General features: G+C 41.4%; 4 protein-coding genes, 2 long non-coding RNA genes, 2 other non-coding genes and 4 pseudogenes across 17 annotated transcripts in view; 5 read left to right on the top strand and 7 right to left on the bottom strand.

Moving 5' to 3' along the window:
- Nucleotides 1-23,736: 23,736 nt before the first annotated feature.
- On the bottom strand, nt 23,737-23,866 carry LOC112426143 (small nucleolar RNA SNORA70). Its single transcript, XR_003017424.2, has one exon. It is a non-coding gene; the product is annotated as a small nucleolar RNA SNORA70 (small nucleolar RNA).
- Nucleotides 23,867-34,295: 10,429 nt separating this feature from the next.
- On the top strand, nt 34,296-127,093 carry LOC105478818 (lipin 2). 7 transcript variants are annotated; one of them, XM_071085592.1, is made up of 22 exons: nt 43,185-43,272; nt 43,877-43,973; nt 85,981-86,181; nt 92,575-92,670; nt 95,786-96,087; nt 103,520-103,627; nt 104,637-104,760; nt 105,075-105,152; nt 106,186-106,531; nt 109,722-109,821; nt 112,702-112,889; nt 114,988-115,081; nt 115,482-115,551; nt 116,327-116,416; nt 117,344-117,426; nt 118,764-118,908; nt 119,594-119,742; nt 120,277-120,363; nt 121,915-122,067; nt 122,450-122,564; nt 123,210-123,313; nt 123,654-125,492. In XM_071085592.1, the coding sequence occupies exons 3-22, from the start codon at nt 85,990-85,992 to the stop codon at nt 123,796-123,798; spliced, it is 2,769 nt and encodes a 922-aa protein (XP_070941693.1). In that variant the 5' UTR covers nt 43,185-43,272; nt 43,877-43,973; nt 85,981-85,989; the 3' UTR covers nt 123,799-125,492. The 7 variants fall into 7 exon arrangements, with proteins under 7 accessions (XP_070941692.1, XP_070941694.1, XP_070941693.1 ...); XM_071085591.1 differs by lacking the exons at nt 43,185-43,272; nt 43,877-43,973 and adding an exon at nt 34,296-34,427; XM_071085593.1 differs by lacking the exons at nt 43,185-43,272; nt 43,877-43,973 and adding an exon at nt 38,380-38,403.
- On the bottom strand, nt 58,085-64,798 carry LOC105478954 (U1 small nuclear ribonucleoprotein C-like; annotated as a pseudogene).
- Nucleotides 127,094-128,075: 982 nt separating the features above from the next.
- On the bottom strand, nt 128,076-191,324 carry LOC105478953 (elastin microfibril interfacer 2). 2 transcript variants are annotated; one of them, XM_024791957.2, is made up of 8 exons: nt 191,259-191,324; nt 190,073-190,195; nt 158,822-158,997; nt 151,535-153,460; nt 136,913-137,314; nt 135,009-135,041; nt 134,177-134,305; nt 128,076-130,968 (listed from the first exon to the last, which is right to left on the bottom strand). In XM_024791957.2, the coding sequence occupies exons 2-8, from the start codon at nt 190,093-190,095 to the stop codon at nt 130,631-130,633; spliced, it is 3,027 nt and encodes a 1,008-aa protein (XP_024647725.2). In that variant the 5' UTR covers nt 190,096-190,195; nt 191,259-191,324; the 3' UTR covers nt 128,076-130,630. The 2 variants fall into 2 exon arrangements, with proteins under 2 accessions (XP_024647725.2, XP_011735007.2); XM_011736705.3 differs by lacking the exon at nt 191,259-191,324 and adding an exon at nt 190,681-190,814.
- Nucleotides 191,325-191,426: 102 nt separating this feature from the next.
- On the top strand, nt 191,427-194,393 carry LOC105478816 (uncharacterized). Of its 2 annotated transcripts, none has more exons than XR_011617062.1 (4): nt 191,427-191,625; nt 192,429-192,488; nt 192,696-192,805; nt 194,053-194,393. It is a non-coding gene; the product is annotated as an uncharacterized lncRNA (long non-coding RNA). The 2 variants fall into 2 exon arrangements; XR_011617061.1 differs by having other exon boundaries at nt 192,691-192,805.
- Nucleotides 193,303-203,472, bottom strand: LOC105478817 (uncharacterized). The gene is made up of 3 exons (XR_985472.2): nt 203,385-203,472; nt 194,394-194,557; nt 193,303-194,052 (listed from the first exon to the last, which is right to left on the bottom strand). It is a non-coding gene; the product is annotated as an uncharacterized lncRNA (long non-coding RNA).
- A 21,946-nt stretch (nt 203,473-225,418) lies between these two features.
- On the bottom strand, nt 225,419-377,074 carry LOC105478815 (structural maintenance of chromosomes flexible hinge domain containing 1). Of its 2 annotated transcripts, XM_024791952.2 has the most exons (48): nt 376,538-377,074; nt 366,907-366,982; nt 366,108-366,269; nt 359,306-359,388; nt 358,515-358,645; nt 344,295-344,409; nt 344,056-344,175; nt 337,767-337,933; nt 335,013-335,103; nt 334,107-334,317; nt 331,479-331,599; nt 331,219-331,402; nt 328,280-328,474; nt 327,075-327,188; nt 326,431-326,537; nt 325,276-325,358; nt 325,005-325,118; nt 314,062-314,139; nt 313,863-313,982; nt 309,223-309,367; nt 306,896-306,992; nt 305,364-305,436; nt 303,294-303,433; nt 302,477-302,611; nt 299,388-299,615; nt 293,316-293,464; nt 292,340-292,428; nt 291,084-291,202; nt 287,991-288,158; nt 284,273-284,398; nt 281,825-281,904; nt 281,422-281,579; nt 280,081-280,196; nt 278,606-278,670; nt 270,418-270,505; nt 268,918-269,049; nt 267,369-267,521; nt 261,701-261,827; nt 261,417-261,536; nt 259,521-259,606; nt 258,757-258,879; nt 255,252-255,442; nt 252,953-253,062; nt 252,624-252,694; nt 246,294-246,465; nt 235,122-235,280; nt 234,701-234,815; nt 225,419-228,150 (listed from the first exon to the last, which is right to left on the bottom strand). In XM_024791952.2, the coding sequence occupies exons 1-48, from the start codon at nt 376,721-376,723 to the stop codon at nt 228,126-228,128; spliced, it is 6,018 nt and encodes a 2,005-aa protein (XP_024647720.2). In that variant the 5' UTR covers nt 376,724-377,074; the 3' UTR covers nt 225,419-228,125. The 2 variants fall into 2 exon arrangements, with proteins under 2 accessions (XP_024647720.2, XP_070941689.1); XM_071085588.1 differs by lacking the exons at nt 366,108-366,269; nt 366,907-366,982; nt 376,538-377,074 and adding an exon at nt 359,475-359,562.
- LOC112426149 (small nucleolar RNA U13) lies at nt 256,201-256,318 on the bottom strand (annotated as a pseudogene).
- On the top strand, nt 339,336-339,370 carry LOC112426142 (U7 small nuclear RNA; annotated as a pseudogene).
- A 2,396-nt stretch (nt 377,075-379,470) lies between the features above and the next one.
- On the top strand, nt 379,471-381,900 carry LOC105478952 (chromobox protein homolog 3 pseudogene; annotated as a pseudogene).
- Nucleotides 381,901-383,088: 1,188 nt separating this feature from the next.
- On the top strand, nt 383,089-383,195 carry LOC112426156 (U6 spliceosomal RNA). The gene has a single exon (XR_003017435.2). It is a non-coding gene; the product is annotated as a U6 spliceosomal RNA (small nuclear RNA).
- Nucleotides 383,196-400,756: 17,561 nt separating this feature from the next.
- LOC139360063 (uncharacterized) overlaps nt 400,757-406,913 on the bottom strand; it is a 9,004-nt gene continuing 2,847 nt past the window's right edge. Inside the window, exon 2 of the mRNA XM_071085587.1 lies at nt 400,757-404,510. Within this exon, the coding sequence (XP_070941688.1) occupies nt 403,637-404,332 (696 nt within the window). The 5' untranslated portion in view covers nt 404,333-404,510 and the 3' untranslated portion in view covers nt 400,757-403,636. The remainder of the gene's footprint in view (nt 404,511-406,913) is intronic.

Raw genomic sequence — 406,913 nt, 5'->3', positions numbered from 1 at the left:
TAGGGTGGGATTATGTGTGAGTTTTAGTTTATTTTGGAATTTTTTTGTGCTTTACTGTTTTGTGGAAAAGCAAACTAAATGTAAGTGTATTTAATCATGAAGAAAAATATTCAATTTGATTTTATTCTCTAGCTGTACAAAATGTATTCATCAACCAGCCTCAAAATTCTGCCATAAGACTTAATTAACTCTAACAAATAAAGCTTTTCATTCACAATACCTATTCTGATAGCATCCATCACAAAAAAAACAGTTGACTCAAACTGAATTACTTGATAATAAAAAAAATTATTAATTATTGCCAGAAAATAATGATGCCCACGAACAGACAAGAAGGTACAGCATTCTTTTCCTAATATATATCTTTTTCTGGTAACAAAATTATCCCACTTTGGAAAATATAGTTAATACAGTAGCTTGAGCTTGAAGACTGGCAATATCGTAAGGCAAAAACAGTTCTAGCATCTTCCTGGAGTCTGACTGGGAGCATCACCAGAGGAAGTGATGGGGAGTAATTGCAGGGACTGCCATCCATCTCTGCATGCAGAGAAGTCGCAGACTGCCTTGGGAAGTGCTGCCTTCTAGCCCACTTCCTATGCTTCTACTTTAGATGCCAAACAGAGCAAGAGGGATAGGAGGGAGAGGAAGGAGGGCAATGAATCCAAAGATGGAAAAGCAGAGAGGATTTAAAAACAAAAGGCAGAGGGGCAGAAAAGAGAGGTCCATGTCACTTGTTCTTTGGAATGAAAGAGGACAGGAGATACATTTATTATTCAATAAGACAATCATATATTCATTCATTCTCAACAAACACAAACCAGGCTCCCACAATAGCCCAGGCCCTAGGTTAAGACAAGAAAGAAAACCGTCTTTCCATCCAGGTGAACACAATAGGCCAGTCTTCTAGATGTGCTTTTTTGAAAGACAGAGACTCAGTTTGTTGCCCAGGCTGCCGTGCAGTGGCACCATCATGGCTCATTGTAACCTTGAACTCCGGAGCTCAAGCAATGCTCCCAACTCAGCCTCCCGAGTAGCTGGGACTACAGGTAAGCATCACCCAGCTGCCTACTGTTTAAATGTTTTGGGCTGAGCACAGTGGCTCACGCCTGTAATCTCAACACTTTGGGAGACCAAGGCAGGAGGATCACTGGAAGACAGGAGTTTGAGACCAGCCTGGGCAACAAAGCAAGACCCTGTCTCTTAAAAATAAATTAATTGGGTTGGGCGTGGTGGCTCACGCCTATAATCCCAGCACTTTAGGAGGCTGAGATGGGCGGATCACCTCAGGTCGAGAGTTCAAGACCAGCCTGACCAACATGGAGAAACGCCATCTCTACTAAAAATACAAAATTAGCCGGGTGTGGTGGCGCACGCCTGTAATACCAGCTACTCCAGAGGCTGAGGCAGGAGAATCGCTTGAACCTGGGAGGCGAAGGTTGCAGTAAGCCAAGATTGCGCCATTGTACTCCAGTCTGGGCAGCAAGAGTGAAACTTCGTCTCAAAAATAAATAAATAAATAATAAAAATAAATTAATTAATTAATTAAATTTTTTTTTGTAGAGATGGGAGTCTTTCTATGTTGCCAGGGTTGGTCTTGAACTTCTGGGTTCAAGCGAGCTTCCCACCTCAGCCTCCCAAAGTGCTGGGATTGCAGATGTGAGTAGAATGTATTTTTTGTTATTCCTCTACACGAAACTTTAATGACCTTGGCTCACGACCTTGCTTAATAAACTTGGCTCATGGTTTTCCAGCCCCTGGAATCACTTTTTCCTCCATGTTGCCTAGCCAAATTCTAATTCTTCTCTGCTGCTTCTCTGTTCCGCGGAGTCGTCTTTAACTATTTCCTCCGAGCCATGTGGGGATTTCATTAATACTGAGCACTAGACTTACATGTTACAATAATGTTATTCTTTATTTGTGTGCATTTTCTGTTCAGTTTGTAAGGTAGGTCTTGTGGGTTCCTCACACTAATACACTAAGAATAACAAACATCTATTTAGCATCTCTATGAACTATAAACTAGGTCACATGTATAGGGTAAAATCATGAATGAAACATGGACCCCACACATGAGAAGCTCAATTGTCTCAATGGAGCAAAATCAGCATATTACCCGTATGTTTTGCATGGCAGTATCTGGAGGCTGTGTGGGTATCATTTATCACCTGAGAGAACACACAGTCTTATTGGGAACCCAGCTCAAACACACCCTATGTCTAGAGAACACAGAAGTGAGTCTTAACTTTCACATCCAGACCCCCTGCCACTCACACAGAACTCTTTCCATTCAGATGCTTTACTATAAGTTCCATCGACTTCTGGTCTCCCTCCCACTTTTCTTCCTCGATGTTTCCAGGGGCCTTTTCTGCCCCCCTGCCCTCCTCCTGCAGGATCCTAAGACACCAGGCACTGTCCCGGGCCCCCCCGCACCAGGGCAGCTGTGGGCCCCGGTGGGTCTAGGCCTCACACGTTCTTCGGACTGGACAGTCTATGGGACAGACCAACCTTTCTCCTGCTAATCTTGAGACCATCCCGGTAGTGGGTGATCAAGGTAGGAAGGGAGGGTCCGGGACCTGAAAAATCCTATACTGATGCAGATCCACAACAAAATACAGTCGTGTGCCACATAATGACCTTTTGGTCAACAAGGAACCACATATATGACAGCAGTCCCGTAAGATTATAATAGCGTATTTTTTACTGTACTTTTTCTTTTTTTTTTTTTTAATTGAGACTGAGTCTCACTCTGTCACCCAGGCTGGAGTTCAGTGGTACGATCTCGGCTCACTGCACCCTCTGCCTCCTGGGTTCAAGCGATTCTCCTGCCTCAGCCTCCCGAGTAGCTGGGATTGCAGGCACGCACCACCACACCCGGCTAATTTTTGTATTTTTAGTACAGATGGGTTTCACCATGTTGGCCACGCTGGTCTTGAACTCCTGACCGCAAATGATCCGTCTGCCTAGGCTTCCCAAAGTGCTGGGATTACAAGCATGGGCCACCGCGCCCAGCTTACTGTACTTTTTCTATGCCTAGATATGTTTCAATACACACTTACCTCATTATATCTCCCAACTCCTTGTCACATAGGAGCTTCTCTGTCAGTATTTTATTCTACACTAATGAGCTGAGTATAAGATGCACAACACGAAGAAAGTGCTTACTGAGTCATCCAGACAGACGCAGGACAAGGACAGGTCATCTCCGGCCCAGGCAGTCGGGTCGGTTGAGGGAACGCTATGCACAGAAACTTCCTCTTGGCTTGTTGCCTGCAGTGGGGCTCTTAGCCTTTCTGCCCTTTATTTGCTTACTTTATTAGATTTGTTTAACTTCTTTTTGCATCTAGCACAGTGTCTTGCACAGGGTAAATACTCAGTGCATGTTCACAGAACTTAATGCAAACGGTGCCATGATTGGTATTTGGTGGCGTGTTTGTTTGCTTGATTGTTGATGAATGGGGAGCATAAAGCCTGCTGCATATAGCAATTGCTGCTTTTGTTTCCTGCCACCCTCCCTTGATCTCACTATGCCATCTGTCTGGTTCATTTTATAACTACCTGGGCGGCCTCAGTACAGTCCCCTGCAAGCCTCCACTGCTTCTACCCTCAGCTGGCCTTGAGATCAGCACTCCTAAGAGTGCTCAGCATGGGGGCTGCCCAGCCTCATCCGGCCTGGCATTTCCCAGCGTGTCCTCACAGACGGATCCCCTGCCCACTCCGGACTCCCTCGCACGGTGCTCAGTGCAGTTTTCCTAGGTCTTGGCTACATTCCACCAGACACAGTCCTTGCTCAGACGATCTTGAGTAAACACTTCTCCCTGCTGAATCCAAATCCGGGCCATCTGTGGGTGGCCCATCTGCACGGTTTACCCTTTTCAGCAAGCAGAACTAGACCAGACTCGTTGCTAATCCTCAAACCATTTAAATCTATAATTCTGGAATTCACTGACTACTTTTCCACAATGAAGTCTTTCTAAGAGGCTATTCGGGGGCATGAGAAAGTCTAGGGGAAGTTACTGGTGCTATGACAGCTGTGTAAGAGAAGGCAGGACAGAAGCCGTGGACTCCGCGATATAGATACACAGTCATCCCTCCATATCCACAGGGTATTGGTTCCAAGACTGCCCCTAGATACCAAAATCTGCAGACGGTCAAGTCCCTTATAGAAAAGGGCATAGTATTTTCAGATGACCTATGCACATCCTTCTGTATTATTTATTTATTTATCTATCTATTTATTTATTTATTTATTTATTTATTTATTTTTGAGATGGAGTCTTGCTCTGTTGCCCAGGCTGGAGTACAGTGGCTCGATCTCAGCTCACTGCAACCTCTGTCTCCCAGTTCCAAGCAATTCTCCTGCCTCAGCCTCCCAAGTAGCTGGGATTACAGGTGTGCAACACCACACGCTGCTAATTTTTGTATTTTTAGTAGAGATGGAGTTTCACTATGTTGGCCAAACTGTTCTCAAACTCCTGACCTCACGTGCCTCGGCCTCCCAAAGTGCCGGGATTACAGGCATGAGTCATGCTTCTGTATATTTAAAATCCTATCTAGATTACTTATAATTCCTTATGCAATGTAAATGCTCTGTAAATAGTTGTTATATGATATTGTTCAAGGAATAATGACAAGAAAAAAGCCTGTACCTTTTCCGTACAGATGCGACTATCCATATTTTTTCTGTATATTTTCAATCCGAGGTTGGTTGGATCCCCTGATGTAGAACCCACAGCTATGGAGGGCTGACTGTATTTAAAAACTCTCCAAGAAGGGTGAATAGTGCCATACTTTTTTTTATTTCCTAAGTAAGAATGCCAGCTCTTGCCAATGAGGAAAATAAGCATAGAAAATAATGTATAGAGTAGACACAAGGCAGGACCAAAAATCTGAACGCACAGCTCCCAACTGTAACAGAGGGTCACCTATAGGATTTCTTACATCAGATTATACCTTCTCATTTGTTCTGAGACAGTGTCTTGCTCTGTTGCCCAGGCTGGAGTGCAATGGAGAAAACACAGCTCATTGCAGGCTTGACTTCCTGGGCTCAAGTGATTCTCCCACCTCAGCCTCCCAAGTAGCTGGAACTATAGGAATGTAGTCCCACACCGGCTAATTTTTAAAAATTTCTATAGAGTTGGGGGTCCCACTGTGTTGTCCAGGCTGGTCTTGAACTCCTGGGCTCAAGTGATCCTCCCACATCGGCCTCCCAAAGGGGTTACAGGTATGAGCCACCGCACCCAGCCTCAGATTACATTTTGTTAAATATCTCAATGTAGGTGGAACAGGATTGACGTTATTAAGCTGAACCTATTCAAAATGTGTCTTGCAAAGCACAATCAAAGGTTATCTTGTGCTAAAAGCATAACTAATTAAAGGTCACTTGGGGAAAAATAAATAAGTCCTTTGTGTGTAAATTTTGCTCCCCTGGTAACTCTGTTACCACTTTTCCCTAGTAGATTAGCAAGCAAATTAAGCAGAGTCCAGTGGCAGAATCCTGGGGTTAGACAGATTGGCTTCAACTCCACCCTTTCTTACTGTGTGCAAGTTAGACCCCCTTGCCACAAGTCCTCCTCTAGAATGGGGATAAGGACACTACACTGTCTCCCACATGGAGATTTTGCAAGGATTAAAGGGGTTCATTCATTTTTAACAGTGCCTAGGAGAGCACGTGGCACATAGCAGGCCGTCAGGAAGGGGCTTTCCCCCTCCTTGTGTTTCCTGCCTGATTTTTCCAAGGGTAGTTTTCCAAAGGGCAAATAAAAACATATTCTGTATTCTCTTCGGGAATATAGAAATCACTGGAGTATATGAAATCAGGAATTCCTATTTGTGGGATTTTCTTACTGGGACTGCCTTAAAAATTTTACTGAAACTATTGTGTGTATGAAATATGTTTCTAAGTTCTTTCGTGTGCGTCAAGTAACATATCACCCCAATGAGGCAATTCATGCTCAGATTACTGACCTCATTTTATGGATAAGCAAACTAATGTTCAGGAAGGTGAAGTCAATCAAGCCATCAGGGTCAAGTGATATGCAAAGGAGGGAAGAACGTAACCAAGTCTCTCAACGCTTCCACCATTGCTATTTTCTTTCCAACAGCCCAGGATCCCACAGGTGGGAACGCACCTTTGTTCCATGAATCTGTGTCCTGCTGCCAGAATAGTCACAGAACACATGTCCTTTGACTGGGATGGCTGGTGCAAATGACAGCTGCCCCCCAAAATCTCAAAGATTTCCTCTATTGTGCTGCCTTGGAAAAGGGAAATTTCCATTAGTCTCTCTCTCCTAAGAGTTTGCTACTATGGCTGTAATCACTGTCATCTGAGCTAAGGGACAGATGAAAAGTGGGAGAGGATAAAACAGAAGACAAGAATCAGGACAAGAAGCTTGTTCTTGAGGAGGCTTTAATAGTTTCATCAAGGCAGATGGCAGCTGTCTATAAAATATGTTTTTAGGTCTTACTTCCTCCTTCACTTGGGTTTGTTGTGACAACTGGAGTAAGTTTTAGGCAAATAAACATATAAGATCATATTTTCACTCAGAGTATTGGGATAATAAAAGCAATGGGATGCCTCACTTGATGGAAGAAATTTTCTTTTCACAAAGCAAGTTTTACTCTGCTTTCCTGGGGTTTGACGGAGGTGGTGGGACAGGTGGAGAATGTTAGGATCTGTTTCTCCCATAGAAACAGCTCCCAATATATGTAACTAATAAGTGAGCCCCAGAGCAGTTGGTCTAGCTTCATTCTTCTTATGTTTGTACTCCACACTTCCCTTTTGTGCCTTCTGTCTGGAGCCTACTCACCTGATACTGGTTCCTGGTTGATCAAACCTCCAGTCCCTTGGGTTCGGACACCTGCTTTAGATATGCCTCCCATGACAACCCACCCATCCCAAGAACGAGCCTCCTCAAGATGTTCATGTTTTGTGCTCCATTCCCTCTGTGCCCTCCAAGCTGAGTGAGAGGATTACTAGTGTAAAATGCTAATCCCTTTTGAAAAACACGTTTTATTTTAACAAAGGCCCTTAAAGCTCAGATCTGGGATTCATGTTTTAGAGGAGCAGGTTCTTTCAGAATTCCAGCTGTGCTGCCCCTGCAGAGACAAGGATCGCTGGCGAACAGTGGTGAGGACAATGCCACCATCGTCTCCTGACATAGAGGTCACCTCAGTCTGCCAGGTATCAAGAAAGAGCACCTTTTCTCCCCATCTAATCCACTTATTCATTTTCATAAAAATATGATTGTCAGGATGATGATGATGATGATGATGATGATGATTTTTGGAGACGGGGTCTCACTCTGTTGCCCAGGCTGGAGTGTGCAGTGGTGTGATATTGGCTGTCTGCAGCCTCCGCCTCCTGTGTTCAAGTGATTCTACTTCCTCAGCCTCCTGGGTAGCTGGGATTACAGGCATGCACCATCGCACCTGGCTAATTTTGTGTGTGTGTCTGTGACGGAGGCTCACTCTGTCGCCCAAGCTGGAGTGTAATGGCATGATCTCTGCTCACTGCAAGCTCTGCCTCCTGAGTTCACACCATTCTCCCGAGTAGCTGGGACTACAGGCACCCGCCACCACGCCCGGCTAATTTTTTCTATTTTTTAGTAGAGACGGGGTTTCACGGTGTTAGCCAGGATGGTCTTGATCTCCTGACCTCTTGATCCGACCGCCTTGGCCTCCCAAAGTGCTGGGATTACAGGTGTGAGCCACCACGCCTGGCCTAATTTTTGTATTTTTTTAGTAGACACAGGGTCTCACCATGTTGGCCAGGCTGGTCTTGAACGCCTGACCTCAAGTGGTCCACCCACCTCGGCCTCCCAAAGTGTTGGGATTACAGGCATGAGCCACCGTGCCTGGCAATTATTATTATTATCGAGATGGGGTTTCATTCAGTTGCTTAGTCTGGAATGCAGTGGCACAGTCATGGCTCATTACAGCCTTGATCTCCCAGGCTCAAGCAATCCTCCTGCCTCAGCCTCCCAAGTAGCTGGGACTATAGACATTCACCACCACACCTGGCTAATTTTTAAATTTTTTGTAAAGACAGGGTCTACCTATGTTGCCCAAGCTGGTCTCAAACTCCTGGGCTCAAGCGATCCTCCTACTTCGGCCTCCCAAAGTGCTGGGATTACAGGTACAAGCCACTGTGCCCAGCCAAAATTATTTTTTAAATGATAAATTTAAAACATTTTGAATGATTTCATATTTCTATTCAAGAATCAGCTCATCAGTGATCATTTTCCAGACTATTCTACTTTTTTTTTCTTTATTTCACATTTTATCGCAGGATTGTGTTGGTTTGTTACAGAGGTATATTTTGTGATGCTGCGGTTTGGAGTGTAAATGACTCCATCACCCAAGTAGCTAGTACAAGTAGCTAGTACAGTACCCAATAGGTAGTTTTAAAGAAAGCATCTTTCCAAATGACTCAAACTAGAACCTCCAGGGGAAAATGCGGTACATCATGAATGACTAAAATTCAATAAAGCAAGAACTGAGTAGCAAAGGCCAGGGGGGAAATCAAGTGAAAGATTAAGAGTAAGAAAAAGATCTGTAAGGACAAGAAATAAAAGATTATATGGAAAGGTGCAGAAATAGAGTTTATAGACATGGAAGGAAACACCAGACAATGAATGTCAGGTAGAATTGAGAGCAAGAAGAAAAAATGAGATGCTTCAGAATGGTTGCTTTCTGGTGTGATGAGCATAATTTGACTTGATTAGACTGTCTAGAGTTTCTGATTTACATAATGCAGGAATAAGCTCAGGAGTGATCTGGTTACTGTTTACCTTTGAAAAACTGTATGTTTTTCGTCTTCTTTTAAATTCGGATTGGGTGGATCCTTTCATGTTCATTTTTTAATGTCAGTTTGTTTCTTTATAGTATCATGAGATGTTAAAAGCAGATGAGAAGGGCTGGGCATGGTGGCTCATGCCTGTAATCCCAGCACTTTGGGAGGCTGAGGCGGGTGGATCACCTGAGGTCGGGAGTTCGAGACCAGCCTGACCTACATGGAGAAACCCCATCTCTACTAAAAAGACAAAATTAGCTGGGTGTGGTGGCTCATGCCTGTAATCCCAGCTATTCCGGAGGCTGAGGCAGGAAAATCGCTTGAACCTGGAAGGCGCAGGTTGCAGTGAGCCGAGTTTGCGCCATTGCACTCCAGCCTGGGCAATAAGAGTGAAACTCCGTCTCAAAACAAAACAAAACAAAAAAAACAGATGAGAAGCTGCACTTTAAAAAATGACTAAAAAAAAAAAAAAAAGACAAGACTGCACCCTCCCAAGAAATTAAAACTCACCTTTATAATTGAAAGGGAAAGGACATTTCCTTTTTCCCTAAGTCCTTCTTATAAAAAGGTTTGAAAAGAATTTTTTTCCTCTCTTGTGCTTTTTTCAAGATTTCTTTTGGTTACACTGCATAATAGATACTAAAAGTTTCCTAGTTCTGTAATCTCAGTGATTGAAATAACATTGCTTTTCTGGCTTAAAACATTTTAATAGATCAGAACAGAAAACAATGTAATGGAAAAACTAAATTTTTCAAAGGCATCGTGCAAAGTTTCTCACGTGAGCTAAATAGGCTTGTATATTGTGGTGGCTGACGATACAGGCTCTGGGGCCTGCCGGGCTCCAGTTGCCATTCTGAGCTGTGTGGCCTTAAGCAAAGTAGTTGATCTTAAGGGCATCAGTTTTTCATCTGTAACATGGAGATAATAATAAAGTCTAATACTTACAGTTGTTGGGAGGATTGAGTTAATATACATGTAAAGCACTTATTAAGCCTGTGTTTGTTGCTTTATCCAGTGAATTACAGCCACACTCAGAGAAGTCACCGAGATTAGAGGTTAGGCAAATTTGAATACTTAGAAGAAATCTTTTCGGTAACAATGTGATTTAATGTATGTTTAAATGCTCTTGGATGAGCGCAGTGGCTAACATCTGTAATCCAAGCACTTTGGGAGGCCAAAGCAAAAGGATCCGTTAAGCCCAGGAGTTCAAGACCAGCTTGGGCAACAAAGTGAGACCTCCATCTCTACAAAAAATTAAAAATTAGCCTAGCATGGTGGCACACACCTGTAGTCCCAACTACTTAGGAGGCTGAGGCAGGAGGATTGCTTGAGCCGGGGAGGTCAAGACTGCAGTGAGCCATTATCACCCCAGCGCACTCTAGCCTGGGTGATAGAGTGAGATTTTTTTTTTTTTTTGAGACGGAGTCTCGTTCTGTCGCCCAGGCTGGAGTGCAGTGGTGTGATCTCGGCTCACTGCAAGCTCTGCCTCCTGGGTTCACACCAGTCTCCTGCCTCAGCCTCCCGAGTAGCTGGAACTACAGGTGCCCGCCACCATGTCTGGCTAATTTTTTTTTTTGTATTTTAGTAGAGACGGGGTTTCACCATGTTAACCAGGATGGTCTTATCTCCTGACCTCGTGATCCGCCCGCCTTGGCCTTTCAAAGTGCTGGGATTACAGGTGTGAGACACTGCTCCCGGCCGAAGAGATCCTATCTCAAAAAATAAACAAATAAACAGGCTGGGCACAGTGGCTAAAGTCTGTAATCCCAGTACTTTGGGATGACAACGGGTGTGGATCACCTGAGGTCAGGAGTTTGAGACAACCAGCTTGGCCAACATGGTGAAACCTCGTCTCTACCAAAAATACAAAAATTAGCCAAGTATGGTGGGGGGTGCCTCTAATTCCAGCTACTTGGGAGGCTGAGGCAGGAGAATCGCTTGAACCCAGGAAGCAGAAGTTGCAGTGAGGCAGGATCACTCCACTGCACTCCAGCCTGGGCAACAGAATGATTCCGTCTCAATCAATCAATCAATCAATAAACAAACAAGTCCTCTTTGTTATTGTGTAAAAAAAATCAATTTCTTTTGTAAGTTACTTGCAAAATGTCCAAACACAAAACGCTAAACAGTATGGTTGCAAGAGACCATGACTAGCTTAATCTGTAGCTGGAACTAACGTATCTTTACTACCGAAGTCTAATAAAAAGCAACTTCCAGGAAGCAAAATGTTTGCCTCCACTTGATAACTTCTGCTGGGAGTTTCAACCCTGCAGTGGGCATTTGTCCTTTGGCAGCTGCACAAAATCCAAATTCCTTTATTGTGTTAGAGGGAAGATCCTACTGTCTGAGTTTTGTGAGGGAAAGTCAAACAGCCCATGCCTATTGGTTTCTATCTTGTGCTATATTTAGCCCTCTTCTAGGTACACAATATATGTTGGCTGAACTAAAAATGTAAACAGGAAGGAGAAAGGTTTCACAACCAGGAAAGGCTACACTGTGAGTCAGGGTTTTGTGCTCTGGACCCAACTAGCTCCATTGCGATTAGCTATCTTTGGTCACAAAACTTGCTCAGTTAGTTGCTTTTGAATCAGCATATTTCAAAAGGAAATGAACCTACTGATTTAAGTGATGTAAGGAGTTATCAGTGAATGAAAATTAACTGGAGATATCCATATAAAATTCTATTTGTATTTTATACTAAAAGATAAAATATGCCTAACTCACAAATACTCATTGTAAGTTTGTTTTTTTTTTTTTCAGTTTTCTTTAGTTCAGCTCCTAGGAATTTCTATACTATATGTTATTATAAACGTTAATTTATTTTATTCTTCATACAATTATAAAAGTAAAACAAAACTTTTTAGGTTGGGTGCAGCGGCTCACACCTGTAATCCTAGCTCTTTGGAAAGCCAAGGTGGGCACATTGCTTGAGGCCAGGAATTTGAGAACAGCCTGGACAACATGGTGAGACCTTGTCTCTACAAAACAAACATTTTTTTTTAATTACCCTGGTGTGGTGGTGTGTGCCTGTAATTCCAGCTACTCGGGAGACTGAGATAGAAGGATCACTTGAGTCCGGGAGGCAGTGATCCAAGATTGTGCCAATACATTCTAGCCTGGGCGATAGAGTGAGACCCTGTTTCAAAAAAAAAAAAAAAAGAAGAATTTTTTTTTTTAATCATGTGTCCAAATTCCAAAGTTCCAGTTTCTGCACATTTAGGGAATCTTTCTTCTTCTTGTACTTAATTAAATAAAATATTTTATTTAATTGGGAATTTATTTAATAGTTAGCAACTTTTTTAGTTTTAATTAAATTGTATATTTCTTACTGTATTATTCCTTATTCTTTGTTCTCACCTTCTTTAAGGGCTTCTATAAATTCAGTTTCCTTTTTTTTTTCCTTTGAGACAGGGTCTTACTCCGTCATCCAGGCTGAAGTGCAGTGGTGTGATCTTGGCTTACTGTAGCCTCAGACTCCTGGGCTGAGCAGTCCTCCATCCTCTGCCTCCCAAGTAGCCAGGACCACAGCCATGCAGCACCGCACTGGCTAATTTTTTTTGCTTTTTTGTGGAGATGGGATATTGCTATGTTGCTCAGGTTGGTCTTGAACTCCTGGACCCAAGTGACCCTCCCACCTCAGCCTGGCAAAGTGCTGGGATTACAGGTATAAGCCACCACACCCAGCCACCAACTTTAACACACGAGTATACATCCTGTTCAGAACACACACATCCATACATGGGCACCTTTGCTTTGTTTTCCCTGCCACCTTCATCAACCTCTGAGATTTTTGCAAATCGTAAAGTATAGCCACTAAATACAATAGACTAAAATTCCCCAACACGTGTGTGTGTCTCGCTAAAGCCAAGGTGATTTAGAATATAAGCTTAAAAGAACTATCACTGCTGTTTATTGACCTGCCTTGCCATTTTACGGCTTTCCCCAATGAAATGAAACATAAAAACATTTAATGAGAAGAACACACAGTTTGGGAGACATAGCGTTTTTAGCAATCTTTACAAATTAAATGCTGCACATGTGGAAGCGATACAGATGTAGATTACTTCACTTTCTGTAATACCGTTTCAACGTTCCTGAAAATCTGAATATAAAAGGAATTTTTGAAAGTGAAGCTTAATTCTTTTTGAAATCTGCCTTGAATCTTTTTATAAAACAAAGGAGCCTTCTGACGTGTGAGCAGTAAGTCACCAATTTATCCTGTTTTACCAGCATAGATTTTAGGCTAAAACTAAAACTTCACTGAGCTTTTAGAGGTTTGGTTAATGAATTACCAAATATTGGCCAGGCATGATGGCGCTCACACCTGTAATCCCAGCACTTAGGGAGGCCAAGGTGGGCCGATCACTTGAGTTCAGGAGTTTGAGAATAGCCTAGGCAACATGGCAAAATCCCATCTCTACAAAAAAATACAAAAATTAGCCAGGTGTGGGACTACGTGCCTGTAGTCTTAGCTACTCCACAGGCTGAGGTGGGAGGATCCCTTGAGCCCAGAAGGTAGAGGTTACAGTGAGCCAACATTGCATCACTGTGCTCCAGGCTGGATGACGGAGTGAAACTGTGTCTCAGGGGAAAAAAAAAAAAGAAATTAACAAATATTAATTGAGCACCTACTGAGTGTCAGGCACTATGCTATGTCTCAGGTGCACTGGTGAACAAAACAGATAAGATCCTGCTGGAATGAAGTGTGCAGCCTAAAAGGCAAGACAAACAACAAGCAAACGAATAAATGAGATAATCACAAGAGAAAATAAGCAGGATGGTAAGACGGGAAAGTAGGCTGGGTGCAATGGCTCACACCTGTCATCCCACCATTTTGGGAGGCTGAGGCAGACATATTGCTAGAGGCCAGGAGTTCAAAACCAGCCTGATAAACATGGCAAGACCCAGTCTCTACAAAAAAATTTAAAAATTAGCAATGCGTGACGGTGTGTACCTGTAGTCCCAGCTACTCGGGGGCTGAGGCGGGGGACTGCTTGTGCCTAGGAGTTTGAGTCTTCAGTGAACTATGATTATGATTGTACCACAGCACTCCAGCCTGAGGAACAAAGGGAGACCTCATCTCTAAAGAAAAATTTAAAAATAAAAACAAATGGAGAATACTGGAGAAAGCATCCTTAGAAAAGATCACCAGGGGCTGGGCACGGTGGCTCATGCCTGTAACCCCAGCACTTTGCCAGACAAAGGCGGGTGGATCACGAGATCAGGAGATTGAGACTATCTAACACAGTGAAACCCCGGCTCTACTAAAAATACAAAAAATTAGCCAGGTGTGGTGGCGGGCACTTGTAGTCCCAGCTACTCAGGAGGCTGAGGCAGGAGAATTGCTTGAACCCCGGAGGTGGAGGTTGCAGTGAGTTGAGATTGCACCGCTGCACTCCAGCCTGGGCGACAGATGAGACTCTGTCTAAAAAAAAAGAAAAAAAAAAAAAAAAGAAAAGGTCACCAGGGAAGGTTTCTATGAGGAGGGGTCTTGGGAGCTGAGGCTTGAAGACAGAGAGAAAAGCAGCTTGTGAAGAGCCAAGGAAGGGCATTCACGTGTTAACTTGGGGGAAATTTCGAAAGTGCAGGGGCAAAGAAAGGCCTCAGGGAAGGCTTTTTGTTGGAGTTGTGTTTATCCAGTACACATAGAGGAGAAGATTGGAGATAGGAGAGACCAACACCTTGGCTCAGTGCTCTAGTTCTCTTGCTTTTTTGAAAGATGTTGCCTGTGATGGCATCTTTGAAATATGATAGTATTTCCTCAGGAAGTCATAGATTGATGGAAAAAAACAGATAAGCAACTGTGTTTCTTCCCTTTTAAAGCTCAGATGCCACAGGACAAGGCTGGGGGAAAATAGATGGTAATGGAGGCATACTTTCAAACAATAACAGTAACTGTCTGTTGAGGACTTACTCTGGGAGATTCTAAGGGATTTACATTAATCTCATTTACCCTTATAACCAGACTGTGAAATGAGGTACTCATTAGAGATGCGCTCAGCTGCAAGTAATAGAAGACCTCAATGACAGTAGTTTAAATCGATGGGAAATGGGAGGATTTTTTTCTCATATAGCAAGGACTTCCAAGGTACACAGTCCAAGGCTAGAAGAGCTGCTCCATGATGCTGTCATGGACTCAGGATCCCTCTATATTTCTGCTCCCCAGCCTTAAAATGTGGTTTTTGTTTTCTGCTTATCCACTCGCAGTTACAAAATAGCTGCTACAGCTCTAGCCATTACATGTGTGTTACAGGCAGAATAAAAGAATACACAGAAGAGAAGCAACAATACCTCAGACTTCATTTATGTCTTACTGGTGATAACTGAACCACACTGCCAATTCTGTCTGCAAGAGAAGCTGGAACACACATTCTGCTTTTTTTTTTCCCCCTGAGATGGAGTCTCGCTCTGTTGCTCAGGCTGGAGTGCAGTGGTGCGATCTCAGCTCACTGCAACCTCTGCCTCCCGAGTTCAAGCGATTCTCCTGCCTCGGCCTCCCGAGTAGCTGGGACTACAGGTGCATGCCACCACACCCAGCTAATGTTTGTATTTTTAGTAGAGATGGGGTTTCACGACGTTGGCCAGGATGGTCTCAATCTTTTGACCTCATGATCCACCCACCTCGGCCTCCCAAAGTGCTGGGATTGTAGGTGTGAGCCACCGTGCCCAGCCACATTCTACTTTTTATAGCCCTTAAGGTAGAGGTAGATAAGGGAGGAGGGAGTTAGACTAAAGATCAGGTTTGCCAGTCAGTAGTACCTGCCAACATTGGGATTATCTTTCCATGCAAAAATCAAATTTAAAAACTGAGGTTTTTGGCCAGGTGCAGTGGCTCACGCCTGTAATCCCAGCACTTAGGGAGGCCGAGGCGGGCAGATCAGGAGGTCAGGAGTTCAAGACCAGTCTGGCCAACATAGTGAAACTCTGTCTCTACCAAAAATATAAAAAATTAGCCAGGAGTGGTGGTGTATGCCTGTAATCCCAGCTACTTGGGAGGCTGAGGTAGGAGAATCGCATGAAACTGGGTGGGAGGCAGAGATTGCAGTGAGCCGAGATTGTGCCATTGTACTCCAGCCCGGGCGACACTGCAAAACTCCGTTTCAAACAAACAAACAAAAAACTAAGGGTTTTTTGTTGTTGTTGTTTTTTCTTTTTCTTTTCCTTTTTTTTTTTTGAGATGGAGGCTTGCTGTCGCCCAGGCTGGAGTGCAGTGGCACAATCTCAGCTCACTGCAAACCTCCACCTCCCAGGCTCAAGCAGTTCTCCTGCCTCAGCCTCCCCGCTAGCTGGGAGTACAGGCATGCACAACCACACCCGGCTAATTTTTTGTATTTTCGGTAGAGATGGGGTTTTGCCATGTTGGCCAGGCTGGTCTTGAACTCCTGATCTCATGTGATCCACCCACCTTGGCCTCCCAAAGTGCTGGGATTACAGGCGTGGGCCACCAATCCCAGCCTTTATGAATTGAGTTTTAAAGGAGTTACACTAAGACACAAAGTCACAAGCAAACAAGGGATGGATTCCATGGTTTTAACCACTGCCTATGTCAGTAGACAACTCTTCCATTACTTAAAGTGTTCCACAGATACAAAGGATGTTTGTGGCAGCAACAACATCCTCAAAGCAGCGTTAGGAAAAGTGGCACAAGCATTCGTAATTATCTGTCATAGTCATCATTACCAAAAACATTTATTACCAAAACTTCTATCCTAAATGACAGGGCTGCAAATAATTGAAGGACAATTTTAGTCCTTGAGGGAGTTACAAGTTAGTTGGATGAACCAGACACGTGGTGGCTCACGCCTGTAATCCTAGCACTTTGGGAGGCTGAGGGGGGCAGATCACCTGAGGTCGGGAGTTCGAGACCAGCCTGACCAACATGGTGAAACCCCATCTCTACTAAAAATACAAAAATTAGCTGGGCGTGGTGGCGGGTACCTGTAATCCCAGCTACTCGGGAGGCTGAGGCAGGGAGAATCAGTTGAACCTGGGAGGCAGAGGTTGCAGTGAGCCGGGATGGTGCCATTGCACTCTGGCCTGGACAACAGAGTGAGACTCTGTCTCAAAAAAAAAAAAAGATAAACAACAGTGCAGGTAAGCATGGGTTTGGTACCAAGCAAATGGTTGCAGCAATATAAGTGCTAGAAGTTCCAAGAATGGAGAGATTAGCAGTATAGACTATATTAACCATTGAGGGCTTTGGAGATCAGGTAATTCAATAACTCATTTTATGAATGAGGAGTCAGAGGTCAAGTAGTTGAGCAGAAACTAGGACCCAGAGATAGACTATTTTAATCCATTCCCTTTCTTCATGGCACACTGCATCAAGGACTAAACTATTCAAGGAAGGCTTCCTGGTAGAGATGGACTTTAAGCTGAGCCTCAGAGGCAGGGCAAGACTTAGACAATCAGTAGCAGAGAAGTAGAGTGTTTCAAGTTGGCTGAATGTCATAATAAAAGCTGCAGACCTGGGAATGAGTATGATGTTTTCCCACAGTAATGAGGAGATGGGTTTGGCTGGATCGGAGAGAGAAGAAAGGGAAAGCAAGATTGGAAGTTGGTGAAGTTAAACGCCCTGGACTCTAGCTGTCTGGAAACAGGGCCAGGACACTACTCACTGTCACACAACTTTCTTGCCATTGGACATAGCTGTAGGACGCTGTCCACCCACTGAGTAGATCTGTCTTTGCTGGTAAGGCCACATTCATCCATGTGTGCATCATGTGCTTATAGAGGTTCTGCAGTGTAAGACACAGAGCTGAATACTCTTGAGGAAATGACACAAATTAGCCATGCATCAGGCAGGCGAGTATCTAATAATCTGGAAAGGAAGATTGGATTTACACCTAAATAATCACATGCAGGGCCTGTGTACAAGATACACATGTGATCTATTTCAGATACAAACAAGTTGCCTTTCCATTCAGCAAAATGAAAGGAAAAATGATGTCTAGTTGGTGGGATGAAGGAACACTTTTCAGGAGAGGCAGTGCTTGCACAGAACCTGGAAGAATTGGCGGCATCGAGGAGCAGGGCAATACTGTGGGAGGGAGCAACTTCAGCAAAGTTGGGTGAGGGGAAGGGAGTGCGTCTAGTTAACAGAGAGGACTGGAGGACTCGTGAAGGCGATAGGATCAGAGTGAGTGCTGCGTGTCACAAACCAATCCCTTTGGGGACTCATTGGCTGAAGAGGAACTATCGGGCGGCACTGCCGTTGTGAGTACCTCCAGATTGCTCGGTTTTCCTCATATAACTGGTCCAGGCATTCAGAGGCTCGCTCTGTCTCCCACGCTGGAGTGCAGTGGTATGATCAAGGCTCATGGCAGCCTCAACCTCCCAGGCTCAAGCTATCCTCCCACTTCAGCCTCCTGAGTAGCTGAGACTACAGGCACAGCTAATTTTTGTTTTTTGAGAGACAGGGTTTTGCCATCCTGCCCAGGCTGGTCTCAAACTTCTGGGCTCAAACAATCTGCCTGCCTCGGCCTCCCAAAGTGCTGGGATTACAGGCATGAGCAACCACACCTGGCCCAAAGGCTACGGAGACTTTAAATTGGAAAGAGTTGGCTCTTAACAATTGTGTCAGTTACACCAAGCAAACATCCTTCAGGTCCCACTTTCTCATTTATTTATTTGTTTTTGAGACAGAGTCTTGCTCTGTCTCCCAGGCTGGAGGGCAGTGGCGTGATCTTGGCTCACTGCAACCTCCGCCTCCCGGGTTCAAGTGATTCTCCTGCCTCAGCCTCCCAAGTAGCTGGGATTACAGGCATGCCATGCGCCACCATGCCTGGCTAATTTTTGTATTTTTAGTAGAGACGGGGTTTCACCGTATTGGCCAGGTTGGTTTCAAACTCCTGACCTCAGGTGATTCGCCCACCTCAGCCTCCCAAAGTGCTGGGATTACAGGTGTAAGCTGCTGCACACAGCCTCTTTTTAATTTATTTTTATTTTCATTATTTATTTTTTTATTTTATTTTATTTTTTATTTTATTTTTTTGAGATGGAGTCTCGCTCTGTCTCCCAGGCTGGAGTGCAGTGGTGCGATCTCAGCTCACTGCAAGCTCCGCCTCCCGGGTTCATGCCATTCTCCTGCCTCAGCCTCCGGAGTAGCTGGGACTACAGGCGCCCGCCACCGCGCCTGGCTAGTTTTTTTTATTTTTAGTAGAGACGGGGTTTCACCGGGTTAGCCAGGATGGTCTCAATCTCCTGACCTCATGATCTGCCTGCCTTGGCCTCCCAAAGTGCTGGGATTACAGGTGTGAGCCACCGCACCCGGCCTCTTTTTCATTTTTATTTCTTGCAGAGATGGGGGTCTCACTTTGTTGCCCAGGCTAGTCTTGAACTCCTGGCTTCAGGTGATCCTCCTGCTTCGGCCTCCCAAAGTGCTGGGATTACAGGCATGAGCCACCACGCCTCGCCCCTGAACCTACTTTCTAACAGTGATATGAAAGAAAGTTTTATTGGATATTATCAGGAGGTTTTTGACTGCAACTCAGAAATGAGTTGATACGATTCTCTGACGCCGGGGGCTGGCTTTTCAGGAGCCTGCTATCTCCAAAACAATAATAAAAACAACATAACATGTCCTCTAGGAGGCTAAAAAGGGAAGAGGTAAAGAGATGTCAGCTCTGCAGGAAAAGCTTTCCAGGCCCGCGCATGCTCTTCTATATGGTGATCTAAATTTAGACTCCAGTCTGAAAGCTGGAGACAAGACTGTTTGTTTCCCTTGTAAATTCCACTTTCCTGGTTTGAATTTCCTTTAGAATCTTGTGGAGTCATTTCAAAAACTCCCATCCCAGGCTGCATCTGCTTCCAGACTGTAGACACACAGAGCGGTGTTTTCGGGCACAGGACCACAGGAAGATTCCAGAAAGCTCCTCAAAAGTTGAGGAGCCGTGCAACTTGGAAAGGAAGGTCATTATTTGATCGTGACAACATCAGCGATGAGGAAGATTTTCGTCACAGTGCCCTACCTTTGCCCCCACACTGCTCTTGTTTCTTGTCCACAGGGCCGTGGGTTACTGAAGTTGATGGCTGATTGCCGATTGCATGCAGAGGCCTGGGGTGCCTCCTTGTCAGCCTCCTCCTTGCCACTCCCCTGTTTGTGCCTTTCTTTTATCGCTTCCCTCCCGGGCTGACACAGAAAGTCTCAGTACTGTGTGTTTCGTGTTCTGAGGGGAGGTTGGAGCAGGAGTGGGATGTGTTATCTGAGGGTGAGGGAGGGTTGGGGACGGCAGATACTCCAACGAGGAAACATTGGAAAATCTGTCCTTTTTCTTTCTTCCTGTATTCTTTGAGACATGTGATGATGCTTTCTTGTCCTCCTAGAAGTTCGTAGTCACAAACTAGGCAATCCCTGAGTTCAAAAGTAGTCTCCTTATAAAAGTTTTTTTGTTTTGTTTTGAGGAAGGGTCTCTCACCCACACTAGAGTGCAGCCATCTTGGCTCACTGCAACCTCTGCCTCCCAGGCTCAAGCAATCCTCCCACCTCAGCCTCCTGAGTAGCTGGAACTACAGGCATGAGCCGCCACACCTAGTTAATTTTTGTACTTTTGTAGAGACGAGGTCTCACCACCTTGCCCAGGTTGGTCTTAAATTCCTGGGCTAAAGCAATTGGCCCGCATTGGCCTCCCAGAGTGCTGGGATTACAGGTGTGAGCCACCATGCCTGGCTAGATTAGCTAATTTTAATAACTGCAATAGTGCCCTAAAATTACTGAGCATTTATTTAATCACTTCTGGGAATTTTTACTTAATGACAAAAGAATCTCCTAGTGAGAACACTGAAATTCTATTTCTACCAGAGTGGAAAATAATCTACAAAGTCATACATCTTCCCCTTAATTTTTCTAACATTGGAGAAAGTTTGTCTAACATTAATAAGCCATTTAGATAAATAAGGAGAAAGAAAACAAAAACTTTGTGCTGTCAACAAACATTTGTTGAATTAGAAGAACTTTCATGAAGGAGAAAGTTGGAAGAGGAAAAAGAAGAGTGAAGGGTGAGAGACAACCACTCTTTTTTGCTGAAATAGAGTCACTTCCCCAATAAGATTTCACTTTCGTGATGTTAAATAAAAATTATGTTCAGGTGTGGTGGTGCGCACCTATAATCTCAGCTACTAGGGAGGCTGAGGTGGGAGGATCACTTGAGTCCGGGAAGTGGAGGCTGCAGTAAGCCATGACTGTGCCACCGCACTCCAGCCTGGGTGACAGAGCAAGACCCTGTCTCAAAAAAAAAAAAAAAAGAAAGAAAGAAAAAAATGAAAAAAAAAAAAGGGAGGTCATTGTTTCAGACTAAGCTCCTGCGCTAGGCCCCAAAAGACCAGACTAAAAATTAAAATGGAGTCATCCACGCTACAGTTTCACATCACCAAACCCGGACTAAACTGTTATTTGAACTTCCAAGCAATCACGAGAGAGATAACGGCCAATTTCCCAAACAGGCCAGTGTAAATCTTCAGTCTGCAGGATAACGGAGTTCCCTCGGCTTTAAATCTTATGTAAAAAAGAAGCAGAGTGACCTAATATTAACTAATCATGATTTTTCTATTGTTCTGTCTCCCTGTCTCCCCTTACAAGAAAAATAGCCTCGAAACTAATGCTGCCTTTTTTCCTGGCTTCTGCCCTCTTCGGCCCTTCCCTGTCTATAAAGACGACCCCTTCTGCTCAGCTCCGAACACTTCCTCTATTTTATAGAATGAAGTGCTGCCCGATTCTCATCACAAGGGCAATTGAAATCTTTCAACTACATTTGTTGAAAATGTGTCTTTTGACACTAATGTTTAAGGAGCATCTCTTATCAGGGATCATTGTGCAGGGCCCACACCCAAAAACTGAGGAGAAAGAAAGGAGGGGTTTAAAAGTGTTTTTTTTTTTTGAAAGGCTTAAGGAGACCAGACGTACCCTGGGAACACTTTCTTAGGGACGGTTCGCAGTAGTTCCAACATTCCATTCAAATTTGTGGCTATTCTGAAAATAATTGAAGACAATGGCTGTTGAACCCAGCAACCTGGCAGCGCCAGGAAATTTTCCAGGCTGACCTCAGGATCCTCGCAGTACAGCAGCTTTCAGACACGCTGGTGAGCCGATTTCTTCCTCGGTGAGTGCCTTTTAAAATCTCTCCTCCGCTCTGTAGCTTCTAAGATGTTACTATCGTTATTTGTTTAGGAGTAATGTAAAATATGGGATGATGAAGGCTTAGTGTTACAAAGGATCAAAGACATCTCCAAGTGCTAATAAATCAAATCTTTCTTACACAGCATTTACAGAACACATTCTCTCTGTCAACGGCCCAGTTTTAAACTATGGAAGGCAGTGTGTTCTCCAACAGGATCATGATTTTCAGAGTGAGTCTACAGGCAGGTCTCCTTAGATAGGTCTGTCTGCTGAGTGGAACAACAGCCCTGCCTAATCTCGAAATGAATTGTCCCTGACAAGAACTGCCCATGACCCAAGGGATTCAGACAGCACAAGATCCCAGAGGGGATTTCTGTGCAGCTGCGGTTCTCATACCTTGGCCTTGAAGATCCCTGGTTTTATGACCTGGCAGCACATGACCAGTGAAAACAGAAAGTCCATTCAGCAACTGGAAGAATCTTTGTACCCAGGACTAAGAATGAAAACCACCCAGTTCAAAGAAAGCAAACAGGCTGGGTGCGGTGGCTCACGCTTGTCATCACAACACTTTGGGAGGCGGGCGGATCACGTGAGGCCAGGAGTTAGGCCAGCCTGACCAACATGGCAAAGCCTTGTCTCTACTAAAGATACAACAATTAGCCAGGCCTGGTGGTGCATGTCTGTAATTCCAGCTACTCTGGATGCTGAGGCATGAGAATCACTTGAACCTGGGAGGTTGCAGTGAGCTGAGATCGTGCCATTGCCCCCCAGCCTGGGCGACAGAGGGAGACTGTCTCAAAAATAATAATAATAATAATAATCATCATCATCATCTAATAATAAATAAATAAAAAAATAAAATTTACAAAACCTATGGAGTGATCCAGGGCTATGTATATGTGAGTGACTTATTAGAAGAGTCTTCATGTTTCTACTAGTTTTTTTTGCACTTCTGACCCATTTTGTGTAACTTATTCTTCCTCACCTTTTAGAAGGATTTATTACAAAACAAACTGCAGTGCCTTGTTGAAAAACCATTCCTTGCAGTGCTTTAGGAAAGTTCTAAGGAACACTGAGTTTGTCTTAGAAGTGTGAACGGAAATTTACAGAGCTTATAGGAGCACAATAACGTTTAAAAAATGCAGATGTATGTATTTATTAATTCATTCTCCCTTAGCCTTCATCTATTTTAGTTTATATTGTGAAATAACAGTACACACAGACACCTATGTATCCATCACACAGGCCAAGAAACAGCACATTTCCCTGCTCTAGATTTACACCCAATTCGGATTGCACTGTCTCTCTCTTTCCTGCAATTTCTGTCATTTCCTTATTTTTCTTTATGGCTGTTATCACCTATTTTATCTTGAAACAGTGTATCATTTTTGGAATAGAATAAGTAGAGTCATGCTTTAATCTTGTGATGTCTCTTTGCTTAAGATTTTATTTTTGAAATTCATCCACGTTGATGTAAATCAGTAGGATTTCATTATATGATTACACCACAATCTAAGTATCCATCTCACCCTTGGTGGACACTCTTCTTTGCAATTATGAGCAATGCTGCTCTATTTCTGTATGTGTCTTTCAGGGCACTTGGGCAAGAATTTCTAGAGGCATGTACCTAACATTGGAATTACTGGTCCCCGTGTGTGTTCATGTTCAACATTCTAGATGATACCAAACTGTTTTCTAAAGTTGTTATAGTTTGACTCTGGGTACCCGTAGTCCCAGCTACTTGGGAGGCGGAGGGAAGAGGATTGCTAGAGGCTAGGAGTTCAAGTCCTGTCCGGGCAACATAGGGAGTCAGAGACACGAACATCCATCTGAAAGACCTGGTTTCTTAGAGCAACCCATACAAGAAACAGGCTGCATACACTACCAAGGAAGCTGCTGTTTGCAGCCATTGCACATGTACAACTTCTTTAACATGGATGCTCATGTCTCTGACCTTGCACTACCCCAATGTAGGCTCCAAACAGGCATGCGAGGTGCCTTTGGAAAGAAAGCCCCAGGGCACTGTGGCCAGGGTTAACATTGGCCAAGTTATCATGTCCCTCTGCACCAAGCTGCAGAACAAGGAGCATGTCATTGAGGCCCTGTGCAGGGGCCTCATCTCATCTCATCTCATCTCATCTCATCTCATCTCATCATCTCAAAGAAGTGGGGCTTCACCAAGTTGAATGCTGACGAATTTGAAGACATGGTGGCTGAGAAGCGGCTCATCCCAGATGGCTGTGGGGCCAAATACATCCCCAGTCGTGGCCCTCTGGATAAGTGGCGGGCCCTGCACTCATGATGGCTTCCACTCTGCTGGCCCCTGTTAATACTCACCAATAAATTCTACTTTCTGTCCCCCAAAAAAGTGGTACAATTTGGATTTGAACCAGTGATGTGTCTGAATGCTGGTTGATCATTGGCATTAGTAACACCTCCAACACCTGGCATTCAACGACTTTAAAAATTTTAACCATTCTGGCCAGGCGTGATGGCTCACACCTGTAATCGCAGCACTTTGGGACTCCGAGGCGGGCGGATCACATGAGGTCAGGAGTTCCAGACCAACCTGGCCAACGTGGCAAAACCCAGTCTCTACTAAAAATACAAAAATTAGCTAGGCCTGTAATCCCAGCTTCTTGGGAGGTTGAGGCACGAGAATTGCTTGAAACCAGGAGGTGGAGATTGCAGTGAGTCAAGATCACGCCACGGCACTCCAGCCTGGGTAACAGAGCAAGACTGTCTGGAAAAAAAAAAATTAATTAATTTTAAAAAATTCAATCATTCTGATGGGTGTGTGGTGGTATCTCACTGCAGTTTTAACTTACATTCTCCTGATTACTTGTCAGGCCTCGGAGCCCAAGCTAAGCCATCATATCCCCTGCGACCTGCGTATACATCCAGATGGCCTGAAGCCACTGAAGATCCACAAAGGACGTGAAAATAGCCTTACATAATGACATTCCACCATTGTGATTTGTTCCTGCCCCACCCTAACTGATATGATATATTCTCCCCCCGCCCTTAAGAAAGTACTTTGTAATATTCTCCCCTCGAGAGTGTACTTTGTACGCCTATCCCAAACCTATAAGAACTAATTATAATCCCACATTCCTTTGCTGACTCCTTTTTCGGACTCAGCCCGCCTGCACCCAGGTGAAATAAACAGCCACGTTGCTCACACAAAGCCTGTTTGGTGATCTCTTCACACGGACATGCGTGACATTACTAATGAAATTAAACATCTTTTCATAAGTTTACGGGCATTTGTGCTTATTTTTTGTGAAATTCATCTTCATTTCTTTTGCTAATCTTTCTATTGATTGCGAGATTTTTACTTACTGATTCATAGGAGTTCTTTATATATTCTGGATTCTAATCTTGGGTTGATTATATGTGTTGCAAATATATTCTCCTGGAATGGTGCTTATTTTTGTTTTGTTTTGTTTTACTCTTTTTACGGTCTCTTTTAAAGAAGTCCTAACTTTAACGTAGTTAAATGTATCAATCTTTTCCTTTATAGTTAGTGCTTTTTGTGTCTTGTTTAATAAATCCTCCTATATTGTCTCCTAAAAATTTTGTATCCCAAATCGCGGAGTCTAAGTTGACATTTATTATAAAAAATCAATCACAATTTCAGAAATGGTAAAATGCGGAAAAGAAAGTATATCCTTGAAATGATGACAGGAGCACAATTTTGATTTGTCATTTAGGTCTTTAATCCAACTAAAGCTGATTTTGGGATATGATGCTGAGTTGAGTCTAAATTTAATTTTCCCATATAGGTAATCGCTATGGTTTGAACATATTCCCCAAACTTCATGTGTCGGAAATGTAATCCCCAGATTCATATGTTGATAGTGTCTGGAGGTGGCACCTTTGGGAGGTAATTGGGATTGGATAAGGTCATCAGGGTGGAGCCCCCATGCTGGGACTGGCGGCTTTATAAGAAGAGGAAGAGGGACCTGAATTAGCATCCCTTGCCCTCTTGCCACCAGAAGCCCTCTGCTAGGTTACAGCACGAAGGACTTCACCAGATGCGGCCCATCCACCTTGGACGTCCAGCCTGCAGAATTGTGAGCCAGAGAAACTTCATTTCTTTATAAATTACCCAGTATGTGGTATTTTGTTATAGCAATGAAAATGAATACAATAGTCAACCGCCTCCTAATCATTTATTGAAAAATCCATCTTTTCTGCAATATTCTGAATTGCCCCCTCTGCCATACATCAAGTGTCTGTGTATGTTGAACCTATTTCTGAGCTTTCTATTGCAGTTTTAAAAAATGGCTAGGTGTGGCGGCTCACACCTGTAATCCCAGCACTTTGGGAGGTCGAGGGAGGAAGATCACTTGAGTTCAGAAGTTCGAGACCAGCCTGGGCAACATAGTGATACCCTGTCTTTTTTTTTTTTAATCACTTTATTAAAAAATAAAATAAAATTAATTTACTTTTTATATTTTCTTGTTTATTTTTATTTTTTAAAATAGAGATGGGTTCTTCCCACATTGTCCAGGCTGGCCTTGAACTCCTGGCCTCAAGCAATCCTCCCACCTTGGCCTCCCAAAGTGCTGGGATTACAGGTGCAAGCCACTGTGCCTGGCCTAATTATTAAGCTGACAAAAGTTACATATATTTATGGTGTACAACATGATGTGTTGATACATGCATATATTGTGGAATGGCTAAATCCAGTGGATTAACATATTCATTACCTCACATACTTTTCTGTGTGTGTGTGGTGAGAATTTCTATTGCATTTGATTGACTATTTGTCTGCCCCTGTACTAATATCACCCTGCCTTCATCCTATAGTTTTAATATATAGAAAGTAATTCCTCCCTCTCTGTTTTTCTTCGAGTCTTTTAAAGAAGTAACCTCTATTTGGAATGAAATTGCATTGAATTCATAGATCAATTTATTAAGAACTAATATTTTTATGAGATTGGGTCTTTCTATCTCCAAATATGGTATTTCATTTCTCTAACTAGGTCTTCTCCATAGTTTTTCATTGAAGTTTTTTTTTAAAGCTATGATTACTTATGATACTCGCTACATACGCTTTTATAAATTCCCCCTTTTTTTCAAGGAAAATATTCCTAGTTTCCTTTGAGTTTTATCTGGTTGGATATTCAATTTGATCAAAGGCTTTTTCTGAACCTGCTGAAATTATCATAGAATTTTTTTTCCTTTAGTCTTTTAATGTGGTGAATTACATTAATTGATTTTCTCATTTTAAACTAACCTTGCATTCTTGGATAAGCCAGTTTGGTTATAATGTATTACCTTGCTGTATTCATATTGTTGAAATTCAATTCAGGACTTTTGTGTCTATATTTAAGAGTGTTTTGGCCTGAGATTTTTGTTTCTGACACTCTCCTGATCAGATTTTGATACAAGGCAATGCCAGCTTCATAAAGCGAGTTGAGGGATAATCTCCTTTTCCATACCTTAGAGTGTGAGATTGGAATTACTTATTACTGGAATGTTTGGTAGAAGTCACTGGCAAACTGTTTTAGCTGGATTTTTCTTTGCAGAAAATATTTAACAACAGATTCAAGTTCTTGGACAATTAGGAGTTTCAGTTTTATTAATTTACGTTTCTTGGAACTTCACAAAGTTCTTTTACCTTTGTAAGTTCTACATCATGTGTCATTATAGCTTTCTCTTTATGCTTCACATTGTGTGTTGTGCCTTCTCTTTTATCCCTGATCATTTTTCACCAGAAGTTTGTAATATTTGTCTTTCACAAATGCAGTGTTTGGCTTAGTTGGTTCTTTCTATTGCACGTTTGCTTTCGATTTTACTATTTTTAAAATTTTCTTTATTATTTCTTTTCTTCCATATGACTTTAATTTCCTGTTCTTTTTCTAACTTTTTAGCTCTTTACATTTCAAACAATTTTCTCTTGTAATATAAACTTTTAGGTCTATAAGTTTCCCCTTAACAACTTGTTCAGTTTTATCCCTCATATTTTCATATATAGTATCAAATATTTGATATATAGCATTTAAATGTTGTCACATTTCCATAGTGCTGTTCATTGGCCCATGGATTTCCAAATAGGTTTTTCTAGTTACTTCTTAAAAAAATTGATTGTTGGCCGGGTGCGGTGGCTCAAGCCTGTAATCCCAGCACTTTGGGAGGTCGAGACGGGCAGATCACGAGGTCAGGAGATCGAGACCATCCTGGCTAACACGGTGAAACCCCGTCTCTACTAAAAAATACAAAAAAACTAGCCGGGCGCGGTGGCCGGCGCCTGTAGTCCCAGCTACTCGGGAGGCTGAGGCAGGAGAATGGCGTAAACCTGGGAGGCGGAGCTTGCAGTGAGCTGAGATCTGGCCACTGCACTCCAGCCTGGAGACTCCGTCTCAAAAAAAAAAAAAAAAAAAGAGTTTATTCTTGTCTTAATTGCATTGTGATCAGAGGACACAGTCTGTATGATAAACATTTTCCTTTCTTTCTTTTCTCTCTCTCTTTCATTCTTCTTGAGACAGGGTTGTACTCTATTGCCCAGGCTGGAGTGCAGTGGTACAATCTGGGCTCACTGCAACCTTAACCTCTAAGGCTCGATCAATCCTCCCACCTCAGCTTCCCGAGTAGCTGGGACTACAGGCACACGCTACCACAGCCAGCTAATTTCTTACATTTTTAGTAGAGATGAGGTGTCTCTGTGCTGCCCAGGCTGGTCTCAAACTCCTGAGCTCAAGCAATCCTCCCCAGCTCAAGCTATCTTCCCGACTTGGTTTCCTGAAGTGCTGGGATTATAGTTGTGAGCCAATGTGCCCAGCCAATGCATTCAAAATTTTCAGATTTGTTGAGACTTGCTTATATATTTTATTTTATTTTATTTATTTATTTATTTTATTTTTTGAGATGGAGTCTACCTCTGTTGCGCAGGCTGGAGTGCAGGTGGCCCGATCTTGGCTCACTGCCTCTGCATCCTGGGTTCAAGTGATTCTCCTGCCTCAGCCTCCTGAGTAGCTGGGACTACAGGTGTGCACCACCACACCTGGCTAATTTTTGTATTTTTAGTAGAGATGGGTTTCACCATGTTGGCCAGGCTAGCCTCGAACTCCTGACCTCAAGTGATCTGCCTGTCTTGGCCTCCCAAAGTGCTGGGATGACAGGTGTGAGCCACTGCGCCTGGCCTGTATGTGTTTTATATGTTCATATGTGACCAGCTTTAGTGAGGTTTCTCAGTTGTCTTGAGAAGTAATTTTTTTTTTATTCTACTATTTTGCTTTTGCAATTCTACCTTTATTGGGTCTTCTATTAATCTCCCCACTTCAAGTACATACTAACCTTTACTTCTGCTGCACAAAACTCCCAAGGCTTCAAAAATCAACATTCAAACTCACTAGATCCAGCAAAAACTCTCCAGGCATATGCCGGCTTTGGGCTCGGCTTACCTCTCTGGGTTCTGACCTTCACCCTGTCCTGGGGCAATTTCTTAATTTCTTGCCAGTTTATAGATACCTTCCAGAATATATTTTTATTATTTTGCCCAGTATTTGTGTTTTTGTTTTCAGCATGGGAAGGTTGGTCTAGATACCCAGCTGAGCATATTAGATGAAATAGAAATCTTCACTTATTTTTTCATCACATATTTATTGAGCACCTACTATGTGTATAATAAGTACTATAACTGTGATCTGTACAAGGTGGACTGAGACACAAGAAAAAATACATTGACTGGGGTAGGGCAGTAGGGCAATTGAGGGAAGGTAGTGGGAGGTAAAAATACAGGTTTGTGTTGGGCTGGGTGGCTCACGCCTGTAATCCCAGCACGTTGGGAGGCCAAGGTGGGCAGATCATTTGAGGTCAGGAGTTCAAGATCAGCCTGACCAACATGACAAAACCCCATCTCTACTAAAAATAAATTACAAAAAAATAGTTTTGGTTCATTCATTTGATGGCTAAATAATAACTTTTTTAGAAAGAGAATAAAAAACTAGAGGTTTAGGAGTCAAGGAGGGCTGGAGGCAAGTTCTAGCATCCCTGCTGATAAGCTGTGAGATCTGAGGCAAGTCACTCAACATCTCAGTGCTGCAGTTCCTTCATCTGTAAACTGGTGTTAACGATAGAAGTTGAATTACGAGAAGAGCTGGGCACACAGGGATGGTACAGAAACTGCTGGCTATTCTCTGTCCTCACAGAGAAAGGTTTGCAGAAGCTGGGAACAAAAAGCTATTTTTCTAAGGCTGAATGACCTCCCCTGAGAGCTGCCAGACAGGAGGGCATAGGACCACCTCCTTCCAACTCCAGGCTTGATTCTTACTCTAGAGAAAATCCCTCTCTGCTTTCCAGATTCCCTCAAAGATATGCTTTCTCCGTGGCCCTCTCCCCCTTGACTTAGATAGGTTCCTCACTGAGCACAGAGTTTTGGAAATAAAAGACAGGAAGGAAATGTCTTGCAGACAACTTCTGCTTTCCACTCTGCCAACAACCTCCTGAGACAAGCAGAATGCCTGGGTGCATTCTTATAAGGAGAAGAAGAAAGAGAGAACCCTAAGGAAAAACACAGAAGTTAATATATGAAAAATTATTCTTCCCAGCTACCGTGGCTCAAGCCTGTAATTCCAGTACTTTGGGTGGCTAAGGTGGGAGGCTTCATTGAGCCTAGGAGTTTGAGGTTGCAGTGAACCGTCATCACACCACTGCACTCTGGCCTGAACAACAGAGTGAGTGAGACCCTGTCTCCAAAAAAAAAAAAAAAAAAGTCCTGTTGCAAAAGGGATGATGGAATGGCTGAAGCATACAGACTAGAAGGTGCAGGAGAGAAAATCAGACGGAAAAGGAGCACGCTGGATGCCATGCTAGGGAACGTGGCTGGTTTAGTCAAGACAATGGGTTGCCAACCACCTGTGCCATGGCCAGGTCTGCAATTCAGAGTAGAGGATGCTTGGAATTGGGCAGGACAAGAGGGCAGGGAGACCAGTTGGCATATTCCTACAATGGACCACAAGAGAGATGGCGAGGGCCTAATCACAAGCAGGGGTGAGTGGTGCGGCGGAGGAGAGCCCTCAAAGCGGCCAATACAGTAGCTCTGCAGAGAGCTGGAGCAGGAGTGACACGAACTCCCTCAGGAAGAGTAGGAATCATGAGGAGGAATCATGAGGAGGAATGATGGAGGCAGCATGGGGGTAGAGGGAAATGAGGCTCCCCTCTAGGTTTCTGGCAGGGATGACTAAACAGATGACAGTGCCATCAGCCAGGATAGGAGATTCAGGAGGAGCAGGTTTGAAGCAGCACAAATAATGGATTTGAATCTGACATCACTGGACCTTGCTGGTTGAGGCGTTGAAAGCCACTGAGCACAGGCATGTAGAATTCAGAGGAGTTCCCACTGATGAGGGGAGGAGAGAGTTTCAAGAAGGAAATAATATCAAGAGCATCTCGCCCTGCAGAGATCATGAGGCATGGGACATGAAAGGGGTCTGTTGTATTCAGCAACCAGAAGGTCATCGGTGACTTTAGCTTGAGCAGTTTCAGGGTTAGAGGAGGAGCAAGCCTGTGAAGATGGGAGAAAACCTGAAACTCTTTCAGGTAGCTTGGGTGGAAAGAGAAGCTGTGTGGTAAGTCAATAGCCTGAGGGGGAACCGAGGGGCCAGGAAAGCTGCTTTTTCAAGCGCAGGAATGAAGCCAGAGTTGAGGAAGAGGGGACGATTAGTGGAGTGAGGCTCCTCACCTTGGAGCTGGAAGGCGGTGGGTCAGAGGCCAGTGGAAGGAAGCCCTTTCTTCCTCTGACACTCCCGTGGAGTAGGTGGCCCTGGGGTGGCCCCTCCAGATCTCCTAGCCCAGGAGGTGCAGGGATTCATCATGCAACAAACACTTAATGAGTCACCGCTTTGCTTAAGTGGTGTTGTAAGCTAGTAGACATGGGGAAAATGAGGAAAATACTAGCAACTTGAACCACTCGTTCTGAGTGGGGTCTCAAACGCAAGGTTGTTTGGAGGAAGGGAGGGGAGCTCTAGGGCTTCCTGAATGATGAAAGGAAGGAAGGGAGCTTGGCAGAATATTTCCCTCCCAAGGCAGAGATAGAGAAAATAGCCTGAGAGAAACAGGAAAAGTCTAAGTGGGAAAAATGGAAGAAAGGAAAGAAAATAAACACTAACAGCCTGTTCCACGTTGCAGACACTAAAGTAGGCACTTTATAAGTTATCACGGGGAATCCACAAAACAATTCTGTAAGAAAGACACTACTATCTTTATTTTATTGACGTAGAAACTGAGAATTAAATTCTCTCTCTAGCTTTAATTTTTCTTCTCCATATTTATAAAATCTATTGAATATGGAGGGGGATATTTTAGTCCTCTTAAATTTTTATTTTACTTGTGAAGCCAAGTGAGAAGCAGTGAAATGAGGAAAATTCCTAGTAGGCGTGTGCCACTGCAACTACCTATGTTTCTGTAGGGCCTTGATTACAGATGGGGCAAAACTTGATTGAGTTTCAGAGAAAAGCAGAAGGAACTTAAGTGAGGAAGTGGTCGCCTGCTCCCTGGATCCAAGCACCGCCCAGCTACACTAGGCACTACTGGGAAGAAACTGGACTGCAGCCCTGTCCTTCACGCAACAGCTTTGTGTATGCAAATGCCTATTTCAGTACCCTCAGAACTGTATCAATGATCACACACAAGATGCACCTCATAAATTAACTGGCATTTATATAGAAATAACATAGGCTTCTGTTCATTACTTTCAATCATAGAATAATAATAGAATAGGCTGCAAATTAAAAACCAGTGTGCACCAATAGTATACAACATCAGCAATCTAGTTTGTTTGTTTGTTTGGTTGGTTGGTTTTTTGAGACAGAGTTTCGCTCCCAGGCTGGAGGGAAGTGGCGTCTGGGCTCACTACAACCTCTGCCCGCCGGGTTCAAGTGATTCTACAGCCTCCGCCTCCCACGTAGCTGGGATTACAGGCGTGCCAACAGGCCCGGCAAATTTTTGTATCTTTAGTGGCGGCGGGGTTTTGCCATGTTGGCCAGGCTGGTCTCCAACTCCTGACCTCAGGCGATCGACCCGCCTCAGCCTCCCAAAATGCTGGGATTACTGGCGTGAGCCACTGCGCCCGGCCGCATTTCTTTTCTTTTCTTTTTGAGATGGAGTCTCTCTGTCGCCAGGCTGGAGTGCAATGGCGCAATCTCGGCGCACTGCAACCTCCGCCTCCCCGGTTCAACTGATTCTCCTGCCTCAGCCTCCTGAGAAGCTGGGATTACAGGCACGCGCCACCACGCCCGGCTGGTTTTTTGTATTTTAGTAGAAACGGGGTTTCCTTTTTTTTTTTTTTTTTTTGAGACGGAGTCTCGCTGTGTCGCCCAGGCTGGAGTGCAGTGGCGCGATCTCGGCTCACTGCCAGCTCCGCCTCCCGGGTTCACGCCATTCTCCTGCCTCAGCCTCCGAGTAGCTGGGACTACAGGCGCCCGCCACCACGCCCAGCTAGTTTTTTGCATTTTTAGTAGAGACGGGGTTTCACCGTGTTAGCCAGGATGGTCTCGATCTCCTGACCTCGTGATCCACCCGCCTTGGCCTCCCAAAGTGCTGGGATTACAGGCTTGAGCCACCGCGCCCGGCAGAAACGGGGTTTCTCCATTTTGGCCAGGCTGGTCTCGAACTCCTGACCCCAAGTGATCCGCCCACTTCGGCCTTCCAAAGTGCTAGGATTACAGGCGTGAGTCACCCATTTCTTAAAAAGTATATTTTAATGCTGGGGACGCTGGCTCATGCCTGTAATTCCAGTACTTTGGGAGGCCGAGGTGGGAGGATGCTTGAGCCCAGGAGTTGGAGACCAGCCGGGGTAACACACCGAGACCCTGCCTCGATAAAAAGAATAAACAAAAAGCAACAAAAGAACCCTGACATATTTAAAAATATCAGTTGTGTAATAGGATTTTTTTTTTTTTTTTTTTTTTTGGTGGGGATGTAAGTAAGCAAAGGAGATGTGCTACTACTAGTGATCAAAAGGGGATTATAAAACATTCATTCCCTAGACTTTCTTTGCACTTTGATATTCCTTTTTGGCAATTGGGCTCTCAGTCCCACGTGACCCGCCGCAGGGTTGCCTTGGGGACCGGAAAAACTTTTTTTTTTTTAAAGTAACGCTCCTGTCGCCCGAGGCAGTAGAAAATCGAGGCCCCGCCCTCACTCGGCTAGGGGCCCAGGCCCGCAGCCCCGGGACTGGGAGCGGTGAGAAGCCGCACGCCTGCCGCTGGCCTGCTGGGGCGCGGCGCGCGGCCGGGAGCGCGCGTCACGTGGCTGGGGCGGGGCCTGCGCGCTGCCCGCCCGCCCGCTGCCGGCTCGGCCGCCGCAGCCGCCGCGTCCCATTCATGAGGGCCGCCCGACTCAGCTGCGGCCCAGGCGGCTTCCGAGACCGCGGCGGCTGCTGGCGCCCCGACCCTGCGCGCGCCCCCGGCCGACCCCGCCCCCTCGGCTTCCCTCCCCGGCGGGTCTTAGCCGTCGCAGTCCAGCCGCCGCCTCCCCTGAGCCGCCCGCGGGCCGGGAGCGGAGCCGCCGCAGGTAAGTGGGCGCGGGCCGGGTTCCTCACCGGCGTCCCTCCGGGGCTGGCGGCGAGTGTCTGCGCCTGGGGGCCTCCCTTCGGCGCGGACCCGGGGCTGTCCTGCGGAGGCCGGGACCCTCCGGGGCGGCGCGGGCCCGGGGCTGTCCTGCTGGAGGCCGGGACCCTCCGGGGCGACGCGGGCTGAGACGTCCCCTCCTCGCGCCCCAGTCCCTGCTTTCCGGTCCCCGCGCCCCAGTCCCCGCCTCGCCGCGACCGCGCCACGTAGACGCGGCCCCCGCCGCCGCCGCAGGACCGACCCGCCGGGTGCGCGGGGAGCTGGGGGCGGCGGGGCATCGGTGGTGGCTGCTGAGGACTCTGACCCCGCGCAGCTCCCCCGCCGCCCTGGGGATGGTTACCCGAGACCACCCCGGCCCCCGGGTTTGGGGCGCGGAGGGGAGTGCGGAAGGCGCGCGGGAGGCCGCGTCTCTATCCCGCCCCCGGCCCTGGGGGAGGGGGCGCCGGGCACGTGATCCGCGGCGAGGCAGGGGCAGCGGAGTTGCTGGTATTTCTTCCCCCCCGCGCTTTGCCCCGCACCTCCGCCTTCAGGCCGTGTGGACCGGGTTCAAATGTGGTTGGTTTTCTCAAAGCCCCCAGCCCCCGGTGCAGATCTTAATTTGTAAGGAACATGTTCAGATACAGTTTGTACTGAGAGCCTCTCTGTCAACTTCTAACGCCAGCGGATCACCATTTTTTCCACTCGCCTGAATATTTTAAGACTTTTCATTGAAAATTCAAGATGACATTTTTTAGGCATAATTATGCAAACCAGTACCAGAAAGATCACCCTTTCTTTCAGAAAGGTACTGGAACTCTGAATACTTGGAAATACTTTGAAGGACTACCTAGCAAATGGCCAAACTAATTTTTAATGCACATTTGGGGCTTATCCACTTTTTTTAATTGGAAAGGAGGCTCTAGACTTGGTGTCAAGGTAGGCCCTGTTGAAGTTCTTTGCCCAGTGGTGATGCTGGGTGTTACTGTTTATTAAAACTTGGACTGGCTAGAATATAATGTTTTGACCATACAAAGTCGGTTTTGAAATACATTTTGAAATATTTACGAATTATTTAGTGGCCCATACTGGTTTATGTTTTAACGGTCTGGTGTTGATCGTTCTCAGTGGCTTAAGATTGAGACGAAGTGTGGCAGGTGATGCTGAAGCGGGGGAGAAGCGGCAGAGCCGGCCGCACAGTGCAGGGGACGGAGACAGGTGCTGGGCTGGTCCTCCTGCAGCATCCTCAGTTGTTGGAGGGCAGTCATCCTCAGGCCATACCCAGCCAGAGGAGAAAAACAACAGTGTGAAGTCGCATGTGAAAGCCGTCCAACGTCGGCTCTTCCCTCCAATTAAATTGTAGTTGATTGTGGTATGTCAGACTGAAGCATCTCTTTTATTTCGAGACAGAGTCTTGCTCTGTCGCCCAGGCTGGAGAGTAGTTACGCGATCTCCTATCACTGCAATCTTTGCCTCCTCTGTTCAAGCGATTCTTGTGCCTCAGCCTCCCGAGTAGCTGGGATTACAGGCATGAGCCACCACACCCAGCAAATTTTTGTATGCTAGTCTGGAACTGCCGACCTCGGTGATCCACCCCTCTCGGCCTCCCAAAGTGCTGGGATTACAGGCCTGAGCAACCGCCCTGGCCAGACTGAAGTACCTCCATGCCCAGCTTTTGATAGAGGTAGCCATAGAATATTAGAAATGAAACGACAGGTTCTGTGTTAACGTTTGATGGCACAGTTGAGAGTCAATAGGGACGCATTATGCTTAAGAGAAGCTGGAAATGAAGTGTTTGAAAACCCTTGAACACTACAGTAAAGCACTGTTAAGAAGCAAATAATAGAGTCAGCTGGGGCTTTGTCTCCTTTATTGCTAGGAGAATGTAGCAATAGAGGTTCTCATCGCCCTGTATTTAGTACTTTTGATTTTAAGGACTGGACCCAGAGTTCCTGAAAGCCAGAATCCATAGCTGCTCAGTAAGTTCCAAGCACATAGCCGGCCTTGGGATGCGATTCGGTCGAGGTCTGTTGAATGAAGGTAGAGGCAGCAGGCAGCTCGTCCTTACCAGTGACCTGGAAGCCGGTGGCACTTCCTGAGCGAGCTCACTTACCTTCCCTGAATGGTGAGGCATGGATGAATGTTCCTGGTGGTGCCACGTATTAGAGGTGGTAAAAGGTCAAATGTTTACTTTATTAATATTACATTATGACTTGGTTCTCTGTGTCAACAGCTATTTTTCTGTGCTTTGGGTACATATTTCCTAATATGTATCAGCACAGTAACGCTTAGCTGGAGACTTTGTCTTGTTGATAGATTGGTGGTAAGAGGTAGATTTGGTTATCTCCTGTAGGTGCTTAGCAATTTAAATCAGGAGGTTTTTCTTTAAGCCTGATTTTAAGTCTTTCCATCTTTAATTTAAATCCATTTCTTTTTACTCTGACCCCAGTGACTGTCATTGAGTGTGTATTTGCCCGACTTGCCGTGCCAGATTGGTAGGCAGTGGTTTGGAATCTTCATTTTGAAATCCTGTTTCTCTCTCTCGAATACCCTTCACTGCTTGGTAAGTTTTTATACTTCTGAATGAGACCCAGAGTCTTGTGACCTACGCTTTGCCTCCTTCATGATGAAACAGCTCACAAGTTGGTAGACAGAGCCTCCAGTTGGCAGAATCCTATATAGAATGCGTCTTTAAAACTTGAAGAGTGTGAAGGTATTTATTATAGCCTGGAGAAGTAAGTTTTATGGCTATATCTTGGTAATAAGACATTGGAATAACTTGGCTTTAGTGGCTTTGATAATTAAGTGATTTTTGGAATCCACCTCCCCTGCTGCTGGCTTGAGTCTTCATTTTAGTAACACACTATTACTAACACTAAACATTTATTACACGTGTGTTTCAAGACAAGCGTGAGTGAGTTGCTCACCCTGGGGTCCAAATGAAGCAGAGTCAGTGGCAACCCATGTGTAGTGGGGAGATGGCCAGAATCCTGCCGGGGCCACTCCGTGGGCTGCGTTGCTCTTGATTTTCAGCAGGAAGGTGGTGGAAGCTGGGTTTGGGCATCTGGCACTGCTCAACTTCTCAGTCAGAAAGGAAGGAGAAGAAAAAAAATCTATTAGGAGGTACACTGTGTTTTAATACAAGATAAAACTCTTAATGTCACTTTCAGGATTAAAATGATGATAAAGTAAACATTTTTACTAATTTGATTCACTGACTGCAATTCAGTCTTTTTCTGCTAAAGCCTTTGAATGCTGTATTTCGGTGATCAGGTTTGTCAGTTTATGTTGTTAAAATTGTTAACAAGAAATGAGGAAGAATGCTGGGCGTGGTGGCTCACACCTGTAATCCCAGCACGTTGGGAGGCCAAGACGGGCGGATCACTTGAGGTCAGGAATTCAAGACCAGCCTGGCTAATGTGGTGAAACCCCGTCTCTACTAAAAATACAAAAAAAAATTAGCCAGGTGTGGTTATGCGTGCCTGTAGACCCAGCTACTCGAGAGGCTGAGGCATGAGAATCATTTGAACCCAGGAGGCAGAAGTTGCAGTGAGCCGAGATCCTGCCACTGCACTCCAGCCCGGGTGACAGAGCGAGACTCCGTCTCAAAAAACAAACAAACAAAAAATGGTCCTATTTTTATAATCTTTGAATTTAGAATTTTACTAGTGTTTTTTTGTTTGTTTTTTGAGATGAAGTCTCGCTCTGTCACCCAGGCTGGAGTGCAGTGTTGTGAGATCACTGCAACCTCCGCCTCCCAGGTTCAAGCGATTTTCCTGCCTCAGCCTCTTGAGTAGCTGGGACTACAGGCACGTGCCATCACACCTGGCTAATGTTTTGTATTTTTTAGTAGAGACGGGGTTTCACTGTGTTAGCCAGGATAGTGTTGATCTCCTGACGTGGTGATCCGCCTGCCTCGGCCTCCCAAAGTCCTGGGATTACAGGTGAGTCACCGTGCTCGGTCACTACTTAGTGTTTGTAGTTACCTGTCGTGTCATATATTTACAACATGAGCTATCCACAGTAGGCTTTTTCTAACTTCTTTGGAGGAGAAACATTGGCTCACAGGAAAGCACACCTTGTGATGCTTGGATAGCTGTGGGTTGCCTTCCCAACCTTGCCTTTTTCTGATTTCTTGGCATATATGAACAGTTTAGAAAATCTGTATTTTGGTACTTAATTTTCTGAACAGTAACTTATATTAAATTTGACTCCATTGCCTTCATATCTTTGCTACCAAGTCCCTTAATTTTCTTGTTTAGTAATATATGTATTTGTCTGAACTGCCTTATTTTTTCTAACCAGGAACGATATAAATTAATTAGTGATTTATAAGTTGTTTTTAGCTTTTAGCATTTAAAAAAATCTTTCCTGTTGAATAATCTGCTGTAGTGATCCATTCTAATCCTTTAGCAAATCTGAATTTCTTATTTCAGTTTTCTTGTGTTGATACTGTTGTTTTGTGCTCTCTGTATTGTCTTGCATTTGCTCTCAAGGTTTATCTGTGGCTTTCCTCTAGGTTTTAATCAGTAGTAGGGTAAGTAATATAGTATTTCCTCAGTTTTCTGACACTCCCTGTGGATAATACCAGTCTGCCTTCTTTGCTATCTGTAAATGTTAAACTAAGGAGGAGTAGAGGGGGAGATGGAGAGTGTTGAATGGAGGTAAGAAGAATCTAGCATTGGGCCAGGCTCGGTGGCTCACACCTGTAATCCCAGAAATTTGGGAGGCAGGTGGATCACCTGAGTTCAGGAATTTAAGAGCACCCTGACCAACATGGCGAAACCCCATCTCTACTATAAAAGTTAGCCGGTGCGTGCCTGTAATCCCAGCTATTCGGGAGGCTGAGACAGGAGAATTGCTTGAACTCAGGAGGTGGAGGTTACAGTGAGCCGAGATCACACCACTGCACTCCAGCCTGGGCAACAGAGCAAGACTCTGAAAAACAAAAACAAAAAAAGAATACAGCCTTTAAGGTTTGCAAATTCTACAAGAGAAAGTAGGATTTAAGGAGGGGAGGAAAGAACATTTAAACACCGACATCTTTGAAATATGGCCATGGGGAGAGAGGATCTATTGATTTTCTTTCATTTATTTTTGTTTTTAAAACATTTTTTTGTTTTGGCTGGGTATGGTGGCTCACATCTGTAATTCCAGCACTTTGGTAGGCCAAGGCAGGCGGATCACCTGAGGTCAGGAGTTCAAAACCAGCCTGGCCAATATGGTGAAATCCTGTCTCCAATAAAAATACAAAAATTAGCCGGGCATGGTGGCAGGCACCTGTAATCCCAGCTACTCGGGAGGCTGAGGCATGAGAATCGCTTGAACCTGGGAGGCGGAGGTTGCAGTGATCCAAGATCGCGCAAGACTCCATCCAAGGGGAAAAAAAAAATAGGAAACAATTCTTTTGAAAGAGAGAATTCTCCCTATGTTGCCCAGGCTGGTCTCAGACTCCTGGGCTGAAGTGATCCTCCTGCTTTGGCCTCCTAAAGTACTGGGATTGCAGGCGTGAGCCACCGCATCCAGACAGATCTGTTGATTTTGAAGTGGGTATGAGGCCTGAGCCCGGGAGTTCGAGACCAGCCTGGACAGCATGACAAGAAGCTGTCTCTCCAAAAACAACAACAACAACAACAAAAAAAAACAAAAATAGCCAGCTGTGGTAGTGTGGGCACCTATGTGATCCCAGCTGCTCGGGAGGCTAAGGTCAGAGGATGGCTTCAGCCGAGGAGTTGAGGCTGCAGTGAGCCATTTTCACGCCACTGCTGGATGACACAGTGGCACCCTGAGTCTAAATAAATAAATACATGAGTAAGTGGGAAGGAGGGAAGGATCTAGGTTTAAAAATTATTTGGCTTTGGTGGTTGTGACTAAGCTGTATTAGATGAAGGGAGGAGCTAAAGATGGGGAAAGCATCCTTCAGAAACTTTTACTGCCCAAAAAATAGATATATGGTACAAAGTGACTTTGTTAGTGATAGATTGAATTTTTGCATTTACCTGTTTCTGAAATAAAATGAAAGGGATAAATAACCTTAGAATATTGATTTAAACTTCTATTTTATTTGAGACAAGGTCTCACTTGGTTGCCCAGGCTGGAGTGCAGTGGTGCAATCGAGGCTCACTGCAACCTCCGCTTCTGGGGCTCAGGTGATCCTCCCACCTCAGGCTCCCGAGTAGCTGGGACCACAGGCAAGCGCCACTGTGCCCAGCTAATTTTTGTACTTTTCCGTGGGACAGGGTATCACCATGTTGCCCAGGCTAGTCTCGAACTCCTGGACTCAAGTGATCCACCCACCTTGGCCTCCAAAAGTGCTGGGATTACAGGTATGAGCCATGTGCCCAGCCTAAGCATCTGTTTTTAAATTTAAAATAAGATGGTCTCTTTTTATAAAAGGAATCATAATTATAAACAAAAAGTTCATTGGTTAGTGTGGGATTGCAGTTTGCCTAGAAGACGCTCTATATACCCCTGACTAACCAGTAGAATTGTATGCTGACCAAGATCATCCTCGTCTATTCAGTGCATTATGATATGACATTTATGGCTCTGGCAAGATAGATATGTCCAGCTGTACTGGAGACATGGCTTTAAACGTATTCTGAAAGGGAGGTGTCCAGAATGCAAACAGCTCTAGAAAAGTATTTGGAAATAATTTATTCAGTATAAGGTCATCGGCTCATTTGATTATATGAGTTTGAATTGCTGTCTGGTATGTGCCAGCAAAACCATCAGATTGTTAATATGAATTAGAAGCTCTGATTTGGAGCTGCTTAAGTTGTTATGGGTATTTTTCCTGATCGTTGAGTCTATAAACTTGTGGTCTTTGTAAAACAATGTGCTTTTCTTATGAGCCAACATAACTTAAGAAATTTTTGGGCTTACCCTTAGCATCATAAGGGATATAATATATCTTTTGTTTGTTTTAGGAGACTGTGTTATTTTTTTCTTTGTAAACACTCCGAGACATCTGTCCACGTATTACATTTCTTTAAACTCTTTAAACAGTTTTTTAAAAAATTAATAATAGGTACCTGGATGGGCGTGGTGGCTCACGCCTGTAATCCCAGCACTTTGGGAGGCCGAAGCGGGCAGATCACGAGGTCAGGAGATCGAGACCATCCTGGCTAACATGGTGAAACCCCATCTCTACTAAAAATACAGAAAATTAGCCAGGCATGGTGGCGGGCACCTGTAGTCCCAGCTACTCGGGAGGCTGAGGCAGGAAAATGGCATGCCATAATGTCAATTTACATATAAACTTCGAGAGTAAGAGTTACTTAGAGAAATACTAAAGAGAGAGAAAGCTTTCTGTTATTATTATTTAAAATGTTAAACCAATGCTTTTCTTTTTTTTTTTTTTTTTTTAAAAGAGACAAGGTCTCACTCTGTCACTCAGGCTGGAGTGCAGTGGGGCTCACTGCAGCCTTGACTTCCCCAGCCCAAGCAATCCTCCTACCTCAGCCTCCCCAATAGCTGGGACTACAGGCCTGCGCCACAGCCACCATGCTTGGCTAGTTTTTTTTTTTTTTTTTTTAAATGAAGTCTCACTCTGTCGCCCAGGCTGGAGTGTGGTGGTGCGATGTCGGCTCACTGCAAGCTCCACCTCCTGGGTTCACGCCTTTCTCCTGCCTCAGCCTCCCAAGTAACTGGGACTACAGGCATCCACCACCACGCCCGGCTAATTTTTTGTATTTTTAATAGAGATGAGGTTTCACCATGTTAGCCAGGATGGTCTCGATCCTCCTGGTCTTGTGATCTGTCCACCTCGGCCTCCCAAAGTGCTGGGATTACAGGCGTGAGCCACTGCACCCGGCGCATGCTTGGCTAATTTTTGTTTTTTTTTTGTAGAGACGAGGCTTCGCCATGTTGCCCAGGCTGGTCTCTCCTGGGTTCAGGTGATCTACCAGCTGTGCTGAGATTACAGGTGTGAGCCACTGTGCCCAGTCAACAAATGCTTTATAAGAAAGGACTGATCTTCTGTTGCAGGATATTCTAACTGGCTCAGCCATTAAAAATAACTTACCTAGGTAACATTATTTGAAATATAGAAATTTGGCATTTTTGGGTCTTTAATATCTAGTCTGTCCACTGACAGTCTGTTGTAAAGTGGTGCTGATGCCTTCTACTTAGGAACACTAGGTATTTCGAGGAGGTGTTTAATATTTGCAAAAGATTATCATCATTACAGTTACTTTATTGAACAACTTCTTTAGGCGCTTTGCTAAGTTTTTTACATAAAGTATCTTTTAAGAGTGACGACAACTGTACAACGTACAGATAATAATGCTTTTTTCTAGGTGAGAACCCTGAAGCTGAAAGAGATTTGCCAGAGGCCACAGCCGTGTGGCAGCGATGACCTGCCTCACCACATTGTCTTGTTCCTCTGCTGCCCGACTGTCCAAGGACTCTGACAGTTCCTGTGCATTGCTTTATCATCCCTAAATCAATTTTAGTGTTTTGGTTTTGCTTTATTATGATTATTGTTGTTAATTGTTATTTATAGAGATGAGGTCTCGCTGTGTTGCCCAGGTTGTTCTCAAACTTTTCGACCCAAGCAGTCTTCCCCTTTCTACTTCCTGAAGTGCTGGGATTGCAGGGTTGGGCCACCAGGCCTGGCCGTTGTTACTTTTATTAGGTAGAACTGGATAAGCTGTGTGTGTGCGCGCGCGCACATGTGTGTTTTGTTTTGTTTTTTGTTCTTTTTTTAAGATAGGATCTTGCTGTGTTGTCCAGGCTGGAGTACAGTGCACAATCTCAGCTCACTGCAGCCTGGAACTCCTGGGATCAAGCAGTCCTCTTGCCTGAGCCTCGTGAGTAGCTGGGACCACAGGCATGTGCCACTATACCAGGCTAATTTTAGTTTTAGTAGACATAAGGGTCTTGCTATATCAGCTGAGGATGATCTGGAACTTCTGGGCTCAAGTGCTCCTCCCACCTCAGCCTCCCAAAGTGCTGAGGGGTTATAGGCATGAGCCACTGTACCCTGCTGAGATGCTTTTCTTTTTTTCCTTTGTTTCTTTCTTTTTGAGACGGAGTCTTGCTCTGTCACCCAGGCAGGAGTGCAGTGATGGTGATCTTGGCTCACTGCACTGTCTGCCTCCCAGGTTTAAATGATTTTCCTGCCTCAGCTTCCCTAGTAGCTGGGGTTACAGGTGCCTGCCACCACACCCTGCTAATTTTTGTGTTTTTAGTAGAGGTGGGGTTTCACCATGTTGGCCAGACTGGTCTCAAATTCCTGACCTCAAGTGATCCACCGGCCTCGGCCTCCCAAAGTGCTGGGATTACAGGTAATGAGCCACTGCACCCAGCTGAAGCTTTTCTTTATAGATGTCAGCATCTATAAATGGGTAACAGAGGGATAGCACCTACTTTATAGGAGCTGTGGGTTTCTCTGGGTTATTTATGTTTTCAAAGGCAGTTGTGTCAAGGGGAGAAATACCACCCAGGAAGACGGGGAGGTGATGTGGCCCTACCATGCCTACTTGGTGCACTCTGGAATGAGTTGGACAAGGTGAGCCTGATGTTCTTTGGCCTGCCTTTCACAGCATGAACATATTGCTGGGCTGAGAATAGATTGAATGTCTAAGCTGTATTTCTCATACAACATGAACCCTAAAACAAGCTAAATATTGCTCTCGGGCTCATCCTGATAGGAGGGTGACTGTTCTAGTGTTGGGGAGGAGGAAATGGGCTCAGTGGGACTGTGTGAGACATGGTATGTCAGTATCCAACATGGTGCCTTCTTCAAGGATTTTCCCTCGTGATTTCAACAGTTCCTGATTTGAGTAAGTGTACACTGTGACCCCTGGGTTACATGGCACTGGACTGTGTGTAGAAGGATCATTAAGTTAAACAATTTCAGAGTTGAATAGAGCTTCCTGTCTTTTACTTTGTTCAGTACTGGGGGAACCAGCCCCCAATATTTTAACGTAGGTTCTTTCTATTTTCCCTAAGTGTCGGCTGGTCTGAGAAATAAAGAGAAAGAGTACAAGGAGGAATTTCACAGCTGGGCCTCTGGGGGTGACATCACGTATTGGTAGGACTGTGATGACAACCCCGAGCCGCAAAACCAGCAAGTTTTTATTAGTGATTTTAAAAGGGGAGGGGGTGTATGAACAGGGAGTAGGTCACAAAGATCACATGCTTCAAAGGGCAATAAGATCACAAGGCAAAGGCAAAATTAGAATTACTGATGAGGGTCTGTGTCCCGCTGTGCATGTGTTGTCTTGATAAACATCTTTACAGGAAACAGGGTTCGAGAGCAGAGAACTGGTCTGACTAGAATTTACCAGGCTGGAATTTCCCAGTCTAGTAAGCCTGAGGGTACTCCTGGAGACCAGGGTGTATTTCAGTCCTTATCTCAACTGCATAAGACAGACACTCCCAGAGCAACCATTTATAGACCTCCCCCCAGGAATGCATTCCTTCCCCAGGGTATCAGTTATTAATATTCTTTGCAGGGAAAAGAATTCAGCGATATCTCTCCTACTTACACATCCACTTATAGGCTCTCTGCTAGAAGAAAAATATGGCTCTATTCTGCCTGATCCCACAGGCAGTCAGACCTTATGGTTATCTTCCCTTGTTCCCTGAAAATCGCTATTATTGTGTTCTTCTCAGGATGCACTGATTTCATATTGTTCAAACACACGTTTTACAATCGATTGTACAATAGTGGTCCTGAGGTGATGTACGTTCTCAGCTCACGAAGATAACGTGATTAAGAGATTAAAGTAAAAGCAGGCATAAGAAATTATGAGTATTATTAGGGAAGTGATAAATGTCCATGAAATCTTCACAATTTATGTTCAGAGATTGCAGTAAAGACAGGTGTAAGAAGTTATGAAATTATTAATTTTGGGAACTGATAAATGTCCATGAAATCTTCACAATTTATGTTCTTCTGCCTTGGCTCCAGCCAGTCCCTCTGTTTGGAGTCCTTTACTTCCCACAACAGGTCAGAAATCCAGGTCCCATCACATTGTTGGTAGCCAGTGGAAACCCCTAGTACAATTGAGAATCTGAATTCTCTTTGAGCAGATCTGTCTTTTGAACTAGTGCTTTCTTCATTGTATCATTTGACTGACTTGGTAACTACATCTGCAGATGAGCTCCCCGCTAACGGAGTTTTAGTGGTGTTTTACTTAGTATAATTGAATAAATGAATGACATATCAGCTCTGATGAAGAACCTTTCATTAAAATAGAAATATACTCATAGACCTTTAGGAATTCCCAAATTCATGAATATTCTTTTGATGAATCATTTACTCAGTCGTCTCTTTTGTAATAGGGAGATAACAGTACCTACTTGACAGGCTGGTTCTGAGGATTAAATGAGGTCATATGTTAAACTGGAGCCAGCAGCCACCTGTAGGTCTTACTAGGCCAGAGGAGCCGGTGTTGAGTCATAGGACAAAGGGCGAAAGGTGAATGAACATTCCTCTTGTCCTGAAGTAGCTGATAGTGTCATAGAGGAATCAAGTAGGTCTGCTTCTGCATAAAGCAGGGTTTTGTGAATCAGGGACAAGGAGGAACTTAGAATGGAGTACTGCTTGAGCGATTGTGGAGAGTCTGAGGAACTATCTTGGAGATAGCTCTGGGCTTATATTTTTAATGTGAGAATTTAATGTTTAGTTGGGAGCTTATTTTTATCTCAAAAAAAAAAAAAAAAAAACCCCTGTTTCATGTGTTTGCTTAGAATTTCCTTCTTGACCCAGAAAGAAAGAAATTTCTTTATCCTCATAGTGCCAAAGTTAGAAATTTTGTATATAAATCTTATGCACGACATGTGTTTATAAATGTAATCCTTAAGATTTTTGCCATCGTTTCGTCTATGGCTGCATGAATTTTGTTAATGTGTGGGCCTGTAGGAGGAGCCTTATCTTTGTATTTAGAATGGGACTTCTAGAAAGCACAGGTGTTTATACCTAGTATATTGCAGGTGAACATTTAACTAAAATAAAAACATTTGCTGATTAATTCATAAGGCCTCTAACATATTTCTATAAGCTTGAATAATTGATTTTCGTTAGAATGGACACCAGTTTTCTTAGATTAAAAAACTACATGAAATTTTATTCTCTGCCAGTTGAAAAACATAGGAACTGGTACACCTGTATTGCTATGGTGGCTATTTTTTTTTTTTTTTTTTTTTGGTCTTTTGAAGGTCATCCTTTTAAATGGTGGCTGAATCTTTCAGTGCTATCCTTGCCATGGAATGGAAATGGACCTTCCCCCCCGCAAGTGTGCTATCTTCATGACAGTCAAGAAATAGGACTTTTGTTTTAGGTCATCTCCCTGTCCCAAGTGAATGAACTAGATAACTTTGTTGTATTTAAGTGTCCTGGTTTGTTTGTTTTGTCTTACTAACAAAGGTATCTGCAGACATACCTAAAGGTCAGATGGACCACAGGTGCTGGTCCTGAGAGTTGGAAAGTAACTTTTCCTAATTAAAAGCAAAACCAAAAAAAGCCTTACAATGCTTATATTTGCTTGGTGTTCATATTTTCCTTCCCTTAGTAGTGTTCATTTCTGTAAATACGATTCTTATTCATTAAGCTATATCATGTAATAGTTCTGTTTATCTTTTAAAATCGTAGGTATATTATTTTTATATGTAATTTAAACATTTAAATATATAGTACTGTGAGGTTTATAATGAAAAACCCCAGTTCTCTTTCTCACAGCTGATTACTGCTCCCTAGCAAAAGCCCCTTTCATTTCTTTTCTGTTGCTTGTGGGATTTGATGCCGTGCCTGTATGCATACACTACTGTAGCTTGTTTTTTTAATTTTAGACCGTCTCTATTGATTTCCTACTCTGCAAGATGAAGGTTCATCTCTTACATAACCCTCCTGTCACACACACGTTTCTTTATACTAAGCTCTCAATACCATTTTCTAATTTTCTTAATATTCATTGTTTATATTTTCATGGCTAAATGTTGTTCACAGCTAAGCATGTGCAGTGATTTTATTTCTTCGCCAGTTCATATTTTTCTTTTCTCTAGAGTCAACAATTATTTTTTTGGTTTACATTTCTTAGTATCAGTCACAGATTCAGGCCCCCAGTTTCTGATAGAACTATAGAACTCTGCAGTCAACACCTCACTCACCCTGAATCCCAGTAATTTCCTGTGTTGGATTCTGAGTCCTGGATTACGCGTTGTCTTCTGTCTTGGCATGCTTCCCCATTTTGATGGAGCACATCCTCCAGCAGCTTTTTGAGAAAGGGTTTACATGAAGGAAGTTCTTTGAGAGCTTACATGTCTGAAAATGTCTTTATTTGAACCTCCTACCCAACTGATAGGCTAGCTATAGAATGCTAAAATGGAAATAGTTTTCCTTTAGAATTGTTACTTTTGAGAAGTTACCCTTTTTTGAGGAGTCTCAAGGCTTTTTGATTTCTTTCTCTCCCTCCCTCTACGCCCCTTTCCCCCTTTTCCTGTCCTTTCCCCCACCTATTTTTTTTTTTTTTGTAGCACCTTTACTTTGTCTCTTTTTAAAAAACCTCATTATCATCTCTTGATGAAGCGCCTTGGTTTGGGATTTGCCATCTCAGTTTTTGGATGAGACACAGTCTCTTAGGAGGGAACCCGGGAAGTACCCACCTTATCTGGCTTCACAGTGAACCCTCACCCCTGTCCTTTTTTCGTTACTTACACCCGGCTAGCAGGCAGGTATGTCACCAGATTCTGCGCAGGCCAGAGGGCATAGAAACACCCAGAGACTGTAGTGGGTATTTATCAGGCCTAGTGAGGCCTCTCTCCACAGGTGGAATCATCTGTAGCTGTGTACACTCATGATGTTGGGTAAGTGGCTGGCACTAGGTGCCGTACATCTGATGGAGGGCATGGTGTGTGTCCTGCTTTGTGTAGCCATGCCCATATGGTGATTTTGGAATCCTTTGTGTAGCCTTTAACGTTGTCTATTGGCATGTTTTTGTCATGACTATCTTAGGTGGAGTCCACAGCAGTGCAGGTATTTCTTCATCCTTTGAGCTGGGCACCTGGTGGGAACTTTCAATTTGGAAAATCATGTTTCTGACTCCAGGAAATTTCTTGTATGATTTATTTGATAATATCCAACCCCTGCCTTCCCCTACCTTTTTTTCCCCTCCTGTTTCTGTTCTTTAAAAAGCCTACAAGTCAGATATTGGGACCATTTTGGATTGATGCGCTGATATTCATCTTTTTCCTCCTTTTGCCCATTCTTTTATCCTTGTTGGATTTACTGGGAGATTTGCTTTCTACATTTTCTCCTCCTCCCCCTCCTGCTCCTCCTGCCCCTCTTCTCCCTCCTGCCCCCTTCCTCCTCCTCTTCCTCCTCCTCCTCCTCCTCCTCCTCTTCTTTCTTCTTCTTTTTTTTTGAGACTGAGTTTTGCTCTTGTTGCCCAGGCTGTAGTGCAATGGCACAATCTTGGCTCACTACAACCTCCACCTCGCGGGTTCAAGCGATTCTCCTGCCTCAGCCTCCTGAGTAGCTGAGATTACAAGCATGTGCCACCATGTCCGGCTAATTTTTTTGTATTTTTGTTAGAGACGGGGTTTCTCCATGTTGGTCAGGCTGGTCTCGAACTCCCGACCTCAGGTGATCCACTTGCGTTGGCCTCCCAAAGTGCTGGGATTCCAGGCGTGAGCCACCGCGCCCGGCTCTTCTTCTTTTTAAAATAAAAAAACAAAACAAAACAAAACAGAGATAGGGTCTCACTAATGTTGCCCAAGTTGGTCTTGAACTTCCAGCCTTAAGCAGTCCTCCCACCTCAGCCTTCTGAAGTGCTGGGATTACAGGTGAGACCCACCGTGCCTTGCCTTTTTTAAATTTTTGTAGAGACAGGGTCTTGCTGTGTTTCCCAGGCTGGTATTTATTTTCCAACCCTTCTATAGAATGTCTCAATTTTACAATTGTGTTTTAATTTCCAAGTACGCTTTCTCATTCTTGGATGCTTATTTTTATTAGCATCCTCTCCTAGCTGCTGGTGGGTCGCTGGCAGCCTTTGGTGTTCCTTGGCTTGTAGGTGCATCACCTCAATCTCTGCCTTTATATTCACATGGCGTTCTTCCTGTATGCATGTCTGTCTCTCTGTCCAGATTTCCTCTGTTTTTTTTTTTAATTTTTTTTTTTTTTTTTTTTTTTGAGATGGAACCCCTCACTCTGTCGCCCAGGCTGGAGTACAGTGGCACGATCTCAGCTCACTGCAAGCTCCGCCTCCTGGGCTCACGCCATTCTCCTGCCTCAGCCTCCCAAGTAGCTGTGACTACAGGCGCCCGCCACCACACCCAGCTAATTTTTTGTATTTTTAGTAGAGGCGGGGTTTCACTGTGTTAGCCAGGATGGTCTCGATCTCCTGACCTCGTGATCCGCCTGCCTCGGCCTCCCAAAGTGCTGGGATTACAGGCGTGAGCCACCGTGCCCCAGATTTCCTTTTTTTATGAGGACATCAGTCTTACTGGATTAGGGCCAGCCCTAATGACCTCGTTTTAACTTGAATACCTCTGTAAAGATCCCTTTTCTAAATGAGGTCACATTCTGAGCTACTAGAGGTTAGGACTTCAGCCTTTCTGTTTTGGAGGATATAGTTCAACCCAAACAGTGGGATTTGAGAGTGGAGGTAACACATGTGGCATCCTCTGACAGGATGTCTAGTTATAGCAGTATTTTTAAAGATACTTTTAGTTATACCTGTCTTCACTAATGATCAGAAAGAAACTCTTAGGAAATAATTTTTAGATTACAACTGGAGATTTTTGTTCAGACTTGTGACTGCTAAAATTTTCTGCATGTTCCTGAATGTTTAATGACAGTATCTCAGTTGTCTCATTTTCACTCTTGCTTTGTTTCTAAAGTCATTTGAAGGTTGGCAAAATGACTAAAGAAAGAACAGCAGCAGTGTCTTATGAGAAAGTAAATCCTATCTATATCCTGGCATAGTTAGGTGAGCATGTTAGCCAGTTTCTCATGCTCTGTCCCTCCGTGTTATACTCTGATTTCTTTTTTCAGATATGAGCCTTCTTGGAGCTTTGTTGCTTTAAAATATATATATATATATATATATGTCATGTACTTTCCTGTTCTGGGCTCTACAGCCCTTTACTTAAAGTGTCTCTTGCTGCTCTTCCTCCCTCTCCTCAGGCAGCAGCACCCTCTTTTATTTCCTTTATGATAGTTGTCCCAGCCTAACATATGTTGTTGTTGTCTCTCTCCCCCCATTAGAATATAAGCACTACAAGGACAGGTACCTTGTCAGCCAAGTTCACTGCTTGATCCCCAGCTCTCAGAATAGAATAGACACTGCTGTTGAACAGACCAGTGAGTGAAACAGGCTTTGTTTTCGGACTTTCAAGTGCTGTTTCGGTGACTTGCTGTTGCTCTTGGAAGTCCTTCTCTCTCGTTGAAGTAGCTTAGTATGCAAGTCAGCTTGTGATAACACACTGCTGCAGCCTTACTTGGCATTTGTTTTGCAAAACTACTTAAAAATAGCCTAAATCTGAGTGATTGGTGGCATTGATTGCAGCAGTGCCATTGGTACGGCCACAGCCTTTCCCTTTATCCACCCGAGTGTCCTCCCAGAGCCAGGAAAGGGAGGTCCCCCTCCTTACATTTTTGAAGATTCTGATGTGGTCCCAGTGGACACCATGCAGAATTTAATAAAGCAGGGCATGAAACTTGAACTGTGTTTTGATTGACATTGGGAAAGACTCCTCTGCAGACACAGGCACAGGGTGCCTGGAGCTGCCTGGCACTGGGAACTCTGCCTCACGGTCACCGTGTTCTGTTTAACTGAGACAAGGAGACACTTCAGGCACTTCCAAAGGAAAGAGAGAGAAGTTGTGAATTCATGCTTACCGATCTAGCAGACTTACAGTAACAGACTTCTAGTCATTATGGAAGAGCCTGCTTTCCCCCCGCAGGAGCCATTCAACAGTGATGGATGCCATATGTAAGGTTGGTGAGTTGTTTATGCAGCAGAAGTCACCTTTTGATCAGTATTGTGGCAGTCTTGGTTTCATTGTGGCACACTGCAGAGTTACGGGCATAGTGGCCTGGTATTCTGATGGTGTCTTGAAAGTGACTGCTGTAGCTTTGACTTCATTCATGTTCCTTTGAATTGGTTATGTTTAGAAAAGTAGAAGCCTCTGCCGGGTGCAGTGGCTCATGCCTGTAATCCCAGCACTTTGGGAAGCTGAGGTGGGCAGATCACATGAGGTCAGGAGTTCAAGACCAGCCTGGCCAACAGAGTAAAACCCCATCTCTACTAAAAAAAAAAAAAACAAAAAACAAAAATGAGACCGGGTACAGTGGCTCAAGCCTGTAATTCCAGTACTTTGGGAGGCCAAGGCTGGCGGATCACCTGAGGTCAGGAGTTCGAGACCAGCCTAGCCAACATGGTGAAATCCTTTTTCTACTAAAAATACAAAAATTAGCTGGGTGTGGTGGTGGGCACCTGTAATCCCAGCTACTCGGGAGGCTGAGGCAGGAGAATTGCTTGAATCCGGGAGGTGGAGGTTGCAGTGAGCCGAGATCGTGCCACTGCATTCCAGCCTGGGTGAAGGAGTGAGACCCGTCTCAAAAAAAAAAAAAAAAAAAAAAGGAAAGAAAAAAAAATATAAGCCTCCAAAAATGAAATGTACATGTTTATGATATGTTGACACTGGCACCTCTTCCACAGAAGTTTACCATTAGCAAGTACAGCAAACTTGGTGCCATTGTCAAGGCCTTTGTAGAACCAAATGATGCTGTGTTTGGAGAGGGTGGGATGTGGTTCCGTTGTTCTGGGATATATATGATATTCAATAGATAGATAAAGGTATTGGTCGGGCATGGTGGCTCATGCCTGTAATCCCAGCACTTTGGAAGGCCGAGGCAGGTGGATCATGAGGTCAGGAGATCGAGACTATCCTGGCTAACACAGTGAAACCCCGTCTCTAGTAAAAATACAAAACATTAGCCGGGCGTGATGACGAGCGCCTGTAGTCCCAGCTACTTGGGAGACTGAGGCAGGAGAATGACGTGAACCCTGGAGCTGGAGCTTGCAGTGAGGTGAGATGGCGCCACTGCACTCCAGCCTGGGCGACAGAGCTAGACTCTGTCCCACCCAAAAAAAAAAAAAATTATCCTGGGAGGTAAGCATGTAATCATATCTTTTCTGCAGCATCACCATGCCTGTTGAAATGGAGATGTTGGATGATGTAATTCATGGACATTATAAAATAACCAATGCAACACTTTTATTTTTGGGACAGAGTTTCGCACTGTCGCCAGGCTGGACTGCAGTGGCACGATCTCGGCTCACTGCAACCTCCAACTCCTGGGTTCAAGCTATTCTCCTGCCTCAGCCTCCCAAGTAGCTGGGATTATAGGCATGCACCACCACACTCAGCTAATTTTTTGTATTTTTAGTAGAGACGGAGTTTCACCACGTTGGCCAGGATGGTCTCGATCTCTTGACCTCACGATCCACCTGCCTTGGCCTCCCAAAGTGCTGGGATTACAGGCGTGAGCCACTGTGCCCGGCCGTAACATTTTATTAGTAAGTCTAAAGTTTGCCCATAGAGCTAATTACCTCTGATTCTTCAGTTTTGCCCTCCATTATACACGTATAGTAAGGAAACTTGGTACCCTGCTTAAACAATGTGACTGTGAAGGAACATGACTAAAAACTTGCACAATGAAATGTGCTTTGCACTTGAGGGGCAACATACACATTTCATCTATGCTGTCATTCTGGAAAACATTTTGAAACACCCCTTCCTTTTTTTTTTTTTTTTTTGAGACGGAGTCTCGCTCTGTCGCCCAGGCTGGAGTGCAGTGGCTGGATCTCAGCTCACTGCAAGCTCCGCCTCCCGGGTTCACGCCATTCTCCTGCCTCAGCTTCCTGAGTAGCTGGGACTACAGGCGCCTGCCACCACGCCTGGCTAGTTTTTTGTATTTTTTAGTAGAGACGGGGTTTCACCGTGTTAGCCAGGATGGTCTCAATCTCCTGACCTCGTGATCCGCCCGTCTCGGCCTCCCAAAGTTCCTTTTTAAATTGCTTTCAGAGTCTCACAATGTAACCTTTTATTCCCAGTGATGGAAAATCTTTACCCTTCAAGGTAGATTAGGTTTTTGGAAATAGCTAGAAGCCATTCAAAGCAACATCTGATGAACCATGCACGTCAGATAAATTATATTTACTTTTGGAGTATAAGAGTCGTGTGACTATGTGGTATTGATACTCATTTTTATCTTGTGTAGCACCTAAATTAAATTTAAAGATGGTTCTTTCAGGAAGAAAGAGGAGCCCTCATGTCATGTTACACAGTGGTATATCAGTGGAATTAATTTATTGTAGCCTTCAGAGGTGATTGATTTAAAAGACAATATTCACGCTAGAGTGTAGATGTGACTAGACAGTTTTACACCAAAACTTGGAAGAAGAGAAAACACTGGGGACAAATAGGCTGAAGAGTGGGGTGCAGTTGGATGAGTCTTAAGGAATAGGGAAATGGTTTGGGAAGTTCAAACAGATGCACAGAGCTGATGATTGAAGCATTTAGATTTAGAAAGTCATTTGTTTTCTTTTCCAGGGTCCCTTATTATTAAATAGCTCTGTGATGGCTGGAATCCTATCCTAACAGTCAGCTGCTAAAGCACTTATTGTGGCATATGTCTTGGAACTATTCAGTTCATTGTTCCTTTTTAATGCAAAGAAGAAAGAAAACTAGCATTTATAAAGCAGCTGGTAATTTCCAGGCACCACATCATGGGATCCTCACAGCAGTCCTACCTGACAGGTGCTCTTAACCCTGCTATATGAAGGGGGCCTCTGAAGCTTAGGTCCAGCTGAAACGGAGGAAGGTTCCATCCTGGAGGTCCGTGGCAAGTGGGAGAGCTTTGGTGTAAAACTCCCCGTCTAAATTCAGCCAAGTCACGTGCTTGCCGGCCCACCCCTAACATGTTTGTGGGGACCCAGTCAGAACAGGCTTATCAATACAGGGCCACATACCATCTGTTTAAACCAGTGGTTCTCAGCTGCGGACAGTTTTGCCCCCCACTCCACCCCACCCCCGGGGACATTCAGAAATAACCAGAGACCTGTTTTTGGCTGTCATAACTGGGGAGGGTGCTACTGGCATCTGGTGGTTGGAGGCCAGGGATGCTACACTCCTCACCTCCCAAGCAAAGAATTATCTGACCAAAAATGTCAGTATGCTGAGAAAACCTGTATCTAAACTATTAAAAGCCGTAAATCCAAAGAAAAGATAATTGTTTGAGGGGATGGATAGCCCATTTACCCTGATTTGAGCATTACACGTTGTATACATGTATAAAATATTATTACATGTCCTCCCCAACTATGATATATCATTAAAAAAATTTTTTTTACAGGTATAAATCCAGTCACCACCCCCATGGCCACCAGTGACCCTGCAGAAGCCTTGTCCTTTGCCAGCTGCCCTGGGGAGCCTGAGCGTAGGTCTGCTGCACAGATCTACACTGACTTGCAGGGCACAGGTCTGGAGCAGCTTGGCTTGTGATAACCACCTGTTCCCTTATCTAAATTGTCTTCAAAAAACTTTCCTAGAGATCTGAAATGAATCAGAAAAATACTTACTGCCTTCATATTTTGGATTCGTGATACACAGAGCCTTCTAAAGTGCAGGACCTAGGACTAAAGGCAGTATTGGTACCTGAGACATTATAGGCACGGGGAAAGTTCTTGAATGATAGGCGTATGTTTATGTACAGTCTGCACTACTTCATTTTAAGGGCTGTTACTGTGTAATGTAAGGCTGGATTGAGCATGTTTTAACTACTTTGACTGCGAGGTGATTGACTTTTTCAATATGTATATACTCTCAGCTTTCAAATAGCAGTGTGGTTTAGAACCAGGGGTTCTTTACTTGCGGTCTGAAGACTAACCATAGTGGGGTTCCATTGGATCCTCCGAGCACAGATCTGTGTATGGTTGTGTGGGTATGCACGTATGCTGCTGGTTTGCATGTTTTCTGTAAAGAGGGTATATTGCAAAGCTTAGTGGGGTTCTCAGAAATGAGGGAGGCACAAACTACTCATGGGCTATATATTCTTTAGGGTTACCTCTAGATGTTTAGAAGCTGAGATTAGGAATTTGCGTTGAGATCAGAAGTGAATTTGTTGTGGTCCAATGTAATTTTTGACGGAAGGAAGAAGCTCTCTGTTGTGTGTAGGTATACATAAAATGAAAGTTACATGTAATTTTTTGTTGAAATTACTACTGTGGAATCACCAAGCTCATGGTAAAAACAAAGTTGTGGGAAATACTTTGCTTTGTACTTAGTAGAGTTGAACGCTCAGAAAGCCATGGTGTTCGAAATGTCAGATTGTTTTACCTAGAAGGATACATAGAAATTGTCTAGAAATTCACTTTTTGAGTGAGGAAATTGAGGGCTAATGATATTCAATGAGTTGTTTGAATAACCTAGGAAGTTTGTAACAGTATAGGAATAGAAGGTGATATTTATAGCCAAGAATTAATATATTCTTATTTTAAACTGTGGACTGTATTGACATTGCTTTACATTTCAATTAGAGTTTTATTGCATAATTTTATTCCTATTTTTCTTCTTCTACCTTTTTTCCTTCTTCCTTCTTCTTTCTTCCTTTTCTTCTTTCTTTATTTTCTTCCTCCATCAGGGCCTCGCTGTCTTTCCCAGGCTGGAGTGCAGTGGTGTAAACATGGCTCACTGCACGCTCAACCTCCTGAGCCCAAGCCATCCTCCCACCTCAGCCTCTGAGTACTACAGATGCACACCACCGCACCTGGCTAATAATAGTTAAAATTTTTTTTTTTTTTTTTGAGACAGAGGTTTGCTCTGTCGCCCAGGCTGGAGTGCAGTGTCACTGTCTCAGCTCACTGCAAGCTCCGCCTCCTGGGTTCACACTGTTCTCCTGCCTCAGCCTTCCAAGTACCTGGGACTACAGGTGCCCGCCACCATGCCTAGCTAATTTTTTTTTTTTTGTATTTTTAGTAGAGACGGGATTTCAGTGTGTTAGCCAGGACAGTCTTGATCTCCTGACCTCATGATCCGCCCTCTTCGGCCTCCCAAAGTGCTGGGATTACTGGCATGAGCCACCATGCCCGGCCTAAAAATTTTTTATAGAGATGAGATCTCACTACTGTGTTGCCCAGGCTGATCTTGAACTCCTGGAACTCAAGTGATCCTCCCACCTTGGCTTCCCAAAGTGTTGGGATTACAGTTGTGAGCCACCGTGCCTGGCCCCATTGCATAATTTTCTAATTGTAGTAAGATTCAACCATTTTTGAATATATGATTTCGTGGTATTAACTACATTTACTATGTTGTACAACCATCACTGCTATTTCCAAAATTTTTCATGACCCCAAACTCTGTAACCATTAAGCAATAACTCTCTATTTCCCCCAGTCCCTGGTAACCTCTAATCTACCTTTTATTTATGAATTTGCCTATTCTAGATATTTCACATAATTGGAATCATATGATATTTGTATCAGGCTTATTTCTTTTAGCATGTTTTCAGGGTTCATCCATGTTGTGGCATGTATCAGAACTTCACTTATTTTCATGACTAATATTCCATTGCATGGATATAACACAGTTTGTTTCTCCATTTATCTGTTAATGGACAGTTGTGTTGTTTCCACATTTTGGCTGTTGCGAATAATGCTGCCATGAACACTGGTATACAAATGTCTGTTTTCAGTTCTTTTGTGTATATACCTGGGAGTGAAATTGCTGGATTATATGGCAATTCTATATTTATTTTTTATTTTATTATTATACTTTTTTTTTTTTTTTTTGAGATGGAGTCTCACTTTGTCACCCAGGCTAAAGTGCAGTGGCGCTGTCTCAACTCACTGCAACCTCCATCTCCTGTGTTTGGCAGTTCTCTACCTCAGCCTCCTGAGTAGCTGGGATTACAGGCGCCTGCCACCACTCCCAGCTAATTTTTGTATTTTCAGTAGAGATGGGGTTTTACCATCTTGGCCAGGCTGATCTTGAACTCCTGACCTCATGATCCACCCACCTCAGCCTCCCAAAGTGCTAGGATTATAGGCGTGAGCCACTGTGCCCGGCCTTATTATTTTTTGAGACAGGTCTCACTCTGGCGCCCAGGCTGGAGTGTAGTGACGTGGTCTTGGCTCACTGTAGCCTCGACCTCTTGGGCTCAAGCAGTCCTCCCACCTTAGCCTTCTCGGGAGCTGCGATTATACGTGCACACCACCACGCCTGGCTTATTTTGTTTATTTTTTGTAGAAACAGAGTCTCACTATGTTGCTGAGGCTGGTCTCTAACTCCTGGGCTCACATGATCCTCCCACCTTAGTCCCCCACAGTGTGAGCCACTGTGCCTAGCCTGGTAATTCCATATTTAGCTTTTGAGAAACCACCAAACTTGTTTTCTACAGTGGTTACACCATTTTACATTCTCACCAACAGTGCACAAGTGTTTGAGCGTCTCCAGTTTTCTTTCTAACATATATTTTCTCTTTTTAAAAAACATTGACAATTTTATTTTCATATTTCACAATATAAATAAAAACTGCACTTTTTTTTTGTCCCACTTCTCTACTCCAAAACTATTCTCTCTTTAATAGGAAGGGGGAGCACCTTTTCTGTATCAGCCTGTGAAGAAAACACCCAGAGTCACAGCATTGTAATCTCCTGGTGAAGTAGAACAAGTAATATAAAACTGATATAGGGAGGCCTCCCCTCTATCCTTCCTGTCTGCTCGAGTCATTCTGGGCCAAGTGGGCACCATCATGGGACAAGCAAGAGGTCTCATCATTGGGGGCCCAGGCATCATTGGCATGTGACTTCCCATGGGCAGCCTCATTCCAGGAGCAGGTCCCACTGGCATCATCCTAGGAGGGGGCCCCGTATGGGCTGCTGGCATCATACCAGGGTGAGGAGGACCCAGAAGACTGGAGGGAGGTGGTATCATTGTTCCTGCCGGCGGAGGAACAGAGATTGAAGTAGGAAATATCTTTCCTTGTTGAAATGCAACCCTTGTTTTGTCAGTCAGGCTCTGAGCCTGTTCTTCCATCCATTTCTAATAGTAATCTTTCACATTTCTCTCTCTGTTTCCTACCACTGCAGTATGTCTTTCTCATAAATGGAGAGTCGTGGGTGAGGTATGTATTGCAGTAGTCACAGTCATTGGCCACTCTGTTCCCTTTTTACAGAAACAGTAGCCATCATAGTGGGTATGAATTGGTATCTCATTGTGGTTTTGATTTGCCTTTCTCTGATGGTTAATGATGTTGAGCATCTTCTCATGTATTTATTTGCCATTTTGTCTGTCTTCTTTGAAGAGGAGTTTATGTAGATCCTTTGTCCATATTTTAATTGAATCATTTGTCTTTTTGTTGTTGTAGGAATTTTTAAATGTATTCTGGAGTTAAACTCCCCGATTTGCAAATATTTTATATTCTGTCTGATGTCTTTTTCTTGATAATGTCCTTTGATACAGAAAAAGTAATTTGAGTGAGATTCAGTTTATCTACTTTTTGTTACTCATGCTTTTGGTGTTACATCTGAGAATCCTTTGCCAAATCCAAGATTTATGTTTTCTTCTAAGAGTTTTATGGTTTTAGGTCACTGGTCCATTTTGAGTTAATATTTTAATATGGTGTAAAGTAGGGTTCCGATTCATTCTTTTGCATATAGAAACTTAGTTGTCTCAGCACCATCTGTTGAGGAGACTATTCTTTCTACCATGCAGTGGATTTGGCACTCTTGTCAAATATCAATTGGTCATAAATGTTTGGGTTTATTTCTGGACTCTCAAGTCTATTCAGTTGGTCTATATGTCTGTTTTATGTCTGTACCACACTGTTTTGATTACGGTAACTTTTTTTTTTTTTTTTTTTTGAGACAGAGTCTTACACTGTCACCCAGGCTGGAGTACAGTGGTGCAATCTCGGCTCACTGCAGCCTCTGCCTCCTGGGTTCAGGTGATTCTCCTGCCTCAGCCTCCCGAGTGGCTGGGACCACAGGAGCCTGCCACCACACCTGGCTAATTTTTGTGTTTTTTGTATAGATAGGGTTTCACCGTGTTGGCCAAGCTGGTCTCAAACTCCTGACCTCAAGTCATCTGTGTACCTTGGCCTCCCAAAGTGCTGGGATTATAGGTGTGAGCTACTGCACCCAGCCTGATTACTGTAACTTTATAATAGTTTTGAAATCAAGAAATGGAAGTCTTCCAACTTCACTCTTTTCAATATTATTTTGGCTAGTCAGGGCCCCTTGTAACTCCATATGAATTTGAGACTTTGGGAATTCTGATAGAGATTCCCTTGAATTAGAAGATCGCTTTAGGTAATATTGGCATCTTAACGATATTGAGTCTTCCTATTCATGAACACGGATGTCTTTCTATTACTGAGGTTGTCTTTTAATTTTTCTGTCAGTGATTTTTCAATTTTAGTTGTACAAGCTTTCACCTCCTTGGTTAAATTTATTCCTAGGCATTTTTTTCTTTTAGATGCATTGCATAATGTTTGAGATTTTAAAAATACTTAGCATAGTAAATGTGAATTTCAGCTTAAATAATGAGTCTAAGAAGGTACTGTGGAAGACATCTTGAGTTCTAGCTGGTTTGTTCTTGGATATTTAAATAACCTCTCTCTAAACCTCCATTTCTTCATCTGTAAAATATAGAGATAAAGCAAATCTGTCTTTCATGAAAATTGTGTAGATCAGAGATAATATATGCAAAGGATTAATTCCAGGATGTGGCTTAGAGTAAATACTAAATAAATAGTGCTTGGCTGCCCCGATTGTGTTTTCTTCTATGATTTCAATATAAATACCTATGTTGTACTTGAAGTATACTTTTTAAAATTGAATACAATTAATTCGTTGCAAAGGCTAAAGATTTTTACACAAACTAAATGCCCTGTTCCTGGGAGAACCTTTTTGTGTAAAGTATGCTGAGTCTGGAAGAAAAATAAAATGAAATGTCACACTTGTTCCGTTTCAGTGGTGCTTTATCCTTAGAAGAGGGCGCATTTCTTCTAATGTTGTTGCAACTTTCAGATGCCTCTTTGCTTTTTGAATCCTGTGTCTTGACGTTACAAGGTTAAATCTTAGACATTACCAGCATTTAACTTGAAAGACTAGCAAAGCTGACTAACTTTTCCCCTTTTACTACTTAGTGCATTGAAGCTTTACCCTCACTGGAGAATGCAGTTACTGCCACCATCTGGAATTGGATTCATCTGTATTTGTAGAATATAACTTGTGTATACAACTGAGTATCAGTGTTTCAGTTTTTTTCTTACACATCTTAGTCGAGCTTTGGATTGAAGTAGGCAGATTCACTAAGTGTAATCTGAGAATTCAGTTACTTTTCATTTTAATTTAAATTTCACCAGTTAAATAAAATTCTTCATAACAGACTTAAATATAGCATTAGAATTTCTAAACATTGTGAAACTAAATTCTTTATTCTCATAGCAAAGTGTATTAGTCATTTTTGCTGTTTCTCCTGAAGAGCACAAATGAGTCTGCATTCAAGAATATGGAATGTTGTACATTCTGATGGGGAAATAGAGTGACAGAATAGAGTCAGGTTGAGGAGCATGGAAGTTTGAAAAAGAACCAGAAATTGGGAGAAAGAACTGACCGCAGAAACAAATGAGGGTTGCCAGATTCAATGGGAACCTTCCATTGAAGGTTACAGATCAGTAATTTATACTGTTACCCATCTGGCCTGCTGGCAGCACTCGTGATTATTCTTTTTTTTTTTTTTTTGACACAGTCTCGCTCTGTTGCCCAGGCTGCAGAACAGACAGTCTCGCTCTGTTGCCCAGGTGTGATCTCGGCTCACTGCAACCTCCGCTTCCAGGGTTCAAGCGATTCTCCTGCCTCAGCCTCCCGAGTAGCTGGGATTACAGGCATGAGCCACCACACCCAGCTAATTCTTGTATTTTTAGTAGAGATGGGGTTTCAGCATGTTGGCCACGCTGGTCTTGAACTCCTGAGCTCAAGCGATCCACCCACCTGGTTTCTAAGTACAGTACTTAACATTACAGCAGCCGTTCATTTCTATAGATGGAAGAAGGTGGCAGGAAGAAGAGTACCAGCTAATTACAAGTATCTTTTAAATTAAATAACTTTAAGTAATTGTTTGAAAGAGATCACAGCAACAGAATAATTTAAATAACCTTCACCAGTTTTTCACGTGGTTGAGAAAATCTTGAACTAGAACTGTTGTGGGGAACCAGCTGTAGAAGAGAAAATTGGAGTCAGAGATGGACCTGAAATGTCCACATGGAAAAAAACAAGTAAAGGAATGAGAGGATGAGGGGTTCCTACATGGTGCCGATACATTTTGTGATAATTTTCACTTATATTTTCTTTGGATTGTCTTAATGATGTAATCAACTCTTGCTCACCTTCATTTGTTATTTGTTGCTGTTTTTGGGGGGCAGGCTTTAAACTATCTCACTTACTGATCTGGAGTATAGGAACCCAGCACTGACTTCTTCCAGTACCTTCACTTGGCCTCACTGTTGTGATGCACTGGGCCACCCCTATTATTGTGAGTCTATAACAAGTAATTTGTTTCTGAGAAGATTAAAGCACTACACTTTGAAAATTATTTAGTGTTTTAAAATTTGACGATAGTAAGACTTGCATTTCAACAGGATTTTTTGAGTTTGAATGAAATGGGGGTAATATAACCCTAGTACAGAAAATCATATACTTAACGGTGTCATCACTGTGCAGACTGCTGTTCAGAGGTGAAATGGGAGAAGAAAAAGACACATTTAAACAGAAACCATTATGCAATTAACAGGCCCCCTCATCACCCCCGACCTCCACCCCTGTCAAGCAACTGAGGTCTCAGGACTCCTGCCTGAGCAGAACAGAGGGTTTTCCATTTCTTTTGACTTCAATTTGTTGAAAACGTTGTCCAAAAGTTGTGACACAAGTCAGGCCATAATTCTTCTGATCCATAATTAGGCTGTTTAGCTTTACTCTCTTAATGTTCAGATACACTTGACTGCTACAGCCAGGCAACTCTCGGTATTGTCTCTCTCGTCTCCAAATAGTGGGTGAATAGTGGTAAGCTTGACCTCGAACATTTGTGTTGGAAGGGTTAGACCACAGAGTTTGTTTGGTCCTAAGCTCCTTAAACTGCGATGTGTACACCGAGCATATTCTGATTCTTACAGTAAACGTGTTGCATTAAGCTTTGAACTTGGTAGAAGAAAGCTTTGGCCAGTTAGTCTTTTTTTTTTTTTCTCATTAAAAAAATAGACTTATCAGAATAGACTACGAAATGTGTGAATTTTAAAGATAAATGACAAGTCTTCAAAGCAGTTTATCTTTGCGAGAGTCACTTTAAGCTGGGCCTCTGACCTCAGGAGACCCTCCCTTGTTTTTCCTCTTCTGTTCCTGGAGGAAGATCTGTTTGCATTTGATTATTCCCTCGCAGGTCAGTGAAATTGCCAGCCACTAGCTGTCTTGTTTAGAATTTTGAGATTGTATGAGGATATTATGAAACACTGGAACTTGAGTACACTATATAACCATTGCCCAATGAGCAGTTAAACTACAAATGTTTGAGAAACCCAAGAATGGTAGCAAGAGGACTTTTATCTTGGTTTTGAATAAAAAGTCAGTCCCTTTGGGGTTGTTTTCATAAACAGTGAATTATAAGTGATTCCATTTAGGAGAAGAAACACTTCATGTGCTTTAGTGTAGATGGTGAGAGCCATTTGGCTGTAAATGAAAACATTTGTTTCAGGTGAGCCATGGTCTTTTACATGTTCCCTTTGTCATGAGGGGCCTTGAAAATGCAGAAATGCACCTAAGTTCTTCACTATAGAAGAATTCTGGTGGGTGTTATGAAATTCTTTGTCATTGAGGTTATAAAATCTTTTCATGATTTTTAAATAATCAAAACGTAGTTTTGTCACATCTTCATTGGTAATCCAGGAGCAAGGTGTTGTGTGGCCACAGTGTGGCCACTGGGGGGAGTACAGTTATTTTCATGTTTTATGGTAAAATAACGTACTTGTGGTGTAAAGGTATTTCTGTTGAACCAGCTTAGTACAGCTTCAGATAAGCAAATTCTAGCTAGAAAGTTTTAAATAAATCGTTACATCCTCTTAAAAAAGCCCTGTATACCAATACTTATGGGATTAGTAGTAGAAAAAACAAAAACAAAGAAGGTGTATATTTTACTTAGCATCATTGTAAGTTGTGGAATCTGAACAAGATTCTGTTTTTCCTAACTAGCATTTTAGCTTTGTTTCCCTAAGTTAGACTTTTTTTTTAAAGAGTTAAGTCTTGGGAAAAAGACTTCCAAATTCTATACACTTTTTAAAAAAAGATCATTGAAGATATTATGCAAAAGTAAAAAGTAGCTTTTCTCAGTATTCATTTATTCTTATTTTAGCCTGTAGAGAAAAAGTTTGACAATATGGTAACATTTTCCTTTGAAAATCTTGGTTGTGATTTTAACATTTATCCATCAAGACTGCAAAGTGTCACCTTACAGATGGGGGGCTGGAAGCAGAACTTTGGCTACCAGCCTTTAAGGTCAGGGTGATCCACAGGTGGCCATAGGAGGAAACTGTAGGTGTGTGCCTGTTGGCAACACGGATGTTTAGAAAATGAGCTCACTTCTGATGGGTCCATAGTACATGTTCCTTGCAGTCAGCACATTCTGGGAGTCATCAGCTAAAACAAGGAAACAATACAAACACTAGCAGGAAACCCCAAATGACTGGCCTCGGCACTCCGCTTGTTGTGTAAGTTGCGTTGTAGGCAAGAGTTGCTGAACAGAATTCTACCCACTGACCTCTCCTGCTGGATCTCCACCACGCCTCACTTGCTAAGCCTTTGCTCCTGCCTTTTGTCAGCCTCCTCCTGCCGATCCCCGGCGTGTTCTCTCTTGGTCTCTGCTTGGCATAACACAAAAAGGCACTGACTCAGAAACTGGGAGTCTTCTTGTCCTGGCACCTTTGTTGACCAGTTGGGTGACATTGGGCTAATTTCCTGACCTCTTTGTGGACCTTAGTTTACTCACATTTAAAATGGATATGGTTTTTGTCTTTCTTCTTTCCACCCTCCTCATGGCTTTCCCCTTCTGCTATCCAGTTGAATGTTTTCTCATCTCTTCTACATTTTATTTCCTCTGCCCCTCTAACTTTTCTTTTTTTCACCTTCTTAGGTTTCTCTTTAGTCTCTTTCTCCTGCTAGCCTCCCCTTCTTGCTGACCTCTGACTTTTTCCACTTTTCTCCACCGGCAGCACCCCAATATCCGGTTTTTATCACTACCATCTGATGCCAAGGATCCTGAGCTGCAGTAGTTCATGGATGAAGAGATTTAAATTTTATTCATTGCATAAAATTTAGACCATAAAAACCTAAACCGTTCTTTTCTGGAAGTAGGAGTTTGTATACCTGATGTGTATTGAATTAGATTGCAAGTGACTGGGCACTTTGGTGTACTGCAGGCCACTTTACTATCTGCTGGGCTAGAAGGCAAGCAGGAAAACATGCTGCGTGCAAGATAAGTTTTGCCATTTCTAATTTTGATGAAATAGGTTTTTAATTCGGCCACTTAACATTTTTATTATATGAACCTTTGTGGTGTGTTACTGTATTAAACATCACCAAACACCTATTGCTTGGTCAAATATTTGAAAATTTTGTCTTTTGTGAAGTTGAGATGCAGAGAAAAAGGTTTAATGTGAAGATCATTAAATGGATGTGGATCAGCTAGTGTATTGTTGATGAATTAAATACTTTAAAGGAATGATGAACAGTCCAGTTGTCCTCAGTTCTTCCTTACCTGTAACTTGCCTGAATGTCCTTTTCCCCACCTTGTTCTCAAGATTTTCTCAGGGTTTTAGAGCAGCATTGTCCAATAGAAATATAATGTGAGCCACATGTGTAATTTCAAATTTTCTAGTAATCACATTTTAAAAAGTGGAAAAAGAAAAAACTAGGTAAAAGTAAATGTAATACCTTATTTAACTCAATATATCCAAAATATCCTTTAAATATGTAGTATATATTAGAAATTATGAGATTATTTTATTCTCTTTTCATTCTTAGTCTTGGAAATCCAGTGTGTACATTACACTTGGAGCACACTGCAGTTGGTGCTGGCCTGATTGCCAGTGCTCAGTAGCCACATGTGGCTAACGGCTGTTTGTGATGAACAGCACAATCCTAGACAATGGTATGAAAAAAATAGTATATCTTAATTCAGAAATCTAGTATGTTTGTCCATGTGAGTTAAGTGTGCTTTCGGTTTTTAGAAAAATTCAGTTGAAATTACTATGTGTTGACTTATTGAGAGCTGCCAAAGAAATACCGGGAATGTTTGAATTTTACAATGTTGCATTATCATATTCTTGAAATGAAGTAAATTCTGCTTGTTATATCCAGTGCTGAGCAGAATGCCTCCCAGAATTGTGAGAATGTCTTGGGTCATGCCAGTCTGACAAAGTCAAAGTGTTCATTAGTTGGGATCTTTGAAGCATGTCATCTGGCTGACTTTGGGAAGCTCCCTGCTGCTGGGAAAATGTATGTAAATGACTTCCCTTACATGATTAGCTTACATAAGATCAGTCTCCATATGTATAGTAGCTGTTTTAATTTCTAAAAAATGAGGATGTGATTGGTTTAGAGAATCATTAACTCAATCCCTGTCCTGTGTGATGGAAGCTGCAGTGGCCATCATGTGATTGGGCAGGTCTTGGTGCCTATCAGTGTAAACACATGGCACAACCTGTCCCATGCCCCTGCTTATCTCCTTCGGGGAGAAGGGGTTGAGGCATTTTGAGCAAATCTCATTGGTAAACTTGTGTATGCATTGCTTTTTTTTTTTGTTAGAACCATTTCCTTTCTGTTTTAGCCATATAACTGTGTCTGCAAGTGGTTTGTACTCAGTTTATCAAGAGAGCAGCTTTCTGTTTTGGTTATACACCTTCATCTCTGAAAAAAGACATGCTAGTTGATTTTCAAGATGTTTTACTTAGAAGATGATAAGGAAGATGAGGAGGTTTGTGAAGGCTCATTAAGTAAAACTCAAGATGTTTACCATGACAAGTCCCCTCCTGGTATCCTGGTGAGTTACATCTCCCAATGTGCCTCTTCCCTTCCCTGCTTGCTCAATCTGGACACTACTGAGAGAAGAGGGGACGGCACCCACAAAACAAAAAAGCTAATTAATGTCCTTTCTTAGGAAAATGTTGTGGTGAATTTTATTAACTTCTAAGTGCTATGTTGAACAGAAGTCTTTGGCTACCTACCCTGCTTCATTCACTGTACCGTCTTTCTACTGTCTCTATTTGTTGTTATTTAACAAAATACTTTTTTTCCTAGGGAAAAAATGAAGTTGCTGTTTTAAACTGAGAATTTTTAAAAATTACGTTTCAAAAATAGTATATTTGGTTTCACATGCTCTTTGCATTTAAGTGTAGTAGTAAAAATCGTATAAAAGTGTTACAGTTTTTGTTGGCCTAGCCATAATTATTGGAATGGTAAACTAATGTCTTGAAGCTGACATTGTATTTGGATATATTATAGAGGGTGGTTGCAGGTGCTTTCTTCTGTGATCATAAACAAGACATTTTTGTAAGCTTGAAATACATGGGGAAAATATAAATTGCCTGAACTTTTTTAATCCAGAGTTTTCTCTCTTGTTACAAGATATAACTTAGAACAAGTTGTATAAGCTTAATGTAAGTCCCAGAAATCTGCATTAAGGAAACAAAATCAATTGACTTGAGGACAGTGTAACTCTACCTGTGGAAGCTTTCCTTTAAAAATAGTAAGAAGTAAACACGTATTTTCAAGATTATTTTTTTAAAATTAAGGATGGATATTTTTATGAAAACAAGCGTAAAATCAGTGAGACAAAAATTAGTTTCTAAAATCTGTGGCTCATAATCTGATTTTAGTTTTAAGGTTATACAAATGTTTATTATCTTTAAAAATGTTATCACACTCTGCTTTTTGCTTTTGGATCTGTTAGTAAAAGTGTGCTTGTTCAGAGTTCTCAGGGACTAATGGGAAGATGTGGTTTGAATATGAATGGAAGAGTCAGGTGCTACCAAGGGAGGCAGTTTGCTTTTGAAATCAACATTTTAATATTATAGAGTGTATACACATACAGGCTGACTCACATTTGTTAAGGTCAGAAGGGAGAATAGAGAACCCTGCTGACTTTTTACGAAATACTTTAAAAATTATGCATTGATTAAGTAGCACTAACACACACAAACTGTCCGTCACAGGAAGTTCTTAGGACTTGTGTCTGCTGGTGTTTTCCAGAAAGAGGTCAAGGGGTGTTTGCTTAGACTGCATTCTATTAACGGTTCGGTTTTATGTTGCCATTAGAACACTGAAGTCTAGTGAGGCACCTCCCTGTCCCATGAGAAACATGAGTTTTCTTAATGCTAACGTTTGGGATAAGGATCTGATATCTGCTTAGTAGCCTGTAATGATTACTTAGTAGCCTGTAATGAGTTTGACTTTAGAACCTGGGTGTGTGTGGTGAGAGGGAGAACCCTGTTTTTCAGGGTCCAGGCCTTCTGTGACCTGAACACTCCTTACAAGTCACATCCTTTCTGAGCACCCCTCTTGTAAGGTGACAGTTTAAGTTTTGAAAGAGTCTTTCCTCATGGTTTTGTGATTTGGGAATATAAAGGCATCATCTCATGATTTAAAAAACCATGAGAAGATTTCTGTGCTTTGTTAGAAACGTGGAAATTTCAAAGACCATGTTTTCATATTTTTGAAACAAGAATTGACAATACCTTTATTTGCTAAGGAAAAAGCTAAATTATTTTGTATTAAAATACCCTGAAGTCCCAGAATAATCTACTGGCCATATCTTCACCCCATTTTTAAAAATCACTTTGATTGCATTTTTTTGTTTTAAGTTTGGGAAGAATATACTACAGGAGTTCTTAGCCAAACTTGTAATCCTCAGAAATGCTTATAGAATTGGAGCCTTTCTACAGTTTAGAGCTGGGAGGGACTCTAGAGGTCACCTGAGCATTCTTATTAGAGAGAACCCCTGGCACAGAGCCCAGACCTCTTCTCCAGCAGAAGTGAGGCTTGATCCTGGGTCTTCACATCCTCACCAGCTGCAGGGGACTCCAGGAAGCCCTGAGGGCAGTGCCCCTCAATCCTCAGCTCTGTGAGCTGTTTATCAAAGGACCTGGACACCTCTGGTTGATGCCAAAAAGCTCAACCAGATTAATAACACAAACAGTGGTCGGAGGTGGCAAGTCACCCTGCGGGTGGGGCACATGATATGAGGCAGAGTGCTTCGTGCTAAGTTAGGAAACCCTGAATCCACCTGGAATTTGGGGTGGGGCTGAGGTTAGTGGTGGGGAACCCTACCCATGACACATTGTCATTACTGATTGCTGCCCAGATTCATAGAACAACTCTAGGTGAACAAGTCTAAAACTAATTAGTTCCTCCAGTCTAGCGTGGCCAGTGTTCAAAAAAGTATTTAATTGAGTGGAATTTTGTTTCCTTGTAGAAATAATGTTACTATACCTAACTGTCTCATAATTAGCCAGAGAACTCAACCAGAGTTCTGAGTTCTAGAACAAGGAAGGGCTAATGCAAGATTTTCCTCTTTCTTTCTGGATAAGGGCCAGGTTTCACCAAAATTTTTGAGATAAACATTTTCTGAGCTCCATTTTCAAAGCCATGTTTTAGCTCCCACTCTCCACAGCTAATAACTTTGGGCTTGAAAATGATACCTTTCCTCCCTCCTAACTCCCCTGCGTTTCAGGAGTGTTTGTGCTCTTGCCACTGAGCTATGAATGGGTGATGGTTCCTTAAGCCCTGCAGAAGTAGCTGCATTCGAGGGAGAAGATTCTAGTAAACCTACAGGTGTGCTTTGGTAGGCTCACTAGCCAAGTGACAGTGTGCACTGAAATGAAAACAGAGGCCTGCTAAGAGGATATATTGGGGGACCATACAAGATTACTGGTCAGGCAGTTTGGGGGAGTAAATTCTCTGAAAGTCTTTGTTTTCAAAGCATGCTCGCCACAGATGAGCTCAGGAGTTTAGGGGAGAGTAGTTTTGGGATTACGGACACGAATATGTTTCGGCTGTTTGAAAATTATTTATTATTCATTTTTATGTTTTTTTCATTTTTTTCATTTTTATATTTATGCCCCCATCTGTTTTCAGTAAGGAAGGACTTAGAAATAGTTTACGATTAAGAAATACATGCACATAAACTGCCTCCACACAGACTGTATATTGCATAGCTAAGCCTATTAATGTAGAGGAAACAAAATTGTCTTCATTTAGCAAATATTTATTGTGCTACAACTGAGTCCCCATAGATGCATGTAAATATATATTTTTTTTGTTTACCTTCACTAATATGTCTGAATTTTTTGCTGCTCTGGGTTTATGAATAACACAGCTGGGCAGATATTCAGCAAATGGCTGTATGAATGCTGCCATGTTGAGTTTGCCTGGATACTTGGTCCTGATTACATACTCGACATACTCAGTTCCTTAGAGTGCCTGGTGAGCCCTGTATTGTAGATGTGATCCAGGTGTAGTCTTTGTGTGCTGGGAAAACACACCTTAGTTCCATCACTGTGCGTTTAGATGTCCTAAAAGGTCAGGCTGCTGGCCTGGCCTAGAGGAGATGGACACAACTCTGCAAGGATCTAAATAAAAATCCCGGTTGGGCATGGTGGCTCGCAGCTGTAATCCCAGCACTTTGGGAGGCCCAGGCAGGCGGATCACTTGAGGCCAGGAAGTGAGGCAGGAAAGGAACAGGAACTACACCCTCCTTCAGCTCTGTTCACTGTCAAGAAAACAGGAGGGTTTGGAACTCATTCCATGCACCTGTGGTCCTGAGACACAGCTTGAGATGTGCTACATTCTGGGATCATTTGGAGGCTTTCAAAAGTACTTGCACTGGAATCTGCAGAGGGGGTGGCCTGGTCATGAGGATTCCCCAGGCACCTCAGTGACTCCCAGCGTGCAGCCGGGGGTGAGAAACAAGTCGCAAGGACAGTGATGCCCACATCTGGCTCATCGCTGAGTGAATCCCTGTGGAGCTTTCAAAAGAAAATACACATTTCCCAGACAGACTGAAGCAGAACTGAAGGCAGTAATGGAGGCCAAGAATAACTGTTTTGTTTTGAAAATGAAACTACAGTCTTTATTCAGATTCTTCTTACTAATGTCCTTTTTCTGTTCCAGAACCCCACCTTACCTTGAATTGTCCTGTCTCCTTAGTCTCTTCCAATTGTGACAGTTCTTTAGTCTTTGCTTTTCATGACCTTGATGTTTTGATGAGCACCGGTCAGATATTTTGTTGAATTTGTCTCTACTTCGGTTTGTCTGATGTTGTCTCATAATTAGATTGAGGTTGTGTGTTTTTGGTCAGAATACCTCCGAAGTCCTTTTCAGTGAGTCATACCAGGAGTCCCTGAGGTGAATGTGTCTTAAGTTTTCCCGATCACTTGGTTATGGTTGTGTCTTCCGGGTTTGTCTACTGTAGAGTTAAAAGTTTTTTTCTTTTGTAATGAATGTGTATCTTGGGGAAAATACTTTACGAATATCCAGACATCTTGTTTCTCCTTCAACCTTTTTTTTTTTTTTTTTTTTAGACGCAGAGTCTTTCTCTGTCGCCTAGGCTAGAGTGCAGTGGCGCTGTCTTGGCTCACTGCAGCCTCCGCCTCCCGACTTCAAGCAGTTCACCTGCCTCAGCCTCCTGAGTAGCTGGGACTACAGGTGCCACCACTTCCAGCTTCTTTTTGTATTTTTAGTAGAGATGGGGTTTCATCATGTTGGTCAGGCTGGTCTTGAACTCTTGACCTCAGGTGATCCACCCACCTTGGCCTCCCAAAGTGCCGGGATTACAGGCGTAAACCACCAAGCCCGGCCTCTCCTCAAACTTTTGTCTCCTATTTTTAGCATCCATTGATGGATCTTGCCTTCCATAAATAATACTGTGATATATTCCAATAGTGAGTTTCTGGTTTCATTTTTTCTTCATTAATTAGAATTCATCTGTAAGAGCTGTCATTTCTCACTTATATATTAATTTATTCTATCAGTGAGGACTCAAGAATATTTTATTCAACTGATTATAATCTAGTAATCCTATTTTGTTGCACAAATTGTTCTGTGTTTAGCTCTTGGAAGTATACTTCTGGTTTTTTCTCTGACATACACTCGCTCTTTTGATTTTGAGCATTTCCCAGTCTCTGGCTCCACAAGATGCTCCAGCATTATCTTGTGTTTTCCTGCCCATAGCCGTGGAATGAATCAACCACTTCTCCAAAGAGCCCTGGCTCCTTTTATTGAAGAATGATATTTAGAAAGCAAGATCTGGGCCATAGATACGCACATTGTTTTGAGAGTATCCTTGATTCTAGGTCCTGTTAATAGAGTTAGGATATTTGAGTGTGTTTTCTAGGTATAAACACATCAGTGCTTTTGCATCTAGTTACCTGTGTATATACTTTAAAACCATGAGTTCATACTGAGACCTCCAATTCCAGTCCAACACCACAGGGTTCATTTTAGCCTTCCTCTCTGGAAAGTTTTATTTTTAGAAGCTTTCCCAGGTGTTTATGGTGTTTTTGTTTGTTTGTTTGTTTGGTTTTTTTTGAGACAAAGTCTCACTGCCACCCAGTCTGGAGTGCAGTGTAGGAGGCAGCCTCTGCCTCCCAGGCTCAAGCAGTCCATCACCTCAGCCCTCCTAAGGAGCTGAGACCTCAGGCATGTGCCACCACACCTGGCTAATTTTTGTATTTTTCTGTGGAGACTGTATTTTGCCATGTTGCCCAGACTGGTCTTGAACTCCTGGGCTCAGGTGATCTGCCCGCCTTGGCCTCCCAAAGTGCTGGGAATACAGACGTGAGCTACCACACCCAGCCCCAGGTGTTTATGATTAATTAGACTTGGAACGATGACTTCTGGATGTATATCTGTGGATCCAAAGGCTATTATGACTTAGTTAAGTGCTCTTTGTTAATGAACACTCTGTTCCATGGTGAAGTATCGTTTTCCATAACTGGGTTAATATCATTTCTTCTTGGCCGGGCGCGGTGGCTCAAGCCTGTAATCCCAGCACTTTGGGAGGCCGAGACGGGCGGATCACGAGGTCAGGAGATCAAGACCATCCTGGCTGACACGGTGAAACTCCGTCTCTACTTTAAAAAATACAAAAAACTAGCTGGGCGAGGTGGCGGCGCCTGTAGTCCCAGCTACTCGGGAGGCTGAGGCAGGAGAATGACGTGAACCCGGGAGGCGGAGCTTGCAGTGAGCTGAGATCCGGCCACTGCACTCCAGCCTGGGCGGCAGAGCGAGACTCCGTCTCAAAAAAAAAAAAAAAATCATTTCTTCTTATACTAAAAAGAATTTGTATGTCACTCCTAGCTAGCCCTCATTAGTAAAGCCAGTCCCCTGTTTTGTGTGGGAAGTGGTATAGTTCCATGGCTAGTATGCTTATAAAAATTTGTCAGAGAAATTGAGCACACCTCAGGAAATGTTTAGTGGGTTGAATGCGCAGGGAAGCTGTTAAACATTTCAAAAAACAATCCACGCATACAAATGACAGAAAGGCTCAGGATTCCACTAAAACCAAATTAATTTTAATCTTGGAGTTATCTTCTTTTTGATCAGGCAGTCTACATTCTTTTTTCCAAGTGTTGTTTGCTTTCTAAAGCAGGTGCTCTGTCAAACTTCTTGATAAGAAGCCCTTCAACCCCAGTTGTTGAGAGTACTGACTGTGAACTTTGGTTTTGCATGTGCTTGTTAATTTGGTAGCTGCCACCTTAGCTACAGGACTTGCAATGGTAGTCCATCTGGCTTGTTCTTACCCTCATTACTAGGGTACCATATGATACAGGTTGAGGGACCTTCAACCCAGGGCATTAACACAGTTAGGACAAGTAATTACTTGACATTTTAAACTTGTCCTAATTGTGTTAATGTTAACTGTGATATTAACTAAAGTTCTTTGATGGGTGAGAGAGGACGAGATGGGAAATAAGGGGGGATGAGCAAAGTTTAACCTGTCCTTCCCTAGACATAGAACCTATAGTAATATATTAATTTGTTTCCAGTCTGGGGCTGTAATTTTGATGGTGGAAGAATCGTACGCTTTCCTGACTTCTAGGTCGGTGTGTAAATAGAAAGAACTTCCGATAGAGTTGGAGTGTTTCAAAGGAAATTGTATCCCACCAATGTCAGTGATAGTAAACCCTGAAAGTACTACACATGGTTTCTATAGCAACCTGCTAAAATTGTGTGCCTTTTGTATGTGGAATTAAGCTGAATAATCAGATTTCTTGGCTTATTTTAGAGTTGCTATGGTTATCAATAGTCGCCACTAAAATAGGTTAATTACACAGTTCTTTTAGAAGGTTTAGGGTAAGGACATACCCCTTAAAACACACTTTTATGATCATAACGTAATCATATCTGTAAGACTACTCATAATAAAAGGCTTGGCTAGGCGTGGAATCCCAGCATTTTTGGGAGGCAGAGGTGGGAGGATCACCTGAGGTCAGGAGTTCGAGACCAGCCTGACCAACATGGAGAAACCCCGTCTCTACTAAAAATACAAAATTAGCTGGGCGTGGTGGCGCGCACCTGTAATCCCAGCTACTCGAGAGGCTGAGGCAGGAGAATCACTTGAACCCGGGAGGCAGAGGTTGCAGTGAGCCAAGATTGCACCATTGTACTCCAGCCTGGGCAGCAAGAGTAAAACTCCCATCTCCAAAAAAAAAAAAAAAAAAAAAAGGCTTAAGATTTTTTGTGTGTGGTAGCATATAGAAGAATCATCATAGCCTTTTAAAAGCCTTTATGAAATTCTTAACCGCACATAGCCTGAAAATTCCATGAATTTTTAGGAGCTGTTTTAGGTTTCAGTGAAATTAACATGGGTATTTAAGGTGGACATACCAGGGTTTTTGTTTGGTCATGTCTCTGGGTAACTGCTTGACTATAGATAAGTTGCTTCTCTGGACATCAGTTTTCTTATTAGTACAATGAATATAACATTTACCTCACCTAGTTGTGAGGATTAAATCAGATGAGGTATGTACAATGGCATTTGGGGTTTGAACAATTTTTTTTTGTTTGTTTGAGTCAGGATCTTGCTCTGTTGCTTAGGCTGGAGTGCAGTGGCACAAACACGGCTCACACTACAGCCTTCACCACCCTGGCTCGGGCGTTCCCTCCCACCTCAGCCTCCGGAGTAGCTGGGATTACAGGCATGCACCACCACACCCAACTAATTTCTTAAAAAATTCTTTGAAGAGATGGAGTCTCCTTCCATTGCCCAGGCTGCTCTCAAACTCCTGGGCTCAAGTGATTCTTCTGCCTTGGCCTCTCAAAGTGCTGGGATTACAAGTGTGAGCCACCGCACCCAGCCTAAAACGGCAGTTGGAAGGGGTGAGTTAGCGCCCTCTCCTCTTTTTCCCTCATCACCTCCCTGTAACTAACATTAGGAAGAATAATGAAGAAAACATCTGAGTGGGAGCTTATGTAATTTGTCGAGGATATACAATGTTTAAAAAGTTAAGACCGTGAGAAAATGAATTTGAATTTTCACCAGTATAGAGGTGAATTTACATTTTAAGCAAATCCCACATGTGAAAATCCAAACTTAAAAAACAGTTAAATTATTATCAGTTTGTAAAATAATGTAAGGAAGGATTTCTCTAATAATAGGCTCCCCCAAGGACACTGAAGATACCTTAAAAACAATACCAGTAAAATCAACTTTGTAGAAATAGACCTTAGCAATCCCATTTTAAAATATTCAAATAAAATGAAATTACGTTCACACAAATGCCTGTACACAAATGTTTATAGTACAGAATGAGTATCCCTAATCCAAAAATCTGAAATCCAAAATGCTCTAAAATCCAAAATGCTTTGATGCCACATGTGGAAAATTCCACACTTGCCCTGGTGATAGATCCCAGTCAAGGTGCAGTTAAAGCTTTGTTTTATGTGCAAAATTAATTGAAAATATTTTCTGTAGTTACCTTCAGCCTATGTGTTTAAGGTGTATATGAAACATAAATGAATTTTATGTTTGGACTTGGATCATTATGTATATGCAAATATTCCAAAATCTGAAAATATCCAAAATTCAAAACATTTCTGGTCCTGAGCATTTTGGAAAAGGTCTCAATTACAAATAAAACTCCTCAACCTGTAGTTTTATTTGTAATTGCCAAAACCTGGAAACAACCCAGATGTCTTCTAGCTGGTGAATGGATAAACATTTGATACATCCATACAGTGGGGTGCTACTTAACAGGGAACAGACTACTGATACATGCAGGAATATTGATTAATGTCATGTGGACTGTGCTAAGCTAAAGAAGCCAGAATCCAAAGGTACATACTGTATGGTTCCATTTATATGATATTCCAGAGACGGCAAGACTAGAGACAGAAAGCAGATCAGTGATTGGCATGGGCAGGGAAGAGGGATTGACTCCAAATGGGTTTGGGCATTTTGGAGAACAATCTGATCTGTGTCTTGACTTGACTATAGTGGTGGCTACAGGAATGTGTGGTCACAGCTAATGACTGTACACTACGAAAGGGTTAGTTTTACTATCTGTAAAGTGTGTGCTTTTTTTTTTTTTTTTTTAAGAAAAATCTATTTTGAATCGTTCAAGGTACAGCTATTTGTAATCTTAAAACTTCATTTCATAGCTAAATTGGCATGAACATTTAGCTGGAATTCTTTCTGTGCTGGTAGGTATAACCATTACACAAAGGTTAACTTAAGTAATAGTTTAATATCTTTCATTATTAATTATAAATAGAATGTTGAACTGATTACAGTTCTTAATGATTTTACTTCTTGCATTTCTCTCTAGTTGCCAGTCAGGTTAAATGCCAATCAGGTTAAATAGCATCTGTCACCTCATGTACAGAGGTCAAAACAGGGCATATTTTAGCCTTGATGGGAACAGACAAGAAATAAATTATCAGAAAGCTTCATGACAAGGTCTTAGTCTGCGTTTTGGGAAATGAAGGGAGAAGCATTAAAGAGAAATGTGGGAACAGGAACCGTTTAGTTTTACAGAGCTGTGATAGTTGGAAACAAGTTGGGCCATGTGAGTGTTGTTGGGGCTGAGTAAGGGAGTTGGGGCCCCCTTTTGAGCATGCTGCTTGGCGTTTTGGGATCTCCTTAAGCCACACATGTTATTTTGAAATCTAACGATGAAATTGAACACTAGTTTTTCTTGCTCCGTTCCAGGTTCTGTTGCTGAAGAAAATGAATGTTCTGGTACATTGTTGAGCACAGGAAAATTAAACTATTGTTTCCAGCCGTTTTTCTTAAAGGCTGTGCTCTGTAGCCTAATTATACTGGGCATTTTCATAAAAGTCAGCTGACTAGTAGAAAATGGGTAACTTGGTGGTTGTGTTTCACTTTGTTTTCTGTAATAATCTCCAGTTACGGCACCCTTGCTTCTGTCTCAGCTGACTTCACACTGACTTCCTCTGATGACCAGCAGTCTCTGCTGCAAGTTGCTACTGGGCTGCTCAGTATTCTCCAGAATGATCTACATGGCTGTCATTTGTTCTCACAGGGATATTTTTAGATTTGCCCATCCTGAAGCGGTGTCATTTTTGTCCCTGACATAAACTAGATTTAAGCAAGTTTTTCTCCATGAGGTCTTCAGCAGCCTCTGGAGGAAAGTACTGGTTTCTGAACACATGAGCATTGCTTTGGGGACTTTGGGTTAACTTCCACCATGGATTTCTTTTCTTTGTTTTGTTTTGTTTTTGATACAGAGTTTCACTCTGTCACCCAGGCTGTAATGTAGTGGTGTGATCTTGGCTCATTACAACCTCTGCCTCCTAGATTCAAGTGATTCTCATGCCTCGGCCTCCTGAGTAGCTGGGATTACAGGTGCCCTCCACCATGCCTGGCTAATTTTTGTATTTTTAGTAGGGAGTTTCACCATGTTGGCCAGCCTAGTCTCAAACTCCTGACCTCAGGTGATCCACCCACCTCAACCTCCCAAAGTGCTGGGATTACAGGCGTGAGCTACTGTGCCTGGCCTGGGTTTTTAAAATTATTTTTTATTTTTTATATTTTTTAGTGCACGGTTATATGTATCTTCACTTACCTCTTGAATTTTACTCTAAGTCGGTGAGATAAAACAAAACACAACAGTGTGTATATTCCTCCCTCTCCGTGCTGATTCTGTTCACTAGGCCTTGCATTCATTCATTCGTTTATTCATTGGTCCATTCATTGATCCTAAACCACTTATTAAGAACCTGCTGTTGCTAGGCACTGTGCTAGGCTTCCGGGAGACAGTGAAGCTTGCGGGACATCCCCTTCTTTACTGGACTCAGTTTGGAGGTGGCCTAATGTTCATGCTGCATGGTGAGTGCTGTGGTGGGGAGAGGGCGGGGGCCTTGGGCACCCACAGCAGTGGATCCGATCTTGTCACCTCTGCTTTCTTCTCAGCCACCAAGCCCACACATCCTCCCGCCATCATCTTTCTGATCTTTGCCATTGTGCTCTGGGGATTCACAGTCTGTTGTGGATGTACGTTCCTTTTTGATCCCACTTCCTTCTTACCGAGGAAACCTGAAACGTCCTTGCTTCTCTTACAAAATATTAGATTAAGATGAAAACTGGTGTTGGCTTTTGAAGGATTGTCCAGAAAATTATTGGGCCGATGACTGGAGTGGGTAGAAGATGGGGGCTGGTAATTTTTGGAGATGAAATAGGTGATGTTTATGGTCCTTCCTTAAGTTATACGTGCTGAAAAGCGAAAGCAGACACTGTCATTGAGTAAAGGTCTGGGCCACCACTCGGAGAGAAGGTGCATTGCTATAGTGGGAAAGCGTCTTCCCTTTTCTAAGCCCTACTCAGTCCAACAAAGCAGTTTATCTGTTTATAGAAAGTGAGTGTGTTGAAACCGTCATAGAGAAGTGAACTCAGTGAGCAGAAGTCGGAGCTTTCAGATTCCCTCAAAGGAAATAACGTTGTGACAGATCCAAAAATCCTAATTTATAACTTAACAGCCCTGAGAACTAAGCTTAAGGCCAGCTTCATATTTTCTCATTTTTTAAAAATTAAAAAAAATTTTTTTTCTTAACAGATTAAATTGTTAAGTAGAATAAAGTGTTATCTGGGTTACATCTGCAGCATGTTCTTGCTAGTCTTGCCAGGCCGATATCTGCAGGAGGGTGGTATAGGGCTCCAGGTTGCTTTATCCAGTCAGGATCTAGCCTGTTTGATTTAAATCCTTTGTTGGCAACATTAGAAATGGACTCTGAACAACCCCACAAAGAAACTTATGACTGGTTCATCATTCAGAGAGACGCCGAGAGGGCAAGAGGCTACCTGTGGTGTTGGTGTTCCGAGCTGGTGGGCCTTCTGCGTCCCATCTCAGGTGGCCCAGCCCTCCCAGTCTTGGGTGGCCTTGGCTCTCCATACACTTTTCATGAATATCTGTTTGGGCCAGATGTCTCCCACCCCGGTCAGCCAGCAGATACCAAGGCCTGGATCCCATATTATAGACATGGCTACGGGGGCTCACCCTTGTGTTTCGGGGCCTCTCTGAGCACTGAAATCATTGAAATCCAGGAAGCCCTGTTTTTTCAGATCTGGCCATTGCCTTATGTGTCTGTTTAAATTCCCAAACAGAAATATTGAATCAGAAAATCCCCTCTTCTTACGTATCCCGAAGGTTGATATGAAATAATATTTGGTTGTAATTGTGGAAGGGGTCCTTAGGAAAGCAGTCTTCCCAGGCCAGAATTTCTGAGTTTTTTGACAGAAGCACTGCCAGTTCTGGAATTTAAGTATCATAAAATAATCAGGTCAGCTGTCATTAAAATGTCTGAAATTCTATTACTATCTATTGCTTCCACTTCTGATCCACACTTAACAGATCTTGACATCTTTATACGACAGGATCTGAACTTGAGCCCATAACAACTTAGTCTTTGTAACAAACTTAATCAGGGTTAAGAGGAGAAAGTTCTTGCCAACAGAGCCCAGAGTTAGTTCCCAAACTTGGGTGTCTGTCAGAATCTTGGGTAACAGATTTTTAAAGACCTCATTTCCAGCTTTTTAGGTAGTAGGTCTGGGTTGGGGTCCAGGAACGTGTATTTGTTTTTATCCCCCTTTCCCATATTTTTCATGAATGAAGCTACATTCTTAAGCACCAAAGCTTGATTCTGTTGCAGACAGTCCAAGGACCACTCTTGAGAAATACTGACCCAGAGTGTGCTCCTTGCCAGTTTTCCTCATTTAGTGGGGAAAAAAGTTAGATATAAAAACCTCCCTGACTGCGCCTTCGAACAGTGGAGGTGATGGGGTTGCTCTAATTTAGAAAGACAGAGTTCGTGATCTACAGGGAGTTGACTGGAACCTCAGATCCTCCAAAGCACACCTCATCCTGGCTAAATCTCATTCTCTCAGGAGGGAGTCCTCTGAGGCCCAGCACCAGCTCAGAAAGATTCAAAAACTCCCCTGCATTTTTTCTCTGTAAAAGACAAAGGACAGGACAATTCCCAAGGCTCGGATCCTTTGTGTAGTCAGTTTTCTGTTGAACTGATTTTGGAAGTAGCACAAAGTAGGGAGGGCTCTTACTTTTACATGGAACTATGCTTCCCTAACCTGGCTCATCTTCATAATTAGTTTTTAAGCTTTAAAACAAAGAGAAATTTCCGTTTTTTAAAACCACCCCAAATGATTTTCATGTACAAAAACTTTTGGAGCAGTGTAGTAGTAAGTAATGTTCTTTAAGTTCAACCTTAATAGGAAATTCCCTACCAGATCTACTCTTTTTATTTCCATATCTCTAAGTTGGTTCATACAACAGAATTCACTGAATGCCACCTATGTGCCAGAGGTATTTCTAGCTGTCTAGAAATTGGGGCATGGTCCTCACCAGTTTCCTTGCCCTTAGCATCTACCCTTAGTCGTCAAGACTAACTGATTTTCAGCTCCCTGTGTGTCTCTTCTGCCTTAGAGCTGTGCAGCCTCTTGCCTGAATTTGTTGTGGTGACTTCTGGAGTAGTCTCTCTGCGTTTAGCTACCTCTTCTCCAGTTCATCCTCCTCCTGTGACCTAATCCTGTCACTTCCCTGAACAGAAGCGCTGATTGCACCCATTGCCCACATGGTAAACTTGCCCAGAGTCCAAGGCCTTGCATCATCTCACTTTTGTCTCTCAAACTTAGCACATTTTCCCATAAGCTGTTCTGTCTGCTTGGCACTGCCCGCTGGGAACCTCCCCTCCTTCGTCTGTTCAGCCCTTTATACATACTTCCACTCGAACAAATATTTTCTGCTCCATGAAGCCTTACCTAACTCTCCCAAGCAGATTTTTTCTCTTTTTTTTCTCTAGTCTTCCTAATAGTCTCCCAAATAGCGTTATCATAAGGGATTATATAAGACACCTGGCCACCTCTAGGTTACTCTGGAATTCTTGGAGAAAACCATAGGGATTTAGTATAACTTGAGTTCAGCCCTCAGATTTTTTTGCCCTCAGGGACACCACATGACCTTGAGACCCAATGATTTAAGCCGGGGGTCAGAGGCAGTAGAGAAAGTTGGGACCCTGAGTATAGGTAGAACTGTGTTCTAGTGAATGGTACACACCTCTTATCTCAATCTCAAATGTAAAATGAAATTAATAATGCCTGCTATCATAACCTACATTCTCTTTTTGAAAATCAAATGAGGTATATTTGAGGAAGTTCTTGAAAAATGTTACATGCTAATCAAATGCAAACCATAATCATGGGTGTCCTGAAGGAGTTCGGTCCAGGAGCACAGGAGCAAGCTGGAACGTTTACCCACGTCCTAGGTAACGGTGTCCTGTTGTCTACTTCCTGAAGCATCTGTTGTCTCTGTTCCCTGCTAGCATACTCGTCATGTTCGTGAGCAGAAAGTTAGCTGCAATGGCATGTTCTTTGGTAAAAACTGTTTTAATCTCTGTCCACAAGCCTCACGACGTGTGGCGCTCCCAGGAGTCTGCTTTGTAACACTGGCCTGTGGTCCAGTGGGAGGGTTAATAGTAGCGGTGTGAGGAGACTTGGAGGGTGAGTATGGCTTCTTTGGACTCCCTGTAATCATTTCATCATTATGTAGCCAAGTTGCATTAAGTAAAAATGATACTCAGATTGCTGAAAGTGGCCCACTTGCAGTAAGCAATCTGGAGGCTTCATGAAGGCTTTTGTCATGTTTACTTAGAGCATTTCTGTCACTTTGAGATGCAATTAAGGGCATAGGTTCTAGACTCATGCTTGAGTTTGAATATTAGCTCTGCCATTTAATAGTGTGCTGACCTTGGATGTTTCTGAACCCGAGTTTCCACATATAAATGGGAATACCAAATCCATGAGTGTGTGTGAAGACTGTATGAGATAACATACAGGTTGACATAGCATTGACAAGAGAGATGTGTAACAAGTGTAGTTGTGTGTTTGTTGGTAGTACTAACTATACTAGCCCTGATTAGATATTTGGAGATAAAGTTAAGAAACAGATTTTGAAACACTTAAAAGAGTGGTATAGAATGTATCCATTTTGAGGCCAGTCGTGGTGACTCAAACCTGTAATCTCAGCATTTTGGGAAGCCAAGGCAGGTGGATTGCTTGAACCCAGGAGTTCAAGACCAGCCTGGGCAACATGGCAAAACCTCGTCTCTACAAAAAAATACAAAAATTAGCTGGGCATGGTGGCACATTCCTGTGGTCCCAGCTACTCTGGAGGCCGAGGTGGGAGCATTGCTTGAGCCCAGGAGGTGGAGGTTACAGTGAGCAGAGATCGCACCATTACCCTCCAGCTTGGGCAACACAGTGAAACCCTGTCTCAGAATGAAAATAAAAATAGAATGTGTCCATTTTGTGCTGATAATTTATAAATTTTTCTTATTGTTTTTTAACTACCTTGTGTCTCTGATAGCTCTTTTCCTCAACAAAAGTTATTTTTGATTGAACACATCAAATAATTGAAATAATTTTAAGCAGTTTTTGTAGGAAGGGGACTGGTATTTGAACCTATTTACTGATACTTTTTTTTTTTTTTTTGAGATGGAGTCTTCGCTCGGTTGGCCAGGCTGGGATGCAATGGCACGATCTCAGCTCACTGCAATCTCTGCCTCCTGGGTTCAAGTGATTCTCCTGCCTCAGCCTCCCGACTAGCTGGGGCTACAGGCATGCGTCATGATGCAGGCCAATTTTTTTTTTTTTTTTTAGTAGAGATGGGGTTTCACCATATTGGCCAGGCTGGTCTCGAACTCCTGACCTCAAATGATCTGCCTGCCTCGGCCTTCCAAAGTGCTGGGATTACAGATGTGAGCCACCACACCCAGCCTTCATTATCTTTAAAAATAGAAATAATACCACCTCTAAAGTAATTCTGAGATGATAATGTATAAGTTGAAGAATTTGGGATGTTATAAGCTTTCAAAAAAAAGTTGCTTCTGGTGTGATTATTGTTAATGTTAGAGTATTTCAGAGATGTGTTAGAAGCATTTTTGGTATTTGTTAAAAGAATGGGCTGGGTGTATTCTTGTTCCAAGAATCAACAAGTGCACTTTAATATTTTTATTTATGCCCGCAAGCCTCAAGGGTAGGGATGCTGCTTCTGTGACTGTTCTTCATTTCCACGTTTTGCTCTCTGTGTGGGCATCTCCAAACCAGCCTGCCTTTCTGGTTATATATTCTGTCTTTGCTCTTGTTCTTTTTTCTCTATGACTTCTTGTTTGTTGCTTTCTGCATGGCTCTCCCTTGGTCTCTGTCACTCTCCGTTATTTATTTTCTCCTCCCACATTTTCCCTCATCATTCATGATAAAATATGAGGAATAGTTTATAATGTGTTGGTTTGCTGTATTTTTTAAACATTTGGGTTACCTCATTGTGTATCTTTTCTGCTGCTGGTTCAGAGTGTGGCTTTCCCAGGTGTTGACCAGGACGGGTCTGACTTGGTTCTTACTGTGTGGCTGTGCTGGGCTGGCGTGTAGGAATAAGGTATATGGCGCTAGATTCTGCTTCAAGAGAAGACTGTTTAACATACCCCTCGTGCCTGTGATGAACAACTGCGTTTCCTCTGGACATGACTGTGAGGAAGCCTCTTTCCCCAGCTCTGCTGCGGTGACCCTTCTAGCAAGCAGCTGCTCAGCGTTCCCAGGGTGTAGCACTTTCAGCTACAGGCCTTCCTTTACTTTTGTTTTACCAGCCTTCATAATATAAATGTAATTGTTTCATTATCTGTCAAGAGAAAACCAGTTATTTGACAACATGTATTTTTCTACATTTAGCAACTGGCATTTACACATTAGATTTTCCCATATAACAGCACATCCCTTAACCGTGATAATTAAAATAATCTTGAATAGATACAGTTACACTTAATTATGAATTTTATGCTGTAGTTGATGGAAGCTTGTTACATATTTATGTTTATAAGACTTGTTTGTGGCTGAATGTCAATGCTTAAAAGTTAGCATTTTTTAGTTTCTTTTAAGAAAAGGCCTAATAATTATGATTTTTGTTTGTTTGTTTCTTGTAATAAAATTCATTTTAACATTGCCACCCACCATTCAAGCAGTAATACAAAGATTGACTGCTTGGATGCTGTTTAATTCATGTGTGTGCTGTATAGGTAAAAAGCATGTTGTGACTATGCATTACTTACAGAATATGAAAAGGAAGATGCATGAGATCTAGCTGTGTTGTATTTTAGAACCACATGTGAATCTACAGTGACCTCAAAATAGAAATTTAATTATTAAAAACATAATGGGATGTTATATGAATATTTTGATGAAACACTCTTTCCTCTCTACACTTTTTTTTGTTTGTTTTTTTTTAGGTTTCTTATTTTTTTATTCTTATTTAGTGCTAGTTCATTTGTTCAAGAAATGATTATTGAGCGTTTGATAACGTGCTTAATTTGGTTTAGCTATTGAGGGCAAATCAATTATTCCAAAACCAAAACCATCACCAGATTGTAATTGTTTGATACCACATAAAGGATGTCACCTTATTTTGTTATTTAGGAGTAAGTTTTGCAGAATAAGCGTTTTCCAGCTCTTCTGTGGTTGCATTTTAGGGCCTTGGTAACATTAACTTTAAAATATTTAAAAAATTTCTTCTAGGGTAAAATTATGGCGATGCTTCATGGTATAGAACCGATGGGCCTTGATTACACATTCATCCGCGTGTAGGAACGGGAAACAATTTAGAATCAGGGTTCTGCCGTGGCCACTCATCTGTGAAGAGCAGAGTGAATTTCTGTGCAGGCAGATATCCTGGAAGCCCCTGAGTTTTCCCAAGAAGACAGCATTCTTTCTCCCAGTTCAGTTTTGAACTCAGCGGGCAACGCAGAACATGGAGCATGGAGCTTTAAGCTCAAGGCAGCCTCCAAGCTGGACGTAGGGAAACCACGAGCTGCTTGTGGCAGACAGCCTGGAGAGCAGTCAGTCCGCCCTGTGATTGGCTGAACGTTGGCCTCTGAATTGGCTGGAGCAGTGCAGGGTCTCTTGGTTGCTCTCTGTCATTCCAGTCTCCAGAATGGCTTTCACTGAATTGTACTTTGACATAATGTAGGGGTGTCAGTATCTAATGAATAAAATGTGCGAGTGTGTTCAATAGTTGGAAGTGAAATCTGACATTAGGACTGAAGGTGGGATTTGTTTTTTTATTAGCGGAAAAGTTGGGGTTGGGGCCAAGGCAATAAAGCCACCCCTGGCTTCAGCTGTACTTCCTCTCCTTTGAGCCTTTCTGGAGAACTCCTTGCAGACCTTTTGATTCTGATTTGAATAGTGAACTGAGGTTGAGGAACAAGAGTAAAACCCTTTTCTGTGCTTTGAACTTTGTAGAACTTGAATGCATGTTCCAGTTAGTTATATTGAGGCATTGAAGGGATTTGTCCCTAGAGGTAATGTTATAAATAGGCTAAGCTCAGGCAAACTTGCCAGAATTTATTTAATCTAGCATGTGTCTGAACCATACTATTCTGTTAATAGTTCCTTACAAAACGTAGCTCTCAGTAATTTATTACATTGGTTCTGTTGGGAGATGAATCTCTGGTTTCTCCTGGGGATGATGTTTGTTTTTTCTGTTAGGCTGCTCTGGCCAAAGTGGATGCAGTAGCCCCAGATTCCAAAGGGTCTTGGGCAGGAGGTCAGGGTTCTTTGGTGACTCTGTGCTGGTCCTAACTTTGAGGAAAAAGTCCCTAATGGCAGAGTCAGTACTATCCAGGTTGCTGGGAAAGAAAAGGGAATGCCTCAGGCCCTGGCTGGAGCAGCCTCTCAGATGCAAAGGAGAATAGTCTGGGGTGGCCCACGTGTGGAAATGTGTAAAAACAGTGGTAGCATGAGACTGTTGGGTTCAAAATTAACAAGGCTAATGATACCAAATGTGGCGTACGAGTGAGTGGTGTCGTTTTTGTTACGACTGTTCTTTGTCATTGTCAATAGATCACAAATTTAGTGTTAACATCTCATCTAATTTTTGTTTCTCGTAGTCTCAAACCATGAATTATGTGGGACAGCTGGCTGGGCAGGTGATTGTCACTGTAAAGGAACTCTACAAGGGCATTAACCAGGCCACCCTCTCTGGGTGCATCGATGTCATCGTGGTACAGCAGCAGGATGGCAGCTATCAGTGTTCACCTTTTCACGTTCGGTTTGGGAAGCTGGGAGTCCTGAGATCCAAAGAGAAAGTGGTGAGTGTCCTCAAGGAGAGGAAAAGTCATCCTGAGATTCAAAGAGAAAGTGAGTGAGTGTCCTCAAGGAGTGGAAAAGTCATCCTCTATGAATAAATCGCTATTGTGAGCTTTCTGGGCTTTTTTTTTTTTTTTTTAAACCTGAATGATGTTGAGACAATGTTATGAGAAGTCAACCTTTATGTATTGCTTTTGAAGTTGCTTTTAAAACCAGAAAGCTTGACTGCAGGAAGTCTCTTCAAAAAAAGGGAAACTGAAAATTATTATAATAATCTTACATGTCGCAACTCAGAAAAGCAAAACAGAAACTAGATGGGACAACTTAGGCATATTCAGAAAAATAAAAATTTCCTTTACCTTATATAGTATTTTTAAATACTTAGGTTACTTCATACTAATTGTAAGTGGAATAGGTTGGTATAGTCAAGAAAACACACACACACACATTTTTTTGAGTTGGAGTCTTGCTCTGTTGTCTAGGCTGGAGTATAGCAGTGTGATCTCAGCTCACTGCAACCTCAGCCTTCCAAGTGCCTGGGATTACAGGTACACACCACCACGCCCCCCTAATTTTTGAATTTTTAGTAGAGAAGGGGTTTCACCATGTTGGCTAGGCTGGTCTCAAACTCCTGACCTCAAGTGATCCACCCACTTTGGCCTCCCAGAGTTCTGGGATTACAGGTATAGAGCCACCGCATCTGGCTGTTTTTTTTTTTTTAAAGGAAATTAATGCCACATTTTGTTTTGACAAAGCTGTAAAAACTTTTGTAATCTAAATTATGGTGTTGATACCAGGACTTGTCCCCACATTTGACTGAGATACTAACCAACAGACCATAGGCTGGTTGACTTTCATTTTGTTTTAGGGAAGATTCTTTCAGGAGGAAGATATTTGTGTAGGTTTTTCTTTTTTCTCTCTCTCTCTTTTTTTTTTTTTTTAGACGAAGTCTCGCTCTGTCTCCCGGGCTGGAGTGCAGTGTCGTGATCTCAGCTCACTGCAAGCTCTGCTGGGTTCACGCCGTTCTCCTGCATCAGCCTCCCGAGTAGCTGGGACTACAGGTGCCTGCCACCACGCCCGGCTAATTTTTTTGTATTTTTAGTAGAGACGGGGTTTCACTGTGTTAGCCAGGATGGTCTCAATCTCCTGATCTCATGATCCGCCTGTCTCAGCCTCCCAAAGTGCTGGGATTACAGGTGTGAGCCACCCCGCCCGGCCAGGTTTTTCTTTTTTGTATATCCTCTTCAGGTTATGGAGCAGCTAGAAGTTTTGCTAGCATATCTGGTGTCAATCAAATGAGAAAACAGAGCTAGTAGTAACACTTTGCAGGTACATAGTAAGATTTCTCTTTCTACACTTGCCCCACAGTGTCTACTTAAACAACATAGAAAGGCTTTGTCAGCATTTTAAAACACAACAAAAGATCCTCACCGTTTTCTGGCACAGACCTAAAAGTATGTGGCAGAGGACCACCGGTGTAAGTCGAAAACATTTATTTTCAGCTTTCTGCTATTTTATATAGCTGATCTTTAAATAGAAATTTCCCTCTATTTAATTAAATTAAATGTTATTTTGAGAGTGAAAGAAAATGGATTTCACAAAACTAGATATTCTTTTTATTTTTTCCTCCAGGAATAACGTCTCATTTCTAGGTATTACAAAATCAGTTTCTACAGGAGAACGACATTTCAGGGTAATAGGGCTTGTGTGGTCTGGCCTCTGTTCAGGGTCACGCTTTAGAAAGTAAAAGCAGTTGCGGGTTACTTGGGGACTTAGAAACTTTCCATTGCACAACAGTGTTATTTAGCCATAGTTGAGCTTCTCTGGGATTTTTTCTTTCTTTGTGGTAATACCAATACTACTTTCAGTCTGGACCTGTTCTGGGGTGATTGGCAACAAACCAAAGTTTCCCATTAGTTCTGTATGGATCTATTGTAAAACTGCTGATAAGGTATCAATCATCATTACTTTTTTTGCTGGGATTGTTTTTTATCACGTTGGATCAGTGTCAAGCCTTTCAAAATGGAACCTGCAGGCAGATATGTATATAAGCACTTATACATCTGTAAATGGTGACCAAATAGATAAATCACCTTTTCCTGCATGCTGTGTGCCACTAATTAGGAAATAGTACAATTCCTGTGCAAAAGCTACACAATCGTGTTACTCTCTTGTCAAAACGTTGCATTTTTAATAGGAATGTACCTGTGAGACACAGGAAAAGATAATTTTTTTTTCCCCTACTCCCTTAGTATCTCAGAAACCAAAAAAATATGTTTGGGAGGAAATGTGGCCATTTGATTTACCAAAACAGCTTTCCTGTGAGAAAACTGAAAAACTGTGAGAGTAAACCTGAAATCATGCCTACTTCGAGATATGCTGGCAATTTGCATTAACTGTTTGCCTTATTTTAAGTCAGTTTGGGTTAGGGAAAGCTGGCCATTGATTTGAAAGTAAGACCCCAGTTTTTCAAATATGGGTGTACCTGTGAAGTGAACTTGAAATCATGACCAGCTTGAAACCACTGTTTAGAGTGATTTAGTATAATAATTTTCCCACTGCCATGGATTTGTAATTGTTTGATAGAACAGCAGTACTCCCAGTAAATTCAATAACTTAGGAGTTTAATTTTATAAAGTAAAGCTTTACTTGATATTTTAAAATTTATTTTTATTGATATCAGAAAACTGATGATTATTTATAAAAGTTTCTTTTTTTTTTTTTTGAGATGGAGTCTCGCTTTGTCACCCAAACTGGAGTGCAGTGGGGCAATCTCTGCTCACTGCAACCTCCGCCTCCCTGATTCAAGCGATTCTCCTGCCTCAGCCTCCCGAGTAGCTGGGATTACAGGTGCACACTACCACACCTGGCTGATTTTTGTATTTTTAGTAGAGACGGAGTTTCACCATGTTGGCTAGGATGGTCTTGAACTCCTGATCTCAGGTAATCCACCCGCCTTGGCCTCCCAAAGTGCTGGGATTATAGATGTGAGCCACCATATCTGGCCAGATTATTTATCAAAGTTAAATAACCCAGTGTATTAAAACTATTTTCATTGCTAATGACAGAAATTTATCCTCTACTAGCTTAGGCAAAAAAACTTGCTGTCAGAATTCCCTTTTTAGCTCTGCTTCCACTTGTGTTTTCTCTCTAATGTGAGATGGCCACCAATACCTCAGGCTCACAATCTGTTCACACTTCAACCCCAGTGGAGAGAGAGCTTCCTACAGAGGTATCAGTATTTAGCCTCCCTGTCAAAAGAACAGACGTATCTCTGGGACCAGTTTCTGTAGCTGGAAAAGGAGTATATTTATTGGCTTGGACAACAGTCTACCTCTACTCGCTAAAGCCACACCAGAAATACAGGTTGAATATCCCTTATCTGAAATGCTTGGGACCAGAGCATTTTGGATTTCAGTTTTTTTCATTTTTTGGAATATTTACGTCATACTTACTGGTTGAGCATCCCAAATCTGAAAATCCGACATCTGACATCTGAAGTGCTCCACTGACCTTTGAGTGTCATGCTAGTGCTCAAGAAGTTTCAGATTTTTGAGCATTTTTGGATTTCAGATTTTTGGATTTGAGACCCAACTTGTATATGATTTGAAACAGGATGAAGAGACTCCCAAAAGACATTTGAGATATTCTTACCCAAAGAGTGGTAAGCCAGTTCGAAAGTCTGCTACATTGACTGTTTCTCAGAGATACCAGTTTCATTTCAGCATCTTAGTCCTATATTATGTTCAGCACAATTAAGCCACAGTGTAAGAAGTAAGACTATATGGAAATGAGGGGTTTTTAAAAAACCATTTTACTAGCATTTAATATATCAAATTAGTATCCTTTTTAAAATAATCACCTTGGTGGGAAGAATTTGTTCCAACTTGGTGCTCTCTCAAAATATTTTTAAAATTTTTGTGTTGTTGTTGCCTAAAGAGTTCACAGCATATTCTTTTAAGTATTGCCAATATTGGCATAATTTGATGTTAGGTTTAATTTTTGGAAAGACTAAACTCCATTTAAAGTCAGACAAAGATAATAAAGTAAGTAGTCATATTGAGGAATGTCATACTTGATTTCTAAAAGTCAGGGCTGTGAAGTGTTAATTTTTCTGAGGTGGTAGATGAATAAGAGTCTGAATTTGCATGTTACAGAAGCATTCTTCTATTTTCCCGGCTACCCTGGATAAATGGATAGCCTCCAAAAATGAAATTAGTTGCTCAAATTGTCCCAATTTGACTGTTAGTATAGGTCCTTCAAGTTGAGTGCCTTTGAAATGCTCCCATCAGTTTTTGAACCCTTACTTCCCGGTACCTGAAGATGTTCCAGAAGAAGCTACTTTCCCTGCCTCAGCTCTGGCATTAGTTATTTTACCTCAGTTCCTTTCATTGAAGAATAGTATTTACAAACAAAGATCTGGTTATTAGGTGTGCTCATTACTTCTGAGGTATCATTGCTTCTAGGCAGCCCGAGCATGGGTGGATGTGTGTGCAGACACACACACACACACACACACACAGACAGAGACACACACACACACAGACACACACACACACACACACACACACACACACACACACACACACACACCCCTGCATCTGTATATAAAAATCATGAGTGCACACGGGTTCCTCCAATTCCCATCTACCATCACAGGCTTCTTCCCCCTCCTTATTTATAACTTTTCTCTTTCAACGGGAAACATGGCTCTGATTATCATCAGTATATCTGCTTAGTTAATCCTAACACAAAATAGTTTCAGAATTGCTAACTCAAATCTCTGTGAATGTACCAACTACTGCACAATATTTGTTTGGGATAACTTATATAAAATATGTCTTTAGACTTACAATACAAGTCAAAATGCTGTTTCCAAGGTGACTTAGGTCTTAGTCCCATTCTTCCTCACCTGCTTCAGTGTGGTTATGTTATTCATACATAGGAGTTTTTTGTTTATTTGTTTTGTTTTGTTTTTCTTTTTGAGACAGAGTTTCACTCTTGTTGCCCAGGCTGGAGTGCAATGGTGTGATCTCGGCTCACTGCAACCTCCACCTCCCGGGTTCAAGTGATTCTCCCGCCTCAGCCTCCCGAGTAGCTGGGATTACAGGCGCCCATCACGCCCGGCTGATTTTGTATTTTTAGTAGCGACAGGGTTTCACCGTGTTGGTCAGGTTGGTCTCGAACTCTTGACCTCAGGTGACCTGCCCATCTCGGCCTCCCAAAGTAGTGAGATTACAAGCATGAGCCACTGCGCCCGGCCCGTACATAGGAGTTTTATAACAAGCGATTTGACAAAATATGTTGATAAGATTTGGATGTCCCCTCCAAATCTCATGTTGGAATGTGAACTCCAGTGTTGGAGGTGAGCCTGGTGGGAATGTGAACTCCAGTGTTGGAGGTGAGCCTGGTGGGAATGTGAACTCCAGTGTTGGAGATGAGCCTGGTGGGAATGTGAACTCCAGTGTTGGAGGTGAGCCTGGTGGGAGGTGTTTGGATCGTGGGGGCAGATCCCTCATGGATGGCTTAGCACCATCCTCTTGGGGATGGATGAGTTTTTGCTGAGTTGACAAGATCCAATTGTTTAAAAGTGTGTGGCACCCCCAGTCTCTTGCACCTGCTCTCACTATGTGACTGTGTCTGCGCCCACTTCGCCTTTCACTATGAGTAAAAGTTTTCTGAGTCCTCCCCAGAAACGAAGCAGATGCCAACGCCATGCTTGTACAGCCTGCAGAACCATGAGCCAGTTAAACCTCTTTTCTTTATAAATTGCCCCCAGCCTTGGGTATTTTCTTTATAGCAACACAAAAATGGCCTAACGCATATGTCTACCTGAATTTTTTTTTTAAACATGGTATTACTTATCCCATCATTTCACCTGGTTCCTGGGAAAATGGAACCACCATCATCAGTGACCAGTCACAGCACCGATTGTCACCTGTTACTTACTTAGTGATCTGTGGGCTGAAGAGCTGTCAGTGAGGTTGTACTTGATGCAGTTGCTCACAGCTCACATACTGAGGTTCCTGAAACTTACGTGTATCTGAACCGTGTGAGGTGAGGCCTGCCTGTGCCATAATTTGGAAAGTGTGCAAATGTTTGACAATAATATTTCCATTTTAAATTTGAAAAATAATTTAAAAATTTTTTATATGTTGTAAAAATAAGATGGTGAAACATTTTCTTTCAATTCCTAGTTATCCATCTCTCCCTCTACCAGCTCCATTTGGCTTCTTAGGGGTTGGGTAGGGGCAAGTAGCAGTGTTTCTCAGAGGCTGTAGTTCTGGGAACCTCAAAACTACGCTAAGTTTGGCTTGAGAACTCAGAGTTCCGGTTTAGTTTAACTTGAAGGAAAGACTCCTTGAACATTAAGTCATATTTTGTTTCTCCCATAGATTGATATAGAAATCAATGGCAATGCAGTGGATCTTCACATGAAGTTGGGTGACAATGGAGAAGCTTTCTTTGTTGAGGAGACTGAAGAAGAATATGTGAGTTCGCGTGGGTCACACCCTCCTTACACAGTGTGCTCAGGCCCCTGGCATGTGGCCCAAACTGACTGTTCAGCAGTTTTTTATGGTTGATTGTACACAGGACTGTTGTTGGCTAGACAAGCTTTAGTTTCATGTTGAAGAACTAAGCTGTCAAAAACGAGCTGAAGGGATGAGGAATTTTTCTCCATACAAAGTTCCAGGGTGCAGGGAGCATGCTGAATGCATGTACTTGCACTTTTTGTAAGGGAAGGCACATCACTTTCTAACTTGAGTGAGCTTTCTTCGTGTTGCTTCTGGTTTGCATCTTACTTGAATACATTCATTTCTGCCTGAGTAAGGCATTTCTCTTCTGGCTATATGTTTATCCACACGTGTCCTTTCCACTGGGAATCATGTTTACCATTTTAGTTGGGATATTACATCCCTCACCTTTAGTAGTCAGGTGAATTCATTTATTATGATCTCAAGAGAGTTAAATTAATTGGCCTATATCCTTTTGTAAGTGATTACATGTTTGACTTCTTCTAGCAAATGAGCATGATTTGTTACGATCCCCGCTCCCCAGCACACACATTCTGTATCTACTGATTTGAATGCTGATTAACTGTTCTTGATGGATTCAGTGTGGATCTATTTATTTATTTGTAGATTTTACATTCTCACTAGAAACTCGGATCACATAATGTGAATCTTCTTAAAAATTCTTTCAAAGGCATCAGTACATCATTCTTCGTAAAGAATAAAATCTCAAATAGCAAAACTGATGAGCATCAACTTATTAAGGATACACGACTACTTTTTTGGCTTTGAAGATGAACTTACAGTTTGATATAATAAATTTACAAAGAAAATTATTACCAAAAAATACTATAGTAAAATGAGATTGTTTATCATTTTTTGATTGAGAAACCAACTACTTAGTTACCAGTGTGTAAAGCAGCGTTGAAACACTATGATTTATGAAGGGGAAGCTTGATCAGACTGGTGCTTTTTCTAGTTTCTTAACTACTTGTCTTTATAATACCTTGTTTGCATTTACTTGGCCTAAGCAACATTTTTCCTTATCAGAGACCAGAGGCAAAGAGCAGAATGAAACATAATGAAAGACATCTGTCACAAAAATAAAACACTTTTTGTATGTTTCTTAAAATTATGGATAATTCATAGCACTGAACTTCTAGATCAGCAGGCACAGTAAGCGAGAGGACTGGGTTATTGATAGTTACCTCGTTTTCTTGGCTTATTCTGACAGTTCCACTAAAAACTATGCTTAGCAAGGACAACTTGGAGAATGTCAACTTTTCAGCCTTTTTCTCCCTATTCCACGTGTGACTACATTGACCAGAGTTTCTCTTGTGTTGTGTGCTTCTCTTTAAAACAAAAAATTGTTAATTTATCCAACAAATGTTGGAATTACTAAGCTATGCCACATGCTATGAATACAACACGCTGCTGTTCCTCTGGGGGTTCGTCATTTAGAGTAGGAAAATGACCAAAAACCCAGTTGCCATTTATTTTCTTTTTTTTCTCTCAAAATTTTTCTCATTTAATTATATGTCATCAACATTCCTTTCAAGTCTAGTTCTAAACCTAACTGTGCTTTTAATAACTGCACAGTATTCCATAGTATGTACATACCACAGTTTGTTTAACTGTTTTCTTACTGGTAGGCGTTCAGGTTACCTTCATCCCACAAACATTGCTATAATAGAACTAAGAAATACCACCAGAAACCAAAACAGCTTTCAGTAAGTAAAATAAAGATCATTGAATTAAAAAATCCTCAAAGTCGGAGACCACAACCTCTCATCTGGGTTTCTTTTGGGCATTCAGAATATCTTATTACAGTTTCTCTGTAAGTGTGTGTTGCTGGTGAACACACATTTCTCCTAGGTAAATCAACTTTAGCTTCAGGGTAATATGTTTATCAAAGCTGAGTTCAAAAGCTTAATAAAAAACAATTACAGAAACCCATACATTTTCAGAGCTATTGTTTAAAAGCTTGAGTATTTTAAATTATATGAGGTTAATTTTTTGCTGTTTTTGAGATGGAGTCTTGCTCTGTTGCCCAGGCTGGAGTGCAGTGGCATGATCTCTGCTCACTGCAACCTCCCCCTCCCAGGTCTAAGCAATTCTTCTGCCTCAGCCTCCTGAGGAGCTGGGATTACAGGCATGCGACACCATGCCCAGCTAATTTTGTATTTTCAGTAGAGACAGGGTTTCACCATGTTAGCCAGGTTGGTCTCAAAAACTCCTGACCTCAGGTGATCCGCCCGCCTTGGCCTCCCAAAGTGCTGGGATTGCAGGCGTGAGCCACCATGCCCGGCCTGAGGTTAATTTTTATCTCTATTATGTGCCTTCCATTTCCTCTGATGATACAAAGGAATGAAACAAATGGCTAAGACATGAATTTACTGAACACCAGACTTGATCATTTATTTAGTATTAGGAGTTTGAGTGCTTCTAAATATTGGGCCTTATTTTCTTCTTTTGAATTCCTACAGGAAGGAATATTTCTTTTTTTTAAAACATAAATGCTTTATGGTTTAAAAATTTAGTAACGTCATTTGTTATAGGATATTGTCTCTAATTGCCTTTCTCCACTTAATTTGGCAAAACGTAAGCATTAGCCACTCTGTATCACTGCATCCTCACATCACTCACCTGTCCTGCTGCCCTTTGTCTGATGCAGTGTCCTTAATCTCTGCCTTCTACTTTGTCCTGTTCTGAATGTTCTGTGTGAGTTCTTGAGAGAGTCCTTTGTAACACCTCGTGAGATTGTTGTTGCTGCTTTGATCTTTGCTTTGTGAATAATTTAGTGGGCTTAGCTTTCATTATGGCTTTGGGGTGTTCCATGCTGACTTGGTGTGTCAGTTCCTTCAGACAGACTCAGTTACCTGTTCCCAGGTGGGCTAGCACTTAGCTGCCTCACAAGGGAAAGACCTCCTCAGAGTACAGTAGACAATTCCTTAGTTCAGTGGGACTTTCTTGCCTTTAGGGAATATGTATTTTCTTTTTTACCACCGTGAAAATTTATGTATTCAATATATTACTGCTTTAATTCACTGTCGAGTTTGTCATGGATAACTTTTCTTTCTCCATTCTCCTTAAGGAAAAGCTTCCTGCTTACCTTGCCACCTCACCAATTCCTACTGAAGATCAGTTCTTTAAAGATATTGACACCCCTTTGGTGAAATCGGGTGGAGATGAAACACCATCTCAGAGTTCAGACATCTCACACGTCTTGGAAACAGAGACAATTTTTACTCCAAGTTCTGTGAAAAAGAAAAAACGAAGGAGAAAGAAATGCAAACAGGACAGTAAGAAGGAAGAGCAGGCCACCTCTCCTGCCGCAGAAGACACATGTGATGTAGGCGTGAGCTCCGATGATGACAAGGGGGCCCAGGCAGCACGGTAGGGCTCTCAGCCTGGGAAGGGTCTTATGCTGGTACCTAGAGTTCATGCAAAGCCAGGAGCTGCCAGTTTTTTATGGATATACAGTGTGAGGTTTGGGCTTGTTTTCTCCCTTTACAGTTTATTGTGGAATCCAGCAGCAAAGGCAGTTTCTTTGTTCCTTTCAACTATTCTACAAATACGCTACTGAAATGTCATTTGTAGCAGACTGGTTGTGTGTTTCTTTCCATAAAAAAGTTTCCAGGAGCCAAATAAGTTCTAAGTCAAAAGATCTGAATTAGTGATTTGCCCCTGGGTGAGCAGATACAGTTGGACACAATGTCATCTCTGGAATTTCCCTACCCAGTGGCCTTAGGCTTGGTGTCTTTTTCCTGAGGAGTTGAGTTTTGTTTTATTGGAATTGAAAAGGAAGGAGTTTTGGTTTTTTTTATGTGAGCAATCTTGATCGCTGCTTGTTTACCTGCTCTGTAGAAGAGCTGATTATATGCCGTTTTTCATGTCAGCACTGCTTGGAGTTGAAAGGTAACAGTTGGGAGTAGAACACATTTTCTCATTCAAGATTCCGTTTTCTTTCACCTGTTCCACTCAGTGGCCACCTTGGCACTAGGACCATGGTGGGGATTCTCTTTATTGGTGACTACTGGACAAGAAGCTGCTGCCCACAAGTGGCCCTGCATTTCCAGACTCTTTATTTGTGGAGGGAGCTGCTGGTCCGCTTGTGTGTTTTCACCCCATCTGCTGAAAAGAGGTCACACCCTACTTCCTGGAAAACAGTGCTGTTCAAGTGTTTTTCATCCTAGAATAGAGGGAAATAATTTCTTTCTCTAGTTCTGGAAACCAAATATATATCAAGGATAAACTCTATCACGATCTAGTATGTGTTTTATTTGCCAGTCTTTTGTTTTAAATGGGTCAAATCAGGAAAAAAAATATGCTTTGTTTTGTTTTGTTTTTTTAATTGAGACAGATTCTCCCTCTGTTGCCCAGGCTGGAGTGCAGTGGTGCTATCATAGCTCACTGTAACCTTGAACTCCCGAACTCAAGCAGTCCTCCCACTTCAGCCTCCCAAGTAGCTAGGACTGTAGGTGCTTACCCCTATACTGGGCTAGTTTTAAAAAATTTTCTGTAGAGATGGGGTCTTGCCGTGTTGCCCAGGCTGGTCTCAAATTCCTGGCCTCAAGCAACCCTCCCGGCTCAGCCTCCCAAAGTGCTGATATTACAGGCATGAACCACTGAGCCCAGCAAAAAATGTTAATTAATATAGTATTAGTATATTATAATTATACTGCATTAATGAATAACATAGTATAATCCCTTTTTTATAAAACTTCATTTTCTAAAATTTTGAAACCTAGATTTTAAATCTTAAACATCTACATTTGATAGTAATTTTTTACAATTCGATATTATAAGTAACAGCCATTTTTAATTCATGAAACTGTTTTCTACTCCTCTTGTTTTATTGCTCACTAGCTGTCATGTCTGTGGTGTTCTCTCTTACTCCCCCTGCACTGAATATATAGAACACTTTGATTTCAGTTCTGATAGAATGCAGAATTCCTCCAATAGAACTAAACAACAAAAGATGGAAAGCAATAGTGGAAAAGTATGTTAAGCTCTACAAACCGGAGTACACTATATTTACAAAATTTTAAAATCCTGAATGAATCAATAAATTTCGGTAATTTTTTTGTCAGTGTCAAAATACTAGCCGAGAAGAGTTTCTTCATAAATGTTCTGAACTCTACTTTTATATATCATCGATTCCCAAAGAAATTTAAGCTGAGGCCGGGCGCAGTGGCTCAAGCCTGTAATCCCAGCACTTTGGGAGGCCGAGACGGGCGGATCACGAGGTCAGGAGTTCGAGACCATCCTGGCTAACACGGTGAAACCCCGTCTCTACTAAAAAATACAAAAAACTAGCCGGGCGAGGTGGCGGGCGCCTGTAGTCCCGGCTACTCGGGAGGCTGAGGCCGGAGAATGGCATAAAAACCCGGGAGGCAGAGCTTGCAGTGAGCTGAGATCCGGCCACTGCACTTCAGACTGGGCGACACAGCGAGACTCCGTCTCAAAAAAAAAAAAAAAAAAAAAAAAGAAATTTAAGCTGATAAAAAGTACCAGAATTTCTTAAAAAGAGACTCTTCCTGTCCTTTTCCTTCCTTCTTTCAGTCTTTTAAAGGCTATTTGTCCTTCTCTTCTGTAGGAGAATAAAGTATGAGAATTTTTACTTTTCTACTGCTTGACTTCAGGAATATTAAAAACATTATAAAAAGGCGGGGCACAAATGCAAAAATTAGCTGGGTGTGGTGGCAGGCTAATTACTCGGGAGGCTGAGGCAGGAGAATCACTTGAACCTGGGAGGCAGAGGTTACAGTGACCCGAGATCACACCACTGCCCTCCAGCCTGGGTGACAGAGAAAGACTCCATCTTTAAAAAAAATAATATATATGTGTGTGTGTGTGTGTGTATATATATATAAATTCCTTTAAAAGTTTTGTCTTATGTATAGTAAAATGTATAGATTGGGCAAGAAACATGTATTCTTTTGAGAAAAACTTGAAATGCTTACACATCTTAAATTTTATTAGGATCAGCCTTGTAATGCTCCCAGAAGTGCTTCGTTCCTGAAAATATTTTTACCAACTAAAATTCTTCTAAGATCTACCAAAAAGAGCACTGAAGTAATGCTTTTGCCTTAAAATTTTGTTGACATGTGTCCTTTGTTAGACATAATAGAGCATAGTTGAGAATTCCTGAACAACCTATAGCTTGGGAATTAAAAAAATATTTCTAAAGCATATGCCAAGTTCCCTACTAAATTGTACAAGAATCATTATTCTAAAGGAATTTGTAAATGAATATTGTAAGCCAATGCATTGCAGAAATATTAGTACATACCTTGTTTTTCCAGATGGTGTGAAAGGCTGTATCCACTGTGTACTGATTTGGTTGACAGGTGTGAATGGCTGCCAGCCTATCTCTTAAGCCAGCGCCTTGCTGGCTTGGTAAGCAGGCATGTCACAACACGTGTAAGCTAGGGGCTTGCAGTCATTTTCAGGAGGTTGGTGGTTTGCTTTTTCTTTAGGTTACCATGGAATAGTAGATGCTGCCACCTGGAGGAACTCTTCCCTGAATTTCCTTAAAATAGAATCTGCTTAAATAATACCGCCAACAGAAATTAGGACTTTAAAAAAAGAAAACAAAATGTAAACATCTGTGAAAATTCAGGTTGTATTCTGAAATGAGCACTGAGCTAAAAGGTAGACAGACTGGGCCCATTATAGATTGTAGAACAGTGGCCTCTTCATCACTCAGGGCCTTGGTTTCTTAATCTATAAAGTGAGAGGATGGAAGAGGCCTTCACAAGGCCCCTGTCAGCCCAGCACCTAGACTCTAACATTATTTGAGGGAAGCTATTTATGGTCATTAACAGCATATGAAACAACGTGTTCCGAATCTAAGAGAAAAAGAATAGGAAGTCAATTGTCTTTGCAGTTGTCAGGACTAGGAATTCTGTGGCATTGAGGAATTTTCAGCTTTCCTATAGCATATTCTCCTCAGCCCCTACCATTTAGAAAAGAAATTATTTTTCCAGAGAAGATACATGCACAAAGTAGGTTTCTCTTTTGTTTTGACAAATGGCATTTCGTTTAAACTCTTTACTTTTCAAGAATTTTGTTGATAATAGAATTAAGGTTAATTGAAGCTCCTTGAAGGAGGCAGATGGAAGAGGGAATCATTTTTAAAGCAGATTGCTGTAGCACAGCTGGAAGAAACTCATTTCTGGAAATTGGAGAGCTTTAAACTATACAGGGCTTTGTTTAAACTGTACCTGCTAAGTCTCCCTCCCCTCCTAAAGATGGGCGTTAGGCTTAAATATAACAGAAGCCTTGTTTGTCCTTCTAGAGGATGGACGGATGTGTGTGTGTGTGTGAGAGATTAAAAACATTGCACCTAGGCATGTGTAGCCTTTTGGAAGGAAGAGACTCTGCATATTGGATGGTGTTCTAGCATAATCTTGAGTGCAAATATATGAAACATGCCACTGATGGAAATATTTCAAATACCAAGCAATAGCAAAAATGGAGGCTCAATATCAGACCAGCAGAAAGGAGTCTCAACTTGTAATCCACTAAAGCAGACCTACTTAAAAAGTGATATCTGGGAGCTAAATCCAGGGAGTCTAAGACTTTTCACAGATCGTACCTACTGCTCTGATGATCTGCATACTTCATCTGCTGACCAATAACTGGCTTCTAGAGAACCCTCCATGTTCTTCTGGGGTGAGTGTAGATACTCAGAGTGACATGGATCTTACAGATGCTCCCTGCCTTTTCTCTCCTTCGTTTCTGACACAGAACACAGAGAGAAGTATTGCAGGGCTCCATTTGTTTTATGGGAAATGCTCTGTATCCAAGTGCCAACTGAGATCATTAGCCACGCTGAAATTCATTGACTAGTACTGTGCTAAGGTTGCCGCTAGATGTTGTTAACAGAGTTAGTGATCTTTGGTTATGGTCAACCCCATTTATCTATTACATACTACCAGTGAAATAGTTTAAAATTCATGTTGCACCTAAAATTGATCCCACATAAATAATTCAGGCTATTTTAGCATTCAATTGATTTTTTTTCTCACTTAAAAAAAACTGAGATATAATTTACACGCAGCAGTATTCACAGACTGCAAGTGTGCGGGTCAGTGCATTTTGGCAGTCATATACATCCATGTAATCTCTGTTAGCTTTTGAATTGGAAAAATGTTAGGCTTAGATAATGATGCGGAATTTGAAAGATGTGATGTTGTAGCACATCTGTGAGGGCTGGAGTGCCATGTTCACACTGGCTGTGAACCTCAGCCTCCGAGCCCCCAGCCCTGATGGAAAGTCACCGTTTACCTCTTTTGCTCAGTTCTGATGTACTAGCACTCCTGTGTTTTACAAAGAGAATCAGTCTTGTGCTGTTGTCTTCACGTTCTACTATGTGCGCTCCACTGTAGCCTCATGCTACGTGCTTAGTTTGTTACTCTGTCATGGTTTGCTTTGCAGGTCCCTGTTCTAAGGCATACCTGCCGTTTTGAAACTTCATAACAGGTTTCTAGAATTCCTATTTCAATAAAAGAATCTTAGGACTGAAAGGGATCTCAACATAAAACTTTTCTGTCACTGTAGTGGGCCTAGACTAATGGTGCTGTATTTTTGTCAGGATATGACCAAAAAAGGCCATCTCTTGTCTTCCTGGGGCTGTGTATTCAGGTGGTACCTGATTGCTGTTTCAATATTTTACTAAATCCTGTTTGCTTTGCTGAATTCTTCTTGGCTTACCTTTTATACTGCAGTGAAACATGATCCAGTAAGTAAAATATTTGTAATATAAAAATTTCGGTTAGAAATTTGTGTGACTTTAGCGTGGTTCTTTTCAGACCACTTTCACATATGGATAGTGATGGCTGAAGCTGATGTGTCCTTTCGGAGTGGGCAAATAAGGACCATTCACAAACCTGATTTTCCCTTTCTCAAGGGAAAATTTGCCTTTTGATATTCCTTTATTGAAAAATAGAGTACTTTTTCCTAGATGTCTTTCTCAGGCGTAAGTTTTCTCCCCTTGAATGAGTGGTATGCCGGAGTAAGGCCCTAGAGAAGAGAAGATCAGAGTTAGGAAAACCTTAAATTAAAAGATTAAGCTATATGGAAAAACTATTAACATGTCACAGTTAGTGGTAAATAAGAGTATGTTAAATTAAGATATAAAGGAAGAGCTTGTAATCCCAGCACTTTGGGAGGCCGAGACGGGCGGATCATGAGGTCGGGAGATCGAGACCATCCTGGCTAATGTAGTGAAACCCTGTCTCTACTAAAACATAGAAAAAATTAGCCGGGCGCGGTGGCAGGTGCCTGTAGTTCCAGCTACTGGGGAGGCTGAGGCAGGAGAATGGCGTGAACCCGGGAGGCGGAGCTTGCAGTGAGCCAAGATCGTGCCACTGCACTGCAGCCTGGGCGACAGAATGAGACTCCATCTCAAAAAAAAAAAAAACAACGATATAAAGGAAGAAAAGTAATGTTAAAAAAATAACCTGGTTTTCTATCCCTGTTTTTAGTCCAGCAAACTAAGTGTGGATATTCTCATTTACATTTATTGTCTGTCCTATTAAAACATTGAATTGTCTATAAGAAGCCTTTAAACTCGTATAATATGGCACTTTATGCTTTGCAAAGTTTTGTTTGTTTGTTTTTGAGATGGAGTCTCTCTGTTACCCAGACTGGAGTGCAGTGGCGTGATCTCTGCTCACTGCAACCTCCGCCTCCTGGGTTCAAGCAATTCTCTGCCTCAGCCTCCCAAGTAGCTGGGATTACAGGTGCCTGCTACCATACCTGGGTAATTTTTGTATTTTTAGTAGAGACAGGGTTTCACCATCTTGGCCAGGCTGGTCTTGAACCCCTGACCTCGTGGTCCACCTGCCTCGGCCTCCCGAAGTGCTGGGATGAGCCATTGTGCCCAGCCAGAGTTTTTCTTTGTGCGTTTCTTTTTACTTTTCAGAGATTTCAACATGCTACACCATGTAACTCTCACATTGACTCTAAAGTAGACAGGACAAATGATAAATTTCCAACTAAAGATGAAAACGGGGGCCCACAGTGCTTCTGAGGGATGTTTTCAAGGTTATATGGCAAGGTAGTTATAGTAACTCTGCAAATTTAAGAAACCAACAGGTAAATTGATTAAAACCTTATTAGCATTAGTGCAACCCCCTACCCAAGGTCCTTTTATGCATCTTAAAAGCATTTGTCATTTTTGTATCGTCTTCCTCACATCTTCACATCTTGTAGATTCCAAGTAAAGGAAACCTCAGATAATCCTTGGGCCAAACAAAGAAGAAAATTAGTCCTGAGGTTTTAAGAGTTTAGGGTATTTTTAAAATTTTGAGCCATAGATCTTGTCTTTAGCTAATATTCATACATTTTCAAATGCATTCAGTAGAAAGGGGAGAGCAGTGGAAAGAATAAGGGCTTACTTGTTTTGAATCCAACTACTTCCTGGCTTTTTGACTTTGAGCAAGTTACTAAATTTCTCTAGATCCTTGATTACTTAATATCTACAATGAAATATTACCTCATTTTGTAAGGATTGAATGAAATAGTCATAAAGCCTTAGTTTTCTTTTAGCCTTTGAATCACTTAAGGGATGGAAAAAAGAAATCACATTTCTCTTTTGTCCTCCCCCTATTCATTCCACATGTGAATAGTGATTGTGGTGTTTTATAGTGGGTGGCAGTGGTGTATCCCCCCTTCTCCTTCATATATTTTAAAGAGAGTTAGTCATCATTTACCCCTCTTCATTTTTATTGTTTGTAGTATCAGTAGGTTTGGGGGATCTTTTAAAGCTGACAAGAATGTCATCGTTCCTGCCTTTCTTTGGTTTCTCCTTTCATAGAGGATCTTCAAATGCTTCCTTGAAAGAAGAGGAATGTAAAGAGCCTTTGCTTTTCCATTCTGGGGATCATTACCCCTTATCCGACGGAGATTGGTCCCCTTTAGAGACGTAAGTATCTTTGAAATTTCTTGGTTTCTTGAAAGAGGAAGGAGGATGTATTAATTAGCTTTTCTGTTAATCTATAGTAATGATATTTCCCGTTTCTCTCACACAGCCGAGGAACTGAATGTTTACTTTTAACATAAATATGAATCTTTTCTCTCAATGATTATTTTATTTCTAAATTTGATCTGACTTACTCTAACAGTGTTGGCCAGTTGTGGATCTGTATAATCAGCATGGAATTTAGCCATCTACAGTTTTTTTTTTTTCTTTTTCTTTTTCTTTTTCTTTTTTTAGTAGAGACAAGGTCTCGCTCTGTTGCCCAGGCTGGAGTGCAGTAGCACACTCATAGTTCACTGCAGCCTTAAACCCCTGGGCTCCCGTGATCCTCCCGCCTCAGCCTCCTGAGTAACTGGGACTACAGGCATGCACCACTGTGCTCAGCTAAGTTTTAAATTTTTTGTAGAGACAGTCTCGCTATTTTGCCCAGGCTATTGTTGAACTCCTGGCCTCAGGTGATCCTCTCATCTTGGCCTCCCAAAGCACTGGGATTACAGACATGAGACATTGTGCCCACTCATCTACAATTGTTAAAAATTCTCATCTTTTAGTGTCAACTGTTGGCTGTAACTGAATAATATAGTGGAAAAAAAAGTATAGCCATAACTGTTTATTCTGCAATCAAATCCTTGGGTGTTATGTTAATTTGCCTGCTCTTCCTTAGCCTACAAAATTATCTTCCTTCTCATTGACTTCTTGTGAAAAGCAAATGAGATTATGAATATGTAGTGTTTACAAAGGACCTGGTAAGTCCTCTTAAGTACTAATTGATGTCATTTTTAGTATTATTAAAGAACTCAGGTGGAAGAAATACTTGATCTTCCCTTCCGTGGAGTTTTTATATATGCAGGATAAAGTCGATATATTGACATTTGTTTCTTTTCATCTGTCAGGCTCAGCAACACTGAAGGTATCCCGACTTTCAAGTCATCATGTGTCTTTGTTCTGTTTGCAGCACCTATCCCCAGACGGTGTGTCCTAAGAGTGATTCCGAGCTGGAGGTGAAACCTGCTGAGAGCCTGCTCCGATCAGAGTCTCACATGGAGTGGACGTGGGGCGGATTCCCAGAGTCCACCAAGGTACTAGGGTTTACTTGCCTGTGGAAAGTGTCTGATTAAACAAGTGAAGACTCCCTCCACCCAGTAAAGGAGGCAGTTTCTGACTGAGCTCTCGTGAATGTAAATGATAGTGCTCTCATGTCATAAAAGTAAATTCAAAGTTAACATTTTTTGTAACGTTTGGACTATATATTTGCAACCGAAGGAATTCAGCAGTATTTTGTGTATATTTCTATTTACTGAATAATAATGATTGTCAATTATTATAAGGAAATTTTAAAAGACACCTTAAACTAAAATTTTCACACTGCATTTTTTAATTTTTTTGGAGACAGGGTTCTTGCTATGTCACCCAGGCTGGAGAGCAGTGGGTGCAGCCAAAGCTCACTGCAGCCTCAACCTCCTGGACTCAGGTGATTCTCCCGCACCAGACTTTCAAGTAGTTGAGACAGCAGATGTGTGCTCCCACACCCAGTTAATTTTTTTGTTTTTATTTTTTGTAGAGACAAGGTCTCACTATAACAGCTTGGTCCGATCTCAAACTCCTAGGCTCAAGAGATCCTTCTGCCTTGGCCTCCCTAGAGTGCTGGGATTACAGGTGTGAGCCACCATCCCCAGCCAACACTGAAATTTTAAACAAGAAGTTGTTAAACCTTTTTTTGCCAGCTCATAATGAAAGAAGAAAGAACTGGGAAGATAAATTTCTTGAGAGAGACAATGTTTAGATCTTCTGTTGAATTTAGGTTTTTTAAACATACATTTTGCTTACATTTGTGATCGAATTTAGACTTGCCACTTTTACACTGTTTTAACAGAGCCTTAATGTGGTCCAAGGAGGGCTAAATTTTCATTAAGTTTTCTCCGCCAAAATGAGTATTTTTTATTTCTTAGTAACTGAAAATTGTCAGTTTCCTCAGTCTTCTCCAGTATAACTTTTCAGTAGAACATTTAATGTATACGTTTTTTTTTTTGAGATAGAGTCTTGCTCTGTCACCTAGGCTGGAATGTATTGGGGCCATCTCGGCTCACTGCAACCTCCATCTCTCGGGTTCAAGCAATTATCTTGCCTCAGCCTCCTGAGTAGCTGAGATTACAGGCCCCTGCCACCATGCCTGGATGATATTTGTATTTTTAGTAGAGACAGGATTTCATCCTGTTGGCCAGGCTAGTCTCAAACTCCTGACCTCAAGTGATCTGCCTGCCTTGGCCTCCCAAAGTGCTGGGATTATAGGCGTGAGCCACCGTGCCCGGCCAGAACATTTATAAGTATCACGATATTGAGCAAAATGCAATTATTAGTTTTTCTCACTTTATTATGGAATTTTTACATGTTACAAAGTAAGATATTTAATGAATGTGTTAAGTTAAAAATAGAATGAACACATTGCCAGATTCTAACAAATACCCTGAAAGTAGTTTAATTTTTAAATAATTTAACTTTTTTAGGTCAGCAAAAGAGAACGATCTGACCATCATCCTAGGACAGCTACAATTACACCATCAGAAAATACCCATTTTCGGGTAATTCCCAGTGAGGACAGCCTCATAAGTGAAGTTGAGAAGGATGCTTCCATGGAAGACACTGTCTGTACCATAGTGAAGCCCAGACCGAGAGCCCTGGGTACACAGATGAGTGACCCAACGTCTGTGGCAGAGCTTCTCGAACCTCCTCTTGAGAGTCCTCAGATTTCATCTATGTTAGATGCAGACCACCTTCCCAACCCAACCTTAGCGGAGGCGCCCTCAGAATCCAAACCGGCAGCTAAAGTAGACTCGCCGTCAAAGAAGAAAGGTAATCATTTGTTTAATTTGGCTCCAGGTACTCTCAAATTAGATGGCACATTATTTCAGTGTTCCACATAACATGTGATGGGTGCCTCTGTATTTGTACTCACCAGTCAAAACCCATCGCACACTTTCTTTTTCTTTTTTTCTTTTTTTTTTTTTAGCTGGAGTTTTGCTCTTGTTGCCCAGGCTGGAGTGCAATTGGCGTGATCTTGGCTCACTGCAACCTCTGCCTCCTGGGGTCAAGCAGTTCTCCTGCCTTAGCCTTCTGAGTAGCTGGAGTTACAGGCACACATCGTCATCCCCAGCTGATTTTTTGTATTTTTAGTAGATATGGCATTTCACCATGTTGGCCAGGCTGGTCTCGAACTCCTGACCTCAGGTGATCTGCCCGCCTCGGCCTCCCAAAGTGCTAGGATTACAGGTGTGAGTCACCGTGCCCAGGCCCATCACTCACTTTCTTACAATTGCTTTGCATGGCGTCCCCCTGGAAAGTCCAGTTGGAGCAGGGCCTGACTTTTACACTCCTGTCTCCCGACTGTTGCTACTCAGTGGGTTCTTGAGAAGCATTTACTGAGAAAATAAATAATGAGTTGTAATCAATTGGTGAGTAAAATTAACCACTTTATTGATTAGGTATGTCAGTAAAGTGAAGTAGAATCTTAAAAAATTAGAATAGAGAAAAAATGTTTTCACTTGAAACATCTTCTTAGTTGAGGCTAAATTAGGTAGGTTTTTAGCAGTAATACTGGATAAAAGTAAACGCATACTAATTATGAGGATGTGATCTCTTGTGCTGATTATTTCCTTTTAAAATAGGTAGAAGTTTAGGTGCAGTGGTTCACACTTGTAATCCCAGTACTTTGGAAGCCGAGGCGGACAGATCACTTGAGCTCAGGATTTCAAGATCAGCCTGGGCAACACAGTGAAACCCTGTCTCTATTAAACATGGAAAACTGAGCCTGGCGTAGTGGCGTTGTCTGTGGTCCCACCCAAGCTGAGGTGGGAAGATCGCTTGAGCCCTGGGGCAGAGGTTGCAGTGAGCCAAGATCACGCCACCCCATGCCAGACCCTGTCTCAAAAATAATAATAATAAAAATTACCTTAAAAATTATTCTAATCACCTGAGCCCAGGGAGGTCAAGACTGCAGTGAGCTGTGATTGCACCACTGCACTCTAATCCGTGTGACAGAATGAGACTCTGTCTCAAAAAAAAATAAAATAGGTAACGAAAACATCCAACTGCTGGTTTAAGAGTTCTTCCTCACTTTTGGAACACAAGTTTAATCAGAACATCCTTACTATTTGAAAATAAAAAGCCAACCGTCACTACTCGGTACAGTAAGAGTCAGAACAGACATACTCAGAATCCTGGCCTTGGATCCTATTTTTAGGAAAGTGTGAAACCTTCCCTAAAATTACCCAACATCATATATAGCCAGCTACGTATTTCACTTAAAAAAAAAATTCTAGCGCCAAATATTAGGTAATTATAAACCAACTGAATACATATTTACTACAGGTATGGACCTTCAAGGTCACTCAGAAATAATTTATCCAAAATGAAAGAATGTGACTATGAAAGTGTTCATGGTCAAATCCAACCATCTAGCTAATGGTGGCTTAACTTGGCACCTGCTCTTCCACCAAAGGCCTGTAGCCATTTGTTCTGCTCTAAGAGATGTTAAGGAGGGAAATCTGGTTCTTTTAGGATAAATGCTTTGTTTTTGGAACTAGTGACCCTTGTTCTTTAGCACACAGTGCAGGATCTGACTAGAGACAGGAACCCTGAGTGGTTTTTACTATTCTTTGGCCTCATTCTTTTTCCCCTCTACTTTTTATTCTACATTTTGCCCTCCCTCTCTCCTTCTCAACCCCTCTCTCCCTACATCTCTCCATTCATCCACATGCAGTGTTTTATTAATAAAACATTTGAAAACAAATTGCAGGCATGACATTTCATTCTTAAATATGCCAGGATATACCTTCTAAGAATGTGAACATTCTCTGCATTGTCCCAGTACTATTGTCATCTTGAAGAATTCATGTTTACATTTCCCTAGTTGTACCAAGAATATTTTTTTAGCTGGCCTGTTTCCCAAGCCAAAATCACATCAGGGTTCACATGTTGCATTTGATTTTTATGTTTCTTTTAATTGATCTTTTTTATTTTAGAACGCTGTCTCATATACTCATACCCACTCTACACCCGTAATAGTAACCTTTTAAAGAGCCCAGCCAGTGTCTTCCAGGCTCTTTCATGTCCTGGATTTGTCTGTTTTTTTGAAGGTGACATTCCTGTATTTTCTTAACTGGTAGTTAGCTCTAGAACATACTGCCCACTGGAAATGGAATATGAATCACGTGTCATTTTGAATCATCTCATTGCCGATTTTAAGAAAGTAAAATAAGGTGAAATTAAGTTTAGTGATATATTTCATCTAAGCCAAAAAATCCAAAATATAATTTTACTGTGGAATCAATATAAAATTATTAATGAAGTATCTTAATTTTGTTTACCTCACTTTAGCAACAGTTTAAATGCTCAGTACCCACATGTGGCTGGTGGTCACTAGAGTGGGCAGTACAGGTCTAGAGGCTTAGAGTTATTATTTGAATTGCAGATCACTTTATTGCATATATTGGGTACTCATGTTGTATCTCGTGATGACCACTAATAGTAATGCTGAACGTGATTATTTAAGATGTTATCTGCCGCATCTATCCATTGTGAAGTGTTTTTTGTCCTTTTGTAGTTAGAAGGTAACGCAGGGTGGATACTTGGGCACCATGTGAATATCCTGTGCCCAGACAACCTTCCCTTCATGATTTTAGAGTAATGCCCTCGTTCCCAATGCAGGTCGTTGCCTTAAGTTTGGTCATGCTTGTTCTTACCTATAAATATAAAAAAGACTTCACCATTAAAATATAAATTATTTAGGGGCTAGTATTACTCAATTAACAGCAAATGAGAAAATAAGTAAAATCAAAGTATGTGTATGAAGCACTGAACTTCTCCTCTATTGGCATGGATGGCTGAGAACCAACCTAAGTAAAAAGGTTGGTTGACACCTATAAAATTAAAACCCTATTCAAATCCTGCTTGTCAGTCTTACTGTTTGCAAACCTGTGTGTGTTTTGCAAAACTGTAAATGAAGAATAACTAAATTCTTACCTCTGATTTTTTTTTTAAACAGGTGTTCACAAAAGAAGCCAGCACCAAGGACCTGATGATATTTACCTTGATGACTTAAAGGGTCTAGAACCTGAAGTTGCAGCTCTTTATTTCCCTAAAAGGTAGAGTGGTCCTTTTTATTGAAGGACAGCTCTGAAATAGTCTAATTATTTCTAGAGTAAAACATTTTGTCTCAGGAAAAAAGAACAAGATGATGGTATCCTTTAGCTAAATGTGATGATAGCTTCAGGTTTTGGAAAATTTAGAAATAGTTCATGTGTTATTTCAATATAGTGACTTGAAATTAATAATTACTTATGAAGACATTCTCAATACAATGAGGAGAGATACTAGTTAAACCTACGTAAGGGTATATGACTTTTGATTCGCTTTTCCTGTAGTGGTTAATACAAACTCAACATGCTTGGGGAAAGTTTTTAGCATTTATTTTATTATGTGTTTTAAAAGAAACACATCTTTATTTGAAAATGTTTTCCAAAGAAGGCTTTTACTCCTTTGGAGTCTGAGATCCTGAGCCTTTTCTGAGCCGGGTCTGGGTCTGGTGAGGCGCTGCCCCAGCCGCCCGTGCTCCCCACATGCCCTGCAGCCCCACAGCTGTCACCCAGCCTCCCTCACTGTCCTGCAACATTTTCCCTTTGAATTAATTCAGATAAGAGCCTCAAATATGATACACTTGGACTGCCTGCCCAAGTTCATTTCCAATCTTAGGAGAATTCTATTAAACTGTTACTCTGTGGTTACAAAAAAACAACTTTTCTCCATGGAAAATGTGACTTGAATATACCGAGCCATAGGCACACATAATTAAACACTTGTAATGAATTACTGAAAAGTATATTTTGTTTTTTATTTGGAATAGAAAGATGGGATTGACATAAGGCTATTTAAATTATTTACAGGTATTTTGGGAAAGTTCTTAAAACTCCTTTCTAGCTCTGTCCTAAATTTATCTCAACATATCTACTTCATTTGAAGTAATAGTTGGATTTTTTGAAGGGTGAAAAAACTGAAGCGGCTTTATTTTAACAGTAGGAAAGTTCAAATATAAGCTGTCATAGAATTACCACCTTTTCCCCACATTTCCCAGGCCTTAATCATTTATATTGGTATTCCTTAAGTATATGTCTTAGTTTCTCTTTTAAAAAGTGAGGAGAGTAACTAAGGTGGTGATATCTTACTCCACACTACTGTAATTTACCTGTTCACAGTCACTGTCCATGCGCTAAGGAAGCTTCTTACCTCATTAACTACTTCTTGAAACATTTCATAAATATTTAAAGATAGTGAGTGAGACTCTTGTAATCCATATAAGCATAGTCATGTCGTGATCCTTACCATCTTCATTACCAAATTTACAATATTGGTAATTATCACTGAACTTTAGTATAAATCACACACTTTTGTATTCGGTGGCATCCTGAGTCAGATGGCATCCCCGCATTTGTAGATGTTGTTACTTGTTGGGGTGACACTAACTGCTGTAGAGGTGGAACCCCTGATCTTGTTGGCCTACCACGATGGAATTTTGTTTCTTGCCCCTGTGAGAACGTGCTGCGTTGGTGTTTCAGGGGAGGCCTTGCCCATAGGGATTCAGGAACACAGGCTCCTTTCACCTTGAGGCTCTCACATCCCCATGGGGTCTCAGTCCAGAGTTTACGGGCAGCAGAGAAAGGAATGAGCATCGCATAGGAGAGGGCCCCTGGGGAGGGGCACCACGTATCCCTTATTCACGGCTTGGTCATGTGCTCACGTGGCCACACCTGACTGCAGGCGGGCCTTGCCGTGTGCCCCAGAGAAAGAGGACACAGGTGCGGTGAACACAGACGGGTTGGCCCTTGCCCCTTACCTCCAGTATAACAACAGTTCTGCTGATTTTCTGTTTCCAGTGAGAACATTCTGTCAGTCCAGTTAATCTCAATCTTGTGGGTGTGAGTGTGCATTGCTATTAAGAGAAAAAAATATCCAAAAACCTGAATTTTTTTTGTTGATTCAAATGCAAAACAGCTTTTGAAACTGTTTAGTTACAACATATCTGTAGTCTGCTGCCACCTACTGCTCGAAGATGAGATTTGTTGGAAAGAGCGAGTAAACCGCTGTTTTAAATCAGTATGAAAAATACTGGCTTTTTGAATAAAATAAGTGAATTTGAAAATTCTCAATATCTCAAATGTGAGCTGAAATACCTGTTGAAAGGGTATAGAGTAGTAAGCATTGGTGACCGTGAGACTTAAGATGCTGTGCCGTTCGTGATTGTTCGCTCTCATATTTGCACTTCATTGCATAAGGTTTCCCTTGATCACCTTCTGAAACCTGGCTTCTGTGCCTTATCTTGAAAAATGAAAATACTCAGGAACCTCACCTTTAGCTCCTGGAAGGACAGTTACGGATATCCAGTTTATTTCTCACTGCGTTTCTTTTTCTGGGTGGGTCTTGCCCCTGGAGAATTTGCTCGTTGAATTTCCCCTTCCTTCTTTGTGAGGTGACAGGCGAACTTAGGAAAGCCTTAGTTTTTAAAGAATATAACCTTGGACTACAGTAATTTTCTACAGGATGTGTAAAGTGCCACAGCTTTTTCTAGGACGTTAGGATCAAAGGTTTCCAAGCATCAGATTTTCTTAATTACCCTGTCATTTTCATCATGGAAATGTAAATAAATACTTATAACTATTTTACTCCTTTAATTAAAAATCAGAAAGGCCATAGTTGAAATGTTTGCATTATTGTGAATGACCGTAGTGATTTTGTGACATATTTACTATATTCACAGTTACTTTCTCACTAGTACTATATTAGGTTATCTTTAATGTCATTTATGATACAATTCTAAACCCTACCTAAGAAAAGTTATGCCTGATTGTAGGTCCATCTGTTCTTTTTAGGGGATGTGTTATTTGGTTTGAGCCCCCAGAGAACCATGCAGTAAACCAGGAATTCAAGGAGTTGTAATAACGCAGATCTTTTTCCCCATCCCCTGCCCACAGTGAATCGGAGCCCGGCTCCAGGCAGTGGCCTGAGTCTGACACACTCTCCGGCTCCCAGTCCCCACAGTCTGTGGGAAGCGCAGCTGCAGATAGCGGCACTGAGTGTCTCTCAGATTCTGCCATGGACTTGCCCGACGTTACCCTCTCCCTTTGCGGGGGCCTCAGTGAAAATGGAGAAATTTCAAAAGGTACGTTGGGTGTCGGTGTCCCGTCTTCCTTTCAGAGAGCAGTCTGGTCATCACTTGGTTAAAACTTGCCATGTAAGCAATATCCTGCCGTTTCAGGATATGTAAGTTCTTTAGTGATTTTGTGCAGGTAACAGGTATATTCTGTAATGTCAGACCCTTACACCCTCATTTAAGGTCTTCATTGACACCTGTTTATGGGGTGGCTTTGAGGTAGTGTGTCCTTAAAGGCTCTAATTTCAAATTAAGAGGTTGGGAGTTATCAGGCCGCCGTGTTTTCTGAGCCGTCAGGGTGGGATCATCACACTGCACCAGTTTTCCCGTCTGTAAAGTTACTGAAACATTTGTGGGAGTGGGGCCCGGCTGCCCTTCTGGAAAGCACTGGGCCTTAGACATGAATATAGGGCCCTGAAGTTGTAGAAATTGATTGTCCACTGAGTAAAGGGTCTTTCTGGCAAAAATTAGGAGGATTACTTCCTGTATAAGGCTGGAGGGTTGGCCCACGAGAGTAAAGCTTGCTCAGGAGTCGAGAGGGAGTTTAGCAGAGATGTCAGGACGCGTTTAGGCTGGGCTGAGTGCCGTGTGCATCTGTCCTCAATTCATCAGCATTTTTTTTTAACCTTCCTTTTTGAACTGAACTCTTCTTAGTATTTCTCAGTTTGGCCTGTGGCCCCTGTTTGATTTTCCTTTAAGGAAATATTTTCTTTCCATGACTACTGTCATCTTTTGTCTTCCCTTTCCCTTAGAGAAACTGAAGGCATGATGTGGCGGACGGTGTGGCCAGAGGCTCAGGACCATGTGTTCCTGAAGTCTTTCCTTTCCAGGGTCACAGGAAGCTCATTATGTGTCTTCTCTGTCTCTTCATTGTTTGTTTGCTTTATATTTTGCAAGAAATTTAAAGTGTGATATGGCCTGTGGTTCATTCTAGGGACAAAGTTAAATAGGTCACATTCTTTTTGTAATCCTCCTAAATGTTCAGTTTAAAAAATTATATATGAGGGAATGAGAAATACAAAATATGTAAAATATAAAAGTTACACCTTTGTTTTAAATATTGGTGACGTACTCTGGTAGAGTTTATTGGAAGAGGCAGAAATGGAAGTAAAGGTAAGTAATACACACATTGCCTGGAGAAACAATCCAAGTGAGCAGTGTCTCTGTTAGCCTAGATCTGAGAGAATACAGGTTTAGGCACAGGGTACAAAGATTCATGGGATGCCCTCATTCACTCTGTAAGCACTCTGGATTTATTTCACAGACCGTGAGCCTAATTCTAGGGTTTGTGTGTTTGTTTGTTTTTAATTCTCCAAGCAATCGTAAGATATGTGTTTTGTTGTTGTTGTTTTTATTGTTTAAGACAGAGCCTTGCTCTGTCACCCAGGCTGGAGTGCAGTGGCGCCATCTCAGCTCACTGCAACCTCCATCTCCTGGGTTCAAGCGATTGTCATGCCTGCCTCAGCCTCCCGAGTAGCTGGAATTACAGGTTTGTGCCACCACACCTGGCTAATTTTTGTATTTTTAGTAGAAATGGGGTTTCACCATATTGGCCAGGCTAGTCCGTAACTCCTGACCTCAAGTAATCGGCCTGCGTTGGCCTCCCAGTGTTGGAATTACAGGCATGAGCCACTGTGCCTGGCCCAAACAATTTTAAGATACGTTTTGATACAATGTAGCTTGCTAAAGCTGTAAGATTATTCCCCAGTTATGCCATTGCCTGCCAGTAAAGTTTCTTCCTCTGAGAATAGAACTTAAGAGTTTTCGTGTGTGTGTGGGTGTGTGTGTGTGTGTCTGTCTGTGTTTGTCTTCCATCCCTCTCTAGCCACATCTGTATGTATTTTTTTGAAAGTCTCTGGCGTGTCCCATTTTACTAGTTTGTTTGTTTTCACTGGGAGACAGTGGAAAAGGAGAATAGAAAAGAAGTGTTCTTTCTTGTCCTGGGGGAAAAAAGCATTTGACATGTTGCTTTTGATGAATATTCAAAAATTAGTTTTTTTAGAAAGATGATTTTAGCCTGCAATTTCTGCAGTGCACAGAGTATTATAATAATCTCATAGGGATTTATATAATCTCTAACCAAATTGATTATTATTTTACATTGCAGAAAAATTCATGGAGCATATCATTACTTATCATGAATTTGCAGAAAACCCTGGACTTATAGACAATCCTAACCTTGTAATAAGGATATATAATCGGTAAATACTCCAGCTTTTATAATTGTTAAATACTCTTGCCATTTTTTTACAAGCCATTTTTAACTGTTACTTATCAAAGTTTCCCTTCTTACAAAACTTGTCATCTCATATAAATTAGCCACTGGGCAATGACTTTGAAGTGAAAGTAAAGCTTCAATTTTATTTTTAAATGAAGCATTGAAACGTTACTCTGTTTGATAGATTTTACGGCTTTTCTGTTCAGAGAAGTTGTGCTTGAAGCTGTGATTCGTGTGACAAAAAATTTAGCTAATCATCTTTATTGAAAAGAATGAGCAATTTTATGTGTCACTTCTCTCCTCTCTCCCTTCCCCATTCCCTCCCCTTCTCTCTTGCTCACTTTCACTGTGTAATGGTTTTGCACAATTTTTGTTTCTCACAGTTACTATAACTGGGCTTTGGCAGCTCCCATGATCCTTAGCTTGCAAGTATTCCAGAAGAGCTTGCCTAAGGTGAGGCGATCCACCATCTGCTGCCTTTCCGAAAGCATCCACTGCGTCCAGTACTTACACAAATCCATGTGTGCATATTTCTGACCTGGGTACTAGTCAAAGTTTTACTTGAGCTAAATATTTAATATAAAAGATCAAAGTCATATGTACCCACTCAAAATATCTCATGCCCAAACTCTAGGAAATTAGCAGGGCTGCCACTTCTTTATTTCACTTTTAGTAGATATAAATACTAGTTTCTGATGGTCTGTAAAAGTTGAGAGATTTTTCTAATCATAAGTTAAATATGGACATGAATGAAAAAAACGTTTTCTCCCGTTAATATGGGAAGCAGCAGCAAGAAGAAGGTGATGTAGCCAAGAGAAGCTTGACATCAGTGTGGTTAGGGCGGATGGTGTTATATACAAATTCACAATTGGTTTTTAATCTGTCCACCAAGAAGACATCATCAGCCTAGTTGGTCCTCTTAGCTCATGAGGACCACATTTTCCAAAGATAGATAAATTAGATTTGCCCACCTGTCAGCCCCTAAGGTCCTACATAGCAGACCGTGTGGTCTCATGCCACAGAGCTGTCACAAAGCTGTGCCATGAAAGTAGGACAGGGTCTGTCTCTCGGAGGTGTTAAAAACACTAGAGGAGTCTGGGAAGTGTGGAGAGAGCATTGCTCACATTCTCACATTCCATAGTAAGGCCCTGTCCTTCAGGCTAGCATAGAAAGTAGGTGCTGTGTGGCCAATAGATTGCCCAGACTAACCCAGCTTCGTTGTTTTCAGGCCACAGTTGAGTCCTGGGTCAAAGACAAGATGCCAAAGAAATCTGGTCGCTGGTGGTTTTGGCGAAAGAGAGAAAGCATGACCAAACAGGTAACAGACCTAGAGGTCATCATTTCCATGGGCTGAAAGAATCTTTCATTTATTCAAAAAACCTTTTTGTCAGGCACAGGAATGTGGACTGTATAGTGCGATCTTACCATATAGCAGTTTCCATTTTTGAGCACTTACGACGTGCAGGTGCTGTCCCAAGTGCTTTGCATACATTACCTTGGTCCTTTACTGTAGCTCAGCACTAGAGATGCTGGAGTTGCCATTTCACAGGTAAGGAACGTGGTTGCTTCACAAAGTCACGTAACTGGTGAGAGATGGAGCTGGGGCAAGACCTCGAGTCTGACTCCAGAGCCTGTGCTCTTTCTACTGCATTGCATTACCTATCAGATAGGAGCAGAAGGTTGTCGTCCCCCTGCACAGCTCCAGATACAAATAACCAGAATCTGTCCCACCAGGTCTCCATGGAAATTCATCCAGAGAACCATACTAAACATGCAGCAGAGCAAGTTTTTTCCCCAACACCTTCTGAAAAAGAGGGTTCAGGGAGTTTTCACCTGTTTTTCAAATGTCAGAAGGGAAGTCATGCCTGAACGAAGTTCATGTCCACATCAGCATGGGGGGGGGGGCTGCCTTTCAGTCCCTTCTGAACACGCTGAGTTACGCTGAGGAGAAGGAAGCTGGGGACCTAACAAGTGTGGGTCGCTTGTATTATGTTTTGTGACTTGAAATGGTGCTCTTAAAATGCTTTACTTCTGGGTCTGTAGGGACAGTGATTTGCATAGAAGCACATGACTTCTGTCTTAGGTTTCTAATTTTTTGGCTCAGAGTAGAGAGTCTGGTTTTTGAGCATTTTTAAGTTGTGGGTTCAGAAAGCAGTTGTGTTCTTTCCTAGAGAGGGCTGCTGATGCACTTGGCTTATCTGTAGGGAAAAAATTGCATGTTGCCATTATCATCTTGCTGTTACAGCTGCCAGAATCCAAGGAGGGAAAATCTGAGGCACCGCCAGCCAGTGACCTGCCATCCAGCTCCAAGGAGCCGGCCAGCGCCAGGTGGGTGCCCTGTCCTCTGCCCAGCTCATAGCACTCAGGCCCTCCTCGCAGGGCCATTACTTCTACGTTGATTTGGCAGCTTTTTTAGTTCTTGGGAACATCTTCTACAGATATGACATGATGTGATGTATTTGTGCCACTTAGCAGATGACAACTGCTTTTCTAAAAAACATCACCAGCTTAGAAAAATAAACACCTCCCTCCTTGTGGAGCCGTGGCATCAGCGTATGGGAGCGGGTTGTCCCCGGTGCCCCTGCTCCCCTGCATCCCATCCAGAGCCACAGGGAGACATAAAAAATAATCTGAAGGTTGGCTTGGGTGGATTTCATTTCCTGGAAGAAATAGCATTCTTTGGACAGTGAGGGTGAGCAGCCCTGAGAGGAGTTGCTCTCGATACGCCCTGTTCCTGCTTCTGCCTGTCCACCTCCCCCAGGCCGGTGCGTGCTTGCTTCTCCCAGCCCTTGCCTGTCTCATTTAGTGTCTAAGGCTGAGGTTTTATTTTCTTGCCCCTTACCAGCCCCCATCCTGTATCTTTTAAGGGGTGTCTAAAATCTTTCTTACTAGTTTTTGATTTTTTTCTAGAGTCTCACTGTGTCACTCAGGCTGGGATGCAATGGCATAATCATAGCTCTTCAGGTCATGCAATCCTCCTGCCTCAGCCTCCTGAGCAGCTGGGACTACAGGCATGGGACACGATGCCTGGCTGATTTTTACATTTGTATTTTGTAGAGACAGGGTCTTGCTATGTTGCCCAGGCTGATCTCAAACTCCTGGGCTCAAGCAATCCTCCTGCCTCAGCCTCCCAAGTAGTTAGGACTACAGGCAAGTGTCACTACCCCTGGCTAATTTTTAAATGTTTCGTAGAGACTAGGTCTCCCTATGTTGCCCAGGATGGTCTCAAACTCCTGGCTCAAGCTGCCCTCCTAACTCGGCCTCTCAGAATGTTGGGATTATAGGTGTGAAGCACCGCGCACCCAGCCCCAAGTTTTGTTAAATCATTGTAGACGATTATGTTTTCTTTAATTTGTACCTTGTGAAACATACATACCCTTCTCAACAAGAGTCAGTAGACCTTCTGGCATTCACTGGGCATAGCAGAAAACAGCGGGTCGCAGTCAGAAAGTAAGTACTTGCCAGTTACGCAAGTGGCCTGATCAGTTAACAAGATGAGTATTTCAGGCACGAAGAGCTGTGGATACGGGAGAATGGCAGGAGGGATAACTCTACCCGTTCCTAGAAAGGATTTAGGATATCTTTATTTTCATGATCCTCAATGAAAAGCTCTCATCAATAAAATGCCGTGCTGCCTCTTCCGTAACTGGGCTAATGTTGAACAGGCCGGCCGAGAATGACTCCTCGAGTGATGAGGGGTCACAGGAGCTCGAAGAGTCCATCACGGTGGACCCCATCCCCACCGAGCCCCCAAGCCACGGCAGCACAACTTCATATAAGAAGTCTCTGCGCCTCTCCTCAGACCAGATCGTGAGTCTTGCGTGATCCGCGTTGTCCAGTAGGACTTATTTTAGTAACAGTTTAATTTGATGCACATCCTCTTCTGTCCACCTGTCCCCAGCTGCATACGTGCCACACGGCATGGTCGTGTCAATGCCTATCCGTAGTGGAACCACAACCCCCACCCCCAAGAGCTATCAGGCCCACCTGGGGGACCTGTGGCTTGGGTCCTGCCACCCACCCCAGACCTCCTTCCTCCTCCATCTCTGAGAGTCAGTCGTACACAGCTAACCCAGCGCTGAGCCAGGTGCTGTCTCTTAGGAGCCACAGCAATAGAGAAATGACATTTTAGACACAATTTCTCCTCTCTTATTTCCCACCCTGACTTTGACCCATTTTCGGTATGAAAAGGTCTTGCTGGGACCAGAGCAGGCTGTGTTAAAGCAGTAATTCTCAGTTATGGAAGAAGAGTAGTAGACCTTTTGCCTTGTGGAGGTTCAGAGAAGTCCTTGGAACTCCAAAATACTGTTCAGGCAGTGGCTCCCTCAGTGTTGTTAGCTGTGCCTGGCACAGGGTGGGCTGTGTCTAACACCACGGAAACCATCCTGCCTCTTGCTGGGATTCCGAGACACTAGTTGTTGTTCTGTAAATTTTTAAATTGTTTCAAACTGTATGTTTTCAGCTGATTTTCTTTATTCTTATGCTTTTTAAAAAGGCAAAACTGAAGCTCCATGATGGCCCAAATGATGTTGTGTTTAGTATTACAACCCAGTATCAAGGCACCTGTCGCTGTGCAGGGACCATTTACCTGTGGAACTGGAATGACAAGATCATCATTTCTGATATTGATGGGACAATAACCAAGTAAGCTCAGTCCTTCGGGTGGGTGGCTGGGAGCAGCCCCGTGCCCAGGGAGGGGCAGGCAGTGCATGGTGGGGAGTTCCTCACCTGGGGCTCGAAGCCCTCAGCCAAGGCATTTTATAAGCCATATGCCCTGAGGCGTCCCCAGTATCGTCCACATGGGGTCACTTTTTTGCATGGAGGAGATGGTGAGGGTGCATAACAAATGTCAAAAATCACTTTTGGAAAGATTTAGTTATTTGGTTTCAATTCTGATATGAAAACAAGCCCCTTGACATTAGAGTAGAGGAAAAGAGAACGTGTGGTGGTCAGTTACCTCTGAACACACGCATCTGGTTCTCATGAGACTCCACTTTCAGAAGCACCTCAGTGGGTGCACTTGCATGGGACGGCCTTGCAGTTGCTTGAAGCTGTGATTAAACCCCTTTCAAGAGTGTCCCACCACCAATTAGTTATTGGCAGCTGATAGTCAACCAAATAGGAAAACACTGTATGTGTTTGATTCCTGATACCTTTTTCCTGTTTCTACTGTCTTAGGTCGGATGCTTTGGGACAGATTCTCCCACAGCTGGGCAAAGACTGGACTCACCAGGGTATAGCAAAGCTCTACCATTCCATCAATGAGTAGGTACCCTCCCCACATGTTAACTCGCTCTGGTGAGCTGGAAGCTTGCTTTAAGAACAGTAGAACAATGGTGTAAGTCTTCAGTCCACACAGGCCATGTGTTTATGCTGAAGCATCCCCGTCTTCCTCACTCCTTTCCTGTTGATGGTGTGGGAGCCGTGTGCACCTGGCATTGACATCGAACCATGTGTCTTACCTGTGTCATCTCAGTTAATTCTCGTGGTTCTGTGTTTCAGGCACTGCCTACATCTATAACTAGAACAATAGTTATTTTTTTAGCTAGAATTTAACAAGATAGCTGATTTTCATTTTTGGTTTATTTTCTGGGTATTTTAAAATCGTATTTCTTTTTTTTGAGATGGAGTTTTGCCCTTGTCACCCAGGCTGAAGTGCGACGGTGTGACCTTGGCTCACCGCAGTCTCTGCCTCCCAGGTTCAAGTGATTCTCCTGCCTCAGTCTCCCGAGTAGCTGGGATTACAGGCACGTAATTTTGTATTAGTGCGGATGGGGTTTCATCATGTTGGTCAGGCTGGTCTCGAACTCCCAACCTCAGGTGATACCCCCGCTTCGGCCTCCCAAAGTGCTGGGATTACAGGCATGAGCTACCGCACCCAGCCTTAAAATTGTATTTCTTTGAGTAGATAGTGCACGCATGCATGGGGGAAATAGTTCTTGCATGGGCTGCTCTCTCTTGTGGCACCCTTTGCGGGGAAGATAGCAGTGCCATGGCCTTTGTGGGTTCTTAATACATATATTACATTGATCTGAAGAATCTCAGTGTCTTCAGCATTAGTTGAGAATGCCATAATAGGAAAATTACGAGTATGTCAGTTACCTGGGTATAATTTTGCTTCTTGTCTGATGGAGTGGTTTGCATCTTGCACATTGCCTTTATAAATAAGATCCCCTGTATTTTTTTCTTTACAGTGTGTAATTTAAAGATAGTCCAAGGTTTTTTCTGTCCTCTAATCTGGTTTTCATGGACTAGATGCCGAACATTTTATATCAGTACTTAGAAATTTAACATAATCCTTAGTTGCCTGTACATCCATTTTTTTCCCACGTTTTCCATGGAAAGCTGAAACCTCTATAATCCTAAGCAGTTTCCTACTAAATTTGAGAATTTGGTTTTCACAGTAAACGAGAGGAACTTTATTTGGATCTTTTAAAAGAAAAGCGTGGGCCAGGCATGGTGGCTCACACCTGTAATTCCCAGCACTTTGGGAGGCTGAGGTGGGCAGATCACCTGAGGTTAGGAGCTCAAGACCAACTTAGCCAACGTGGTGAAACCCTGTATCTACTAATAAATATAAACGTTAGCCGGGCATGGTGTCACATGCCTGTAATCCCAGATACTTGGGAGGCTGAGGCAGGAGAATTGCTTGAATCCGGGAGGCGGAGCTTGCGGTGAGCCGAGATGGCACCACAGCACTCCAACCTGGGTAACAGAGTGAGACAAAACAAAAAAGAAAAAAGTATCAGGGTTTTTTGTTTATTGTTTTTCCTCTTAACCAGAACATGTGGGCTAACAGGGTGTATTTTCTTTCAGGAACGGCTACAAGTTTCTGTACTGCTCGGCCCGTGCCATTGGCATGGCCGACATGACCCGTGGCTACCTGCACTGGGTCAATGACAAGGGCACGATCTTGCCCCGGGGCCCCCTGATGCTATCCCCCAGCAGTTTGTTCTCCGCCTTCCACAGGTACCTTTCCGGCAGGCAACTTGCTGCCCCACATGCTGGGCCCAAGGTGGGGGGATGTGTGGGAACAGATGTCAGATGTTGGAGCTGCCAGGCCTCTCCCAGTTCTTTGGTTCCTGGTGGTGTCCTACCACATAACTGCTCACCTGCCATGTGGTGGGCCTGGTGAAGAAAGGTTCTAGAAACTGTCAAGTTTTCTCCTTCCCTAAACTTCCACTCAAATTTTCATAGTTATTAGACTGGCAAATAAGGATAAGGAAAGATTCCAGTTACAAAGGATTGAAGAAATTGGGTGGTTGTGAGCACTAAAATTTTTTTTAGAACCACTCACTGGGGAAAAACGACCATTTTGAGATTGGTGATTGTATTTGTATTTTTTTCTTAGAGAAGTGATAGAAAAGAAACCAGAGAAGTTCAAAATTGAGTGTCTAAATGATATCAAGAATCTGTTTGCCCCGTCCAAGCAGCCGTTCTATGCTGCCTTTGGAAACCGTCCAAATGTGAGTATCGCCTGGGCTCTGAGTTCTGATACGGGTGAAATTCAGAGGGATGTACTTTGTGGGGCATAGCCATCTCCCAATTCTCAAAGCAGTTTTGTAAGCAAAATGACGCGTCTTTTCTGCTGGCTCAGTTTTCACTTGACCTGTTCCAAATATCTCTAGCAACTGGGGAGGTCCTGTAGGTGCAGATCTGCCCCAGAATTTATACGAAGGATGCTTTTCCATCATTTCTGCAGCTGCCATTCCATATCCTCAGGCAGCTCCGGCTCCTCTTCTAAGCAGTTCTAAGCTGCGTCCTTAGATCACCCCAGAGCCAGGGTCAGTGCTGGCCCTTTGCTAACACTTCCCAACCTGCCTACCTTCCACAGGGCCATCGGGCCTCAGGTGAGCAGATGTGGCTTCCCTGGCCTTTTCTGTACCAGGGCCCCTGGCCTCCCTTTGGTGGCTGCCCAAGTTATCTGACTCTCCAAGCACCACTCTGTAGTTTATGTTTGTCTAAAGCTCAGTTTCGGTGGCAACGGCACTGTGCCGCCTCCACACGTTTTCTGTCGAGTCTGTGTGTGCAGCGCTGCTGGCTCACGAGGAGCCTGAGAAGCACCTCCTGAGTTCTCCTCCCTGGAATCTGCTTGCTATTTTCTTCTGCAGGATGTCTATGCCTACACACAAGTTGGAGTTCCAGACTGTAGAATATTCACCGTGAACCCCAAGGGTGAATTAATACAAGAAAGAACCAAAGGAAACAAGTCATCGTAAGTACATTCTCAGCTCTCAGCCCAGCGCCCTGCAGCCAGGGGTGCAACTGGGGACAGACAGACCCTGTCCCTTTCCCCCCGATCGATCCTTGAGATCAGGCCCCAATCAAAGGATCACTACATCTCTGTGGGTATCGCTCTTTCACAAGAACTATTCGAGGGGTCCCTGGTTCTCCTAGACTTGTAAGAGGGAGTTTGAGCCCTGGGATGGGACTGGGGCCTGCCTCTGAACCTGCCCGTCTGAGCAATCTGAGTGACAGCTTCACAGCCCCCCGTCTTGTGCCTTTGACCGATCTTGAAGTGATAGCCTGTGCCTCTTCCCCAACCCTTCTCTTAGGTATCACAGGCTGAGTGAGCTCGTGGAGCATGTGTTCCCCCTTCTCAGTAAGGAGCAGAATTCTGCTTTTCCCTGCCCGGAGTTCAGCTCCTTCTGCTACTGGCGAGACCCGATCCCTGAAGTGGACCTGGATGACCTGTCCTGAGGCGGCACCTCAGTGGGTGGGCAGGGCTCGGTCCCCCTCCCCACAGCAAGGGAAGGTGGCTGGCTCTTCTGCTGACCTCGGATACCAGCCTTCCCCAGCGGGGACAGGCGCTCCTGGAGCTGGTCCCACCACCCTCCTTTGCCTTCCCAGGCTGGCTGCTGAGGCTCGGCAGGTCTGTAGCTCAGCAACTGGAAGGAGAAGGGAGGAACTGGGCTGGGGCTGGAGGCCTGGGATCCCTCCTCCGTGGGTTGCTACACGTTTCCTGCTGTGAGCTAGGGGCTACTTCCATTGCATCATTTTAAAGGAAGAGAAAAGCAGCTAAAAAAGAGTGGACCAAACCACTGCACACAGGGCAGTGTTACAGTTTCCACTGGGCAGTTGAGGTGGCTTCTCTAACTGGGGCTGTCAGGGTCCCTGAACTGCTGCAGGCCCAGTCAGTGATGCTGGCTGAAGCTGCCTGTGCACGTTTCTTCTCTGGGCGCCTCATTTCCTGCTACACTGAAGAAGTCAGCCGCTCCAGTGGGCCAAGTTGGGCAGGACCCCCACCCCCCATAGGGCCCATGCACCAGAGCCACTGAGCCCAGTCCCATAAACCTGGCCCTCTTTGGGGAAAGATCCCCACAGAGCATCCTCATCTGTGACGACTCCACGAGCCCTTTAAGTTATTTCTTAGACCCCACCAGAAGAACAGGTCTCACAGGTATATATTTGATGTCTGTAATAACAGTGGGAAGGTGGGTCTTAAGGAAAACCAAACTCCCCCCACCCCCCCAAACAACTCTGCTTTTAGGAGACCTCAGAAATGCAGATAGGCAGTTGAGTGGGTCCTGGAAAGAGCGCTGGATCCCTCTGCTTGCTGCCTGGTGCGGGCCTTTGGAAAACGTCTTGCTTTGGGACAGGACTTGTAAAATTCCGTGATTCAGATTTGTCAGGGAAGCACAGTGAAGCTGCTTAAAGGCACTGGCTAGCAGTGTGTGACTTTGGCTTTTGGAATCACGCCCTGCAATCGGGCCCGTGAAAACCGTGTCCAAGAGGGATCTTGGAGCTCCTATGGAGCAGACTGACCCCGAGCAGTGTCCCCAGCCCAGCCCTGAGAGACCCCATGGGAACACGGGTGCCTGTGTATTTTCACTAAAATATCCATGGTAGCTCCATTTACTGATGCGGTTGTAATGAGCTCACATCACATCTGAAGAGATGGCACTAGGGAAAGGTGTGCCATAAGCTGCTCTAGAGCTTTTGGTATGCTGAGTGTTGACAGAGCTGCACTGTAAAATCGAGAGAACTGGCAGGAGCCCAGAACCAACCCCAGGTCTTGGTCTCCATGGGCGAGAACACAGGACGTGGTGGTTCCTGAGCAGAGAGGGATCTGCAGATCCAGGCTTGGTGCTCGGGGTGGTCTCATGGCCAACTCTTCATGCCCCTGCCGTTCTAGTGCAACCTCTACATGTTTTAGTTTGCTTCACCTAAAATAATGCTGATCTAGAGATAGAGAAAATAGGGGTGGATATTTTTCCAGATTGGAGAGTTGAAAGTCCCTGACTGATTTCAGCCATTTTTCCTAGTGCTGTTGGATGCAGAGACAGTGTTGAAATCCCCTAAACACAGTTCTCAGTGGCAAAACCTAGGAAGGCTCACGTTCCCAGAGAAGGGACCACATGAGCCTTCTCCCATGCAAAGCTTCCCCCAGTTTAAATAGTTCACAAGGACTATTTGTTTAATGAGTTTGTTTATGTACAGTAGGTTAGGGATCCTGGGTTCTGTTGATATGAAGTTCTACCCCGTTTGTGAATTAAAATTCTAGTACAGCAGCCATGCAGCCACCTTATTTCATAGCTGCCATCTGTGTGTCCTCTTGACTGCCTTCTATTTAGAGGAAGAATGAGAGCTTTATGTGCTTAACTGAGCTTATAGTAGGACTTCTTTGCATCTGTATGGTACTGAAAAATCAATATACATCTTTAATCCTTTTTAGGTTGTCCTTTAAAGAGTTTTTGACTAGTTTCTTTTTCTTGACAGTTCTTCTCTTTGGACACATGGGCCTTCTTCGAGGGTTCAGTCTAGGCCCCGGCTCTCCTGGCCCTGTGTTGAGGGTAGCTGGTCCCTCTGTCCCTGTGTCTGCTAGCACTAGACTTTGTTGCTACACAGATTGATCCAGTGGGTACATAGGCTAATTAATGTGAGTCTTTTTCCTTGTTTAAAGGAGTCCCTCTTGCTGAAAGTACATGATTACTATTGCTGTAGTGTTAGGAAAGTATTAAGTTTGTGCTGAAAATCCATTGCCATTTGGTACAAATGCCATTTGTTCTTTCTGTGAAAGAGATGCCCTCGAGTGTGTTTGTACACAAACCCTTAGGATGGTGAGTTGAAGCATCACCCTCGCGCTATCTTCAGTGACGGGTGACAGCTCAGGGAGATGGCAGGCAGATTGGGCTCTTAAGTCATTATTCTCTCAGTTACTCCATTGGTGAAGTGGCCCTTTCCCTCTTTGCAGTTCAGTCTAAGTCTCGTATCTGCTTTGCTGTCTGTGTGCTGAGGCTCGTCCTGTGTGAGTTGCTGTCTGCCTCTTGTCCGGCTGTGAGGTGCTCGTGTAGACCTGGAGCATGCAGGCTGCCTCCATGTTTGGGTGCTGTGTTGCGTTTTGCTCTGTCTAAAAACATCTGCATAGTTTTCAGCTGGAAAAAGAAAAAACTTAAAAATGGGATGTCCTAAAATGAAAGCTGCTCAAAGTCACAGAACAAGCGAGGGACAAAGGAGATAGGATGACTGGGAAGTGCTGGCCGTGAATAGCCCCTGTGACTGGGGCCTGCACACAGCACTTCCACAGTTGGCACTGTGGGTGCAGGCCAACCCTTTAAAGAACAAAGAAGTCGGCTCTGTCACTTTTTGCAAATTGGCAAAAACGGACATTCAGGGAGTTTCATGTTTATCATCCTATGATGTTTTCCCATGTTTTTGAGCTTCCGGGGTTTAATAAAATTGGTTAAAAATTGAGTCTTTTCCTGAAGTAAGTGCTCTTTCCAGGTGAAAACTACTCTTTTGGTTTTGTTTGAAAGAAAGAAAGGGAGGGGAAACTTTGCTCTTTTAATAATTATGTTCAGCCTATGATGAAGTATTTGATTATTAGACAGCAACGTCACTAATAAGTTTTAAGTTGTCCAAAGTTAATTGTAAACATCAGTACAGTACTCTTAGTTACAGTAAAGCAATTGTCACAAGATGAATGGCTCATATTTTGGTGCAGTGTTTGATGTTCAAAACAAAATGTTACAACAATAAACGAACATACACTGAATGCATTCGGCTCTTTTCTTCAGGGGACATTGAAACCATCTTTTTAGATTCTTGCCAGAAATTGGTAATTTCCATAAATTAGTATCTTGATCGTTGCTGACACTTAAATTTGTCTACAGGAGGAGCTCCTTTTTGTTGCTTATTCTTAAAACCTGGCTCCAGAAGTACAGCTACACCCCCAGGAACTAACCTCTTGCTTTGTACCTTCTGCCAGGAAGTGACCCATCCTATGTGACTTGTGCTGTGGTCTCGCGGCTGTCCAGGAGGCTGTGTTTACCTCCTATCCCTAAGCCCTTGAATTCCCTGGGAGTCCTGTCCAGGGCCCCTGGACACCCCACCTTTCCTTAAACCGTTCCTCAGGGTGGATACGATTTAGCAATCAATCCTGATGTTTCCATCACAGAGTCAGAGGGAACTTTGATCAAAACCACATCTCATCTATTATTTAAATACTGATCTTTTGTCCTCTCAGATTGCTGGGCCCTGCATCCCAAAGGCCCTCGACAGGAGCGTGTGTTCAGGATGGAAACGTTTTGCATTTCATGCCTCCCCGCCATGACGTGATGGCAACCATGGGTCTTTAGGAACACAAAAGAAGAGCTCAGGGAAATTGGTTACAAAGGAAATGGTCTTTACCCAGAACAGCTTTGAGGGCTTCAGGGGAGCAGTGGACTTTGCATCCCTGAGCTCTGAGGATGTGCCTGTGCGTGGCTTCCTTCTGTTGTGCCCTGCACCCACTGGAGTTGGCGTGTGTCCTTCCCTTTTCCTTCCCGTTTATAGGATGGTATAAGGAAAATACACATTTATGTTTGAAAAGGGGCTGTGGTGTGGATATGTGCAAAGCTGGGTTTCCAAGCTACAGGCATGAGCTTCAGTGACTCCAATCACAAATACTCCCTGTCAAGCTGCAAATACATAAATTGTGAGAAAATTAGTCATCTGGGAAAGCTAGATTAACATGCCAACCAGGAAGTAATTTCAAATGCAGTTTAAGGTTTCCATTTATTGACGATACCATTTTGTTTTTAATCATGTAAATGAGGCCATTTGTCAGTGTTACCTGGAGGTGAGGAGGGGATGTCACAGTCCTCTACTTAAGAAGTGTCCTGACCTTTTCTCAGCAACAACTTGATATCAGAAGTTGTGAACTTGGCTGGGCGTGGTGGCTCACACCTGTAATCCCAGCACTTTTGGGAGGCCGAAGTGGACAGATTGCCTGAGCTCAGGAGCTCGCAACCAGCCTGGGCAACACGGTGAAACCCGTCTCTGCTAAAATACACAAAATTAACCGAGCGTAGCGGCATGCACCTGTAGTCCCAACTACTCGGGAGGCTGAGGTAGAAGAATTGCTTGAACCCAGGAGGCAGAGGTTGCACTGAGCCGAGATCACACCACTGCACTCCAGCCTGGGCAACAGAGTGAGACCCCATCTCAAAAGAAAAAAAAAAAGTAGTGAACTTGTTCCCGATTATGTCTCAGGGTTTGGTATGCCTCTGACTCCCAGGCATGCTACTTCAGGGGTGATGACTTGAAGGGCTGCTCCGAACCCCACAGCCTTAAGCTCAGCTGACCTTGTTCTGCTGCCTGTACAGAAAGACAGCCTTTCCCTTTCTAAAGACGTCTCCTAAGGGGGCCAGGATCCAGCTGTCATTCTGCTTTATCTCAAAGTAGAGGCAGGCTCCAGCCGAGATGAGGCGTATTCAGTTTTGCCCGTCTTGAATACACAGAACTGAGATTCACCTTTGTTGGTGAGTAGAGACGCACTGACAGGAGGACTGGGTTTTACCCGATGTTCCAGACCCTTCTGCGGAGTAGGGAAAGCAGCAGGTAGTCACCACCCACCTTCTGCCTGGGCCCTGCCCCTGCAGCTCTTGAGCACGTCCCCTTGGGCGCTGAGTGCAGTCTTTTCAAAAGGAGCGTGAGGGGAGAGGGCGATGGCTCGTGGCGGCTGGGTTGTCCTGAAGACACTGCTACACTGGGGCTTCTTCCATGAGTCATTCCTAGGACAGCCAAGGATACTCTGACAGCTCCCTTGAGCCAGTTCCCCAGCTGTGGTAACGGGGTGAGATGCCATTCTGCCTCCCGCTCCTGGACAAAGAGATCCAAATTTTAAATAGTAAAATGGCAAATCTTTAGTTCTTGCTCATATCTTACCTAGCTGTGGCTGGGGGAATAAATAAATAGGAACTCTGAAGTGTCCAGTGGCCACTCTGTAAATTCATTTGCAAACAGTTCTTAAAGCATTTTTTACAGCGTAAGATCATCTTCTGGGCCAAGGAAACTGCAGCTCTTGTTTCTACTGTCCAAACCTTTCCCCAGGGGACTTGATTAACCAGTAGGTTTTACCAACCTGATCCACAGAGACTACCTTGAACTGAGGGTGCTGAGAGGTCTCTGTGGCCACTGGTGACAGATCAATACTCCTGGGCCTCCCCTCAGTGGAGGCGTCTCGCTGTGTGACGATGCCGTGTTCTCAGATGGGCTCAGCTGTCAGCGTGTGGCCAGCGTTAGGTTGAGCCTCCTGCTGCTTAGAAACCCGAGCGCTGGGCGAGCTGTGGCTGCTGGAGAGTGGTGCAGTGAAGCAGCAGGGATTCCGTTAGCCTGGGCAGCTGCTGTGGGGTCTGAGTGCAGCATCCCCAGAGGAGCCGCTCCAGCTGCAGATCACATGGGGCCTTGACCTCTGTGCACATCTGGTCCGTCTTCACAAGCCAGAAACAAAACCCAAGTGTACAGCTTGAATGCGAAGGGGTAACAGTTTTGTAGCTGAGATTAATGTTATTCAGGATTACTTTCTGTAGCCCTTTTTGAAACAAATTTCTACAGTTTGCTTTTTAGCAACAATTCCTGATCCGGAAGGCACCACACTTAACAAAAGTAACTGGAAATGGCTTTACCTCTTTATTGACACTCCCTGTCTTTGCACTTAAATTGTACATGTCATTTAAGGAGCCCGACAAGCTTTGGGAACAGTTTCTAACGTATCCCCATTTGCAGCTGAGCCAAGGCCCGAGTGAGCAGGTAAGTCCCAGGCAGCAATGGTGAACCAAGCGTGGAACAGCCCAAACTAAAGTCAGGGTCTGTGCGGCGGCACGGGCCACTTTGGCACTTCAGTGTTTCAACTTCTGCGTGCAGTGTACAGACAGACAGCTGGCCACAGTGACCAGCTCTCCCCTGCCTCCCTCCTCCCAGCCCACAGTCAGACGGAGCCTCTGTGGCAAGCTCAGACCCAGTCCAGGGCCCTGGGTCTGAGCTTGCCAGAGTGTAGATACAGGTGAAGGCCTTTCCAAGTCTTCCAGTTGTCCAGTTAGTGACAGAAAAGTCAGTGGCCACATTCACCATGTGCCTCACGCTTCGCAGCCTGGCTGGATGCAGTAAGGCATGGTGGCCTCAACGGCGAGGGAAGGCCTTTATGTTAGGGACAGGTGGTGGGACACAGGCGGAAAACTCTAGCCCCGTGCTTCCATTACATACAAAACCGAATATATTAAAGCTTTAGAGTTTTTACAACTATCTTTCCCCTGACCTCTCCCCAGCCACCTTAGAGGTGGGAAAGGAAAGGATATAAGAAAACCCCACTAAATGTGGAGTACATTTCGTCAAAGTCTGTGTGAGCCAACTTGCCCCCAGTCACCACGACGTTGACTGCATCTCCCGCCTTCAAGTGCACGATGAGGTGGAATGCCCCCGGGCCCCCGCAGGTGTGCAAAGCCCCTGGGGGGCGGTGGTACTCCAGGAACTCTCTCCTGTACCCAGCGGTATGCAGCTGGGCCACGCTGGCGTTGGAGACCGATAGCACTGCTTCCACATAGGCGTCTCTCTCGGGGGTGAGGGTGGCTGTGATCAGGTAGCGCCCATCGTAAGGAGCCGTGAAGACGCCTGCGGGGAGAAAGGCAAACCCTGCTGTGACAACCTGCTGTTGTCACAGCCGTTGCCATGGCAGTAAGTGGCCCCCCAGTGATTAACCTGGGCCTGGGAGATGAGCCATCTCTGTCTTCCCACGGCAGCCGGCTGCCCACCTCAGCTGCTTTTTATGCTCATCCCCTACAGCTTACCAGTGCTGCAGAGGCCACCTTAGCCCATACCACTTTTTGCCACGGACCTAAGAATGCCTCTTGGAGCATTTCTCCCTTATTAGAAGCACCTAAGGGCTAAAGTCAGCCTCAGAGCTTGGCTGCTGGGCAGAATATCCATGAGGCAGGGCCAATGAAAACGAAGCTTGCCATCAACCCAGTGAGAGGCAGACACAGCACCATGTAACCCCAGGGCCGTGCCAGGGTCTTCCTATAAGAGGCCCATTCTCCCCGCACTGGGCAATGGCCAGAAGTGAGCACTGATACTTAGCCCATGACCCACACATTCTGGGCCTGGGGTGGGAAAGGAAGTGGTGGCCGAAGGTGAGGAAGGTGGAAAGATCTGTACATGTCACTATTTGCTAAGCAGAAGCAGCTGTAGGTGACCCCACAGCTAGGAGAGTCAGTGCCAACACCAAATGCTGGCAGGAATGGCCATCACTCACAGGCTCCGCAGTGGACACCAGACCTTGCCACTGACCACAAGCCAAGAGTGGACATAAAACAGAGGGCCCAGGAGCTAAAAAGAGTAGTAGTGTGCATTCGTGGTGGCTCACGCCTGTAATCCCAGCACTTTGGGAGGCCAAGGTGGGCAGATCACCTGAGGTCAGGAGTTTGAGACCAGCCTGGCCAATATGGGTAACCCCATCTCTACTAAAAATACAAAAAATATTTAGATGGGCATGGTGGTGTGCACCTGTAGTCCCAGCTACTCGGGAGGCTGAGGCATGAGAATCCCTTGAATCCACGTGGCGGAGGTTGCGGTGAGCCGAGATGGCACCACTGCACTCCAGCCTGGGCGACAAAGCAAGACTCTGCCTCAAACAAACAAACAAAAAAAAAGTGGTTCTCAGGGACCCAGGCCTTCAGTCTGCTCTGGAGGACAGAAGAGGCCCGGCTACCCAGTCCCTTTCCCAACTTTGAACAGCAAGTAACAGGGCTTTTCAGAGGCTTCCTAAGGCACCTGGCCCTGAGGCCAGCGCCAGCCCTGGCATTTTAGGTGTGGCCTTCACCTTTGTTCAGAGTCGCCTGTGGTGAAGCCTCAGTTCACCCAGAATTTCCTTTCCGCACGTGCTCCATGCAAGACAAGAGGGAGCTCTGGGAATGCGAGACTGTAGGTCACGGTCCCTGCCTGCAAGCACCACCCGACCTGTCCAAGCAGATGAGCCATCCCTATGGCCAAGGCAGTGCAGAGTGACCCGGGGAGGGTGACCTTGTTACAGTCAGGCAGATGGAAGCAGGGCAGGAGAGCCCCTACCCCAACTAGGAATGTCAGGCAACCATCAGATGATGGTCCCGCAATTGTTAACTGTCTCTCTAAATTAATGACTGGTCGCAGCCAGCACCACAAAGGCAGTCGCAAGACAAAACCTGAAGCTGGTAATCAGCGGCTTCCCTATAAGATCTCTCGAGTTGGGCGATGAAGCTCATGCATGCGCATTAAGAGGCAAAAATGACGTTTAAATGGTGTTTAACTGCTGTGTGACCTCCTGGGAGCACTTGACTGGTATGGGAAGAACATGTCACGTGGGCACACACACAACTCCAGGAAACACCGCACACGCCCCCTCTCAGGCGCTGGCAGGCCACTGTGCATGTGGACGGCTCCCCAAGGAAAGAATCAGGAAAGGGACGCAGCCCCCCAGAAGCATGCCAATGTATAAGACCCCAAGTCACTGGTCAGACCGCACTTGAATCTCTCGTCACCCACCCGGCCATCTTACGAGTGTACTTTCCTGCTCTAAAACTTGCCTGTCTCACTCTGCCTCATGCCCCTTGGTCAGATTCTTTCTTCTGAGGCGGCAAGCACTGAGACCCATATGGATTCCCCTTCACGGACGTACTGATCCCAAAGGCCACTGCCACTCTGAGCAGAGGCCTGGAGGCCTGCGGGGCCCGGAGGAAGCTACACGGCGGGGGAAAGTCAGCAGCGTTCCTCTCGCCCTGACCTGCCTTACATGCCGAGCTTCAGCCTCATCAGCCCGGGGCACTCATCATTCATTTCTCTTGAGTTCTGCAGGTAACTTAGGCTTGCTAACCTAACAGTTAAGAGCCACTGCCTAAGGACAGATGGGATTTAGCCAGACAGTGACCAGACAGGGCAAATGTGAGGCTGGGGGTGGCTAAAAACTACCAAGAAGGAAACCAAGTCTCCCTCCCTCCCAGTGGCTTATGAGTGTCAAGGCCTCCCTGAAATCCACTGTCCCACCCCGCCCCGCCCCGCTCCAGGAGGCCCTGTTCACAGTACGGAAGCAGAACAGCGACTGCTGAGAGCAGAGAGAGGTCAGGAAAGACCCCGGGCCAGGGGGACCTCCCCACACCTGCCTGGGCTTCTGTCCTGATGGGCCCAGGCACCCTTGGGCTCTGCTTTCCTTGAAGCTGCCCTCGGTCTGGGCAGAGCAGCCCAGCCCAGGTGGACACTGATGGACACAGAACTCAGAGGTAAACTCCACACCCATGATCCTTGGGACCCCCAGAAACAACCTGGGGCAGGGGGACCCGCCAGGCGCCGCAGGTAGACTCAGGCTCCCAGCTGAAGGGACCGTGTGGCGGAGCATGCAGCCCTCTGGGGAGCGCAGTCCTTCTTTGGCTCTGTTCATAAACCAGGAGACCCTGAGGGAGCCTCCTGCTTGTCGGCCCAGGGTGTCAGGACGACTGTCGGAGCCCGAGAGAGACGGGCGCAACGGTGGCTATCAGAGGTGGCCAGGGCATGGTGGGCTATGCTGGCAGAGCCCTCGTAACTGCCATAAAAAATGAATAGCAACCCCAGTGGTGAACACTGAGGACTGGCGTGTTGACCTCACCACTAGAAAATGTTACACACCCATGCAGCCTGCAGCCCTCGAGCCGGGAAACGTACTACGTGAAAGCCCAGAGTGGGGCAGAGGAGTGCAGGCCCACTCAGGCATCTGCTCCCTGAGCCCACGGGACCCTGGAAACCAGCCAGCCATGGTGGGTCCCACCTGCACTGGAGTAGGAGGAGGACACAGTACCAGTTCCCTTCACTCACTCACCCGTGCTGGGGTTGTAAACGTCCCCGTCGTTCACCAGCACTTTGTTAAAGAGGACAACGCCCCCATCGCTGGGGAAAGGCTTCTGGGTGAGGCCCGCAGAAAAAGACACCAGAGAAGGCACCGGAGCTCCTGGAGCAGAGAAAGGATGGAATGGATTGACCTGGATGCTTCTGTCCTCTAGCGGGAGGGCCTGGAAAACTGAAGCCTACGTGTCAGGCCCATTTTATTTCACCCAAAGTGGTGAAGCAAACTCCTCACGCCCGAGAGCCAGAGGGTTCCCTGTCTGAGATCAGCAGGCAGGACAGCTGAGGAATCTGAGAAACTGGACAGGCTCTTGTTAGGAGGGTGTGTGTGAGGCTGGGCATGTAAGCATATGAGATGGGTGTGTGTGTGAGTGTGTGTGAGTGTGTGTGCACGCACACTCGTGAGCGCACGTGTTAGGAGGCCAGGCCAGGCAGTGGGTGCATCATCATCTAGGGAGCTGCTTCCTAATAAATCAATAAAACCTGGAGCCCCAGGAAGCTCATCAGGACCACACAAGGGCAGAGGCCCACCCAGTGATCCCCTTGGGAAACTCAATGAGCTGGGATGATGGAGGAAGGAAGATTCCTCGTCTTGGGCCTGACTCTGGCCCTCTTTTGGGAGCAAACCTTGGGGAATTTAGTCCACTGTAGTCAGCTGAGGGCTGTCCCAGTGCTGGTGGGTGGGGAAGGGCTGGGCCCAGGCTTGATCTGTGCTAATAGCTTGGAGGGAGGAGGCAGGAAATGCAGAGGAGGGGCAGAGGCCACCAAGGAGACCGCTCCTCCTGCCCCTGGTCTCTCAGCAGACGTACCTGGGGAAGCTACAGGAGGTGACCTTGGGTATCCTGAAAAACAAAAAGGAAATGGCATGTCAAACAAGATCCTAAGCACCAGCTCCTTGTTCTGAGCCCCTTTTTTTCTCCTTGCTCCTCCGTCACAAGTTCAAATCGAGTCTTCACTATTAAAGAGACATAGAACAAGGGCACCCACTGTCACTGCCCTCCTAGAAGCAGGGGTACATTTGTGCCAGCCTGTCCCTGCTTCCTCGCTAGCCCATTTATCCCTGGCAGGGAAGAGGGCACTGAGGGCAAGCTGGCTGCAGGAAAGAAAGAGATGGGTGCTGCAGCCTTGAAGACTTCTCTGCGACTGAGAGAGTCACACAAGCCAGCTAACATTTGCCCTCTAGCAATGTTATCTGTTCAAGAGCTTTGGCTTCAGCTAGACTGAACACAGTCCTTATCAAATGGAGGCATGGATGGGTGGGTGCATAAGTGCAGGGACAAATAGATGAGTGGATACATGCAGGGAAGAGTGCACAGCTTGATGCGTGGAGGGATGCGCACATGCATGGGTGGGTGGATAGATATGTACATGGATACATGGGTGCGTGGGTCCCTGGGGTGCCCCAGCCTCTGCATATGAGGATGCATATGTGGGTGGATGGATAGATGCATAGATTGGTGGATGGATGTGTTGATGGGTGGATACATGGATAGATATGTGGGTGGGTGGATGGGTGGATGGATGGAAGGGATGCACAGATAGATGTATGGGTGAGTGCTGCATGCATGCAAGGGTGCATGGATGGATGAATGAGTGAACGAATAGCCCAGGAGAGCCTAAGCATCCATGATACATGGAACTAACAGAAGATAAGTGTTATCTTGGAAAACACAGGACATCTGCCTAAGAGCTGTGATCCCTGCAGCTCAGGTGTCTTAGAAGGAATAGAAAAAAGAGAGCTGGTGAGAGAAAATGTCTTCTTGTCTTCTCAGCAGTGACCCGGCCTTCCAGACAGCCATGGGCATCAGGGGCCATGGGTGCACCAGGCTATCACTGATGGGGAACGACCCCAGCCCTGCCAGTATCTGCATGTCCCTGATGGTCAGGCCTGGTCAGACTCAGAGGGGACTGGTTTGCATTGTTCTATGCATGTATCTATGGCAGGTGACATGATCTGCCGCATTCAGGGTCATCTGTTTATCTGTTATAGCCACAAATCTCAGTTTCCTCATCTGTAAAACAACACTGGCTTCATGGTGCAGCTGGGAGGGGTGCAGGAGATCCGGTTGCGGTTCAGTCCCTGGCTCGTGGTGGGAATCCCACAAATGCTCACTTCCTTCTGCTCCTGTCTGTACTGTGACACCACCCCCACTGTCACCATCACAGTAATGGTGTGGACATTCACAACTCATGGGGAGCACTTCCCAGTGGGGCACTGAACTGGGCTTTCTCCATCCTCACAGTAACCCTCTGAGGTCCTGCACTCTCCTCATTTTGTGGTTGAAGGAAGCTCAGAGAGCTCAGGAAGCTGCCCCGAGTCCCAAAGCCTGTGGTTGACAGCCCTCCTGCCTAGCCAGGCTGCTGTGCCACCTGCTTTGCTACTACCCAAGCTCCCAAAACCCTTGTGGCTTCCAAGATCCTTCCTGCTGGGAATCAGTGAGCTGCCATGTGGCACTGGTACTCCAGCCGGCCGGGCCATTCTAAGTATGGACGACTGCACTGTCCCTGAGGCGCCCCAGCCTCCGCGTGCTGGATTGGCATGAGTGATCCCTCAGGCCTCGGCATCCCTCCAAAGCTGCACTTCTGAACTTGTCCCCTGAAGGCTGGACCCCGGCCCGCCAAGCCCCTCAGCAGACCCCGAGGCTCAGGTGGAAGGTCTGGACGAGCCCCGCACTTCTCCCCATGCTCCTCCCCGCGCAGCCCTGGGCCTCACCTGGTGCGCCCGCAAAGCCTTCCGCGCTGGGGACGGTCCCGCTCCCGGTGTGGCCGTCCACACCCCGCGGCAGGCCCCACCCCGACACGCCCGCGCCTGCGGGAGGCCCGGCCTGGCCCGTCTCCATGATGACCCCGGTGGAGCCCGGCAGCTGGGGCCGCGCGGTCCGGCCGGGCCAGGCGGGCAGGGGCGGCCTCTCCTCGGGGGGCCGCGGCTGCAGGGGCCGCTGGGGCAGGACGGGCCGCTGGGGCAGGACGGGCCGCTGGCCCGCGGGCGGCCGTCGCGCAGGGTCCTCCGGGGTTGCGGGGCCGCTGGGCCTTGGCGGGGTGGGCTCGGGCTGCGGCGGCTCCTTGGGGGTCTCTGCGGGTGGCGGGGGCGAGGGTGCCTCCGAGGGCTCCTCCGCTGGGCGTCGGGGAAAAGAAAAAAACACACGGGATTAGGAAACCTCAGCCCTGAACGCCCCGTCGGGGTCCCCTCCATGAGCCCCGGCGAGTGGGGTCCCCATGAGGACTCCGTGGCCACCCCCGCGACATCACGCTAGCAGGACACGCGGGCGTCCGCCTGCATCTTCGAGGGCGCCGTGGGTCACCCGGGAGCCGCCAGGGACCCCTGCCCAGGGCTGGGGGGTTTCCAGCCTCTCCTGCGTAGACGGCTGCACTCTCCAAACCGGTTTGGCTCCCGCACCCAACAATTCCCGGTTTCACAGCGCGCGGACACCATGGGTGCATCGCAAAGGGCTGAAAGGGACCTGATGCCACCGGCCCCCTCAGTGTCTGAACCACGCTCCCCCCAGGGTCCCCGGCCTCTCCCGCCGGCTGCAGAGGGCTCAGGCTCCACGGGGGCCACAGCCACAGCGCCCACGTCGCCAGCCGAAGGGACTTACAACGGAGGAACCTCCCGATTCGCATTTCCCAGTCCTCTTGGGAAGCAGCCGGAAGCTGCCGCCCTTTCCTCCTTTGAATTCGTTCCTGGAACTAGCCCTCCAGGAAGCCCCTCCCGACCGTCCACAGGACGCCTAAAAATACCCGGGTCTGGCTGAGGAACCGCTGGCAAAGCAACGCCATTCCCCCGCCCCCATCAGTCTGGTGCCCACAATGCCCAGAGCTCCAAAGCCCAGCGATTAGGACCCAACAAAAATCAGTGACTGCATCTTGACCTGCTGTCCAGTTTTGTTTTAAAACTCACTAAGCGGGCCAGGCGCAGTGGCTCAGCCTGTAATCCCAGCACTTTGGGAGGCCGAGGCGGGGGGAATCACTTGAGCCCCCAAATTCGAGACCAGCCTGACCAAGATGGCGAAACCTCATCTCTGCCAAATATACCAAAAAAAAAAAAAAAAATTAACGTGGTGTAGTGGAGCACACCTGCAATCCCAGCTACTCCGGAGGCTGAGGCAGGAGAATCACTTGAACCCAAGAGGTGGAGGTTGCAGTGAGCCGAGATAGCACCACTGCACTCCAGCCTCACTAAGCTGGGGAGAAGGGCAGTGGAGGTGGTTAATGGGTTCAAATATAGTTAGACAGAATTAATAAGATCTAGTATTTGATAGCACAACAGGGTGACTGCAGTCAGCAATTATCTTTTGCACATTTTTAAATAAAAGAGTAGAATTGGAATGTTTGTAAAGAAATGGTAAATGCTTGGGTAATAGATACCCCATTACCCTGATTATTACACACTGCATACCTGTATCAAAATACCTCATATACCCCATACATATATACATCTACTCTGTACACATAACTAAAAATTTTAAAAATAAAACTAAGATAAATATGGCAGATCAAATACATGCCCCCCCACCCACCCACAAAGGCAGGTTTGCCAGAACACCCTGAGAGAGGTGGTTTCTCCAACAGCCTTTCCTAACCAATGTTCCAGAAGAGAAGCCCAAGAGAAAACAATTTGAGTGATTACTTTCTCTATTTTCCCTCAGGATGATACAGAGCTAATTCCATTCTAGATATAGAGAAGTTAGTTTATTCCGTACAATAGAATGGCATCAGGGTTTACATCTCTTTGGAACCCTGGTTGAAAAAGGCTGGGTTAGACAGAGAAACTGAGGCAGGGGGATTGAAAACCATGGAGATACCAACTACAGTGGAAGACAGGAGTAAGACACCAGTCTAAAAACACGAAGTGAAAGTCTGCTCCCTAAATAAGGAGGCTCACAGTCCCCATCCTCTGTTAAGCTCCCAGCCACTTGCTTATACCTCTAGCTGGAGATAGAAGGATTCTTCAAATTGACCCTATAATGATGCCCACAGTCATGAAACTCTATCTAGTGTCTCCCCATTAAATGTGAACCAAAGTCAAAATCACCTGACATAGGAGGAAAGCCGCCAGTGTGAACGACAGGGACCAAAGCAAGCCACACCAACTAATGAAAAGGAACTCTAAAGAGACAGACACAGTGCAAGAAAATAAACACATACCACCCTCAGAGAAGCAGAGGACACTGCATCCAAGATGCAAGAATTGTTTGCCATACAAAAGGGATAGTCAGAGAATAAGGGTGAGCCCTTGCTGATTAAAAAGGCACTTGCCAAAATCAGATTTCAATGAAAGGGGCTGGTAGACAAAAATCAAGGAAATCTTTCAGAAGATAGAAGATGATGACAAAATGATGAACAATAGGAAGGAAATCATAAGAAAATTAAAGGGTCAACCTAGGAAGTCCTTCCAGAAAAAGAGAGATCAGAAAAACTGGTATGTAGGAGTAATGGAGTGGTAAGGAGAGAATTATCAAATAAATACACAACTTCCCAGAACTGAAGGAAATGAAAGACCCCAGCACAATTATTGAATAAAAGGAATAAACCAAGCCACATTCAGAACAGTGAAGATAAAAAGGAGATATTACAAACTTCAAGGGAAAAAAATATAAAAATTGCAAATCAGGAAGGCATCACCAGGCTTCTCAACAGTATTGGAAACTAGAAGAGAAGGGAACAATGTCAAATATTGATAGAATATAATGGTCAACCTTGAATTCTATACCCAGCAAAAATACCCATCAATTTCAAGAGAAGAATAAAGATATTTTTAGACAGGCAATACTTTAAAAATTTTAAAATGCTATCTCTCAAGCACCCTTTCTTAAAAAGGTATTGGGAAATGTGCACTGCTGAAACAAGGGAGTAAAATGAAAAAGCAACAGAGAGTAAAGAAAGCGGAGAGAGGTTAAAGACATTTCTAGGATAGTAGTGAAGGCAGGCTCAGATTGAAAGCCTTATTGCAAAAGTCTAGAGAATAACCAGTCCGGGTTAGATCAGAAAGAACAAGAATTCCAGGAAGGAGGTCAATTTTTTTAAAAATGGAACTGACAAATGATCTGATACTTTTTATGATATAGAAAATTGTATTAAGAGGCTGTTGAAGGGTAGGAAGACTCCAAAATAGACACATAGGGTATAAGCAACACGTAGGAGAAAAGTAAAAAGGAAAGTAACACAATCTTAGAGAGCTATTGAGCTCAGCATAGCGTAGACATTGCATATTGACTGTAGGATAACTCTGTTGGGAATTGGGAGGAAGGGGAGTCAATACACAATGTCTAAAGCTGATAAATCAATTTAGAAATACAGAGGTAAGTACCAAAGAAAAGAAACAGCTGGAAGAGTTACATGTGGCTGCCTCTGGGGCGTGGGAAGAAGGATGGGGAAGGGGGCAGGAGAGCTGGTTTTCATTATGAGCTTCTCAGTGTTATTTTACTTATTTTTATAAAATATAATTGTAGAAGACACTGAGGGCCTGTTTCTGACCTTTCCCCTCTAATCCAAGCACACTTGAGTCAACTCCTCATCTTCCTTTTCTTTCCTCCTCCTCTCTGGACACTGTCTCCCCGGCTCAGAAGCTGGCCTGCCTCCAGGGCACACGCCTCTGCCTGAGCCCCACCAACCCTTCCCTGCTCTTCTTGGATCGGCTCCATCTGACATCACTCCTCTCTCTTCTCAACCTCTCTTTCCTTCCTCCCCCACTAGTTTCTTCCTTTCAGCCCAAGCATATGTCTCTCCATTCAAAACTCAGGGGGAAACAATTTTCCTCTGTCCTTCAACCATCGATAAGTTACAGTCAGCAAAGCATCTTAAAATGGCAAAGCACAGGCCACCCAAACTGGCCCTTATTTTCTTCCCTGTCCCCACCAACCCTTCAAATCACCCTTTGCCTCTGAAATCCACCCTTGTTCTCCCTCATCCAGGCACACGGAGTCCTATTTTACTCTTCCTTCTCCTTTGGTCACCGCCTCCCAGTCTTTCACACACAAATTTGTTGCTAGGCCCAGCTGATTCTAATTTTGAAATATCGCTTGGATCCTTCATTCACACCTTTTCCAGAATGCTCTTTAGAAAGCATTCTCATCATATTATTTTCTGCTCAAAAATCTTCCATTGTTCTCCACTTCTCGTAAAAATCAGACTGACTGTCCTCGGCCTGACATTCTGAGCCCCCGCCTCCTTTGGCTGCCATCAGTATGCTCACTGGTACCCAGCTCTCATGTGACTTCCCTGGCTTCGTGCCTTTGCCATGTGCACCCCTGAAATGGCCTCTTCCAGCACCCTCACTGGAAGCACCCTCACAACGGCACCCACTCCTGAAGTCCCAGTTCAAAACCACCTCTTCCATGAAGCCTTCTTGGATTGGTCCAGCAGGCTTGAACAGTCCTGCCTCTGCACCAGGAAGCAACATGGACCTCTGGGGGCTCTTTCTGTGGTTCAGACCTTTCCTCTCTGGCTGACTGATGAGTACTTGAGCATCTTAATTCTCTGCCATCCCCAGGGCCTTGCACAAGGCCTGGTAACTGGCACTGAACAATTTAAGTATTGAGTGAATAAAAGAAGGCTGAACCTATCTATGACAGGCACTGTGGGCTATGCACCCTAATTCCTGCCAGCCATTAGATGCCAGCCATTTGGGAACCCTAATTTTGCCAAAAATAATTGCCATTCTGGGGTCCTAACAAGGCAGTTCTGATACATATAGGACAGTGATCATTCTGTCTTTTACTATAATCAATTTTAACATATCCATTACTCCCTCAACACCCAGATTTGTTGCACTAGTGGAAGGCAGAGGAAAAAGAATGAACTAGATACTGCTTGAGCCAAATATCCTCAGTGGGTCTCCTTGGGGAGTCTGTGCATGAGTGCCGTGGACAGCTGAAGGCTCCAAAGCAGCCCGCCACATCACAGCAGAGACAGGCATGAAAAAGCGACGTCTCATTCGGATGGGTGCCCCCCGCCCTGGCCTCTCCCAGCTCCGGCTCAGTCCACAGCATCACGTGGGGTACCGAACGCACACATTTATGACCAAGTCTTAACAAAGGCTGGAGAGCACTCTGCTCATTCTGGAAAGAGACCTCTCCAGCAGCCGACTGCTTTCTGAACTGAACATGTGTTTCTAATTCAAGAACGGACCATTTGAAATGAATTCTTCATAAGAGCCAAGGGTTGCTCCTCATGTGTTTTAACTCCTGAGGAATGATAGGGACATAGCAGCCACACCACACGAGGCCTGCCTGATGCCCCGCACGGGTCGGGTAGGGTCACAGCCTCACCATGGGTGAACCTGACATGTAGGGATTGAAGGCCATTCCCTCTCCTCGAAAGCTCCTATTGAAAGTCAATTTCAAAACCAAACATCAATTTCAACTTTTACTAAAACAAAGACTTTCCTAAGAAAATCCCCAATAATTCATGGGCTGATGTGCCAAAAAACAAGTGTCTTCCCCCTGAACTAACACCCTCGCTCATTAAGGAGTCAGGGGTTGCCTCCTGTCTCCAGGAAGCCCTGCTTTCTGCAAGAGCCCTGAGCAGCTGGGCTGCAGGAGGAGACCTGGGGAAAGTTCTTGGCAACTAAGGGGTGTCTTGTCACAGAGCAGAGGCTGTTGGAGAAAGCCTGGCCTTAGCTGTTAGAGCCTGTGGCTGAGACTTGGCTGTGGGGAAGCCACTGAAACCTTGTCCATGCAACGGGCTCAACCTGCAGTGCCCTCCTGTCATCCAGGCAGAAATTGATGCCAATCAGATGAAGCAATGGATGCGGGTATGCCCCGCTAATGCCCCACTATTTGTAAAACCCTGTGCAAATGTTAAGTGTAATTCATCAGAAGTCCAGTGAAGGTGAAATCTGATCTCCCTGCCATCCAAAAGGTATACCTGCTGACCAAATGCTGAAACTGGAGAAGTGTTTTAAAGATGCTGATCGAGACTTCAGACTTTAAAAAAAAAAAAAAAAAAAAAAAAGCATCAAAGTGCTGACATACAGAAAGCTAACTGGATGGACGGAAGATGCTTTCACAGTTGACTGCTCCGCTGAGTGGCAAAGCTCTAGTTCCTGGGAAATAACCCCCATACCATCACGGACTGAAGCATGAGAAATGCTGGACTCATCAGAAAATTCAGAGAAACTGTGGCTTGTGGTGCTGAATGGGTGCGGGGTGAGCTTAGACAAACGGGCTTTTTCGAAGCAACAGTTGTTGGTCTTCCCTGAAGAACAGGAGGGCAGGCCACCAAGCTGGCTGACAAGTAGGCATGCAAAAGGATCCCTGGAGCTGAGAAGGCAAACTTGCATTCCCTGGAATAGTTCTACTCCAAGTCAATAGCCATCTCAATGCTGCTTTTGAGCTGGGCACTGTGGCTCATGCCTGCAATCCCAGTACTTTAGGAGGCTGCAGTGGGAGGATCGCTTGAGGCCAGGAGTTCAAGACCAGCACTTTCAACATAGCCAGACTCTGTCTTGATAAAAAAAAAAACTTTAAAAATTATCTGGGCATGGTAATTTGTGCCTGCAGTTCTGGCTATTCAGAAGACTGATGCAGGAGGATAGCATGAGCCCAGGAGTTCAAGGCTATAATCACACCACTGTACTCCAGCCTGGGCAACAGAGCAAGACCCTATCTCAAAAATAAATAAGTAAATAAATAAATAAATAAATGCTGTTTTTGAATTTGGTTTGAATGAAAAAAAAAAAAAAAAAAAAAAAAACCACCCTTGAGCTTGTAAGAGGGAGCACTGTTGGTTGCACTGCAGAAGGTACCATATTGACACCAAAATGGTAAGAATCCAGACCTAACAATGTGAAACCAGTAGGACAGGGCTAAATACAGAATATGGGTCTAAATTTCTGCAAAGTACAAACTAGTGAATGTTGAAATATAAATACAGCTTTAGTCATGTATGCTAGAATCCGTGGCAATACATTTGAGCTGGAAAGTAATTTGCTATCACGGAACCCCAACAGAGAAGGCACTCACCCAGCTGAGCATCAGCAGCACTTGGAATTTTTAAATTTGTTTTAGAAATTCACAAGCTAGGCCAGGCGCGGTGGCTCATTTCTGCAATGCCAGCACTTTGGGAAGCTGAGGTGGGTGGATCACCTGAGGTCAGGAGTTTGAAACCAGCCTAGTCAACATGGTGAAACCCTGTCTCTACTAAAAATACAAAATTAGTGGGGTATGGTGGCAGGCGCCTTTAATCCCAGCTGGAGGTTGAGGCAGGAGAATTGCTTGAACCCAGGAGGCAGAGGTTGCAGTGAGCCGAGATTGTGCCACTGCACGCCAGCCAGGGCAACAGAGCAAGACTCCATCTGGAAAAAAAAAATAGCGAGAAAGAAATTCACAAGCTGATTCTAAAATTTACATGGGAGTGCATAGGAGGGTCTACACTGCTTGATTTTAAGACTCACTATAAAGCTACACAAATAAGCTACCAGGAGAGACCTCAAAAACTGGAACAGAATCAAGTCTGTAAGTGGGCTCACACAAAACTGACTTCTCCTGGTTCAGTGTCAAAGTCAGTGGTTCATTCTGTGTCCTCCCTCCCTGCTACCTCCTCTTTGTTTTTGGGCGCAGCTTACCTGAGATGGGCAGATCCCACTGCCTCTGGGGTAGCCTGCCTTCAATTTCCAGGACTAGAGCCAGCAGTTTTTTTAGTCACAAATTTAATTACAAATTCCTGGGCCTCACCTCATCCCTGCTGAACAGCAATCTCCTGAGTAAGCCCAGGAGTTCCTTTTTTGTTGTTGTTTTTTTGTTTTTTGTTTTTGTTTTTTTTAAGATCCCAGAGGCATTTATGCACGCAGCTCTGGGAAAGCTCTGTTCTCAGAACACTGCAGCTCTAAGTTCAAGGCTAAGATGCAGAAAAGCAGCTGCGGTTTATACAAACCGAAGAGCATTGTAGAAACCTGGTGCCCACAGGATAAAGGGGGCGAGTTGTCAGGAGTTCCCTATGGCCTGAATATAAGCAATTTATTGAGCCTTTATATGTTTATAAAACCCTAAGTCCATCATGCTGCCTTGGGCCTAAACTCTCCCCAAACTCAGCTGATCTCGAGTTGGGGCAAAGAAAGGGGTCAGAATGTTGGCATCAGGCAGTGCCCTGGCCAGGCTTTCTGGTTAACTAGTTATTTGAGAAGGCTGTGCTTTTTTATTCTTATAACTTAAATAACTCCATAAAAATAGTAGGCTGAAACCTGCAGCACTCCTAAAAGAAATGCTATGATGAAAAATACTCAGAGACATGAGCAGAAAGGGGTGGGAGAACAGAAGGAGGAAGTGATGCCGTTATGTCTAGTGTGCCGACATCTACGCCGGCCGGCTCTTCTTGGAAGCGTGACATCTGGAAAGAGAAGTCCCCTGCACACAGCTCTATCCCTCTGCCTACCCTTCCTGCTCGCCACCAGCACCCCTTCCTTCCCCTACTGGGAGAGGAACAGTGGGAGGGCGGGGTCCAGCTGAGGCTCAGCCTCTGCGTGGGGCCAGGGGAAGCTAAAACCAGCTGGGGAGGGCGGGCTGCGCCATTCTCCACATGCTGCTGCCACTGGGCTGCAGGCTGGGGCATCCTGGGTCCCAGGCATGGAGACAGCCTCTGCTGTCTCCCTGTGAATCACTCATGGGTCACTCAGACTCGAGTAGGGGTAACGCTGGACAACTTGGGGAAAAGGAACTAAAGAGGGTGCCTGCTGCGACAGGCTGAAGGCTCGATGCTCCCCGCACCTGTGAAAATGGGAGTGAGTCCATCTGGGAAGGAGGGCTCAAATCCGTGACCACACCGTATAGGGAGTAAAGGGCCTCGAGCCTCCTTTTCCATTAAGAACCTAATTTGTTCATAAGTGATGAGATTCTGCTCAACAAAACTATTGATCCATGAGATACATGAAGCTGTGAATGCTGAAAAGGGAGATCTCCACGCTTTTTTTTATTTTTAAGAGACAAGATTATGCTGTACTGCTCAGGCTAGAGTGCAGTGGTGTGATCATAGCTCATTGCAGCCTCAGACTCCTGGGCTCAAGGGATCCTCCTGCCTCAGCCTCTTGAGTAGGTGGAACCACAGGTGCACACCACCACACCCAGCTAATTTGTAATTTCTACAGACAGGATCTCACTGTGTTGCCCAGGCTGGTCTTGAACTCCTGTGCTCAAGTGACCTTCCTGCCTTGGCCTCCCAAAGTGCTGGGATTACAGGCATGAGCCACTGGCCCAGCCATTTCTAAAGCTTTTTATACTGTCTATTTGAACCCTAATTTTAAAAAGAAGAAAAAGAAAGGGAAAGCAAGAAAAAAAAAAAAAAAAAACCCCGTGGCCATCTACAGCATCCCCGGAGCCACCAAGGCCCCTCACCCTGTGTCTGCTGTGTTTACAGGCCCTCTCTCACTCTTCTAAGGCTGGAGGCCTGGGGGTTTATAGGTAGAGAAAGGGAGAAAAGTTCAGTCATGAATAGATTAAACATCCATTCTAGGGGATGCAAGGTTTAAGTAATAGGTAATATTTCCCGAGTGATTACCAAGTCCAGGACACTAGTTAATCATCCACTGTTTATAAGCATAGATGAGCTGAGATTTCAATGGAAGTAATCACTCCCCAAATCCTTCAATAGTTTCTCATGGCACTTAACATCCAGCTCCTTTATCACAGCCTCGAAAGCCCACGTGATCTCATTCCTGCCGTCGCTTTGACCTCATTGCCCATGACCTTTTGCTTTGCTTATACACTTGGCCATACCAGTATTCTGGGCTTTTCAAAAGAGCTTCCTCATAGCCCTTGAGAATGCTGTTCCCTCTGCCTGGACCGTTTTCTCAAAAGTATATTTTTTTTTTTGTATTTTTTGTAGAGACAGGGACTCCCTGTGTTGCCCAGGCTGGTCTCGAACTCTTGGGCTCAAGCAATACACCCGTCTGAGCCTCACAAAGTGCTGGGATTACAGGCGTGAGCCACTGTGCCCAGACGTGTGGACCTTTTGTCCCCCAACCCCCTGCTCCAAAAAAATTGTCCGGGCGCACTGGTTCATGGCCTGTAATTCCCAGCACATGTAATTACAGCACATGCCTGAATCCCAGGCTGAGGCAGGTGAATCACTTGAGTCCAAGGGTTATGAGACGAGCCTGGGCAACATGGGAAAACCCATCTCAAAAACAAAAACAAAAAAAAACATTAGCTGGGCATGATGGCACGTGCCAGTAGTACTAGCTACCTGGGTGGCTGAGGTGGGAGGATCACCTGAACCTAGAAAGGCTGAGGCTGCAGTGAGCTGTGATTGCACCACTGTACTCTAGCCTGGGTGACAGAGCAAGATCCTGCCTCAAATATATATATCTGGCTGCGCACAATGGCTTATGTTTGTAATTCCAGCGCTTTGGGAGGCTGAGGTGGGTGGATCACCTGAGGTCGGGAGTTCGAGACCAGCCTGACCAACATAGTGAAACCTTGTCTCTACTAAAAATACAAAAATTAGCTGGATGTGGTGGCAGACACCTGTAATCCCAGCTACTTGGGAGGCTAAAGCAGGAGAATCGCTTGAACCCGGGAGGTGAACATTGCAGTGAGCCAAGATCACACCACTGCACTCCAGCCCCAGCAACAGAGGGAGACTCCATCTCAAAAAAAAGTTTTTATATATATATATAATATATGTTATATATTATATGCAATATATATGCTATATATATGCTATCTATATATATATGTGTGTGTGCATATAATTTCAGGAATCCCTTTTAAGCCCAAGAAAGAACACCTGCCCTTAACAGAAGGACACGAAAGAGACTTGGATCTATTTAAGCATCAGTTGAAGACCCTTCTTCTCCCCTATTGGCTGCTTCTTGGATAATTCAGCCTCACCTCAGTGATGCTTCCAAAGGAAACAGGATCTGTGAAGAGGGCAACAGGCTAAGTAGAAACACCACAGTGTGTGTTCCTGGTCTGGCGATCTGCTTACTGGTCCAAAACTGTCATACATCTTCACCTCTGGACCTGTGCTCACTGTGGTAGATATCATGACCACCATTAATCTCCCTTCCTTCCCCAAACATACCAGCCACATCACCCTTCAAGAGCAGACCTGCTTTAACAATAGAATGTGGCAGCAGTGATACCGCTCCAGCTCTGGGCTAGCCTGTGGGAGGCCCAGCAGCTTCCACTTCCCTTGACAGTCACCATAGTCTGACTACTTGAGACCGCCATGCTGTGAGGAAGCCCCGGCTGGCCACATGGAGAGAGAGGGGCCAGGTGGAGGAGCACCGAGGCACCAGACATATGACCGAGTCTTCACAGACCTTCCAGTCAACCGCAAGCCAAATGCAGCTGAGTGGGCGACTCAAATTGATGTCACATAGAGCAGAAGAACCGCTGAGCCAAGCCCTGCCGGGGTTCCTGACCTACAGAATAATGGAAACTAATACATCTTTGTTGTTTTAAGCCAGCAAGATTTGGAATGGGTTGTTATAAAGCAATAAATAGCTAATCCACAATGTCCTCCCCTCCTGCTTTCTGAATCCCACCCATCCCTCAATCAGATCCAGTAACACCTCCTCCTGGCAGCTTCTCTCATGTCACCTCATTCCTCACCTCATCAGCCTCTGTACTCTGCTGTGTAAATACCTACACTGAGGGCTCAGCTAAGGGCTCTCTCCTGAGAATCCCTCCCTGACTTCCACTGTGGGTGCTTCTCGGAACACCCAAGGTGTCTCATGCACACCCCATTCCTGTGACCATCTGTCTGCTTGTTTCCCCATCAGACTGTCTTTTATCCACATACTCCCCCACACAGCCATTACCTACCACATAATAGGGGCTCAATAAGACCTTATGAACTAAAGGGATCAACCGCTATGATCTCATTCACTCTGCAGACCTGAGTCTCTTTCCCACTGTGATTGCAAATGCTTTAGACTAAGGATTATACCTACTTATCTCCAGGTCCCCCAAGAGCCTTGCATATGGTAGGCACTCAATAAACATTCTGTTGACTTTTAACTGATTGACATGTCACTTTCATGGTGACCTTAGCTCCAGATTCTCCCAGGTCCCTCTGATACTCAGGTTCCAGGTCTCCTAGACCTGGATGCTAGACAAGGGCAGAGGAGGCTCTGCTTGTTTATTTCTGGCTCTTTTCCAATCAATGAACTTCTCAAAACTCCATGCAGTCTACACTCACCACAATGAGTTCAGTCCAAAGGGATCATGTTTTGTAAGCCACATTCTCTTTTAAAAGGATTCACCCCCAACTCCTACTGCAACAGACAAATGTGAAAATGTTAACACAGCTTCCCACGCCACCAGAGAGTTCCAAATCAACTGGAAATATCTGATTCAATCTGTTATCGTAAGACACAGACCAGACAGCGTTGTCACCACAAGGGACAATCATTCTATGAACACATACATGGTCTTGTGACCTCTACTCAACATTCCAGAGATAGAGGAGCTGTGTGGCCCTGGAGTGGGGGAAGGGCTGGGTTATAAATAGTGAGGTGCAGCAGGCTGGACACTGGGGTGGGGGCCAGATTCCTAGTCCTCCTGGACCTAGGTGACTCCTCATCTGCAAGATAAGCACAGTGCTCTGGGGACATCCAGGGCATTTTCCTACCTACCTCGGACCCTCTCCACCCTCCTGAGCTGCCAGGACCTGGCCCTGGCTCTCCCTGGCCAAGCCAGAGCTTGCCTGCTTCCCATGTTCTAGCCTACCCTGCCTTGGGTTTTATGTCACATCTGGGACTTGATCATAAAATCCCAAGGCTCACAGAGGCCGTAAAATCTCAGTTCCTTGTGCAAGGGCCTGTGTCACCCGGAGCAGAACCAGGTCAGGGAGGTAAAAGTCCCAAAGGCAAGGAAGGGAGAAAAGAGAACAGGGACGGGGAGGTCAGGAAATAGGCTCCTTCTAGCACAAAGCAGGCCCCTCAACAAGTCCCCGTGGACCAAGTAAGTCTGCACTCAGCTCTGGGAGACACACAGTCATCATGGCCAGACTGGAAGGAAATAATTCTTAGATGTAGCCTGGCCTGGTTCCCATCCTGGCTCCCCCACTGAACAGCCACATGACTTCGAGCACATTTTCACTGTTGGAAAACAGCCTTTCTGTGAGGCCGTGATGGAATTCAGTCCCCCTGAAGGGACTAAGCCGGAGCCGTACCTCAAAAACGCGAGCTCCCTCTTCCTTCCTTTCACACCCGGACTCCAACTAGAGAGGTCTGGCTCATGTCTGAGGCTGTCTCAGAGTATAAACCCAGGTACAAGAGAAGTTCTGTCCTTCAAGGAGGCTGCGTTTAGCACCCCCAGGTAGCAAAAAATCTTATTGCATATATTATTCATTCATTCATTCATTCATTCAACACACATTTGTTGAGTGCCTAAGGTGTAGCTAGCATTGCTCTCAGCACTACTGCTGAGCTTCCTGGATCCAGGCACTATGGAGCTTTAGATAGTTCCTGCCCCTAAACTGCTCTCATCCACGGTCGTGTCTGGAAACAAATACGACAGCATCCTATCTGCCATCAGCTAAGCCCTGAAGATGATAATGACACAGATAAAAAGTGATGCTTGAAGAGAGGTACCTAGGAGACTCCCTAGGTAGAAGAGAGGACAACATCCACTGCCCCAAGCTGTTATGCCAAAAATCTGACCCCAACTCTGAGCTCACCAACCTGATTCTATAGATAATGTTTTGCCATCCGTCTGTGGGAAGAACCATTTTCCTTTTTTATTTTCAATGTGTTGTGAATTGATATTTTTGTAAAATACATAGATCATGTGCTTAAACACTGCAATGTTGTTAGTTTGTTTATTTATTTGAGATGGTACCTCACTCTGTTGCCCAGGCTGGAGTGCAGTGATGCAATCTCGGCTCACCTTAACCTCTGCCTCCCAGGTTCAAGCAATTCTCCCACCTCAGCTCCCTACTAGCTGGGACTACAGGCGCCCGCCACCACACCCAGCTAATTTTTGCATTTTTAGTAGAGATAGGTTTTCACCATTTTGGCCAGGTTGATCTCAAATGCCCGAACTCAGGTGATCCACCCTCCTTTGCCTCCCAGAGTGCTGGGATTACAGGCCTGAGCCACTGCGACCGGCCTGTCAAATTATTTTAGAAGTTCCTAAATACTAACATTGAGAATATCTATTTATCTCATTGCTACCCAGCACCAAATAATTCAGGCACCAATCTAGGAACCACATTTGGGTAGGACTGGTGGCATTTAGTTCATTCCGTGAACTGTCCAAAATCTAGCATAATACTGTCACATTTTTACCTGATGAAGTTTCAACAAAATCAAAAATGAACAAAAAATTATTTAAAAACTGTTGTTGCGTGCTGTGAAGAAATACAAGAAATAGAATTGTAAGATTCAACTTACTTGCTGATGGCTGAAATCTGACCAGATCTTGCAAATCAGTAGAAATCTGGAAGACGTGGCTGTAGAATTGCTGGACTGAATTCTTCAGGCCAGAAATGTCTCTGGAATGCGACCTGAGTGTTCCGTTCATCTGCCTGACGCAGTTCCACAGGCTGCTGACATGCTTGTTGAGCGCCTCCTTGATCCTCTGAAGATTTCCTGAGATAGAGTCCAGCTTGCTGCAAGTTTTCTCCACGTGAGACACCCTGCCCTCCACCATGGAGACTTCCCTCTGGACCCCCTGCATGCTTTCCTCACAAGTGTCCAGTTCCGAGAGGAGCTGGCTCTGCAACCTCTGCCACCTCTCCTCCAGCTGACTGCAGCAATGAGTCATGGGATGCTGGGGGGACGGCAGGGTGTCCACTGTCCTTTCTTGCTCACCCCCCTTAGTGAACCCACCCACGCCAGCATTTTCACCTGCTCTACAATTGCTCATTTCCTTCTGAAGATGAGCCACATTATTTTCTGTGTGGTTTAATTGAGAATAAAGAAAACTAAAATCCTGTTGAAGTTTCTGGATGGTTCGTTCGGTCTCTCGAAACTTCCTGTGCATGGTGTCGTTGAGAGATTTCAAAAGGTGCAGGTTGTCGCGCACTGCGCGATCTTCCCTGTTTGGCAAGGCACCTTCCATCCCATGAGGCTTTCCCTGGACGTTCTGCAGGCAAATGTCTTCAACAAATTGAACTTTGTCCTTCAGGTGGTTTAATTCCATCATGACCCGCTCATCTCCTGGCCCTGACACTCCTGGCAGGGCTGCTGCCCCTGGGGGCCTGAGCTCTGCACCAGTGTTGTTGGCCATGTGTAGGAGAACACCCCCCAGACGGTCTTCCAGAGACTGTATTTTCTGATCAACAAGCTGCTTCAAATCACCCACCTCTCCATTAATGGTCCCCCGAAGGGTTTCCTCAATGTAAAAGCAATGTTCTTCAGCGTTCTTCTCCGTCACGTTGATCCTTGCATCAAGTTCGTTCCATTTTGCATCAAAATCCACATCTGGCTCTGGAATTATAAGGCGGTCAAACTCATTGTCCAGTCTTCCATTCAGCATTCTGGTGGCTTCAGCAACTCTCTCAATCTTCTGGTCCAACGTCTTGATCTGTTGACCAATGTCACCATTCTTTTCACTGTCACAGCAGTTTGCCTGGGCTGAAGGCTTCTGTAGCCGGGCTCGGAGGTCATTTATTTCTTTTCTCAGGCTTGTTTCCTTCTCCCCTATGAGCTCTATCACTCCCAGGTAGCTGCTCCCATAGTCGTCACACTGCTGTTGGAGGCCAGTGAGCTTGTACTCACACGAGTTTTTCAGGTCAGCCAGCTTTCTGTCCATGCCCTCCATGAGCTCCTCTCTCAGGGCGTCGATCTTACTGTCCACATAGGCTTGGTAGAGCTCGTTGGTTGTCATGGTCACCGTCGGGCCCTGGGCTGCTTCCTGGAGCTGTCTGAGCTGCCCTTCGTAGCCCTTCACTTTTCCATCCAGCTCTTCCAGCTTGTCACTTTTGTTCTTCAGAGTATCTTTGACTTCAGCCAATTCAGACTTGATGTCCTTCACGCCAGATTCCTTAGTGTTGAAGACGCCAGGACTCCGGGTCGTTTCTGTGTCTCCACTAATGGTGGGGTCAGGCTTGGGGTGCTGGCTGCTGAGCCCTGGTGCCCGTGTTTTACTGGCATCATCCTGAGTGGCATGTTTGAGATTTTCACTCACTCCAGCAAGGGAAGACTGGAGGTCAAGAACTGTCCTTGTGAGTCGGAGAACCTTCTCCTCTAGCACCTGTATCTTCTTTTCCTGAAGTTCCTGGGGCCCCTCTTTTGGATCTAACGCCCGGCTTGGTTGTGCTGTACCAGTTGGGGACAAAGTCTTCTTGGGCTCTGAGACTTGGCTGGGTTCATTATCTGTTACAAAGATAAAGTTGGACATGAATGAACACTTTCTACCTTTAGCCAGATTCTGCCAAGACAATAAACAAGGTACCTACAAAATACACGTATACCTTCACTTATAGGTCACTACACAATTGTAGGTAATTACTGTGGTACAGTAGAAAAGAGGGCTTTGGAGTCAAATAGACCTCTACTTGCATTCTGGCTCTGCTATTTACTGTTTGTCCTTGAGCAAGTTAACTAACTTCTGTGAACTATAATCCTCTCATCTATAAAGAAGGGGTACAATCCCTCCTAGAGCTGTTAAAATAATATGTACATGGCACCAATTAGATAACCAATGGTCTCTTTCACCCTGAGGAGAAATATTCATTATCTGCTTTATCATATGAACACTTCATTCCCATATTAGTGAACTGCAGCCACACCCCAAGAGTTGACTATATACAGTAAAACCACAAGAAGTCACTTTAGCAAGATCCACCCATTCATTAGCTGCTGCATGGTGATATCATATGATATCATATCATCTGATGCTACCCTCACCCTCAAAGCAGTGCCTGAATGTTTTCTCTTTTAATTTTATTAACATCTCTGTGCTCGAAGAGTCTCATAGACATTGTTTAGCCCTGCTTGCAGTTTGGGAGACAAAAAACAATAGAGATAAAGCAACTATTCCATCAGTGTCTCCTAACAACAGCACCATCTGACCATATATAGTAAGATTCACTAAGTCAAAGAATACAAATATTGAAAGTTGGTCAGGGAGGTGGTGTGTGCCTGTAGTCTCAGTTACTAGGGAGGCAGGAGGATGGCATGAGCCCAGGAGTTCAAGGGCATCCTGGGCAATATAGCAAGACACTGAATCTTTAAAAAAAAAAAAAAAAGAAGAAGAAAGAAGAAAAAAAGAAGAATGCAAACACTGAATTTTGGGTAATCTTATTTTGAGAAAACACCAAGGAAACAATCCAAAAGAAAGAAAAAATTATTAATTTTTAAAAATGATAAGGGGGCGAATGATAGTGATGAGTCATAAAACAAAAATAAATTGATAGACATAGAGATAAATAAAAAGGGGACTATCGAAACCTGCAGCAATAGGACAATAAGAAACAAACTATGCCCTGAGTACAGTAGGATACAAGAAATACTGCGCCCGCGCATGACGGCTCATGCCTGTAGTCCCAGCATTTTGGGAGGCTGAGGCGGGTGGACTGCTTGAGGATAGGAGTTCAGGACCAGCCTGGCCAACATGTGAAACCCCATCTCTACTAAAAATACAAAAATCAGCCAGGTGTAGTGGCGGGTGCCTGTAATCCCAGCTACTAGAGAGCTTGAGGCAGAAAAATCGCTTGAACCCAGGAGGTGGAGGTTGCAGTGAGCCGAGATAGCACCGCTGTACTCCCGCCTGGGCAACAGAGAGAGATCCTGTCTCAAAAAAAAAAAAGAAAGAAAGAAAGAAAAGAAATACTGGCCGGGCACGGTGGCTCAAGCCTGTAATCCCAGCACTTTGGGAGGCCGAGACGGGCGGAACACGAGGTCAGGAGATCAAGACCATCCTGGCTAACTCCTTGAAACCCCGTCTCTACTAAAAATACAAAAAACTAGCCGGGCAAGGTGGCGGGCACCTGTAGTCCCAGCTACTCGGGAGGCCAAGGCAGGAGAATGGCGGGAACCCGGGAGGTGGTGCTTGCAGTGAGCTGAGATCCAACCACTGCACTCCAGCCTGGGCGACAGAGCAAGACTCCATCTCAAAAAAAAAAAAAAAAAAGAAAGAAATACTGAAAGAGGTTAACACTGACAAACCTGGCAACTATAGTGAGACATATCATATAAAGCAGAAAAAGTCAAACACAACATAGGTTGCAATTAAATAAAATGCATTAACACATTATACTGGAAAACATTGGAAATTCATTTAGAATGCTATAGATATTTGAATTCAATGATCATTGTTTTTTCCTCCTCTGAACTTTTGCACAAGCTCATAATAGTAGCTATTATTTATTAAAATCATTAGTAGTAAAACCAAATCTGAATTCAGATATCCAAACTCCCAAGAATCTTTCTTTTTGCAGAGAACTAAAAAGAACACCTTGTTTTCCTTACTGAAATATTTATTCTCTCTTAAGACACTAAAGAAAGAAACAAGTTATTGAATCATATGCAAGTGGAAATGCTATTCTAAGCAAAGGAAACAAAACAAAGGGCAGCGAAGGGGGAAAGATTGAGGATGTAAGGAAATGCTTTGCTCATATGCCACTGGTGACTGTGCAAATTGCATTTTTTTCAAAGGATAATTTGGCAATATATATCAAAATACTCAGAATCTTTTGACCCTACAATTACACTTCAAGAAATTTATTCTAGTAAATAGTCAGAAATGAGTACAAAAATTTCATAGGAAAAGATGCATATTCATACATTATATATAATAGTGAAAAATTACAAACAACCTAAGTGACCAACAGTAGTGGATGGTGTTCAATAACTCACATTCTCTCAAGCCATTAAGTGGTATTGTAGAGTATTTCATGACATGGAAGATTGTCCATTACAGGTTTTTCAGTAAAAAATAAGTTCCAGGTCAAGTGCAGTGGTTCATGCCTGTAACCCCAGCATTTTGGGATACTGAGGTGGGAGGATCACTTGAATCCAGGAGTTCAAGGTTGTGAGCTATAATCATGCCACTATACTCGGCCTGGGTTACAGAGCAAGACCCTGTCTCTAAAAAAGAAAAAGTTGCAAAAATAGTATGTTTTTTATAATGACAGTGAATTCAGGATATGTTCGTCCATTCTGTGTTAAAATAAAGGAATATCTGAGACTGGGTAATTTGTGAAGAAAAGAGGTTTATTTGGCTCACAGTTTTGCAGCCTGTACAAAAAGCATCTGCTTTGGGTCAGGACCTCAGGAAGCTTTTACTCATGATGGAAGACGAAGAGGGGGCCAATGTGTCACATGGTAAGACAGGGAGCAAGAGGGAAGGGAGAAGGTGCCAGGCTCTTCCAACCAACCAGCTCTCATGTGTACTAACAGAGCAAGAACTCACTCATTACTGCAAGGAGGGCATCAAGCCATTCATAAAGGATCAACCTCCATGACGCAAACACCTCCCATGATGCCCCACCTCCCACAGTGAAGATCACATTGCAACATGAGATTTGAAGGGGACAAACTTTCAAACATATATATCAGAGGATAAGCATTTATTTTTACTCCTTCCTAAAATCCCACTAAAAGGACAAAAAAAGGAGGGGGGAGACAAGAAAAAAAACCTATTCAAGTCACACACAAAAAACTGGGAGTCAGAAGTGTTTTGGTCTTTTTTTTAACAGCAATATTGGAAGCTAGAGAAAAACTGAGCACTATTTTGAAAATTCTGAAGGAAACTGATTTCTGACCTAGATTTCTGAAGCTAGAATAAAAAATAGTTTTCATACTATAAAGTGGTAAAAAGTTTGCTTCCCATGTAATTGTCTCATGAAGCTACTAAAGGACATGCTCAAGCAAAGAAAGGGGATAAACCAAGAAAGAGGGAGTAGGCGACACAGGAAACAGGGAATTCAATAGGATAGGGGTAAGTTAAGATCCTCGGGTGATTACAGGAAAAGAGAATGTCCCCTCCAGGTAGGGCAAGTGAGAAGGCTCAAAGGAGATTTCTTCAAGAAGATGAAACTGCTGTGTCTGAACATATGGAGGGGACATTTAGAGAACCAGAGAAGAGCTGGGTTGAAATAGCAATAAAAAGAAAACCAAGCAAAGGAAAAACATAAGACAATGATTAACTGTAAGGATTCAAACAGCTGTGTAGGAAAGAAAACCTATTCACGGTACACCACATGGCTCAGCTGTAAACATTATCCACATAGTTATTACAATGTAAACATTGAATACTGAATAAAGAAAGAATATGGTCTAACTGTATGGAAGGGATGGGGGTATAGGACCCATGTGTTGAGGAGTGGATGAAAGGGAGTTAAATTCTCACCTTCCATAATGAGAAATCAATAGATGTGGAGGTAAATTCCAAAAGATTCATCTGAAGAGTTTAAAGTACTACCTCTGAGAAAGGAAAATGAGGGAAAAGGGTTTGGGGGTGATCATTGTTTTTCCTATTCATCCTTATAAAGCTGTTCAGCTTATTAAACTACAATATGCTTAAACTTCTGTCAAACAAAAACTAAAATGAAACAAAACAAAAACAAACAATTACAATCCACCAGCCCCCATAACATGTTCCCTCATCCCAGTACCTGTCATGAATTATTGTAATTACTGTCTAATGTCTGCCTTTTTTAATCACTTATTCCAAGTACCCAGTATAAAGCTTGACAGATATAGAAGTTCAATAAATATTTGTGAGATGAATGAATTTTTAACAAAATGAATGTACAGACATAGGAAAGAGAGTAAGGTTCTATAACAAAACGTCAACAGTAGTTCTCATTTAGTCATGAGATTATGTATCCTTAAATATTTTTCCTATATTTTATAAACATTCTTTAATTGACATACATTACTTTTGTAGTTAAAAAAGCATTTTAAAATCTATTTTTACAGACAACGTTGGGAAGCACTACAAGTTTCAAAATTGAGAACACCTCATGGCAAAATATCATTTAAGCATCTAATTTCATAAGAAAACTATGCTGCATTTATTGTGACTGAACTTAAAAAGATGAAGTGATGGCCAGGCATGGTGGCTCACACCTGTAATCCCAGCACTTTGGGAGGCCGAGATGGGCAGATCACCTGAGGTCAGGAGTTTGAAACCAACCTGGCCAACATGGCGAAACCCCGTCTCTACCAAAAGTACAAAAATTAGCCGGGTGTGGTGGCAGGCGCCTGTAATCCCAGCTACTTAGAGGCTGAGGCAGGAGAATTGCTTGAACCAGGTAGGCAGAGGTTGCAGTGAGCCGAGATTGTGCCACTGCCCTCCAGCCTGGGTGACACAGCGAGACTCCATCTCAAAAAATAAAAATAAAAAATAAAAAACAATTTTAACCCCCTTAAATTCAGATGTATGGACTCAAGTAAAAACAAACAGTACATCATTATATCTGAATCTCTTTACACTGTGCCTCCAGGTGACACAAGTCTGAACCCACTGGCATTTCCTACCCTGATTTTTAAGGCACTGGCTTTCACAACAAGCTGGCCCTAGCAAAGCAATTTACTTGCAAGGAAGTTTGTCTTACAATTGCTACTGCTTCTACGAATAAATTTGTCACGTGTGGCTACTGCAGGCATCTATGTGTGTTATTTGTAGGCCATTCAATGTTCACCACTGTAAAGCACAAATCCCGTTGTTTGAAGGAGCACCGGAAATATTCAAGATGGCCATACGTAACATCACAAATAAGAAGTTACCTGTGGCTTTCTTCAAGCTGTTTCGAGGCCGAGCGGGCGTGGGTTGGAGGGTCTTCACGGGCTCTTTGGGACCTTCTTGGCAATCTCCCCCTCTAAAGCCAGGACAGCACCTCCATTCCAACTGCGTCACTGTCTTATACCTAGTGACATACCTAGGTCTGAAGTTCACTCGATACCTGTGGACACAAGGGATGGCATCTCTCTTTATTGGCTGCCATTACAAGCATCTTCCAGAGCTAGACCCAAATAAAGAGGATTCAGGGCACACAGGACCCTGCCTGCTCTCCAGGTTGGCCCAGAGGGGATGTTAGTCTCCTCAGTTCAGATCTGGCTGTGGGGGGTTCAGCCTAACTCAGATCAGCCTCAGGAAGGCAGGGGCTCTCCGATCCTCCACCTGCCCTGAGCACCCCTGTTTCCCAGCAAGGGGAACACACAGCTTAGAAAATCTCCACCAAGACTCCCATTTGAGAAGGACAATTTTCAGCCCCCAAACTGAGCTTTTGTATCACCAGTCATCTGTTCTACAATTCACAGTTTGTGGGGACTTGTTTCAGGTGTCACTAGTGATTGTTTTGTGTTTTAAAGAAATATTCCTGGCCGGGCACGGTGGCTCATGCCTGTACTCCCAGCACTTTGGGAGGCCGAGGCGGGCAGATCACTTGAGGCCAGGAGTTCGAGACCAGCCTGGCCAACATGGTAAAACCCTGTCTCTACAAAAAATACAAAAATTAGCCAGGCGTGGTGGCGTGTGCCTGTAGTCCCAGCTATGGCTGAGGCACGAGAATTGTTTGAATCCAGAAGGCGGAGGTTGTGGTGAACCAAGATCATTCCACTGCACTGCAGCCTGGGCGACAGAGCAAGACTGTCTCAAAAAAAAGAAAAAGAAACATCCCTGGCGCCCTGCTCTCCATCATGTCTGTGTGTTTACTGCTGCACTTCCCCGATACTAGCAAAGGTGGCCACCAGCTTTTGGAGATGGCAGCTCACACTATTTGTGTTTGCTTTTGTACAAAGATGCCCTGGTTCATACTGTCAGTGACAGAAATCAGGAAGCAGAATTGGAAGCTCTCAAAAAGCCCTATTGACAGTGCACATTCCCTCATGCCCTGAGATATCACACAGAGAGCTTTGCAGTGAGCTGGAAAGTCCTCCAGACTCAGGGCTGGGCCTGGGCCCACAACAGACTTCGACAGCCCCGCAGCCCTGGGCTCACCAGGGATGGAACCAGTTCAGCCCCCACAGCGGCCCCTGTTCACAGCACAGGCAAAAACCACAGCCACACAGGATGGGGCCTCCCTTCTTCAGCCCAATTGCAATTTCCTGCCTTGGAAATCATCTCTTGAAACTCTTCAGTTCCTCTTCATTTCTTACACCAGCACCAGCAGCTGGCCTTCTTCTTGAGCCAATTCCCAGAAAGCAACAGGCTGACTGTCACTTTTTCAGGGTTGCTGAGAGCTGCCCATGGGGGAGGCGGGACAACAGCAGCAGGGGGGTTACCCAGCAAATCTATTCCCTCCCAAGCACCAGCCCTATGGCAGGTGGACTTCAAAGTTACCTCCCTAAGGAAAGCACAAATCATGTGCTGGACCTTTGACACATGATGGACCTTTGACATCCTCCCTGAGGGCCACACCCTGACAATTACACCCTGGGTCTAGGATCCACCCCGCTGGGACTGGCCAGGCACCCTGCAGAATCCCAAGAGGGCCCTGCTGACAGCCAGGACCCGCCAAGCCCATTAGACTTCCTAGCACACCTTCCACTGTCCCTGTTTCCTTTGGTTTTTCTTGCGTTTTTTGTTTTGTAGAGATAGATATCACGTGGTCGCCCAGGCTGGAGTGCAGTGGTACGATCATGGTTCACTGCAACCTCAAACTCCTAGGCTCAAGCAATCCTCCCACCTTGGCCTCCCAAAATGCTGAGATTACAGCCACCATGCCTGGGTAATTTTATTTATTTATTTATTTAATTTATTTATTTGAGATGGAGTTTCATTCTTGTTGCCCAGGCTGGAGTGCAATGGTGCGACCTCGGCTCACTGCAACCTCTGACTCCCGGGTTCAAGTGATTCTCCCGACTCAGCCTCCCAAGTAGTGGGGATTACAGGCACCTGCCACCATGCCCGGCTATTTTTTGTATTTTTAGTAGAGACAGGGTTTCACCATGTTGGCTGGACTGGTCTTGAACTCCTGAGGTGATCCACCCACCTTGGCCCCCCAAAGTGCTGGGATTACAGGTGTGAGCCACCGTGCCCGGCCAATTTTTTATTTTATTAAGAGTTAGGGTCTCATTATGCTGCCCAGGCTGGTCACGAGCCCATGGCCTTAAGTGATCCCCCAACCTCAGCCTCCAAGTGCTGGGATTACAAGCATGAGCCACCATGCCTGGCCTGTTTGCCTTGGTCTTTCGGGCAGTGGTTCTTAGCTTGAGCCATCAGAATCACTCCAGAAACTGTGAAAAAAATACCCATGCCTGGGTCTCACCCTCAGAGGTTCCGATTTAAGGGGTCTGGGGTGGCGGCCAGGCATGCAGATATTAGAAAGCTCCAGACAGCCTTTTCCAAGGAAAACTGAAGAGGAAGCCTGATAGTAAAATGGAAAAACAAGGGCTGCTCAGGGGGTTGGGGGGATGAGGAGGGGACAAGACCTTCCTTCCGGGCTCTTCCTTCTCTCATTCTTGTCCACCTCCAGCAAGGCCCTACTATACATTTTCCCCTTTTCACAAGTGAGAAAACAGAGGCTCATGGGGTTAAGTGACTTGTCCAAGTTCAAACAGCCTGGAAGGGGCAGGGCCGCTGAACTCAAGTGTCCTCCCTGCACCCCACACGAACAGCCCTTCTCTCGGGTGATGCCTTACGTTTGAGGAAGCAGTCCCACCTGGAGATGTTCCAGAAGGCCCTGAGGGCTGGGTAAGAAGGTAGGCAACCCCCACTTCGGCCAACCCATTCCTGAGCATCCCACCCGTGGCCAGGGACACGGCAGCCCTCGGTCTCCACCACCACCTAGCAAGAGTCTTCTGTGTGGTCCTCGAAAATGTAAAAAGGGAAGAAAGCATCATTGCACTGGATTGTTTTGCGTTCTCCAGTAGAGCATAATGCCGGAAGAATGTGTAATCTCAGAAAAACGTGGTTCCTCTGAGCATTCAGACTGAATGTGAAATGTGTTTGCTCTCGGGTTTTGTTCATCTGCCAGGAGATGACGGCCCAGGCCTGCATGAAACGCCCTCAGAGGAGGCCGAGCCAGGCCGGGCAAAGCACACTCCTGTGCCCACTGAAGAGGAACGGCCCCCTCTCCAGCCCAGCAGGGGGCTGTGACCTCCGTCACGCCCCAGAGCGGAAGAAAGGCCTTGCTGTGCCAACACACTTTGTTCTTTTCTTTCAAGGCAATTTTATTTTGGGGCCAGCTCCCCAGCTCCTAATGCAGGAAAGTTCCCTGGAGCCCCTGCCCCTCCCACTCTACACATGTTCCCCACTCCTGCTCCGCGTCTAATCTGCCTGCTGTTGAGTTTCTGGCCAAGGGAGTTCAGGTGGAGGCGCTCCTGACAAGTTTTCAAGTCTAGCGTGGGGAAGAGGCCTTCCTGGCTGGCACCAACAGCTGGAACCCGTCAGCAGCCACCTCCCGCGGTGGGAAAGCTCCCTAGGGATGTCGCATGGTGATGACGAGGCTGGATCTCAGAAGTGGCCTTGGGCGCGCTAGTCAGCCCTCAGGCTCAGTTGGGAGGGAGCTCAGGGGGAGGGGGAGATGAAAGGGTTGGCCAATCCCAAATCCCTACTGGGATTTTCCCAGCAGAAAGGGGTTCCCACTAAGGCAGTAGCCAGCTAGAAGGTTCCCTAGAGGATGGGGAGCAACCAAGGAGGAGTCTGGTTCACCCTCTTCATCACCTTAGGCACTGCAGGAAAATAGCCAGTGAGCTTAGAAAATGCCAAGGAATTTTCAGGAAAATTGTGCCTTAATTGGTGGAGGGTGCTCGTACCTTTCTAAAAGGCCTCAAGTCGTTGTCAAGTGCAGCCAGAGTGGAGAAGCCCCAGATCCAGGTTCCATTTCCTCCCTCCAGGGAATCGGCCACCCTCGTATTAGGCCTGGGAGCCAGAGGACCAGGCAGGGGACATGACAGACGCAGGCGGCCCAAGCATCCCCAGGGGCCCCTGGGCTGCGAGCACACGGGAGATGCTCACTGGATCCAGAGTCAGTCAGCTAATTGCGGCGTGGGGGTGGTCGAGCCGAGGCACCCGCAGCCAGAGGAACAGTTAAGGCGGCGGGGCTGGGCGGCGCTGGGGGGGCGGACTGCAGAGCGGAGCAGGAGCTGCAGCCCTGGCTCCCTTCCCAGCCTCGGCTGTGACTGTGATAATTCCCCAGCCCTCTGGAGAGCCCCGTCCACAGCTGCCTCGGGCATGGGCGGGGGCGGTCCTTGGAGCTGTAACCCTGGGCCTGTTGCCCTGCCGCCTCACCCCTGTGAACTCTCCCCCATTCCAGCCAAGTCTCCTTTCCCCCGCCTCTTCCTCTAAAACCCTTTTTGGAGGTGAAACAAGGGTTTCCCATTTTTATGGGTTCAGCCACTGTGTCAAGACACTGGACTGGCCCAGGAGATTCTAATGAGAAGGAAGGTATCAAAAGAAAAAGGCCTGGAAAAGTTGTGCCAGTGTCCAGGGGCCATACGGCTGGAAGTGTCCCTGTTAAAATGTGATAAAATGACAGTACCTCCACTTGACGTCACCCCCACAAAGACTCCTTCTACTGACTCAAGTTGAGACCTCCTTCCTAACACACCCTCAGTTCACACTTGTGTTTGCTCACTCTGTGTCTTCCCTGCCAGACTGTAAGCGCCATGAGGATAGAATTCTTGTTGGTTTTGTTCACTATAACATCCCATTTAAAAAAATTAATATACCAGGCTGGGCACAGTGGCTCATGCCTGTATTCCTAGCACTCTGGGAGGCCAAGGAGTGAGGATCACTGAGCTCAGGAGTTCAAGACCAGCCTGGGCAACACAGCAAAACCTCATCTCTACTAAAAGTCTTTAAAAGTTAGCTATGCATGGTGATGCACACCTCTTATCCTAGCTACTTGGGAGGCTGAGGCAGGAGGATCATGTGAGCCCTTGAAGTTGAGACTGCAGTGAGCCATGATCACACCCATTGCACTCCAGCCTGGGCGATAGAGACCCTACCTCAAAAAATCAATCTATCAAATTAATACACTTAATTTTCTTTTTTGGGGGGTGGGGGATAGATGGAGTCTCCCTCTGTCGCCCAGGCTGGAGTGCGGTGGTGCAGTCTCGACTCACTGCAACCTCTGCCTCCTGGGCTCAAGTGATTCTCCTGCCTCAGCCTCTTGAGTAGCTGGGATTACAGGCACCCACAACCACGCCAAGCTTTTTTTTTTTTTTTTTTTTTTTTTTGTATTTTTAGTAGAGGTGGGGTTTCACCATGTTGGCCAGGCTGGTCTTAACTCCTGACTACAGGTGATGTGCCTGCCTCAGCCTCCCAAAGTGCTGGGATTACAGGCATGAGCCACGGTGCCCAGCCAAACTTTTAAGAGCAGTTTTAGATTTACAGACAAATTGAGAAGAGGTACATCGATTTCTCATATACTTCCCTCCATCACGTACAGCCTCCCTATCAATGTCCCCCTCAGAGTGGTGCATTTGTTACAACTGATGAACCCAACCTCCAGTGACACACCATCGACACCGAGTCCATAGCTCACCTCAGGGTTCACTCATGGTGCTGTCCATTCTGTAGATCTGGACAAATATATAACAACATGGATCCACCATTAGAGTATTGTACAGGGCATTTCACTGCCCTAAAAATCCTCTGTGCCCCACCTATTCACCCCTCAGCTTTTTACTATCTCCATAGCTTTGCTATTTCCAGAATGTCATATAGTTGGAATCATACAGTATGTAGCCTTTTCTTCTTTGTTCTATATGGTCTTGCTCTCTTGCCCAGGCTGGAGTGCAGTGGCGCAATCACAGCTTACCACAGCCTTGACCTCCCATGCTCAAGCAATCCTCCAGCCTCAGCCTTCTGAAGAGCTAGGACAAGAGGCACGCACCATCATGCCTGGCTTTTTTTTTTTTTTTTTTTTGAGATGGAGTCTCGCTCTGTCACCCAGGCTGGAGTGCAGTGGCCGGATCTCAGCTCACTGCCTCCCGGGTTTACGCCATTCTCCTGCCTCAGCCTCCCAAGTATCTGGGACTACAGGCGCCTGCCAACTCGCCCGGCTAGTTTTTTGTATTTTTTAGTAGAGACGGGGTTTCACCGTGTTAGCCAGGATGGTCTCGATCTCCTGACCTCGTGATCCACCCGTCTCGGCCTCCCAAAGTGCTGGGATTACAGGCTTGAGCCACCGCGCCCGGCCGCCTGGCTAATTTTTGTCTCTAATTTTTTGTAAAGACAGGGTCTCACCCTGTTGCCCAGGCTGGTCTCGAACTCCTGAGATCCAGTAATCCTCCCACCTCAGTCTCCTAAAGTGTTGGGATTACAGGTGTGAGCCACTGCACCTGGCTATCTGTAGCCTTTTCTGATCAGCTTCTTTCACTTACTAACATGTATTTAAATTTCCTCCTTGTCTTTCCATGGCTTCATGATTCATTTCTTTTTAGTGCTGTATAACATTCCATCATCCTTTCTTAAAAACATCCCCGTTTTTAGGCCAGCCATGGTGGCTCACACCCGTAATCCCAGCACGTTGTGAAGCTGAGGCCAGCGGATCACTTGAGGTCAGGAGTTTGAGGCCAGCCTGGTCAACATGGTGAAACACCGTCTCTACTAAAAATACAAAAAAAATAAATAAAATTAGCCATGTGTGGTTGTGTGCACCTGTAGTCCCAGCTACTCAGGAGGCTGCGGCATGAGAATCACTTGAAACTGGGAGGTGGAGGTTGCAGTGAGCCAAAGTGGTACCACAGCACCCCAGCCTGGGCAACAGAGTGAAACTGTGGCCAAAAAAAAAAAAAAAAAATTAAATCAATAATTAATTAATCTGACAATTAATGACCAGTCATCTTGTGCTAGCAGGTTTTAGGGAGCCCAGTGTCCATACTGTAAACCCCAGAGTCATCCTCAGGTCTAATCAAAGCAGGTGTGAATTCCCGAGTCTTTCCAGATCCAAGTCAAGCTCCAGGATCCTTAGGCTGTAATGATCTGGACGGGAATCACACCAGAGCTGACCTAGGGCTGTGCTGTCCAATAAGGCAGCCATTGGCTGTATGTGGCTCTTAACATTTAAACCAATTAAGATTGAACATTTCATTCCTCAATCACACTAGGCGTATTTCACGGACTTAACAGCACAAGTGGCAGTGGTCGTGCCTGCAGTGTTGGGCAGCGTGAACATCTCCATCATCACACAACATTCTACCCGACAGGGCTGCACTGGGGATACATGAGACTGGTGAGTAATCAGCAGCAGGCACGCCTCTGTTCACATCTCGATCCCTAACCCCCATCAACCTGTTTCTCTCTTCCCCCACATCCATTCCAGACCTACGACTGGAATCTTTCCTGAAAATACCCGCGTGTCCCGGAGGGAATCATCCCAGGGGACCATCTCTCCAGCTGCTCCACAAGGCAAGACTCCTTGCCGTCCTTGTGTTTATGGCACTGACCTGGGTTTTATTTTGACACAGGCTACTAAAACTGCACAGAACCAAAACCTGGTGCCCCCTGGGGACCCTCGCTTAACGGGATTTCTCCGGAGAGGGAAAGCCGACTTGCTACTAAATCCCTCTCGTTCTAGTCATTGACTGCCCCCAGAGGCCTGCAGCCAGCTCTTCTTGCTCCATTCGTGTCTTGGGGAACACAGTATTGACTGGAACAGAGCCAAGAGGATGGAGGAAGAAACCAGAAAGGAGGTGTTTCCACAGGGATGGTAGGAGGTACCCTAGCCAGGCCAGGAGGAAGAACTGCCCACCCCAAAGAAGGAAAATGAGCATTTCCAGGAGACTCCAATTCTCATCAGAGGGCAGACTGGGTTGGGTTACCCGGAATCCGCTACTGCACTGTTTCGACAGAGCAGTAGTTCATTCCAGCCACCGTAATTCATTCTTTTCAAATTTTGGTAAAATACATATAACATGAAATTTAGCATCTTTTTTTTTTTTTCTTGAGACAGAGTCTCACTCTGTCACCCAAGCTGTAGTGCGGTGGTGTGATCTCAGCTCACTGCAACCTGCACCTCCTGGGTTCAAGTGATTCTCCTGCCTCAGTCTCGCAAGTAGCTAAAATTACAGGCACCTGCCACCAAGCCTGCCTAATTTTCGTTTTTAGTAGAAACAGGGTCTTGCCATGTTGGCCAAGCTGGTCTTGAACTCCTGACCTCAGGTGGTCTGCCAGCCTCTGCCTCCCTAAGTGCTGGGATTACAGGCGTGAGCCACCGCACCCGGCCACCTGAAATGTAGCATCTTAACCACTTTTAAGCATACAATTCTGCGGTGTTAAGCACACTCACGTTGTTATGTAATCATCACCACTAACCATCTCTAGAACTGTTTCACCTTCCCAAACTGAAACTCTGTACCCATTAAACACCAACTCCCCATTCCCCTCTGTCCCCAGTTCCTGGAAACCACCACTGTATGTTCTCTATGAACTTGATGACTCTTATACCTCATTTAAGTGCAATTATAGAGTATTTGTCTCTGCGACTGGCTTATTTCACTCAGCATCATGTCCTTAAGGCTCGTCCAGAGTTTCCTTCCTTTTTCCACAGCAATTCACTTTTACAAAGTTGACTTCAGTGTTCTAATTTAGAAATTCACAAAACAGTGGACTGATTTTCTTTTTCTTTCTTTTTTTGAGATGGAGCATGGGTCTCTGTTACCCAGGCAGGAGTGCAGAGGTGCGATCTTAGCTCACTGCTACCTCCACCTCCTGGGTTCAAGTGGTTCTCCTGCCTCAGCCTCCTGAGTAGTTGGGATTACAGGCACATGCCACCATGCCTGGCTAATTTTTTGTATTTTTAGTAGAGATGGGGTTTTGCCATGTTGGTTAGGTGGGTCTCAAACTACTGACCTCAAGTGATCTGCCCACCTCGGCCTCCCAAAGTGCTGGGATAACAGGCGTGAGCCACAGCACCCAGCCAGTAGACTGATTTTCTAGGAACTACTTATGATAAATGTTTTGTTTGTAAAACAAACAATCAATTAATAAAAAATAAACTTTTTTCTTAGATGATGTAGTATGAGAAAAAAAAAAGAGGGCTTTTTATATTTATTGACACTGCTAAACGTGTTGGGCAGTAGAGGTTATAAAGTTTGAAATAGGAAGCGATTTCAAAACTAGGTTGAAGGAAAAGTAGTTCTGTCCAGTGGAAGAAACACTTCCCATTGAATCCACTTTGTCCTACTGACAGTCAAAAATTGGCCATTTGAAACCATGTGCATCTCTAAAGCCAATCTCTGCATATTAGGAGGTGCACTCTGACCCCTGAGATCCCTTCCAATGCAAACATTCCATAGTCTGAAAGTCTCCCACTCCAGATAAAGTCAAGGAACCAAAGGACCTTCTTGCAGCTTAAAGCACATCCAATGCCAAAATCAGAATTTTCATCTTATCTCTTTCTGCTACATTACATATTTTAATCAGATCTCTACATGGAGAAATTAATAACATGAAAGCAAAGAAATGTGAAAATATTTCACTTGGCCTTTTAGGAAAATTCATCTAAATTCTAAAAGCCAGAATGCTTGGGCAAATGTATTTCTGAAACACAAAATGTATCCAATGAATCTAAAAGATTGAAGAGCCCTGATAAAAATCAGATTATAATGTAGCTTTGTACATATTTTTAAAATAACAGATCTAAGACCAATGCAGTGTGTTCGAAATGAAAATATTCTACAGGAAACTGTTTCCCAGTACAAAGGATATATCTACTGGAGAAACCACAATTGCAAGCTGCTTATTTTTCCATTTCCTCTTGAATTAATTTCCTTATCATGGCAAGCTAGATTTTAAAATCTAAAATCCTGGCCAGGCACAGTGGTTCACGCCTGAATCCCAGACTTTGGGAGGCCGAGGCAGACCGATCACGAGGTCAAGAGATCGAGACCATCCTGGCTCACACGGTGAAACCCCGTCTCTACTAAAAATACAAAAACTTAGCCAGGTGTGATGGCCGGCGCCTGTAGTCCCAGCTACTCAGGAGGCTGAGGCAGGAGAATCACTTGAACCTGAGAGGCGGAGCTTGCAGCGAGCCAAGATTGTGCCACTGCACTCCAGCCTCGGTGACAGAGCAAGACTCCGTCTCAAAAAAAAAAAAAAAAAATCTAAAATCCTTTTCACTTCTCAGTATTTTTGCCCTGATCATATAGTGTAAGGAACAGGAGTTTTCCCCACAATGTATCACCCCCCATATCCCAAAAGACGGAGCGATTCTACAGTCCAAAAGAAAGGTGATGAAAGAAAACCACAGCAGCTCTGCTGCGAGGCTTGGTCCCAGCTTGGCTGCAGCAGACACTGAAGTTGTTATTCTTAGATTTACTAGGAGAGCAGGACCTTCCTTCTGAGCAAACTCACATGGCTAAAAATGACATCATCTCCAAGTGCAGGCTGCGCCCAGCCCCATGAAATACAGCTCACTGCATGCCTTCCACGGTGGGAGACGCATCCCAAAACTCAAGGCACTGCCCTAAGCGTGGGGAGGCAGGGAGTGAGCGTGGGGCATCCCACGAGCCTTAGCTAACTGGCATGGCTGAACCATCCAAGACTTGGTGGAGGCCCGAATCCTCCTAAAGAATTATTGCTGCTGCAGGCTGTTTCAGCCAAATACATTCTATACTATCCCATTCTGAAACTGACATCATGTTTCCTCATTCCTGGAGGCAGAATCACAGAACACTGGTCTCACGGTCCCTCCCTCATCAACTCCCCGAGTGTTCCCACGGCACGGCCATGAGAACATCTGCTGGCCTGAGCCATTAACGCGGTGCTCACCGCAAAGCGACCCTCCCTCCCTGGACTTGGGATCCGACCCTTTCTATTTAGAGCTGCTGAGCAACTCTGTTTCGATTATTTCCTTTCTTTTTTTTTTTTTTTTTTGAGACGGAGTCTGGCTCTGTCGCCAGGCTGGAGTGCAGTGGCCGGATCTCAGCTCACTGCAAGCTCCGCCTCCCGGGTTCACGCCATTCTCCTGCCTCAGCCTCCCGAGTAGCTGGGACCACAGGCGCCCGCCACCTCGCCCGGCTAGTTTTTTGTATTTTTTTTTTTTTTTTAGTAGAGACGGGGTTTCACCGTGTTAGCCAGGATGGTCTCGATCTCCTGACCTTGTGATCCGCCCGTCTCGGCCTCCCAAAGTGCTGGGATTACAGGCTTGAGCCACCGCGCCCGGCCTTTCCTTTCTTTTTTAATGGCCCAAGTTCTACTACAAAAGTCACAAGAATGACTGACATTCTTTCTCCTGCTTATCCCTTGACCTGGCCTTTCCCTGGTTTGCAGCACCAGCACCCTCCCTTTTCGAGGACTTTGGTCACCCCGTGCTTTCTCTTCCCAGCTGCCACATCCTCCAGCTCAATCAAGTGATTCAGCTTCAGAATCACTTGAACCCAGGAGGTGGAGAGAACTGACCATCCACCGTTCTCAGTGTTGTTTTTAGATCCTGTACATCAAGAGAAGTGGCCGCGGCATCCCTTTTAGAATCAAGTTCAGACCTTTGGGTGAAGGCCACAGATGCTGACAAGCTCTCAAACAGGCCCTGCCTGTAACCTGGTGCCAGTCACTCAGAAGCATCGAAAATCTGGAGACATTAAGAGTTTCTGGCCGGGCGCGGTGGCTCAAGCCTGTAATCCCAGCACTTTGGGAGACGGGCGGATCACGAGGTCAGGAGATCGAGACCATCCTTGCTAACACCGTGAAACCCCGTCTCTACTAAAAATACAAAAAACTAGCCGGGCGAGGTGGCGGGCGCCTGTAGTCCCAGCTACTCCGGAGGCTGAGGCAGGAGAATGGCGTAAACCCGGGAGGCGGAGCTTGCAGTGAGCTGAGATCCCGCCACTGCACTCCAGCCCGGGCTACAGAGCAAGACTCCGTCTCAAAAAAAAAAAAAAAAAAAAAAAAGAGTTTCTTTGCAGATATAAACATAGTTTCTTCCTTTCGGCAAATTTATTCTCATTTTAAAAATATCTAGATTTGAAAACGCAGGGACACTTACATTTCTGTTCTAATTTATGACCATATGGAAGGAAAAGGACCCAAACATAACCTGGTTTCAAATTTCTTCCATAGTCCAGGCTAACACAGTATTGTTTTCGAAATTCACACTTCACATAGCGAGGTGCAGACGTTTTCATTCACCTGCATTCTGCTCAGGAGCGGCCTGGCGTTTCTGGAAGAAAGTGCCAGAGCCCAACCCACCTCCGGGCTGGAGGGATAGACAGTACCAAGGAGGGGAGGGGGCTGCTTAGTGAGATAAAGAAAAGAACTGATGCAGTTATTTTCCCCATTCTGTGTGTCACCATGTCTTCAGCAAATGGTGGTACACACACACACACACACACACACACACACACACACAAAATCTATCCAACAACAAAAAGTAATCAACTACAGCTGGGTGCAGTGGTGCACACCTGGAGTCCTAGCCACTCAGGAGGCTAAGGAGGGATTGCTTAAGCCCAGGAGTTTGAGACCAGCATGGGCAACATAGCGAGACCTTGTCTCTTAAAAAGAAAAAAGTAATCAACTACTAATATATACTATTATACAACCTGAATGTGTTTCTTTGCTCTTAAATGTGAGGGGTGATGGAGGAGGTGGCCATGGGGGAGTAAGAAGGAAAGAGGAGCTTTTCTCCAGGACGAATCAGGGTGGCCAACAGACTTTTAAGGTTGGGGACAACTATGATGTCCTTTAAGTCATTTGTGTTGTGACAGTCATCAGTCAAGTCCTCACAATTTTTGCAGGCTTGTGCGACTGTACTTCTATTAGAGAACTTGAGGGTATAAGGTTTCACATCAAGGCCAACCCAGAGTGGTTCAGACAGCTAGCACAGAACTCGGGAAGCTGCAGGACACTAAGCCTTGGGAATCGTCCCTGTCTATACGGAAGATTTGGGGCTGCCCCAATTCCTGTACTTCCAGAGGAATGAGACACATATATAGACTTTTGAGGTGAAGAGGAGCCCAACTGACATCTGTTCACAATTTTTTTCCATTTCTTAAATTTTTATTTCTTTATTTAGAGACAGAGTCTCACTCTGTCGCCCAGGCTGGAGTGCAGTGATGCGATCTCAGCTCACTGCAAGCTCCGCCTCTTGGGTTCACGCCATTCTGCCTCAGCCTCCTCAGTAGCTGAGACTACAGGCGCTCGCTACCACGCCCAGCTAATTTTTTGTATTTTTACTAGAGACGGGGTTTCGCTGTGTTGGCCAGGATGATCTCGATCTCCTGACCTCATGATCCGCCTGCCTCGGCCTCCCAAAGTGCTGGGATTACAGGCATGAGCTACTGCACCCGGCTATTTATTTTGTTGAGATGGAGTCTCTCTGTCACCCAGGCTGGAGTGCAGTGTTACAATCTTGGCTCACTGTAATCTCTGCCTCCTGGATTCAAGTGATTCTCCTGCCTCAGCCTCCTGAGTAGCCGGGATTACAGGCATGCACCACCATGTCTGGGTAATTTTTGTATTTTGAATAGAAATGGGTTTTTGCCATGTTGGCCAGGCTGGTCTCGAACTCCTGACCTCAGGTGATCCACCTGCCTTGGCCTCCCAAAGCACTACTAGCATTATAGGCATGAGCCACCATGCCCTGCCCTATAAGTTTTAAATATAGGTGGCTTGCTTCCCATTTCTTTAAAATTAAGTTTTTGGTTTTTTTTTAAATCACATAATCTGCATTATTTTGTTGTTTTATTTAAATAAAACACTTAAGATCTGTGCGTTAAGCAGTGTTTCTTGTCCTCTTAATAATAAACATGGGCGTAAGCCGGCCCACGACCCAGAAAGACTTCACTTTGCCTCAATCAATTTTTACAAATAAAATATAAAACCAGGCACGGGATTCTCAAAGAAGCCACACAGTTAATATTAAAAACAATTCCCTATGTGTTTAGTATTCACCTTTTTCAAAGAACAGTTACATCTTTGGTCATTGTATCCTCTCGTTAACGCCAAACCCTTCTCTATAGTGGCGTGACATGAAGCCTCACAATTTGAAAGCCGTGTCATAGATCAGAGACAGTCACAGCTTGGCAAAAAACATGTAAAGGTCACACTGAGATGCCAAGTAATCTACATTACAATTTATATCATTACTTTGGTTGATTTAATTAGAATCTACCGTATCACATCACTTTAGCTGCAAGCTACTGCTTTTTCATAGAGTATTAAAAACCATTTTCAGTCCAGGCACAGTGACTTATGGCTGTAATCCCAGCACTATGGGAGGCTGAGGCAGGAGGATCGCTTGAGCATAAGGGTTCGAGGCCAGCCTGGGCAACATGGTGAGACCCCATATGAATTTTTTATGTTAAAAAAAAATTCAAAGACTATATATCTCACAATTTCCGTTTTAAAAATACAAGCCATGGACAGTTGTTCAAATTTATAGTCTCCATGACTGAAAATTGAAAACCCAACCCGGATCACATGATTCTTAGCAGAAGAAAAGACAAGCTAAAAGCACTTGCTTTTTCATCCATTCATGAAGCAACAGCAGCATCCTTTGGATGCCTACCAGGTGGTACCCGGGCACCACAGCCTTTCTTGAGCCATCAGTATTCAATATGAAGCAATTATGCTAATATGGAAACCGTATGAACAATAAACATATCTCTATCATCCATAACAACTGAGGTGCACTAGTCCCAGCTTGGCCAAAGATCAGTCACATCAGACAAGACCCAACCCTGCTCTAATCCTCAGTTACCTCAAATATCAACTAAGATTTATAATATTTGCTCCTCTTTTGCCCCCCAAACATTAAAAGAATAAAAAAGGAAAAAGCTTTGAAACAATAAAGCTTTACAGAAACGAAAATTATATACAGTGTATTTATTTACCGTAAGGTAAACATTTGCAATAAAAACTTGGATTCCCTCCATAATAATGGACTCCACTGCTCACATGAACAGTTATAGTTAATTTCTGACCATCAGGTGATGAATAATGAGGTCCTGATTGTCTCTCAGATAAAAGCAATCCTGCCATAACCTCCAAATGACAGGCCATGAACTAATTCAACTTCCTTTGCAACATGTGGTTCTTTCTAGCAATACCCTCAACAGAGGAGCACACAGATCCCTGCTCAGTGCCAAATCTCCACGTCCTCAGAAGCTGTGGGGCAAGAGGAGCTGCGGTCCCCGGCCCAGTGCTCACTCCCTCCACTGCCAGCTGGGCATCCCCCTCAGTTCTGGCACGGACTGCCAGTCTCCTGAGTGAGTCCCTCCTGTGCCCCTCACCCCACCCAGTCACCCAACCCAAATACATTTTGCACACATGGCTGGTTAGCATTTGAAAGCACAGCTCTGATGGTGTCCCTGCCAGGTGTGGTGCCTCACGCCTGTAATCACAACACTTAGGGAGGCAGAGGCAGGAGGATCACTTGAGCCCATGAATTCGAGGCCAGCCTGGGCAACATAGCAAGATCCCATTCTCCATAAAAAGGGGGGAAAAAACAAATTTGATGATGTCCCTAATGAAAGCATTTGTGACCCTCCTTTGCATGGATAATAAAGTCCACACTCCCAACGACAGTGTCATGGACTGAATTGTGTGCCCCCAAGAAAGATATGTTGGAGTCCCAACCCCCAGTACTGGAAAAGGTGACTTTATTTGGAGATACAGTCTTTACAGAGGTGATCAAGTTAAAACAAGGTCATTAGAGTGGGTACTAATCCAATAGGTCTGGTGTTGTTAGAAAATGGGGAAAATTTAGTTAACAGGGTAGCTAAAGAAAAAAAAAAGGTGGGTAGGGGAATTTGGAGACAGAGACAGGCACACAGAGGAAAGATGATGTGAAGAGACACAGGGAGAAGACGGACGTTTACGAGCCACGGAGAGAGGCCTGGAACAGATCCTTCCCTCGAAGCTCTCAGGAGAACCAACCCTGCCGATGTCTTGATCTATGACCCCCTGTGGACACCCGCCTCCAGGTCTCTGCTCGTGCGTCTTGGCTTATGCTGACCTTGGCCTTCTCTCACATCTGCATATATTCAACTAGAAGCTTCCTTCAAAGTCCTAAGACGTCACCACTTGCAAACAAGTTCTCGGATTCCTCCTGGCTGGAAATAACTTTCTTCCACCTCTGAACACCCCAGCACTTTGTGTTTCTCTTACTGTAATTCTCATTCCTACCTTTGATGTTGGAATTATTTATGTTTATGTTTCAGTTCACTTGCTAGATGTGAACTTCCGGAAGCCAACAGAAAGATCCTTACTGTATCCCTGTAGAAACTAGTTCTGGGCCACATGTAGGCCTTGCACAAAAATATTTGTTTAATGAAACAAACAGTCTTCAAATAATAAGTCTTCTTTCAAGCCTATTGAGCTTTCTGCCAATTCAAAATGGCTTATGCTAATTATGAATCCTTAATCCAACATTTTCCAGGGCTATAAATGTGAAATGTTTACTTCATCATGTTTTTATTTTTATTTACTTATTTGAGACAGGGTCTGTCACGTAGGCTGGAGTGCAGTGGCATGATCATAGCTCACTGTAGCCTCAACCTCCCCAGCCCAAGCGAACCTCCCCCCTCAGCCTCCTGAGTAGCTGGGACCACAGGCATGCACCACCATGCCCAGCTAATTTTTGTATTTTTGGTAGAGACTGGGTTTTGCCGTGTTGCCCAGGCTGGTCTCTAACACCTGAGCCCAAGTGATCCGCCTGCCTCAGCCTCCCAAAGTGTCATATTACAGGTGTGAGCCACCACGTCTGGTCCATTATTATTTTATCTAGTGTTCGATATCTGTAATGTATTTCCCATCTCACTTGTTCTTCAGAAATTCCGAGAAGTATCCTTAGTATACTGTAAGTTATTTTGCCCACTCTGTATTTCACCATATGTGTTCAGCTACTATATACAAATGATGGTACACACACACAGGAATCTATCCAACAAAAAGTAATCAACTACAGCCAGGTGCAGTGGCGCACACCTGGAGTCCTAGCCACTCAGGAGGCTGAGGTGGGAGGATCGTTTGAGCCCAGGAGTTCAAAACAAGTCTGGGCAATATAGTGAGATCCCATCTCAAAAAAAAAAAAATCAATTACTGATACATACAACATGAATGAATCTCAAAATCTTTGTTCAATGAAAGAAGCCAGCCAAAAGAGAGTACAACCTGTATGACTATTTACATAAAACTTTAAAATATGCAAACTTATCCCTAGTGAGGGAAAGTGGATCAGCAGTTCCCAGGGAGGGGGTACATGGGGAGAAACTGGAGGGAGGGATTAGCTAGGGATATGTTGATTGTGATGTTGGTTTCGCGGGTATATATATCAAAATATTAAATTGTACAACTTCAAATATGTGGCATACTCATGTAAATTATATTTCAATTAAGCTTTTTTTAAACTATGTAATTTCTGCATTAAGATATTTTTAAATCTGTGAAAGCAAAGTACCAGAGAGTCTTTTCTTGACTATGCAATAATGTATTTCAATTACATAGAAACTAAAATCAGCATCATTAAGTCTTTGTCAAAGTTTCAGAATGAAGGTTTAACTAGAGTTGTTTTTTTAAAAATGTATCAGATTACTCTTCATACACATAACCAATTGTTTCCGCCTATTGAGAACTCAGGTCTAATATTTACTTTTGTTCTTTTAAAGGCATTGGATCAATGATTAAGGAAGAAAGCCAAACAGGATTTTAAAAAAAAAAAAAAAAAAAAAAAAACCGCCTTCAAACTGACATATTGTGTAAAATAACACAAAACATCACAGATGTATATTAGCATTTTGAAAATACAACAAGAAAAAAGTCCAGGACCAGATGGATTCACAGCTAAATCCTACCAGACATTGAAAGAATTGGTACCAATCCTACTGACACTGTTCCACAAGACAGAGAAAGAGAATCCTCCCTAAATCATCCTACAAGGCCAGTATCATTTCATCCTAATACCAAAACCAGGAAAGGACATAACAAAAACAAAAACTACAGACCAATACCCCTGATGAACATAGATGCAAAAAATCCTTAAGAAAATACTAGCTAACCAAACCAGCAGCATATCAAAAAGATAATCCACCATATCAAGTGGGTTTCATACCAGAGATGCAGGGATGGTTTAACATATGCAAGTCAATAAATGTGATACACCACATAAACTGAATTAAAAACAAAAATCACATGATCATCTCAACAGATGCAGAAAAAACATTTAAAATCCAGCATGGCTTTATGATGAAAATCCTCAGTAAAATTGGCATACAAGAGACATACTTCAATGTAATAAAAGCCATCTATGACAAATCTACAGCCAATATAATACTGAACAGGGAAAAGTGGAAAGCATTCCCTCTGAGAACTGGAATAAGACAAGGATGCCCACTCTCACCATTTCTCTATTCAACATAGTACTGGAAGTCCCAGCCAGAGCAATCAGACTAGAGAAAGAAATAAAGGGCATCCAAATCAGTAAAGAGGAAATCAAACTGTCACTGTTTGCTGATGATATGACTGTATACCTAGAAAACCCTAAAGACTCCTCCAAAAAGCTCCTAGAACTGATAAGTGAATCCAGCAAAGTTTCAAGATACAAAATTAATGTACACAAATCAGTAGTTCTGATATACACCAACAGTGACCAAGCTGAGAACCAAATCACAAATTCAACCCCTTTTACAATAGATGCAAAAACAAAAACAAAACTTAGAAATATAGCTAACCAAGAAGGTAAAAGACCTTTACAAGGAAAACTACAAAACACTGCTGAAAGAAATCATAGATGACACAAACAAATGGAAACACATCCCATGTTCATGGATGGGTAGAATCAATATTGTGAAAATGACCATACTGCCAATAGCAATCTACAAATTCAATGCAATTCTCATCAAAATACCACCATTATTCTTCACAGAACTAGAAAAAACAATCCTAAAATTAATATGGAACCAAAAAAGAGCCCACACGGCCAAAGCAAAACTAAGCAAAAAGAACAAATCAGGAGGCATCACATTATCTGACTTCAAACTATACTATAAAGCCATAGTCACCAAAACAGCATGGTACTGGTATAAAAATAGGCACAAAGACCAATGAAACAGAACAGAGAACCCAGATATAAACCCAAATACTTACAGCCAACTGATATTCAATAAAGGAAACAAAAACATAAAGTGGGGGAAAGGACACCCTATTCAACAAATGGGTGGTGCTGGCAAACCACATGTAGAAGAATGAAACTGGATCCTCATCTCTCACCTTATACAAAAATCAACTCAAGATGGATCAAGGATTTAAATCTAAGACCTGAAACTATAAAAATTCTAGAAGATAACATTGGAAAAGCCCTTCTAGACATTGGCTTAGGCAAAGACTTCATGACCAAGAACACAAAAGCAAATGCAACAAAAACAAAGATAAATAGGTGGGACTTAATTAAAGTAAAGAGCTTTTGCAAAGCAAAAGGAACACTCAGCAGGGTAAACAGACAACCCACAGAGTAGGAGAAAATCTTCACAATCTATACATCTGACAAAAGACTAATATCCAGAATCTATAACAAACTCAAACAAATTAGCAAGAAGAAAACAAACAATCCCATCAAAAAGTAGGCTAAGGACATGAATGGACAATTCTCAAAAGAAGATGTACAAATGGCCAAAAAAAAAAAAGAAAAAATCCTCAACATTACTAACGATCAGGGAAATGCAAATCAAAACCACAATGTGATACCACCTTACTCCCACAAGAATGACCATAATCAAAAAAATTAAAAAATAATGGATATTGGCATGTATGTATGTGGTGAAAAGGGAACACTTCTACACTGCTGGTGGGAATGTAAACTAGCCCAACCACTATGGAAAATAGTGTGGGGGTTCCCTAAAGAACTAAAAGTAGAACTACCATTTGATCCAGCAACCCCACTACTGGGTATCTACCCAGAGAAAAAGAAGTCATTATATGAAAAAGAAACTTACACATATATGTTTATAGCAGCACAATTCACAATTGCAAAAATGTAGAACCAACACAAATCCCCATCAATCAACGAGTGGATAAGGAAACTGTGGTATAGGGCAGGGTGTGGTGGCTCACATCTGTAATCCCAGCACTTTGGGAGGCTGGGGTGGGTGGATCACTTGAGGTCAGGAGTTCGAGACCAACCTGGTGAAACCCCATCTCAACTAAGTATACAAAATTAGCCGGGCATGGTGGTGGGCACCTGTAATCCCAGCTACTTGGAGGCTGAGGTGGGAGAATCACTTGAACCCAGGAGGCGGAGATTGCAGCAAGCCAAGATGGCACCACTGCACTCCAGAGCCTGGGCAACTGAGTGAGAATCAGAAGAAAAGAAAGGAAAGAAAGAAAGAAAGGAAAGAAAGAAAGGAAAGAAAGAAAGGAAAGAAAGAAAGGAAAGAAAGAAAGGAAAGGAAGGAAAGAAAGAAAGGAAAGAAGGAAAGGAAAGGAAAGAAAGGAAAGAAAGATAAAAAAGAAACTATATATGATGGAATACTACTCAGCTATAAAAAGGGATGAATTAATGGTATTCGCAGCAACCTGGATGGAGTTGGAGACTATTATTCTAAGTGAAGTAACTCAGGAATGGAAAACCAAACATTATGTTCTCACTCATAAGTGGGAGCCAAACTACGAGGATGCAAAGGCATAAGAATGACACAATGGACTTTGGGGACTCAGGGGAAAAGGGTGGGTAGGGGCTGAGAAATAAAAAACTACAAACTGGGTTCAGTGTATACTGCTCAAGTATAGGTGCACCAAAATCTCACAAATCACCCCTAAAGAACTTACTCATATAACCAAATACTAGTCATTCCCCAAAAAACCTATGGAAATAAAAAAAAAAAAAACATAAAGAAACAAAAAAGAAAATACAACAAAAGGAGCTTCCTAATTGGGATTACTCATTTTCCGGTAACGATTCTGACAAGGAGTGTCTAGAAAGTGCTTTGCTCTTTGGTTCCAGACACGAGACACAGCGACATTTCTGCTTTCCCCCTGCACCGGCTTTGAGAAGGAGATCTGTGCCTTGCCTTGCCAGTTATTTTCAGCAACAATGCAACAGAATGACTCGCAAATCTCGAGAGTGGCCAGGAGGTGATGAAACTTGTTGTGATGGGAAAGGGCGCATTGCCCATCGTGGCGGAGTGGGGGCCCTGACCTTGCTTCCTGGCACCAACAGGCTGCTGCTCCTGCTGAAAGCTGCCCAAGATCTCCAAGGTCGGAGACGCCTGACATAAACCAGGCCTGAGCACCGCCAGCACAGCAGACCGGACTCAAGGTTCTGGAATGTGTGAAATATTAAGAAAGGCTTGACTATGCCTCCCTGCTCCAGTCCTTCATTCAGAGGCTAAACGCAAGCCAGAGTCGCTTTAACGGAGAAAGGTTCTCCCAAGAAGGGCTGGATTGCGAAACTCGTCCCACGCCCTAAGTTCTGTTGCAATCGCCCCCTCGGCTTTCCTCCTCCGTTTCAAGATATGTGGAAAAGCTTCAGTTAGCAGAAAAACAAGTAGCATTGTCACCACTATGGTTTAGAAAACATTTTTAGGTCTTTACCTCATTATCCTCTCACAACATCCCTGTCGAGCAGATGTAGGGAAACCACTTCAAGTAAGAGGGAAACATCTTGTGCCTTGTCTTATGGACTGAAAGTAAATCTCTGTAAAACAGAACCTAAGGAAGGCCGCGCATTAGGTAGAACCTGTGCAATCACAAAGGTGCACAGAGATAGGAAAAGTTGGGGAAAAGCTGCAAAGTCTCAGCAAATTCTTCCATCAAAATGATCGACTTAAAAAGCTTCACCTACACTGTTTTTCTTTAACCAAACTTCTTTTAATCAAACACATAATAAAATACATTGTCCTGAAAGGCTGACACTGCAGAGAGTAATTCTTAGGCGTATTCCCTCGTCTTCTAGTATTTTCTTAGGTGGAACAAAAAAAAGGGCAGCTGAGTCCTTCTGGATCCTGCTAAGTGACACACCCAGAAACGTTTGCTTTTACAGCACTTTCGAACCAGGAATCTGGCTCATTTGAACGCTCTCTACTTTGTTTCAGCACCCATCACCATTTTAAAACAGGAAGGAAAGAAGAAAACTTATTGGCATGTTTAGTTTTAGTCATTTCATTATTTTTCCTTCAGTGTGAACTGCTGTCATGTTGGAAAATGAGGGGCTCCTCCCTCGGTTCTCCCAGGAAAATGGTTCTTTGTAAGAAGTCATGCTCAGCTGTACCATGTTATCAAGTGGTTTGTTGTTATTTTTAAGCCCAGAAAACTACTTCATCAAGGATGGAAGCAGTTAATGCTGAGCAGTAAGAAAGTCATGCAGCCAACAATAAATCAGAACTTTTGTGTGGCGGACTAGAAGGAATCTCACCACTGGTATAGTTTATCCGTTTTCGATTTTTAAAAACAGGATATAAAGTTCTGTGTAACTGTTGGATGCGGCACCTGCTTCATTATGTACACGCAGCACACGTTAGTGACATCTTAATATTAGGCACATGAGGAAGGATTTTTTTCTAAAAGAATTCAAGGAACACATCAGTGGCTGTGGGATAGATCACCTGGGGATTGGCACTAGTTTACCACCACTCACAGCAACATCCAACATCTAGCTAACCTTTCTTTACGGGCCTACTCCAGGCACACAGACACCTGCAGAATCAGTAAGAAATCCTCACGGGTCACTGCAGCATTGACTTTGACCATAACCACTTATGTGCACTCCCGCAAAGAGACTGCGCTGCTGACTCGGCTTCCAATGTCATCGCTAAGAATTTCACTCAATTTTTTTACATTTAAATTTTATTTTATTTTTAAGAGATGGGGTCTCACTATGTTGCCCAGGCTGGATTCAAACTCCTGGACTCAAGTGATCCTCCCGCCTCAGCCTCCCGGGTAGCTGGAATTACAGGAACACACCACCGTGCCCGGCTGAGCTTCACTTAATCTTTTAAAGTTCATCTTAGGCAAGTCAGCATCATTATTATCTTAATTCACCAAATTTAACGATTTCAATTGTGAGCACTTTAGCCTTTCTCCAATGTGTCAGTAAGCATTAACTTCAAACCCAAAGTTTTTCAAAGATAAAAACTTTGTGAGGCAACAACATTCCAAACCGACAACGAAAACAGTGAGTGTTCACCAGACGTGCCTGCTAGGTGTGCCTTACATTAGTGTGACAGCGCAAGTTTTAAAAGTTCTGTCAGCTGTGCTCCCGCCCTTGGGCCTCCTCCCCACAGCCCTGTCATGTAGACGTGAGGAAAGTGTGCCTCAGAAGGGCTAAGTGACTTGCCTGTGGTCACACAGCTTGGTGGTGGGAGCCGTCAAGCTTCAGGCCAACTCTTCTATCTCCTCTTCCAGAGTACGCCAGCCACCCGCCCAACCTGGAAGCCACAGCCCTAAAGCTCCCACCTGTTTGCCGTTCTTTACAGCCTGCCCCCACCTGCCTCTCCTTTTCTGGCTACCTCAGGGTTTTTAACTCCAATACCACGCGCCAATGTGGGTGGAACAGATGAACAGAGGAAGACCAATTACAGGGCTTAATTAAAACAAGCTGTAACAAAAAGCAAGCTGTGTTTCGTAAGGCCATTACCTCTCTTTGAATGCTATTCTCTGTTCTGTGGGACAGAGGTAGAAAGTGTAGCCCCTAAGCATGAAGTTCTTTTTCCACCACCCCAGTCTCAGCCCTACCTAGTCTCCTGGCTGAACTTGTGATAAGAATAAAATAATGGTGCGGAAATGTTCTGGAAAAGCCAAAGGGCCCTGCAAGCAGAGCATCTCCTCCACCGGGAACCTAGGAAGGAGACAGGAACAAGAGAAATAAGAAACTCGAAAGGAAGGTCTGGAGACTTTAGGGGAGCAGCCTCAAGGGGCCAATAAGGAATGGAAACCCAAAGAAAGAAACTCAAAATAGCAACAGCCTGCAGCTCTCCAGGATTGGAGCCTGGGATTCCAGCCCTCCCGTGCAGGAGTCTGACACGAGCTCAGTCCTCCTCAGCTGACTCCAAGTTACCTTCGATGCCAAGAAACAAGCCTCCCAACAGCCAATTGATGGCGAAACTTTTGTTTAAAAGCTGAAGGGAAAAAAATTTCCCCAAAGCTCTACACAAAAGGTAATTTTTGAACTGAAAGTTATTCTGTTCCTGGAGAAGTAGAAAACAGAAAATGGACTCTAGAAGATGTAAGCCCTCATTTTCTTCCCCCAGACCCCCGCAGCTTTACATGTTCTATTCTGGGGTTTTGTTTTGTTTTGTTTTGTTTTTGGATTCTGTTACCCAAGCTGGAGTGCAGTAGTGCAATCATGGCTCACTGCAGCCTTCAACTCCCAGGCTCAAGCAATCCTCCCACCTCAGCCTCTCCAGTAGCGGGGACTACAGGCATGTACCACCATACCCAGCTAGTTTATTCTATTTTATGTAGAGACAAGGTCTCACTATGTTAATCAGGCCGGTCTTGAACTCCTGGGCTCAAGCGATCCTCTTGCTTCAGCCTCCCGAAGGGCTGGAATTACAGGCATGAGCCACCACGCCCAGTCAAATGTTGTGTGTGTGTGTGTTTTTAAGCCACATTTCCTGGCTGAGGTTATTCCCTAACAGACAAATTTTCTTCCAACTGAACAACCACCTGCTCCCCTCAGAACCTGAGGAGGATTCGAGGTGTTCTGAACTCAACAGAACTCAACACCTGCTGCAAATTCCTGGCGGGCATTATCTCAGCAGCACAGGCTCTGTGTTGGCCCCACCCAGATCCCTCCCCCCGACTGATGAGATCGTTTTAGAAAAAGAGCTAATAGGAAAAATTCCACCAAGATACAACACAGGCCACGAGGGGGTGAGGAGGAGGTGGCCAGATGCTGATAAGCCCGTCAGTGTGTGGTGTCAGAAAGAGAAAACTCTGGGCCCTACAGAAACTCAGCCCTGAGTTTGGAGGCAAAGTGAACTCAGAGGGAAGAGTCCTGCCTCACCTCTGGGGTCCTTGGATGTCTTCACCAACAACGCAGCCTATCTGTGGGCCGGACGCCTCCCAGTGCCTCCAATACGAAAACCATCAGGCTGAGCAGGAGACGGTAGGACAATTGGGACGCATGAAAGAAAACAACGCCAGTCCAATAAAGAGAAGAAAGACCGTGCTGTTTCCTACCAGCCGTACATCCAAACACGACCAATGGGTATTGGAGGCTGTAAGACATGTCAGGCCCTTCCCTCCTGCCTTCCTACCCCGCCAGGGAGGCTGGCAATGCAGCACCCGCTGCGTTGGGCATCACACATGCACCCTCAGCGTGCTCAGCCCGGCTGTGGGTTGAGACCTCCCGGGGCTGCTGGGTGTGGAGTGGGAGGAGTGTAAGGTTTGAAAATAACAGGCCTGGATTTGGAGGCAGGTTCTGCTGCTTCCTAACTACTTGCCCTCCTGTAAAACGGGGGTAATGACCCCAGAGGGTTGCTGTAAGAATGGAGAACAATGAATGTGGTGGGGCTCATCACATTCTCATGATGCTCCTTAAGGAAATATTCCCACCGCGGTCAGTCTCAATCCCACGGATGTCAACCTGCCCAGTGCCTCATACAAAGAATTCCAACTCATCCGATTCCATGTCTCCACATACCTGTCCTTAAAACCAGCCCATGACCAAGGCAGAACCTCTCCACCTTTACAGCCACTCCGGAGAGCCCAGATTCAGAGGCTGCATCCACCACACTGACGGGCGATCGCTGGGAATATCCTAAGGGCTGGGGGGTGGCAGAGTCTACCAGACTGTTCAAGCTGCCAAGAGTTTTTAGAATTGGAAAAATTCCCCAATACAATGAAATTTTTAAGAGATTTGGCTTTATGAATGTAGAAGTAGAAAGTAAAACAATTATCTCAGGAGTGGAAAACCAGCCTTAGACCCACCTTGGGAATTAGGACTGAATGGTCAATGCCCAGCCTGCAGGTGTGTGCTATTTAGAGTCCACAGGCCCTTCTGCAGCCTCTCCTTATCTCCCAGGGGATGGTGGCCCTTTCCTCCTCCTCCTCCTCAGATCCTATTGAGCCACGCTTAGGAGTTTATGGAGGGAAGACAAACCATGTTTTGTTCAAGTAATCCTGTGCCCGGAGGATCCAGAGTCCTCCTCACGTCTAGTACCTGTGCACTAGAGAGAGAGAGACAGAGAGAGAAGACATCCCAATTTTAAATTCCTAAGTGATGGTGAATCTTTATAGGTGTTAAGCATGATTATTGCAGGCCTGGTGCAATAGCTCACGCCTATAATCCTAGCACTTTAGGAGGCCGAGGCAGGCGGATCACTTGAAGTCAGGAGTTGGAGACCAGCCTGGCCAATATGGTGAAACCCCGTCTCTACTAAAAATACAAAAATTAGCTGGGGGTGGTGGTACAGACCTGTAATCCCAGCTACTCAGAAGGCTGAGGCAGGAGAATCACTTGAACCCGGCAGGCAGAGGTTGCAGTGAACTGAGATGGTGCCACTGCACTCCAGCCTGGGCAGCAGAGCGAGACTCCATTTCAAAAAAGAAAAAACGAATTATTATTGCACAATTACTTACACATAAGACTAGTATCACAACCATTAGGGCGTGGGATTTAAATTCTTCTTCTGGAAGCCTGCTTTTAACACCATTCCCCTGTGACAAGTTTCATGCTGGCAGCTGAGCTCGGGAACATACGTGTGGAAGTCCTGAAGTGGTCAAGCTCACTGGTCCATGCAGTATATCCGATAACTCTCGCCTCTCTAATAACAGCTTTAAACAGTCCAATATGCCAGTGTTTCATTAAAATAAGCCACCAAACTGTATAGTGTGAAAAATGACAGTTCATGCATCATAGGAAAATGACCCACAGTAACGAGAGGGTTAAAGGCACGTGCATGCACGCGCACACACACGTGAATGCACACGGAAATGCTTTCTCAACACTTTTATATGAGAATTACCTTTTATGAAAGAAGGTGTAAATACTCTTAGTAGTTGAGTACTGTGCAACCTACCGAAAGCACACACTCAGACAAACAAACGGGCACATTCCCATTGCTATAGAGACAGAGGGCAGTCTGCAGAGCCCTGGATTAGCAGGCGGCTCAGTGGCTACCCTCACACGATCACAGGCAACTTAGGGAATGGCTCATCTCAGTTTTCTCCTTGGTGAAATGGAGATAATACCATTCAACCTGAAGGGCTGTTGCAGAAACTAAATAAACTAATATATGGAATAGAAAGCCCTACCACGGGGCCTGGCACAAAGAAGGTACTTTATAGTATCAGAAAAGTCATTACTTAAAATGCCCACTTATCATTTAAAAAAAAAAAAAAACCCTTTTGTTCCTGGTTTCACATAACAATATTCAAATTCACAATCTGGAATCTAAGGCTTTTCATACATATAAATGGGGCACTGTCTCATCCTTCTGACAAGGCACCTGCGGCCTGCAGTCAGTCTCTACAGCCAAGGAGGCTGGTAGGGCCCAACCACATGGCCAGGCGCAGAAGCCCTCCTCCTGTTATTTGAATGAGTACCTCCATCACACCCCATTTCCCAGCGGTTTCACCCTCAGTCTTGGAGCACTCTCTCTATGGCTACTTTACTTCTGTCCCCAGATAGGCAGAGCGCTCTCACTCTCTGTCTCTCTCTCTCTCTCTCTGTTTTAGACAGGGTCTCACTCTATCACCCAGGCTGGAGCGCAGTGACATGATCACAGCTCACTGCAGCCTCGAACTCCTGGCCTTAAGCAATCCTTCTATCTCAGCCTCCCGAGTGGCTGGGACTACAGGTGTTCACCACTGTACCCTGCTATTTTTTAAAAAAAATTTTTATAGTGATGGGGTCACACTATGTTGCCTAGGCTAATCTCAAACTCTTGGGCTCAAGTGATCCTCCCGCCTCGGCCTCCCAAAATGTTGGGATTACAGGCATGAGCCACCCTGCCTGGCCCAGAGTTCTCTCTAAGTAATTATTTACCTGCTTGGCTACTATCTAACTCCTTTTTTCCCATCAGAGCCTTTTTCCCATCATATCATTTTCTGCATAACTAAGTTTCTTCATGACTCACTCCCTCAATCTCACACAAATTACAATGCCTGCACCCCACTGACCTGAATAGTCTCTTTCCGCAGAAACGATTGCTTCCTGCTCACTAACCCATGGCTTTTCTGGAGCCTGAAGCCTCCAGGACTTCTCCTGAGTCTCCAAGATGGGGTTTCCTCTACCAATATCTTTGCTTCACTCTCTCTCCTTGCCTGGCTCTTCCTCTTCCTTCCCCTCCACTGTTCCTAAGAACTCAGCTCTGCTCAACCATGTCAAGGTCTCAATGACGCCAACCTGTCTGTCACTCTCAACTGCAGAATTGCGTTTCTATCTCCAGCATCGCAGCCAACCTCCAGCCCTGTACTTCCAACACTGCTCACAAATTATCCCTCAGTCACTCTAGGGTGAGTTTCTGAAGAACCTTCTTTTCCAGCCTGGGCAACATAGTGAGACCTCATCCCTAAAAAAATAAAAATAAAAAACTAGCAGGATGCAGTGACTTGTGCTTGTAATCCCAGCTACTCAGGAGGCTGAGCTGGGAGGATCGCTTGAGCCCGAGAGTTAGAGGTTGCAGTGAACTATGATGGTGCCACTGCACCCCAGCCTGGGTGACACGGTGAGACCCTGTCTCTAAAAAACAATAATAATAAAAAACTCAACTTTCCTTCCACAGGTCCCAGGTGACTCAGGCTTCCAGATTCCTCAGAAAAAAACTGAGCAATTCCATGTGAAACAGCCATTCCTCCTTGTTAAGTATAAAAAGAAAGCTCCTTTCTTTGTCTTCATTCATCCACCAATTCTCCAAACTTAGGGGCCGGACACGGTGGCTCACGCTTATAATCCTAGTACTTTAGCAGGCTGAGGCGGGCCAATTGCCTGAGCTCAAGTTTGAGACCAGCCTGGCCAACATGTTGAAACCCTGTCTCTACTAAAAATACAAAAAAAAAAAAAATAGCTGGACATAGTGGCACGCACCTGTAGTCCCAGCTACTCGGGAGGCTGAGGAATGAGAATTGCTTGAACACAGGAGGCAGAGGTTGCAGTGAGCCAAGATCACGCCACTGCATCCCAGCCTGGGTGACATGGTAAGACTCTGTCTCAAAACAAAACAAACAAAAAAGAAACCTTGGGAAGCATTCCTCAGTTGAAAAATAAGGTAAACCATTCAGTCCCATCCCTAAAGATACTGAAAAAGGTTAAGACTGAATTTACTGCTGAAACTAAGGTCAAGATTTTCAAGTTCATCAACTCAGTCTGTCTTTGTTTCTTAAACTTCACATTTACAGTACAGTACTTAAAATGTAAAAATGCACTTGAATTGTTTACATGGTTATTACTGAAGAAAAACACCCAGGTCACTTATTTTGGCTTCGTTTAATAAAACAACAGAAACATCTGTCATTTTTTGTAACAATTCTGTTGTCCTACTCACTGGGTGGCAAAAATGCACTCCCACTGCCTTGCATTAACCTGTTAATCTGGAGGCGATTCACTCCCCACTGACAACCAAGTTTCACTGAGTTTTGGTCAAATAGAACAATTAAATCATCCTTTGGTTTTCCAAGCAGCTAGAATAATTTGAGAAAACAAAAAACAAGCCATCTTTTAAACAAAAATGCATTACCTCCCGAAATGAAAAATTCATTTATCTCCAAATTGTCACCAGTAAGTTTTACGGTTATAGCAAGCCACAACATGCAGTTCTTGTATAAGATGAATAAAATATTCCTGACTAATAACTCAATTCTAATTTTAAACAAATGCATTCAAACGGAGTTGAATACTTAATTTGTATCACTCCCACAAGGTATAAAAACCTTGCTTGGTTCTGATGTCACTGACTGCTGGCCATAGACGATGAGGTCTCAATCTTCCTAAGAGATTAAGGTCGGATGATAGTACCTTCTCTCTCTGACAATGTATCCAACTCAAAGAGACAGCCTAGCTGGGCATTCAATTTCAGCATTTTCCAGTGTACATTAGGAAGTGGGGACCTCGTCTAAGTTTCTGTTTTGCTTTGTTTTTGCCAAGCAGGAATTAGCTGAACCCTGTTGGCAGCTCCTCCAGCAGCCCACGTGGGGTAGACCCAGCGACCACTTCCCACAGGACTTCAGGCTCATGTACTGTTCTCTGGAATAAGGTTTCCTGCAGTACAAGTTCCAGTCTGTCCCTTGGTTTGGCCAAAGACAGATCCGCCTACTGACTATTCTCTGCTATAATGACAACTGTGCTCTAAGACAAACAACTTATTCTTAGTGGGAAACAATTAATTTCAGCCATCCCATGTGCTCCTCAACAGCCATTTATTCACATTGGCCCATCTTCCGATATCAGACTGACACAAAACCCCAAAGACTTGCCCGATGACAATGGAATGAGTGTCATGTATTTAACGGCATTTGTACTTTATTGCATTGCTTCCTGCTTGTTTGTTTAAGATGGTGAAATCTTTATAAGCAAAGAGATGATTAATTCTTCCCCGTCTTTAACGGCCATTCTCTTCCACAATCTCTAGCGAATCTCCGAATCTAAGTTGCGGGGAGGTATGTTGGGGAACCACACTTTTAAGCAGTGTTCCTGAGGTTTTAGCTCAGACATCTTACAAGATTGGAAGATTCCGTTTTATGGGGACATATGGACAGAACTCACTTGTTTTAGAGCACTACTTAGCCAAACCTCTCAGCGAATCCTACATTGAAAAGTCTTTAGCAGTATACATTTTGGAATCTTCTGTGTGCCCCAGAACACACAATATGGATCTAATTAGATTCAGCTGTCTTATGTTAGAAACAAACATTGAAAGGAAAAAAACAGAAGTGGAAGTGGGAGCTTTGTTCATCCTCTCGCATGCCCCCGCGACCCCACACTCCCAAGGCGTGCGCATCCTACCCGCTCACTCGGGCAGCACACGCTCCCTAAACACCCCAGCGTGGCCCGTGCCCCGCGCAGCGCTCTGAGCGCTTTTCCGCTGCTGGGTTTTCACCGGATCTGGAAGAGATTTACGGGAGGACTGGAGCCCAGCGCGGCAACCCCACCCCACCCCCACCGCCCCGGCCCGGGCGCGCCCCGCCCGCTCCCCGGCTCCAGGACTTACACCAGCGCGGACGGACAGGGCATCTGGTTCCAGGCACAGTTGTACTGAGCCTGAATAAAACTCTCACTTCCCTCCAGCACAGAGCAGCTCACATTCTTGTTCACGATGTAGGCGCACCAGTTCCTGGGGTGCAGGAGAGAGAGGGAGAAGGGCACGGTGTAAACCTGGAGAACAATGAGGCCAGGGGAGAGGGGACGGCAGCCCCAGACCGAGCAAGGGTCGGGGGGAGGGCCGTCGCCCTCTGCGGAGGCGGGAGCTTCCCAGAGCAGACGCCGGAGGGTGCCCGGGTGCGCCTCTGGAGAGCGCGCGCCTGGACCCGACCAAGACGGGAAAGAAAAGTACTCACGGTCCCAGGGGCCGTGGAATTCCTGGGAGTCGTTTTCGGACCACCCGGGTCTGCGGGACACTCTGCGCCCACGCCCCCGGAGTCAGCTCTGCCTGAGGCGCGGGCGGCGCAGCGCGCGGTCACCCAGAGAAGGAGCCGCCCGGGGAAATCCAAGGGAGACCCCCGGCTGCCGCTTGTCGTCTTTGGCAGGGCAGCTCCAGGGCTCGACTGGGGGCCGGGGAGGGGTAGGCGGTTTGGGGCCAGCAGAGGGGCGCGCACTTACTTGTTCCTAGCGCTGGGCCGCGCGGGATACCCGGGCTGCGGGCCGGCATGGCACAGCCCCGCGCAGCCCAGGGCCAGCAGCACCAGCGCCCAGCGCCAGGGCGCGCGGGGCCAGGGCTGTGTCGGCTGCCACATCCTGCGCGCAGCGGGCGCTTCCCGCCTGCCCGGGTCCGGAGCGCGGCGGATCGGGGCACCGGCCACAAGGCTGCTGGCGGCCAGGGCGCCGCCCGCGAAGGCAGAAGGCTCGGGCGCTTCGCGGCGCTCCAACCCGCGCTCTGCGGCCGCCCCCTCCGGCTTCTCGTTCCTACTTCTCCTTTTGCAGCCCCGTGCGCCCTGCGCTTCTCCTCGGTCCCTCAATGACGCACAGGTCCCCCCGGGTGCCGCCCTCTTTATTTCACTTCCCTCTCCGAAACGTGACTCTCCCTCCACCACGTCTCCCTGTCTCCAGTCCCTTCGCTTCTCGGCAGGGGGCTTGGGGTGGAAGAACTAAAGGGTTTGGGATAAGGGTCTATGTTACAGAATTTCCAATTACTCATTCCTTTGGTCTCTTCCCAGATGCCGAGCAACTCCGCCTCCCACCTTCCAACAGGCGCGCTCCCGGCCCCTCGGGACGCTGCCGCCGTCGGCGAGTCTGGCTGTCCTCGCGTCGTGCCTGGGTGCCAGCCTCCCGGGGCTAATGAGGGACACGTTTATCAGTCCCGCGGGGAGAGGAGTGGGGGCTCGACTCGGATTTCCTCCTCGGGCAAGACACGGCCATTCCCCCACCACCTCCATGGACTTACAGAGTCCGGGGGAAATGAACGCTGGTTCTCTTCTTTCTTTACCCGTCTCTGCCTTAGGAATCATCTACAGTCCACGTGGGGGGCGGCAGGACAGGACAAGTCACAGCCCCACCAATTCCCAGTGGCTGCTGCAGTTCGGGGTCCAGCTCTACAATTCTTGAAAGGTGATCTCACAGCCTCTGCTGCTGAGGTCCTACTGTGAACTTTCTTTTTCTATTGAAACTAAGGCATTTACTCACCTTTGCTTCTCAACAGTTCAGGCACCGCTAGACATCTGTCTTAAACTTTCTTGTATGTTTTCTGCCTATTCTTGAGTTACACTAATCTCCACCAATTTCTTTTTGGGATGAAGTACTGGAATGTTAAATCACCACTCAAGTGCTGTATTCTAAGGGGTGTTGGAAAGAGCTATGTATTTGAGATGACCTGCTGCATCTAATTAATGTACAGGGTCGTGAGTGACATGATTACCAGACTCCACAGATAAACTGTGGCCTCTGTGAGCTAACCAGACGCTGTTGGCCATGACTTGTTAAGTGAATAAAGCTTTGCTGTGGGCCAGGCGGGGTGGCTCACGCCTGTAATCCCAGCAATTTGGGAGGCCAAGGCGGGTGGATCACCTGAGGTCAGGAGTTCAAGACCAGCCTAACCGACATGGTGAAACCCCGTCTCTACTAAAAATACAAAAAAAAAAAAAAAAAAAAATTAGCCGGGCATGGTGGCACATGCCTGTAATCCCAGCTACTTGGGAGACTGAGGCAGGAGAATCGCTTCAACCAGGGAGATGGAGGTTGCAGTGAGCCGAGATCTCACCACTGCACTCCAGCCTGGGCAAAAAGAGTGAAAATCCGTCTCAAAAAATAAAAACTAAAAACGTTTCCTGTGTTCCTACTCTACTAAATGAAGCCATTGGTCTATTTTGTTTCTAATATTCTTTGATGGTGTTGTTGGACCTTTTGATTTGCAGATGAAAGAAAGAGAAGTCCCTAAGCAGAAACTACAAGGGCCAAGCAGAAGATTATACCATGTAAGGACATCATCTGTCCCTGGACTCTAAACGGAAGATCATGCAAATAGTGGACTGAAGTCCCAGCCTTCAAAAGAGCCACCGTCGGGGGGAAATAACAGAAAGGGATAAAAAGCTGTCTTTCGTAACCCAATCTGTATCTTTCTGTGTGACTTCCCTATCCTGCCTGTCCTAACGCCCTCTCGGCCGTAAACACTCATAGAGTAGAAACAGAGCATAGAAATGAAGAAGAGGAAGAGGGGGAAAAATGGAGGAAACGCACAAGTTGTGTGTGTCTACAACTAGCAGAGAACAACTCCGACGTGTCTCTGATACAGGTAAATCTCAGACTTGAAAGTGCGTTGAGCTGATCAAGTCAATCTGTTTTTTCTGTCAAATCAAAGTTATAGTAGGAAGTTGTCCAAGAGTATAAGGACCAACTTTTCATTGAGATGACCACAGTACTATATTTAATCAGCTATCAATAGCATGTATCGGTAAATAAATTTCATTCTGAGCATCTGTTACAAGCTAGGCATTGTGCAAAAATACTGAGGATTCGTGAGTGAGCCCACACTGACACGGGGCCTGTGTTTGGAGGGCTTCCAGGCACTGCCATGCAATGAGGGGTGTTAGAGTTCCTGGACAGTCAACTAAGTGAGCTAATGTTTATTGCACATCTTTCTCCAGACACAAGCACATGTATGTTTTTGTGGGCCTGCCCTGGGAAGACAGAAAATTCTTGACTTTCAGAAGGTTACTTCCCTCTTTTGTATTTTTATTTATTTATTTATTTATTTGGGGGAAAGGGTCTCACTCTGTCACCCATGCTGGAGTCCAGTGGCGTGATCATGGCTCACTGCAGCTCCCAGGCTCAAGCAATCCTCCCACCGTAGCCTCCCACGTAGCTGAGACCACAGGTGTGTGCCATCACACTCAGCTAATTGTTTGAATTTTTGGTAGAAATGGGATCTCACCATGTTGCCCAGGCTGGTCTTGAGTGCTTAATCTCAAGCCATCCTCCTGCCTTGGCTTTTTAAAGTGCTGGGATTTCAGGCACGAGCCACTGTGCCTGGCCTATTATTCTCTTCTTTTACTTTTTTGGTTTTTTTTTTCTCTTGAGATGGAGTCTTTCTCTCTCATTCAGGCTGGAGTACAGTGGTGCAATCATGGCTCACTGCAGCCTTGATATCCCTGGGCTCAAGCAATCCTCCTGCCTCAGACTTCTGAGTAGCTGGGACTACAGGCACACACCACCATACCCGGCTGACTTTTTGTACGCCATCATAGCTCACTATAGTCTGCAACTCCTGGGCTCAAGTGATCCTCCTACTTCAGTCTTCTAAGCAGCTAGGAGTACAGATACACACCACCATGCCCAGCTAATTTTTTATTTTTTGTAGAGATAGGGGGGTCTCACTTGGTTGCCCAGGTTGATCTTGAACTCCTGATTTCAAGCAGTCCTCCTGCCTTCGTCTCCTAAAGTCTTGGGATTACAGGTGTTAGCCACTGTGCCCAGCCGCAAGGTTATTTCTTGATTTGAGGCCAAGATCCCAAGAGACCCTCTTTCTTTTCTCTTTTCCAGCTGGAGGAAGGGATGCAACAAACTCAGGAACCAAAATGCCTTGCACAAGAAACAAGACAGAGGGAAGCTTCTGGAGGATAGAGAGCTTCTGGAGGATAGAGAGCTTCAGCACATTAAGAAACAGACTAATTGGGCAGGACTTCTGATCCCTGCCGTGAACAATGATGTGGATATGCTGCCAGAAAGCTGCAGGTATGAACTGTTTCCATGCTGCCAACTACCTTAAATGAGCACTTGAAAACTATGTTTTCTATAACAATCTGAAGGAATTTCTTCTGCTTTGGGAACAAGTGTCCCATAGTAACTTGGGACACACACCCTTGATTGTGTGACCAACTTACCTAAAGCAAAAATTCAAGGAAGAACTACTTCATTATGAATGGGTCATTCATACAATCCATTCTCTCATTCACTTGTGGATCATGACATAAGCTGTTCATCAGGCTCTGCGCGTGCTTAGGGACGGTTGTCTTGGAAGTGGTGAGCCTCTCCACCCCTCCATTGCCTGTTGGAAAAGGAGGGTGACTGTCACTGAGGCAGCAGGCAAATACATTTCCCCCAGCCCCACCCCAGCCAACTGCGCAGGGACATTTGATCAAGATGAACTGATTTGCATCTAGGATGTGGTCAAGAATCATGAGATTAGCCTGGGCTTTCCGCCCTTCTGATCCCTCATCCGTTTTTTTTGTTTGTTTGTTTTGTTTTGTTTTTGGATCTAGGGTCTTGCTCTGTCACCCAGGCTGAAATGCAGTGGTGCTACCATGGCTCCCTGCAGCCTCCACCTCTCAGGCTCAAGCAATCCTCCTACCTCAGCCTCCTGAATAGGTGGGGCTACAGGCACATGCCACCTCATCTGGCTAATTTTTTTCAATTTTTTTGTAGAGATGGGTGTCTCACTATGTTGTCAGGCTGGTCTTGGACTCGTGCGCTCAGGCGACCCTCCCGCCTTGGCTCTTTACTTTCTGGAGTTCAAAAAAACTGTTCCCTGGATTTCTAGTGTACTTTTAGGTATCTTTATTGCTTCCTAGTTCTGCTTAGTTAATGATGGAAAAAGAAAGTTCTTGAAGACTAGATATCTTGAATAAAAGACATCCTTCATTCTTTTAAAAACAATGCAGTTTAATAGGGAAAGAGAAATATCCCCGAGAACAAATGAACTGGCTGCCGCATCTGGCCTGCTCTGCCAGGGGTGGGCGATACCATTTTGTTTAGCTCCATTTGAAATAGGCATTGTGTTGGAGAGGGACCTTCAGAACAATTTTTTTTCTTTTCTTTTTGAGATAGTGTCTGGGTCTGTCACCCAGGCTGGAGTGCAGTGGTACAATCAGGGCTCACTGCAGCCTTGACCTCTTGGGCTCAGGTGATCCTCCCACCTCAGCCTCCTGAGTAGCTGGGACTACAGGTGCTCACTACCATACCGAGCTAGTTTTTGTATTTTCAGTAGAGACAGGGTTTCCCCATGTTGCCCAGGCAGGTCTGGAACTCCTGAGATCAAGCAATTCACCTGCTTCGACCTCCCAAGTGCTGGGATTATAGGCACGAGCCACTGCACCAGGCCCAGAACAAATTCAGTGAGACTCCAGACTTCAACATTTATAAATAACAGCTGCTTTCTTGTCAAAGGCTTTGACCAAACAAATCAAATCAAAACAAAGAACACTTGCCCTCTTCAGTTTTTCTTAACTTACTTATTTGTAAATATCTCCTTTGCTATACAAAGCTAAGGAGTCAAAAATCTCCTTATCCTTTGAACCTAAGACAGACCTTATCAACTGACTGATTAGATGACACTCTTAACGACTATGGCCGTTATTTTAATCATCTTTCGTGAGAGATGCCAGGAGGAAATGTTTCTACGTTGATTAGGGGCGTGTGCCTTAATACATTGTACACTATCACCTGAGAGTTTCAAAACTGAAAAATTGAGATCACATGGAAAAAAAGGGTTTTCGGAATTCATGCAGTAGCGTTAGTGTGCTGTTCAAAATACGGCACCCTCCCCCATTAGCTGAATGATCTTGGACAAGCAATACACCCTTCTGTGCTCCATGTTCTCCTCTGAAAATTGGAATCACTCATCTGGCTGTGGGGAGGATTCATTGGATTGCCAGATGTAAACTGTTAGCATCGTGCCTGGCACTCAGTGAAAGGAGGATGAATATTCACCATTGTTATTGACATTCCCACATCAGTAACAATAACAAATTTGGAGTAAGGTTCAGGGGCTGTATCATTCTTTTTGTTTTCCAGTCAACACGGAAGCTGACCATCTACTGCAGTTCCTTCCAAAAATGAAGTGTAAAGAGTGCACGTGTATAACTCAATCAGAATAGCCCTCAGTGCGATTGTCCAGAATATAATACTGCGCTCTGGGGGCTCACACCTGTAGTCCCAGCACTTTGAGAGGTCAAGGAGAGCAGATCACCTCGGGGCAGGAGTTCAAGACCGGCCTGGCCAACATAGCAAAACCCATCTCTAATCAAAATGCAAAAAATTAACTGGGTGTGGTGGCAGGCGCCTGTAGTCCCAGCTACTCTGGAGAATTGTTTGAACCTGGGAGGTGGAGGTTGCAGTGAGCCGAGATGGTGCCACTGCATTCCAGCCTGGGTGACAGAAGAAGACTTTGTCTAGAAAAACAAGAATACTGACTTCTAGCCCAGTTTTCTTTCTGCTGCTCCCCAGAGAAAGCATGTAGCTCAGCTTATTGTTTAGAAAATGTATCCTCTATACAGCAAAGGAATTTATTTTAGAACAAGTCAATGAGCTCTTTGAGAGATTAATAATGCTGCATAAATAAATTCAGATCATTGGGCAATTCAACAGTGAAGATCTTCCTCAAAAAGATGAAATCAGTTACTCCCATATCCCTTAATTTTTTTCAGATGTTTCTTAGATCTAAGAATACTTTCTACATTTAACAGTATGCCATACACTGCATTTGAGATGTCATCGCTGACACACTTATGGTGTGGTTTTGAACACATTTTTTTCATCATAAGAAATAACTGACAAAAATAGGCTCTTAGAATTTTTTTGCGTGTCTCTTTCCAAGAGAGCTATAATAGCATAGGCAATAATGTCTTCATTTACATGAGCCACATCAAACTATGTTGTAGTTCATCATTTATTTATGGAATGTGAGTTGATTGTTCTGGAATCTAAATAGGCAAAATGTATTTGGTGATTCTGAAATAAAGTATTAAATTTTAGCACAATCATGGTCTATACTCAGAATAGGATGGACTAGTCATGAACAAGTTAACTCTAACATTTCAGACTGGGCAATTCTAAACAATGTTTATTTAAGTACAGTCAGTTCTCTTTATTTGCAGTATTTACGTTTTATAAAGTTGCCGTGAACACCGAATTAGCAAATATCGAACAATTGCTTCTAGGAGAAATACAGCATCGGGTTCTTACAAGCCTCTGGCCAAAAAGTGCTTTTGTCAATCAAGCAATACAGAACTTTGTTTTATGTGTGTTTTTATTTAAAGATACCTAATTTAATATATCTTTTTGATTAACACTGAACTCGTGGCCAACGCAACTATAACTCATGTGGAAATGATGCTTAACACACACACACACATTTTCTCCATAAGGCACATCATAGCCTTCTTGTGCAAGAACATTACACAGTCCTTCAGCACTATGCCTGGGAGCCATTTTAAACAGTGGAGTTGTTACCGGTGATGAATCTGTATCTGGAGGGGGTCTGCAGCAACCTCAATTCTTGCCTCCTCAGAAGAAAGGATTCAACTAAGGGGCATAAGGCAGAAGGAGAGGCTCTGCCTTCCCCAGCCCACTGACTCAAATTTTAATCTCTTTTGGCAACACCCTCACAGACACACCCAGGATCAACACCGAGCCTCAAATATGCTAAGATTGCCCTGAGTGAGAGTTTTATCTCCTGCAGAGAAAGAGCTGAAATTCTGGAAAAACAGACACAAGCTCTTATCATGCAAGTGGCTGACCTGCAATGAAAGGTGCATGCACAGCCTTGCCAGGTGTCTACTGTTAAAGTGAGGGCATTGATTGGAAAAGAATGGGACCCTGCAACTTGGATGAGGATGTGTGGGAGGACACTTCATCTCGTGGGCACAATCTCATCAGCTGCTGGCTATTACAGCAGGCAGAAAAACGTGAAACGGAGAGACGGGCCTAGCCTCCCAGCCTACATCTTTCTCTCGTGCTGGACGCTTCCTGCCCTCGTACATCGGACTCCAAGTTCTTCAGTTTTGAGACTCAGACTGGCTCTCCTTGCTCGTCAGCTTGCAGACAGCCTATTGCAGGACCCTGTGATCATGTAAGTTAATACTTAATCAAATATATATATATTTATATATAGTTCTGTCCCTCTAGGGAACCGTCGCTAATACAGAAGGTCATATTGCAGTTAAACTCTGCCATCTTGTCTTGTGGTCATGCTTGAGCCCACTCACCCAACTCCTGAGATCTTATCCGGAAGCTGCTGAACACCACCTTCAGGTGTTGTCTATCTGTTGGGAGCCTGCCCTTCCCTGGCTCTGGCTGAGACCAATTATTATTTTAGAGACAATTAACAACTGCAGAACCATCACCTGATGGTCGCCGGACATTCCCGGTGTGTTGGGGGGCGCCGCAGGGGAGCTCTCTCCTGCCCTGCTCATGCCCGACTGACTACTGTAACCAAATCACCAACAAGAAGCACAAAATGCAAAACATATAGTACTGAACTTACCGTGAAAGGATGCTTATCTACAGGTGTGAGCTGAAACAAGAAGGCAGGGTGGGGCTTTCTTGTACATTGCTGGGAACACATACATCAAGCAACACATTTTTCACTGCTGTGTGCATATCCACAAATGACCATGAAAGTGCCATAAATGTCACTCTTGAGGCTACAGATTTCAGTAAGTGAATTCACAAAGAATCCAAGAATAATGAGAATTAATTATATTTCAACTGTCAGGGAATAATAAGTAAATGCCACCTGGGGGTGGGTGAGGTGAAGAAAAGTTCTTGGAATTTTGTGGCCGTCAAAAGATTTCTTTATTCATTGAGAATATTGAGGGCTGGGTGCGGTGGCTCACGCCTGTAATCCCAGCACTTTGGGAGGCTGAGGCGGGTGGATCACCTGAGGTCAGGAGTTCGAGACGAGACTGGCCAACACGGTGAAAACCCTCTCTACTAAAAACACAAAAATTATCTGGGCGTAGTGATGTGCACCTGTAATCCCAGCTACTCAGGAGGTTGAGGTGGCAGAATCACTTGAACCCGGGAGGCGGAGGTTGCAGCGACCCGAGATAGTGCCACTGCACTCCAGCCTAGGTGACAGAGTGAGACTCAGTCTTAAAAACAAAAAAAGAATATTGAGGATGTGTTGCATATTGAACGGTGTACCAGGCAATCTGGGCGCCAGAGAAAAGCAGTTCTAGTCCTGTCTCATCTTAATGGACGAGTAAGGCACAGACATATGAAAAGAAGCAGTGACTTAGGAACACTGTATATTACACTCAACAAATAGAAGACAGCATAGTAAAAACCTGTGTACCTGGGTGACGATGAAGAAATCGACCTTGAGGCAATCAGAAAAGTTGAACATTAATTAGGAAAGACTGTGGAGTAGTGTGGGTTTGAGCTGAGTGTTCTCTTTCTTGTTTGGTTTGGTTTTGCTTTAAATCAGCCATGATATCCAAAATGAATGTGATTTGCAAGAGAAGAGGGAATGGGAATAGTTAATGTGACCTTGTACAATGGATGTTTTTAATAAATAAAGAAAGGCAGGGCTGGCTGGTAGATTAGCTAGATTGAGATACACGGCCCCTGCAGTAGCCAGGAAGGAGGGAGGGCAGGTAACCAGGTAAGATTGAGGAGCAATGGACTTGAGGAAAGGGTGCAGGATATGCCACTGTGAAAAGATGCAGTGAGCCACGCACGGTGGCTCACACCTGTAATCCCAGCACTTTGGAATCATTTGAGGTCAGGCATTCAAGACCAGCCTTACCAACATGGTGAAACCCTGTCACTACTAAAAATACAAAAATTAGCCAGGTGTGGTGGGGTGCACCTGTAATCCCACCTACTCAGGAAGCTGAGGCACAAGAATTGCTTGAACGCAGGAGGTGGCTGTCTCAAAAAATAAATAAATAAAAATAAAAAAAGACACAGTAAAGGCTGGTGGGGAAAAAAAACAAAAACTCTAGTTTGTTTTCTCCCAAAGAAAAGTAGGGTGTCCAGATGTCCTGATTTGCCCAGTCAGTCTCAGTTTTCTTGTGTTGTAGGTCAGTGACACTGTTAACTATCTTTAGTGTCTCTTTTCATCTTCAAAAGTGCTTAGTTTTGGATAATAAATTATTCGGTGATTCTAAAGGACCCAAAATGAACTGAAAGCCACACGATGTTTAACAAATCTTGATAAAGGCTACATCAGTAAGTATCAATGCACTAGTAAAGTCAGGAAAGTAGACAGAGCTGGACTGTCAGTCATCACTTTATCCAGGACAGGTGCTTCTCTTATTGCCTTATGGATTTTGGTAACTTTTGAAGTTTATATATGTTTTTTAAGTTGAATAAACACTTCACACTCGGTGGTTTAGTTGGTTGTGGATGAAGCTGGATATTTGCATGTGCTTTCCTTGGCTTTATCTTTGTAGATTTCATTACTTAAAAGGTAATCATCAGAGACATACTTCTCAACTCATCCTCAGGAGCTAAGTAAGAAGAATACAGACGCGTGGTGCTATAGTCTATTTAAATGCCCTGGACTCGATCTCCTGACCTCATGATCCGCCCGCCTTGGCATCCCAAAGTGCTGGGATTACAGGCGTGAGCCACCACACCCAGCCTGAACAATTTTTGTTTAAAAAGAGTAAAACATAGCCAGGCATGGTGGCACGCACCATGAGGTCGGGAGTTCAAGATCAGCCTGGCCAAGATGGTGAAACGCCATCTTTACTAAAAATACAAAAAATATCCAGGCGTGGTGGTGGGTGCCTGTAATCCCAGCTACTTGGGAGGCTGAGGAGGGAGAATCACTTGAATCCGGGAGGCGGAGGTTGCAGTGAGCCACTACACTCCAGCCTAGTTGTCAGAGCGAGACTCCATCTCAAAAACGAAAACAAACAAACAAAAAGCTTTATTAAATTGGAATCCCCAGTAGTACAGCCTTTTAAGATTGAAACACATTGGAACTAAGTTAAAGTATCTTTTTTTCTAATATTCTATTTTTCCCAGAAATCCTGGCATCGCTTTGCCCCCAAAAAGCCCTTTAGAAAGCAGAACCTCAGAAGATTTAAGAAATCAAAGACTTTGTTTTTGTGTTTTTTAAAGTTAGGGAAAAACATGTAAGAAGTGCATACAAAATGAAGGCAGGGTCCTCCTTGACCCCTTGACACTCTCTAAATAGGAAATGCTCATTTCACCTTGCACTTTCCATTAGTCCAAAGATAGTAACAGCTTTGATCTGTCCATAGCATGTTTATGTTGTTTTAGTTTTTTCATTTTCCCTGCTTGAGAATTTTTTTTAGGGGTTTTAAACAGTTTTGAGGTCAGAAAGTTGCTAGTTCAAATCATGTGATGATTTTTTTCGTTTTAAGAGATGGTGTTGGGCCGGGCGCGGTGGCTCACACATGTAATCCCAGCACTTTGGGAGGCCAAGGCGGGCAGATTACAAGGTCAGGAGATCAAGACCATCCTGGCTAACACGGTGAAACCCCGTCTCTACTAAAAAAAATACAAAAAAATTAGCCGGGCGAGGTGGCGGCGCCTGTAGTCCCAGCTACTCTGGAGGCTGAGGCAGGAGAATGGCGTGAACCTGGGAGGTGGAGCTTGCAGTGAGCCGAGATCATGCCACTGCACTCCAACCTGAGCGACAGAGCGAGACTCCGTCTCCAAAAAATAAAAAATATATAAAAAATACATTGTGTCTCGCTCTGTCGCCCAGGCTGGAGTGCAGTGGCACAACCACAGCTCACTGCAACCCTGAACACCTGTGCTCAAGCGATCCTCTCGCCTCAGCTGCCTGTTGTACAGCCTGTAGAACCATAAGCCCAATAAACCTCTTTTCTTTATAAATTACCCAGCCTCGGGTATTCCTTTAAAGCAACACAAAACAGACTAAGATAGGGTCTGAACTGGTTCAACTACTTTGGAAAACAGCCTGCATTACTATGTATATTTGAACAGGTGCATACTCTAAAACCCAGCAATTGCACCCCTAGATATATACCCTTAAGGAAATCTTGGACAAGAGCACCAGGAGACTTATGCTAAAATGGTACCCAGCCTGGGCAACATCGTAAGTGATCAGCTCAATGAATTTTCACAAAGTGAACATAGCCACGGAACCAGCATCAGGATCATGAAGCAAAACACGAACACCCCCGGAGAGCCCCTCATGGCTCCTTCCAACTGTCAACGCCACCCCAAAGTCACATCTGTTCTGACCTCTGACACCAGCGTTTCCTTTTTTTTTAAAAAATAGAGATGGTATCCTGCTATAGTGCCCAGGCTGTCTTCCAACTCCTGACCTCAAGTGATCCTCCTGCCTCAGCCTCCCAAAGGGCCAGGATTATAGGTGTGAACCACTGTGCCCTCCTATTACTTTTTTTTTTTTTTTTTTTTTAAAGCAGAATCTTGCTCTTTCATCTAGGCTAGACTACAGTGGTGCAATCTCAGTTTACTGCAATCTCCGCCTCCTGGGTTCAAATGAGTCTCCTGCCTCAGCCTCCCGAGTATCTGGGGCTACAGGTGTGTGCCACCACACCCAGATAATTTTTGTATTTTTAGTAGAGACAGGTTTTCACTATGTTGACCAGGCTGGTCTCAAACTCCTGGCCTCATGTGATCCGCCCACCTTAGCCTCCCAAAGTGCTGAGATTACAGGAGTGAGCCACCGTACCCAGCCCCGGCTATTAGCTTTGAACAAAGACTCATCAGAAGAAAAACTTGTTTCTTATTTGTCTCATTCATATTTTATCCCTATGCCTGGCACAGTTCCTGGTGCATAACACTTGTTTAATCACATAGGTCAAATGAGGGAGAACATGCACACAGGCATCTGACTTTTACAAGACAGTTGACCAAATTAACACACATAATAATATACAGGGGTGAAGTGACACTTGATTTGGATGAGAACTAAGATCCAGAAATGCTAACTCAGAAATGAGTTGAAAACTCAAACTTTGAACAGAAGACTACACGTCAGTTTTCTCCTGTAACAACTGTAAACAACTGTAATCAAGCTAAAGCTCTGTGAGGCTTTGTTTAGGGCTTCCTCAACTGTCCTCCAAACACATGCACTGTCCCTGCTGAGGCCGACCTCCGGGGACCTTCTGTCTCCGTCTTACCTGTCAGTGACCCTGTGTTACAGAGACCCTCCTGCCTTACCGATGCAGACAAGAAATGACTATTTTCAGCCTTTCCTGTCCCACTCCGGGGCCTGGTCAGTCCGAGGACAGAATAATCACCCTCTCCCTAGGCCAAGCATGTGACCCCAGCCTGAGTGCTTCCCGCCCCGTTGAATGAGATAATGAGAGGCCAAATAAGGTTTCAAAACATGCGTTGCCTCAGAATTACAGTTTTCCTTAACTGTACTTTTAAATAGCTGGGATTAAGAACCAAGCACTGCCAGATTGCAGCTTAGCAAGAGAGATCTGTCAACTGTGAGAGATAACAAACGAAGAAAACTCATTTCAAGCTTTGAACTGTTGTTCCTAAATGATTCCCAGAGAAATACAAATAAATTATATCTTTTGAAGGGCAGATTCATGATGAATAATCTTATTAGGCTGGGGTTCCAAATACTTCAAGATACTTCAGAATTTTAAAGGAGCACTTCGGGAGGCCAAGGCAGGCAGATCACATGAGGTCAGGAGTTTGAGACCATCCTGGCCAACATTGGTGAAACCCCATCTCTACTAAAAATACAAAAATTAGCTGGCGTGGTGGCGGGCACCTTCTCAGGAGGCTGAGGCAAGAGAATTGCTTGACCCCGAGAGGCTGAGGGTGTAGTGAGCTGAGATCACACCACTGCAGTCCAGCCTGGGCAACAGAGCGAGACTCTGTCTCAAAAAAAAAAAAAAAAAAAAAAAAAAAAAAGGAAAGGGAGCAAGTCTTGACCATGAAAATGATTTCATTTAGAGGATGCTGTCCTCCAATCTGCCCCAGTCTCCTCCTCAGAGATCTGTGGTAATTTCTCAGTGATAAGCCTTCAAAGACTCCGGGTGGAGCTAAAGCCCCAACTGGAGATACACAAATCCATTTAATCCACATTGTAAGCAGTCTTCAAACACAGGAATGTTCAAGCCAGAAACACATCGAATTTGCCTGGGAAAGCTGAGTGGAGAAAGCAATTCTTTCTCCCTTCTACCTCTTTCCAGTGATGTGTGATTGGAGGCCCTTCAGCCAATGAAATCCTTGCACAAGCTGCTCGTCTGTGTGGGATGGCAGGGATAAGCCCCACTGCCTGGAGAACTTCAGCTCCACCTACAGGACCCTGGTCCTCAGCCCTTCTTTGAAGCTTCTCCGGTGCCTCCAGGCCTTCTCAGATGTTGCAACAAATAACTGAGAAAGAATGTATAGTGGAACTTAGCAAATCAGCAACGACAACAAATCAACAAGAGAAAGACAAACAATCCAGTAGAAAAATAGACAAAAAACCGGAATCTGCACTTCAAAGAAAGAAGAAAATCAAATGGCCAATAAATGTCAATACACTCAACCTCATTAATAATCATGAAAGTACAAGTTAATACCCACTTCCTGAGTTAATATCTGTACAGTTGGATCACGCTGCATGCCTGACAGATGGAAAAAAATGTACAAGTCTGACAATGCCCCGTGCTAGTGAGAATATGGAGAGAAACCGTCATGTGCTCCTGGTAGGGGTGTACTATCGTTTGGACCTCTGTCCCTCCAAATCTCATGTTGAAATGGGATCCCCAAGTTGGAAGAAGGGCCTAATGGGAGGTGTTCGGGTCATGGGGCAGGTCCCTCATGAATAGATTATTGCCCTCTCTGGGGAAGGGGGTCAGTTCTCACTCTGTTAGTTCTCATGATTGCTGGTTGTTAAAAAGGAGCCTGGCACTCCCCGACTCTCCTGCTTCCTCTCTTGCCTTGTGACCTCTGCACATGTTGGCATCATTTTGCCTTCTGCCCTGAGTAGAAGCAGCCTGAGGCCCCCATCAGATATAAGTGCTGGGGCCATGCCTCTTGTACAGCCTGTAGAACCATGAGCCCAATAAACCTCTTTTCTTTATAAATTACCCAGCCTCAGGTGTTCCTTTAAAGCAACACAAAACAGACTAAGATAGGGTCTGAACTGGTTCAACTACTTTGGAAAACAGCCTGCATTACTATTTATATTTGAACAGGTACATACTCTAAAACCCAGCAATTGCACCCCTAGATATATACCCTTAAGGAAATCTTGGACAAGTGCATCAGGAGACTTATACTAAAATGGTACCCGGCCTGGGCAACATAGTGAGACCCCATCTCAACAAAAAATTTTTAAAATTAGCTGGGCATGGTGGCATGCACCTATGGCAGCTGCTTGGGAGGCTGAGGTGGGAGGATCATTTGAGCCCAGGAGGTTGAGGCTGCAGTGAGCTGCAATCATACCACTGTACCCCAATCTGGGTAACAGAGTGAGACCTTGTCTCAAAAAAAATCAAAAAAGTTCCAGTGATGTTTATAATAGCCAAAATGAGAAACAACTGAAATCTTTATTAAAAGTAAAATGGATAAGGCTGGGTATGGTGGCTCATGCATGTAACCCCAGTACTTTGGGAGGCCAAGGTGGGCAGATCACTTGAGGTCAGGAGTTCAAGACCAGCCTGGCCAACATGATGAAACCCCATCTCTACTAACAATACAAAAATTAGCCAGGCGTGGTGGCATGCACCTGTAATCCCAGCTACTCAGGAGGCCGAGACACGAGAATCGCTTGAACCTGGGAGGCAGAGGTTACAGTGAGCTAAATTCACACCACTGAACTCCAGCCTAGGAGACAGAGTGAGACTCTGTCTCAAAAACAAAACAACAAAACAAAACAAAAAAAAGTAATATAGATAAATTGTGGTACATCCACACAATGGAATACTATACAGCAGTGAACATGGATGACTACTGATGTGCACATCAATATGAATGAATCTCCAAGCACGTTAAGTGAAAGAAATAAGTTAGAGAAGATTCTTCCATTAAAGTATAATTTTTTTATTTCTATAAAGTTCAAAAATGTCAAAACTAACTAATGGGGGCCTTTGGCAGGTAATTAGATACTGAGGAGCCCCATGAGGGGATCAGTTCTCCTATAAGAAGAGGAAGAGAACTAACTCTCTTTCTGTCATGTAAGGATACAGGGAGAGGTCAGCTCTCTGAAACTTGAAAAAGGGCCCTCAGCAAGAACCCAACCCTGCTGGCATCCTGATCTGACTTCCAATCTGCAGAACTGTAAGAAAGAAATTGTTAGCTAGTGCCATGGCTCATGCCTGTAATCCTAGCACTTTGGGAGGCCAAGGTGGGTGGATCACTTGAGCCTAGGAGTTCAAAACCAGCCTGGGCAACACAGCAAAACTCCATCTCTACAAAAAATACAAAAATTAGTGGGGTGTGGTGATGCCCACCTGTAGTCTCAACTACTCAGAAGGCTGAGGTGGGCGGTTCACTTGAGCCCAGGAGGTAGAGGCTGCAGTGAACTGTGTTGGTATTACTGCACTCCAGCCTGGGTGACAGAGCAAGACCCTGAAAAAAGAAAGAGAAAGAAACAAGAGAAAGAGAGAAAGGAGAGAAAGGAAAGGAAAGGAAAGGAGAAGAAAGGAGGGGAAAGGAGAGGAAAGGAGAGGAAACCAGAGGAGAGGAAGAAAGGGAGGGAGAGAGGGAAATTGCTAATCAGGACAGTTTGTGGCATTTTGTTATAGTAGACCAAGCTGACTAGGACAAGCTGTATTCAGATTTTCTATTTCTTCATGATTGAGTTTTAGTAAGTTGTGTATTTCTAGGAATTTGTCCATTTCATCTAGCTTATCCAATTGGTTGGCATATCCATATACATTTTAAACTCAGGTTGTAAAACAAATCCTCTTTCTCATATTCCCCTTCAAAAACTACTGCTATTAGTTAAGATTATGATTATTTTGTAAATAATATTTTTGTAATATTATTCTTTAACTCTAGCTAAATTGCAATTTTAAAGTTTTTAATTTTCTAACTAATGCTGGCATATAGACATACAATTGATTTTTATATATTTATTTTGTATCCTGAAATGTATCTGGTCTTGTTTCTTTATTCCTAATTATTCCTAATATTGAAGTTGAGCATATCTTCACTTATTGGCCACTTGAGTTTCCTCTTTTGCAGTGCAGATTCCAGCCTTCTGTCTTTTTTTTTTTTTTTTTTTTTTTTTTTTTTTTTTGAGACAGAGTGTTGCTCTTGTTGCCCAGGTTGGAGTGCAGGAGTGCAATGGTGTGATCTCAGCTCACTGCAACCTCCACCTCCTGGGTTCAAGCAATTCTCTTGCCTCAGCCTCCCAAGTAACTGGGACTACAGGTGCACATACCACACTAGGCTACTTTTTGTATTTTTAGTAGAGACAGGGTTTCACCATGTTGGTCAGGCTGGTCTTGAACTCCTAATCTTAGGTGATCCATCTGCCTGGGCCTCCCAGGGTGCTGGGATTACAGGCGTGAGCCACCTCGCCTGGCCATTCTGTCCATTTTTATATTGAATTGTTTTTCTTTTCTTTTTTTTTTGGACAAGGTCTCACTCTGTCACCCATGCTAGAGTGTAGTGGTGCACCCATGGCTCACTACAGCCTCCAACTCCTGAGCTCATGCAATCCTCCTGCCTCAGTCTCCTCAGTAGCTGAAACCTCAGGCACACGCCACCACACCTGGCTATTTATTTTTTTATTTCTGTAGAGACAAGATCTCACCATATTGCCCAGACTGGTCTTGAATTCTTGGGTTCAAGTGATCCTCCTGCCTTAGCCTCCCAAAGTGGTGGGATTATAGGCGTGAGCCACCACACCCAGCCCATAATGGCAGGTTATACATGGCATAATGTATAATGGCATATAATGGCATAAGGCCATAATAGCAGGTTATACATTAGCAACATGGACTTCCACTCACCAAGACCAACCTGGCTATAGCCACTGCTGACTGCCCAACCTGCCTGAAATCAACACTGAACCCCTGATACATCACTCTTCTCCAAGGTGGTCAGCCTTGAGTGGCAGATTGGTGGCAGATTGATTACACTGGACTGCTTCATCATGAAAAGGGGAATGTTTTCTCCTTACTGGGAGAGACACTCTGAATATGGATTTGCCTCCCCCACATGCAATGCGCCTGCCAAAACTACCATCCAAGGACTTACAGGACGCCTTAGCTGCTATCATGGCATGCCACACAGCATTGCTTCTGACCAAAGAACTCACCAAAGATGTGTGGCAGTGGGCTCATGCTCATTAAATTCACTGGTCTTACCCTATTACCCACTGTCCTGAAGCAGCTGGCTTGACAGAATGGTGACATATTCTGTGGAAAACTCAGTTACAGGGCCAGCTAGGTGGCAGTACGCTGCAGGCCTGGGGCAAGTTTCTCCAGAAGGCTGTATATGCTCCGAATCAGCATCCAATATACAGTGCTGTTTCTCTGGTAGCTGGGATTGCTCCTAGTGACCCACTAGCACAATTTTTGTTTCCTGTTCCTACAACTTTTTCCTCTGCTGGCCCAGAAGCCTTGGTTCCAAAGGGAGGAATGTTTCCACCAGGAGACAACAATGCTTTCACTGAGCTGGAAGTTAAGACTGCCATCTGGCCACTTTGGACTCCTCATGCCTCTGAGTCAACAGGTCCAGAAAGGAGTTATGGTGCTGGCTGGGGTGATTGATCCAGGGTACAAAGGGGAAATTGCACACTACTCCACCATGGAGGTGGGGAAGAGTATGTCTAGAATACAGGAGCTCCATTAGGGCATCTGTTAGGACTACCATGCTCAGTGATTAAATCAGTGGAAAAACGACAGCCCAATGCAGGCATGACTAATGACGTAGACCCTTCAGGAATGACTCCCTTGGGGGGTCAGCCCACCTGGTAAAGAACTATGTGCTGCGTGGGCATCATCTGGTCCCTTGAAGGAACAAATAGAAAAGAATAATCTCTCTCTCTCTCTCTCTCTCTCTCTCTCTCTCTCTCTCTCTCTCTCTCCCCCTCTCCTTGAGCTGGGACATCCATCTTTTCTCACCCTTGGAGATGGGAGCTCTTGGGTCTTGGGACTTTGGACACCTCTGGGACATACACCAGCAGCCTCCCTGGTTCTCAGGTCTTGTGTATGGAGTGGGAGTTACACCACTGTCTCCCCTGGTTCTCAGGACTTCAGACTTGGAATAAATGATACCACTGGCTTTCCTGCATTGCCAGACTGCAGATGGCATCTTGTGGGACTTTTCAGCCTTCATAATTGCATGAGCCAATTCCCATAATGAATCCCCTTTTTATATATCTATATATTTATATTGTACTGGTTCTGTTTCTCTGGAGAACTATGACTAATATCGTTGCCATACAAGTATCTGTTTCTGTCCCTGTTTTCAATTCTTCAGGTATACTCCTAGGAGTGTAAATGCTAGATCATATGGGAATTATACTATATTTATCTTTTTGAAGAATCACAATGGCATCATTTTTTTAATTTCCATCAGCAATGTATGAGGGTTCCAATATCTCCATGCCCTTGCCAATTCAGATGCTCCTCAACTTACAATGAAATTGTTGTGCCCCAATAAACCCATCATACACTGAAAGTACTGTAAGTTGAAAATGCTATTTTTTTTTTTTTTTTTTTTGAGACTGTCTCGCTCTGTTGCCCAGGCTGGAGTGCAATGGCGTGATCTTGACTCACTGCATCCTCAACCTCCCAGGCTCAAGCAATCTTCCCACCTCAGCCTTCCAAGTATCTGGGACTATAGGCACATGCCACCATACCTGGCAATTTTTTTTTTTTTTTTTGGTAAATACAGAGTTTCACCATGTTGCCCAGGCTGGTCTTGAACTTCTGGGCTCAAATGATCTGCCTGCCTCGGCTTCCCAAAATACTAGGATTACAGGCATGAGCCACCACACCCAGCCAAACATGCATCTAATACACCACCAACCAGCCCAGAAAAAGATCCAGATTCAAAAATTCAGATACGGTTTTCTAGTGAATGCATCTTGCTTTTGTACCGTCATAAAGTAAAAAAAAAAAAAAAAAAAATCCTGTCAAACCATTATAAGTTGGAGATCATTTGTACTTGTTATTTTCTGTAGGTGTTTTGTTTTTTGAATTATAGACATCCTAGTAGATGTGAAGTGTTATTTCATTGTGGTTTTGATTTACATCTTCCTAATAACCAAGAATGTTGAGCATCTTTTTATGTGTTTATTGGCTATATATTTTCCTTGGAGTAACGTCAATTCAAGTCCTTTGCCCATTTAACAATTGGGTTTTCTTTTTGTTTTTGAGTTTTAGGAGCTCTTCAACTATTTGGGATATTAAATCCCTATGAGATATATGATTTACATATGAGAATCATGTATGATTTCTCTTATTCTGTAGTTTGCTTTTTTACTTTTTTGATAATGCCCTTTGGTGCAGAGAAGTTTTGAGTTTTGATGAAGTCCAATTTATTTATTTTTAATTTTGATGCTGGTGCTTTTGTTGTCGCATATAAGACTTTTTTTTTTTTTTTTTTAAGTTCTAGGGTACATGTGCACCACATGCAGGTTTGTTACACATGTATACATGTGCCATGTTGGTGTGCTGCACCCATTAACTCGTCATTTACATTAGGTGTATCTCCTAATGCTATCCATTCCCCCTCCCCCCTCCCACATATAAGAATTTCTTGCTGATTCCAAGGCCATTATGATTTACCCCATATTTTATTCGAAGAGTTTTATGGTTTTAGCTCTTGTATTTAGGCTGTTGATCATTTTGAGTTATTTTTTGCATACGGCATAAGGTAGGCATCCAATTTCATTCTTTCCCATGTGGAATTCTAGTTTTCCCAGTATTTTTGAAGAGTCTATTCTTCCCCCATCAAAGGAACTTGGTACCACTGTCAAAAATTGGTCATTGGCTGAGCGTGGTGGCTCGTGCCTGTAATCCCAGCACTTTGGGAGGCCAAGGTGGGTGGATCACCTGAGGTCAGGAGTTCAAGACCAGCCTGGCCAACATGGCAAAACCCCGTTTCTACTACAAATAGAAAAATTTGCTAGGCGTGGTGGCAGGCACCTGTAATCTCAGCTACACAGGAGGCTGAGGCAGGGGGAACTGCTTGAACCCGGGAGGCAGAGGTTGTTGTGAGCCGAGATTGTACCACTGCACTCCAGCCTGCGCAACAGAGCAAGACTCTGTCTCAAAAAAAAAAAAAAAATTTGGTAATAGCTGTATGGGTTTATTTCTGGACTCTCAATTCCATTGCATTGGTATACGTATATCTATCTTAATGCCAGTACTGCATTGTTTTGATTACGGTAGGTTTGCATTAAGTTTGAAATGAGGAAGTGTGAGTCTTCTGACTTTGTTCTTTTTCGGGATGATTTTTTTTCTGTGCCTCTTGCAATTCCATATGAATATAAGGATCTATTTTCATTTTTTTGCAAAAAAGAAAAAAGCTATTGTTATTGTGGTAAGAACTGTGTTTAATTTGTAGATCACCTTGGGTAGTTTTGACATCTTAGTATTCAGTCTTCCTACCTAAGAATGTGAGGTGTTTGTCCATTTATTTAGATCCTTAATTTCTTTCAACAGTATTTGTAGTTTTCAGTGTACAAGTCTTTCAGCTCGTTGTTTAAATTTATTTCTAGGTATTGTCTTCTGGAAGACACTATTATAATTAATCACTTTCATAATTTCTTTTCTGACTTATTGCCAGTGTTTAGAAATTCAACTGATGTTTGCATGTTTATCTTGTACTCTACAACTCTGCTGAATTCCTTTATTAGGTCTAATAGCTTTCTTGTGGATCCCTTGGGATTTTCATTTATAGGATCATATCTCAGAATAGATGGTTTTACTTATTCCTTTTTAATTTGAGTGCCTTTTTTTTCTTTTGCTTGTCTAATTGCTCTGGCTAGTTCTTCCAGTACCGTGCTGAATATCAGTTGTGAATGTAGCATTCTTGTGTTGTTCCTGATCTTAGGGGAAGAATTTCAGTCTTTCACCATTGAACATAATGTTAGCCGCGGGTTTTTCATAAATGCCCTTTCATTATGTTGAGAACATTCCCTTCCATGTCTAGTTTTCTGAGTGTTTTTATCATGAAAGAATGTTGGATTTTGTTAAATGCCTTTACTACATTAAGATGATCGTGTGATTTTTTTTCATTCATTCTATTAATGGGATATATTGGTTGGTTTTTCTTTTCTTTCTTTCTTTCTTTTCTTTTCTTTTTTTTTTTTTTTTTCCTTTGAGACAGAATCTCACTTTGTTGCCAAGGCTGGAGTACAGTTGTGTGATCAAGGCTGACTGTAGCCTCAACCTCTCAGGCTCAAGCAATCTTCCCAGCTCAGCCTCCCAAGTAGCCGGAATTACAGTCATGCACCACCACATCTGGCTAATTTTTGTATTTTTTGTAGGGACTGGGTCTCACTATGTTGCCCAGGCTGGTCTTGAACTCCTGACCTCAAGCAATTCACCCATCTTTGTCCTCCCAAAGTGCTGTGATTACTTTTTTTTTTTAAGACAGGGTCTCTCTATATGTTGCCCAGGCTTGAGTACAGTGGCACAATCATGGCTCACTGTAGCCTCAACCTTCTGGGCTCAAGTAATCCTCCTGCCTCAGCCTCCCAAATAGCTAGGACCACAGGTGTGCACCACCACACCCAGCTAAACTTTTTTTGTTTTTTGTAGAGACAAGGTTGTGCCGTGTTGCCCAGCCTAGTCTTGAACTCCTGGGCTCAAGCAATCCTCCTGCCTTGGCTTCCCAAAGTGCTGGGATTACAGGTTTGAGCCACTGCTCCTATTTAATTGAGGAGTTTAATTCATTTACATTTACATTTAAGGTCATCTCTGAGGATTACTTTTGCCATTTTGCTATGTTCTGTAGTCTTATACATTTGTCCCTCATTTCCTCCAATACTTCTTTGTGTTTAGTTGAGTTTTTTGTTGTTGTTCCTCTTCTTCTTTTTTTTTTAATTTGTGGGGAACAATTTTGATTCCCTCCTCATTTATCTATGTAGGTTTTTTTAAAGATATTTTCTTTGTTGTTGACATGAAGTTTGCATTTAACATTCTAAATATATGACAATATAATTTGAATAGCATTGAGATAGAAAAAAATAAAGTAGCTTTCCTGCTGTCACACACTCATCACAGAATACTTCACTTCTGGTCACCAAAATACGTGGAAGTTTTTCCCCACACACCACGCGATTCTCCAGTAGACACCACTGGGTATCCTACAAGTCAATTCAACGGTGACGCTATCTACTTGGAGTGAGAGTCAGAGCCCACAGGTTATGGGCTCAATTACATGGGATTGCCTCCCTTTTCAGATGCCAGGTACAAGTAGTAGGTTGTCACCTATTTTTCTGACCAAGTGGCTATAAATTGGAGTTCCAATGACCACATCCTTAATTTCAGTTCATTTTCTAAGAAGGCTCACGTGACTCAGGGAACTTGTACTTACTGGTTTGTTATAAATATATTACAAAGGATACAGATGAAGAAATACATAGGGCAAGGTATGTGGGAAGAGACACGGACCTCGCGTACCCTCTCCAGGCACACTACCTTCCTGACACCTCCAAGTGTTCGGCAATCCAGGAACTCTTTAAACGCTGTCCCTTTTTTTTTTTTTTTTTTAATGGAGGCTTCATTAGATAGGCACAACTGATAATATTGGCCACTGGCAATTATCTCAAACTTCAGTTTCTCTGTCTTCCCCAGATACTGGGGGAGTGAGTGGAACTGAAAGTTCCAACCCTCTAAACACAGGATTGGTTCTTTTGACAATCAGCCCCCATCCTGAGGCTTTCCAGGTGCACCCTGCCACCAGTCATCTCATTAGCATACAAAACGACATTTACCACTTAAGACATTCCAAGGATTTTAGGAACAGTGTACCAGAAAATGGGGAGGGAGGGAAGACTGACTCTATATTTCTTATTCTAAATCACAGTATCACAATAGTTACCAACTTAACCTCAATAGTATACAAAAACATTGCTTCTATCAACTCCCCCAACCCTTTTTTTTTTTTTTTTTTTTTTTGAGGGAGTCTTGCTCTGTGGCCCAGGCTGGAGTGCAGTGGTGTGATCTTGGCTTACTGCAAGCTCCACCTCCCGGATTCATGCCTTTCTCCTGCCTCAGCCTCCCAAGGAGCTAGGACTATAGGCGCCCACCACCATGCCCAGCTAATTTTTTGTATTTTTAGTAGAGATGGGGTTTCACCATGTTAGCCAGGATGGTCTCGGTCTCCTGACCTTGTGATCCACCTACCTCGGACTCCCAAAGTGCTGGGATTACAGGCGTGAGCCACCGCGCCTGGCCATGTATTTCTTAGTCTAAAACACAGTATCACAATAGTTACCAACTTAACCTCAGTAGTATACAAAAACATTGCTCCTATCAACTTTGCCTCCCCCAACTCTTACATTGTCACACGTTACATCTTCATACATGTGTGCCCCATAACAGATTTATAATAACAGTTATTATTATTTTAAGACAGAGTCTTGCTCTGTTGCTGTAGTACAGTGGCTCAATCTTGGCTCACTGCAACCTCTACCTCCTGGGTTCAAGCAATTCTCCTGCTTCAGCCTCCGAAGTAGCTAGGATTACAGGCATGCTCCACCATGCCCGGCTAATTTTTGTATTTTTAGTAGATAAGGGGTTTTGCCATGTTGCCCAATCTGGTCTCAACTACTGGCCTCAAGGGATCTGCCTCCCAAAGTGCTGGGATTACAGGCATGAGCCACCAAGTCCAGCCAATTTATAATTATTTTTCATGCATTTGTACTTAAATCTGGTAGGAAATAAAAGTTATAGTTACAAACAAAAAATAGAACACTGGCTTTTATATTTGTCCATGCATTTACCTCTACTTGAGATCTTTATTTCTTTATATGGCTTTAACTGTCTAGCATTATTTGATTTCAACCTGAAGGACTCCCTTTATCATTTGTTGTAGAGCAAGATTAGTAGTAAAGAACTCCCTTAGCTTTTGTTTAACTGGAATGTCTTAATTTCTCCCTTTTTTAAAGAAAAGTTTTACTTTATATATAATTCCTGGTGGTTGTTTTTTTTCTTTTATCACTTTATATATGCCATCTCAACCCACGGCATCAGCGGTTTCTGATAAGAAATTTGCTGTCGATTTTATTGAGGATTACGTGTATGTAATGAGTCACTTCTCTCGTGTCTTTCAAAATTCTTTTCCTTTGTTTTACAACAGTGTGATTATAATGTGTCGTGGTGTGGGTCTGTTAAAGTTTATCCTACTTGGAATTCATTGAGCATTTTGGATTTGTGGATTCGTGTATTTAATCAAATCTGGGAACTTTGGGCCATTATTTCTTTTTTTCTTTTTCTTTTTTTTTTAAATGGAGTCTCGCTCTACCACCCAGGCTGGAGTGCAGTGGTGTGATCTTGGCTCACTTCAAGCTCCGCCTCCCGGGTTCATGCTATTCTCCTGCCTCAGCCTCCTGAGTAGCTGGGACTACAGGTGCCCGCCACAACGCCCAGCTAATTTTTTGTATTTTTAGTAGAGACAGGGTTTCACCATGTTAGCCAGGCTGGTCCCAATCTCCTGACCTTGTGATCTGCCCGCCTCAGCCTCCCAAAGTGCTGGAATTACAGGTGTGAGCCACCGTGCCCAGCCAAGGTCATTATTTCTTAAAATATTCTTCATTCTTTGTGTTTCTATCTGCTCCTCAGATGCAGTAATTTCAAGTGTCCTATCTTCATGATCACTGATTTTTTTCATTTTTATGCTTATGACTGCTGTTGTACTCTCTTAGTGAGTTTTTTATTTCAGATATTGTACTTTTTAATCTCAAGAACTTCTCTTTGGTTCCTTTTTACAGTTTCTCTTCACTGATATTCTCATTTTGTTCATACATTGTTTTCTGATTTCCTTTAGTTCTTTGTCCATGTTTTCCTTTAGCTCTTTGAGCATATTGAAGATAATTGGTTTAAAGTCTTTGTATAATAAGTCTGATCTGGACTTTCCCAGGGAGAGTTTTTGTCCATTTATTATTCCATTAAATGAACGACAGTTTCCTCTTTCTTTGTATGCTTTGTGATTGTTGTTGTCGTTAACTGAACATTTGAATAGCATAATACTATAATGTGACAACTCTGAGAATCTCCTCCCTAAAGTTTGCTCTGTGTGTGTGTGTGTGTGTTAAGGCTGTGGTAGTCTACTCAGTTAGTGATTTCCCAAACTATTTTTGCAAAGACTATTCCTTGTTGTATATGGTCACTGAAGTCTCTTCCTTAACTAGTGTTCAGCTGGTGTTTTGACAAATTTCCTGGAGTACCAGGAACTAAAAAAACGATAGCCCTCTCCCCGTCTGCAGGCTGACTCTGTGTTAGGGCCCTCCTTCAGCACTTAACTAGGCTTGTTCTAAGCCTAGGGATTAGCCTGAGGCGAAAATTTATGGTCTTCTCAAGTCTTTCCTGAGCTTTCATCTTGCCTGGGCAAACATGTGGCTTTTTAAATACCCACATATACATGTATACATGCTCCTTTTTTTTTTTCTTTTCTTTCTTTTTTTTTTTTTTTTTTTGTGAGATAGGATCTGTCTCTAGCTCCCTGCAGCACTGATCTCCTGGGCTCAAGTGATCCTACCACCATAGCTTCCCAAGTAGCTGGGACTATAGGTGCGCACCACCATGTCTGGCTAATTTTTAAAAAATTTTAGTACAGATGAGGTCTCGCTATGTTGCCCAGGCCAGTCTCGAATTTCTGAACTCAAGCAATCCTCCTGCCTTGGTCTCCCAAAGTGTTGGGGTTACAGGCATGAGCCACCAAGCCTGGCCTCCATGATACTTTTGAATGATTTTAATTTTCCAAGGAAACTCTCCCCAGCTTTTCCTCCTAGGCCTTAGGCAGTCTATTGTATACTTTTATCATCATCTTTTCCCCAGACATCTATGGGTTATTAATGTAGCTTGTTTTTTCATGTTTCTGAGCGATGCCTGTTACCTTCCCATTCTGAGCTCTGAGTTCCTTTTATATGTTGCTGGATTTATTTTGCTGGGATTTTATTGAGGATTTTTGCATCCATATTCATAAGAAATATTGGTCTGTAGTTTTCTTGTGATGTCTTCATCTGGTTTTGGTTATCAGGGTATTACCGAACTCAAAGAATGAGCTGGAAAATTTTCCTTTCTATTTTTGGGAAGAGTTTGAAGAACTGGCATTAATTCCTCAAATGTATGGTAGAATTGAGTGGTGAAGCCATTTAGGTCTGGGCTTTTCCTTGTGGGTAGTTTTTTTGATTACTGAGTCAATCTCTTCACTTGTTATAGATAAATTCAGATTGTCTATTTCTCTTGAGTTAATTCCAGTAGTCTGTCTTTCCAGAAATTTTTCCATTTCATCTATTTTCTAATTTGTTAATATATAATTGTTCATAGTATTCCTTTATAATCCATTTTATTTCTGGAAGGTCAGTAATAATGTTCCCCCTTTCTTTTATGATTTTAGTATATTATCCATTCTAGTATATTTTGTTTTTTTCCTTAGTCAAACCAGCTAGTGATTTGTCAATGTGGTTTATTGCTTCAAAAAACCAACTTTGTGTTATATTGCTTTTTTTTCCTATTGCAGTTCTGTTCTTGATTTCATTCTATTCATTTCCACTGTAATCTTTATTATTTTCTTCTTCCTGCTTACTTTAGGTTTAGTGTTTTCCTCCTTTCCAGTGTCTTAAGGTGAAATATTGTGTTATTGATTTTAGATCTTTTAGTTTTCTTAATGTAGTCATTTGTAGCTACAAATTTGCCTCTAAGCACTTTTTCAACTGGATCCCATAACTTTCGGTATGTTGTACATTGACTTTTACTCATCTCAAAGTACTTTCTGAATTTCTTTTGATTTCTTCTATAGCCCATTGGTTATCTAGGAGTGTATTGTTTAATTTCTACATATTTGTGAGTTTCCCAAATTTTCTCATTACTTTCACATTTTATTGCATTGTAAGCAGAGAAACATAGTTTGTTTGTATTATTTCCATCCTTGTAAATGTGTTGAAGTGTTATAGCCTTACATATCCTGAAAAATGTTCCATGTCTGTTTAAGAAGAATGTATATTATTGTTGTTAGATGGAGTGTTCTGTAGATGTCTGTTAAATCTAGTTGGTTTATAGTGCTGCTTGAGTCTTCTATTATGTTTTCATCTTATGCTAGTTGTTCTCTTCGTTATTGAAAAGGGGGTATTGACGTCTCCAACTATTATTGTTGAATTGTCTATTTCTCTCTTTGTTTCTGTCAGTTTTTGCTCTTGTATTTTGATTTTCAATTTTTAGGTGCATATGTTTCTAATTGTTATATCTTCCTGAAGCCAAAAAGTTTCCTCTTTAACAACACTTTTTTTGTTTTAAAGTCTATTTTGTCTGATATTAGTATCAGATTTCCTGTGGTTGCTGTTTACATAATGTATCCTTTTCCATTCTTTTAATCTACTTGTGTCTTTGAATGTAAAGTGTCTCTTCTATAGACAACATATACTTGGATTTGTTTTTTAAAAATCAAGCTTGATACACCTCTGCCTTTTGATTGGATTATTTAAACCATTCACATTTAATATTATGGATAAATTGGACATATGTTTGCCATCTTACTTTTTGTTTTCCATCTATCTCATGCTTCTTTTCATCTTCTATTCCTCCTTTATGGCTTTCTTTTGCAGGAGTATTAGTCAGCTCGGGCTGTCATTACAAAATAGCATAGACTAGGTGGCTTAAACAACAAATTTATTTTCTCACAGTTCTGGAGACAGGAAGTCTGAAATCATGGTGCCAGCATGGTTAGGTTCTGGTGAGGGTTCTCTTTGTGGCTTGAAGATAGCTGCCTTATCACTGTGTCCAAAGAGAGACAGGAAGAGAAATCATTTCTTCTTATAAGGCCAGAGTTCTACCAAATTAGGGCCTTGGTATTGTGACTTCATTTAATGTTAAGTCCCTCCTAAAGATTCTATCCCCACATACAGTCACAATGGAGGTTAGGGCTTCAACATATAAATGTTTTGGAAGGGAAACACAATTCAGTCCATAGCATGTAGTATATTAATTTTACAATAATCATTTCACTTTTTTTTTTTAAATGGCTACTTTTGGGTTTATCATATACATCTTAGAACCAGCTTCAATTTATACTAGCTGATACGGTTTGGCTCTGTGTTCCTACCCATGTCTCATCTTGAACTGTACTCCCATAATTCCCATGTGTTGTGGGAGGGACCTGGTGGGAGATAAGTGAATCATGGGGGTGTGTTCCCCCATACTGTTCTCGTGGTAGTGAATAAGTCTCATGAGATCTGATGGTTTTATCAAAGGCTTCCGCTTTTGTGTCTTCCTCATTCTCTCTTTGCCTGCTGCCATCTGTGTAAGACGAGACTTGCTCCTCTTTGCCGTCTGCCATGATTGTGAGGCTTCCCCAGCCACATGGAACTGTAAGTCCAATTAAACCTCTTTGTTTTGTAAATTGCCCAGTCTTGGGTATGTCTTTATCAGCAATGTGAAAACGGACTAATATGGTAAATTGGTACTGGCAGTGGAGCATTGCTGAAAAGATACCCAAAGATGTGGGAAGTGACTTTGGAACTGGGTAACAGGCAGAGGTTGGAACAGTTTGGAGGGCTCAGAAGAAGACACAGGAAAATGTGGAAAAGTTTGGAACTTCCTAGAAACTTGTTGAATGGCTTTGCCTAAAATGCTGATAGCAATATGGACAATTAGGTCCAGGCTGAGATGGTCTCAGATGGAGATGAGGAACTTATTGGGAACTGGAGCAAAGATGTCTCTTGTTATGTTTTAGCAAAGAGACTGGCAGCATTTTTCCCCTGCCCTAGAGATTTGTGGAACTTTGAACTTGAGAGAGACGATGTAGGGTATCTGGCAGAAGAAATTTCTAAGCAGCAAAGCATTCAAGAGGTGACTTTGGTGCTGTAAAAAGCATGCAGTTTTAAAAGGTAAACAGCATAAAAGTTTGAAAAACTTGCAGCCTGATAATGTAATAGAAAAGAAAATCCCATTTTTTGAGGAGAAATTCAAGCTGGCTGTAGAAATTTGCGTAAGTAATGTTAATCCCCAAGACAATGGGGAAATTGTCTCCAGGGCATGTCAGAGGTCTTCATGGCAGCCCATCCCATCACAGGCCCAGAGGCCTAGGAGGAAAAAGTGGTTTCATGGGCCAGGCCAAGGGTCCCCAAGCTGTGTGCAGCCTAGGGACTTGGTGCCCTGTGTCCCAGTCACTCCAGCCATGGCTGAAAGGAACCAATATAGAGCTTTGGCCGTGACTTCAGATGGTGCAAGCCCCAAGCTTTGGCAGTTTCCACATGGTGTTGCACTTGTGCATGCACAGAAGTCAAGAATGAAGGTTTGGGAACCTCTGCCTAGATTTCAGAAGATGTATGGAAACGCCTGGATACCCAGGCAAAATTTGCTGCAGGGGCGGGGCTCTCATGCAGAACCTCTGCTAGGGCACTGCAGAATGTAAATGTGGGGTCAGAGCCCCCACACAGAGTCCCAACTGGGCCCAGCCTAGTGGACCTGTGAGAAGAGGGCCACCATCCTTCAGACCCCAGAATGGTAGATCCACTGACAGCTTGTACCATGTTCCTGGAAAAGCTACAGATAGTCAGTGTCAGCCTGTGAAAGCAGCTGGGGAGGCAGGCTGTACCCTGCAAAGCCACAAGGGCAGAGCTACCCAAGACCATGGGAACCCAACTTTTGTATCAGTGTGACCTGTATGTGAGACATGGAGTCAAAGGAGATCATTTTGGAGCTTCAAGATTTGACTGCTTTACTGGATTTCAGACTTGTATGCACCCTATAGCCCCCACTCCCACCCCAACTTTTTTTTTTTTTTTTTTTTTTTTTTTGAGATTGAGTCTCACTCTTTTGACCAGGCTGGAGTGCAGTGGCATGATCTTGGCTCACTGCAACCTCCACCTCCTGGGTTCAAGTGATTCTCCTGCTTCAGCCTCCCACACGCCATCATGCCCGGCTAATTTTTGTATTTTTTAGTAGAGATGAGGTTTCACCATATTGGCCAGGCTGGTCTCGAACTCCTGACCTTGTGATCTGCCCACCTTGGCCTCCCAAAGTGCTGGGATTTACAGGCGTGAACCACCACACCCAGCCAGCCCTTTTGTTTTTAGCTAATTTTTCCCATTTGGAATGGTTGTATTTACCCAACGTCTGTATCCCCATTGATCTAGGAAATAACTAGCTTGCTTTTGATTTTACAGGTTCATAGGCAGAAGGGACTTGCCTTGTCTCAGATGAGACTTTGGACTGTAGACTTTCAGTTAATGCTTAAATGAGTTAAGACTTTGGGGGACTGTTGGGAAGGCATGATTGGTTTTGAAATGTGAGGACATGAGACTTGGCAGGAGCCAGGGGCGGAATGATGTGGTTTGACTTTGTGTCCCTACCCATATCTCATCTTGAATTGTACTCCCATAATTCCCACATGTTGTGGGAAGGACCCTGTGGGAGATAATTGAATCATGGGCATAGTTTCCCCTATACTGTTCTTGTGGTAGTGAATAAGTCTCATGAGATCTGATGGTTTTATCAGGGGTTTCAGCTTTTGTGTCTTCCTCATTCTCTCTTTACCTGCTGCCATCTGTGTAAGATGGGACTTGCTCCTCCCTGCCTTCTGCCATGATTGTGAGGCTTCCCCAGCCATGTTAAACTGTAAGTTCAATTAAACCTCTTGTAAATTGCCCAGTCTTGGTTACGTCTTTACTAGCAGTGTGAAAATGGACTACTAGCAGTGTGAAAATGGACTACTACACTAGCTTCATTCCAATAATATATAGAAATGTTTCTTTTATATGGTTTTCTTTACTTTTGTCTCTTTTTGTGGTATGTTATTTATACACAAATTAATGCTACAAACCCAGCAATATATTTTACTTAACCATGTCTTCATATTCTTAGCTTATTATAGCTTTGCTCCCACCCACTTGTGTGATGTTATTGGCAAATATATTATGCACAGATTGTATTTCACATATTATAGGACCAACAATATATTTTATACATATTATTTTATACAACTGCATTTCAAATCAATTAAGAAAAAAAGGAGAACAAATATGCATTAATAATGTCAATTACATAACTACCTTTTCTGGTGCCTTTTGTGTGGATTTAAATGACCATTTCAGGTCATTTTTTTTTTTTTTTTTTTTTCTGAGACAGAGTCTTGCCCTATCACCCAGGTTAGAGTGTAGTGGTGCAATCTCGGCTCACTGCAACCTCTGCCTCCTGGGTTCAAGTGATTCTCCTGCCTCAGCCTTCCAAGTAGATGGGATTACAGGCGCCCGCCACCATGCCCAGCTAATTTTTTGTATCTTTAGTACGGAGTTTCACCATGTTGATCAGGCTGGTCTCGAACTCCTGACCTTGTGATCCGTCCGCCTTGACCTCCCAAAGTGCTGGGATTACAGGCATGAGTCACTGTGCCCGGCCTGGTCATTTTGTTTTCAACCTGAAGAATTTCCTTTAGTGTTTCTTCTAATGTGGGCCTGCTTGCAACTTTGGAGTTGCAATGAATTGTGTTTATCTAGGAAAGTATTTTTCCTTCATTTTAACAATAGCTTTGTTGGGGATGGAATTATTGATTGTTTTTCCTTAGAGCACTTTGAAATAACCCACTGCCATATGGTCTCTATTGTTTTTGCTGAGAAGCTAGCTGTTAATTTATTGGGGCTGTCTTTGCAAGAGATGTGTATTATACTTTTATTCCTGCTGCTTTCAAGATTTTTTCCTTGTCTTTGACTTTCAGAATTTGATGTGTTTGTTGATCTCTTTTGTGGTCATCCTGCTTGAAATTTGTTCAGCTTCCTGGATGTATAGGTTATTGTTTTCTGATAATTTTTTCAGCCATTACGTATTTGAATATTTTTCCTACCTTCTGTGTCTTTCACATTTCTCTGAGGCTCTATTTTCTTCATTGCCTTTTCTCTCGGTTCAGTTTTTACATAATCTCTATCTATCTGTCTTCAAATTCACCAATTCTCTCTTCTGCCAGTTCAAACCTACTGTTAAGCCCCCTGGTGAATTTTAAAATTTCAGTTATTGTACTTTCCAACTCCAGAATTGCCATATGGTTCTTTAAACATTTTTCTCTTTGATATATATACATCAATTACAAATATATACACATATACAATTTCAACTTTTTAGACATGGGGGGTACACATGTGCAGGGTTGTTACATGGGTGTATTGCACCCAGTTAGCGAGCATAGTACCCAATAGGTAGTTTTTCAACCCACTCCCACCTCCTCACCCCAGCAGTCCACAGTGTCTATTGTTCCCATGTTTATGTCCATGTGTGCTCAATGTTTATACCCCCTTATAAGTGAGAACATGCAGTATTTGGTCTTCTGTTCCTGTTAAGTTTGCTTAGGAGATATTCTTTATTTCATGAGACATTGTCATAATGTTTACTTATTTAATCAAGCTTTTGTTTAGTTCTGTGAATATATTTATTTATAATGGGTACTTTAATTTTTTTTGGTTCAATCTGACTTCTGATCACTCTCACAGGCAGTTTTTGCTGCCTGCTTTATTTCCAGTGTGAGTCACACTTTGTTTCTTTGAATGCCTCATACATTTTTGTTGGAAACTGGACATTTTTAAATAAATACTGTAGTTACTCTACTAGTTCACTTCCCTCTGGTTTGGTTATTATTTGCTTAAGCTTAGTGCCTGGATGGATTATTTTAGTGAAGTCCAACCTTCCCTAATCCCAACAGCGTTGTTTCTCAAGTTCTTCCTCAGGGAGGCACAGCATTTGCTACGCCCCCGAAATCCTGGGGAAGATAATGGTACTCTCGTCCACTTTTTCCTCTGACAATATACCCTGTTGTTCAACTCCACTAATTGCTGGCTTATTGTTCTATTGTTTACAGTAATGTCCTAGTTCCTCTCTGCAGTCTCACCCTTAAGAGCAGCCTGCCTTGGAATACTCTTTCTCTCAGGGTGTACTGTCTATTCTGCACTTAACTTTCAAAATATTCTCTCCTTTACAATAAATTACTCTATGTTGCACTTCTTTTGCTGTGTGTCTTTTTAAAATTCTTTTAAACTAAGAAGAAGAACCGAAGTATCACAACAGCCTTCAACAGCATAATTTGAAAGACCTCTCTAGTTTAAACTTCTCATGCTTTTTTAAAAGTCAGTTCCTTTGGAAAGAGATTAGGAGCTGTTTTGTTTTCATCCTACCTCCTTTGCAGGCAAAAATCTCTGAGCCAGGGATCTGGAGCTAGAGGTGGGGACAATGGCAAGCTTGAGTTGACATTCTACCTCTAGAAGCTGAGTGCAATGCAAGGGGGCAGTAGCCTGAGATCCTCTTGGCTTTTCCTGGGGTAGAACCCTACTTCATGAGCCAGAGGGCTATCAAGGCCCCAGCAATCTCAGCACATATGTTCAAGGTTTTGTGGCCTGGTGGGGAGAAGATGGCTCTCACCTCTTGGCCACACTGACCCAGGACTTAGTGCTAGCAAAAGGCAGTTGAAGGCAGGACAAGAATCACTAAAGTCTTGCTCCTTTTGGGAAAACAACTTCTGGCTAGGAGATGGTGGGATAAGGAACCCAGCATTTTTGGCTGCATTAGTCTGCTTCTTGAACTTGGAGGTGGAAGTGAGTAATCAGTCTTGGTTCAAACTACTACAGATTCTCATCTTCCTTACTGAATTTTTGTAAATGTTCTTGCATAGATGTTTCTTCATTGCCATTTGTCCTCAGGACCATTTCCAGAGGTTTTAAATGGTTGCTTTTAATATTTTTCACCACTTTCACAGTATGAAAATTAAACATTCAAATTTTTTACTAAAACATATTATTTGAAAATTCTATGCTAAAAATATAATGGAATTAACCCCATCAATTTCATAATGACTATAAAGTAATCAAGTCATAGAGTCAAAGTATAGACAGTTTAGAAGACTGCACTTTTTTTTTTTAGCACTAATATTTAACAATAGGAGCCAATTTCACTTAAAATAATCTAATGTTATATATGCAACAAATTTTAGTCTCATAAACAATCTTATACCAAAAACTATATAAAGTGTTAAGTAAATTGAGCCTATTTTTACCATAGGCCTGGCCAAATGTACACATGAAAACTGATGAACATAATGAGCAAAAAGGCTTGGAGATAATTTTATTTCAGTTACTTCAAAATACAAGTAGGCTATTATTTTCCTTTGGAAGAAGAAACCAGAAAAAAAAATTCCTGATTGTAACATTGTGACAAATTTCAGATTATATAGCACGTAACACAGGATAAATGGCTGTAGCATTAATTCTTTTTCCCCAGTTACATTCCTTTATACTAAAAGCCTAGTATTAAATCTTAGAAGAAAATTTCAATTGTTCTTATGTGTTACATATTAAACACAAAAGTGATTTATTAATATTTGGTACAATATGAACCTCAGTATTTGCTCAAATGTAGAAAAGGATACCTTAATATGCTGAGAAATATCCTTAGATAAATCCAACTGTGAAAATGTAGAAAAACTTTTTAATTACTGGGAACCACAAGGTTAATTTTTACAGGGTAGAAAAACTCCACAAAAATGGATATTCATACTTAAAACCTTATTTTACTGATAGAACATTTCTATCAGCATTTATAAAATGAACAAAAATGTACAGATATGGGTGTGAGAATTTGCCATTTTAAGCAATAAAAATTGGCATTTTGGTACATGCCTGTAATCCCTGCTACTTGGGAGGCCAAAGTAGGAAGACTGCTTGAACCCAGGTGTTCAAGACGAGCCTGGGCAATGTAGTGAGGCCACTGTTGCTCAAGGGAAAAAAAAGACATGTTTGTAAACACACTTTTTTTTTTTTTTGAGACAGAGTCTCGCTCTGTTGCCCAGGCTGGAGTGCAGTGGCGCAATCTCGGCTCACTGCAAGCTCCGCCTCCCAGGTTCACGCCATTCTCCTGCCTCAGCCTCCCGTGTAGCTGAGACTACAGGCGCCTGCCACCACGCCCGGCTAATTTTTTGTAATTTTAGTAGAGATGGGGTTTCACTGTATTAGCCAAGATGGTCTCGATCTCCTGACCTCATGATCCACCCACCTCGGCTCCCAAAGTGCTTGGATTACAGGCGTGAGCCACCACGCCCGGCCTTTGAATACACTTCTAATAAAAATTAAGAAATTTTAAAACTAGGTTTTTTGCTTCTAGATAGTCTCAATGCCTTGGATTTAAAACATTACTCCTTCTTGACACAATGAATTATAAAAGCAAACTAGTTCCACATATTAATTATACTTTCAAGTCTAGTTCCTAAGAAGTGATTTCTCTTTAACTTTTCTTACCTATCAATCATTTTCATGTAATCTAATGTCTAAGGACTGCAAATATTGGTACAGGGTGAGTATCCCTAATCTAAAAATCAGAAACAAGAAATGTTCCAAAATTCAAAACATTTGAGCGCAGATATGACATATAAGGGAAATGCTCATTGAAGGATTTCCAATTTCTAATGAAAGATTTTTGGATTAGGGATGCTAAACTGGTAAATATAATGCAAATATTCCAAAATAATAAAAAAACTCACAAAAAACCAAAATCCAAAACACTTCAGGTCCCAACCATTTTCAATAAGGGATACTCAACCTGTAATACTATGGAAGCCAATCTTCCCCATAGCTAATTCTATAATTGCCATTTTGTTTTTTCTGTAACAACAGTTTAAATAATTTCCAATTATAAAGATAGGTTAACATCATTATAGTTTTTTAACAAGATAACTTTCACGAAGCTTCCAATTTTAAAAAGAAAAACACTTATCTATTCAGTAGGGAAGAAACAATCTTATTTATTAACAGCCTGCATATTTAGAAAGGGTTTAAAAACACATACATTTCCTGGGAGACAAACTTACCAAATGTATGTCCTTACAAAATAACTTCACAGATTAATAGTCTTGAACTTACACAAAGACATATATATGACATACATTAGGTTGAGTTAATATACATTTCAAATGTTTTTGCAGCAACTTTCTACCAGAAAGTACATTAATGTGAGAATGTATGTTCTCTTTAATCCCTTAAAAATAGTAATAAAAAATTACAAAATAATGTAAATGTAAAATTAAGGCTGAGACTACATATTCTAGTATTAATAAATCAAACAGTTATAAACCTTGGTGTTGCTGAAATATTATATATATATATGTGTATATATATATATACAGGATAAGTCTTTTGAAATTTGAAATGCTACCACTGTCACAAGTTCACTCATCGATTTAATGTTGTTCTGGGTATCTTAACATTTCAATTCCCAAACACCTGTGCTTTTAAAATTTTTATCCTGAATTCTGCATTGAGTTTCCTCACATATTTACAATTAAATATCTAGCCTCTAGAACCTCCCTTACACAGAAGACAAAACATCTTTGTTAAATAAATTCACGCAAAAGTAATAAAAAGGTTTTCAAGAAATAGTTCTAACATGTTCATTATATTTATACTGAAAAATAGTACACATACTTTTCTTCAGGATTAATAAATGCCATGTGCCAGTTTTACAGTCACTGCCATATTAGCACATTTTCCTCTTACACATTTGCAAGGTAATGACAACCAAAGGGCATAACGTCTGGAATAATTCCAGTAGATCCATAATGTCCAGTAAGATTCATAAAATTGAATGGTTGTTTCCAGTCCCATCTGAATCAAAATGGAAATTCATGCCCAGGTACTTGTATTATCCCCAGAAATACTCAGTCTGGAAGTCACCCTCTTGGTCTTCTGAAACAGAGATGCAGAAAGTAGGGCATTCTTATTGAGACCAATGGCCTCTTCTCTCTGTCACCTCTCACACATCTGTTTTGGTTATAATCCTGGTCAAAGGGGAAAGAAAACAAAGTTTTATGTACCAAAGGTTTCCCTTCCCTGAACTCCCTCATCACACCTGGATGCTTAAATATCCAATGAAACCATATTCTCTTCATTATAATCCTTGGTATAAACAGATTTAATTAAATCCTTATATACAATCATTTCCTTCACATGTATGCAAAACAAGCCCCCAAATAAAAGTAGTTAACACACACACACACAGTATATAATATATATAATCTGTATCACAGTGCTTTGAAATGGTATTATCTCAGACCCAAATTCTGCAGATTTTTGCTTTTCACCCCCTTTTCCTTAAATGAACTTATTATTTTAAGAACAGGAATTATAATGCTTATTACAGAAAAGTAACAAAGACAAGCAAAATAAAACATAATTAATATTCATAATCCCATTCATATAGAGATGAACACAGTGAACACCTTGATATATGTACCTACAGATTTAAAAAATTCAGATATATCTAAATATTTTCTAATAGTTCCCTGAACTGCCATCTCCAAATAGAAGATACATATTTTTATTTTTTAATTTTTTTTTAAGATGGAGTCTCGCTCTGTCGCCGGGGCTGGAGTGCAATGGCCGGATCTCAGCTCACTGCAAGCTCCGCCTCCCAGGTTTACGCCATTCTCCTGCCTCAGCCTCCCGAGTGGCTGGGACTACAGGTGCCCGCCACCTCGCCCGGCTAGTTTTTCGTATTTTTTAAGTAGAGACGGGGTTTCACCGTGTTAGCCAGGATGGTCTCGATCTCCAGACCTCGTGATCCACCCATCTCGGCCTCCCAAAGTGCTGGGATTACAGGCTTGAGCCACCGCGCCAGGCCAGAAGATACATATTTTTAACAGAACTAATTTTTAATCTTTATAAGTGGAAAATGATTTAGAAAACTGAAGCCTCTTTTCAAGAAAACAATGGAGTCTACTGCATAGTATCATATATTGCTAAGCATATTTAATGAATTCTAAGATTTTTTCACAATTAACATCTCTGAAATCCAGATGTACTTTATAATGTCGAGTTAACTGGCAATATTTTTCTTTAATGTTTCATAAAATGACATTTTCATAGTTAATGAAATCTTAAAGTTGAAACATAGTATGTGATCTGTAAGCGCTAACAAATATATATTCAATATACATATGTAAATAAAAACATAAACATAAATATACAGAAACACATATAATGTACCTATTTCCTTTCCTACTATTAAATTTGTTCAATTGTATGGATGAAATATACCAATATTCAATACTGTTAAGATTTTTATTTCAAATGCTCTGACCTTTTGAGAGTGTGAGATTTATTAAAGATTTATAGAGAATAGGAAAAGACTGAGGATGAGAAAATCCCTAATAGTGATTTTAACAAATTTCCTGAAGATAATCAGGATGCAAAGGGGAGAAAGTCACAGCCCAGAATACAAATTTCAACCTAAACTTCTAATGCTGCCATCACAAATCTAAACAAATGATAGCGTTGTGTGTGTGTCTCCCGATGTGCTAAAGGCTGCAGTGAAAATATGGTTCTTTGGCTCTCTAAAAACACTGACATTCTTTCTCCCTTTCCTTGACATGATACAGTATTACTATGAAGTGTCTTAGTGAGCATTTTGTCAGTCATTGTTGCTGGGCATTCAATTAATTTCATTCATCCCTGAGAAATTCTCTTCCACATGATAGCATTTCCTTCTCCATTTTCTTCTTTATTTTCTTCTTTCTAGATTCCTAATAGTCTGAATTGGTTCTCTGTCTTCTATCTCTTTTTGTATTTGGAAAGTTTTCTTTTTGACTTTAGTCCTCCTATTGAACTTTTTATTTCAGCAACAATATTTGTAATCTGTTTATTCATTCTTGTCCTGGCTCCTTTCGGCTACATAGTAATTACAATTTTATAAAAGAGATCTAGTCTCTTTACTAAACTGTCCTCCAGGTTGATTTTGGAACTCATCTTGAATTTTGTCTCTCATGTTGCTGGCTACCCTCATTTGTGTGATGATTCTTGGTTGTACAATTACATTTAAGAAAGAGGATTATGTTGCTAGCTGGAATTTCTTCTACTATCATAAAAATAGAACTGTTTTACCATCAAGTCTCTTCTCTGAGTGGGATTTGATGGTAACTATAACTGGGATAGGGCATAGCAAGGTCATGGGTCCACAGGTTTTGCTTTAAACATGTGGATGTTGGGTTGAGCATGGTGACTCAGGCCTGTAATCTCAGTACTTTGGGAGGCCGCGGCAGGACAGTAGCTTGAGACCAGCCTGGGCAACACAGCAAGACCCCATCTCTAAAAAATAAATAAGTAAAAATTGTTGAATTAAAAAAAAATAGATAAATGTGCAGGTGCAGAGCCAATTATCAGCCTTTTGGTTCCCAGAGGCCAGCATTAGGTCCTAGTGTGCCAGCAAACTACCAAAAGCCAATATACCAACATTTAACTCATTTCCATTGTTACCTAACTTTGTAGTGGCATCTTTTCATGCCTGGTGACAAGGAAACAAAGCTTTCAAAGTTTGGGTTGAAAATCTGGTACATTCTAGGCTGTGGCTTCCTTTCTTTTTCCATTCTGTTCTGTCCTTTTTATTTGCCACTCACCCTGTTTGGGAGAGAGGACTTCCAAACGGAGAGTTGCTGGACTTCTCACTCTTTTGTTCTGACTCTGAGTTCATAGTGTTTCTGGGGCTGAATCAGGCAAACTGTCTCCTATTATTTCTAGACTATTTCCCAGTCCCTTCACCTCTAGTATATTCTAGCCTTGTTTCTATCCTGTTATCCCCAGAAAACCTCAATCAAATGTGATTGCAAAATGAAGACATGTTCGGACATGGAAGGGCTCCAAGTTATCTTTCTACACACTTTTTCTAAGGAATTTATAAGACAGAGAAAGACATGGAATCCAATAAATAACGGATATAATCCAAGAGAGTAACTAAGGAAGACCCAGGATGGCAGATTTACAGGAGGCCTGCACAGTTACTAGTCACTGGTACAGCAGGAAGAAGATGTGATTAAAATACATAGGGAAAGAAAAAAAAAGGTGGCAATTAAAACCTCCAGAAAAATCAACAACAAGAAAGAGTCTTAGTAACAACTGGAATAACACTTCACGTGATTTTAAGAATAACAGAGTAAGGAAGATTTATTTGAGCCTGATGTTTGGAGCTCTAACTGGTGGCCTAAGTAAGAGTCATGACATTAGACCTGTATAGAGAAGGAAATGTAATTCTAGCACACAAGTTTGCCTAGTACTGAACAATATTTACATAGTCATAATAATGTAATTTTTAAAAGGGTAGGCAACGACAGAGTAACTAAAAATTAACAGTTAAAACAAGGGTTGCCTCTGAAAGATGGAACAGAGGTAAGGATGCACAGGATACAAGATTTTATGATCATCAGCTCTTTCTAGACCTGTGCTGTCCAGAACGGTAGCCACCAGCCATGTGTGGCTCCAGAGTACCTGCAATATAGCTAGTCCTAATTGAGATTTGCCGTCTTCTGAACTGTGAAGACTCTGTATTTTTTAAAAAAGAATGTAAAATAGCTCATTAATCATTTTTAACTTTGTTTACATGTAGAAATATTTTGGATATTGGGTTCAATAACATCTATTATTAAATGGCTTTTAGAAAATTTAAAATTATATATGTGACTCAGCGTATAGTACAACACTGTAAAGTAAACCATTTGATATATGTATACACATGACTGATGATCATTATATTACTAACAATATTATAAACTAAAAAATTCTCTCTGAATTGCTACAAAATCTTAATTAACAAGATCCAAATCAATGTCCATAGTAGTGCTGTAATAACTGGAAGGTCTAGGACAAATTTAGTGCTGAGACTGTGGCACAAAAACATGTACCTTACATCTTAGCCTAGAACTGCACCTGAGGAATTTCCTTAGTGGGAAGTGGGTTCTGGTCTCTTAAAAAAATAATCCCACTGTTTATAAAATACTGCTTTAAAAAATTATGAAAAACCTACATCAAAGCAGAGGGAATAATACAGTGAATTTCCTATTTCAAGCTTCAGTAATGAAAACATTTTGCCAAGTCTTGTTTTGATATCCTCTGCCACTTTATTTTCCTGGAGTATTTTAAGAGTATATCCCAGACACCATATTATTTAACCAATATAAGAACTTTCTACAAAGAAGAACTTTTATAAAGAAGAACTTTCTGTAACTATTTGGTAACCTGATAGTTCATACATATGTCTTTTCTATATGAATATATAAATTTTCACAGTCACAAGCAAGTGCCCTACTAACCAGCAATGATGACCAATAAGGGATTTTTGCATCATTTTGAACTCATGATTTCTAAAAATTATATGTCTAAATCTACTGCAAAGAGTCTTTCTGATGCTAAATTGCCCCAACACACTTTGAATGATCAGCTTAATCATCTGTATACACCTCATGCCCATGAACACATCATTCACATGCCTACATGTGTGATACTCAAGAGGTATCAATGAACTTAAAACAGAATTTTTTTGCAACATGATGGAGAAGTTTCATAATCTGGCCTCTGCCTCTATGTTCAACAACAGTTTGGCTCTCTCCCTCTTGCATACCATGCCTTAGCCACTAACAGTTCAGTTCCTCAAACATGCCACATCTGTTATTTTCTTAGAGCATCCTGCCTTCTTCCCAACCTCTGACTGAAACCAATCCCTATATGGCTGGTTCCTTCCCATGCTTCAGTTCTCTGTTTCTTTTTTTTTTTTTTTTTTTGAGACGGAGTCTCGCTCTGTCGCCCAGGCTGGAGTGCAGTGGCCGGATCTCAGCTCACTGCAAGCTCCGCCTCCCAGGTTTGCGCCATTCTCCTGCCTCAGCCTCCCGAGTAGCTGGGACTACAGGCGCCCGCCACCTCGCCCGGCTAGTTTTTTTGTATTTTTAGTAGAGACGGGGTTTCACCATGTTAGCCAGGATGGTCTCGATCTCCTGACCTTGTGATCCGCCCGTCTCGGCCTCCCAAAGTGCTGGGATTACAGGCTTGAGCCACCATGCCCGGCCAGTTCTCTGTTTCAAAGCATCTCTCCTGACAACTGATATTGTTTCTCTATCATTTTCTATTACTTCATCATTTTTTCATTTCTTATTTTCTTTCTCTCTTTTTTTTTTTTGAGATGGAGTTACGCTCTTGTTGCCCAGACTGGAGTGCAATGGTGCGATCTTGGCTCACTGCAACCTCCGCCTCTTGGGTTCAAGCAATTCTCCTACCTCAGCCTCCCAAGTAGCTGTGATTACAGGTGTGCGCCACCATGCCCGGCTAATTTTTTGTATTTTTAGTAGAGACGGGGTTTCACCACGTTAGCCAGGATGGTCTTGATCTCCTGACCTCATGATCTGCCCGCCTCGGCCTCCCAAAGTACTGAGATTATAGGCATGAGCCACTGTACCTGGCCTTTTCATTCCTTTAAATAGAAAAAAGCTTACTTTTTAAATTGTCCCTCTACTGCAGAGAATTACAGAACTCCAACGGAGGCAAGAACCATGTCAGTTTTATTCACCCAGCAACATATACCACAGAGTGAGATTTCAAATCTTTACTGAATAAATGTAGAATAATGGAGATGCAAAGGGCAAAGAATACCAATTCCAAACACCATAGTTTTAAGGGAATTCCTCTACGGTTGATATGAGAAAACATATTCAGGTAGAGTCTACCATTAAACCTTTTGAAATAATAAAAGAGAAACACCAGTACCATGATAGCCTTCTGTGGGATGACTTTACTAACATTTAATCTAAAAGGGACAGTTTTCTTACTATGAAGTTAGGGTGGAAATGGCTGTGTTGGTCTTTTGGTGATCGAAATGGCATCTGATTCTCCAAAGCAAAAATTATAAGCAATTTTAAAATAAGCGATTTACAAATGGTTTTGCATATTCTATACTTATTAAGTTATTGATCCTATGAAAGAGAATGCAGTGAGCCAAACAATAGACAAGCAATTTGACTCTTAACAATGATTTTTAACATAATATAAAAATTATTAACATTTCTATATAACTAGCACAAGTTATTTAGAAGACTGAGTATCCTAAGAGAATATAATGCTTAAGTTTTATCTTCATTATTACTTTTTTTTTTAAATTTAAAATATTCTGGCTCAAGGGAAGAATTAAGACATGAACGCATACTGTTTTTAAAGTATGATGACCCAGTCAGGCGCAGTGGCTCACACCTGTAGTCCCAGCACTTTGGGAGGCCAAGGCAGGCAGGTCAGGAGTTTGAGACTAGCCTGGCCAACATAGTGAAACCCTATCTCTACAAAAAAAAATACAAAAAATTAGCCGAGCATGGTGGTGCATGCCTATAATGCCAGCTGCTCGGGAGGCTGAGGCACAAGGATCCCTTGAGCGCGGGAGGTGGAGGTTGCAGTGAACCAAGATTGTGCCACTGTACTCTAGCCTGGGTGACAGAGCAAGACTTCATCTCAAAAAAAAAAAGTTATCGTGAGACCCAAGAACTTTAGTAAACTAACCAAACATAATTCTCAGGTCAAACTCACCTATTTTGTCTTGTAGCTTCTCGTCTCATTCTTTTAGGAGGAATTGGACAATCTGTCATCTCAACCTTTGGTGAATGACGCAATGAGTCATTACACTTACGTATGGGAGTCATACCTGTGAAGATGGAAAATGTAGAAAGTTAACCTTACAATAAAAACAATGGAATTATTATATGAGAGAAATGCAAACATGAATATGTCATAATTTATAGAAAATGAATTAAGAAAGAATACTGAGAATGCCTCTTACTACTTCTGGTGAAAGAAGAGTTTATAACCATTTATCAGATAGGACTTGGAGGTTAAGAGTTTTTGTTAAGTTCTGAATCATCTGCATTCTTTTTTCTTACAGTTGGATTCTCATCAAAAATATTTATCTCCCTATAAAGGAAGTAGAAGTTAACAAAAAGTAAAGACTTACCTAGTTTCTCCTCTATTAGTTTGAGATTTTTCTCATGTTCATCAAGTTCTTGCTTTTTCTTCTTCATATCCGGAGTGCGAAGGTACTCTAATTGACTGTTAAGATCCTTATTCACACTGTCTACTTTGCACACAGCAGAACGATACTGCTGAAGAAGATCTGTAAAGAAACCAAATGCATTTGACTAAATTACTGATATCAAACCAAACTCACGTTTTAGGGGAAAAAATGAGCAACACTGGGATTTGTGTTATGGTAACATGGGATCTACTTTTAAAGCCACAAAACATTCAATATAAACAAATGAAATAAAAAAAGCATAGTTAAGATCCCAGCACAAACTTGTTAACTTTAACTTTCTTTCTTTGACTTAAGTTTACTTCTGTCAGGGAAGAGTTCTCTATATAAAAAGTGCTCTGTTTTTACTGGATCACTCTCTCAAGCCAATGTTTATATCTTGTCCGATATTCAGTATTCAATATAATTCCATGTGGACAAATTTGGCAGGGGGAAGGCAAATATATTAAATATTGTATTGTTAGAAAATCACTACTTCCCAAATGAAAACTGATGAGGTTACAGGGGGTTTCTAATAAAAAGATGTGTAAGTGTAACTGACAGTGAGCATGCTGTGGTTCAAACTTGGCAGCACTGCAACTCATTAATTCTTATTTTTTGTACTGTAAAAAAGGAAAATCATTGCTTCCAAAAAGCATGGCTATTATTTTTAAACACAGAATTTTTAGGCCGGGCGTGGTGGCTCACGTCTGTAATTCCAGCACTTTGTGAGGCTGAGGCGGGTGGATCATGAGGTCAGGAGATCAAGACCATCCCTGTCTAACACAGTGAAACCCCGTCTCTACTAATAATACAAAAAAACAAAATTAGCCGGGCGTGGTGGCGGGTGTCTGTAGTCCCAGCTACTCAGGAGGCTGAGGCAGGAGAATGGCGTGAACCCGGGAGATGGAGCTTGCAGTGAGCCGAGATCGTGCCACTGCACTCCAGCATGGGTGACAGAGTGAGACTCTGTCAAAAAAAAACATAGAATTTTTTAAAAACACACTCAGAAAAATACTTCACTTTCAAAAAACTTAACTTACTTTGTCTAAAAATGTATTACATTATTCAAATTAATGACCTGGGAAAATGTCCACCATAGAAAAGTATATAGAAAAGGACTATAAAACCAAATTGTTAGAATAATCCAACTTATTTTAAACTAATATACTCCCACATGTATAGACAAAAGGCTGGAATGTGATACAATAAACTATTAACAATGTATAATCTGTAGGTTTGGGAATTATGAGTTCTTTTAAAAATTCATGATGCTTGCCTGTATGTTCCAATTTTTTTCCACAATGATCAAGTATTCTTTTTGCCATAAATTTTGAAATTCCAAAAAAGTATTATATTATTCAGGTTTGAGATTATTGCCTGTCTCCATGATTTACTAGACACTAAGTATTAAATAGTGACTATACTCTACGCTAAGGGTTAGTAAACTACCACTCATGGGCCAAGAATGGTTTATTTCAGTTTTTTGTTTGTTTTTTAAGACAAGGTCTCACTCTGTCACCCAGGATGGAGTACAGTGACACAATCACTGCTCACTGCAGCCTCATCTTTGCAGGCTCAGGTGATTCTCCCATCTTAGCCTCCTGAATAGCTTGGACTACAGGCAAATTGGCCACCACACCTATCTAATTTTTGTAGAGACGGGGTTTCACTATGCTGTTCGACCTTTGGGAGGCCAAGGTGGGTGGACTGCTTGAGCCCAGGTTGGTCTTGAAATCCCGGGCTCAGGCGATCTGACCATCTTGGGCTCCTGAAGTGCTGGGATTACAGAAGTGAACCACTGGCCCATCCAGTTTAAAATGGTTAGATTTTAAATAGTTATATAAATATCTTCATAACATCATCCTTGATTTTGCCACTTGGTTTGCAAAACTTGAAACATTTAGCATCTGGGTAAGACTCTAGTCACACATCAAGATGATCAACATCCATGGGAATGGACATATAAACATTCAAACACTTAACAAACATATATAAGTGGTTTATAAATAAAACTGTGGAAGAAATTATTTAAGAGTACAGAGTACATTAGGTGTAACATAAGATATTCTATACTTTAAGGGTCAAGAGTAGTGTTTTCAAAAGAAACCTACCCAATATTCTAGAAATCCACACTTAGAATGAGTGGCCAAATTACATGTACACATCTGTGTGTGCTTGTGAATATATGCATATTTAAATACAAATTCTATATGTGAAATTGAGTGATGATAAGACCCTTATGTTCCTTATGCTTTATGATTTATTGAGAACTTTATTCTGGTCTGACAGCACTTCTAATTCCACATTAAAACAATGTTTTCTTTTCTTTTCTTTTTTTTTTTTTTTGAGACGGAGTCTCGCTCTCTCACCCAGGCTGGAGTGCAGTGGTATGATCTTGGCTCAATGCAAGCTCCACCTCCCAGGTTCACGCCCTTCTCCTGCCTCAGCCTCCCGGGTAGCTGGGACTACAGGCACCCGCCACCACGCCCGGCTAATTTTTTTGTATTTTCAGTAGAGACAGGGTTTCACTGTGTTAGCCAGGATGGTCTCGATCTCCTGACCTCGTGATCCACCCGCCCCAGCCTCCCAAATTGCTGGGATTACAGGCATGAACCACCAGGCCTGGAGTCAAGCAATATTTTCTACATACATAAAATAATACTTATTTTTGTATGTAAATGAGTCACAATATTAAGATAGGCCATTTCAACGTGTCCAGGAGAATGACTATGTAAAGCTACTAGAAACAACACAAAAGGATTGAAAGTATATCTGAAAGGCTGTTATCAGGTAAGTGTGTTAAGGACTGCCCAAACATGAGTTAATAGAAGGCTGAAGCAACTTTCTCACCACTGAAGGATTTATGCAGTTAGATGCATAGACTTTCCTAAATACTATTTAGTGCTCTTCAAACTTTGTGCTCCATATAATTCTAAGAAACTTATTGGCAAAAAAACTGATAAGCACTTATGCCTGGGAAAAACTACAAGAAAAAATACACCAGAACCTCTGCTTTGACGTGCTTCAAATAACCCACCCAGGAAGAGGAGGATAGAGGCAAGCTGTGACAGGGTGGGTGTAAATGAAACAAGACTGGCTATGTTTTAATAATCAAAGCTAGGTGACAGGTCCATGAGAGATCATACTGCTCTATTCCCATAACAAAACAAAACACCCTTTCCCTGAAAGCCAGAGTGCGTAACTAATCTTCGTCACTATTCATAAAAATATTAAGAATGGCTTTATTTAAAAAACCATAATAATTGACCGTAATATTGACAGCTTAGTATTATAATAAATCAAGTATGAAAACAATAAAGTGTAAGTAATGTCTAATCTGGTCAGACATATAATATTTTAAAGTATATGAATATAATAAAAATGTTAATACTTTTGATGATGTCATGATTACAAACTATGTATTACAGCAGTCCCTCCTTTTCCTCATGGGACATGTTCCAACACCCCCAGTGGATGTCCGAAACTCCCAATGGATACTACTGAACTCTGTCTGTGTAGTCATGTGTTGCTTAATGATGGGGATGTGCTCTGAGCAATATTTCATTAGGTTATTTCGTCATTGAGTGAACACAACAGAGTGTACTTACACAAACCTACATGGTATAGAGAGTCTACAATGCTCCTAGGGTATATGGTATGGCCCATTGCTCTGAGAGTACAAACCTGTACAGCATGTGACAGTACTAAATACTGTAGGTAACTGTAACACAATGGTAAGCATTTGTGTATCTAAACATAGAAAAGGTAATCAACTCCATTATAATCTTATGGGACCACTGTCTTACATACAGTCTGTCTCTGACAGCTCTAGGCAGCCCATGAAAGTTGCGGTTTTTTTTTTTAAGCAAATTTTATTTGTAAAGAAATATTTTTAACTCTATGAGCTCTTTTTGTACTTTATTGGTAAAGTTTAAAGGAGTAAATAACGGGAAATATTTGGGAATATAGTAGCTCTCAGTAAGTACAGTTTCAGATTTTACAATTCAATAAATATTTTGGAAATAGTTTACTATTATAAAATTAAACTAAGAGTTCTGACTACTGTTTCATCTTCAGGGTGTTTCTTTCCAGCCTTGGGTGGTCTTCTCACATACATGCACTAATTAGTACTCAGCTGGATACTGAAGGGAGACCTACTGCATTTCCAGAGCTCGCTCTCTCTCTCAAAGGCAGCTCTTGCCTTCCCAGTAACCTGTCTGTGAACTATAGTTGCCTTGACCTTCCTGGACTCCCAGCCTGTTCTTCTCAACTTTGAGACTACTGAGCTTCTTCCTGGGTGTTCCCCCTTTCTGTTTTACACAGTCTGGAAAACCTCTCCAGGCAGTAAGCTGAAGCAACCATAGAGCTACTTCAATTGATGTATATTTCTCAGGAACCACCATTCTTCATTGCTTGACATCCAAAGTCTTGAAAACTGTTCTTTCACATAGTTTGCTCAGTGCTTTGTTTTTTTGAGACAGAGCCTCACTCTGCCATCCAGGTTGGAATGCAGTAGCACAATCACAGCTCACAGCAAGCTCAGCCTCCCAAAGAAATGGGACTAAAAGAGCGAGCTACCAGGCCCAGCTAATTATTTTATTTTCTGTAAAGATGAGGTGTCACTATATTGCCCAGGCTGGTCTCAAGCGATCCACCCATCTTGGCCTCCCAAAGTGCTGGGATTACAGGCGTGAGCCACTGTGCCTGGCCTCAGTGGTTTTTTTCTTTGGTTTGTTTCATGTAAGTTATTCCATCTTGGTGAGAAGCAGAAGTCTATGTTCTTAGGTATTCATTCATGTTTATTTTTCTCTGTATTTAAGGATCAAACATGTTTGGCTGCAGAAACACCTTTTAAAACTTATTTTTGTTGTTCTTGTATATGACTTTTTTCCTTTCCCATTGTATCTTCTAACTGCTTACTGTAATATTATATGAATGCTATTATTTTGTATGCTAATTTTATAACTTTCTCCCTTAATAAATTCTTTTAATTTTTATCTTTGATTACCTTGGATTTTATAGGTATACTGTTAATCTACAAATAGTTAGCATTTTTTTCCTTTCCAATTCTCATGACTTTGTTTTTCATTTTTAAAACTGATATATGATAGATGTAAACATTTTCAGGGCACATGTGATATTCCGATACTTTATATAATGTGTCAAGATAAACTAAGGATAATTGGGATATCCCTCATCTTAATATTTTTTCTTCGTGCTAGGGACATTTGAATTATTTTCTTCTACCTATACTGTGGTATTTTGTTTTTTGAGATGGAATCTCACTCTGTCGCCCAGGCAGGAGTGCAGTGGTGTGACTTGGCTTACTATAACCTCTGACTCCTGGGTTCCAAGCAATTCTCTTGTCTCAGCCTCCCAAGTAATTGGGATTACAGGTATGTGCCACTACGCCCAGCTAATTTTTTGTGTTTTTAGTACAGAGGGGGTTTCACCATTTTGTCCAGGCTGGTCTTGAATTCCTGACCTCAGGTGATCCACCCACCTCAGCCTCCCAGAGTGCTGGGATTACAGGCGTGAGACACTGTGTCTGGCCTGTAGTGTGTTCTGTCCTATACATACCAGCCTATGATAAATTTTAATTTATAAATTAGGCACAGCAGAGATTAACAATAAAACAGAATAAAAATATAGATAATAAAGTTATATGAACGTGGTGTTTCCCTCTCTCTTAAAAGTATCTTATTGTACTGCACTCACCTATTTTGGACTGTCATTCACTTCGGGTAACTGAATTTATAGAAAGCAAAACTGCAGGGGAGGGGGGACTTATGCAATTACTTATTGATTATAAGATGCATTTCTTCTTTTGAGTTATTATTAACAACTCTTTCTCTCTTCTGTCTACATTCTGGCTTCTACAGTGTGCTTAGTTATTTCCTTTGCATTTTAAAAGTAGTTCTATTTCCAAGCTCTCTACAGAAAACTTGAAATACAGATGCTCCTCAACTTACGATGAAGTTATGTCCCAATAAACCCATCATAACTTGAAAATATTGTAAAAGTTGAGAGTGCATTTTCAACTTATGATATTCTCAACTTATTAAGAGTTTATCCAGACACAGCCCATTGTAAGTGGAGAAGCACACTGAATGTGTACTGGTTTCACACCCTTGTGAGGTTGAAAAACGTAAGTTGAAACATCCTAAGTTGGTATAGGAAACAAGAAATGGTGGGGAAAAAACCAGAAGGTCTACTCTCTCACTTTTTTCTTTTCATTCCACAGGTTTACAGGTTTAATTTTTAACATGTGTGATATTTGTATTTTTATTCACCTTCCACTTAACCTTGACATAGACATTCTCCAGGTTACAAGTTCAATTAAAGAATTTAACATTTCTATGTTTTACTTGAAAAACAAGGCTGTAGCCAGGCAGAGTGGCTTACATCTGTAATTCCTAGCACTCTGGGAGGCCAAGGCAGGCAGACTGCCTGGGCCCAGGAGTTTGAGACCAGCTGGGCAACATGGCAAAACCCCATGTCTACAAAAAAATAATAATAATACAAAAAAATTAGCCAATGTGGTGGCACAAGCCTGTAGTCCCAGCTATTCAAAAGGCTAAGGTGGGAGGATCACCTGATCCCGGTAAGATGGAAGGCTACGGTGAGCCATGAGTATGCCACTGCACTCCAGCCTGGGCAACAAAGTGAGACCCTTTCTCAAAAAACAAACGAAAAACAAAGCTGTGATACTCATCTGAATAAAACAATACCTTGTCTGTATTTAGGATTGTTTGTTTAGGCATGTTTCCTAGAAAATCAATTATACATTAGAAGAATATGAATTCGGCCGGGGGAGGTGGCTCACATTGTAATCCTAGCACTTTGGGAGGTTGAGGTGGGCCGATCACTTGAGGTCAGGAGTTCGAGACCAGCCCGGCAAACATAGTGAAACCCCATCTCTACAAAAATATAAAAATTAGCTGGGTGTGGAGGTGTGCACCTGTAATTCCAGCTACTCGGGAGGCTGAAGCACAAGAATCACTTGAATCTGGGAGGTGGAGGTAGCAATTAGATCAAGCCACTGCACTCCAGCTTGGGCAACAGAGTGAGACTCTGTCTCAAAAAATAAAATACAATAAAATAAAAAACATGAAATTAAAACCAATAAGTAAAACTTTCTGATTATAAAAGTGACACAATGCTCACTGAGGCAAGTCTGGAAAAATATATAGAAAGGGATAATGGAGAAAATTATCTCAATTATATAACCCAGAATTAAAAGTATTTTTCTTTCTACTTTCTTCAGTGTGCTAACAAATACACACACTATTCTAAACATGAGAAAGTTATCTATCCTTTTTGAACCTCAACTTCTTCATCTATAAGATGAAGATAACAGCAGTAAACAAGATCATTCATGTGACAACCTTAACAGGGTGTCTGCAATATAATAATATTTTATAATATGTAAATATACAGTAATTTTTTTTCTTCTTATGCTCTGATTTGCTCTTATACTAATCATGCAAGACAATGTATAGGCAAATTATTTAGAAGACAAATAGTTTGCTTATAACTGTGCTAGTAGTGGACAATTTTTATGGTGATGACCTTCCTCAAAATTGCTTTTGCTCTGAGAATGATTCCATGATACCCAGGGAAGGGTCTCCAAAGCTGTTTGCTTTATTTGATCCTTACTAAGTCTGGCTGACCTGGAAGGCGGTGGGCATTTCTCTCTCCTAGTAGTGGTGGGAGTTAAGTTATATTAAAACTCCAGGGTGAAGGTATCTGGAGCTCAAGGATGCTGACTGTCCCAGAGTCATCTTTGACTTCGTCTTAGCTGTTCCCATCTCCTGTAAATCTATGATTTCTTCCAGTTTCCTTCTAATAGATTCCTGTTTGGCTTAAAGTAGTCACGCATGGCTGCTATTGCTTACTTTATATACATTAGTACTTTATATACATTAGTAACCTTAAATGGTCTCCTTTGAGTTCTTATCAATGAATCATTAGTCTATATGTGGGAGTGTATCTTTGAATATATTTGTCAAGAAAGATAAGCAAATATTAAATATGACATCTGTGTATTTTTTAAGTTCCATAGGTAGTTCTTTCTGGTTTTGGGAACTACTGCCATAAAATGCTTAGGTATAGAGTCGAGGCCTTTTACATTAATTCATTGACCTTGATTAAAATGTTTTCTCTGATTTCTTACCAGTTTCTTTAGATATTCACTCATTGTACAGACTGTATGTGTTCACTGATGTCGTAAACAGAAGTATGACTCCTCTTACTACCACCTTTCTCAACTACTAATTTAAAAACTGAGGCCGAACTGATAGCCCCAAATGGAAATTACCTGCTATGGTTTGTGTGTCTCCACCAAAGCTCATGTTAAAATTTGACCCCTGGTATGGTGGTGTTGGGAAGTGAGGCCTAATGTTGGGGTCATGAAGGCAGATCCCTCATGAATAGATTAGTGCCATCCCTAGGGAGTGAGTGAATTCTTGCTCTGTTCCTAAAAGCTGGTTGTTAAGAGCCTGGCACCTTCCCTCCCCTCCCCTTTTGCTTCCTTTCTTAAGATGTTATCTTTTTCTTAAGATGTTATCTTTGCACATGCCAGCTCCTCTTCATCTACTGTGATTGGAAGCAGTCTGATACCCTCACCAGATGCAGATGCCCAATCTTGAACTTTTCAGCCAGAAGAACTGAATGCCAAATTAAGTATCTCTTTCTTTATAAATCACCCAGCTTCAGGTATTCCTTTATAGCAACACAAAACAGACTTAAGACACTGCTCAAATTCCTCAACAGTAGAATAAATTGTACATTTCATTCACACAATGAAATATTCTCCTGCAATGAAAATGAACTGCATGCATAGTGTTAAATGAACAAAACCAGACATATAAAAAAGTATGCACTGCAAAATACCAAGTATATAAAGTACTAAAATGGGCAAAATTAATCTATGCTACTTTGTAAGTCAAGAAAGGTGTTATCCTTTGAGTATGGAGTGGTGGGTAGGAAGTGGAGGAGCCAAAAAGAAATCTTCTACAGTACTGGTGTTTCTTTTTTATCTTTTTTTTTTTTAATACAGAGTTTTGCTCTTGTCACCCAGACTGGAGTGCAATGGCACAATCTCTGCTCACTGCAACCTCTGCCTCCCAGGCTCGAGTGACGCTCCTGCCTCAGTTTCATGAGTAGCTGGGACAACAGGCACCTGCCACCATGGCCAGCTAATTTTTGTATTTTTAGTAAACATGGGGTTTTACCATGTTGGCCAGGCTAGTCTTGAACTCCTGACCTCAGGTGATCTGCCTGCCTTGGCCTCCCAAAGTGCTGGGATTCCAGGTGTGAGCCACCACGCCCAGTCTGATGTTCTATTTTTTAATACAAGTGCAGTGTTCATGTTGTGAAGATCCATCAAGCTGAATGTTCACGAAATATGCACATTTTTCTGTGTATTTTACTTTAATAAAAGTAAACAAAGTGGCCAGGCACAGTGGCTCATGCCTGTAATCCCAGCACTTTGGGAGGCCAAGGAAGGTGGATCACTTGAGGCCAGGAGTTCAAACCCCATCTCTACTAAAGAGACAAAAATTAGCCAGGTGTGGTGCCACATGTCTGTAATCCCAGCAACTGGGTGGCTGAGGCACAAGCACTGCTTGATCCCAGGAGGCCGTGGTTGCAGTAAGCTGAGATTGTGCCACTGCACTCCAGCTTAGGTGACAGAGTGAGACTCTATGTCAAGAAAAATAAAAATAAGAAAAAAGTAAATAAAAGTAAACAAAACGTTGCAAATACATACAATGAAATATATATTATTCAGCCTTTGTACAAAGGAAGGACATTCTAATACTTATTACATACAACATGGACAGACCTTGAGGACATTATGCTAAGTGAAACTAGCCAGTCACAAAAGGACAAATACTGTATGATTCCACTTATATGAAGTATCTAGAAGAGTCATATTCAGAGAGACAGAAAGCAGTATCATGTCACTCACTCCCAAGTAGTATAATTGTCAGGGAATGGATAATGGAGAATTTATACAAAGTTTCAACTATGCATACTGAAAACAGTTCTGGAGATAGAATGAACAACAATGTGAATGCACTTTTTTTTTTTTTTGAGATAGTCTCTGTTGCCGAGGCTGAAGTGCAGTGGTGCAATCTCAGTGCACTGCAACCTCCGCCTCATGGGTTCAAACGATTCTCCTACCTCAGCCTCCCGAGTAGCTGGGAATACAGGCACATGCCACCATGCCCAGCTAATTTTTTTTTGTATTTTTAGTAGAGGCAGGGTTTCACTGTGTTAGCCAGGATGGTCTTGATCTCCTGACCTCGTCATCTGCCAGCCTCAGCCTCCCAAAGTGCTGGGACTACAGGCGTGAGCCACCGAGCCCAGCTGAACTGTACTCTTAAAAATGGTTAAGATGGTAAATTTTATGTTATATGTATTTTGCAACTAAAAGAAAGTTAACAACAAACTGCTCTGTGTTGGGAAAGTAGACAGTTGAGTGTATGAGAATTAATTATATAAATTAAGAGCAAATAGGCTCTAAGGTAATGGATGGTAAGGAGACTTCCTGGTAAGTATATCCACTTCAGAGCACAGATGTGCAGAGATAATTATATTGGCTAATTAGATGCAAAGGGACACAGCCTGTAGAAGGGAAAAATAGGCAGGAGATCACATGTCATACACTTTCTAATAAGCCTTAATTTTTCTAGATAGTTACAAATTTCAAGATAAAAATAAGTATTATGATTATGTAATAAAATACTGACTTATTCAATAAGCAGAGAAATTTCTTTTTTTTAAGAGATGGAGTCTTGCTATGTTGCCCAGGTTGACCTCAAACTCCTGGGCTCAAGCAACACTCTTGTGTTAGCCTCCCGAGTAGCTGGTAACAGAGGCATGCGCTACATATAAGAATGAAAATACAAAGGATAAAGCTACTATTTACATAACTCTAAACTACCTGATATAAAAAAGCTGAAAGTAGTAGACAAAAACATCTTACTTACATTTGTTACTTATTTACATTTGTTAAGTTTTCACGTTAGATTCTCAAAACATAAGCTCTTAAAAAAAAAGTAAAATTAAATTAGAAATTGCTATTTAAGTACTTATTGAACTTACCTATTTGTTCCCCTAAGATCAGACACTGTTTTGGTACTGGAGCTCCAAATACCATTCCCCGAAGTTTATCCATTGGAGGAGCTTTATTCTGAAGGCCCCCAAACTTTCCATTACTTCGAATTCGATCTCCATCTCTAGTCAGCAGTGTAGGACAGTGTGTAATTTTAACAACCTATTGTAAGTAAGTGAATAGTAAGTAGTGAGCAACTTATTTCAACTGCTCCAAAAAAATTTCTGAGATTAGAAATGACAGGATCACGGTAGTATTTTCAAAAAATTAGTAACTAGCGATGTGTAAGATAAACTGGAGGGAAAAATCCAGAGGCAGAGAGATGAATTAGACAACTTTTCAAATGTCAGCCTAAACTAGAACAGTGACAACGCAAGTGAAAAAAGTAAATGATGGATCGGTAAGTGGAAGGAAGAGGACAGTCCAGAGACTTCCGTGCTTTGGAACCCGTGGCAGTTAAGTATCAAGGTAGCATCACCAACCCAGTTTCCTCTGTTAGATTTAAGTTTTTTAGATGACCAAAGGATAGCAAAAGGAGAATATTACATTGAAGAAAATACAGACTGGAAAGCACTAGACTGACTCTTCTAAAGACAATACTATGGTTTTAGGTATGGGAAGATAAAGAGGTGATCATTTGAGAGTTAGGGGAAGTGAAATCATGAAGAAAAAACTGAAGTCACGGATAGGAAAAGATAAGGGTTAAGAATTAAATTCTTATATCAGGTGTGGTGGCTCACGCCTATCCCAGCACTTTGGGAGGCCAAGGCAGGCAGACCACGAGGTCAGGGGTTCGAGACCAGCCTGATCGGCATATTGAAACCCCCATCTCTACTAAAAATACAAAAATTAGCTGGGCATGGTGGCATGCGCCTGTAATCCTAGCTACTCAGGAGGCTGAGGCAGGAGAATCGCTTGAATCCAGGAGGCAGAGGTTGCAGAGAGCCAAGATCGCACTACTGCACTCCAGTCTGGGCAACAGAGCCAGACTCTGTCTCAGAAAAAAAAAAAAAAAAATTCTTCAGAGAAGTCAGAATAAAAGAAAAACACTGGATTTAGTATGTCATGATCTAGAAGAATGTTCTTGCAAAAAAGGTTCAGAAAATATTAAAAAATAAAAGTTAAACTTCATGGGTAACCAGAGACGTGGAATTCAAATAAGATATTTTTACTACTCAATATGTTAAAATACACACACACACACCCCTTTGATGGGGGGCTATGGAAAAAGGGCCTTCTTGTACTCATATGCCCTGGGACAGCCCTTCTTAAAGGAAACAGGACAAGTGTTAAAAAGTTTAACATTCTGTATGATTCAGCAATTCTACTTCTAAGAATCTTATCAGGAAAAAATAAAAAATGTGAACGATGTACACTGAAATATTGTTTTAATAATGAAAAGTAGTAAACTTACATGTCTCAACAAGTTATACAAGTAAATTACGGCACATCCATACAATGAAATAGCATACATACATTAATGAAGAACATTGTAATTTTTAACAAGTATAAAAATGTTGTCCAATCTAATATTGGGGCTAAATAGCCTCTGAATTATATATATACAAGATAAACTAAATGTAATAAGATGATTATTTGAAGAAATCCTGTGGTGAATTCTTTGGTAAAGCCAGTATTTACAAATTCAAAAATCATTTGTTTTTATAAGAAATAACAACTTAATTTCTTAGTTTTGGTTTGGGTTTATATGTTTTCTAGTGGTGAACAACGACAACAAAAATACAGACTGGCTTCACATGTTACCACTTATCAAGATTCAGGCAATCAATGTTTCTAAGGATTTAATATCTTTGTTTTTGTTTTGTTTTGTTTTTGAGTTGTGGTCTCGTTCTGTTGCCCAGGCTGGAGTGCAGTGGCATGACCAGGGCTCACTACAGACTCCAACTTCTGGGTTCAAACAATTAACCCAACTGAGCCTCCTGAATAGCTGGGACTACAGGTGTAAGCCACCATGCCTGGTTACTTTTTTTTTTTTTTTAAACTTTGTAGAGTTAGCGTCTCACTATGTTGCCCAGGCTGGTCTCGAACTCTTGGCTTCGAGTGATATTACTGCCTTGGCTTCTCAAAGTGCTGAGATTACAGGCAGGAGTCATCATGCTCAGCCTAATATGATCTTAAATAAATACACTAAAATGTACAGATTTTCTATTCTCTTAATAGACAATATGAGGGAAGCGTTATGGTAGAAGGACAGACAGTTTGGCTCTCCTTTTATGATGATTCTGGAAATACTACTTTCACAGACAGTTTCTCAATTCTCCCTCAACCTCATGATTCTACCTCATTAGGTACACTATTAGGACAAAAAAAGTCATGACAGCACTTGCAAATTCTGGAATGAACAACAATATTACAACTCTGAAATCCAACAATGTTACCAAGGAATGTCATAAGAGCTTTTTCTCAGAAGAGTTTTAAAATAATATTTGATTGGCAAAGTTACATATGACTTCATTTAGAAATCTGGAAGCAAGGAAATCAATTATGTGCTATTATCAATTATGAAGAACAAATACTATTCCTTTTTTGTCACATATGTGCTATAACATTTTTGCAAAACTAGTATTGGTATCTTTCATCAGTTTTAAGATATTTTCAGTCATTAGTTCTTCAAATATTGCCTACAATCCTTTTATAAACTCTCTCCTCTCGACACTCTGATTAAATTTTGGTTAGATGCTCTCTCATTCTACCTTCCATGTCTCTTCAACTTCTTTGTCTTACATTCCATTTTCTCTTTCTCTCTGGGCTGCAGTCTGAATATTTTTTTCTGACCCTCTTTTTAATTCACAAATTCTTAAGATGTTAAACCTGCTCAGTTAGTATTTAATTTGTTATAATCTTTTCATTTTTAGAAGCTCTATTTGATTTTTCTAAGTTGACTTATTCTTTTCTCATTTTCAACACTTTCATTTTTTGAACTATTTTAATCAACTATTAATATAGATATTTTTCAATTTAACTTGTTCTTTTCTCATTTTTCAACACTTTCATTTTTTGAACTATATTAATCAAATATTAACACTTTGAAAATATTTGCTCTCATTTTCAATGTGGAAATTTCCATTCAAAAACAATGGTGAAATTCCTCCAGAAAACATTTATGTTTGCTTCAATCAGATATCTAAGGATACTACTAGTCCAGCACATGAAACCAAATGTTTACCTTGAAGGTTTTCAGAACATCTAAGTAGTATGAATACAGGTTGCAAAGAGATACTAGAGTCAATTGTTATGTTGATGAATTCTCTAGAAAAATGTTTAACTTTTTTACTTTTCCGCTTAGTCCCAAAGTTCAAGAGAGAATTTTCTGGTAGTTCCCTGAAGCAGCTGGAGTTGAGATGAAGGTGGCAGGTTTATATGTTTACTCTTACACTAAGGTTTCTCCTCACAGAGGGGGTGTCCCCAGTTATCAGATTCCCCATGTTGTTTAGAGCCCTGGGTTTTGTCTCCTACCCTCAAAAGCCCCTCGAGGGAGTAAAAAGTCAATGCTTAAGTTCAATTAGTTTGGCAAACGTTCTCACTGCAGAAATCTGGCATTAGTGTTCTGTTTATCTCTCCAGGTTCCCACTTCCACTTAGAATCCTTACTTTCTTGCCAAGTTCATTAAGATACATATCTGAAATAGCATTTTAGCTAATCTCAGCTGGAGTTTCCAATGGCTATCTGGTTTGTCTAATTCATCATTGTATGACCCTCTGTGCACTGTGCCTAGTGATATGCTGGAACCAGCTTGTACTGGGTCACGAAAGCCAGGTCTCCTGAATACCACATTCGTATAGGCATGAAGGACTTCATATAGACTGCTGGAAATCATCCATGATACAAGTACTTACACCATAGAAATTGGCAAAAGCTACAAATCAGGGACTTCCACATGCCTCCTCAGAGAAATAGTTCAACACATAACAGCACACCACTGTCTCATACATAGTAAGTATCCAAATATCTCACTGAACAGGAGTCTTCCAGTTGATAACTTACATCCTATTAGTTAGTTCTATCCTTACTAGCAAGCTTCTCGCCATCTCCAAACTGATTCCATGTTATCATAACATTTAATGGGTATGTTTCTATTTCATAATTTGGGATATATGAAAATGCTAATCACCACCAGAATATTGTAGCTCTCCCACCCACAGCCAGTTTCTGGTACAGTATATTATACTTATTATTAGGTTTACAAGGAAACGTTCATGAAGATGCCAAATACCATTTTCTAATTAGCTACATAATGCTCAATAATCCCAGTAATTTAGTTTTCCTAAACTACGATGAATTTATTATTGCCTTTAAAAAAAAAAAAAAAAAAAAGAGTCTTGCTCTGTCGCCTGAACTGGAGTGCGGTGGCATGATCTCAGTTCACTGCAACCTCCACCTCCCAGGATCAAGTGATTCTCCTGCCTCAGCCTCCTAAGTACCTGGGATTACAAGCACCTGCCACCACGCCCAGCTAATTTTTGTATTTTTAATAGAGACGTGGTTTCACCATGTTGGCCAGGCTGGTCTCGTAACTCCTGACCTCAAGTGATCCGCCTGCCTTGGCCTCTCAAAGTGCTGGGATTACAGGAATGAGCCACTGTACCCGGCACCCTATTACTGCTTCTTAACTAGGCCCAAAGAAAAATTACACCAGTTTAGTTCTAGCTCTGCTATAAATTAGTAAAGTGTGACTTGGGCCAAATCCCCCACCTCTTTAACAATTTTTATTTTTTTAGACAGAATCTCATTATATTGCCTAGGCTGGAGTGCAGTGGCTATTCACAGGCATGATCAGAGCACACGACAGCCTATAGCCTAGAACTCTTGGGTTCAAGCAAACCTCCCTTAGCTTCCTAAGTAGCTGGAACTACAAGTATGCATCACATGTCCAGCTCTCCATTATTTGTTCTCAGCCTAAGGTCTCTCATCTATTCTCACTGGTCCTAAATCATCCTAGATGATCCCTATGGTCCCCATGATTCTAGAATACACTATTTACAGATACTGGCTTAGATCAAATCCAGGGTACTGCCTGTAACATGTGTCCTTAGGGTCAAAATCAAGTCAAGGACGTTCCTTTGTTAAGACCTCTGAAAGATTTAAACTTCTGCCCTCCTGGATCCTCTTAGCTAGACAAAAGGGCTTCTAAAACTCTAAATGGCATTACCCTACTCTATCTCACCCTCATGGGTGAGAACAATAACCCTAGCAGACATCCCCAAAAGAACCCCTGGCCAATACCAGCTGATATGCCAGATGACAACAGATACTAGTTGCCAGCTACGTAAGGCAGGCATTTTAGAGCTGCCACCACTCCAGTTCAAATAGCCAACATCACTTGGAGAAACCTACAAAGAGGACTGGTATGTTGTTGTTTAAACTTACAATTTAGAGTGTTATATATATAGCCGCAGTAAATAACTGAAATGTTTATTTTACCAAACTCCCCTCCAAAGGTGCTATGGGCTAAACTGTGCTCCCCCATAATCTTTTATATATTTATTTTTTACAAGACCAGTCAAGAAGACTAGTGAGAAGGGGAGGAAAGAATAAAACAAAGAGTTAGATCTATAGCTGATTGTGAACAATCAATTGAGATAACTCATTACCTTTGTTTGGGACCAGCCCCCGACAAATCCATGCTAAAGTCCTAACCCCCAGTCCCTCAGAATGTGACATTATTTGGAGATAGGGTCTTTACTGAGATAATCAAGTTAATTTGAGGTCATTGTGGTGGGCCCTAATCCAATATGACTGGTATCCTTACAACAAGGAAGAAATTTGAATACAGTCACACACAGATGTGAAGAGACGGGGGAAGACAGTCCTCATCTACAAGGCAGGGAGAGGCCTGGAACAGATCCTTCATTCATAGTCTTTAGAAGAAACCAACCCCACTGAAACTGTGAATTTGGATCTCCAATGTCGAGAATTGTGATACAATAAATTTCTATTATTTAAGCCACCCAGTCTGTTGTGGGACAGTAATATTTCTATCATTTACATCAGTTAATGGCTGCCCTAGAAAACTAATACAAAGAGCTACAGCAAATTACATTTTACACCAAAATTACCTGACAGTACTTTTTTCCAGACTGTTTTGAGTCTTAGACAATTTCATAGCCCCAAAACACATCTATTTAAATTTGCATCCTGGTCCATTCATTCCTACATTTTGCCTACTTTTATGTTGCTTATCAATTTGCAGAATTTAAATTGGTCTTGAAAAGGCTAGTCATTTATATATGTATCATCAAATGGACATGATACACATTAAAACTGAAGTCTACAAATTTAAAAAGAAATCAAATACATACCTCTTTTCTATAATGATTGGCTGCATCCAGATTATCCAAAATAATGGTGTCTCCTAACAGCATACCAAATACTAAAAAAGTCAATAAATGAATTTTGAAAATTATGATATTTTCCTTGGTCATATTAAAATATAATGCACATTGCAAGTCTTTCTTTGAAAGAATGCTAGTATTCGTTCTAATTTTATTTGACTGTCCTCTAAAAAATATTGGTAAAACTATGACTGACAAGCAAAATAAGAATATAAATTTTCATTATCAATAATTTATAGATTTGTATCACAAATTTAACATCTGTACAAAAGTAAAGCCACCATAATGTCTTTTACCTGTTTCACAATGTTCTACATTATCTGGAAATGTTAACAAGTCTCGAGCAAAGACTGGATCTCCAATGGGTTTAAAATACAATTTTCCATTTCGGAAATGAGGTAGAGGTCTAAATAAAAAGAAATTTTTAAAAGATATTAAAGTACATGACTTTTTTAATTTTAAAAAAGACAATATGGAAAACATGAATATATTACACATCATTTTGATCATACAATGAACTCCCAATCCACCACAAGTGATACTTCTAAATGATCAGCTATTATGCCCTTAGAAATGGAAATACTGACCATATAAAAAATCTACTTGGTTTTATCTGTACTACTACCTTCTATTAGTTTGTATTAACAATATAATAATAGTTTCATTTGACAAGGAAAGAAAAAAAGTAGCCTCTAAAGCTGGTTCCAAACGAGAGTATGAATGACGTAACTGTTCACGTGAAGAGTGGTCACAGAATGACTAGGGGAAGGGGCAAGACCCAAGACTGAGAAACATATGAGGAAGGCAGCTCTATGTCCCCTGTCTCCTTGTCCTTCCGACACAATAGGAAGAGGAATTGAAGCCAGTAGATGATAACAATGGAATTTCAGAGATGGTAGTTGATTGGGGTGTCGGAGACTTTCCCTTCAACATAGGTGTGGAGGAGCTCTAGTTAACTCAATCCCAGTAAGAGAGAGAATACCAGAAACAGAAAGGATAACTCGTTTCTAGAACACACGTTAGTCTTAAATGTCAAATCCATAATTTCCCTAAATCAAGGATCCTTAACTTAGTCTCCAGGGATTAAAGAGATAAATAAGCCCTCCTGGAGAAAAAAATTCTTCTCACAAAAAGCATTAGGGTGTGAGGGGTACATGCCTCTAGTCGTCCCAGTTACTTGGTAGGTTGAGGCAGGAGGATCACTTGAGCCCACAAGTTTGAGGCTGCAATGAGCTATGACTGTGCCTGTGAGTAGACACTGCACTCCAGTCTGGGCAAGAGTTAAACCCATTCTCTTAAGTGGGTTGGGCGCAGTGGCTCACGCCTGTAATCCCAGCACCTTGGGAGGCCGAGGCGGGCGGATCACAAGGTCAGGAGATCAAGATCATCCTGGCTAACACGGTGAAACCCCATCTCCACTAAAAAAATACAAAAAAAATTAGCCGAGCGTGGTGGTAGACACTTGCAGTCCCAGCTACTTAGGAGGCTGAGGCAGGAGAGTGGTGTGAACCCGGGAGGTGGAGATTGCAGTGAGCCGAGATCGCGCCACTCCACTCCGGCCTGGGCGACAGAGCGAGACTCTGTCTCAAAAAAAAAAAAAAAAAAAAGCATTACCTTTATCAACACAGTAACCATGACCTGTCAGGATTTCCCATGCTGTTCCTTTGAGTACTGACTAGCTGCAGGGTAGCAGATTTTAGAATCCGATAGATCTGAGTTCAACATACAGCTGTTTTGTTTCCTCAATCTATTTTTAGATTTATAAGATGAAATAACAAGTTTACTGACATAGTAGGCTCTTAATGAGATCCCATTCTCCTTCAAGTCCCCATTCCTATGCAATTACAGGCCGTGAAAAGCTTTGTTTAGTAATCTGAGAAAATACTGACCAATATTCTGTTATACATTTTTATTTATTTTTTTGTTAGTATTTCCTTCCTGTCTTTAGGTGCATTTTTAAAAGTAGGCCTAATCAGAGTACACATAAAATATAAAAAAGGGCCTGGATGCAGTGATTCACACCTGTAATCCTAGCAGTATGGGAAACTGAGGTGGGAGGACTGCTTGAGCCCAAAAGTTTGAGACCAGCCTGGGCAATATAGCAAAAAAAAAAAAAAAAAAAAAAAAAAATTTAGCTGGGCATGCTGGCATGCACCTGTAGTCCCAGCTACTTGGGAAGCTGAGGTGCGAGGGTAGTTTGAATCCAGGGAGGTTGAGGCTGCACTGAGTTGTGATCACGCCCAGCCTGGCTGACAGAGCAAGACTGCATCTCAAAAAATAAAAATTTAAAAATTTAAAAAAAATTTTATGTCTTTGTATTTTTTATGTCTTGTGTATATACATTACATATACATGTAATGTATGTCTTTGTGTGTATACATTACATATATAAATAACATTTAATTGGCAAATAAAACATAGCCAGCATATGTAATGAAAAATGCCCATTTGTGATGAAGACAAAAATAATGTAGATAATTCAAGTCAATTCTCTGTTTTAGATATCTTTTAGATAAATCATTTTTAAATTCAAGGCTTTGATAAAAAACAGAAAATATATTTCAGAAAAAACCATTACTTTCACTTTTTTCTAACCTTTTCCAATCTGGAAGAGTCTTCTTATAAATAGAATCAAGGGGCAACACCTGCTGACGACCTTGGGTTTCATCATAGATACGACGTGCAGCATCAGTGGTTAGGGTGACTACACAGTCCATGTCACTTGCCAGATGCCAAGAAATAACCATCGCAGCTCTATCATCTTCAATTTGTGCTAGATGTGCAATCTACAACCCATTTTCATAAAATCAAGTAAAAAAATATAAAATCCATTTATAAAAATTTGATATTACTTTAAAAGCCCAAGCCTAGGTAACAAAAACTTTTCTGAAACACATGAATTAAAAATAAATTGTCAAGTTGTTAAAAACTTAACTTGAATATATTAAACATTCTATTCTGCTATTAAATTAAAAAATTTTTTTTCTAAAGATTAAACTCCAGTAAAGTTGCAAATGAGCAAATAAAAATATTAGGAATTTTTCCTTTTCAGACCGCTCAGGGATGAAATAATTAGAAATTTTATTTGCTAGTAATATATACTTTTTTCACATTTTAACACTCTATAAATGGGATCTGTCTTCTTGGTAAAATAATCATAAAGTACACTTAAATAATATACACATACAATAATGCAGTTCAATTAAACATACAGTTAATATGCCCTTCCCTTCTAAGTAAATTCTTTACTCCAATATTATAGTATTCCTTTCAAAAAACAAATCTGAACATCACAAATAGGAATTGTTTCTTCTGCTACTCAGGAGGCTGAGGAAGGAAGATAACTTGAGCCCAGGAGGTAGAGGCTGCAGTGAGCCGAGATCGTGCCACTGCACTACAGTCTGACAGAGCAAGAACCTGTCTCCAAAACAAAAAAGAATTGTTTCTTTTGTTTCTGTTTCCAGGAACAATGCTTTGGAGCTTAGAATAAATAAAAAATTACAAATCCTTGCTTCAGACACAAGTATTCTTTTTCTTTCCCTCAGATCAGACAGGTAATGTGCCAACAGTGTAACAAGGTTCAACGGTGGCATATTTCACACATGTGCGTGAAAACCCAATCATCAACAAGCATTCTTGTTCAAAGTCAAGTCCACCAAGATTGGACTATTGTGGTCAGTATCAAAGCCTAATTCATTGTGCTAGGATGGTGGTGTCTACCCTTTAATCTTACTTGATCTGGTAGCACAAATCCGCCCTAGCAATAAGAACATTGTGTGTCACTTTTAGAAACATCAGGCTGGACATGGTGACCCACGCCTGTATTACTAACACTTTGGGAGTTGAGGCAGGCTGACTGCTTGAGCCCAGGAGTTTGAGACCAGCCTGAGCAACATCACGAAACCCCATCTCCACTAAAAATACAAAAAATTAGGGGGGCATGGTGGCATGAAACTGTAGCCCCAGCTACTGGGGTGCTGAGGTGGGAGGATGACCTGAGCTCAGGAAGTCCAGGCTGCAGTGAGCCGAGATGCATCACTGAACTCCAGCCTGGACGACAGGAGTGAGATCGTGTCTCAAAAAAAAGCCAATAAACAAAACACATTCTAACATCTATCCTTCTATTCTAATTCTCTAGAAGTTAGTATGAACATGCAAAAAAACTAGTACATGTAAATGAAAACAATGTTCTAGCCAATGGAGAAAGAATTAGTAGAGGCAAATGAAATGTAAGAAGAAGAAATGGCTTACTTGTGACATTTAGATGTGTTTTGTAAAAGAAATACCATGATACTATCATAAAACCTATTTAGAAGGGCATGTTAATTATAATCATAATATGTTTAACTGAACAAAAAAAAAAAACTGCTACTATATCTTCCTCATTTAGAGATGGGATTTCAAGATATTAGGAATTGAGGAAGAAATGTGTAAAATATCTAAGTTACTTGAGGTATTCATGATGTTAAATACATTTTGAAGTTTGGGGGAAAAAAGCCTCCCCTTGTTCCTACTATATTTCTATGATTATTTATTCCAGGGTTTTTTAATTTTTTTGAGACAGAGTCTCGCTCTGTCGCCCAGGCTGGAGTGCAGTGGCGTGATCTCGGCTCACTGCAACCTCTGCCTCCCAGATTCAAACAATTCTTCTGCCTCAGTCTACTGAGTAGCTGTGATTACAGGCACATGCCACCACACCTGGCTATTTTTTGTATTTATTAGATACGGGGTTTCACCAGGTTAGCCAGGCTGGTCTCAAACTCCTGATCTCAGATAATGCGCCCGTCTTGGCCTCCCAAAATGTTGGGATTACAGGTGCGAGCCACTGTGCCTGGACTATTCTAGTTTTATAATAAATGCCAGGAAGAGTATTTTTTAAGGAAGCAAGGGAAAAGACTAAGGATGACATGGAAGGATTGCAAAGTTTTCTCCTATTGGTTAGGGTAGGGTTTGTACTTCTGAGGGGACAAAAGAGAAACTATGTAAAATGAAATTGCAAAGATTTCCCCCAGATTTTCAAGACATGCAATGGGAAATATTTAAAAAGGAGACTTTAAAATACATTTCTCTTGCTAAAATTTATATGTTGATAAAAATTTTACATATTGTGCAAGAATTTTGTATTGGATGGACTATTAAAATGTGGAAACCATATATTTATATGCTTAGGATCAAAGAACTGCTTTTTTCTAAAAATTGGTTCTAAAGAATAACATTTTAAAACATTGTATATTAGCAACTTGTTTTGTAATGTATAAATTTATATTTAAATTTAAATTCAATTTTTCAATTTGCAAATCTGAGGTTTGAGTAATAATGTACATGGTTTTGGTCATAAACATTGCTACACATTACCCCCCATTTTCAGTAGGCAGTGTATTTGTGAAGGCATATAAAATAAACTACCACAGATTTTAGAGTCAGAGAGACCTTGAGTCACATCTAAGCTCTGCCTTAACTATATTTTAACAAGTTATTTGAGCTTCCCTGAATTTCAATTTCTTCATGTATAAATGAGAAATACTACAAATAATAGTTCATACGGTGGTTATAAAAGTAGAATATACATGCATAGGCAATAACCAAAGACTCCAGAGTCAGACTACCTGGGGTTTCACCCCTGGCTCTGCCACTTGCTAGCTGTGCAACTATGAGCAAGTTACTTGACCTCGGTTTTAGCTGGGCACGGTGGCACACGCCTGTAGTCACAGCTACTTGGGGGGCTGAAGCAGGAGGATCGCTTGAGCCCAGGAGATGGAGGGAGCACTGAGCCATAGTCTTACCATTGCACTCCAGCCTGGGTGATAGACTGTCTCCCCCTCCAAAAAAAGAGCTGCATGACATGAAAGCATCTCTAAGTAAACAATAAGCCTTGAACTAATACATCTTAACAACTTCTGCCACAGCCCTCAATAGTAATATTACCGATTTCAGTTTTAAACTCTACCAAATCCCTACTGCAATAATGAGAGCAGGTACTTTATTGGAAAGAAGTAAATTACAAAGAACCTGACACTTTTTTGTCACTTTTAGAAGACCCATTTTAAACAAACAAGATAATAAAATGTACTGCCTCTCCAAAGGCTTAATAAACACAAACCTTTCCCAAAACATCCCCACTGCCTTTAGTATAGTTTGGAAGAGTACATGATCTTCTAGGTTTTTTCTTCAGTTCTTCCTGTTCTGATAGCTTTCTTTTCAGAAGCGCTTCAATGTGTGGCACCTATAATTTATAAAGAAAAATTAACTACAAGACCAATTACTCTTGAACCAGGCAGCCCATAATGACAGTGGAGAAAAATTAACAATTTAGATAACTCAAGAATATAAAGTTGGTAAGTAGGCATTATTAAAAAAAAAAAAAAAAAAGACAAACTATCAGAAAACACACACACACAAAGAAAACACAATTTTAAAAACCATGATTATAGTAATATAAAGTTCCCACTTCACTGAATTTTAAAAAATCTTAGCGAAGATATACACTACCTATAATAGGACTTCTCTTTGAATCCGAGTTACACATATAAAAGAATATAAATTTTAAAAATCTAGATTGCTTTTTATTTTCTCTTACTTTGTTTACCACCACGTGTATTGGTTATGCACCCTTTTCAAAGCACTACTTGAACTGATGTATTATTAACTGCATTTATTGGTGTCATTACATTAAAAATACAAATTGCAATTTCTCTGAATAGAGCACTCTATCATTTTGTTAGTCATTTTTAATGTCTAGTGACTAGACTATAATGCACACGTCCTTGTACCCTAAAACAATACTCATAAAATTCCTAATAAAAACTGCATATTGCAGAATGGACTTTAATAAAAAAATCTTTCACGTATACTTGGAAATTGTACCTGTTGTGTTGTAGGAATGTCAATATTATGTATTTTTAGTTCATTTCGCAATTGGGCCTCTTTTAATCTTGCTTCTTCAACTTGACCTAAAATTAAAAACAAAAAACTTGCATCAATTTCTGATAGCCCCCAAATCATAGTTTTTGGAAAATATTTTTTTTTTTTTTTTTTTTTTGAGACGGAGTCTCGCTCTGTCGCCCAGGCTGGAGTGCAGTGGCGCGATTTGGAAAATATTTTTAAATTCCTTTCGTTTTTTCCTTTTAATGTCTGTTGCTAAAATGAAAACTGATAGGTGACCATTTTAGAAATTCAAAATTAAACTATACATCTTAAGTCTCAATTTCTGATACACAAAAATGAGAAAATAAAATTAATGCAACTAAAGGGAGATATGATATACTGCAAACTCCTAGTAATCTTGGATAAGTGACTTAATTCACGAGTATACATAATTTATACATAATTGCACAAGGTTGTTCTCGAACAAAGAAAGACTTTATAAAAACAATTTTTAGTGCTACACAAATGACATATTATCTCATTACTAGATTTAGCTCCTATTATATTCTAAATATCCTTGATCTTGTACAGGCATACATGAAAGTGAGTACTTTGAGGCAAGCAGTAAATATTTCTTGGTTAACTTGATCAAAATAACTAACACAAAGTCAAAAACTTTACCAAAAAAATATGACAAATAAAAAGGGAAGGGATGATAGAGCACAACTCAGAAAATGTCTTTCAATTATATGAAACATTATTAAGAATTGCAGCAAACGTAGGCTGGGTGTGGTGGCTCACACCTGTAATCCTAGCACTTTGGGGGGGCCAAGGTGGGCAGATCACTTGAGGTAAGAAGTTCGAGACCAGTGGCCGGGCGCGGTGGCTCAAGCCTGTAATCCCAGCACTTTGGGAGGCCCAGACGGGCGGATCACGAGGTCAGGAGATCGAGACCATCCTGGCGAACACAGTGAAACCCCGTCTCTACTAAAAAATACAAAAAACTAGCCGGGCGAGATGGCGGGCGCCTGTAGTCCCAGCTACTCGGGAGGCTGAGGCAGGAGAATGGCGTAAACCCCGGAGGCGGAGCTTGCAGTGAGCTGAGATCCGGCCACTGCACTCCAGCCTGGGCGACAGAGCGAGACTCCGTCTCAAAAAAAAAAAAAAAAAAAAAAAGAAGTTCGAGACCAGCCTGGCCAACATGGTGAAATCCTGTCTCTACTAAAAATACAAAAATCAGCCAGGCGTGGTGGTGCCTGTAATCCTAGCTACTTGGGAGGCTGAGGCACGAGAATCACTTGAATCTGGGAGGCGCAGGGTGCAGTGAGTAAGATCACACCACTGCACTCCAGTCTGGGTGACAGAGTGAGACTGTGTCTCAAAAAACAAAAACAAAAAAACTGCAGCAAATGTTCTGTGAAGTGACTCAAGAATAATTTACATATTTCAGTATCAGTGTGTGCTGCCCCAGATACCTCCATAGTATGACAAACTGCAGATGTTTGAAGTAAAATACATACAGCTCATTAGTCAAATGAAAAATTACATTACACATCACTCCCTTGGTGATATTATCCAGTATCTTTTGCCAGAAGCCAGAGCTAAATATAAACATTATTATTATGTAGAAAGCCTTAAATTTTCCACAGGTCCACATTCCTAACAGAATGTGTCAGTTTTTTATAAGTAAGCAGGATACAAATTTATTTAAAATAAGAAATACTTCATCTTAAGAATTCTCAATGACAGTATCAACCAACATTACCACCTTTCTGCAACATTCTGCATTTTACTTGTGGTTTAGGAAAGTGGAAGCATGTTTGTGTATCATGATTTCACCTCCTGCCTCATCATTCCCCAAAGCATAATTTTTGTCTTGAATACAAAATGACTTACATTTCATTTCATTAAGAAGCTGTTGGCTGGCTTCAAATAAACTTTTATACATAATAATAGACTGAGATAATTGGTCCTTTTCTTTTGTAAGTGCTGCCATTTGTTGCTGCTTCTTAACATCTAAGAAAAAAAATTGAGATAATTTAATGTAAAAACTGACTTTTCTAAAATATGTCATGATGTGATTAAATAGCTAATAAACACCATGTTAATGGAAAGCAAAACAAGGTTATCTAAAGTATCACTAACAATGGAGTTTAACCATTTATTTCCTAGAAACTTACCATTGTAAAACATGAATGGTAGGATATATGGTTCTAAGGTTCTTGATAAAAGTGGTAGCCGGGGCTCAAATACAATAAAATATTCAGTACTATCCCTTCCAGGACTACTTTCTGCCAGCACCAGACTCTGTACATATAAACAAACAAAAGGGGAAAACAAGATTTAAAAAGAAATCTTTCAACATAAAAATGTTACATAACTTATTATGCTCTGTTTTCAAGTTAAGTGGTTAATTTTAAAGGCCAAAGGCATAGGCTGATCCTTAAGATTCCATTAAACCATCATCACCACTCACCACTACCCAAGACATAAAACATTTTACCTTCTGGTATTGGTTTGAAAGCCAAATGATCGTATCAATAAACAGCTTATGTGAAAATTATGTATAATAAAAAATTTCAAGAAAAAGTTATTTCCTTCACATTAGAAATATGGATGGCTGCTTATACTTTTGACCTGTAAAATCTTCTTGATTCTAACCTCTAAATTGAAAGCAGTATGAAACAGCTGATAGTGTGAAAGTTATAAAAACAATCACAAAGCCCAATGCTGAGTTTAAGTTACAGCTGTTACCATGGAAATAGACCCATCAAAGTCCCAGGTGACAGAACAAGAGATTTTGAAAAGCTCTAAAGATTTTTTAAATTGTGTTTTTCTCATTAATGGACAAAAAACCTTTGGATATACTTTAAGACCATAACATATAACTAGTAAATGACACAAATATATTTTTATCTGAAATGATTTTTTCCCACACAATTCTATGGGAAACAATGACAGCAGCTGTTTTTGTTTAGACTATAACAATACAATTTAAAAAGAAGCAGTATTTTTAAAAAATCTAAATCAATATGACACTGTAGGTCAATCCATGAAATAAAATTATAAATTATAGCTCACAGACTTTTTCCCAAAGAATATAGAATACAAGCCCACCATTAAACCAATTGCCAGTTTCTGAATGTGGTTTTCAACAGACTTACACAAATGCAAACACATATTTAAAAAATACTGTTTGCATTTTAAAAATAAGTAACATATACTTTATACTTTAGCAACTTGATTTCAGCACTCGATTTGATCAATTCATGTGAATGTATACATGCCAATTTAAAATTTATGCATAGTACATTATACTATACTACTCATTCATCGGGTGGTGAATATTTAGTACGTTTACAATTTTCAAACAATTATCTATAATATAGCAAAAATATATCTCCAAATGTTTCTCTGCAAATGTGTTTTCTGGGATGAATAATGATAAGTACGAGTTTATTTTAAAAGGCAAGTATCAAATTTCCCTCATAAGAAGTTGTATCAATTTATCCTCTCACCAGCAGTGTATGGGACTGCCAAATTCCCCTTATGCTGGCCAACATTTAATATAAATCATATATTTTTTTCTAAAAAGGAGAATTAAAAAGCAACCAGTCATTATTATTTTAACTAATATCTCCCCTGAGTGGTATTGAAATCATGCTTCTTATGTTTACAGGTTATTTATATTTTCTTTTCCATTAATTGCCTGCTCGTATTCTTTGCCCATTTATTTTTCTACTGGTTTGTCTTTTTTTTTGATTGATTTGCAAGTAGTTCCTTAGGAGGTTTTAGAAATCTGTTCAATATATCAGTCCTCTAATTGTATGTATCTAACACAGTCATGCACCACATAACAACATTTCATTAACAAAGTACCACATGTATAATGGTGGTCCCAAAAGATTATAATACTGCATTTTACTATACCTTTTCTATGTTTAGATACACAAATACTATTATATTAAAATTACCTACAGTGTTCAGTATAGTCACATACTGTACAGGTTTGTAGTCTAGGAGAAACAGGTTATGCTGCTGGGCGTGGTGGCTCATGCCTACAATCCCAGCACTTTGGGAGGCTGAGGTGGGTGGATCGTCTGAGGTCAGAGTTTGAGACCAACCTGGCCAACGTGGTGAAACCCTGTCTCTACTGAAAATACAAAAATCAGCTGGGTGTGGTGGGCACGTGCCTGTAGTCCCAGCTACTCAGAAGGCTGAGGTGGGAGGATTGTTTGGACCCAGGAGGCGGAGGCTGCAGTGAGCCAAGAGTGCACCAATGCACTCCAGCCTGGGTGACAGAGCGACACTCCATCTCAAAAAAAAAAAAAAAAAGGAAATAGGTTATGACATATAGCCCAGGTGTATAGTAGGCTGTATCACCTAGGTTTAAGTATACTCTATGATATTTGCACAACAATGAAATCACCTGATGATATATTTCTTAGAACGTATGCCCATCATTAAGTGATGACATGACTGCATATAGCAAAATTGGTATTTCTCCTCAATTTACTACCTTAAAGACTGTTTTTTCTAATACAGAATCAGATAATAAATCTGATCATCCAGTGTCAACAATTATCAACACATTGTCACTGTTTCTTTTAATTCTGTTTAAGATATGCTTACAGTACATAAAGTGTAACCTTTTTTTTTTTTTTTTTTTTGAGACAGGGTCTTGCTCTGTCACCCAGGCTGGAGTGCAGTAGCATAATCATGGCTCACTGTAGTCTCAACCTCCCAGGCTTAAGCTATCTTCCCACCTCAGCCACATGAGTAGCTGTGGCTATAGGCATGTGTCACCATGCGTGGCTATTTTTTGTAGAGATGGGATTTTGCCATGTTGCCCAAGCTGGTCTTGAATTCCTGGGCTCCAGCAATCCTTCCACCTTGGCCTCCCAAAGTGTTAAGGTTATAGGCATGAGCTACTGTGCCTGGCGGAAAGTGTAACTTTTAATGTAGTTAAATATAATCTTTTCCTTTTTGTCTTGTTTAAAGAGGAATCTCCTATCTCAAAGTTTTACAGTTTTTAATCCCTGATGCGTACCTACCAAGAAAAAAGGAAAAACAGAATAACAGAAATGAAGAGAACTGAAGAATCCCAAACTGGATCCAAGTATAAACGGAAATTTGGCATATGAGAAACAAACAAATGCATATCAGAATGAAACTTAAGACACTGCCATCAGAAACGTCCAGCTCATGTAGGCAAATAATACAGTGAATCTGAATAGCACAATTTAACAAACTTGAGCAACTACAAATTTAGATTGTAACTTTAAACAAAGCAATAACGTGGAACATTTACAAATACTGGTTGTGCTCTGGACCAGTGTTTCCTAAACTTCCCTAATGATAAGAATCACCTGCTTGTTAAGAATCGCCTGCTTGTTAAAAATCAGATTTTAGAGCCCTGCTCCAGACATACTAAATCAATATGTGAGGCAGGAGCCAAGAAGGACTTGAGTTTTCTATTTATTCAGTGAGATATCAGGGACCTCTAGTGGTAAGAGTACATTTACATGCATGATGTGAAGAGATTTTTATATACAGCTGCTGGGGATTAACCAAATCTCTGTCTGAATCTCAGGAGTATATACAGCAGGCTTACCAATTTCAAATGACTACAAGGGGGCCAAGAAAACTGGACATAGCTAAATAGGAAAACAGGTAAAGTGGACTAGATGTCTTCTTCCAATACGAACCCACTCTGCATGTTAAGTATGTCTCTCCACTCCCCTTTGTTTTTCAATGTGGCTTTCATTACCTAATTTTTGTTAGAGCACAAGAAAATTTTACTTTATTCTCTACTATAATAAAAACAGAAGAACAAGTGTGAATATAAGTGATAAATATATATGTCCTCAATGTCAATAAATGAAAAGAAGTGGCATGGAAGTGGCTGACTGGAAACCAGATGCACTGAGAGGAGGAGTCACTGTTCAGGGTGAACACACAGTTGGCTAAGACAATCCTCACCCAGTGTTGCCAGATCTTTAGATTTTACCAAGTAAATTAGAAATGCAGAGTTTTATTTAAAAACTCCAGAACTTTAAATGTTGGAAATTAATTAAAATGAAAATGCTGTATTGGTCAGCCACTGCCAGACCAACTGACAAGTCTTCAGGCGAGATACAGCTTGCAGGCTCCTACTGTATAAGCCTAATTTTACTGAAACAATGTGATGTTGCAATGAATTAGACACAGAAATGAACAACAACAAAAATATAAGAAAAGGTAACATTTCATATCTATTAGTACTGTTAGAATTACTGATAAAGATATCAAGAAAATTAATGGATTTGAAAAAGGATCAATAAAATCCAGATATATCAAAAATTAAAGAAAGGATATCAGAGATAGCACTGTGAATATGATCTGCCCCTCCAATATAAAGAAAGGAAAGTTCTGAAAACAAAACAAAAAAAACACCTCAGGAAAAAGTACTTAATACTTAATAAAAGAGCACTAATATTTTTAAGAAAAAAATGGAAATTCAAAAAGAAATGGTCAGTAAACAATCTTAGAAAGATTAAAGCCAAAAAATGTTCAACCTTAGTAGTGACAAAAATAAATTTTTAATCAGATATTTGGTTAGAATTTTTAAAACTGCTCACATATATAGTGTTGCTAATATGAGTAAGATGGACATATACTTCTGGCAGGAATATAAACTGAAGAGCAATTGGCAGTAACTACCAAAAGGTTTAAAATATGCATATCCTATCTCTAACACATTCTGCTTCTAGTAATTTCTTAAAGAAATAATATATACAAAAAGATATATAGTCATCCCTTGGTATCTGTGGAGTACTAGTTCCAGGACTCCCACAGATACTCAAATCCATGCACACTCACGTCCCTGATATAAAATGGTGTGGTATTTGCATACAGCCTATGCACATACTTCATATACTTTGAATCATCCCTAGATTACTAGTAATAACTAATAAAACGCTATGAAAATAGTTGTTGTATTGTTTATAGAATACTGACAAGAAAAATGTCTGTATGTATTCAGTACAGATGAAATTTTTTTCCCAATTATTTTTGAATCTACAGATGTGAAACCCACGGATATGGGGGGCTGACTGTACATAGAAGAAAGCTAATGGAAGCACTGTTGATAAAAACAAACTTTAGAAAATAACTAAATTTCACTAAGGAGTGATCAAATAAATGGTGGTCATTAACGTACAATGATGTAGGCTTACTTTTACTGAGAATATATTAGAGATGTTAAACCAGAAAAGATTTTTATAAAGGCACAATTCTATTAATGAAATTTTACACCCTCCGAACATGTATATAAATCATATACACACATGGTATGCAGGCAGCATTAGTGTATATGCTAAAACTCTGGAAGGTAATATGAAATTGCTAATCATCTATTATCTGTGACAGGTGACAATATCTTGATTATTTATGGAAGTTCTTGAATTGTGTATTTTTAAAATACAAATAAAACTATTTTCATTTTAGAAAAAAATGAGTAACAAATATAAGTTGTTTAATTCAAATTTACCTGGGCTACATTTTTTGTTTCTATCCACATAATGGCAGCTTTTCAATGAAACATAAAGTATCACGTATTGTCACTAAAGTTAAAAACAACTAGAATCAGAAAAAGCTGTCATCCCACAGGAAAAATGGGAGTCTTACTTAAAAAGATCCTGGGTTCAATTTGTAATAGCAAAATCAGAAAATATTTCAGCTGACTTTCCAATTTAGTGCTATGATTAGAACATCTTCATAGCTATACAAAAAAAAAGGTGTCTTAATATGGTGGTTAAAAACATTAAATACAGAAATCCTATCTACCAAAAGATATAAAAAATTTACCACGATTTCAGCTGAACCATTCACAAAGGGGAATTCAAGTGTTCTAACTTTCCCGATAAACAGTGGGGTATCAGTATCTTCCTCATTAGAGCCTTTAATGGTGGCTATTATAGTGCCAACCAAATCAATTCCAGTATGGTTGTTGTAGTCATCCTTAAAACAAAAAATGGAAAACAATCAGAGAAAATGATCAGAAGAGTAAACCCAGAGAAGAGCATGTACAAATCAGAAATAAGACACAGAGCCCCCGACATTAAATTATCTGTATCTTTCTTAATCTAAGCACAGAATTCAGTTCTAAGTTTGAGTGTTCCACAGGCAAGAAATAGTTCCAGAAACTATAAAAGAACAAGAGACTTCCACCTAATACAACAGTTCCTACCTTACTAAATTACAAAGACTCCCATTTTAAAATATCACCTTTTCATATACTTTTAGCACCTACTGATGTGAAAAGTGATTAATAAAAAGTTATTATAAACTTGTAGTGACTTTAATTATTTTATTAACACCAGCAGCATCTGTATACATTTAAAAACCAATAGGCCTATATGTGTTTCACACAATGTTTGGTGCTTATATGAGATTCAAAGACTCTTGGAGTAATTCTATGGCACTGTTGACCCCAACAAGATGTTTTGGGAAAAGAAGAGATGTCTGGGGAAGAATAACCAATCATCTAAAACAGGAAAATAAACTGGAAGTAGGTAAGTATCCCACCAACCAAATTTTCCATACAGGTGCAGTCCCACTACTGTGTTTTACATGTTTTTGTTAGTATTTTTGACAGCTGTGTTGCTGCTTACGCTTCATGAAATCAGCAGCCTTGGAGAAGCTCTGATTTTCTTTCTTTCTTAACTATGAGCAGTCATCAGAGCAGATCACTTAAAAAAAAAAAAAAAAAAAAAACAACTTATGTCCTTCTGTCCCCTCAGTGAACTGGACATTGAAGAGTCAATAGTTCACACTCATTCGTGATATATACACGAAAAAGGTGAGTAAAGGTATGTATTAGAAAAGGTAGCAGCTGGGTGTGGTGGTTCACAGCTGTAATCCCAGCACTTTGGAAGACTGAGGCAGGAGAATAACATGAGGTCGGGATTTCAAGACCAGCCTGGGCAACACAGCAAAACCCCACAGAAAAAAATTTAAAACTAGCCAGATGTGGTGCTGTGCAACTGTGGTCCCAGCTTCCCAGGAGGCTGAGGTGGGAGGACTGCTTGAGGCTGCAGTGTGCTATGATTGTGCCATGGCACTCTAGACTGGGTGACAGAACAAGACCCTGTCTCAAAAAAAAAGGTAGGCATATTGAGATTTCTGCATTTTGAGGCAGTTCTGCTTAGTATATCTGAATTCATTTTATGTATAATGTTATATATTCTCTATTTGTATTCAAAGATATTTACAAATATTTAATTCATCTGCACAAGTTTTCTCTATAACCTTAATCGGAGTAATTGACAGAATCCACAAAAATAATTTTGTACCCTAAAATCAAAGATAATTTTTCTTGTTACCCTTTGTAGTTTTGGAAGAAAATAAACATTACCGTGATACTAAGATGTAGATCTCTGACCAAGGTCCTACTGGCAACTGAGCGAACATTAGAAACAGCTGGTGTAGGTGGTTTAATTTTAGGTACTAACTTCACAGGTTGATTAGGCAGGACTTCAACTATAACCTTAAAAAATAAAAGAGACATTCTGATTAACAATATATTGATGCTTTAGTATTTAAGAGGAAGGGAAGACGTAACAATGGCACATACTAAATAAAATTAAATGTTACCTTCTAAAATTTATTTCTATTAATCTTTTAAAAGTAATCAATTTGCTTTTAAAATTCAGCATAAAAGTTAGGTCAGGTTAATTTTTGGATGTTTACAGCCATCTCTAAGAACAAACTTAGAGGTATTAAAAAACATAGGTAATTTAAAAAATTAGTATATCAACAGTTGTTTGTTTGTTTTTTTGAGACAGAGTCTCACTGTGACACCCAGGCTGGACTGCAGTGGCCGTGATCTCTGCCCACTGCAACCTCCACCTCCGAGGTTCAAGCGATTCTCCTGCCTCAGCCTCCTGAACAGCTGGGACTACAGGCGTGCGCCCACCACGCCCAGCTGATTTTTGTATTTTTAGTACAGGCGGGGTTTCACCCTATTGGCCAGGCTGGTCTCGAACTCCTGATCTCAAGTGATCTGCCCGCCTCAGCCTCCCAAAGTGCTGGGATTATAGGCGTAAGCCACTGCACCCAGCCTATACCAACAGTATGAAATGTAGATGATGTATATTTAAACTAACTTGAATATCACTATCCAGAATCCTAATAACTGAAATACTATTTATTTTTAATTTCTAACTTTTATTATTTTAAAAATTTTATCTTAGATTCAGGGGGTGTATGTGCAAGTGTGTTATATGAGTATTACTGCAGGATGCTGAGGTTTGGGCTTCTAATGATCCCGTCACCCAAGTAGCAAACACAGTACCTAATAGGTATTTTTTCAACTCTTGCCCACCTCCCTCTCTCCCCTCTTTTGCAATCCCCAGCATTCACTGTTCCCATCTTTGTGTCCGTGTGTACCCAATGTTTAGCTCCCACTTGTAAGGGAGGACAAGCAGTATTTGGTTTTTGGTTTCTTAGTTAATTTACTTAGGATAATGGCCTCTATCCACATCCATGTTGCTGCAAAGGACATAATTTCGCTCTCTGTTATGGCTGTGTGAAATGTTACTAATATTTCCCATGCATGGTTGATATGAGCAACTTTATGACACTACACACTAAAATGCTGAGTCTTTGATATAAAGAGAAATGGAAATGTGACTCCTGTAACAGGTCAAATTATTGGACAAATTTAAACATATTCTATACTAATTTTCTTGAAAGTTGAATTATTTATATTTCACATCCAATAATCACTTTTAAACAAAATATTTCACTCATAAACTAAATGAGAAAACATGAAGCTATTTCATTTAATGCAGAACCAAGGGAAAAAAAAAGAAAATGTAAAGCTAACTGTGGTATATTAAAAAAGTAAGCAAACCTGTTCACTGTTGAGAATATTTGTTTTATCCATCATAAAACCAAACTGGATACAATATGTCCCCACTTTATTAGGAATTACTTTATCCCTAAATTTAAAAGAAAGTTAAGATTACTGACAATGTTTGTATAGAGGGGGAAGGAATTCAAAGAGTCAACATTTCTGTTCTTTCCACAAAAATAAATGAGTAGGAAGAATAGAACTACTAACACTATATTGACCTTCATTCATTCAACAAATATTTCTTGCTAATTCCGAGGTTCCTCTTACCTGTACATTCTTTTACAAAACATCCAGAACAAAAATGCTGGATATGGTAAAAATTGAAAGAACAGGAATATGAAGTTGAGAAAGCAGTAAATACATCAAAAATGCTGATATATGTCAAGTAAATTTTGCTTCATTTCTACTTTATAAATTTCTAAGCGACAGTTTTGTATTTCAAAATTATAGAACATCCTGCTGCTCTTCTATGTAACTTTATTTCCATTCAAGTACTACTTGAAATATTTATGTATATAAGGCATTTACTGTGAGTCAATCATCAATAACGAACTCAGTGCCTAAGAAGAGGTACACTTATTAACCTATTTTCGTCAGGCTTTACCACAATGAAAATATGAATAATATTCTACAATATGTGCGACATGGCTCATGATCCCTAGGGTAGCTTTTGCATGTCATTCATATTCTCAAAATACCGGCTCAATGCAGTACAAAGCACAGGTTTTGAATACGTACTTCAATTCAAATCCCGGCACTGTAACATCTATGCAACCTTGAAGAAAATTATTTAACCTTTCTCTATATTGTTTTCTCTGAGATAGTAACTCCTAAGAAAGTTATATTGAAAATTTAAACAAGGCTGGGTGCAGTGGCTCATGCCTGTAATCCCAGCAATTTGGGAGGCTGAGGCAGGCGGATCACTTGAGGTCAGGAGTTCGAGACCAGCCTGGCCAACATGGCGAAATCCCATCTCTACTATTAATACAAAAATGAGCCAGGCATGGTGGTGCATGCCTGTAGTCCCAGCTATTCAGGAGGCTGAGGCAGGAGAATCACTTGAACCCGGAAGGCAGAGGTTGCCGTGAGCCAACATCACGCCACTGTACTCCAGCTTGGGTGACAGAGTGATACTCTATCTCCAAAAAGAAAGAAAACAGATTTCTGCTTCCAAATGGCAGGCCAACCCTTCATGATGAAAACAGCTGTACAAAAAAAAAAAAAAAATTGCTTGAAAATGTTCAAGAGTTAACAAGCTAAAGTAAAAAATAACTTAGTAGAATATAAGATAGAATGGAGGCCCTGGGAGATGAATTTCACATTTAAGGATGCTTTAGTCCTGGGAGTAAATTCTAGCAGCACAGGTAAACCTAAAGCAGACCAGCTTGCAAAAGAAATGCAACTTGGCTTTTAATCATGTCAATCTCTGAAACTGAACTGAAGTGGTAATAGATGGGTAGTGGCCCAGACAATGGACAGAAGCAAATGTAACATACTCTTATCCTACATATCATTTCTATAAATATTCATAAATAAAATGTCTCGTACAGCAATAACAGAATCACCAGATACATGAAGGACAGAACTAGAATGAAAACCAACAGAAACCAAGAGAAAATCACAACAGACCTAAAGGAACTCTAGGCAGACTTTAATACACAGATTAACTGAAAATGTCAAACAGAAATTGGCAACTGAAGGAGGGATTTAACAGAAAATTAGATGTTACTGAAGAGAGAATTAGTTAACTGAAGATAGTTCAAAGTAATCATCTAGAAGGAAGAGAGGCAAAAGAATGGCAAAACTTTTTAAAACTGAAGACCACGAAATCAAAGCCCGTGAAAACCAAGCAGGATGTAAAAAAGAAATCCACACAGACATATCATAGTAAAACTGTTGGGCAGGGGATGGGGTGGGGGTAGGGGAGGAAACAACCACAAAATAACCAAAGGAGGGAAAATACATTTTTTTTTTAAACAATAATGAGACTGACAACAGAATGATGAGAAGATAGTGAAGGATGGCGGTAAGAAATTGTTGACCTTGAATACCATATGCAGTAAAAATGTCCTTCAAGTATGAAAGTGGAATAAAGATATTTTCAGGTAAAAATAACATATTTCATCACCAGCAGACATACTGAAGGAACTTTCTAAGATGGAAAACAATACCAGATGAAAGCCTTGAGTTAAAGATTAACATAAAGGATAAATGAATCAATCTAAATAAACACTGATTATAAGCAATAAAAATGATGCCTTGATAGGTTTAATATGCACAACAAAAAAGCCATGTAAATTGGGAGAAGGGAATGGAAGTAAATGTTCTAAGATCCATGCACTGCTCAAGAAGGTAAAAAAATACAAATTATTACTAGATATTGCTATGTCAAGTATACATGTTACAAATCTCCAAGGAAATCACTTGGAGAACAGTGAAAGATGGTGTAACTATCAGAAAATGACTATTAGAAACAATATATCAAAAAGAAAGAAAACAGGAAAGAGAAGGGAAAAAAACAGTTGGATCACACAGAAAACAAAACAGATCCAAAACCAAGTAAATTGGTATATGTAAGACCTAAACTTTCAATGAGAAGACAAAGATTATCAGGAAAAAAATCCAATAATGCAATTTACAAAAGATACACTTAAAAGAATATACACACACACACACACACACACACACATATATATATGCAAACACTAACCCTCATGATTCCCAAAGTGGCTTTTGCATGTCATTCACAGAGAAAGTTGGTATACTGTTACCAAAGTAAACTTTAAGGCAAAAAACATTACTAGAGAAAAAGAATACTTCATAATAATAAAAGGTTTAATTTGCAAGAAAAATACAATAATTAAGTCTGTATGTACCTAATAACAAAGCCTCAAAACTAAGAGAAAAAATAGACAAACCTTCATTCACACTCGGAGATTTACTACACTGCTAGGTGAAACAGACAAAAAAATAAAAGATATAGAACACTGTACCTCAAATGCAAAAATCACATTATTATCTAGTATATTTGGAATATATGCAAAAACTGACTGTATACCCAGCACAAAAACAAGTAACAATTTCAAAGGATTGAAATCATACAGGGTAGACTAAATTTCACAATTCAGTAAACATCTGAATAAGCCATGAGTCAAAGGATGAAATCACAATGAAAATTAAAAAATATTTTAATCCAAGGCTGGGCTCAGTGGCTCATGCCTGTAATCAGCACTTTGGGAAGCTGCAGTGGGAGGACCGCTTGAGACCAAGAGTTGGAGACCAATCTGGGCAACATAGTGAGGCCCTCATATCTACCAAATTAAAAAAAAAAAAAAAAATTAGCTGGGTGTAGTGGTATACACATCTGCAGTCCTAGCTACTAAGGAGGCTAAGGTGGAAGGATTGCTTGAATCCAGGAGTTCAAGCCTGTAGTGAGTTATCATCACACCATGGCCCTCCAGCCAGAATGAAAGAGCGAGACTCTGGTTCAAAAAAAGAAAAAAGAAAGAAGAAAAAACAATTTTTGACCCAAATACTAATAAAAATAAAATATATAAAACTTGTGAATGCTATTAAAGCTATGCTCAGAAAAGTACAGCTCTACATGCATATACACATATACATGTTGTGTGTGTGTGACGAAAATAAATGAGCTAAAAAACCTCAAGCAGTTTTAATAAAAGAACAAATGAAATGCAAAGGAATTAAATGAAATTAAATAATAAAACATATAAAATATATTTTAAAAGCCCAAAGTTTGTTCTTTAAAAGATCTAAAAAATTGAAATCTCTTACTAAGATTAATCAAGCCACAAAGAGAGTACAAATAGTGTCAAGAATGAGAGATCACCACAGATCTCACAGAAAATAAACAGAACAATAAGAAGAACAAATTTGAAAATTTACATAAAATTGACAGTCTGATAGCCAAGCGTGGTGGTGCACGCCTGTAGTTCCAGCTACTTGGGAGGCTGAGGCAGAAGAATTGCTTGAACAGGGAGGTGGAGGTTGCAGTGAGCTGAGATCATGCCACTGCACTCCAGCCTGGGAACAGAGCGAGACGCTGTCTCAAAAAGAAAAAAAAAAAAGAAGATAGTTTGATAATTACATTACAAGATATCAAAACTGAGCAAGAGACAGGAAATACAAATAGGTCTGTAACTTCTGAATTTGAACAAACTGAAACCATAACTAAAATCTTTCCTCCACAAAAACACCAGGCTCAGATGGCTTCACGGATGAATCTATCACCATTCAAGGAAGGAATAATAACACTCTTATATAAGATCCTCCTAAGAATAAACCCAGACTGAGGGAAAATTTCTTTCTACTTTTGTGAGGCCTACATGATAGAGCCAACAAACTAAGAATTTGTAAGAAAGAAAATGCAGGTTAATTTCAAACATCAAGGTAGATGCAAAAATCCTAAGAAAACATTACCAAAACACCTCCATCAATATATAAAAATAATACAACATGATAAAATTGGGTTTATTCCAGTAATTGCAAGGTTGGCTGACCATTCAGAAAACTAATGTACTAATTACCACATTAAAAAGTAAAGGAACAAAGTCTTAAGGGATTTTTTTTAAATTAAACGAAAAATATCACATATTGCCTCAATAGATGAAATCTAAAGTCAATTTATAATTAAGACTTAGAAATGAACAGTTTGATAAAAGACTTATTAAGACTCAGAAATGAACGTTTGATAAAAGAAAAACTAAAGCAAACATCACACTTAATGGTGGAATGATGAAATGTTCCCTTTGAGATTTGAAACCAGATTAGGATGATCACTCTCATCATGTCTATTTAACATTTTGCTGTAAATCCAAGATGCTGTGGTATGATAAGAAAAAGAAAACACACAGCCGGACGCGGTGGTTCACGCCTGTAATCCCAGTGCTTTGGGAGGCCGAAGCGGGCAGATCACAATGTCAGGAGATCGAGACCATCCTGGCTAACATGGTGAAACCCTGTCTCTACTAAAAATACAAAAAATTAGCTGGGCGTCGTGGCAGGTGCCTGTAGTCCCAGCTACTCCAGAGACTGAGACGGGAATGGCATGAATCCGCGAGGCGGAGCTTGCAGTGAGCCGAGATCGCACCACTGCACTCCAGCCTGGGTGACAGAGCGAGACTCCGTTTCAAAAAAAAAAAAGAAAAAGAAAAAGAAAAAGAAAATACAGAAAAACTGGAAAATAACAAACTATTATATATCACAGATATTTTTATTAAATCCCAAAGAATCTACAAATAAAATTAGAGCCAGGAGTGGTGGCTCACATCTGTAATCCCAGCACTTTGGGAGGCGGAGGTGGGAGGACTGCTTGAACCCAGGAGTTCAAGACCAGCAATGAGACCTTGAGTCCACAAAAATTAAAAAATTATCCAAGTGTGGTAGTGTGGGCCCGTAGTCCCAGCCAGTTGGTAGGCTAAGTTAAGGCAGGAGGGTTGTCTGAGCCCAGGAGTTTCAGACAAGCCCAGACAACATAGTAAGACCCTGTCTCCACAAAAAATGAAATAATAAATCAGGTGTAGCTGTGTGGGTCTGTAGTCCCAGCTACCTGAGAGGCTGAGGTAGGAAGAGTGCTTGAGTCTGGGAGGTCAAGGCTACATTGAGCCATGAATGCACCACTGCACTATAGCCTGGGTGACAGAGTGAGACCCTGTCTCTAAATAAATAAATAAATTAATTAATTAAAATAAGAAATAAAGGAGTTTAACAAAGATAACTGCTACAAGGTCAATATACATAAATCAACTGCATCTCTATAACCAAAAACAACAGAAAATAAAAATGTTTCAGGAGATACCATTTCCGATGGACCTTATGTGATCTGCCTGCCTCTGCCTCCCAAAGTGCTGGGATTATAGGTGTGAGCCACCGCACTATACATTAAAAAAAAAAAAAAAAAAAATCAATTCCATGTATAACTGTACAAAAAGAACACAGCAAATCTAAAGTGCCATCCTTAGAAAGGTCTGCTTGCAAGACAGGCCCTTGGCAGACATCTGTGAGTTTAGATTTCAGGAGGGTTCTGACCTTTAACTGATGAGAGTGGCTCACATTGCCTAAACCACTGTGCTAATATGGCTGATGCTACACACTTGCTTTTCTTCTGAAAATCTGGTATTTGCTAGGTAGAGGCTGCCTATGTGACCACACCCTAACAAAAACCCTGAATGCTGAGTCTCTAGTGAGCTTCCCTGGTTGACAACATTTTATACGCACTGTCACAATTTATTGCTGGGGAACTAAGCACATACTCTGTGACTTCACCAAGACAGAATCCTTGGAAAGCTTCCTCTGTGTGTGGTTTCCCTTGGACATCACCCCATGAGCTTTTTACCTTGCTCATTTCACTTTGAATCCTTTTGTTTCAATAAAACATAGCTATAAGCCCAACTATATATTAAGTCCTGTGAGTCCTCCTGGTGAATCATCAAACCTGGCATTGGTCTTGGGAACCCCCAACACAATAATATAGTAGAATGTGTTGATGACCTAAATATAAGGGAAGACTTAAACAGGACACAAAGAAGATCAACTATAAAAAAGATGATTAACACATTTGCTCATATAAAAATTAACCATTGCTGTTCAAGATATCATAAAGTGAGAAAGCAAGCCACAGGACAGGCAAAGATGTCTAACAAAAGCTTTACATTTCTAATATATAAAGAACTCCTACAAATTAATATAAAAAAATCAATACAAACGTTGTTCAGATACTCAAAAAAGGCACTTCACAAAGGTAATCTAAGTGGCCAATAAATATATGATAAACAGGAAAATGCAAATTAAAAGTAAGTGTGATGCCACTCTATTACATGTCCACCAGAAGATTACACCTGAAAAGACCCACAAAACCGTGTTGGGAAGGGCTGGGCGCGGTGGCTCATGCTTGTAATCCCACCACTTTGGGAGGCTGAGGCGGGCAGATGGCTTTGAGCCCAGGAGTTCAAGACTAGCCAGAGCAACTTGGTGAAACCCGGTCTTCACACACACACAAAATAAATAAATAAATTTGCTTGGCATGGCAGCACATTCCTGTAGTCCCAGCTACTTGGGAGGCTGAGACAGGGGGCTCGCTTAAGCCAGAGAAGCAGAGGTTGCAGTGAGCCATTGCACTCTATCTACTGCACTCTAGCAAGGCTCTGTGTTAAAAACAAATAAACCCTCAAGCTACTCAAGTTAAACATACACATCCATGTTTAACATATATATTTAACATCTAACATACACATCTACATTTAAATATACACATCTATGAACTTATAACCCAGCAATTTTACTTTTATATGAGCACCAGTGTTATAAACATTATTTGTAATAGCCCAAAATTGAAAATGCAAATAGCCATTAACAGAATGGAAAATTGTAGTGTGTTCACACAATGGACTTCTATACAGCAATGGAAATTAATGAACTTATAGCTATATGCCACAGAATCTCATGATGCTGAGTGAAAGAAGTCACATGCAAAGGAACAAAATTGTATATCAAGTTCAAAAATGGGCACAACTAATCAGAGACTATAGAGATGTATGCTAATATAAATGGAACTTTAAATAAGACCAAACCAGGACAGGGTTTGTGGTATGTGCATGTGTGTGTTTACACGAGTGTGTGCGTGGCATGCACAACAGGAAGGAAGACAGTAATAACTGCAAGAGGCAAGGGGTGGAGCATCCATGATTGGTCCTTTACTAGTTAGTCTGAAAAAGCACTGAACAAATATAATGAACATTTTGACCCTACTGATGATAAAGGATTTTTAAAGAAACTTAAGACATAATCTTTTCAGATTTGAAAATGGAGGTCTAGAATGAAGCAGCAACATGTTCAAAGCCACAGAAATGTTAAAAGCCAGTCTAATCTTTATAGAAACCTCGTATATAATAAAAAGTTATAAAGTGCGCTGACAACATAAAAGATCTTCTGATGGCTTCTATAGTTTCAAAAGCAAATACAATCACAATTTACAAAGCTTAAAACTAATTTAAAGCTTAAAAACGAAAACACACCTTTTCCCAAAAAACTGACAAAAATTTAGAGACATTAATATTTCTATTTGATCACCAATTACTTTTCGTCAGGTGAGCCCACATCTCTCTCCAGGGTTGAATTACTTTGTAACAAGATACGTATTCAAAATATGAAATGTTTTGAGAAATACCTGAAATAGAAGCAGCCATCTTCCTTGTCATTATCTTTTATTTTATTACAACTAAATGTTTCTGCCTAGAAAGGGGAGTAGGAGAGAAGGGGAGAGGGGAAAATGACAAAATTTAACATAGTATACTTAGGAGGAAAGCTTATATATACCTACACTGAATGTGTATCTGGATTCCGTTTATAAACATACAGGTATATATATACATGTATATATCTTCATAATACATGTAAGGTACACTGTGAGATTAGTGACAGTGGAAAGACACCCCATTATTAAAAGACACACAATAGAACTTTACGGTGATATTATTTTAAGATAACACCAACTTGACTGGACTGATGGCCCAAATTGAGCAAGCAAAGATTCAGGATTAATTAAGCAAGATAGTTTCCAAAACCAATGATCAAAATGAACCATAAATGTTGAAGTTGATTATTATATCAGGACCCTGATAAACTTTAGTTCCCAATTTTAGATTTATTTCAGATCTGCATTGTCCAGTATGGTAGCCAATGGCTATATGTGGCTACTGGGCACTTGAAATGTGACTGGTCTGAATTGATATACAGTGTAAAATAAACACCAAATTTCATAGACTCGGTAAGATAAAAGAATGTGAAATCCCAGCAATAATTTTTAAACTATTGAGTATCTGTTGAAATGGTAACTTTTGATATATTAGGTTAAAAACTCTAGAATTTTACTTATTTCTTTTTAGTTTTTTTTTTTTTTTTTTTTTTTGAGACGGAGTCTCGCTCTGTCGCCTAGGCTGGAGTGCAGTGGCCGGATCTCAGCTCACTGCAAGCTCCGCCTCCTGGGTTTACGTCATTCTCCTTTCTCAGCCTCCCGAGTAGCTGGGACTACAGGCGCCCGCCACCTTGCCCGGCTAGTTTTTTGTATTTTTTAGTAGAGGCGGGGTTTCACCGTGTTAGCCAGGATGGTCTCGATCTCCTGACCTCGTGATCCACCCGTCTCGGCCTCCCAAAGTGCTAGGATTACAGGCTTGAGCCACCGCGCCCGGCCTCTTTTTAGCTTTTAAATGTAGCTACTAGAAAGCTGAAACACCAGGTGTGATCTTTCTACTGGACAGCACTGTTCTAGACCCTCTAACTCTGTCTCCACTCTCTTTCAAGCAGTCTATCAATCCTATCTCTTTACTATCTCATTTTCTATATTATCCCCTCATATTTAATAGCTTCTGCCTTGTGCTACTGTCCTTCAGATGAAATAATTTTATTATATAGGCATCTTAAAATGTTAAGAAAAATCACAAAGTAGACTACTCTTTTTCAATAGCATCAACTGTCAATTCTGAAACATAGACTGATGTAATTTCTTTAACTCCAAGGAATGAAGTGAATTAGCTTCCATTTCTCAAATTTATATAACATTATATATTTACATTAAATGAGATTTAGTTTTAAGTTAAATGTAAGAACTATTTTTAACTTCAAAAAATGCTTCCCATGACTCACATTTGCTGGGGGTCGGTTCCCACTGGTAGATAGCTTCCACATTTTCATGGAAATACGTGCTGGATTAATATTTTTAATGATACTGTCATCTTCAGAAATAACACTAATCATAAAATCTGTCATGGTAAACGTTAAAAAATTATTTTCTTTCTAGTTCAATTAATGGATATGGTTAAATAATTGTATGCCTTAAAGCAAATATCTTATTTAAATGTTTAAAGCATACATGTTATTTAAATGTTAATACAAGTCTGACGAAGAAATGTATAAATTCTAGCATACAACACCAAAAGGCTAGAATGTATGTATACTCAGCAACTTAAGAGTTACGCCAACTGGTCATAGCACCATATGCTTTACGTATTCCAAGAACAGAATATTTACTTTCTTGTATGATTTTCAATAGCATACAATAGCCAAGAGATCATTATATATAATATTCCCATTATATTTACCACCTGTAACATTCATTTGGCACCTGTTACTGTAGTTTTTTAATAACAGGAAATAGATCTCCCTGAAATAGACTTAATATTTTACATATGGTATAGAGAGTCTACTTTATAAAGTATAAAAAGCTATGTGCACATGTAACTTAATTATTAAAAATTACTGTCAAAAATTTTTAAATCTAAACTTTGAGGTGCTTCATTCACTACTTAAAACTATGTACAGGGATTCACCTTTTTAAGAAAATGGAAGTCTTTCAGAAAATTATTTGTGTAAAGCAAAAACTAATTTCCTATTAATATCTGCCACATAATATTGAAATCATTTGCTTCCCTGTCTCCTACATTAGACTGAGCACACTGAAAACTGTCTTATTCATTACTGTAATTCAGAGCACAGCATAGTATCTTAACATAGCAGTATTTAATAAATGTTTGTTTTTCTTAAATATCTTTAATCATAAATGCTGATGTGATATATTTTCACTCAAATTAAGCTAAATGATTCTAGTTATGATGGGTTTAAGATCACAACACAATATTTAGTAGAGCATAACTCCATAATTCTAACCATATGGTTCCTATTTCTTTCACACAATTTTACAATTCAGTGAATGTACAAACACCACGTGAATTAATTACCTCAGCCTATCAGTTTATGTATGAACTTTCAGTTCATTCTTGATATTAAAATAAATGCAAGACACGGGAATAAGAGGAGGCATTGCTAAGTTAAATATATTTTCTTTGCCCCTTAAAAGGATTTTTTTTAAAAAAGGCTATTATAAGCATGATTTTTTATTGTGCTGAACACCTAGGATAAGTAATTTATTCCACTAATGTACAAAGCAAATTATCATTATAGATTTATTTATGTATATGAAATACTCACCAGTGAAAAGACCCCCTGCTAAGAAGGAAGCATCTTTGTCATATTTAACATTGAGACGAACGGGTTTTTCTGGATCTGGAAGAATCATTAACTTAATTACAGGTCCTTCTATGATACTTTTGTTATAGATGGCTTTAACCTGCAGAGTATGCTCTCCTCTAGCAAAACAAAACAAAAGGGGAGAGGGGTTCAAATTACATTTAGTTAATTTGAGTGAATAATCTAAAAATTTTGAGACAATTTACGCAAAGTTCAACTCTTAGAAAACCTCTCAACTTCTATTCAGTCCCAACTCTTGCCTAACATTAAATAGGAGGATAGTCATTACTTTTAACTTCAGCAAAGCAGTAGAAGAAAAATGAATCTCTGTAACACCAACAACTATCAAACTTTTGGTTCTTACCTAGGGGCAAAAACACTGAATACTCCCAAATTAGCCCTGCCTTTCTCATCTGTTTTATGCTGTTGGTTTGAAGGCGTGAGCTAAAAACAAAACAAAACAAAACAAAATGGTTAGTTAGAAAATTCTAGAGATCAATCAAGTTCTTTTCTTCCATTACAATGTTCTTTCCCTCTATTCCTATTTTAAAAGCAGTATTTGCATACTTCCAAAATCTAAATTTTAAAAATCTGAACTAGTTGGAATAATGTAGCATGTAATGATATAATCCAAAGTAGAGTAACAATCACTCATCTTGATCAATTTCACTAGAATTTAATGTATTTCAGTTACTAAGTTGCAGATTTCTAGTTCACCGTTTCAATATCACTGATACATCAAATGAAGTTTACACAAACAATGAAGGTATATTCTAAAGCTGGGGCAGGTGTAGGGGACTGTACTGGAGAAATATATACTGTACACACACACTCAAGTCAAAGGATCATAGCACTATCTTCATTCTTCATTTTTCTCTTGAATGTTTACTCAGATACGCTTCTCAAATTTTTGCTGCAATACTACATTCACAGTGATAACCAAGCTTTCACTTTCAAGAGATCAAGAATCAGTGGCCACATTTCCTAATAACGGATTTAGAAGGGTCTCTCAGCCTTTTACAGATGGTTCTCCAGAAACCAGAATCATATCTTTATTATGGGGTTAAAAATAATCGTTGTCTAACTCTACTGGAAGCAAACATTCAGAGTAACAGTGAATTTGTAGACCACAGTAGAAGAAAAATCAGACTGTCTCCCAAACCCTAAAACCCATCTCAACTTAGTAGAACCTAAAGAAAAGGTAATAATGGTACATGCAGACAGGAAAAGCAATAGCTGAATAGGAAAAAATGAGAAAGCACACTTGAAATGATAGGATGAAGTCCTATGTTTATACCTGTCCCAGTTACTCTCTGGTCCATTGTCTCTCAACCCATCTTTCTCAAAATAAGTCTCCCATCTGGGTATCAAATCCTTACTGACAAGCCAGAGAAGTAAGTCTTTTCAGGTCTTATAGCAGCAATATCATAGACTCATTTAACAGACTCATTTAAAAACTCCAACTGTAATTACTATGAAAACAGGTCCATGTGTATAATAAGCCATTCTTTGCACTTTAATCTTCCATACAACTTTTAAGATCACCTTTTCAGGTTCTGGGAAATCCCTACTGGGATTCTGATTGAACTATAAATAATTGCAAGAGAAACATCATCTTTACATAATATCAACTGGTTTCTCCATTACATTTATATTTATTTTTTATATGTGGAGGGATACTCAAGATTGTCTGAATATGACCCCAACTCCCCCTGGCTTGCCTAGCAACAACCTGGCTGGGACCAATGAATTCCCTTCAACACACAGAAGAGACAGTATAAAAATACAACTTTATGGCCAGGCATGGTGGCTCACGCCTGTAATCCCAGCACTTTGGAAGGCCAAGGCGGGTGGATTACCCGAGGTCAGGAGTTTGAGAACAGCCTGGCCAACATGGTGAAACCCCGTTTCCACTAAAAATACAAAAATTAGCCAGGCATGATGGCACATGCCTGTAATCCCAACTACTCAGGAGGCTGAGGCAGGAGAATCACTTGAACCTGGGAGGCAGAGGTTGCAGTGAGCCAAGATCACACCATTGCACTCCACCCTGGGCGTTGCAGTGAGACTCTGTCTCACAAAAAAAAAAAAAATTGTACACACACACACACACACACACACACACACCCCTTTGCAATGAATAGCGGCTTTTCCTCTTTCCCCTAGAAGGAGGGCCTCCAACTTTGCACCAGCCCCTAGATCCCAAGCAGCTTCTCAATACTCATGGGAATAACTGATACCTAATCTTGAACTTTCTGGTAGTCAAGACTGTTCCTCACCTTTATAAGACCATGTTCATACTTGCCCCATAAGAAGAACCACAGAGGGCAGGAGCCTCACCCTAGAATATACCAGCATGTTCTAGCAGCTCTGCCCAGGATCTGGTAGCTCTCTATAAGTAGAGGATAGGTACCTGCATGACTCTTTTTGTTTAGCCTCACCATGTATGTTTCCCCAATAATGTCTGTTCCTTAATCCATTCTGTGGGTCCCTGTGGTATCTGTCTTCATTCACTTTGTCAGTGTTAATTATCTATTTATTCATCCTAATCTGAAATGCAAATCTTACTATATAAGAAACATTAAAACAGTCATAACTGTACAATGTTGGCCCCTTGTTGTACTATTGTAAGATATAAATTCTACTTCCTCAAAATAATTTAAAATTTTTTTGAGGTTTATTTATGCTAAGTAATAATAAAGATTATGTAAAATATATTTTTTAAAAAAGAAGCAATATGACAGCTAAAGATACTATCATGAAAATGAAATCCAGAATTTTAAATGAAGATGTAAGGAAGTTTAAAACTTACCTTTAAATTGCTAGCTTTTGTAAGACTTATTTTAACATGTTGTACCGGTGCTGGATTATCCCACTGATCACAAAGTTGAACAATAATAGGGTTCTGTAAATCTCTTCCATTAATCACTGGAATGCACTGAAAAGAATAGAAATATTTTAAGAAACACTAAAATATATGGGCCAAACAATGCAATTACTTGTATAATTGTGTAACGATCACTTAATTTATCTCTGTTCTATTCGCAAATGGCTTCTTTGGTCAATGAAAACAAACTTTTGAAAGTCAACTAAATTGTGTGACCCTCTTACCGAAATGATAAATGATCTGAAAAAAGGTAAAGCAACACCTGACATTACAGTCTTCCCTCAGTATCCACAGGAGATTGGTTCTAGACCCCTAGTGGATACCAAAAGCTGCAGATATTCAACTTTTTTATATAAAATTGCATAGTATTTGCATATAACCTAAGCGTACACCTGAAATCATCTTTAGATTACTTATAACATCTAACACAATGCAAATGCTATGTAAGTACTAGAATGTGTTCAACAGAAATGGAAACCTATCTTTGGTTCTCAGATTTAGCATTGGTAATCTCTAGTTTAGCTTCTCCTTCAGTTAATGTTCAGCTCTCTTGCCATTGTGCATTAAAAGTAGTAACATGGCTTTCTAGCCCTTGGTTAAATAGGACTATTCACTGATGATCTACACTGTCTTGTTGACTTAAAATGCTTCTTGCTTTTTCCCTAGCTAATATGTAAGGCTGTATAATTCTAGAAATCTGCTTACTGACCTATTAACATTGGGCACATCAAAGGAAACAGTGTTAAACAAGATACCTGACAAAAGCCCAATCCTCTGGGTCAATATTTTAAAAGTTTACAAAACATGGAAGAAAACTAAAGAACAACAACAAAAAAAAACTGATTTATCACCTCTCCTCTAACAAGAATGTTCCTTCTGCTTCCTCTATCCCCTACTCTTAACTGAGGTAGTTGGTTACCAGATTACGGGAAAAGGCTGCTGAAAATGGAAAGAAAAATTAACATTCTGCTATGGATAGGACATTATGAAAAAACCAAAGACACTTGAGATTGGTTTAGTTGTGTCCCTCTACCATAAAGTTTACACAGCTACAGCCTTGTTCCCTCTGCCAAAGTTTACAGAAAGCTTGAATTTTGAAAACTGCTGAGTTTCCAAATGTAAACATACAGTATTTCATTCCTAATCAAGTAACTGTTTACCAAAACTACCTTTAAAGGACAGTCTAAGTTTTTAAAGGACTCCTAGCTACTTTTAAAGGTTATCTTTAAGTAAATGACTTGCAGCCCAAATGGCTAATAATAATGTTTTCTAGAAAATAGAAAAAGCAAATTTCTGAAAAAAAAGGTTCATAAGCATTTTAATATCACATTTAATGTCACTTTTTAATACTGGAATGTTAATATTTCAGCATTTCAGTTTCCTCATTTACTTACCTTTTTTTTTTTTTTTTTTTTTACCTTTTTACTGAGACAAATTCTCACTATGTTGCCCCACCTGGTACTTTTTTACCTTTTTACTGAGACAAATTCTCACTATGTTGCCCCACCTGGTACTTTTTAACTCCTGGGCTCAAGCAATTCTTCCACCTTGGTCTCCCAAAGTGCTGGGATTACAAGGCATGAGCCACTGCACCTGGCCAGCTCCCTCATTTATAAAGAATAATATATGTATTTATTAACACCCATATATTTTTCTATTCATCATGTTTATATATTATATCAGTTCCTCCTCTCTGAACAGATCCTATCGGGGAGAAAATGGGTCAGCAATTAGAAAACTTAGAAAAATTAGATATCAAATAATCATTTTTCCAGCCTCATCTACATATAACCATATCTCAACGGACTGATGTATTAGTTTATGTTTTAAGTTTCTGGATTATTACGGATCTACAAATAACTCCTACAAATTTTTGAGCCAACAGCCATCATTATTTTTTTATATTTATCCCCCAAAACGATATAAGACAAACATGTCCAGTTTTTTCCACCTCAAAACTATTTCACATAACTGTTCCAGGTAATAGTCAATCAACAAATCCCTTATTGGCATCAATAGGTATAAAAAGTGGGTTAATTTATGTTTTGTAAGTGCTCCCAGAAAAAAAAAAATGCACTGGCTTTTCAGTAAAACCCTTTAGTCAACACATTATTATTTTAAAAACTGTGTTTTATAAAGCACACTGTCATAACCAGTTTATCTGCTTTTTAAACTCACAAGTGAAAAAGAGCAATCTCAAACTAAGGCATGACCATGTTAACCTTTCTTAGATGACCTGCCCCTTTACTAAGATAAATTCACCTACTACCATGATTGTGTGAGTTCATTTTCTTTTACAGAAAATGTGGGCTGGGAACGGTGGTTCACACCTGTAATCTCAGATCTTTGGGAGAATGAGGCAGAAGAATCGCTTGGGCCCAGGAGCTCAAGATCAGCTTGGTCAACATGGTGAAATCCTGTCTCTATTAAAAATAAATAATTTTTTAAATTTTTTTAAATAAAAATTTTTTCAAAGTTAGCTATCACATCAACAGTTAAAGTCCTGGCTGGGTGCGGTGGCTCATGCCTGTAATCCCAGCACTTCGGGAGGCCAAAGTGGACATACTGCCTGAGGTCAGAAGTTTGAGACCAACCATGGACAACATGGTGAAATTCTATCTTTACTAAAAATACAAAATTAGCCGGGCATGGTGGCACATGCCTGTAATCCCAGCTACTCGGGAGGCTGAGGCAGGATAATCGCTTGAACCCAGGAGGTGGAAGTTGCAGTGAGCCAAGATTGTGCCAATGCACTCCACACTCCAGCCTGGGTAACAAGAGAAACTGTTTCAAAACAAAACAAAACAAAAAAAACCGTTAAAGCCCTGCTATTTCACAAGCAAATGCCAGAATCTGGACATTTTAAAACTAGAATTCCATCAAAGGATACAAAATTTCAGTTAGATAGGGGTATTAAGTTCAAAAGATCAATTGTATGATGATGATTATAGTTAATAGTATATTGTATTCTTCAAAATTGCTAATAGATTTCAAATGTTTTCACCACAAAAAAATGTGAAGTAATATGTGTGTTAATTAGCTTGATTTACCCATTCCACAATGTATATATATTTCAAAATACGTTGTACACAATAAATATGTACAATTTTTGTCCATCAAATTAGAATTCTAAAATTTCAGTTAAAAAAAAAAAATCAAAGGATTTGGCGGACATTTACAAAATTAGTGTTTAAAATTTAAGTACTTGCATAGGAAGTCATACTGAAGTTTTTATGGGTATGACTTGATGTCTGAGATATGCTTTTTAAAACTCCAACAAAAAGTTATTAGATTAGTATAAGAGAACAAAGAACAAAATTGGCAAAAATAAGTAACTGTAGAAACTAGGTAACTGGCACGTGGGAGTTCGCTACACTATTCTTTTTATTTTTATGCATGTTTGAAATTCTCTGTAGTTTTTAAGATCTGAATTATTACACTCATTTTTAACAAATGAGGACACAATGATGAATCAAATAGCAAAGTATTAAGACTCACATTACCTTGCTCTTTTGTTATTTTTACTGTTAACTGTTAGTTGTTACTTCAGCAACAAAATATATCTGTTCTGATCCACTGACAATCTGAAAGTAATAGGCCATGTAATATTAAATTCTTTCAGTGAAGACATGAAGTGACTTACCTCCTTCAGTTCTGGCCAGTCTATAAGAAGAAGTTTAGCAGGAGGTCCAGAAATTAGTTGCACTCGAATAAAGTCAGAAAACTCGTGCCAAGTAAAACAAAGATCCTTATTTCCAGGAGGACCTGGAATAAATTTGATGCCTCTTACACTTATACTCTGTGTGTTTTCCTAGTGAGGAAAAGTACATTGAGAAAGACAGGGGATATCACTTAGTTTTCAGAAAAACAAAATAAAATGTTTTGTCATTAACCCATGGGCATACAGATGTGTTTCTTGGTAAAAGGACAGAAAATAAATTGTACCTATGCAATAATGGCATGTCATAAATTTTATTTTCAAGAGAGGAGAGATTGAATTTCTTCTTTCAAGGGGTAGGGGATCCAAAAGGTTCTGGCTATGTCTCTTTATCTTTTCTTAATTTCCCTCTTCCTTGTACTTTCTCCTTTCTGCTACCTGAACAGCTTTTATACTTTTTTTTCCCTCTGTTTGCAACATTACTTACCAGATATACACATTGTTTTTCTTTAGATTTTTGTATATGAAACCTTAATAAGAGGCTCTTCCCTGATCACCTTACTTATTGGCATACTATCTATCCCCTTCCTTACTTCATTTTTCTTACCTCTTATTTCTCATCTATTGCATGTCCTCTCCATGACAAGATGATTTCCACAAGGGCAGGAGCTTTGATTTGTCACTACTCAATCTCTATTACTTAGAACAATGCCTAACATGTCATATTAATGAGAATCAATGAAACTAGCCTATAATCTCTGCAATATGACTGAATGATTCCACACTGGCATGAGTGCTATAGTATTCATATTTTAACGGTGACCCTTGAAGATTCAGTCATCTTAAATTTCTACTAGGTACAAATCTGCTTCATCAAAATTTTGCTTTTGTTTCTGGGCTGCTGTAACAATATTTCATCAAAATTTTAAAATCAGGCCAGGCACAGTGGCTCCTGACTATATAATCCCAGCACTTTACAAGGCCTAGGCGGAAGGATCCCTTGAGCCCAGGAGTTCACGACCAGCCTGGGCAACAGAGTAAGACCCCATCTCTACAAAAAATTTTAAGATTAGCCAGGTGAAGTGGCAAGCGTCTATAGTCCCAGCTAGTTGGGAGGCTCTGGTGGGATCACTTGAACCCAGGAGGTCGAAGCTACAGTGAGCCATATTCACAACATTGCACTGCGCTCCAGCCCGGGCAAAAGAGTGAGATCCTGTCTCAAAAAAAATAAATAAATAAATCAGAGAGAAAACTTCATGTTTTATGTTCTCAATGATCTGTAGAACAGAACATTTTATGTAAAAAGTCACTGCAAAATAATCAAAATTAATTTCTCCTAAAAGCTCAATAAGCACAGAAGAATTTTTCAATATTCAGAAAACAAATTAAATAGATATTCCTTAGTAAAATGTACTGAAGTTCAAAATATGTAAAGTCTATCTTAGGGTTCCAAATTTGATAGCCCTTCTGAACCAAAAGCCCTTCTGAAGGGGTGATTTCTTTTTTAAAGTCATGTTGGAATTTGTTCTGGTTTTATTTCAAATCTTGAAAATGAAATTGCATTTACAAATTGTAGATGGGTACAAACAGAATTAAATATACAATTCCGAAAATGGGCCAAGATGGTATACATCAATTACAGAACAACAGAAGTAGAAAAAAAGTCCACTTGGCTGGAGAGTAAAGAGCTATGGAGAGAGAAAGGGGTGAGATTATGGTAGGGTGGAATACTGTAGGTATTACAGGCCATACTAAGGCAACTGATTTCAAATGCAGTAGAATGTAACACGCTGATAGGTCTAATGGGTAGCATGAGAACTGAAAATTGACCCCTGGATTTGGTCAGGTAGAACAGAGCAGAAAAACATGATGAAAGTGGCTTGCTACAGAATGACAGAAAAGGATGTGAAAACATACAACTCTTCCAAGGAGTTTTACTATAAAATGGAGGAGGGCAGTAGATGGACAGGAATACAGAGCCAAATGAAGCTTTGCTGGTTTTTCTGGAGGGATTTTTCCTTTTGTTTGTTTAAGATGAGTGACATTCCAGCATGTTTACATGCTGGTGGGACGGATCTAGTAGAATAACTGAAGATGTAGGAAGATGGGTTATAATTTAGGAACAATTAGGAGCCTCTGCACAGAATGATAGGAAGCAGGGATTGTTTATTCATAACCACAGGAGCACATTTATTTTCTGATTTCATCTACCTGTAGCGTGAAGCTAGAAAATGGAAGAACCTAAAAGTCAAAGAGCACATTTTATTGTGGAGGGAACAAAATATTCAAAGTTCCTCAGTAGTGAAAATGATGCTCTCAACATTAGAAAAGAGCAGAACAGATTATTGGAGACAGAAACGCTAGTTAGAAGGGAAACATGGAAGTTATTTTTGTGACTGCCCCTGTTAAGAAAAAGTGTAATAGAGACTCAAAGAGGAAAAGTTTAAAAAAGCATTCAATGATCTAAATGAATTTAACTTCCCTTTGACCTGAGAGATCTTCTCTCTCACCCACTGTGGACTGGCAGGTTCCTTAAGACCCAACTCCACCATGTCCTTTTCGCTAAAGCTATCTCTACCTCTCCAAGCAGACTACAGCATGCTTGTTTGTTTTAAACTGAAAGAATTCCACCAGAGTTTTTATTTTTTAAGCTAACCTGAATTAAGTGCACAGTTGCAAACCTTTATAATGATTTTTTCTCTCAGCATCCTGTTAATACAGGGTTTAAACACCAAGAAATTTTATTTAAATAGCTGCTATGAAAAGCTATCAAAAAAATCTATACACCACAATCTTTATGGATAAAATGGTATGATGTCTGGAATTTGCTTCAAAATGATATGGTATGGGGAGAATGATGACTGTTGAAGATGATGGGAACACAAGAAATACCCATTCTATGTTTATTTCTGCGTATGTTCAAACTTTTTCATTATAAGATTTTTAAGTGCCTTTTATGACTTTTCAATTTAAAAACTAAAATCAAACTTTTTTGTTATACTAGTTTTTCCCAAACTTTTTGTTACACATATAACAATAGAATGAATCAAACCAACATGGTATAGAAAGTAACCATACCTGAAAGGTTGTTTTCAAATTTGAGCTATCAAGTCCAACCCCAGCAATTGACAAAGAAGATAAAGAACTTGGTGAAAATGCTTGAATCTGATTTCCGTACTGATCCGTAATTATTATAACTAAAAAAGGGGAAGTTTTATTTTAGTATTATCTTTTAATAGAAGATATAAATATCTACAATATACTTTATAAAAACATGCTTAGAAACTTACTCTTTGTTCTCTTACTAATTTTTGGTAATAAAACAATTATACTCATTTTTTAAATTCATTATAAAATAAAGATTTACATAAGTATATTCTCAACTACATTTAACACGATGCTAATGTTAATCAGATTTTTTACCATGAAAATTTGAAGATAATATTTTAATGTAATTTTCTAGACATAAGAAAAAATACATAGGAATCCATTCATACATGTACGTTATACTTTCATGTTTAAAAAAGAATTTTTTAATCCAAATGCCCATCAATGACAGGCTGGATAAAGAAAATGTGGCACAAATACACCATGGAATACTATGCAGCCATAAAAAATGATGAGTTCATACTCTTTGCAGGGACATGGATGAAGCTGGAAACCATCATTCTCAGCAAACTAACACAGCAACAGAAAACCAAACACCGCATGTTCTCACTCTTAAGTGCGAGTTGAACAATGAGAACACATGGACACGGGGAGGCGAACATTACACAGCAGGGCCTGTCGGGGAGTAGGGGCTAGGGGAGGGATAGCACTTAAGAGAAATACCTAATGTAGATGACGGGTTGATGGGTGCCGCAAACCACCATGGCACGTGTATACCTACGTAACAAACCTGCACGTTCTGTACATGTACCCCAGAACTTAAAAAGAATTTTTTTAGGAGTATAGTATCACTATTTTGTCCAGGCTGGCCTGAAACCCCTTGGTTCAGGCAATCCTCTCGCCTCAGCCTCCTGGGTAGCTGGGACCACAGGCATGTGTACCATGCCAAGCTTATTTTATACTTTTCTTATTAACTTCTAATTAGTAATATTATTACTTCTAACAAAAGGCAAGATTTTTTTCAACAAAATATGTTTGTCACACTGATTTCAAAGCTATGTCAGCCTGGGCAAACGTAATGAAAATACTTCAATCTTGTCTGACAATAGATTTTAAAACAATAACATTATATGAACCCAAAAGCTTTCCTTTCAGATTATGTATCTAAAACATCCATAGAAGGAAACATCAGTTTTTTTGTTGTTTTTAAAGCAAGCCATACTAACCTACTTCTCCTTGAAGCTCTTGGCCAATCTGTACGGTTTTTCCTCCTTTCATCTCACATTTTAGATGTTTAGGTTCATCAGGAAGTGGTCTGAAATTGTTTAACAAGTTAGAAGTCTTTAGTTAGACCATTAATTGAAGTAGTTCCAACATGCTACAGAATAACACATATATAATGTTCATATCCAATAACTCAAATATAATAACACCCCTTCAAATAACTGTTTAATTTATATAATCTGCTATTAACCCAAAAGAAAATAGGAAAAAGATACTTTGCAAAGATAGTAGAGAATACAGACCAAAAACTTACAGACATGTTAAGTCACAGTATTAATGCTGGATTAAGAGGAAATTATGACAAGAAAACAGACGAGTTAATAACTCACTGAGTGATGTCATCACGGTCAGAATGCAGCACATTTGAAAATTCTATCTCAAAAACAGAACTATCGTAAGTGTTGGGAAAAGTATAGAAATGGGTAGAAGAATTAAAGTCCAAGAGGTTATTGGAAAAGAGGTGGCCAAGAAATTGATAGACCAGTGTAAAAGGTTTTTTTTACACATTCACTTAATTCTGTCCCTTCAATATAAGTTCTACATATTAACTCTGGTGGGACTCTCAGCTTTAAAAATTCTCACTAAGCAATGAAAGAATTTTTCCTTCTGAACAACACTGACTGATCACACTGTATCTTTTGAATTTTTCATGTCTTTGTCATTTTGCAGGTGTTTTCACTGTTGCTGGCACTAAACTTTCCTTTAATAAAGGTTCCAGATACTAGAAGGTCAATTCAGTGCAAGGTTATAGTGATAACAAAAATTAATCGCTATCACCAATGATACTTTATTCCAAAGACAATCTATCATATTTCATTGAAACTGTAGTATTTTTACATTAAAAACAACTTTCATATATGTGCAATGGAGGAAAGTATTTTGTTGCCACAGGCTGCAAAATATAATGAGTCCACAAACCTTACTGTAAATGCACTTTCCAAAGACACATGATCATCTTGGAAAGAAACCTGGCAATAGCGCATATCTTTTACAGATGTTGGTACTTGCACATCAGGAAGAAGACCCTGTAGCAAGTGCTCTTTGTTAATCTCAGGAGTCCAATTAACCTAGAAGAAAATGATATATTTAAGAATAATAAAGCTTAGTCTGTCTAATGTTCTCCTACTGCCACTTATCTTACTCTTAAAACTACATTATAATCCATCTTCTTCACCTCCAAGAAAAAAGTCTCTTTATGGTCAGAAATGGTGTGGTTCATATACTACTATGATACAGAGGCATCCTCTTTGTCTCTGTTGTTAATGTTGCCCTATTTTTTAGTGAGACAAAATAAAAATTCTTAAGTCATTTCTTTAGTGCTTTGCCAGAAAAGTATCACTGTGGCCATTATCGTTTAAAAGTAACATATAAATCAGATCATGTAATTCTGAAAAGCAATATTCAATTATTTTTTGAAAAGAATCCTATTTATGGGAAGGCTCTGAATGAGATCTAGGTGGACCTTATTCTTACTCAGCAAGGTGAGAAAAAAAAAGTTTTATCTAACTTTCTGGACATACTTTGGCCTTAATCTCTTCTTGGGTGCTTTCAGTTCTGTATTAATTTACACCTCTTACATTCCATATTTTGTCATTTAATCCATACTTTTTCAAGTTGTTTGCTCTACTCTGTCCTTACTTTTAAACTTCCAATACTTTCTATTTAAGAATTCTGACCTCAACTTTCTCTCTACTTTTATTTAGACTTCTGTAGTTGATTTTAAAATCACTCATATTCTATTTTTACTTTTAGATTTTATAGACAAGGTCTCGCTCTGTAGCCCAGGTTGGAGTGCAATGGCATGATCACAGCTCACTGGAGCCTCCAATTGCTGGGCTCAAGCAATGCTCCTGCCCCAGTCTCCTGAGTACCTGAGACTACAGGCATGCACCACCAGGTCTGCCTAAGTTTTTGTTAAGAAGGGGTCTCACTATGTTGCCCATGCTGGTCTTAAACTCCTAGCCTCCAACAATGCTCCCACCTCAGCCTTCCAAAGTGCTAGGATTACATGTGTGAGCCACCATACCTGGCCTTAAAATCACTAACAATCTTTTTTTTTTAAAAAAAATCTAATTTACACTTTATTTTTCCTCTACTTTTAGGTTCAGTGGGTACATATACAGGTTTGTTACATGGGTAAATTGCATGTTGCTGAGGTTTGGTCTATGAGTTATCCCATCGCCCAGGTAATGAGCATAGTACCCAATAGGTAGTTTTTCAACCCTTGCTCCTCTACTACCCTCCCCTCTTTTGGAATCTCCAGTGTCTACTGTTCCTATATTTTCCATGGGTATTTAACGTTTAGCTCCCACTTATGAGACCATTCAGTATTTGGGTTCCTGTTCCTGTATTAATTCACTTAAGATAATGGCCTCCAGCTGCATCCATGTTGCTGCAAAGGACATGATTTTGTTCTTTTTTATGGCTGTGTAGTATTCTGTGGTGTATTTTCTTTATCCTTATTTTCTTTATCCAGTCCACTACTGATAGGCACCTATGTCTTTGTTGTTGTGAATAGTGCTGAGATAAACAGAGACTGCATGTATATTTGGTGAAATGGTATCTTTTCCTTTGGGTATATATATAGTAATGGTATCACTGGTTCAAATGGTAGTTCTATTTAAGGTTGAGAAATCTCCAAACTGCTCTCCACAGTGGCTGAACTAATTTACAGTCGCACCAACAGTGCATAAGTATTCCTTCTTCTCCACAACCTTGCCAACATCTGTTATTTTTTGATGTCTGCTATTTTTAAATATAGTCATTCTGACTGGTGTGAGATGGTATCTCATAGCTTTTGATTTGCATTTCTCTCTGATTATGATGTTGAGCATTTTTTTCATATATTTGCTGACCCACATGTATGTATTCTCTTAACAAGTTATCTGTTCATATCCTTTGCCCATTTTTTAAATGGGGTTGTTTTTTGCTTGTTAAAGTTCCTTATAGATTCTGGATATTAGACCTTTTTAGAATATATAGCTTGTTAATATTTTTTCCCATTCTGTAGTCTGTCTGTTTACTCTGTTGGTAGTTTCTTTTGCTGTGCAGCTCTTTAGTTTGATTAGGGCCCACTTGTCAACTTTTGTTTGTGTTGTAACTGCTTTTGGGGACTTGGTCATAAATTCTTCATCAGGGCCGACGTCCAGAATGGCTATTTCCTAGGTTTTCTTCTAGAATTTTTATGGTTTGAAATCTTATATTTAAGTCTTTAATCCACCTTGAGTTAATTTTTGTATAAGGCAAAAGGTAGGGATCCAGTTTCATTCTTCTGCATATGGCTAGCCAGTTATCCCGGCACAATTTTTTGAATAGGGAGTCCTTTCCCATTGCTTGTTATTGTCACCTTTGTCAAAGATCAGATAGCTCTACGTGTACAGGTTTATTTCTGGGTTCTCCAACCTCCTCCGTTGGTCTATGTATTTGTTTTTGTACCAGTAGCATGCTGTTTTGGTTACTGTAGCTCTGTAGTACAGTTTGAAGACGGGTAGTGTGATGCCTCTCATTTTGTTATTTTTGCTTAGGATTGCTTTGAGCCCTTTTTTAGTTCCATACGAAATTTATAATAGCTTTTTTCCAATTCTGTGAAAAATGACAGTAGTTTGATACGAACAACACTGAATCTGTAGATTCCTTTGGGCGGTATGGTCACTTGAATCATACTAGTTCTTCTGACTCATGAGCATGAAATGTTTTTCCCTTCTTGTGGGTATTATCTACGATTTCTTTCAGTAGTGTTGCAGTTCTCCTTGTAGAGATCTTTCACTTCCTTGGCTAGATGTATTCCTAGGCATTTTGCATTTTTTGTGGCTACCATAAATGGGACTGATTTGGCTTTCAGCTTAAAAGTTACTGATATACAGAAATGCTACTAGTTTTGTACACTAATTTTGCATTCTGAAACCCTACTGAAGTTGTTTATCAGCTCCAGGAGGTTTTTGGCAGAGTCTTTGGTGTTTTCTAGGTATAGAATCACCTCTACAACGAAGAGAGAGTTTGACTTATTTTCCTATTTGGATACCTTTTATTTTTCTCTTGCCTGATTGCTCTGGGTAGAACTTCCAGTACTATGTTGAATAGAATTGGTAAGAGCAGGCATCCTTGTCTTGTTCCAGTTCTCAAGGGGAATGGTTCCAGCTTTTGCCTGTTTGGTATGATGTTGGCTGTGGGTTTGTCATGGATGGCTCTCATTATCTTGAGATGTATTCTTCAGTATCTAGTGATGGCTTTTATCACTAAGGGATGTTGGATTTTATCAAAAGCATTTTCTGCATCTATTGAAACCATATTAAATCATATGGTTTTAATTTTGCTTATGTGGCAAATCACACTTATTTATTTGTGTATGTTGAACCAACCTTGAATCTCAAAAATAAAGCCTACTTGATTGTAGTGATTTAACTTTTTTTTTTTTTGAGACGAGTCTCGCTCTGTCGCCCAGGCTGGAGTGCAGTGGCGCGATCTCAGTTCATGCAACCTCTGACTCTCGGGTTCAAGCAATTCTCTCTCTCAACCTCCTGAGTAGCTGGGATTACAGGTGCCCGCCACCACACCTGGCTAATTTTTGTATTTTTTTTAGTAAAGATGGGGTTTCACCATCTTGGCCAGGCTGGTCGTGAACTCTCAACCTCGTGATTCACCTGCCTCGGCCTCTCAAAGTGTTGGGATTACAGGCGTGAGCCACCGCGCCTGGCCCGTGGTAAATTAACTTTTTAATGAAAATCACTAATATTCTGTTTCCTAGTTTATGCTGCTCTAATGTTTTTAGTTACCTTTTTATCTTTTAAAACCATCTTTAGTCTCTGTTCTTTATTGTATTAAAAAAAAAAAAAAGAGGAAAATAAGAAGGAGTTCCACAAAAAAGATAAAAGGCTTTCCTCACTCACCCTGGCTGTGTACCCCTCTGAACAGATTCCCCAGCTCAGTTCAGGCTGAATTCCCTCTATCTTGGCTTAATTCTCTCAACACCACAAAACCACTGTAAAGGCTGTACATTCAACTTAAGAAAAAAGGAGTATTCACTATCTTTTACTGTCAATGAAGAAGTGCATAGACATACATAATTACCAAATTAGAGGCACAATGTGTCAAATGCAGGCAACAACCTTAGAGAAGGTATGACAGGGAGAGGCTCTCCACTCAATGTTTTTCTTAAACTTCTTAAGAAACAAGGAAGTGGAAGCATGATTGTGAGAAAGAAGGAAATAGCTCAGAAGCCACATCCCTGGCACCACTATTAAACCACTACTTACCTTCAAATCTGCTTATAGAGATAAAATGGTTACCTCCTTTCCAAGAGGAATCAGAATTATTTCTATCTCAATTCTCTCTTCCCTCATTACGAAGGGGAAAAAAGCTGGCTAGAACAAGCATTGTTCCAAATAAGATTTTAAAACTCATGTCAGTTGAACCCATGCTAAATAATCCTTTTGAATTACCAGATCTTATGTTTGGAAACACAGGATGGGTATGGTGTATACCAGTCTGAAAGAGCAATTGCCAAACAATGTTAACTCTCCAAAAATTTGGTTAACTGGGACTCCTTACTAAGAGTCTATGAATGTCAGCTCTCCAGACATGGAGGAATGCTTATTTCTAACTACCTCAAAAAGCCTGGAATTTTGGTAAATTCTTTTTCCACACTTGGGAATTTTATCTCCATAGACGTCAAGGGGAAAAAAGTACAGTAAGTTCTGTTACAATGCTTACTTTGAAAATGCAAATTTGTTCCAATACAATCATGTTTACTTTGAAAATGCAAATTTGTTCCAATACAATTATCAGTAAACAATTTAAGCATAAGGCAAATTTTACTTTTGCTTAGGTACGATTTCATCTTTGAAAAAACTAGGTCAACACAGAAAACTGCGCAGCTGAACCAACCAAGTGGGAACACAAAAAATGTTGCACCTCAAACAGCTATCAGTCACCTCAGTTGACTATGTGTTAATGAGCCATGCTCATCCACAGACTGTTAAAACAACTTCCCCTCACTTTCAGACAACCTTCCTTCCACCACTTTACAGTAACTCAAAAGCTGCAATCATTCCTAAGACTTCATTAAGCTAGGTAAACTGCCATATTATTATAGTATTTATGTAGTTCTTAACATTTAACACGTATTATCATTATTGTTTTTGCCACTATTTTATTAGGTTCTCTTAATGGGTTACTGAGAAAGTTTGAGTATTGTGCCTCTAGTTTCCATTTTCCCTCATAAGTCCTGTGATTTTTTTATTGCACAATTTTGCACAGCAGAGTGATTTTGAAGAATGCATGTGTCTCATTATAGAAGAACAAACTGAACTTTGAAAGAAGCAAGCATAGACTGTCCACTATTATTTCAGTCAACCATAAAGGGAATGCGAAAAAGCTGTCTACTTTATGTAATAAGACTCTTAACATTTTGATTTGGGTCCTTGTTCAGTGAGGTATTAAGTTTCAACATGTAGATTCAACCCTATCAAGGTACAAATGTCATATTTAGATGACAGCAGGTTCATGAGGACCAACAAAACTCTTTTCTAAGGATATTTTTAGAGTGGTATACCAATTTCAGTAATTTAAATGGCCAAATCGAGGCTCTGTAGTTAACAACACTGTTTCACTGCTTGCCTTTAACAGATCTTTTGTTTAGTGCTTTCAAAACTGCTACCAATTTATTGCTAGCTTTATCAAGGTGGTGATGTTAACTGCGATTGCAGAAAAACAGCTAGTCAGGAAGAGCACAACTAAACAAAATGCCAAAACCTAGATTTTTAAATGTCAAAATCATTTTTTTCTAAGTATAATTTTGTCACACATGAATCATTCGCATTTCAACCTACTCCATGAAAAAAGCTTATTCTTCTTAGAATTTGAAATGATAGTATAATTTGTCTGTGACAACTTTCTTTTTTAGAGACTACCCACAAAACGGCTTGTTCAAAGTCTTACAAACATAAAATTTAAAAAGTTCTTACAAATAACCAATCTGTTAGAGATACTTACTTTAATTTTTTCTGCTAAAGCGGATGTTATATTGATTTCTCTTTCTCCTTCATCATACATTTGAAAAATAAGATTACGCATAATATCACCTGCTATCCAATTAACCTCATCCTGATGTTTGATCTGAATTGCCTTTTGTCCTTCCACACTGAATATTTGTAGTCTTGCAACATGGCTACTGGGAAGTAACTTAATAGTCTTCTCCACAGGTGCCACATCTTTACAACTCTAGGAAGAGAAGAAAACACAAACACTGAGTGATATCTGTACTGAAATCTTACACTCCTGAAGAATTTACTTTCAATATTAGGGAAGACCATCTCATACATTGTTATACTCACAGGTTTTGTCATTAAGATGGCATTGTACTATTAATAATTCCGTATGTTATACCATCAGGTTATAAACGACAGTGGCCACATTCTTGAAACAAAAACAATTATATTTGGACTAAAAGGATTCCCTTCCTCTTTTTTATTTTTTTATTTTTATTTTTGAGACAGAGTCTTGCTTTGCCTCCCAGCTGGAGGGCAGTGGCGCGATCTTGGCTCACTGCAACCTCTGCCTTCTGGGTTCAAACCACTCTCCTGCCTCAGCCTCCAGAGTAGCTGGGATTACAGGCGACCACCACCACGCACAGCTAATTTTTGTATTTTCAGCAGAGACGGGTTTCACCATGTTGGCCAGGCTGGTCTCAAACTCTTGACCTCAGGTGATCCACTGGCCTTGGTCTTCCAAAGTGCTGGGATTACAGGCATCAGCCACTACACCCGGTCCCTTCCTCTTATTTCCAAGTTTCTTTAAAAGTATTGCCAACTTGTGAAATTTTAATTATGTTCATACTCTGTTAGTATTTATGAATAAGAATAAAGATGTAAGAAATTAAGAACTTTCTAAAAATCAGAGACAAACAGCTACCATAAAATATATTATTTAATGATAATAGATTACATTAAGCTTTCAGTATTTTTTCAATTCATAACACATTGGGGTAAGTGATCAAGGTTGTTTATAGCCAAAGAAGGACTCTAGACGCCCTAAAGACAACTGGTCAATGTATCGGCATATTTACAATTTATTATTGGCACACCAGTGTTCTACAGATCAAAGAAAAGACCTAGATTATGCTATATAAATTGATTTTAGGCACACAAAATTAAAATATTACATTATTATTTCATAATCTAGTTAGTCTATTCAACAGCATACACTAAATTTAAAACAAGTTTAAACATAAAATACCTTTATAATCTTACCTAACTCATGTCTCCTTCCTCATCCAGTTGTAGCCATTTAACTTATGGAAGACTATCCATGTGAGTGATATTAAAAATTCCTACCTCACAGAATGTCAGGCACACAACCATCTTCTGTTGTATCTTATTTGCTTTACTCCTAAACTCAGTTACTGCCATTGGATAACATTTTCTAACTGCATATTAGAGGATTTCTGTTGGCATTCGTTTTAATTGACCTGAATTCTTGGTCTTCTGCTGATTGGTCTGTAGTTTTTACATAAGTCCTAATGCCTGCTGCTCTTGCCTCCAAGTCCAGATTCCTCCCTAATTCATAGTAATCTTTTGCAAGAAAGTGTGCTCAAAAGTATGTTGCCCATATTATTGCATAAAGAAAATGCATAAAAAATACTTTAAGGTTATCAAATATAACCAGCTTAAAAAGAACTGGAATGAAGAGTCACCTCATTCTAATTCAAAAAGTAAAAGACATCTTGTATCCATTTGAGGTTCAAGCTATGTTAATAACTGATGTATAATTAGTAGGAAAGTATAAGTTAATCAACCAGTTAGATTATCTATCACCATTATCAATTACTAAGAAATCACATTTAAGTATTTTACTTAAGTATCTGTACTCAGCAACCTTAGAAGTTTTACTTAAGTATTTGTTATCCCACTCCACAACCTTAGACTGTTTACAGCTTCTGCCTCCATGCTGGCTTCGCTATCAGCCATGATGCATCGCCAATAAAAAGTATCCTACTGGCACATGATATAGAAATCCCTTTGTGGGCCAGGCGCAGTGGCTCACACCTGTAATCTCAGCACTTTGGGAGGCCGAGGCGGGTGGATTATGAGGTCAGGAGATCAAGACCATCCTGGCTAACACGGTGAAACCCCATCTCTACTAAAAATACAAAAAATTATCCGGGCGTAGTGGCGGGTGCCTGTAGTCCCAGCTACTTGGGAGGCTGAGGCAGGAAAACAGCGTGAACCCGGGAGCGGGAGCTTGCAGTGAGCCGAGATTGCGCCACTGCACTCCAGCCTGGGAGACAGAGTGAGACTCTGTCTCAAAAAAAAAAACAAAAAAAAGAAATCCCTTTGTGTAAAAATACAAATAAAAAGCTATGTGTGTATAGAAAATTATATACACAAATTAAAGGTTTATATGTTCTTCTGTGGTGGTTTAAATGGAGATATTTACCAAACTTTCTAAAACAAATGAGAACCATAAAAAGCAAAAGGGCTAGGCACAGTGGTGCACGCCTGTAACTTCAGCACTTTGGGAGGCCAAGGTGGGAAGACTGTCTGTTGCCAGGAATTTGAGATCAGACTGAGCAACACAGCAAGACCCTCTTTCTCAAAAAATAAATAATAAATAAATAATCAGGTGCATTGGTCCTTGTCTGTAGTCCCAGTTACTTGGGAGGCTGAGGTGAGAGGATCACTAGAGCTTAGGAGTTGGAGGCTGCAGTAAGTCATGATTGTGCCACTGCACTCCAACCTAGACAACAGAATGAGACCCTAACTCTTAAAAAAAAAAAAAAAGGCAAAAGAATAAAATTATGTATTTTAATAGGAGAAAACTATTTTAGGGAAATATAAATCAGTAATAGTTTCAGACACTATAATAAAGACACTGTAAAAATCAAGACAATTACTAATATTTGACACAAATGTTAAAATAGTCATTATAGCATTTCATATTGCCTTTGCTTTGCTTTGGCTGAAAGAACCACAAATACCTCATTTTTAGAAGTTAACAATTTTGCAAAACATGTATATTAAGCAGTTGAAGACTATTTGTATGAAGACTCAATACAGTATCAATGAGTAACAATAATAACTTACAGGTATTTCAATTCTTGCTTTAAGCATCTGGTCTTTTTTAATATTCTGAACTTGAATTGCAGATCCTGTTAAAATACTGGTTCCGGAACTACTGCAATCTACAACATAGACTGGAAGGTTTGGAGCACCTGAAAACTATTTGAAGGATGCAAAATAATGTAAGACCCTATCAAATGTATTTGATTATTCCATAATTGTTCAAAGTTTCAAATAATTCACTAGAGCTACTATTTCTGGCAATGAATAAGAAAATTCTAAGTAAAAGTCACTAAAACTCTTGAATACTGAACAAAAACAGTAATTTTCTACTGTACTATGTAAAATTTATCTGTTTTGGAAGGAAAACCAACCTCCTCAATCACAATCCTTTTCTTTTTTACTTAACTGGATTTTCCTTTTCTTTCTGTGGTCTTTTACCTACCTTCATTTAAGCATCATTCCCAATTTTTTTTTCCCCTAAAATAAAGGAATAAAGGCTATTCCACAGGCAGAGCAGCCCATTCCCAATCTTGAAAGACATTTTTGTCTTTCTATTCATGTATAATTCATATAAAATGAGAGGGATGGAGTCAAGGAAGGAGAGGTGAGTAAACCTTCATCCACGAATTTATGAAACTGGGCACAGGTGGCATCTTTATTGGTTTAGGAATGATTAAAAAAAAAAAAACTATTGGCAATAAGATCCCACAAATCCCTCCATGGAATAATCATTTCAGACTTAAATCCTATGTAAGATTTACTATTAAGTGGCTAAAATAGTCACTGCCACTTACTATAAGGGACTCAAAATAATCGAAGTATCTTCCAATAAGCTTACCTTACAATGAACAATCAATTTTGGTTGTGCTGTTATGTTGTCTGATTCATCTAAAACTTCCACCTGAAATGGGAAAGCTGTTCCATTTTCTATAACTAAAATTTCGGAATCAGGTTTCACTTTCAATCGACGAGGCTGACCTAACAGTAAATTATACAATGAAATACATATTCAGGTTTCAAAGACTGAAGTACTGAAATAGCAAAAGAAACAACTTTAGCATTAAAGACTCAATATTTTATAAATATTGCCAAGAAAGAAAAATACAGGCAATGTCCATGTTTAATCGGTTTCATCCCAAAATGCATAGATTCAATACATGACAAGACTTATCTCAACTGTATAAAATGCTTGGTGTCTAGGCTAAGTTTTATTCCACAAGGTACGACACAGTGATAATTCACATTAGAAATCACCTAAAATCTTTAAAAGATACTGGGGAAAAGGTATTCAAAAAGAAAAATAACGGCTTATTAAAACTATTTAACAATTTTACATGATGATTTTTCCGGCACAAGTAACTATATGTTTTAGACATTCAAAGAATTAGTTCTTGTAATGACATGATCAGGTCATTCACTTGTTAGATTGTCCACTACCTCTGATGTCATAAGCAATTAACATCACAAATTTCCTCTAAGATTAAGAAAAGTAGGCTTACATTTCTGCAGTAAGCCAGTCTGATTTGTTCCATAAACACTGATATTTTAAAATTCAATTAATGCTACATACTGATAACACAAGTACATGGAGAGAATTACTGAAAATATTTATTATACTTTGTACTAATATTAGTTAATATTCATTTATTTGCTATATATGAAGTATTGTGCTAAGTTTTATTAAGGATTATTTTTACATAAACGTCACAATAATCTTAATGAAGATATTACTATTACCATCCCCATTTTACAGGGAAGGAAACTGGGATTCAGATAAATTAAGTATTTCTTCCAGGTCACCAGGCTAGTAAGTAGCAAACATAGGTTTAAATCCTGATTTGTAATTTGAAACTCCTTGACTTTTATCACTATACCATGATACTTCCTATATACCCCTCAAAAAGAACTATCTAGCTACTGAGAAATATACTACTCAAATCCATACTTATTATTTAATAATCTAACCTCTAAAATAAATGAATGTTTGTTGATACGTATGATTTTTTTCTTGTACTTCCACCAATGGACCTACCTAAATTCTTTAACAATTCACACTGGAGGAAAATGTCAAACAACTTGAATTTGTGAAAGCAAATAGCTGATATGTTTCTTTTTACCTACAACCAGTAACAAGATCACATATGCACACAGATATGATTGTGGTATTGTTCATATCAGAGCTAAAACTAACATGCTAAACATTGCTGTGTTTTACAGGTGCAGGCAGTTCTTACTTGGTACAGCAGGTGTTAATGAAAACTCTTGCGTATTGGAACTGTGTCCTCCATTGAGTACTACAGAACTGTGCAAGGCAAGGACTACCTGTAGTAACTCATTTAATACTCCTAACAACCCCAAGGGAGTAGATATTATCTCATTTTACACAAGAAGAAATTGAGGCATAGAACGAGTTTACCTAGACACTAACCCAGCAGGGCTGACTCCAGAATGCACTTAGAACCTCTACTATAGACTGCCTCTCAAATTACCCAGCATATTCTATCCCATGTAACTTTAATGCAACTTCATTTTCTCAAGTTATTAACTTAATAAAAATAACATTAAAATTTTTTCTTAAAATATGTAACAGTTGTATAAACAAAATGTAAAGAACAGACCCATCTCTAATAAAGCCTAATAGATATATTCCAAGAAATAGTCCCCCAAAACATTTTCAATACCCAAACTTTTCTCCCAATGTTATATTTAGAATGTCAATAACATCTTCCTAAATGTTTTCCTTTTTAAAAACTGGTCATTTCTGTTAGTGCTATGGTTTGACATTTAAATGTATTTTCAAGATTTATACCACTACTAAAAGCCCAAAAATCTCTAACTTTATAGCATTATACTTTAACATAAGAATATTATTTTAAATAATTATGAATATTTCTTGAAATAATATTACCAGGTAGTAATTTCATTTTCAAAATCTGTGAGTCTTCTTTTAAGCCCGGCAGAGTAACCTTCAGATTATAATTCTGTTGAAAAAACCAGTAAAAATTAAACCCAGTCCTAAATACAAACTTAAGTAGTTTATCACATCAATTCTGATTTATATTTTGGTTTTATTTTCATACCATTGTAGAAATTACTTACCAATTTTATACTTACTAAAATTATCATATATGGAGTCAGAAATCTTAGAGGAAAAAAATTGATCAATATTGCTTCCTTATAGACAGTGAAATGAACAGAATTATGGTAGAACCTACTTTTCCAAAATAGGAATATCATTTTAGGATCAATTTTTCTCTTAAATTTTTATTCTCAAAAGGCATAACCTCTGAATAATTATCATAATCAAGATAGATATTATAAAACATATGAAATAGTAAAGTAGAAACAAAAATCACAAAATTTTGAAATGCAATGTGGTACTCTATATTGGATCCTGGAGCAGAAAAATAAATTAACTGGAGACAATAAAAAAAGTCCACAGTTTTGTTAGTAGTATTTTGTCGATATGTGGATAAATATATAAAGTTCTGTCAGACATTAACAGGAAGAACTTTCTACATGCAACCTCTCTATACTATCTTCGAACTCCTTTGTAAGTTATTTCCTCTAAAGTTATTTCAAAATAAAAAGGTTTTTATAATCTAGGAATTTTTAGTAAGTTTATCTTACTAAAGTCAAATTTTCTGTGAATTTCAAGTTCTTTTTCCAGAAAAATCTGAATTCAGAAAGAATCAAGAACTCAATTGTTGACTTGATTATACAAAGCAGTATACAGTACTTGAAAAAAATACACATGCGCTGTTTTAAACATCACACTGATAGGGAAAATATTTAAATATTTAAAGTAATGATACACTGAAAAAAAAATTAGCTACAGTGTTCCTTTTAGTCAGTTAAGTCTATTAGCTGCTGTATAGACCTAATTGAAAAATTACTTTATTAGAGTTTCTATCTTTAGCTTCCCTGTTTTTTTTTTTAGACCAACAAACTATGCATAGGATTCCTTCCTTAACTGTATCTCTCACCAAACACTTCCTTTTATCTAAATATCAAAGTGATATGTTTAAAGATGTGAGCTGAAGTTTCCCATATTTCTAATTGTCATTTTTGTTCTAAGAAAAATATTCAAAAGTGGACAGAAACAGTAGGAGAGACAGAGAAAAAAAAAACCCAAAACGGCATAGTCCTGGATAACCGCCAAAAAAATGACTTTGAATGTGAAAGAACTGAAATAGCGATAATGGGGACAGATGAAAAATATTTAATTCATGTTTAACCAACAATAGTAGGAAATGTGCCAATTTTTCTTACAGATGTAACTGATAAGTCAGGTGGCATAATGCTGATAAATTCCTAAAAACCCAATTACTATCATCTGTTTTTTAAAAATAGGTCATTCCACTTTTCATTTACAATTTCATTCTTACCATATGAAATAAATACTTAACAAGTATCATAGGATCTATACATAATGCTTACCTTGCCTTGACAAGAGTTTACAGGGCCCTTAGCTGTAACACCTCGAATTACACAATTTGGTCCTTTGGTTATTTCTTCATAATGTAAAGATAAACCACTGGGGAAAAAAAATTATTTTTTAACTCCCCTCAATTGCCTACAAGTAAGCTGCAAATGTGTTTTTGCTTTCCTATGTAACATTGCCATGTCTATTTTTCTAATAAAATATTTTTTATATATAAAGAACTAAACAGAAAAAAATTCCAATGGATTTCTTTTACAAAGAAAACTGATCCAACAAGTATTAATAAGTGATGCCAATGGGTTAAACACTGAAAATGATACAATAGGTATAATGTAAAATTAAAATAGCACGTATTGAATTAGTAAAGATACAACGTAGTACCTAATCTAATGCTAGACCATGTATACAAGCCTAAGAAAAGGAAATATCCAAAGAAGCCAGGTTTAAGGATGTCCTCAGCATTTAACATGAATTCTTTCAAATATTTCACCAGTGGGATTTTAGAGACTTACGGGCATCTATTATTAAAACGAATGGCAATTTAGATAAAAGTCCAAATAATAACAGACAGGCTTATGAGGACATAAACCGGCGATATCACCTAATCTACTTCCATGAGTAATATGGTTCCTAAAGCTGATTCCAAAGCTAATTTCATCAGATTTGACCAGATGTAGACCTCTGCAGTGGCAAAATTTTACTTTGTCAAAGGTAAAGGGGAAAAAAGTAAAAAATATACCATGATGGAGAAAAGCCTAATTTTTCTGAGGAATGGAATTTAAGTGTTTACAGGTATTTTCAGAATAAACTGTAAAGCTCATTTGAAAAAAGATGTAATGTGGCACACAAGATAAAATAAATCCCCTGGGAAAGATGGCACATTAAACATATACACCTACTTTCACTGTCTCTTAAAATCCCACTAATATGACAGTAAAGGGATTTATTTTATTATTAAAGGAAAAAATAAAGAAAAAACAGAAAGGAAGCAGAGACAGGGCAACCAAACTTATCTGCTAGAAAACAGGACAGACAAGTGGCAAGTATCAGCAGTCTCCAAAAAGCTGAATCATAAAACAGAAATAGAAAAAGCTAGAAACCAACCTCTCTCATAGAGTGCCCAGGTACTGTTCAGAATTGGCAAAAGGAAAAGGTTTAAACAAACAAGCAAAAAGACTGATGAAAAGTTTAGATCTCAGATCTCCAGATCTCTCGTCTCTGCCTCTGGCAGATGAGTGAAAGATAAATCTCTGAAAAGGTTAAAACAGAAGATCTCTGAACCAGGGACACGAGGTAAGTTGAGGATGAGAATGAAATACTAAAAAGAAGAGAAGAGGTAATCTGGAACGAATGCATATGGATACTGAGACCTCTCCTCCCCAATTCCCACCCCAGCCCTGTTCTTTGATTAGGAACCAAACTATTCCCCGCTCCAGGCAAAAGACTGAAGATTCTTCTTTGAGGAAACTGCCCAGCCCAAGACCTAAAAATACTAACAGGATTTCCCCCAACAATGTACTCCAGACAGATCATCCCACAGTGGAGCTCACAGGCAACAGCCTCTCCACATTCTTTCACCTGCATTCCAGTCTCCTACTCATTTACAAGCAGACGACCAATAACCAGATATCTCTAGAGACCAAGAACAAGCAATCGACTAAGTTGGAGACAACAGAGTATCTGTATAGGCAAAAGAAAACTTTAAAAAAAAAAAAAAAAAAAAAAAAAAACCATTTGTTTTATCAGTGAAAACGGTACTACACTCATAAAACAAAAAGAGGGTCTTCAAAAAATTTCAGAGAACCAAAAAGAACTCATGGCAACTAAAAATACATTAGCAAAAAGGAAAAACTCAATGGAAAGGTAGTAAGCACAAGGTTGAGAACATTTATCAGAAAGTAAAACAGAAACACAAAAAGATTGAGGACATTTTTTTAAAAAATTGGGGATTCAGTACAGAAGGTCCAACATCCAATAACTAAGAACCCTAAAAGAGAAAACAGTGATGACAGAAGACACAGAATGAAGTATTTCAAATAATGAATTGAGACATTATATCATACTTGCAAAAGAACATGGAGTAAGACATAAACACCTTAATTTCAGCAATAAATTCAGTCAAAATATAAACTTCGGTGAAGCAATTTATATATGACACTAGTTACAGAGGATAGCTTGGAGCTAAATTACTCAGATATAATTCACTAATATTTTAAATAATACTAAAGTTGAACACCTTACACACAAAAAAAATTAAGCTGAAAAAAAGAGCGAATGCTTAGCAAATATGAAAGGACAAATATGTATTGATCCTTCAAATTACCTTGCTTCAAGAACTGGTTGAATATCAGTTACTAGTTGACTGGTATGACCAAATTCATCCTGAAACTCCAGAGGGATATTAAATGGAACTCCAACACGACAATGATGATCCAGAAGAACACAAGAAAATTTCTCTGGCTTACCCTCTTCAACAAAAACAAAAATGAAATGAAAAGCAAGTACATTGGTGGGAAAATCCATTGGGGGTCAAAAACAGATCCATTTCTATATGAGAAATTTTAGAAATCTATTTTAGACTATACTAAAAATAACATTTTAAAATCAGCACAAAAATTATATATTATGCAGACAATCCACTTGGGAAAAACCTCCCGAGTAGCTGGGACTACAGGTGTGTACCACTACACCTGGCTAATTTTTGTATTTTTTGTAGCAACAGGGTCTCATCATGTTGCCCACTGGTCTTGAACTCCTGAACTCAAGCTACCCACCTGCCTCCCCAGGCGTGAGCCACCATGCCCAGCTGTTGTACCTTTTCATAGGAAAGAACTTTAAAGGCAAAACACGATATTCAATAGTTATAAAATGATATATATGATGAAGTTAAACAGAAGCTCCACACGAGAAAATATTTGCAACATGTGTAACAAGGAAAATTCAGACTTCATGAAACCCTCCTATAAATCAGCTGTTCTCAAAGCGTGGTGTCTAGTCTTGAAGTTTTAGCATCCCCTGAGAACTTATTAGAAATGCAAATTCTAGGGCCCACCTCAAACCTGCTGAATCAGAAACTCGGTGAAATTCAGCAAGCTGTGTTTCTTTTCGGGTGAATCTGATACAAACTCAAATTTGAGAACCACAGCTTTAAACTATTAAAATGGGTATAGTAAATTAACAAGCATTCATAGATAGCATACAATGTCCAATAATGGCTAGAAGAGGTACACAATCTAAAAATTAGAGAAGCAGTTTCACCACCAACTATGCTAAATAAATATATAGTTCAGCCAGGAATGAGCATGCAGTCAACTGGAACTCTCATAGTGAGAAGTGAAGGTACTTCTTGGCATAGCCTTTTGGGATGTCCACTTCTTGGTATCACCCTAAGGAGATTCTAACATATGTACAGAAAGCAGCATAATTTTTTTTACCAAATAGCACTACGGTTTCTAATAGCCAAAAACTTGGAAACAATCAACATGATTCATCAACAGGAAACTGCTTAAACTACAGCAAACCCATCTTATGAATATATGTTCCACAGGTGTTAAAAGAACAGAGATTTATGTATAAAAAAGTCTCCTAAAACATTAAAAAAAAAGAAAACCACTCCAAGGTGGTCCTTCTTGATATCACAGCTACTTAGATTTAGATCAGTTCTCTCCAAAAACCCTGTAACAATGACTCTATAAAAGCAGTAAACAAGAAAAAAGATGAGAGTAATAGAATTGGAAAGCCAAAGACATATGAGTAAGTGTAACTGACTTAGCAGAAAGACCTAAGAACATCAAATACTCAAACAACAAAGCAAGCAGAGACCGAATCTGATTCACAGTTATCAGATGCCCAAAAGTCTCAGGGATGGCTGTAGAAAGTTGTAGTGAAACTGAAATAAAACAAGGTTAGCTGAAGTCAGTTTGAGAAACAGTTTCGCAGATCCCCATCCTTCAACGCATGGGCTAGTCAACGACCCTCCTCATCCCCAGCAAAAGATGGAAGGTTAATTCTTTAGGGAAAGAAGAAAAGGTCCAGAAGTGAGAGACACACCACTACTAAAAGTGTCACTGATCAGGCGTGGTGGCTCAAACCTATAACCTCAGCACTTTGGGAGGCCAAGAAAGCAGGATAACTTGAGCCCAGGAGTTCAAGACCAGCATGGGTGACATAGTGAGCCCCTGTCTGTATTTTAAAATATAATTAATCAAATTTAAAAGTGTCATTGAAAATAGGAAAGTGTTTATTGAAAATAGGAAAATCAAGTGGAAAATTATATACTAAATGTGAGGACTCCCACAAACACACACAAATGGTCTTTCCCAGCTTGGTTCCCAAAATGCTGGCAGCTACGTCTTTACCCTTTTAGCAGGTGACTGAAAGGCTCCACTCTGGGGAATGGAAACAGCCAAAGAGACAAGACCTAAAAATTCTCGTATCATAACTTCCCCCAAGGAAATTTAAGTTTTTAAGTGCCCTATTCTTCAATGTAAGCAAATCACTAATTATATAAGAGAATATCTAATAAAGACAAGGAGGAGAAAAAGCAACATGGAGGAAACAAACTATGAATCAGGGAAAATGCTATAAAAAAAAAACCCACTATTATTAATATCCTCAGAGAATAAAGATACTAAATTCATGAAGTAGGAAGAGAATGCTTAAGGAATTGTTTAACAAGATTATTTTAAAAGAGATTTTAGAAACTAAAAATGGTAGCAAAAAGGAAAAAATAGCATAGAACATCCAGCTGTTAAGAAAATCTCCAATACGGTAGTAAAACAAAACCAAGAGATGGCAAGTAGAAAAAACAAAAATAATATACCAATCCTGAAATCCAACATCTTAACATTAGATGTTTTAGAAAAAAAGAACAGGCTGGGCACAATGGCTCAAGCCTGTAATCCCAGCACTTTAGAAGGCTGAGGCAGGAAGATGGCTTGAGGTTAGGTGTCTGAGGCCAAAATGGGCAACATAACATAGCGAGACCCTGTCCCTACAAAAAAATGTTTTTTAAAAATTAGGGCCAGGTGCGGTGGCTAACATCTGTAATCCCAGCACTTTGGGAGGCCGAGGCCGGTGGATCACCTGAGGTCAGAAGTTCAAGACCAGCCTCACCAACATGAAAAAACCCCATCTCTACTAAAAATACAAAATTAGCTGGGCATGGTGGCGCATGCCTGTAATCCCAGCTACTTGGGAGGCTGAGGCAGAAGATCCACTTGAACCTGGGAGTCGGAGGTTGCAGTAAGCCGAGATCACACCATTGCACTCCAGCCCTCCAGCCTGGGCAACAAGAGCAAAACTCCATCTCCAAAAAAAAAAAAAAAAAAAATTAGGTGCAGTGAGCAGAGGTGATGGCTCATGCCTGTAACCCCAACACTTTGGGAGGCCAAGGAGGGCGGATCATGAGGTCAGGAGTTCGAGACCAGCCTGGCCAACATAGTGAAACACCGTCTCTACTAAAAATACAAAAAAATTAGCCAGGTGTGGTGGTGGGCACCTGTAATCCCAGCTACTTGGGAGGTTGAGGCAGAAGATTCACTTGAACCTGGGAGTCGGAGGTTGCAGTAAGCCGAGATCACACCATTGCACTCCAGCCCTCCAGCCTGGGCAACAAGAGCAAAACTCCATCTCCAAAAAAAAAAAAAAAAAAAAAAAAAAAAAATTAGGTGCAGTGAGCTGCAATCACACCACTGCACTCCAGCCTAGGCAACAGAGCAAGACACCATCTCCAAAAAAGACAAGAGGCCAGAGGTGATGGCTCATGCCTGTAACCCCAACACTTTGGGAGGCCAAGGAGGGCGGATCATGAGGTCAGGAGTTCGAGACCAGCCTGGCCAACATAGTGAAACACCATCTCTACTAAAAATACAAAAAAATTAGCCAGGTGTGGTGGTGGGCACCTGTAATCCCAGCTACTTGGGAGGTTGAGGCAAGGAGAATCACTTTAACCTGGCAGGCAGAGGTTGCAGTGAGCTGACATCGTGCCACTGCACTCCAGCCCGGGCAAGTGTAAGATCCCATTGAAAATGAAAGAAAGAAGAGGGGAGAGGGGAGAGGGGAGAGAAAAGAGGAGAGGGGAGGGAAGGGGAAGGGAAGGGAGGGGAGGGGAGGGGAGGGGAGGGGAGGGGAGGGGAGGGGAGGGGAGGGGAGGGGAGGGGAGGGGAGAAGAAAAGAGAAAAAATCAAAGTGATTCAAGAAAAATTCCCAGAAAACAAAACAGAGATTTCCAGACTGAAAGGGTCTATGAGGTACATGGCTGGATGATACTAGATAAAAACAGGCCCACACTAAATCATACAATTGAATATTTCAGAAACTGGGATTCCCTAAACACTTGAGGATTAGGGAACAGAGAACATTTTGGGGGAGGAGGGGCCATAAGCCAAGGGTCAGGAATCAGGACAGTTTTAGACTTTACCAGCAACAATGAAAAGTAGAAAACAATGTCTTCAAAATTCAGAAGGAATATGATTATCAAGCAGACTTATAAAGCTATTTAAAAATCAAGATGGGCCAGGTGTGGTGGCTCACATCTGTAATCCCAGCACTTTGGGAGGCTGAAGCGGGTAGATCATCAGACGTTATGAGATCAAGACCAGACTAGTCAACGTGGCGAAACCTTGTCTTTACTAAAAATACAAAAAGCCAGGCACGGTGGAGGGCACCTGTAATTCCAGCTACTTGGGAGACTGAGGCAGGAGAATCACTTGAACCCAGGAAGCGGAGGTTGCAGTGAGCCGAGATTGTGCCACTGCACTCCAGCCTGGGTGACAGAATGAGACCCCAACTCAAAGTAAGTAAGAACAAAACAAAACAAAACAAAACAAAATAAAATAATAAAATAAAATCGAAATGGTTACCCAATTGTTCAAACATCTTTTACTGGCTTATCTCTCTTTTCTTTTTGGATTTAAAATGCCATCTTTAGCATATATAATTATATATTACTGTTTTGCTTACCTTTAACAGAAAACTTAATTGCTTTAGATGGTAGCGGTCTTCCTGCATAAGTGTCTGCATTACTTTCATTCAATACAACTTGTAATTTCAAGGTATAATTCCCCAACTTCTGAAAGTTTTCTGGATAAATTAAGAAAAAATTAAAAATCAAGTCAACACAATACCAACGTATTTTTTAACATTCAGAATAAGAACTCACCCATTTTTTTAAACCAGTAAGGCCATTTTCCTCCATGTTGACTAATATGCGAAATAATCTCTTTATTTCCACTTGAAGCTTAATAAAAGAAAAAAGAAACAATACTGTCTTGAGAAATTTAACATAAAACATGAAACATGCAATGTCACATTGGCACCAAATACCTATTTGCTGTATTTTAAAACCTGCTTTGAAGCTTCAAAAGATCTAACACTATCCTATGAAAATGAACAGCAATAATAAGTTAACTCTTCAATTCATTAAAATCTCTTTATTTCAAGTCTTTACTTGTAAACTCTTTCACTTTATTTAAAATTACTATTTAAAGAGAAAGGAAGACAACACAATAGACAAATAACACGACCTCTCCAAAAAATTCCTTATTTATTGCCCACTCTAGATTTATATAATGCAAATATTCAAAAACCCAAAATTTTTTAAAAGGCAATTCATGAACAAAACCGAAATGTTTATCAAGTAGGTAACATGACCACACAGACCAAAAACAGGGAGAGAGAGAAAAGTAGTCAACCTTACCCACCTGAAAACAGTACAATAGTGTATTCAAACTGTGAACTTTTATCTAAGAAGGAACACAGGAGTTCAACATAAAAGCATAACAGGCCCAGTGTGGTAGCTCATGCCTGTAACCACAGCACTCTGGAAGGCTGAGGCCAAGAATTTGAGACCAGCCTGGGCAATATAGTGATGGCTTGTCTCTATAAATATTTAAAAATTAGCCGGGCATGGTCCGGCTAATTAGTCCCAGCTACCTGAGAGGCTGAGATGGGAGGACTGCGTGAGCCCAGGAGGTCAAGACCGCAGTGAGCTATGAAGGTACCAGTCTGGGCAACAGAGCAAGACCTTGTCTCAAAAAAAAAAAGCAAAAGAAACTTTGGATACTTTGAACACTTCAGTAGGCAACAGCACTGCATGTCCCATGAAAAACTGGGAGTGAATCCTCCGTGTGAGAAGGGGAGAGAGCAACTGAAGCCAGTGGGAGCTCCTTGGCCCTACCAAGCACTGGATCTGACTTGGAGAGCACTGGGGAGAGTGGGAAGTGCTCCACTCATACTCCTAGACCCAGTGGGTGCAAATAGAAGGAGGCCATTCCCAATCCTAAGTCACAGGGGGCTGCACAGAAACCTGCCAGTCAGCATAGGTGGCAGTCACTCGTATGGAGAATCTCCAGACTAAGATTTGCGATCTGTTACTGAGGAGAGCAGCCTCCACAACCAGAATTGAGAGGCAAGCGTAACATGGGCCCCAGCCATGGGTAAGAGAATTGGGGGCCCCTGCTTTGCAGAGCCAGACTGGGAGGGGTATGGCCTGGAGCCTGGTTTTTGTCCCTGGCAGAAAGTTTTGCAGCCGGAGGCAGATTCACAATCTGAGGACAGACTGCCTGGGACTTGGCTGGCTATTTCAGCTTGCTGCCAATAGCAGACGGTAGGAGGGAACTCAACCAGGTCAAAACTATAGAGAACCAGGTCCCACTATCACCTGCCAGGTTGTAGAGCCCTAGCAACCCCACTTTCCCCGTGCTGGATCTTTGGCAAGGCATTGGTTGCTCTGCTCCTCCCTGGAGCATTGCTTCAGGGGCCTGAGAACTACCTTGCAACCCCTGCAAGGGCTGGTGCTTGTGTCCACTGTTGAGGTGGCCAAAATGCAGGATTCTCCGGCCCAGCCCTGCCTAGCTCTGTCCTCCCCAACTGCCTCAGGGGCAGAGCACAGGACTGGGACCCCTGGAAGTTACACAGCCCAGTTCATCATCTAGGACATCAGAGTACTTCTGGTTAACAAAGGTAACCCATAAATGCTACTACAACAGCTGCATCCAGCTCTTACCTTCTAGCACCACATACTGGACAGGAGGCCAACCTGCACAGCCCATTAAAACATCTGCTAAAACAATCGTGCAGTGCTCAGGAAGGAGACAAGCTCTGCCACCACCTCTACTACCACAATTGCCCATACCACTGCAGCTACACAGGAAGTCCTGAGACTGCCCACCCGCCCGATACATTACTACAATAGCCAGCATTGCAGAAAGCCACCACGCTAAGGCTATTTATAAACAAGGAAATCATACGTAACTTATGTCACTGAATACACCCAAGAAGCAAAGTCAAAAGAATCTATTAAACATACATCATAGACACATTGTCAAGGAAAAAATAAGTCCTGCCCCAACAAAAGTAAATTCAAAAATAAAAATAAGCAACTACTACTCCAGATGCAAAGGAAATGAGCCCAATACAGAAAATATTTTTTAAAAAGGTGCTATGACAGTTCCAAAGCAACACAGTAATTCTCTAACAATGGATCCTAACCAAAAAGAAATCTTTGAAATATTAAATAAAAAATTCAAAATACTGATTATTTTATTTCTTGAGATATGGTCTTGCTCTATTGCCCAGGGTGAATTTCAGTGGCACAATTATAGCTCACTGCAGTCTCATGGGCTCAAGTGATCCTCCCACCTCAGCCTCCTAAATGGCTGGGACTACAGGTCTGCACTGCCATGCCCACTTGTTAAATTAAAAAAAAAATAATTTTTAGAGTGAGTGTCTCACTGTTTTGTCCAGGATGGTCTTGAACTCCTGACATCAAGCTATCTTCCCACTTCAGCCTCCCGGGATTACAGGCATCAGCCACCATGCCCAGCTAAAATACTGATTTTTAAAGAAGCTCTATGAGATACAGGAGATATCTGAAAACTAATATAAAGTAATAAGAAAATGAAATTCAGGATATGAACAAGAAATTTACCAAAGGCAGAGTTTTTTATTTTTTAAAAAAGGAACTTCTGGAATAAAAAAATTCATGGAAGGAATTGCAAAATACAGTTGAAAGCAAACAATGGACTAGACCAAGCAGGAGAATCTCAAAATGTGAAGATAAATCTGTTGAATTAATCAATCAGACAAAATAAAGAAAAAAGAATTGTAAAAAATGATCAAAGCCTTCTCGAAGTATGGGTCAATGTAAAATAGTCAAACCAACAAAATCCTAGGTAATCCCAAGGGAAAAGAAAAAGCAAAAACTTTAGAAAACCTATTTGAGGAGGCCGGGCGCGGTGGCTCACGCCTGTAATCCCGGCACTTTGGGAGGCCAAGGCGGGTGGATCACGAGGTCAGGAGATCGAGGCCATCCTGGCTAACACGCTAACATGGTGAAACACCGTCTCTATTAAAAAATACAAAAAATTAGCCAGGCGTGGTGGCGGGCACCTGTAGTCCCAGCTACTCAGGAGGCTGAGACAGAAGAATGGCGTGAACCCAGGAGGCAGAGCTTGCAGTGAGCCGAGATCGCACCACTGCACTCCAGCCTGGGCAACAGAGCAAGACTCCGTCTCAAAAAAAAAAAAAAAAAGAAAGAAAAAAAAGAAAACCTATTTGAGGAAATAATTGTCGAGGAAAACTTCCCTTGTCTAGCAAGAGATCTATACATCCAAAGAATCAGAGGCTCAAAGAACACCAGGCAAAAACACTGCAAGAAAGGCCTCACTACAATATACAGAAATTTGACTGCCTAAGGTCAATGTGAAGGAAAATATCCTAAAATCAGTAAGAGAAAAAGCATTCAGTCACCAGTAACGGAAAATCCATTAGACTAACAGTGGATTTCACAGCAGGTACCTTACAAGCTTAGTAGAGACTGGGATTTTATTTTTTCTGTTTTTTACAATCCTGCTCCATCTGTAGGATTCTGTTTTCAAAGTGCTGGGGGTGGGGAGCAGGAGGACTGTCAACCACAAATTTTGTGTCCTGCTAGAATAAGCTTCATAAATGGAGGCAAAATAAAGTCTTTCCCAGAGAAGCAAACCCTGAAGAAATTCACCACCCCTAAACCAGATCTACAACAAACACTCAAAGGAGTTCTAAACATGGAAACAAATGGTCAATACTAGCCATCATAAAAACAAGAGAGTATAAAATTCACAGGTCTTATAAAATAATTATACAAGGCAGGAAGAGAAAAAAATCAAATAGCAACACAACAGAATTCCACCAAACCACAAAGACAGAAAGGAGGGAAAAAAAGAAAGAATCTACAAAGCAACTGGATAACAACATTATGATAGGAGCAAAACCTCACATATAAATACTAACCTTGAATGTAAATCGATTACATGCTCTACCTAAAAGATACAGACTGGCAGTAATGGATTTTTTAAAATGAACCAACTAAATGCTACTTACAATAAACTCATGTTACTCATAAAGACAATTATAGACTGAAGGTGTGGAAACAGCTATTCCATATAAACAGAAACCAAAAGTGAGCAAGAGTAGCTGATATCAAATAAAATAAACTATAAATCAACAACAGTTAAAAAAAAAAAACATTAGGCCGGGCGCGGTGGCTCAAGCCTGTAATCCCAGCACTTTGGGAGGCCGAGACGGGTGGATCACGAGGTCAGGAGATCGAGACCATCCTGGCTAATACGGTGAAACCCCGTCTCTACTAAAAAATAGAAAAAACTAGCCAGGCGAGGTGGCGGGCGCCTGTAGTCCCAGCTACTCGGGAGGCTGAGGCAGGAGAATGGTGGGAACCCGGGAGGCGGAGCTTGCAGTGAGCTGAGATCCGGCCACTGCACTCCAGCCGGGGTGACAGAGCGAGACTCCGTCTCAAAAAACAAAAACAAAAACAAAAACAAAAACAAAAACATTATATAATGTTAAAGGGATCAACTCAACATGAAGATACAATTCTAAATATATATGTACCAAATACCAGTGCCCAAATTCATAAAACATATATTACTAGACCTAAGAAGACACAGAAAGCAACACAACAAAGACGGACGGATTCAACACCCTACTGATAGCACTAGATGGATCATGGAGACAGAAAACCAATAAAGAAACATTGGATTTAAACTGGCCTTTAGACCAAATGGACCTAAGCAAACATTTACACAACATTCTACCCAACAATATGCAGAATATACATTATTCTGCAGAACATACATTCTTCTCATCAGCAAATGGAACATTCTCCAAGACAGGTCATACATCAGGCCACAAAACAAATCTCAATACATTTTGAAAAATCAAAATCATATCAAGTAACTTCTTGAACCATCGTGGAATAAAACTAGAAATCAATTCCAAGAGAAACTCTCAAAACTATAAAATACTTGGATCAAACAGCTTGCTCTTAAATAACCTTTATGTCAACGATAAAATTGATATGAAAATTTAAAATACATATACGTATTTTGAGATGGAGTCTCACTCTGTTGCCAGGCTGGAGTGCAGTGGTGCAATCTCAGCTCACTGCAGCCTCTGTCTCCCAGGTTCAAGTGATTCTCCTGCCTCAGCCACCCGAGTAGCCGAAATTACAGGTGCACATTACCACACCCGGCCAATTTTTGTACTTCTTAGTAGAGATGGGGTTTCACCATGTTGGCCAGGCCAGTTTATGATGTATCTTAAAGAAAGCATGCCTATATTTGCCTTTTACTGCTGGATTTCCCAACTTATACCAATAGAGAAAGAAATATGTTCTAGAAACATCTTCTCAATATTTGCTTTAAAAAAGGGTGCAATTATAAATCAGACAGCAAATCACCATGAGAAGTTCTCTAAAAAGACCCAAGCAACTTTCTGATTTTTGAAGCATTTATTCAACAAATATTTAATTACCTCCTATATACAAAGTACTAGAAAAAGGGTAAAGAAAACAAAGTCATTGCTTTCCTGGAGTTTTTAATCTTGTAGAGCAAGGGGACTGGCAAACTACTGGACTGCCAATGGCTGCATTCATCTACAACAACAGACTTACGTAATCATAAGAAACAACTTACGGCCCTCTAAGCCTAAGTATTTATTTACTACCTGATGCTTTCCAAATAGTTTGCCACCCCTGTCCTAGAGGGGAAAGACACATTTAAGGAACAAAATTTGGTCTAGAGTTGGGAAAACTGGGGTTTGATGAGAACCAAAAGAAAACAGTTGCGGTTAGAGGTATGGTGAGTGAGGACGAGATCAAGTTGGAGCGAGAGGAAGGGCCAGATCATGCGTGGAGTATTGCAGAGCTATGACTAGTTTCCTAGGCCACTAAAGATGAAATAATATAAAACAGAGTGATATACACAGTTCTGCAATTCAAAAAAAATCACTTTGGGGTAAAATGAAAATGAGCTGGAGCAGTGCAAGAGTGAATTCAAGAGGACTTTTCATTGAGGCAGCTACTACATGGTTACAATGAGAGACCATGATGACTTGGACTTGAATGGGCAGAATGAAGATATACAGTTGCCTGCTGGTTTACGCAGAAGACTGGTTCCAGGATTCCATATGTATACCAAAATCTGCACATACAACTCCTGTGGTTGGCCCTGCAGAACCTGCATATATGAAGAGTTGGCCTCTGTTTATGTGGGTTTCAAATCCCACAAAAATGTATTTTCAATCTGCATTTGGTCCACATGTAAGTGGACCTGCACAGTTGAAACCCATGTTGTTCAACAGTCAACTGTACTTTAGTGTGATACTTGGTGATAGATTGGTTACAAGGGATTAAGAAATAAATGGAAACACCAATCCTTTTCAAACTCTTCCAAAAAATTAAAGAGGAGAGAACACGTCCTAACTCACTCATTTTTTGAGGTCAACATTATCTGATACCAAAGCCGGACAGAGACATCAAAAAAAAAAACAGAAACTACAGACCAAAATCCCTTATGAATATTGATGCAAAAATTCTCAACAATATGCTAGCAAGCCAAATTGAGCACAATTTTAAAAGAACTCACCTTAGTCTATTTAGTGTTGCTGTAAAGGAATACCTGAGGCTGAATAATTTATAAGAAAAGGATGTTTATTTGGTTCACAATTCTGCTGGCTGGAAGACTAGGCATCTGGATGAAAGCCCAAGGCTGCTTAGCTGCTTCCACTCATAGTGGAAGGTGAAGTGGAGCCAGTGTATGCAGACATCATATGGCAAAAGAAAAGTAAGGGAGGTGCCAGGCTCTTTTTAACAACCAGCTCTCATGGGAAATAACAGAGTAAGAACTCACTCAATAAGCCCTTCATGAGAGATCTGAACCTATGACTCCAAAACCTCCCATTAGGTCCCACCTCCAACACTGGGGATCAAGACAAATATCCAAACTATACACAATAACCAAGTGAGTTTTATTCTTGGAATGCAAGGATGGCTCAACAAATAAAAAACAATCAAGGCTATGTGCAGTGGCTCGTGCCTCTAATTCTAGCACTTTGGGAGACTGAGGCAAGAGGTCATTTGAGGCCAGGAGTTTGAGACCAGCCTGGGCAGCATAGTAGACCCTGTCTCCACCACAAAAAAAAAAAAAAAAAAAGAGAGAGCCATGATGGCTCAGGCCAGCCGTCCTGGTGCATAAGGAGGCGAGGCTACGCGCTTGAGGCCAACCTGGGCAACATTTAAAAAAAAACTCTCATCCACTGATAAAAAGAAAAAAAAAAACTAGCTAGGTACAATGAGCATGCCTGTAGTCCTAGTTACTAAGGAGGCTGACGTGGGAGAACCACTTGAGCCCAGGAGTTCGAGAATGCAGTAAGCCACAATTGTGCCACTTCATTCCAGCCTGGGTGACAGAGTGAGACCCTATCTCAAAAAACAAAAACCAACCAATCAATGCAATACATCACTTTGAGAGAATAAAGGAAAAAACCTACATAATTATCTGGACTGATGCAGAGAAACATTTGGGAAAACAATACTCTCTCATGATAAAAACACTACACAAGGAATAGAAACTTCTTCAACATGATAAAGGCCTCATATAAGACCCACAGTTAACATCACATATACTCAACTGTGAAAGACTTAAAGCTTTTCCTCTAACATCAGCAATAGGACATGGATTCTCATTTTAGTCACTTCTTTTTTTATTTTTTTTGAGGCGGAGTCTCGCTCTGTCGCCCAGGCTAGAGTGCAGTGGCCGGATCTCAGCTCACTGCAAGCTCCGCCTCCCGGATTCACGCCATTCTCCTGCCTCAGCCTCTCGAGTAGCTGGGACTACAGGCGCCCACCACCTCGCCCGGCTAGTTTTTTGTATTTTTTAGTAGAGACGGGGTTTCACCGTGTTAGCCAGGATGGTCTCGATCTCCTGACCTTGTGATCCACCCGTCTCGGCCTCCCAAAATGCTGGGATTACAGGTTTGAGCCACCGTGCCCAGCCCATTTTAGTCACTTCTATTCAACATAGTATTTGAAATCCTAGCCAGACCAATTAGGCAAGAAAAAGAAATAAAAGGCATCTACTTTGGAAAACAGTAAGCTATTTCCGTTCATAAATGACATGTTCATATATGTGAAAAACCTAAATAATCCATTAAAAAACCCTGGTATAGCTATTAAACTCAGCAAAGTTACACATACAAAACCATGTTCACAGACTGAACGACTTACAATTTTTAAGGTAAAAATAACACTCAAAATGATCTGCATATTCACTGTAATCCCTACCAGGATCTTAATGGTGTTTTTTACAGAAATAGAAAAACGCATCCTACATTCATAGGTAATCTCCATAGACCCAAATAGCCAAAACAATCTTAAAAAACAAGAATAAAGTAGGAGCACTCACACCTCCTGATTTTAAAACTTACAAAGCTACAGTAATCAAAACAGTGCAGCATGGGCATATGAAGAGTCATATAGACCTAGGGAACAGGGAGCCCAGAAATAAACTCTCACATATGTGGACAACTGACTTTCAACAAGTGGGCCAAAACAGTTCAATAGAGAACGTATAGTCTTTGACAAATGGTACTGGAAAAACTGGGTATCGGCAGGCAAAAGAAGTTTTCCATATGAAAAGAAGTTAACCATATGCAAAAGTTAAGGTCAAATGGATCAAAGTAGTAACCATAGAGCTAAAACTGTAAAATTTGTAAGGAAAAAACATTCAGGAAAAGCTTCATAACACTGAATTTAGCAACAATCTCTTGGATAAGACACCAAAAGCACAGGCAACAAAAGAAAAAAGAGACTAATTGTTTTTCAAAATTGAAAACTTTTGTGCATCACAATTACCGTCAACAAAGTGAAAAAGCAACCCACAGAGTGGAAGAAAATATCTGTAAATCATTTATCTGATAAGGGATTAATATCCAGGATTATAAAGAACTCCTACAACTCAACAACAACAAAATTAAAAAATGGCCAAAGGACCTGAATAGACCTCTGTCCAAAGAAGATATACGGATGGCAATAAGCCCACAAAAAGATGCTCAAAATCACTGAATATTGGGGAAATGCCAATCAAAACCACAATAATCTTTAGTAGGAAAAAGGGGAAAAGAAAAACCACAGTAAGATACCCCTTCATATCTGTTAGGATGGCTATTAACCGCCCCCCACAAAAAAACCCACAGGAAATAACAAGTGTGGGTGACATGGAGAAACTGGAATGTACAGTTGGGCGACCACTGTGGAAAACAGTATGGTAGTTTCTCAATAAATTAAATAATAATATGACCCAGCAAGTCCACTTTTGGGAATACATCTAAAACGAACAAAAGCAGGGACTCAAAGGACTATTTGTACACCAATGTTCACAGGAGCATTCTTCACAATAGACCACAGGTGAAAGTAACCTGAGTATCCATCAAACAAATGGATAAACAAAATATGGTATATATATACACAAGGGAATATTATTCAACCTTAAAAAGGAATGGGAATTCTGACACACTATGCTAAGTGAAACAGGTCAGACACAAAGGACAAATATAATTCCATTTTTATGAGGTACCTAAAATAGTCAAATTCAGACATAGAAAGTTAAAAAGTAGTTATCAGGGCAGGGAGAAAGGAGTGAAGAGTTATTACTATAGAGTTTCAGTTTGAAATGTTGAAAAAATGCTTTAGATGGACAGTGGTAATGGTTGCACAACAATATGAATGTACTTAATGCCACTTGATAAATTTTATGTTAATATGTGTTATTTTTATATATATATATCTACACAAAATTATTAAAAATAGAGGCAGGGACCGGCCTAACCAATATGATGAAACCCCATCTCTACTAAAAATACAAAAATTAGCTGGGAGTGGTGGCATGCACCTGTAATCCCAGCTACTCGGGAGGCTGAGAGAGGAGAATTGCTTGAACTCAGGAGGCGGAGGTTGCAATGAGCCTAAATCATGCATTTGCATTCTTGTTTGGGCAACAAGAACGAAGCTGTGTCTCAAAAAAAAAAAAAAAAAAAAAAAAAAAAAAAAAAAAAAAAAAAAAAAAACAGAAGTAGGAAGGTCATGGAAGGTGCTGCACTGCTGGCTTTGAAGATGAAGGAATGAGAGTGGCTTCTGTGTGATTTATTTATTTTATTTATTTTATTTTTTAGAGACAGGCTGTTACTTTACCACCCAGGTTGGAGTGCAGTGGCGTGATTATAGCTCACTGTGGCCTCAAACTCCTGAGCTCAAGCAGTTCTCCTGCCTCAGCCTTCCGACTAGCTGGGACTACATAGGCTCGTGCCACCAAGCCCAGCTGAGAGTAACTTCGAAAAGGCAGAAAAGGCAAGGCTCACCTAGAACCTCCAGGAAAAAATGCAGTCCTGAAGACACTTTAATTTTAGCCCAGTGAAACCTGTTTTGGACGACGACTAATTCTGTAATTATTACTATAATATTAGAACTGTAATAATACAGATAAGCTTATGTAAATTCCTACTGCAAATTCTTCTACATATACGTATCATACCTTTACTTTAGCCCACAGTTACCTACATGAAAAAATTCAAGATAAAGTATTTTTTAAAAACCTTAGAAAAATATCCACCAAGAAAATGAGCTATTCATAACATTACTGAAATTCCTAACTTCAATAAAATTTGCTGTGGCTATCAGATTGCTAGGTCTTCAATAATTACATGAAGATGTTTAATTTGATATTATTTTTAAAAACAATACTAAAGACCCAAATTAGTTTGTATACTTACAATGTAAAATAACTTTGAGCTCAACCAGGAGTTTTTTTGACCCTCCGTGGCTTGTTCCTGGAAGCTTTTGCATTGCTTCCCCTTTTTTATTCAATATTTCAATTCTTAATGCACCTATGAGTCAAAAATTAAAAGTATCTTAATTACACCCAAAAATTTGCTGAATCTGCCAAATCTTCCCATTGCATTTTACTATCTCATGAGCTTTTACATACTGGAAATGCAAGACAAAAGAAAAGCACACTTTTTGGTATTAGAAAAATAAACATACCAATAGGGGTTCCAGCAGGCCTAATCTCATTAGGCAATAATTCATCTCCTTCAGGCCAAGTTACTGACAATCTATCAGGGAGCCTGTTATGAAACCAGTATATTAATGTTCCACAAACTTTGTTAATTATGGTCTTAATTAAAAACATACAAGTTATTAGAAACTTAAATATTTATTGCTGATCTATTTTAAAAGGTTAAATCTGGAATTATTTATGATTAATCATCTAAAAAAGTTTTTCCTCCCTAACCATTCCTGTGGCTACTGGAAAAAAAAAAAACCTTTTAGAATGAAAAGCCAGAAACTGTTAAATTTTTATGATTTTTTTTCCTACTTGTTTATAGTACAAGTTACCTTTAGAAGACAGGATAACCCCTAAGAATCAAAATTCAGTAAGAATCAAAATGATTGCATCATTAGCTATACAAGAAGAAAAGCCACTTTCTACTTCCTTTTTCTTCTTTATAACTCATTGATAAGGTTTGGCTCTGTGTCCCCATCCAAATATCTCAAATTCTAATCCCCAGGTGTCAAGGGAGGGACCTGGTGGCAGGTGACTGGATCACAGGAATGGTTTCCCCCATGCTGTTCTCTTGATAGTGAGTTCTCAGGAGAGCTGATGATTTTTAAAGTGTTTGGCAGTCCCCCCCTTCCCTCTTTCTCTTCTGCCACCCATGTAAGACATGGCTTGCTTCCCTTTCCCCTTATGCCATGATTATAAGTTTCCTGAGGCCTTCCCAGCCATGCACGACTGAGTCAATTAAACCTTCTTTCTTTATAAATTACCCAGTCTCAGGTAGTATCTTTACAGCGTGTGAAAACGAACTAACCCACGCATCTTTACCTCTCAGCATATATTGTAATATTCTAGTTGTAGGCCAAACTGAGTTTTTTAAAAACATGTTAACCATAGTGCCTATAAGAGTGACACTTTAGATATATGATTTCCTTTTTTGTCTACAAAACAAATGCAGGTTTCTGTTTGTATAACTAGACCTCTTAATCTTTTTTAACAAGAAGTTCATCTCAATAGGTACAATATCTAAGACTACAAATGCCCTAACAGCAGAGTAAATGACATACTCCAAAATACTTAACAGCACAATTCTTTTCAATTTTTCTTATTTTTGTCATGCATCTTGAAGTGTGACTTACCTTGCCATTTCATCTTCTACATATTTTTTAACAGCTTTCTCAGCAACTGTCCTATCCAGCTTTGCAATTGGCACAGTTCTTACTTCATCATATAGTGCCTGAGGTTCCTGAATAAATAAATTTACCAACATTTCAAAGAAAACTATTTAAATCTAGCTATAAGAAAAACAAATACCCATTTGTTTCTTCCAAAGAAATATATTTTATCCTAATTAAGTACATAAATAACAGTAGCTATTCTTACATTATACCATAGTGTTTGTTTATATTTTTTACATATCCTCTGTAGTCCTAACATATCAAATATTAACAAGAAAGCATGGTATAGGGAAAAAACCCACTCCAGTTTTGTAGTTACTCATTCCTGAGACAGAATTCTGGCTCCAATGTTTACTAGTTAGTGGGCCCTAGAGGAAATATGACTTTATAAAATTAATGTGGTAACTAGTTATAATATATATATGTTTACAAAAACTGAGCATATGTTAAATTGTACAGATTACTAAAAACATCAACTATGACACATAAAAATTCACACAAAAACTACAACCACTTTATCCAATGTAAAACTAGTCACAGACAAAATATACTGTATCTTAACAATTACGCAAGAGTAATTTCAGTATTATTACTTGCTGTCTTACCACTGCAATTTGAACCTCTCCTCCAGTAGCATATACTTCTCCATCATGATCGCCATAAAGAAAAAATCTTACTATGCTTCCATAAAAGAGAGGAAGTGTCTTGATTGTCTTGACCTAACATTGTTTTTTAAAAACAAAAGCTTCAGTATTAAGATTTACTAAGAGAAACAGCCTTAATAATAATTTCACATAACTTCTTTATTACAAAGTAAAAAACCTTGATAACTATCATTAGAAAAACTAATGAAAACCGCATTCTAATATTCAAATAAAATTGTATTTTTGAAGTTCTGTACTTAACAAATTGTTGTAAAAATACCGCAACTTCTTTATACAAATGTGTTAGAATTAAGCATGTATCTTACAAGTCCATAATTCCTTCAAATTCAATTATAATGAATGCCAACGTACCTGAAACCTTTTTTCCCCCATAAAATTCTGCTCTCAGACGATGAACAGCAATTCATAAACTCGACAAGTTAACATTATTTTTCAAACACATCAGTTCAAAACTTGCGTATCATATTTCTTCTTCTTACTTGGCTTAAAAAATCTAAGGCAAATTTCCACTACTCCAATTCAGAAATTCCTAACAAGGACTACAAGAGTTTATCCACAACCTACCTTTCCTGCCCCATTTCTAAACTATTTCTCTTCACACATACAACAGGCAGCAGGACAACCCACCTCTTCTTACTACTTGTTTTTCTGCACTTACCTGTGCACATCTCTATGCTCAGATTATCTTCTAGAAAGCACTTTACTCCATCACCACTGAGCATTTGACTAAAATGATCACTCCTTTCTTCTTGTAACTCTTCACTTGGCTCCAGGGATGTCATATTCTGCTGGTTTCCTTCTATCTCACCAGCTCATCCCTGTCAGTCTCCTCTGACAGCTCCTCCTTTTCATTCTAACCACTAAATGTTGGGAAAGCTCCAGGCTCAATCCTTTTATCTCTTTAGCTATACTCACCAAGTATAGGTGATCTCATCCAATTCTATAGCTTTAAATGTACAATGGTGTCTCTAATTTATGGAGAGAACAGACAGCCTTCTACCTTGTAATTATCATCTGTGTAAACCTCAGCCTCTACCCCTTTCAAGGTCCACACAAATGCTACTTCTTTTCTATACATGTGATTTTGCATATGTTTTAAATTAAATTAAATATTATTTTTAAAAATGACAATAAGTTATACCTACCAGCTGTCCTGCTTTGTATATCTTTCCATCCCATTCTATTGCTGCATATGTTGCCCAGGGACCTTGCTTTTTAGAAGGAAGATCAGGACGTGTAATTATTCCCTTAAAAAGCGTAAATTTTATTTGTTTATCATACTTTTCATGACAATCCTTCAGCCACAAAGCAAATTCTCTGTCAATTTTCATCCGCTGTTCCTGTAGAATTTTAAATGTTTTATGAAATATAGCTACTGGTAAACAAATATAACCATAAACATTTGTCATTCATTTTATTTTTTCCTTTCATATACTCCAATTCAGAAAATCTAATAAAAAATTAAATATTCTGCTGGATCCTTCCCCTGTACACATTTAGGATATTTCAAACAAATGCATTACCAAAGAAGAAAAATTTGGTATCATTCTTAGAATCAAGGTCTCCGTGGTCAATATCAACAATAAAACCTTCCTTTCCACCTTTAACTCCTAGGATACACTAAAAACTGATGAACCCTTACTGCCTGGGAGGACAACTAGCTAGCTCCACAAAAGGGATGAGTGGAGGCCTTCTAACTGTAAACCACATTCTCAATGGGACAATAAAAATCTCACTGTGTATCAAGTACTTTATAAACGTGAATACAATATACAAACAGACAGATAGTAAATCTGCAGTAGTAAAATTTCACTGGGGAAAACAATTGAGAAAAAGATGCCAAAAAAGACTCCTTATGAAGGTGATAATGAAAAAAGGTTGAGAAACACTGCTATGCAAAATGTACTTCTTTTTAATTTTCTCTTTTATCTATATAGCCTATTCAAAAAAACTCATAATAGAAAGTCAAGTGTATTCTAACAATACTTAAGAAGATGTGTTTTTGCCAACCATTCTTCACCCTTTTAGGAGAGAATAAGAAATCTCTGTTCAAGCATAAGGTGTTATATACTTGTTTGATGCCTGCCTCTAGGACAATGAGGAGGTAAAGACAATCTCCCAATTACATGCTTTCACAGAGGACAGTCTGTAAAGTTACAGAACTCCATTCCTTCTTACGTACCTTACACCATAAAATACCATTTCCAAAGGAAAGTAAGGCAAAATTAAAAATAATTTCAGCCTAAGTTTTTGAAGCTTACTGTCAAGAAGGATACTTAGTTATTAATAAATTTGATTTTTTTTTAAGTTATACGAATGAAAAAGAAATATATATACATGGTGAAGACTCAGAGGTCCAAAATGGTATACTGTTTCCAGGAAATGGCTGCCGCCCTTACTCCTATACCTAGGTTCCAACTCTTTCCCAAATCAGCAAATCATTGTCAGTTTGCCAGCTGACGTGGAGATTAAATTATTAACTAGGAACCAGAAAATCTGACTACCAAAATGTTAAACTGCCCCTTCTAAAACTCTCAGGATGGATTCACTATCAACCAAATTACCAGATGCTTTAATTCCAGACACTCAATAACAGTCAAAGTACAATTCACTAGGCATGTCAAGTTAATCTAGGGGAAGAGTATGCAGACATTCATTTTATAATATTCTTTCAACTTTTCTGTGTATTTGAACATTTCTTTTCCTCCTCCTTCTTTTTTTCCCAAATAGGGCGTCTCACTGTATTGCTCACACTGGTCTTAAACTCCTGGCCTCAAGCCATCCTCCTGCCTCAGCCTCTCAAGTAGCCAGGATTACAGGTGTGAACCGTTATGTGCAGCTTGAATGTTTCAAAATTAGAACACACATATTTTAAAAGTACAGTGTAACAAAGGAATAGAATTAACTTATTCTGGATAGCTTTTGAAAAGACCCACTGCTCAATAAATGTTGGATAACTAACACCGTATTATAAATGAATTGTAAGTGTATAATAAAGGAGTAGTAACTCATTTTGATAAGGCCTTTCTCAGTGCATAATTCTTAAAAAGCGTCCTAATCTTCTATGATTCAGAATCTTTATAAGAGCAAAATTAATTTCAACATCTTACAGGAAGACTGACTACAAACACTATGTACTATGCACTGTATTTATTGCCCAGCAATAAATTGATAATAAAATCATCTATTTCCTGGCAATTCGACATTAAACTATCGAAACAGTATCACGTAAAAGTCTCTGAGGTCTGTGCACAGAATACATGTACACTATATCGTAGTTTCACTCAACTTTTTAACAAATTTCAAAGTGAAATCATTCTTGTTGTATCAACCAATGCATGTATTTTAATACCAATCAATCTCAAACCACCTTTTAGCTCAAAGTACTTCACAGTTTTACCCCATTTTTACCTTCAAGACTAGCTAAAAATCGCACAATTAGGTTATTCATGTACAAATATAGCCCTTAAAGCAAATACAATTGTTCATAAACGTTCTCATCAAGATGCTTCTGTGGCTTCTACTATGTCAAGGGCTAGATATTAAGATCTTGGCCGGGTGCAGTGGCTCAAGCCTGTAATCCCAGCATTTTGGGAGACCAAGGCAGGTGGATCACCTGAGGTCAGGAGTTTGAGACCAGCCTGGCCAACATAGTGAAACCCCATCTCTACTAAAAACACAAAAATTAGCCAGGCGTGGTGGCACATTCCTGTAGTCGCAGCTATTTGGGAGGCTGAGGCAGGAGAACAGCTTGAACCTGGGAGACAGAGGTTGCAGTGAGCCAAGACTGAGCCACTGCAATCCAGCCTGGACAACAGAGTGAAACTCCTATCTTTAAAAAAAAAAAAAAAAAAAAAAAAAAAAAAAAAAAAAAAAACTAATGAAGATATGTAAATTCTAGCCAAACCTAGTCTAATTAGCTTAAAATTTTTTAGTTATGTGAACATTTGACTGCTCATAAAAAATTTATACATCATAGTCTTTTGATGCAAAATATCAACAAAAGCCTACACTGCTAGTGTCTTCTTTTACTTAAAAATAAAACATTTGCAAATATTCACAACTTTATATTTAAAAATCATACCTGTCCATTTAAAATCCTTGTAAAAAGGGTGTTCTTATCTTTCAATTTTAGCTCAAGATCCATAAACGTCAGTTTATTTGTGCTGACCTGGAACTTGTCATTAGTGAATAATGCACCAGATATTCTATTGTAGCATTCAATTGGTGCAAGCCCTCTCTTCTTAGGAGGAGTACACCAGTCAAAGCTTGAACAGAACAAAATGTTAGTTAGTAAAAAAAATTAAGTGGTAAAAATATAATTTCAGCAAAAATCAAACTTACTCTTCAACTGATGTATATGGTATTAATCGTCCATTCCAAAAACATTCAAAAATAGGCCTTTTCCCTCTAGCTGCTTTCTCAAGTATGAAACAATCATCATCATCATCTTCATCTTTTAATTCTAGATCAAAAGGGCAAATGGAACAAAATGTTTATTGCTAAAATGTGAGAAATAATGAAACAAACACATATGATCTTTCAAATTGCATTCTATAAAACCTAAAGGTAGTTTTATACTCTGTTTGCCCACAAAAAGGCAGGTTTACAAAGTGGTTCCACATTACGAATGGTGTTTGTCATTTAAAAGTCAGTAATTACTTATATATGAACTAATGTACTAGCTGCTGGGCCTGTCATCTTTACACCTATTCATGAGGCTAAAAGAGTCTTACATCCAAAAAGATTATCCCCTGTAACAAAATCCCTCCTTCCTACAAATATAGGAGCTTAAATCCTGTATCTAAAATAGTTTCACAATTTTATCAGAACTAGCATGTTCACATGAAAATCACCTGAGAAATCTGACATCTAACAGCAGCGAGTTTACCTAGTTTGAACAAATTAGTGAATGATGCTAAAATTAAGCTTACTTTTTAGAAATTATTTCATTTTCAGATTTAACTAAGCATGGAAAATGTACACAGAACTGTAAGATATATTACTATGCATCGAGAGCATTAATTAGCACAATTTTCTATAATCTTATGTTTATTAGCAACACACTCTCGTGTATCCAGATAAATTAGGATTAAACAACATGATCCTGACATATTAACATCTCAGCTACCCTGGCATTAGTTCACGCACCTAAAACAAAACCTTCTCCCTAAAAGCCCTCACAAGAAGTCCCTTATATAAAAGGTGCTTTCAATCAAACAAAACCACTTTGCTCTTAGAGAATCCCTCTGATTGATCACTCAACTTACTTGCTCTTCTTTTTAAGGCAGCATTTGAAAAAATTTATATCTTTTTGTCTATTAGCATACAAAAATTGGAAATAGTAAATTTAAGAAGTCAGAGACAGCCAGGCACAGTGGTTTATGCCTGTAATCCTAGCACTTTGGGAGGCTGAGGTGGGAGGATTACCTGAGTTCAGGAGTTTGAGACTACCCTGGGCAACATGACAAAACCTTGTCTCTAATAAAATACAAAAAAATTAGTCTGGCATGGTCGTGGGCACCTGTAGTCCCAGTTACTCAGGAGGTTGATCCATGAGAATTGCTTGAACCTGGGAGGCAGAGATTGCAGTGAGCCTACATTGTGCCACTGCACTCCAGCCTGTGTGGTAACACGAGACTTTTGTCTCCAAAACATAAAAAAAAAGCAAAAATGCCAGTGGAGCCACTCAGTAACAACACATACTGAGCAGGAGCACTTAATAAATAGTGCTGAGCACTATTCTGAGAAGTTGCCCCAGTTTTTAAATTTGATCTTCACAACACCCTTATGAGGTGTGAACTACCCATATCCCAGATAAGGAAACTAAGGTAGGGAGTAGTTTGTCCAACAGAAAGCAGCAAAGATGGGATTCAAATCAGAAAATCTGGCTGCAGACCCTAGAAAACTAACAATGTACTCAGGAAGTATTCTGAAAGAAAAAGTTTAATATTGTTAACCTATCAATTCAATGCAATCCCAATAATCCCACTAGAATTATTATAAGTGAATGTATGAAGCTGATTCCAAAGTTATCTAGAAGAGCAAAAGTATTCTCAAAAAGGAACAATAGTGAAATGTTTTGTCCCAAACATACCAAATTACAAGATAAAGCTACAAGACAGTATCATTACTTATATACAAAAAAATAAATAGTACCTTATAGTAAAGAATCTAGACCTATGTACTTATGGGAACTTTATATTATAAAAGTAATATTATAAAAGTTCTAACTATTGGGTAAATTGTAACATTTAATAACTGGTGCTAAGAAACTGAGTATGAATACCACATAGAAAATAATTGTTAAATCCCTATCTCTCTACTGGGAAAAAAAAAAAAAGGGGGGGCCGGGTGTGGTGGCTCACGCCTGTAATTCTAGTACTTCGGAAGGCCAAGGCAGGAGGACTATTTCAGGCCAGGATTTCAAGACCAGCCTAGGCAACATGGCAAGACCCCATCACTCAAAAATTTAAATAAATAAAATCCCACCTTACTCTACATACAAAAAAGGAAAACACAGATGCATTGACCATAAAATGACAACAAAATCAAAAAAGCTACAGATTTACATAATCTTGAGGTGTAAAAAGCCTTTCTACAGTAAGACAATACCAGAAAGCAAAAAGAAAAAACTGATAGATATGACTGCATAAAGTGTAAAACTGCAACAAGGATAAAGAGAAGAGAACATATAAACGATTAATATGCATACATATCTAAAAGTTTGGTTTCATAACAGAACTAAAAGAAGAGTTCATTAAAGATGTATTCACCTAGAAACGAACGTACATAAAAATCAGGAATTACAAAAATTACAAATACCTAAAACAACCTAAGACCTGCATAAGAAAAAGTTTTAATATTTATTTTTCTAACCTGAATAGCCCAACTGATAATCATTTAGAAAAACAAATTGCTGTCCCAAATCACAACTTCGTATTTTATAACTAAGATAACAGATTAACATACTTGATGGAAAGCATGGATCATCAGGGTAGGTTTCTCTATCATATAAGAATGGATGATAACGGATAATCCCTTCCACTACACCATCTCCTTCAACATGAGCTTTGAATTCAAAACTGTCAGCTGCTGTGTTTACATACAACGTCTGCATGTCGTCTTGTATTTCCCTTAGGTTGACAATCTTAGGTACCTTCCCTTTTTCAAACATAGAAATCTAAAATAAAAATGAAACAAAAATAATTAAATTCCATGGTAACTTTACTTTTGTTCTCAGCTATGATTCAACAATAGAATAAGCAAAAATTCTGTTTATTTGTACAAGTAATAATCTGGCTTAATGAAATATATATATTTATATATGAGTTAAACAGCTTTAAGTAGCATCTCGATAAGGAATATACTACTAAAAAATATAAGCAAAGAAACAGCAAATCAGAGCTGAAGGACAGAAAAGTCACAATAATTCAAGGTTTCTTGCTAGAGGTAGGAAGTGGGACAACATTGTATGTGAAATTCTAACATGTGGGTTAGGGTATTGAGAATCCAATACTCAAATGCTCTGTGCCACTAAATCTTGTCACCATCATACAACTTCTACAAACAAAAGGAAAGCTACGTTATCTCCCTTTTCCTCCATGCTTCAAGAGATGATTGATGTTCAGTAACAATGCATAGCTCTACAGAAGAGAGACAAAAAAAGATAAACCAAGTACTACAGTAAATAAAGGTTCAAGAAAAATACATCTAGGAAAAATCTCTTTAGTTGGATATCAAACAATCAAAGTAGTTTGGTAAAAAACAAGGAGAGAAGTTGTCTAATTATCGAGTGTTTTTTATTAGCCCAAGTCATTTAGAACTGGAACAAATATCTCATAATTTTTAATATTTTAAGATGGATTTTTCTCTTACTTCAATATCAATATTGTTGAAAGGTTCAACTTCTTTTGATGTTCGTATTTCATTTCCTTTTGGGCCATGAATATAGTAATGATAAATATGCCTAAAAGAGAGAAGAATAATTTTATACTTTTAATTCACATAAAATTATAGTTAATGTAATCTTCTATCAAAAAATTTTAACACTATTTACTAGGTATCAAGCACTTTATTAAGCATTTTTAAACACATATTCCATTTAATGGTAAAAACAATTGAGATGCAGGTATTATTGCATCTCATTTTACAGATATAGACCCTGGGGTACAAGGAGTGTATGTAAGTTATCTGACATCACAGAATAGAGTTAGGGAGCTGTGGGCTTCAACTCAGGTCTTCCCAACTTTAAAGACCATATACACCACTTCCAAGAGGAATAATTCATCAAATAAATATAAATTAGACAGCAAGAGTCTATAATGCTACTTGCCAGGTACACTCCAGAAAGGACTCAATTATCGGGGGTAAACTGAATTCGATATCTAATGTCAATATGAGAATATCATTCTAGAACAGCAGTCCCCCACCTTTTTTGCACCAAAACCAGTTTCATGGAAGACAATTTTTCCAGGGATGGGAGTTGAAGGGGGGTGATTTGGGATGAAAATCTTCCACCTCAGCTCAACAGGCATTAGAGTCTCATAAGGAGCACGCAATACCTCACAAGCACAGTTCACATTAGGGTTCATGCTCCTATGAGAAATCTAGTGCTGCCACTGATCTGACAGAAGGCGGAGCCAGGAGGTAATGCTCACTGGGGCCCACCACTCACTGTGGGGCCGGGTTCCTAAAAGGCCACAGATGGGTACCAGTTCACAACCCGGGCGTTGGGAACCCCCGTTCTAGAACATTCATCTCTCCTCTCCTATAGCACTGAGACAATCTTATCCTAATATTCCAAAAACAAAACTACTAAGTTTGACATCATCTCACTGAAAACCAACACTCTGGAAATCAACACCTCTTTATTTTTTAAGAAAAGGTTTAAAAAGATTATATTTTGGTAATGTTGTTCAGGATTATAAAATACCATGTCTTTATTCGCAAAATAGAAATTTGCAATATTTCTTCATAATCATTCTTTATTAGAGCAAGAGTATATTTAAATTATGTGTTAATGTACACTGAGTTCCTTCAATAAAAAGAAACTATAAAATAGCTAATAAAATAAGTACTTGAAGAAAACTGCAAAGTCCTATTTAAATACCTTGGGTAACAGGGATAATAAACAGAAATATTCAACAAGAAAAAAGGTATTCCTAAAATCAAATTTATTTTCCCATAAAAAAATTTTTAAAATTCTCTTAGCATATAATTATGTATAAAATTGAGACTCTCAAATTAAGAGCAACAGTCTTTTGGGTAAATGTAAAAAGATGCATTTTTAAAATATGAATTTTGAGCAGATGTACCCATTTTGCAAGTCTCAGTAATTCAGACTAATGCAAATCAGGGAAACAATACAGTAAATCGTACGTACCACATAGCTATAAAAAAAAAATTTGGGGGCCAGGCGCGGTGGCTCACGCCTGTAATCGCAGCACTTTGGGAGGCCGAGACAGGCAGATCATGAGGTCAGGAGATCGAGACCATCCTGGCTAACACGCTGAACCCCGTCTCTACTAAAAATACAAAAATCAGCCAGGCGCGGTGGCAGGCACCTGTAGTCCCAGCCACACGGGAGGCTGAGGCAGGAGAATGGCATGAACCCAGGAGGCAGGGCGTGCAGTGAGTGGAGATCATGCCACTGCACTCCAGCCTGGGCGACAGAGTGAGACTCCGTCTAAAAAAAAAAAAAAAAAAAAAAAAAATTTTAGGCCAGGCACAGGGGCTCACGCCTGTAATCCCAGTACTTTGGGAGGCTGAGGTGGGCGGATCACCTGAGGTCAGGAGTTCAAGACCAGCCTGGCCAATTACAGCGAAACCCTGTCTCTACTAAAAATTCAAAAATTAGTCGAGTGTGGTGGCACGCGCCTGTAATCCCAGCTACGCGGGAGGCTGAGGCAGGAGAATCGTTTGAACCCAGGAGGCGGAGGTTGCAGTGAGCTGAGATTGCGTCATTGCACTTCAGCCTGGGCAACAAGAGTGAAACTCTGTCTCCAAAAAAAAAAAAATTAGAGCCATTAAATAACTATTCCTCTGATTTGGTCTAATGGGATATAGAGTCCCTACAAGTTTTACTGGAATAAAAACGTATGATTATTTTCAGCACTAATGTCATACAGGCACATACATACATATATTTTTTATTTTAATAAGCTTGATGCATTCATTCACTTAATAAACATCTGAGCATCTACCATGTAGCAAGTATTCTGCTAGTAGACATTGGAGACACAGCAGTGAATTTAACGACAAAAATAAATATATATGGTATGGAAGATTATGACAGGTGCTATGGAAAAGCAGCACAAAACGGGGTCGTGGAAGTGATATAGTGCTCAATTTGACAAACTGTGAAGTTCATTTTCAATTTTATAGTATTGTCAAAATCCTGTGCCTCAAATAATGCTCAGTACACTAGAGATGATCTATAAATACTTACAGAATAAAAGAATAGAGAGCTGTTTTAACACCAATATCAGAGTACTGGATAATATCAGAGTACTGGGAAGAAAATGAGATAGGAGCAAAAAGGATACCAAAGAGGCTTCAATGTATCTGTAATATTTTCAGTCTTAAAAAAGTTAAGTACCAACATTTCCTAAACCAAATATAATTACTTACGCTAACTGTCGTGTCCAAAGGTGGAAATAATTTTTCAAGTACTGTATGTGTTCTGGTTGTACCCCTGTGATAACCACAGCAGTAAAGCTATCTTTTTCCTTCTCCTCTATGATGAGATTATGTAGAAATCTTTCATCATCATTTGTAATGTGAACAGAATCAGAGGGCTACAAGAGTGAACACAAATACAACAGATTAAATCATCTAAATTATAATTATACAAATAGCTATTGCATCAAATTTTAATGTGATTTACTTGGAGTTTCACAAACAGGCTTCAGAAAAGCTTTTGGAGGACACTGGCCCAATATAACAAACTGGCTGAGCATGTGACAACACTGTGAAGACAAGGGAACTTTCACACAGACTGCTAAACTAGCATGCATAAAGAGCACCCTATCTTATAATGATAAACCAATTTTAGAATCATAAAGGAAAAGGTAAAGACAAATACCGAGTTTTAAAATGCCTTAAAAAATTGAGGACACTTACCCTAGGGTGGAATGAACCCTTGCTTGGGAGACCTACCACTTAACTTGGTCAGGACCAATGTCCAGCCCTCCATGTTCAAGAAAACTACAGGGCAGGCTGGACACAGCTAGCTAAGCCCAAACACATTGTGCTTAAAGGTAAAAATCATCCTGGACACCAGTCCACTTTCAGAGAAAATCTAAATATTCTCTGGAAGGGGGGTAGTAGGGGAATTTGAGGATAAAATTACAAACTTCTCAGTTTGTAGTATGAGTCTATGTTTTAAAAAATTCCAGGTCGGGTGCGGTAGTTCACTACTGTAATCCCAGCACTTGGGGAGGCTGAGGCGGGCAGATCACCTGAGGTCAGGAGTTCAAGACCAGCCTGGCCAACAAGGCGAAACCCCATCTCTACTTAAAATACGAAAGCAGCCAGGCGTGGTGGCATGTGCTTGTAATCCCAGCTACTAGGGAGGCTGAGGCAGGAGAACCGCTTAAGCCCAGGAGTCTGAGGTTGCAGTGAGCCAAGATCGCGCCACTGCACTTCAGACTGGGCAACAAGCATGTCTTAAAAAAAAAATAAAACGACAACAAAAAAAACATGGTATGTGCGCACGCGTGTGTGTGCATGTGTGTGTATGCGTATACAGTCATATGCCACATAACATTTCTGTCAACAATTGACTGCAGTGGTCACATAAGATGATACAATATTGTAAAATCAGTGTACCTTTTCTATGTTTAGATATGTTTAGCTACACAAATATTTACCATTCTGTTACAACTGCCTGGGGTAACAAGCTGTACAAATTTGTAGATTAGGAGCAGTACCCTATACCATATAGCCTAGGTGTGTAGTAGGTTATGCCATCTAAATTTGTGTAAGTACGCTCTATGATGTTCACACAGCAACAAAATACCCTAATGATACAGTTCTCAGAATGCATCCCTGTCCTTAAGTGATATGAGACTATATCTACTGTGTATGTTGCTATGTAGATTTAAAAACTGTGGAAATAAAAACAGATCAAACTATTCTACCTAGGAAATCAGTTAATTTTTAAAAATAAGTATGTATGATTACTTGCTTAACTAAAAACAGTGTTACAGCTCTTTTAGAATTTGTCTATCAAATTCTAAAATTTCTGATTAAAAAATAATAAATCCTTTAAGACTATACCCCTTCAAAACCATTCTAATGCATCTCTATACACTAAATTGCTAATATCACAGCTACAATATATACAAGTAACATTTCATACACTTTGAGTCAGTAGAGTAGTCTGAATTTACTAATGATGCAAATTCATTATCCAAATATTTATCAAGCATCTTCTGTAAGTCCTATGCCTCAACTTGGGCCTAAGGAAGACAGGTTCAAGATAAATAAGACAGTGCCTTTGTGCTCTACAAATTCCATCTGGTAGGAAATGAAAAAAACAAATGATTACAAAACAATATGCCATTATGTATGAAGATATGAACCAAGAGCTACACAGGTAAAAAGAGGGTGACAGTCACCCAGCAGATGACTGATTAATAACATTCCAGACAAATGAGAACATGAATTCAAGAGCATAAAGGAAATATGGTAGTTTTAGGATATATGATAAACATATGATAAAAGATAAGGCAGGATGGCTGAATTAGAGCAGTGGAAAGTGGGTGGAAGAGAGGATAGATGAAAGAAAATAATATAAAAGACAAAATTAAATGTGCTGAATGATTAACAAAAAGGATTATCAACTTTAACTGCATGGCTAGTGGATGCCATTAATTGAAAAGGGTAGTTGAGAGGGAAACAGGAGAAAGAGGGAATAAGAAAGGTTTCCAGATAATATTTGATCTCTTTCTCTTAAGAGACAGGGTCTCTCTATGTTGCCCAGCTGGTCTTGAACTCCTGGGCTCAAGAGATTCTCCCTCCTCAGTCTCCCAAAGTGCTAGGATTACCGGCATGAGCCACTGTGCCCAGCCAATAATTGACTTCAAAGGTACCAAAAGTGAGTTATTCCTCAAACACCTAAGAAAGAACATCTAACTGAACCTGGAAATGAGTGTGCTGGACATGATCAGTTGGTATTCATCACCCATTCCTACTACCTTTAACTGTACTCTCTTGGGCTACAGAGGTTGGAAGGAAAAAAAAAATACTGTTTGGTTGTGGATGCAAATTAGGTTTCACCAATTAGACATACTAGCCAAAATCTGGACGCCAAAAATGAAGCAAAGGCTATTTCCTGAAGTTTCTTAAAGGTTTTCTGTTATCATACAAGGCACTGAAAGATCAGTAACCAGGTTTCAGGTTTAATGTGTCAAAAGGCCACTGCAGCCCTAGTTATGGCCAGAAATTCTGTTTTCCAGTCGTGGAGCAACTGTGGCAGTGAGAACATTCCAACTTTTGGATCACAGATACAGCAGTGAGTTCCTGAATTCCAGACCCAGTGGTGGTCCTCCAACTGAATGATTATAGCAAATGTTGCAGCATCCCTCCAGGATTAACTTCAGAGTCTTAGTATCATTCTTGAAGGCTTAGCCCATAACTCATTCCTTTGGCCCTTCCAATAATCAGGTAATCACCTGATTCCCTCTGTTAGATATTTTCTGTTTAAAGGGCCTAGGATGGTTTGTTTCCTTTATTGAAGCTAGCATGTTTCAGTGTCTCAGTCTTGAGAAAAGTTTTCACATGAAACTCAGATTTGAGAGCTTTTGACATAAGTAGCAAATACACATCTTTAGAAAAGGCAAGACTATTGACTATAGAACAAGAACCACCAACTCCACCCACATTCTGAAAACTGCTCACAGGTCAGAGATACAAGGCCAACAAAAATAGGCTGGAAAAGACTGGTCATAAAAGGAAACGGAACAGGTACTTATGTTTGTTGGGTAGAACTAAGCACAAAATACAGAAAAGTCTGGCAGAGAAATGGTGCTCCAGGAGACACAGTTCTATACAAGCTTCGTAATACGCACACAGTTTTGAAAACCACTTAAATTCTCAATTTCTATTTCTCACCAGTTTTATCACGGCAACTAATATTTCCACCATTATATTTTACAGGGCTTTGTGGTGGTTAAGACAAGATGGAATACTGTTACGTAAAAATATCAAAATATGCAATTTGTTAAGTAAATGAAACAAAGAAAAGAAAGTCGTGTCCTGCACAAAGGTATATTAAGTTATCGAGAAAATAAAAGTGGGTAATAAAATGGAAAAAAAAATAATCCAACCCACCAACTAATGAAAGAAAAGGTATTTTTTTTTTCACTTATCAAATGGCCAACATTTTGCTGCCCTTTCCCCTTCTCACTCTTTTGAAAAATAAATGGTCAGACATGTACTTCCATACGGTTGGAAATGTATGTGACTAGGGGTTTAACCTTTCTGACAAGCAATTTTGAAATACATGCCACGAACATTTTAAAAGTTCAAATTCAGGCTGGGCGTAGTGGCTCACACCTGTAATCCTAGCACTTTGGGAGGCCAAGGTGGGCGGACTGCCTGAGGTCAGGAGCTCAAGACCAGTCTGGCCAACATGGTGAAACTTCGTCTCTACTTAAAAAAAAAAAAAAAAAAAAAAAAAAAAAAGAAAATTAGCTGAGCGTGGTGGCATGAGCCTGTAATCCCAGCTACTCGGGAGGAATTGCTTCAACCAGGGAGGCAGAGGTTGTGGTGTGCTGAGATCATGCCACGGCACTCCAGCCTGGGCGACAGAGTGCAACGCCATCTCAAAAAAAAAAGTTCAAATTCATTATCACAGCTATTAAAATTATAACAATCTAAACTAAGGAAAAAAATTTTTAATTCAGGTAAAATGTTATGCAAAGATATTCACGGCAATGTCTTTACAATTACTGTAAAATCCTTTAAATAAGCCAAATGCTCAACAGAATCATGAAATTATGTTACAGTCATTGAAGGAAATGTTATAAAGCTACTAAAAACTGCTGTGTATCAAAACAATTTGTAAGATGGGGAAATATTCAATGTGTTAATTTTTAAAATGTGGGATCAAAACTACTAAGTAGGCCGGGCACGGTGGCTCAAGCCTGTAATCCCAGCACTTTGGGAGGCCGAGACGGGCGGATCATGAGGTCAGGAGATCGAGACCATCCTGGCTAACACGGTGAAACCCCGTCTCTACTAAAAAAAAGTACAAAAAACTAGCCGGGCGAGGTGGCGGGCGCCTGTAGTCCCAGCTACTCGGGAGGCTGAGGCAGGAGAATGGCGTGAACCTGGGAGGCAGAGTTTGCAGTGAGCTGAGATCCGGCCACTGCACTCCAGCCTGGGCGACAGAGCAAGACTCTGTCTCAAAAAAAAAAAAAAAAAAAACTATTAAGTATATATTTTAAAAAGCTGAATTAGAAGGAAATTCACCAAAATGTTTCAGTAGGCTTCTCTAGGACTTGGGAGTATTTTTATCTTCCTTATGCTTTCCTATAAAGCTATAGGAAATATTGGTTTTCCTATAAAGCTATAGGAAACATTGGTTTTCCTATAAAGAAAACCAATGTTTTAAAAGTTCAAAATTACTTTTTAAAAAATTTGTATTGTTTTTGAGACAGTCTTGCTCTATCATCCAAACTGAAATGTAGCAGCATGATCATAGCTCACTTGCAGCTGGGCTCAAGTGATCCTCCCACCTCAGCCTGCCAAGTAGCTGGGACTACAGGTGCGCAGACCAGCACACCCAGCTTTTCTTTTTCTTTTTCTTTTTTTCAGTAGAGACAAGGTCTCCTATGCTATAGAGGCTGGTCTTGAACTCCTGAGCTCAAGCAGTCCTCCCACCTCAGCTTCCCAAACTAGTGGTACTACAGGACTGAGCTACCATGTCCAGCCCCAAATCACTTTAAAATAAAGATTTTCCCGTAACTCCAACACTTTCGGAGGCCAAGGTTGGAAGATTACCTGAGTCCGGGAGTTAGAGGCTGCAGTGAACTGTGATAGCACCACTACACTCTAGAGGGACAGAGTGAGACTCCATCTCTTAAAATAATAAGTAAACTAACTTATATATTAAAGATTTTAGATTAAAAATCATGTTTCAGGCTGGGCATGGTGGCTCACGTCTGTAATCCTAGCACTTTGGGAGGCCAAGGTGGGCGGATCACTTGAGGTCAGGAGTTCAAAACCAGCCCGGCCAACATGGTGAAACCCTGTCTCTAGTAAAAATACAAAAAAAGTAGTGGGGTGGGTGTGGTGGCAGGCGCCTGTAATCCTACAATCCCAGCTACTCGAGAGGCTGAGGCAGGAGAATCTCTTGAACCTGGGAGGTGGAGGCTGCAGCGAGCTGAGGTTGCGCCACTGCACTCCAGCCTGAGCGACAGAGTGAGACTCCATCTCGAGAAAAAAAAAAAAAATCATGTTTCAAACAGAGTTGAAGGGATACACAATAAATATACCATTTACTTGCCACTAAGATTCAAATTTTTTAACATTTTGTCATATTAACACAAGAATTTGAATGCAAACTTGTAACAGCAATCTCTCATTTATTTCTCTTGAGGTCCAATTTCCTGAAAGTACATTACCCTATTACTGTTTTTCTACTCTATAATTTTATTATATAACAAAGATTTTAAAATCCAAATTCAGACCAGGGAAAAAAGTTTACAATCCTACAAGCAATTTAAAGAAAGCTTAGTAAGCTTTATGAGACAACTTGTCTGAAGATTTTGGCTTGAGAAAGCCCATTTTTGTTGCTAGCATGACTAAAGGAAAGGGTAACTATGAAAATTTCATACCTTCAAGTTAAGTTCTGTCCTACCGTCTATCCAAAGGAGTAAATTTATAATTATGAGTCAAAAATGTATTGTACCTTTCTGTTTCTAATATATCCACTATATATTGCCTCTTTATTTTTCTCCTTCTTCTCAAAATCTTCTTTAGAAAGCACAAGCTCATGAACATCTTGGGAATCTGCAGGTTTGCTTATCATCTGTTAAATATTAAAAAGAGTACTTTTTAAATTCCTAATAAACTGGTTAATGCATTTAGACAGAGTCAACTTCAAAATCTTTTGATCAACTTTCATTTCTAAGAAATCTTTTTACTTACTCTGGCTGATTGTCCGACAAAGAAGACAGCTTGCTTGCCCCCAACACCAAAATAGGAAATATCACTATTTAAACTGCGTGGCACTGGTACTGGACGAACATATCCTGAATGATCACTAAAATAAAACATTACATTAATGCAGTGATTTTAATCAAGCTAGTTAAGTGTCAAAAGAAACTTTCATTGCGCTTGTATTCAGTGTTAATGAAATGATCACCATGCCTGCAAACACCCCTAACTGAAAGCTGAAATAATCAGTGTCAAGACATCCACTCCAGTTCATCTCAAAGTGTAGTCCCCAGGCCAGATGCACTAGCTTTACCTGAAAACTTTTAAGAAATGTAAATTCTTGGGCTCAGTCCTACTAAATCAGAAAATCTCTCAGCAAACAGGACTAAATAAGTATTTTTATTATCCTTATGCCTCTAAAACTTTCCTTCAAAGCTGTTTGCTACTTCAAAACTTCCTAAAATATTGTCTAAAGAATAATGGTAATTAGAGCAAAGGAGAGTGTCACTTCCATATATCATGATAAATGAAGAGCTCTGAGGGAACACTGCACCATAACAACATTCTGAAGAAGAGGCACCACTGGTCTTTCAAAATATAGGCAAAGTCTCCATGGACATCATCCCCCAATATCAGAAAGAAACAGAATGAAAGTGAAGCTGGAACCACTATTAAACTCAATGGAAAGATTAAAGAGCAGGTGTGACAAAGCTGGAGAGAATTAGAGAACAGAAAGATGCAAAGAATGTAACCACAGGAAACAAAGAAAGAAAACAAAACTGAAAAAATCAAAGTGGTGTTAAAAGACATAAATGACCAAAGCAAAATATCTCACACAAGATTAAATGTAGTTCTAGAAACAGAAGGGACAGAGAACAGAAAACAGCTGTAAATATGCTTGAACCAGTATGACATGGCTTCACAGATCCAAGAAAACGAAAAGAGCCCAAACAAGATACATAAAAAGAAATCAACATCACTGTAAACACCAAAAACCAAACAGAAGAACTAGAAAATAGGCTGAGAGATAAGACAGGATAAAATAGATTAGCAGGCTTTGACAGTGACAGTATAAGACAGAGAAGAATATTATCTCTGCAATGCCTGAAAAAAATCTGTTAACCTAAAATTGTCAACTAGAAAAAAATTAAGAATTTATAGATTAAAAACCAAAGTAATTTACCACCAGAAGACTTGTTCTAAATTAATGTTCCTACAAGCACAATCTAACATACAAGAGGTCACCATAATACAATACATACAAAAGTAATTTTTTTAAGTACTACATATGAGACATTTACTGGTGTGGTGAAAAAGTGGTATGTGTATATCGTTGAATTTCTAAGAAGTCACACTTTACATACCTTCAATAACAAAACTGTCATTTCAGGAAGAGAGTGACCAAAGCTAATGAAGTCCTTAAGTTGGGGGAAGGAAAATACTTTTAATCCTGAAATCTAAATATGCATGATAAAATTTCAAAGAAGATCAGAGAAGATACAAATTCTAAAATATTAAAAAGAAAAAAGGTGGATCAAGAAAATGAAACAGCAGAAGACAATAAATTTAAGAGAAAACAAAGAAACAGAAACAAAGAATGGGATAACCAAAAACATTTTAATTGGTATAAAAAGTCCTATCCTCATATATAAATAATCAAAATAAACATAAAGACAACATTGAGCAGGTAGGACACTGTAATACCAGAGATACAAAACAACAAAAGCACCCAAAAGAGTATTCCCTCACAATACCCCCTCAACATCTACAATCACATCCCCACACAACACACACAAACTGTCGACACAAAATAACACACACAAAATGCCTCCCCACACAACCCTGCATTTATACAAAACACCTCACACAATACACAAACATATCACTACTTTGTTTTTCTTTTTTCCACTTTTTTTTTTTATTATACTTCAAGTTCTAGGGTACATGTGCATAACGTGCAGGTTTGTTACATATGTATACTTGTGCCATGTTGGTGTGCTGCCCCATCAACTCGTCAACACCCATCAACTCGTCCTTTACATCAGGTATAACTCTCAGTGCAATCCCTCCCCCCTCCCCCCTCCCCATAATAGGCCCCGGTGTGTGATGTTCCCCTTCCTGAGTCCAAGTGATCTCATTGTTCAGTTCCCACCTATGAGTGAGAACATGCGCACACCACTACTTTCAACAGAAACGACACCACGATGCTACAAAGCATACACACTGATGATTAAAAAAAAAAATCTTAAGTCAGAGAAAAACAGACAATATGTTCTGAGACATAAAGATAAGACTGACAACAGATTTCTCCTTATAAATGATGCAAGTTGGTAGGAAACTGAGTGACATATTTAACATATAGGTTTGAGTACCCCTTATCCAAAATGCTTGGGACCAAAAGTATTTCAGATTTCTGATTTCTTTTCCAATTTTGGAATAGACGCATTATACTTACCAGCTGAGCATCCCAAATCTGAAAATGCAACATCTGAAATGTTCCAATAAGCATTTCCTTAAGTGTCATGTTGGTGCTCAAAAAATTTTGGATTCTGGAGCAGTTCAGATTTTGTATTTTTGAATTTGAGATGCTCAACTTGTACTTAAATTTTGTTAAAGTCAAGCTCAAACTAGATGCTCAGCAAAACTATCTTTGGGGTTTGGGGGGAAGAGAGAGATCGTATCAGACATACAAAATCTGAAAAAAATTCACCAAGAACAGACTGAATTTATAAGAGAATGTTTAGAAAGATCTTCTCAGAAAGGAAAACAATACTAGATAGATTTACACAAAGGAATAAATACAAGCTCTAGTAAATATGGTAAATATGTGGGTAAACATAAACTGGTTCAGAGACTCAGATTTCACATGCAAATGTTCATAGCAGCATTATCAAAAGACAAAAGGTAGAAACAACTTGTGTCCATTCATCTACGAACTGATAGACAAAATATAATATGGTTGTACAGTGAAGAATTATTCAACCATAAAAAGGAATGAAATTCTGATACATGCTACAACATGGATGATCCTCGAAAATTATGCTAAGTGAAGTAAGTCACGGATGACAAATACTGTATAACGACAAATACTGTACACTTCCACTTAAAGGAGGTACCTTGATTAGGTAAATTCATTGAAAACAGAAAGTACAATAATGGTTACCAGGGGATACAAGTGGGAGCAATGGGGAGTTACTGTTCAATGAGTAAAGCTTCAATTTGGGGGTACAGGGTGAAAAAACTTTCGGAATACATAATAAAAATAGTTGTAAAAGACTGTGACTGTAATTAATGCCATGGAATTATACACTTTAAAATGGTTATAACTGTAAATATTATGTTATTTATATCTTACCACAATTTTTTAAAAGAGAACTGCTTTAAAAAGGGACAGAACAGTGTGCTGTTGGAACACAGAGCAGATGTGTACAGTTTAGCAAGAAAGGTCAGGAAGTTGAGAAGAAGCCTTTTTACATTAAGGAGAGAGGCAAATGATTATTTAAAGCTAAATAACAATACTGTACTTTGACATTGATGCCAAAGTAAAATGTATAAAAACAAAAGTACAAAGACCAAGATAGCATAAATGGAAGTATACTGTTGTGATGTATTTATATGTGAAGTGGTTTAGTATTACTTAATACAAACTGTGATAAATTAAAGAGTTATACTATGAATCCTGGAGTTTCCAGTAAAGTAACAGCTATAGTTAATAAGCCAAAAAGGAAATAAAATGGAATCTCTCTCGCTCTTGCTCTCTCTCCCTCACACACACACACACTCTCACACACACACACACACACACACACACACAATGAATCTGCAATAAGGCAGGAAAAAAAGAAAATGGGAACAAAAAATAGGCAGGAAAAATAAAAAATAAATTAACAAAGATGGTAAACTTAAATCTCAACACATCAATAATCCAATTAAAAGCAACTGATCTAAACACTCCAATTAAAAGGCAGAGATTGTTAAATATTAAGACACAAATATGCATTGCCTAAAAGAAACCCTCTCTAAATATAAAGAGACAATAGGTTAAGAGGTTGGAAAAAGATTTACCATTTTAACACTAATGTAAAGAAAGCTAGAGTGAATATATTAACACCAGACAAAGTCAATAAAAGACACCAGGAAATGAACAAAGAACAATTAAACAAATAAATGAGTAAATAAAATAGACTATCACTCTTTGTATTATTACATTTAATTACATTATGGATGCAATAATATCCAGTATTATTTTCCTTTCTGGATAATGTAATAATAACCAGTATTGTTTTCCTTTCTGAAGATCTTTCTAAACATTCTTTTATAATTTGAGTCTGTTCTGCATGAATTTTTTTCAGATTTTGTATGTCCGATAGGATCTCTCTCTTTCCCCCAAAACCCAAAGATAGTTTTGCTGAGCATCTAGTTTGAGCTTGACTTTAACAAAATTTAAGTACAAGTTGAGCATCTCAAATTCAAAAACACAAAATCTGAATGCTCATTATACATTCAATTACATTAAATGTAATAATACAAAGACGCTAAATGAAACTGTAAACATGGTTATAAAACATGACCCAACTATATGTTGTCTATAAGAAACCCATTTCATATATAATAATGAAGGTAGGTTAAAAGAAAATGAATGAAAAAGTATATAGCATGAAAACACAAATGAAAAGAAGCTGGGATGGCTATATTAACAGGTAAAGTACACTCCAAAGCAAAGAAAATAACCAGTGACAAAGAGCAACACTACATAATGAATAAAAAGGTCAACCAAGAAGGCACAGAAGGCACAACAATCCTTGGAGACTTCAATACCCCTTAGTTACTACCACATAGAAAATTCTGCAAGGATACAAAGAAATGAATAGTATCATCAACCTATAGAATCTAACTGACATTTTCAGAACATTTCTCCCAACAAGAGCAAAATACACCTTCTTTTCAAAGACACATAGAAAATCCACCTACACAGATAACATCCTGGATCATAAAACCCAACAAATGTAAAACAGCTGAAATCACTTAACAGTACATTATCTAGCTATCATAAGATTGAACTTGAAATCAATAGAAAGACAATAGGAAAATCTGTTGGAACACTTACAAATTCACGCACTGTTAAAACAATCCATGGGTTAAATACCAAGTTGCAAAGAAAAAAAGTAGACTGAACTGAATGAAAAAGAAAATACTGCATAACAAAACTTGTGAGATGTAGCAATTTGTTTCCCAGAATTATGATTAACCAAAGTCTATGAGCTAATGTTTATTAAGAAGAAAAAAGTAAATGAGTTCTAAGAATTCAGTTACTACGGCAATATTTCTAGGAAATAAGTTGAAAATATCTTCTGATATTTTCCTTAAAATATTTCTGGGAAAATATACAAAAGATTAGAGAGGGAGAAGCTCACTGATAAAACACAACATATATACATCAAGTCACACAAAACTAAAGAATTCTCTCCACTAGTTAGAAATGCACACAATCATAAATCCCTTTTTCAATCCAAATGATCCATGCAAACCAAATCTAGGCAACAACTCTATCACGGCAAGTAAGGCTGAGAATATTTATTTCAAGACAGTCTCAGACTTGTGTTAATGAGTCTAGAAAAATTCCTATATCCACTCAAGGACTATATAAATATCCCTTCATGGGGCCGGGCGCGGTGGCTCACGCCTGTAATCCCAGCACTTTGGGAGGCTGAGACGGGCGGATCACAAGGTCAGGAGATCGAGACCACGGTGAAACCTCGTCTCTACTAAAAATACAAAAAAAAAATTAGCCGGGCGCGGTTGTGTGCGCCTGTAGTCCCAGCTACTCGGGAGGCTGAGGCAGGAGAATGGCGTGAACCCGGGAGGCGGAGCTTGCAGTGAGCCAAGATCGCGCCACTGCACTCCAGCCTGGGCGACAGAGCGAGACTCCGTCTCAAAAAAAAAATAAATAAATAAATAAATAAATATCCCTTCATGAACATAAATAAAAGTAGAAAAATACAATTTCAAAGAACAGTTTTACACCACAGCAGTTCTCTGGAGAATTAGGAAATTAAGCCCCTTCAGGAATAAATTTACATCAAAGTCCAAAAAAATTTCAGAGAATATCTTAATTCATATTCTTCATACAATGAAAGAGGACACTTAATCTTTGGGAAATTTTGATGGGAACAAAACATAAGAAGTGTTTCAAGTAAGAAAAAGTATCAGGGGTCCGGGCACAGTGGCTCATGCCCATAATCCCAGCACTTTGGGAGGCTGAGGTGGGTGGATCACCTGAGGTCAGGAGTTCAAGACCAGCCTGGCCAACATAGTGAAACCTCATCTCTACTAAAAATACGAAATTGCCAGGCGTGGTGGTGCGCACCTATAGTCTCAGCTACTTGGGTGGCTGAGGCAGGATTGCTTGAACCTCGGAGGCAGAGGTTGCAGTGAGCTGAAATCACGCCACTGCACTCCAGCCTGGGGCTGACAGGTGGGACTCTTGTCTCAAAAAAAAAAAAAAAAGAAGAAGAAGAAGAAAGAGTGATCAGGGAAGATGATCAAATTAGTAAAAGGAACTATCTAAATGATTGCCAGGAAGCCAGGGTAGAGTAAATATATATATCTCACTATCTTGAATCTAACAAAGGAGAAAAAAAAATACCAAAATTAAGAAAGCTCCATCTCTAACAAAATTGGCCACCAATCTCTATCAGAGCCTCTGGAATAAATGTGCCAGACACATGGAAATGACCAAATTAAAGTAGAGTGCTTAAATGTTACAAACGTATTCCCTACATTCGAGTAAATACAAATATTAGAAAGTAAAAGCTCATCTTAATTTGCTGAAAACCAATGAAGACAAACCAGCTTTTTCTTTAGGAATATTAGGAAAAATCCTGTTGGGGTCCCATTTCTACAACTTAAAATAAATATGGCATGGGTCACATAGCATTTTTACTTATTTATATTTCAAAAACACAGTTCTGAGTTGAGAGCCTTTTATTTGATGAGCAAGTTGAAAGTGCAGAAAGAGTGGCACTGATCCAACACATACCTGAATCCAGGTATGTGGACCTAACAAATGTCATACCTCTCCCCTACAAAATAATTATACACATACTGTTATAATTATGTTCCAGATATCCAAGTTAACTTCTAAAGTAGAAATTCTTATAGTGCCCAAGTTATGAGAGAATTTTCTAGGTTTATGTAACGTTATATATCCTTTTTTATTGAGAGACAGAATCTCACTCAGTCGCCCAGGCTGGAGTGCAGTGGTGTGATCATGGATTACTGTAGCCTCGACCTCCTGGTCTCAAGCGATCCTCCCACTTCAGTCTTCTGAGAAGCTGCGGCTACAGAGGTGCAAGCCACAACACCTGGCTAATTTTTTTTTTTTTTGAGATGGGGTCTCACTTTGTCACCCAGGCTGGAGTACAGCGGCACGATCTCGGCTCACTGCATCCTCCACCTCCCAGGTTCAAGCGATTCTCCTGTCTCAGTCTCCCGAGTAGCTAGGATTACCAGCACACACCACCACACCCGGCTAATTTTTGTATTTTTACTATAGAGACAGGGTTTCGCCATGAAGGCCAGGCTGGTCTTGAACTCCTGACCCCAGGTGATCCGCCCACCTCGGCCTCCCAAAGTGCTGGCATTACATGCATGAACCACCGTGCCTGGACCACACGTGGCTAATTTTTTAAAATATTTTTTGTAGAGGTGGGTTCTCATTATGTTGCATAAGCTGGTCTCAAATTCCTGGGCTCAAGCAATCTTCCTGCCTCAGCTTCCCAAAGTGCTGGCATTTCAGGTATGAGCCACTGAGTCCAGCTTATTGTCCTATACCTTAACAAGGGTTTGAGATACACAAGTGTATGTATTTGTCAAAAATCAGTAAACGAGTGAACACTTCCAGAATGGTGGCATAAGGACTTTCAAGAATCTACTCACTGATGAAAGCAATGAGAACACCTGAAAAAAACATCAAAATCAAGCAGCAGCAACTGCTTATCGTAACAGCTGTCTGAGGCAATGAAAACAGTGGAGAAAACAAGAATCTGACCAAAAATATACAAGGAAAAGTTGGGGTATGCAAGGTCTGCAGGGTGTTTTAAAAGCTTCAACATATTCACTAGAATCAGTAAGGTCACTCCCACGTGCAGGGCTAAACACATGTTCAAGAAAGAATTGAGAAGGTCCTAATAATGACCCACCTCTAGCTTACCTTGAGGTTCACTATAAGCAAGAAGTAAAAGTAAGGCAGAGTTGTAAACTCTGCAACATAACACTAAAAACATACCCCACTATGCACACAGAGCCCCTCAGCAAAAGCTGGGAGACTTAGTGGTTCAAGGCATTTAAGATAATGTTTGATCATTAGCTGACCACAAAGCTAACTAATCAGAAACTTCAAGGGTAACATAAGGATACCGACTTAACAGTATTCGTTCAGGGAAGCCACGACATAAACAAACAACAGATGCAACAACAAGTCTTGGGGAATGGGGTGGTATCAGATTTCCAGAGTTGCTACATTATATTATAATATGACCAGTTCTCAATAAAAAATTACAAGCCATGCAAAGAGATATTAAAGTATGGTTCACACACAGGAAAAAGAACAGTTGGTAGAAACTGTGGCAGAAGAAGTTCGGCTATTTTAAATATATTCAAAGAACAGAAACCATGTATAATGAACTAAAAGAAAGTATAAGAAATGTATTTCACCAAACAGAGAGTATCAGTTGGGTTAGAAATCATAAAAAAAGAACTGAATAGAAATTCTAGATTTGGAAAAAACAATAACCAAAATGAAAAAACCACTTAAGAGACTCATGAGCAGATTTGAGTTGGCAGAAGAATCCATAAACTTGAAGGTAGGATGATTGAAATTACTTAGTTTGAGGAACAAAAAGGAAAATGAAGTAAAAAGAACAGACATGTACTACAGAACACCATTAAGTATATGGATAAGAGGAGTCATAGAAGGAAAGGAGAGAAAGAATACTTGGAGAAAAAAAATGGCAAAAAAACTCCCAAAAGTTGATGAAAAACTTTATTCTATATATCTGAGAAGCTCAATGAACTCTAAGTAGGATGAACCCATATCCACACCTAGACACATCAGCATTAAACTGTCAAAAACCAGAGACAAAGAGAATCTCAAAAGCAGTGAGAGAAGCAATCTGTTACACAGAAGGGATCCTCAAAAAGATTTAACAGCTAATTTCTCATCAGAAACCATAAAGCCAGAAGGTAGTGAGCTAACATATTCAAAGTGTTGAAAGACAAAGACTGTCAACCAAGAGTTTTTTACCCAGCACAAATAGCCTTCAAAAATAATGGAAAGGTGCCGGGTGTGGTGGCTCACACCTGTAATCCCAGTACTTTGGGAGGCCGAGGCAGGCAGATCACAAGATCAAGAGTTCGAGAACAGCCTGGCCAATATGGTGAAACCTTGACTCTACTAAAAATACAAAAATTTGTCGGGCATTGTGGTGTATGCCTGTAATCCCAGCTACTAGGGAGGCTGAGGCAAAAGAATCGCTTGAACCAGGGAGGCAGAGGTTGCAGCGAGCTGAGATTACGATACCACATTCCAGCCTGGACTAAAGAGCGAGACTCCTTCTCAAAAAAAAAAAAAAAGGAAAGATTAAGACATTCTCAGATAAAAAGTGAGGCAATTCGTCATTAGCAGATCTGCCCTAACGGAGCCACTAGACAAGACAGTCCTTTGGGCTAAAATACCAGGATATTAGAAAGTATTATAACTCAAATACACATGAAGAAATAAACAGAAAATAAGGTAGCGGTAATTACATAATTGGAAAAGACAAGCCAGGGGCAGCGGCTCACGCCTGTAATCCCAGCACTTTGGGAGGCCGAGGCGGGCAGATCACCTGAGGTCAGGAGTTCAAGACCAAACTGGCCAACGTAGTGAAACTTCGTCTCTACTAAAAACACAAAAATTAGCCGGGAATAGTGGCATGTGCCTATAATCCCAGCATGTGCCTGTAAGCTCAGCCCAGGAGGCTGAGGCAGGAGAATCGCTGGAACTCAGGAGGTGGAGGCTGCAGTGAGCCAAGATCGTGCCATTACACTCCAGCCTGGGCGAGAGAGCAAAGACTCTCTCAAAAAAAGAAAGAACGAACGAACGAACAAGACAAGACAAGACAGTACAAATGTATTATCTGTAACTCTTCTCCTATCTGATTCAAAAGATCAAGACATAAAATAGTAAGTATAAAACTCTAGTAACAGGGCTATAATGTGTAATGATCACCTTTATATGAAAATAATAGTACACGCAAGTGGGAGGAGAACAAAGCTAAGCAGGAGTGGTTTTTGTATACTACAGATATGTCGTTGGCATTAATCCAGACTGTATTGTTATAAATTAAGATGCTGGTTGTAATCCCTAGAAAAACAACTAAAAATGTAGATTAACAACTATTCGCTGGCTGCAGTGGCTCACTCCTGTAATCCAGCACTTTGGGTGGCTGAGGCAGGTGGATCGCTTGCACTCAGGAGTTGGAGACTAGTCTGGGCAATACAGTGAGACTCCACCTCTACAAAAAATTAGCCAGGTGTGGTGACAAGCACCTGTGGTCCCAGTGACTTGGACTCCGCTCATTGCAGAGGCTGCAGTGAGCCAAGATAGCACCACTACACTCCAGCCTAAACAACAGAGCGAGATTTGTCTCAAAAAAAAAAAAAAACCAAAAAACGAAAAACAAAAAAACAAACAAAAAAAACTATTAAAAGAATATTAGTGGTTGCAAGGAGATAGAAAGTGACCACCACTTAATACAGGGTTTCTTTTGGAACTGTAAAAGGAATTAGTGGCGATGGTTGCACAATTTTGTTAACTCAAAACTACTGAACAGTATGCTTTAATACTGTCAATTTTACGATCTGTAGATTTTATCTCCATAAAAGATCAATTCAATTAAGATAAATTTAAGACAGATATAAGCAATTAACTGCATAATATGTGAATTTTACATCAAAATTAAAAATATTGAACCCTAGAAAATAATACGGACACTTTCAAAACTAGGAAAAAGTACACCAATATTTACAACTTGTTTTGAACTGTATTAAAAAACCAGATAAACTAATGGTGGGACAGATATATAAGGAGTCAAGCAACTATCAACGGTAAAACCTAGGTGGGAGTATATGGGTATTTCCTGTAGAATTTCAACTTTTCTGTATGTTTTTAAATGTTCATAATAAAATACTAAAAGAAAAAAAACAGCACTGAGGAAACACTCAGATCCAGGTTGTGGACCATTCTACAAGAAAACTAGCCTAAACACTACAGAAAAATTAAAATATTATGAAAAACACAAAAGCTAGGGAAACTATCATAGAATGAAGGAGACCAGACATGACAACAGAAAAAAAAACTTATGAAAATCTTATGTTAAATATTTTTGCACTAATGATAAATTTCTTAGATGTAATGATTTTGTAGTTATGTATGAGAATCCGCTTGTTCTCAAAATACACATGCTACAGTATTTGGGAGTGAAATGTCACAAACTGACAGTAGTGTACTTTCAAATGATTCAGAAAAGCAAAGTATGTGTTTGCAAGTGTGTAGACAGATCATAAATGTGACAAAACATTAACAACTGATAAATCTAGGTGAAGGATATAGGGGTGCTAGTTCTTTCATCTTGTCTACTGGCTTGTAATGTTTCAAAATAAAAAGGGTGGGAGGAGGGAGTAGTACCCAGGTAAATGAGTTACGAATATTTCCAAACTGAAATTCTCACGTCTCCCTCTACCCTCCCCGCTATCTACTATGCTACAGTCACAACAGCCTCCTTTCTGTCCTTCAAACAAAACAAGACTGTCACAATTTCAGTCTTTGCTTTGCTGGTGCTTCTTCTACCTGAAACACACTTCTTACAGATCTTTATTTGGCTGCTTTCTTCTGATCATTCAAGCCTCAACTCAAATATAATCTCAAAGAGGCCCTCTTCTCCAACCACCTTATCTAGAGGAGATGTGCATCAGCTCTATTATCCTACTTTTTTTTTCTAGCAATCCATTCCTTCAACATTACTCTTACATTTTATTCATAGTAATAATAACTGAAATGCTTCCACATGTAATTTTTTGTGTTTACTTCTGTTTCTCTCTCCAATACCACATGAGCTACAGGTCAAGACTGTTAGTTGTTTAGTACTTTTAGCCTGTTCTTGCCTTTCTTCTATAGCCAGTCTTCTATCACATCCATCTTTGTATCCAGAAAAAAACAAATGGAAGGAGTAAAGCAACTGAGCAGAAGCTAGAGGCTGAAGGGGTGTATCTGATGTTGATAGAAATTACAGTGGGTCAAGGAACTGATACTGGACTTAAAAGACAGTATAAGTACCTAACAGCTATAACAATTGATTGTTCACTGACACCAAATCCATAAAGCTAAGACTAAAACCAGCAGCAAAAAAATTTTTGCCAGAAATTACAATTTCCCTAATATTTGGTTAAATTTAAAAGTTTGTGTCGTTCTAAGAACTACAGAAAAATCAGAGTCAATGTCCCATGAATTCAGTTAAGATTTTCATTTCTTTCTACTCTTCTAGTTGATATAACTGACGTTTTTCTGACCATTTTGCCTAATCTACCATCTGTTCTACCTTCCCTTCTACCTAATACTTCTGTCATATGCTAAATCCTATCATCACACTATTAAAGACAGTGGTCTTTGCCTTCTCTCTGGCTCTTTATAAATCCTTTAAATGCCACATATTCAAGAAAATGGTGAAAGAGAATGGCTGCAGAGAAGTCTAGGCCAGGTGCAGTGGCTCACGCCCGTAATCCTAGCACTTTGGGAGGCTGAGGGGGGTAGATCACCTGAGGTCAGGAGTTCCAGACCAGACTGGTTAACATGGTGAAACCCCGTCTCTACTAAAAATACAAAAAATAGCCAGGCATGGTGGTGGGTTCCTGTAGTCCCAGCTACTTGGGAGGCTGAGGCAGAAGAATCATCTGAACCTGGGAGGCAGAGGTTGCAGTGAGCCAAGATTGCACCACTGCACTTTAGCCTGACTTTGTCTCCAAAAAAAAAAAAAAAAAAAAAAAAAAAAGTCTGAGGTCAGGAATGAGAATAACTAACATGACAGCTTCTATAGTTTGTATTTATTGACTGTTTATCATATGCCAGGCTCTGTCCTAAGGATTTTACATGTACTAACTCACTTAGTTGTCACAAAACCTCATGGAATAATATCCCCATTTTATGGCTACGTAAGCTGAGGCACAGAGAAGTAAAGGAAGTTGACCAATGTCACACAATTAGTAAGTGGCAAGGCTAGAATCCAAACCAGGTCAAACGACACAAGAGTCTTTGTTTTTCATACTACATTGTCTCTTACAATGGAACTGTTAAGTCTTTACTAATTTGATTAAAATTTTGAGGGTGCTGAAATTTTAGAAGCAAGAAGACCAATGCGCTAACTATATTAACACATTGAGATTGATCCTTAAATGTGGGTGACTTTTCTTGACAAGGAAAGGAACAAAGCAGGTTATGAACACACAACAACTATTTAATAAGAATGCCAAGAGACTCTTCCCAAGTATGTTGTTAGAAGTACAGCAACATAGCTTAAAATATCAAAAGACTTGTGGGTCAAAGCTCTTCTTACTAGAGTTCCACTAATATCCCAAGGATCTAAATCTTTTTTACAACTGATGGTTTTTAGCATATGTTGTTTTCCCTGTGACATCCTCATTCAGGATATTTTCTACAAGCACATTCTGATATATAACTCCACTAGATTCCACTCCTGAATGTTTTGCAAAAAGAGCTCTGAAAGTAGAGCAACAGTGAGCTCCACAGAACCACATGCAGTTTTAGGTATTTTGCAAATGGTATGAAGTGATTTCTAAAACCCATTTTAAAACCATTCTACTGCTTTAGAGGCTATACAGAGTTAGGAAAGGGGAATTTCGTTCTAAGGTACCCAACATATCAATTCCCACATACCTCAGGAAATGCAAAATGAGCTGTTTAATGGAATGGCACAATATTATATAGTTCTAACTATTTCTAAGTATCAATCATAAAAATGCTATAATATAAAACCTAAATAAATATGTGGATAACAGTAAAACCTCCAATGTATCATATGCATCCAAAGGCATACCAGTTTTTTATCCTTATTAAAATACATAGCTACCCACACACAAAAAAAAAGGTTTTCTAACCTTTCAAAGTCACCTTGTCTTGTGAATTTTGACAACCTATACACGGCCCAGTTGTTAAGCTGTTTAGAGGTCATTCCTCTTCCATTATCTATCACTGCAACAGCAGGTTTTCCTTGTGTTTCATCAAAAAGCTATGAAACAAAGTAAGTTCAAAATGACAGGAAAAGTCAAATCAATATTTAAAACATGAAAAGTTAAATATGAAAAAAACGATTTAATGGGCTCACTTATACATTACTGATGGAAGTGCAAATTAATACAATTTTCTGAAAGGCACTTCAGCAGCAGTATGTATCAAAAGCCTCAGAATTCTTCATGTCCTTTAGCCTAGAAATTCCATTTCTCAGAATTCAACTTAAGGAAATATTCAGAGACATGTACAAAGGTGTGCAAGAATGTTCATCATTCCGGCATTCCTTCCAGTGGCAAAAATACAGGAAAAAAATCTAAATGTTCAACAATAGAACACAAACTACAGAATTTACATTACAGCCAATAAGCCACTGCAACAACAGTTCTGCAATTGTATTGCAGAACATTCATGATACGGCACATGTTAACAATGTACTGTTAAGGGAAAGTAGAAGATTACAAAAAAGCAAAGGTACATATACATGTATGTATACATACATGCATAGAAAACAACATGAAAAAATTTTAACAACGGATGAAGAGATATCTGACAATTATTTATACTTTTAGTTTTACCTTTATTTTCTACTTTTCTCCAATAAACTTTTATTACTCTTACAAAAAGAAAGTTAAATTGCTTTACAGTATTATTTCCTTACCAATTTGATCTGTATTCTTCTAACCCCAATGTTACGAGAAGTAGCAGACAATGAATTGTCAATTAATTCCGCAAGAGCAAATGCTGCAAGAGATTAAGAAAACATTGCTTAACTTTTCCCTCCCACATACTTTATATAAAAGTTCAAAGAAGAAGAAACTGTCAAGTACCTTAAAGCCAAAGAGCTAGAATTAAAGTATTATCCTGATCCTAATGATATAATACATAATAAAGGCATCATCACCAATCACCACCAGCATCAAAAAAGCAGTCATCAATCAGTACTTGTATGGCACTATACAGCATGAGTCAGCCAGCCATGATTCCTGGCTTCAAGGAGTTTATAATCTAAAGACAGACATACAGACATTAAGAGACAAACAGAAGACCATAACCATAAAATCAAATAGTCTGCGGTATGTAATTACATCATGCACAAGTCCAAAGGAAGCACATTTGGAAATACGGGGCAAATATAAGATAATATGTGTCTCTCTTTTTTTTTAATTTCCTATACTGCTCATGTGCAAAATAAGTGTCTCTTAAAAGCTAATTTGCATATAGAATTCTTATGACTAACACATTTTTCAAGTGGCAGAATGCATTTGCTCAACTGACACAGAACTGCTATTGATTCACTACCACACCACCAATCTGACATTCAATTTATCACTGGCTCAACACTAACTAATATTCTCCTTTCTTCAAGGTCACTATTCACACTATTTCCTGCTTTTATCCCCTTAGTAAAAAGAAAGGGAACATATCAAATTTACGTATCTTAATTCTGCAGAAGCTTAACCCAACAAAAACTGTAATTAATCCAAAGTAGCACTTCAGACTGGATGTGGTGGCTCACGCCTGTAATCTCAACACTCTGGGAGGCCAAGGCAGGCTGATCACCTGAGGTCAGGAGTTTGAGACCAGCCTGGCCAACACAGCAAAACCCCTTCTCTACTAAAAATACAAAAAAATAGCTGGGCGTGGTAGCCGGTGCCTATAATCCCAGCTACTCGGGAGGCTGAGACAGGAGAATCACTTGAACCTGGGAGGTAGAGGTTGCAGCGAGCCGAGATTGCACCACTGCACTCCAGCCTGGGCAACAGAGCGAGACTCTATCTCAAAAAAAAAAAAAAAAAAAAACCAAAGTAGCACTCCAGCAAGCACTTCTAAACACTCCAAGGATAGCTATGTTTATAAACTAATTGCAAAGAAGTTACCACAAATCAGATTATGTACAAGGGTCTGGCTAAGGAAATAACTCCACAAAATGAAGAAGGGACACTGTAGGAAACGGCAGGAAAAGAAACTTAAAGAGAAATTTGGAAGGAAGAACTGAGTAGAATTTAGAATCTGATTAGATGAAAAAGAAGAGGGGAAAAAGAAATTCAAGATGCATTTAAGTCTCTGCCTCTAGAAGACTAGACAAATGGTAACATTTCCCATAAAGAGAAAATTTAGAAGGGAGGAAAGAAAAATTCAGTTTAGATCTGATGCCCTACCACCATATTAAGCTCAATGAGCAGAGGTGTTCCAAAGAAAGCTGAAGCAGATATTGTGCTTAATTGAGACTGAAGACAGCCAGAGATAAAAGTTTTGCTTCATTACACAGGTACAACAGTTAAAGCTTGGATCAGTTTACTAAAAGTATAAAAATAAAAGATCAAGGCCAGGCGCAGTGGCTCACACCTGTAATCCCAGCACTTTGGAAGGCCGAGGCAGGCGGATCACAAGGTCAGAAGATCAAGACCATCCTGGCTAACATGGTGAAACCCTGTCTCTACTAAAAAAATACAAAAAATTAGCCAGGCATGGTGGCAGGCGCCTGCAGTCCCAGCTACTCGGGAGGCTAAGGCAGGACAATGGCGTGCACCCGGAAGGCGGGGCTTGCAGTGACCCGACATAACACCACTGCACTCCAGCTGGGGCGACAGAGTGAGACTCCGTCTCAAAAAAAAAAAAATCAACATGACTTGAAGAAATGTCCACCAGAGTCAAAAAGAACCAGAAGTAGGGAAACAGAAGTAGGGAAAGACCCAGGAATGTACTGTAAAGTCACAGAAATCAAGGCAAGATTTTAAACACTGGGGTTTTCTGCTTATCCATATAATGATGGTATGAATGAAAACTGATATGGTTTTCAACTGATAGGGTTTCAATTGATACGGTTTTCATATCATTTCATGATGGTATGATGAAAACTGATCAATCTGAAACATAAACCACATTAAGAGTTTAATAAATACTTCTGTTGACACTATAATTACACATTTAGCAATTTATCCCCAGGAAAATAATTAAAGATTCATGGGCCAGGTGCGGTGGTTCACGCCTGTAATCCCAGCACTTCGGGAGGATCACCTGAGGTTGGGGGTTCGAGACCAGCCTGACCAGCATGGAGAAACTCCATCTCTACTAAAAATACAAAATTAGCCAGGCGTGGTGGTGCATGCCTGTAATCCCAGGAACTCATGAGGCTGAGGCAGGAGAATCGCTTGAACCCAGGAGGCGGAGGTTGTGGTGAGCTGAGATCAAGACATTGCACTCCAGCCTGGGCAACGAGCGAAACGCCATCTCAAAAAAAAAAAAAAAAGAATTAAAGATGCACTCCTCAATTTTTTTTTTTTTTTTAGATGCAGTCTCCCTCTGGTGCCCAGGCTGGAGTGGCAGTGGCATGATCTCAGCTCACTATAAGCTCCACCACCCGGGTTCAAGCGATTCTCCTGCCTCAGCCTCTCAAGTAGCTGGGATTACAGGCACCCACCTCCACGCCTGGCCAATTTTCATATTTTTAGTAGAGATGGGGATTCACCATGTTGGCCAGGATGGTCTCAAACTCCTGACCTCAAGTGATCTGCCCGCTGCGGCTTCCAAAGTGCTGGGATTACAGGCGTGAGCCCGGCCAGACTCACTCAATTTTAAAATATTTAAGCACCTACTATGTGCCAGGCATTGTTCTAGGAACTGAACAAAGCAGATGAAGGTTCTGTTTTTATGGACTTAACATTCTAATGGAGGAATATGGGAAAAAAAATATAAACATAATAAATAAATTCTACAGCAAGTTAGAAGATGGTTTGTGCAATGGAGAAAAAAGAAACAGCAGAGAAATGAAATCAAGTAACAGTAAAGACACAGAGGGAACACAGTTGCAATTAAATACAGTAAGTTTTGTTGAGAAGACAGCAGATAACCAAGACTTGGAGGAAGTGAAGAAAGGCTAACTGGAGGAAGAGCATTTCAAGCAGAGGGCCCTAAGCTAAGAATATGGATGGCACTGAAGGGGAGTGAAAAAGTAAGAAAGGTAGTAGAAACAAAGTCAGAGAAGTACAAAGCAGAGCTAGTAAGGTTCTGCAGGCAACTGTAACGACTTTGGCTTTTACTCTTAGTGAAATGGGGAGCCATGAGTGTTTTCAGCAGAAGAGTGACACAATCTGATTTCTCAAACCTTTATGGACAGGGATGAAAAGACCGGTACCAGAAACTACCAGTTAGTGTAATCTGGGTGGATACGATGGTGCCTCCACACCAGGTGGTAGCAATAGAAATGGTGAGAAATGGTCATTTTAAGACAAAACATTGAGAATAGGACCCAAAGGATTTTCTGTCAGATTAAATAAGAGGTTTGAGAAATATAAGTATCAATTTGATTTTTGGCCTGTGCCGCAGGAAGGACACAGTAATAATCAATTCAGATGGGGGAAACTGTGTGGTATAAAATTCAGTGAGCAGATGAGGGTTCCCATTTTAGACATCCTAGAGAAGATGCCACATTGGCAGCTGGATGGATAAAACTGGAATTCAAGAGATAAACCTGGCACCATTTTCAATATTTAACTAAAAATTACCATTTCTTACCTCTTCCTTGTGACAGTCACTTCCATAATGATGTTATTTAGAACCATGAGATAGGACCTGATGACCAAGTGAGGAAGTAAGATACAACATAAAGGGCAAGGACTAAGCCCTAAGGCACTTCAACATTAAGAAGGTGGGGAGAGAAGAAAGGGCAGGCAGTGAGGTAAGAAGAAAATCAAGGTGCTTATAATCCCAGGGCTTTGAGAGACCAAGGCTCTCAATAATTTGAGGCCAGCAATTCAAGACCAGCCTGGGCAACATAGCAAGACTCCATCTCTACAAAGAAAATTTTATTTTTATTTTTAATTTTTAGAGAGTCTCACTCTGTTGCCCAGAATGAAGTACAGGGGTGCAGTCATAGCTCACTGTAGGCTCGAATTCCTTGGGTCACTCAAGCAATCCCCCTGCCACTGCCTCTCAAGTAGCTAAGCAACGCATGCACCAAAACGTCCAAATAATTTCTGTATTTTTTTGTAAAGATAGGGTCACATTGTGCACCCCAGGTTGGTCCTAAAGTCCCGGTCTCAAGTGATCTTCCCGCCTCGACCTCTCAAAGTGCTGGGATTACAGGCATGAGCCACTGCATTCAGCTACAATTTTTTTTTTAAATTAGCTGGGCATGGTGGTATGCACTTGTAGTCCTAGTCATTCAGGAGACTGAGGCAGGGGGATTGCTTACACTTAGGAGTTTGAGGCTACAGTGTGCTGTGGTCATGCCACTGCAAAAAGGAAGAAAATCAAGAAAAACATGGACTCTTGAAAGTCAAGCGAGAAAAGTGTATCAAAAAGGAAGAAGTACCAAAACAATCTCTAACACTTCAAGAAAAATTAGAACTGGCCGGGCACGGTGGCTCAAGCCTGTAATCCCAGCACTTTGGGAGGCCGAGACGGGCGGATCACGAGGTCAGGAGATCAAGACCATTCTGGCTAACCCGGTGAAACCCCGTCTCTACTGAAAAAATACAAAAAACTAGCCGGGCGAGGTGGTGGGTGCCTGTATTCCCAGCTACTCGAGAGGCTGAGGCAGGAGAATGGCGTAAACCCGGGAGGCGGAGCTTGCAGTGAGCTGAGATCCGGCCACTGCACTCCAGCCTGGGCGACAGAGCGAGACTCCGTTTCAAAAAAAAAAAAAAGAAAAAAAGAAAAATTAGAACTGAAAATTAAAAATTGATCACTGGATTTAGTTGTTGGTAACCATAAAAGAGTGGTACAGTAGAGTGGTAGGTAAAAATGTCTGGTCAGAGTAGGAAAGAATGGGAGGAAGAGAAGTACTGCTGATAGCGAATGCAGTCAGCTCTCTGGAAGAGTTTTGCCATAAACAGAATCAAAAAATTTTAGGCAGTAGCCAGTGAAGGAAGTAAGACTTTAGTGTTTTTAAGATGGGAGAAGAGCTTTTCTGTACAAAAAGAACAACATGATAGGTAATAAATGTACTAGTTATATACTCAAGCTCTGAAGTCACTCTCTTAAAGTTTAAATGCTGGCTCCACTACTCCCTAGTAGTGTGGCCTTGGGCAAGTTACCTAAAATCTCTTAGTCCCAGTTAATTCTGCAAAACAGGATCTTTACCTAAATTATTTTCTAACATTAGCTACCACACAGGATTAAGGAGTAAATGAGACAATGCTCATAAGTACTTGGTACAACGCCTGGCACTGTAGCTGATAGTAATGATAGTAGCGGTAGTGTTATGTTAAGAAAGCACACAAAGATTTAGTCAGAAGAACATTCAGTGTCATTTGTAACCATAACAAAATTAAAAACAACCTAAATGTCTAATAGAAGAACACTGTTCAGACTGGGCATGGTGACTTATACCTGTAATCCCAGCACTTTGGGAGGCTGAGGCGGGAGGATCACTTAGGTCAGGAGTTTGAGACCAGCCTGGTCAACATGGTGAAACTCCGTCTCTACTAAAAACACAAAAATTAGCCAGGTGTGGTGGTGCATGCCTGTAATCCCAGATACTCGGGAGGCTGAGGCAGGAGAATCACTTGAACTCAGGAGGCAGAGGTTGCAGTGAGCCAAGATCACACCGCTGCACTCCAGCTTGGGTGACAGAGAGACTCTGTCTCAAAAAAAAAAAAAGAATACTGCTCAAATAAATTATATTACCTAAATATTATCAAAATATACACAGAGAGACATATATATTAAAAGATGTTCACTTTATTTTTAAACAAAATGTAGGTTAAAGAAGTATGCACCATATAAAACCATTAAAAATCGAATAATATGAAAAGTTCTGAAACGATAAACACCAAAGTGTTACCAGTGGTTATGTCTGGGTAATAGTGATATTACTTATGTTCTTTTTGCTTATCTATGTTTTCTAATTTCCTGCAAACAAGAATACACATATAATGAGAAAAAAATAATTTTAATACAAAAGTTTACAATGAACATGTAAATAGTATTAGACACTTTGGCAAGTCCAGAGAGAGAGGATTCAGTAAACCAATCGATTTGTAAAGATCACTAGCAAATGGTCGAGGGACAGGATAGAAACTAGCAAGTAGTAAAGGTAGAAAGAAATGATAAAGACATGGAAATATGAACACAAACTTCTTACTTACGCAATCTAGCTATATGTATTTGCAAAGTAAAACAACTATTTTCTTAATTGGGAAAGGTCTACGACAGGCCAGGAAATCAGGAGACGAGAGTATACAGGAGATGGAAAGCTATATAGGTACAAGACCCCTTATGAGTTGAAAAGAAAAGTTCTACTAGTAGGTTAGCTTTAAAGGACAGTTTTTTTTCACTGAAGATGACATAGGTAGAAGACATAATAATACTGTGATGAATCTGAGTAAGAAAGAAAATGAGTGGTCTTCTAATAAAGTATAATAAGAAGATTTATAAAAAGTGAAGGAATGGGACATGTAATCAGCGGATAAAGGCAGGTAATAGTTTATCAAAATTAGTATGAATGGGATACTTACGCAAAGGATTTTGTCCTTCACTGGCATAATATTCATACATGCCACTTTTAACCAGTGTGTCATAGTGAGGTAAGAAGTCAATTCGTTCTTTCGTAGCTGTCAGTAGTAACTGATTCACTGACTGTAGCAGGTACAAGGTGACTCCATCTTTAACAGTTTCATCTGTAATCAAGAGTGAAAATCGTAAGTGCTAGGTCAGCATCAGAAACTCAATTAACTTATAATTGTGAATATACAAACTCTATCTATGAAATATCTTTAATGATGGGAAAGAAAAACCCCCAATCATCTACCTGTAAACAAAGTCATGTTAAGGATATTAATGAAACAAGCACAAATACTTCCATTCATTTGAAACACTCAATTTTTAATAGGTTAAACTATCACAGGAAATCAGACGAGGATCTAAAATAGAGTGGTGTCAACATGAATGGAGAATGGTTAAATTCAGATGGAATCAGGCCTGAAAAACCAGCAGGTCTTGGGAAACTAATTAGGTTAAAAAAAAGATAATGGAATAATCCAAGTTGGTTAGGAAAATTAGCTTCAGAAGATTTGTGCTAGGCAGAATCATCTTCTGTAGCCATAACTGATATCAACTATTTATCTATAATCAAGCTTGAAAAATAAAACCTCTGTGCAAACTATGCACATATAGCCAGTTTCCTCCCTCATCCCAACAAATTAACAAAAATCATCAACAGATTTAGATGCATATCTAATAAAATAGTTATTGCTATACCACGTACTAGACCTTATTAAATATAAAAGCATGAACTTAGTAACACAGTTTACCTACCAAAATTATCACAGGTAATTTCTTTCCTACTTGTTGTTGTAATAACAAAGTTTTCTTCAGGTGAAATGCCAAGTGTCTATCCAAAATAAGAAATAAAATCACTTATTACACAAAGGAAATAAATGTATTATTGAAATTTATAAAAATATGAAAACATTGACAGTACGTAATTTTGTAACAATTACTACACTTATCTAGGAAATATAAAATTCAGTATATTTAAATTTTGCCTTTGCATAATTGATAGAGCATAAATCTATATAAATTACTTAACGAGGTCATTTTTTTCTGCTACTATAAGCAACCTAGGAACACTAGTGATTAGCTAAAACGTTTTGAAAGAGTTTTAACATCATCAGCAGGACCCACCCAGACAAAAGACATAGTATTTCATACCAATGTACAAGTTATCAACTTACTTGGAACAAAGTTTTAACATAACTCATGTTCATATAGACTAGATATTTAAGTATGCAAAAACAAAATAGAAGAAAACAGAAGTTAGCATTTTATAGTACGGAGGGAAGATAGCCATGCTTTGTAAGACATACAAGTCCATTCAAAAGAATAATTTTAAAAATTTAAGCAAATTATAAATTAGAGGGAAACTAGCCGGGCGCAGTAGCTCACGCCTGTAATCCCAGCACTTTGGGAGGCCAAGGCCGTCAGATCACAAGGTCAGGAGTTCGAGACCAGCCCGGCCAACATGGTGAAACCCCGTCTCTACTAAAAATACAAAAATTAGCCGGTGTGGTGGCACACACCTGTAATCTCAGCTACTCAGGAGGCTGAGGCAGGAGAATTGCTTGAACCAGGGAGGTGGAGGTTGCAGTGAGCCAAGATCACACCACTGCATTCCAGCCTGAGCAACAGAACGAGACTCTGTCTCAAAAAAAAAAAAAAAAAAAAATTAGAGGGAAATTGCAACAAGAAACAAAAGGTTGGTATCCTTAATAGACAAAAAGCCTTCATAAATCAAGACAAGGATCAACAAAGAGAAAAAGTGAAAAGACATGAACACATGAACTGTAAAATCTCATTAATCAAAAAATGAGAATTAGAAAAGCGGTTAACATTTTCATTTACATTAAAATTAAAAGATACATGCTCTGTCTAAAATGAAACAATACAGCAATATACAGTTAAGAGAAAAGGCTTCTGGTTCAGGTAGTAATGGACTAAAGATTAACATTCTTATTGAAAACAACTAAAAAATCTAAACTAGTGATACTCAAATCCTCAAAAATGATATTAATAAAAACCATTATTGTTCACCACTGGAATGAGCTAGGGCACCAACTTCTTACTCTGAACACTGACAAATTAAAGGGAAAGAACAAATTATTTACACTGCTTTTCTTGTATCAAAAGCATTTCAAGGTAACGAAAATAGCTCTAGCTGATGATGCAATGTTGTTCTTTTTTTTTTTTTTTTTTTTTTTTGAGGCGGAGTTTCGCTCTGTCTCCCAGGCTGGAGTGCAGTGGCCGGATCTCAGCTCACTGCAAGCTCCGCCTCCCGGGTTTACGCCATTCTCCTGCCTCAGCCTCCCGAGTAGCTGGGACTACAGGCGCCCGCCACCTCGCCCAGCTAGTTTTTTTTGTATTTTTTAGTAGAGACGGGGTTTCACCATGTTAGCCAGGATGGTCTCGATCTCCTGACCTCGTGATCCGCCCGTCTCGGCCTCCCAAAGTGCTGGGATTACAGGCTTGAGCCACCGCGCCCGGCCTGCAATGTTGTTCTTTAAAGAATTCCAGCTAATAAATACAGGAGGAGTGGCAAATCAGATCAAAACCTCCTTATGAAGGCATCCTGCTGAAATCACGTGAATCCCAAGATTTTAATGTTAGCATTGCTATGACTGGGTGAAACACCCACGCATCATGTGCCTCCCAATGTAATGCCATATGAAGTATCAGTACTACCTACAAAGTAGTATTTGCCTCCTGACCCCAAAGAAGTTGAACCTAAATCAAATCAAGCCTTTAAAGCTAACTTCTAGTTTACAGAATATATACGGAGATAAAACAAATTAAGTAACATAGAAAAACAGCACAAACAAATCCATAATGTGGAATATTAAAGACCTAGTTGATTTCTTCAAGAGGTCAACTGCAGGAAAACTAAAGAGCCTGGGGGAAGAGGAATTTGCTCAAATGCTTTAAATTGAAAATAATTAGGAAACACAAAAAAAACAGTTTAACGTGAGAACTACGGCAGATCCTGATTTAAACCAACTATAAAAAGATACTTTTAAACATTCAGAGAACTCAATATGGACAGGGACATTAGATAATATTAAAAATGCTTAATTTTAATGGTTTGATAATACATATCCATGCTGAAGTATATGGGGTGAAATGACCTAAGACTTAGAATATGCCTTAAATACATTACAAAAGACAAAAATGCTAGTGTGGTAAATTCCTGTTAACTTGAATCTGGATGAGTACACTAGGGTTCATAACATGATTCTCTCTTTGTATGTGTCCGAAGCTTTTCATAAGAAAATTTCTACTTTAAAATATCCTGGAATAGACCAGTGGAAAAGAATAGAGGGCCCTAAAACAGGTCCACATATATATGCATGGAGAGCCTAGCAAACAGGAGAGGTGACATTACAAATTGGTGGGGAAAGAATAAATTATCCAATGAATGATATTAAGACAACTAGTTGTCTCAACATGGAAACAGATAAAATCCGCACCTTAACTTACACAAAAATAAATTCCAGGAGAATTAAAGCAGCTGTACTTTAGCCCAAAATTGTAAAAGGAAACATAAGGAAATAATTTTGAGTGAACATAAAGGGATTTCTGAAAAGGTACAAACAGTGAGCCAGGCACAGTGGTTCACAGCTGCAATCCCAGCACTTTGGGAGGCCAAGGTGGGTGGATTGCTTGAGCTCAGGAGTTGGAGACCAGTCTGGGCAATGTGGTAAAAATGGAAAAAAATGTGGTAAAAATGGAAAAAAAATAAATAAATAACGGCATGGTGGTACACACGTGTAGTCACAGCCACTCAAAGAGGCTGAAGTTGGAGGATCCCCTGAGCCTAGGAGGCCGAGGCTGCAGTGAGCCGTGATCACACACTACTGCACTCCAGCTTAGGTGACTTCTGAGTGAGACCCTGTCTCAAAAGATGCAAATAGCACAAGTCATAAAGAAAAAGACCCAGACAACATAAAAAGATCAACATCACTAGTTATCAGAGAAATTAATATCACTTATTCTTATCAGGTAGGCAAAAATGTTAAATTCCGAGCCCATCAAGTGTAGGCCTCTGTACAGAGAAATGCACTGCTGATACGACTGAAAAAAAGTCAAACGTAAAGAAAGTAATTAATTTGGCATACTTTAGTAAACTTAAAAGATACTCATATTCCATGCAATTCCACCTAGAAAAATAAAGCCATAAACATAAACTGACTGGGAAGATTCTATTTGTTTAACAGAGACAAAATCTGACCTTACAGATTTTTATTAGGTTTTATATAACCATGACAGTGGTGTATTTTTTAATTCATTACTACTTTTTTATTTCTATGATGTCCCAATTTTTGTTTGTTTGTTTTTTGGGTTTTTTGTTGTTGTTGTCACTGTTGTTGAGACGGAGTCTCGCTCTGTTGCCCAGACTGGAGTGCAATGGCACGATCTCAGCTCACTGCAAGCTCCGCCTCCCAGGTTCACACCATTCTCCTGCCTCAGCCTTTCAAGTAGCTGGGACTACAGGCGTGCGCCACCACACCTGGCTAATTTTTGTATTTTTAGTAGAGACAGAGTTTCACCATGTTGGTCAGGCTGGTCTCAAACTCCTGACCTCAGGTGATCCGCCTGCCTCAGCCTCCCAAAGTGCTGGGATTAGAGTCGTGAGCCACCAGGCCTGGCCAATGTCCCACTTGTTATATCATATAATTATGCATCCTGCAGAACAAAATGTGCTTTTATAGGTACTGAAAAACTATGTGCAAATAAATGATTTTTTTAAGACCTATGTTCACCTACAAAGTATTTCTATCTAATTATTCCATATAATCCCACATAAGTCTGATTTTTTTTTATTTTTTAATGTTTGAGTACTTTTCTAGGATAATTGCATATAATAGTTCATTTAGCCTTCACTAACTACATAGAAGACTCCCCCTATTTCCCAGCTGTCAAATTATCTACAGATAGGAATGCTAGCACCTTATTCTCTTCTTCAAACATTGACAACTGTGTTATCATTCCTGACCATCTAATTGTATCCAGTTTTGCCTGTATTTTCCTGCACTGGACCAAAGAGTTCATTTTCTTCTGATTTTTAATCCACATTAAAAACCCACAGATTTTTAATCCATAAAAACCCACAGATTTTTAGTCTATAAATCTATTATTATTCAATTAAGACACATAAAATATCTTTTTTTTTTTTAAGTTCCTGGATATATGTGCAGAACATACAGGTTTGTTACACAGATATACATGTACCATGGTGGTTTGCCGCATCTATCAACCCATTATCTAGGTTTTAAGCCCCACATGCGTTAGGTATTTGTCCTAATGCTCTCCTTCCCCTTGCCTCCTACTCTACAACAGGTCCTGGTGTGTGATGTTCCCCTCCCTATGTCCATGTGTTCTCATTGTTCAGCTCCCACTTAGAGAACACGCAGTGTTTGGTTTGCTGTTCCTGGGTTGGTTTGCTGAGAATGATGGCTTCCAGCTTCATCCATGTTCCTGCAAAGGACATGATCTCATTTCTTTTTATGGCTGCATAGTATTCCATGGTGTCTATGTGCTACATTATCTCTATCCAGTTGATCATCAATAGGCATTTGGGTTGGTTCCAAGTCTTTACTATTGTAAATAGTGCGGCAATAAACTTTAAAATTAATCCATAATAAAAATCCATGGTTTTTAATCCACATCAAAAATCCACATTAAATATCCATGGATTTTTCATCCATATTAAAAAATATCCATGGATTTTTCACAGGGCACAGTGGCTCATGCCTGTAATCCCAGCACTTTGGGAGGCCGAGGTGGGTGGATCACCTGAGGTCAGGAGTTCCAGACCACCCTGGCCAACATGGTAAAACCCCATCTCTACTAAAAACACAAAAATTAGCTGGGCATGACAGCTGGTGCCTGTAATCCCAGCTATTCGGGAGGCTGAAGCAGGAGAATCGCCTGAACTTGGGAGGCGGAGGTTACAGTAAGCCAAGATTGCACCATTGCACTCCAGCCTGGGTGACAAGAGCAAAACTCCATCTCAAAAAAAAAAAAAACAAAACATGGATTTTTAATATATAAATCTATTATTATTTAAGACACACAAACTATTTGTTTTCCCTGCTTCATCTATAAAAATTATTTCTTGAATTCACAATTTTTCTAAGTATTTTATTTTATTATTGTTTGTTTTTTGAGACAGAGTCTCGCTCTGCCACCCAGACTAGAGTGCAGTGGTGTGTTCTCGGCTCACTGCAACTTCCGACTCCCGGGTTCCAGTGATTCTCCCTGCCTTAGCCTCTCGAGTAGCTGGGATTACAGGCACCCGCCACCAGATCCAGCTAGTTTTTGTATTTTTAGTAGGGACGGGGTTTCACCATGTTGGCCAGGCTGATCTCTAATTCCTGACCTCAGGTGATCCGCCCGCCTCGGCCTCCCAAAGTGTTGGGATTACAGGCGTAAGCCACCATGCCAGCCCCAACATCTCTTAAATATTTAAGGACCAACTGACTTGCAGTGTGTAAAATGATTACCTACCAAAATGATCAGTTAATTTTATTTTAAAAATTATTTTCTTTCACTATCTCTGAACAACAGGTAATTTTCATCCATGGATTAGTCAGAAACTACATACCTTAATTAGCATTGCTCTGAAACTCTGCAAACTAGCCAGCTTTTAATGTGGCTCCATTATATTTCGTTCCCCTACTATGGCACTTGCTACGCAATTGTTTTTTGCTTTTTTTTTCCCCCAAAATATCAGGTTTATTGTAGAAATTGATGAGTAAATCTTACATTAAAATACAAAGCACCTAGAATATAGCCGCAAAACAAAAAACACTGGAGCCACACAAAGGAAAAAGTAGACAACTTCTTCAAATGGGTGGTGGGGGGATATGCACACATGGGGCTTAATATCTGTGCATATTTAAGGACTAACCAAATGAGTCATCTTCTAATCGTTGATTCTGCAAGGCCATAAGGGCTCAAGTGAGTCAACAGCTGCTTATCAGAGGTCTAAGGGCTTCTTGCAGATTTGTCCTTTCCATTTCTTCCCTCTCCTTTTCCATGAGGTGAACTTTATTCAAATAACAATTTAGAGCCCGGCGTGGTGGCTCACACCTGTAATCCCAGGACTTTGGGAGGCCAAGGCAGGTGGATCACCTGAGGTCAGGAGTTCAAGATCAGCTTGGCCAACGTGGCAAAACCCCATCTCTACTAAAAGTATAAAAATTAGCCAGGCGGGGTGGCAGGCACCTGTAATCCCAGCTACTCAGGAGGCCGAGGCAGGAGAATCACTTGAACCTGGGAGACAGAGGTTGCAGTGAGCCAAGATGGCGCCACCGCACTCCAGCACGGGTGAGAGCGAGACTCTGTCTCAAAAAAACATAAATAAATAAATAAGTTTAGGATCATCCATAATAGTGCCTGACACTACAAACATTTATTGGTTTAATTTACATTTTAACAAAAACTTTAGTATATTATTTTGTCTCTTCCCCTAGGGACAAAAGTGATGATTCTAATAAAGAGTGTGGAGTAGTGAAAAAGAAGAAAAGAAAAGAAATATATATATATATATATATATGCGCTTTGGAATCAAACTGACCTAAATTCCAAACCCAGTTTCACTGCTTGTTGACCATGTAATCTCAGATTATTAATTCAATTACTTAATTCAATTCTTCGAGTACGTAATGGAGACAAAGTTATGGGATCAGAGGCGTAATCTAATAATGCTTAAAAGAAGTCTAACAACAAAAAAGTTAGCCTTCCCAGCCTTCTTTTTTCTTACTAGTTGGTTCCTCTCATTTTTAACTAAATTTAAAATGTTTTCTAGCAGGATAAAGTGGGAGGAAGGAGGAAAATAATTAGTTAAAAGAAATATTTTCCTTGGTTTTCCAGTTGAAATATTGAAGGAAGGAATAAATACATCTGTTCCCTACAAAAAAGAATGCCATTTGAGGAGTATAACAGAACGAACAGAGGTTCTGGGTTTGAATACTAACTTGAGTTTTACTATCTGAGTAATGAGTCACCCTCTCCAAGACTGTGTTTATACTTCTGTAATAATAGGCCACTTATACTTCCTCTATTTATCTAAGAGTTACCGAGACATCTTACAAGAAAAAAGAGGGAAATAGTGCATTTCTAGAGGAAGGGTAAAGTAGCAAAACATTTTCAAAAAGCAATTTTAAAATACGAAACAAGATCTTTAAAGATATGTCTCATCTTTGATCCAGTTCTAAGATTTCAAACTAAGCAAGCAATAATAAAGACATAAAAGGCTATGTATTGGCCGGGCGCGGTGGCTCAAGCCTGTAATCCCAGCACTTTGGGAGGCCGAGACGGGCGGATCATGAGGTCAGGAGATCGAGACCATCCTGGCTAACACGGTGAAACCCCGTCTCTACTAAAAAATACAAAAAAAACTAGCCGGGTGAGGTGGCGGGCGCCTGTAGTGCCAGCTACTCGGGAGGCTGAGGCAGGAGAATGGCGTGGACCTGGGAGGCGGAGCTTGCAGTGAGCTGAGATCCGGCCACTGCACTCCAGCCTGGGAGACAGAGCGAGACTCCGTCTCAAAAAAAAAAAAAAAAAAAGGCTATGTATTAAAAGACGTTTTTCCGCCGGGTGCAGGGGCTCACACCAGTAATCCCAGCACTTCGGGAGGCAGGTGGACCTCTTGAGCCCATGAGGTCGAGACGAGCCTGGGCAACACAGCAAAAACCCCGTATGTACGAAAAATACGAAAAAAAAAAAATAGCTGGGCGTGGTGGCTACTTGGGAGACTGAGGTGGGAGGATCACCTGAGCCCGGGCATATTTGAGCCTGGGAAAATATTCATTACAGCTAAAATGAATTAGTTAAAATAAAAAAAATTAAAAGTAATGTAAACTTCAACAGAAAGGAGAGATTTGGTTACGTAAATAGTGGTAGCAAATGGACTATTTCAAATTTTGACTTGAAGACCTACATTAAAAGACACTTCTGACACTATTAAGTGAAAAAATTAAAGAATATAAAACACAGATTTTAGTAATTTAAAAAATGGAGTGTGAAGGAGGAGGAAGGCTGAGAAGAGTACTCTCAGGTGCTAAGAGTAGTCATACAGCAGTTTTACAGCGAGTAAAATATTTACTTTCTCCCCCCCTTCCATATTTTCTTTACTGATATTTTTACAATAAACATAATAAACGTAAAAAGTTTCCCTTTTGTAGAATGGTTCTGAATACAAAACATTCAACAAAAAAGAGCATTCATTCACCTTTCAAACACAAAGGGAATCTACTACATTCAGGCACAGAATTAACTTGAGTGGATAGGTTTTTGTCTTCATTCATTTATCCATTCTAATCTGGGCATTTACAATGTGGCAGGCACAGTTCTAGACGCTGGGACTACAGCTGTGAACAAAAGAAAGGCCTTACGTCCCAAATCGTTTGCATTCTACGGATCATAATTTCAATTATTTCAGCAACCATACAGTTATATGGTCTAGAACATTTCTAAACTTATCAGCCTCAAGACAAAACACCGCTTCAAAGTTCTTTTTTTTCCTTGGAAGCTAAGTGTTCTTAACAGCTTAAAAAGGGACCTCATGTGGTTAATTCAGAGCATGACAATATTCCTTCTTCAAAGCTCAGGCGATGCCACCACCTCATATCTATAAAGTACATCACAGTTTAAAGCAGATTTCCCTACACGTTGATTTTTAAAGCAAACCAATACACGGGGTAGATACGTTCTCTGGTGTCCCGCAGTCACCCACACCAACCTCTGACTCGGTTTAGGAATTCCCAAGGCTTAGGGCTCAGCACATCAGAAGGCCAGCTCTACCTGCAGAGCTGACCTGGACAAGTGTCTCCGTGCGGAAGGACTCCCCTCCACCCGGCCCCGCCCCAGAAGGACCTGCAACCTTGACAGGGCAACCCGGGGACACCCCGCATCATCTAACGAACTCGGGGGAGATCGACTCCAGGAATTTCACAACTTCTCACCGTCGCAACACTCACAGCAGAGCCCCTGGGTGTTAACTCCCTTCTCTCGTTTTAAAAAAGTTACAAAGTAAAAACAGACACCAACGGCTTTCCCTAGACTGCAGGGCCGCGATCGGGCTAAGCGCGCCCAGGGCCCGCACACGCTGAGGTCTCAACCCGGGGCCGCAAGGCCTCCCGTGGAGGGAGCGGAGGCAGAGGGAAGGCCACGGAGGAGCCGGCTCTGCACTCCGAGGCCCGGGCCAGGGCCCGCCCGACGCGTCCGGCCACCAGGTCACGGACATGGCGGGCACCTGGGAGGGAGAAGTCAAGGCCGCAGGACCAGGACCGGGTGACAGGTTTATTGCCCTCGGTGAGCAAATTGAGTTTCTCGTCACCCTCCCACCCCCAAGTCTACACGCACATCCCTTCCTCGCCCCTCCGCGTACCTGACACACAGAGGCGCGAAATCCCGCGTAGTCCGAGCGCTCCCCGACCTGCAGAGACCGGTCCCCGAGCTCGGACTCCTTTTCGCGCCGGTCAAACAAGTACACCGTCCTGTGGCCGACGCCTCCGCCATCCTCCTTAGTCCCCACAGAGGCCCCGCCGGGCCCGCCGCCGTCCGCCGCTGCCATATTGGGGAGGAGAAAAGACAGCGATGCCGGCCGCCGCCAGGCTCAGGGCTGAGGTGCGCGCTCCGCGCGGCGCCTCAGCTCCAGCTCCCAGGGCGGCTCGAGGCCTCGGCCCGGCGCGCTGCAGCTCCTCCTCAGCGGCGGCGGCCGAGCAGCGGCAGGCGCGAGGATCACCCGGGAACCGATTCAAACGCGCTCCTGCCCGTGCACCACGTCACTTCCGCGCCCCGCCACTCCTGAGGAGAAGGGGACGCGCGGCGCGCTCCTCACCGGGCCCGGGCCCAGCGCCTATCGCCGCCTACGCGAGCCTCCCGGTGCGACCTGCGACCAGAGCCGCCGCCGGGACTGTGGCGCAGGAGGAAGAGGGGTGGCGGGTGGCGGGCGGCAGCGAGGGGGCGGAGCGAATCCAGCAGGCCGCGCGGGCAGGGGCGGGGCTTCTCCGCGCGCGCGCCCGGGGCCCGCCTCCTCGGTCCTCGCGGAGTTGGAGGGAGGCTGAGTCCTTCGCGGGCGCCTGCGCCCTGCGGGTTGTCCTCAGAAGCCGATCCTGGAGAGCAGGGCTCGGGGGCAGCGGGGGAATCTCCCGAAGAGCTGTGTTCTTTCGGCGGAAAGGGCCCCGCTGGCTTCCCGCCTCGCCATGATCCTGACTGAGCTTATAGGTGTCGAGCTCGCGGCGCCGCGCCGGCTGGCTAAGCCCTCTGCGGCTGGGTCGCGTGGACGCGGTGGCGGGAAGCTTCAGGCCCGCGGTACTCGCCGGGTGCAGAGTCCCCCGAAGCGAGCACCGCGAAGCTGGTCCGTGAGAACGTCAGAAGGGCACTCTGTGACGTCACAGCGTCCCCGCCCGCACCCTCTGGGGTCTCTGGAGCGCCGACGGCATTCGGGGTGCGGGGGTGACTCCAGTGCCCTAGTTTTCTCGCTACCTGCGCTTCGCGGTCTCCCACGTACCTGTAAATTGTGAAAGAATCCACGCCACAGTTACTGGGGTTAAATTAGATCTTCGCAAAATTCATAAGGCCTAATGCGTTTTCAATAAAAGCCTTTAATCGTCATTACTGGGCAGCGTTTCTTTAACTATCCTTATCATGGGCAGGTAGTGCCCTAACTCAACAAATAAAATGCCATTGTTAGAAGACTAGGTTTACTCTCCAATTCTTAGAAGTCGTGACTATTGTATACTTGAGAGTGATATGTAAATTCAGAAACCCAAAGGTTTCTGGGTTTTTCAAATCTCAGACTATAAGCCTGGATAATAGTGCGTTTTCTGTTTTCCTAGGTTTGCTAAAACCTTGTATGGACAGACTTACAGGTAAAAGTGTTATGTTAGAAACCTAGATTTGCTTGTTGATGTCAAGACGTTTCAAGGTCGTGGCGTGTGTATGTATAATTGACTACACATGTGCTAGAGGTAGACACCAATTGGAACGAAATTGTGAAGGCGTGTTTGGGGAACATAAATCGTTTGGCTAGAAGTGGGGAAAACTGAGCGGTAGATGGTGGAAGATAAAATTGGAAAGACATAAATTGTGGCCAAATGATGTGTATGTTCCTTAAGGTGGAGGTGGAGGAAGAGAAAACAAAAAAGTAATCCCTGATTCTAATGGGATTTCTTTGAAGTCTGATGTTTTATTTACCTTTCAAATTCATGCGAATGTCTCTTTCTATTGCTTTATATAGCGGTGTTTGAGTTAAATGACTCAAAGAAAAACACAGATTGTTTTTCTAATTCTTAGTTAATGGGTAAGATGAATTGCCTCTCTACTTCAGCAAATTGAGATTAGAGCTGGAGGTTCGTCATCAGGGCAATTTCTCATTTCTCTGTAATACCAAATTATACAAGCACACCTCTTTCATGTCTTTAGAAGAGATTTCAGGATCATCTCTAAGAGGTTTTTTTTTTAATGGTGCCAGAGAAGTGTACTGCAGTATTATGGGCAGCTCTTAGTGGTAACATTGATGTCTTATCTTGTTGAGAGATCGAGTCTGAATCAGTTTATTAATGGCAGTATGGCATCACTTTTGTTCTCAGAATATCAAACAATTTTTTTATCAAAGAAAGATGATGAGTTTGTTATTTATTTAATTTTCATCACAAGTAAATAAAAGCGTTTGAAATGACCCAGTTCCTTAATTAGTTCTCTTCAATTGACTCTTAATTTTTATTTTAATTAGCTATCTTTCTACAGAGTAAAATATTTAAGTGGCCTTGTATCATTTATTGCTACATAACAAACTCCCCCCAAATTTAGTGGTCCCTGAAGAAGTTCCCCATTCCCTTCCTCCTTGGATTTAGCTCAAGCGTCAGTCAGGCAGCACAGACCCAGACCAGGTGCAGCTCAGAGGTGGTGAACAATGGCCCTTCATGTCTGCAATTAAAAATGGCCTCCAGTAAAACTACAGTCGTCCTTTGGTATCCTTGTGAAATTGGTTTCTAGACCAGGACCCCCATGGATAGGAAAATCCAAGGCTGCTCAAGTCCCTCATATAAAATGGTGAAGTATTTGCATACAACCTACAGACATTCTCCTGCATACTTTAAATCATGTCTAGATTACTTATAATACCTAATACAATATAAATGCTATGTAAATGGGTTGTTATACTGTATTGTTTTTCATTTGGATTTTTTGTTGTTTTATTGTGATTTTAAAATATGTTCTATCCTCAGTTGATAGAATCCAGGCAGGCGGAACCTAAGGATACTGAGGGCCACAGTACATTGCAAAAAAAAAAAAAAAGGGGGACAAAAGACTTAATGGAAAAGGTATAAAAAAGCTGATGGAGCAGAGCCTGAGGATTTTATGGTGGAAAAAGTACTACACCAAGGTGTGGTGAATGGGAAGGTAGAATATTCCCTGAAACGGAATGGATTTACACTTGCTGACAATAATTGAGAACCTGAAGAAAACTTAGATTTTCCTAATTGAACTATTTCTTAATCCTCAAAAAAACTGGTAAAGGAAAAGATAGTACAAAAAGAAAATCTTTATCCGATAGTGAATCTGATGACAGCAGATGAAAGGGATGCTACTGAAAAACCAGGAGACTCTTGATCCTAAGCAAACAATTGGTGCCACAGACTGCAGTGAAGAATTCATGTTTCTAACGGAATGGAAAGATTCCGATGAGGCCGACGCGGTGCTGGCAAAGAGGCAAACACGAAGTGTCCTCAAATTGCAAATTATTTTTATGAAGAGAGACTAACTTGGCATTCCTGTCCAGAAGATGAAACTCAAAAATTGTTGCACTGCAGTATACTGCCATATAGTGTGTGTGTGCGTGTGTAAAACCTAGGTCTTGATTTTCTTATTAGTGTGAAATATTCTATTTTTTAAAAAAATAGAGATAGAGTCTCACTATGTTGCCCAGGTTGGTCTCAAACTCTGGGCTCAAGTGATCCTCCTGCCTTGGCTTCCCAAAAGTGCTGGGACTACAGATATGAGCCACCGTGCCCAACCAGCTGTTTTCTAATGAAATCTATTTTCTACTTCAAAATCTTGTTTTGAAGTAGAATCGAGAGAGTTTTTGGGGTTTGTTTTGGGGATTTGTTGGGGGTTTTTCATCAATAGCACTTGTTACTTTTGAACATGTAGAAAAAAGCTTTCTGTAGCTGCTTTGTTTACCAGAAAAGAATATTTGATTCCATGGTATATTATTTCCTCTGCATTGGAAAACAGCTTTTCTAAATGTTGGGAACATTTTCCATAATCGTTACTCAATCATAACTTGTGTTTAACCTATAATGCCTAAAGCTATTCTGAATTTTTGTTTGTTTGTGTATATGTAAATACATACATACATAGTTGTGGTTTTGTTTTTTACATGACCTAAGAAATGGCATTTCACAATCTTGGGTAAATTCAAGTTTTCTTCTGGAATGCCATCATTCTAAGCAGCCCAAGGAATAGATCACCTTAAGTTAAAATTTTTCCTAAAGCCACAATGTTTCAAATTGAATAATTTGTAATTAATTGGCCAAGTTAAATGCAATGTAAACAATTTAAATTGTACAATTTAAAGAAGCCAAATCAGAGCCGGGTGTGGTGGCTCATGCCTGTAATCCCAGCACTTTGGGAGGCCAGGCGGGCTGATCACCTAGGTCGGGAGTTCAAGACCAGCCTGACCAACATGGAGAAACCCCATCTCCCCTAAAAATACTAAATTAGCCGGGCATGGTGGTGCATGCCTGTAATCTTAGCTACTTGGGAGGCTGAGGCAGGAGAACTACTTGAACCCGGGAGGCAGAGGTTGCGGTGAACTGAGATCGCACCATTGCACTCCAGGCTGGGCAATAAGAGCAAAACTCCTTCTCAAAAAAAGGAAGCCAAGTCAGAGTCTATAATGTCTACAGCTATAGTCATATAAAAGCAACAGTTTATTTGTAAAACCTTCTAAAAGGAGAAATTTTATCACCAACAACCTCCCTACTCAGATGAGGAAACCAGACAGATACTGATGTGGCTTTTTTTTTTTTTTTTAGACGGTCTTGTAATGTTGCCAAGACTGGTGTGCTATGGTACAGTTATAGCTAACTGCAGCCTTGAACTCCTGGGTTCAAGCAATCCTTCCGCCTCAGCCTCCCAAGTAGCTAGGACTACAGGCACATGCCACCACACCCAGCTAATTTTAAAATTTCTTTGTAGAGATAGGGTCTTGCTTTCTTTTCCAAGCTGCTCTTGAACTGTCGGCCTTGAGCGACCCTCCCACCTCAGCTTCCCAAAGTGCTGGGATTGCAGACATAAACCACCACTCTCAGTCCCGTACTGGTGTGTTTTAATTAGTCAAGCAAGGCTTAGCTAAGTGGGCATTTAAAGACTCCTTCTGAAGAGCCATTTCTTTACAAACAGTTGAAAATCTTATGCTATATTGGCCAAAAGGTCATAATTCATGGAATGTCTTTGTTCATGAAACTAAATAGATGGTTAGAGATGTTTAAGACCTGGTGGCATACATGGGTGAACAATTGCAATGTAAACTCTTGACTTGCATGCTTTTTCTTTACCTCAACCCATTGATTACATGTAGGCTCAATCATTTCACTATTTAGGTTACTGGTTCAGAAGAAGCCAGGAAAAACAATAACACTATAGTAATAAGAATGTTGCCTGACTGTGTATTGCTTACTTTCTTGTAGATACTGCTGAATAGCGATCAATACGTAGCTTTATATTTTTAAAAATAAATGACTTAGTGGCTTAAATAGGAATCATTTATTTGCTTGTGATCGACGATTTGGGCTAAGCTCAGCTGAACAGACCTTCTGCTGGCCTCACTTGAGATCACTTCAGCTTCAGTCAGCTGGTAACTTCACCAAGGCTGGATGGCTCACAATGGCCTCACTCACATGGCTGGCAGCTGAGGCTGTTGGTTAGAGCGCCTCAATTTTCCTCTAGTAGGCATCTTTAATAGCATAGCTTGGTTTCTTACTTGGTTGTCACAGCATTCCAAAAGAAAAGGCTCCAGTGTGCAAGTGCTTACGGAAGCTCTGCTTGCATTACATTTTCTTTCTTTCTTTCTTTCTTTTTTTTTTTGAGACAGAGTCCCACTGTGTCACCCAGGCTGGAGTGCAGTGCACAGTCTCGGCTCACTGCAGCCCCTGTCTCCTGAGTTCAAACAATTCTTCCACCTCAGCCTCCTTAGTAGCTGAGAGTATAGGTGTGCGCCACCATGCCGGGCTAATTTTTGTATTTTTAGTAGAGATGAGAGTTCACCACGTTGGCCAGGCTGGTCTCCAACTCCGATCCACCCACTTCAGCCTCCCAAAATGCTGGGATTACAGGTGTGAGCCACTGCACCCAGTCTGCATCACGTTTTCTTTCTTTTTTTTTTTTTTGATTGATATGAAGTCTCACTCTTGTCCCCAGGCTGGAGTACAATGGCGTGATCTCCGCTCCCTGCAACCTCCACCTCCCAGGTTCAAGTGATTCTCCTGCCTCAGCCTCCCTAGTAGCTGGGATTACAGGTGTGTGCCACCATTCCTGGCTAATTTTTGTGTTTTTAGTAGAGACAGAGTTTTACCATGTTGGCCAGGCAGGTCTCGAACTCCTGACCTCAGGTGATCCGCCTGCCTCGGCCTCCCAAAGTGTTGGGATTACAGGTGTGAGCCACTGTGCCTGGCCTACATTTTCTAACGTCCCACTGGCCAAAGCTAGTCATGCAGCCAAACCCCTGTGTCATCCACTCCCACAACAGAGGTAGGCTTACAAAAATCCCGATAGGGAGAATAGCGCTGTATCTGTATGTTGAAATGAGACGAGTTTGAAAAAGTATTGCAGATATATGGTAGCTGGCAAAAAGAAGGAAAATAAAAAGCAGTCTTGTTAGGATTTGCTGATGAGATTAAGTTTCCCCCAAATAAAAATACCTAGAAAATTGTGCTTGCTTTGGCAGCACATATACTAAAATGGGGATGATACAGAGAAGATTAGCATGGCCGCTGCACTAGAATGACACACAAATTCCTGAAACATTCTGTATTATAAAAAAATAAACATACCTAGAAAATAAAGGGCAAGTGCCGGGCGTAGTGGCTTACGCCTGTAATACCAGCACTTTGGGAGGCCGAGACGGGCAGATCACAAGTTCAAGAGATCAAGAGCATCCTGGGCAACATGGTGAAACTCCGTCTGTACTAAAAATACAAAAATTAGCTGGGCATGGTTCATGCTCCTGTAGTCCCAGCTACTTGGGAGAATTGCTTGAACCTGCGAGGCACAGGTTGCAGTGAGCTGAGATCGTGCCACTGCATTCCAGCCTGGCGACAGAGCGAGACTCTGTCTCAAAATAAATAAATAAATAAATACAAAGAAGGGCAAGGAAAGTGATTTTGGGGGGTTATTTTTTATTTTGCCCATTTGTGGGGAATTCTACAGGATGAAAGTGATTTTTTTAATACCTCTATCTTCTCAAATTTATTTATTTTTATTATTTCTGGAGAGATAAGAACAATTTTAGTGACATGAATTCAGGTTTTGCCAGTTAAAATACTTTCTGTAATGTGATTTGTGACTTTGAGCCCCAAATCTACCAAACTGGTAGAGAACATTTTGGAGTTCCTTCATTCCCAGTTTTTGTTTGTTTTTGTTTTTGAGAAAGGGTCTCATTCTGTCTCTCAGGCTGGAGTGCAGTGTCACGATCTCAGCTCACTGCAGCCTCTACTTCCTGGGTTCAAACCATCCTCCCACCTCAGCCTCCGGAGTAGCTGGGACCACAGTTGTGCACAACCATGCCCATCTAATTTTTGTGTTTTTTTGTAGAGATGGGTTTTCACCATGTTGTCTAGGCTGGTCTTGAACTCCTGAGCTCAAGTGAGCCAACCACCTCAGCCTCCCAAAATGCTGGGATTACAGGCATGAGCTGCTGTGCCCAGCCTCATTCCCAATTTTAACAAGTTCAATGCTCTGGGTGGTAGGGGTAGAGGCTCATCCATGTCTACGAGGCGGCCTCTTTAGATCTAGTGGCTTCTTGCTGCTTTTGTGCTGCTTGGGACATAGGCACCATTTACAAGGGTTATTTTTAATTCCATTTGCCTATATATACCTGTAGTATTTGGGGGAGGGGAGAACCAGGCTATTTTATCACCCTACAGGAAATCTCTTTTTTAATCTGGATAAAATCCTTTGCCTTTCTCTTCCTTCAAGGCAGTCTATCAATGCCTATAAATCCTTTTCTCAGCCAGGTGTGGTAGCTCATGCCTGTAATCCCAGCACTTTGGGATACTGAGGTGGGTGGATCACCTGAGGTCAGGAATTTGAGACCAGCCTGGCCAACATGGCGAAACCCCATCTCTACTATATTAAAAATTAGCCAGTTGTAGTGGTGCATGCCTGTAGTCCCAGCTAATCAAGGGGCTGAGGCAGGAGAATTGCTTGAACCAGGGAGGCAGAGAGGTTGCCGTGAGCCGAGATCGTGCCACTGCACTTCTGCCTGGGGACAGAGCCAGACTCCGTCTCAAAAAACAAACAAAAGGGCCGGGCGCGGTGGCTCAAGCCTGTAATCCCAGCACTTTGGGAGGCCGAGACGGGCGGATCACAAGGTCAGGAGATGGAGACCATCCTGGCTAACACGGCGAAACCCCGTCTCTACTAAAAACACAAAAAATTAGCCGGGCGAGGTGGCGGCGCCTGTGGTCCCAGCTACTCGGGAGGCTGAGGCAGGAGAATGGCGGGAACCCGGGAGGCGGAGCTTGCAGTGAGCTGAGATCTGGCCACTGCACTCCAGCCTGGGTCACAGAGCGAGACTCCGTCTCAAAAAAAAAAAAAAAAAAAAAGGCCGGGCGCGGTGGCTCAAGCCTGTAATCCCAGCACTTTGGGAGGCCGAGGCGGGCGGATCACGAGGTCAGGAAATCGAGACCATCCTGGCTAACACGGTGAAACCCCGTCTCTACTAAAAATACAAAAAACTAGCCGGGCGAGGTGGCGGGCGCCTGTAGTCCCAGCTACTCGGGAGGCTGAGGCAGGAGAATGGCGTAAACCCGGGAGGCGGAGCTTGCAGTGAGCCGAGATCGCGCCACTGCACTCCAGCCTGGGTGACAGAGCAAGACTCCGTCTCAAAAACAAACAAACAAACAAACAAACAAACAAACAAAAAAAGGCACAAGCCATGAATAAGCATTTCATAGAAGAGGAAACACAATTAGGAAATAAACACATGAAAAGGTGCTCAATCCTTTTTTTTTTTTTTGAGACAGAGTCTTGCTCTGTCATCCAGGCTGGAGTGCAATAGTGTAATCTCGGCTTACTGCAACTTCCGCAGTTGAAAAAAAAATGTTTTCATTACCTGTTTGATTATGCTTTTATTTTGATTGTAAAGCACTGATTATTTTTCCTTCAAAAATCCATGTAGTTAGGCCAAGGCGGGCAGATCACCTGAGGTCGGGAGTTCAAGACCAGTCTGACCAACATGGAGAAACTCCATCTCTACTAAAAACACAAAATTAGCCGGGCGTGGTGGCACATGCCTGTAATCTCAGCTACTCCCGAGGCTGAGGAAAGAGAATCGCTTGAACCTGAGAGGAAACCCTAATTGTGTCTCCTCTTCTATGTGGTTGCAGTGAGCTGAGATCACGCCATTGCACTCCAGCCTGGACAACAGTAGGAGACTCTGTCTCAAAAAAAAAAAAAATTCCATGTAGTTGATTTTTTCCTTATATATGAAAAACGGTACTTAGAATTTATTGAGTTCTTAAGCCGCCAGTACCTCTGCAAACAGTTTACATTTTCTTGTTCAGTCTGTTTCTACATTTTTAGATCATGAAATATTTCATACATACAAGAGTATACATAATCTAAGTGTCTCTGAAAAGACAAACACATCTGTAGCTACCATTAACTAAAAAAAAAGAGCATTACTGATACTTTAAAGGCCCCAGTAAGCCCCTTCCAAAATGACATCTCTCTACTACTGAAGTATTCTCTATTCTGAAGTTTGTTGGTATTTGTTTTCCTTCTGTTTGTAATAAATTATTTAGTTTTTGAGTTTTTGAACTATGTGTACATATATACATTCTTCTGCTCATTTTTTGTTCATATTTGTAAGATTCAATAATGTTGCTGCAAGTTACTGTAGTTCATTCTTTTTTTATTCTGTTTTACTGTTATATAGTATTTCTTGATATGAGTACACCACTGTTTTTCCATTCTCCTATCAATGAACATTTAAATTATTTCCAGGTCTTCGGTTTCTTTGTCTGTTTGCTTTTACTTTTTAGAAATCAAGCTTCTGTGAGTATGTTTCTGTTGTATCCTGATGTTCTTATGCAGTAGATATAATATTGCATAGGTTATATATCAAGTGTCATAGAATATGGCTAATTTATACACTTACCTGATAATGCCGAATTCTTTTCCAGCGGTGTAGAAGACCTGCTGCTCCACTACCTTGTCAACACATGGGAGTGTTTTACTTTTGAAAATTTCTGTCAATCTGGTAGATGTGAAATAGTACCTCATTGTGGTTTAATTTGCACCTACCTCATTATAAATGAGATTGAGGCTGGGCATGGTGGATCACACCTGTAATCTCAGCACTTTGTGAGATCAAGGCAGGCAGATCAACTGAGGCTAGGAGTTTGAGACCAGCCTAGCCAACATGGCGAAACCCCAACTCTACTAAAAATTCAAAAAAGTAGCCAGTGTGCTGGCACCTGCCTGTAATCCCAGCTACTTGGGCGGCTGAGGCACGAAAGTTGCTTTAGTCTGGGAGGCAGAAGTTGCAGTAAGCCGAGATTACACTGTTGCACTCCAGCCTGGATGACAGAGCAAGACTTTGTCTCAAAAAAAAAAAAAAAAAAAAAAAAAGATTAAGCACCTTTTCATATGTTTATTTCCTAATTGTGTTTCCTCTTCTATGAAATGCTTATTCATGGCTTGTGCCTTTTTTTGTTTGTTTGTTTTTTGAGACAGCGTCTGGCTCTGTGCCCAGGCAGAAGTGCAATGGCACGATCTCGGCTCACTGCAACCTCCACCTTCCTGGTTCAAGCGATTCTCCTGCCTCAACCTCCTGAGGAGCTGGGACTACAGGCACGCGCCACCACGCCCAGCTGATTTTTGTATTTTTAGTAGAGACAGAGTTTCACCATTTTGGCCAGGATGGTTTCAATCTCTTGACCTCGTGATCCACCTGCCTCAGCCTCCCAAAGTGCTGGGATAACAGGCATGAGCCACCACGCCTGGCCTCGTTTTTTTTTCTTTTTACACAGGGTCTTGCTGTGTTGCCTGGGCTGGAGTGCAGTGGCACAATCAGGCTCACTGCAGCCTCAGCCTCCTGGCTCAAGGTATTCTCCCACCTTAGCCTCCCAAGTAACTGGGGCTACAGGTGCGGGCCACCACACCTGGCTGAATGTGCCATTTTTTTGATGAAATTACTTGATTTTTTCCTATTGATTTTTTTAAAGTTCTCTACATATTGTGGATACTCAAATTTTGTTGGTTATGTCTATATAACATCTTTTCCCAGTTTGTGATTTATAATTTCCCTTTCTTTGTGAGACCTTTTAATGAATGGTAGTTCTTGCTCTTAGTATGTTTGAACTTACCAAATTATTTCCATTATGATTTGTACTTTTTGGTCTCTAAAAATTCCTCTAATACCAAGGCATTTTCAAATTTAATTTAATTAAATTAATTAATTTATTTATATATCTATTTTGAGACGGGGTTTCACTCTTGTTGCCCAGGCTGGAGTGCAGTGGCTCGAATCTCGGCTCACTGCAACCTCTGCTTCCCGGGTTCAAGCAATTCTCCTGCCTCAGCCTCCCAAGTAGCTGGGATTACAGGCACCTGCCACCATACCCAGCTAATTCTTATATTTTTAGTAGAGATGGGGTTTCACCATGTTGACCAGGCTGGTCTGGAACTCCTGACCTCAGGTAATCCACCCACCTCGGCCTCCCAAGGTGCTGGGATTACAGTCATGAGCCACCGTGCCTGGCCTCAAATTTTATTTTTGAAGTTTAAAATTTTTCTATTAAAAACACTTAATGGCCAGGCATGGTGGCTCACGTCTGTAATCCATCCCAGCACTTTGGTAGGCCAAGGAGGGCAGATCACCTGAGATCAGGAATTCGAGACCAGCCTGGCCAACATGGAGAAACCCCACCTCTACTAAAAATACAGAAATAGCTGGTTGCATTGGCGTACGCCTGTAGTCCCAGCTAGTCAAGAGGTTGAGGCAGGAGAATCACTTGAACCTGGGAGGCGGAAGTTGCAGTGAGCCGAGATCATGCCACTGCACTCTAGCCTGGGTGACAGAGACAGACTCTGCCTAAAAAAAAAAAAAAGAAAATTGTTCCTTAAGTTGTACAAAGTTGATTTTTATGTATTACATCAAAAGGGGCTCCAACTCTTTTTTTTTTTCATATTGTCTGATCCTTTATTGAATAGTCTGTTTCCCCTGCTGTATTATGTGTGACTTATTGTTACATACCAAGTTTCCATAAATGCATACCTCTGTTCCTGGATTGTCTAGCCTGTTTGGTTGGTTAATTTTTTAATCCTCTCTACTAATACTACACTTCCTTAATTACTCTAGCTGTATTATATTTTGATGTCCGCTGGTGCAAACCACCTCATCTTACTCCTTTTCGGGAGTGTCATGTAGTTGGTTTTGCTTTGTTTTTATGCCATTGCTGCCTTAAAGATATGTGGTTTTTTTTTTTTAGGTATCACTTGTGATAATTTCTTCCTCTTTTTGCTCAGTGTTTTCTCACACAAGAGACACTTAGAATTATGGTCAACTGTGTTTCCATAATAGTAATACCTGAGGTTCAATAAAAACCTGAGTACATCATAAGCTTTCTAAATTGACTAGTATTGCTTTGTAAATTGCTTACCGAATGCTTAGTTGTGGTTGGAAAGCTGCTGTTTATTTCCACATCAAGCTCATTATCAGATCCCACAACCCTTGATATTTCATCGTGTTCATAATTACCCTGTGCATTCTGATTCAATTACAGCACTAATAGACCAGGTTCCCTAACAACACAGAAAGACCAAGTTTTTAAATCACTCACTGCTTGTATAAAATTTTCTCCTTCTTGGCTTTTCATGGGTTTCACCCAACTGAATTAAATAGGAAAACATGATTCTGCTAATTTCACTTGCATATATACACACGTGGCAGAAATTTTCAAGGCAAATAAAATTGGGAACTTCTCCCCTGGCCCCAAATTCTAAAAGTAAAATTGACCCTCTGGACTAGAATAATGTATGGCTTTATCCTGTGACTTCCTCACCCCCTTGTATCCCAAATTGAGAAGCATGGCTCTTGGCAGTCAGAAACAATAAAAAATTTTTTAAAGTGGGTATGGCATAATAAGATCTATCCTAAAAATAAAACTCTGGCAAGAGTGGAAAGGAGGGACACCATTTTGTGCATACTTTAAACCTTAGTTAGATGATAAAGTGACAGTTATTAAAGATCTATCATCATTCATCCATTCAGCAAACACATATTGTGTGGAAAGTGAGATAACAAATCAAAGTCCGTCTTCATGCTGCTCACATTCTATAGGGGGAGACAGAAAGAATTAACAAATATACAGAATGTCAGGTGGAGATCAACATGCTGTGGAGAAAAAGAAAGGATGCAGAGTGCTAGGGACTGGATGGTCACACTTTGATATAAAGTCAGAGAAGATCTCTCTGATAAGGTGGCATTGTTAAGACACCTTTCTTAAGTTGAGCAGAAAGCTAAAGGAAGTAAAGGAGCAAGTTGTGTAACAATCTAGGAGACAGGTGTTCCTGGCAGGGGGAAAACCAGTGCAAAGATCAGAGTTTTGGCAGGATGGTGTGATACAGTTACAGAGCAGACAATCAGAGAGATCAATGGGGAAGAGCGGGAATTATGTGAAGAAAAGATCATGCAGAGCCTCGGAGGCCATTGTGATAATTTTGGCATTCACCTCGAATGACATAGGATGTGTTGGAAGACTTGAAGTAGAGGTGTGGTATGGTCTGACATATTTTTACAGAGAACTACTCTGACTGCTCTGTTGAAGATACACTGCCAGGGGCCAAATGCAGAAGCCAGCCTACCTGTTCAGAAGATGATTCAATAATCCGGGTACAAGATAGTGAAGACATGAGCTGGGCTGGCAGTGGTGGAGCTGAGCAGAAGGGGTCAGATTTTTAAGGGGCAACTGACAGATGCACTCAGAGATCAAATGCGGGGTATATGAAAAAGAGAGTGGTTAAGTCAATCTCCAAAATCTCTGGCTCCCGGGGAAGTATTGTGCATACTTGCATATTTTTGGCTATCCAGCATCTCAGTCCCTGCCAATGTTTGGGGGATTCCCCATCATATAAATCTAAGGGACAGACAGAGCCCACCTCCCGCTGAAAGAGGCCAGATGCTCCTTTTTCCAGTCTCCTCTGCAGCCGAGATGTAAGCACATGAATAGGCCTCAGTCTATTAGAGATTAATGGGGCAGCCGCACCAGTATCCAGTTTGTGGAGGCAACAGAGGCATGCATACCTTAGGGTGGAATAATGTTAGCTGTGCAAGGGACAGGTAGCAGTGGTATCTTCATGGAACCAGTTCATGATTTTAGCTATGCTTCTGACTATGTAGCTTTCAAGTCAGATTGGCCAAACTCCCAGCAAAGCCACAAGCTACCCAATTTCCTAGCCACAAATAATATTTCTACTTTTAAATGAATCAGAGGTGGTTTCTTTTCCGTGTAACTGAAAACCCTGATTTATCCACCAAGAACTGATATTCTACTGTGAATATTGTCATAATAATAACTGTCATTCATTGAGTGAGCGAGGCACTTATTTCAATGAATTCTGTTAGATGAATATTCCTGTTTGAGAAGTGAGGATGCTGAGATGTAAAGGACAAACCATCAGGCCAGGCACAGCGGTTCATGCCTAGAATCCCAGCACTTTGGAAGCTGAGGTGGGCAGATCACTTAATCTCAGGAGTTCGAGACCAGCCTGGCCAACATGGCAAAATCTCATCTCTACTAAAAATACAAAAATTAGCTGGGCATGGTGGTGCATGCCTGTAACCCCATCTACTTTGGGGGCTGAGGCAGGAGCATCACTTGAGCCTGGGAGATGGAGGTTGCAGTGAGCTGGGATCGCGCCACCGCACTCCAGCCTGGGTGACAGAGCGAGACTCCATCTCAAAAAAAAAAAAAAAAAAAAAAATCTAAGTTTATTTGGCTCCAAAACCTGGACACTACAAATAACCTCATTTGAGGTTCATAAAATATGAACTGAGCCATTTTTACATTAATTCAGCTTTCTCCAGGACTTATATATGTATCCACAACAAATTCTCAACTTTCCTTTAAATCCTCTGAAACTATGTATAGGATTTAATGCTGAAATATTAAGATGTATCATTGTTTTGAAAACATTATCATAGTCTGGTGAGGGTCATAAATCAAGTTCAAAATAAATTCTAATGTTTGTTAGTATTGTTTGAAATTTGGGCAAAATTAGTTAAGTTTTTTCTGAGTTTCACTTTTAAAAGACCTTGTTTTGGTCAATTAGAAGTTGGAGGCAAAGTGCTTTATCAATAAATACACTGAGCTCCTTCTCAGATGGTATCAATTACCAGAAACAATAAATACTGTGGTTGATTGAAACTTATGCTATTTTAAATAATTAAACAGCTATAGTTCCCCAAGGATGAGGGATTTCAATATTTGAAACACGCTGCTGGAAAATAACATGGTGCTTGCCAACAAGAGGTATGACTATGAAGAAATGAAACTGATTATCAGAAAAGAAACTGAAACTGTGGTTTGTGAGCCTAGAGAAGAAGTACTCACAGGAGGGGTGCGTTATAATATTTTTATTTGCACAGCATTAAAGAGGCAACATGGTGTTAGGGACAAGTAAATTGAGCTGGGAGTGAGGACATGTGCTCCCAGGTGCCAAACCTACTCTCTTTCTAGCTAGCTATGCAACAAAGGGCAATTCAATGAGCACTGAACACAAGATTAGAAAGACAGATTAAAACAAACAAAAGAAAACAGGCACAAAAACAGAAAAAACTGTGACACTTTATTGCAAGTATTCATTCACTGGCCGGGCGTGGGGGCTCACGCCTGTAATCCCAGCACTTTGGGAGGCTGAGGTGGGTGGATCACGAGGTCAGGAGTTCAAGACCAGCCTGGCCAACATGGTGAAACCCCGTCTCTACTAAAAATACAAAAATTAGCCAGGTGTGGTGGCAGGCACCTATAATCCCAGCTACTCAGGAGGCTGAAGCAGAGAATTGCTTGAACCCGGGAGCCAAGATCACGCCACTGCACTTCAGCCTGGGTGACAGAGCAGGACTCCGTCTCAAAAAAAAAAAAAAAAAAAAAAAGCATTTATTTATTTATTAACTAATTCAGCACTTGTCAGTCAAAAACTTATTGTGGGCCGGGCGCGGTGGCTCACGCCTGTAATCCCAGCACTTTGGAAGGCCGAGGCGGGCGGATCACAAGGTCAGGAGATCGAGACCATGGTGAAACCCCGTCTCTACTAAAAATAGAAAAAATTAGCCGGGCGCAGTGGCGGGCGCCTGTAGTCCCAGCTACTCGGGAGGCTGAGGCCGGAGAATGGCGTGAACCCGGGAGGCGGAGCTTGTAGTGAGCCAAGATTGCGCCACTGCACTCCAGCCTGGGCGACAGAGTGAGACTCCGTCTCAAAAAAAAAAAAAAAAAAAAAAAAAAAAAACTTATTGTGAGCCAGGCACTGGGGCTTCAAAGATGAACAAGAAAAAGGGGCCCCCACCAAAGAGCAAACTGCCCAGGGAATAATGACTGGAGACTCTGCTCTGGTCTTCAGCCTCCCTGCAGGGCTGACATCGTCACCTCCCTTCAACAGGATTCCATCTCCCCTTTCTTTGGCCCTGTCCAGCTCTTTCCTCCTCTACCAACCACCTCCCTATACCTTTAGAGTAACTGGCTCAATTTAAACATTATTTCCCCAAATAAGACCTTCCTGTCCTACACTGCCTTCTCCACCCTATCTTTACCTACACCTCTGGGCCAGAATGATCTTCAGAAGCCTCAGACCCTAAAAATGGTATAGTGTTCCCCATTCTGTAAATAAAGTAAACATAAAAACAATACAAAAGTGTAAAATAGGCTGGGTGTGGTGGCTCACGCCTGTGTAATCCCAGCACTTTGGGAGGCTGAGGTGGGAGAATCACTTGAGGTCAGGAGTCCAAGACCAGCCCGGCCAACATAATGAAACTCCATCTCTACTAAAAATACAAAACTTAGCCAGGCATGGTGGCATGTGCCTGTAATCTCAGCTGCTCGGGAGGCTGAGGCAGGAAAATCACTTGAGCCTGGTAGGTGGAAGTTGCAGTGAGCCAAGATCGTGCCTATACACTCTAGCCTGGGCAATGGAGCAAGACTCTGTATCAAAAAAAAAGAGTATAAAATCAGTAAAACTATATATAACCTGCTCTCCAGATATTCTAAACCCGGATAATCTAATGTAATTTATCATCTTTATGGGACATATCTGTGTACCTATCAACTTTTGCATCCACATTCATAGTTTGCATTGATTTTCTGAAGTCCCTGAAGTCCCATGATCCCCAGATCAAGAGCCCTGATTCTAAAATTCCATTTATCTCTGAACTAAGGAGACAGATCTCTGAAGGCCCTGGAGTCATCTTAAAGATTTTGTACTTTGTTGGAACTCAAGAGGCTGAGGCAGAAGGATTGCTTGAGTCCAGGAGATTGAGGCTGTAGTGAGCTGTGATCACGTCACTGCACCGCAGCCTGGGAGACAGAGTGAGACCCTGTTTCTCAAAAAAGAGAGATTTATCGTACAACATGGTGACTATAGTTAATAACAATGTATTGTATTCTTGAAAATTGCTAAGAGAATAGATTTTAAGTGTTCTCACCACAAAAAATGAGAGTATGTGAGGTAATACATATGATAATTTATTAGCTTGACTTAGCCATTCCATAATGTATATATACTTCAAAACAACATGTTATACACTGAATGTTTACAATTATATATATTTAAGTTGTATACAATAAATATGTACAATTTTTATTTGTCACTTAAAGTAACAAGAAAAGAAAATATTATAAATACAAAATATATTTTAAGTAAAAATAATAGAAAATAAAAATAATAGCATAAAAAATAGGAGGGGTTATGACTGTATTATGGACAGATGTGAAAGACTTTTAGGAAATGAAATTGACAGATCCTGGATAAAAAAGTGAGGAGAGGGCTGGGCACGGTGGCTCACGCCTGTAATCCTAGCACTTTGGGAGGCCGAGGCAGGTGGATCACAAGGTCTGGGGTCCAAGATCAGGCTGGCCAAGATGGTGAAACCCCATCTCTACTAAGAATACAAAAATTAGCCGGGCATGGTGGCGGGTGCCTGTAATCTCAGCTACTTGGGTGGCTAAGGCAGAGAATTGTTTGAACCCGGGAGATGGAGGTTGCAGTGAGCCGAGATCGTGCTACTGCACTCCAGCCTGGGCAACAAAACAAGACTCTGTCTAAAAATAAAAAAGGTGAGGAGAGGTAGGAATCACAGATGACTCCCAAGTTTAGGATTTAGGCCACTGGGTAGATGATGATGCTTTCATTGACCTGGGGGAGAGAAGTGCTATGACTGCAATAGAAGGGATTCCCAAGAGCACAGTACAAAGGGATGGAAGCGAGTGTCACAGGGATCCTCAGGAGACTTCTGCATTTAGAAGAGGAAAGAGATTCTCATAATGAAAATAGTAAGTATATAAGGCAATGCATATAGTAATTAGCTTGATTTACCCACTCCAGTATGGTATGTATATATATTTTGAAACATTCTATTGTACACAATAACTATGTACAATTTTTATTTCTCAGTTTAAAAATATGTATTATTTTAAAAAGCCTAATTCCACTCTGAAAATTAAAAACAGAAGAAAAAGAGACAAGGAAAGTCTCTTTTTTTATTGCTGTCAGTATAAGGGTGTCAGACTTCTTTCTGAGAAAGCCAGAAAGAGTGGCTCAGCAAATTCAAAACACAAGTATTTAAAGGGAAAGAAAGACAAAATTATCAGGACACTAAGTTTGTATCAGCCTGTTGAAGGTGGGAAAAAAAGCCACTTACTCATACAGGTATCATATATGCAAAAATCATTCATGTTGGCCAGACACAGTGGCTCACAACTATAATCCTGGCACTTTGGAAGTCTAAAGTGGGTGGATCGCTTGAGCCTAGGAGTTCGAGACCAGCCTGGGCAAAATGGCAAAACTCCATCTCTATAACAAAGTACAAACATTAGCGAGGTATGGTGGCACACACCTGTAGTCTCAGTTACTGAGGTGGGAGGATCGCTTGAGCCTAGGAGGTCGAGGCTACAGTGAGCCATGATTGTGCCACCGCACTCCAGCCTGAGTGACAGAGTGAGATCCTGTCTCCAAAAAATTAAAACAAAAAAAAAGAAAAAGATCATTCATGTCTTTAGACATCAGCATAGCAAAAGTCAGGGACAGCATTATTTAGAGAATCCAGGCTCACTGCAAATTTTTTAGAGTTTATTATTTTGGAGACCAGAACCAGTCAGGATGACCCTATTTTTTAAGTTTTTCTTAAGAGTGTGAAGTGGTTTGATTTTGTTCCTATCTATAGTATGTGATGTGCTTAACCACACTGGAAGCAGAACAAAGCGTGAGTTTTGCTTCTATAGGAGATTAGCATGGCATAGGGCATGTGGAGGGGAGGAAAGGAGAGCGAGAAGGAGGGGCTGACCACACAGAGACATAGAGTTGGTGTGCATGGCACGCATGTGTGACAAAGAGCAATATAAACTATGATTGGGGCTCCTGTGAGTCTGTGTCATCACTCAGGTGTCCAGGCCTCATTAGGCCACACAGCCGACTGATCAATAATTTCCAACCTTTCATTTGGGCTCCAGATCAAATAGTGATGAGGAGTCTTTGTAGTACTTGGAGAAGGTAGAACTGAAACTGAAGGGAGATCCTACTAAAATGGTTACAGAAGGTATTGTCTAGTTCAAAGAAGATCACTTTTGAAAGGATTTAACAGTAGTCCAAGTTGAAAACCTCAGGCTTCATGTGTTGGCAAATAATACATAAGGTATTTCTGGGCTTCTCCAGAGAGAAAGAGTCAAAGTCTGCAGGAAATCACTAGCTCCTGGAATATCAATCAAATTAAAACCCCACAATTGGCAAGAGATAGGGAATTTACACATGGGCTCTGTAGAATAGCTAGACTTTGAAGCCCCAATCTTCCCTTTGGGGTCCCTTTGTATTGCTATCACTGCCACTTCCTTTTTTGTAAATTCTACTACTTTTTTTTTTTTTTTTTTTTTGTGGTGGGGAGAGGATCTCACTCTGTCACCCAGGCTGGAGTTCAATGGTGTAATCACAGCTCACTGCAGCCTCGACCTCCCTGGGCTCAGGAGAGCCTCTCACCTCAGCCTCCCTAGCAGATGGAACTACAGGTGTCCGCCACTATGCCTGGCTAATTTTTGTATTTTTTGTAGAGACGGGGTTTTGCCATGTTGCCCAGGCTAGTCTTGAATTCCTGACCTCAGGCGATGCACTCGCCTCAGCCTCCCAAAGTGCTGGGATTACAGGCGTGAGCCACTGAGCCCAGCCATTATCACCTTTTATGAACACAAGTTCCCACCTTAATTCCTGGCAGCATAATTGAGACTTTCTGGGTGTTCAGACTATGGTATGTGTAAGAATAACCAGTACTGTGTGTTTCAAATACAAATTCCTAGGTTCCACACCTAGATAGTAATATTTTGAATCAGTCAAATATGAGACTGAGAATGTATATTTTTAACAGCTTCCATGTGGTTCTAACAGAGATAGTTCAAACACCACATTTTGAGAAACACTGAACCAAATGGGACAAAAAAGATGATGGATATAGAAAAGAATACATTGAAGTCAATCTGAAAAGGCTACATACTGAATGATGTCAAGTATATGACATTTCTGGAAAAAGCAAGACTATGGAGACAGGAAAATGATCAGTGGTTGCCAACGGCTGTGAAGAGGGAGGGATGAGCAGGCAAAGCACAGAGGATTTTTAGGGCAGTGAAATTATTCTGTCTGATACCATAGTGGTGAATACATGTCACTTATAAGTTTGTCCAAACCCACAGAATGTGCAACATGAAGAGTGAACCCTTATGTAAACTACGGACATCCGGTGGTTGTGATGTATCTGCACAGATTCCCTCATTGTAACACATGCACTGCTCTGGTGGGCTATGTTGAAAACCAGGGAGCTGGCACGTGTGGGGGCAGGAGGTACCTTTCTTTCCATTTTGCTGTGAACCTAAAACTGTTCTAAAAACATAGTCTATCTCTCTCTCTCTCTCTCTTTTTTTTTTTTTTTGAGAGGGAGTCTCCCTTTGTGGCCCAGGCTGGAGTACTGTGGTGTGGCGCAATCTCAGCTCACTGCAAGCTCCGCCGCCCTCCCGGGTTCACGCCATTCTCCTGCGTCAGTCTCCTGAGTAGCTGGGACTACAGGCGCCCGCCACCTCGCCCGGCTAATTTTTTTTTTTGTATTTTTAGTAGAGGCGAGGTTTCACCGTGTTAGCCAGGATGGTCTCCATCTCCTGATCTCATGATCCGCCAGCCTCGGCCTCCCAAAGTGCTGGGATTACAGGCGTGAGCCACCACGCCCGGCCTTTGTTTGTTTTTGAGACAGAGTCTCCTTCTGTCGTCCAGGCTGGAGTGCAGTGGTGCGATCTTGGCTCACTGCAACCTCTGCCTCCCGAATCTCCTGTGAGTCTCCTGCCTCAGCCTCCAGAGTAGCTGGGATTACAGGCACACGCTACTGTGCCCAGCAAATTTTTTGTATTATTGGTAGAGACGGGGTTTCACTCTGTTGGCCAGGCTAGTTTGAACTCCTGACCTCAAGTGATCCGCCCACCTCGGCCTCCCAAAGTGTTAGGCAGGAGCCACTGTGTCTGGCCCACAGTCTCCTTTTGTAAAGAAAATATATAGATGGTCTGATTTACAACACAGATCGGACTTGTTTCTATGTCGTAGTCCTTGTTGGGTGGGCAGAGATCACCTTCCCTAACAGTGACTAGCACCCTCAAATGTCTCCACTTTATTTCAAATATGGTCCCAAGACAGAGCCCAGAGAGAAACAGAAGTTCTTCCTATGGACTAAATTTCCATCTCTCTCTCTCTTTTTTTTTTTTTTTGAGACGAGCCTCGTTCTGTCGCCCAGGCTGGAGTGCAGTGGCACGATCACAGCTCACTGCAAGCTCCGCCTCCCGGGTTCACGCCATTCTCCTGCCTCAGGCTCCCGAGTAGCTGGGACTACAGGCGCCGCCACCACGCCCGGCGGGGTTTCACCGTGTTAGCCAGGATAGTCTCGATCTCCTGATCTCGTGATCCGCCCGCCTCGGCCTCCCAAAGTGCTGGTATTACAGGCATGAGCCACCGCGCCCGGCCTAAATTTACATTTCTTATCTAAGTTTCACTTTCTTTAGAGAGAAAAAAATCTCTTCTCTAAAACTGTGTATTACTCATCCTCCCCTTACAAGGAAGTTGGCCTGTTCTGGAGTTAGAATGCAGCATCCCCACACAAGATACACAGATCATATAGCACACAGGTCATTAGCCATCCACAACCATATAAATTATGAAAAATAAGGACACTTTTTATTTGTCACATTCCTCAAAATGTATATTTTTCAGTTCTAAATATCGCTATTAATAGTTAATTTAAGTCCGGGCACGATGGCTCACGCCTGTAATCTCAGCACTTTGGGAGGCTGAGGCGGGCAGATCACTTGAGGTCAGGAATTTGAGACCAGTATGGCCAACATGGTGAAACCCCGTTTCAACTAAAAATACAAAAATTAGCTGGGTGTGGTGGTACACACCTGTTATGCCAGCTACTTGGGAGGCTGAGGCAGGAGAATCACTTGGACCCGGGAAGTGGAGGTTGCAGTGAGCCGAGATTGTGCCATTACACTCCAGCCTGGGTGACAGAGTGAGACTCTTGTCTCAAAAAAAAAAAAAAAAAAAACCAAAAAAAAAAAAAAACCCAAAAAAAAACCCGTTAATTCAAGCTGACATTTGCCAAGCCTGGGTCAGTTCCTCCTCACAGACTGTACTCTGGCTTGATGTGAATCTGACTCCTATAATTGCCCCGTGCTGTCCTGTGGGACATTACTCCTGATACTTCTGAGATGTGATTTAGAAAACGAATACTTCTCCAAAGGAAACAATAAATTTGCAGAGATAAAACTGCCTGAATCATGCTGAATACACCGCACAAAGAGAAACAAGCCCTCCCTATTCCCAATCATATACATAGGAAGTGTAGGCTTTTTCAAGGCAGTTAGCAGGAACAAAATATGCTCAAAGACTCTGTTTTCATGTTTTTGTACTTTAGTTTTGTATTAGATGTTTCCTGCTTCTACAGCTATTGGGTGTGTCCCTCCTCCTATTCCGGTGATGTAAACCAAAAAAAAAAAAAAAAAAAAAAAGGCTTCTTAAAAAAGAATAAAGAAGTAAACACACACACACACACACACACACACACACACTGAACATTTTAGATTCCCCGTTATGTCAACACTTTTCATTTTAGAGAATGTTTTTGCCTTACATGTGCAAAACTAAACCTGTCCAACTTTGTTGCTTTTTCAGAAGAAAAGGAAGTATACACTTGTGTATTGTCTCCAACTTTGCTAGCCTAAGCGAAAAACTGCTTGTAACTCAAAGCCAGATCCTCAAGGTGTTCTAGCTCAAAGCCAACCGCAACAGGAAGGGGAAGTACACATTATCTAATACTTCATATAATTTTGCTGTTCTCTCCTCATGTCCCTACGTCTCTCACACATCTTTAAATCTTCTTACAGGGTAGAGCATCCTTGGAAATGCAGGAAACAGCTTCTGGATATCCGAGGTAGGGCTCCCCTTAGATTTTTCACAGTGGCCGAGCAGCTCCTATCTCCATACAAATCCAAGTCCCCATTTTCCTCTGCTGTGGTTGCAATTTTCTCGGAGTGCTCCTCTGGAGCTACAGTCCTACTGAGCCTTTCCTGTGGCCTTCTACGTAGACAAGTTACTTTCCCCAAACAGGACTGTTAATTCTAATCAGAGCTTGAGAAACTCTGCCGGCAGTCAGGCTGTGATAAACAATGTTCTCAACAGGACGCAGAAAGGCCAACAGAACAATGTTTCTAACCAAACATAATGAATGCTATACTGTAGTTGGAAAAAAAAAAAAAAAAGACTAACCATTCCTTCTTAGAATCACCGAACAAAGGCCAACCCCTATAAAAAGCCCCTCCCCGGCTGGGCACAGTGGCTCACGCCTGTAATCTCGGCACTTTGGGAGGCCAAGGCGGGCAGATCCCTTGAGGTCAGGAGTTTGAGACCAGCCTGACCACCATGGTGAAATCCAGTCACTAATAAAAATACAAACATTAGCTGGGCGTGGTGGCAGGCACCTGTAATCCCAGCTACTCGGGAGGCTGAGGCAGGAGAATGGCTTGAACCTGGGAGGTGGAGGTTGCAGTGAACTGAGATTGTGCCACTGCACTCCAGCCTGGGCGACACAGTGACTCCGTCTGGGGGAAAAAATAAATAAATAAAAAATAAAAAAATAAAACGCCGCTCCTTGCTCCATGTTTCTGAGATATGCCATGACCAGTTCCTCCTCACCCCAGCAAGCACAATCACACAACTGTTTTCTGTAGGTGAGGCCTGAGGTCTTTTCTTTGGTTGGTGAGCTTTCACTGACTTTTATTAGCTCTGGGTGGCATTTTCAATTCTCGGTTGTCCCACAGAATTGAAGTCTCCTAACCGTCCCTTCCCCTAAAAGCCACATTCTAATCAGGGCTTGAGAAACTCTGCCAGCAGTCAGGCTGTGATAAACAATGTTTTCAATAGGACACAGAAAGGCCAACAGAACAACGTTTCTAACTAAACATAATTAATGCTGTACTATAGTATAGCATCCACTGCCCCACCACACCATACACTTGCTTACTATACCTACTTGATGGAATTCCCCAAGTTCCTTTTCTTTACCCCAGGATAGAGGTTGCCTTAAGGAAAGACATCAAGATAATGGTGTTCTTGTCTCCCGGTTACCCAGTTACTCCTCTCTTTCCGAGCACGGATTGACAGCATCCACCATCAGGCAACTTTTTTGTCCTGCTCATCACCCTCCTTCAGGGTTTTTTGCTGGAAGTGTCAAGCCTTTCCCAGCCCTTCCCAGGCCTATACAGCCAGTTCTGTTTCTAGCCTGACTTAATTCCACATCTCTCCTCCCTCTCCTGAAAATGGACAATTTTGAGTAACCAACTGTTTCACTTCTCCGCATCCCTCTTCCAGTATGTGAGGCATGAATACGTGGGTGTGAGAGAAGATCTAAAACTCCTTTTCAAGGATCCAAATAACTTGGCCCTTGATCTTCCTGGTGCCTAGAAAATCAACTCTCTCCAATAGACCTACTCTCATCTTCCCTACTCCAAAGCTGTCAGATACCTAGGGAATCCATTTTACAACCATTCCATTTGTCTCTCAGCATATTGGTGGAATTTTGCATTCTTTATCTTCGTGAACAATATACGTCTTTTAAGTGCCTGGGCAACTAACTTAGCCTTTAATCTGTAGAGCGAAGATCCTCTTCCCACTTCTAAGGCCGAAAGATAAACAGGGAGTAGTTTTCCCCACCATTCCATCCCCGTGCTGGGACACTGGCCTAGTTTGTTTCCTCTTCGAGTTCCCTAGGATGGACCCACGTCTTCCAGCAAACAGACTGGCTTCTTCAGCGCTGATGTTTTCCCCTTTTCTTAGGAGTGGAAAGATTTGTCGATGGAGAGCTACTCATTACCCTCCCCTCCTCCACAAAGGAGGTGTCACCTCCCCTTAATAGGCAAACAACTCAGGGGCCATCCCCATTTGTTTCTTAAACCTGTAAGTTTCTGGTGGGTGGAGTCTCCTGCTTCAGAACAGATGATATCTTTCTCCCAAGTCAGAGGTCTCAAGGTCTGCAGAGGGGAAATGATTCCACTATCATAACCCTCTTAGAGAATGTTGATGGGACTTGTCCCCCACTCACTCAGTTGCTTGATATGAGGCATTTTACCATCCCACCTTTACCCACATATCCCCTGCCCCACCACACCACACCCTTACTTACTGTACCAACCTTTGGCAACTTCACTGACCAAAATTCCATGTAGTTTGCAGCTCCTTTTGCTCTAGTCACGTTACCTTTTGCATCATTCCTCAGCTTCTCAGAGAATTGCCTGACTGCATTAGTCCATTTTCACACTGCTGATAAAGACATATCTAAGACTGGGAAAAAAAGAGGTTTAGTTGAACTTACAGTCCCACACGGCTGGGGAGGCCTCAGAATCATGGCAGGAGGAGAAATGCACTTCTTACATGGCAGTGGCAAGAGAAAATGAGGAAGAAGTAAAAGCAGAAACCCTTGATAAACCCATCAGATCTCGTGGGACTTATTAACTATCAGAAGAATAGCACGGGAAAGACCCCCTCCCCATGATTCAATCACCTCCCCCTGGGTCCCTCCCACAACACATGGGGATTCTGAGAGATAAAATTCAAGTTGAGATTTGGGTGGGGACACAGACAAACCATATCATTTGCCCCTGGCCCTTCCAAATCTCATGTTCTCCCATTTCAAAAACAATCATTCCTTTCCAAGAGTCCCCCACAGTCTTAACTAATTTCAGCATTAACCCAGAAGTCCACAGTCGAGAGTCTCATCTAAGACAAGGCAAGTCCCTTCTGCCTATGAGCCTGTAAAATGAAAAGCAAGGTAGTTACTTTCTAGATACAATGGGGATACAGGCATTGGGTAAATACAGGCATTCCAAATGGAAGAAATTGGCCAAAACAAAGGGGTTACAGGGCCCATGCAAGTCCAAAATCCAGGGGGCAGTCAAATTTTAAAGCTCCAAAATGATCTCCTTTGACTCCAGGTCTCATATCCAGATGCAAGAGGTGGGTTCCCACGCTCTTAGGCAGCTCTGCCCCTGTGGCTTTGCAGGGTGCAGCCTCCCTTCCACCTGCTTTCGTGGGCTGGTGTTGAGTGCCTATGGCTTTTCCAGGTGCATGGTGTAAGCTGTCAGTGGATCTACCATTCTGGGTCTGGAGGACGGTGGCCCTCTTCTCACGGCTCCACTAGGCAGTTCCCCAGTAGGGACTCTGTGTGGGGCTCCAACCCCACATTTCCCTTCTGCACTGCCCTAGCAGAGGTTCTCCATGAAGGCCCCACCCCTGTAGCAAACTTCTGCCTGGGCATCCAAGCATTTCCATAAATCTTCTATAATCTAGGCAGAGGTTCCCAAATCTCAATTCCTGACTTCGTGTACCCACAGGCTCAACACCATGCAGAAGCTGCCAAGGTGTGGGGCTTCTGCCCTCTGAAGCCACAGCCCAAGCTGTACATTGGCCCCTTTCAGCCATGGCCAGAGTGGCTGGGGACAGGGCACCAAGTCCCTGGACTGCACACTGCAGGTGGGCCCTGGGTCCAGCCCATGAAACCACTTTTTCCTCTTGGGCCTCTGGGACTGTGATGGGAGAGGCTGCCATGAAGGTCTCTGACATGGCCTGGAGATATTTTCCCCCTGGTCTTGGGGATTAACATTAGGCTCCTTACTACTGTGCATATTTCTGCAGCCGGCTTGCATTTTTCCCCAGAAAATGGGTTTTGCTTTTCTATTGCATAGTCAGGCTGCAAATTTTCCCAACTTTTATGCTCTGCTTCCCTTATAAAACTTAATGCCTTTAACAGAACCCAAATCACCTCTTGAATGCTTTGCTGCTTAGAAATTTCTTCGGCCAGATACCATAAATCATCTTTCTTAAGTTCAAAGTTCCACAAATCTCTGGGGCAGGGGCAAAATGCTGCCAGTCTCTTTGCTAAAACATAACAAGAGTCACCTTTACTCCACTTCTGAACAAGTTCCTCATCTCCACCTGAGACTACCTCAGCCTGGACCTTATTGTCCATATCGCTGTCAGCATTTTGGCCAAAGACATTCAACAAGTCTCTAGGAGGTTCCAAACTTTCCCACATTTTTCTGTCTTCTTCTGAGCCCTCTAAATGATTCCAACTTCTGTCTGTTACCCAGTTCCAAAGTTGCTTCCACATTTTGGGGTATCTTTTCAGTACTGGCCTACTCCATTGTTACCAATTTACTATAATAGTCCATTTTCATGCTGCTGATAAAGACATACCAGAGACTGGGAAGAAAAAGAGGTTTAATTGGACTTACAGTTCCACTTGACTGGGGAGGCCTCAGGATCATGGCGGGAGGTGAAAGGCACTTCTTACATGGTGGTGGCAAGAGAAAATGAGGAACAAGCAAAAGCAGAACCCCCTGATAAACCCATCAGATCTCGTGAGACTTATTAACTATCAGGAGAATAGCATGGGAAAGACCCGCCCCCATGATTCAATTAACCTCCCCCTGGGTCCCTCCCACAACACATGGGAATTCTGGGAGATACAATTCAAGTTGAGATTCGAGTGGGGACACAGCCAAACCATATCACTGACTTCCTGACTATCCTGCTAACTCCTATGCCCTCACAATCCCTTTTATTGATTTCAAGTTATTTCCCTGGGAGATCTCTCTTTCTCTTGAATGGTTTGACCCCAAGTGACAACATATGAAGAAAAATCTAACAAATACCCACGAAAGCTAGCGTGGTGTAATAGTTAAGAACTGAAGTCAGATTGCCTGAATTCGGATTTTGCCATTTACTAGAGAAGTTTGCCATTTGCTAAGAGAACTGGGTAGATATATTTAACCTTTCTGTTTCTCAGACTATCAGTGATCAAGTAGATAAAAAATAAATAAATCACAGAAGAACTTAGTAATTGATAAGATAGAGCTGGTTGATAACATGCCAATGTATACCTCGTTAAAAGTGAATATACTGCCAGGCGCGGTGGCTCAAGCCTGTAATCCCAGCACTTTGGGAGGCCGAGACGGGTGGATCACAAGGTCAGGAGATCGAGACCATCCTGGCTAACCCGGTGAAACCCCGTCTCTACTAAAAAATACAAAAAAAAAAAACTAGCCGGGCGAGGTGGCGGGCGCCTGTAGTCCCAGCTACTCGGGAGGCTGAGGCAGGAGAATGGCGTGAACCCAGGAGGCGGAGCTTGCAGTGAGCTGAGATCCGGCCACTGCACTCCAGCCTGGGTGACAGAGCGAGACCCCGTCTCAAAAAAAAAAAAAAAAAAAAAAAAAGTGAATATACTTTCCTTTCCATTGCCCACAAACACTCACTAAAACTATTAGGCCATAAAGAAAAACTTTAACCAGGTCCAAACAGAAGAATAGTGAAGACAGCATTCTGTGATTACAATGCAATACAACTAGGAATTCATAAAGTTTGGAGGTTGTGGGGGGTGGGAATTCCTTCTATGTGGAAATTCAAAACTATTTTAAACAGTTCTTACAGCAAAGAGAAACCACTAACTGAAACTGTAGAAAATGAATACACAACACATAAAAAAGTGATATACTACTATGGTAGAAACCAGAGGAAAATTTATAGGTTTAAATACTTATTTTTTTAAAAAGAATTAAGAATCTAATAAAAATTTAGGAGAAAAAAAATAACAAAATAAATGGAAGCAAAGCAGAAGGAATAGGTTAGTAAAGAAAAAAGCAAAAATTTATAAGTTAGAGAACAGAAAGACAGAAGCGTTAAGTTAAAACAATTTTTTTTTTTTTGAGACAGGGTCTCACTGTGTCACCCAGGCTGGAGTGCAGTGGTGTGATCATGGCTCACTGCAGCCTCAAAGCCTCAATCTCCTGGGCTCAAGCGATCCTCCCACCTCATCCTCTGGAGTAGATGAGACCTTAGGCATGTGCCATCATGCCTGGCTAATTTTTATTTATTTATGTATTTATTTTGAGACAGAGTCGTGCTCTGTCACCAGGCTGGAGTGCAGTGGTGCGATCTTGGGTCACTGCAACCTCTGCCTCCCAGATTCAAGCCATTCTCCTGCCTCAGCCTCCCGAATAGCTGGGACTATAGGTGCGCACCACCATGCCCAAGTAATTTTTGTAATTTTAGTAGAGACGGGGTTTCACCACGTTGGCCAGGATGGTCTTGATCTCCCGACCTTGTGATCCTCCCGCCTCAGCCTCCCAAAGTGCTGGGATTACCGGTGTGATAATTTTTTAAAATTTTTTTGTAGAGACAAGATATCACTATGTTGCCCAGGTTGGTCCTGAACTCCTGGGCTCAAACGATCCTCCCACCTCGGCCTCCCAAAGCGCTGGGATTACAGGTGTGAGCCACCATGCCCAGCCAAAAAAAAAGGCAATGTTTGGGAATGGGAAGCACAAAATCCCCAGGGGGTCATTCAGAGTGATGCTAATGGAGTCACTTTGGTTCTCCTCCTCAATTCCCATTCCCAAATATCCTTCCTACTGGGGACACAGCTCCGTAAAGAGTCTCTGATTTAATAAATGTGTGGCAGCCTACGGAATGATTCCTTCAGAGAGTTTCCTGGAAGCTGGCATTTCAGTGGCACCTTCGGATGTCTGTTCCAACATTCTAGAAGGCAAGTACATGATGTGACCAGTAGATCCCATGGTCATAGGTCCACTCCTGTATTTCTTTCACTAATCAGATGCTATGTGTATGGAATTCCATGTTTGTGGACCAGGCATACCATGAACCCCAGGTAATGGTGAGGGTTGGGGCTCTAC

This window comes from Macaca nemestrina, chromosome 19 (genome assembly GCF_043159975.1).
Source record: "Macaca nemestrina isolate mMacNem1 chromosome 19, mMacNem.hap1, whole genome shotgun sequence".
Taxonomy (NCBI): Eukaryota; Metazoa; Chordata; class Mammalia; order Primates; family Cercopithecidae; genus Macaca; species Macaca nemestrina.
The sequence above is the reverse complement of the archived record's forward strand: the minus strand, read 5'-3'. Positions and strand labels throughout refer to the sequence as shown.

Excerpts from the sequence above, each read along its gene's own strand:
- LOC105478815 (XM_024791952.2), bottom strand. The coding sequence starts at position 376,723 with ATGGCAGCGGCGGACGGCGGCGGGCCCGGCGGGGCCTCTGTGGGGACT. Across the intron at positions 306,993-309,222 it reads CAACCAGTTCTTGAAGCAAG|TGGTTTATCTTTACATTATG; the intron begins GTAATTTGAAGG and ends TTTTTTCCCCAG. Across the intron at positions 267,522-268,917 it reads ATCTACATCTTAGTATCACG|GATGACTACAACAACCATAC; the intron begins GTAATGTTTATT and ends TTTTGTTTTAAG.
- LOC105478818 (XM_071085589.1), top strand. The coding sequence starts at position 66,461 with ATGTTTTACTTAGAAGATGATAAGGAAGATGAGGAGGTTTGTGAAGGC. Across the intron at positions 109,822-112,701 it reads GCTCTTTATTTCCCTAAAAG|TGAATCGGAGCCCGGCTCCA; the intron begins GTAGAGTGGTCC and ends CCCTGCCCACAG. Across the intron at positions 123,314-123,653 it reads ACCAAAGGAAACAAGTCATC|GTATCACAGGCTGAGTGAGC; the intron begins GTAAGTACATTC and ends CCCTTCTCTTAG.
- LOC105478953 (XM_011736705.3), bottom strand. The coding sequence starts at position 190,814 with ATGTGGCAGCCGACACAGCCCTGGCCCCGCGCGCCCTGGCGCTGGGCG. Across the intron at positions 135,042-136,912 it reads AGGCTTTGCGGGCGCACCAG|GATACCCAAGGTCACCTCCT; the intron begins GTGAGGCCCAGG and ends TTTGTTTTTCAG. Across the intron at positions 130,969-134,176 it reads CGTTTACAACCCCAGCACGG|GCGTCTTCACGGCTCCTTAC; the intron begins GTGAGTGAGTGA and ends TTCTCCCCGCAG.